At 47.2% G+C, this 464,814-nt stretch overlaps 2 protein-coding genes and 1 pseudogene across 8 annotated transcripts; 1 reads left to right on the top strand and 2 right to left on the bottom strand.

The window, feature by feature from the left end:
- Nucleotides 1–51,796: 51,796 nt before the first annotated feature.
- Nucleotides 51,797–352,953, bottom strand: HPCA (hippocalcin). Of its 7 annotated transcripts, none has more exons than XM_078680745.1 (8): nt 352,765–352,952; nt 339,448–339,544; nt 339,031–339,056; nt 171,698–171,807; nt 171,150–171,187; nt 104,199–104,600; nt 89,358–89,463; nt 51,797–60,567 (listed from the first exon to the last, which is right to left on the bottom strand). In XM_078680745.1, exons 4-8 carry the CDS (start codon nt 171,723–171,725, stop codon nt 60,470–60,472), a joined length of 672 nt encoding a protein of 223 aa, XP_078536871.1. In that variant the 5' UTR covers nt 171,726–171,807; nt 339,031–339,056; nt 339,448–339,544; nt 352,765–352,952; the 3' UTR covers nt 51,797–60,469. The 7 variants fall into 7 exon arrangements, with proteins under 7 accessions (XP_078536871.1, XP_078536872.1, XP_078536873.1 ...); XM_078680746.1 differs by having other exon boundaries at nt 352,796–352,952; XM_078680747.1 differs by lacking the exon at nt 171,698–171,807.
- A 33,328-nt stretch (nt 352,954–386,281) lies between these two features.
- Nucleotides 386,282–390,023, bottom strand: LOC144823557 (t-SNARE domain-containing protein 1-like). Its single transcript, XM_078682169.1, has 3 exons — nt 389,532–390,023; nt 389,139–389,243; nt 386,282–386,289 (listed from the first exon to the last, which is right to left on the bottom strand). The coding sequence occupies exons 1-3, from the start codon at nt 389,953–389,955 to the stop codon at nt 386,282–386,284; spliced, it is 537 nt and encodes a 178-aa protein (XP_078538295.1). The 5' UTR covers nt 389,956–390,023.
- Nucleotides 390,024–463,010: 72,987 nt separating this feature from the next.
- LOC144823556 (uncharacterized) lies at nt 463,011–464,020 on the top strand (annotated as a pseudogene).
- The last annotated feature ends 794 nt before the right edge of the window (nt 464,021–464,814 follow it).

Raw genomic sequence — 464,814 nt, 5'->3', positions numbered from 1 at the left:
GTTACTGGCACGCCTTTGGCCGATTGGTGCAGGTGCTCATAAACCTTTTGAAACTATTTAAATCCAGTCGCTAGAGGGGCAGGTGCAGGTGGCAGCAAATTTGCGACATAAGTTGGTTCACAGTCGTGCTCCGGTGAGATCAAAATCAGATACCCTCCCTACAGGACATCACCCTTGTGGCTGCTGTTCGGTGTGTGATCTGACGTGTGCCACTAAATCAGTCATTTTACATGACGGTAGAACGTAGCACTTAAAATACTTCAGCAATTGCAATACGTCCCATGTAATATACAGGCTGACGTGCAGTTGTGGGCTATATTACATCGGACTCACCTCCCGTAAAGCCAAAATACGTATCCAGGAACACATCAGCACCCTCAAGGCCAAGAAACTCACCACACGCCTTGTACAACATTTTATTGAACAGGGACATGGTCATAGGGATTTTAAGTGGACCATTTTGGAAAAAGTTGTTGGTGAAACGCACAACATTGAAGCTATTCTGGCTCGCAAAGAAGCTAAATGGATTTTTTCAGAAAAAGCTGAGCGTGATTGCCTCAATGACACCATTGAATGGAACAAAGTGAGTAGGCGTTGAATTGCACGTTGATTGTAGTTCCGAATATGAATTCAACAACTTGGAACCTCCTTCCACGTGCTCTCCCCAATAGTGTGATTGTAGGTGCTTCCCTATTATATAGAAACTGTCCGCCTCTATGTTTCCACTATATGATTTGATCACTGTCACGCCACCTCACTGATTATGTCCAATTCATCGCCATTTATAATGTGTTTTCACTGGTTCTAACTTACATTACAGTTCCCCCTATATATTTTTAGAGCTTATATATTTTTAGAGCTTAGTATGGGTGCACGAAACATTCCCGTCTAATTTTTCCCCCTCAATGGACTCCTTCAGTATAACTTTATAATAATGTGGTACATCGCCTCTATAACGACTTTTAATACGGTGCTCAGCAGCCTTGCATGCGGCTCCGTATTTCTTGAATTGTAATTTCACACACAGACTTCCCCAATTCAAAATGGCGATGTCACGTTGGGGCACGCAGCAGGACTATGTGTCATCGCGTATGCGCTTGCAGTAGGATTCTGCGTCATCGCGTATGCACACGTGATACTCCAGGCTACTGGTTTTAAGTCGGGATGCTAGTCGGTATCTTCGATCGGGAGCATTTGGGACCGAACGTAGCCGGCAGCGGTAAGACAGCCGGGGGAGTGTGTCTAAGAAGGCGGCTCCATTGTTTTTTGTCCAGAGGGAGCGGGGCGCAACGCATTAGATTACATAACCTTCTCTGTTGGGTTGTTGAGGTCCTTAAATTTGGGGAGCCTGAGTTTCTATTTACGCTGGCATGCGGCTGTGAATAGCACTATATCTGTTTGTATCCTCGACAGTCTGGCAAGGCATTGTATTTAGCCACACAATAACAAGGGGAGCTTAGAGGGACAGACGGGTACCTAAGGGAAAGCCCTCCACTCAATGTAATTCCAACACAAGAAATCCCTGTACCCAGGACCTTAGTTAGTAGTCATCTAACGGGCATGAGAACATCCTGTACCAGAATCCTCTATCGTCAGATTCTAGATCTACCCCCTCTGTGATTGGGTATCTATTGTCTCTAATGCCCTACTGTCCATGCCTAAACACTATTTGCAACTGCTAATAGGGGGTTCCCGTGTGCATTCAACTCGACACGACCTATAATGTCAACCCTACTGGGGCAATACATACAACCACACACAAATAGACGATTCAGAAAAGGGGGTGGTGATGAACAGAGTGTCTGAATTAAGCAGACCACTCTTACCCAGTCCAAAGATCAGGGCTTGATCCATCACCGTTATTTAGCTCACTGCCCCATCCCAGCTCAGAACCTGGCTATATGCAAATTAGTCTGTCCCTGGCCCAGTGCATCATGGGAACAGGGCAGACCAAACTACCCAGCCAATTCTTCACCAGAAAGGAGACAAGCTACCGGGGACCGGTTTCTGGCATTTCAGCCTCGTCGGCCCGGCTTGCTTGAATCCTGATGGAGCAGTGAGCAAGGGACTCATGTCTGAGTATACCCTGCCACACCTATAGTGGCCAAAAACGATTCAGAAAAGGGGGTGGTGATGAACAGAGTGTCTGAATTAAGCAGACCACTCTTACCCAGTCCAAAGATCAGGGCTTGATCCATCACCGTTATTTAGCTCACTGCCCCATCCCAGCTCAGAACCTGGCTATATGCAAATTAGTCTGTCCCTGGCCCAGTGCATCATGGGAACAGGGCAGACCAAACTACCCAGCCAATTCTTCACCAGAAAGGAGACAAGCTACCGGGGACCGGTTTCTGGCATTTCAGCCTCGTTGGCCCGGCTTGCTTGAATCCTGATGGAGCAGTGAGCAAGGGACTCATGTCTGAGTATACCCTGCCACACCTATAGTGGCCAAAAACGATTCAGAAAAGGGGGTGGTGATGAACAGAGTGTCTGAATTAAGCAGACCACTCTTACCCAGTCCAAAGATCAGGGCTTGATCCATCACAGTTATTTAGCTCACTGCCCCATCCCAGCTCAGAACCTGGCTATATGCAAATTAGTCTGTCCCTGGCCCAGTGCATCATGGGAACAGGGCAGACCAAACTACCCAGCCAATTCTTCACCAGAAAGGAGACAAGCTACCGGGGACCGGTTTCTGGCATTTCAGCCTCGTCGGCCCGGCTTGCTTGAATCCTGATGGAGCAGTGAGCAAGGGACTCATGTCTGAGTATACCCTGCCACACCTATAGTGGCCAAAAACGATTCAGAAAAGGGGGTGGTGATGAACAGAGTGTCTGAATTAAGCAGACCACTGTTACCCAGTCCAAAGATCAGGGCTTGATCCATCACCGTTATTTAGCTCACTGCCCCATCCCAGCTCAGAACCTGGCTATATGCAAATTAGTCTGTCCCTGGCCCAGTGCATCATGGGAACAGGGCAGACCAAACTACCCAGCCAATTCTTCACCAGAAAGGAGACAACCTACCGGGGACCGGTTTCTGGCATTTCAGCCTCGTCGGCCCGGCTTGCTTGAATCCTGATGGAGCAGTGAGCAAGGGACTCATGTCTGAGTATACCCTGCCACACCTATAGTGGCCAAAAACGATTCAGAAAAGGGGGTGGTGATGAACAGAGTGTCTGAATTAAGCAGACCACTCTTACCCAGTCCAAAGATCAGGGCTTGATCCATCACCGTTATTTAGCTCACTGCCCCATCCCAGCTCAGAACCTGGCTATATGCAAATTAGTCTGTCCCTGGCCCAGTGCATCATGGGAACAGGGCAGACCAAACTACCCAGCCAATTCTTCACCAGAAAGGAGACAAGCTACCGGGGACCGGTTTCTGGCATTTCAGCCTCGTCGGCCCGGCTTGCTTGAATCCTGATGGAGCAGTGAGCAAGGGACTCATGTCCGAGTATACCCTGCCACACCTATAGTGGCCAAAAACGATTCAGAAAAGGGGGTGGTGATGAACAGAGTGTCTGAATTATTTTGTCCACCCTAAGCGTGGAAGGGTATACTCAGATGTGAGTCCCTTGCTCATTGCACCATCAGGATTCAAGCAAGCCGGGCCGAAGACGGCTGAAATGCCAGAAACCGGTCCCCGGAAGCTTGTTTCCTTCCCAGTGTAAGAATTGGCTTTTGTAGTCTGGTCTGCCCTGTTCCCATGATGCACTGGGCCAGGGACAGACTAATTTGCATACAGCCAGGTTCTGAAACTGGGATGGTGCAATGAGCTAAAAAACGGTGTTGGATCTAGCCCTGATCTCTTGACCGGGTGAGAGTATTCTGCTTAATTCAGAGACTCTGTCCATCACCACCCCTTGTTGTAAATTACACACAAATAGAGACAGGAAAAAATGTGTGGCGGAGAGGAAGGCACCTCACGGGCGAATACCCTCGGGGAAAATTGGTTAGATGTTTACCAATACTCTGCCCCTTTCTCATCATCGGTTGCCATTCCTTTTCCAGTGAACAAACGTGTCACAACACAAAAAGAATTTAGTGAGAAAAATAATACAAATAAAGGTGCAGAGAAAAGAGCTCAGAGCATCGCTCCTTAACATGACATACAATACAGAATGAAGATAAGATCAGCAGTCATACCAACTATACCACTTTATTACTGAATAAGGTATGCACTTCTGAATTAAAAAGGCTGGTAGCTTATTATTGCGTACCACTACCTGTAACCAACATGTTTCACTGCACAATAATCTTATGGCAGATTCATCAGGGTTAGCACTCTGTTACTGCACCAGCGTTGGACATCTTTAAAACAGGACACTGTCGAGTTGAAAAAACACACAATTTAAAAATAATTAGAACCCGTTCTGAACCAAGTTTACTCTCCACACATTTCTCAAAAATATAAATGAGAATAAGGGGTCACATTACCCTATACCAGCCATGTTCACTCGTACCAGCCGGTTAGGCAATTCTCCGCCTTACTGTAGAATGTAGTATCAATCTGTAAGTAATTCAGGTGTAGTCAGCACCACTCACCAGATATACTCCACTACATAAATTTAAGTTTAAAAACCACCCGGAGGCGATCCAGATCACCAATTAATCTTTGTAGTGATCATTGGGTCCATCTAATTTACACACCCAAGAGAACACAAACTCCTTAGAACCACAGGCTGTTACACACACATAGTTCGATTGTTTATGTCAGGCATTAGTGTCAAACCCACCTAGTCTCTGCCATGGTCTATTTCGTATATCAAACCCCTTCTTATCACAGACAGATATACCCGTGTTAACTCAACGCCACCAACCTCTCCGTGGTCCGTTGTCATACCATATCACTTCCTCTTGTAATTCAAAATGATAAGGAGTGAACATACTGCAGCCCGCTCTTGATATCCAGAGCCTCGGTCCGGATGTAAACATCCTCTGAATTACCCCTCGATAGTGCTCTTGTCCTATCAAATAGAGGCCTAGCGTACCCACACTAAGCCCCCTCCTTACCATACAGGTATCGTAACGGGACCATAAATCATCCCAGGAACGTGAGCCATCAGACCCTCGCGCCTTTTAAAGTTTGTGCGCGACATACAGATTCGAAGACCCACCACTCACGTGATCGGAATACAGGTCACATGGTCATATTATGGGCGGAGCGTTACCCACAGACACCCACTGAATCTCTTTCTATAATCATTAGTGTTAATACGGGGGCCATCCTTGAATGGACCTATACTGCGAAATCGCCTGTGATTTTCCTTCATTCTGAACACGAGATCCCAATGTTGGTAAACCAGGATTTACAAAAATCCCAGCTCATGTCTACTACCGTCCACTCTCACGTGCTTTCTGAAAAATGTGTTTTGAAAAGATGTACTTTCAAAAATTGTTTTTGGGCCACCCCAAAGAACAACACTATACGAGTGACAGATATTGCATTTCAATCATCACCCAGTTCCACGTGAGGGTTGACATCACACACTAGCGCCGGACCACTCATACTCTCATCCTAGTGTGCCACACTGGGGGCCATGATAAAATCATGGTCTGAAAGGGTGTACGTACTTTCGCATGGTTACCTCAACAAAGCATCATAGTTTCAAGATCTAGGCCCACCAATTGACATCTAAGATGGTATAATCCCTGGTACTGCTCCTAATAGCCCTCTATCGGCAAACCTTTTATGCCCATCTCTACCATTTCACCATTCTCATAATGTGCACACCATGGAGAGTAAATGCATAACACTTAGACCTTACAGTGTTACAATTTTTCAAATTTTTCAATTGCACACTAGACAGGCAGGAAAGCTATTGTTTAACCTTATTCCATTCAATAATTTCGTTAAGGCCCAGCCTGTCACTCCCCTCTCTGAAAATCCATTTAGCTTCTTTTGTAATCAGGACTGATTCGATGTTATTCGGATTGCCCTTTACTACCTCCAGCACTGTCCATGAGAAGCTATGTTTTTCTTGGTGGCAGTGTTGGACCAATTTGGTTGTCAATTTGCCCGCCCTGCTAGTGCTTAAATGTTCCTGTATGCGGACTTTTATTTTCCTCGTAGTGAGTCCAATATATTGTAAGCCGCAACTGCAGAGTAGTCTGTAAACAACGTTGGTGGTGTTGCAGTTGCTAAATTGGTTTAAAAACCACTCCTTTCCTGTAGACAACATGACGCTATTGCATTTCTTGGTCAAGGGGCATACCGAGCACGTCCCACATGGATAATGTCCATTGGGTACCGTGGTTGATTCATTCCTTAAAGGCACCCGCTCCCGGGTGTGGACAAGCCTGTCCTTAAGGTTGCCTGACCGTTTGAAAGCAAACCTTGGTGGGGGCATAGAAAAGTCTTTATTGCTTAGTAAATTCCAGTGTTTTCTTATTGACTGCCTGATCTTAGTAGCCATAGGCTCAAAGGTCATCACAACTGGTAAGCAATCCTTTTTATCTTTGTTGGTATGTTCAAGTAGTACACTACGTGGGGTATTGAGTGCCCTCTTTCTCGCATTCTTAACAACCTTACGGGGGTAATTTCGTTGTTCCAGTCTCTTAGTAAGATCACAGGACTGCTCAACAAATGTATCTGTAGCTGAGCAGTTTCTCCGGTATCTGAGAAATTGACCCACCGGAAGGTTATCCCGAAGGGCCCTCGGGTGGTATGAGTTGTACAATAGGAGCGAATTCCTATCAGTTAGTTTTTGATGTACTCGCGTACTGAGCGAGCACTCCCCACAAGCCTCAATGTCTAGGTCTAAGTAAGTGGCATTGGTACGGCTGTAAGACCAGGTGAACTTTAGACTTTGGTCCTGTGAGTTTAACCAAGTAAAAAACTCCAGCAGGGACTCCTCTGAACCAGACCATATGCAGAGCACATCGTCTATATATCTCTTCCAGAGACAAATCTGACTCTGGAAGGGGTTGGTATCAGGATAGACGATGTGCTCCTCGAACTGGCCAACATATATACATGCCAGACTGGGGGCCATAGTGGCCCCCATAGACGTACCAGAGGTCTGCAGGTACAACTGGTTTCTGTACATGAAATAGTTGCGGGTCAGCGCCACTTCCACACATTCCATGACAAAAGATTGTGGAACGTCATAGAACCACTCAAGCTCCCCCAGGGCGCGCGCTGCGGCCACCAGCGTGGCGTCCTGGGGGATGCTCGTATACAATGACTCGACATCAATTGTTGCCATCCATTGCACTTCAGGGTCATATGGAACATTGCACTTCAGGGTCATATGGAACATTCTCCAAGATGTTCAAACTATCAGTGGTATCCTTTACAAAGGACTGCTGGTTCACCACTGCTTCACGAAGAAAGTAATCCGCGTATTGGGAGAGGGGCTCCAGAATTGATTGTATCCCCGACACTATGGGCCTGCCGGGTGGAGGGCGGGTAGGTTTATGTATCTTTGGTAAGATATAAAACGCTGGGGTTCTGGAGGTCTCATTTACCAGAAACTCCGCCTCTTTTACTGAGATCCATTTGTTAGTCTTAGCTCTGCTCACCATTTCACGGATAAATTTCAATAAATCATCAACAGGATCCTTGTTTAAGGGTCGGTAGTTTGCACGTACACTTAGTTGGCGTTGTACTTCTGCGTCGTAGTCCATAGTATTTAGGACCACGACCGCGCCCCCTTTATGAGCTGACTTTATCGTCAAAGAGCTATTCTGTACAAGTGCTCTGACCGCCTTCCAATCGTCGGTGGTCATGTTAGTATGTCTACAAAGTTCCTGCGATTTTTCAAATGTCTCGATATCGTGGAGAACTCTCTCCTCAAACACCACCACTTCTGGACCTACTGTGGACATAGGTGGACAAAATGTCGAAGGTTTTTTGAGATTAGTCCCACGGAATGGATCACAATTTTTTTCTTTATTTCGCAAAAAAAATTTTTACATTTAATCTTGCGCATCGTTTCGTGGAACTCAATGCGACACTTGAATGCATCATGTCTGGGTGTCGGGACAAAACCCAGTCCCTTGTTAAGCACTTTCTCCTCATTAGATGTTAAAATATGGTCTGACAAGTTGACAACAATACTTTTGTCTAGTTCAGTGTGCGGCCTCGGCTGCGAGTCACTCTGGGTGAGTGGGTCTGCCATTGGGGTGCTTGATTGCCTCTCCCCCTGCCTCTTCCTGGGGCCCCCCCTTCCCCTGTTGTGATTGGTTCCCTGGTCCTGCCTTAAAAAAGAACGCAGTAGAGTGCCCAGGTCTTCGTTCTGGCGATCTTGTTGGTTAAATCTCACCCTACTGCCCTGCTGGGGTTCTTCTTCTTCTTCACTTGAGGTGTTGTCAAACATCCAGTTGTTAGGGGTACGTCTGGGCTGTTGTCTCCCACCCCTGCCTCTCTGCCGAGTTCCCGCACTTTGCTGTTCTGAACCCTGTTGATAGTATTCTTCCTTCACATATGGGAATGCCCACTCGTGTGTGTACCTCTCCAAATTTTTTGTTAATCCTTTTATTTTCTGGTTGACCATATAACTTTTGTAATCAGTCAGATCGTCCTGAATTCTCTGCAATTGTTCCTTACTGTCCACCAGAGTAGTATCTTTAGCTATCGTTTCTTCTAGCTCAAGGATCTCTTTTAACAGATCCTCACTCAATCGTTGGGCAGTACTAATTATTAAAATGAGCCAATCCCTGGTGCATTTGTTGGCGATAAAGCTCCAATCCTGGCGGAACTTACTATCGTCTAGGAATATTCGTGGCTCAATTCTAACCAACAGGCTGGGTGGCGCTGCACCTGCCGTGTAGTATTCTGTCATTAATGTGCCATGTAGCGCAATCCTCACTTGTTTCTTTTTTAAAGTCGATAGTTTTTCCCATTCCTCTCGGACAGAGGTAGCCCCTCTAAGCGGGGCACCCGAGAACAATGATGGCCCTGACAAGATTGCTGCTATCTGATCATTAGTGAAAGCCAAGCAGTTCTTATCCATCTGTAGCCCTCTTTGTTATATCAAATCTAGGCAGGAAAAATGTCAGAAAGCCAGATAATCAATTATCAAAAACCAAGGTGGAATACAGCTATCACACCATAAAGCAATTGTAAAAAGGTTCAGAACCTGCGTCCCATGTAAAAAAGAACCTCCCAACGTAATATTTTAAAAGAAACGCTCTCACGGCTGACAATAACAACACATACAATAACAAGGGGAGCTTAGAGGGAAAGACAGGTATCTAAGGGAAAGCTCTCCACTCAATGTAATTCCAACACAAGAAATCCCTGTACCCAGGACCTTAGTTAGTAGTCATCTAACGGGCATGAGAACATCCTGTACCAGAATCCTCTATCGTCAGATTCTAGATCTGCCCCCTCTGTGATTGGGTATCTATTGTCTCTAATGCCCTACTGTACATGCCTAAACACTATTTGCAACTGCTAATAGGGGGTTCCCGTGTGCATTCAACTCGACACGACCTATAATGTCAACCCTACTGGGGCAATACATACAACCACACACAAATAATAGAGACAGGAAAAAATGTGTGGCGGAGAGGAAGGCACCTCACGGGCGAATACCCTCGGGGAAAATTGGTTAGATGTTTACCAATACTCTGCCCCTTTCTCATCATCGGTTGCCATTCCTTTTCCAGTGAACAAAGGTGTCACAACACAAAATTTAGTGAGAAAAATAATACAAATAAAGGTGCAGAGAAAAGAGCCCAGAGCATCGCTCCTTAACATGACATACAATACAGAGTGAAGATAAGATCAGCAGTCATACCAACTATACCACTTTAATACTGAATAAGGTATGCACTTCTGAATTTAAAAGGCTGGTAGCTTATTATTGCGTACCACTACCTGTACCAACATGTTTCACTGCACAATAATCTTATGGCAGATTCATCAGGGTTAGCACTCTGTTACTGCACCAGCGTTGGACATCTTTAAAACAGGACACTGTCAAGTTGAAAAAACACGCAATTTAAAAATAATTAGAACCCGTTCTGAACCAAGTTTACTCTCCACACATTTCTCAAAAATATAAATGAGAATAAGGGGTCACATTACCCTATACCAGCCATGTTCACTCGTACCAGCCGGTTAGGCAATTCTCCGCCTTACTGTAGAATGTAGTATCAATCTGTAAGTAATTCAGGTGTAGTCAGTACCACTCACCAGATATACTCCACTACATAAATTTAAGTTTAAAAATCACCCGGAGGCGATCCAGATCACCAATTAATCTTTGTAGTGATCATTGGGTCCATCTAATTTACACACCCAAGAGAACACAAACTCCTTAGAACCACAGGCTGTTACACACACATAGTTCGATTGTTTATGCCAGGCATTAGTGTCAAACCCACCTAGTCTCTGCCATGGTCTATTTCGTATATCAAACCCCTTCTTATCACAGACAGATATACCCGTGTTAACTCAACGCCACCAACCTCTCCGTGGTCTGTTGTCATACCATATCACTTCCTCTTGTAATTCAAAATGATAAGGAGTGAACATACTGCAGCCCGCTCTTGATATCCAGAGCCTCGGTCCGGATGTAAACATCCTCTGAATTACCCCTCGATAGTGCTCTTGTCCTATCAAATAGAGGCCTAGCGTACCCACACTAAGCCCCCTCCTTACCATACAGGTATCGTAACGGGACCATAAATCATCCCAGGAACGTGAGCCATCAGACCCTCGCGCCTTTTATAGTTTGTGCGCGACATACAGATTCGAAGACCCGCCACTCACGTGATTGGAATACAGGTCACATGGTCATATTATGGGCGGAGCGTTACCCACAGCCACCCACTGAATCTCTTTCTATAATCATTAGTGGTAATACGGGGGCCATCTTTGAATGGACCTATACTGCGAAATCGCCTGTGATTTTCCTTCATTCTGAACACGAGATCCCAATGTTGGTAAACCAGGATTTACAAAAATCCCCGCTCGTGTCTACTACCATCCACTCTCACGTGCTTTCTGAAAAATGTGTTTTGAAAAGATGTACTTTCAAAAATTGTTTTTTGGCCACCCCAAAGAACAACACTATACGAGTGACAGATATTGCATTTCAATCATCACCCAGTTCCACGTGAGGGTTGACATCACAAACTAGCGCCGGGCCACTCATACTCTCATCCTAGTGTGCCACACTGGGGGCCATGATTTGTGTTGTGACACGTTTGTTCACTGGAAAAGGAATGGCAACCGATGATGAGAAAGGGGCAGAGTATTGGTAAACATCTAACCAATTTTTCCCGAGGGTATTCGCCCGTGAGGTGCCTTCCTCTCCGCCACACATTTTTTCCTGTCTCTATTATTTGTGTGTGGTTGTATGTATTGCCCCAGTAGGGTTGACATTATAGGTCGTGTCGAGTTGAATGCACACGGGAACCCCCTATTAGCAGTTGCAAATAGTGTTTAGGCATGGACAGTAGGGCTTTAGAGACAATAGATACCCAATCACAGAGGAGGTAGATCTAGAATCTGACGATAGAGGATTCTGGTACAGGATGTTCTCATGCCCGTTAGATGACTACTGACTAAGGTCCTGGGTACAGGGAATTCTTGTGTTAGAATTGTATTTAGCCACACCATCCCGGGACTCTAGGATGGACAGCAGTTGATAAAAGGAAGGGCATTGATTTAGATAACGAAACCAGCTCCCCAATCGCAGTCATGTGCGTTTTTTATGTCCGCAGGTCGCATTTATGCAATTTGCACCGCCTGTGAGCGCGTGATCTTGTGACACGCTGCCCCTAAACTACTGATGGCAGCATTTGGGCAGCCATCAGGTAAAACATTATGTTCTCCTCACTTGGACAGGTGTGTGTACACTGGTTGAAATCCTGGCAGTTACATACTGATTATTCACACTATCTCTTCGCTGTGTTGTATGTGTGTCTTTTTAATTTTACTACAGGTCGTCTGAATTGAGAAAAACTAAACCAGAATCCGAAACCCTGATTTTGCCCTGGCGAATTTGCTGAAGTAATAGCAATGAAACATGTCTGCATCATCTAAGCATGGTATAATTTGAACCATTTTTAATCTGGACTACTTGCAGCAGCAGAATAAAGTTATCACAGCCAGCAAGTGGTTCCACATTTTAACAGCGGTGGCCAGTTTTTCGCATTCTGGCTATTGCAGGGGTTTTAGGTGCACACACTCACTTTTTGTTATCTTTAGATCTAGATGAGTGGTTGATTAGATTGTTTATATACACGACACTTTATATAAGTTGGTAATTTCATTTCCATAATTATTTGGGTGTTTTTCTCTGTTTGTTTTGTCACGACAAGGAGGGAGCGACCTATGAGGAGAAGTTGGTAAACTGGCAATTCCAGGCCAGGAACCCCCTCGGGTGTTACTACCGTGAGGCGCTCTCTTTGTTTTCACACTTGTTTGCACTTCTGTTCCACTTGTGGGAATTAGATATGACCGTAGTACATTTTGTAGCATAATACACCACAGCCTGTAGATTAGTGTTAAGTACACACTTCTTGAGTGAGAGTATGACCTTTTGTGCAACTCGACCCCAGGTCTGTTCGACATATTGGTGTTTGTTGGCGGAGGCATTCATTGTTGTATGCAGGTGACTGCAAAACAAACAATTCTATGGCTGATATTAAATCGCAAATCTAGTGTTGCAGGTATATGCACCTTTCCCTTCTGATAGTCCTCTGACCCTCTCGTACATGCTTCGTCTCCCCTTGGTTGTTGCTTTTAAGCCACCCTCTGCCATATCCTTTGCATCTCTGCTCTTGCTGCCACACCCTTGCTCCATACTGTGGCGGTTGCTATGAAGCAAGTTGCCCCAAGGAGTAGCTAGCTCTCCATCTGCCTGCAGGTAGCTCTCCTGTGTGAAGCTCAACCTGCTATATTAGAAGCTCTTGCTTGGTTGAATTCTTATGTATACCTACATTGAGAGTGTGAATTGGAGACAAGAATGTTTGTATTTTCAGAATTCATATATTGATGTGTATAGAAAATGACTATTTCTAAAATATATTTAAAACGAAAGTGATAAATCATGTGGCATTTGGGAGATTTCGTCACCTTCTTCCACCATAAGATCAGGCTTATATACGACAGCTTCAACACCCAAGACCCTCCTATCAAGCCCAACACCACTGCACCCAACCACGACTCTCCCCAATAGATTCTGCACAATTGGACCCTGCTCACCATGGACGCAATCTCAAGACCATAAAGCACATCCACTCCAGAGCCCCCTCAGACCTATGTCTGCACCACATCTTTCACAGAGCAGCCACTGTCATCGCCCTGAACTCCGCCACACTATCAACCTCTTCATCGAGATAGCCACCTTCCCCAATGACTGGAAACACACCGAGATCAACCCTCTACTAAAAAAACCATCCGCCCTTTCAACAGACCTCAAGAACTTCAGACGCATTTCCCTTCTCCCCTTCCCAGGCAAGGTCATCGAGAAGGCAATCAACGTCCAACTCTCTGGTTTCATTCAAGCAAACCACGTCCTGGGCATCTCCCAATCCAGCTTCAGGAGCAACCACAGCACCAAAACTGCACTCCTCACCACCACCGATGACATTGGCTCCCTCCTCGACCAAGGCAAAACTGCAGCCCTACTTCTCCTGGACCTCTTGGCCGCCTTCAATACTGTCTCACACCAACCCTAATCAAGAGACTCCACAACGCTGGTATCCGTCAAAAAAGGCCCTGGCCTTCCTTACCAGATGAACACTGCGAGTCAGACTACCTCCGTTCCTCTACGAACCCACAGAGATCAGCTGTCGAGTTCCCCAGGATTCCTCTGAGTCCCACGCTCTTCATAGCCTAAATAGCCCCCCTTACGACCGACTTCATGAACTATGGACTCAACATAGTCTCCTAAGCCAACTACACTCAACTGATCTTCTCCCTCACCAATGAACCAACCACCGCCAGAAACAACTTCCACAGTGGAATGAAGGCCCTCTCCTCCTGGATGAAGAGCAGCTGCCTCAAACTGAATTTGGACAAGACAGAAGTCCTCAACATAAGACCCTCACCCTTAGCATGGATCGACTCCTGGTGGCCCTCCACTCTAGGAGCCCCACCCACCTCCACAGACCACGCACAAAACCTCGGCATCAGATTGGACACCGCCCTCACAATGAACGATCAGATCAACGCCATCTCCTCATCGTGCTATCGCACGCTCGCCTGCTTTGAAAGACACTCAGGGGGATCCCCATCAAATCCAGGAAAAAAGTCCCACACGCACTCATCAGCAGCCGACTCGACTATGCCAAGGCACTCTACGCCAGCATCACCTAGAAACTCCTCAGAAAACTTTGGAATGTTCAAAATGCCGCAGCCAGACTGATCCTCGACATTCCTCGCTGCCGCTGCAAACACCTCCGAGAACTCCACTGGCTCCCAGTCAACAAAAGGATAACCTTCAAGCTCCTCTCGCATGCCTACAAAGCCCTCCATGACGTTGAACCAGCATACCTGAACCACAGCCTCTCATTCCACGTACCCACCATACACCTCCGCTCTGCCCAGATGGCCCTAGCCAGGGAAATATCGTTTACATTGCATGCGATACCTCTCATGCCATTACAATGTGGTCATTACAACAACCGCGTTGTTACATCGCATACCATTACAAAGCAAGCTGTTACAATGACTTGCTGTTGGGGGCAGAAGGTGTTGGATTTAAAATCCAACACCTTCCCTACTGTTGCACAGACTGGAGTTGAAATAATAAATTATACTATTCCAAAATCCAGCACCGCCCCTACAGCAAGTCGTTGTAACGACTTGGGTTGTAATGGTATGTTATGTTATGTTATGTTAAAATGACTTTTGTAGAGCGCACGGCTACTCAAAAAGAGTGTCCCGGCGCTTTTAATTAACGAAGGCTGCAGTAAACTAACATAACACATTAAAAAGAGAGAATCACAGATAAAAAGCAAACAACAAACACAGGGGGCCTACTGGGAGAATAACCACGTTTTAAGGTCCTTTCTGAAGGCTAATAAACTAGTGGCTCCCCGAAGCGATGTAACAACGTGGTCGTGGTAATGGCATGTGATGTATCGCATGCGTTGTAACATGGCCTATTCCCCGGATCCACAAGACAAGAACCGGAGGAAGATCCTTCTCCTAACTCCCTGCCAAGACCTGGAACTCTCTGCTGTCCCACCTCAGACAATTTCCCCATCGCTCACCCAATTCAGGAACCTCAAGACCTGGCTCTTCGACTGAACACCTTAGCGCAGACGGATCACCGACCCTTGCAACCCTCACGGGTGAATAGCTGCCCTTTACAAACCTTGATTGATTTATTATGAACATTATTGCCTGGGGCATTGCAGCTATTAATGTCCTGTTTATTACTCTTGTAGAAGCACTCTAAATTGACCATTCCTTTCTGCTGACAACCCTTCCTAATGCACTAATGAGATCAGTGCGGGTACTCTTGCATATGGAGGCCACTCGTGTAATTTTGTCTGTTGTCACTATTACAATACTGCTAATATTAACAGCTCAGGTTGATTTTTCATTCACTGGAAGTAGCTCCTATTACAGAAAAGGTTGGAGACCCCTGCTATGAAGTCACATGTTTCCCAAGGGTTGTGTCGAAACGGATCCCATTGTATGAGAATCTCCTAAACCGGTTGGAATATTTTTTTTTATTTTTTATGTTTGGTCTCCAGACCAGTTTGCTTGGAACCTCCAGAGAAGTAAGCTTGACTTATGCTGACCATGCTCCAGATCTTCCCGAGCGAATGAGCTTGAATTATGACGGACTTTCTTAGCGTAATAACATTTGAGAGGTATCAGACTGACATGCGGCTGATTCCACCCCAGCCCTGCTGGCCTTTCAGAGGCACGAGCGTAAGTCATTATCTCTCCCCTTGCCCTGATAACACACGCGGCACTTCTTTTTACATCTCTGCACAGGTCGGCCAGCCCACCGTGCAGTAAAGCATATTAACTTGAAACCACTGTACAAAAACAAAATAAAGTCTAGTGGTTAAAGGCGTTAAGAATTACCAGAATTGCATGATGGGCATTTATAAATAGAGTGTATATATATTAACGTTGACTAAACCTGTTCTGACTGGGGCGGTGAAGTGATGACCAATATGTAATCAGTCAGGTGGCAGATACAGGTGTGTCGCTGCTGCCCATCAGCCGCCCGAGGCGCAGAGCAGGGCGTCTGAAAACCCGCTTCACACCCTCACAACATCTGCCGCGACGGGCCTACTGCACAGCAGCTGGGGCACGCCTCGGCTTCTGTGCCGGGACAGGGACACACCTTCGCTTCTGTCAGGATTCAGTTCCAAGCAAACCGGTCTGGAGAACGCACAGGGAAAAAAAGAAGTCATCCAACCGGTTTAGGAGATTCTCATAAAATGGGCTCCGTTCCCGACACCGCCCTGGGAAATGGATGACTTCATAGCAACCGCCGAAGTGTGGAGCAGGGATGTGGCGGCAGCAGCAGAGATGCAAAGGATACCGAAGAGAGGGTCGTAGAAGCAACAACCGAAGGGGGGGCGAACCATGTTGGAGAGGGACAGAGGGTTATCAGAAGGGAAAGCTGCACCTACCTGTACCACTACATTTGCAATTTAACATCGGCCATAGATTTGTTTGTTTTGCAGTCACCCGCGCCTTCCCCTCTGCCATCTAGCGGCTGGTTTTGGAATAGTTTCTAAAAGTTTAATGAGCACCTGCCAGTATCGGCCCGAAGGTGTTCCAGTATGGGAAGATTTTTTTGGGAACAAACCATCGCCTACTATCAGATCAAAGTTTTGTAGGTGGAATGGCGGATTCTGGCGTTTTTGTAAATCTATAGTACAAATCAAGCTGCAAAACCATTGCTACAGGTGTATTACGGCTCCTCTTGCAGCATTAATTTATTAGACATGCTTTCTATAGAGTGGCAAGCAGTGACCACTTGTGGCAACAGGTTTTCCTACTTCGCCCACCTGAGTACCTCATCTTTCATCAGGGTTAAGACTGTAATGTCAGACAAGAATGAACATCCTGCAAGTTTACATGTGTTGTACTGATTAATTACTATCGCCGGTTTTGCAAAAGTGTGCTCTTGTAAGACATGCCCCCCGCATCCTCTTCGTTCACTTCTGCCCCCCTCCCACTGTGGGTAAACCATCCAGCTGGTGTAGGAGGGAAAACACGAGTAGTTAATAGTCTTCCTCGCCACGTGACTAAGTTAGCTTCAAAACCCTCTAAGCAAATTAGCGCTCTAGTCCTTCACATCCCTCCCAAACATGGCCGACCTCCTTCACCCCTTATCTAGTACAAGAGGAAGCATGGCCCGCCCCACCTCTTGTGTTTTTCGGTTCTGCCCTGCAGACTCTCCAAGAGCAATTTTTGGTCAAGTGGGGTGAGGTCATGCGTTAGCTAGCCCAGATGATCAGGGGGGGAGGGGGAAGCTCTACTAAGTGGGCTTGGTTGATTGATGCTAAGCGGGTTTGGGGGGGTAGCTGACCGCAGGGAGGTCTCCCCCCTGGGTGGTTTGGGAGGGGCAGGCTTGAGGCCGGACATTTTGTTTTGGGCTTGTTTATTTTTTAACCCAAACGGAGCTCAAGCTTAAATGCGTTGGACTCCTGCTCCCAGCCACCATTTTAGGTTTTGTTGACCTGGTGGCTGGGAGCATTTGTGTAGGTAGTTTTTTAGGGCTAGACCTCTGGCAATGCGCATGCGCATTGCAGATATCGAGACATATTGGGGCTTATCCAGAGCTTAACCAAACGGGCGATTTGATGCTGTGCCCGTGAAAAAAGCGTGTGCACGCATCAAAGCCACTAGCCTCCCTCCCAGAGCTTCCCCCAGCGTGCGCTCTGGCATTTCTCCTCCCTTAATTATTCACTGCCCACGGCCGGCCGGCACATCAAAGGCTGCTGCTCCCCTATTCTTCCCTTCTTGCCTCTCCCCGCCCCCCCTCCCCACCACAGCAATGCCGAGGTCTTGTTTGCGTTTCTTGGTATTGTTTGTTTTGTCCTTCATTAGATGAGAGAGATCACACATTTTTTCAATCAATGCCTGATAACTGTCACGGTCCTAATCTGCCTTCAAATTAAACATTTCTACGTAAACGCGCTCCAACCTGCTCTATTCAGTCTTTTACTGGCTTTCGCTTGTCTCGAATAAAGTAAATAAACCGAGCTGTAGCCACTCGATCACTGCTGCAAGCCGTTTATTCTCGGGGAGCGCCCTGTCTTTGTTTACGCTGGGCCGTTTGTTCACGCTCTGTCTTCCTGCTGCGACATGCCTTTTTCGGCTGGCATTTGATGTAACACCACCACTGATCCAAAATGACGCGCGCCGCAGACCGGCTTGTGAGAAGACTGGAAACAGCATGTGCTGCTAGCATCTGTTGCAGAAAACGTGACACATTCACACTTCCTATAGGATGTCCTCGTATGTGTCTGATGAGGAGAAAAACCAAGTGAGCATTTACCAAAGGAAAACACGACCAGAGCAACCCTCCTTGGACGATCAGCTTACCAAGGGCGCCTGCTGTGATTAAAGGCAACTTTCAAACAGCTGCTGTTTCCCCATCATTAACGAGAAGGCACCTAGCATCAGTGGCGTCTTTTCAAGTGAACTTTAGAGAGGGCACACATTGGCTCACGGAGGAAACTGGTGGGGCCACCTACAAAGTCCATATATGTGTGTATGTAAAAGAAAAACGATTAAAGTGATGCTATAGTTGGGTATGATCCTAAGATTTTAGCTTATGTTAAAAAAAACATACAAATACATTATATAGATTCCTGAGATGGACATAATGGCACACAGCCTTATAAATATGCTTACAACACCAGTATGAGATAAACCACCTATAAGCGGGACACCCCTACATTATTAAAAAATCTGCAGTGCCTCAAAATCTTTGGTAAAGTTCTTGAGATAAACAAGCACAGCTTATAGAATTTGTCTACATCACTATATTATAACTATTTAACATGGGCATGTGCTTAGATATCCACTGGGGGTGATGTATTGTCTGTGGCAGCTTTGGCCTTCCTTGCAGATTTTTAGAGCAGGTTATGGCTTTAACCACAAACTACTTTTAAACCTATCTCTGAAACTCGCATCAGGTTGGCTTATTTTAAAAGAGGCCACGCAACGCAGCACAGCAAGTGAAGTTGCTGTGTTGTGTTGGTGAATGTGAGAGAACAGGCCTGAGTAATGTCATCAATAATTTGAGCAGTTCTATTCGATTCATGCGCTGGTGCAACAGACATCCACCAGCATCACACATCCATCAGCATCAGGCATCAGTCATCCACAAGCATCAGTCATCCACAAGCATCAGTCATCCACAAGCATCAGACATCCACAAGCATCAGACATCCACCAGCATCAGGCATCCACAAGCATCAGACATCCACAAGCATCAGACATCCACAAGCATCAGACATCCACAAGCATCAGACATCCAAAATCATCCAGAAGCATCAGACGTTCACATGCATCACACATTCACATGCATCACACATTCACATGCATCCCACATCCACAAGCATCACACATCCACATGCATCACACATCCACCAGCATCAGAAATCCACAAGCATCAGACATCCACAAGCACAGACATCCACAAGCAACAGACATCAGACATCCACAAGCATCAGACATCCACAAGCGTCAGACATCCACAAGCGTCAGACATCCACAAGCGTCAGACATCCACAAGCATCAGCCATCAGACATCCACAAGCATCAGACATCCACAAGCATCAGACATCCACAAGCATCAGACATCCACAAGCATCAGACATCCACAAGCATCAGACATCCACAAGCATCAGACATCCACCAGCATCACGCATCCACCAGCATCACACATCCACCAGCATCACGCATCCACCAGCATCACGCATCCACCAGCATCAGGCATCCACAAGCATCAGACATCCACAAGCATCAGACATCCACAAGCATCAGACATCCACAAGCATCAGACATCCACAAGCATCAGACATCCACAAGCATCAGACATCCACAAGCATCAGACATCCACAAGCACAGACATCCACAAGCGTCAGGCATCCACAAGCATCCACAATCTTCAGACATCCACAAGCGTCAGACATCCACAACCTTCAAACATCCACAAGCAACAGACATCAGACATCCACAAGCGTCAGACATCCACAAGCGTCAGACATCCACAAGCGTCACACATCCACAAGCATCACACCCACAAGCATCACACATCCACAAGCATCAGGCATCAGACATCCACACGCATCAGACATCCACACGCATCAGACATCCACACGCATCAGACATCCACACGCATCAGACATCCACACGCATCAGACATCCACACGCGTCAGACATCCACAAGCGTCAGACATCCACAAGCGTCAGACATCCACAAGCGTCAGACATCCACAAGCGTCAGACATCCACAAGCGTCAGACATCCACAAGCGTCAGACATCCACAAGCGTCAGACATCCACAAGCGTCAAACATCCACAAGCATCAGACATCCACAAGCATCAGACATCCACAAGCGTCAGACATCCACAAGCGTCAGACATCCACAAGCATCAGACATCCAACAAGCATCAGACATCCAACAAGCATCAGACATCCAACAAGCATCAGACATCCAACAAGCATCAGACATCCAACAAGCATCAGGCATCCACAAGCATCAGACGTGCACAAGCATCAGACGTGCACAAGCATCAGACATCCACAAGCATCAGACATCCACAAGCATCAGACATCCACAAGCATCAGGCATCCACCAGCATCAGACATCCACAAGCATCAGACATCCACAAGCATCAGACATCCACAAGCATCAGACATCCACAAGCATCAGACATCAAACATAAATAAAAAATGTGTCATTTATGAGGTAGCGGATAAAACTGCATATAGGGAAGCCATCAAACTCTACCATAGTAACATCATGTTAGAGAAAAAAGCCTACTATGCCAGAAGAATCGAGGCTGCCGTAGATACTAGTAAATAAATTTTTCTTATAGTAAAGGAGTTTACCTCACCTAGCTCTGTTCTGCCCACACACTCTCACTTTGAAACATGGGTGCTGCATCTCGCTAATTTCTTTACTACCAAAATCAAAACTATTCAAGACTCTTTCCCCTCCACTAATCTGATTTCACCTCCAGACACTTCTCTCCCTCTGTACACATCTTTCCCCGGCGAGGGTCCCTCCCTGTCGGAATTTCCCTCTCTATCTCTCTCTTCCTCCTCTGAGCTTCTTTCCAGACTCAAATCTGGATCTCCTGAGGACCCTTGCCCGGCAAAAAAAAAGCGTCAGACATCCACAAGCGTCCGGCATCCACAAGCATCAGACATCCAACAAGCATCAGACATCCAACAAGCATCAGACATCCACATCCACAAGCGTCAGACATCCACAAGCATCAGACATCCAACAAGCATCAGACATCCAACAAGCATCAGACATCCAACAAGCATCAGACATCCAACAAGCATCAGACATCCAACAAGCATCAGACATCCAACAAGCATCAGACATCCAACAAGCATCAGACATCCAAAAAGCATCAGACGTCCAACAAGCATCAGACGTCCAACAAGCATCAGACGTCCAACAAGCATCAGACGTCCAACAAGCATCAGACGTCCAACAAGCATCAGACGTCCAACAAGCATCAGACGTCCAACAAGCATCAGACGTCCAACAAGCATCAGACGTCCAACAAGCATCAGACTTCCAACAAGCATCAGACGTCCACAAGCATCAGACGTCCACAAGCATCAGACATCCACAAGCATCAGACGTGCACAAGCATCAGACGTGCACAAGCATCAGACGTGCACAAGCATCAGACGTGCACAAGCATCAGGCATCCACAAGCATCAGGCATCCACAAGCATCAGGCATCAGGCATCAGACATCCACAAGCATCAGACATCCACAAGCATCAGACATCCACAAGCATCAGGCATCCACCAGCATCAGACATCCACAAGCATCAGACATCCACAAGCATCAGACATCCACAAGCATCAGACATCCACAAGCATCAGACATCAAACATAAATAAAAAATGTGTCATTTATGAGGTAGCGGATAAAACTGCATATAGGGAAGCCATCAAACTCTACCATAGTAACATCATGTTAGAGAAAAAAGCCTACTATGCCAGAAGAATCGAGGCTGCGGTAGATACTAGTAAAGAAATTTTTCTTATAGTAAAGGAGTTTACCTCACCTAGCTCTGTTCTGCCCACACACTCTCACTTTGAAACATGGGTGCTGCATCTCGCTAATTTCTTTACTACCAAAATCAAAACTATTCAAGACTCTTTCCCCTCCACTAATCTGATTTCACCTCCAGACACTTCTCTCCCTCTGTACACATCTTTCCCCGGCGAGGGTCCCTCCCTGTCGGAATTTCCCTCTCTATCTCTCTCTTCCTCCTCTGAGCTTCTTTCCAGACTCAAATCTGGATCTCCTGAGGACCCTTGCCCGGCAAAAAAAAAAGCGTCAGACATCCACAAGCGTCCGGCATCCACAAGCATCAGACATCCAACAAGCATCAGACATCCAACAAGCATCAGACATCCAACAAGCATCAGACATCCAACAAGCATCAGACATCCAACAAGCATCAGACGTCCAACAAGCATCAGACATCCAACAAGCATCAGACGTCCAACAAGCATCAGACGTCCAACAAGCATCAGACGTCCAACAAGCATCAGACGTCCACAAGCATCAGACGTCCACAAGCATCAGACGTCCACAAGCATCAGAAGTCCACAAGCATCAGACGTGCACAGGCATCAGACGTGCACAAGCATCAGGCATCCACAAGCATCACGCATCAGGCATCAGACATCCACAAGCATCAGACATCCACAAGCATCAGACATCCACAAGCATCAGGCATCCACAAGCATCAGGCATCCACCAGCATCAGGCATCCACCAGCATCAGGCATCCACCAGCATCAGACATCCACCAGCATCAGACATCCACCAGCATCAGACATCCACAAGCATCAGACATCCACAAGCATCAGACATCCACAAGCATCAGACATCCACAAGCATCAGACATCAAACATAAATAAAAAATTTGTCATTTATGAGGTAGCGGATAAAACTGCATATAGGGAAGCCATCAAACTCTACCATAGTAACATCATGTTAGAGAAAAAAGCCTGCTATGCCAGAAGAATCGAGGCTGCCGTAGATACTAGTAAAGAAATTTTTCTTATAGTAAAGGAGTTTACCTCACCTAGCTCTGTTCTGCCCACACACTCTCACTCTGAAACATGGGTGCTGCATCTCGCTAATTTCTTTACTACCAAAATCAAAACTATTCAAGACTCTTTCCCCTCCACTAATCTGATTTCACCTCCAGACACTTCTCTCCCTCTGTACACATCTTTCCCCGGCGAGGGTCCCTCCCTGTCGGAATTTCCCTCTCTATCTCTCTCTTCCTCCTCTGAGCTTCTTTCCAGACTCAAATCTGGATCTCCTGAGGACCCTTGCCCGGCAAAATATGTTGGGAAACTGGCCTCAGTGATCAATTTGTTGATCAATCCGGTGCTCAATCTCTCCTTGAGCACGGGTGAGGTCCCCCAGGCCTGGAAACACGCCCTGATTTTGCCGTTGTTAAAGAAGCCTAATCTCGATCCTTTGGCCTTTGCCAACTACAGGCCCATCTCCCTCCTCCCGTCACTGGCAAAAGTGGTGGAGAAGCATGTCCACATCTCGCTTTCCAATTTCTTGGAATGTAACAACATCCTTCATGACACCCAGTCGGGTTTCCGTGCCAATATGAGTACGGAGACGGCACTCCTTGAAGTCACCGATGCCATTCGTGAGGTGTTAGACGAAGGAGGAAAGGCCATGCTGGTGATGCTGGACTTGTCGGCGGCCTTTGACACCGTTCCCCATGGCGGTCTTCTTTTAAGACTCTGAGAGATCGGGCTACGGGGAGCGGTGTTCAGCTGGTTTAAGTCCTTCTTAGCGGGCCACCGCCAAACGGTCTGGCCCCCCGTTCTCTGTTGAAGTGCCGCCATTGGAGGTCGGGGTGCCTCAGGGCTCCGTCTTGAGCCCCACCCTCTTTAACATCTATCTGGCGGCCTTGGCAGAGTCCTTCGGTGCCCAGATTGTTTCTTACGCTGATGACACCCAGCTTCTCTGCACTTGCAAGATGGGCTCGGACTTTGACGGCGTGCTGATCAGAAGCTGCCTGGGGGCAGTGTTTGAATGGTTTGAACATCATAGCCTCAAATGCAACTCCGATAAATCGGAGCTGCTGTTCTTTGGCTGTCCCGCCGATCCCCGATGGCAGTCTTGGTGGCCTCCGGCCATGTTTCCTCCGTCGGCTGTTTCCTCCAAGGCAAAGAATCTGGGAGTGCAGATTGATGAGGGTCTTACTCTGAAACCTCAGATCCTAGGTCTTGTTGGAAAGTGTTTCGGCATTTTGAAAATGCTTTGGAAATTTCTTCCTATGCTCTCTCTCGCTCATCGAAAAGTCATTATACAGGCCTTGATAGGCTCCCGCTTGGACTATTCCATTGCCTCTACCTGGGCATGCCTGAATACCTGTTATCACGCATAGAGGTAGTGCAGAATTCGGCTGCTAGAGCCATCTATGGCCTCCATCGTAGAACCAGCGGAAAGAGTTAAAGTCTTGGCTCTTTGTTCAATAGTTTCTTGTCCCTCCACTGCTCCCAACAGTCGCATCAGGTTTTTTAAAGCGCCGGGACACTCCTCGGAGTAGCTGAGCGCTATACAAGACCATTAATAACATAACATAACATAACATTTACAATACTAATACCTCTAACTTTACTAATGCGAGCCCTATTGCATTGCAAATGCTTGTTTAGGTAGCTTTGGTGGTAATTTGAAGAGGAGGTGTTCTGTTGTTTCTAGTTTGTAGGGCTAGGCAATCGTTTTTGTCGGCGCACTGGAGGACTATTGGGTGCTAAAGGCTCTCCGGCTCCTTAGCGAGGCTGGGAGGATGGACCTCGTGCTCACGAACCTGCGGGGCCGGCGCGCCCGGCGCGGCAGTCCTCCGTTGGAGTGGCGGCGGCAGTGGCCGCCTGCATGTCACCGAAGCAGAGAAAGGTGTCTCTGGTGAGTGAGAGGGGCCGCCCACGTGGCAAAAGGGTGGCCCCGGGTACGGGTGTACGGGCGGGGGGGCCAGAGGGCGGACTCGTCTTAAGTGATCGGGAGCGGGTCTGCCGGGACCGCGGGAGGGCACATGGGTCCGGGCGTGAAGCCTGTTGGGAGTTTAGCAGCAGTCTCAGAGGAGCCCGGAATGACTTCCCGGCACCGGGACTCCCTCAGAGATTGAAGTCGGTGCCCGCGATGCGTATGAGGGGTGGTAGGGGAGCGGGGCATCCAAGTCTTAAAGCGCCAGGAGGCCTTTGAAGTGGCCAGGCTGGGAGCCGCGGGTTATGAAGAGGGCGTGCTGCCGGTTGTTCAGCGTGTGGCGGTATCCGCAGCGGTAGAGGGGCGGGGCGGCTGGGGGGAGGGTGGTGTGCAGGCTCCTGATGTCTCGGTGGATGTGGTTGCCCCGGATTTCTCTGAGGGGGGGCAGATGCGGGGGCCCTCCACGGGGATATGGTTCTCGAGGCTGCACAGGAGTTTTGTCCAGGTGTGGCCATGGCGGCAGGGCTATCTCGTGCGGTGGGACGGTTCCAAGGGTGGTGGGAGTCTGGTTCTGTGGGTGGTAGTTCGAGGGGGAGGGTGAATGGGCTCAGTTGGGCGGGTGGGAGGTGGCTGAGGTTGCTGCCACGAGTGGAGGGGCTGGGGTCTCTGGTAGGGTGGAGGGGGAGTTGGAGAGTTGGGAGGAGGTAGAAGGGGTCAGGGGTGACGGGCTGTGGTCTAGAGGCTTCGGTGGGGGAGCTGGATCCGGCAGGGGGGAGCTGGCATGGGAGGGTCTGGACATTTCCCCGGATTGGGCGGAGGATGTAGGGGGCACAGAGGTGGTGGGGGCTGGGCAGTTGACGCAGGGGGGTGTTTTTGGAGCAAGCCTGCGGCTGGTGTAGGGGGGCGCTTTGGAGATGATCGGGTCTGCATGGGAGTGGGCTGGTGGAGATCGCAGGGGGGGACCTGGAGGGGGCTCGGGGGCATGGTTGGGCAGCAGGGGAGTAAAGGGGCGGTGCCCGCCTCAGCTACGGTGGCGGCCATGCTGGAGTGGAGCGGGGAGGAGGAAGGGGGGATTCCCCTCCCAGGGGGCGGTCCCAAGTTTTCAGGCACGGCAGGCGGTTTCAGGTGGGTCTGGGAGTGTGACGCCGCGGGTCATGGGTTCAGGGGCTAGAGGTGAGGGTCCTAGCGCATCAATCCAAACATTTTTATTACAGGGCAAGGAGCATCGCAGCGCAGCTGACTCGGCAGGGCTGGGGTCAGCCCAAGGGCAACGAGGTAAAGAGAGGGTGGAGCCTCATGCGGCGCACCCGTCACCGGCAAGGGATCCTGACGCGGCTGGCACACGAAGGCCCAGAATGGCCTAGCTGGCCCCAACGCCTCGCCTTTTCTAGGTGGTCTGCAGCACGGTTGGAGTGGATGGTTTGGGGGGTACAGATGGGTACAGTCGGCCCCCACACATGAGGGACGTATAGGGTCTGTTAAGGCCCGCAGGGACGAAGGGTCCCGTGACTGGCTCCAGGTGGAGGAGCCGATTGTGTTGGATTATGATGAGGAAAGCCCAGACGAAGGGGAGTTCATTGAAAACATGGGTGAAGGGGGGCAGTCTCCTGTGTCCACTAGTGTTTTGCAGATGCCAGATGGGAAGGCACAGAGAGAACACAATCGCCCGGTGAGGGCCCCGCGGGCTGAGGAAGGGAGAGAGTCGGTGGCCAGTCGCCCCCTCCTTAGAGCCAGGTAAGGTGGTGAAAACTCAGGATAGTCATAAGATGGTGTCTGTGGGGTTGGGGGAGGGAGGGGGTCGCTAGGGGCATGATGGGCGCTTGCAAAAAGGTAAATATGTGGTGGATGTTGGGGTGGGGACACGGGATGGGTGGTGCAGAGTGGTGCTAAGGTTGGGAGCGGTACCAACACCGAAGCGGTGGCGGGGGACGGTAGAGGGCCCATGGAGAGTAAGGAATTGAAAATTAAATATCTTCCTTATATAGGAGTAACGAAACCCCTGGGGACCCACTTAATGTTAACAACTAAGGAACGCATCTGGAAGAGGGAATGTGTTGACATGCTAAAGCTGTTACACAGGGAGGTCAGGTCCAAGGAAGGCTCTAAGGAGGAAGAATATGAGCTGGCGAAAAGGCCTAAGGCGCCTTTGACTATAGAAAATTGGACGGCATTGTTTTTGATTTACGGCAGTGTGTATTGTGAGAAGTTTCCGGAGTGCTGCGTGGCCATGTTTACGTACATGGATGTAATCAGGAAGGCGCAGATCACGGGGGGATATGCGTTGGTACAGTATGACGAGAAGTTTCGGGCGTGAATGGCATGGGATCCAGAAGCAAAATGAGGGGAGTTGGACTCCGATCTATGGCAGCACACTATGGGGCCGTCAAGAGGGGGGAAAACGATCTTAACAGCCATTGGGCTGCCAATAGTTTACTGTCCCTTACAGGGGAAGCCCACCCGGGGAGTGGTGGGAGACGCAGCCGCGACACAGTCTGGGGCAGGAGGGGCATGCTGGGATTTTAACAATGGCATGTGCATGCGTGAGTACTGTTGGTTTCGCCACGAGTGCTCAAAATGTAGCGGGCGACACGCACTGGTCAACTGTTGGGGGTTGGGGGCGGCCACAAGGGGGCCAGCAGTGGCAGCAGTCCAATGCCAGCGCATGGGGACAATCTCAGCAATTTCAGAGCAATAGAGGGGGCAAAGCACCGACTGGACCCAAGGGCTCCTATGCCAGTTAACCTGGAGAAGTTGGAGGAGGACCTGCAGGGATACCGGGATGTGAGGGCTCGGCAGGTTCTGTCGGTGGGGTTTCGATGGGGTTTTCCGCTCTGTTATCTCGGTCCCAGGCAAAGACGATGGGCTGATTAATCTTAAATCAGCAGCAGAGCACAAGCAGGTGGTGCGGAACAAATTGAGCAAGGCAGTGCGGGAGGGGAGAAGGGTAGGCCCTTTTGAGGATTGGCCAACAGAGAACTTAATAGTCTCGCCAGTCGGGGTAGCGCCCAAAAAGAGGCAGGGCAGTACAGATTGATTCAGCATTTGTCCTGGCCAGAAGGGGCCTTGGTTAATGATTTTGTTGATGAGGAGGCGGCCTCTGTTTCATACTCTTTGGTTGACGTGGCCATTTTACTGGTAGTGACCGTGGGCGCAACCGCATCAATGGCAAAATGTGACATAAAGTCTGCGTTTTGGTTGCTTTCAGTCCATCCAGATGATTGGGATCTTCTGGGTATCCATTTAGAAGGTAAATGATATGTGGACAAAGCTTTACCGATGGGTTGCTCTATGTCGTGTGCATTGTTTGAATGCTTTAGCACCTTTTTGCAGTTGTACTTCACGCAGCGCACAGGTCACAATGCGGTGACGCATTATTTGGATGATTTCTTCTTTGTCGGTTCACAGGGCTCCACGGAATGCCAGGCAGCCCTGGACACTTTCCATGAGCTCATGGATGAACTGGTAGTCCCTTTGGCACCGGAGAAGACTACAGCCCTGTCTGTTTTTGGGTATTGAAATTGATTCTGTGGCCATGCAAGCTAGCTTGCCAGCAGATAAGAAAGAGAAAATGCTGGAATTATTGGAAAGGATGGTCTCTAAACAGAAAGTGACCATGTAGGACATACAGGTGCTTTTGGCCATCTCAATTTTGCGTGCAGGGTGGTCAGAGCGGGGCGGACCTTTTGTAGGAGGCCGGGGCGAGCACTGGAAGGACATCATTTACCTCAGCGGAGGGGCGTGGCTAGCAGCCAACGGAGATGGTGGCAGCCTAACGAGGCTCCCGAACCCACCGCCCGTAATCCACCAAACTTATCTTGAATAAAGCTCGGGAACCCCGTGAAAAACTCGGGTGACCCCAGCGACATACTGCTGCCTGCTCCGGTGCAGCGGGAGAGCCGGATCTTGCACCGAGTGAGACGTGCTGCCCAGAAAACGCACTGCGGACCTGAGACGCAAGATGGCGGCGGCCCCATGACCGCCGGGACGCCGAAACCTGCAGCGCGACCCTGGAGCCCGTCTGAGTGTGCAGGAGTGAGGCCCGAGAGCGATCAGAGGCGACCGCCCGACGACAGAATCCGGTGACCCTCTGCGATCGAGGGAAGGCCATTGGAGAACCGGGCTCAGCGCCCCTCCGGCCCTGGGGCGACTTCTCCCTGCCCGGGAGGCTAAAATCGAGGCCCCGGCGCCGCCGAGGCCTGCTACCCCCGAGGTGAGCGGGCGCGCCTGCCCGGCGCGGAGGACCAAGACTGCTGCTCCGGCGCAGCCGGCGCCCCCCTGGGTGAGTGCCATCCCCGCACCGAGACCTCAAGGCCACTTCCCCAATACCCGCGGAGTGTGCCCGGGGGTGGTTCCAAGTTGCCCGGGAAGACGACAGCTCTACCCCCGCCCCTGAGGCCAGACTGGGGCGCCCTACCCTACGCGAGGGAACGCGGAAGGTGCTTGGCGGCCGGAGAAGGCCTGGAGGGCCGTCACCCGTGGGGGCGCCACGGTGTTCTGGGCGGAGTGGCGAGCTGGCCTGGAGGGCCGAAACGACCGGGGGTGCTCTTGCGGCCAACCCCCCCCTGTCCCTGAAAGGGCACGCGCCGACCTGGCTGGCCCTCGGCCGAGGGCGGAGATCCTGCGGCGGAGACCCGGGCAGCCCTGACTTCGCTAGGGCCCGCGCCTTGTGGAGATCTTGAGGGGCGACGGCGCTTAACCCTCGACGGACCCGAGAAGCTGTGCTGGGCCTTGCGCCCTCGACCTCCCTGGGGGGATCTGCTGTCCGCGGGTCCCGGCTTGGTGGGACACTCGAGGAGACCCCCGGATCTGGCAGGGGGGGCCCCCCGACCGAGCCGGAAGCACCCCACTGGAGCGGGAGACCACGGTCCACCTGAGGCCACACGAACGGACTGGAGGGCGTTGAGGGCGACCACGAGCGCCAGGCGGCTAACGACCAGGCGGAGGGGGGACCCTGCGGAGCGCGGTGAGTCGCCCTCCCCGGCGTGCAGAAATACGGCCGTGAAGCACCCCGAAACAGGCCCAATTGCCACGGCAAACACTCCATATCGGCGGCCCCCGAGGCGGCGGAGGACACGACCTGCTCCCCCGGATACTCCCGCGGAGGACCCCCACAGCCGCACCATATAAAGACCGCCGGGCTTCCCTTTCGCTCGCCGCTGCCCAGATCTCCTGCTGACACGCAACAATGGGGAAACCGAAAGGACCGAAAGGGGATGCCAGCCCCGCTACGGACCCTCCAGAGGAAACTCCTCCGCCAACTACAGACCTACAGCACATGCAGGACAAAATCCTCCAGGCGATCACGGACACGAAAGATGCCCTGCACCGCGATATTGCACAGGTGTCAATGGGCCTTGGTCTCCTTCGTGCAGACCATGCAAAACTAGCGGATAGGGTCAAGGAGACAGAGGACTCCATTGCGACCTTGGCACCAGCGCAGAAATCAATGGAGGGACGACTCGCCGAGGCGTTAGACCGCATCCAGGCCCTAGAGAGGCGGGCTGAGGATGCTGAAAACCGCAGCCGCAGAAACAACGTGCGCCTAGTGGGCCTTCCGGAGAAAAAAGAAGGTACAGACATGGTGGGCTACCTAGATGGCTGGCTACGAACTGTGGTGGCCCCTGAGGGTCTCTCCCCCTTCTTCACGTTGGAAAGAGCGCACCGTGTCCCATCCAGACCCCCGAAACCGGGCCTGCCTCCTCGCCCAGTGGTCATCAAGCTGTTGCACTACAAAGACAGAGACTGGCTATTGCAATGGGCCAGGGAAACAGGACCCTTCCAGGTAGACAACAGCAAAGTGACCCTGTTTCCGGACTATACGTTTGAAACGCAAAAACTGCGCGCCTCTTTCCTCTCCATCAAAAAGGAACTACGCACGGAAGGCATCCAATACTCTCTGCTGTTCCCAGCCAGACTCAGAATAGAAGTGGATGGAAAAGCTCAGTTCTTTGCGACTGCGGAGGAGGCTTGGACCTGGTGGGACACCTACAAAATGGGCACGGATGGGGCGCTTTTTAGGGAGGAGGAGGAGCGCCGGAATCGACCGGTGAGGAAATCGAGGAGACTCCGGAGGCTGAGACAGCGCACCGGGAAACCGACGCAATCCCAAACGGAAGACGAACGACAAGCGGCGCTCCAGGCGGTGAAGGATGTCTCGGGTTCGCCTCTGCACCGATCGGAGAAAGAATCGGGCTCAGAAGAACGGGGCTCGGGGTCAGAGACTGACTTGTCGGAAATGGCCAAAACCGGTGGTCCGAGGCTCACGCCACAAACTTCGGAAGTGATTATCGGCAGCTAACCTCCCGAACATGGCCACTGGTCACCTGGCGATGATATGCCGAATGGCCTCTACGCACACCTGAGCAGGACGCTGTTAGACTGAAGTATCGTAAGTTGCACTGCATATGGCGGGAGGGATCTGTGGAGACGACATTGGAAACTACCAGTAACTAGCTCTCGCTCCCCAGAGCCCATAAGGCTTCCGTGATACTAATCACGGGCACATAGAAGTTTTTGAGCACGATTGCTCGCCTGTTTGGATGGGAGCTACTCTGTTGCAGTTAGGTCCTGTTCTGGGGGGGAGGGAGCCTGGAGTAGTTGGGGGCACTCGAGGCACAGTTTAAGGGGGGGGGGAATGTGGGGGTTGTTGGGAGGGAGGGGAAAGTTGTCGAACCTATTGTCTGGCTGCCAACCAAGCTTGAATTGACTCGTACCCAATGGGACTATGGCTAATATTGGATCATTGAACTGTGTGTCCTGGAATGTGCGGGGGTTGAATACGATGATGAGGAGGCACAAGATCCACTCCTATTTAGTCCGTAGGGGGGTGCACATAGCATTCCTGCAAGAAACCCATCTGACACGGAAGGAGGGAGTGGCGCTACAGCGTAGATGGAGGGGCCACCTTTATTACACTACATACTCTGCCTTCGCTAGAGGGGTGTTAATCTGGATCAGAGCGGGTATCCCTTTCCAGGTCACTAGACACACTGTGGACCCAGATGGGCGATTTGTAGCAGTCGAGGGCCTGCTTAGAGGCCGCCACATAGCCCTCACTAGTGTGTATGCTCCGAATGTAGATCAAGCAGCATACTTCATGAAACTCTCTAGGACTCTAGCTAGCTACTTCACCAATCCATTACTGATAGGGGGGGACTTCAACTCAATAGCGGACGTCTCCCTGGACAGATCACACCCGCCATTACAGACATCCCCAGTACATAGACTAGCAAAGCACCGAGCGGACTGGCAGGGAAAATGGGACTTATCAGATGCCTGGCGGGTACAGCACCCGGGGGACCGAGACTATTCATTTTACTCCAGCATTCATGATCTCCATGTCCGCCTCGACGTCTTCCTGTGCTCGCAAACAGTGCTCCCATCAGTGGCCCGAACTGAATATTTAGCGCGAACAATATCCGATCATAACCCCTTACTCCTCACGCTGAACTGGATGAACGAACCCACACTTCTCCCGACGTGGCGGCTACGGCCGGACACGCTCGATGACCCGCCTTTCCGCGAAGCATTGGGAGAGAGGGTCGTGCAGTACTTCGCGGAGAACGAGGACACTGCCTCTTCTAGGGCTGTAGAATGGGATGCATTTAAGATAGTGGTGAGGGGACACTGTATAGGAAAATTTGCGGGGGCGCGCAGGACGCTGATAGAGGATTTGGATAAGGCAGAATTAAAACTGAGAAACGCGGAGCGGGCGCGCCCCAACCACCCTGAACTTCAGGATATGGTCAGCGATGCGCGGGAGGCAGTAGCGGTAGAGGTGGAGCGCCTGCGCAGCTTTGACTATAAAACGTACTTGACGAGAACCCTCGCGGAAGGGGATAAACCAGGCAAGCTCCTGTCCTGGCTAGCGAACCCCAGCCGGAACAGTAAGCCAATTATGTCTCTTATGGGGAGTGGAGACGACATGCTCCAAACGCAGCCAGATATACGGAACTGCTTCCGCTCCTATTACGAACGGTTATATCAGAGCCGGCTGGTGGACCGAGGCGCGGCAACGGACACCTTCCTGGCCGACCTACATTTGCCCCAACTGACTCGAGAAGACGCTGAATCCCTGGGCAGCCCGATAGAATTGACGGAAATAAGGGGTGCAGTAAAACATATGGCACATAACAAAACGCCGGGACTGGATGGACTGCCCGTTGAATTCTATGTCAAATACCTTGACCAGCTGGCCCCACGCCTCCGAATAATCTATAATGAAGCCAAGGGGACGGGCAGACTCCCTTGTTCAATGCGCGAGGCCATAATGATTCCCCTCTTAAAACCTCGGAGAGACAGCACAGACCCAGCGTCCTACCGGCCGCTGTCTATGTTGACGACGGATTACAAAATCCTTAGTACTATTTTGGCCACCAGATTACTGTCCCACATGCAAAGATTAATCCACAGAGATCAATCGGGATTCATACCAACAAGAAGCACGACGCACAACATACGCAGGCTCCTCAGATTGATAGATAATCCTCCTCCCGAGGCACGGACCCCCCTGGTGCTCGCGGTCGACATAGAGAAAGCATTCGACAGCCTAGAGTGGGATTACCTTTATAGAGTAATGAGGGTCTTTGGACTGGGTGAGGGATACATAGAGTGGACGAAAGTACTGTACGCGTCGGCAACAGCCAGAGTGAGAGTCGGAGCCTTGGTATCGGAAAGATATGAGGTGAACCGGGGAACCAGACAGGGGTGTGCACTTTCCCCCCTATTATTCGCACTCGCAGTGGAACCCCTGGCGGCGACTGCCAGACGGGGCGACCACTATTGTGGTTTGGACTCTGGGGGAACCCGCCATTTTATCTCCCTATATGCAGATGACCTGCTCCTCTTCTTGGAAAATGCCGAGGAGGCGGTAGTGGGTGCCGAGAGGCTACTGGAATGCTTTGGCGACATCTCTGGTTTACGGGTGAACTGGGCGAAAACCTGCCTCTTCCCCCTGCGGAGGGAGGGGGCGCGTCCCCCATCCCACTCGATGGTGAGATGGGAGCCCAACTGCCTGAGCTATCTGGGGGTGCACATATACCATGACCCAGCGGACCTATTAGACGGCAACATCGGACGCTGCATCAGAGCCTTGCAGGGCAGTATCTCCTTTTGGGCAACCCTGCCCTTATCCCTGTCGGGTCGAGTATCGCTGCTGAAAAGGATAGCCCTTCCAAGACTACTGTATTTTTTCCGGACCCTCCCGATATGGATTCCCGGGGCGACCTTTCAACGGCTTCGGTCGTTAGTAATCTCCTTCTTGTGGGGAGCGGGCAGGCGTAGAATCACTCTAACGACGCTGACCCGCTCGAAAGACGAGGGTGGCCTGGCGGTCCCGGACTTTGAATTATACTACCTGGCGGCCCAATTACACTACTTTACACAAGAGGTTGCGAGAGCCTATCGAGGTCCGGAACATGAGAGGGACACTGGGATACCCCGCCATGTCCTAGCATACATTACTATGCAACAGAAATTAGTACTTAGAGGACTATCTCTGGAGGAGCGAACGCTTCGGCTCTGCTGGAACAGATCACAGAAGCGAGCGGGGCAGATGCACCCGTACGCGCCCGAAATCCCACTGGGCATGGTGACGGCTCTACCACATGGGGAGGGACTGGTCCGGACTGCAGGACTGGGAGGAAGCAGGCTTACAAATGATAGGGGACCTCTACGACGACGGAGTTCTGGTACCATTTCAGACTCTTCAGGAGCGCTATGACCTTCCTAGAGGCGACTATCTAATACACGCAGCCGTAGTGAGGGCCATACAAACACACTGGGGAGAGGGGCGGATCGAGCCTAAGACAACACTAGTGTGCCAATACGCAATGATGGCGGCAGGGACATTCAAAGCAGTCACGTGCCTCTATTCCCGATTATCTTCAGAAAACATTCAACCCCTCACTGCACTCAAAATGAAATGGGAGGCAGTCCTGCAGAAAGAAATCCCAGACACAACATGGTCCCAACTAGTACGCAGAGCTAGGAAAGGTACTAGGAATGCACGCTTCCAACTTATTCACCTGTACATCCTCCACAGAGCCTACTTAACCCCGAGCAAAGTGGCAACATATTTCGGAGTGACAGACGCGGCATGCCCTAGATGCGGCCTCATTGAGGCAGATCTACTCCATATGCTCCGGGGTTGTCCTCACATACAGGAGTATTGGAGTGAGATAGGCGATACACTGAACACAGTAACAGACAGGGAACTACATTACGACACTGAGGTCACACTTCTCCACTGGTTCCCACACACACGCAAGAACAAGCTAACAAGCAAATTCATAGACATGGGACTGCTCCTAGCCAAACGGGAGCTGACCAGGGGATGGAAATCAAAGACGGGCCCAACACACAAGAGATGGCTAACCGAATTCTTGAAATGGGCAACAGCCGAGAGCACGATCAGATACCAACTGGCCCGCCGAAGCTCAGACGAGAAAGCGCAGGGCGCGGCGAGGGCGTGGGAGGCGTTGGTCCAAGCTCTGAAGGACAATTCACTGGAGGGACTAGAAAGGGAGGAGGCAGAGGGACCTCCAACCCCCATTGGCACCCATCGCCCACCCAGCTTCGACACCGGACACACACGCACAGAGAAGCAAGTAAAACTTCTTCCACATATACCATAGTTATAGATACCAACACCAGACATAGGCGCAGACACACAGAGGGGGAGGGGAAGGGGGAGGGGGGTACAGACCGACATAAACATTACCATAGTCCAACGGTTAAACCTAGAAGCAGAGCGGCAGGAGGGGAATAAAAACATAAAGCAGGAAGCGGTTGAACTATCCTCCTCATACATGAACCAACACACCTATGAGCATAACGGAACCACATGACTTGCCGCCCGACCTCCGGGTTGAGGGCTAAATGGCTGTGTATCATATTGAGGTGGGAACTGTGCTTATAACTATGATGTGCAAACTGTTACTACATCAAATGTGTGGCTCTGCAATAAAAAAAATTTACAAAAAAAAAAAAAATCATTTACCTCACCATCACGTACGCCTGTCGGCGGGTGTAAAGGAGGATTTGCGCATGTGGAACGTTTTTCTGTACTCCTTTAATGGAGTGCCTTTGGCACGGGAGGAGGATATCAATTGGGATGTGCAAATCTTTTCTGATGCGGCAGGCAGCAAAGGCTTTGGCCTGTTTTGGCAGGGTAGATGGTGTGCTGAGCAGTGGCCGCAGCAGTGGAAGGACGGGGGGTGCAGCATAGCCTTTCTGGAATTTTTTCCGTTGGTGGTGGCACTGACACTTTAGGGACAGGAGCTGGCTCACAAGAAGGTTTTGTTTCGGATTGACAACATGAACATTGTGAACAGGCAGTTCGCATGGGATGAAGAAATACCGAAACTATTACGAGTTTTCTTGCTGGGCTGCCTTAGACATGATATTGCGGTTCGGGCATCGCAGGTACCTGGTGTGGGCAATGACATAGATGATGCTTTGTCTCGTTCACATTAGGGGAGATTCCGTGGGCTGGCTAATGAGGCGGGCAGGACGCCGACCCCAATGCCCACGCATCTGTGGTATGTAGGCAACGTTGGATGTTACAGTTGGTTTTAGGCTCGTTGTCGGCATCCACGTGGTCAGCATATCAACTGTCATGGCAGAAATTGGTTGCATCGGGGGCGCGGAGGCGCATGGAGTTATGGCGATGGTTGGAGGATATAATTCAGTTTATCTTAGACCTCATTGATCGGGGTCTGGCAAGGGTTACCATTACTGGGAAGTTGGTGGGCATAGCATTCATGGGGAAGCTTTTATGGGGCTATTCCCTGTCGGCAGGTGAAGTGGGGAGGAGGATGCTAGAGGGTTGGACCGGGGGGGGGGCATTCAGTTCGGAGCCCTGTATTTTGGGGAAAGTCATCTAGGGTGCTCGAAGCTTTACCAGCGGTATGCAGAGATGGTTGGGAGACATGTTTGTTCTCTACTCTGGTGGCGTGGATGTTTTTTGGAGCTCTTCGAGTATCCGGACTACTGGGCAAAAGGGGAGGGGGTTGTGCGATGTCGAGATGTGACCCCTTTGGAGTCCGGTATCCATATTTGGTTGGGTACATCTAAAACAGATCAGAGAGGGAGGGTGAAAGGGGTCAAGCTGGAAGCACCAGTGCCAAGGGTGAAGTGCCCACTACTATGGAACAGCGGATGGCGGGAGATGTCAGGTGGTGCTGGGGAAGAGGTGGTTTCAGGCATGACAATGGGTGGAGGGTGACCGACTATCAGCTGTGCATGTTTCGGAGAAAGGCATTAACCAGCATTGGTTTGGAAGGGGCTTGTTACGGGATGCAGTACTTTCGAATTGGGGCTGCCAGAGAAGCACGTAACCAGGGTTGGCCCGGGGCAAGATAATGCGACTGGGGCGCTGGTCCTCTGAATGCTTTCAACGCTATGTTCGACGGAATGCGGGGGAGGCGCATGCGTCATCCCCCTCTTTGTGAGGCTCATTTTGTGTTCTCTCATTTCAGGTTCAGTGGCCGGCCCTCAAGCAGAAGAACTTTCCATATGGATAGTGGGACATTCGTTTGTAAAATAGGCTCACGTACAGGCATGCCGGAGTTATTTTGGGTCTCAATTAGGTTTTAATGAACGCTTGTTTCTAATTGTATGGCATGGAAAAGGGGGATACTCTGGAGGGAACTCATTCTTGTTTAAACAAGTGGATGTCAAGGGGCATGTGCCCCGAAGTTTTGCTAATTAATTTAAGTGAAAACAATTTGTGTAGGGACAATGGAATTGTTTTAATGAGGGCGATGAAGTGGGATTTGACCAGGTTGAAGGAGCAATGATCTGGTTGCCACATATTGTGGACAGAGTTTGTGCCTAGGAGGGTGTGGAGGGGTGCTGTGAACCCCAAGGCCATTGACGAGGCTCGATTCAAGGTCAACACGGAGATGTCTAGGTTTTGTAGAGGTGTGGGTTTTGGCAGAGTGAGGCACAAGGATATATGTTTTGACCCTGTGGAATTTTTCAGACATGACTGGGTGCATCTATCCTGGATGGGCATGGACCTTTATTTATTGGAGATTAGGGAGGTTCTGTCTAGGTGTCTTAATGTTCAGAAGCATTCAGCATAGAGGGGCTGCTGGCTGCCTATTTGGGGGCAGAAAGGTGGGGGGGGGGCAGCCCCCACACCCCTCATCACTTTCTGGGTGGTGGGGGTTATTGGACGTTTGCCAGGGTTGGCAGAGGTTTTTGGGCATTGTTGAGGATGGGTGACCGACAGGAAAATGGTAGGTAGGTTATTTTAAGTTCAGTTAGACACGTAGGGTGATTTACAGTTGTAAAAGAGGCAGGCAGAGGAGGTTGTTTAAGGGAAGTGTTGAATTAAGGGGGTTATCGTTTATTGCAATGCTTTGTTTTGTGTTGTAATATTGTAAGGTATGAGTGGGGGCGGGTTCAAGGAAATCTTAGGGGTGGGGTCAGGGATGCAGTTGTATTTGTGAGGTTTACAGTTTTGTGAGGCGGTTAGCCAGGGATTTTTTAATTGTTCTGTGCACCTGTTTCAATAAAGCGGCCATTTACACACAATTCTCTGGTTTGTGGTTGGCTCCCCCCTCCTCCCCCTCCCTCCCAATGTTTTGTGTCCAGCATGTTTTGGGGAAGCCCAGCCAAAGTGGGCTGTTACTTTCTTGTAGAAGCCCTGCCCCAGCGGTCCCATGTTGGAGGTGGATCCTCGCAGTAAGAACGGCTCTGGTTCCTGCGGCCGCCGTACTGATTTCGGTTGGGTCACAGGAGGTCTGATGGTAGAGCACTGATGCTCCGGCTTTGTTTGTGGGTCGGAACTCGTTTTCCGCTGCTGTTTTGTAGTACGGCTGCGGTTGAGTGGCTGGCAGCTTTGTGACGGTCCCAGGCTCAGGTGGGGCAGTGATGCATCATGCATTGCTGGCATGCATTCCTGGCATGCTGGCAGATGCTGGGGAATGCAGACGTTTAGTCATGCTTACGGCATGCACGCTGCTGGTGTGTTGAGGTTGCTTGGCAACCGGACCAGTTTTCTTGTGGTGTTTCTTATTCGACAGGATCCGCCTATTTAAGCCTGGTTCTTTAGGCAGCGTTCTATGCCTGACAGGAGTGTGTGTCAGGATAGAGACTGGTGAGGGACTGCAAATGGAGGCAGGCGCTAGTGTGCAGGCTCCTTCCTCGCAGGCCATCCAGCAGATGATCGAGGCTGCTGTGGCTGCAGCGTTTAAGGAGCGAGAGCGCCCTTCTTCCCCTAAGAAGCAGCATGTTGAGCCTTCCACCAGTGCTGAGGCTGACTGGGACGATGATCTCCGGGCCAGATATGCTGAAGAACCTCCTTAAGTTCCAGTACCTGCACATCTCAAGGATAACCTTGCATTTTCTGTGCCCCAGATGGAGGATGATTCAGAGGACTTCTTCATTCAGTACCAAAAGCGTGATCCTGAGTCTCTTCCCTTGCATCCATTGATCAAAAAGGTGATTTAAAATAAGTGGCAGGAGGTGGACAAGCAGTCCTTCCCACGCTATTTATCTAAGCGCTATGCCATTCAGGACTTTGCTATGGATCTTCCTGTGGCAGTGAAGGAAGGTCCTTTGATGGCTGGGTTATCCTCTTAGGGGTCCATCATTTCGGAGGATGCCTTTCCTTCAGACCCGGTTGACAAGAGGGTTGAGGCAGCAGTAAAAAGGTCTTGTGCCATGGCCAACTACTCCATTAGGGCCTCTGCTTATCTCTCCTATACCATTGTCTCTTTTGAAGGACTATCATTCTCTTGCTGAAATTATGGAGCAGGGGGCAGACATCATGCCTACCCTGGCGGTCATGGACCAACCGACCAGGATGTTTTCCGATATTTGTTTTGATACCATGGGGGCCAAAGCTGCTTCTATGGGCGCAGCTATTCAGGCTAGGTGCCAGGTCTGGTTGCACCATTGGAAGGCTGAGACGGTGCAGAAAGACCTTCTGATGAAGATTCCATTTTCTGGAGCTAAACGGTTTGGTGCTCCCTTGGAGAAGATGGTAAAGAAGTCTGCAGAGAATAGGAAGCTATTGACTTCCATTCATCCTTCTAGGGGTAGATTATTTGGTGCCAAGAGGGCCTTCAGTCTATCTTCTGATCCTAGGGGAACCTGCCCTTTCATGGGAACGGACGTGGCTGGGGTGTCCCTTTCTCCCACAAAGCCTGGTCTCAGCAGTCGGATGTTGGTTCCAACCCCTTTTTGAAGTCCTCTAACCGAGGGGCCCCATGGGTCGACTCCCTGTGGGGGGGCGAGGGTGGTGTCAGTTGTTGAATTTCGTGGAGACTTGGGAAAGGTCAGTCTTCAACGAGTGGGTCTTGTGGATTGTCAAGGAGGGCTACACAATTGTCTTCGATTCTCCGCCCCCGCCCGGAGTTTTTGTTTCACACTCATTTGTCATCGGCTGCCACAAAGAGGGAGGCTCTTTTGGCAGGTATTCGGGATCTTCTCAAAAAAGTCCAGTTCTGACCTATCAGCCCAGTTCAAGGTGTCTACTCAGTCCTTTTCCTGGTAAGGAAGGCATCAGGGGACTTCTGTCATGTATTGATTTAAAGAGAGTGAACTCATTTGTCCCTCATGTTAAGTTTAAGATGTATATACAGGAGATCCTTCCTTTGCTGAATCGAGAGGACGTGGTGACTTCATTGGATCTGCTCGATGCCTATCTGCATGTGCCAGTTTATCCGGCATCCCAGCCACTCTTCTCAGGTTCCATGTGGGCCAGAGCATTTTCAGCTCAATGTATTGCCCTTTGGTTTGTCGTCTGCCCGGGTCTTTATGAATGTCTTGACTCCCTTGGTTGGGCTCATCGATAGGGAGGGGATTCAGGTGTTCCTGTATCTTGATGACTGGCTTATGTCTGCCTTTTCTTTTTCCAAGGGGACTCTTCACGCCCAGAGGGTCTGCGAGATTCTGGTGGTCTATGGCTTCCTGATCAACCACAAGTCACATCTGGTTCCAACTCAGGACTTGGTGTTCATTGGGGGTCACCTGGACATAGTCAAAGGGCTGGAGTTTTTTCTGGCACAGTGGAGGGCAACCTTGAGGAGGGACCTGGATTGCCTGCTTGCCCGAAATTCAGCCCCAGTGCATCTGTGGTTGAGGTTACCGGGTTTGATGTCTGGGGCTATCAATGTGGCTTGGTTGCACCTGTACTTGTTGGTGAACCATCTCCTGTCCCACTGGTCTCCTTGTTTTGCCAATTACAATCTTCTTTTTGTGGTGTGCCCTCTGATTCGGATCACCCTGGGTTGATGCATGATGGAGTCCAATCTGGCGAGGGGTATTCCATTTCAGGTGTCCTCCTACCGGGTGGTGACAACGGATGTCAGCAGAGTTGGGGGGCGATGTTTAATATCTGGTCTGTGCAGGGTCTCTGGAATCGCCTGCAGGTTGGTTGTTCTTCCAACTTCTGAGTACTGAAGGTGGTTCAGATGTCTTGTCTGGAATTTGCATCAGTCCTCGGGGCATCATATTCTGGTCCAGACGGACAGTCCGGTTGTGATGGGTTATCTCAATCACCAGGGAGGTTGCAGCGTTCATTCCTTGTGGCTCCTGAGATTCTGACCTGGGCGTAGAGCACGGTGTGGTCTCTGAGGGTGTTGTATCTCCCGGGGAAGGGAGATTTGTACGATGGATCACCTGAGCAGGGGTTCCCCCTCCCCCCCATGAATTCAATCTCTTTGTTGTTGGAGGTGTTCCTTGTGTTGCAGACAAGTTTTGGGTGTCCAACAGTGGACTTGTTTGCGGCCAAGGACAAAGCTTTACTGCTCTGCTTCTACACAATTACTCCCTGTCCGGAGGCATGGCGAGTGGATGCAATGTCATTCCGGTGGCTGGACGGCCTGCTTTACGCTTTTTCTCCGATCCCCTTGATCGCCAGGGTGCTCTGAAAAATCCACCTGGAGAAGTCTTTTGTTCTGTTATTTGGGCCAGGCTGGCTCCACGGCCCCTGTTATCCTCTTCTGAGGGAGCTTGCGTTCAGGAGTGTTGGGTGACTGAGAGGAGATAAGATGGACATATCTATAACCTTTGGTTTTGCAACGTTGAGGTGTAAATGATCAAGGCTACTGAAGTTATATTTTGTGTGTAGTCAAGGTGAATATATCCCAATGAAACCCTGTACTGACTTGATAAATGATATTGTTCCGGTTCTGTGTAATAAGTAGAGTTAAGTACAATTATAATGTGAATTTGAACATCTAATTTATCAATAAAAATAATTTATTTTAAAAAGGAGTGTTGGGTGATTCCCGACCATCCGTATCCTCTGAGGGGTTTGCCTTTATAGGCGGCGGCTCCATCTTCAGGCCTGGCTATTGAAAGGGTGAGTCGGTGGTCCTGTGACTGCTCTGCGGAGGTGGTAGACCTGCTTCAGGTCTCCAGACATCTGGAGACTCTTTGGTCTTATTCCCGGCACTGGGGGTTCCTTTTCTAGGTAGTGTCACTAAGGGGCTAGACTCTGACAAGAAAATCCAGTATCCTGATAGGATGCACCGAACCAGACGGTTTTTCGTTGGGCCTAGCTCCTTTTACTCTTTGGGTGCAGTGAGCTGCTTTGCGGGCTTTCCATAGTCCTCAATTGGAAGAGATGGATACATTGATGGCCAGGGTGATGCATAGTTTTTTTTATCTTCAGTGTCCTCAGGAGATTTGTCCCGCCCCAGCCTGGGATCTCTTGTTGATGTTGCAGGCACTGCAGGCTGCTCCTTTTGAACCCTTTGGGTCAGTGGACGTGAAGTTCTTGACCATGAAGGTTGTTTTTTGTTGGCCATTGTGTCCCCTGGTTGGATTGGGGAGTTGGAGTCCTTTTTGAGGTCACCTCCCTTCTTGCGAGTGTTGCCCGATCACATTGTCCTGTGCTCTGATCCTAGGTTCTTGCCCAAGGTCCCCTCCATTACCAATCGTTCCAGAGAGGAGGTTCTTCCCATCTTCTCCCCTGTGCCTGGGGTGGATGCTGGTCTCCCGCTGTTGGATGGCAGAAGAGTGGTGTAGGTGTATATGGGTTCTGGGTGGTGGGCTAGTTACGGCAGCCATCTTGGAGTGGGGTGAATGCCACGAGGTGCATTAGTGAGCAGTGTAGTGCTCCGGATGTCCACAGGGACTACTATTTAAGGCGAGCATTTGAAGGACAATCCCTTTGGACAACATCTGAAGACACCTGAAGTCTGCATTTACGCTGGGCGCTGTTTGATCGCGCTCTCTCTTTTAAAGTTCCCGTTTTTCTATTTAATTTATTTTATGTTTTCTTTAACCCTGCTTTTATTGCGCAGCTTCTAGGGTCCCTTACCTGCACTCTAATAGTTGGTCACCGCATTTGCGGGTCCGGTTCCCGGTTCTGGGTGGTGGGCTAGTTACGGCAGCCATCTTGGAGTGGGGTGAATGCCACGAGGTGCATTAGTGAGCAGTGTAGTGCTCCGGATGTCCACAGGGACTACTATTTAAGGCGAGCATTTGAAGGACAATCCCTTTGGACAACATCTGAAGACACCTGAAGTCTGCATTTACGCTGGGCGCTGTTTGATCGCGCTCTCTCTTTTAAAGTTCCCGTTTTTCTATTTAATTTATTTTATGTTTTCTTTAACCCTGCTTTTATTGCGCAGCTTCTAGGGTCCCTTACCTGCACTCTAATAGTTGGTCACCGCATTTGCGGGTCCGGTTCCCGGTTCTGGGTGGTGGGCTAGTTACGGCAGCCATCTTGGAGTGGGGTGAATGCCACGAGGTGCATTAGTGAGCAGTGTAGTGCTCCGGATGTCCACAGGGACTACTATTTAAGGCGAGCATTTGAAGGACAATCCCTTTGGACAACATCTGAAGACACCTGAAGTCTGCATTTACGCTGGGCGCTGTTTGATCGCGCTCTCTCTTTTAAAGTTCCCGTTTTTCTATTTAATTTATTTTATGTTTTCTTTAACCCTGCTTTTATTGCGCAGCTTCTAGGGTCCCTTACCTGCACTCTAATAGTTGGTCACCGCATTTGCGGGTCCGGTTCCCGGTTCTGGGTGGTGGGCTAGTTACGGCAGCCATCTTGGAGTGGGGTGAATGCCACGAGGTGCATTAGTGAGCAGTGTAGTGCTCCGGATGTCCACAGGGACTACTATTTAAAGCTCGCTTCCCTGCGTAGCGGTGACGCGTAGCGGTCGCGCCTTACCTGCGCCTGAGTCGCGCCAGAGTCCAGCCCGTCTGCGCCCGTCAGCGTCCCGGAGGCGGTCGGGGCGAGGGTAATTTGGACTCTGGGCGACGACATCACAGGGTAGCAATGATGGTGAGCTATACCTCCGCGCAACTTCGGTCGCTAAATAGGGTGTCCTATAGTTGTCGCAGGGTTTTTCCCGGGCGTTACAGAGGTAAGAGCACATGTCCTGGCTGTGGCTGGTTAAGACACGCTGGTCCGCGGCTACCTCCCCTTCGGAAGGTGGTACCGGTGAAGCATTTGTGTATGCTTTTGAACACTAGATCTGTGCGTAGTCACGCTCAGGAGCTCTCAGATCTCTTAACTCTGGAAAAACCGACTTGTCTGATGCTTACGGAGACTTGGCTGGGAGCTGCCTCCAATCCGGATATCGCTTCAGCTATCCCGTCAGGCTATAGCATTTATAGACAGGATCGGCAGGGAGGAAGGGGGGGTGGGGTGGCCATCGTGGTGAATGATTCTGTGGCGTGCTCTATCATTCCCATGGAGGTCATTAAAGGGTCTGAGTCCCTTGCCTTTTCGTTAGCTCTGGCGCCGCATCAGTCTGTGAAAGGTTTGTTAATCTATAGACCGCCGGGCCCTGCAGGCTCATTTTTCGATGAACTTCAGTCTGCCATGTCATCGTTGGCCATGAGAGCTGACCATTGTATCTTGGCCGGCGACTTTAACTTTCACATGGATGATGCCCTAGACCCTGACGTGATTAAATTAGCGGATATCACAATTCCCTTGGGCCTAGTCCCTTTTCTTTTTGGGCCTACGCACGATAAAGGCCATACCTTGGACCAGGTCTTTTCCTCTTCCTCCATAGAGGTGACTGCACTTCTACCGGTGCTTTGGACCGATCATTACCTGGTGCAGTTTTATATACCGGCCAATGAGAGACTCCGGAGCAATGCCTCTAGACAGTTTGGTGCTGAGACAAGGGCGCTACACCAGGTGACCCCTGAATTGTTATCTAAGGCACTACTTGACCATCCGTGTCCATTGACAGGAGATCTGGACAGCGACTTGGAATCCTTGCAGGATTGGTTTGAGGAGAGGCTAAATGATCTGGCCCCGGTAAGACCTTCTCGGCCATTATCTAAACGGGTCTCTGCCCCGTGGTTCACCGGGGCGCTGCACGCTTCTCGCAGGCAATGCAAGGTGGCTGAAAGGACCTGGCGAGCCCAGTATAATTCAGAAGCCAAGCTCGAATACAGGAATATGGTCAAAACCTACCATCGAGCGATTTTGGTCGAGAAGAAAAGCTATTTTGCCAGGAGGATCGAGGATGCTTCGAACTCCGGCAAGGAGATCTTCTCGATCGTTAGGGAATACATTACCCCGCGGTCGAATGGGACTCAGTCCGCTCCTAGTCGGAAGTGGGCGGCGGATCTGGCTGGCTTCTTTACCACAAAGATCAAGATGATACAGGAGTCATTTCCATCGCGGCCGGAGGCTGCTCTGTCTGGCCCTGATGCTGGCTCTGTCCCATCGATTTTCGCGGGACCTATTCTTTCTGATTTCCCGCCTTTATCTATGGCCTCCTCCTTGGCTCTGCTCGCCAATCTTAAATCTGGGTCACCGCTTGATCCATGCCCGGCCAAATTTTTGGCGAGGATGGCGGAGGTAGTCAACCCGTTGGTTAACCCTCTCCTGAATCGCTCCCTTAGCCTAGGTGAGGTTCCTGTGGCGTGGAAGCGGGCTATGGTCATTCCTTTGATTAAAAAGCCCGGTCTGGCCCCTGAGGTCTTGGCCAATTATAGGCCGATTTCTCTTCTTCCGGCCTTAGCCAAGACCCTGGAGAAGCATGTTCACAGCGTGCTTTCCAATTTTCTGGAAACCAACGACCTGCTTCACCCTACTCAGTCGGGCTTTCGCCCTAATCTGAGTACGGAGACGGCGCTGTTGGAGGTCTCTGAGGCCATCAAGGAGATGCTAGATCTGGGTGGTAGAGCGATGTTGATCATGCTCGATCTGTCGGCGGCCTTCGACACCGTCCCCCATGGGGGTCTCCTCTTAAGACTTCATGAGATCGGTCTGAGGGGGACGGTGTTGAGATGGTTTACATCTTTTCTAGCTGGTCGCCGACAGTCGGTCTGGGTTTCCTCGGCTTCCGCCGAGATGCCGCCATTGGGAGTCGGAGTCCCGCAGGGCTCGGTATTGAGCCCGACTCTGTTTAACATCTTCATGACCCCATTGGCGGCCCTGGCGGAGTCCTATGGAGCCCAGATCGTATCCTACGCGGATGACACCCAGCTGCTCTTCACCTGCCGGAAAGGGGAGGATTTTGACGGAGAGAGTATCTGTGAGTGCCTTGGGGCTGTTTTCAAATGGCTCCAACTAAACAGCCTCAAGTGCAACTCAGATAAATCGGAGGTACTCTTCTTCGGTTGCCAATCCGACCCGGACTGGCAGATGTGGTGGCCGACAGACATGTCTCCTCCGAGCCAGTCGTCGCAGGTAGCAAAGAATCTGGGGGTCAAAATTGACAACGGTTTGACCCTCAGATCTCAGATCCTCACTCTTACAGGCTCGTGTTTTGGACTTCTCCGCATGTTGCGGAAGTTCTTTCCGCTGCTCTCAGAAGATCACAGGAGGATTGCGGTTCAGGCCTTGATTGGTTCAAGATTGGACTATGCTAACATCTTATATCTTGGCCTGCCCGAATACCTCCTGCAGCGGATGCAGGTGGTCCAAAATGCGGCGGCTCGCGCCATTTTTGGCTTGCATAGGCGAGCGCATGCTTCTGGCCTGCTACAGGCACTCCATTGGCTGCCTATCCGACAGCGGATAGTTTTTAAAACTCTGACCCTTGCCCATAAGGCCTTTCACTCAACTGGGGCTAAATACCTGCAGAAGAGGCTCAAGCAATATTGCCCGTCGCGATCTTTGAGATCTGGATCACAGCTTCTTGCCGTTGTACCCCGTGTGAGGAAGGCTCGACTGGGAGGTCGTTCCTTTATGCTTCGGGCTCCTCAGCTTTGGAACTCTCTGCCTTTTTTGCTACGAAGCAACTCTAATTTGCTATCTTTTAGAAAGGCCCTCAAAACCTGGCTGTTTGCCTCTTTGATTTTACAAAACAATTAAAATTCTTTTTGTGCTTCCCTTTTTATTCTTTATGTGTTATGTTTGCTTTTAGGATGTCAATAAAGCGCCGGGACACTCACTGAGTAGCCGTGCGCTATAAAAATCACAAATAACATAACATAACAACATAACATATATGGAGAAGACCTTGACGTTTTTCCAATGTAATAGTTTGTCACTTTTGGCCCAGTGAAGTCTGGTCATAAGCCTTCTCTTTCTTGAGTAGGTGGATTAACCGCTTGGCTGTAGCGCCGCCATACTTGTGACGGAACCACTCCGTCACGGGCGCGCTGTGCTTGTGACGGAGTGGTTCCGTCACGGCCCCGCCCGCTCAATAGAACGCTCAGTGCAGGCGTGGAATTGATGCCACTCAGGCGCATCTGCCAGGCCGTGACGGACCCACTCCGTCATTAGCACAGCGCGTCCGTGGCTGGGGACGGAACGGTTCCGTCACCAGCACGCAAAGGGATAAACATCTGGCTTATGGGTCACATGTGTCGCCCAGGAGGCAGAAATTCTACATGTAGACCTCCCCTGTATCCTGGCTATCTATCAGGTGCCTCTCGATTGAGGACATTTGTAGAGCCGCAACATGGGTCTCACCTCACATGTTCATGGACCACTATTGGGAGGTGTTGGGTGGTTCCACTGTTGGGGAGTTTTGCTGCGGCTGTTCTGCAGGCTGCCTCTGCCTGCGATTGACTGCCGCCCTCCTGTTGGGTGTCTGTTTGTTTTTCCTCTGTTTGGATTAAAACTTTGTTTATGCCTCGCATTTTGGTTTTTGTTGTTTTTTTGGTGACCATGAAGCCACGTAGAATTTGTTATAAGCACACTAGGGGCATATTTACAGTAAAGTGGCGAAGCATGTCGTTAAGCCAAGAAGGCTAACAACATGCTTCGTCACTTTAGAAATGCCGGGCTGCCTCATATTTACTAGAATATCGTTCAGCCCTGCATTTCCCCCTGCGCTGGCGCTAACTTTAGCTGTCTTCCGCCAACACAGGCACCCTTGTGCAAGGGTGCCTGTGTTGAGGGCAAGATTGTTTATGTGCAGGAAGGTCCTCCTTCCTGCATAAACAATCTTGACATGCTGTTTTGTAACTTCTATGTGTGCTGCATGTTGCAAAACGATTCAGAAATGGGGGTGGTGATGAACAGAGTGCCTGAATTAAGCAGACCACTCTTACCCAGTCCAAAGATCAGGGCTTGATCCATCACCGTTTTTTAGCTCACTGCACCATCCCAGCTCAGAACTTGGCTATATGCAAATTAGTCTGTTCCTGTCCTCACTGCTCCATCAGGATTCAAGCAAGCCGGGCCGACGACGCCTGAAATGGCAGAAACCGGTCCCCGGAAGCTTGTCTCCTTTCTGGTGAAGAATTGGCTTGGTAGTTTGGTCTGCCCTGTTCCCATGATGCACTGGGCCAGGGACAGACTAATTTGCATATAGCCAGGTTCTGAGCTGGGATGGGGCAGTGAGCTAAATAACGGTGATGGATCAAGCCCTGATCTTTGGACTGGGTAAGAGTGGTCTGCTTAATTCAGACACTCTGTTCATCACCACCCCCTTTTCTGAAGCATGTTGCAAAACGGCATTTAAAAAAATAAAGAGTATTTATGTGCAGGAAGGGGGGCCTTTCTGCACATAAACAATCATAGGCAGTTTGCTCTTTCTATGTTTGCTGCACAATGCAGCACACATAGAAACAGCAAAAACAAGGAGAAATAAAGCATTCCTCCTCTTTTCGCCTGTTTAAGACCAGGTTTCCCCTGGTCTTAATTTTGGCACTGCCTCCTATTTATGCTGCCCTTGTAAATAGGAGGCAGCGTCAAATCAATGGGTGTTGTGTTGGAACGTCCAGCAATGGTCTGCCCCTTTCACACTAAATATAGCGTGAAAGGGTGCCTTATTTACAAGGCAGCGTTAAGCCACGTTAAGTGGCTTAACACTGCCTTGTAAATAAGGCAAGGCCCCTATCACCATCACAACGTCACTAAAAGTGACGTTGCGGTGGTGGTGGTGGTGGTGGTAGGGGCATGTAAATATGCCACCTAGTTCGCCATGTGGTGAGGAAGACTAACGAGTAAGTAATGCCCTGGTTACTTACCCGTTATCTTCATTACTCTGTAGTCTTCCTCACCACACGAGTTCCCACCTCTCCCTTCCCTGTTTGGCTGTTGAATTCATGTTGTTTGGGTGCTGAGGCTTGGTACTGGAACAGGAAGTGAGGTGGGTCCTTGAACAGGAAGTGAGGTGGGTCGTTCCTCCACTTGTACTAGATCAGGGGTGAAGGCGGTCGGCCATGTTAGGGAGGCATTGGAGGACTAGAGTGCTAATTTGCTTGAAGGGTTCTCTTTGGGAGCTGAAGCTCAATTAGTCAGGTGGCGAGGAAGACTACACTTGGAGTAATGAAATTACCGGTAAGTAACCGGGGCAGTAGTTAATACGATTGCAAATTATCTTTTGTTAAATGGTAGATGTGGGCTTTACTTAACTTCCATTGCACGCAGTGAATACAGTGAATTGTGCATTTACAGATAAAGCTTGTGACTCACTGATTCTATGAACTCGATTCATTACCACACTAGTTTACACTTTCAGGAAAAGTGCGTTACCAGTGCATACGTTCAAAGGGAGACATACATGCAGCTGGCTGTCCCTGCAAAAAAATTGCATTTAGGCCTACAAAAATAAGAATGAACTACTGGCACATGCATAAATATAATGTGTATGTCTTCCTTCATGTGCATAGTGCTTCCAGTGGGTTTTAGTAGATGGCACACCAGCCTTATGTGTGCTACATCAAGCAGGTAAGACAACATTTGTGACGTTCCACTATATGGGGAGAAGCTCCATATTCTACAAAACGCACACAAAAACTCAAGCATTATCCTAGCTGACTTTGCTAGATATTTCTGTGTGTTTCAGAGCAAAATTTCCTCCAATCATGACTAGTTCAAGAGTCACAGTGCCCACTTAAATGTCTCCCAGTTCAGAAGAGAGGTTCTGGAGAAGTGTGACAATGGTATCTTCTTGTCTATGGCAAATGAATTGTAAACTGCAAGTCTACTTTGAGCAATAGGACTGTGGTCATCTGGTTGCTCAAGTAAAGTATGATCTGTAGAGTCAGGGGCAGGTGTGAAAAGTACAGGCAGACATTCCTGATCAGTAGGCCATAAGATACCCTAGCAAGCTCGTTTGGGTGGTACCTGGTCGGAAGGTTTTGGGTTTTTCTTTTCCTAATCTACTGCACGAGTACCTTACCACTTGAACATGCGTGTCATTGCATGCCTTTACGAGTCCCACTTGGAGAAACTTCTGGGGTTATCTACAGTGTTTTCTTCTGCTAGAGGTAGACAATTCTTTTGCTGAACGTCACAACTTCTTCTGTGTTGCCCAAAGCCTCATCGTTTCCTGTTAGTGTTCCGACCACCCTGTTTCTGAATGTAATACAAGACAGTGGTGTTGCCCATCTGGTACGCCTCCTTATTACAAATGAAAGTCTTGTCACATTTCAGTCCAGACACAGCCCTGGGTTCCAAGGGCCTCATTTGTGAGGCCCCTTCTGCCATCGGAACGTCACTTTTTGTGACGTTCCGTGGCGCAGAAGCCTGCGTGATATTTAACAGGCAGCACTAAGCCACTTTTTTTGGCTTAATGCTGCCTGATAAATATCAGTCCCTTTAACACAGTGTTCTGCGTTAAAGGGGCGTGCACTTGGTGTCGCTGGGGGCGTTCCCATTAACATCCATAGCCTTTTGACACTGCCCACGATTTACGAGAAATCATAAATCTGAGGCAGTACCAAAAGCTTACGCCTCCCCAGGGGAGACGCAACGGGGAGAAATATCTTTATTTCTCCTCGTTTTTCCTTTTTCTATGTGTGCTGCATTCTGCAGCACACGTAGAAGGAGGAAAAGCCTCTTGTGATTATTTTTGTACAGAAAGGTTTTCCTTCCTGTACAAAAATAATCATCTCCCGCAACGCAGGCACCCTTGCAACATTGTGCAAAGGTGCCTGTGTTGGCGCAGGCAGCCCATTGTGCGCCAGCGCAGGGGAAAAGGACAGGAATTCCTGCCCTTTTATTTTGCTGTAGTACGTCAAAACATCATAAATGAGGCCCCAAGTGTTTTATGTGCAGCACTGCCATAGCTACAGTCCAGGAAGGCTGTTGGTGAACCAGACAATATGTGCTCTAAATATTGGAAAAGTAAAATGTTCCTATGGTCTCTTATGGAGACCGGTCTTTGATCTGCTTCCCCATCAATACATTGTTTAAGTTCGAGGAACCTAGGGATTCTCCAGCCTGCTCTTACAACCATAAGACCATTCAGTTAACCTAGTGAACACAGGCTAGAATCATCTCGTCAAACACTCCCTCAAAGACAACATGGCCACAGTAGAAGTCACAGACGGAATAGTAGAACCAGATATTTAATATGTTCTTTAAATATTCAGCAAAACATAAACTCTTCCATTCATCAAAGACTCTCAAAGCTATCCCTCAACCCCCTTTCTAGTAGCTTTTGACAAGGTTGATGTTCAACTCTTTAAGAGGTACTGTGGGATTCAGGAATCCTCACAGATGAGCAAAAGAGTCAAGATAGTTTTGTTTGAGGCAATGATTAGTTCCTTGTTGCTACCCTGTTTCCCACTTACATCTCAGCAGAAGAGGTGCACATTGTTGGTGATTTGGTGGTTGATTGAGTAGTCAGAAGCAGCACTCTTAGAATGCAGTAAACCAATGCTCAAAGTACAACAGCCGAGATACAGCACCCTCACGATGGTGATCACTAACGGGGTGGAACTAATAAAAGGACATTAGGGGCCAGATTTACAAGTAAGTAAAAGCACGGTGCGCCAAGCCATTTGGCTGCGCCGTACTGCGTCACTTTCAAAGCACAGGGATGCGTCCTATTTCCAACAATGACGTATTTCTGAGCTCTTCCCTGCGCTGGTGCACAAGGCTGCCATGTACCAACACAGGCACCCTTGCATGTGTGCTGGTGCACAATCGTTGCCAGGATGATTGTTTTTGTGCAGAAAGGGACACCTACCTGCACAGAAACAATCAAGAGATGCAGTACGCATAGAAAGAGGAAGAAACAAGGAGGAAAAAGTATTTCTCCTCGTTGCGCCTCTTAAACCTCCTGTGGGGAGGCGTAGGATTCCGACACATTCCCAGGTTTACGAAACCTTGTAATTTTGGGATTGCAGCAGAATCCATGGGTGTTGTGTGGGAACAACCCCAGCAAAACTCATGCCACACCACTTTCACACAAAGAGCTGCGTGAAAAGGCTTCATATTTACAAGGCCACGGAAAGCCATGCAGGGTGGCTTTACATGGCCTTATAAATATGGAGCAATTCACTGCAAAGCTGGTGCGTCAAAAAAAAGTGAAGCGACGGAAGGCGATTGTAAATATGCCCCATAGTCTTTAGGTTGTTCCTCAAATTGACTCACCGTCAACGCATTGTTCTTAAGAAAAAGATGAGGCTGTCCGTACCTGTTGAGGCCAACATGGCTTTCTGGCTGACGGTTCTCTTTCTTGCTGAAGAGGCCTAGGCTGGAATTTATTGCTTCACAAATTTCTGCGCATCAGGTACCACCTGAAGGCACAAATGACAGCATATTTATAACCAAACAACGTGATTTGAAACAGTGAGTTTGCCATAACCGGGCCTCTTCCCATCTTCTACACTTAATTTAAAAAAAAGTTCTGGAGCTGCAGTATTTTGGGGAAATTGGAATTTAACCTCAACTTTGTTTAAAAAAAAAATCCCTCGATCATTTCTTGAGAACAAGTTCCTGAAAGCCATAAACTGGCTCCTAGACCAAGCATGATGGCAGATCAATCTAAAGATGTTGTCCAGTGCCAGGAAATTCTGCTGTTACAGTGAAACTATAATGAGAGAAATGATCGGAGCCAGCCACCAGATGTTACGAGTATGCCAAGCGCGTGAATGTAGAACAATGCTCATGCCGTAAAACTTAGGACGGGGGCAATGAGAAAACTGCCAATAAAAATGTTTAAGATGGCTGTTGCACATGAAGAAGGGAGAGGAGAGAAGAGGGAGTGTGAGTCAGACAGTAAACTGTGATGGAAAGAGGAGCATCAATAGGAACCCACAGGAATGACAGATCGTCACCCGCATTGGCGATAAGAGGCCCAACATTGTTTTGTGAGATGGTGTGACTTTCTTTTGGGCATAAGGAGTAAGTCATACCTGCTAGCAGCATACACTCTGCTCAGCAAGTGTGGCTGCATATTCCTGCCAGTGTTAGGGACGTACATTCTTAAGTTGTTTCTTCATTCGAAGAATTGTTTCAAGTCACAAGATGTGCTGGGACACCTCCCTTAGTGGACAATGCGCATAGACAATGATTCCATTTTACATAGTTTTTTTCTTCAGTCAGGTTCATACGTACACCAAGTGGGCCTCAGAGTTCATTGAGGTTCATACACATTTTTGGACCCAGGTGCTTGGACTTTGACACCGATGCATTGAAAAACCACCAACAGCCTTCCCCCCAAAACTCCAGACATCTTCAGAGAAGTTCCCTTTGCTGTCAAAGAAGGCTAAGAGTCGGTCTATCTAGAGCCCTGGCAGTTAAACCAACACCTTGCCGAGAGACAGTCTCCTCGAGAGTGTCAAAGCACAAGGGAGAAATTAAGCTGACACTGACGACCAATGGCCTCAAACAAAGACCATGGCCAGGGTTGTAAGTATGCCACTCAACTCCGATACTCACACGACCATGCTACTGTCACATAAAACGTTCCATGCTGAGGCAGAGCACTGCTCCTGTGAGGATCAAGTACCGAGCACACACACAAAAGACGGTCCCATTTAGGCACCTGCCACCTTCATGCTCTAGTTGGCAACAAGAGAAGGCACTGGAGCCTACCAAAGCTCTGCCCAAGGTCATCCACTTCAATCAGTTGTCAAGAACCGCCTGCTTCAAGCATGCGAGGCATCCCCCCTCACCCAAATCCGGCGCTGAAGATCCTGTCTATGTCAAAAATCTCATCAACACTGAAGGTTCCATTAACAGCCAGAGCCAGGGAATCGGAAGTGCAAATCATGCAAAGATTTCAAGAGGATCTAGATGGCAGGCAGAAGCATCTCTTCGTCTAGCCCATCACTTGCAACATCTTGGCGAAACCACCCCCACTGAAGCAGACACACTTCATCACACAAGAAGGCTTGCGTTTCAAGGAAAACCTTCCTTAGAGCACCACCCCCAGAGCCAGCACTGCAGAGAGAGGAGGAACAAAAGGAAGAAGTCTTGTGTTCCTTTCACCATCATGCTGGTGCACATTACCTCCTCAGCCTCTACCAGAGTCACATGAGGAGTCCCTACACACCTTTTCAGATCCAGGCTTTCCAACAGACCCTACTGACAAATTGATCAGAGAGACTAGGATAGCAACTCCTAGTTGAGGTTGAATAGAAATAAAAACCTTTCTATAGCGCCCCTATTTAGATAAAAAAAAAGCTCTTGGTTCATTCATAATCCACAATGTCCATAAAAGGGCCTCTGCCCAAGCCATAGGCGATGTCCCGCTGTCCGATAAGGAAAATAAGACAATCACACACAGCAGGTAAAAGGGGTAGGTGCAGGGGTAGCCATACACTGGTGCATAGCCAATTCTGTTAGGATTCTTTCCTAGTATGACAGGTCTCAGTGGGAAAAAAAAAGAGGCTGTTAAAACAGCCTTGAGAGGTGAGCAAAAAGGAGATGGTGTCCAAGGGCTAAGCCAACTCGAATACCAACCAACATTGTCAACACCGTGGACAGAGCCTCTCGAGGTATCAACACCAGTGCTCATCAGATACCAAGATCTACTTCACATCTCATGGTTCAAATCTAAAGTCTAGCAGCGATTTCACAATGCCCTGTTCGACGGGGAGCATCTCTTCTGCCCCCATGTTGACAAGACGCTTGAGAAAATAAAGTAGGACACAGATTACGAAGTCTATTGGCGCCCTGCAACCTTCAGCAACTAGAGACTTTGTTCCCAAGGGCTGTTACTTGTGAAAGGCCAAGGCCACTTCACCGGACCAGCTGCAGTCTTACCAGAGACAGCTGCAAACCTTTGATCAATAGGGGTACACCCGGGGATACATACAGAGGGAAACAATAGCGACAAGGGGAGAGGTGGTTCCGGTAAAGGAGTTTCTACCTCTTTCCCCCAGTCACACATCACCTGCCAGGGGAAGCATACAACATTTCCTCCAGCAGTGGGTGTAAATCACATAAGACCAGTATATTATAGAGGTGGTTCACCACAGCTTTTGCCTAGAACTTATCACAACCCCTCCCAACAGCCCACCTTCCAAATACATATGCAGCAAAAACAATTTCTGCCTTCTGTAGGGAAAGGTACAAGAGCTTCTCGAAAAAGGCACAATAGGGAGAGTCCCTCCAAAGCACAAGGGACAAGGCATCTACTCTATGTATTTCCTCATCCCAAAAAAGGACGGGTCCCTCTGAAATACATCCTGATGAAATATTGCCATATGACAACTCTGTATGATGTCATCCCTCTGCTCTGACAAGGCAATTGTATAATGGGGTCTGACCTCAAGGACGCCTACTTTCCCATACCCGTCCACCCTGCCCACTGCTGGTATCTTTGCTTCATGGTAAGTGGCTATCACTACGAATTCAAAGTGCTTCCTTTCATGGTCATTACAGCTCCAAGGGTGTTCACAAAGTGCCTAGCAGACGGTACAACTACAAAGGCGGGGCACTCACGTTTCCCCCTACTTCAACAACTGGCTGATCAAGACTGGTACCAGTAAGCAATGCCAAAGCCCACCATTGCAGCAATTTCCTTGGGATTTACCATAAATGCCCACCTCCAAACTCAATAAATCCAACCCTACGGACGATCCATGTTAAACACAGTTTAGGGGCAAAGCCTACCCCCAACCAATAGAGAGTCCTGGCATTCAAGCTGCTGCTGCCTCCTTCTCAGCCACCCCTCTCAGTCAAAACAGTCATGCGCCTTCTAGGATGATGGCATTATAGATCTCCATCGTACCCCATGCCAAGCTCCACCCCCCCCCCAAATCAACAGTGCCTCAAGGAGCAATGATCACAGGCAGAGGGTCACTAATGATCTAATGTTGATAAAGGCCAGAACTCACCTCTCTCTCTACTGGAACAGCACAACAGTATATTGGATAGCAGGCCTTTTGCAGACACCATTCCGCAAGTAAACATCTCCAAAGATTCCTTTCTTAAAGGCTGGGGTGCAGATCTAAATGCTATGACCATCCAGGGTGTGTGGGACCCTCAGCGCGAGGGCCATTACAACAATTACTAGCCATACACCTACCCCTCAAAGCATTCTTTCAGGTCATTCGAGGGAAGGTATTCCTTGCCAAGACAGACATGACCAATATGTACTTCCTGCAGAAACAGGGCGTCACATACTCATCCCAGCTCTCAGCATTAGCCCAGGTGATCTGGTATTGGGCAATCTGCTACAGCATACAATACAACTCTTAGTAGGACATCTTCCAGGGGTGGACGATAACTTTGGAGAGCTGCTCACAGGATCCATGAAGTAGTCCAAAAAGTTGAAACTTCGACCAGGCAGCACTCCATCTGCATGCTCCTGGAGAGGTCTGTCAGTTGCCACGAGAATCTCCCCCCTCAGGCCAGACCTTCTCACTCAAAGACAAGGCCGCTCAGATACACAGACTCCCAAACAGCTCAACCTAGCAATCTGGCATCCGAGGTCTTAGAAATTGGCTATATGACCGCCACCTGGAAAGCATAACCATTCCGCTGGAAGAGTGTAGGTCCACTAAATAGGCCTGCTACATGACAAAGTAGAAAAGGTTTGTCTTCTTCTACATTTCCAAAGACCTGGACCCCCTAAAGCGCAACAACCAGGACATTCTCTGCTATCTTTTACATCTGCAGAGGTCAGGCCTTCCCTACAAATAAATGCACCATCACCTAGCTGCCTAGCTGCTGTTGAAGTATACATGGCAGTGCTTAATTTGAGCTGGTGGTTGCGGGTGGGGTGGGGGGGGGGGGGGGGCACCAGCACTTATTTTTGCATCAAGCATTTACTGCGAGCACAAGACACATATGGGAAAGACGTAAGTAGAAAACGATGGATAAGTGTCACAAAGGGAGAATGCAGAAAGCTGAAAGAGTGAGCTGAAGGGGCAGGAAGCGGCTGTAAATGTATTAAAGAGGCCCGGGATGGCTATTCGGATTATGCTGCCTCAGTATTCTGTGCTCGCACATTTATTGCAACAGCCGCGTGTTTCAGAGGTGAGTTTTGGGCAGCAGCACATTTGTATTTACAAATTAAGCACTGCTACATGCAAAAACAGAACATTCATACTTGTTTAACATTTCAATAACCAAAGATTTCATGGAGAGTCCTAAGAGAGTCATACCTCCCAGAATGGATGTAGCCTTTACCACACATCTTTTACTATGCCGGACAGAACAGGGTATATGTCTTTACCTTTACCACGCATCCTTTACCACCCAGTTAAGTATTTTTTTTATATTTAAATAACATAGCTTTAATGTTATTTTTTTAAAAAGGGAGATGTAAAGGTGCGGTTAGAGCTAAAGGGAGGTATGGGTGGTTTACGTGTTGGTAAAGGGAGGTATGGATATTTTTAAGGTTTAGGGGTGAGTAGAGGTAAAGGGAGGTATCGGTGGATTTAGGGGAAGTAATGGTACATTTAGTATTGAGGGGTGGGTAAGGATAAAGAGAGGTCTGAGTTTAGGGGTGAGAAGAGGTAAGCAAGGGTAAATTTAGAGATCAGGAAAGGGAAGTTCGGAGTTAAGGGGCTTTTACTATACATAATCACAAAAATGTGTGGTAAAGGTCCACAATGTAATGCAATGTGTTGTTTATTTTGGAAGTTGGCCTTCCTGGTGGCCATTACTTCCTTAAGAGGCAATAGTGAACTACAAGCACTCACCCAACAAGCGCCTTTCATTCAGGCTCACAAAGATAGAGTTGTTCTGACAACCATCTAGGGAGAGGAGTTGGCCTAAAGGCTAGGGCGGTCGACCTCGAATATGGGGAACTGGGTTTGAGTCTCTGCAATGACGCTGGACATCCTGTGAGTCTGGGAAAATCACTTAATCTCCCTGTAACTAACAAAAATGAATGTGTGTCCTCATGTAATGTAACTGGTGCTATGTAAAGCTCTCTGATACCCGATTCGGGTCAAGTACGCGCTATATAAAACTCTAAAAGAAAAAAAACAATGCTACATTTCTCCACAAGGTGGGATCACACTTCCACCAGAACGTAGCTCACAGTCTTTTCTGTAGTCCAAATTGGTAGTGGAAACAGCTCTACACGTTAGATGTCGAAACAGCTCTTATGTATTACAGTGACAGGACCAAGACCTTTCAAAAGTCTGACAAGCTATTCACAGCCTTTACAAAGGCCAACTTATGTATAAAACAAGTGCAGCAGGGTGGAAAGTCAGGTGCATCCAATCCTTCTACATCAAAGCTAAGAGAGTCCTACCACCAAGGGTGCACACAAACCGTGAGAAAAGGACACATGGCTGGCATATGTAACATCTTGCATGTTGACATCTACAAAGCAGCCACATGGTTAACAACACACACCTTTACCACGCACTACTGTGTTGACATCCTAGGGTGCCATCAGGCTACAGTTGGCCAGACATTCTTGAGAACTTTGTTCCATATATCTGCATCATCCACACGCTTGCTACTGCTTAAGGAGGTTATTGTTTCTCAGTCTATGCAGAACATGTGTTTTTCTAGCTACACATGCTATGGACAGAAAATTTTACCATGTAGCATCTATTCATAGCTTGTAGTGCTGTAGATTCATATGTACCCGTACTCTTTTCCATAAGCTTTTGTGGATTGCAGATATTTTAATTAATTACATAGTTAACACTGCATGATACACTCACTCCTCACTTTACACACATTCGCACATGCTGTGCAAAAAAAAAGATGGAATTGGTGCCCAAGCGCATTGTCCACCAAGGGAGGATTCACTGCACATCTTGTGACTCAAAAGACTTCTTAAAAGAAAAACAACTTACAAACATGTGAGCTTAACACTAGATGGCAGAAGTATGCAGAGCGTGTGAATCTACAGCACCACATAATACAAGCATATGCTTACAAGTAACTAACATTAGCCTTATGAATCAGAACCTAATTCAGGCTGTGGAAGAGGGGGCCACAGTGGATAAAATATTCATTCATACAATAAAATGATTGTCTGCATCAAAAAAGGATTCAAGGTTGTCATCATCTGGTGAAATAAAAGATAAACCTTCTGACCACCCCTTGGATCGGACTAGAGCGGATGACTTGTCGAAAAGCAAAATAAACTGAGAAAAAAACACAAACAAGTCTCCCTCAACTATCTTGGACCACCATTTGTCTAAGGAAATAATAGCTGGATTAACAAATCCTTCTCCTCCACTTTCTAAAACTATAAACAAAATAAATATTAACAGGTAAACAGATGTCCGGATGGGTGAGGGTGATGGGTTAAAACGGTCACTTTGAAAAGGCGGCTTTTGTCTCTGCAATAAGTCTAAGCAGTGCCCTTAGGATCCTGGATGAAAAGCATAGATCACAGCAGGAGGAAGGGTTGTCTATTTGGAGGCAAAGGTCAAGAGCAGTAAACAGGTCTTATAAAAACAGACATTGCTGCCTCGCCTCAGAGGGAGTAATGGTCAATGATGACTGCGGTTGATCTTCTAGGAAACAAATTAAGCAAAACAGGCTTCTGACAAGATGGCGGTCTTCAAAGGAGATTTCTTGAAAGGAAGAGGTGGTGCACTGAAGGGGGCCCACTTTCCAGAAGAATTTCAAAACAGAATGAGAGACTGGTGTCCTAAAAGCCTAAAGTCATGCAAGATCAGCTGGTCTCTTGTTGGCAGGTAAGATGGGGCTCATCTCGAAAGAGAGATGGTGGTTCATGCAAGAAGAAAGCTGGGCAGAGTCCAGATGTGCCTTTACATTGCTGCTTGAAGAAGACAGTGTCTTGTATTCTCTGTCCTTCCCCAATAGTGGTAGGGGGCATCAGACTTCAAAACTGGGAAGCGTTGCTTGGATCGCACTGCAATAGCCTCACAATTGAAGGGTCACTCTTGGCACCTTTGATGAATTCCTCCAGAGACAGTTTGCCTGGAAAGGAGAACAAGGTTGTTACAAAGAGGATAGGGACAACAACATGTCAAAATTACATATCTGACACAGATTTGTGATTCAGCCAGAATGCCTCATCTCCCAGTTTCCTTAAAATGAGAACAAGTAATCCCAGCACCTACGTACACGTCTCTAACATCCACCCACCAGGGTGCATTTAAGTTCACTTTTGACAGATAAGTCAGTCCTTCTGTGGTGGGGAACAGTATTGTCAATATTTATACATTTCGGGGCAGATTTACAAGCCCCTTGCGTCACTTTTCCCATGTTAAAAATGACGCAAAAGTGGTGGAAGAGCCTTGTAAATAAGCTCCTACGTATTTACCACAGCCCTATGGGCATCAGTCTCCATCATAGTAGACCTTCTTACCCTTAACACAGTTCTCCAGCAAAGCATATTAAATTAGGAAGCACATGCTTCAGAGCTTCTGTGTTTCTATCCCAGATGCAAACAGCTACCATGGACGGCTCAACCAGCCCCTCTGCGATGCATTCAATGATCAGCACAGTACTTTCCATGCCACACTTAAAACACCCACTGGTCTTGCGTTAGAAGGGAAAAAATGTTTACCTCTTCTTTGTGAGCCTTTTCATTTGACCCATTCCCTTAAGGTCTCAGTCCCTGCTGGAAGCCTTGGCAACTGGTTGTGTGATTTCTTTCTGGTTTTTGGCTGTGCTGCCAGGGGTTCATGTTCCTATTTGTCTAGGATTAGTGAGATTTCTGCCTCACCTGGACAGCACTGAATGCAACCTACTTTGCAGCCACACAAGCAAATTAGTAGCTTTAGCTTTTAGAACAGACCTACTGTGAGTTTTGCTTGATGTTCTTTCCTTTCTCACTCAATAAGAGGTTTTTTAATGATGGACCTTCCCAATCCCATCCATCTATGTACCACATTCGCACAACCTGAGAGTACCCACCGTTGTTGCACTTCTTGAAGTTGGCACTGAATGAGATGAACACATCCAAAATATTATTACTGCTCTCTTCATGCTCTCATACTGTACCCTCTCAGTATCACTCAGCTTGACCTGGTTCCCAGTTGTAGGAATGTGAAAAACACTGCTTTCGCCTCTAGATTCCATACGCATACTAAATGCAAATTGAAATGTCCTTATCCAGGCACAGGCCTCTGCACCAATGAACAAGTTACTTAGAATCTGTACCAGAAAAGCTGTCACTGAAGATATGTAACTGTAGAATTCTCACCTTATGAATTTCACTAGCTGTCAGACCGGATACAGGATTTTTTGCAGCAAGTCCCTCATGTGTTGTACGGTGACATCGTTTAGCTGTGCCTCAGATCCATCCTACCCGGGATTAAACATCCGAACCCCCACCTCCCCCATTGTATGTGCCACCCCATAAGTTGATGTCAGTTTCTTTTTGATCTCTGTCTGCACCATCGAACACAAAGCCATCAAAATCAGATAGTGCTGTATGTAGAGTGACATCTTAATGATGGACTCATTGAGTCCATTCCACAGAATGGGGAGGAAGGTAGGAGGGGGGAGGGGGTCGTGAGGAATCTACAGTTGATAGTCTCTGCCAGAAAAGGTATTACCGCAAGTAAGTAACTTGTTCTTCTGACAGAGACTTCTAACATCAAAATCCTCATTGTGTAAATACATACCAAAGAGTACACCTCCTTGGATAGTGGGTCTGTGGAATGGCTCAGACCAGGAAATCCTGCAGGGACACCCACATAGCAGCCTGGCATTTGTCCCACGACTGGCACATTGGGTCCCACTGCAGAGGTAGCATCCTTTGCTCTGGTCGAGGGAGCACCAACCTTGCAGGGGCAGCTTTTTAATTAGCCCACAGCAGATCTTAATACACAACATGATCCATTTGGAGATGGTCCTTTTTTGCACCGCTCTTAATTTTTTAGCACCAGAGAAAGCAACAAAACGTTTGTCTTTCTGCCCATACTCTGGTCCAGTCAACAGAATATATGTGCTCTTTTTGGATCAAGCAATTAAGACGTTTTTCCTCCTTGGAGGGGTGAGGTGAGGAGTAGAAGCCAGCAAGGTGATGGATTGCCATATGTGGTAGGGCGTGACTACCTTGGGCAAGAATGCCACTTCTGTGGTGAGGACTAATTTGCCCAGGAAGAAAGGTATATGGTGGTAACACGGAAAAAGCCTGGAGCTCACTCAATTTCCTGGCTGACGTTATGGCCATGGGAAACACTATCTTGATGGTAAGTAGATGACGAAAACAACTGTGTGTTGTCTCAAAGAGCATGCACATCAAGTAGGTGAGAACCAGGTTAAGATATCATGCTCCAGCCAACACATTTTGTGATGCTACAGTGTGAACAGCACCTACAAAAAAACAGGAGACCTGAGAAAGGTTGGCTGATCAGGTACATATAACAAAGAGAAACAGCCCAAAAGATACCTTTTAAATGTTTCCACAACAAGGTCTTGCTGGGCTGAAGACTAACAAAACAGGAGAGAATCCAATAGTAGTGCATGCTTCGGTTGGATTTTTCGGGAGACACACCATGCAGCAAACGTCTCTCGCCATTCTGCATGAACGGATTTTGTTAATGGATGCTGCCAGGTTGTCAAGATGACACCAATAATTATGCAGTTCAATCTTCACACAGAGGTATAGGTAGTGCAGATCCCCGAAGGGGCAGCCGGCTTGGAGGACATGTGCTCATAGTTAGATGTTCATGGTACAACACTGTCCTCACCCAGTCCGGGGTCACTAAGATTACTTGGGCCAAGTTTTCCTTGATCATTTTCAGTACTCTGGGTAGGGGTGCAAATGATTACAGGAGTCCTGCCCCCCCTGTCCAGGTCGAAAGCACCTCAGAGGAAGAGCTGCTTCATGAACTAGATCGAGCCAGGGTTCGCCCTCATTTCTAGAAAATCCCCTATGCCACATGAGTGTATTTTCCAATTGTGATCCGCTATGCAACATTGGCTGAGCTCTTCCACCCTCAAATTTAAGGATCCTGCCAGATGCTGGACAATCAGAAAGATGCCCTAAGAGTTAAAGGTGCAGAGCCTTCTGGCACATTACCCACCAACCCACTCCACCCTGTTGCATGCAGTACCACATGGCGGTTGTATTGTCCAGAGAACTTACACCTGCTCCCCCTTGATGGTCAGGAACAACACCTTCAGAGACAAATAAATCACTCTTAACTCTAGCAAGCTGATGTAGAGGTGAGCTTCTTCCGAAGGTCAGAGCCTTCGGATTTTCACCTCTCCCAAATAATGACCTCCCCAACCCAGCAATGATACATTTATTATGACTGTTCGTTCTGGGTTGGGTAAGGAGAGGCGTCTGCCGCCTGGTCCACTTGTGGTTGAGCAGCCACTACTGCAGGGCTTTTGCAGTCTACATTGACACCTGTATGAACTCTGATAAGTTCCCTTGGTGCTGAGCACTATGAAAAGTCAGATCCCACTGCAGGGCCCACCTGTGCCACCTGGGGCTGTCCACTAGCAAGAGGCCAAAAAGCCTCAGAGTCAGTCTCACTGAGACCCTGGGCAAGGGGTGAAACATCAGGATCCTAGCGCATATGTCCTCGACTCGTTGAGGTTGAGGGAAGGCTCAGAAGAATACCATATCTAAGATGGCTTCAATGAAAGGAAGCCTTTGTGAAGGATCTGATGTGGCTTTGGCAGGTTGATGGAACAGGCCAATGGTGTCAACAGTGTGACCATTGTCTATAGGTGGGCTACAGCTGTTTGAGGGGAGCCCGCCTTCGGTGGCCAGCCATCAAAGTATGGGAAGACGTGCTTTCCCAACCTCTGCAGGTGGGCTGTAAACACCACCATTACCTTTGTGAACACACTGAGGTGCGCAGGTGCAGCCAAAGGGGAGTACAGAGAATTGAAAATGCTCTTGGCCTACCTGAAACTAAAGGTATCGTCTCTGGGACTGCAGAATGGGATTGTGAACATATGCGGACCAGCGCTACCATCCTGTCGTCTGGGTCCAAGGCAGACATAACTTGGGTCAGAGCAAGCATTTTGAACTTGTCCTTGCTGAGGAAGAATTTCAGAGGTGGCGTTTCTCGGTCCTTTTTCAGCACCAGGAAATACCAGGATAACAGGCAGTCCCGACCTCTGATGCCGGCCACCGCTCTATAGCACCCTTGGCCAAGAGAGTCTGAACCTCTAGAAGTATCGGGCAAGTCGTCCTCTGGGAGGTGTTGAGGTGTGGGTTGTATGTCTGGAGAGTAGGAAAGGGCGGGCGTGTATCTGTGTCCACGATCTGAAGTACCCATTGGTCTAATATGTTACTACTGCTTCCTATCGTGCGATCGTTTGCTTCCAAGAACAAATTAAATGGTTGTGCAGCAGCTGCAGGGAGAGGGGGCCTGGTGTTTGGATAGTATGCTGCTCCTGGGGCACTGGACAAGGCCGATCTGCTCCCTGGTCTCTACCCCGAAAGAGCTGGGAAGCTTGTTGGTGCTGAGGCATGTTTTGACACTGCCTCTGCAGATATCCCTGACCAAAGCCTCAAAGAGGTATTCCTATTGGAGAATCTTTCTGAGCTAAGTGCAGAGTGTGGACAGTGACCTTGCTCTCTTCGAATTTCACTAAGGCCAAGTCAGCCTTCGCTTCAAACAAAACTCGAGGCACCAACGGGCATGCCCACAGGGACTGCTGTACATCCAATGAAAAGCACATGGAGTAAATCCAGGCATGGCTCCAAAGCACCACGCTGGTACCTACTGCCCTACCCAGACTGTCTGCCATGTCCAGATCTAAACGGATGGCATACTTTGACGTAACTTGACCATCGAAGATTAGTCTTTGTAGAGTCAGTCTAATCTATTCTGAGACAGCTGGCAATACGTCCACCATTCTGTCCCACAAAGAGAGTACCTTCCAGGGAGGTATGAGGTGCTGTTCTGAAGGAAAGACTATTGATGGCGAATATTTGTTTTGAAAATATTTCCATTCATTTGGATTTCCTGTCTGGTGGAGTGGTTAGGAAGGAGATGGGATTGAGGTGGCTGGAAGATGCTTGTAGTACCAGCCTTTCCAGTGTGGGGTGCTGGAACAGAAAGTCAGTCTCCTCAGAGGCGGGTCCATGCCATCTCACTACTAGACTGTTGATTGGAAGGCACGATCTTGTTTCTGCCCAGGTACCTGCTAAAACATCAATGAGCCTAATTAAAGGGTAGCTAGGGTTCTTGCCTGGTGTGGGTGGGATTAAGAATTTTGGTTAACACATTGGTTTTTACTTTCTGCAAAGAAAGAGTAAGGTCAAGGATTTCCACTGCTCTCCTGATTACTGGGGCCTCTGGCATCTTGAAGGTCACCAAATATATCCCCCCTCTTAATAAACATACTGATCCTGGAGGGGCCCAGAGCATAGCACTCTCTGAACAGTGCGACTTCAGGGATGCATATTTGGACTTTTCTGTTTCTTGCGCGACCCTCTGGACATACCTGAACTCTACAACTTCAATTTGGAAGGTTAATCTGAGGAGCCTCAGGAACTAGAGTCCCTCTGCGCCCTCAACCATTTCTTCTTAAAGAGCTTGGTGAAAGCCAATTTGCAAGGGTGAACCACAATTCCATCCACAACCGGGAGCCCAGAGCTAGGACATGGCTCCAAGACGCGGGAGGTAATGAGGTGTTGTGTATGTCCATCACCGACCTCTGTCACTGACAGTCACAACACTGCTTAAACCCTGTAGTTTTTGGGCCCATATTTGCACACTGTTGGTTTGCGGGAGAAAGTCTGTCAAGAAGACCGATTGAAAGCTCCAGATCCAAAGATAGACATTGATGCCAGCATGCAGAGGTGGCGCAAAATTTGGGAGACTGGAACTCGCATTCATCAGTGATGGGACGGATCAGACATGGAGCTGCACGATGCCACTTAACGACACACAAGGGAACTGCTACAAAAGTTTCCAGATCCAGTGTGGCGCCTGGGGAAACTCACAAGGTGAGGTATCTACGGTTAGAAGTCTTTATCAGAAAATCTCTATCAGAAAGAGTATATTAACAGTTTCCTGGGAACAATTATCCTGGAAAAGGGCTGACTATTAGGGACCACAGAACTATCTCCCTTTGTTGGACCTAGCATGGAAGTTTCAAACTTGCAACTTGTTCATTTTGATGTTGGCAGTCATCCTTTCTATTTCAACTTTTCTTCCTGTAGATACCAATCTTTCTTAAAATTGCCTGACCTGTCTATCTAATTGTCAGTTCTCAAAAGCTACTTTCCTTCACTTTTTCCCCACGTACGACCTTGTCTCATCATTTCTGTCTCAAATTCTCCAGCCTCTTTATTATCCATGTGTTTTGCCTTTGAAGCTGTAGAGCTCCTGAAGCTACACTTGTATGAAGCAGAGGTCTCTTCTGTACTAGAAGAGCATGAAGAAAGGGCAGTGATAGCAGGAAAAAAATGGGCGGGAAGGGATAAGACATCTATCAGAGGGACAGTCCTAAGGAGACCTTGTGTGAGAGCAGCTTGTCTGTCAGCTCTGTCTATTGGGGGTCTATTACTTGTTCCTGGTTCTGTGCCATCCTCCCCATCAGGTTGAGAGTCTAGGACAGCAACCATCTGCAGATACTGACTTTTTCTAGGATGGTGGACACTCTTGGTAACAGCTAAGCAACTGTAATATCTGTCACCTCTGATTGTATTCACAGTTGTTTATTTGCTACCTTTTAGAGTTGCTTATCTGCAAATGCTTGTTTTATTTGATGCTGTTAGGTGTACCGGAGAAAGGCGTTTAGTGATCCCACCTGTGCCACAATTATGATGCGTTTTCTTGGGGTCACAGGGCCGTCAGAGGTAAAATGACAATAATTAACAGTGGATCCTGCAGCCCATGTTATCCTACTGGGTTTGATCAGCTGCGCTAGAGTCTTTCTTGAAGTACTCAGCTCAAAGTGCTTTAAAGTATTTTTTTACAAGTTCACTTTGAAACCAAACTAATGGCCCTATTAGTTTTGGAATGTTGTGCCTTTATGGTTTCAGAAACTGTTCATCCGCGATGATACTCACTATTCCCAAAGATGCCTAGAGGACTTACCACCCAAGGAAATGGAGTCTGCACACGACTGATCAGTAAAATATTTCTTAAAGTGGTGCTATCCAACAAGAGGGGAAGGGGGATGTACGATTACCCTAGCCTGTTGGTGCAGTCACTGGAGTCCTAGACCAGTAGATTCTGGACAACTTGGTGGAGCTAGTGGCTGTCCAGGGTGCTAGTTTACATTAATGCTCTGGTCGCTCAAAGGGGGTCAGAGATCAATATTTCGATATCCACTGATAATGGTACAGATTCCCAGGTGGCGGGAGTGCCCACAAAAGGAACATGCAAGTCCAGTAGTCACTGGATTACCAACCAGTACAAGCGACTTCAAGTCATATATGGGTTCCTTAATGTTTCGTTGAGCAAAGTAAGGCAGAAGAGTCTTCTCAGCCTGGAACATAGTCCTTTCATGTATCCCAAGTAACATCATGGAGTTTTATGAGGGTACAAGAACTCCCCGAAAAATAAAAATGTACTATTCAGCAACATTCCCAACTAACTCTTTGACCAAAAATGTAAATTACAGTAAACATTTGATAACTCTTGTGGCTGTTGAAGTATTACTAAACATATTACAAAAACAGAAAGAAAATAGGATAAAAAAAGGTTAAAGTAACCAAAACCTGAAAAAAATCGGTTCCTAAATAACGTCTCTGAATCTTTCAAGCCTCTCTCTACAACACACACTTTGTATGTGTTGTAATGTCACCACTTCCTTACATTGCCTCACCTCCACAGCCTTTCCTAACTCTTCCCTCATCCTCCATAACAACCTTCTTGTCACTGTTCCTGTGCAATAAAGCCACCCAAGAAATAATAAACTTACTGATATTATAGAATCCCCTCTGATCTCCTGAATTTGTGCGCATTCACTTCTTAACCAAAACGGGATTCTTGACTCTTACCCAGACACCGACTTTAAATCTAGATTTAGAAACTTTCTTAATTAACATGGGTTTGTTTCCGGAGTTAGCCTTGGTTTTAGCTACCTGCCACATACACTGTACAAGCCCTATCTTTTTCACCACCCACAGGATCCAAAATGAACATAACGCCGAGGCCATCTTCCTGCCTCGCATCAATTCAAATGGTAAACTCCAAGTCGCTACATGTGAATTAGTCCTGTATAACCACATTAGATCTCTTAACCATCACTGCATCTGTCCTGTTTGTGTACATACTGTGGCTGCATTCAACTTGCACCTTTTTAAATCATTCAACTTTGCGATTGCTTTGACGATGGCACAGCGCTGTTGTTGCTGCACAACATTATCCATACATATTTCTTCTGGAATTAATTTCCTTCCAGAAACCACTCGAAAACAAACTGGTTTTGTACTTCGTTGTTGGATTTGACACACATCTGATCTGCATCCATCTTGACAAATGGTCGACCAATACAATGAAATGGCTTATCTGCACAGGAAGTACTGGAAATGGCCATAGGAAATCCACTCCCAACCTCTACCATTTTCTACTTGTGCTACAAAATATTCCATTAGTACTTCATTGGTCAATCACCTGTCACTATTCTAGCACCTCACACATCTTTTCACCGGTCTTTCAACTCACCGTCGATACCAGGCCACTAGTGATCATTTCTAACATTTCTTTTAGTAATATTACTCCCTACAGGGGCACTGTGAGAAATTTCCAAGATGTTCCTCCTGAAACAGGAAAGAAGGAATGAATGAATGAACTTATCACCCCGAACCAATATGCCAACTTCCAATGACAGGCGTCCACAATCTTTCAGCAAGATTGCAGTTCCAAACACAACTTCTCCTTCTGCCATCCCTCTGTAGAAAGCCTCACCACATCCTTCAGCACAGAGCACAGTCTTCCATCTTGTTAATCTAGTCATTATATATATATATATATATATATATATATGTTAAACAATGTGTCGTGCGACAACAGTTCGAAAAAGGCGCAATGCCGAAACGCGTACTGTTTTGTGTTTCATACGGTAAATAAACCCGTATTACTTCAACCACAAGAGTGCGGTCTATTCTTTTGCCTGCAGCGAAGGAAGGTGAGCATCATATATATTTATATATACACACATACACATATATACACACACATATACACACCCAATCATCATCATCAATACTAGCAATATAGACGCAATACTTTCACTCTGCCTCTTCACTGTTTCTCCTATCCACAAGCCACCAGGATACACGTTTCTCCCACCAGCAATGTCATTGTTCTTAAAATTATATTTTACCTACCTCGGCATATTTTTTAAAACTTAGCAGCTGCCACGATCGCAACAATAAGCCCATGATCTGTTGTTATTGCCTCACAAATGTGGTTTAAACTTTTCTACACCCACACAAAACCTATAATTTTTTTTCAATACCAGAGTACCTACGTTCAGCCAGTTGTAATGTTCTCAAAACAAAACCCACCATAATTGCGTATCGGTGACGGGTTTGGATTATTTGCAGGAAGTGATGGCGCTCTAGCATGTACCTATAAAAGTCTATATTGTAGCCGGTGAATTCACGGTGCAAGCAGGTCAGGGGGAACAAACCCAAACAAAAACAACCCCAGCCAAAGTATGGGTCAAGACCCACACGAACAATATGAACAAAGTCCTGTGCAGTTATGACTCTTCAGGGCTGTGTTTTTGGGTAAAGGGTCTGTGAAGCGGCGAACCGGTGATAATTGCGACCCGGTTTTGGCCAAAGCGTTAGACGATCTAGGGTTTGGAATTGGGAGAGTTAAGAATTAACCTCTCTTCATGTCTCGGGTTGTAGAGGCACGATGGCGCTGGACGGGTGCATCCGTGGCGACGAGGAGATCTGAGCTCCTGCTTCACGGTGTGGGGCGATCTGTTCCATTGTTCCGGGTTGTCCAGGTGACACAGCTCAAACCCCCATCCACGGATTGTTGCACTGCTGGAGTACTCGAAATCTTTTGTTTTATCTTATGAAAACAGGCCTGGCATTGTTCTGTCCCTCTTTACAATGAAGCAACTTGTAACATCAGCAAAACATTTTTAAAACTTTGCATAAAACTCACAGAAGCCAAGAAAACAAAGCAATTGTTTGCTGTTCTTTGGAGCTGGGGCCCCAATTATATTCAGACTAAACTCAGCTTCAGCCTAACACATTCCTTAGGCAAGATGTACCTTAAAAGCTCTGTTTTCTCCTTACTTTAAAGACACACTTGTCTCTTAATGTGATGCCTTTTCCTTCTAAAATTATCAACACCTGCTAGATTGCTTTGCCATGTTCTGGTTCAGTCTCGGAAAGGAAACTGCTACCTACCCTGTAGGTATCTGTTCACAGCAGGCAGTGCTGCCGTTTCATATGCTCTTCATACTCCTGCCATCTAGTGTTGGGCTGGGACATTTGTAAATTGTTTTTCTTCGAAGAAGTATTTTTCAGTCACACAGTATCGCGACTCCTCCCTCAGCTGGCAATGCACATGGGCATTGAGGTAATTTTATATTGTTTTCTGCACAGCGGGTGAAAGTAGAATTGAGTAGTGAACACTGTATGATGCAAATATGTATTGCACAAAGAGGATAATAGCGGAAAAAGCAAAGATCTGTGATCAGAGCCACATGCTTTCGGGGAGGAGAGTGGGAGCATGTGAATCTACAGCATTACACGCTATCAACAGATGCTTTGAGCATTAAGTAACAATTTCAGTTTGTAGCATGTGCTGCTGTGGATGTACATGCTTTGCATAGACTGTCAATTAGTACCTTTCTACAAGCAGTGGCTAGCGGGTGGATGATGCAAATGTCTGATATAAGGACCTTAGGACCATCTGGCCTACCAAATCCTGTTATCTGGCTAAAACGTAATCACAGTAGGGTTTAGTAAACGTGTGGGGTGGACCATGTAGCAGCCTCACATAGGTCAGCTAGAGGAATGTTTCTTAAGCAGGCCATGGTTGAATCCTTCTTATGAGTAGAGTCCTAGGGTAACAGAGGGCTCTCTTGGCTTTTTGATTGCAAATTTGGATACACTGGACTATCCATCCAGCAATTTCTGCTTCTGATATAGATTGGTACTTGAGAAGCAATTACCCACGCGATGGGCTCCATGGGGGGCTACAGGCTGCCCACCTTGTTTGCTTAATAGCGGCACCAAGGTAAGTCCTGGCAACAGGTTCCTGCAGGCAAGGTGTACCCTCCGCCCCCAACTTAGAAAAGTGACGCCTGCCGCAAAGCAGCAGGTCTTCCTGCGACCAATCCGTGATAGGTTTATAGATGCAGTAATAACCTTCAAGAACACGGACATACCTTGGCTAACGTAAGAGCAGCTGTAGGTCAGGGGCAATCTGCTGAGTAGAACTTGCCAAATAAAAGTAAGTACAAAGGCTTGGTCGTAGCCCGTTTTTTTGTTTTAAAAGAAAGGCTTGTGAAATGATTTACCTTAATCCATGTTTATATCAGCAAGTGAAGTAAAATACCCAGCTGTACCTCCAGGGCATGAAAGGCCTGAAGATTTGACCTCAAATAGCGTGATACGCATGGAGGCCCACCGCATTGCGGTTTACTTCATGCCCTCATGTACATTTAAGTGTGCTTGCGTTATCAGAAAACAGGAAGTAAAGCAGACAGCTCATGCGATGAGACTGTTGATAAACAGGTAGATATACTAGTGTTCTCATTATAGGTCAGCTAGACAGTTGAGCTCATTCCATCCATGTGAGAAGGGTTATAATTGCCTTCTAATGCGCTTAGTCAGTGCCGTCATGTGCGTCCAACTTTTCTTCTGTTTTTATGAACTGAACAAGTCTCGTGTCTCTACCACACCCTGAGCTCAATGGACGCATTACTCATGCACAGCACGGTGATGCTGGATGGTGAAACAGGACTGAGTGGTAAATTGATATTGACAGTGTAAGTACACAGAGTTATACAATTCCGAATTAGAGGTGTTCACACAGGTCCCTGGGGCTCTGCAGTGGTTGGGCCAGTACTGTCAGTGAAATATTCAATCACTTGGCTATGGTTAGGTATTTGTATGGTTAGACGTCTACACTCTAAATATGTACTGGAAACGCAGCGGCAAGGGTCAAGTAGCCAGGCTGCCCACTTACCACCCACACAATGCATGGAACACAGGGCAAGTCCCTTCATGCTGCACACAACTATGTCTGTCAGCCAGGCATCACTCCTCATCATCTTTAGGCATAAAGTACCACATTGCGGTGTCACCCAAAATTGCACACTATTCCTAAACCAGGCCCATCCACTGCCTGTTCCCTCCCTACACAGTTTTTCCAACCGACAACCCTCCCAACCACCCCCCCATTTGCCATTAACTCCCCCCCCCCCCAGTGCACCACCTAGGGCCTTCCAAAGATCGCTCTTCTATAGCCACTCGTCACCCCCTCACCTACATTCTGTGTCCACCCACTTCTCAACAAAGTTCAAACAAAGTATATAAGCAGACAGCCACTGATTTGTGGCGATGAGTGAGTGAACCACATGTAAGATGGTGCATACATTTAGCATTTCCTGCCCCGCACTAGAATCTGTATGTGTAAAGCCATCATACTTGACTCACTCTAGAATATGTGAGAATGATCACCACAGTATCATGTCCCAATCTGGGACCTGTGTGCAAACATCCGAACCCATGTACCACTGTAGAACCTATGTGCACACTTGCCACCTCTGATTCCCCTGTCTGAGCCTTTGAGCAGAATGGAATCTTCTCTACTCTAAGCTGTACCAAGCAAGCTCAATCTATCCATCTTAACTCAGCAAGGTGCTATGGAGAGATGCTATCTGGTGTAGTGGAAACCGGGCTGTCCAAAGTCAAGAGAGTGCGAGGAGAGATGGTTCCTAAAGAAATGAAGGGTCTATTGATCTGAAGTCAGAAAATGAAAGGGTGTCTTATAGAGCAGGAACAAGCTAATCATCCAGGAATATATATATGTGCGAGTAGATAAATATATATATTTTTTATTTCATCAAAAGGAAAGGAATAATTAGTACACCAGGATATTTGTTTCAAGCTTTTTAATCCAGTGCTTTTACAGCCAACACCATCAAGCTCTCCCAAACCAACTCGTTTCGACCAGATTGGTCTTGATCACGGTCTGGTCGAAACGCATTGGTTTGGGAGAGCTGGATGATGTTGGCTGTAAAAGCACTGGATTAAAAAGCTTGAAACAAATATCCTGGTGTACTAATTATTCCTTTCCTTTTGATGAAAATACGTAATGCGGACTTCCATTCCTGATCCGCACTACTCGCACCTACCGTGAGCGTGCTGAGAGAATATATATATAAATAAACTAGCGGCCCGTCCCGACGTTGTCCGGGGATGCAATAGAATGTGTGCAATGTTTGTAATAGGCAATGCTATTTTATTATAAAAACCTTATGCCAACGCATAACCCGCCCACTGGTATCCTAACGCTGCGCCCATCGCTGTATGTAGACGGCCATCACGCCGAACGCCGCGCCCATATCGCTGTATGCAGACGCCCATCACGGCCCCAACTTGCAAGCGTTATAGTCTTTTACCGAAAGCCCCGCCCAGACACCAGCGCATAACCCGCCCACTGGTATCCTAACGCTGCGCCCATATCGCTGTATGCAGACGGACATCACGCCGCGCCCATATCCCTGTATGCAGACGCGTATCACGCCGAACACCGCGCCCATATCGCTGTATGCAGATGCCCATCACGCCCCTAACGGACTACTTTTCCGCTGACGTTCTTTCCCCCCCTAATGTATCTGGTGGGCAGCTGCATAGCCTATGTCCATCTGCTGATACTGTGTTTTGCAATGGTGTATTGGGTGTTCCGATTGGCGCTGTGGTTCTGGAGCTTACCCGCCTCAAAGGTTTGGGCTCTCTCTTTATAATATTAGTATGGATATGGAAGCATGTATATATGTATTCATTTGCAGCGTTTTTCATGTCCATGCGTCATGTGCTCTGTTTGACATTATACAAGGTGATCTCAGTACGGCGCCCGGTTTGTGTGGAAAATGTGTCACATTGGCTTAACTACTGGAATAAACAGAGTGGTTTAAAGAGTTGGTATCCTGTGCTGTGTCAGAGCCTGTTTTACTCCTGAACCGGTCGTGGTTGGAATGTATTTACGTTTTGTTGGCATCGTACCGGATACGTCCCCTCGTTTAGGCGTACCACGGAGGCCAACGTTATTGGAAAGATTGTATGAAAGTACACGCCGCGGAGCGCAGCCCGCGAGCGGTTACCAAGGTCCACTGAAGGCTGCCAAGAAGCGCGAGACTGCGGGTGCAGCGAGACGTGGGAATTGGAGTAATTGGGAGAGGGGCTTGCAGCATACAGCTGACAAGACAGGATTGCTAGCCCCTGCACCACTAAAAGCTTTTCCCGTACTTTGGCAGCCGATATTAAAAGAACGGAAGGATTTGCGACATTGGAAAGAGGATATTGGTTCTGTGCCGCGAGACAGGACATATATCGTTACGTACAGCCCGATAGTGACCTGGACCATTTGTAGAGAATCGGCCCTTTCTAGTTCAGTGCCATGGGGCGCAATGCAGTTACGAGCTGGGTGGCCTCATTTTACATTCTATATTTTGTTGGCGCTTGGAGTAAGAAGAACTTATGAAATTGTAACCCTGATATGTAGCGCAACGTTTGGTGATTTGAGTGGATCAGCTATCTTTCCATGCACTCCCATGCAGTGTTACAAGGGACTGGAGACTCTCCTAATAGGTAAAAGCAAGGATAATGAACAAAATTCACGGGTTTGCGTTGAACTTGGGCAGCAACAGGAGGGGAGAAAGAAGCTTTTGCTACTTGCACGCATAAAGTGTAACGCCTCTAAATGAGTATGGATGAATTTCAAATGTTTAAAATTTTCCGTTCTTTTAGTGGTTTAAAGTATAGTTTGGGCACATTGTATTTACAACAATAATGATTGGGTTTCGCCTGCCGAAGGCTGCGCTCTGCGCAGCTCTTCAGCGCAGGTGAAATCCTATGTCGTCAATAAGGACTCCTGGAACGTCCCCCGGCTCTCATTGGTTAGCTCCATAAATGGAGGCTAGCCATTGGGTGCCGGATCTGTCCATCAAGGCTGGACCAGATTCGGGGGCGTTCCGGAGATTTTTTCCCAGGGCGGAGTTACGTTTTTTGCCGTTCCCTCCCCTTTCACTGAAAGTGAATTCAGATGCGCTGTCCATTCCCGCCCCCTCCGTGTGCCTTTCCGCCCCCTTGCTGTCCTGTGCACGTTTCCCGCCGTCCGTGTCCTCTCCCGCCCCCTCCCGCCGTCCGTGTCCACTCCCGCCCCCTCCCGCCCCCTCCCGCCGTCCGTGTCCACTCCCGCCCCCTCCCGCCCCCTCCCGCCGTCCGTGTCCACTCCCGCCCCCTCCCGCCGTCCACTCCCGCAGCCCGTGTCCTCTCCCGCCCCCCTCCCGTCGTCCGTGTCCCCTCCCGTCGTCCGTGTTCTCTCCCGCCCCCCTCCCGTCGTCCGTGTTCTCTCCCGCCCCCCTCCCGTTCGTGCAACTCGAGTCAGCTGTGCCCATCAGCGAAAACAGGCAAGAGAGAGACTCTGAAGTCGGCAGTCAGGTAAGTTTTCTTTTTTTTTTTTAAACTTTTCTTTTTAATGCCCCCAGCCTCTCATTCCAGCGCTTCCCCACCAAATCCCCCCCAACCCCTCCGCAGCCATTGTGCTGGATGTTGGGTGCGGACACAAGCAGACGACTGGAACCCATCCACCCACTCCCACGGGACTCGCACAGAGCACGAGGAGAATCCATCCACCCACCCCCAGGGGACTCCCCCACGGCACCAGAACTCATCCTCCCACTCCTAATGGACTCACCCACAAATCCGATAAAACTCCATCACCCACTCAGCGTCAGGACTCACCCACCCACTCCAATGAAACTCACCCACAGCTCCGATAGAACCCATCCACCCACTCCCACGGGACTCACCCACAGCAACAGGAGTCTTCGTCCACCCTCTCCATTGGACTCCCCACGGCACCAGAACGTAGCGTCCCACTCGCAAGGGACTGGGACTTACCCCAAAGTACCAATTTAACCCATCCTCCCACTCCCAAACGCCTCACACACAGCACCGACAGAACTCAACCACCCATTCCCATAGGACGCAGCACAGCACCAGCACATACCCGCACCTCCCACGGGACTCACCCACAACAACTGGAGAACTCACCCATCCATGTCCATGACTCACCAACTGCACCGCCGACTCACCTGGAGAACTCACTCGCCCACAGCAAGAGAGGGCTGTGTCGTCGCCCACATACTGACCGATAGGATAATTCACCCACTGCCATTGCGCCCACCTACTGTTCACGCAGGACTGACGCCCCCGAAGGCTCACCCAACACCCCATCTCCACTCAGGGGAGGTCTCCCCACTCCCGCGTGCACTCACCTAGCGCCTTGAGTAGCTCATCGAAGTTCTCCGAGTGCTTCATCTTCCATTTCCCGTTGAAGTTTTCAGGATGGGTCCGGGGCTGTGCGAGGCCGAGGGCTGGTGGCAGGTGCGCCCGGGGAGGTGCCTCCTAGGGCTGGCTTCTCGTGCCCTGTGGCGGGGGTCTGTGGGCGCAGCACCCTGATATCCCTCTGTGGGCACCCTTTCAATCACCCGAGCACCAGCCCCTGTCTGCGGCAGGGCGAGGACCTGTGCCTCTGCAGTGCGGGCGCTCCCCCGTCTGATCTCCGTGCTGCGGTGCTACAGTCACCGGTCTGTGCTGCCCGCAGCCGTGCCCGCTGGCTGCTTCCTGGGAGAAGGCGACTCGGCGTGGACGCTGTACCCTCTACCGCGCTCCAAGCACCATGTGTCTTTTTATTCCTCGCCGAGCCCCGGCCTCCCAGCTCGAGTCCCTGCCCCCTCGGGGAGGAGCCCGCCAACAAAACCTTTCTCCATCCCACCTGTGGAGTTTGATTCTCCCCACCCCCTTGTTGTCCCCCTCTGCACCCTCTCCCCACCGAAAAGAAAATCTATCTATTTTAAGGTGACACTTAAGACTGCGGGTGGCTGCTGTGTCTGCAGATCGCCCTGCTTCCTGCGGCGCCTGGTCAATGAATGTCTTTTCTTCCTGGTGAATGCCTCGCCTGCCTCCCGGATTCCTTCTCCCCCCCGTCTCCTGATGGGGTTTATTCACTCCTGTCATTTCTGCAGTTAATCTGCCCTCGAGTCTTGGCCAGAGCTTACCCTGGGTGGCCGGTCTGGCTGGGGGCTAATGGCCGGCAGGAGCGCGGCTTGACGACTGACTCTGCCCCAACCCAACAGACTATGAGGTTATGGAGACACTGGCCGGAGAATGGCTCTGATCTAGCCCTGCAAGCACTTTTTATCACCATTAACTCGTAGTCACTACAGTCTTCAACAGCACAGTCAGTTAGCTCAGTACAGGGGGGTAGTAGCTCTGTTAGCGCCTAAAAGCAGCACTATTTAGCATTCGGCGCTAAAGACGTCTGACATCCACACATAGGTAAACACAATTATCCAGGCACGTGGCTTTTTACTCAAATGACTAAAAGATGTAATTCATTTGCACTCGAATAAATGAGTGACTGAAACCTTTATATCGAAGGCAGTGAAGCGATTCGCCTGTAGTCGTCCCTGCTAAAGAAGATAAGCCTTGGTGGTAAGAGGTTTTGCGGGCACACGCGAAGTGCGGAGTCAAGCCTCTGTAGTCTCAGCAAAGAGGCCAAAGACTGTACTTCTGACAATCTGCGCTGCTCCCGATGCTTCCTGGCTTATTTTTTTTGCAGTGAGCTCATGAAGCGGAGGCCAGAGGTGACTCGGATAAAAGCATGACCCAAAAGTGATCAATTTAACACGCGGCCTGGAGGCGGGAGACTCGACACCTAAACACGGAAGTGAATCGGCAACTCCAAACCCTGTGACTTGTGACACCTCAGTCTCCACTAGTGCCCAGAGTAGTGCTTAGATGTCATTCATTTGGCACTACGGTCCAGAAAAGACGGATTTGACCGAATTCGGGTCCCACTGCTGTATGGAAAGGGGCTGCACTAGAGGGATTACATAACACGACGTGTGGCGCTTTTGATCGGGCAGTGTGTGCTGCCCAAACACTGGGCTGTGTATTGTGTAGATAACTTTTATCTTCCCATCTGGTCGGTCTTTTTACTCTTCTGATATCGTTTTTGGGTTTCGCCTGCCGAAGGCTGCGCTCTGCGCAGCTCTTCAGCGCAGGTGAAATCCTATGTCGTCAATAAGGACTCCTGGAACGTCCCCCGGCTCTCATTGGTTAGCTCCATAAATGGAGGCTAGCCATTGGGTGCCGGATCTGTCCATCAAGGCTGGACCAGATTCGGGGGCGTTCCGGAGATTTTTTCCCAGGGCGGAGTTACGTTTTTTGCCGTTCCCTCCCCTTTCACTGAAAGTGAATTCAGATGCGCTGTCCATTCCCGCCCCCTCCGTGTGCCTTTCCGCCCCCTTGCTGTCCTGTGCACGTTTCCCGCCGTCCGTGTCCTCTCCCGCCCCCTCCCGCCGTCCGTGTCCACTCCCGCCCCCTCCCGCCCCCTCCCGCCGTCCGTGTCCACTCCCGCCCCCTCCCGCCCCCTCCCGCCGTCCGTGTCCACTCCCGCCCCCTCCCGCCGTCCACTCCCGCCCCCTCCCGCCGTCCGTGTCCACTCCCGCCGAATATGCGAACTGCAGGTTTCACATTGAACTCCACGGAGGCACTCAACAAATGGACCTAGGCTGGAATAGGCAAGGGGTGTTGGTGCCCAAGCCACGGTCTGTATAAGAGGCAGCAGTTAGGACCCAGAAGAAAGCTTTCTGCCCTCTATCGGCTTCTCCCTTGGCATCATATTATCCAGGCAGATTCGCTCTGAAGCAAATGCATTGGTTTCGCGCGGCCAATCAGAATACTTCATGCTAAAAAAAAAAAAAACACTCAGAATTATACGCCCCCTCCCGCCCCCTCCCGCCGTCCGTGTCCACTCCCGCCCCCTCCCGCCGTCCGTGTCCACTCCCGCCCCCTCCCGCCGTCCACTCCCGCCCCCTCCCGCCGTCCGTGTCCACTCCCGCCGAATATGCGAACTGCAGGTTTCACATTGAACTCCACGGAGGCACTCAACAAATGGACCTAGGCTGGAATAGGCAAGGGGTGTTGGTGCCCAAGCCACGGTCTGTATAAGAGGCAGCAGTTAGGACCCAGAAGAAAGCTTTCTGCAACAGGATGTACAAAGAAAAAGATTAGAGCGATCCAGTGGTAAGTTGTTGTTAGTTTAAAGTCGACGAGGCAGCCTGCTCCTAGGGTTCTAACAATACACTTCGAAAATCAACTAGTGAGGCACGGAATGCTGCTATGATTCTATGGTGGACTGGAATTCTCTTAGCTAGGAAGAACGATAGGTTGGTGCTACCCGATCTAGAGAGAAGCAGGTCATATTTGTGAGAAATGTCTGTTGGATAAGCATTGTATGTTGTCTAACGGGAGGTAGCTGTTAAAGGAGACGTGCTATTTCAAAACATTGCATTTACTTAAGACTAGCATTGGGCTATTTTCCTCTGCCTTTTAATGTTCGGCCCTCTGTTTTGCTATCCCTGTGTTTCAATAACAGATGCTGAGCTGCCGTCTCGTGAATTATATACAAGCACTAAGCTGATAATTTGAGTTTTTGTCTCAGCGGCAGGGCAGCTGGCCCAGCGTTAGGAGTTGGGCAGTCGTTGTGCATACGTGAGAAGTGATTGCTCCTATGTTTATCTCTCTTTGGTGGTGCTGACCCAGTGTATATAGGTGGAGTATTGCACTGTTTCCCTGCTGCAGGCCACATTGTTTTACCGACACATGCTTTCTTGTTATATCAGTGTATATTCAAGGTCAGATTGGGGTAGGAAATAGGCCTGGGCACTAAAATAAAGGTGGCCCATTTGGCGATTAGATGGCTAAAAAAAGTGCCCTAGGTTATCAAATCGGGGCAGTTTTGAACTTATAAAGATAGGTGTATATGTGTATTGCAAGGTATGGAACACTGCATGCATTTGTGCTTGCTGCAGGCTCAATTTTGTCCATGTAGTGATGTCAAACAACGTGATGCTGATCTTTAATTTTAGTGGGAGAAAATGTCTTTATACATTTGTGCCTTAGGCCTAGGTGATGGGTTGTCTGTGAGCTTAGTGTTAGACGATGATGCCATTGGGTACTAGGTGCCGGGCGCTGCTGCCCTTAGGTTTTAGTGTCAGATGTTGTGTTGATATGCCTGAATTTTATTGGCAGACTAGGTTCAGCCTGTTTTACCGGCGTGCATGATGCACTGCCATGCGGCCTCTTTCCGTGACAGTCCTTGTGCCACTGTCCTCGAGCTTTGTGTGACGCAGTGCGTTACTACTTCTGAGTTTCACTATGAGGCACCTTACTCCCTCAGTCCCTCTGTCTTTTAGTGCGGCTCACTGTACAGATTTCCGTTGGTTACAGTCGCCACGAACTGCTTTGTGGTGCCTGGGTCACTCACTGTGCAGATATCCGTGGGCTTAGTGTCGTCAGGCTTTAGCTTGTACTCCCTGTATTTTAAATGTCTGTATTTTTGTAATGTGTCGCCTGTGCCTAAAGTCAGGCTGTGCTGCTTCTATTTCAGTGAGCACGCACTGTGCTGCGGTCTTTGCACTTCTATCTCGGGCGGCGTGCTGCTGCCTCAGTTTGGCGTGCTGCTGCTTCTGATTCTCAATGACATGAGTTGTCCTACTCCTGCCTCTATTTTACTGTCATGGCCTGCACTGTAGTCTCTGCCCCCGTGCGGCGGCTGACCTGCTGCTGCCGTCCCCAGCCCTCCTTCCTTCCTTCCTTCCTAATATTCCTTCCTAGTTGTACTTATTAGACCTTGTTCATCCATTCATACTCTCACCCACTAGTCCAGCAGCCCATCTATCCCCTCACTTTTCCATCTTTGCGCTCAGTCACTCACCCAGCACTAACTTGGCACGTGTTTAATCCCGGGGCCCTCAGGATTGCTGTTGGCAATCAAGCGAGTTGTAGTGTTTTCTGTATTTTGTTGCCAGTGGTAGTGTTTCCTCTATTTACGTGCAAGTGGTAGGGTTTTCTGTTTAGCCGCAATTGGCAGTATTTATTTTGTTTACGTTCTGGTGGTTGTGTGTTTTCTGTTTTACATTCTGGTGGTTGTGTGTTTTCTGTTTTACATTCTGGTGGTTGTGTGTTTTCTGTTCACAATCAAGTGGTGTGTGTTCTGGTTAAATACAAGCTGTAGTGTGTGCTCTGTTTACGTATAAGTGGAAGTGTGCTGTATTAGCGTGTATGTTTTCTATTTGCATGCAAGGGGGGGGGTGTATTTTCTGTTTAAATTGGAGCGTTGGTGTTTTTTTTGTTTACTAGAATTGGTAGTGTCCTCCTCATATATTAGTAGTAGCGAGTTTTCTGTTTAGGTGGTAATGCAACTTTTTTTTTTGTTCATTTTTTTTTATATCGGGAACTTGACCCAAAAGCATTAAAGCCCTTTATATCGTATCAGATTATTTTTTTTAAACCTGGGGAGCCGGGATGAGCTGGAAACAACCCACACCTTCAGTGTGAGAGACATTGTGTATGAGAGACAGCAGTGTCTGTAAGAAAGACAGCAGTGTGTGTGAGAGAGACAGCAGTGGGTGTGTTCAAGGCAGAGTCAGCAGTGTGAGAGACAGCAGTGTGAGACCTTTTATTTATGTTTTGGTTTTTGAAACATAAATAAAACGAATTATTTGCAATGTCAATAGCATAAACTTGCTTAAATACGTGACCTATTGCATTGAAAATGCAATACAAATCGCATTTGCGAGAGATTAAGCTATTGCCATTGTAAATGACAATGCCATTTATTTATCTGTTTTCAAAACCAACACATAAATAAAAAGTTTGTAATTCACAATGCCGATAGCTCAAACTTTTCCAAAGGCGAAACCGTTGCATTGTAAATGCTTGTTTTAACAGGCACGTAGCGTGTCCTGGATTCTGTGGTTTTCTGCATCCTTCTGGTGTACTGCTGGGTGTGTTGCATTAATTGAGGTTTCACTGCGAAGATCACACACTGGTCTTAGGTATTTAACCGGAGACCTTCCGGGTGTAAACATTGATGTGTGCAGTCACTAGAGGTATTGCATTTATACAAAGCAGTAGTTGTGGTATTTTAAGTGTTACAGGGTTGGCATGGACAATGTTAAAATAAGTTGTCACTGATTAAATTAAAAAGACAGCAGTATTTGCAGCGTTTTTTCATGTCCATACAACACGTGCTCTGTTGACATTATAGATGTTGATCTCAGCATGGCGCCCAGTTTCATTAAGGGATGCGAGTCAAAATGTTTCTCTGTTGTAGAACTGAGTTGGATAAGCTTTTGCCCAAGCACTTGCTTACTTTTTACTGGTTACTGAATTCTATATGGTGCTTTTTTTAAATAAGTATTGTTTGTTCCGAATGTACTATTTTATCTCCTTTATAGTTTTTATAAATCCGAAAAAATACTATTTTGACTGAGTGGAGTAGACTGTTGTGGAGTAGCCTAGGGTGGAGTGTCATGACGTAGAGTGTCATAAAGCGTAATGGAGTAGAGTGGAGGGTTGTAGAGTGGAGTGCCATAGAGTGGAGTGCCGTAGAGTGGAGTGCCGTAGAGTGGAGTGACGTAGAGTGGAGTGACGTAGAGTGGAGTGACGTAGAGTGGAGTGACGTAGAGTGGAGTGACGTAGAGTGGAGTGACGTAGAGTGGAGTGACGTAGAGTGGAGTGACGTAGAGTGGAGTGACGTAGAGTGGAGTGGCGCAGAGTGAAGTGGCGCAGAGGAGAGTGAAGTGGAGTGGTGTAGAGGAGAGTGGAGTAGAGTGGAGTGGCATGGAGTAGAGTGGAGTGGCATGGGGAAGAGTGGAGTGGAGTGGCGTGGGGTATAGTGGAGTGGGGGAGAGTGGAGTGGAGTGGCGTAGAGTGGAGTGGCGTAGAGTGGAGTGGCGTAGAGTGGAGTGGCGTAGAGTGGAGTGGCGTAGAGTGGAGTGGCGTAGAGTGGAGTGGCGTAGAGTGGAGTGGCGTAGAGTGGAGTGGCGTGGAGTGGAGTGGCAGAGTGGAGTGGCGTGGAGTGGCGCGGAGTGGAGTGGCGCGGAGTGGAGTGGCGCGGAGTGGAGTGGCGTAGAGTATAATGGCGTAGAGTGGCACGGAGTGGAGTGGAGTGCCGTAGAGTGGCGCGCATTGCATCGGAGTAAAGTGTTGAAGAATCCAGTAGCGTGGTGTGAGGTGGCACAGAGTGGATTGGCATAGATGAGAAGGGCATATAGTGTTGTAGGCTGAAGGGGCATGAAGTGGCAGAGTGGAGTAAAGTGTTGTAATGTTGAGTAGCATGTGGTCAAGAGTGGAGTGGCAGAGGGTCGAGGAGTGTTGTTAAGTGTCAGAGGGGCATACAGTGGAGGGCATACAGTGGAGGGGTGTAGAGTGTTAAAGTGTTAGTGTGGAGGAGCATAGAGTGTCATACAGTAGATGTGGGTAGAGTGGAGGGGTTTCGAATGGAGTAAAGAGTCATGGAGTGGCGTAGACAGAGTAGAGTGGCATTGAGTGGCATAGAGTGTTATCAAGTAGTGTAGCATAAAGTTAAGTGGCACAGAATGGTGTAAAGTGGAGTGGCGTAGAGAAGCGTGTAGTGGCAAATTACGGATAGAGTACATTGTTGTAAAGTAAAGTGATGTAAAGGAGAGGGGATTAGTATAGAGTACAGTGGCATACAGTGGAGTATGCATGGTGTGGTAGTGCACTGCCATTACAGAGAACACAACTGAAATGACCATTACATTTGCACAGAAATACAGTTTTACTGATAAAACTATACAGCGCACAAACAATGTGTGGAAATGGTATCACCTAGTGTATTGATTTGTTTTGGTCGTATTCAAATATGTTTCCAGCACACTTCAGAATTACAAAAAAAGTGCTTAATCTCTGCTTTCCTAATTCTGAGATATTTAAAAATATTTGCTCAGTTCATTTACAGACATTTACATTTTGTTGTGTGCTAGAAAAAAGGCTTTAATAAGCAAGTAAAATACATTTGAAAAGTGCATAGTACACAAAAGGTGTAACAGTGCTAGCAAAACACAAAAGCTGTGACAGAGGCACAGAGAGCAAATGAAAAAGACAAGAAAACCATACATAGAATCAAATGGAAACAAGCCACCTCTTTTCACACCCTCAAATTGTCAGACATAGCCTCTCACTTTGAAGTCAGAGAAAGAAGAGTAAACACCCAGCTCTATTGGAAGACAGAGCTTGACATTTAACCTCTGACTTGAATGCACAGCAAATGTGACAAGATAAGAACAACATTTTTAAGGCCTGCTTACAGAAAGTGAGCACTGTGGAAGTATACAGTAACTCAAACTGAACGGCATAAAACAAATAATGCCAGAAAATAGAAAGCAATCAAATGTGAGTTACAAACCACAAAGCCAATGGTAAGCAATGAGCGGAATGCATTCATAGGTCAACTTTCCAAATGTCCCCAAGATGTCTTTAGCAACCTGAGAGCTGTGCTGTCTGGTAGGTTACAATAAAAAGAAAAACGAGTTTCCATGTTTTCATCCGTACAAGTTTAAACTTGGGGGACTGATAGGTTTACTCTTTTGAAAAATTACTCAAACGTATCTACTTGCACCTGTTCTGCTTTATAATGGAATCTTCTTAGCCTATTGAGTAGCCAAACTTCTGTCCAAAATACAAAGGTATTTATAGTATACAGCCATAGACTTTTGTGAACATCGTGAATGAAGAGGGCAGAAGTCAACCCTTTATTTGAAAGAAAAAGAGGGACCTCTATGAAATGAAGAAGAAAGGTTCCTTTGACTTTTTTCAAGAAACCAGAAAATGAATTTTTTTTATGGTTCACTGTATTTACATTGTGCATGATAATGTAGGGAAAAATTCCAGAATTAATTCACTGCTACACCTCAATCCTATGCTGCTTAATGACAGCGCCTTTATGCCTTATGTGAAACCTGCATTTATAAATTAGATTTACATTAAACTGTAGGGAGGAGAAACGCAGCCCCATGTATCCCTATCAATGGTATGTAAGCGGGTTTTTCAGTTGATGAAAAAATATAAAGAAAACTCCTTTTTTCAGAATCAACTTCCCTACACAACCTAAATAAACCACTGAAGAGATCAACATTAACACGCTCAATCTACAGTCTAGTTCTGTATTTATGCAAGCTGGAAGGGAGGGAACACTACGGTGGTGTTGTCTGTTTAAAGTGCATCACAGTCCACTTTCTCCTTAGTGATGACGGGCACATATTTATTTCAATAAAATAGTCTTGAATACAGAATGACGTTCTCAAATTATTCAGTCCTGGTGCCAAGAGGAACCCTATCTAAAAAAAGCCACTCCCTCTCGCTGCAGGTCTAAAATCCATCATCCAAGTCACATCTTGGTGCTAGGGGAGAGAAAATTCATTGGTTTCTTCCTGCCTTGGTAATAATTACTTGCATCCTGAGTGGGACAGGTATGCCCAGATGTTGGTCCCATGCTCTCCATGCCACTGAAGTCAAGCTATCCTCGATGATAAGGGGTGAAACCCCGAAACCGGCCCTATGATACTTGTTTCCAGACCAGGGAGGACCTGGCCTGGCAGTTCGGGCTGGACTGTTCCCATTAGGGGCACGGTTAAGACTGATTTGCATATGAAAGGATTCAACCAGAATGGCATGGGGAGCAAAAACAAAATGGATTTAGGCCCAGATCTCTGTACTGGGGTGAATGTATGACATTGCTCTGCATTCTGTCCATCAATTGATCTTTTTGCATGAGACACAATGTAGCCTATGCTAGCAGAAGCCCGTCTGAAACAGAACATACCTACTCTCAGCTGGAGAAGGAGAGCCTGGCTGGTATGTGGACCTGCAAACCTTTTCATGTGTTTTTATATGGAAAACGTTTGACTATCATCACAGACCACCAGGCATTGCTCACTATGTTCGGAAACCCAAAAGCTAAGATGCCCCCTCATATCAAGAGGTGGGGGCCGCAACTGAAACATTATGACTATGTGATTGTACATAGGCCAGGGAAAAATCAAAACCCGGCCAACTACTTTTTACAAGTACCACTTCATTGCTACAGTTCGTCCAAAACGGTTGAAGATTATCTCAACTTCATTGTGAGGCCCAACACGACAACGGCTCCATCCATTGAACAAATCATTGCTGCCACAAAAGCAGATCGGGACATGCTCATTACAACTCAATCTTGGAAGAAAAGTGTTTGATCCTGATGATGTTGAATTTCAAAAATTCAAAAATTTACAAGACGAGCTATCCGTCAACCGAGAAGGTATCATACTAAGAGGCATACCGGTAAGTCATTGAACTGGCCCATCCTCAAGGTGACACAGTATCCACTGACAATGTCTGACCTTCCCGCGCATGCAGGGGAGAGAGTTGCAGTTGATTTTTTGGGGCCTCTAGAAAATGGATATCATCTCATGGTAGTCATTGATGAATACTCGCATTTTCCGTTGGTGGAAGACTTGTCATCGACAACCCATGAGTCATTTGGTGGCTTGAGAACATCTTTGTAGCATGGGGCATCCAAGCTCTTCTCAAATCTAAAAATGGCCCATCTTTCAAAAGCAAAGAAATCAAGGAGTTTTTGGTCTGACTTGTTGTCAAGCATCAAAAGAGTGCACTTCTCTGGCCCCAAGCCAATGGTGTTGTTGAACAATACATAGGCACCCTCCGCGAGCATCAATAGAGGTAATCAATATCAAGAAAGCCAAGTGTCAAGCTCTTTATGCTTGATCAATCAACTACTCACTCCACAACTGGTCAGAATACTGTCACATTACTATTTGGGAGTGCCATCAAAACCAAGCTACCACAATGGACATCAGACCGATCGATGAATGCCGATGAGTTTTCTCCAAAGTGCAAAATGAAAACATATGCTGCTCAGTGCCAATGCACCCAGGAAATAGTTTCCAGAAAAGGGAACAAGGTGCTGATTAAAAAGAAAAAAGTGAAAAATGAACACTCTTTTTGATGTTGATTCTATAAGGGTTGTAGCATGCAAAGGGCACATGGTGACAGCGCATTGTTCAGGAAAGTCCATCACACAGGACTCATCGCACTTTAAACACCTACCTCAATGTGCGTAAGCTTCTGCTATCACAAGTGAAGAGACCCCGCTCACCTGTCCAGATCAAGCATCTGAACCGACGCAATTGGTGCCTGATCAAAGTGCCCCTCAACTACCTCATACCACCCAATCTGGCCGATCAGTGTGAACGCCTTGTAGAGAAGGTACTTGGAGTATTGTGAAGTAGAACAGTGTATGTGTACTGGTGTATTGTACCAGTGATATGTGTATTATTTAAAACATCTTACCTTGAACTTGCATCCAGAGAGGTAGGATGGAGTATGTAAATCTACAGCACTACAATCTAAAGCTAACTGTTAAAGGTAAGTAACATTTTCCGTTTGATCACATGCTTTGCATTGACTGGAAATCAGTGCCCGTCCCCTAAAGTGGTGGCTTGTGAGAAGATGTTTGTAAAACCAAATATTAGACAGGATTAAGTCCCAGATAATAAAATCACTGTTTTCTGCTTTTAAAGAAAATTCTCTCCAGCTATCTATCAATCATGCATTTCATCTGCTCCCTTACCCTCCCAGAAAACTGATCCCAGCCAACTAAAAAGATTATATCTCAATTCTAATTAGCCGTAGACCCACCTAGAAGTTTACCCCATCAGCATACATACGGTATTGTTCTGTAATTGGCCTGTGCTGTGACATTGAGAAGGGTGACCAGTGTCTGCTTTGTTCAGAGATGTAGTGCCTTTGCACTCAACGAAATAAAGTCTGAAACGGGGTGGACAGTAGGACAAAAGGTAGATTTTGGCAGCATTTCATTGCTTGAATCCCACTGACACTTCACTCTCTCTGACTAACTTCTGGGCAGCTGTCTGGCTAGAGAATATGCTATGACAACATGCAAATCTATGGAAGGCAAATGCTGGAAAATGACAGTTACAGAGAAGCAGCTGTCTATGTCACCTAAGGAGTTGGGGGCAAAGATTTGCTAAATGACAGCAAACACATTTCTCACTACTAAAAGAATTGATGTAAGCAGGATTACTTTAATTTCTCCCCAAGACTTCCACGTGGGGCACTACTGAAAGCATCGACTGACAGAGTTGTGTAAGTGAGTTCCCCCAGTGGGGAGTGTAAAGAATAATACCAGAGGAGACCATGTAAGGAGGGGCCCCAGAGGGGACACTAAAAAGGGAAGCTACACAAAACCAGCAAATACCCAAAAGTTGTAAGGTAGCAAGACTGGAGTAAGGATGCAGTCTGTCTCTTTCCCTGAGCTCAATTAACTTGCATAGCTATCTGACATTTTAATGACAGGGTCTGCGCTATACAAACCATGAATAAAAGGGGCCCCAGAGGGGGCAGTGCAAGAGAAGCCCCAGAAAAAATCTACAATGGTCTCTCAATGTCGCCCCAATGGGCCAACGCAAGCAGGGCCCCATTTGGATGTACGTAGGGTCTTCACGGAGGCAACACAACATTTTGTGCGAGTTTTCACAAAGAGTTGATCCTTTAACCAAAATAAATTATAGGAGATACCTGGAACATAATGAAGGAAAACTGGCTCATGCACACACAGCATCGCCACTGTGGTCTGGAATAACTACCCTGCAGCACAAGGCCACTTCCCACCCCTCAACAACCCTGCACCCTTGACCATCCAGTCCCATTTGCCACCCCGTATTCAATCTACCGTCATTATTTGTGTCCATCTGGCGGAAGATCTTTTCTGTTCTTTTTTCTGGAGTGGACTCATCTTCCGGCATCTTCATTACAGAAGACACCATCTTGTAAATGGCCTAAAACAGAGAAGAGTAAAGAGGAGGGGTAAAAGCAACCATAAATTAATACACAATGCCCTAAAAACACACACAAAAGGAAAACTGCTCAAATGTAAAGATATACAGAACACCGGCACACCAAATTCCTTACATTAAAAACTTGAGGATATCAGGCCCCGCCAGGTAATGTGTGAAGACTCACCAATGCACAAAGAGCTGGCATGAGGTAGTTACAAATTAAATAAATAGGAACCTTGGATAAAAGTGCTTTATAAACTCAAATAAATAGGAGATTAACCGTTTACTCACATTCAGAATCCATCTTTCTAGGAGATACTCTATCTAACCACACATTCCTCACCTTAGAATACTTCCCTGGTGCCAGCAGTGGTGGTGTCATGCAGCTCTGCATTAGCTCCACACTGCTCCGGCAGTGCTGGAGCTGAACGGCTTATAAGCTCCACCCTCGTGTGCAGACACGAGTTTCTTATTCTCAGCTAACACTTGTTGATTACAGTGTCCTGGATATAACCTGGGAACTGTTCAGATGTTTAAAAGACCAATCCACAGAACTGGGAGGTGGGAGGACAGTGAGGAATCTGCAGTTACATGACGTATTCACCAGAGTGCTACCAAAAGTAACTTGTTCTTTAGAAGGATACTTCTAACCATAGATTACTCAGATTATAATAGATACCAAAGCAATACCTACCAGGTGGAGGGTCTGTTGAGTGGGCTCAGACCAAAAAGTATTGCTGAACTAGGGAGGCTGAGTGGCTTTTTCCATCTAACCTGGCTGTCAAGGAAGTAGTGCCTTGTGAACGTATGCAATGACGGCCATGTCATAGCCTGGCAGATGTCAAGGACAGGCCCTTCATGTCCCTGTGCGGTAGTAGTAGCCTTAGCCGCTGTGGAATGGGCTCTCTAAGTGTCCAGATGCTGCTTCTTGGACACTGCATAGCAGATGTTAATGTTAAGGAATATCCACTTCTACAAGGTCCTCTTCTGCACGTTCTTCCCTTTCTTTTCTACAAGAACACCACAAAAAACTTCTCCTCTACTCAGAGGTCGTGGTACAGTCAATGTAAAAAGCCTTAAGCCCTTTTGGATTCCAACCATTGGAGCCTCTCCTACTCTTTCAAGAGGTGAGAAGGAGCTGGTAGAGTGATGGATTGCCCTGCATGGACGGGAGTCACAACTTTCAGTAGGAAGTCTGCTGGTGTCCTCAGCAACAACCGGTCTTGGAAGAAAGTGGTACATGTGGGGATGCACTGAAAGTGCCAGAAGTTCCTCATTGCGATTACGTCAGCTTGTCGAATAAGTGAAAACTGTCTTCTAGGTCTGGAGATACAGCGAAAAGTTATGCGCAGACTTGAAGGGCAAACGCATATGAAATTTCAAGACCAAGCTAAGGGCCCACTGTGGCATCACAAATGCTTTGCAAGGGAACATGCTTGTGAAACCTTTAATAAATCTCATCACAACAGATGATTTTAACGAGGATAGTTAGTCGGGAAAACTTGGAAATTCCAAAAGGTTCAACAAATAGTCTTTCATAGTTCCCACTTCAAAGCTTTGCAGGGCTAAAGACGAGACAAACAAGAGGATTCACCTGTAGTGGTCAGTGTTACGAACACCACACAAAGATACAACTTTATACCAGTTCCTAACATAAATGCATTTTGTGGAAGGTAGCCTGGAAGCAAGAATGATATCTACCACTTGGCACACAAATCAAACGCAGAGTTGAGGACCCATCAAAGGGCATGTTCATTAGGGAAGTCTGAACTTCCCCAGAGAATCCAGTGGATGGACTCTACACATGCCTACGAATGACTGACACCAACCACCTTACCAAGGAAATCTGATACAGTTTGCTAGATATCAATGGCCATGTCCCAACGAGCATGTGTGTAGTGGCCCAGCAGGCAAACTGTATTCATGGACTGCAGTACCAGATTGGCAGAAGAAAACATGCACTTGCCAAAGTATCAATCTTCTCAGATTCCCTCTCTGCTGGAATGGTTGGAAAGGAGTTTGAATTAATTTACTAGTTGAGACCTTCAAAATAGGGCTATTTGGAGTGGGATGCTTGGTGAAAGCATCAGGGTCACCAGGCATCGGTCTAGGACTTCTGGCCCCCTACCAATTCACAGGAAGGCAAGAACATGGCTTTGATTAAGTAGCCATCAAAGTATCAACGTGGGCATCATTAAAAGGAAGTAAGGGCTCAGATGTTGCTGGTCCATGCTGCAGAATTTCTGTCAGAACATTAGTTCCAGTGTCAATAGAGAACATCTGTCATTCTAGTGGCTTAGCTGCCCTCCGAACCGCAGGTCGCAGTAAAAGTCTGTACTGGTGACGTCAGGAGCCCAGTCAAGTCAAGACAGAGATATTTGTATCGCGCGCATTTCACGTCCAAAGAGTCTCATGGTGCATGCAGACGGCTCTGACAGGGGAATGATAGATCTTAATTTGCAAAAAGCCATGTCTTCAGCTTTTTACGAAAACAGCTGTGTTCCTGGACAATGCGGAGGCCATGAGGCATTTTGTTCCATGAGGAGGGGGCAAGAAACGAGAATGTACGACCTCCATTTCTGGATGTGCGTACCCTGAGAGGAGTTAGCAGAGACTCTGAACTAGATCGCAGTTCTCTTTGGGGCTGGTACCATGTTAACTTACGAGACCAATATTTTGGGCCGTTTCCGTACATCTGTTTATGAATTAAGCATAGTGTTTTAAACATAATTCGTTTTTTTACTGGGAGCCAATGAAGGCTCTTTAGGCAGAGGGCCGATGGGGATCTACGTGGAAGGTTGAGCACCAGCCGAGCTGCAGTATTTTGGAGAACCTGGAGTCTATTCAGATGGTGCTCATTGATGGCTAATAAAAGGGCGTTCCCATAGTCCATTCTATTTATGATAAGACCCTGGACTAAGGGTTTCCGGGCCTCAGCTGGAATCCACTTAAAAACCTTTCTGAGGCTACGCATGAGTCCGAAACAAGTCCCTACAATATGATTTATTTGGTTTCTCATACATAGTTTATTGTCCAAATAAAAACCCAAGTTCCGCACTGATTCTTTGGGCATAGGACAATTGCCCAGATTAGTTGACCACCAGTCATGTGCCCAGTGTTCTGCTGCCTTACCAAAGAGCATTATTTCCGTTTTGCTGCCATTCAGCTGTAAATGGTTAGTATTCATCCATTTATCAACCTCAACCATACAGTTTTTGAAGCGCTGTCTTGTCTAATTGGGATCTGAATCCACAGTGACCAAGATCTGTGTGTCGTCTGCATAAGACAGGACATCAAATCCAAAGGTTCTGATCACTCTGGCCAGGGGTGTCATATAGACATTAAAAAGTGTAGGGCAATCTCAACCCCCGCAGGCTTTGGGTCGGATATCGCTTGATATGGTGACACAGCACCTAAAGGCACATCCGTGTGAACTCAGGGGCAGCTTAGAGGATGATTTAGAGTGCTTTCGAATATGGCTGGTGCAATGTCTCAATGAATTAACACCACCCCAGCGGTGCATAAGAACTCATCACGGGCCTCGGCGCCATGGTTTACGCCGGCACTTAACATCAGTCGGAGGCATTGCAAGAAGGCTGAAAGAGCATGGCGATCGAATTATGAAAAGCCTTTCAAAGTAGCTTACAGACAGTGTGTTAAGGCCTATCATAAAGAAATCTACCTGGAAAAGAAGGCTTACTTTGCCAGAAGGATTGATGAGGCAACTAATACTAGCAAAGAAATCTTCACGATCGTGAAGGAATTTAATTCTCCGGCCTCGATGACAACCAAGTGCTCCTTTTCGGAGCCATGGGTCTCTGAATTAGCCCGCTTTTTCGTCAATAAAATTCGTAACATTCAGACCTCGTTTATGCCGGCTGCTCCTGGGGAGGTCAATAATGTCGCCCCTTTCTCTTTTCCAACTGGAGTGGATAGACCCATGCTGTCTGAGTTTCCGTCCATCGATCCTAAGACTTCGCCGGATTTCGTATCTAAAATGAAATCTGGTTCCCCATTGGACCCCTGTCCCGCTAAGTTCTTAGCCAAAATTGCGCAGGCCATTAACCCCATCATTAATTCTATTTTAAATCGCTCACTTGAGGTGGGGGTGGTGCCGCAGGCATGGAAACAGGCACTGAGTTTACCTCTATTGAAAAAAAACGACTCTTGACCCGAAGAGCCATGCTAATTACCGACCCATCTCCCTGCTCCCAGTCTTGGCCAAGGTCGTGGAAAAGCATGTTCAAGCTGTTCTCTCGGACTTTGTCGAGACTCATGGTGTCCTTCACCAGACTCAGTCGGGATTCAGGGCCAATATGAGCACTGAAACGGCACTGTTGGAAGTATCAGAGGCCATCAAGGAGGTTCTTGACGGTGGGGGAAAGGCACTGCTGGTGATGTTAGACCTCTCGGCGGCGTTTGATACCGCCCCCCACAACCGTCTCCTAGCAAAACTCTCGGAGATTGGGGTGGAGGGGACGGTGTTCAGATGGTTAGAGTCCTTTCTTTTGGACCGCCAACATACAGTCTGGGCCCCTCTGTACTCAGCCGCGGTTCCGCCTTTGGAGGTGGGAGTTCCCCGGGGATCTATTCTGAGCCCCACTCTTTTTTAATATCTATATGTCCGCCATTGGCGGCGCTGACGGAGTCTTGTGGTGCTTAGATTGTCTCTCGTGCCGATGACACACAGCTCCTCTTCACCTGTGGAAAGAACATAGATTTTAATGGAGAAAGGATTAAGAACTGCCTGGATACCATCTTTGCTTGGTTCCAACTAAACCAATTGAAGTGTAACTCCGATAAATCGGAAGTCCTTTTTTTTGGCTGTCTTCCGGACCCTGGCTGGAAATCATGGTGGCCGGCAGATATGTTTCCTCCGGCCACGAACACTTCAGTTGTAAAAAATCTGGGAGTGAAGATGGATAATGGGCTCACCTCCAAACCTCAGATTTTGGGCTTGGTTGGGCAATGTTTTGGCTTGCTCAAAATGTTGAAGAAATGTTTTCCACTTCTCTCTATTTCTCATAGGAGGACGATTGTTCTAGCCCTAATAGGATCCAGATTGGATTACGCGAACGTGCTCTATCTCGGCCTCCCTGACTATCTTCTGTCCCGCCTGCAGGTGGTGCAGAACTCTGCGGCGCGGGCAATATTCGGTCTCGGCAGGAGATCCCACGCCACGGGGCTCCTGAAATCCCTTCACTGGTTGCCCACTCGAAAGCGTATTGTTTTTAAAACCCTTACTCTCGCGTTCAAAGCTTTGCATGGTAAGGGTGCTCGTTATCTGAGAAACGGAATTGGCTTTCACCATCCTGCCAGAGCCCTACGCTCGGCTTCATTGGCGCTGGTTACGACCCCGGCTATCCGACGTGCTCGATCCGGAGGTCGCTCCTTTAAACATCTGGCACCTAAGGCCTGGAATGCCTTACCAGTGTCACTAAGGAAGATGGACAATTTACTGTCATTTAGAAAAGAGCTCAAGACCTGGCTGTTTTGCCAGTAATTCCATCTGCGTCTTTCGTTCTGTGCCTCTTTGGGTTTGACAGCGCCGGGACACTCTGTTTGAGTAGCTGAGCGCTCTACAAAACCCCATTTTATATTAACATTAACTAAATATTAAAATAATGTGCAAATAGGCAAGAAGAAGAAGTTAAAAACAGTTGTGTCCCTTAATGCTGCCGTTACTAAGATAGGTGCAATAATCAAGTCCAATAGCGAACACCAGCAGTATAGCCCTCCAGTGAGGGCGCCGCTGCGCGCGTCCGTGCCCTACTCCCACTTAAATAGGAGAGGGTACAGTAACTGGTGCCAAGGGGATATATGGTGCCACAGAGAGATTCACCAATGGCAACCCGACTAGAGCCCTCTGCTGTTCCTTTGGGGGCTGAAGGCATGCCAGAGGAAGCAGAAGGATCACTGAAAATGTAAAGCATGGCCTCTCTAACAGCCTTGAATTGCTGCAGAAACAATGATGGCTCAGGACAATCGTGTTACATTAGGACCAACTGAGTAATGGCTTCCATGACCATGAATCTTATAGGAATTCGACTGACATTGTGGCGCCATCACACCTAGCCTTTGGAGTCAGAGTAGCAGCATGGGGGTCGAGTCCAGCTTCACTTTCTTATGTTTTCATTTGGAATTGGACTTTAACTTACCAGGGGACTATGAGCATGAAGTTGAAAGGCCATCAGGACCAGGAGCTGCCGGCACGGATCAGGGGTGGCGGGTCATGGGATAAAGGGGGGGGAGGGGTAAGGGTATTATAAAAAAAGAAACAAAACGTACTTTACCGCCACATCTCTCCATCGTCTCTCCTCGTGTCGGGAATGGAACAGGAAGCAGGCACCCAGGCTCCCCTGACCAATCACAACAGTCATTGTGCACTTAGGAGGGTGCTACTACTCCTCCCCAGCCCTGCTCTGTGAGAAAAGCAGCCCCCTCCAGTCACACAAAGCTGCCACGGCAGGATAAAATAAAATGTTAAGAACATTATGTTATAATCAACTCATTTTTCCTTTCTTCCACTGCTTCAACGCAGTGGGGCGATGCTCCTCCACCTTAGCGGAAGAGCAGCCACTGATCAGGACTGGGACAGAGTCTGGATTCACGACCAGGAGTTACGCCTACAAGAAGGCTGCAATATCTTATGTGCAGAGGCATCCAACTTTGCCTCCCGGGCTTGGATAGCCTTTGGGCGTATGAGGGTACACTGATCACACAACTTGGAATCAAGTCCTATAACCAGACACCAACGACACACCTTGTGCGGGTCTGGGGACCTCTGCTTCCTGCAGTCATGGCATTACTTAAAACCTATTGTTTTTGGTGGGGAAATTGTTCCTTAGCACCCTGGGAAATCTTTTTAGAAGTCGTCAGAAAATTGACAAAAATGGGAGCGAAGCTCCAGCTCCGTGTCCGAAGGCATGGAAAGAAAGGAACTGACATCAGTGTGCAGGGGTGACACTTACATGTGGCTCAGCACATCACATCTGGGGCGGAGTGGAGCCAACGTGAAGCTGCACAACACCACCGCAGGCGTGCAGGAGTACTGCTCTTAAAAAAACATATGTCTGTATCCAGTCTGGCAACTGCGAGTATTCAAAGGTGAGGAATCTGCAGTTAAAAGTATCCATCCAGAGCATAATTTGAAGGCCAGTGGGGGTGATCCCATGCTAAGGACCAGCAAGAGGTACAAACTTAGAAACTGCCACCAATTAAAAATTCAACATGCAAACTAAGGACTGACAGTAGAGGCATGCAAACTAAAAAGCAGCAGGGGGTACAAACGAACTGTAGCACAGCAGGTTAGACCTGCAACCATAGTAGTGCACCCCTGCTCTCAGAGCCCTGCTACACCCCCAATCTCTCGTTGATTGCTTTGATCCGATAGTGCCCGGTTTCTTTTTGGCTTGATAAGACAGACAGATAGCATATAGATACTTGCATAAACGCAGATCAGTTGCCATAAACTGTACACGTAGAGGGAGTCAGACACATGCTATATGGGGTGCAACCCCTGACAGGGACACTGATCGCTACTATGTATATTATGGGGCGAGACTATACATTAGTTTACAAAATGATGGTTAGTGAATATATAAAGTTTAGCCCAGCGCTCGGCTAAAGTGTACATTTGGGGTGCTATATGGCACCTCAGAACCATGCCAGAAGCTCTTTCAGACATTTCATAGCAATATCTCAAAACCAATGACATTCTGACAATCGCGTTTAGAATGTACGAAATGTCAAGTATGTTCATGTGTGGAAATATAAGTTAAAGAGAACACTTTATGTCGAAATTTCTTGGACGATGTATAAACTACAAACCTCCATCGAAGAGTTGACCACCTCACTTACAATATATTTTTGGTTTTTTTGTACAAACACTTCAATTGTTTGCCTCAATTCCGTGGTTTAGCATACCAACTATTTATAATATAATGAGAAACTGCAAAGCACTGCTTAATATCAGTCTGTTTATATTTATTAGAGTAAATACCTTCAAGGCCCATTACATCAGTTAGCTTGCTCACCATATTTAGCTTTTTTACATAAAAATTGGGAGAAAGTTATGTCGTCAATTAAACAGATTTAACTAATTATGTAAAAAGTTGCGAATGTATCTATTTCTCCTATTAATCTTGATACTCAAAAAGTTGAAGATGGTATTAATCCTCTGGAGGGTAATACACCGTTGAAAATGTCTATAAAGGCTGACATCCATAAGCCTCTTGAGAGCCCTATTTTATCTTCCTTTGACCAGAGAAAAGATCTAATACCTATTGTCAAGGAAGATAGTTTGGTAGAGACAGTACAAATGGTCGGTAATGACCTTTTTCCTATCTTTACTTATGAAAAAAAGGGCCCAGAAGGATTGTTGACAGGAAATAAAATTACAAAAGCAAAATCAAAAGGGAAAAATAGGAAGTTGCTTCGCAAATATAAAAAAAAAAAAGGCCAAGGCAAATTATCTTTCAAAAACACATAATATCCGAAGTCCCTGACGTTAGAGAAAATGGGAATAATTCTCAGTCGGATATCTCTGTCAAAGAGGTAGTGGAGGATACTGCTAATAATGTATTGGTGGGCACCTCTGTTGGGGTCTTAAATGAGGTAATTCCATGTCCTGTGATAAATGCGCCTGAACCCCTAGCAGTGATGGTTGATGATCCAGGAAATTCTCTGTTAGTGGCAAATGTATTAAATCCAACTGCGCCTATTTTCCGGCCTCACCCTGATATAGCTAGAAGTTCAAATATTCAGCCTGTAAAAAGCACTATGTTATCTGTGGACACGTTGACATTGGACTTTTTTCCGTTGTTTGATCAAGATCTAAAAATGAACAGATCTTGGCTGCTTAACTGCTTTAAAGATATTGAAAGCTTAAAATTAATTTTATCTAATGACATTGATTTGGTTTTACCAATAAGATCAGTGAATGGGCAACGAACTAGGGTAACATTTTACTCCAAAATAATTACTAATCTTGTTCTTCAACAGGCGGAATTTTTCCAACGTAGAGGAATTGACGTGTTACCTTATGATAATAATGCTTTTCGTATTTCCTCTAGAGATAGCACTATAAAACCTGCTTTTATACAGGATGAATACCCAACCTGTAACAAGGACCTAAAAATCTGGGTCTCTAGAGGCAAACGAATGGTATCTCAGGTTCTTCCAATACCTGACAACATTGATATTCCTCTAACTGAAGACAATCAGATGTGGAATTGGTTACCAGGGGTTTTATCAACCAATATTACGAAAAACCCACGACTATTCCAACATCTTTAACATTCATTTAAAAATTGTCTCCTGGAACGCCGCTGGTTTGAATAATTGCCCAGAGAAATTTGACTTATTATGTTCTTTAAATGCAGATGTATTATGTCTCCAGGAGACATGGTGCAAAAATCTCCCTTATACAGGGAAAGATTATTTTGTCCTGGAGGCTCCTGCGCAACCTTCTAAAAAAGGCCATGCTAAAGGTGGAATTGCCTGTCTACTATCGAATTCTTTACAATGGCAATTCTCCCACTACATAGACTCTAGTAACCTTTTTCAATCCATAACTATTAGTAATCTAGCCACAATGGGTACCCGGTCCTCGTTTGTTATTTTAAATGCATATATTCCCCCCGAAGAAACTTTTAATTCAGTTTTAAAGCGAATGTTTTCCTATGTTCAACAACTATTGGAGGTCGAACACCCCCCTATATACTGTTGGTAGGCGATCTAAATAGCAAACTCTCCAACCTCACTTTAGACATGTTTAGAAATAAATTTAAGGAAGAAGCATATAATATCCCCCAAGCACTCTGGCCTCCTAGAACAAAAACTAATAAAAGAGGTAAGATCCTCCTGGAGGAACTTAGTCTCTTGGAGGGGCTTATCATAAATGGCAGGATGCCCTCTGATACTCCTGCTAATTATACACATGGTTCATTTAGGGGAGAGTCCATTTTGGATTATGCAATTACGGACTATGATACGTTCCCTCTTATTGAAGATATGGTGATCTCTCACTCTCCCATGAGTGATCATAAAATGATTAATATAACCGTCTCATTAAGCCCCCCTGATGCGAATTCCTGGTCCCTAAGGAATAAAGATCTCACCATTGATCGTAAGTCCGGTAGATGTTTTTGGGGATCCATTAATATGATGGATGTGCAAAATCTCCTTGCCCAAACCTTACTCGAACTTGACCAGTGGAAGGGTACAGAATTCTTACAACTTGTAAACTTAATTAAAAAAGTTACTGGGATAGCCAAGAAAATGGGAAATCCTAGGAGACCACAGTTTTCTCCTAGTTCATTACTATTACTGAATAGGGAGATAAATAAACTAATAAGGAAACAATATCTTAATAGATCAGGGGAAAATGAGCGCCAGTTAACGCTACTAAAACGAAGAAGAGTTAGATTGAGATCCAAGCTAAAAAGAGAAAAAGAAGATGCTCTCTGGATTAAATTAAGAGAGGCATCAACTTATAATAAATCAAGAGAATTCTGGTCCATAATAAGGAAAGGATGTGGTTCAACAATAAATCCCACTCCAATAGCAATCCCGGAAGATGTTTGGACTCTATTTGTGACTACACTATATGCTTCTAATGGTCCAATGGGGGACATATGTAATCTCGCCCCTAATAGTGAGCAAAAACTAATACTCCCTACTGACAAATCCATAGCTACCGTGATAATGAGCATGCGCTCTTCCGGAGCTATGGGGCCTGATGAACTCCCCATGTCAATAATTAAGCAGGATGCCACCACTTGGAGTAGGATCCTTCTTCCAATATTTCAAGCATGCTTTTTATCTAGAACTGTCCCCGAATCTTGGAGGGGAAGTGTATTAATTCCGATATTTAAAAAGGGTGACCGGGAGATCCCATCTAATTATCGTCTAATAGCTTTATTAGACGCAATTGGGAAAATTTTCGCTAAATGTCTTTTAATGTTAATCATGGAATGGGCAGAATCTAATAAGATCTTACCTATGGAACAAACAGGTTTCCGTGAAGAGCATGGAACGCTTGACAACCTGACATTATTGCAGGTGATTACTGACAAATATGTACGTGTCCGTGGTGGCGGCATATACGCCGCTTTTATAGATTTCTCCACGGCGTTTGACAAAGTGGACCGTCAAACGCTGTGGAGAAAGCTGGCGGTATTGGGTATGCCAGGATACCTACTTGATTTGGTTAGGTCTCTGCATTCGAATACATGGTGTATGGTGTTACAAGGTTGAGAAAGGGGTCTTACTCAATCTATCCCCTCCCAGAATGGGCTCAAACAAGGGTGCATTTTGGCGCCCATATTGTTTTCTTTATATACGGCCGCCCTACCAAGCTCAATCACAGCTTGTGTGGGATTAGCCCCGATAATTGGAGGGTCTGCAATATCGATCCTCATGTATGCAGACGACATACATGTGTTAGACTTGACCCCGAAGGGTTTATCTAATCGTCTACATGCACTGAGCCAATTCGCTGTAGCACATCATATGAAAATTAATACATCGAAAAGTAAAATCATGTGCATTTTCGGTAAGAAAAAAATGTAGGTCAGGAAGTTATAATTGGTTTATTGGTGGACAAAAACTCGAGGTGGTTAAAACCTACACCTTTTTAGGTAAAATAATATCAGCAAATCTTAGTGAGAACCCCCACATCGAACATAACTCTCGTAAAGCAATGGCCCATGGCACAGGGTTATGTTCGCTATATAATGCTACCGGGAAGAGACATTTTCCTCTCTTTCTGGATATATTTAGAGCAAAGGTTCCCGCCACTCTACTATACGGAATGGAATTAGTAGAATTGAAACATTGGGGATTTTTGCAAAAAATGGAAGGAAAGGTATTGCGGAAAATTTCATCTTTTAATAATGCTTGTTCAATATCTTCATGTAGGTTGGAATTTGGACTCCGAAGTTGTTGGGTACAGGGGCTGGTTGCTCTCGTAAGATGGGTAGCCTGCTTGGCCAGAGGTAAATCTGGTACCCTACGTGAAGTTATTAAAAAAGAACTATTGGGCAATTTTAACGAGTTCTCGTTATTAGTAAAAAGCTTTAGGAAAGCAGTAGCTCTGTTAGAGCTGGATGAGAGTACATTATTTTTACTCTCACCCATAGAATTAAAATCTAAACTAAAATGTATATCTTGGGAACTCTGTTATAAGCTGGATATTCTTGCCCAACCAAGTCTGAAAGATAGGGAATTACTTCTAAAGACATATATGCCAAGGCAGACCCAACAATACCTGATTTGGAATATTCCCCATGGAGTCCGTAGATTATGGTACCTTCTACGACATGATTTGCTTCCACTCAACTTACTTTTAGCAAAATGGTATGGGGGATCTCCATCATGTAATCTTTGTAATTTTGCTATACAGGATCGCAATCACGTCTTGTTTGTTTGTCCCGCATTGCGCCTTTTGCGCCAAAAATGGTTAAAACCAATTTGTTTACAATTGGGAATTGTAAATGCAAAAATGTTCTTCCAAGCACTTTACTGCCCTCCAAATGAAATGTTTTGTTGTAGAATTTTTAAATTTTTTAAAGGGTTCTTAAATATTTATTAATGATGTACATGGAGATGATGATTATTGCTTTGCTTTCTGATAATGTAGTGTTTATTCTTCTGTAGTATGTAGTTATTCTTCAATTATTTTTATTGTATAATGGTGTGTTTATTTTATGTGGCCCTCTTTGAGAGCCAAAACATAATAAACTTTTTGAACTTTTTTTGTATACATTCTGCAAGAGCGTATGCATTCTGCAAGAGCTACATGCATTTCCTATAATTGGCCAGGAGAGGGCATTAGAATACCATGAAGCTGACTATTCCGGAAGAGGTCACATTTTACGCATATATCCTTTGCTGGATTTATACTTTTCCAGTGTGGTGGAAAAATAACTAAATAAGTGCCAGGGCCCTCGTCAGGAGGCCAACGCAGCTTGCACCACATATTGCCCCTCCCTGCGCTGCCAATGGCAGTACCAACACAATTACTAATCATCACACTCCTACAGGTGCAACAATTCAGCCTATTCCAGTCCCCTAAGGGTATAAGAATGGCTGGAGCAGGAGTCAATGGTAAATTTTAATGTACAATGAATTAATAAACAACTGTTGTAGTGCGCATCTTTAAATTAGTCAGACAGCGCCACCATGTGGCAGACTGTTACCAGCCCAGGTGTTGACAAATAAGTGCCGGTGCCAAGCACCTGGAAACCACCGGTTCAAATGAAGCACTGGAACAAGGCCCGGTTAGGTTTTCATTACATGTTTTGGTTTGGATCAGCGCCTAGCAACAAGGTTCTTCTGTTGGAATCAGGTCTGTGGAGTCCAGCAGAGAAGCTTGGCTGTGGAGCGGAGAGGTTGACTCTGGGAGTCGTTATGGATATACATCAATAAATCTTCTTTCAACATCAAATGTTTCCTGTGATCACAAAAGGCCCCAATTACAAGTAACAACGCACTTTCTCGCCACATACTTTTTTGTGTAGAGCAACATTGAGTTTGCGTGCACAATTTTCGTCTGAGTGCAGAATCAAGAGTGAAGAGACTCTTTATGAGTGATTATCTGTGAGCTGATCTCCCCACTTCTGAGGCAATAGTTATGGAGACAATCATCGGAGGCAAGGATCTAAAGAGGCCTAACAAAGATTAATAGCACACCAGCAAATGTCGTATGCTCTTTAGTTGTACTACTTGGTGATTTAGTTTCCACAAAATGAATTTCCACAGAGTTTTTAGGCTTTCTAGCACTGACTCAAGCCCAAAGTGTATGTGTGTGTGTGTGTGTTTTTTAAATCCCTGTATTATGCTTTTTATTTCCATTGTTGAGTGTGGGAGGATCCATAACTAATGAGAGAGAGTCATGGTAGCCCTCTCCTCTCAGTAGGATAGTAATACATAGCATATTTTACTCCGCCAATTTACGTATATGGTTTATGCCTTGGCCTTTTTAGTTATGGCGTCAGACAAAACCTTTTGATTGTATTGAAATTGTATGCATACACACTTGCTTATTAGGGCTCTCCGATAGCCCTCTCCATTCACTGGTATGTTGTGTCATTTGCATTTTTATTTTGCCAACTACAGCATACTGTATGGGTCAATGGGTCAGCCCCCTTCAGCCAGTGGTTAACTTCGCTGTAAGTGACAGCATTCTGCTGAACACATCCATACATAAAGTAGTTACCTTTAGTGCCAGCAACTACTATGAAAACGTGTCCTTTCTGAGACGAAAAAATATTAGGTGTTTAGCCAATTGTTCCTGCATAGGCGAGGGCCCAGCCGCTCCCCAAAAATAACGTTTTCATAACATTGAAAAACATATCAGCACTGACCACACCATACCTATTGACTTTGTCAATACTTGTTCCATGTATATTTGTTTCAACTAAAACCAGGTCCAGGGGGTTAGATTTGTACAGTAATTGCTGCGTGCAATCTGTGAGGCTGTAAAAAGTGTTTTTCTCATGTCAATGTTGCCATCTGTTGGTAATAAAATCGAATTTAAATTTGGGATGAAGCTTCAAGCTGAAGTTTGGTGACCTGCCTGGTCCTTCCTATCTCTGGCTCATTTATTAACCTAGACCCAGTACTCCAGGCTCTGTTACATGGAGGTACATCATGCGAGGTTCAGTTCCCTGCCAGGAGCCCCACCGTATAATGCCTTACACACATCCCACAGCTGCTCCGGACAGACTTACCTGCACAATCTCCAGCATCTCGTCCCGGCTGATGTACCCATTGCCGTCCAGGTCGTACATACTGAAGGCCCACTGGAGCTTCTGCTCGAGCTTGCCCCGCGAGGTGACGCTCAGTGCAATGATGAACTCCCGGAAGTCTATGGTCCCATCACCATTGGTGTCGAAGGTGCGGAAGACGTGCTCTGCGAACTTTGAGGCGTCGCCGTAAGGGAAAAAGTTGGCGTAGATCTTCTTGAACTCCTCCACGTTGAGGATGCCAGAGGGACAGTCTTTGAGGAAGCCCTTGTACCACTCCTGCAGCTCATGATCCGAGAACTCCGTGTTCTCGCGCAGGTCCTGCAGCATCTCCGGCCGCAGCTTGCTGTTCTGCTTGCCCATGATGAGGAAGGAGCTGGTCCCAAGCTGTGAAGGATGAGAGGGAAAGGAGAGCATTAAAGGGGAGCAGAGATGGGGACCACAGCAGGGACCAGGAGAAGGAGGGCGACCAGGGGGGAGCTGGTCCCAAGCTGTGAAGCATGAGAGGGAAAGGAGAGCATCAAGGGGGAGCAGAGATGGGGACCACAGCAGGGACCAGGAGAAGGAAGGCGACCAGAGGGGAGCTCCAAGCTGGAAACAACCAGAGGAAGTCACCATGGCGGAGGTAGGGGATGCCAGGAGGAAGTGATCTTCAAACAATGGTCAGTGAGGGAGAAAAGGTCACCATAGCTGTGTGGACAAAGCAGCAGTAAGAAACAGAGGAAACAGGATCAGAGTTCAAAAAGTGACTAGGGACACGGACACAGTTGGCATGGCTCAGTAAGAGGTGAGCAGATATTGCCTACAGCGAATTAATTGTAAGTGACCAGGGCCAGAGGGAACAAGAATATAGATGACCAAGGCGGAGGGGAACGGTGATAACTAGTGCCAAAGAAAAGAGAATCTCAGAGATCAATAGGCCAAGGAAGTGACCAGGGGAGGCATGGATCAACAGTAAATGTCACCATAGGTCATCGTGCAGGGGGTGATCTGGGCCATAATGAACACCTTAGGTCAACAGGGGTGATGGGCAAGTCATTGGCCGGAATAAGGAGCATCAGTGGGTAAGGGATAAGAAGCTGGTAAAAACCAAGGGGAATAAAGGGAGGAACGGTCTGTAACCGAGAAAGGAAAGGTGTTACATATAGCAAGGGACAGAGGGAAAACAGCGCAAGTGGCCAACGGCTAAAGAAGACACCTGGGAATAAGGAGGTCACCAGGGATGATTGGGTCAAAGACAATGAGTTTAGCAGGATTTGGGAGATTACGGAATAACTAGAGAAGCTAGAAAGCTGGCATTCTGCGCATGTATGGAGGTCACCAGGCACACACAAGTCACCAGGGATGCAGAGACCACAAGGGGTTAATACGGCAGGCACCTGGTTCACACGTTACTGGGGGCAATGAAGTCACTTGGGGACATAGAGGGCACCAAGGGATGAGATCAAAAGTCATGGACTGGTATCAGAGCCAAAAATGCAGAGGGTGATACTGGAGGCCCGAAGCAAACCAGGCGCGCAGGAGTGAGGTCACTAAGAGGATCCCAAGGGACGCAGGACCCACTGTGCGAGGGAGGGGCTAGGGAAGAGTAGGTAACCAGGGTAACCAGGGGCAGGAGGCCTCCGCAAGGTTAAAGCACCAATGGTATGGGGGTGCCAGGGGGCTGTAGTGGAATGAAGTCACTTGGGCGCCCGATGGGGCTGGGCAAGTTCAGGAAGCCAGGAGCAAGGAGGTAAATTTAAGACGAAGAAAATGCTACTTTGAGGAGAAAGATGTTCAAAGAAGCCGACTGAGGGTTTAGAGAAGGGGGCGGGAGAAGATGAAACTAGGAAGTCACGGGGGGAGGGGAAGAGGAAGGGGGAGGTGAACAGAAAGAGTACTGTGGGTGGTCACACAAAGACAGAGGGCGTGATAGGCAGACAGTGATGCTGTTGGATGCGCACTTTAGCTACACTGGTCCTCATTACGAGTGCGGGTATTTCACCCAGAACGAGAACTCCGAGCAATTTTGTAATTCGGTGTTCAAAGTCTCTCCAGACCTGGAATGATCGGTGCCGCAAGTTCCGGCCCCGATATTCCCATGCACAGTAACACCAGACCAGACTTTGCTGCAGCAGCCAAGTCACTCTCAGACCCCTGAAGCTGCACGGGCCGAGGTGGGAAGCAGGCAGAAGCCTCCAAGACACTCCAGCACCCCCACCCCCTCCACTCCCCCCCCTCCCCACCACCACCCCTTTCCTCGTCCCCGCGGCCACTTTCCCCTCAGAGCGAACTGTATAGTAATGCACTTGGCATCTCCTGTTGTAAGCGGTTATTCCCCATTCTGCAGACAAATAGCATGATTGCTGGAATGTGTTGTGGGGGTACCAGCCGGAATCATGGCTCCCGGTCCCCGGGAATCACCGCACAACATACCTCGTACTGAGGGCCGATGTGACCGTCACTGACTGTTTCAGATAAAACAACTGGAACTTAAGACCGATGCATCGAAACCAAAAGGGCCACCACATGAAGCTTTTCCTGCAGTCTTATCTCGCCTGCGTCATTACACAAGCATTTACAATGCAATGGTCTCGGCATTGTTAAAGTTAGAGCTATTGGCATTGCTCATGACATTATTTTTATGTTTTTGTCTTTAAAACATAGAAATAAATGGCATTGTCATTTACAATGCCAATAGCTTAAATCGCTCGCAAATGCGAGACCTATTGCATTTGCACCCACACAGAGCCAAACACACACAGAGCCACACACACACACACACACACACACACAGCAAGACACACACACACAGAGACACACACACACACAGAGCCACATACACAGAGCCACACACACACAGAGCCACATACACAGACAGAGTCACACACACACAGAGCCACACACACACACAGAGCCACACACACACACACACACAGAGCCACACACACACAGAGCCACACACACACACACACAGAGCCACACACACACACAGAGCCACACACACACACAGAGCCACACACACACACAGAGCCACACACACGCACAGCCACACACACACAGAGCCACACACACACACAGAGCCACATAGCCCCACACTCACACACACACACACACACACACACACACAGAGCCACACACACACACACACAGACAGAGCCACACACACACACAGACAGAGCCACACACACACACACACAGAGCCACACAGACAGAGCCACACACACAACCTAAACAGTATTTACAATGCAAAGGTCTTGGCATTGTTAAAGTTAGAGCTATTGGCATTGCTCATGACATTATTTTTATTTATGTTTTTGTTTTTAAAACATATATAAATGGCATTGTCATTTACAACGCCAATAGCCTAATCGCTCGCAAATGCCAGACCTATTGCATTTGCACCCACACAGAGCCACCCACACAAAGCTACACACATACAGAGCCACCTACACAGTCATTCACATAGAGCCACCTACATACACACAGAGCCACCCACACAGAGCCACCCACACAGAGCCACCTACACACAAAGAGCCACACACACACACACAGACAGACAGAGCAACCCACACAGAGCCACACACACACACACACACACACACACAGAGCCACACACACACACACACACACACACAGAGCCACACACACACACACACACAGAGCCACACACACAGAGCCACACACACACACACCTTCAGTGCCATCACAAGGAAAACCCCTGTGCGGCAGAGAGGTTGATTAGCCAAAGTAGATTCACCTAAATGCCAGAGATACAGCAAGTGACGTCACTGTACCTTTTATCTTCAGTGCCATCACAAGGAAAACCCCTCTGTAGCCCCCTTTGCTACTCATCAGCCTCCAGTTTGTTCTGTTCCTGCAATTGCCTTAATTACACATGACACCAGGGTAGCAAGGGCAGTGCTAGAGAATAGATACCATAGACCAAGCCAAGGTTAGACACTGATACCTCTCAGTTGGCGCCACACTGTGCAGAGGGTGGTGGATGTGTGCATGTGTGCACAGCAAAGTCGTAGTAACTGTTTTTGGACTGCTGTGTTCCTGATTAGAGGCTTGGTCAAATAATTACAGCTGGACTGATTCTACTGAACCAAGTCTGGTCGCATGACTGATCTCTGCTTGGAGTAGCACAGTAGGCAAAAAAGAATAACCTGGTATGCAGTGCTGCGTAATTATAAATGGTGGACATTAATTCAAGCATTCTACCCATCACTTTTCTGTGTTTCAAGGACCGCATGCAAAGTCCCTGGTAACAGGAGAGGTATCATTAACCACCCCTTGGGTCTGAATGACATCACAAAGATGACCCCTTTTCCCATCTTTAATCCCCCAAGGGCCTCCTATTCGCTAAATATTGCCTGTGAGAATGGCAGGGATTGGAATCTAGTGATCAGGGTTCTTCCATTCCTGCTTTTTACCCTAATGAAACAAAGACCGTAGATAGCAACACCGTGTCAGAGATATCAAAGAGCAAAGCAGTGCTAGCAGTTGCTTCCCCTGGCTCCATTTCTTGACAACCACAGACTCTCCTACTATAATATCCTGCATCACACTGCTTAATTACATTAAGATTGCATAGATAGCCATGCCGTAGTCCTATTTTCTATGCTGCGCCAGAGAAAATGGGATCTGTGCATTTCTTTTTTGGCATCTTGAGCGCATACATTAACTGAAAACTATCTGAATTAATGCATGTTTTGCTGAGATCAGAGCTTGGGCAAACAAAGAAGCAATTATTGCCCTGTGTCTCTGAGCTTTATTGTTACAAAAACATTCATTAACTACGAGATATATCAAGTTAATATATACACAAGACCCCAGCAAGAAACACCCAGGTGGGAGCAGCACCAGGGGGACGAGGGTGTTTGGAGTGCGACATCCCCCTAATAAATGGATTCTGGTGAGCGTAGTTGAGACCAGCAGACACCAGCTGGGCAAGCAGTGACCGTGGTTTGGTATCCACTCAGATTGGCAGCGCTCATAGGACAGACATGCGCCTTTATAAAACTTTGCAGGGCTTGTTTACACTGACCCGCCCCTTCCTCACACAACAGGCCATTAATAAACAAAATAACTGGATGGCTCTTAATTGGTGCACAGAAACCTTTTAAATGTAATACTACTTTCATCCATTTTGCCATTTCAGTGGCAGTGCTGGTTGGAATCTGTGTTCTGCACCCCTCGATTCCAACTAAGCTTCGCCCCTGCACCCAGATCCCTTCTGCGCCGGCGCAGCACAGAAAAGGGGATGCGGATACGAGCCATGATGTGATGCGGAAGGAGGAATGAGGAGGCCAGTCTTTTATAGAGAACACGGTAACTACAAACAGCCTAAAGGGCTAGCTTCTGTTTTCCTCCACACACCAGCGTTGGGCGCTTCCGGCTCTAAAGCCCGACTAGGCTGGCGTTCTGGGCGCTCAGGTTTTCCTTCTCTTCCAAGGCCGCGTGGTGCTGGGAAATCCTTCTGCGCGCGAGCCCGCCCAGCACCGACAGGCCTGGGCAGGGTCCGACGACACGAGGCCCTCGCCCAGCCATGGCTTTCCCACCTCTCCGGGCGCTCCGGGGACTCTCCCCGCTTTGGATTGCATTCCTGGGGTTTTATGGACGCTAAAGCTGCTTTTCGGGGGTTTAAGCACGTCTACCTCCCACTGTGCCGGGATGGGAATGAAACACAATATAAATGAAAATCAGAAATTAAATTCTGGAGTAGGCCAGACGCGAGAGACTCCGAGCAGTGGAGCAGCCACAGGCGTCCAAGGACAGGTGCTCTCTGGGTTCCAGATTGCTATGAGGTGAAAAGAGGGGTGGGGGGGAGAGGAGGCGATGTGTGTGCTCACGCTGCCTGCACGTGCCAGTCGGCCCTCTGATTGGTTAATAAGGAACACCAATCAGAGAGATGACTTGGGCGTTCAGGCAGCGTGATGAGGGGCTGCTCTCTCCCGATGAAGTCGGGGAGAGAAAGAACAGCAAAAACACACCCCTCTATCCCAAAAAGACGGGGCTTGAACGGAGTGACGCCCCTCTCCTCCAATGGCTGGCCTCCATTTAGGAAGCCAGCCAATGGAGAAGAGGGGCGGGTTCAAGCCCCCATACTCTAAACATAAAATCTCGGCTGCGCGACACTGCTGCGCAGTGTACGCTAGGCTGAGACCTAAAAAGGAATACGCAGGTATATCAATCATTCAGTCCTGCTGTATCTGCACTTAGTGAACAGGTCATCCGCCATCAGCAGTCAACCCACTTCACGGGGTTACGGCACGCCCCGGAGCTGCCACCAGTGGTGGGTCCACTCTCCCCAGAGGACTCTTTAATTGAAACCTCAGTCAAGCACAATGTAGCAAAAAGCCATCATGCATGCACAATGTACCAAAAAGCCATCATGCATGCACAATGTACCAAAAGCCATCATGCATGCACAATGTACCCTCAGTCAAGCGGAATGTATCAAAGGGACCTCAGTCAAGCGGAATATACTAAGGGACCATCAGTAATGCAGAATGTACCTAGGGGCCCTCTGTCATGCAGAATGTACCAAGGAGACCTCAGTCATGCAGAATGTATCAAGGAGACCTCAGTCAAGCAGAATGTACCAAGAGTCCCTAAGTCAAGCAGAATGTACCTAGGGGCCCTCAGGCACACAGAATGTACCATGGGGCCCTCAGTCACACAGAATGTACCATGGGGCCCTCGGGCACACAGAATGTACCATGGGGCCCTCGGGCACACAGAATGTATCATGGGGCCCTCGGGCACACAGAATGTATCATGGGGCCCTCGGGCACACAGAATGTATCATGGGGCCCTCGGGCACACAGAATGTATCATGGGGCCCTCGGGCACACAGAATGTACCATGGGGCCCTCAGGCACACAGAATGTACCATGGGGCCCTCAGGCACACAGAATGTACCATGGGGCCCTCAGGCACACAGAATGTACCATGGGGCCCTCAGGCACACAGAATGTACCATGGGGCCCTCAGGCACACAGAATGTACCATGGGGCCCTCAGTCACACAGAATGTACCAAGCGGCCCTCAGAAATGAAGACGGTACCAAGGTGCCCTCAGAAATGCAGAATGTACCAAGGTGCCCTCAGAAATGTAGAATGTAACAAGGTGCCCTCAGAAATGCAGAATGTACCAAGGGGCCCTCAGAAAAGCAGAATGTACCTTGGGGCCCTCAGTCACACAGAATGTACCAAGGTGCCCTCAGAAATTAATACTGTACCAAGGTGCCCTCAGAAATGCAGAATGTACCAAGGTGCCCTCAGAAATGCAGAATGTACCAAGGTGCCCTCAGAAATGCAGAATGTACCATGGGGCCCTCAGTCACACAGAATGTACCAAGGGGCCCTCAGTCACCCAGAATGTACCAAGGGGCCCTCAGTCACACAGAATGTACCAAGGGGCCCTCAGTCACACAGAATGTACCAAGGGGCCCTCAGTCACACAGAATGTACCAAGGGGCCCTCAGTCACACAGAATGTTCCAAGGTGCCCTCAGAAATGCAGAATGTACCAAGGTGCCCTCAGAAATGCAGAATGTACCAAGGTGCCCTCAGAAATGCAGAATGTACCAAGGAGACCTCCGTCACGCAGAATGTATCAAGGAGAACTCAATGGCGGAATGTACATAGGGGCCCTCAGTCCCACAGAATGTACCAAGGGGCCCTCAGTCACACAGAATGTACCTAGGGACCCTAAGTCACACAGAATCTACCTAGGGGACCTCAGTCAAGTGGAACGGCTGTAAATGTGCATAGGTGATCAAAGAGGCTTCCTGGGGTTGTACGCCTCTTTAGACAGAGACCAGATAGGGTCCTCTGGTGATATTAAACATCACATAGCTGCAGCTTAGAAGTTGAAAAGAGCCTTGAATGCTTTGCTAACAGCCGTTTAAAAAAGAAGAATTTTTGTGGCAGTGTTGGAAGACATTGTTGGTAACTAATGAATCTTAGCAGAGAGGCAAGTAGTCCCAGACACAGAGAGGCCGCAGTGCTACCCAGGGCTGGTCCGGCCCGATCCTTTGGCTGGTCTTTTTTGTCCAGTATTCACTCTGACTTTTTGTTGGTAAATTCGTAGAGGCTGAGGTCATTGTGCACTTCTGTGAACCAGGTCAGCCAGGTTACGTATAACATGCCAATCTGCTGTGGACTCCAGTGTTATGTCTTTGAGCATTCTAGTAGCTGGGCGTGGGTGGAGTCATGGGGTGGAGGAAGAGGCGGGGCACGAGCAGAAAAGAGTTAGAGTAGGGACAGGGACGAGGAAGGAGTGTGTTAATAAAGCTCCTTGAACATCAAGTAGTGTGTCATTATTGCATGCACGACACTACAGCTGGCGACGAGAGTGGGATGAAGTAACCTGCCATCCCCACATTGAGGAAACGAGTGCCCTGTCCCTGGGCAGCACCGAGAAGTAGTCGCCGTCGCGACACGTGTGCCTCCAGAGAAGATCGCCGCCTGAGGACCCAGGCCAGCGACAGCTGTGACAGCTCCACGATCCATCGATCGTGTGGAGCGCTGCCGAGTGAGTGCTGAAATAAGTTTGCTACTGAAAAGTCACTTCGCGTCAAAACGGGAGCTCACCCCAGATGCGTGCAACTTGGCAAGGCGTCGGAAGTGACAGCGAGCAAAGCGACAGAATCGCGAGCCTTCCGTGACCCCTTTGCCAAGAAGTTCCAGAGAAAGCAAGTGGAGCGCGGCTGCTACAGTGCTACTGACCAGATCAGCGATCCGGTGAGTCTCAGTAACTGGATCGGAGTGAGGAGAACTAATGAAGTTGAAATCTCGCGGGAGCCGAGATTTCACTAGCGGCGGCCATCTTGAAGTGAGGCAGCCTGCTGGACAATCCCTATGTGCAAATGGGAAGCAGCCATTTTGAAGTCAGGCGGCTCACGGCTCCAGCAAACAAGCATTGGTGAATGCGAAACAAGCACTGGTAAATGCAAAACAAGCACTGTCAAATACAAACAAGCATTGGTGAATGTGAAACAAGCACTGGTAAATGCAAAACAAGCACTGGCAAATGCAAACAAGCATTGGTGAATGCGAAACAAGCACTGGTAAATGCAAAACAAGCACTGGCAAATGCAAACAAGCATTGGTGAATGCGAAACAAGCACTGGCAAATGCAAACAAGCATTGGTAAATACGAAACAAGCAGTGATACTTTAAAACGGGTTTCGACAAAACGTCTGGCACCAGTAAGATAAAAGGTGACGTAGCAAATCACGCTCAAGGATGTCGAATCCACCGCAAGAGAATGGCCATGCTGCTGTGGTTACCTCGACTGAACCTTGAATATCACACTTGCGTCCCCCTGAACCACTAATGTTGTTGGCTGGCGGAAGCATGGGCCCTCGAGGGCAAGAGTGGCTAGAAGATTTCGAGGACTATCTTGAAGGTTCAAAGGTCACTATAGATAGTGGCACTGTGTAATTTAGTTGGCAAAGAAGTCAGCAAAGTGATTAAAGAGCTGCCAGAAGATGACAAAGGGACTTATGCCAAAGCAAAGGAAGCGCTGAATAAAAAAATTCATACACAAGAGGAACGTGGACTATGAGAGATATGTTTTTCATCAAGCTCGTCAAGACAAGGAAGAAATGATGAGCACCTTCATCTCCAGGTTACGACGACTGTCTTAGTACTGCAATTTTGATGCGTTTTCAACGGAAGATGCTATCCGACTGCGAGTGATTGAAGGCTGTCACTCCGAAACATTCCGGAGGAGGTTGCTAAGAAAAAGCCATAACCTTGATGATATAGAAGAAATGACAAGGGTACATGATCAGGCGGAGGAACACGCCAAGTGCATGGAGACAGGAAGAAGCGAGAGAAAAGAACAAGCCTTCTGGATGCACAGCACCAAGACTCGCAGGAGGTCAGGTGAACAGCAGAGAAGGTCCAGAACGGCCTCTCATCATCAACACAAAGGACGTAGACGCTATGAGTCTAGCCGGAGAACCAAGAAGGCCGAACCTGCAAAGAAATTGGACAGGTCTAGAAAGTGCTATCGATGTGGATACGATTATCCGCATTCAGACGTCTGTCCAGCGATGGGTCAACAGTGTCACAAGTGTGGGCGCAAGAACCACTTTGAAGCAATGTGTGGAACATATAACAAAGAAAGGAGAGGTGAAACGAACAGGCGGCAGTCTGACCCCAGAAGACACCGCGCCAAAGCGGTGCAAGACCGGGCGATGTCATCCTCTGGATTGTTCCGCTCCAGCCGAGACTCTCGTGAATCTCAATGGACCAGAAGGTCACCGAAACGATCACCGTCTTGAGAGTCCAGATCGACGTCGGCAGAGTCTAATTATACTCATGAATATGTCTGCATGGTATCAGACCCTGATAAACTAAAAAGGTATCCTCCATTGGACATAAAAGTGGGGACTCATGCGACACAGTTCATGCTTGACAGGGGGGCATCCCTGAACTACATGCCCGTGACGGAATATAACAAGATGAAATCACCACCTCACCTGAGCCCAGCACACATAAGAGTTTTCACCTGGATGGCGAAGAAACCACTTCCATGCTTGGGCAAATTCGAAACAATTCTCACACACGAAGACAAATCGGTGACAGCATATATCCATGTCATTGAAGGTCCTGAGGCGGAGTGCCTCCTCAGCCTGCCGACGGCGGAACGTCTCCGCCTGGTGGAGATCCTTAAAAGAGTCAGTGATGATCCAGATTTAATCCGCAAGTTCCCCAAATTATTTACTGGGCTAGGCAAAATGAACAAATGCCAGATCCGCCTCCACATCAATGAGCAAGTGCGCCCTGTGGCGCAACACCCTCGACGAGTACCTTTTCATCTTCAGCAAGCGGTGGAGGAGGAAATTCAGGAGCGGTTACAAACTGACATTATTGAAAAGACAGATGGTCCTACGCCATGGGTGTCTCCTGTCGTCATAGTCCCAAAGAAAGGCACTCCAGACAAAGTGCGCCTATGTGTAGACATGAGACTTCCCAATACTGCCATAGAGAGAGAGCGTCACCCAGGACCCCACCTGAGTGACATGATAACCGCCTTGAATGGAGCCCGAGTATTTTCCAAACTTGATCTGAACAAGGGCTATCACCAGCTGGAACTCCATGAGAAATCAAGATATATAACGACTTTCGCTACACATTTAGGCTTGTTTAGATACAAGAGACTAAGTTTCGGCATTTCATCAGCAGCTGAAATCTTTCAGGAAATGATTCGGCAGACCATCAGACACATACCCAACTCGCTGAATTACAGTGATGATATCCTGGTATATGGGTCAAACAAGCAGGAGCATGATCAGGCGCTGGATCGAGTATGCCATGCTCTTCTGGAGGCCAACTTGACTCTCAACAAAGATAAGTGTGAGTTCCACCAATCCACTCTCAAGTTCTTTGGCCATGTGTTTTCGGGAGCCGGCATGAGGCCTGACCCGGAGAAAGTGACTGCACTCAACGCCACCAAGAGTCCCCAAGATGTCAGTGACATTCGGTCCTTTCTGGGCATGGCGAGCTATTATGCCACCATCAGTCATCCCCTGAGAGCTCTCACCAAGCAAGGACAACCTTTTGTGTGGAGTTCCCAATGTGAGACGGCCTTCCTGGAAATCAAACAGGCTGTTGAGGCTGCAGACAATCTGGCGTACTTTAGCCCCAAGAGAAAGACTGAAATAACAGTGGATGCCAGTCCAGTGGGTCTGGGTGCCATCTTGGCCCAGTATGACAAAGACAATGATCAACGGCACATCGTGGCCTACGCCAGTCGCAGTTTGACTGAAACAGAAAAGGCCTACTCTCAACCAGAGAAGGAGAGTCTCGCAGTTGTCTGGGCTTGTGAGCACTTTCACGTCTTCATCTATGGAAAGCATTTCACTATGATAACAGATCATCAGGCGTTGGTCACCATATTTGGCAACCCTGATGCCAAAATGCCAGCTAGGATAGAACGTTGGGGCCTGCGCCTACAGGAATACACATACACAATCATACACAAACCGGGGAAAGGGGAGAATCCGGCGGACTACATGTCCCGACACCCTCAGGAATCCCAGGCCTTGTCTCCGTCAATTGCTGAAGAATACATCCATTTTGTAGTAGGATCCGCCCGACCTCCGGCCATTCCCTTAGAGGCAATCCAGGAAGCCACTGCCCAAGATGGTGTTCTTCAGAAAGTCATGCTCCGACTGCGCACCCATCGATGGAGACACGACAGTGAGGAGGAGCAGACCGATCCTCAGGTCCGTCAAAAAATGCAGGCGTTCAGACACATCTGTGAAGAGCTATCTGCCACCTCGGAGGGGCTCCTCCTGAGAGACCATCGGATTGTCATCCCGAGGCAGTTACGACAAGGAGTCATTAACCTGGCCCATGAAGGTCATCGGAGAGTGGTTGCAACAAAAAGAAATCTCCGTGAGCGAGTCTGGTTCCCGCTGCTTGACACAATGGTGGAGGCCACCCTCAAAGACTGCCCCCAGTGTCGACTAGTCAGCCATGGAACACCCCCGGCCCCGCTTCAAATGACTAAACTACCAAATGGAATCTGGCAAGAACTAGCCATGGACTTTTACGGACCCCTTCAATCGGGCAAGTATGTGGTGGCTATCATGGATGAGTACTCAAGGTTTCAGATAGCCCAATTCGTGCCCTCCACTAATGCCTCCTGCGCCATCGCAGTTCTTGATGAGGTGTTTACCGCCTGGGGTGTCCCAAAGGAACTCAAAACGGACAATGATCCTCCTTTCAATGGCCAGGAGTTTAGTGAGTTTGCACGACACCTTAACTTTAGACATCGAAAGGTCACGCCTCTGTGGCCACAGGCTAATGGCACTATTGAGAGGTTCATGGCAACTCTGAAGAAAACATTCAAACAAGCCACGCTTGAAAAGAAGGACTTGCAAGTTGCCCTCAACGAAGTCTTGCGAGCCTACCGGACTACCCCACATGCCACCACAGGAAAGTGCCCGGCCACTCTCATGCTGGGGCTACCCATCAGAACCAGAATCCCGACATGGGAAGGTGCTCTGTGACCAGTGTCTCCGACACATGTCCACCAAGAGGTGGCTCTTGCTGATTGCACCAATAAGAACAAGATGAAATCATATGCGGACCATCGACGGCGAGCCAAGTCTCCTTCCTTGCAGACGGGGGACTGTGTGGTGGTCAAACAAGAACAATCCCGCAAGACAGATTGCAGGTTCAAAGACGAACCGTTGGTTATCACCCAACAAAAGGGCACCATGGTCACTACGGCATCTGACAAAAGAAAGATTACCAGAAATGTGTCTCACTTTCAAAAATGCACGCCGGGCCTGAAGGAGGCTCTTGAACAAGATGGAGACATACCGGACACACCAGGACCCAGTCAAGTGGGCACAATCCAAAGACTTGATCAGCAGACTGAGGCTGAATTGGATGCTGGGGTATGAGTCTGCGACCGAGAAGGAACATTCACAGACCTAAAAGACTGATTGAAGAACTTGAATAAAGTGAGTTCGTTCTTTTGTTAACAACGGGGGAGATGTTATGTCTTTGAGCATTCTAGTAGCTGGGCGTGGGTGGAGTCATGGGGTGGAGGAAGAGGCGGGGCACGAGCAGGAAAGAGTTAGAGTAGGGACAGGGACGAGGAAGGAGTGTGTTAATAAAGCTCCTTGAACATCAAGTAGTGTCTGTCATTATTGCATGCACAACACTACATCCAGGTCTGACACCAGCCACGGTTAAAGGACAGTTGCAGGATAGCTGCTAAATCACAGAGGAAAGAGGAACACATGTCTACGAGAGCTACAGAAGAGACGCACCGCAGGCTAAGCAAAAAATGCTGACCAAGCTGAAAATTTGTCTTTCAGCGGCCATGATCCTTCTACCATTCCATTTCAGTGGTGTTAGACCTGACACCTTTTGGCGTGGTTCTTCCCCCATCTTTTTGCCTCTGACTCATGTGTTTTGATGCTGTGCTGGATTTCGTTTTTGCCGATTAAGATGCTTTGGACACTCTGCCACTGCTGATCAGTGTCAGAGTGTAAGTGCTCCCTCTGTAAATTGTGATATTGATTGGCATATTTGTATCACCACGAAGTCCCTAGTAAAGTGCACTGTGTGTGCCAGGGCTGGTGATGACAAATGCTACTAGTGGGCCTGCAGCGCAGATTGCGCCACCCACATGAGTAGCTTTAAAATGGTGACTCAGGCCTGCCAGCGCAGGGCCTGTGTGCAGTCAGTGGACTGCCCTGTCCCCCTGGCCAGTGTCTCCACTGGCTGGGCCTAACCCTTCCCTGTCTGTGCACATCAGCCACCCCTATGGAAGGCTCAAGGTACCCCCCTGGGCAGGGTGCAGTGTATAGCTAAGGTAGAGCATGTACTAGTGCAGGTCACATGCTCTGGTAGTGGGCAGCAGCCATTTTATGTGCTCACTGCTGTAAGGCTCTCTTGCTCCATAGAGTAACATGGAGGAGACTGGCCCCATGTGATGCCAGCCTATCTTCCCATAGGAACAAGATGGGACATAAGTGAAGGATATCCCTGAACTCAGAATTTAATGACACATCTTTTAGTGAAGGGTGTTTTTAAATCCTGTGTTGGAGAATAGCACTTTTAGAAAGTGGCTGTTCTCTTGTCTAAACCTTTCTGTGTGCCTGGGTTTGTGGAATGCCTGCCTGGTCTGGATGTGACAGGGGGGGCTGCAGAGCCCCGGAGGAGAGGGTCGGAGCCAGCCCGGGGATGAAAGGGCACATCTGCCTGCCTGGGAGGTGGGAGGAAGGAATGCCTGATAAGTGCTGGGCTGCGCTGGCCTGCCTCCCCCTGCTAGCTCCCTCCTGGTGGTCAACTGACACCTCTGGCCCTGAAGCTGACAGGAAGAAGAAAACCAGAGACACCTCAGTGCTCCGCAACCCCCAGAACTGGTTTAGACTGGACCAAGGGCCTCCATGCACAAAGACTTCAAAGGACTTCAAAGACATTGAGGGGTATAAGGAAAGGACCCCTGACTACAGAAGTTTAGATTCTGAAATTCTACAAGCAAGAAGGAACCTCGGCTGGAAAGAGGACGGCTAGAGAACCAAAGGAAGATTGCCTTGCTGTGTGCTCCAAGGGCTGACCTGTTCTACTGTCTACCTGGAAGCTGAGGAGGAGAAAGGGACTTTGCTGTGTGCTGTGACCCTGCCTGCTTGCAACTGCCAAGACTTTGCTGTGTGCTGTGTCTACAATACTGAATCTCCAAGGGCCTGAGAAGAGCTGGCCTCCTGCTGGGAACCCAGGGTTAAAGGTTCCTAAAACTTTGCCAAGGACTGCTGAGAGATCGTGCTGTGGTCCGCTCCAACGTGTGATTATTACTTGCCAGCCGTGAGGATTAATCGCTGTGCTCTTCGGCACAGATTCAGCGGGTGAGGAGGGACCCGGAGTGATTTTCGGCGTCCTACGCTCCCCCTGTTGACCCACAGGTGGAGAATCCGGCTGACCGTGATCAGCGGCCCCGAAAACCCCTTTGCCGCCAAATCACCACCGCGGCCCGGGGCCAGCAAACCCCCCGTAACCTGCTTCGAGGTCTGGGAGTTGCCGCGGCGAAGAACGAAGCCGCCGTGCTCCCATTGGTGGAGGGAGCCGAGCCCCCTCACTAACGCCGCGACGGGATTGGCCCGTGCGGCGCGGCGTCATCAGCGGGTTTGTGCCGTGATTGGGTGACGGCCTCGCGTGTAGAGGGGCTCGTCTGAGGGGCCGCGACCTGATTGGCCCGCAGCGTGGAGCAGCCTTCAAGCCGCCGAGGAAGCCGTGATCTGGTTACCCCAGCGAGGAGCCGACAGCCGGAGCAGCCGCCGGACCCGTCCTCGCCGAGGGAGTCTGCGTGTGTTCCTCGCCCCTGGCCTACCGGCCCCCGAGAAGTGCTGCATCCCCCGCCGCTCGTTGGATTGTCGAGAGCGGGCGGGTGGAGCAGAGGGGACCGGCCGGGGCAAGGAGCGAGTGCGCGCTGGCAGGCACGAGGCGCCTGAGGCCATCAGGCGCACGCGGAGATACCGAGCACCGGTAAGAGAGTCCCAAGGAGACCGGGTGAGGCGCGCTTGCCGCACTTGGGGGGGGGGGGGCTCAATGACTGGAAGGCTGATTGCTGATAACTTAGCCTTGGCACTGCTCGATTGCTCGTTTGGAGAGCGCTTGATTAGGAATCAGTGGGCCATATTTTTCCCTACTGATTTAAGGGACTTGAGACTATACATGTTTTTGCATAAGAACTTCCTATTTACAAGCAACATTATTAAGATTAAGTGCAACCCGTAAAGATAAAATGCAACAGCTTTCTAAAGAAGTGTTTATCATGCAACTGCTTTAATTACTTGCTGAAACTAGATAAAGTTATATATTTTTATAAAATATACTTACCGGTGTGGTCTTAGTTTGTGGTGGATTGGGGATTATTGTTGTGTTAAGTGCAAATGTTATCCACATTGCCTCTGTTTAGCCTAGACTGCTCGCGCCATGCTACCTAGAGGGTGAGCAGGGGTTATCTCAGAGGGTTATTCCGTCGCCCTGACTAGAAGCAAGGGTCCCTACTTGGTCTAAGGTACTTACCTCTGCCAACCAGAGACCCCGGGTTCTAACATTGGTGGCTCGCGGTGCGGATTTTTGAACTAATAATTGCACTTGACCGGCAGTGATCTCTTGTACATCACTAGTCTAGTTTAGCGGCACAGGTTGCACAAGATTTTTTTTCTTTTTGGTGAAATCTTTTTAGTTGAAAAGGTTAGGAAGCATCATGTCTCGGAAAGCGCCAAGTGTGAATGGAGAAGCGGAAGTGGAATTTGAAATCCAGGAGTTGTTAAACTATAACAAGGAGCAACTGAGAAAAGTCTGCAGACAGCTTGAATGCCCAGTAAGGGGCGGCGCAAATAGGGAAGAGCTACGGACAGCTCTGAGGGCCTGGTGGGAGGCCAAACATGGTGGTTACTACTGGAGAGGGAGACACAGGAGAATGGGTTTTTGCCCAGTGAATTGCCAGTGAGGAAGCCAGGGTCTAGGACCGGCAGCGACCACTCCAGTAGGGTTATGTCTCCAGAGGAAATAGAGGAGAATCAGCGAGTTAGGGCCCATGAGATTGAGCTTTTGAAGCTCAGAGCGGAAGCCGATGAGAAGAGACTGCGCCTGGAAGTTGTTAAAGAGGCGCAGGAGAGAGCGGCGCAGGAGAGAAGACATACTCTCGCTTTGGAGGAAAAGAAGCTCCAATTGGCTCATGAGAGGAGCATGAAGAAGTTGGACTTCAAACATAAAGAGAGGGTGTCCAGTTCTAATGGTGGCAGCGCACAACCAGTACAGGCGGGTAAGGTATACATACCAAAGGATATGGTACAGAATTATCAGAGGGGTGAGGATATTTATGCGTGGTTCAGAGCGTATGAACTTGCCTTAAAGATGAATGAGGTGCCTGAGAAGAATTGGGGAGCAGGATTGTGGCAGCATTTTGAGGCCTCTGGGAGGGATGTTTTGGCACCCTTAGAAGCAAAGGATGCTTTGTCCTACTCCGCCATGAAGGAGGCTTTGTGCCTCAGGTATGGGCTCACTGCTGAACAGTACCGCCAGAAGTTTAGGAACTTCAAGAAGCTTGATTCAAGTACTTGGGTGGAGTGTGTGAGTATGTACACGCGTGCACTGGAAGGTTGGATGAAGGGTAGCAAAGTTACTGATTATGTGGGGTTGTGTCACTTGATTAGTAGGGAGCACTTAAGTAGTTTATGTGTCCCAGAGCTGCGCCAGCATCTTTTGGATAGCAAGTTAACTGATCCCAGTGAGCTTGCTAAAGAGGCGGACCGGTGGACGAGCACCAGGGTCCACAAGGGGGTGGTAAGTACCCCAGCCAAAAATGGACAGGGTCCCCAGCAGAAGAGTGGGGGGGACACGGGTAATCAAAAGGAATCTTCTAAAGGGCCCCAAAGTAGTTCCCAGGGGAAGGTGTCTCAACCCCCCAAGCCTAAGAAGTCCTGGCCCCATAAGGGCCCGCAGGACAAAAAGACCCTTACTTGCTATTCATGCAGGGAGGTGGGGCACATTGCTCCAAACTGTCCAAAGAAGAAATCAGCACCCACTGGTGCTCCAGCTCCAGCTCCGGCGTTGGCCAGTGTAGCTTTGGGAGGGGATTTGATTTCTAGTGGGGAGGAGGGGTTAGCATTGATGACCCTTGTCTCTCTAGGAGACCAAGAGATGGCCCAGGAAACCTTGCTGCCCCAAAATACTAAGAAATACGGGCAGAAGGTGACCATCAATGGACAGGAGGTGGAGGCTCTGAGAGACACAGGGGCCAGCGTGACATCTGTTAGGTGTCGGTGGGTGTCTGAAGAGCAAATTGTTCCCCAGGTACTCCGGCCTGTGGTGGCAGCTGACAGTTCAGTGCGCTACTGCAAGTTGGCGAAAGTTCCATTCGAATGGGGAGGAGTCTCCGGTATTCTGGAGATTGTTGTAAGTGATGCCTTGCCTGTAGATTGTCTATTAGGTAATGACCTGGAGAGCTCCCCATGGAAAGAGGTGGAGCACAGGACTCACTTGGAGATGTTGGGTTTGCCTGCGTGGATCTGTGTGTCCACCCGTGCAATGACAGCCAGAGAGGGCGGTCTAGCAGAACTGGAGCCTGGAACAATGGCCCAGGGACCTGCCAAGAGAGGAAGGGGTAGAGGGCGCGGGAAACCGGCCCCCACCATTCCCACGGTCCAGGAGGAGGCAGGCCCCGAGGGGGATGCCCTGGAACCTACAGGGGAGCAGGTGGCCGAACTAGGGGAGTTGCCTGAGCTGTCCCAGTGGCAGCAAGAGGGTGGTCCCTCCAGGGAGGAATTCTGCCAGGCTCAGAAGGAGTGCCCTTCTCACAGTGGTGTGCGGCAGCAGGCTGCAGACCAGGCCGCAGGCCTGGGGTCCAAGGAGCATTTGATCTACTGGGAGTATGACTTACTTTATAGTGAGCCTAAGTTCACTGAGCCCGGTGCAGCCCGTGTGCTGGTGGTACCGGAGCGCTTCAGGAACTTCCTACTGGGTCTGGCTCATGACGTGCCTCTCGCAGGACATCTGGGGCAAGACAAGACCTATCACAGGCTTGTCACCCATTTCTACTGGCCCCAGATGAAGACACACGTCTCTGCCTTTTGTAAATCTTTCCAGACTTGTCAGGCCAGTGGCAAGAGTGGAGGGAAGCGCGTGGCCCCCCTTCAACCCTTTCCCGTGGTGAGCACCCCTTTTGAGCGGGTGGGCATTGACATCGTGGGGCCCCTGGATCCCAAGACAGCCCTAGGCAACAGGTTTATCCTGGTCTTGGTGGACCATGCCACTCGGTACCCGGAAGCACTCCCGCTCAGGACAGTCACCGCCCCAGTGGTGGGCCGTGCCCTGATGGGGATCTTTTCCCGGGTGGGATTTCCCAGGGAGGTCGTCTCAGACCGCGGGACAAACTTCATTTCTAAGTATATGAAGTCCCTGTGGAGTGAGTGTGGGGTGACATACAAATTCACCACTCCTTACCACCCTCAAGGAAATGGTTTGGTTGGGAGATTCAACCGCGCATTGAAGGGCATGATTATGGGCCTGGAAGAGCCCATGAGGCGGAAATGGGATGTCTTGTTGCCATGCTTGTTTGCCTACAGGGAGGTGCCTCAGAAATCCTTAGGGTTCAGTCCCTTTGAGTTGCTGTATGGCCACCCTGTCAGAGGGCCTCTGACTCTGGTGAAAGAGGGGTGGGAGAAATCCCGTGGGAAAACCCCTCAGGATGTGTTCAGCTATGTGCTGGCCATTCGCAACCAGACCAAGCGCTTCAGGAAGCTCGCTCAAGAGAACCTGGAGGCGAGCCAGGAGGAAATGAAGAGGTGGTATGACCAGAACACTTCTCTGGTTGAGTTCCACCCTGGTCAGAAAGTGTGGGTGATGGCGCCAGTGGAGCCTTGTGCGCTCCGTGACAAGTGGTCTGGGCCATATGAGGTGGTGGAGCGCAAGAGCGAGGTTACCTATTTGGTTAACCTGAAGACTCCCAGGCAGCCCCTGAGAGTGCTACATGTGAACCGCCTCAAACCCCACTTTGAGAGGACTGAAGTAACTATGCTCATGGCTACAGATGTTGGAGGGGAGGAGGATAGTGATCCTCTCCCTGACCTCCTGGCAGTCAAGGAGCAAGATGGGTCAGTGGATGGTGTGGTCCTCTCCCCCTCCCTGACTCCAGAGCAGCAGGATGACTGTCGCCAAGTCTTGGGTCAGTTCGCCCCCCTGTTCTCCCTGACCCCAGGTGTCACCAAGTGGTGCGTCCACGACGTGGACACCGGAGACAGTCTGCCTGTGAAACAGAAATTTTACAGAGTGTCTGACAAGGTCAGAGCCAGCATTAAGGAGGAAGTTTCCAAGATGTTGACGCTAGGGGTTATTGAACCCTCCAGCAGCCCCTGGGCTAGCCCAGTGGTCTTAGTGCCTAAGAAAGCTGCTACCCCCGGTGGCACCCCAGAACTTCGGTTCTGCGTGGACTACCGTGGGCTCAATGCGGTCACGAAGACGGACGCGCACCCCATCCCCAGAGCTGATGAGCTGGTGGATCGGTTAGGAGCTGCCCAGTACCTGAGTACTTTTGATTTGACTTCAGGGTACTGGCAGATTGCCTTAACTGACGGGGCAAAGGAGAGGTCAGCATTTTCAACACCAGAGGGGCACTTCCAGTTCCGTGTCATGCCCTTCGGGTTGAAAAATGCCCCCGCCACATTTCAGAGATTGGTCAACCAGGTACTGGCGGGGCTGGAGCAATTCAGCGCCGCTTACCTGGATGACATTGCTGTGTTCAGCTCCACTTGGGAGGAACACCTGCAACACCTCACTGAAGTGTTGAAGGCTCTGCAGAAGGCAGGCCTCACTATCAAGGCCAGTAAATGCCAGATAGGGCAGGGATCGGTGGTGTACTTGGGACACCAGGTGGGGAGCGGCAAGGTGGCGCCCCTACAGGCAAAAATTGATACCATTCTGGCTTGGGAACCCCCCAAGACCCAGACTGAGGTGAGAGCCTTTTTAGGTCTCACCGGGTATTACAGACGGTTTGTCAAAGGCTATGGCACTATCGTGGCCCCTTTGACAGAGCTGACATCTAGAAATCAGCCCAGGAAAGTGAATTGGACGGAGGCCTGTCAAACTGCTTTTGACACCCTCAAAACTGCCATGTGCACAGCACCGGTGCTTAAGGCACCTGACTTTTCCAGTGAGTTCATTGTGCAAACTGACGCTTCAGAGCAAGGCGTGGGAGCAGTGCTCTCACAGATTAATGATGAGGGCGGAGACCAACCAGTGGCTTTCTTTAGCCGAAGGCTAATCCCCAGGGAACAGAAATGGAGTGCCATTGAAAGAGAAGCTTTCGCTGTGGTCTGGGCTCTGAAGAAGCTGAGGCCCTACCTGTTTGGGACTCACTTCCGTGTTCAGACCGACCACAGGCCCCTCAGATGGTTAATGCAGATGAGGGGTGAGAATCCAAAATTGTTGAGGTGGTCCATTTCCCTACAGGGGATGGACTTTACGGTGGAGCACCGCCCTGGTACAGAACACGCCAATGCTGACGGTCTGTCCAGATTCTTCCGCCTTAGTGATGAGGACTCCCAAGAGGTTGGGTAGTTCTCCCCACTTTCAGCTGGAGGGGACACGTGTTAGACCTGACACCTTTTGGCGTGGTTCTTCCCCCATCTTTTTGCCTCTGACTCATGTGTTTTGATGCTGTGCTGGATTTCGTTTTTGCCGATTAAGATGCTTTGGACACTCTGCCACTGCTGATCAGTGTCAGAGTGTAAGTGCTCCCTCTGTAAATTGTGATATTGATTGGCATATTTGTATCACCACGAAGTCCCTAGTAAAGTGCACTGTGTGTGCCAGGGCTGGTGATGACAAATGCTACTAGTGGGCCTGCAGCGCAGATTGCGCCACCCACATGAGTAGCTTTAAAATGGTGACTCAGGCCTGCCAGCGCAGGGCCTGTGTGCAGTCAGTGGACTGCCCTGTCCCCCTGGCCAGTGTCTCCACTGGCTGGGCCTAACCCTTCCCTGTCTGTGCACATCAGCCACCCCTATGGAAGGCTCAAGGTACCCCCCTGGGCAGGGTGCAGTGTATAGCTAAGGTAGAGCATGTACTAGTGCAGGTCACATGCTCTGGTAGTGGGCAGCAGCCATTTTATGTGCTCACTGCTGTAAGGCTCTCTTGCTCCATAGAGTAACATGGAGGAGACTGGCCCCATGTGATGCCAGCCTATCTTCCCATAGGAACAATATGGGACATAAGTGAAGGATATCCCTCAACTCAGAATTTAATGACACATCTTTTAGTGAAGGGTGTTTTTAAATCCTGTGTTGGAGAATAGCACTTTTAGAAAGTGGCTGTTCTCTTGTCTAAACCTTTCTGTGTGCCTGGATTTGTGGAATGCCTGCCTGGTCTGGATGTGACAGGGGGGCTGCAGAGCCCCGGAGGAGAGGGTCGGAGCCAGCCCGGGGATGAAAGGGCACATCTGGGAGGTGGGAGGAAGGAATGCCTGATAAGTGCTGGGCTGCGCTGGCCTGCCTCCCCCTGCTAGCTCCCTCCTGGTGGTCAACTGACACCTCTGGCCCTGAAGCTGACAGGAAGAAGAAAACCAGAGACACCTCAGTGCTCCGCAACCCCCAGAACTGGTTTAGACTGGACCAAGGGCCTCCATGCACAAAGACTTCAAAGGACTTCAAAGACATTGAGGGGTATAAGGAAAGGACCCCTGACTACAGAAGTTTAGATTCTGAAATTCTACAAGCAAGAAGGAACCTCGGCTGGAAGGAGGACGGCTAGAGAACCAAAGGAAGATTGCCTTGCTGTGTGCTCCAAGGGCTGACCTGTTCTACTGTCTACCTGGAAGCTGAGGAGGAGAAAGGGACTTTGCTGTGTGCTGTGACCCTGCCTGCTTGCAACTGCCAAGACTTTGCTGTGTGCTGTGTCTACAATACTGAATCTCCAAGGGCCTGAGAAGAGCTGGCCTCCTGCTGGGAACCCAGGGTTAAAGGTTCCTAAAACTTTGCCAAGGACTGCTGAGAGATCGTGCTGTGGTCCGCTCCAACGTGTGATTATTACTTGCCAGCCGTGAGGATTAATCGCTGTGCTCTTCGGCACAGATTCAGGGGGTGAGGAGGGACCCGGAGTGGTTTTCGGCGTCCTACGCTCCCCCTGTTGACCCACAGGTGGAGAATCCGGCTGACCGTGATCAGCGGCCCCGAAAACCCCTTTGCCGCCAAATCACCACCGCGGCCCGGGGCCAGCAAACCCCCCGTAACCTGCTTCGAGGTCTGGGAGTTGCCGCGGCGAAGAACGAAGCCGCCGTGCTCCCATTGGTGGAGGGAGCCGAGCCCCCTCACTAACGCCGCGACGGGATTGGCCCGTGCGGCTCGGCGTCATCAGCGGGTTTGTGCCGTGATTGGGTGACGGCCTCGCGTGTAGAGGGGCTCGTCTGAGGGGCCGCGACCTGATTGGCCCGCAGCGTGGAGCAGCCTTCAAGCCGCCGAGGAAGCCGTGATCTGGTTACCCCAGCGAGGAGCCGACAGCCGGAGCAGCCGCCGGACCCGTCCTCGCCGAGGGACTCTGCGTGTGTTCCTCGCCCCTGGCCTACCGGCCCCCGAGAAGTGCTGCATCCCCCGCCGCTCGTTGGATTGTCGAGAGCGGGCGGGTGGAGCAGAGGGGACCGGCCGGGGCAAGGAGCGAGTGCGCGCTGGCAGGCGCGAGGCGCCTGAGGCCATCGGGCGCACGCGGAGATACCGAGCACCGGTAAAAGAGTCCCGAGGAGACCGGGTGAGGCGCGCTTGCCGCACTTGGGGGGGGGGGGGGGGGGCTCAATGACTGGAAGGCTGATTGGTGATAACTTAGCCTTGGCACTGCTCGATTGCTCGTTTGGAGAGCGCTTGATTAGGAATCAGTGGCCATATTTTTCCCTACTGATTTAAGGGACTTGCGACTATACATGTTTTTGCATAAGAACTTCCTATTTACAAGCAACATTATTAAGATTAAGTGCAACCCGTAAAGATAAAATGCAACAGCTTTCTAAAGAAGTGTTTATCATGCAACTGCTTTAATTACTTGCTGAAACTAGATAAAGTTATATATTTTTATAAAATATACTTACCTGTGTGGTCTCAGTTTGTGGTGGATTGGGGATTATTGTTGTGTTAAGTGCAAATGTTATCCACATTGCCTCTGTTTAGCCTAGACTGCTCGCGCCATGCTACCTAGAGGGTGAGCAGGGGTTATCTCAGAGGGTTATTCCGTCGCCCTGACTAGAAGCAAGGGTCCCTACTTGGTCTAAGGTACTTACCTCTGCCAACCAGAGACCCCGGGTTCTAACAAGTGGCAACCAAAAGGGGTACTGCGCCTGCGCTAGAGACAAGGCAACCTTAATGGGTCATCACAGACTTAATTCATGCACCATCCTCTGAGCCAGAGGGAAATACAATAAACAGCGCACACTCGCTTGCTCAGCCGAAGACCTGGCACAGTGGAATTGGTCACTTTTGATTGGGACAGTGATCATGTCAGGACTAGATTACTATACGGAGGTCATATTAATGCCGCAGATAAACTGCTCAAAAGGTTATAAGCACTGCCAAGAAGCACCATTGGAATTATTGTTGATGTAAATAAACATGGCCATGCTTCAGAGGCGAGTTTTGGATATTGCTGTGCCTTAACGTTGCTAGAAGCATTGAGCGCCATGTTTTACTAATATGGACATAGTTACAACTTCTTCCACTGGTTATGTAGCAGAGATCATGCAAAACCCCAGTTCACTCCAACCAGAAGCAAGGTCTTGGGAAACACTTCAAAGTTCAGTTCAGTGGCAAAACTATGAAATTAGAAGTCAAAAGGTAGAGGCAGCACTCAAAGACAAGGTTAACAAATACATACAAAGTACTCATGAATATCTTGATAAATTTATTGATTGTTTATTTCAAGATACGAATCCGTACTTTAAGACTACATATGACACAAGGCATTTCTTTGTATTTAAGTACTGCCTCTATCTCTACCATTTGTATGCGATTTCTTATTCTTTTTTGATAAGAAAAAAAAAAAAGAAAAAAAAAAAAAGAGTCTGATGGGATATCCCTGGTAGCTGGATCCCGGCGTTTTTCACCACCATTTCCACAAATGTTTTATGAGGCTGAGAGCTAATAAGTGTGAGTGCAGAATATCCACTGCCCAAGGCTGGGATATAGAAAACACTAAAATCAGCTTTGACTTCGACTCGGGAACGATCTTCCTCAAGTTTACAAGACATTAATTGTTTTTCGATATTTTAAAAAATGCCTTTAAAGTGTTTCAGCTGCTAAAGGAACCTTGGATGTTTAAGCTGCTATCGGATTACTGGTTGTTCTATGTGGTCTGATGTTGTGGTGGTTTGTTATGTATCTGTGATTTGATCAGAAGTTTTATATTTGTGACTTCGCTTTTGTGCCAATTGGTATTACATACCTGATTTTAATTGACTATTTATTTATACATTATATTTTTGAGCCGGTCATCGGTCACTTCATTCTATTTTCTAAGTATCAATCCATACTACTGGCTGAAACTGACGCTGTGAGCTGCAGCACTTTAACCCTGTGAGCTGCTGCATTTTAACTCCACTTGAAAGGCAAAGGTATTTTACCTCTACCTGTGATTATTCTATTAACCTTAAATCCACAGCCAGGCTGTTCCTTAACGTCCCTGCTTGAACAGAACAAGATGGTTATGGCTTTAGGCGGCAACTGCAGCTGAGCAAATAGCTAGCAGGCAGTCAAGGGGGAGATGTTGAACATGAGAATGGAGGACACATCTAAGGGGTTACTCTTTGGATCAAAGCAGAGGAACTTAAGTATGATGTGCTAGCATACAGTAGCAACTTGAAGAAGCAAGTGCAGGCGATATATGCTCCCTTGTGCCAAAGGCATAAAATCATCAGAGATGCTGCAGCATTAAAGAAGCCTTATAATCATAGACCTGAACAGGAAGGGCCAAATAAAAGAGGTTAGCATGCTCAATTTGCAAGATAACAAAAAGCAGTATTGACTGAACTTTAGATGAAAAGTTTACCAAAGGTCAGATTATTTAAAAATATACCTATGAGAACCCTGCTTTAGCCACACATTTGATCACTGGGGTCAATAAAAGACTTACGTCGAAATCTTGTTCTAGATTCTTGCACTGTATGAAACGATGGTGAAAACTAAAAACTTTCCACTGAGTGTTATCGAGCACTGCATTTACCACAATGTATTTGGGTAAATTGTGTGCTGGTATGCCAGTCAGTGTGCTCCCACCCCTCTTGTTTAGGTTTCAGTGGTGGATCATTTGAGAAGGAACTGCAGAGGATTACATGATCAGTTCATTGTGAAAACCATTCTGCATTTGTAAAATTAGTCTTATTACAGGATGAGGGATTGGAGATGCAGATACTGATTTCCATTTCTGAACATTATGCGTTTGGACTCTGTATGCTCTAACAATTACTCTTGGCTGAGGAGTTAGGATTACGTCTCCATAGCCTTTTGAAGTTTCTTTTTATAGTGTTGTTGCTGATAAGTGTTCTGTGTTGAAATGGTAGAGAAAATATCTTAACTAAAAACAGAGTAAACAAAGTGCTGATTCAGAGCCGGGGAGTGGGCATCCACACCAGGGGCCCAATGTGCACAACACACCAACATTCCTCCAAGCACCACAAACTCCCCCCTCCCCCCAGTATATTCTGGCTCCTGCTGGCCTAATTCCATAATCCAAGGCCCCAAGGCCAGCCAGGGTTTATCCAGGTTGGAATCAAGACCCCCACCTCTTGCTTCCTCAAAGGAATTGAGGTCATTGAAAAAAGCACAAAAACAACCATCTGCCCTTAAAAGAGCAAAGTCTGTGCACGTCCCTGTTACAAGGGGTTCTTTGTGAATCTGTGCTCATGAAACATCTGCACAGAGAAGGAATAAAGAACAGACAAATCTTCTAAACAAGAGCAAACATACCCCGCTAAATTCTGAAAAGTCATATGTCTTTCCTAGAGCAGGCCTGTCAATCGTAGAAGCCTACAGGGGACACATGATTTTGAGACTGGCCTTTGCCTACATCCGGTGACAGGGACGCCAAAAGCGTACCGCCTTTCTATGTGAGTGGCTACTGCTCCCTCGCCTCAGGCTGATCAGTAACCAACAACGGCGACAGTGACATTGTAGTCTAGGGACCCAGATCTTTCTACCCACCCTCTTAGAATGAGGCCGGCAGCCTAACAGCTCTCTGCAGCAAAATCCCATCCAACCACATAATAGGGGTCCTTTGACTTCAACATGTCTGGGACATGCATGTATGTTGTGTTTATGTAGAATGTGTGCATCATGGCTAGACTGGTTTAGGGCCTTCCATACACGGTTCCTCTATCCCTCCATGAAACAGGTTTATCTGGACCGTGAGGGAGGATTTCCAGTTCATTCTTTTTGTTCCAGTGTTGGTTTCCCCTGCCACACAAGAAATTCGAGATGACCAAATCCCTGCGTTCTGGTCATCTTCGTTGGCGACGGAATCAGATGTAGGCCCCAGTACGGGGTCAAAGGCCTTGAGTGGCCAACCAGCACTGAATCTCTCAAGCCAGCAAGTACTTCACCATCATTACAGAGGAGGCCTCCTCACCAGTGTAGGAAAGAAACCTACAGAACCAGGGGCAGCATCTCTGCTGCATAGCTCCCCCGCCGGAGGAGGTAGAAGTCTGGGAACACCTACTGTTGCACTTTGATGGTGTGATATGGGTGGAAAAGAAAGACTTTCTAGTATGTCCTGGAGTTGGACTGCACCTACACGTACAGGTGAACTAATCCTCAAGAAGACTTAGAGAAAGCCCAACTGACTGGAAGCACCTGCATCAGAACAGCTCGATGGACCGCACCTATCCAGGCGCCACAGTCACCACAAACCAGCTCCCAAAGCTGAATCAGAGGTTCCAAACCAGCTACCAAAGTGGAACCAATCAGAGGTTCCAAACCAGCTACCAAAGCGGAACCAATCAGAGGTTCCAAATCAGCTACCAGAGCGGAACCAATCAGAGGTTGCAAACCAGCTACCAAAGCGGAACCAATTAGAGGTTCTAGAGCATCTCGAAAAGTTATTCCATTCATTGTCTTCAACATCAAGAGAGGTGTGCCTGCACTTCGGCACCCATGCATTTAAGATTCCCTCCCATTTTTTTTACCCTCCATGAGAGACTAGAAGGTAATACGCCTTAACACTCCGGTGTGAGGTCCAGATCCAGGGGCTGGAGGGGGCTACCCTGATGCTGGAACAGTTTCAACAATCGCCCAAGCACTTTCAGTTCCAGTGATATTGCAGAAGGATCAGAGTTGGATCCAGAGTTTTAGCATTCACATACTTTCCAGAGCCTTTCGCGTGAGCTTAGCTCTATCTAGGAGCAGGACTCCAGGACAAAGTGCCAAAGGTGTTTTGGTAACATTTGAGGTCATATCTTGGTCCCACAAGATGATGAGAGGGAGAGAGTGAGGGAGAGACTTTGCTTTTACTTAACTACTTACCTGTTCAACAAAGCCTTTTTGCTACAAAGTAAAGCACTAACTGGACACGGAGGTTATGGAGTGTTAATAAATGTGTCACTCTGTCTCAGAGTTTCAAACCCTTTCACCTCCCGGAGAAAGCCTTCTCCACCCCATTCCATGTGATTACATAATTAACCAATCTGACTTGGGTTATTTATCTTAGAGTGTTTAAATTGTCATCCTATCTATTACATTTTCAATTGAGGTGAGGGGGCCGGGCGGCGCTGCCATGCTCGTGACGGAACCACTCCGTCACGGGCGCGCTGTGCTTGTGACGGAGTGGTTCCGTCACTGCCCCGCCCGCTCAATAAAACGGCCGTGCAGGTGCGGAATTGACGCCGCGTAGGCGGGGCGGCCGCGCTGTGACGGAACCACTCCGTCACCAGCACAACGCGTCCGTGGCTCGTGACGGAGTGGTTCCGTCACGAGCACAGAAGGGGTTAAAACGGTATGTTTTAACTAACATTTTCATCTAACTATAATGTTCCTTTAGCCATTGTTTTTTCAGTGAATTTCTAACTTTTTTATTATAAAGTAACATATTCAAATTCCTAACTATAGCATCACTATAACCTTTGTTTTTTTTTCAAAACCTGGTAAGCCACCAGACCAATGAGATTTATATCAACCAGTTTCCATGCTAAACGTAGATAATAAATTCCTTGCCAATTATAATGCGACTCGTAAACTGCCTCCTCTGCCGCATATTGTCAGACCTGACCAGTCTGACTTTGTCCCTGGGTGCTGCACCGCAAATAACCTGCACACCTGCTTTGCTCTCCTCCACTCTATATACCCACAGCTCAGCGCTGCTGCTATTCTCGATGACGAAAAGATGTTGGATTCCTTAGAGTGGCCTTACCTGTTCCACCCCTTGACTCGCCTGAAGTTCGGTGCTAAATTTCTTGGCTGGATCAAACTCCTCTATACACTCCCTCGTGCGAGACTACATATTAATGGCTGTATTACCTCTGTTTCCCATTACAAGGGGCACCAGGCAGAGTTGCCTGCTATCGCCTATATTATTTGTGATCATAATGGAACGCCTGGCAGCTAGATTAAGACAGCATCATGCACTTAGGGGCCTTGCCTTTACTGCCTGCAGGATACTTGTCTCTACGCATGTGTTACTCTATATGTAAGTGAACCTGAGGGTTACCTCTCTCCGATGATTTGAGAGGTAACTGCATTTGGTGGTCAATCGGAACCTTTGTCAGTTGGTCTAAATCTGTAATCTTCCCACACACTCAGGCCGAAACAGCCTCATTCAACTCGGTCTATCCAGTCGGTCCGCTACCTAGGAGTCTGGATCAGTAGAAATCCAGAGGAATTTTGGAAGGAAAACAATGGCAGATTAATGATGTGGCTGGAGGAGAGAATGTGAGCCTTGTACAGACTGCCATGGTCGCTGCTTGGGAGGATAACTATTACAAAAATGGTCATCCTCACCAGATCCTTACGCCTGTTAATCAGTATACCCATCCCCTTGACGGTACAGTTCCTCGGACATCTCGGAACGAATCTTCTGGCTCTTGCTTGGGCTGGCAAGCTGCCAAGAGTCAAGTGGGAAACGTTCACTCTTCCATTTGAGCAGGACCGTCTATGTGCCCCTGATATGGCCTTATACAGTCACTGTGCACAGGCACAATTTTTACATTTTTTAGTACATCCTACACCATTGCAGCCACACACAGTTGAAGCGAATAGAGTTGTCCCTTTCTCCTTACAATCAGCCGTGTTCCTTCCAGCTCAGAAATCTCGAGAGGAGATGGACACTGTCGACTGCACAGCGTGGGCCTGGGACAGGCACCATCGACATGAGCTGATTGAATATGTTTACTCCACGAATATGCCCCTCCATGAACACCCGGCAATCCACCCCCTGTCTGAAGCAGGCATCAGCTCACGTGGCTACAATTCAACACGTTCTGCGGCCTTTAACAAGAGGAACAGGTCGTCAAAGTACAGCACATACAGTTTAAACCTTGCCACACCCCTCAACCTCTTTCTATACCATGGACTTTGAGCTGCCAGGCAAACCCTCCATACAACTTTCCCAAAGACCCAGCCCATTTTGCATGTCCTAGATCAATTGTTAACCAACTCCCCATCCGGCAAACTCATAACACGTCTATACACGATGTAGGAGTAAGCTCCGGTGCTCACCCAGATGGCCAAATCTGCTTCGGAGAAAGAATTGGTGCCCGCCCTCATGTCGGAACAATGGTGTTACAGCTGTGCCCATTCTTGGGTCGTCCCGTCAAAACTACCAACTGTACCTCATACATTTAAAATGTATACATAGACTTTACCACAAGCCTGTCTAACTAAACAAGAAGGGACTGTCGAAGGATGTCTGATGCTTTAAATATGTGGCAAAGGCAGCAAATATGTACACTTTGCATGGAATTATATTTGCCGCCTGCATAGTTGTAGCAATGGGGTGGCTTGAGTCCAACTTGCTCCAATGCAACCAGGAGAAAACAAACGGAGGTCTTGTTTGGTGGCAAACCCCTGCCCGCTGCGATGGGGTTTGGCCAGAGAGTTGCACCTCACCGCCCCCGAAGGTAGCTAAGAATCTAGGAGTGCTCATTGACACTCACTTATTCTTCAAATCCCGGATCTCATTGGTAGGTAAAACCTCCTGTTGGATACTGAGGATGTTAAGAACATTTCTGAACCTCCTGCCATGGGAAACCCAGAAAAGAGTAGTCCAGGCCTTAATCATTTCCAGACTGGATACGTGAACATACTGTAACTAGGGGCCCCAGACTATTGAATTCGTCGACTGCAAATGGTGCGGAATATGGCAATTCTTCTTTGGTTTAAGACTACCACACACGCCTCCATCTCCCACTTCCATAACCAACTGCACTGGCTCCCAATTAAAAAAAGGATCAGGTTCAAAGCACCGATAGTGGTACATGCAGCCTTTATAAGACAGGACCCAAATACCTGTCCAATAGGATGGCTAAATACTGTCCCAGAAGAACTTTACGTTCACAGTCTGCAAGGTTGCTAACTATCCCCGTCCTCAAACTGAAGAAATGGGGCGGGTCAACCTGCCTGTTTCTTGCTCCACTTACTGCAATGAGCTCCAGCTTCCCCTCAGATTCATCCCCGAGAAGAAATCAGGCTGCAAGCATCTGAAAACTATCCTGTTTAAGATGTAGGGTGTGGCACACCTTCTAGTAGACGTCTACCTTAGTGCCGGGGCACTCTCGCAGTAACTGTTGCGCTTTAGAAATACCCTCATTCATTCAACTGTCCGGCAGAGGCTCGGTATTGGACCGAAGTCCATATCGCCTTCAGAGCTCCCCTTTGGTAGCAGTCTTGGGATATATTAAAGATGTCCTGATGGGATCAGGTGACTAACCGCAATGCTACTGCTCCTAGCTAAGTGTAGGTCGGCAATACACTGGGGTCAGCGCCCAGTTCCTCACCTTAAAAGCTGACTCCAGGCTGCAGTGTATTGCCATTAACAATTTGAAGTAAACTGTTAACTTTCCATTGATAGACTACAACCCAAGAACATTTGTCATCCGCTGGTTAACCATCTGCCATTGCAGGTGATGCCAGAGGCTAACGACGATATACCCAGCCCCTGAGCATAAGAGATTGCCTCATGGAGGTCTGCTTCGGTGATGGCGTATAAAACGGCCACTAGATATATGTATCGTCATTGCTCTGTGTATATACCATTTGTGCTGTCTCCTGGTATTCCTCATCACTTGTAACATCACAGATCACAGATTCTGTCTTTTTTAAGCAGAAAGACAAGGCACATATTTGTCCATTACTGTCCGCATTGCACACATTGTGGTACAGCCAACATTATGTGACTTGTACTCCAATTCCATTTTTTCTCCTTTTCATTGTTGTATTGTTTTGTAATGTATTGCTTTATCAATAAAACTTGAGAAATAAAAACCTATGTTTTTTTTCTTCCAGTGAATGTCTTTTTCTTTTTTAACATAAAGTAAGATGTCGCTTGCCATGCGTGGGTGTGGGATTGGGCGCAGAGCCTGCTGCCAGGCCCTGTGCCCAATCTCCTGTGGGCATCAAACCCCATCGCTCACAGTGGCCAAGACCTGAGTCCAACTCCACCATCCACGCGTGCATCCAGACCCACCCTGCGCACAGCCTTTGGCCATGCTTGGTGTTAGGCACAAAGCCTGGGCACAATACCTGCTATTGTAGGTAAGGACAGGGTCGGAATGGTAAGGCGGGCACTCGGGCAATGCCCGAGGGGCCGGTATCCGAATTCCAGCTGTGCATAGAATTGATAGCCACTCCCCTATGGGAGTGGGCACACTGGCACCCCACATGCATCTCTCACAGGTGTCACGAGTAACATAAGCCTGTTAATAAAAGGGCCCGGGTGCACATGCTCGTGGCCAGTTAGCTAACCATCATCACCGTGTCTGTGTCAGTCATTCCGCAGTATGTGGGCCCGAGCACACAACACCACAATGGCGACGAGTGGGTCTGACTACGCGTGTACACCGGCTGGCTCTCCATTGTGCCCAGAGGAGAAATGTAGCCCGAGATACCCTGCACCGGCATGCCTACAAAGCATGCCGCTACTGCCGCCGGTCTGCACACTCTTGGCCTGGGAGACCAGCCCGACCTGCAACTACAGACGCATTAAGCACCAGCATGGTCCCACACCATGGGGCGGCCTCAATCCTGGTAGTGGGAGAACAAGAAAGTAATAGCTGCAGATGCAAGCCCTGCCCCTCCCGCCAGCAGTCTGCTCTCACGCACTAGCGCGATACAGCGAGCGAGGCCCCAGATGCAATACATGGCCGGCAGTGGCAGAACCCGAGTAGTAAATGCCCAGCACCTCAATGCTTGGAGCGGACACAACAGGACCAGTGCGATGCTGCCCAGATGTGCATGCAGCACCGTTGGAGAGCAAACACTGACCGCACAGTGGGGAAGCGGGTAGCCCAACCAGAGAGGAAGTGAGGGCGAAGTGGCAGTGATGTGAACGGATCTAGCAGCGATCCACTAGCCTGGAAGTCTGCAAAGGTGCCACTGGCCAGCGGGAGACGTCTCATAGAATGCTCCCAATTCATGCACCCGGATGCGACCCGTAAAGGAAGAGGCCCGCCTCGCCCGATGCTACACCCGCCATCGGAAGGAAGACTGGTGCGGCTGGAGATAAGTGTGCAGCGCCACCTAACGGTCACCGGAGTGCACCGCATGGTCTTCAAGCACCACGCTGGAATGGCACAATAGTCAAATGTACATTTATTTATTTATTTTACAGATTTGTAGAGCGCATGGCTGCCCGTGAGCGTCCCAGCGCTAATGATAGAGCAGAAAGGATGGCAGAAGATAGTTTAAGGAAACAGCCATGTCTTCAGGAGTTTGCGGAATTAAAGCAAATTAGGCTGAGCCCGGATGTGTAAAGGCAATGCGTTCCACAGTTTGGAGGCGTTAAATGAAAAGAGACGACCTCCAGATCGAGCCTTCTTGATCCTGGGTATAGACGTCAGGTGCAGGTGTGTGGAGCAAAGGGTTATATTAGTTTTGTAGTGAGTGACTAAATCCTTTAGAATGGGAGGTGCTTTCCCATGCAAGATTTTGTGAGTAGTACAAAGGGCCTTAAAACGCACCCTTTCTTGAATGGGTAGCCAGTGAAGTGACTTGAGGGCTGGTTTGGCTGAGCACCGACTGTTCGTGCCCGTAAGAAGTCGGGCAGCAACATTTTGCACAACCTGAAGCTTTCCCATCACCTTAATAGGGGCCCCAAGATACAGGGCATTGCCGTAATCCAAACGGGACAATACAAGTCCCTGAATCAACAACTTTTGGGACTGGGTGGGAAGTAAAGGTAGGATTTTTCGGGCGGTGCGTAAGAGGCCGTAGCAAATACCAGCGGTTTTTCTGGCTTTGGGTGGTAAAGGTGAGGCCTTCATCTAGCCAAATCCCCAAACTTTTAATTTCATCCTTTGGGGTTGGGGGTGGACCCATGCAGGGAGGCCATAAGGTCTCTGGGAGAAAATGTGATTGATTGAACAGTACCAGGACCTCCGTCTTGTCACTGTTTAGTTTCAGATGAGACCTATCCATCCATTTGGCTATGTCCCCAAGGCAAGAATAGAGGTTGGTAGCGGAATGATCCTGCTGACTTAAGGATACAACCAGCTGAGTGTCATCCGCGTAAGTTAGTAATTTGATACCAAATGGGATGACAATCTTCTCAAGGGGGGACATATAAGCATTAAAAAGAGTTGGACTCAGGGACGAACCCTGAGGAACGCCACAGTGTATGGGTGTTATTTTAGAAGTGAAATTACCGTCTGCCACCTGAAAAGATCGGCCATTCAAGAAGAATTCCAGCCAGGACAGAGCAGGTCCTGAGATGCCCAGACCCTCAAGTATGTGGACCAGGGTAGAATGGTTAACTCAGTTCCAGGAGGATCACTGCCACTGATCCTCCTGAGTCTATGATCTTTCTGGCCTCTTCTACTACCGCAATTATTGCGGTCTCCGTGCTCTGGCCCGGCCTGAATCCCGTCTGTGAAGGTTTAAGTAGACCGTTAACTTCAAGGTAGCTAGATAGCTGGTGATTAATACATTTTTCAGCAACTCTGCTGATGCTAGGCAGCAAGGAAATTGGCCGGTAATTATTCAACTCAAAGGGGTCCAAATTGGGTTTTTTAATCAATGCTTTGATGATTGCCTTTTTCCAACTCGGAGGTACAATACCATGGCATAGCGAGATGTTAATCAATTTCGCCATATAGGGAAGGATGGTAGGGGTCACATGAGGAACTGCCTTACCGTACCAGCGCAATCTGTCTCTTCTCTATCCTCAGCCCAAGCGCATTCCCTCACCTTGCCTGCCTGAGTTGCCCCAACCATGGATGTGCTGAACAGAATGATGACCACTGAGCCACCGGGAGGCCTGTAGTCGCAGCGCACTTAGCATGCTGCAGGCCAGATGTTTTACTAAGAAGCCGGGTAACCAAAGACTGTAAAAGCGACCTAGTGGACATTTCAGCCTACCACACTTGTAGAAAACGATTGTGCCACATAGAAACGGCTGGCAGCACTAGGATAGCTGCTGCAATACACAATAACTGCGAAGGGAGAGACAGGTGTATGACTGTCCACGCACAACACCCCCTATAGCACTGCAAAGCCCAGAGGACCATCAAGGGGGGGGGAAGAGAAACTGGAAGTGGTTCCACACCAGCCAGCAGGCAGACACATTGCAGTGATGATGATCGTGCTGTCCTAGCACAGTGAGCCTGTAAACCCAGCAGAGAGCACTCACGTTGTAGTGTAGCTCCTATTTTCCCCAATAGGCTCTGCGCATTGGAATAGTACCTACAGCAGTAAAGGCCTAGGCCAGACGTTAACTAGGTCTACTACTGTCGAAACTAGACTTAATTTTTGGGTTTGCCAGCTAAGCTCAGAGTTCGCTAGAAACTTTCTCGAATGTTCAAGGAAGGATTAACTCCCCTGATAAGACAAGAAGGGATTTAGTTTCTGACAACCATAGAACATGACAACTTTGCTCTCCCCTAATCAAGAGTCAATCTCAAGAGTCGTGTGAGCACAAGGCAATTATTTTACTCAGTCAGTACGTGCATTCTTAGTCTCATCAGAATGTAGAGAAAAGGAAGAGACGGGCGTGTTCAATAAAATATGTTATTTATTGATCAGTCTCTTTTCTCGTACAAGAGAAATGGATCGATATTATTGCAATACTTATAGTTAAGTAAAGTGCATACATTAGAAGCAATAGTATAAAATAATACTGTAAAAACATTGATATGGTTTCTGAGCCATATGATGTTTAAAATGATTAAAATATATTTACATACACATATACATTTGACTAAACGTACTCAACTGGTGTTTCTAAATACGCCTACCCCGTGTACCTGACCTAAGTCTAATGCGTGGGCGGGAATAGAAAGTTACAGTTTAAGTTAAGTTTGTTTTTGCCAAGTGAATAACTAAAGAATTCTCTAGGAGGGGTTATTCAGTTCTGTACCTGGAATTTAGGATGAATGAGGAATGGTATCTCTTTCTCTGCTCTCGATATTCCAGGCTGCCTGCGAGGGCTGCCCAGAAGCGCCGGTGCTGGGTCTCTCGGCTTGAGATAGCAGCGCGTCTCTCAGCGCGTCAGGAAGGCGGGGCTGCTGCCTGCGGGGTCTGCTTCTGCTCTCGGCTTCGGCAAGTATGGCTGCTCCGTCTTGTCACCACGCGTGTGTTTGCATAGGGCAAGGTCGGCAATATTTATACCTTAAAGGTGCCGAGATTGACGTAAGGATGGACATAGGTACGTCAATAAAGATGTCATACGACTTGCTCGTTAGCACATTCTTTTGCAAAAGTTCTCTGTGAAATCAAAACAATGGCCGCACGGATTTTCCAGGTTGTCATAGGTTTGATTTGTTATGAGAACGTCGTATGCCTTATCAGGGGCTGGAGGAATGTCGCTTGTCTAATTAGATCTCAAGCGTTATGACCTAATCAGATAACACGTTCCTGTGCCGTAGTGTGACTGCGTCAGATAACGGTATCTGCATCATGGGGGATTTCTTGCCTCATGGGCTGACTGTTAGTTAACTAGCTAGGTAGTTTAACCAGAATAGGGTCAGGAATAGGGGGATCGATTCAGAACCTATAGAAATACACGACAACGTAGCCTGAAGCTGCCCCAGTCACGTCTCAAGGCAAGATGCAGCTACAAAGAGTCCAGCATAGGGGACTCAGCACAGCCCCATGAGACTGCAAGCCCAAAGCAGCCACTGGTAGAAGTGAACCCAGCCTGAACCCTGTGGACTGTCTGGCAGGCTGAATAGGAGGAACTGAACCCCTGCTGAGAGAGAGAGAACTAAGAAATCCAACGCTGCTTCTACTCAAAGAACTGACAAGAGCCCACAAAGGGCGCAAGTGAAACATGAGCCGTACACGCATATCTCCCAGTAACTGTTAAACTCCACCATAAGCGGAAAAACACTGTCTCATGCCCCAGGTGGTGCACAGGCACCACTGCAAGAAAGAGGAGCAGGCACGCCTAGTGCCAGAAGAGGGCGCCCAAGCAAAGAAGTGCGCAGTCCAAGGTGCATGACAAATACACCCAGAAGCGCGACAGCATGGGTAAATGCCCAGGAGGAAAAGAGACCTCTCCAAAGTAAAGAAGCACTACTGGAATCAGCAGGGAGATCCCATACATCCAATAAACAAGAAAAGAGTGTCTTGTGGTATCGATGAGATCACACAAAGGAGCAATGGATAAGGGGAACGGCCTAACTTAGGACGTTTTAGGAAAGCCCTCACTCACCACCTGGTGATGACATGCTTCATCATCGGGCCCCACTAAAGAGGCCGAGTGCCTCTTTAGTGAGCTTCAACGCCAGATCTACTGCGACCCATGGTGTACCCCCCGTTACACCACAAAAGTGCAGAAACCCTAATGCAGGTAGCCTCCTAAACCAGGAGTTTTTAGGGAGAAAGTTTTTCTTCCTACATTTTGCACTTTTTCACTTTTCTCTTTTAACTTTCACATCCCTAAGTAAGTGTGGGCCTTAGCGTGTCCATACCACCAGGGTTTAGTACACCTTTAAGAGTCCTGATGAATGCCTGGTAATTTTACACCGTTTCAGAGGCAGAAACATGTTGACTGACAAATTAATGGAAATAACCACACAATTAATTGTGGACTGTTTTCCCACACAATATTTTAACAATATGTCCTAAGTGATCGCTTAATAAATCATTTTTGATACACTACAGACATTTTTAATCACAACTAATTGTTTATTTCTCACCGCACACCCTCTACTCACTAAATCCTGCTCCGCAGTAGATCTGGCGTTGAAGCACACTAAAGAGGCACTCGGCCGCTTTAGTGGGGCCCGATGATGAAGCATGTCATCACCAGGTGGTGAGTGAGGGCTTTCCTAAAACGTCCTAAGTTAGGCCGTTCCCCTTATCCATTGCTCCTTTGTCTGATCTCATCGATACCACTAGACACTTTTTTCTTGTTTATTGAATATAACCGGGGATTAAGAGTGTCACTTGATACTCCCTACCTCTCCCTTTGTTGATAGATCTCATACATCACCACAACAGCAACGGAGCCCAGAAGGGACCAAACGCAGCACAGTGTCCTCCCACACGCTGCCTCAAGCAGGAGTCGTCAGTGACCCAAGGCTGACGAGAGGAGAGTCGCACACCACAAGTGGCCAGTTGCCATCACAGCTCTCTACTGCTCGTGGAAGCCATTCCCAGGAGAGGGAACACACGGAGTAGGAGTTTCAAGAAGCTGCCTGAAGAAGGAGCACCCGAAGTGAGTGGCTGGTTGCCACGCAGCAGAGTAGAGCGACAGAAGTCTCACCCGCATGGTCCAGAGACCAGTGAAGTTAAAAGGCCCCATTGGCCTTGTTCAAACAATGTGTATGTGACTGCACCTGGAAAAGAAGCAGAAGAAGAATGAAAATCGTGTCACCAAGAAGAGCTAGACAACCACAGGTGTGTAAATGATGAGAGAAGAAGCACGAGGACTCGTAGCACCACGAGCCAACAACACCTACAAAGACACCAGACAGCCACCAAGGCGGACCGACAGCCCTGGTGACAGCACCAAGGGAGAACCACACGTAAACCGCAGCAAGCGCAAACCGCGTTGCTCCCATCGCTTCACAGTGAGACCGTCCAACCCAGAGTGTCGGCAGTTGGAATCGAATGGCATCCCTGCCCTTGACCGCAAATGCCAGAGGGGAGAGAGAAGATTCAGAAGAGGTAGTCAAGTGGCTACGATGTTCATCCAGAAACCTCCTCTCCTAGTTAATCACCACCACCTGTTGTCCAGGACCATTGGCAGTTACGTCATCAGTGCCATGTGCATGACACCGCACTCAGCAAGAAATGTGGAAGTGTAACCGGAGGGTCTACACCAAGAATCGGACAAACAGCTAAAGTCAGAAGGGGAAGTCGTCCGGGGAGGAGCCAAGATGGCGATCGGAACGGTCGCATAAACGCCTCGCTCCGAGATCCCTTCCTCCCCGCCACCTATCCTGTCTTTAATCCTGTTCGGGGCGTTCCGAATTCGGTTACTAAGGAAGAGCCTTCACTTACCGTCTGTTTCCGGGGCTCCGGCGTGCAGTGGCTTCTGAGTTCTGCCCTTGTTGTCTTGCCGGCCCTCCCGGCCCTGGCGCCGGGGCCTCGAGTGCAGTGCCTGCCCGGAGGTGTTCGGAGTGCCGACGGTCCGGAACCGGTGGAGAGACCCGATGGTGGGAGCCTGAGAGCCGCGAGCCGGTGGCGCTGGAGCGGGCCCACCCCCGATAGTGGGCCGCCCCACATGCCCGATTGCCTACCGGACCAGAGAGAGAAGCCGCGTTGTCCGACACCCCTCGGGTGTGACGCCCACTCCTGTTGATTGTCCCGCCTGGGATCCGGTGCAGGGCTCCCCGAGAGTTGTGGGGAGCACGCCTGTTCTTCTGGTGACTCTCCTTTCTCCGCCAGGCGCCATCCGCCCCGGCTCGGCTGTGTGTCTTGGGGCCTCCGGCACTCATGGTGGACTTGGTGGCGGGCGAGACAATGGTGGCGGGCGATTTGTTCAAGATGGCGGATGGCCCCTCGGAGTGTCTTCCTCCTGGAGACAGGGACGTTGCTGCATTTGTTCTCCCCGGACCTCGTTTGCTTTGGGCGGCCCCTACACGAAGTGATGTCTCGCTTGCCCTGGCTGCTCTGCGGATCGACCTGTCCTTGAAATGCCGGGCCTTGGAGTTGCGGATCGCCGCCATGGTTGCTCCGCCATTTTGTGACGCTGTGTCGTCTCCCCGAGTTGGTATTGTTGAGACTCCTCCAGCTGCTGTGCTGGGATCTACAGATGGGTGTTCGATTCTATGGGATCAAGTGGACCCGGTGCCGATGCTGCAGTGTTTCCTACATCCTGATTTCTTTGCTTCGTGCTGGACAGCCCAGATTTTGTGCTTGGCTACATGGATATTCGGTGTACTTTTGCATTCTGACTGCTGCCGAGTTTTCCTGGTTGCTTCTTGGTGGCCGGGACGGTGTTCCGCGAAGATTCCACTTGCTTTCCCTGACTGGTATGATCCCACTATATCGTATTGTTTCTTGGCCATGCCGGGGTCTGGCAGTTCTACGCTTCATAGAAGTGGACAGGGGTGATTGTGCCTGGGTGCCTGCGGGACTTTCGTTTTGTTAATGGCATCTCCGGGCCTCGTTATTTGGACAGTTCCTGCTTCCATCCTTCGTGTAGGCTTTTCTCAGTATCCTCTTTGACCTCGTTTATTGATCCTTTGTTGCGGGTGGGGAGGTGTTCTGTATTTCGATCGCCGGCTCCTCTCCTCTCTCTCTCCCTTTTCCTCTTCTTCTCTCTTTTTCACCTTTTTCTTTCTCCGTTATTTCTCCCTTTCTCTCTCTTCTATATTTCGGGTAACTCTGGGGCGACAGGCACGCTGTTTAGTGGGGTAGGCCATAGCCATTACAGTGATGTAGGGTGGGGGGGTGTTTGTTATTTTAGCTTATTTTGTTCTATGGTCCCTTTTTGCTTCCTTTCTAGGGGGTGGGCTATGTCCCTTTGTTCTTTCTCCTTCGATTCGCAAGTGTCTGCACTTTCTCCTTTTTCGGGGCGGGTGGGCTGTCTATGTGGCGTCCTATTCAATTGTCTGCTATAACTTGTCCTTTATTTTTGACCCTTTGATGGGCATGGGATGTCGTTGGGCCTTGCCCTACTATGGTTACCTGATTGCGTGGGGGGCTATATCCCTCCCGTCCCCCCCCCCTTTTTTCTGTGTATGTTGCATGACGCCCTGGTAGATATGGCTACTGCCTCCTCTATAAAGCATAAAATGGAACCTTTCTTATCCTGGCGCTTACTGTGTAGCGACGTTATTCCACGTCTATGCTGTATTCATTTTGCCGTACACATTGATGTTGCTCCTTTTTGGCTCTCCCCTGTGGTTGTAGGCCTGCGCTTGTACTGATACACGTATCTCAATAAAGGTTTTTTTTTTTTTTAAAAAAAAAAGAAGAAGAAGGGGAAGTCGTGAGTGGCAGGGCCGGACGATGAAGAAAACCCAGGCTAAAACAGGAGTGAGTCCTGACACAGCGACAGCAAGGGAAGAGGGGGACAACCCGAAGAGGAACTGGCAACCACACAGCGAGAGTCCGATGGTAAGCCGCACAGCCTGCGCGAACCTTGTCTCATGCCTCGTTTCTTAGCGAACACATCACTCTTCCATCATCAAAGTCTCAAAAGCCCAAGAAGTCCAAGTACATGAATGCAAGTGCCTCCCCAGAGAACATGGAGGTACCTGGCTACTCCCTGCCTTAGGTGATCAACTCCAGACTAAACGCCTGCAACCATCAAGGCAAGTCATCACCCGCCATTGTCCCGATTCACCACACAGCTGGCAATGCTACCATGCCAGTTCTCATCAAGTGCGTCTAACGACACCATTTCGAATACACATGGATTGGAATCCTACGCTATTGCCAAACTAGCCACCGAGAAAACTCCGAGCCTACCTGCTAGCCTGGTCTGCACCTGAACTGCGGCAGTGAGTGCATGTCCTAACTAAGACCCATACACCCTTGAAGTTTGTGCAAGAGACTGGTTACTGGCCTCACAGCGGTTTGCAGCTGCCCCGAGCCGGCACACACGCAGCCCCATCGCAGCCTACCAGCAGTCCCGTGGCAAACCCGAGGGGCCTCCCCAGGCGGGAGAGCTGGAAGTGACATTGCCCCACCGACAGGTCACCGGACACAGCAGCAAGACAGCCTAAGAGAGACTTCAGGTGATCCAGAAATAATCCAGTGAACTTTCACTGTGGACTCCCACCATGATCTTGACGTACCCAGTTAATGAACTATTGTTACACACCACATATCATCCTTGTCAGCGGACGTAAGTTACGTGGGACTACAGGACATGCTTACACGGCACGTTCCTAGTGCGCATATGGCATATTCAGGCAAGAGTTTGTGTACCTGCTGAGAGTGTCCTACCACAGACGAATTCACCAGCCCTTGGCTGCCGTCTTCCTGATGCCGGACCAGAGAAACTGATGGACCCTATGGTGTATATTTCGTTACTGTTTATGCCTACAGGTTGAACTATAGAGCTTTTGTTTTATTAAAATTTGGGAGGAATGTTATGTCCTGTGAGACACGTTCTAGTGCCTCGACCGGCATAGAATTGATAGCCAGTCCCCTATGGGAGTGGGCACACTTGCCCCCCACATGCATTCCTCACAGGTGTCACGAGTGATGTGAGCCTGTTAATAAAAGGGCCAGGGTGCACATGCTCGTGGCCAGTAAGCTAACCATCACCATCGTGTGTCATTCCCCAGTATGTGGGCCCCGAGCCCACAACACCACACCAAACAGAAAGCATACACTCGCACAAATCAAATGCACACACTTGCAAACGGACAACATGTGTGGGCATTAGAACGAAATGAAAAATAAACACGCACACTCAGAGCGCGCACTGGAGTACTCGGAGTACTACACCAGACAAAACAGAACGTGCACATCTTCTCAAAGAGAGCGCGCACTAAGGCGCGCTTAATGAGAGCATGAACTCTATCCACAACAGAACGCGGCCGGCTGGCCATGACATAAGGAGATAGCAAGAGGACGGCCTAAATACGGCCCGGTAACCTGCCCCAGCAGTCCGAGAACTTGCACCTGAAACCTAAAAAGCGCGTCTTATGAAGGAGACCAGGATGAAACAGGGAGTCATAAATGCCAATGGACACAGTAAGGTGTCCTAACAACTACAACCACTAGATGGCAGGATTTGATAGCAATCTAATGCACTGAAAGTAGGGAAAAAATACAGAATCATCTTTTTCATATCCTGCTTTTCGGACCGATAACAGCATAATAAATCTCTCTCTCAAGGGAGTAGCCAGAAAAATAAAACACCTCCCATCTTAAACCATGTCTGAGCGAGCAAGTGAGGCAAGCTAACCGGCAATAGTTCAGGAGATTTCTCCCTGGAGGGAATTCTGAAGTTCTTACATTTCCTTCCTATCTTTTCTCCATCCTGCTTTCAGTCTTTTGTCTTATATTCTCTCCATCATTCATCCTTTTGCCTCCTTGTTTTCATTTTCTTCTTTCCATTATTTCATTCTACGTTCACCTTCCATCTCGCTATTGTTCTCTTTTTAACCATTTCCTTCTCTCCCTTCTCCTAGTCACTCCTTTCCATCCTTCACCGAGCCTTACCTTTTCCACCCATCCCTTTATTCTCCCATCCCAACCGATATCTGAAGTCAAATCAAGGTGAATTCTAGGATCCCCTTTCAGGACATTTATCCTGTTCAATCCAAATAACAAACTAACATGTCCACTGCTCAAATTAAAGGCGTATTTTCCTATAGTAATCTATCTCAATCCACTTTGGGTTCTAGCGTAGCGTGCTACTCGCTGAAAAGTTCTTCAACGCCTCGTCAGGGGTAGTAAGTGCTATATAAATACAATTTACCATTCAGAGAAACACAACCGGAATCAGTAGCTATGCACAAAGGATTTGTAGACCCAGGGTCATCACAAAAGGCCAAAAAGGCATTCCCGAAATACTAAAACCAGACTAGAGGAAAAAAAAGTCACATGACTGACAGAGTATTACTACGTCAGGGAAGGCAATAATTAGTATTTGTTGAAGTTGACCTGTGCGCCCTTTATGTATGGACCCATGGAGGACAACAAGTGAAAGTATAAGACCAGCGCCAGAGACAGGACTTGTAACCGCAACCGAGCTGGAAACCAAGTAAGAATTGGATTAAAACCCCGGTAAATAAAACTTGTAAGCGTGGGGTGTACTATGAGTTTGTAGGAATGGAATCCGGTGCTTACACACCGATTCGTCAGTGTTTTTTGTTTTATCATATAACACTTTTAAAAAAAACGTAATGTAACAACACGGATGTCCATATTCTTTTCCAGGGCATTTAGCACTTAGCACTTAGCACATGGCACGGCGGATGGCGCACGATCGCTGAAGAGGTATGTGAGCAAACATCCCCCAAGTCAGACCATTGAATCCCGGCAGCAAAGACCCAGCATTGTACTCCTCGGCAACTAATAACATCACAACAATGGGAGAGGAGGCAATTACTCTGATGTTCAGCACACAGGCGACACACATAGGGTGTCCGCTATATAAACGGCTGATGTGATGCGAAGAGCATACAGGTAGGTTTAGCCCATTCTTTCGCCCATGTAGCAAAGTTGCTGGCACCAAATTATTTTCTGGGCGATATATCCTTTAAATTTCCTGCGCCTTCACCTCCCGCTCCGAGTGGCCCTTTGCAGTTTGGGATTTCACTGCAATGTGCCCAGAATCGTCTCCTGCTCTTTCTGGTGGATCTGAGGCCACCTAGAAGAGCAGTACTAGAAGAGACAAAAACTGTCTAGGACACACCACTGCACTATTTGTGATGCGTATTCTGGCGCGTGGCAACAACGCATGGTTTGAAGGCTGGCTGGCATCTGTGGAACCGAGTAAAGGCACCAGGATCCCGTCATTGTAAGAGGCGCAGGCCGAATTCCTCAAAACTCAGAATATATGCTGCATTTGGTGAGCAGGACACAAAGGCCACACTTGGGAAAAGTCTGAGAGGTTGGACGTTAGAGAGGCTCTCAAAATGAAACCTGGAAGTGGGTCCCTAGAGAACGAGGCATGAGCTGGGGAAAACCCTTAAACCGAGCTTGAGTGCAGAACAGCAAGCGCGTCAGAAAACCCATGAAAATCTAGTTATTCTCACTTGTTTTGACTTCATCTCTTCACAGCAATACCGACATGTTTTCCACATGGTTCGATTGAATTCTAACTAACCAGTACCATGTCGTCTTTTTTCAACCCTGCTGCGCTTTAAAGCAATTGAAAAGCGACTCACAAGGGTATTTAGATTTCTATATGAATGGGGACAAACACCCTGATAAGCTTCCAACTCATAACCTTAAAGTACGAAAACTTTCCTTTAAAAATAAAACCAAAACAAGGACATAGCATTTCAGCTGCTGTTGAATATCCCTCCCTCACAACCGAACCTCAGTTTTCAAGAGGAGTCTGTTAGCCGTAAACACAAAGGGCCTGATTACAAGTGGGTCGGTTAATTGGGTTTACGCATGGGTTGGAATTACGAGTTTGAAGGTATAACTCCATCTTCGTTAAATTTTGGCAGGGCAAACTTACCCAAATTTAACAGGGGAAAGGCATATAATATTTACTGAATCATGCGGATTTTGGTGCGTTAAACACCAAAATCCACCTTATTCCCCACTAATTCATAACAGGTGCTATTTATTGCACACAATGTAGAACGTACCCCGTGGTATAATTTATCAGGTGCAATAACACCTACACTAGTAACTAGGACCATACTGAAAAAGTACATGCATTAAAAGCTCATAAATACAGCAGCAGGCTCGCTTCAAGATAAACAATACTTGGGCACAGTTGATGAGGACCGTGTTCATTAAATGCCCAACCAACCTTGAAACAGGTTTCAAGCCATGGAAGGGATTGGGGAAGCGATTCAAATTGTGCCGCATGTTCACCAATATAAACATGAATGAAAAATGGCCACCAAGTGGCGAAGCCACATTCTAGGTCTCTCTCCCCCACTGTTTGTAATCAAGCCTACCTTTCTCTTAGCCTTCTGGATATCTTTCTTAGTCTTCTTCACCTTTCTATTGTGCTTTCGATTTCCATAGCATAGATGAGGAATTAAGTCGGGGAACAGCTTCCATTGGTGCAGCAGGTGAAGTGATACCAGGGCCCAGAAGTCGGAGCTGTTGGACCCTGTGCTTTATATTTCCAACAGCAGCTAGGGCGATGCATCTTTTCTTGCACTAGGATCCATGACACACTGGCTATGTGACCAAGTTCAATAGGAACCACTGATTTAGGCGGATCTACCCACAAGGCGCCTACCCAATTCCAGAGATCAAAGAGTGCAGGGGAATGGGGGGGGAGGGGACAACGCTTCCAAGCTTTATTAATTTGATCAAAAAAGTTCCTATACTTTTTATTTAAAACACAACCGTTCCTGAACGGTCGAGCCGCTGCAGGTTAAAAGGGAAGACGAAGGGGCTGCTGTACCCGAAATGATGGGAGAGGCAGCTAGAGAAGCTATAAGCCTTATCTACAAGGTACCAGCTGCCAAAAGAAACGCAAATATGTGCAGATGGTTAATCAGCAAATCTAAGGTTACTCATTCACAGTGATTTGTGTCACATGTATTTTATCTCTCAGCACTACAAATACACATTACTAGCTCTCCAGTGCACCGAACACGATTAAAACCACCGACCGTCCAGGTACACCCACAGACATATGAAGTGATCGCATGAACCATCCTAGCTGTCCAACCAAAAAAATGCGTTTCCCAGAAATACATTTGAGTAGCATTTATTTTTAGTTTAAGGTGTGCATTATATTTTGTATGCATTTACCTGTAGAGGAAAGGCTACCAAACAGTTAAAGGCTAGTCAGTCCTGCCAAGTATAACGCATTAGGCGTGATACTAACTAACTTCAGTGTGGTGCTCCGCATCGTCGCACTGAAATGCATTGTCACGCATAATCTGTAAGTGGCTCAGCTGTCGCTGCCTAAATCGGATATGGACTAGTGTGGTAGCTGGCAGCGCGCCGTCGGTGGCATGCGCAACAGTTGGTCCGGTAGGCTTGGGGCACGTAGTTGAGCTAAAGCTGCTGCGTTGCACCAATGTTTAATTTGTTCATTCTCACGGCGCTGTGCGTCTATCAAACAGTCTGACGTCACGCCGAGTTATTGCCCAATCATGGCTTTACTACCTAGATATCCGGGGCGGACCAGTCCAGTTTTGCGAGACACATTGGTGCCGCCGAAGCCGGGGGAGGTCACGTTCTGCTGCCAGAGCGGGAAGTTGCTGTTGTGGGAGGATTAAGGCGGCTGGCTAAGGTTTGCGGTGGCTCTGCAAACATGGTGCTCGGCCCGCAAAGAAGAGCTTCAGTGCTGCGCACTGCTCGCACCGGCCCGGGCCTCAGTGTGCTGTCAGGAGTTATGTTAAAAGTTTCTGACCCCCGGGCCGTGCCCAATTTAAATTATTGCAGAGAGAGAAGTCACGGCGAGTGTCCCTGTTGCAGCAGCCGCAGCGTGGGAGAGAGGCCCTGAAATAATGCTCCTGTGCTTTTTCAGTCGGAAAAATCACGGATACCAACCCCAGCGAAGGCTCTGCAGGTTAATTTTAAATGATTACCTTTTGCGGGGCATTATTGTACAGATTGTTATTGCATGACAGTTCATCCTAAAATGACTTCGAATTTTCGGCTGTACATCAGTACTGGAAATACTACACATAGTTCCTTTTTTAGCAATAACCCTTGAAAAGCTGCATTACCTTTGTAGTATATCGGTACGCACCACACCCAGCAGCGGTCCTCTCAGTTTTCGGAAAAGACTGTCATTTAGAAAATAAAAAGTTTTATAATCTGCTACTTAATGAGCGGTTTGACAAATGAAAGCATTTTTTTAGCCAGAACTGCTTTCACACTCTGCTGGTCTTTCGCCAGCAAAACAAATATGCACTCACTTCTGCTGCAGCCCTTCTAATTTTCTTGAGTTTATGTTGTTACACTCTGTATACCAGCCGTTTAACAGTCACTAGACTGGGTGACAATAGCATTACGAACCTTTGAGACGATCTGGCCGCACTCTCGGACCGAGGTTTGACTATCTTTTATTTAAAATACTCTTTTTTTGATGGTATAAATGAGGCCAATATTACCACAATAGTTGAGTGCATAAAATGAGACATAAAAGACAATTTGTTGCTTTTCCAGGCTAAACCATGGACAGTTATTTTATTTTTTTTAAAGCACACAGTTTTATTGTTTCAATTCAGTACCTCTACATTAGCACATATTTTAAACACCTCGAGCAAGTGAAATAAATGGCACTCGACTCCAGTGATTGGTAACTTTTTGTTGGCTAGTATTCTAAGACTGAGCCAGCCCTATTGCCTTTTACAAATACGTAAAAAAAAAAAGTCTGTTTTCCCCCATTTTATTACCCTGCCCACGGTTTTCAGTCTTGGCAGTAAATTGTTGTTTTATGTTAAGGGGATTTGTTGGCCACTATCGTTTCCAGCTGGTGGCATCCGTACATGTCCTAGCTGAGTTCAATGGTGAATAGGAGTGTCTTTAAAGCCCTGTGAACTTGATATATTTATTCATTCTTTCATTTTCCAGGAAGAGTTTCAGGCCATTGTAGTTAAGAGGGAATCTTTTTACCAATGTAAGCATTGCTTGAAGACAAGGCTTTCTGTTGTGATTGCACCATGCATATTTCTGCCCTAGGTGTGGGGTGCAATATAAGCTGGCAATAAAATTATTTGAGATGTAATTCTTTCAGCAAAGTGCTGCTATTGGAGAAATGTAGTTTGCGTTTAAAAGCCATACGCTTAATCACATAGGCCATGCATGTCCTTTTTTAGAGACCCCACTTTTTTCATCCCACTTAAAACCCTGATGTCAAGCTCTTCGATTTCTGGTGCTTTGCAGCAGTTTTAAGACGTTGTTAGAGTTTTCCGTTGCTCAAATGGGCGTAAGTTGTAATATTTATATGTTTCCCTCATCTTCGTTGCTTGATTTCGCACGAGAGAAAGTGTCACTCATACTCGTTGAAATGTCACTCAGAATTACACTGAATTTCTGAAAGTGTCACACATAGCAATCTGAAACCTAGGCAGCTATGGCTAGTTTCTACTTTTAGTCATGTCTCAGCTCCAGCCCCAGGCCCTACTGACCATGTCCCCATTTTACCTAGGATCACAGTTCCCATACTTTTCTTTATGCACTACGACCCCTGCTCATTCCCATTAGTGTGTGCCATCCTGGTTTATTTTCGATCTCTACTGCTCCAATCGGTGCTTTGAGGCGACTTTGACGGTGGCAACCAGCGCTATACAAATAATTAATATAACGTATGCAAAGACTTCATAAAAGATGTCATTACACAAACATTAATGGCAAACAGACAAAATGGAAAGAAGGAATGGCCGGGAAGATCCTGCTGTCTCATGTGTATGACAACGGGGCAGGGTACGAAACAAACTGCCAAATACATTTGAACAAGCTTTAAAGCAGCCTCAAGGTTCCTCCTACGTCACGGCGCATGCGTCAGGCCGCGACGTCCTATGCTCCACCCTGAGTGGAGGGCCCAAAGAGAGCTTGGCACGGATCACCGGCAGTGGGCGCGGAGCCAATCGAAAAGGCTATAATAGAGAGTTCAAGACGGAAGCTGCAAGGTTAAACCCCGAGACAAGTATTCTGGACAGTGCACGAGGCAAAATCGATTCATGAAACTCTGGAGCGCCCGAGCGTGAAAGGGAAACTGGAGACATGTGTCACTAATGTCCTCTGAGCAGATCGATCGCCTCAAGAGAGCGCGCTTCCGGTGAAACTAGATCTGCCGGGATAACTGGAAGAGATCTGGGCGCAGCCTTCCTCTTCTGAACTTCACGTGTAAAGGATGTGACTAGCAGACAATAACGTGGGGGCTGAGGGAAGAGACAGACAGCAAGTGGATGGGTAAAAGAGAGGGAGGGAGACGCAGAGGGCGACCTTTGTTTTTACAGCGTCAGCTTTTTCCAAGAGTCACTTTGTAGCAATAATGAGTTGTTCCAAACGTTTACTTGCATTTCCCACCCTTAAATCGGGCGTGGATTGGCAGGACGTAGATCGAAAGGCCATCCACACTTATGGAACTCTGCTCTTTGACTTTTTGTAATAACTCTAATCAATGGTATTTGCTTTAGACCTTGCACCATATACCATTCCTATGCGACTCATAGAGTATATGCAGTCATATCTCCTCCCTATGTATATAGAGATAACTCTAATCACTAGTGTATGCAGTAGACCTTTGTACTCTCTACCATTCCTATGTGACCCTTAGAGTATATCCAGTCATATTCCTTCCTTTGTATATAGTGATAACTCTAATGACTAGTCTCCTATGTGACTTTTAGAGTATATCCATGTGTATCCCCTCCCTATGTATATAGAGATAGCTCTAATCACTAGAACATGCCGTAGTCCGCATTGCTCTCTACCTTTCCTATGTGACTTTTAGAGTATATCCAGTCTTACCCTTTCCCTATGTATATAGAGATAACTCTAATCACTAGTTTATGCAGGAGTCCCCTGTGCTCTCTACCATTCCTATGTGACTCTTAGAGTATATCCATGTGTATCCCCTCCCTAAGTAGATAGAGATATCACTAGTATATGCCTAGAGTTTATCCATTTGTATCTCCTCCTTGTGTGACTTTATGTCTTGTACATTTGCAATTTTTTCCGTTTGTACCTTTTTATAACGTATGTAATCCTAAGTCCGTATGTTTTCAACTGGTTCTTATGCAAGTCAAACATTTGCAAACTTTTTGTCCGCTTGTAACCTTCAGTCCTTATGTTTGAAACTGGGTCCTATGTAAAGCGCTCCGACACCTTCGGGTAAAGTTCGCGCTATATAAAATCGCAAAAATAAATAAATAAATAAGGGCATCCAAAATAGATCTTGGCATGGTTGGACTATGTGCCTGTCCCTCACAGGAGCTATAAGAAAAAAATCAATGTAGCAGCAGCTGTGAGCAATAAATAAAAAAAGGGCACTTTAATTTTTTTTTTTTTTAAGAACTCAGGTTGGACTGGGCCCTCAAATATTGATGCCTAGAGTTCAAAGTTGGGCACCGCTGCCCCAGCCTGCTTTGCCTTCTTGAGCTTTCCAGGTTAATCTCGATTTAGGCAGAGTCCAGATGCAAATTCTTTTTTTTTTATAAAGTTTGTGGACCTCTTTAATAGATACTCTGGCACTGCTGATATGACACCAGCTGAGGCTGAGCAGGTACGAGGTTGTGAGAGAGGGGCAATGGAAGCAACCCGCAGAGGGAAGATTGGGGGGGGTCGCACTGCAAGAGAGGAGGGGCAGTGTACAGCAAACGACCTAGAAGGGAGGTTATAGCTTGCGACCAAGAAGGTGGTGGGGTCGGTGACTAAGAAGTGGTGGGAGAAGAGCATGTGACCAAAGGGGAGGGCGGGAAAGTGAGTAGCAAGAAGGGCGACAGAAAGTCACATGGGGAGTGAGTGGGAGGGGGGGGGTGGACAAGCCATATGGGCAAGATGATATGAGCAGAAAAAAGGGGGCTCAGGGGCAGTTTGCCAAGGATTCCAGAGAGGGAACAGTAGGATTTAAGGAATGTGATATGGGGAAAAGCAGGTGAGTAGTTTGGTCTCCATAGGAGCATTATCCTCCCTTACCACAAAAATAGGAAAAAGATCACATTTATTTAGGAGTCACACCCTAACCTTTGACCCATTTAGAGATTGACAGTAGTTACTGGAGTGGAAGTGGCCTCAGGACCCTTTCTATGGTCACTGCTCTTGGTATCTGGTATGCAACTGAGAGGAAATGCATACATCATGAAGACTTTCATTGCAAGTCATGCACTGTGCTCCTTTGTGCACAATGGCTAAAGGTGAACAGAAGTGTGAAAAAGCTAGCCACAATCCTGCACGACAAGGACCGAATGTTGGTAAGCAGAGAAGCTCTTACTTTAATTCTTTCTGCAGAAGTCTGCTTGGATAGAATGTAACCCTCCCCTTGCACTTGGCTACTTTTATCCCCTTCGTATTCCGTTTGGTAGTGTAGGACCCCAAATGGTTTACAGAGTCTTCTAGACCAGTTCTAGTTTATGGCGGATCTTTAGTGGGCTATAAACCAAGCACCAACACATATTATGGTATATGACCCAAAAGAGTTAAATCCAGAAGTTGTGTGGTTAACAATGCTAAGACTAGGTCAGTTCCCACTTTCCCTCAAGTGGGGATTTTGTTGCATGAAACCTGCAGCTGGAAGTCAAAAAGGCGAGTATGCTCGGTGAGTTGAGCAGAGCACGGAGGCCTTGTTTAAATTTTTCTAGCAACTGGGTTCTAAGCCTATGAAATAGATGGCGACTATTTAGAAGTCCAAGTGTTACCTAATTGCTAGACATGGGGCAGGATTTTGGGGTTTTAAGAACATGCCAGGCATTCAGAAGGTGAAGAATGCCTTTTTGCAGAAGATGCTGGCAATCCCACCAAGTAGTTCAACATACCTCTGCCATGCTGACCTGATCCTGATCTTATTTCTGGTTTTATAAAATGGTGTCCTCTTATGTTGTGGATTTCAATTTGGGCAAAGAAGGAAAAGAGTTTTATTCAGCAGGTGCTGCCAACTAAGAAATTAGAAGGGGTTGACAGGATACTATGGCTAACCTATCTCAAAAAGATGTTTGCCCACTTGGTTTTGCCGGAATTGTACTGCAGCCCGGATGCAATCTCTTTATCTTGTATAGAAACAGTTCAGACTCGTTTTATTACTATGAGTCATAAGTTGAAAGAACACACTGTACTTTCAAAATCTAAGGTGGGGGACTACCTGCTGATTATAACTCTGCCTGGTATAGAACTGCATTTATATGGGGCTACCAATTCACAGCATGAATATCCGCTCACACATTTTAGGCTAAGGACCCTAAATTTTTTGGTCACTTATCCCGAGCTCAGACCTTATTTTTCCATGCTCCCCCATGCCCCTGGGACTCTTGTTCAGTTCAGTCCACAATACATTATATGCTTTTTTTTGTAAAATGTATACTGTTTTTAGAAAGCATTACTTGATTCCTATTTTAAGATCTGAGAACTTTAGCCAGCGCCAACCTGTTATGAAGTATTTATTACATTTACCGTCTGTTTATACCTGCCTTGCAGTGATCCGTTATACCCAGTGCTGTCTGAAGTATAGAAGTACTTTATTCTAATGATGAAATTGTGTAGGTCCTTTTTTTGCATATATGACATGGTTATTGTGTTTTTAATTGCACATTTATAGTGTTTTATGTATTGTCAATTTGGGTTTTCCCCCATATATGCATGCTGCTTTTATAACTTTTTTCTTTATCATTTATGGTTATCTCTGCAATAAATAAAGATTAAGTGAGGGGAAGTACAGTATTCCGTTTGGTGGCATATATTGTCAAAGTAAAAAGAAAAATGAAAAACTCCAGAAAACAGCACAAATCAAACATGGGATTCAGATGAGAGAGAAAGATAGTTGGCCCAAACATACTGGCACCAGAAAGCAGGACAGATCACCCTCCCCAAGGATTTGATTGCATTATTGCTGAATTAGCCATTATTGCTGTATTCGCCCTACAGACACGGACCAAGTCCAGCCGACATGCCCAGTCTCTATCTCCGGAAGTTCCGGCCCACTACAAGAAATTTTACAGGCCTTCGGGGGCAATCTTTTCCAAAACTGTCTGCAGGATCAACTCCTCCGATTAATCGTGCCCTCTGCCTGCAGTTTAGCTTGCATCATCTATGAAATAAGTTAAGATTACTTGCTCTCAACTATCGATATATAGAATTTCACATTTTTATACAGCCTGAACTTTTAAATTGCAACTCGAATAAAACAAAAATGCTTAGCCATTGACAGGGTTAAGGAATATGCTACTTACCAGTATGCATCTGTTCTTGGCATAGAGGGCTGCAGAGTGGTACATTTATGAATAGATCGCCATCTGGTGTTGGGCTCGGATGATTGCACTTTGTTTTTCTTCTGGAGAAGTCTTTGTCGTCATAGGTGACTCCTCCTCTCGGTGTTAGTGCGCATGGGCATCGGCTCCATCCTTAGATTGTTTTGCCATAGTAGGGTTAGATGGAGTAGTGTAGTGTAGTACATAAAGATATGCCCATGTAAATGTATCTAAATAAGATAATGTTGGGACAGACACAGGTTTCCGGGGAGGCAGGGAGGGCATGTACCACTCTGCAGCCCTCTATGCCAAGAACAGATGCATACTGGTAAGTAGCATATTCCGTTCGAGGCATATGGGCTGCAGATGGTACATTTATGAATAGATTGTACAGCAGTTACCTCCCTAGCGGTGGTCACCAGTGTCTGTCGCAACTGTCTGAAATAGAGTTTTTAATACAGCTTGGCCCACTCTGGCTTGTTGTGCAGCCTGTACATCAACACAGTAGTGCTTTGTGAATGTATGTGGTGTAGACCAAGTTGCTGCTCTACATATGTCATCTAGGGGAATGTTCTCTAAGAATGCCATAGATGCTCCTAGTTTTCTTGTGGAATGAGCTCTAGGAGGAACAGTTAATGTTCTCTTTGCTTTAATGTAACATATTTGTATACATCTTACAATCCATCTTGCGATGCCTGCTTTAGAGATAGGATTGCCCTTATGTGTTGGGGAAAATGCTACAAATAGTTGTTTAGTTTTCCTGAAGTCTTGTGTTCTTTCTATGTAGTACAAAATGGCTCTTTTAACATCTAGTGTATGTAGAGCCCTTTCTGCCACCGTCTGTGGCTTTGGAAAGAAGACTGGTAATTCCACTGGCTGATTGATGTGGAATGCTGAAATTACTTTAGGCAAGAACTTTGGGTTTGTTCTAAGAACCACTTTATTCTGGTGTATCTGTAGGAATGGTTCTTGTATTGTTAATGCCTGTAACTCGCTTACTCTTCTGAGTGAGGTAATGGCTATAAGGAATGCCACTTTCCATGTAAGGAATTGTATTTCGCACCTATGCATAGGTTCGAAGGGTGGCCCCATTAGTCTGGTGAGTACTACGTTGAGGTTCCAGACTGGGGAAGGTGGTAATCTTGGTGGAATGACTCTTTTAAGACCTTCCATGAATGCTTTTATCGCTGGTACTCTGAACAGTGATATGCGCTGCCTGTTTTGTAGGTATGCTGCTATAGCTGCTAGATGTACTCTGATAGATGTGTACGCTAGATTACATTGCTGTAAGTGTAACAAGTAGCAAATAATCTCCCTTGTTGATACGTCTAGAGGGTTGATATTGTTATTAGTACAGTGTATAGCAAACCTCTTCCACTTAGCTGCATAGCATGCTCTGGTGGTTGGACGTCTCGCTTGTTTAATTATTTCCATGCAATTTGGGGGGAGATCTAAGTACCCAAATTCTAGGATTTCAGGAGCCAGATCGCTAAGTTCAATTGAGTTGGATCTGGGTGCATTATTTCTCCATGGTTCTGTGTAAGGTGCATGGGTAGAATTCGTAGCTTTTGATGTGGCACTTGTGAGAGTTGCAGGAGCGTGGTGAACCACGGCTGTCTTGCCCACGTGGGTGCTACTAGTATCATGGTCATTGAATGTTGTTGCAGTTTCCTGACCACTAATGGGATTAGTGGGAGAGGGGGAAAAGCGTATGCAAATTTGTTGGACCAATTTATCCATAACGCATTGCCCTGCGACAGGTGATGTGGGTACCTGGACGCGAAGCTTTGGCATTTTGCGTTCTGATGAGTGGCAAATAGGTCTATCTCTGGTTGTCCCCATCTTTGGAAGAATGGCTGCAGTATTTGTTGGTGCAGTTCCCATTCGTGTATTTGTTCCGACTGTCTGCTTAAGATGTCTGCTATCTGGTTTTGAACTCCTGGTAGGTGTTCGGCTAACAGATAGATGTTTTGAGGAATGGCCCATCTCCAAATTTCCTGTGCTAGTCTGGATAATTGGAGAGAGTGCGTCCCCCCCTGTTTTTGAATATAATACATTGCTGTCATGTTGTCTGTTCTGATCAGGACTGCTTTGTGGATAACATGTATCTGAAAGGCTTTCAATGCTAGAAACACTGCCAGTAGTTCTAGATAGTTGATGTGCAGTGTTCTTTCCTGCACACTCCACCTTCCTTGTACTGTGTATTTGTCCATATGTGCTCCCCATCCGGTGAGCGATGCGTCTGCTGTTATTGTCACCTGTGGAATTGGCTCTAGGAACGACCGCCCCTTGGTAATGTTTGTTCTGTTCCACCACTTCAGAGAACGGTGTGTGCGGTCGTCTACCAACACCAGATCCGTAATCTGTCCTTGAGCCTGATTCCACTGTGTCGCTAAACATTCTTGTAGCGGACGCATTTGTAGTTTTGCATATGGTATTAGCAGTATGCAGGATGACATCATGCCTAATAGCTGCATGAACACTCTTGCTGTTAGTGAGTGTTGTGGCTGAAATCTCTGAATGATTGTAAGCATTGCTTGGACTCTGATTGGGTTGGGGTACACTTTGGCTTTTTCTGTGTCTATGGTAGCCCCCAGATATTGTTGAACTTTGTTTGGTTGTAGGTGTGACTTTGTGTAGTTCACCGTGAACCCTAGCTGGTGTAGTAGCTGAATTGTCTTTTGTGTGTGTTGCAGACACTCCTCTTGCGACCTGGCTTTTATTAGCCAGTCGTCCAAGTATGGGAAGACATGAATTTGTTGTCTTCTTAGGTGAGCTGCTACCACTGCCAGGCATTTTGTGAACACCCTTGGTGCCGTCGTGACACCAAATGGGAGGACTTTGAACTGATAATGTTGTCCTTCTACCACAAACCTGAGGTATTTCCTGTGGGCTTTGTGAATAGGGATATGAAAGTAAGCGTCTTTTAGATCCAGTGTAGAAAGAAAGTCCCCTTTCTTCAGTAAAGGAAGTACTTGTTGGAGCGTGACCATGTGGAAATGTTCCGAATTTATGTATGCGTTGAGAGGTCTTAGGTCCAGTATTGGCCTTAGAGACCCGTCCTTTTTGGGGATTAGGAAGTATAGGGAGTATACTCCTGTTCCCTGTTGGTGCTGTGGAACCTTCTCTATGGCATGCTTTTCTAGCAGTGATATTACTTCCTGTTTTAACAGTGTCAGGTGATCTTGTTTCATTGGACGCTGTTTGGGGGGGATGTTTGGTGGGGTAGCTGTGAGTTCTAGGCAATAACCATGTTGGATAATTTGTCTTACCCACTTGTCTGATGTGATGTTTTCCCAGACAGGTAGGAACTGTGATAGGCGTCCCCCTACCGGTGTTATATGGTCTGGGGGAAGCTCTATGAAGTCACTGTTTTGGGGTTGGAGAGTTGCGGTTGTTGTTGTTTCCGCGACCTCTACCCTTGTTGTTGTTACCCCTGTATCCACCTCTAGAATTACCTCTGGGTGATGTAGGTGTAAAAGAGGTTTGCTGTTGGTTTGTACCTGTACTTTTGGATCCTCCTCTATAGGTGGATCTACGAAAGGAACCTCTTTGTGTCGGCTGTTGCAATGCTCCCATTGATTTAGCCGTTTCTGTATCCTTTTTCATTTTTTCTAGGGCCTCATCTGTCCCTGTGCCAAAAAGTGTTTTCCCATCAAAAGGTTGGTTAAGTAACAAGGTTTGTACCTCTTGTTTGAATCCTGACACTCTGAGCCATGCATGTCTCCTTAACATGATGCTTGTATTTGTCGACCTTGCCGCAGTTTCTGCCGCGTCTAGGGCGCACTTTATTGAAGTGTTAGTAATTAACTTCCCTTCTTGTATAAGTTGATCAGCTCTCTTTTGATGTTCTTTAGGGAGATGTTTGATGAGTGTTTCTAACTCATCATAATGCGCTCTGTCATACCTTGCAAGTAGTGCTTGCGTATTAGCTATGCGCCAACTGTTTGCCGCTTGAGATGCTACTCTCTTGCCAGAGGCATCTATTAGTTTAGACTCTTTGTCAGGAGGTGGCGCTTCTCCTGTAGATAAAGAGTTTGCTCTCTTGCGAGCGTTTGTGACCACTAGTGAGTCTAGAGGAATTTGTCCCTTAATGTATATTGGGTCTTTTGGAGCTGCCCTATATTTTTTATCAATTCTTGGGTTCAATACCCTAGCCCTCACTGGGTCTTTGAATATCTCTGATGTATGACTGAGAAGGCCTTTTAGCATTGGTAGTGTTCCTGATGTTTTTTGTGCAGTAGGTAGTGTCTCTAATAAGAAGTCCTGTACTAGAGGTTCTGTATGTAGGTCTACCTTATGAAATGTTGCTGCTCTAGTAATGAGTTGTGCAAACCCAGTATTGTCATCAGGAGGTGAAGGTTTTGAGGGATATGACTCAAGGTCGGTATCATTACCTGATCCCACATTATACTCCTCCCATGGGTCTGCCTCCTCTGGGATTGTGTCCTCATCATCCCCAGGGTGTTCCCCCTCCCCTGTGTCACTCTCTCCATCTGTTGTAGGTGTAGATGGACATGTGGGAGGAATATCTGGCCTATTGTGAGGAAGAGGCGAAGATGGTGTGTGAGGTTTGGGAGAAGGGGGAGGAGTTGTATTCGTCCCCATTGTTCTCTTCTTTGGATGAGCCTTGTCGTCCAAATGTTCATGTTTCCTCTTTTTAGGTAGTTCTGTGACTACCTTGCCAGTCTTTGGGTCAATAAACAAAGTCTTTTGTTTAGGATCCGTTCCGTGTTCCTGTGTCGGTACCGCAGTTTTCGGTTCCGAAAGGTGTTTTTTCTTTGAAATGTCCATTTGTATTTTCGGTGCCGAAGTTTTGTTCGGATCCGACTTCTTCGGTATCGAAGATGTCCCCGGTGTCGAGGGTGTTTTCGGCGCCGAAGCGTGCTTCGGTGTCGACATGGACTGCTTCGACTTCGAGCTTTCCTTGACCTGGTGCTTCGGTGTCGATGTGGTCGGTTTATCGGAACCGGAACCACTATGATGGGGGACCGAGTGTTTCGGTTTCTGTTTCGTTGCCGGGCTCGAAGGCGGGGCGTTGGAAACTTTTTTCGGTTGTCTGACCGGGCTCGAGGGCGGGGTCGACACCGTGCGGGGTCTGTTTTTCGGTAAAGGGACGTCGTCACTCACGGTTTGTTGGACGTCGATATCCTCGACGTCGGACTCGTCCGCTTCTGACCCCGCCTCGTCGGCCTCTTCTTCCTCCTCTTCTGGGTGCTGGTCCTCGAACAGCTCCGGGATTGCTTGTGACTGCATTCTCGATACCTCGTGTCTTCGGGCTCGACGGTTTCTAATCGTCGACTTTGACGAGAACGCTGCACAGGCCTCACAGTCCCTGGATTCGTGTTCAGGGGACAAGCAGAGGTTGCACACTTCGTGTAGGTCCTTGTGTGGGAACTTAGCACCACACGTTGGACATTTTTTGAATGGAGTCCTTTCCATGGACCCCGGGCTGGACTACGTCGAGTTTCTCGTAGTCGTCGTCCTTCGAATCGCGTCGGTATGGAGTGAAGTCGCGTTCGATAACGATACCGTCGATTTGGAAAGGAATACGCGCCGGTTATAACCTTCTTTGTTGAAGTCGGTCCGGAGCGCTTCGATCCTCATCCGAACCCGATGGCGGAAAAAAACAATCTAAGGATGGAGCCGATGCCCATGCGCACTAACACCGAGAGGAGGAGTCACCTATGACGACAAAGACTTCTCCAGAAGAAAAACAAAGTGCAATCATCCGAGCCCAACACCAGATGGCGATCTATTCATAAATGTACCATCTGCAGCCCATATGCCTCGAACACAATATTTTAAACCTCATTAATTCTCCATAGGGGCCATGCTGGAGGAAGGAGGCCCCCGGACAGGAAGTGACAGGCGGACACAGGGTTGAGGGGGGCTGTGGAGACTCCCCGCTGGCCCCCTCATTGACTTGCATAGTGAAGTGATGTTCGGTACAGGGCGCGCCCTGTGGTGGATTCCGTGGTGGAGGTAGAGCTGGTGCAGGGGAAACATGTACTGCCCTTCTTTGTGACTTGGCAGCTTGGGGGGGCTTGTTGCCAGCGAGCCATTGGTTACGGATGCAATGAGGAGGGGACCACTTCGACTTCTTGTTTTTCGAGGGAGGGTGGCCTCCTGGTGTGCGTGTCTTGCCTGGGTGCCCCTTGGAGTGGAGAACTGTGGTCAATCTGAATCCTGTAGAACACTGCCTGAGCGACCAGACTGCCTGCCCCCCTTAACCAATTCAGACTATGGGGGGGGGAAACAGGCAACTCGGAAGCACCAAGCAGACAAAAATAGACCAGAACATTGCACCTGGCTCGGACATGGCTGGCCCTGCATCTGCAGCAAATGGGGGTGACATAGCTGCACTTTACAAACCCCTGATTGAATGGCAGCTATTGAACGATCCAAGACCACGCTCAAATCTAATATAGACTTTATTGCCCTAGATGTTAATCTACTGTGAGCGGACCATCGCAAAGTGTCGGAAAGGTCACAGGAAACAGAGAAGACTGTAAAGTTGCTTCAGGATGAGTCTGAAAGCCACTGTATCTGAACTATCAGAGACCTACAGATGGCTGGAAGCCCAGGCGGAAGATGGGCAGGGGAGCTCCAGATGCACAAATATCAGATTTGTGGGGTCCCCTGAGGGAATTGAAACTGCTGCACCGGAGCAGTTCTTGCAGAGGTAGATCAGGGCAAAGGTTGCACCAAATAGCCAGTCGCCAATATTCGTCATTGAAAGGGCGCATAGGTCACTGGCTCCCCGGCTGCCCCTGCAACCCACCCACCCTGGGCTATCAGAGCAAAAATCCTCAACTACCACGGCTGAGATGTGATCCTGCAGGCAGTCCACAGAATGGGTGACCCCAGGTATGACAACCATGTCATTCACATCTTTACAGACTACACTCAGAAAATGCAACGCCTAAGCCCATCCTTAGCAGCCGTTGAGGTGAAATTGCAATCCAGGGGTCTATGTTTCGTACTATTATTCCTGAGATTCTGTGACCACAGGTGTGACTCTACGCTCTACCTTGCTTGCCTATCGGCTGCAGGTTGGGACCCGGGGCAAAGCCCCACACTTTGAATGCGTAGGTATCACTTGCATGCCACATTTCTACCCGAACATAGATAAGGGGGTTGAGGGATTCAATTACATTAAAATGTTTGGGAAGACACCGTTGGGAGCAATGAGTGTTTACCAGGGGGGAGGGATGTTTGATTGTTATGAGGAAGTAAGGAGTAGTGTGGAATGACTTTTTGCACCAGGAGGAGCGCAGCAAGTGTGTGTGTGCATGGGTGAGACGAGTAGGGCTCTACTGGCGAGGTTGGAGGGGAGCCGCGACTACGGCAAGGCACACAATGGGGGACCCTGTAAATATGGTAGCTGATAGTTATGATCTCCAAATCAGATAAAGATGCTGACAACTCAATATTGCCCATTAGCAATGATTAAAGTTGACACCAAGACCCTTGCAAAAGCTCTGGCCACTAGGCTGCGATGGATAGTGGTGCATGAAGACCAATGTGGGTTCATCCCAGGTAGAGAGGCACGCATATGAACCTGCGTCGCTTGTCTCATGTTCTGCACTCTGTCAGAAGGGAAGGGTTGGAATGACCTCTGGTGGCGCTTGATGTCGAAAAGGCATTCAACTACCTAAACCAGGTGTATCTGTAGGGGGCGTACATAAGATGGGTTTCGCCTCTGATTCATGCATTGGGTTCTACTTCTGTATTCGGCGCCGCTGGTCAGAGTGCGAATGGGGAACATGGTCTCTGACCCAATAAAAATAGCTAGGGGCACCAAGCAGGGATGCCCTCTATCCTCATTACTATTCGCCCTAGCGGTGGAGCCGATGGAAATATATCTCAGGGCCAACACGGCCGACTGGAGTATATGACATGGTTACAGAACACATATCTTGTTGATGGATGCAGACAACACTCTTGTGTATTTGCGATATCCCTGACGGCAGTTCCCCTCCTTATGAAGGTGATGGACACATCTGGTACTGTGTCAAACTGAAAACTGTGGTATTCCTGCTGGCTGAGCTAGAGTTGGTAGATTGAGAGGACCTAACAGAGAAAGGGGCACCTTAGGAAGTGCAGGCGTTCCAGGTACTTGGGGATTCAGGCGGCTCAAACACCAGAGTGGTAATATGAATATGAAATGGGAAGGGTGATACGGAGACTAAAATCTTCGATAGCTATCTGGAACACTGCCACTCGTTTTTGGGGCAGGGGGCCCTGAGCAAGGTGGCCTTCTCCCTCGCTGTTTGTATGTATTACAAAACACTTTTTGTGCCCACTCTACCTTTATAACCCGTAATAGTCTACCAATATCGCTTGTGTGGGCAGGGAAGAAGAGTAGAGTGAAGTTGTACATTCTGAAGACCTCAACAAGGGGGGGACTGCCGTCCCCGATTTGTTCCTCTACTACTTGGCAGGGTGCGGCTGATATGCGGTGCTATGGTGTGATGAGGGCCCGAACTGGGAGAAACGGCTATTCGATGGGCTGACTATGGGACCAGACTTCCCATTGAGGTATCCTCGAGACTCCGTGGGATTCCCACACGTTGTGAGACAGGTGGCGGCCGCATTGGAGGTGGCGATGGACAGAGTCTTCCGCCGCAAACCCTACACCAAGAAGCTACTGGTGAGGTGGCCGGATCCACTCCAGCAGATGCATACAGTGATGGATGTGAGCCCGTGGACGGATGGGGAGTGATAGTTGCTTGGCGATCTTTATCACAGAGGCATATTGGTCTCTTTTGTAGAAGCGTAGGCACTGTTTAACCTTGGTCCGGGTCAGTTTTGCGATACGCGGAGATATCTCGAACAATACAAGAGATGTGGCTGGACTTTCTGGTGGAGCCCACGGAGTCCCCAATGTAGAGGGCTGTCTTGGACATCGATTCTAGTAGCGGCATGTTATCTTGCCTCTATGCGGTACTTAAACTGGATCAATATAAGGACACAATGAGGGTGCGACAGATGTGGGTAGAAGATTTAGCCAACCCCCTGGCAGACCGATACTGGGACAGAGCATGTGCACAGGTGAAGGAGGTGGCGGGTAATGACTTAAATGCGAAGTCGGCCCAGCAACTTTCCTACCCATGACCTGGATATGCCCACATTTGGGAGAGTTTTGGCGCACAGTGGTGGCAGAGCCAAGAGGGCTCATGACTGCAAACTGGAGGAAACTCCCTGACTTTGCCATCTTGGGGCTGCTGTCTACCCAGAGGGTTGGCATGAGGATATGTACCCGCTTTACCTCTTTGGGTCTTCTGCAGGCTAGATGGCGTATCACGGGCCACTGGATGGCGCATGTGCCGCTGCAGACCACCACATGGATGAAGTATATATAGTAATGGGTCTTGGTAGAAGAAAAGCAATTTCATAAGGTTGGAAAGGATGAAAATGCTGAGCGTCATCTCGAGAGATGGCAGGAGATAGTGAACCAATTGACCGCTCTCGGAGGAGATGCCCTGCCCTTGTTACAGGAATAGGGTCCCGAGGCGTGTGTAAGTAGAAGGCAGGGAGTGGGGGAGAGGCTGTATGAATGAGGGAGCAGGGGAGGACTAGGGGTCTGAGAGAAGGAAAGTGCATCATGGGAGGGAACATGAAGAGGGGCAACGCAGCCAAGTCTACACACTAAAAAACCTTGGAAACATGCTGGGAAGCTCCGTACATCACTCGGCCCATGGCGAGGCGGGCTGAGACTCATGCCCCCTACTAAGAGACGGTACCTAATGTCACGACCTGCTGCTTTTGTGCTTTGCCTTATTGTGTCTGCCACTATCTTGACTTCACTAATGCTGTCATTGCCTCACTTCCTATTCGGTTACCGATTTGATGTTCATTATACTCATTTTCTAAAATGAGTAAATCTTAAAAAAAATATTCACAACAACAAACAAACCTACATCAAAAAAGCACTGTCCTGGAAGGGAATAATACAATTACTTTTTCCGACCAAAGAACAATTTTAATATAAAGCTCTTCTTGAATAATGCTTAATACACAAAAATAATTGCCTCACAAAATTAGATTTCCAGTGTGTGAAATCTTTGCTGCAAATACTGGAAACACGAACAGACTATATCACTGCACTGCATTAAAAGACTACGCAGCAGAGTGCTATGTTAAAGTGACGGTGTAAAATTATGTTCAACAAGGCTTAAGTTAATCATTTTTATATTCTAATTACAATTAAGAAAATATGTTGCTTTTTGATAGCCAGTCCAACATGTTCTAAAAAGAAGTTAATTGAAAATAATGTTTCTACGATTTTGCCTACAAATGAGACTTAGCGTTTCAAAATATTAAGGGAGATTCCATGATGGCTGCTTAATGATTATTTTTTTAGGTCTCACCTGCATGAGCATGCTCTGGTACATGCACTCTCACTTGCACAACTCTTATTATATAATGGGCATGGAACCTGCCCAATGCTTACCATTTGTTTGCAGCATTGCCATTCTTCTTTGCTGCCTTCTAATTGGGTAGCGCTTGCTATGCGTCACTTCCTTTTCATTCGGTGGTGCATGGACCAAGCACATATTAAATACGTTTAATTAGTGTCCCTCTGCTGCTTACGCTGTGATTCTGGTACTATTTTTCCCCCCTAAAACATGGAAACACTGGGCGTGTCAGTGTTTGGATTTTTTTTAACCTGCCCCACCCGCCCACATCCTGTTTCTTCTCCACCTCATTTCTTCTTCACCCCTCCCATCCCAGTTTTTTTCCTCCCTATCACACTTTCTCCCGTCCGTTTCTCTTCCCCCACTTCCACTGACAGAAGATAAAAAAAGTAAATAACTTTTTTTTTTTTAAATCACACTGTGAAGTGGCCATTGCTGGCCGCTTCTTATCCCTTTTTTTATCCTCCGGTTACCCACCCCTCATGCCCCATGTCACCAACCAATCATGCCCCCTAGTTAATAACCCTTCATACCCCCCTCATGCCCCCGTTACCTACGCCCACCCAATTGCCAAAGAAAATAGTTTGCTCATAGGCAAGATTTATTGGGTTTGCCAATGCTTGTTGTATAATTTACGGTCTGGTCTGGTGCCTGCATGTCAGAGTTCCATAAAGCAGCATTACGAATGACTGGTAAATGGCAAACATTTTTTCTTTGTCACAGAAAAAGGGATATCTCAATTTGCTATCAAGCTCCCATTTAAGGGTTGGGAGTGAAATTAAAATCAGGTTTGTAGAGCCGCTACACAAAATGTTCAATGCAGGGTTCATGCTACAATCTTGAGAAGCAAGGCTGGAAAACCATGACCAGCTTTTCTGCCGGATGAGGATCCGGGGAACATAGTTCCTAGCCGAAGGCTCCATGATAGACCCTGGCAGACAAAGTCCCACAGGAACCATGTACCAAGAATGGACTCCAGCAGGCACAAGTACTCCTTCAGGATGGTGACAGATACAGTAACCATGAATGCATGTACAAGGTTTCACAATGTGCCCAACAGGCACAAGTTCTCCTGAAGGATGCAGACCGAGCGCATACCCTGAATGCACATGGTTCTGCAATGTACGCGAGCAGGCACAAGATCTCACAAGTTCTCCTGAAGAGAAACAACCAAAAACAGCCTATGAACGCAGAAGGTCCCACAATGTGCCTGGCATAATGGAGGGATGAAGCAGCACACAAGCAGAAAAGGAGGACCACAATGAATCAAGGACATGTCTTGTGCAGCTTTTCCGAAAATCAGAAGCCTCCGTTGCTCATCTTGCACTCAGTCTCACTCCCTTCTCAGCTAGTGAAGAGATAGCCAAAAAGGACACTTAAGGCTCAAACCGGGCTTGGGTGCTAGTGTTCCGGTTCAGAGCGGACCTGGTTGGCAGTTTGAGCTAGGCTAGGCTAGGCTCTTTCTACTGGATAAGGACCAAGACGGACTTGCATATGGATGGGTCTAATATGAGATGGCATGGTAACAATGCATTAGATGCTACCCTGTGCAAATGCCAGAGGTTATACTTATTACAAGCATTCCTCCCATCACCCTTTGCGTGTGTTGATGTAATGCCCTCCATGGCCATAGGATGCCCAGACGTGGGTCCCTTGCTCACTGTGCCACTGGATCCAAGCTACACTCAACTAAAGAGCCCTAATCAGGCTATAACTGGTGTTGGGTCACTTGTCTTACAGTTCAGAGAGGACTTGGCATAGCAGGTTGGAGCAGGACCAAGACTGATTTCCATAAGACTGGGTCTAACCTGAGATGGTATGGTGGGCAAAAGAACAATAGGTTGGAATGCTAGTCCGCGCAATTACCAGTGGTTAGACTTGTTGAAAGCATGCTCCCATCACCTTTTGTGTCTTTGACTCAAGACACTAGAGGCAGGTGCACAGCTCATTCGTTTTAAGTGTGAACTAGGACCCCATTTCCAGGGCATTGGGGGACTGGTGATAAGTGAAATGCAAGGTGTGGACAGCCTACAAAGTGCAGGCAGCACATGCACAATGCTTCTGAGTGTCTCTGTGTGCCGCCCACCAGTAACCTTTTGATGCATGGGATCGACCTCAGTTGCTGCACTAGAATATTCACCCTGCATTAAAATATTAGACCTGGTGTAAAGCAGTACGAGAGAAACAGGGAAAGTGAGACGGAGGGAAGAGAATTTAATTGAAAGCAATGAAAAAAGAAAAAGACACCAGTTTATAAGAAATGAGAAAGGCCTCCCAGACAACGGGAAACGAAGAGAGAGACCCCAAGGAAACAGTCTGAGACCATGGAGGTAAATTAAATACACATAGGAGATAGGAATGACGTGCAACACGCAGAAATTACATCACTGACTTACCCGGCAGAACCACAGGAGCTGGTGCAGAAGTCCGCTCACTGCAAGAACAAGATTGGAATATGAAATTGTGACATTCTTACACATGGTGAAATCTTGTCCACCCCCCCCCCCCCCCTCCCCCATCCCCAGTGTGAAATAAGCATTGCCCCATGCTCATAGATGCGTTTACGTAGGTTAGAAAGGGCAGAGTCCTGCGCTTATAGGAGTGGAGAAGGGCGCTTCTTAATGCTTACAGCATGGCCGGCTTTTGTCATGGGCAGGCTGGGCACAGGCCCAGAGCGCCATCTTTAGAGGGGCGACAGAACTCTCTGCACTCAGGTCCTGCAGACAGCAGTCCCTCGACCGCAGCTTCAGTGATCCCGTTCAAAGCTTTGCTAATCACTTTGTCGCAGTAAACACCCTATCAGCCCCTTTACTTGCCGTCCCATCTACCTCTGACCCACCCCGACAAACAACCTGCTACCAGCCTGGAGGGGACTCCGGTAATATGGGGAGGGAGAGGTTTGTGTTTACAAGTAAATGAGTGAACTAGCCTCCCAGGGACTGACCTGTAAAAAGGACCCCCTGCTGCCTCATTTGGTGTACCAGCAGCAGCACATTTTTCTTTCTTCCCAGGGCGCTATCGGAGCAAGGTGCTTTACAGAGGTTAACGGAAGTGCTGAAATATGACATGGTAGAAATGGTCATAGCTACTCCTCTGGCATGAAAGAAGCATGCCCACTCCCAAGCGTTAATCTACAAGTGCAAATTTCACGCAATCAAAGCGCAATATGCCCCAAAAGGGGAACATTTCTGGAACAAACACAATGCTTCTGAAACGGTAGGCTAAGTTAGGAAACCCACTATACCAGAAAGCTACCAGACACCAGGCAGGGCTAAGCAACAAACACACACACTTAGCAGGGAATCCCAGCAGGCATGCCCACTAGCCAAGGAGATCCACGTAAGCTCAGCTGCCCGTCACATTGTGGTAAATAAATAAATAATACCTCTCTTTTTGACTAGACGTATATCATAACAGATAGCTCAATAAATAAGAGTCAAGATTCGAGGTAGTAGGAGTTTTGCAGGTTTAATACAGCATAAGGACAGGAACAGGACAACCTGCATGGGAATAGGATGACAGGGCCCAGCAGCTGCTGGGGCTGGATCTGGGATGAGCGCGCTGACTTTTAATAACAATACATGAGCATATATACATAACGCAAACACATAGCATTACATTGCAGTAGGCGTAGCAGTGGGTGGAGCAGAAGGCGTGACGCGTAGCAGTCGCGAAAGATAAGGGCGAAAGTAGGTGTAACTGGGCGTATACATAGACATGTGGTGCAAACGTAACAGGATATGTCATGAATGGGGCGGAAACCATGGAGGGGGCTACCTGAGGAGCCGGGACCTCTAACCTGATGGTGCGCGCAAACTGGCAATGACGTATTACTAGGAGAAGCTGGGGGCTATGAACTCTGTGCTAGGAGCAGAGACTGAAGTCTGGAGGGTCGGAGCGACATGTACCTAAACCCTATCTAGTATCTGATGTTTAGGGAACATGTTGATATAAACTAGAAGTCAGGAGGGTAAAGGCTAACTTGATTCTAAGACTGGACCATGCATTATTCTACATGTAGTGCGTGATGAAGAATATGAAATGACCATTAAATACAGTATTTCTCTAACGTGGAGACGAGAAGGCTAGACAATGACGGAAACTATTGATGCAGTTCAGTAGCTTAGGAATGCAGAGAAGGAGGACTGAACTGATAACTGGAATCATAACATACTCTTGGCAGACTCAGAGACTGAGCCAGGCTGCACCGGGCACTGAGAGGCAGGAAGTAAGTGAAGGGTCGAGGATACAGGTGGGGGCTGTATCGCTCCTCAGCGAGGTTTCAGGAGACAGGAGCTGAATCTGGTGTCCAGGCCCTTTTGAGGCCTAGAAACGGGGAATTATAATGGAATAACGTGCACACTGAGAAACGTGGCAACGTAGCTTTACATAGGCCTGATATTCGTAGTATTCATGAGGACTGGAAACTGACATACTAGAGGTGGACACAACTGTAATTGCGTCATTAATCGGACATGGGGAATGCATATGCATATTTAATCATGCACACATAACATATGATGGATGACACGTAGGGACACAGAACATGGCAAAATTTACTTTTCCACATTCCCTCCTTGTCACTACGTTTCCATCAGGAAACATCAATATTCATGATACCATCTATCATTTCATACAGTATCATTTGCTCGTCTCGAATTATCCTGGAACGGGATTTAGAACGGGGCTTGGGACTAGGAATACAAGAGGTAGCACACATGCCGCAAATCGCAGGGCCACATTGTATACAGAGGCAGCAGCTGAATATGATCGCTACTGCAATACCTAGAAAGGACAATATTTTCCATCCCCAGGCGGAAATTATATTCCAGAACCAACCGGACCATGTCCAGGTGCCTGGATCTTGGTGTATCAGATGGGCAATTTTATGGAGTCTGGTTATAGCTGAATAAACAGACGGCGCGTTATTTGGAATGAAAATGCAGCAACTAGATCTGATGACTCTACAGGCCCCGCCCCTATCGGCCAGTATGACGTCAAGGACGAGACGATTTTGCAAAACGACAAATCTCATAGCAGATTGCTCTTCAGTTAAGTTACCTAGAGCAGAGGCAGTCTCATTTATTACAGCTTCAAGGGTTCTGGTTAACCTACGGATTAACTTACTATTCTGGACAGGGCCTATAAAGAAGAAGAAACCTTTATTGAAATCTGTATACTGTTCTAGAGCAGTTTCAGTATAATCGACAATTGGGGACTCCCTTCTATGTCTAATGTGTACTAGATGTGTGTTTCTATGATAATCAGATGGGGCTAGAAAAACAGGTGGCAGTAGGAAGGCAATGTAACAGGTTCCCTCCCAATCGAGGGGCAGACGAACATATGCGGTTTGACCACAAATAAAATATGAATGACGTGAAGTTTAGAAAATAGATTTCCCACTGTCACTATACTTGACAATAGTAGTACATTCACTATGTCCTACATGTACGGAACCATTATTTCGGACACATAATTCGCCTTTGACTGGTAGTACTGAAATAGCGGGTAAGTCTGGAGTAGTATCAGACTGAACATTCAGGACCATAAAATTCGACGAATAATTACCTAAATTGTACACTTCATTCTCTAGATCTAACCCGGTTCTGTGGGGAAGACCTTGCTTGTCTGGGAAACATGTACTGTTAAGAAAAGACATATCTGTTGAGGATGACGTTAACGTGGACCATGCTCCACACGAACCATTATGTGAGAATGGATAAGGAAAAAGTGGCAGAACTCCCTTCGGTATCTGGAAAGGGGGGAGTCGACCACACACCCAACAATTAGTGGCATTGCTGGTCTGGTGTGAGTAATGTAACATACGGATAAATGAGTTATTACGCATAGCGAGGCGGTAGGACAGTTCATGAGGGGGCAGATCACTAAACGTGTGCTCTACTGTAGCATTAGCAGACTTATTTACATGTGAAACTGGGAAACATAAGTAAAATGCATAACTGGTGCAGGAAATCATAAGGCTGGAAAACAATATGAAACATAGAAAAACGATACATCGGATTGAGTTTTGACTAACTCTCTCACTATGGGGGTCTATTTTATACATGTCAGAAACAGTCTAACCGTTTCACCTAGGGGAGGACTTAGACAATCAAACTGACTGACTTATTTTACTAGACCGTAGTTTCTGTTTATACTCCTGCTGCGGAGTTTTCTCTAACAGGGGAGGGGTTGTAGCAATGTCTTTTGCGGGACAGTCCTTGAGAACAATATTCTGGCAATCCTTTGAATCCTGGGAAATGTTCTTTAAGACGGGTTTTAGTCCATTAAAAAGTTTAATATGAGAAAGGTGCACCCAGCCCTTGCGTCCTTCCAACTTCACGGCTGTACGGGTGGTGAGGAGGACCTGTCGGGGCTCTTTACATCGAGGCTCCAGCGGACTTGATCTGTCAAAGTTGCGGACCATCACCATGGATCCTGGGACGATTTCATGCGGTGCCACCTCGGTATTGTCTGGAAATGCGGCGGCAACCTGTGAACGACATGAGTTGAGGGCAGACATCAAGGAAGCTAGGTAATCTGTCAGCATATTACTTGAAACATCGGTAATACTTCGGGGTCTAGGAGTACCCCACATGTTAGGGGGGCGGCCGAATACGACCTCGTACGGGGACAGACCTGATCTGGAATGTGCGACCATGCGCATATAAAATAAAGCGACTGGCAGGGCTACTAGCCAGTCCACACCTTTTTCTTTGCATACTTTTGCAATACGGATTTTCAGGGTCTGGTTATGTCTCTCTACAAGACCGGCTGCTTCAGGATGGCGTACACAATGGAACTTCCACTGGTACCCTAGCAAAAGGGAAACGTGCTTCATGAGTTCAGATGAGAATGGCTGGCCGTTATCAGAATATACGACTCTAGGGAGTCCATAACGAGGGAAGAATTCACGAACCAACTGCTTGGCAGTGGTCGCGGCTGTGTAATCTGGGACTGGATATGCTTCTGTCCACCTGGACAAAGCGCATACAACTACAAGGACATACTTGAAACCTCGACATCGCTCCATCTGAATATAATCCATCTGGAGGACTTCAAAAGGGTGGTCAGGGGGCTGGAAACCACCTTGTTCCACCGGGACACTTTTACCTGGATTAAACTGACAACATATCATACAGGTACGGACTTTCTGCTTGGCTGCAGCTCGTAAATGCTTGTTAAACCAAATGTTCTGGATACTATCTAACATAGCTTTTTCTCCTAAATGTGCTGGACTATGTGCGGTATTAATAATGACTTGAACCATAGAGTCGGGGAGAAACCATGTGGCTCTACCCTTCGTTAACCATCCTTGATCTGTCTGGACCCCTCCTTGTTCGGACCATTTCTTGATTTCATCGGGAGTAGTATGTAACTGGATATCTATGACATCTTGAGTAGGGTCCTTAACTGTCATGCATGTAGTCGGATCTGGAGTATGTGTCTGATTAACTTGAATGTCTGGAGTCTGGGCTGTAAGCTTGGCTGTGCGATCTGCTAGATCGTTACCCTGGGAAATAATGTCAGTAACTTTCGTATGTGCTTTGCACTTCATGATAGCGATAGATGTCGGTAAGTGTATGGCATCTAACAGAGCTTGAATAAGGAGACCATGCTGAATCTTGGTTCCATGAGAAGTCATGAAACCTCTCTCCTGCCAGAGCACTCCGAAGTCGTGTACAACTCCAAATGCGTAGCGTGAATCTGTATAAACATTAACTTTCAAGTTCTTGGCGTGTATGCAGGCTTGTGTCAGAGCAACTAGCTCTGCTGCTTGAGCGGACAGAGTATCAATACGGTGTGTCTTAATAACTTCAGTGTCAGTAGTCACTGCATACGCGACGACTAGATCTCCTGTACTAGTTCTCATACATGAACCATCCACATAAAGTGTCAGGTCGGGGTCTGGTAACGGAGTATCTGTCAGATCTTGTCTTGGCTTTGTCGTAATGTTAACTACTTCCACACAGTCATGTGGGTCAGGATTCGAAGTAACTGATGGTAACAGTGTAGCAGGATTTAAAATGTTGCAGCGTCTGATTTCTATGTGTGGCTGGAACAGTGTCAATTCATAACCTGTTAAACGTGCAATTGTCAAGTGCTGAGTTTGTGTTCGGTTTAAAAGAACTTCCACGGAGTGTGGAACTTGTACTGTCAAGGAGTGTCCTAAGACTATGGAATCACTTTGCCTAATAGCTAGTGCTGTGGCTGCAACTGACTTGAGGCACGCAGGCAAAGCCTGGGCGACTGGATCTAATGTGCTCGAAAAATAAGCACAGGGCTTGTATTGTCCTGCTTGATCTTGTGTGAGAACAGATAATGCTGTACCTTCGCGTTCTGTGACGAAAAGTGTAAAAGGCTTACTGTAGTTCGGTGTGGCTAGAACTGGAGCTTGACATAAAGCTTTCTTTAATTCGTTGAAACTAAGTGTATGTTCAGATGTCCAAGGGAGAACAGTCGGTGCGGCTGCCTCCTGTGTGGTTAACTGTATCAGTGGCTTGGCTAGAAATGCATACTGAGGAATCATTGTCTACAATAAGAAGTAAGGCCGATAAAGGCACGTACCTCCTTCTGGGTCTTGGGCTGAGGAAGACTCGCTATTAACTGGATACGGTCTGGTGTCAACTGCCTACCCCTCTTGGACAGCAAGTGTCCTAAGTAGACCACTTGCTGGACACAGAATTGAAGTTTTGAAGGGGACACCTTGTGCCCCATCTCGGCTAGGAAATACAGAACTGTGAGGGATGCTCGTTCGCAAGCACGTTCAGAACGGGCTGTGATCAGTAGATCATCGACATACTGGAGCAGGGCAGTGTCAGTTGGCATGTGAACATTATCAAGTTGTCTCTTAAGTGCTTGACTGTAAATACTAGGACTTTCTGTGAAACCTTGAGGAGCGCGTGTGAACATATAGCTCCTTCCATTTAAACAGAATCCGAAAAGAAACTGGCTGTCTGGATGAATTGGAACACTAAAAAATGCGTTCTTGAGGTCGATTACTGTAAAGAACATGGCTTCGGAATCAATGGCTGTCAATAGGGAAGAGATGTCTGGGACAACTGGGTACTGCGGAATAATACATTTATTAAGCTCTCGTAGGTCGATCACTAATCGATATACTGGGGGTGCATTTGGATCAGTACGTTTCATAACTGGAATGATCGGAGAATTGCATACGTTGGAGTCAGTTTCTACAACTACTCCTTGAGCGATGAGCTCGTCAATAATTTTGGATAAGGCTGCTACAGCCTCAGGTGGCAATCTGTACTGTCTGATTCGTGGTAACACTACACCTGGCTTGAGAGTCACACGATAGGGTGTGATTTGCATGTAACCTACATCAGTTGGACCTTGCGCCCATAAGTGCTGTGGAACATTAGACAGTCTCGAATCAAAATCTCGTAATACATAGTGACCCTTAAAGTCACGTAGGAACAAACGTATTCCCTCTGGGGAACAGCATATAACTGCACCCAACTCTTTCAGTGTCTTAATGCCTAATAGGTTTTCTGGACATGACTTAGTAAGTAACAGATCAGTAGTGCGGGACAATGGACCTACTTCTAGAGTAACTGGCTTTGAAATCTCATTTACGATAGGTTTTCCTGAAAATCCAAGGGAAACATTTCTTGAGCCTGAGAGCGGAGCCCCTGGAACTTCGGCATGACTAATTGTGGTCCTACTTGCCCCTGTATCAATCAAAAACTTTCTGTCTTTCCCTAATACTTGACTGTGAACATAGGGGCCTTCTTGATCTACAGGTATCTCGATGAGAGGCAAACCTACCTCCCTCTCTAGGCTGTTTCATGAATACTGCTGGTACTCTGGATACTCAGACTGTGCATACTGGTACATCTGCGATGTAACATGCTGTGTTGCAGCGATAGGCTGCGGTGCGGTAACTGTCTGTTGTGCATTCTGTGGCTGAGGAGTCTGTGAAACTTGCTCTTGTCTAGGCGGACGTGGTCTTTCCTTAGTCTTACCAGTAGCTATGTTATGTTTCAGAACTGCACACTCGTTTATAAAATGACCTGGCTGTTTACAATAGTTGCAGTTCCCTTTAACGGGAGCTGCAGGATGACTGGCTTGATTCGGACCCCTCTTCTGACTGTCTTGAGGAACAGATTGTGCAACTAATACTTTCATTTTCGTGTCTTTCATACGTTTTCTCTCGTGTTCTTGCTCTTCCCTGATTCTATTCTGGTGGTACTGGAGCATCTGGAGCATCTGGGACGGAGTATTAGCTTGCCAGGTACTTTCGACTTTCAAAACTCGATTTTTAACTTGTGGGCTTGAATTCTCGACTAATTTAGTAACAAAAAGGTGAGGGTATGACTCGCTACTTGTCTTGAGGCCACTGTTGATACTGAAACATTTTTCAAACCTAGAATAAAAATCACTAATATCCTCGTCTTGCTTCTGTTTACAGGCTGAGATTGCATCCCAGTCTTCTTTTCTAGTTGTCAATAATCTGGGTAGAACTTGAATCAATAATTCTGGTAATTCTTTACATTTCTCTCCTAGACCGGTACCTGGTACTCGTGCCTTGTCTTCAGCTTCTAGAACTGCCCAATCGATCTTTTTCTCTCCCACCTCCCATTCTTTTTCCTTTAGCTTTTCATACACCCCTGCGGGCAACAGGACCTTTAACATTTTAATGATATCTGGGTAAGTGTATTCTCCCATACGGAGCATGTCTTTTAATTCTCTATGGAACCCTGCTGGATCTTTGTCATGACAGGGAATTAATTTCTTCATTTCGAGGAGTTCCATCTTTGTAATCGGGGTGTAAACAAACACTCGTTGCATTTCACCGTCCTCTGTCTTAACTGGATGCACTTCTCGTAACGGGTTCTGTCTTTCCATGTAAAATGGTTTACTTTCTGGGGGTGAGACATGAACAAAATGTGGGTTCAGAAACGTTCTATATTTGTGACGCTGTTCCAGAATGACACTAATCAAATCGGTACCTAGACCTCTCCATCTATACTGGAGTAACTCGTTCAGGATATCATGTAACGGACCTGGATCAGAGTGCTGACCCTCATACAAAGTAATGAGGTGTTGGATCATATACATACCCACCAGTCGTTGCTCGGCTGGGGGCAATTTCAGAAACATTTGTGCCACTATTTCGTCTGGAAAAGTGGTAGAATCAGTAATCCATCGGACTGCTGATCGGACTAGTTCCTGTTCATGCATGGTACTTAACTCACTGTAACCGATTCGTGATTTCAGAATGTGATCGGTAGCTTGAAATACTTGTTCTAGAGAACCTTGTTCTGGTGCTGAATGATGGAAAATTGACTTGTGTTCTAGGCGTAAATGGCGATCTGGAAATCTAGATTTTCCTACATACGCTATTCTGGCAGGATTCTCGTCGTCTTCCTCTTCAGGATCAGAGTTACTTTCTTTCTCGCTTACTTGTGCTGCTTTACGTTGTTCGTGTATCTTTATTATTTCTCTACGGATTTTCTTGTACATACTCTCCATGGCACTAATGGTATTGTGCTTACCCTCGGCTATATTATCACTCCACTTTGTCAGGGTTTTCATTTCGGCCGGATCTTTAGACGGGTAATCTTGTTCTCTTATTAGACAGTTAATTAAAAACTTTAATATCATACGCTGGATCTCAGCTTTCCTTTGAGACATGGCATCACTAATACTTTCTGGATCATCCCCTGTACGGATGAAACGATATATTCTGTCTAGATCTTCTTTCATATTGGGTAGGGTGACTAGATACTCGGTCACCCTCCTTACGCGTACTGAATATAAAACCATATTATTCTCGCCTGGGACTGGATCATAGGCACATTCGCCAAGGGCTTGCCTGATTTCTGCAACAGACTTATTACTCTTGGGAGTACGCTGTGATGCTTGAGCATGTAATTCGAGTGCTGATAAACGCTTGCGTGGCGGCGGGGTTTGAGGAGGACCTCCTCCTGCGGCCCCTAGACTAGAATCGTCGACTGATATTCTTCGTGGCGGAGCGGGAAATTGAAATGCTGGCTGGACCGGGGGTACCGTAGCAGGTACTGCATGGGGTGCCCCGGTGTCTGGAGGAGCAGGATGTGCCTGATTGACAGGGACTGGCGGAGCGCGAACAGGATTTGCATATTCAGGGACTGTGTCGTCCAGATAGGACGAAATAAAAATATCAGCTGCGGTCGGTTTGTGACGCGGCTTGGTCGGAACTAGTGGTGGCGGGAAATTACTGGATGCCTCTGGGGTCGCTTTTGGCAAGCCCTCGGCAAGAAGAGGGTACATACCCTTAATAAGGGCATGCCTCTGTCTGTCTGACTGTTCGGCTTTGACTTGTTCACCTATCTCGATTAATTCTTTTTCTTGGGCTCGCTCTTGGGATTCTCTACTTAATTCTGACTTTCTGATTTCTTTTTCAGTTCTTTTATGAGCTTCCTTGCGCCATAACTCGATGGCATCTTTCTGTGACTGTCTGGCTTTCTTTTTCCATAATGCTTCTTCTACTCGCATGATGCATTCGGCATCCCACGTACCTGATACGGGCCATCTATACTTTTCTTCTAACCGTTTGGTATACTCTACCCATAAATCTAGATACAATATGGCGCTTATGCCATGTTTCTGATACATAAAGTGACCTGGACTGTCCCTAGGTGGGACGGGAACTGCTGCTTCCAGCAGACCCTTTCTAGTTTTTAACTGACGTAACTTGGAAAATATGGGCATGACTGAACTGTAATCTAGACACAATACAATACACAATGAACACGATACTTATTCCCCATTCATACCACGACATTAAAATACATGAAAAACATTTAAAATAATCAGTTCGAACAGAATACTACCTGGAAATACTGAGAACAGAACACATAAATTTTCTCGAGAACAGAAACTGACTAGAACAGAAACTAGATGCACTGCTGAAACAGTACGAAACTTACCGGTCTCATAAAGAGACACGTCAGGACCCGCATCCACCGAAGTGGACACTTCGTTTGTGGGACTGTGTACCACCAACCCACAGACCAGAGTCAATTTAAATTGACCCTGTCTAGATACCACCCCAGTAACGGTACTCACCGGGCAGCAAGAACGAAAGGCCTCGGACTGGACTGGACTGCTACGACGACGGACGACGAACTTCGGACTTCGGACTTCAGTTACGGGTGGACCTCCGGATACCTCGGACCTTGGACTCTTGGCTTGGGCTCTGGTCGGGACTCGCCGCGTTCCTCCACCGTCTCGTCTGGATGCTGGACCGCCTCCTCCGTCTCCTCCGTGGGCCTGAGGGATACTTGAGCAGAAATATCTGCCACTGCGCAGAAGAGTTCCGTCACGACTGCAGAGGGTCGGCGTGGCTTCACCGACGCGTGGGGAAAGGGCAAGTCCCTATTCGGGCGCCATTATGTGGTAAATAAATAAATAATACCTCTCTTTTTGACTAGACGTATATCATAACAGATAGCTCAATAAATAAGAGTCAAGATTCGAGGTAGTAGGAGTTTTGCAGGTTTAATACAGCATAAGGACAGGAACAGGACAACCTGCATGGGAATAGGATGACAGGGCCCAGCAGCTGCTGGGGCTGGATCTGGGATGAGCGCGCTGACTTTTAATAACAATACATGAGCATATATACATAACGCAAACACATAGCATTACATTGCAGTAGGCGTAGCAGTGGGTGGAGCAGAAGGCGTGACGCGTAGCAGTCGCGAAAGATAAGGGCGAAAGTAGGTGTAACTGGGCGTATACATAGACATGTGGTGCAAACGTAACAGGATATGTCATGAATGGGGCGGAAACCATGGAGGGGGCTACCTGAGGAGCCGGGACCTCTAACCTGATGGTGCGCGCAAACTGGCAATGACGTATTACTAGGAGAAGCTGGGGGCTATGAACTCTGTGCTAGGAGCAGAGACTGAAGTCTGGAGGGTCGGAGCGACATGTACCTAAACCCTATCTAGTATCTGATGTTTAGGGAACATGTTGATATAAACTAGAAGTCAGGAGGGGAAAGGCTAACTTGATTCTAAGACTGGACCATGCATTATTCTACATGTAGTGCGTGATGAAGAATATGAAATGACCATTAAATACAGTATTTCTCTAACGTGGAGACGAGAAGGCTAGACAATGACGGAAACTATTGATGCAGTTCAGTAGCTTAGGAATGCAGAGAAGGAGGACTGAACTGATAACTGGAATCATAACATACTCTTGGCAGACTCAGAGACTGAGCCAGGCTGCACCGGGCACTGAGAGGCAGGAAGTAAGTGAAGGGTCGAGGATACAGGTGGGGGCTGTATCGCTCCTCAGCGAGGTTTCAGGAGACAGGAGCTGAATCTGGTGTCCAGGCCCTTTTGAGGCCTAGAAACGGGGACTTTATAATGGAATAACGTGCACACTGAGAAACGTGGCAACGTAGCTTCACATAGGCCTGATATTCGTAGTATTCACGAGGACTGGAAACTGACATACTAGAGGTGGACACAACTGTAATTGCGTCATTAATCGGACATGGGGAATGCATATGCATATTTAATCATGCACACATAACATATGATGGATGACACGTAGGGACACAGAACATGGCAAAATTTACTTTTCCACAACATCTGCGGGGCAGTTCATTAAACAGGGGCAGCTCCTCCACTAGGGCGGAGGAGCGTCGCGCTACTGCTTCTCGCAGTGCGAGAAGCAGAAACAAAATGTTAATAACTTTCTGTAATTACCATTTTATGTTTGGTTGCGGGTGGATGGGGCTGCTATGAGAGCAGGGGAGGGGAAGAGTGGTGTGCCTGCCTACTCCAGAGTGCGCAAAGGCTGTTTGGTCGCCCCCTGGGGCCGCCCAAACCAGTCATGCACACACTGCCTTTTCTCCATGTAGGCTGCAATGGCCTCCCCATGAGAGCCTGGCTGGTCGGCGTCCCAACCAATCACAACGCTGCTAGAGCAGTGTTGTGATTGGCTTAGGGGAGGGAGGGAGTCTGGCTGCCTGCTTCCCGTTCCTGGAGAGCAGAGAAAACGCTGGACCCGGCCAGGTAAGTGTGTGTGGGTTATATATTATATATATAAAATTAAACACCCCCCCTCCGGCACGACCTCACCTTTCCCTGCATGACCCCGCGTTCCCCCCACCCCAAGTCGGGCCGGCCGCGACTGCCATTAAACTAAACAAAGATAATGCAGTATGGACTGGACAAGTCTAAGCAAGAGCCACCCCACAGTGCTTAATTTGTAATATAAATAAATAAGTGGCAGGGCCCTCGTCAGGAAGCAACTGCAGCTTGCACCACCCATTGCCCCTTCCAGCACTTCCAATCAAACTACCAACACAACTACTAACAATCACACTCCTATAAGTGTGGACATTAAGACTATTCCAGGCATCCCAAGTTATACGAATGGCTTGAGTAGCAGGTATTAGTATGTTTTTATACATATTGAATTAATAAACAACTGTTGATGTGCGCATCTTTAAATTCGATAAACAGCGCCACCATGTGACTATCATAAGCGATGAAGTTGACAATTAAGTGCCGGTGCTGAGAACCGTAAACCGCTCGCTCAAATTGACCACTGACCCCAGTGCCTTAAATGGGCCGGTACTCACAGGTACGGAGTACTGGCACTTCTTCATTTTCTCCCCTTGAGTATTGGCACTTTTTTCTAGAAGAAAGAGAGTACCGGCACTCATTGGGATCTGACTTTAACCTAGGCAGCACGCTCCCTTTATCCCTCAAGTTATACTATGGCAGCACCTTTCAAGCACTGCATGGAATCAAAGGAGTTCGTCACCAGGACCCAGCGTGAGCTGCTTTGTAAATCAGAGCAGGGATGGGTCTACTGAGTCATTTGCTTATCCAAAGATCTTTCACGGTGGGCGCTAAGAGGGGGCTGTAAAATCTAATGGGTGGCACTATTCAGGACATAACAAACAAAAGTATGGGAAGGCTTTTACAGTCGCCACGTATCTGAATTGCTTTCTTGCACACTTCCACTTCCACGCTGGCTGATTCCTATTTCATCGACCTTGGACAGACCTTAAGACCAATCAAAAATGTGGAGATTGGCACCTGGTTCCCCAGTACAGACGTTGTCAGCTCTGGCCCTAACTTCGTGCATACAACCTTGGCACGGTCAAAAAGCTTACCCCGCCCCTTGTTCCACCTTAGCCCCGCCCTAAACCCCACCCACTGCTCCTTTTGGTGAGTACCTGCACTTATTTTTTTCCATTTAAAGCACTGACTGACCCTACAGCAAGCAAATTTAAACTAGCGACCTCCAACCTGGCAAGTTGCACATGGGTAGGTGGGCGACCCCCTCCATGCCATGATATCATAAGGGCATGTCCTCGTAAATGCAGGCCTTACAAGGCAATGCCCTTTTCCTACCCATAATTTGGAGAACCCCCACAGCAAGGCGACAGAGAGCAACACATAAAACAGACTAAGCGACAGACCTTCGTGGGTGGTGCAACCTAAACAAGCACCGTTCACTGGGCCAGAACGGCTCAGCAGATGTGGGCCATTATCCATGCTAACACAAAATAAATCCTCTTTCACTTCACACAAATGTAAGCATCTCACAATGAAGTAAGGCAAAGCTCATTGCTACCATCCTCCCCAATCCATGAGAGGCTTTGCGAGTACCGCTTCCCTCCGCCGGCCAGACAATCTCAAGGAAGTGCGCTGGTGGAGACACTCAAGACAAAGTCAGCCATCTTCTGCCTGAGAAATGGAAGGTAAGAAAGACTCCCCTGTGTGACACTGTAAAGCAAAAGAGATAACCTCCAGAAGGCCAGGCAAGTGAAGAACCCCCAGGAGATCATAAAATACTTTCAATGCTTTGAGGAATGTGTTGCAGCAGCAACGCATTTCAAAACAGTCACAGGCACAAAAAAGGTGAAAATGTACATGTTCAATTAAGAATTTCCAACAAGAGCCCCTGAAAACAAGAGGAAAAGGATACTCTAAAAAGTAAAAGAATAAATTGAGCCATCATTGCCTCCAGACACCACCTAAACGGGTTGCCTGTATGGAAGAGAACAACTAAAAAGAAATAAGATGTGAACACCCAGATTCATCAATCCCATATTCTGCTAATTTTAAATTGCGAAAAATACCGGATCGCAATTTAGAATTCGCAGAATGGGATGCATCAACAAAAGCGAATCGCAATCGGCCGCAATTGCCGATAGCGATTGCCGAAAAATCGCAGATTCGCCCGTTGACCATGTTAAAATTGTGAACTTGCAATTACCGAAATCGCAATTTGCGATCTCGCTAACTGCGAGATCGCAAAAACGGGAAGTCGCATTTCGAGCCCATTGATGACACCACAACCAGGAAGTAGGGTGTTCCCTCCCTCATTCTGATCACTGAGCCTGAAAGTGGAAGCAGTACTGGCCAGAGCTCCACTACAGACAACTTGCAGCACCACACCAGGACACCAACAACCTTCAAAATGTCCCAGGAAGCAGCAGGGAGCAGTGCCCCAGGAAGGAAGAGGAAGATTACATTTTCTGAGCAGGAACTGGAGTTCCTCATTGAGGAAGTCTGTAAGGACCATGCTCGCCTTTTCGGTAAGGACTCCCGGAGGGTGCCTGAAGCTGACAAGCGCCGCATCTGGCTGCGCATCCGCGCAAAGGTCAGTTCAGTCGGGGTGACCCAGCGCTCTATAGGCGAATTAAAAAAGAGGTGGTACGACCTCAGAGGGCGTGCCAAAGAACGAATCGCTGAGAGGCTGGGGGAGCGACTTGCCACCGTTTGAGGAGAGCCCACTGTCACACCCAACACTCCACTGTAAGACCTTGTGGAGGACACCCTGAATTCTGAAGTCTGCGTGGGGGTTACCTAGCAGGAATCGTCCCGACCCACCCAACAATCCCAAGGTAAGTGCCATGCGACTGCGACCCCGTCCCCTAACAATGCCCATGACTCCTGAGCTAGCTATTTCACAACCCCAGTAATGCAGGCCATGCACACCTGAAATGCCCTATTGCATTGTGGGAGTTGTAGTGTAACCAAAATTCCCAGATAGCCCAACACAGCCAGACCGGTCAATTCAAAGTAATTCCTAAAGCCAGTCAGGGAAAGCAAGCCTGCATGCATGTAGCAACATCTCATGTGCAAGATACATATCATTAATCATGCACCCATTTACATCACAGGTGCGTCTGAACAACCCAGCACCGACAGTGAGGCCCTACATATAGAGGAGAACCCGGAGGACACCGAGGGTGGGGGCCAACCTGCACCACGATCAGGACCATCTCAGCCACCAGCAGCAGTACCACCACCTCCCCATGTGGACAGGGCCACCCCTGCAGCCACAGGTGCCCAGCAACCACCCCAACTGACACCCACGGTAGTGGTACAGGCCACACCACCAGCAGCCAGGAGGCAGACAAGGCGCACAGCCGCAGCAAGATCACAGTCCAGCGGACTGACGCGTCAGCAGCGTGACACCTCAACACGCGCGAGCAGGGGTGTCCATGTACGGGATCCTGGCCTGGCCATTGAACGCCGCATGCTCGCGGTACATCAGAAGCAGGTGCGTCACTTGGCAGCCATTCACCTGCAGCTGCATAAGACAGCGCAAAATGTGGGACAGCTTACAGAATGCATGCGGGGCATGACCGCAGCTGTTCGTGAGAAAAGCCAGATCCTGGTATCCCAGCAGGATATCACGCGCCGCCACCACCACCAACTGCTGACCCGCCTGTCAGCCTACACCAGGTCCAATCACATAATTGGAAATGTCACCTCACAACTTTCCCGCCGCTCCCTTGCAACGCAGGTGCAGATGGTCCAATGTTGCCAGGACGTCGCCAGGGCATTTGAACAGGTGACAGCAGCAGTGCATAGTCTGCAGCCGACTGGCCATGGTGAAGCAGGTGGGGGGGGGATGATGCCAGCGAGGGCACTTCAAGCCACAGCAGCATGTCCTTGCCGCTGGTAACTGAACCCCGCCGCAGCAGCAGCAGCAGCAGGCCCACTGCAGCATCACGGGCCAACAGTGTTGTGGAGGACACGGAGAGGCGACTGGGTGCGTCCGGACGGAGGCGCCAGTGACACATTTAACTCTGCCTGCAGGGCCATACTGATTCAACAAGCAAGCCCTCTACCCCTTCGTGGGTCTGTATGACACAATACAGTTCGCATGTGATATCATGGACAACAAAGGCCACATTATTGTGAATAAACAATAAGAATTTATGGTCTCACGTAAATCAGACTCATGTCATTATTACATTTGTCATGCATGAGTGCAGTGTTGTGCGAGGGGAATGGGTGCACTAGAAACAGTTTTGTGATTTGGCTGCGGTGCCTGTGTCCTTCAGCAGGATTCTCCCCGCATGCATGATGCACGTTTGCAGGTTGGCGGTTGTCCCCTTCCGACTCACTACTAGAGATTTCCACAGGTATCCTCCGCTTGGTAGCAATGTTGTGGAGTATTGCACACACGGCCACGATGCGGCCGGCTGGTATTTGAGGGCCCCACCAGTCTTGTGTAGGATGCGGAATCTGCTCTTTAAAAGTCCAACTGTGCGCTCAATGCAATTCTGAGTGCGAATGTGAGCAGCATTGTAACGTCGTTGCTGTGGTGTGGCAGGGTTGAGGTATGGGGTGAGGAGGTACTCCCATAGGCGCTGTCACCTGAATGAAAGGAGCAGAGTGCAAGTGCCTGTCATGTGCAGCCACATGGTCTCGATGTACTGTTTGTTGGCACGTGTACTTACCTAGAAGGCGTCCTTCGCCATAGTCTCCCCTGGCCAGTCGTGTGTGCATGCCGCTGTGCCGGAATATTAAGGAGTCATGCGTGCTCCCCGGGTATTGTGCCACTATATCAGTGATGATTGTCTTGGCGTTGCACACCGTCTGGATGTTCAGTGAGTGGTAGGACTTGCGGTTCCGGTACATGTATTCTGTCTCTGCGGGTGGGCAGATGTGATATGGGTACAGTCAATGCATCCAATTACATGGGGGAATTGTGCTAAGTTGTAAAAATCTAGCTTGGTTTGATTCAAGTCCTGTTGGGTGGTTGGGAATTTAATGTAATGGTGTATGTAATGGTGTAGGCGGCTCAACATGGCATCCAGGAAACTCCTCAGGCAGCGGGACATGGTGCTCTGGGAGATCCCCCCCTGCAACGGAAACTATTTCCTGGAAGCTTCCGGAAGCCAGGAGGTGCAGGCTGCAAAGGACCTGGACATGGGTGGGCACGGCATTGGTCCTCCTCGTTGGGTGCTGCATCAGGGGTCAAGGTCCCGGATGAGCTTTGTAATCATTGCCCCATTCAGCCGGTACTTTGAGTAGATTTCCTCATCAGTTTGGTCCAATAGTGTGACCCGCTGGTGGAAAATTCGCTCCTGGATCCTGCGTCTGTTCCTTGCTGCAGCCTGGAGCCTTCGCAGCCTAACCACCATGTAAAGTCCTGGCATTGTGACTGTCCTCATGTTCCTACTGTGTCTCCTTAAGTGCGTTTGGTCAGCCCCGCACCTGTGGCTCGTTTGGAAAAAATTTTGAATTTTTTTTTTACTTCATGGTTACCACCTGGTTTGGGTTCTCCTTAATTTGCGCCTCGCAAATAGCGATTTTGAGGTTTTTCGCTATTTGCGATGTTTCATGCATTTGGTTTGCGATTATTTTGCGAATTCGCAATTTGAATCGCATTTTCCGCTATTTGCGATTCGCATAGGGGGTTCCACCTTGATTCTGCGATTATCTTTGCGAATTCGCAAATAATGTTTTGCGATTTCGCATTTGGGTCCGGTTTTGTTTCATGAATTGCGATTCTTGGTATTGCGATCGCAATAGCTATTTCGCAGCTATTGCGATCGCAATTTGGGTTGATGAATCTGGCTGCAAGACTCTCCATCACCATACAGTGACTGACAGGGATAGGAACAGTAATATTCCATGACAGATGAACTAAAATAGCACATATTGAGACACTTATTACTGACTACAGGTATATGGGATAGAGTACCCACTGTTGTACATTATAAAGATATTGCAAGTCACCAAGGAGTTCCATAACCATTTAGGGGGAACAAGATTGAAGGCTGCGTCCCTTTATAAGATTAGGCAACTCCAAGGTGACGCCAGGGGGTACTTTAGCCTATGTAATACATGGTCACACGTTCGTCTTTCCCACAAACCACTTAAAACCTCAGCGAGTAGCTCTTTCGTATGAAAGAGCAAGCATGTTTGCAAACATGAAGAACAGAAAAAGAACATCCAGTGCAAAACTAAACACATCAAAAACCAGTTTGTTTTTTGTTGCAAACAGATATTAGAAACAGTTCCATAAAAGTCAGTTTAAAAAAAGTAAAAAAGCTGCACTAGCTCAGAATGTGTTGAAACATGCAAAGAGAGTCTAACTTTTCTCTAACTAAGGAGTGCAAAAAATAAACATGCTCTCTCTGCATGTCATTAGAAGGCAATAAATAGAGTAAAAGAAAGAAAATCAAGGTTACGTTTGCATTGCTTTAAACAGCTCCTTCAATTATGCCAGTGACCTGACCAGCCTTTCACCTCGGCAGCTGGCACTGGCAGCAGGTATTGTGACATCAGAACTCAATTGTAATTTCTTATAATAGTCGAATTGTGTCACAAGTCACTTATAAAGAAATCAGAGACTGCAGTGTATACAGGGATTGCAGAATCTAATGTATTATAAGTATATAATCAGTCGCAATTTGATAACTGAGGTGAAGTTCACCACTAATCACCCACGTGTACATCACAGCAACAATGTTCCTCTAGTGGATTATTATTTGCTTAATTAGATTAAGTTTTGAAGGTTTAAAACAACAATATGAGACACTGTAATTATTGGTCAATACATTATGCAATGGAGCAAGAACGGTCTGTAAAAAGGTCTTTACGACGTAAATATATTGTATGATAATCTTGAAAAGTCAATTATCTATAAATATAAGCGATTGAAAACGATTGCCATCTGACCACCTAGGTAAAGAATTCAGACGCGGGAGCATGCGGGCATGAACCAGGAGTGGGTACGTTCCCGGAGTATTAATGAATGCATAAAATAGAAGCTAGCACATTAATTACAATCGATGTTAATCTCTAGAGAGGGTGTCAATTAATTTGCTCTGACAACACTACCTTTAGAATGCAGATCACGAATATTAAATGACAGATAAATAACCAAGAAAGGCAAAGCAACTCTACTGCATAGGCGAAATGTCACCAGCCCGAGCAATATTTCACAGTGACACACAAAGCCAAGTAAGAGCTCCCCACTACCCCCACCAGAGGTTGATTAAAGGATGGAATCATCCATTCCCTCCACCCATCAATGGTAGGATGAGTGACTGCCTCGCTGTTGATGCAAGGTAATGCGAGACCCCCCCCCCCATCCATCTGACCCTGAAATGTAAAGCAAGTGAAATTGAAAAAGCACCACGCCAGGTTAGGCCTGCAAGGCCAGTAAAGGCTCAATGTGCAGACAGACAAACTTATTTATTATTTATTTTTTCTATTTGAAGTCTTCTATAGCGCTAGCCAGACCCGAGGGTATCGGAGCGCTTTACAGCATGATGAAAAAGGAGACAAAATGCAGGGCAAAGGCATTGAAGGAGAAATACATAAAAAGTTCAAAAAAGGAAGCTTTGCAGATTCTGCTGAGTGTCCGAGGTAATCCGTTGAGGGAGAAAATGTTCAGAAAGGAGGCTTTACAGTTCTGCTGAGTATTCGCGGTGAGCCGTTTGGGTCGAGGGGGTCAGGCGAGGAATTGAGGAGGAGGGGTCATGAGGTAGTTTCAAAGTCCTAGGGGAGGCACGACTAGAGCTGGAAAAGTTCGCTTTGTGGTGCCGACCCAGGGGTTGAGAGTTCGGAGATAAGGAAGAGGTAGGAAGTGGTTGTGCGATGACTGAAAGGCTGCCCGTTGGGGTAGCGCTGATGGGTGGCCGCCTGGTGGAGATGAGAGCATCACGTAATTGCGTTCCGGAAGGCGCGGTTGAGGTAGAGAGATTTTAGGAGGCTTTTGAATTTTGTAAAAGGAGGGGGTGGTTCTGATGTTGACTGGGATGGCATTCCAGATTTTCGGGGCGTTTCCTGCAAAAGAGCGGGCAGCAGTCTTATGTTTACGCGTTTTTAAGGGAATGAGTAGGAGAGAGTTGGAACTTCTGAGGCTTCTCGCTTGTCCGGCTTTCTTGAGCTTGGAGGCTAAGTATTCCGGTTTCCCTGTGTGCAGGGCTTTGTGTGTGAGGCAGGCAGTTCTGTAGCTGGCCCGCATTTTGACTGGGAGACACTTTAGATCTCTGAGCGCAGGAGAAATGTGGTCAAATTTCTTGATTCCGGTGACCATTCTGGCGGCAGCATTGAGGGTAGTTTTAAGCAGGCTAGGTGAGAGTGAGCTGTCCCGGAGAGAACTGCGTTCCCATAGTCCAGTCTGGATAGTACCAGGGCTTGGGTGGCTTGCTTGGCTTGCTTGAGGTCAGAGGCAGGGTTTGATTTTTTTAAGGAGCTTCAGATTGAGGAAGGCGCTCTTGGCGGAGTTCTTGATGTGATTGGACATGGAGAGTTTGTGGTCAAGGGTGATTCCCAGTCATTTGACAGAGGTTGCGAGGGTGAGATTTCCATTGAGGGCATCAATAGCTTTCAACCATTCCATGATTTACGGGTTTTCGTCCTTGTTGGAGATGAGGAGGATCTCGGTTTTGCCCTGATTGAGTTTGAGGTGGTTCATTGTTAGCCATTCTTGGACTTCATTGAGTGTATTGTTGAGTCTTTGAAGGTCGTTAAAGGAAGAAGTTTCCAAGTAGATCTGTGTATCATCTGCATAGAGATGAAAGGGGATATTCGCTTTTTTCAGAATGGAGGTGAGAGGTTCCATATATATGTTGAACAGTTGAGGGGAGAGAATGGAGCCTTGAGGAACGCTTCTGTTAACAGGAACGAGTTCGGAGGTAAAGGATTTGATTTTTACTCTTTGTGAGCGGTTTTGGAAGAAGGAGGAGGACCACTGAAGGACCACTTTCTCTGCGCCTGCCCGTTCTTTGAGAGCTTTGATGAGAAGACTGTGGTCTACAGTGTCAAATGCTGCAGACAAGTCTAGGAGGATGAGGAGACAGCAGTGGCCAGCGTCGAGGGAGTTGAAGATGTCGTCCATGATGTTGTGGATTGCAGTTTTGGTGCTGTATCCTTTCCTGAAACCAGATTGGTGTTGGTCGAGCAAGTTTATGTTGTCAATATGTTTGTTCAGTTGACGAAGGACACATTTTTCAAGGACTTTCTCAAGGAAAGGGAGATTGGTGACGGGTCTGAAATTATTCAGGTCGGTTGCGCCTAGGCCTGGCTTTTTCAGAAGAGGAGTGACTTGGCCGACTTTAAGGCAGTCTGGAATGGTGCCAGTTTTTAGAGAACTGTTTATGCTTTCGCACCAAAGTGGAGCTAGGGAGAGTTTCTGCTCTTTGACCATTTGGGCGGGAATGGGATCGAGGTTGTGCGAGGATGGCTTGGAGGAGGAGATAAGTTTGAGGATTTCGATTCTGAGATGGGGGTCAAAGGAGGACCAGGTTGTTGCTGGACTTTTTTGTGGAGACTTCGCTTGTTGGAGAGCAGTCTTTTTCTGGGGTGAAAAGGTTAAGGTCCAGAGAGTTCAATCAAGTTGATTTTTTCGTTGAAGAAGTTGGCGAAGTTGGCGCATAAGGTTTTTGAGGGCTGGACGAAGGATGCTGTTGGCTTGGACGCTTGTTTTTTTAATGATGTCAAAGAGTTCTCTTGGTCTGTTTTTGGCCTGATCCAGCACGGTGCAGAAAAAGCTGGATTTTTCTTTGTTGATTTGTTGTTTGTAGTTTCTTCTTGCTGCTCTGAGTTCCTCGTAAAGGTTGGAGGAGGGGTCTTTTCTACAGAGGCGGTCAGAGGCTCTGAGTGGTCTTCCTTCCTCATTAATGTCCTTATTTAACCAGGATCTGAAGGGAATGTTCCTGGATTTTTTCAGTTTCAAGGGGGGTAGTTCGTCAAGGATGGAGGACATGGTAACGTTGTAGTGGGTTGTGAGTTCTTCAGTGGAGAGGCCTACCAGGGAGATGGGCAGGCGGGACGATATTTTCTCTTCTAACTCATCTGTGTTGATCTGCGATAAGTTTCTCGACCATGAGGGGGGTTACAGATGGAGGGCAGAGGTAAGGTCTGATGGGGGAGGTGGAATAGGATACGGTGATGGTCTGACCAGTCGACGGGCAGGATGTGATCTATGGTGATTGCGTCAAGATTGGCGATGATGGCATTCAGGATAGCTCCTTTGTTGAGGGTTTCTTGAGAACAGTGCTGGGTGAGGTTGTTGGAAAGGAGAAGGTTATTTAAGCTTTATACAGGAGCACTGTTCTGATCATTCCAGTGAAGGTTAAGGTCGCCTAGAATGATATTGTTGGAATCTTGGAGCGAGCAATGTGCGTTTAGGTTAGATAGGTGTTCTGTGAAAGTGACGGAGTTGCCAGGGGAGTGGTATAGGAGGTGGAAGTGCACTAGGTTATTGTTGGTGGTTTTGATGTTGGCGGAGAGGCATTCGAATTAGTTGTGAAGTTATCAGTTTCGGACACCAATAGGTTATTGATGTGGATGATTGCCACACCTCCGTCTTTTTGGTCTATTCTATCTTTCTTGATGATAGAGAACCCCGGGGGGATGAGCATATCTAGGATCGGAGGGGAGGAATCATTGAGCCAGGTCTCGGTGATGAAGGCAATGTTAATGTCATGGGAGAGAATGGATTTGGCTAGTTCTGTTGCATGTTTCGAGGCAGACCTGGAGTTTATGAGCATGCAGTTAGTGCGGTGGGTCTCGTTTATTGGTTCCATGGGGATGGTGATGAGAGAGGAGGGGAGTCTGGGGGGGTTTTGTCCAGAGGGCTCAGTTCTGGTCCCGATGATTACCTGGATTGAGGAGTGCAGGTCGGGGGTTGGAGGGGAGAAATAGGAGGAGGCCAGCTCGATCGCTTCCTCCTGGAACATGGCTTCCTTAGCCCTCCTTGGTCGCGGGGCCTGGGGAAAGGGAGGGTGGGTTGTCTGCTTAGGGGGTGGGGGGTTCGGAGGCCAAAAGTGAGTGTAGGAGGGGGCGGGGGGATGGGGTGGTGTTGAGGGGGAGTGACGGGAAGTTGGTTAGGATGAGACTCATGCCCTGTAGTAAGGAGGAGAGTAGGCGTTCAATGCTGGCGAGGCGGCAATCCGTCTCTTCTTGACGGGGGGTGGGGTGCCATTGGGGGTGATCGCTTCGGCGCGGGGGAGCGTTGGCGGATTTAGGATGACTTCTATTGTTAGTGGAGGTGATGGGTTGATGGGGATGAGGAGAGATGGGGAGAGTTGGCCTATTGTTCTTGTTAGGGGGAGGGAGACAGGGGGGGAGGCTTGTGGAGTGAGTGACGGGTACCTAGCATAGGGTGTTGTGGGATCCGCATCAGGGGGCGGGGGAGTGGAAAAGCGGGGGGGGCGCATCACTGGAGAGAGGAGGAATTCCGGTGGTCAGAGGATGTGCTATGGAGGATGGGGTAGCAGGAGGTGGAGTGTGGTGAGAGTTCCTTGAGGGAGATTGCCTTTTCAGGCGGCGGGTGATCGGCGGGTGGGGGGTGCGGATAGTAAGTAGGGAGAGGAAGAGGAGGTCGAAAGCTTCTAGGTTGGCATTGTTGGCTTGGATCAGGACTGTGCCGTTAGAGTAGATGGTCACCGAGATGATCCCACAGAGTGGCAGGGGGGAGGGGGCATAAAAGGAGAGTTTGCAGCTATGGGTCGTCTTGGTGATTTGGCATCTGTCTCTCAGGGCTGATATCCAATAGGTGGGTCTGGTTGTGTGGAATATGAGGTCCATTTTTAATTGACCTAAGGCGGAGGAGTGGTAAAGGTTGGCAAAGAGGGATTCCGGGAATTGTCTGAGTAGTTTGCGTTTAAGTTTTTTTTATTTCAGAGAGAGGATGGGCGGGAGGGAGATCAAGAAGGGGTTACAGCCGCGCTGTTTTATGTAGGGTGAGGAGAGAGTGTTAAGGGAGGGAGGTGTGGAGGGAGGCATTCTAACTGGGTAGAGGGAGAGGGCTTAGTGAGGATAGTGTCTAATTTGAGGAGGGCTAGTTAGAGACCAGGGGAGCGAGGCGGTGGCCGCTGCAGGGTGGGGCTGGTTAGCGGAGGCCTGGGATGTCACAGGAACTCGTGTCTCCAGATTTAGGGGCAGGCAGCTGGGAGAGATAGCAGGGGCAAAGATGCAGCCTCTAGCGCTGTGAGGCTCGATGGTGCTAGCTTTGGGGAGCTTTTCTAGGCGGACGGTGGCAGAGAAAAACTACAGATGTACATTCTTGGGTTGTGCTGTCCTGGGGAGGTCAAGTCGGAAGGGAGAGAGTAGAGGAGGGCTTCAGGACAGAGGGTGAGTGCCTAATGCGAACTGGTAGGGACCAATAGGCGGTTTCTGGGAGCGGTCCGGCGCACTTTGCCTTTGTTTGATTCCGGGAAGTGTCAAGGAAAAAGTTGAGACTGGCAGTCTTAGATGGAGACGTGATTGCTAACAGCCATTTTTTTTTAGGTCTCGCTGGTTTTAGCAGCGCGAAGCGCTGCTCCAGCGAAAGACCTATTGTTGTGGGTTTGCCGGTAATGGGGCACAGGGGGTGGTTACACGCTTCACCTCGGCGATTTCATCTCGAGGACGCGCTTCTGCAGTCGGGCTTGCATCACGTGTGCAGACTCTCCAGGGCGCTGCAGATCTGTTTTTGCGATCGCGCCTAATGACTTCCGTGTCTCGTTTTTTTTTTTAGGCAAGTTGCACGCACTTTTCTTTTTTTTTTTGCAGGAAAGTGGCACGCGCTTGACTCTCCAGGGCGCTGCAGATCTGCGCTGCAGATCTGTTGTTGTGATCGCGCCTAATGACTACCGTGCCTCGCATTTTTTTTTTTTGCACGCGCTTCTGCTGGCCGTGTGCAGACTCTCCTGTGCGCTTCATTTCACATGTTGTTAACTAATGTGCTTGGTCATTTTTATTTAACCACGGTGTTAAATGTCGCAACGGTATGTTAAAAGCCTCCTCACTGGGACTATGGTTGCTTTTAAATTCCAAAGCATTACCACGTCTCTAACTTCGTAACCCTTCGTGTCGCTGACACCATTACGGTTAAAAGAACGGCTTACAATATATCATTTCTGCGATAGCTCTCATGTTATGGAATTAATTAAAATCAACAAATTATGTAAAATGCCACCTCTGCTGGCCCTGTGCACACTCTCCTGTGCGCTTCCGTTCAGCTGTTGTGAACTAATGTGATTGGTGCTTTTTATTAGGTCTCGCTGTCAAGCGAAAGACCTATTGCTGTCGGCTTGCCGGGAATGTGAGACAGGGGATGTGCACGCGCAGGAGATTCCCCCATGTGAGCGCGCACGTCTCCTGTCCCACATTGCCAGGAAGCAACACACGGGCACACACGGGCACACACGGGCACACACGGGCACACACACACACACCACCCCCCCCCTTCACTCACCAGGTCACACAGACACGCACGCACCCCCCCACCCCACCCCACCCCACCCCACTCACGGGCTCACGCGTGCACACACACGCGCACACGCACGCACCCCCCCTCACCCCACTCACCGGGTCTCTCGGGCTCCTCTCGTCCAGCGGTGGTGGCAGCTGCACGGGCTTGTGTTTCTATGATGGGCCCCTCGTAGATCCGCCGGCCGGATGAGGAGGCGCGCTCGTGCGTAGGGCGTTCGGACGCTCCGCGCAAACGCCTGCGGGTCAGTGTTCGGGTGTCGAGGAAGAGGCACGTGTGATTAGTGCAGTCTGTGAGTATTAACAGAGGGCACGCTTTGGATTCAGAGAGGTTAGTGGTCATGCAGCAGTAATGTACAATGCAGGGTTTCACTGGTGCGGTTTTCGACCGTTGATATATCGGAACTGCGCTGCCCAGTGTTACGCGAAGGTCTAGTAGTGTGGGGGTGGGGGTAGGGAGACCACTGATGTGTTCAAAGTAATGTGACAGCACAAAGCTTTTCTTACCCTTGTCGACGGCAAGTTATGGAGGAGGGACACAGCATTAATAAATGTAGTGATGGGGTGGGGGAAGACTGGAGAGTAGTGTGGTCTAGGGTGTATGGTCTTGTGCTGGGACCTATTTTAACGTTTTTTTCATTGTGTTTGCTTCACTGGACAGAATATCCCTCTTCTTGCCTGGGGTTGTTTCTAAAATACTATCAGCAAAGCGCTATATTTGGCATCAGGGTGCAGTAATCGTTCCCATGCCTATTCATAGTTCACTACTTGTCTGACACAAAATGTGTGAAATTACTTAAGTTTGCCCCTAGTATGATGTTTGCATGACACGTGGTGTGGCACGCTTGAATCATCCTTTATCACAAGCAGAGAAGTGGTGCGGCGTTAAAATCGTCAGTTTTATTTTATTTCCTTTTAGGGAAATTTCGTTTTGTGTTTACAATATGAATATCAAAACAGTATTCCCCACAATCACATGAGAGACCACTGATCAAGTTGAAAAATCTGAAGTTGCACCATGTCAGGACTCGGCCCACTAGATATTTATCACACAGACCCACATACTGATCTTTTTTTACAATGTGTAGGTAGGGGATCTTTTCACCGTCCTGTTTCTCATTGGCTTTTGCAACCACACTCGCTGTCTCTACTGTTGACTACCCTTTCCATGTGCAAGCAGGCTATGCTCTAATATTTGTGGTAGAAGGAAACTTGGAAATGAAGAGTAATTGCCCCATAATTAACTAAAAACAGCTAACTGACTGGCGTGGGTGCTCCTTGTTTTTCTAAAGTTACCAACCGTAATATAATGCCTCGCAGAGACCTGGTGATGCCAGTGTGCAGTCACTGCCATTGCTGCCCCCCAGCTGCATGCACCCTGCTCAACATAGAGCCCAGCCAGAAATGTACAAGTAAAGGCTTCTTCCACAGACGTATTTGTAGAATGTTAAGTGATCTCCGCCCCCCCCCCCCATTCTCAGTGCTTTAAGAGGGATCAAAAAGGTGAGGGCTGGGTGTCCAAAGGGGGCATGGCAAAAAAAAAGCATAGCGAGAATTACTTTCCAAAAAGCTTTAAAAATTTGAGCCCAAATCCTGTTCTTGAGACAGAGCGCCCCGTGATCATGATTTAAGTGCATCAGATATATATCGCACAACAATGGCATGCACCTAACACAAGCCAGATCTATTGACTTTACCAATGATTACTGTCAGTATCATAGAATGAGTAGCACCAGTCACAACGCTGTGAATAACAAGAATAGAAGATGTTTCAGTTGCACTGAATTTTACAGTTCTGTGGAAGTCTGAGGCAGATTAGGAGTTAAACATTCACTCCAGTTCTTCCTTCTTTCCATGCATTCTCTCTTTCTGTTGCATCCATATTTTGCTGAAATGCGCCCCTGCTTATTTCACACATCAGCTCCCTCTTCATCACGATCTGGTCACTCGGACCTTTTTCAGACTCTCGCGCTGTGTCACACAACCGAACATCGCTCTGAGAGGCCAATAATTGCATGAGCATGAGCATGCAATCTGCATCCCTTCATGAAACACGCCTTGCTTAATGGGGGCCTTTGATGAACACCCACTCATGACCTGACATCATCTAGACATCTAAAGGTTCCGTTCAGTGCATGCTCTGTGGAAGAGTCATGCGTGGCATGAAAAATCTACAGAAACAAGACATCTGTAAATTGTAAACAATCTGAGTGACTGCAAGATGAAGTAAATAATGTGAAATGGAAAGAGGGACTTACTTCCCCGATGACATGGGTTGCCCTAAGGGTCGTGAATGTATTGATAAACGACCCGTGTTCGGGAGTGTACTATTAATGGCGCGTTTTGCTGTGAAGTTCAATCAGTGTGGGCAAAGACGTTTTAAGTCTAAGATGCACACAGCCACGAAAAGACTATGAAATGTTGAAAGTGGTGCATCAAGCAACTAACAGGTTATGTTATGTTATGTTATCCGGATTTATTACGCGTACAGATGCCCCAGCAAAGGGGCGTCCTGGCGCGAGAACAGAACCTAAAACCGGACAGAGAGAGAGAAACACAACACATAACAGCAGAACTAAGGAGCTAAAGGAAAAAGGAAGGTTTTAACCGCCTTCCTAAAAGCGAAAAGCCCCTCGATGGCACGAATATGAGCAGGCAAGGAGTTCCATAACTTGGCGGCAAGGACTTGAAAAGAGCGTCCGCCAATCCTGGATCTCTTAAAACGAGGAACTGCGGCAAGATGGAGAGCAGAGGACCTCAAAGTGCGAGCTGGCACATAGGGAGAGATAAGATGCTGGAGAATCTGAGGGGAAGAAAGTTTAAGGATTTTGAAGGTCAGAATCAAAGATTTAAACTTTATTCTCTGTGCCACTGGGAGCCAATGGAGATTGTAAATGGTTTTCCTAGCTGAGCAAAATTTGGGCAAGCCAACCAGAGCCCTGGCGGCAGCGTTCTGGACGCGTTGAAAGTGAAAGAGCTCAGCCTGATTGACTCCAAGAAAAAGAGAGCTAGCATAATCCAGTTTGGACAGGATCATGGCTTGCACGATGAGTTGACGAGTGGGAGCGTCAAAATATTTAAAGGTGGACCGAAGCTGACGCAAAATCCCAAAGCAGGATGCAGCAGTCTTTTTAGTATGGGTGGAGAAGCTCAATTGTGAGTCAAACCACACCCCAAGATTTTTTACTTCAGTAACAGGGGTAGGAGTGGGGCCGAGCTCTTGAGGCCACCAGCTATCGCCCCACAGATGACTTTGTTTCCCCACAATGAGCACCTCGGTTTTCTTAGCGTTCAATTGCAGGAAATTGTCATTCATCCAGTGGGCCACAGATATAAGTCCCTCACGGAACTTAGCTGCCTCGAGATCGGAGGCCCCACTAATCGCAACCGCCAGCTGAGTGTCGTTTGCGTAGGACACGATGGAGAGGTTCCCACGCATGGCGACATCAGCTAGCGGCTGGACATAAAGATTAAATAGGGTGGGGCTTAAAGCCGATCCCTGTGGTACTCCCTGGGCAATCGCATGTGGTTTAGATTCGAAGGGGGGAGTGATGACCCTGAAGGAGCGATCAGATAGGAAAGATCTGAACCATTCAAGAGCCAACTTATCCACCCCAGCCTCAACCAGACGTTGGAGTAGAGTGTCCTGGGAGACAGTGTCAAAGGCGGCACTTAGATCGAGAAGCACAAGTGCCGCCGTGTGACCCGAATCCACCAGCATGCGAAGATGTTCAGCCATGTACAGGATCGCAGTCTCAGTACTGTGACCGGGCCTAAAGCCATTCTGCGTAGGATCTAAAATAATTGAGTAGCCAGCTGATGCACTTTTTAATTCAACATTAAATTCTCTTTTTCAAACGCTGAGTTGTCTAAGCAAAACAATATTGTAATCGTTCAACAAAAATATCATTTTTTTTCTTTTATTAATCTAATGGTAGCAGATTCGAGATGGGACTATATTTTTTTACGAATTGAGTACTTCTTAGCACAATGTAGAATTGCGTAACGCCGAACAATTGTGTGAAATCGTATATCATACACCGGAAATTTAGAGTCATTAAAACACTTCATGCAAACGGTCAGTCTGATAAACAAATCATTTCACTGAGTAATGGATTGTTGTAATTCGATAACAGAAGGAACAGGAGCTGAGAGTAGGATAAACAAACTCTCTCTACACCCCTCTCTCTCTACACCCCTCTCTCTCTCTCTACACCCCTCTCTCTCTGCACCCCTCCTCTCTCTACTCCCCTCCTCTCTCTACTCCCCTCCTCTCTCTACTCCCCTCCTCTCTCTACTCCCCTCCTCTCTCTACTCCCCTCCTCTCTCTCTCTCTACACCCCTCTCTCTCTACACCCCTCTCTCTCTACACCCCTCTCTCTCTCTACACCCCTCTCTCTCTCTACACCCCTCTCTCTACACCTCTATCGCCCTCTCTCTATCGCCCTCTCTCTCTCCCTTGCTCTCTGTCTATCGCACTCTTTTCTATCGCCCACACTCTATCTATGTCTATCTATCTATCGCCCTCTATCTATCTATCGCCCTCACTTTATCTATCTATCGCCCTCACTTTATCTATCTATCGCCCTCACTTTATCTATCTATCGCCCTCACTTTATCTATCGCCCTCCCTCTATCTATCGCCCTCACTCTATCGCCCTCACTCTATCTATCGCCCTCACTCTATCTATCTATCGCCCTCACTCTATCTATCTATCGCCCTCACTCTATCTATCTATCGCCCTCACTCTATCTATCTATCGCCCTCACTCTATCTATCTATCGCCCTCACTCTATCTATCTATCGCCCTCACTCTATCTATCTATCGCACACACTATCTATTGCATCACCACAGCATCACTCAGCACCACCACAGCATCACTCAGGGGCACCACAACATCACTATGCGCGACCACAGCATCACTGAACGCCACCACAGCATCAATCTGTGCAACCATTCAACAACAACTGATTCAAATATGTTCTCTCAATGTTTCAAGCTTTATTACAAATGTCACATAAATATGTTAATATTTCACTCCTTTTCTTGGATTTTTCATCACAATATAATACACTGCACATAATCTTCATAAAAGTTATTTACCAAAGTTTAAGCTATTGCCATTATAAATTACAATAACTTTTATTTAAGTATTCATTATTAAAAATAAATTAAAGCCATTGTTATTTGTAATATCAATACATCTAAGTCTCGTAAATACAACACATATTGCATTACAAATGCTATAGGTGTCACATTTGCGAAAGTTAAAACTATTGGCATTGTAAATGACAAAGCTATTAATTTCGCTATTTTCAAAACCAACACAAATACAAAATTTGTCATTTACAATACCAATAGGTCAAATTTTCCTAATGCGAGACCTATTGCATTGCAAATGCTTGTTTTTTGGTCAGGCAGGGCACAGCGTTCGTTGTTTATTTCCGGTTTGGAGCAGGAGCAGCTGGAGGAAGAAAGATCTGTGGCAGGAGGAGGACTCATGAGCAGGAGGGGGCGCGATATTGTCTCGTTATTTCACAGAGAGAGAGTGGCCTGAAATAGCTGGGTATGATTGCCTTCGGAGGGCTGCCATTTTGAAGTCAGGCGGGGCTCATCGCCAGGGTGATGGAGGCTCGGGGTGAGTGTTGTGGTAAGGGCAGTCACCGGGGCTCAATGGTTGGTGCAGCTCGCCTTTTGCCAGTCACGATGGACTCCTGGAGAGGCTGCAGCCCGGGAATTGCTGGTCAGGACGACCCTGTTCGGCCGCCATTAGGAGGTCAGGCAGGGGAGAGGAGGGGGAGTTGGGGGCTCTGCTTTTGCGTGGGGGCCGCTTAGGGGCGAGTCAGAGGCAGGAGTCGGGTCGCCAGGGGTCAACGCCGCGCTGCTCTCGCTTCAATGAAGCAAAGGAAATTGCTTTTCCATATGGGGAGCAGCATGTTAGGTGCTCCCCATATGGAAAAGCAATGCCAGCTCCCGCAGGAGGCGGGGAGCCGGCGGGACCGTGGAGGGATTGGGGACCCCCCCCCCCACGGTCCCAAACGGTGAGGGCCAGTCCCAGGAGATGGGATCCCCTGGGCTACCAGTGGCCCGGGAAGGGGGGGGCACGCATCCCCCCCCCCCATTAAGAAATAAAAAAATATTTTAAATATATATAAAAAAAATAAAGGCCGGCCCCGGGGGATGGGGTCCCCAGGGCCCAAAAAAGAAAAAGGAAGGGGGGCCACACAGCCCCCCCCCCTCCAAATGATTATTATTTTTTTTTTTAAAGACGCGATTGTCCCTAGGCCCCGCCCCCTCACAAAAACACTCTCTGCAAACGTACCCTGTGGCGTGTTTTAAATTGGGGAATTAATTACTCTTCAATACTGAGGATCCCTGGGGGCCAACTAGCCCACCAGGTACCTCCAGTAAGCACCACAGGGCTGCAATGCACAGTGGTGCTCCAGGGCACGCCCCTTTTTACATCTCTCTGCAACACAGCCTTGTGGCCCTTACTGGAGGTACCTGGTGGGCTAGTTGGACCCCAGGGACCCCCAGGATTCAAAGGGACTTAATTCCCCAACTTAAAACGCACCACAGGGCACGCTTGCACAATGGTGAAGGGAGGGGGCGGGGCCTGACTTCACATGTGTGCAAACACGCCCAGTGGCGCGGTTTAAGTTGGGGAATTAATTCCTTGTCAATACTGAGGGTCCCTGGGGGCCAACTAGCCCACCAGGTACCTCTAGTAAGCGCCACGGAGCTGCGTTGCAGAGTGTTGTAAAAAGGGGCGTGGCCTCCGAACACCTCTCTGCAATGCAGCCTCCTGGCGCATACTGGAGGGACCTGGTGGGCTCGTTGGCCCCCAGGGACCAACAGGATTGAAGAGGAATTAATTCTCTAACTTAAAATGCGCCACAGGGTGTGCTTGCAGACATATCACCTTAGGCCACGCCTCCTTCCTTCACCACTGTGCAAACGCGCCCTGTGGCGCGTTTAAGTTGGGGAATTAATTCTCTTTCAATACTGAGGGTCCCAGAGGGCCAAATAGGCCAACAGGTATCTCCAGTATGCGTCAGGGAACTGCGTTGCAGACAGGTGTTCAGAGGCCACTCCCCTTTTTACATCTCTCTGCAACACAGCCTTGTGGCGCCTACTGGAGGTACCTGGTGGGCTAGTTTGACCCTAAGGACCCTTAGGATTGAAGGGGACTTAATCTCCCAACTTAGAACGGTGACAGGCGCATTTACATAGTGGTGAAGTAGGGGAGGGGCCTGACGTGATGTGTGCAAACACGCCCTGTGGCGCGTTTTAAGTTTGGGGAAAAATTCCACTTCAAACCTGAGGGACCATGGGGGCCACGTAGCCCACCAGGTCCTTCCAGGAAGCGCCACTGCACTGCGTTGCAGAGAGGTGGTGCAGGCCGGGGCCCTTTTTACATCTTTCTGCTACGCAGCTCTGTGGCGCTTACTGGATGTACTACGAATTCCGATTTACTCACCTGTTATCAGGAGGGACCTCAGTGCAGCATCTTTGAGCCCAGTACTGATCCTGAAAAGTTATTCTAACCATACTTACCAGTAACTTGAAATTCCTTCCATAGGCTAACATTTACTGATTTCACTGTAAATTCTTATGTGTGGTGTTTTGAAACTTTAAAATATTCACCTAAAAGCATCAGAACAACGAATTTCGATTTACTCACTTGTTATCAGGAGATAACCCAGTGCTGCATCTTTTAGCCCAGCACTGACCCTTAAATGTAATTCTAACCATACTTACAAGTAACTTGTATTTCCTTCCATAGGAATCCATGGTCTGGTTTTCACCAGAAAAGTTTCAGTGTCTATTTTCACAAACTACAAATATTCCTTAAAAATCGCCTGTATGACTTAAACGCATTCTTTCAACTGTTTACAGGAGATGCACCAGTGCTGGATCCAGGATCTACCACTGAGTAAGAAAAAGTAACGATAACACTACTTACTTGCTAAGTGAATTTCCTCCCATAGGCTAACATTGGTGATTCTATGTGAAAAAGTTTCTAAGTGTCAACTTTTAAAATACAATAATATTCCCTAAAAATCACTACTGTAACCAAAACGCTTTTACTCTACTGTTTACAGGAGATGTCCCAGGACTGAATCTAGGATCCAGTCCTGTGGCTAGAAAAGTAATCCATAAAGTAACTAATTGAATTTAACTAGAAATTCCCCTTCAGCTCAATGTTGCATTGTGTTTGAAATTGTGTTGTCCACTGCAACAACTGTAACTACTGTACTTAAAACTCTATTGCCTATTTGCAAAGTATTTAAACTAAAGTAATTCATTCTGAGAAAGTATATTTTGTAATGTAATGTATAATGGAATTACAATGTAACTTAAAAAATAAAATATCTAAAAATAAATAGTTTTTTAAAAATGTAGTAAATCAGAATACAAAATATATATATAAGAATTAATACATTTAAAATTTGTCACTTACAAAACCTTTGAAATTCACAAAAAACCATAGGTTTCAGACATGTTATACTTAGGAATTAGCATTTAAAAAACCTTTGAAATTCACAGAAAAAGCCATAGGTTTCATACATGTTATAGTTAGGAATTAGCATTTAAAAAAACTTAGAATTTCACTGAAAAAACCTTAGGTTTTAGGGCTGTTATAGTTAGTTGGACATTTCACTCGTACAAAACCATTGACATTCCCGCGTTATAGTTAGTTGTACTAACTATAACTCGCGCGCGCCCGCAATCCACTGCTGATGATGTCACATATTACATCTTTCATGACATGGTCAGTGACATCACTAATGACATCTCAAATGACATCATCGATGACATCATCCACGTGACAATCTGATACATCTTATCATACACTAGTATAACCCTAAACTGCAGTTGTGAACAGACTCAGACACCCAAACAAAATACAAATACATTGTCAATTACATGTCCCCATGTTTTCTTACAGGAATACAAGAACAGTGATCTGGAGAAATCATATGCAACGTCTTTTGTCTGCAGAAAATCAAACAAGTCACTTTTGAGCCGCTTTATTGTAATAAATTAAGTTACTTATCTTCGGTAACACATTTTCTGGTAGAAACTCAAACTAATCTCAAATTCCTCACCTTTTAACTATTTATTCCTCAGGTATCACACTGGATCAGGAAGCTTTTCAAGCACCACTAGAATCTCTACCACAAAGAGTGTTAGCAAAGGTAAGTGACTTGTTCTTCAGATAGTGACTACTAGTCGCTGATTACTCACCTTCTGAGCAGCTACCAAAGCAGTACGTAATAGGAGGTGGGCTGTGAATAGACTCAAACCAAACTGTCCTGCAGGACCGAGCGGGCAAAGAGCTCTTCTCTGCAAACTTGGTTATGTAGACAATAGTGCTTTGTGAACATATGGAGAGATGCCCACATATCTGCCTGGCAGATGTCTAAGACAGAGACTCCATGTGCCAACGCAGTGATAGCAGTTTTGGCCCTGTTGGGGTGCATAACACTTTAGGAGGTTGCCTCTTTGGCAGTGTCTAGCAGATCTTAATGCACAGCACGATTCACCGTGAGATAATACGCTTCTGCACAGCCTTTACTTTTTTCACTCCAGCGAACCCCTCAAAGACGGGATTGTCCACCTGGTGGTCTGTGGTAGGATTGATGTAGAAGCTTAGGGATCTCTTTGGTTCCAAGCGATGGAGTATCTCCTCCTACTTCGAGGGGTGAAGTGGAGCACAGAACACCAGCAGGTGATGATTTGACCTACTGGGCATGGCATCATAGAGTTTCAGTAGAAAGGATGACAGTAAGCAAAACCAGTTTACCGAGGAAGAAGGTGGTGTATGGAGACACAGAACTTGAAGCTCACTCACACGCTGTGCTGAAGTGATGAAAACTAGGAACACAATGTTGATGGTGCGGAGTCGTAGGGGACAGCGGTGGAGCGGCTCAAATGGATTCACATTAATAACATAAGGATGAAAATGAGGTTCCATTGATTCATCACAAAAGGATTAAAGGAAAACAGATGCTGCAGTCCTTTCAAAAACCTCAGCACAACTGGTGATTTAATTAATGAAGGCTGATCAGGCAATGTCAGGAAGGACGAAAGATAACATTTAACAGTGCCCAAAGCAAGTCCTTGCTGGGTGAGAGAGAGCAAGTACAAACAGGACATTAGACAATTGGACTGGAGGGGTCAATCTGCTGTGCGCTGCACCAAACCACAAACTTGTGACAGGCATATAGTCTTTGTCAAGGGATGCATCTCATCAAAGAGTACATCCATTACCTCCAGACGGAGATCGAAGGCCTTCAGCTGATACTGCCCAATCTCCATGCATGAAGGTGGAGATTGTGCAGGCTGGGATGCAGAACCTGACCTTTCTGCTGTGACAACAGATGCTCCCAGAGAGCAGCCTGATCGGAGAACATACACTCAAGCCCAGGAGTTCCAGATAAAATACTCTTCATGCCTAAACCGGAGCCACTAAGATGACTGAGGCCTGGTCAGTCATGATCTTTTTGAGAACTCAGGGCAGGAGTGGTATCAGAAAAAAGGCATAGAGAAGTCCCGAGTTCCACTCAAGGCAAATGAGTCTCCGAGCAAGAAACATCTTGGAAACTCAACGCGCAGAAGTGCTGACATTGCATGTTCTCGGAGGTGGCGAACAGATCAAACCAAGGCTCTCCCATTTGCATTAAGAGACCTTGCGTCACCTCCAGGTGCAACTGTCACTCGTGATCTGCTAGGCGTGGACTGCTAAATTTGTTAGCCCCTGTGTTCAATGAGCCCACTCGGTGGTTCACTAGCCATTTTCAGAGGTGCAAAACAACCTGACACAGTATCCCTGACTCCACCCCATCCTGTTTGTTGCAGTATCACATGGTAGTGTATGGACACACCAGAGTACTGTGAGAACCTGCACCAGCCTCCACTTGATAGATGGCCAAGAGGATGGCGGACGGCTCAAGGAGGTTGATATAGAACCAGGACTCCACTGTAGACCAGAAGCCTCTGATCTCTGGTCTACGGTGCCCCAGTCCAGAAGTGATGCATTTGTCACCACTGTCAGCTATGGGTGGGGAAGGAGTCTGCAGCTGACCCAATCGTGGTCCAGTGGCTACCACTACCGATATTTTGCAGTGTTCTCTGAAATCTGAATGTGGTTGGAGAGGCCCCCTTGATGTTGGACCCACTGAGACTTCAGATCCCACTGCAGAAACTGCATATGCCACCTGGCGGGCCCAACTAGCAGGATGCAGGCGGCCATGAGTCACACAGCCTCAGGGATGACCTCACTGAAATCCAGGTCCAAAGCTGAAAGATCAGGATCATAGCCTAAATGTTCTGGACTCTCTTCCCCGGGAAAAGGGCATGAAACCGAACCATGCCAGGAATGGCTACAATGAAGGGGAGCGTCTGAGACAGGGTCAGGTATGACTTAAGTACATTGATAGTGAATTCCAAAGAGGACAGGAGGTTCGCTGTAGTCTAGAGGTGGTTGATGACTGCCTGGGGTGAGCATGCCTTCAGCATTCAGCCATCGAGGTAGGGGGGAAGACTAGCATCTCTGACCTCCAAAGGTGGGCTACCACCACCATCATAACGTTTGTGAACACCAGAGGGGCGCTAGTGAGACCAAAGGGAAGCACAGTGAAATGAAAATGCTCCTCTTTCACCATGTATGTCAAGTGGCTTCGAATTGCTTGCAGGACGGGGATATGGAAATAGGAATCCTACAAGTCCAACACTACTATTCAGTCTCCAGGGTCGAGCGCAGACAAGACCTTGTACAGGGTGAGTATTTTGAACTTCTACTTCCAGAGGAAAGCATTGCGAGGGCTCAAATCTAGAATAGGCCAAAGACCTCTAGCCGTCTTGGGCACCAGAAAGTAACAGGAATAACAACCAAACCCTACTTCTGGAGTTGGACCCTCTGAACAGCCCATTTGGCCAAAAGGGCACACACTTCCTGCCGCAAAATGGAGAGAAGGTTCTCCGTCAGTCGCTGGGTTGACAGTAGAAGGAGAGACGGGGAAGAAAGAAAGGAAACGGCATAACGTTTGCAGACGATCTGCAGGACCCACCTGTCCGATGCGATTGCTTGCCAGCCCAAACAGAATCAGTGGATTTTGCCTACCACTAAGTGGTAGTGATCCTGTAAGAGTAAATTAAAGAGGTTTGGCAGGTAGGGCTGCAGGCAAGGGGATGGACGGAGCAACTTGCTGAACTAGGCTGCAGGGTCTGTGGGCATCATGACCTCTCCTGTGAAACCACGGGGTTACCTGCTGAGGTGGAACAGGCTGGCAGTAAAGAATGCCTCAGTCAAAGCTGCAAAAGGAACAGTGGAATTAGGGCAGCTTTCAAGGTTGGGCAGAGGTCAGGGGACTGAGCGGTAGCCCTACTCTCTTTGAAACGTTCAAGAGCAGAGTCAGCCTTGTCTCCAAACAGGCAAGTCCATCGAAAGGCACTTCCATCTAAAAAGGACTGCACGATGCATGGGAAACCCAGTCGATCATAGCCATGCACGTCAACGAATGGCAATGCAGGTGCCTACAGCCCATCCTATAGAGTAGAAGCTCCAAAAACTGTGAACTTGGCCACATCACAACCATCTAGAATTGCCTGCAAAAGGACAGAGCAAAGGTACCCCAGGGAGGACTTGTGCCACCGAGTCCCAGAGGGAATGAGTGAAACAACCTAACAAATATGAGACACTGATGGATCACAGAGCCAAACAGGCTGATGAGAAGAGGCACTTCTCAAATGTCTCCACTCGCTTTGATTCCCCATCAGGGAAATTGCTGTAGTTGGTCCAACTGCACCACGAGGCTCTCAGAAGAAGGGTGCTACAACAAAAAGGCCAGGTCGGTTAGAGCAGGGAGATGGCGCCTGGTGATTTGCCTGTTAACTGGTGTCTGAGTGCAAGGCTTGGATCAAGCCCCTAGGAGGGTGTCAGTCAGGGCCTCACTGAAAGGTAGGAGGAGCTCAGAAGCAGCCTGGCCTGGTTGTAGGATCTCAGTCAATGAGTTTCTTTTTACCTCCATGGTAGGAGCTGGAGGTCAAGGATCTCAGCCGCCCTACGCATAACTAAAGCATAGGAAGAAGATTCTTCGATGGCTGAGCTGGAAGGGGAGAAGAGTGCTGTCTCTGGGGAGGTATCCACACCACTAGAGTTCTGCAAGTCCTCATACCAATTTTCCTCGGTGTAGGGCTGAGCAAACAACCACCCTGGTCATAATAGTTGTCGGAGTTCGTCTCAAAAAGGGATGCAAAGAATGGTGCCTGCCTTGTAATAATGCAAGTGCCGGAATAGGTGGCTCATAAGGATTCAGGTGTGAAGTTGGTCAAAGTCAGACTGGCATCAGAGAGGACAGTGGGGCCCACCTCCAGAGACGTTAAGGTCAGGATAGTTGTGGGTATGGGCACCAGTGGTGGCACTGGAACAGGAGCTAAGGGCAAATGTGGCTCAGAAAGTCCAGCTGGTGCAGAGAGCGAACCTGCCAGTGGTAGTACAGGTGAACTGCCTCTCAGCTCTGTGTGGCCAGAAGGCACCCCAGAGGGAGTCAGTAGAGATCCAAAGAGATGGAGCATAGCTGCATGGAACTTTTTAGATGTGGCGTGGCTGAAGGCCCCGGAAGCTAGATTATGCCGGAACGAGCCTTGAATTTAGAGCAGAAAATGGAGCAGTCCAGACACTGCATCTTCTTGTGCTTGGCAACAAGGTTTCTCCTTGTGTTCCCCAAAGGCCTTCGGGTTTGCAACATGCAGACTCTGCAGGTCTTGGCGTCGAGGCCTGACCCCACACACCTCAGTCAAACTTGGTGGAGATCGGTCACCAACATCTGCTTGCAACAGTCTTTACAGGGTTTAAAACACGGCGTCTTAGTGGGCGACATCCCTTGCGCACTATGATAATTTTTTTGAAGAAAAAACTTTAACAAGGAGTCTCTAAGAGATGAGAGAATCTCTGGATCTGCGCCTTGTGGCACAGAAATAAAGGAACTGGCAGTGGTCAGGAGTTGGTGACAGTATAGGTCCCGCATAGCATTTCCGTAGCGGAGTTACAGCAGTGCGGAGCAACACAGTGCCACCTTCTGGCACGCAGAGGTACCACTGAAAGGTTTTCAGGTCTAGTGTGCTGCCTGGGGACTATTCAAAAGATGAGGAATCTGCTGCTAGAAGTCTCGATCAAAAAGACAGATGTTTTAGTTTTATAGTCTAAAAGGTTTGCAGATTGACTGAACTATCAATCTGTTATTTGAATATATATTGTTTCCACCACTTCTGTTGTTGTAATGATATATATACACTAGTGGAGGGTTAAAATATTGTGCATCTCTAATCCCTTAAAGTTTTGGCTATTCGTTCTTATCAGGCAAAGCAAATGTCTCCAGTTATCATTGCCTCTCGATTCTCAAACAGATGCAAGAACACGAGAGGTCCCAACAAATATTATAACATTCCAAGGGAAGGTCCACCTTACCTGCTAAGCGAAAACATGCAAAGTCAAGAGTGCACCACTTGCCGAAAATAAAAAACAAACAGAACATCTCCAGGGCAGCACATGCAAAGCTAAGCAAACAGTTGGACCAGTCTATGCGCTAGCTCCAATTCCTGCCAGACCAAGCATGAACTAAGCTAGCACACACACCTCTGCCGGGCCAAGCAAGATAGCATTCAAGGCCAGGCATGACTAGGCAAGAATACAGCTGTCTGCACAAGTGTGGTAAATGGAGAACTTGAGTCACGCACGGCAAATGCCTCCATGGCAGTGCCTACTTTCCAATCAACAACCACTAGGAAAATTTAATTAGATGAACCATCCTCACCTTCAAACAAGCAAAGAAAGTGTGCATCCATAATCATCCATAAGGCGGAGGAACAGTCTCCCATAAAAGCAAGGAAGGATCAACAAGCGCCCCCTTGCGAGGCAAGGATAAATAAAGCTGCACTTACCCAGTCAAAATAATCATGCACCCTCTCAACCAAGCAAAGACAAACGATCCTTCCCTTTTCTACCTAAGCAACCTTTGAAAAACAGTGACAGCATCACACACACACAACATGCACATGCAAGATAAAGTTGTCACTTTCTGCGAGACCTTGTAAGACACACACAACCAAATAAATAAACACAATACCGGCTCCTGGATTGCACGTGCACTTTTGATAACGACGCCAAACATAGCAACCCAACACGGTAAGGATAAGCAAGTACCCGTAGCAAGCCAAGAATAATCAAGCAGTTCAGACACGTCCTGCGATGCAGAAAGGCATGACAGATGTTGCTGTTGGCATATGCATTAGTTCTGTTTCTACATTTGCAGAGTGAGTTGTGCAATCTCACTACAATAATTCAGGTCCCACAATAGTTCCGAAGCATGAGTCTGGCAATAGGTAAAATATAAGCACTCTCCTGCCAGATAAGGGGAAGCAAATGTTTCCATGAGGCAAGAGAGAGTGCTTAAACTTGGCAAAGACAGGAAACGCAAATGTCATTCAAGAGCATGACTCGCCAGCAAAGAGAAGCAAATGCAACTACCAGAGCACAGTGACCATGACCAACCCCTCAACTCCTACAAAGGTAAGCGAGTTCTCCTAAACCTAGTAAGCAAGTCCTCATCGCCAGGCTAGGTTAAATGGGTGCCCCCCACCACCTGACCCAGATAGAGGAGCACATCTCCCAGCCATGCAATGAGAAACAGGCACCTCTATGCGCATGCACGCCTCCACGTCAGGGCAAATGCTCAGCTTTACCAGTAAACGGTAACAGAATCCCCGATAGTTAATGGTAAGCAACCATACACCACAGTTTTAAGGCGATCAAGAAACTCTTGTTAGGGCATGGGTAAATCTGCTCCTCTCTTATGCACACTCATAATACATGGGTAAACAAGCACCCTCGACTAGGGTTAAACAAGTACTGTCTCCCCCTAAATGACTAATAAGTGAGATCTTGAACATGCAAGGTAAGAGAGCCCCCCACAAGGCAAGGGCCTTTCCCCCCATACCCAAGGAGGCAAGTCTTCCATCAGCAGTGAGGGTAAGCAGGGGCCCCATATTAGCCAAAACTAATCGTGCACCTACTTACCAGCCGAAGGTATGGACACACCCTCCCAACCTAAAAGCAAGCCCTCACCATACCCAGAAAAAGTAGCGGAGCACATCCAATAGGGTAAGGAAGTTTTTCTGACATGTCAATGGTAAATCAGCTCCCTGCCATCAGGTAAAAGAGCCCCCCCCCCTGCCTCACTGCTCCCCCGGCTAACCAGTCAATGGCAAGAAAGTCAATGGGTGCCCTAACCCCACCAGAGACCAAGCAAGTGAGCATTTCCAACAAGCATCAACACCCAGCACAACTCTCTAGGCCGAAGAAGGAACAAGTTTGCTGCATCCTGAGCATCTACTCAGCCATGGGTAGCCAAGCACCCCAAGCAGCAAGAGAGCCGTCTTCCATGAAACAACAGTAAGCGAGTGCCCTCATGAAAGAAACCCCACCAGGCAAGGAATGACCACCCGGGGAAGTAAGCAACCCCTACAAAGTAATAAGCAAGCTAGCAAACCAACGCAGCAAGGGAGTGTCCCTTAAAGAGGCACGTCTATCCCAGAACCCCCTCCAGCTATGCATTAGCGAGCCCCCTAGGGTGGTTGCAAGCTAATGCACTCCACCAGGGAAGAGCGCAGGACCTGCCTCAAAGATAAATACTAGGGGGCAGATTTACAAGCCCCTTGCGCCACTTTTGCGTCATTTTTCCCACGTAAAAATGACGCTAAAGGGGCTTGTAAATCTGCCCCTAACTAATCCATCGCGCCCATTGCAAGCAGGTGCGCCTACTCTCCTTTCTTAATTTCCTCCGTCGTTAATCCCACCCCTTTTCCACGTTATCTCCAATCTCACTTTTTTGCCGCGTTCATCCTTGCAGCTCCTGTCACACTTACTCCCCTACCCAACGTGTCCCCCTCTCCAACCGTCCCATCCTCACTATCGCCTCTTGCTCCACCCCAAACTCCGACTCCTGCCCCTTCCACTCCACCTCGTGACACAACCCAAAGTGCTCCTCGTGCCCTCCCCACTGCACCTTGCTCCACAGCCCCCACTCCATCACCCTGTCGCTCGCGCCGCTCCTCACCCGTCCCTCCCCTCAGCATCGCGCGCCCCGTCGCTCCAGGGCTCGCGGGCGCCCAGGTCCATGTGCGAGCCGATCACCCACTCAGGTCTGCACTTTGCTTTCTGGGGCTCGTAGTCTTTATGTAATGCTGGGATAAAGAGAACTACGAGTCCCAGGACTAAAGCAAAAATCTGTATGAGATGAGACACCGACGAGGACGTTGGCGGTAACTCTTGCCTTATCTGTCGACACCCGACGCACACACCGAAGACATGGACGACCCTCGTGTGTCCTATGCCCAACACTCGACTCGCTCATTTACCCTACCAATGTCACAAGTCCCTCTCAGAGCCGAAGTTTTTGTCTCCCGACAGTTAATCCACTTCTCGGCACCGTTCATTTTAACCCTGGTCCTTGTATCCACCCCTGGCACAGCCTTGCCCCCTTACCAGGTGGGCCGTCACCAAACCTAGTACTCCCCCCCTATACCTCCGACTTATATGCGCAGAGTCCTAACAAGTACCTGTCCACACACCTAGACGCGCGGGCTGTCCATGGTCCTTAGATGTCGGCTCTCCTCCTCGCCAGCTGTTTCCCCCGCCCACGGGTACATCCTCTCTCCCCCCCCAGGTGTCACCCGCCTCCTGCCCCTCCCCACCCCACAGGGACTTGCATCTTCCCCGGATATAGTCTATCCCTCCCACCCCTGTCCCTGCGCCTCGGTACATCCCCCCGGCTCACCCCGAATACCTGCTGGTCGCTGCCCCCGCTCCGGCTCCCCCCTGCCCCGGTTCTCCCCGGGCTTTCTCTCCCCATCCCAAGAAGCGGCGGCTTTACAGCTCCAGGGCTTAGCAATAGGTCGGGAAAAACCATTCAGCAGAGGGGGCGGCAGGTGCTGGCTTAAGGCTCAGGAATAGACTGTAGTCACACAAACCTCGGGGATTAATTTCCTGGGCAGGCACAGTCCTGCTTCCACCATTAGATGTAAAGTCCCCTTTCCATAATCTTTCCAGGGAGCAGTACGTTAAGGAATACTACAAATATACGCAGACCCACTGGGAAGATGGTTCAGTCCAGCTCAGGGACAAGTACAGGGAATCATTCAATGGGATTTAAAGGAGGAGGGGTCAATGGAAATTGGGCGGGGCTAAAGCTGAAGGAGATGGAACCGACGGAGCACAGGCGTTATAGGGAGAATAACTCGTGAGAGAAAACGAGGCAGAGAAGAAAGGCTAGAATACAAACGGGGGTGACCAAGGAGGCGAAAGAGCCAAAAGAAAAGAAGGGTTGAAGTATAAGGGGGGGAGCCATAGGTGAAACAAGCATTGGCAAAACCAATAGGTCGTGCCAATGCAATATGTTTTAGCCATGTTGTACTCCAGCATGGCTGCTGTTCAGCATGGATAAAAGTTAGTGGGGTAAAGGACAGTGGAGCGGAGTGTCGTAAAATGGAGTCGAGTAGAGCATTATAGGGTGGCATGGGGAGCTGTAGAGTGGAGTGTCATGGAGTGGTGTAGAGTGTTGTGTAGGGAGTTGAGGGACAGAGTGGGGTCGAGCTGAGTAGCATAGAGTGGAGTAGAGTGTCGTCGGGTAGAATACTGTAGAGCAGCGAGTGGTGTAGACGGAGTGTAGTGGCATAGAGGGTGTTGCGAAGAGGGGAGTAGAGCGGAATAGATTTTCATGAAGTGGAGTGGCATAGAGTGGAGTAATGGTGCAGAGTGGAATGGATTAGAGTGGAGTAGAGTGTTATAGAGTTGAGTGGTGTAAATTGACATGGAGTGGCGTAGAGGGAGTTGCATAGAATGTCACAGAGTGGAGTAGTGTCATAGAGTCGCATAGAGTGGAATAGAGTGTTGTAGAGTGGAGTGGCATAGGGTGGAGTGGCGTAGAATGTCACAGAGTGAAGTAGAGTTTAATGGAGTAGAGCGTCATAGAGTGGAGTATCATGGAGTAGACTAGAGTAGACTAGAGTGAAGTGGCATAAAGTACTGTGATGCAAACTAGATGGGCATACAGTGCATTGGTTTTGATTAAAGTGGTCTGGAATGCAGTGATGTAGAGTAGTGTGGTGCAGAGTAGATTGCAGTGGTATAGAGTGCAATGACAGAGTGGAGTGGCACAGAGTGAAGTAGAGTAGTATAGAGTGCCATAGAGTAGATTCAGTGCTTAATTTGAGCCAGTGGTTTCCAGTGCTCAGCACCAGCACTTAATCATCAGCACTGGTGCTTTTCAGACTTCCAGTTCCGAAGTCAGCAGCTCTGGCTGTAACAACTCATCATCCCCAACTGCAACAAGTTCTGCTGTGGTTCACACGTTTTGTCAATGTTTCAAATTCATCCGAAGAGTAATTTCCTGCACCGGCTAAATTCCTGCTTCCCACCTGCCTGTGACAAGATCACACATGTGCAGTAGAAGGGGAGCACAGCTTACTGTCAGGCTCACACAGAAGAGGCGGTCAGTAGGATAAGGGCGGCCCTTTCTGCACCACTGCCCTGTGCTGGTTAAGCCATTAGGCTTCATTAATGGCTGCATCACAGCGCTGTATTCCCCCTTCCTTAGTGAAGCGCGTTTGAATTCGATTTTGGTAGTTTTTGGCTGGCTGTGGGACTGAGATTGAGTGCAGAAGAGACTGCCTAGCCAAGCTGTATACAAAATCGTCACTGCAAGGCCTTATTTGTACGTGCTTATTACTATCATGTCACAGATGTATCTTTTGCAGTTTTATGTAACACAACTGTGACTGAAGATATGAGCCTCAGTTACATTACACAAGGTCACATTTGTTTGTTTTGGCAGGGGGAAATTCAGAGATTTGCCCAAAATCACAGGATTTTGAGCCGACGCTGAGGCTCGAATCTGGTTCCCCAGCACTGAAGTCTACAGCTCTGGCCTTAACAATACATCCTCTCCCCTCTTTCATGGTTAGTAGTTGTTCTAGTTTAGGTAGCACTAACATGAGAAATGGGCTGGTGCAAGCTGCCTCCTGAGGAGAGCACCAGAACTTATTTTATTTTACAAATTAGCCACTGTGAAGAAAATTACATATTTATATGTATTTGTGCCCCCAAGCGCTACCCTCTCACCATCTGCCATGTTGAATAAAAACCCCTGCATTACTTCACATTCAGAGGCCTTATTTCTCTGTCACCAGGCCCCTCCATGCCAGACCCTGAAAAAGGCACACGTTACATTTCTCTGCAGCACATTAGATATTTTTTTGAGCAGTCATGGAGAAAAGGCCCAGCCCGGGGTGTCTTAACAGTGTCAAACAAGGGTCGACCTGATAAAGCTGCATTCCGGCCCGAGCAGGAGGCGAGCAGAAGCCCCTCTGCAGAGATAAGGCCCAGTTTTGCTGTCGGCTCTCAGAGATAAGTGGGGCCCATGTCAAGGGAAACCTCCAAGACAGTTACACAAGGGGTGGACAGGAAGGGCCAAACCAACTGCTAGTATGAAGCAGCAACACTTCTACAGATGAGAGCAATCTGCATGCTGCCCCGAGCTAGAGATAAGACCAGACATGCTAGTCACTCTGACACCCAGGGCCCTCCCTGGCCAACAGAAAGGAAACAGCCTTCATGGAGAAGTCTGATAAAGTTACGCAAACAGGCATTGCGAGTTTTAGCTGACCTTGCTGCCCCCTCTATGCACCCACCCACCTATGACTCATTACAGTGAACGCCTACATGCTCATATCTTTTTCTTTCCTTCTGCTTGGAGGGCTCCTCCCTATGTATGCAAAGAATGTATAAATATTGTACTCTGTGAATAAAGCTCAGAACTCTCCTGTGCCCGCTTGGCGCTGGAGCTCTCCCTTAACTCGAGTTAATGCAATAAAGCCCATTGACTCTAATACCACGGACTCTGCTCCTCATTTATGCTTGACCCTTTTGATCTTTATTTATTTATAGAAATTATGATAGTGTAAATAATTTATTTACGACATAATCTGGCGCCCGAATAGGGACGCATCCCCTTCCCCACGCGCCAGCGATGTAGGTCCGGCCCCTGCCCCCTTCTACAGCCTAGACGGACTTCAAGTGTACACGCCAGCGGGACTTCCCGCCAACTCCCTCAGGCCCACGGAGGAGGCGGACTGCGACCAGACATCCACACGAGGCGGTGAGGAAGATTGCGGAGCGTCCTGACCCAGAGCCCAACCCGTGAGAGAGCCGAGTCCGAGGTCTTCAGAGGTCCACCATTCCTGCGCAAGCGTCAAGCGTCCGATGACCAGGTCTTCAAGTTCTGCTTCCCGGTGAGTACCACTGAGAACGCATAAAGACGGGTTCATTTAATGAACACGGTAAAGACGTGTCTCCTTCACGAGACCGGTATGGTTGTACTGTATTCCAGTACATAAGTATATGTTGTATATGTTTTGAGTTTGAAATTGTTTTAGTTAGGTTCCAGCATGCCGTTGTTTTCAAAATTGCGTAAAATAGGCACTAAAAAGGGAATATTAAAAGAGGCAGTTAATGTCCCGCCAAGAGATACTCCCGGCCATTTTATGTATAACAAACATGGCATCAGCGCTATTCTCTATTTAGACCTCTGGGTAGATTACACAAAGGATCTAGAGACGGTGCATAGATGGCCTGCGACCGGCACATGGGATTCAGAATGTATTATGAGAGTAGAGGAACAACTATGCAAAAGGAAGTCGAGGCCCTCGCAGAAAGAGGCCATTGAATTATGGCGCAAAGAGGCTAATAGGAGGGCCCTGAAAGAACTTAACAAAGCCGAGAAAAGCAGGCAAATGTCAGAACAGGCAAAAGAAAAAGAGTTATTAGAAGAGGGTGAACAGGTTCGAGTGGAACAAATGGATAGGGAAAGAAATGCTCTTGTTGCTGGTATCTACCCTGTACTCTCAGAGGAGATTGCAGAGGAAGTTCCCCAAAATGTACCCCTTAAAATTAAACCAACGGCACCAGAGGCGTTCCTTTCCGCCTACCTAGCAGAGCCACCCCCAGCCTACATAGACGCACCATTTCCCCCGCTCCCACCAGAGCCCGCGCCCCAGCCAGTCCAGGACCAACAACAGGGTTCCGGGGGTGCGGAAGGGGGGGGATAAGGAAATAAAGGATGACGTTGAACTCCCTAGATGTATATATGATTTACAGCCAGGTAATACTGGTCCAATGCGCGCCATATCAATACGAGTAAGGCAAGCCATCGCAGAGCTAGATGGACTGCCTGATATGAATACACATTTAGATGCCTTGTATGAGTTCATCAGAACAGGACGGAACCATGAATGCGTAGCTCAAGCTATGGAAAATAGAAAAGTAAAAGCTAAGAACAACATCCTCCGTTTTATTGTCAACTGTCTGATCAGGGAACTTGATGAGGGTGATGGGGACGTGGAGGTTAGTTTAATAGAGTGGAGCGACAGCATCAATGACGGTAAACATGATAAGGTAGCGCAGACAGAAGCAATGACGAATAAGATTAAAAAGAAAATACTAGCAATACGTAACGCCGAGAAGGAAGGCAGGGATAGTGTGTCAGAGGAAGGGGATAATAACGAGACGCCAGACAAAATGAATTTTCTGGGCATAGCACGGCACTGTAATGGCGCCAAACACCATCGACCTCAGAAAACAAGGGTTAACAAGGAAACAAACATCTCTCCTGAGGATTTGTTCCAAACAACTAAAAAAGCCCTAGACCATTGGATGGACGACGAGCCACCCCTCACGCCACATGAGAGGGAGTTGGCTCGGTCGGCCACCCAGTGGGTGTCCCAACATCATGTATATAATCCCGACATAGTGGCCCAGATGTTCCTGAGCCTCCCACCACTCGAACAACGCCTGGCCAGCATCTATATGGTCCAACACTTGATCACGTTGTATGAGAGCCAATATCACCACCCTGGCAAATTATATAAAATACTGGAAAAGGTAATACTAGATAGATGGATGAAACAGGGCCCAGAACTGATTAACACCATTTTAGACTTGCGTCTCCAATATGAACAATTCCTGTCCGCCTCAATGACACCCGATCCTCGCCCCAGAGGACAGTACCCTCTGCGAGAGGTCCACCCCATAACAAAACAAGATGGCTCTGTCCAGCGGGTATATGTCTATACCCCTCTCACCAAGCTAGAAATACTGGAAATGAAGAGGTTGTTACCTTCCCATGATAAAGACCCGGGAGGGTTTCACAGAGAAATAAAAGATATACTCCGCATAGGAGACTATACTTACCCTGATATCCTAAGGTTACTAAAGGTCTTGTTACCAGCAGGCATTTACGAGAAACTTAAAGAGAAAGACTGGGATGTGGGAGATAAAACGTTGAAGTGGGCAGAGTTGCAAGCTGAAGATGCAGGTAGGGCCCCGGGGGATGGCCTTGGTGAAAAAATTAAGGGGCTCCCCGAACTCCTTATACAAATTTTACCAAGACTATTGACGACTAAAAAGGAAGACTGGGATGCAATTTCAGCCTGTAAACAGAAACCAGAGGAAGACACGAGCGATTACTACACTAGGTTGGAAAAATGCTTCGCTGTCAACAGTGGTTTAAAAAACAGTAGTGAGGCCTATCCCCACCTTTTTGGGACCAAACTGGTAGATAACGCCCTTCCTCAGATTAGGAATAGAGTGCTGAAGGTTGAGAGCACTTGGCAAGCAAATAGCCCCTCACAAATGTTACAGATGTTGCAATACCACCAAAATAGAATAAGGGAAGAGCAAGAACAAGAAAAGAAGCGCATGAAGGATACAAAAATGAAGGTGCTAGTTGCCCAAACAGTACCTGCAAACACGAACAAGAATGGTACCGCACCCACTAAAGGGACCTGCAATTATTGTAAAAAACAGGGTCACTTTGTAAGGGAATGCCCCGTCCTAAAGCACAATATAGCCACAGGTAAAACAAAGGAACGGCCCTATACACCCAGAGAGTACAACACTCAACAGACAAGTCCCCACCCCGCCGCAGGTCCAGACGCCCGCTGCCGCTGCACTTCAAATGTATCAGTACACGCAGTCAGACTACCCAGAATACCAATCTTTTTCATGAAACAGCCTCGAGAGGGAAGATTGCTTGCCCCTTATCTCAGTTCCTGTGGACCAAGAGGGTCCTTATGTACATGCTCGTTTGCTGGGGCAAGATAGAAAGTTTCTGATTGACACAGGGGCAAGCAGGACTACCATCAGTCATGACGAGGTCCCAGGGGCACCTCTCTCGGGCTCACAGAATATATCCCTGGGATTTTCTGGAAAGCCAATTGTCAACAAAGTATCAGAACCAGTCTCTTTAGGGGTGGGTCCACTGACACGCACCACAGACCTACTACTCACTAAGACATGTCCAGAAAATTTACTAGGTATAAAGACCCTAAAAGAACTGGGAGCAGTTATCTGTTGCTCACCAGAAGGAGTAAGACTGTTTTTGCGTGATTTCAAAGGGCATTTCACGGTTAGAGATTTTGATCCCAGACTTCAGGATGTCCCACAGTATCTATGGGCACAAGGTTCGACTGACGTAGGTTACATGGATAGAACACCACACGAGGTCACTCTTAAGGAAGGAGTAGTCCTACCCCGAATACGACAGTACAGGATTCCACCTGAGGCTGAAACAGCCTTATTAAAAATAATTCAAGAACTCATTGAACAGGGGGTGGTGGTGGAGACAGACTCGAATGTGTGTAACTCCCCCATCCTCCCTGTTCTTAAACGCACAGACCCTCAAGCACCCCCAATTTACAGACTAGTAGTTGACCTTCGAGAACTGAACAAATGTGTGGTCCCACAATACCCAGTGGTCCCAGACATTTCCTCATTATTTACTGCCATTGATTCTGAGGCAACATTTTTCACGGTCATTGACCTGAAGAATGCATTCTTCAGCATTCCAATACATCCTGCCAGTCAATATCTTTTTGGATTCAGTTTAAAAGGACACAGCTTTAAATTTACAAGAGCTCCCCAAGGCTTTACAGAAAGCCCAAGTGTTTACAGTCAGGCATTAAAGAGACAACTTGACAGTATTAGTATGCCTACTAACACAGCATTAATACAGTACGTGGATGACATTCTCATCACAGCAAGATCAGAAACTGACTGTGAAGAGGCTTCCCTCACGGTCCTTCATTTTCTGGCGGACAAGGGGCACAAGGTGTCCCCTTCGAAGTTACAGTTCTGTGAACAGCAAGTGGCTTACTTAGGGCACTTGCTGTCCAAGGAGGGTAGGCAGCTGACGCAAGAACGAATTAAATTGATTTCCAACATTTCACAACCCAAAACACAGAAAGAAGTACGTGCATTCATTGGCCTTACTTCCTATTGCAGACAATGGATTCCCCAGTATGCCCACATAGTCAAGCCACTCATACAATTGACTACATTGGAGGCAGCCACCTCTAACGTCCTCCCTTGGACATCAGAGCACACCTTAGCATTTGAGGAACTAAAACGGGCATTATGTCAAGCGCCAGTTTTAGCCACTCCTGATTACAAGAAACACTTCACCCTGTTCGTGACAGAGCGGGATGGAACAGCACTATCTGTCCTCACACAAGACCAAGCAGGGAAACACAAGCCATGTGCTTATTTTTCTAGTACACTGGACCCTGTAGCACAGGCTCTGCCAGCATGCTTGAAATCTGTTGCGGCCACAGCTTTGGCCATAAGACAAAGTGACTCGATAGTGCTGGGACACTCCCTGACAGTACAAGTACCACACGCAGTGGAAGTTCTCCTGAATAGGACACAGACACAACACCTGACTGTAGCAAGATTGACAGGATACGAGCTGACACTATTTCAACCCCACATAGAGATTAGAAGATGTAACATACTCAACCCTGCCACTCTTTTACCTTCAAGCACAGATGACACTACACCCCATGACTGTGTGGAAGTAATAAATGTAGTGACGAAGCCAAGACAAGACTTGACAGATGTTGCACTCCCAGACCCTGACATAACGTTTTATGTAGATGGATCATGCATGAGAACAGGGGCAGGAGAATTAGTGGCAGCATACGCTGTAACTACTGACCATGAGATCATAGAGACACAAAGAATAGATATCCTGTCAGCACAAGCAGCAGAGCTCATTGCTTTAACGCAAGCCTGTAAACGAGCAAAACAGTTAAGGGTTAACATCTACACTGATTCACAATATGCGTTTGGGGTAGTTCATGACTTTGGGGTACTATGGAGGGAGAGAGGTTTTCTGACCTCACACGGGGCCAAGATACAGCATGGCCCTCTCATACAGGCCTTGTTAGAAGCAATACACCTACCTACAGCCATAGCGATCCTGAAATGCAAAGCACACACCAAGGCCACAGATGTCATTTCCCAAGGTAATGACCTGGCAGACCGAACTGCTAAACAGACAGCTCAGACTCCAATTGACATAACAAACTCACAGGTATTACCACTGACAAGGACTATGACAGTCAGGGATCCCTCCAAAGATGTACAAGATATACAGACCCATGCCACTCCAGATGAAATAAAGAAATGGACTGAACAAGGAGGGGTCCAGACTGACCAGGGTTGGATGACTAAAAACAAAAAGACATGGTTCCTCCCAGATTCTATGGTACAGGTGATAATAGAGACAGCACATAGCCCGGCACACTTGGGAGAGAAGGGAATGTTGGATGGCCTGCAGAATATCTGGTTAACAAACACTTGCGAGCGGCAGCAAAACAGAAAGTGAAGACTTGCATGATTTGTTGCCAATTCAACCCTGGAAAAGGCATCTCAGTGGAACAGGGTGGATTTCATCCCCCTGATCACCCTTTTGAGGTTCTCCAAATGGATTATATCCAAATGGACAGATGTAGAGGTTACAAGTATGTCCTGGTAATAGTGTGTGCCCTAACCAGATGGACAGAAGCTTACCCCGTCCCAGATTATACTGCAGTTACAACAGCCAAACAGTTAGTGAGGGAGTTCTTCCCGAGATACGGGTTGCCACGTGTCATTTACTCAGACAATGGCCAGCCCTTCTCCTCTGAGCTCATGAAACAGGTGTCCCTTCTGTTGGGATATACCTGGAAGTTCCATTGTGTAAGGCATCCCCAAGCAGCAGGTTTAGTAGAGAGACATAACCAGACCCTCAAAACAAAATTAGCTAAAATCTGTGCAGAAAAGGGCGTGGATTGGATGGTAGCCTTACCGGTTGCCCTCTTTTACATGTGCATGGTAGCTCATTCTAGAACCGGCCTATCCCCATATGAGGTGGTCTTTTGAAGACCGCCGAATATGTGGGGTACACCAATGCCTAATAGAATAACTGATGTTGACAGTACTATGCTCACAGATTACCTGGCTTCCTTGATGTCTGCACTACTCTCTTGCCGTTCGCAGGTTGCCGCTGCCTTCCCTGACAACACCCAGGTCGAGGACCATGCCATAGCCCAGGGGACTGGGTGCTAGTGAGGAACTTCGACCGGACGAGCCCTCTGGACCCCAGGTGGAAGGCACCAAAATTAGTCCTGCTGACGACGAGGACGGCCATCAAAGTCGAGGGAAGAAAGGGGTGGCTGCATGCCAGTCACTGTAAAAAATACTTTGGGACTACCGGAACATTTGCTAAAAACAAAGACAGTACAGACTTTGAGCCCCCCTTTTTGGAAAAGACTCCCCAGCAAGAGTACACTTCCAAACTGAGATCTAGAAGGTCAGTCGACGTTTGATTGTCTAAGTCCACTCGGTGGTGAAGCGGTTGAACATGATGTCTGACTTGAATAAACTAGTGAACAGTAAAGAAAAAAGGACTAATATGAGAGTGAAATACTGCAAGCTATTACACAGCAGATGTATAGTGTCTCTGATTATTGTAATTTTTATGAGCATTGTGGTAATAAGTATTGGCTGGTTCTTACATGTTCTCCATCCACCTGCTGTCTCACAGAACGCCACCACAGTACACTCACATGTTGAGCTCCCAGTACACTTAGAGAACAGAAGAAATGAATTTAGGAACAATACTTTCATCACCCTTTTACAACAACATCAACTGGCCATAAACACATCCAACTGCTGGGTGTGCGGTCTTCTTCCCCACACAGTTGCCAAAGGCATGCCTTTCATCACTCTCCCTTTTTCTTATGAAGGCTCTTGTACTGGTTGGTGGGAAACAAACAAAGCTTCCTATATGGCTAACACGGACACAAAAGAGCAGTCTCAGCTCCGATATCACCTATACATTTTATGTTGGCGAGGTGAAAAGAACAGGGCATGTGGTACCCCACTAGAGCAGGAAGCCTATGCTGACCACGGTACCAGATCTAATAAGGTATATTATCAGTATATGGACAGGAGAAAAAGATCAGTTTCACCTGTTTTTGTGGCATCAACGAAAGCCCCTTTTTGTGTCCAAAGTAAAGGAAAGATACGTATGGGTGATAGCATCTGCAATCACACAGTAAATTTGAATGGAACAAACAATACACGGCTTATAGCCGCACAGGGCACCTACTTCATATGTGGGGATAAAGGTTATACATGGCTCCCACAGGGCTGGTCCGGCACTTGTTACATTGCTTTTCTCCTTCCCCCCACCTACACTGCCCCTGCGGACTATCATGAAATTGAGCCTCTGACTGTCTATAACAGACGGCGAAGGGGGGTCATAGATACAGAAGATACAGCAGGGCAGGAGGCGGGAGACTTCTTTGCCGAAGTCATTCCATTTTGGGGTCCAATGGTAAACAGCAGGAACATCCGCCACCTCACACGAGTGGTGCAAAACACGATAGATGCAACGGCAGGTGCCCTCTCAAATCTCACAGCCGAGGTGGTCGCGGACAGACTCATGACCCTACAAAATCGCATTGTTTTAGACATCGTTCTGGCTGACCGTGGTGGTGTATGCAGATTGATCTCCACGAGTTGTTGTGTGTTTATTCCAAATAACGCACCTACGGTATACCAAGCCATTGCCAAGCTACACAAGATGTCAAGTCAGCTAGACATGGATAAAGGAGAATGGTCCTTAAGCAGCTGGTTGTGGGGATTAGTAGCAACATGGGGATGGAAAGTGTTGACTGTAGTAGGATCAATACTGTTTATCATCTTCAGTTGTTGCCTCTGCATCCAATGCGGCACGGCCATCTGCGGTCTGTGCGCCACTGCCTGGATTCCCCGTCCACATGTGCAGAGCAGAAAAAAATGAAAAGATCATGTTGCAAGAACACATTAACGGCCTGATGAAAATAGAGGTGTATTAGAGGGGTGCGCTTGGGGACAAGGAGGGAATGAAGACAATTACATATTTATATGTATTTGTGCCCCCAAGCGCTACCCTCTCACCATCTGCCATGTTGAATAAAAACCCCTGCATTACTTCACATTCAGAGGCCTTATTTCTCTGTCACCTGGCCCCTCCATGCCAGACCCTGAAAAAGGCACACGTTACATTTCTCTGCAGCACATTAGATATTTTTTTGAGCAGTCACGGAGAAAAGGCCCAGCCCGGGGTGTCTTAACAGTGTCAAACAAGGGTCGACCTGATAAAGCTGCATTCCGGCCCGAGCAGGAGGCGAGCAGAAGCCCCTCTGCAGAGATAAGGCCCAGTTTTGCTGTCGGCTCTCAGAGATAAGTGGGGCCCATGTCAAGGGAAACCTCCAAGACAGTTACACAAGGGGTGGACAGGAAGGGCCAAACCAACTGCTAGTATGAAGCAGCAACACTTCTACAGATGAGAGCAATCTGCATGCTGCCCCGAGCTAGAGATAAGACCAGACATGCTAGTCACTCTGACACCCAGGGCCCTCCCTGGCCAACAGAAAGGAAACAGCCTTTATGGAGAAGTCTGATAAAGTTACGCAAACAGGCATTGCGAGTTTTAGCTGACCTTGCTGCCCCCTCTATGCACCCACCCACCTATGACTCATTACAGTGAACGCCTACATGCTCATATCTTTTTCTTTCCTTCTGCTTGGAGGGCTCCTCCCTATGTATGCAAAGAATGTATAAATATTGTACTCTGTGAATAAAGCTCAGAACTCTCCTGTGCCCGCTTGGCGCTGGAGCTCTCCCTTAACTCGAGTTAATGCAATAAAGCCCATTGACTCTAATACCACGGACTCTGCTCCTCATTTATGCTTGACCCTTTTGATCTTTATTTATTTATAGAAATTATAATAGTGTAAATAATTTATTTACGACAACTGAGTAGATTGTTACAAAGTAAAGTGGTGCAGAGTAGAGAGGTGTAGATTGCTATGGCATAGAGTGGTGTGGAGTGCGGTGGTGCAGAATAGATTAGAGGGGCATAGAGTAGAGTGAAGCACAGTAGAGTGCAGTAGCATAGACTACAGTGTAATAGAGTGAAGTGGTGCAGAGTAGAGTGATGTTGAGTTCAGTGGCATAGAGGGCAGTGTCATAGAGTGAGTGCATTGACAGAGAGTACAGTGGTGCAGTAGTGAAGAGTGCGGTGGTGCTTAATTGAATGAGTTAGAGTGCACTGGCATTGTGTAAAGCGGGGCAGAGTAGAGCGGCATAGAGGAAAGTGGCATAGAGTACAGTATCACAGTGTAGTGGTGCACAGGAGATTAGAGTGGCATAAAGTGGATTGGTGTAGAGTACACTACCGTAGAGTGCATTGCCGTAGAGTATACTGCTGTAGAGTGCATTGCGTAGAGTGCAGTAGAGTAGAGTGGAGTAGAGTAGAGTGCAGTGGCGCAGATTAGAGTGGCAGAGAGTGCAGTGTTGCTGAGTAGAGTGTCGTAGAGTGCAGTGGTGTAGAGTACAGTAGTGTACAGAGCATTATTATAGAGTGCAGTGGCACAGAGTGGTGCAGAGTAAAGTGACAGAGTGTAATGGTGTGGAGTAGAGTGGCATAGCATGCAGTGGTGTGGAGCGTATTGATAATGAGTAAAGTGGTGTAGAGTGCAGTGGCGTAGGGTACAGCGACTTAGAGTGCTGCAGCATAGAATAGAGTTGCGTACAGTAGATTGTTTCAGAGTAGAGTGAAGTAGCATAGAGTGCAGTGGCATGGAATGGTGTAGAGGGCAGTGACGAAGACTGCAGGGGGGAATGGTAGAGTAGTGTGGAGTAGAGTGTATTGGCATAGAGTGAAATTGTGTAGAGTACAGAGGCATCAAGTGAAGTGGTGTAGAATGGAGTGGTGCAGAGTAGAGTGCAGAGCAGCTGTATGCAGTGGCATAGTGTGGAGTGGTGCAGAGTAGAGTGCGGTAGCGTGTAGTGGTGCAGAGTAGAGTGGAGTGGGGTAAAGTGGAGTATGCATGGTGTAGTAGTGCACTGCCATTACAGACAACACATCTTCAATTGAAACGATCATTACTTTTGCATATGCATAGAGTTTTACTGATAAACAATACAGCACACAAACAATAATGTGTGGACATGTCATCTCCTAGTGTTTTGAGTTGTTTTAAATATATTAAAATATTTGTATCCACCACACTTTAGAATTAACAAAAATGTGCTTTATTTGTGCTTTCCATATTCTAAAATATCTGCACATTTCATGTACAGACATTTAAAACTTGTTTTGTGCTAGAAAGGAAAATAACATTTTAAAGCACACCCCAAGTAGCCAGCATGATTGTCAAATAAATCCTCCCATTTTGAAGTCAGAGAAAGAAAAGTAAACTCAAAGCTCCCTGGAAGACAGACCCTGACATTTGACCACTGTCATATGTAACAAGATAAGAACACGATTTAAAGGCATGTTTTCATAAATTCATTACTGGTGGACGAATACAGTAAGTAGGGTTTGTTCAAGGGAAGGGACAAACTCAAGCTGGACAGCCTAAAACACGTAAAGTATGCAAATAGAAAACAAGAAAATGTGAGTTACAAAGCACAAGGTCAATGGCAAGGAGTAGGTGGAATGCATTCCCAGGGAAGCTTTCTGAATGTTCCCAAGAAGTAATTAGCAAACCAGACAGCTCTGCTGTCGGCAAGCTTTGACCTAAAAAGGGCATAAAGTTAGAAAAGACAGACAAACGCACTGAACAAGAATAGTGTGTGTGAATTGTTTTCTCCCCATTGTATAGGTTAACGGCAGCACCTAGCGGTTTCAAAGGCAACACTTACTTGTAGCACAACAAGGCTGTTATGGGGCATATTTCAAGCAAGGAAAATGGTCCACTTGCCCACCTGTTGGGTTGTGACCCCTCGAACTGGAGTGCAGCGTGCTCCACTTACCCATAGTACATAGTAGCACTGCACCTGCTGCACCATTGATAGCTTCACTTTTTATCCTACCTGCTTTTGCTACTGGATAAGATTCTAAGCAGTTAGTCTGCAATGGCTAGAAAGGACTCATCAATTTCATGGGGTAGCGGAAATGACAAAACACATGCTTTGGCCACAATTATATCACAATATGTGAAGTCACATAACCTACATGTCTTGCTTGAAAGTGATATCATATGACCTTTTGTCCTGATTATATGAAATGAAGTACACCACAACAGTTAAGAATCCTACAATTTGTCCAAAATAAATCAAATACAATGTTGGGACTGAAAAGTCTTCTGCATTGTAAAGGATGTGTGCCACCCTGCCCAACAGTACATTTGTCTGGATCCCTAATGCTGATTTTTGATGTCATAGGCAAACACAAACCATGTTTGTGCGTCTTAACATAGGCCTGTCTAGCTGATTGTGGTCTTGTTGGACGGGAAGGGGTGCCCAAAGTGCTACCTTCATAGTGGTGAAAAGCCACTGCCTTCACCGGAAGTTAAGCAACATAAACGTGGTGGTGGCAGCATACAGCGTAGAGATCAGTAGGAGTGAACAGGTCCTTTTTACCCTGTGTCACTGGAGTGAGACTGTCAAGTGGTTACATTAGGCCCAGGAAAGAACACCACCATTTTACATGCTCATGTTTAAAGTTGACCTCTCTTTTTGAACTTTGACTCACATTTGCTTGCGTGCTTTTATGGGTAATGTTCCATTAAATAAATTTGCTTACATACACGCATCTTCATAGGCATATTATCAGAGCCTTGATCATTTTGTACAAAAGCTAAAGTTTACGGCGAAAAATATAATTTGTTATTGTTAGCTCTGCAATAGCTTTATTAGGATAGAATTGATAATGCCGGCCTGACTGGGACTTTGGCATGGCAACATGGGTGAAGTTTATTATATAAATGACTTCACTCATTTGCTTAGTTAGAGCATTTCACTGACATTGTCGAGGTCGCCTCATGCCGTATTTCCAGCCCAGTGGAATCCTGTTTACCTCTTGAGAAGGATAATTCCCAACTCTACACCAAGATGGCCTCACAGATGAAACATACCCACAGGTAACGGGGGAGGTAGATCACTCAATAGGGATTCTGGCAGATTCACCCACCCTATGCACACTAAGATAGGGAGCACTAGGTAGGAGCATAACTATCACTATACTTATATGCAATCATATAGTCTATGTAACGGGACAAAGGTTGAACTGTTCATTTTCTTTACCAATCTTGTGATGCTGATTACTGTGTTTTGTTTCCTTAATTTTAATTTTTGCCGCTCATGTATTTTAGACAAGAATATTCTTGCTAGAACAAATATTGAAATGCAAATTCAGGTATTTCTTGTGTCTACCTTTGGGAATGCTGAGTTATTAAACGAAAGGGTTCTAGATCTGTTTCACCAATTTCCTTGGGAAGTCAGGGTTGTCATCTTCTAAGGTTGCACATACCACCTATTTCCTTGATAGGTTAGATGGAACACTGTGCACTGTGAGATAGCCAGAACTCAGGCCAACATATCCAGATGGTGTGCATAGAATCAGTCATGCAGAGGTTTGACATTTATGTTGTCCAACACACAGTTTTACTGAGAAAGTACAAAACCGTATGGCAAGGCCCAGCTCACTCACTTTTTTAAATGTTCAGCTGCTGTGTGTTTAACTTACCCGTAGCCTACATCAGATGCAGAGTGCTGCGCAGCGCAGGAGGGGTGACTCTAAACTGGATGAATGTGTGCGTGGGAAGGGTGCAGTACAGGAATACAGCAGTGATGTGCAGTACCTGAATGGTTAGTGTATGTATGCCTGCAAAGAACATTATAAATGAGAAATGTAACGCTGTGCAGTGCATGCGCAATGAAAGCAAGTGCTGGGTGTATGTGTGCTTGCGAGAAATACAATGCATGAAGGGTGAAGTGTTGTGGAGCACGCATATGGTGATTGTGTGTACTGGCAGTGTGTGTTTGCAAATAGCACACCATGGCACAATACAGGAAGGATACAGCACTGAGCAATGTGCACAGAGTGATTGGTGTTCTGGATGTATGTGCACCTGTGGTCGCACAATATATGGAGGTGACAGTACTAGACAGTATGTGTGCTGTGTATGTGCACAAAGTTCAGGTGTGCCTGCAATAGTACTTTACATGGAGGACCCTAGGTTCCATTTTGAGAAGCCCAGACCTGCCTAGTGAAGCCATGAGGAGTAGAGGATCCCTGCATTCCTGTGAGCTTGGGGACGAGAGGGAGAAAGACTCCCCCTGTACACTTCTAAAGGATACTCTTTAATTCAGCGAGAGATCACAAGGAAAGGGTCTGGACAAATTTCAGGAAGGAAATGGGTCTGATTAGAAAATCATAAAGAATGGGACTGGGAGTCTGGAATTGACCTTTTGATGCAAATTTCACTGTTAATTTGAACAACCTGTAATTAATACACAAGCAAAGACTATATCCCGTAAAGGATATAGGGAGACACACACTACAGCATATGGTTCAAAAGGTAAATCTTTTTAATATAAACCTTGGTTGGGGGGAAAAAATCCACAATTTTGGGGGGGAATAGCTGTCCAAAAAGGGGGGTGGGGGTAGGACAGCCTGAATGGATATATACTGTCTTCAGTGGGTCCTTCAAGGAGGGGGGTGAGAATGTCTGCCGACAGTCTCGAGAGGTATTCTTGCATGGGATGGTTCCTTTATGCTTTTTAATGCTTTGCCCCAAACACCAGCCGGTGTGTATATCTGGGGGGTGCCGCCGTAGCGATCACCTGCATTGCGAAAACTGGAGAGCCTCTGGGGGGTGCCACCGTAGCGATCACTTGCGAGAAGGCAGCGAGGACGTCTGCTTCTGACTCAGTGCATCGTTGAGTGGGGCTGTCCTACCTCCCCCACTTTTTTTGAGTCCTGATGAAGACCCGCCACAGATGCATTTAAGTCTGCACTGACACATAGGGTCGAAACGTCGACGTTCTTTACGTATATCCGTCCACACAAAGTCTCAACGCAAACAAAGGAATAATTTTGTCAGTTGTGACAATTGTACTCTAAAGTGGACACCTATGATTTAATGTTTTGTCTATTTGTATGATTATGTGTCATTTCTTTCCGTTTTGTATAGCACCGTATCCCCAGTCATGACTTGATCACTAAATGTATATAGAGTCTATGTGTCTCCTTGTTTTGGACAGCTATTCCCCCCCAAAAATTTGGATTTTAAAAATGGAACTTTGAAAAATGCACTTTAGTGCATATTTCAAAGTTTTCGCAAATTATCATGAAGGTCAACTTCATGGTAATTCGCTCCCCTTATTTGCGAATTCGCAAATTTTTAAAGTTTGATGCATTGCATTTAAGGAATCTCAATTTGAGATTCCTTAAATGCAATCGCAATTTAAGAAATCGCAATTTTGCGATTTCTTAAATTGCGAAAATTACAAAAATGTTAATGCATCCCAAAAATTGGAATTGCATTCGCAAACGGCCGAATTTTGCGGTTCGCACCATTTGCGAATGCAATTTCCATTGATGCATGTGCCCCTAAATCTGATATATTTATATTGTAGTTATCAAGAATATTTTAAGCAATAATATTTAAACCAGAAAAAAAGGTATCATAAGCCTGGGGTGCACCATTGCCTAATCATTTAAAACCTCGCTCATTCACTCTCTCTTTCCAAGTTAGCTTCTTACTTTCAACTCTTATCATCTCCATTCTCTAATTTTTATCTCTCATTGTTCCTCGTTTGTCTTTCTGTCCCAGTACCACCACCGTCATTCACACCTACATTGCATTTCCTTTTGTGACACAGTGGATTATTAGCTGGGATGGCCGTCAGACCTCACCAAGTAATAATGTCACTATTCCTTATCAGGTCCAGTTAGGTTGCTTTAATTTAAACCTTATCAAAGCCCTGGGTGGCTCTGCACAGAACAGTCAGGCTTAACTCAAAGGAAAACAAGTGTTAAGCATTTACCAATACCAAAACAGTTAATAAGTAGCAAATTACAATAAAAATCCCACCCCAATTTATAACATGCATTGGCATATCCAATGTAAAAATCTCACCTCTAATTCATACCAAGCATTGGCAAATCCAATAGGTCTGATCCTTGCATGTGAATGCAATCTTTTTTGCAAGTGTATGCAATAAAAATAAGGAAAAAAAGCAAAATGCACTGCTGCCTAAATGTGTTTGCCAAATTCATGCAATAACACATTTAAATGTAAATAAAATAATAATAATGATTGCATATCATTTCAATAGAAGAATACATTTCTAATTGGCACCACCTACACAGACACTGCAACCAGCTACATGGAACACCCCATGTTCAAGATACTCATTACAGCCAAATTTTCCCTAAGCAGAACCCTCTTCTACAGACTATCAGGACACCGCACCAATTTCACCTATGACATCAAGGATTTCATAGCACCTCTCATCATCAATGCTGGCACCTTTATCCTTCTCAGAGACCATAACTATCACCTAGAACACTGCACTGAACTTAATTCTACGGCTCATCTAGAAAACCTCGGAAACCTTGGCCTCACCCAGCATGTTACCAAACCCACCCACATTGCCAGACACCGATTGGACTCGATTTTCTCCCCATCCAGCAACAGCACAGTCAACAGGCTAGCAACTATGATCTGGACAGATCTTGCCTGTGTCGTTTTCAGCTTACCCACCCCGCACCACTACATACCTACCACAACCCGATCCACTTGCCACACCTGGAAAAGCATCTTAGATGATGACTTTGATTCTGTTCTCTCTGAGCACCAGCCTGAGCACACCAGCAACTTGCTGAAAGCCATCAAGAACCTCAACAGCTGGATCACCGCTTCTGCTGACACCCTGGCTCCCGTCAAGCACAACAGCCAGTTGGTACACAGAGGTACTCAGGCTCATGAAATGCCACTGCCAGCAACTGAAGAACAAATGGAGAACAAGTCAGGACAGCATAGACAAAGAAATCTTTAAATCAGCCAAGATGCTACCACCAGCAGATTTGGAACACCAAGCACATAACTCTTGCAGATTACATTGACACCAGATCTAACAGCAGCAAGGAAATCTTCTCCATCATCAAAGATTTCACCACACCTCTTTCCATCTCTAGCAACATCACACCCTCACAAGACCTTTGCAACAGGCTCTCAGAATACTTCTGTAACAAAATCACCCCCATATACAGCAACTTCGACCCTCAACCCGACCCCATCACCATCGCAACTCGGATTCCCACCACAGTCGATGAACAAAATTTTACATAGTGGCCTGCCGTCACCACAGTTCAAATCACTGCTACTATGAAGACCATACACTCAGAGGCTCCATCTGATCAGTGCCCCCACCGCACCTTCACCATAAGACTCCTAGCAAATCGCGAAGACCTAACAGCCATCCTCAATGCCTCCATCAACTCAGCCACATTCACAGGCAACTGGAAACATGCTGCTGTCATGCACCTGATCAAGAAACCATGCGTTGATCCAGGCACACTTTCCAACTACAGGCCCATCTCCCTCCTACCATACCCAACAAAGTTCTCAGAGAAACTAATCAACTGATGTCTCATTGACCACTTGAGCAACCACCATCTCCTTGATACAACACAGTCTGGATTCAGGTCTTTTCACAGTACAGAAACAGCACTCATCGCCGCCACAGACAACATCAGCATAATTATTGACAGAGAAGACACAGTATCTCTCATTCCACTGGCCCTCTTTACAGCATTTGACACAGTCTCACACCTCATCCTCATCAGGTGCCTGCACGAGATTGGCATCCAAATGTCGCCGGTCCTCTGAATCTGCTCCTTCTTAGAAGATAGAACACAAGCTGTCACACTGGTACCTTACTCCTCAGAAGTCTGAAAACTTATCTGCTGAGTGCCTCAAGGTTCATTGCTCAGGTCCGCCATCTTCAACACATATATGATCTCCATGGTCAATGTCATCTGCGCACATGACATCAAGCATCCTCTCCTATGCCGCCACGGAAAACATACTCTCTCTCTAGGACAAGACCCCCAACACAAGAAACAAGTTCACTTCCAGCATTACCAAATTCACTAACTGGATAAAAGCCAACTGTCTCAAGCTCACCACTGACAAGAGAAAATTAGTGATCTTCAGCAATAACACCTCGCCCTGGGACTCCAAGTGGTGGCCAGCTGAACTCGAACTCACACCCACACCCTGAACCCATGCCAGGAACCTCAGAATAATCATCAATAGCAAATTGAACATGACCGGACATGACCGCAGAAGTCAACACAGTCACTGCATCCTGCTTCTACACTCTGAAGATGCTGAGGTAGATCTTCAAATGGTTCCCAAGCAATAATAGAAAAACTGTCACTCAAGCCCTAGTCATCAGTAAGTTGGACTATGGGAACACCCTCTATGCAGGGATCACCACAAAACTCACCAGAAGACTACAAACCATCCAGAACTCGGAAGCCAGAGTCATTCTCAACCTCCCACACAGAACTTACATCAAACCACAACTCAGGGAACTCCAATGGCTCAATTCACACTCAATTCAATCTCCTCACACACATATTCAAAGTACTACACAACTCAGGCCCGCCTACTTGAACAGTCACATCTCCCTCCACCAACCACCCAGACACCTCCACACTACAAGACTCTTTCTCACAAGCATCCCAGTAATACACAGAACCAGTTCAGGAGGACGGGCGTTCTCTTAACTCGCTTCCTCAGTGTGGAACGGCCTCCCACTCCACACCAGAGCCTCCTTCTCTCTTCTTGAATCCCACAAGAAGCCGAAAACCTGGCTTTTCAATTAACTAACCTACCATAGTGAAGGCTAGGCACAAACACCTGCTCAGCGCTAGGTGTTACTGTGTTTTATGAACAAATATAACAGGGCATAGTTTAAAAAAACAAAACACAAAGATGAGTAGAAAACATAAGAGAATGAAAAAGAATGGAAAGAAGCAAGTACTGGCAGTGTATAATACTGCCCCAGCAGCCTTGGCACTGAAGTGCACTTCTTACACACTAGCGTGCACCAGTGGTTATTGGCTTTGTCAGGCAGTGTGCTAGCTGTCCCTGAAGCAAATAAGAAGCCTTGCATCACTCAGTGTTTTATGAAGAGCAAACTTTTCCTGAGAAAAACAGTCCATGGTGCTTAAAGAGCCAGAGTGAGCTGGTGAAGGGTTCATGTCACCAGTGGATCACTGGCAAAAGTCTCAGGCTACTGTGCCTGTGGAAGGAAGTCTCAGGCTAGCGTGCCCGTGGAAGGAAGTCTCAGGCTACTGTGCCCATGGAAGGAAGTCTCAGGCTACTGTGTCCGTGGACGGAAGTCTCAGGCTAGTGTGCCTGTGGAAGGAAGTCTCAGGCTAGTGTGCCCGTGGAAGGAAGTCTCAGGCTAGTGTGCGCGTGGAAGGAAGTCTCAGGCTAGTGTGCCAGTGGAAGTAAGTCTCAGGCTACCTTGCCCGTGGAAGGAAGTCTCAGGCTACTGTGCCCGTGGAAGTAAGTCTCAGGCTACTGTGCCCGTGGAAGGAAGTCTCAGGCTAGTGTGCCCGTGGAAGGAAGTCTCAGGCTAGTGTGCCCGTGGAAGGAAGTCTCAGGCTACTGTGCCTGTGGAAGGAAGTCTCAGGCTAGCGTGCCCGTGGAAGGAAGTCTCAGGCTACTGTGCCCGTGGAAGGAAGTCTCAGGCTAGTGTGCCCGTGGAAGGAAGTGTCAGGCTAGTGTGCCCGTGGAAGGAAGTCCCAGGCTACTGTGCCCGTGGAAGGAAGTCTCAGGCTAGTGTGCCCGTGGAAGGAAGTCTCAGGCTAGTGTGCCCGTGGAAGGAAGTCCCAGACTACTGTGCCCGTGGAAGGAAGTCTCAGGCTAGTGTGCCCGTGGAAGGAAGTCTCAGGCTAGTGTGCCCGTGGAAGGAAGTCTCGGGCTAGTGTGCCCGTGGAAGGAAGTCTCAGGCTAGTGTGCCCGTGGAAGTAAGTCTCAGGCTACCTTGCCCGTGGAAGGAAGTCTCAGGCTACTGTGCCCGTGGAAGTAAGTCTCAGGCTACTGTGCCCGTGGAAGGAAGTCTCTGGCTAGTGTGCCCGTGGAAGGAAGTCTCAGGCTACTGTGCCCGTGGAAGTAAGTCTCAGGCTACTGTGCCCGTGGAAGGAAGTCTCTGGCTAGTGTGCCCGTGGAAGGAAGTCCCAGGCTACTGTGCCCGTGGAAGGAAGTCTCAGGCTAGTGTGCCCGTGGAAGGAAGTCTCAGGCTAGTGTGCCCGTGGAAGGAAGTCTCGGGCTAGTGTGCCCGTGGAAGGAAGTCTCAGGCTACTGTGTCCGTGGAAGGAAGTCTCAGGCTAGTGTGCCTGTGGAAGGAAGTCTCAGGCTAGTGTGTCCGTGGAAGGAAGTCTCAGGCTAGTTTTTCCAAGTGTCTTTACAAGAAGGCGATAAGACATACAGAGTCCATCTGTTCAATTTAACTCAAGAGACTAAACCCACCCGAAACAACTCAGTATTGACCAGATGCCACTGCCATAGCCCCATAATTCTCGGTACTGTGGAAGTACCAGTAGTTTTTTGTGACCCAAACAGCTCAGTAAATCTTAGCCTGCCAGAAAAATAAGATTCAGATTTATTGTGTTTATTTCCACAGCTCCTTCCATCTTCCTGCTGTGAAACAGGAGGCAAGGGGGTCCATGTCACAATCCCATGATAGGGACACTCACTCCTTAACTAGTACGCAGTGGCTCCCATCCAAACACAGAAAGGTCATAGGTGCAGGTATGGATGATTCAGGATGTGAAAAACAAGGCCTTTCAGAATCTCGTGTTACTTTTGTCAGATGTAAGAATTATGCAAATTCCCTTTTTTTTAATGCATTTCCCATAATAAATAAAAAGTATCAATATTCTCTGCAAGAATTAATCTCAGCCTGAGATTTCAACATCAGATACGTCATAACAATTAAATGACAGTGAAAAGGACGTGAAATTAAATATATTCAGGGTTTTTTAATTGTTGCTTAATGCGTGCGGCATCCGTTACACTACACAAGGTCACATTAATATTTTTTAAGTGCGGGGAGATTAAGCGATTTGCCCAGACCCACAGGATGTTGATTCGACGCCGAGCCTTGAACCTCGTTCTCCGTTCCAGAGTCAGCAGCTCTGGTCATAGCGCCACATCCTATCAATCTTGTTATTGGCGTCACAGTAGAAAGAAAATAAAGTCTAAAATAGAATGTGTGCCTAATGGACAACCAACCAACCTAGAGTGCGCCTTTAAATACATGTTATTAACCATTCAAACATTTATTTTAATAAATTTATTTGAAACCAAAAAAAACATTTTAAAGTGTAACATTTACTTTTGAAAAATGTCTACCACGGAATAAAACGAACGTGTGAAATAAATCACCAAGGCGATGCTTTAAGAAAATAAAGGCAACGTTACGTGCCCGTTTTGCCTCCGAAATCCACAAGAGATGCTTCTGGTATGTCCTAATGTGTGCTACTGCCTCAACCAACAATGATGCGGCGCACAGCATGTCCATCTAGGGCAGCTGTGCAGTAGGCAACAGTGAAAGAAAACACACTGCTTCTATAAACAAATCAGCAAAAGAGGCAGTCTGAGACACGAGCAGCCATATTGCAGTCTGTTAGGAGCTACTGGCTTGTGCTAAACAAGCATTTGCAATGCAATAGGTCTAGCATTAGGAGAGTTTGAGCTATTAGTATTGTAAATGATTTTTTTTAATTTATGTGTTGGTTTTGAAAATAGCGAAATTAATAGCTTTGTCATTTACAATGCCAATAGTTTTAACTTTCGCAACTCTGATACCTATAGCATTTGTAATGCAATATGTGTTGTATTTACGTGACTTAGATGTATTGATATTACAAATAACAATGGCTTTTAATTTTTTAAAAATAATTCATACTTAAATACAAGTTATTGTTATTTATAATGGCAATAGCTTAAACTTTTTAAAATAACTTTTGTGAAGATTATGTTCAGTGTATTTTATTGTGACGAAAAGAACAGAAGTGAAATATTAACATCTTTTAGTGACATTTGTAATAAAGCTTGAAACATTGAGAGATCATATTTGAACCAGTTGTTGAATGGTTGCACAGAGTGATGCTGTGGCGTTCAGTGGTGCTGAGTGATGCTGTGGCGTTCAGTGGTGCTGAGTGATGCTGTGGCATTCGGTGGTGCTGAGTGATGCTGTGGCGTTCAGTGGTGCTGAGTGATGCTGTGGCGTTGAGTGGCGTTGAGTGATGTTGTGGCATTGAGTGGTGCTGTGGCATTCAGTGATGCTGTGGCGTTGAGTGGTGCTGTGGCGTTGAGTGGTGCTGTGGCGTTGAGTGGTGCTGTGGCGTTGAGTGGTTCTGTGGTGTTGATTGGTGCTGTGGCGTTCAGTAGTGCTGTGGTGTTCAGTGGTGGTGAGTGATGCTGTGGCATTGAGTGATGCTGTGGCGTTCAGTGATGCTGTGGCGTTGAGTGGTGCTGAGTGATGCTGTGGCGTTGAGTGGTGCCGAGTGATGCTGTGGCGATGAGTGGTGCTGAGTGATGCTGTGGTGTTGAGTGGTGCCGAGTGATGCTGTGGTGTTGAGTGGTGCCGAGTGATGCTGTGGTGTTGAGTGGTGTCGAGTGATACTGTGGCGTTGGGTGATGCTGTGGTGTTGAGTGGTGCTGAGTGATGCTGTGGCGATGAGTGGTGCTGAGTGATGTTGTGGTGTTGAGTGGTGCCGAGTGATGCTGTGGCGTTGAGTGGTGCCGAGTGATGCTGTGGCGTTGAGTGGTGTCGAGGGATGCTGTGGCATTGAGTGTTGCAGAGTGATGCTGTGGCGATGAGTGATGCTGTGGCGTTGAGTGATGCTGTTGCGTTGAGTGGTGCTGAGTGATGCTGTGGCATCGAGTGATGATGTGGCATTGAGTTGTGCTGAGTGATGCTGTGGCGTTGAGTGATGCTGTGGCGTTGAGTGGTGCTGAGTGATGCTGTGGTGTTGAGTGATGCTGTGGCGTTGAGTGGTGCTGTGGCGTTGAGTGATGCTGAGTTTGTTTCCGAGGCTTCTCGCATGGTCGTTATGCAAATATAACAGGTGGTTTATAACTTCCCGGCTTAGTGCTGCCTGTGAGCCTTCTAAAAACAAGTAGGGACATGAGAGGAGAACAAAAAATAAAAGAAGAGGAGACGAGAAGGTAATATAATGACTAGAAGTAAGGGAACAAGAAGAAGAACAAAAAGGAGAAAGATTAGGGATGTTTGGGGATTGGCTGTTGAAAACAGAGGAGGAAAAGATATACAAGAAGGAAAGGGAAGAAAGGGTGAGGAGGAGGCGAAGAAGAATACTTCGGAGAATGAACAGGAGGCCGAGTAGGAGGAGGAGCAGAAAGAAGAGAAGACAATGTACAAAGGAGATGAGGAGGAGGGCGGTAAGGAGCAGAATAAAAGTGTGTACCGAAAAGGGGGCAGCAGAAAGAGGTACAGGAGAAAAGAATTGGGGAAAAAACACCAGCACGAACAAGCAGAACTGCAGAAGAAATTGGGGTGGGGAAGGGGTAGAAAGAAGGTTGTCATATAGTTACTGCTTATCTATAAACCGTGTTAAGTTAGCATGAGCTTATTAAATGTTTAAACGCCATTTTTCCTTTTGCTGCTTCTGCACACGACACATAATTGTTGATTTAGCTTTCAGCCTAGAAGAGCGTTGTGATTTACATGAGAATAATATGTTATTGCTCTGATATCAGCTTTGCTTGGTAAACTATGTCTGTACAGTGAGTGCTGAAGCTTCAAGGATAACTCGACACAGAATTGTTGTGAGGTCTGATCTCCGCACCTTCATAGACATAACATAAGTGCAGCTCCTGCCAAATTCTGGCTTTAGGCGCGTTTTATATTGCTTTGCTTAGAGCACACATACACACTTGATGCGGTTCGCATGCAGAGAGCTGGTGGAAGCTGATGTGATCTCTTCACACTAGGATCTTGAAGTATGGGGCCGCCCTGCTAAAACCCAAAGAGACCTTCTTAGATATTAATATAATATGCTAGTTAGGGAGGGTGAGAATTAGGTGTTGTTAACCCTTATTCATTACAGTATTTTAGCATGCTGTCACCTTTTGCTTTCTATGGACTAGTAACTATGCTGATAACTTTGCTTCTGATAATATGTTTCCTTGTATTATCTAAGATACTGCGTTTGAGAAGACGGCATTAGTAAATAAATATTTCAAATGTGCACGTGTCCTCATTTACTCCACGTTCTGGTTTGAAATGATTGTATAACGAAAGAGTGCTCATGTGTTCCACGTGACCTGAGATATTGTAAGTTCATGTTCTGGTTTGTCTAAACATTGGGAGTTTGTTATGACCAATGAGACACTGTAGCTAGCTTGGTAAGGGGATTTTGGGTACTGAGGTGAGTTTTGGGTCATCCTAATTCACTGAGGTTCTAAATCTCTATGCACGGTTCTGTAGGAGAACGGAATTCCCGCTACAAGGTGGGACCTCGAGGAGAACAATAGGGAAGGAGGAACTAAAGCAGGAAAAGGAAAGCTGGGGACTTAGCAGGCCCGTATGCAGGGCCCCGGAGTGCGAAGTGTCCTTTGAGCTTCCCTACAGTTGCATTATTAGCAGCCCAGCATGTCACATGACTGCTCCTCCCCGCACTCCTGCGCACCCCTGCTATGTGGCTGTGCTTCCAAGCGCTACTTTGCAAAACTTTGAGCGGGGCACATTGAAGCTCAAAGAAGACACTTTGAAACGAGGCACTAGAAGTGAGAGACGTGGAACTTCTTGCACGTCATGTCTGTCTAAGGGTGATTTTGGTGAGCCCCAGGGGGTGCTCACACAGAAGAAAGGGCAGGAGAGCCAGGGTCCACTTCGTATAAAGGGGTGCAGACAAACGAAAGGAGAGCTGGTGGATTGGCAAAGTTTGGTGTTTGGAAAGAAGAGATCTGAACCCAGACCACAGCTTTACCCCTTTGGCAACTTGTGTTTTCCTAGTCAAGTCACTTTATCTCGCTCTGTCCGGATACCTTTATGTTAAACATTTGGACAGTATCGACAAAACACTGCAGAGCGTGTGTGGCCACATTCAGGCCGAATTGATGCCCCTGTGCCACTCCACGTGGATATCGTTGGCAGCGAAGAAATAGGTGAATGAATGATTGGATGAATTAATTAATTCAATCACTGACAAATACACACATGAACAGAATGCATGAACGAATTAAAGTGTAGGGGACTGCATGAACAAAGAAATAGGTAAATGAACACGGTAATGGTGATAGATAGATGGGAGTGGGTGGATGAATGCACTATTGAAGGACTGAACCCGAGAGCGCAGGTATCTTTAATACAGATGAATATCCGAGTCTCATTGGCACGTGGAAAGTACGCGCCACGAATTTGCCACAGTAGGGACAGTGCACGCTCCCCTCTCTGTGCCGTGCACCGGGCGGCGTCTCCAGATTTCACCCAAGGAGTTCCCAGAGGGTAAATAAAAACCACACAACGCAGCGGGGAGGCTGCGTGTGTGGGCATGAGAACCGGGTCGTGTTGTAGGTTGGATAGGGGCCTGCAGACTGCCTGGAATATGGGTGAGGGCTGGAATAAGGGCTGTCTGCGGCTTGATGTGGGTGCGGTGGGTGGGACAGGTTGAGTTGGAGCCGAGTATCTGTGTGCGAATTGGACGAAGGCAGGCCGTGGTAGGTAGGGTGTGGTGGGTGGGATATTTTGGGGTGTAGTGGAGTACCTGTGTGGGTGTTGGATAAATGTTAGTGTAAGCCGTGTGGGTGTTTGGTGGGCAGGACAAGCTGAGGTGTATCTGAGTGTCTGTGTGGGAGTTGGATAATGTCTGGCTGGGGCCGAGTGGGTGTGTGGGACAAGCCGGCGTAGAGCTGAGTGTTTATGTGGGAGTCTGATACAGTCTGGCTGTGGCCAGGTGGGCGTGTGGGAGTTTGATAAAGTCTGATTGAAGCCGGGTGGGCATCTGGTGGGTGGGGCAGGCCTGGGGTAGGTGGAGCCGAGTACCTGTGTGGGAGCTGGATAAAAGTAGTCTGTAGCGATATATGCGTGTGGTGGGTGAAATGGGTTGGGGTGGCGCCAGTGTCTGCTGTGGGTAGGTGTGTGTGTGATGGGTGGGAATTACACAAGTTTACTCAGCAGCTGGGATGCCAGTGTAACAGTGCAGCAACATTTCAGTAAGAAATCACAACACGCACAGCTCTCCTTTGATGAAACAGACACCTGGATGGTTTAAAATGCAGTATTATAAAATTTACAAGCATCTCCCTACCAGAAAGCGCTAGGAAGCGGCGTCTTATGGATTTCTCGCTGAGTGTCTCTGAAACTTCAGAACGCTGTGGTGGGGGAGGGTAAAGGGCAAAGTGATGGCGCAGAGTGTGAGAGAAAGAACATGAAGGCCAGCAGAGTGACGCGGGCATTGAAGCGAGGCGCTCTTTGATGAAACAGACACGCAGATGGTTTAAAATGTAGTATTATAAAATTGGTAAGCATCTCCCTACCACAAAGCGCTAGAAAGCAGAGTTGCGCGGATTTCTAGCTGAAGGTCTCTGAAACTTCATAACGCTGTGGTGGGGGAGCTGGAAGAGCAAAGTGCCGGCGCCGAGTGTTAGAGAAACAAGTCGGATGGGGGGCGGGGGAGCAGGGGAGTGAGCATATGGGGTGTGAGTGAGGCCAAGCACGCGCTGGCGAAGCGTCGCGCTTCAAGAGCCTAGTGGTGTGCGAGGCTGTGTGTCGGATGGGGGTGGAGGGGGCGGGGAGCAAGCGAGTGGGAGGGATGAATGGTTTAAAATGCAGTATTATAAAATTTGTAAGCATTTCCCTACCAGAAAGCGCTAGAAAGCAGCGTCGCACGGATTTCTAGCTGAAGGTCTCTGAAACTTCATAACGCTGTGGTGGGGGAGCTTGAAGGGCAAAGTGCCGGCGCCGAGTGTTAGAGAAACAAGTTGGATGGTGGTGGGGGGGGCGGGGGAGCAGGGGAGTGAGCATATGGGGTGTGAGTGAGGCCAAGCGCGCGCTGGCTAATCGTCGCGCTTCAAGAGCCTGGTGGTGTGCGAGGCTGTGTGTCAGATGGGAGTGGGGGGGGGGGGCGGGGGAGCGAGCTAGTGGGAGGGAACGAGCATATGGGGTGTGAGTGAGGCCAAGCGCGCACTGGTGAAGCGTCACGCTTCAATAGATCACATTCATTGGGAGGAATCTGCTTGTTCAAGAGAGTTTGTTTCCCTTGCTATAGGTTCGAGCTATTAATCCCTGCGGGATATAATAGCTTGACCTAAAAATAACAAGCATTTACAATGCAATAGGTCTCGCATTATTAAAGTTTGAGCTATTGGCATTGTAAATGACAATGCCTTTTATTCATTTGTTTTTAAAACCTGCAATCGGTGCATCAACACACACTTTGAACGTATAGTCCTTGCCTACGACGAGCAAGGCTGGCAGTAAAAGAGACTGCCAGCCTTGCTTCTCATAAGCATGGACTATAAGTACAAAGTGCTTTTTTTACGCACCGATGCAAAGGAATAAAAAGCATTGTCATTTACAAGGCCAATAGCTCAAACTTTAATAATGCGAGACCTATTGCATTATAAATGCTTGTTTTTAATATACTCTTTGGGGAGACTTAATAGAATGTTTTACTCCACCAAGATGTATTTTAAATCTTTACACTAATCACTCTGCAATCCCCACCTACACCATCTAGCTCACATAGGGTTAGCAAAAAAAAAACGGAAGGCTGCCCTCCCCGAGTGGGAGTTGTAGCCACACCCAAAAGGAAGGGGTGTAAGGATGAACCCTATGATGAAGCATGCCGCCTTCTGGTGGCTGACAAATCACGTCCTTTACACATAAATTGTGTTTTGTATTAGGAGACTTATAACTTGGTTTGGTGATTGTACCAACTTGACAATCCCCTGCAGAGTCAGTACCATGGGTTGAGGCTGGGGTCTTGACCCTGCAGAGGAGCAGAGGGTGGTGCGGAGTGTGCGGTGTGGTCAGTACCATGGGGTTGAGGACACACTGGCGCCCGTGAAGGGGTGGAGGGGGGATGAGGAGTGTGCTAAGAGCTCAGTAACATGGGGTGAGTGTGGCGTCCTGTCTCTGCAGAGCAGTAGAGAGTAGTGTGGAATGTGCTGCGGGGTCAGTACAATGGAGCCAAGGTCACACTGGGGCCCAGTCACTGTGGAGGGAGTCACACTGGAGTCCTGGGTGACACTGGGGGCTGGGCCCCTGTGGAGGGAGTCACACTGGTGGCCCAGGTCACACTGGGGGCCCTGCAGAGTGATGATGGGGCGGTGCGGAGTGTGTTGGCTGATCAGTACTAATGGGATGGAGTCACACTGGGGGTCAAAGAGCAGTGGAGGGGATGCGGAGTGTACTGAGAGGTCAGTACCATGGGCCTAAGGTAACAGTGGGGGTCCAGTCTCTACAGAGCAGTGAAGGGTAGTGCAGTGTGTGCTGTGGAATCAGTACCACGGGACTGAGTCCACACTGGGGGCCCGGACGCTGCGCATCTGTGGTGGAGGGGTGCGGAGTGTGCTGTGGGGTCAGTAGCATGGACTGGGGTACCACTGGGTCCCAGCGCCTGCAGAGGGGTGTGCTGTGGGGGTCAGTACCAAGGGGTGTGGGTCACACAGAGGGACAGGCCCCTGCTGAGTCAGTACCATTGGGCTGGGGTCTGGTCCCTGCCCCACAATGGAGGAGGGTGAGGAGTGATGGTGGGATCAGCACCAAGGGGCTGGGGTCTCACTGGAGGCTACGGGTGGTGGTGGGGGGGGTGTTACAACGGAGTTTGCTGTGGTGTCAGTAGCATGTACTGGGGTGCCACTGGGTCCCGGATCCTGTAGACAGGTGTGCTGTTGGGTCAGTACCAATGGGTGGGGGCCACACTGGGGGCCGTAGCAGAGGGCGCCGAGTGTGTTGTGAGGTCAATACCACAGGGCTGGGGGTCACACAGAGAGACTGGCCCCTGTGGAGTGTTCTGTGGTCAGTACCAATGGGTGGGGTCCTGTTCAGGCACAGCGTGGGAGGGGGGTGTGGAGTGTACGCTGGGATCATTACCAAGGGTCCGGGGTCACACTGGAGGCTACGGGTGGTGGGGAAGGGTCCACGGAGTGTGATGAGGGGTCAGTGTCAAAAGGTTGGGTCCAGCCCCGCCGCAGCGATGGAATGGGTCACCGAGTGTGCCCAGGGGGTCAGTACCATGGGAGTGGAGTCAAATGGGAGGCCCTGTGCAGCGACTGAGGCGCGAGGTGAACTGAGGAGTCAGTACCCTTGGGATACACAGGAGTGCTGTGCAATCAGTACCATGTAACTGAGCTCACACTAGGGGCCCGGCCCCTGCGCCTCAGTACTAGAGGGATGCGGAGTGTGCTGTGGGGTCAGTACACTGCGGCTGAGGTCCGGCCCCTGTGCAGTGACGGAGGGGATGCTGACCCTACGTAAGCTAGATGGTGTAGGTGGGGATTACAGACTGATCAGTGAGAAGATTAACAAGTTCATGCCACACAAATAAAATGAAAAGAAATAAACACAGACTGCCACATATACGTGGTAACAGTATTCGTGCAATAAATATGTTAAATCAAAAAACACAATTGATGACATGACTCCTTTACTAGAAAAAACAAGTCACGTATTGAGAAACTCACTGCCACAGCCCGGCTTGGACAGGAAGCCAGGCAACCTGTGTTGGGACGGGGGCGGGGCCACAAAAAGACAGGAAGCAGACGGGAGCCTACCCCCGCGCTCCTGTGCCCGTGAAGCCAGCCGGAAGTTAGCATGTGAGCTAGCGGGGCTCCCGTGCTCGTGGAGAACCCCGCCTGTGCGCGTGTGTCTGTGCGGGTGTGTCTGTGTGCGTGTGTGTGTGTGTGCGCGTGTGTTTCCGGCATTCTGTTCACAGTCGCAATGGAGCGCGTGTTCACGCGCGCGACCTGATCCAATTCCGGCATGCTGCGCGTGCCCATCTCGTGTCTCCTTGAAAGCATAGCCGATGACTATAGGTCTCGCAGGCGAGACAGCGCTTCGCGCTGCATAGCCACTGCGGGACCTAAAAACACCAGTAAAGCAAACAACAAGAGAATTTGCTGCTAAAAGGCAAAATATATTGGGTCTTATAAAGCACCATTGACATATTAATCCCAGGCACTAAAGGGAACTGCCTTATGTGCAGATGTGCTTTTTGTGAAAGAGATGCAGTCACTCAAAGGGAAGCTAGCCTGTGACTGGAAGTGGGCTGATCCATTGGCCCATGCTGTATGCTGTGGTGGATGGAAATAAATTGCGAATGACACAACAGAAAACTAATGAATGAAGAAAGCTCTTTGAAAGCTCCTTTAAGTAAGTATATTATAGATATAATTTTAGTAAAGGCAAAAGCTCTTGGCTAACACCAGACCTAATAAAAGCATATGTTTTTATCTTCACGTAGACACCAAAATGACAAAAATCTGATGAGGGCCCCTGGAGTTATGATTTTTCACAGATTTATAGGAATATGTGCAATTCACACAAAAGTTTGATAAATTACTGCTTTTCACTTGTAGCGGTAGTTTATGAATCTTGAACGCGGTGGTCCGGGCCAAAGTCAAAGTTTCAAGCAGACTGCGATGGAGCGCAGTCGGATGAAATGCTGGGTTAGTCCCAGCCAAGATTTTACCTTTGCAAGTAGAAATTTTTCTGGTTAGAATCTTTCTTCCCTTGGTCAGAGCCCTGGGCACACCCCTTAGGTGTGTCCAGTCTAATAAGCTACTCCCGCTGGAAACCAGCTGTGCAACAGGTTTCCCCGCTCTGGAGGAGATGCAAGTCAGTCTATCTAAACAAAGGAGAGGGCAAGCTAAAGTGTGATTTACATTTGCCTGTGACAGGGTGCTGACCCCTGTGGAGCTTGGCCATGTGTAGGCACAGCCCTCTGGCCATCCTGTTAGGAGGAAGTCACACATCCTCCCAAAAATAGGCATTTTGTTCTCTTTCCTATGAGCCTATGACACCCTCACACAGAGAACAAGTAAACTACCTACAGCAGCGGTGCAATCTTCCCTCACACCTCACAACACAGTAAAGGAACAGCACACACAGCAGCAGAGGAATATGGCGTGATATAGCAAAGACAACAGTGTGTAAGCTTCTTCCACAAAAAGAACATGGCAAGCAACAGCACAAGCTTTCCTCTCAAAGAAAACGAGCATCATTGGCAGCTGATATGAATAAACACCCTTACCCAAAAAAATATTGCTTGGGTATCAGTTGAGCAGGCTTCCTTCATAAAAACAACCGTCACAAAACGGAAACTGGCAGCCTAGCACAGTTCACAAAACACAAAACATACAGAATGAGAAACATTTGGGTGTGCATCCCTCACAAAGTATGTGCTATATGAGTAGGAACTATACAAACAACCCAAGAAGCTACTGTGTACAAAGCAATCAGCATTGCAGGGCTTTGTAGTGTTGTGTGATCATGTGCAGTAGGATCCTTGTGGTCGTAGGCAGACTCCTTACAAAGCAGTTGGGAGGTGGTTGGGTGTGTCTGGGTGTGGTCAATAATGTCTATGATGCTGTACGTTTAGTTAACTGTTGCATGCCAAAGAATAAAGACGTTTAATTACTGAGCTCCGTGTGTGGCATAGTCATTTGCATGCTCCAGAGCTGGGGTGGATGGTACAACTGGTGACGATGGGGATACATGTCCTGAAGAAACAAGACTGTTCTCTCTGGGAGTATACTGAGGTCTAGCAAACTGTTTGTGCATGCCATATGTGCCCAAGAAGCAAGCTACAGGTGTCATATGTGGAGTCAAAGCATTGCTCATACAAAGCCCCTGAAGAAGGTGAAGACCCTACAGAGGAGCACAGTCAGAAAGCCCACCAGTAGCCTACTGGTAAAGACAAAAGAAGAGATAATGTGCCACAGCGTGACACAGAGCCATCGTCCCATACATTGCAAAAACACTAAACCAGCGACAACCAGGTACAAAGAAGCGCAAAAGACAGCGACAGCCAGGTGCAAGAAAGCACTAGTGGCAGAGATGACCAGGTGCAAAGAAAAGCTAAAGATGGCAGCAATCAGGTACAATAAGTCAAGGTCTACTCACCAGCAAAAAACATACACATTGGCTTAAAACCTCAAAATCCAGTAAGGGGACTCGAGAGTAAACATCAGAGGTTGTGCTTATGAAGCCGCTGGTCCCTGGAGAAATTACCAAAGGCCGCTGGGTGCACTCCTCACAGATCAAAAGGTCAAGAAATTGAAGTTCTCCAATGGTTGTAGAAACAAGCACCAAATGTGGCCCAGCCGTGCTCCTGAAATCACCGCCGCCATTCGATACCGCCAAAAAGCAGAATATTGGCACCAGTTGGACTGCAAGAATAGAAACGTTCGATAACTTCAAAGATGCGCTAAAAGAAGTACATGACAAAAAGACAATCAAATACTTAAAGAACCTTGCAGGTGATGGTGTGAAAGAAGTGACAAAGAAAATATCACAAGCTGACAAAATATCGTACTGTCAAATTAAGGAAACATTGGAAGCCAAGTCCAATCCAATGCCGAATGTTGACAACGAAAGATACATTTTCAATCAGGCAAGACAGCAAGCTGGTGAAACGATGGACACATTTGTTGAAAGACCTGCTATATTAAGCATTGCAAATTGAGTGAATTCAATTACTAAGAAGCCATGCATCGTACAGTCATCGATGGGTGCCTCTCCGACTCATTCAGACGACGCATGCTGAGAGCTGAGGTACATGCAGATCAACAGGTTACTGATATGGAAGCTGGAACAGTCCAGAGTGAATCAGCTTTGATCATGAAAAGTAAGCAGAAACACAAAGTGGAGTCCCAGAAGCCAACTCATCCCAAAAAAAGAAATTGTGTTTCCAATGTGGATTCTCTTTCCACATGTAGGTAAATGTCCTGCCACTGGGCAGATATGCAAAGGCTGTGGTAGACAAAATAATTTCATACAGGCCTGCAGAGCAAAAGAGAAACTATGTACGTCACAATGAGAAGAGAAAATGGGTGCCAGAAAGTTCCAGAAATATTCTAGCCATGCCCAGAAGGCCAAACTGCCATATCAATTGTGGCAAGTTGAGACTAAACAAAGTCGATCGTCATTCAAGTTATCTTCCAAAGGCTTTTCAGCATCATCATCGAGCTATAGTGAAGAAGATGGGTGTGCAATGGTGAAATCGACCTCAGCAAAACATGCACATGTAGGATTTGCTGCTTGCAAAGAAGAACACAAATCAAAGAGAGATCGTCACTTGAAATGACCCAACTCATGTTGCCGATGCCCCGATCAACATCATATCAGCAGATGCATACAATGAACTGTCACCAGTACCACGTCTAAAGCCATCAAAAATAAAAGTGTACACATGGGCTGCTTCTATGCCATTACAAAATCAAGGGTAATCTGTAGCAAAAATGAGGCATTAGAAAACGACAGTACAAGCACCAATTCATATTCTCCAAGGTACTTTGTCGAGTGCATGTCTGCTCAGTTTCAGAACTACAACCTCAACTCACATTCTGAAATCGTAAGTCAATTCCAGTTGTTGTTTGTTAGACTAGGGAAACTTAAGACAATTATTAGTGGAGTGGTGTGGCTCACTGGTCAGAGGTGGTAGACCCGGAAGCAGAGGACGGCCCGGGACCAGGGTTCTATTCCCGACGCGGCAGGGTCGAGGACCAGGGTCAGCGGACTTGATAATTCTCGCCTCAGTGCCTACTCTAACCAGGGATCACACTTGGCAACTCTGGGCATTAGCTTGCCTCATCTCCACAACGGCCCCCCACATACGCCGGGGATGCCTTGTTTCACCTTGGAGATACCCAGTAGGGACCATCTCACAGGGAAAGCCAGGATGGGTTCCCCAGCGGTCTACAGTGCAGAGATACTCCTTCGGGAGTCGATTCTAGCGCTTTAGAAACCCACAATTAATTAATTTAATTTAAAAGTGGAGCTTCATATTAATGAGGATACCGATATTCCTCCTGTTGCTTAGCGACACCGTCTGATTGCTTTTCATTTACAGGAGGCTTTTGAGGAAAAATGGGAAACATTATTAAAGCATGACATCATTGAGCGCTCTACTGGTCCAACACCATAGGTTTCGCCCATAGTGGTAGTGCCAAAAAAGGACAGTGGAGGTGCTGTGTGCATTTGTGTTGATATGCGCCAAGCCAACAAAGCAATCGATAGAGAAAGACATCCAGGTCCACACATAGTGAACATGATTACACAAATGAATGGTGCCAAAGTTTTCTCCCGTCTTGATTTGAACAAATGATACTGTTATAATAATACCTTGGTATATTCCTTTGTCCCCCCGTCCTTTTCTGTTGGTATGTTCCTTACTGTTGTAGCTGAAAGTTCCACAGCTGACCCCAGCTGACTAGAACCTGTGGTGGTGAAGAGACGCATTATAGGCTGCTTCTACATTCCAATGTTATTGCCTTTTCTTTGCAGCACTGGTGACGAGGATACCAACTGTCTCATCAAATTCCTTGAAGGAATGTTCTTTGAGGAGGGTATACCATCATTCTGGTGAATGACAATAGCATGCATTTCACGTATGACTTCGTAAAAGAGATTTATCTAATCTTAATATAACACATCACAAAACTGTGTTGTATTGCCCCCGTGCAAATGGTTTAGTAGAAAGTATGAATCGTATGTTTAAAGATTGTTTGCAGAGGACTAAATCTTTGGATACCCCGCTGTAACTGCTTTAAATGACACATTTTGGGTGTATCGCACATCACCTAACTGTGTTACAGGTATCGTCCATTTTACTTCTTTAAAATGTAGAGTTGCCAAGACTATGTTATCAGCTACCTGGTTAAGGAAAAGGATGTGTGCTCTGTAGATAGGCTGGATATCTCTAGGAGAGTTGCAATACGCCAAGAGAAGTACTAGAGCAGATACGACCGTACTCAGTCTGTGAAACGTTCAAACTTTCAGGTGGGGTATTGGGTCCGCATAGACCTGCCTAAACCATGAAGGAGTAATGCTTCCAGGTTGTCCGAACCCCTCCTTGTAGCCAGGGTGGGAAATAACGTGGTTCATCTCGAGAATAGTCAAACCTGGAGTTTGGACTGAATTATTTTACACAGGCCTTCTAGTGTGCCTAAGGAACATCTTGTTCCAAGTAATTATCGTTTAGATGCAATTTCTGATGTTCCGAGAAGATCCCAGAGAACAATTTTAACTCCTTTTTGGCATGAAGATTGCAGTGTAAAGTAAATTGTATTTTGTCTGTTTTTTATATACCTCCTGCTGGGTTCCTCTATCACATTGTTGGTCTTTGGTATTTTGTGCTGTTCTATTTCTGGTTCTTTCTGTAGCTATACCTATTCCTCTTTCTTCCTTCCTTATTCTATGTCCTCTCCTTTCTCCTTTCTTGCTTCCTGCTTTTCTCGGGCTTGCTATTCATTCTCCTTTCCTTTTCTGCCTCATGTTATTGCTCTCCCTTGTGGGAGAGGTGTGTTATAATTATATCTTGGTATATTCCTTTTTTCCCCCTCTTCTTTCCCTATTGGTATGTTTCTTACTGTTGCAGCTGAAAGTTTCATAGCTGACTGGAACCTGTGGTGGTGAAGAGACGCAATAAAGGCTTCTTCTACATTTCAGTGTTATCGCCTTTTCTTTGCAACAGATGCCATCAGCATGAGCTAGAAGAGAACTGTAGGTACATTACTACTTTTTTAACTCATTTTGGTTCGTTCAGATACAATAGACTCAGGGTTTATTTACAAGCCCCTTCCACCCCCGGTATGTCACTTTTTCCAATATTAAAAGTGATGCACCAGAGGCGCAAGGGGCTTGTAAATAAGCCCCACAGTTTTGGTGTGTCATCAGCTGCAGAAATCTTTTAGGGTGTCATTCCCCAAATAATTCCACCTATCACACATGGTTTTAACTATAGTGCTGATATATTAGTGTTTGGGGCCACACAAAAGGAACATGATAAGGCTGGTATCCAAGAGTGTTGTTGGCAAAACCGATGCAGGTCTTACGTTAAATGCAGAAAAGTGTGAGTTTCACAAAACCAAATTCAAATTCTTTAGGCATATTTTTTCTGAAGGGATTCCCACTGACCAAGTACAAGCGTTGTCATCCACTTGTCCCTTGCAAGATGTAACCATTCAGCAACTCTTCTTAGGCATGCCCAGCTATTGCTCCAATTACATTCATGATTTTGCCATGGTGAGTGCCCTATTATGAGAGTTGACAAAGAAGAATGTTATCTTTCAAAGGTCCTCTGAATGAGATCGAAGTTTCAAGAAAATCAAACTTGCAATTGAAATTACAACTGAAATGGCTTTGATCCAAAGTAACATACTAAGATTGTTGTAGATGCAAGCCTGGGGAGGTTGGGCACTATCTTTGTTCAACACAATGGACATCCAAATGCGCAGAGGAACATTGTGGTCTATGCCAGCCATAGTCTATCTCAGACTGAGCATGCCTATTCTCAGCCAGAGAATAGAGTCTGGCTATAATGTGGGCTTGTGAACATTTTCATGTGTTAATGTACGGAAAACATTTCACCCTTGTCACTGACCACCAGACCATTTCCAGAAATCGGAAAGCCAGGATGCCCCCTCGCTTCAAGAGGTGGGGGTTGAGACTGCAAGGGTATGATTACACTATTGTGCAAAAGCTGGGTATGATCAAAAACCTGCAGATTACTTCACATGAGTGGCGTTACAGCATCACAGTGCAACGTCTAAAGTGGCAGAAGCATACATTAATTTCATAGCAAAGTCCAGCACCCCTGTAGCCATATCCATTGAGCAGAGACTTGCTGCTACCAATACAGACAGAGACATGCCCTTATTCAAGGATACAACTGCAAAGTATTCATGGAGAAAGCCTACTCGACCTCTGACAGATGATGTTGAATATCAAAAACTCAAGAATGTGCAAGAAGATTTTCTGTCACTCAAGAAATTATCATAGTGAGAGGTTCGAGAATTATCATACCTGCAAGCTTAAGACAGCAAGAGTTTGGACTGGTACACAAAGGACATTGTGACATTGTAGCGACTAAGACAATACTCAGAGACTCAGTGTGGATTTACTTAGCTTGACAAACAAGTTGGGAAGAACTGAAACCATGTCACCTGTATAACTGCTTGTCTCCCAAGACAATACAACATCAACTAAATATGTCTGACCTGCCAAAACAAGCATGGGAGGAAATTGAAGGTAATTTCTTTGGACCATTAAACATTGGGCATCATCTTATGGTAGTTATTGATGAGTACTCACATTTCCCTTAGTGGAAGATTTATTGTCGACCACACATGACAAAGTGAAGGAGAGGCATGATGATGAATTTTTAAAGCGTGGGAAGTTCCCTCCATCCTCAAATCTGATAATGGTCCTCCCTTCAATAGCAGAGAATTTAACATTTTTCTTAGTCTTTGAACGTCAAGCATCAGAAAAGCACGCCTCTTAGGCCACAGGCAAATGACAATGTTGAACGATTTATGTAAATTCTGAAGAAAGTGGTTCAGTGCGCTGCGCTTGCAGGAATTGATCTCAAGTCAGCTTTGCACTCAGCCCTTTGTGCCTATCGGTCAACTGCCCATTCCACAACAGGTGAAAGTTCTGCCCCCTTGCTGTTTGGGAGAGACATTGAGACGAAGCTATCACAATGGACTATGAGCCGAGTACTAAACACTGATGAGATTCATGTCACATCCTTCCTGCAAAAGAAAGATGAAAGCCTATCCAAATAAGCGCAAATGTGCCAGGGACACGCTTTTCATAGGAGACTGAATCCTAGTCAAATAAAGATCGAACCACAGGACTGATGCTCCGTTCGATGCTGATCCATTGAGAGTCGTGACCAATAAAGGGCATACGGTGACCGCTCAACATCCTAGAAAGTCCATTACGAGAGACTCGTCCCATTTCAAACATCTGCCTCGATGTTCGTCGGGTCCAGACCTCATGTGTGAACCAAGTCCACCTGAGTGCCCAAGTCAAGCATCTGAGTCTACATCGCTGATGCCAGATGATGGAGCAACTCCTTCAACTTGTACGACTCATTCTGGAGATTGGTGCGAGCACTTTGACGACTCATTGAGGAACTCGTATGTAGATATGTTGTCTGTATTTTCTTATTTAACAAAGGAGGAGATGTAATATAGTGTGATCATCTGCAGTAGGACCCTTGTGGTCCTAGGAGGACTCCTTACAAAGTTATGTATTCAGTTGGGAGGTATTTGGGTGTGTCTAGATGTGGTCAATAAAGTCTAGTCCTTGCCACGAAATCAGTGCAGCATGGGATGCAGCTTTGCAAGCCTACCTCACAAGACAACCATCATGGACAATAGTGTAGGCCTTGGTGTGCACATCAAGCAAGCAGCACCATGTCATGTGAGAACTTCAGCCAGTCCTTGATTTTTATCTAAAAGCACATTACTGGTTGTGATTTCTAAATGAAGCCTTGTCATAATAAAATAAAAAGCCAAGTCCAAGTATGAAACAATTTTATGTTAGCTAAAAGCTAAGACTGCCTGAAGCTCTAATATAACATATAACTTGGGACCTCTAAGCAGCGTGCAACAACTCTCTGAACAACGCCAGGCAGCAGTCTTTAAATGAAGGACTCCTTGCAGTTACGCTGAGAGTGGCATCAAATGTATTCAATTATTATTTTTAAAAGACACTTTTGAGCCTAGCAGGGGAGGGGGTCTGAGTGCCTCCACATATATGCCTCTCAGTCATCTGCAGGTCTGGCCAAGCGTTTCAAAGATCATTCCTTTGCATGTTTTGGATCTTTGCAGTGTGCATCAGGGGTACAAACAAAGACTAAAGTTGAGCGCAGTCATGGCTATGTAACTGTACGAAATGAAACCCCTTTGCTTAGCAGAAGGCCCTGTGGTCTAGAGAGAGGTCAGCAAGGGAGCCTCCTTGCATCAGAGACACCAGACAGCATGCAACAGGGCCCTGGCTTCACATCACTGCATACCCGCCCCACCCCTAGTTCCAGGCAACCCACACACTTGGAAAACGGATGTCTGTTAGACTTGCTTTCATTCCCTGGCTCATGAGGGAAGACAGGAGATCTGCAGGGGCGAGTGAAATGTAGAGAGGCCGCAGAGAAAGGAAGGCAAACTCTGCTGCTGCTCAGGAGTCCCTACAGGAGGACCCAGACATTGTAACTCATTAGAGGGTTCACACCATGCACTTCAGGTTGTGTTTAGTTTGCAAAATAAAAATATTTTGAAGTGCTATGCACACTCCAATCAATTACAATGTCCCAGTTCTAGTGAAGCAGCTGAAAGTAAACAGGGCTCAGGAGAGCCTTGGGTTACTTCTTCCCTGGCACTTCCTTTGTGTCTGTGATCTCTGAGGCCATGGGGTCACAAGGTCAATGCCAGGGGACACAAGAGGAAAGCCAGGGGTAGCAGCTGCGAGCCTTGGTAAATCTCAAGTCACAATAAAGCACAGTTTGCTTGACACTTTAATTGACAGCTGTGATATAGGAGTTAAGGCCCAACTCTGGGGTGGTGTGAAGAGTAATACCGGATGCAGTGTATCACGGATCAGTTATCAAAATCAATAAAGCAAACGTACACCTATTCCTACTCAACTGCTACTCCAGTCTGTCAATGCCTGTTTGCTTCCATCTCTCACTTCTTCTCCCTACTCACCCAAAGTCCCTTTGCTCTACCTTCCCTCGCTTTCTCCTCTAAATACTGCCCCTTCTAGCCCAAGCACTCCACTGCAAGCTGGGCCAAGTATACCCCTACTGCACTTGACTCTCAAAGTAGTGAGGGGGATCAATCCAAGACGCCTCTGAGAGGTCGTGTTGGTGGGTAGAGACTCAAAACGCAACAAGCACACAATGGAGGCAACAAGTGGACATTCAGCCCAGTGGTTTTATCCTAAAATAAATAGAAAATACTTTAATCATTCAAAACATAATACGGTACATATAGAGAAAGTAATGCTACTGCGATGAACAATATAGGGTCTATAGCAATGCTTACCAAACTTTTTAGAACTACAACCCAATTAACTCCTTCGGTGCTCATGACGAGCCCAGCTCGTCATGAGTCACAGTGGAGCTGTGCTCATGATGAGCTGGGCTTGTCATAACGGCTGCGCACCGCCCACACGCGATTGATTCCTCGCCTGTGCGGGCAAATTAATCAGTGGGCGGGGTTGTGACGAGCCCAGCTCGTCATGAGCACGGCTCCACTGTGACTCATGACGAGCTGGGCTCATCACGAGCACTGCAGTACCGCGGACCCTTCCCCCACCGCACTGTGGGGGAACTACCCTCGCAGTGAAGGGGTTAAAGCGTAAGAAACTTTTGTGACCCACCTGGCTTTAATGGACATGAGGGGAGCGATATTTTGATATAACTAAAGTATTGTGATATAGCGCATTGTCATTCACATGTAACCCATTTCCATTGAAATGGCCACAAAATTTGCACAGACATACAGTTTTAGTGATGAAACATTGCTGAAAACAAATGATAATGTGTGGAAATCATGTTTTTGTGAATATTTATTGTTTGTGCATCACCAAGTAAAGTGTCTTAATTTGATCCTATTATAATCTTTATTTCTATCACCATTTCCATTTAGGAATTTGAAAAAATGTACTTCATCTTTGCTTTCTTAACTGCTGAATGTGTACAGTTCATTTACAGATATTTACATTTTACTGTGTGTTACAAAAAATGAAATACTTCAGCATTTCCTTTCACACTCCCTGTAGCACAGCAAGACTGTCACATAGTCCACTTTACTTTTCTTTCACTAACTGCAAAGTGAGACGGGTTGGTAAACAATAATCCCCATGTTAAAAAACATATGCAACAATTTGACAGAAGACATAGCCTGGCATTTGACTTCTGTCTTTGGAATGCAGCAACTGTGACAAGATAAATACATAATTTAAAGCCATCTTTAGTTATTGCTAAGACTTTCATGACCCATAAAAAATCGGCTCATGACCCACCATTGGCTTGCGACCCACAGTTTAGGAAACACTGGTCTATGGACTTCACTTCACAGTAAAACAGAAACTGGATTCAACACATCATTCTTCTTATTATTATGTATTCCTTATTGGGCTACAGTTCCTTTCTCAGCCAGTTATATTATTTTTATGTGAGCATGTCTGGGAGAAGTAATGTGCAACGGCCTCCCGATTTCCTAGACAATCCAGTTAAACCAAAGCTTGGCATCTGTTTTCAAAAAATTATTTGGTAGCCATCATAGGGTTTGCTTACATTCCTGCTAGGAGATTAGCCATTTTATACAATTGCTTGGGCACTGAGGGTCAAAATGTATTCGATGATTTTCCAGAGGTTCCACCATCCAGGGAGGATCCATGGGATGCTGGCAACTGGGATGTTTGTGTGGAAGCGGATGTAAGATTGGCACGACACTTTTCTAATGAACCAAGTATAGTTTTGGAAAAGTTTAATTTATAGTCAAGAAACAGCCTTTAGAGGAAAATATTGAACAATACAGAGCTGCACTTAAAATGTTGGCCAGCACGTTAGAATTTGAGAATGCTAGGGACCAGTATCTTAGAGAGCAGATCATACTCAACTGCTACTCTAAAAAAGTTCAAGAGCACCTTCTTTGTTGCACCAATCCTACCTTACAAGAGACTGTAAACATTGCAAAAGGTAGAGAACATTTGCCACAGTCAGTTAAGGTGTTGGCTGGTGCAGCGACGTGTGCAACTGGTAATTTTGACTATGCAAACGTGAATGATGAAAGTACAAGGCAGTCATAAGACCAATAGAATTATTAAGACATATGTATGTTATACGTGTGGCTCGTATAGTCATTTAGGGAATAGAGCCAGTTGTCCGGCACAAGGGAAAAGATGCAGCAAATGCAATTTCCTGCAAACAACGTAAAAGGATCTTGTGGGAAATGGTGTCAAAGGCATCAGAGAGTTCATGCAGCATGAGACTACTTTGCATTTAAAAAAATAAACAAATACAAGGAAATAGATTTTTTGGGTTTGCAATAATAGGGGAAAATCAGTTTACACATCATTATAATTCTGGATATCTGTAGAGAAGCCTTTCCAAAGAGCACCCCAACAGTCTCTAATCCACAATGCTCGTGACTTCCAAAGGATCTCACATCTAAAAATACACTTGGAATTAGAAGAAGAGTCAACAATATCTGACCTGGGTCTTTTCAGGGAGGGGAGACATCATTTACATCGCATGCCATTAAAAGCCGGTCATTACAACAACCTCGTTGTTACATCGCAAACCATTAGAACGTAAGTCGTTACAACGACTTGCTATAGGGGGCAGAAGGTGTTGGATTTAAAATCCAACACATTCCCTACTGTTGCATTAACTGGAGTTGGAATAGTAAATTATACTATTCCAACATCCAACGCCCCCTACAGCAAGTCATTGTAACGACTTGCATTGTAATGGTATGTGATGTAACAACACAGACGTTGTGACAACCGCGTTGTAATGGCATGCGATGTATCGCATGCGTTGTAACGGGGAACATCCTTTACAACGCAACTTTTACCACGCAGTGCCTTTACGATGCAACTATTACAACGCATGTTATTACAACGCATAGCGCAGGGGGGCGCTCTAGGATAGGGAATAGATTTAATTTACTATCCAACACCTTCCCTACTATCCACGGGGACTGGAGTTGGAAAAGTAAATTAAACTATTCACTATCCAGCACCCCTTAACGCTATGCATTGTAACAGCATGCGTTGTAAAAACTGCGATGTAAAGGCATGCGTGGTAAAACCATGCGTTGTAATGTCATACATCCGTTGTAACTTCGCATATTCCCAGGGAACAGTCAATTGTTATGGGGGAGATGTGGCCTGGCAGCACGAGCTTCCTCCTTTGGAACCAGAAGACCCAAATTCGAATCCCGGCCATAGAGCTCTTGTGATTAAGGGCAAATGACTTTATCTCCCTGTGCTTAAAATTAGAAATGTAATGTGTGTAATCCCAACTTGATATACACGATCTTGTAAAGTGTTTCCCTACCCCTCACGTAAGTTGTTAGGTTTTTGCTATATCAATACATAGCTTATATTGCTGCAAATGTAAGTTACTTTGGATGGAGTCTGTGTTGGATCAACGTGAGTGTGGTGGAAGTTCACAATGATATCATAATGGATGTGTGAAGCAGCTGCAGGAAGGTGGAAGAGTTTTCCACAATGCTCTGACCTTTCCGTCCTTTGCGAACAGCATTCTTTATTGACATCAACGGGTCCCATAGTTGTCAGAGAATATCATCAATTTTATTATCCCTCAACCAATCTACGTGCAATTGACAACTAGTCTGCAAATCTGAGAGACGTTTTCCATCTTCTTTAGTGGTATTAGGCCTTAAACCTGTAAGCTGCATAACAGGGCTTTTGTAAATGTCACTTTGCAATAACGTTCACAGCATATGCAAAGGGAGCAAGCATACCACTCAAGGAACCTTCCTCGTCAGGCAGATCCTCTGCATTTCACAGATGCCCAGCTTCCTGTCAGAGAGAATTCTCAGTAAATACTTTATTTCCGTCAACGACCATAAAAGCAACATAAGCTAAAAGTCACATTGAATCAGAGACAATTGATTAGGGCATGCCTCTAATGAGCCGTTTGACCGCTTCCAAGGGCTAAAAAAGGATCTATCTTTGAAGAAATGGAACAAAGTGGGCAGAAAAGCAACACAAATATGGTATTCACCAAAATCTTATGTGGAGAAATCGGGGTATGGGAGCCATTTTAACATTAGCAGATAATCCTCAAAACAACTGGTGTGCAAGTGGCCTCACCTCTGCCAGCCCAGCAGTAGTCTCCCCAGAGCTCTGTTTTCTAAAGGTGGAATGATGGCATGAATGCACTGCTTAATTAGAGGCGGTGGTTGCAGGTGGGGTTCACAGGCACTCGTGTTTAGGGGCCCATACTTATTTTTCCTCATCAGACTTTGGCCCAGAACAAAATAGAGAAATGGGGGAAAGAAGAAGGCATACAAAGACGGAATACCAGTGACAGAAGGAAAGTAAGAACTAAAAAGAACCTTGAAGTGTGAGATAAAGGGGCAGAGACTAAGTGGCATAGCCCCACGGCGGTCGTATGAAAGAGCGGGGTGGGGTGCTGGCAATTCCTGCGGCGGCTGCCCCGCGATGGCTGCAGGTAAGAGCGAAGGTCAGGGGGAGGCTGCCGCTCCCAAAACACATGCCGCCCCGGGTGGACCGCCCCCTGGAACCCGCACCCCTTGCTACGTCATTGCAGAGACTATCAGTTGAAGGATGAAAGATGCAAGAGGTGGAATCAAGACTACGCAGCATTTATATTGGCACCGACAACATTCCATATCACTGGTCTTGAGTTTCTGACCAAAACTTCTGGCACCAGCACTTGTTCTTTTACAAATTAAGCACTGCCCAATTGGTATTATGTTTGTTTTCCAGAAACAAATCTCCACAGTGGGGCTGTTCATGTGCAGAAGAAACAAGCAATGTCCCAGGCACGCAAAAAGTTATCTTGCTGCGCGTCAGGGACATCTTTGCCTTTTCCCTGTTCACATCTGCTGACATAAAGGGAAATCTGTACTGTAAGGAATTCCATAACTTGTAAAGGCCTTCAGATTCTGGCTGGCTTTAGGGCAGGGGGGCCACGGGCTACGGGGTTCCAATAGCGGAGTCAGTGAAGGTGCTGCAGCCATAAGCAAAGTGGCGAAACACCTGAGCTATCCCTCATGGGACAATGTCTCTTCGCCAAAAGACTAGAGCCACAAAACACTATCACTGCTTCATTTATTCAAAAATTGCCACCAGCCCTGTATTTAGCACCTGTAGGCAACCACTGAACCCAATGAAAACCTATGCATGCCACGTATCACTACAAAGGACCACAGCACAGAAAGAGCACTCATCACCGCTACAGATGACATACATATGATCCTGGACAGAGGAGACACAATGGACCTCATTCTCCTGGACCTCTCTGCAGCATTTGACACAGATTGCCATCCCATCCTTATCTGATGCCTGCCCTGCAGGATACTGGCATCCAAGGACCCGCTCTTCATTAAATCTGCTCCTTCCTCACAGGCAGAACAGAAGCTGGCAGCCTGGCCCCATACTGATAGGAAACTCTCAAACTTGTCTGTGGCATGCCACAAGGTGTGTCCCTTAGCCCTAGAATCTTCAATTCTTACATGCTCCCTCTAGCCAGGGTCATCCTTGACCATCTAGGGTCATCCTCTTCTAGGCTGATGACAGGCAAGTCAAAATCTTCCTCTTGGACAAAACCCACAATGCATGGAAAAAGTTCACAGCCTACATGACCGAAGTCGTCAACAGGATGAAGTCAACCATCTTAAGCTAAATACCGATAAGACAGTGTAGTGATTTTTAGCAAGAACACCTTACCATGGTCCTCTACCTGGGGGCATGCCAACCTTAGACCCACAATTATGCCAGGGACCTCAGGATCATCATTGACATCAAACTGGACATACTTTGGAAGTCACACCATCACTGCATCCTACTTCCATGCCCTCAATATAGTGAGGAAAATCTTCAAATGGCTCCTAAGCAACAACGGAAAACAGTCACACATGCCATTGTAACAATCAAACTGGACAACAAGAGCCCACTTTATGCAAGAATCAGAAAACAACTCACGGAGACTTAAAAATATTCGGAACATGGCAGCTTGACTCACCCTAAACCTCCCATGCAGTACCCACATCACACCAGACTTAATGGAGCTACACTGGCTCCTGATACCCAAAGTCCTTACTCACTTTTTCAAGGCACTACACAACATTGGCCCCACCTACCTGAACAGATGTATTTCCTTCCACAAACCCTCCAGACACTCCTGCTCAGCCGGACTCCTGCCAGCACACATCCCACGCATAAACAAACAGATGAGGAGGCTGGCCATTCTCTTAGAGCCTCCTCCTTTTCTTGAGTTCTGCAAGAAGGTAAATACCTGGCTTTTCAACTAGCCCTGCCCGCCCTAGGTGGGGCTCTTGAGTTGATAACATGCTCTACAAATCCACCTAACATAACACAACAGAGGAGAAACGGGGGAACACAGATTGATATTGCCCTTTACTACAGATATACGCCAGTGTTTGGGAGAGGGACTATGGGTAGTGTCACCATTTTATCAGTTCTCAAAATGTCCATTTCTGCACAGTCTTCAAGAGAATAAATCAGGGCTAGGGGCATCTATTACTTTCCAATCAACTTCTCAGAGTTTGCCATATATAGACAGTTATGATTTGGTAATGTTTCCGCACATTCCAGGCACTCCAGTATTCTGCTGCCAACCTATACTAGTGCACAGCCCTGGGCAGGGCCAGCTTAAGCATTTATGGTACCCAGTGCAATAATCTTTGTTGATGCCCCTCTCCCTCATGACTTCCTTCTCCATGGATTCCTTTCCAACCATGCTCCAACAGTGCCCCACATCTCTCCATACCTCTCTCATGCATTTCATTAGTTTTATAGTGTGGCTTATTTAGTGGGTGATATTGCTACCTTCTTTTCTAAATTCCCCTCTTCAGAATGAGGCCTAACTAAGATGTGGAATCAGTAGTTATATTTTTAGCATTTTCTCCTGATACATTTCACCCAGTTTTTTGTGGCAAAATCTGTCAAGGGAAAATTGCGCACCATAGTTATAAATACACAATTCAGAATCCAATTGGTGCACAAACTTCTATTTGCGATCTGATGGAAATTAAAAACACAACTTGGAATCGGGGCTTGAATAAAGTCTGTACAGTTATAGAAGGTAGGCATAGGTCATGTTAACTGAGAATTGTTCTATGGCCCAGAAGTGCTGTGGGGTTCAAATATATTGTCCTGCTTTTTAATTGTATTTCTATAAGGCTTGATACTCCTTATGAGAAGCTTGCTGCTCTGTGAGAGTGCTATGGATGGAGTGTGTTTGCCATGTGACCTATAAAGGTTGTGTACATGTTGTGCATGATGTTCAGAGTTGTGCTCTTGCTATGTGTTGTCGCTAGAGGTGGCCAATACACTTACAGGAAAAGCTGAGCCAGAGCCACGCCAATGACCTGGCTCGAATCTTAGAGCCCGTACACGAGCTGAGCTCCGAAAATGTTTGCTATGTAAATCACACAACAAATATCACATCAAGTATAATAAAGTTGTTCAAAATAAAAAAAAAGTGTACTTCTTTAACATGTGGAGCTTTGACATTAACACGTCACTGCACTGTGAAATAAAATAAAGCCCTTTTAGCCCAATGGGCGTTGTGAGCCTTGTGGTGTGTCTTCATTGGTGATTAGTGCACTGGTGCTTTGATGTCTTATATTAGTGGGAAGAGAATTGACATGTTTTGGTGGTTTATGTTAAAGGAGACGTGTAGTGCTGTGTCTTCAATGGTGATTAGCGTGAAGGGCGTGGGTAGAGTAATAACTGTCCAACCACCCATGCTATGTCAGCAAGTACAAAGGAATGCTCCATTTCCATGGAGATGCTTGCCTCTGGCAGTTGGCATCAATGGGAAAATCTGGCATCCTTGGCAAAATGTGGGATGGGCAAGGTGTTGTCCCTGTTCCTGGTGGCGCTCATGTATAGCTCACTTGGATGCACCCTGCTTATCCCAATAAAAAACCTCCAGCCTCTGTGTGTTTGTGTGTGTATGTGTGTGTGTGCTGGCTTCCGCATTAATACATTCAGAATCTCAGCTATCCGTGGAAAGTCTTTTTTTTATTTATTTTTTTATTGAGAATCCATGAGGCATAATGAGAAAACAATATACATGATTTAAAAGAAAGAGACAAAATACAACATAAACAATCCACCTAAATTAACAATAGAAAGATAATGTAGAGGTCGGTTGTCGAATTGCATAGCTTAGTATCTGATTGAATTTATTCTTGTAAATCAAACAATAATTAATGTTATTAATATGAATATTGTGCACATTATGACGGCCAATGTAAACAAAAAGAAGATGAGAAGAGAATGTAACAGATAAGAGCCTTACAGTAGCCAAAGCCCTCAAAGTCGATGAGTTTGCTACAATCTACTAGCTCGCCAAGCAGCCACTGGTGCCCAGATCTTCATCCCCACTTCTCTTAATTTTTTACCTTTAAGTTCATACAGAGCCACCCCTACATTATGTATTCCCAATAGTCTAGACAACCACATTTGGAAGGTTGGGGGCCTCAGTGTCTTTCCAAGCTGCTGAGATTAAAATTCTAAGTACAGCTGTGGAGATAAAAATTAAAGCTTCAGTCTCTATATTTAATTTAAATTTGCTTTGGCATCCTATAATCATGAGTGCCGGAGACAGGGTTATCTGAGCATCCAGCAGCCCCGCCCAGAATAATTCAATCTCTGTTTTAATTGATTCAAGTTTCTCGCACTGATAAAACATATGGGTAATATCGGCTGGACCTTTGCAACATCTGGGGCAGTTGCTGTTCTCCCTCTTACCCCAATCATAGAGCTTTGAGGGGGTATAATAGAGATTAAATAATGTTTTGAAGTGCTGGGCTCTCAAATTGGAGGAGCGTAGGAATCGTTTGTCCATTACAAGGGCTCTATCCAGGTCAATGTCCGGATCCTCCAATTTTAGAGCCCAGGCTGCCTCAGTTTTGTCCATATCGTCCTGGGATTCCTCCAAAAACAGCCTATACACTCCGTTAATTCTAGGTTCGCCCCCCTTCAGATAATCCAGTATCTTACACCTCTCCCTCAAGATGATACGGGGCCTTGTTGATCTGATTGTACTGACCACCTGAGCGTATTTATAATCTTGGCTGCCCTGGAGGGAGTGCCTTTGTCTTAATTCTTCCAGAGTTCTTCACTCATCCCTGACCATAACTTGCCCCAGTGTCAGAATACCCTGTCGCTCCCAGTGTCTCCAGAACCCATCATTACTTAGGTTAGGGAAGAGGCCCGAGTTCCAGAGAGGGGTGTGATGATTATATTTAGAGATTGCCAGTGCTTTCTGAGCTGCTACCCAGACCCACCATATCCCTTTGAGTGTCTTGAGTCTAGACTTATTATAATATCTTATTTCTAGTCTCCTTAATAATACCCCAGTAGCCTCGCTACCGAGTAGTAATTCAAAAATAGATGGGATCACATCTTGTCTACACGGGGGGTTTGTGCTGTTTCCCCCTGGATCGAATAGTATAGCCATCTGCGTAAGAAGACAAGACCAATGGTAGTATCTGAGGTTTGGCAGTCCCAAGCCCCCCCTTTCCTGAGGCAAAGACATATATTTCATAGATCTTCTAACCTTTCCATATTGCCACAAGAAATTCATAAAGATGGATTCTATTTCTTTGATAATTTTCCCCTCTATTTTGAAGGGGATCGACCGGAATTTATATAGCACCTTGGGGAACATAGTCATTTTGATGACATTGGCACAACCTATTATTGAAAGTTGTAATGTATCCATTCTTTTTAGATTCTCCCTCATGGAGTTCATGAGAGGAATGAAGTTGTCTCTAATTATCGATTCCGGCTGTGCATTGATCGTTATCCCCAAATAAACCACGGAATCAACGAATCTGGAGTCTGATTTATTTATATTCTTGGAACAGAGCACCTGCGTCTTACCCACATTTAAGCGATAACCCGATTGACCGCCAAATTTGCTCGTAGTGCACACCACTTCACGCATAGCCGCGTCGGGATCAGTAGTAATAACGGCCAAATCATCGGCATATGCCAAGATTTTTGTTTGAAATCCCTTTGTGACTACCGGTGTGATTGCTTTGTTATTAATTATTTGGCGTATTAGAGGATCAATATAAAGTGCGAAAAGAATGGGTGAGCATGGGCATCCCTGCCTTGTCCCCCTCATAATGAAGATCTTATCCGAACTCTCACCCATCATTTGAATTTTCGCGACTGGGCTGACATACATAGCCTGAATAGCCTTCATAAACCTCGGTCCAAACCCCCTTTCAGTGAGCGTGCTCCACAGAAATTCCCATCTAACGCGATCAAAAGCTTTCTCCACGTCTAGAAGGATCATTGCGACCCCTCCCTCCCCGGCAGCATGGATATCAAACAACGTGATAGCTCGTCTGATATGATCGTTGGTTCCCCTACCAGGAATGAAACCATGCTGCCAGGGAGAGACCAGGGTCCCAATGATCCGTCCCAAGCGGGTTGCCAGGATCTTAGCGTATAATTTATTATCCGCGTTTATTAGGGATATGGGGCTATATGATCCCGGATTTTCCGTGGGCTTGCCCTTTTTATGAAACACCACAATATTGGTGTTCATCCATGACTCAGGGATTAAACCTGTATTTATAGTCCCGTTGAAAAGGTCTAACAAAAGTGTAGATGTTTTTTCAAATAAGTATTTATAGAGCTCAATTGGTAAACCGTCGGGGGCCAGCAGCCTTCCCTGCTGCTAATTCTTGTATGGCCTCCGAGAGTTCATCCATAGTAATGGATTGTTCTAAAATTTCTCTGTCCCCTTGAGCCACTTTGATCCCCAATCCTGTCCACTCGATTCTGGGTTCCTCAGTGACCGGATCTTCCTGATACAGTGTTTGATAGTATCCTTTGAAGACATTAATAATGTCATTTGGCTCCTCGTAGGTCCTACCCTGCTCTTCTATACGTGTAATGATATTTTTCGAAGTCGCTTGTCTAATTCGTAATGCCAATGCTTTCCCGGTTTGTTCCTTGTTCCCCCGTCTCATACATGTTTCTTCTTTGTGCTTGGTATTCAGCAGCTGCTTTTTTAGCTAGTTGCTTTTGTATCTCGGCTTTAATAGTACTCACTCTTTCTAAGCTTATGGTGTCCTGCCTTCCCTGGGATATATCTTTCCTGTGCTGTTCCTCAGCCACTATTAATTTATTCATTAATTGCTCTCTTTCTAAGTTGAGTCGTTTCCAATTTCGAGAGGTGTAACTGCAGGTTTCTCCCTTTAAGGCAGCTTTATGACTGTCCCAAACAGAGTTTCGCGATGCGCTATATCTATTTACATCAAAAAAGGCCTGTGACCAATTCTTCATATACGCTATATAGGAGCTATCTGTTAAAAGCTTTTTATCAAAAGTCCATGGTCTCATTGGTTTAGCTGGTCTGTTGAGAGGTATTGTTAATAACAATGGATTATGGTCTGATATTATCATAGGTAATTTACTGATTTCTACTGTGCTAATCTCTGTGGTGGAGATCATAAAATAATCTAGCTTGGAATATTTCTTGAATGGATGCGAGAAATATGTAAAACCAAGTTCCCTGATTCGATACTACCCCAGACATCCCTCAAGCTGTGTGAATCCATCATTGAACATACTGCCCGATACACCCGGGGTTTAAGTCCGGTATATCCGGTTCCCCCTTCGAAATCTGCAGAGATATTAAAATCCCCACATACCACTATGGGTGCTGGCCAACCTGCTAACTCCTTCTCCATGCGGTCAAAGGTATCAGGGTAATCGCTATTAGCCCCGTAAATGCAGCAAATAGTGATACCCAGATTAATTTCACATAATGCCCAACGCCCCATAGTGTCAGCCTTGGATCGTTTAGCTCCCCCCAAACCCACCTTGCCAATGATAGCGACCCCCCTAATAGTAGACGTTTTGGAGGAACAAGAGAGAGTTTCGAATCCCTTTAGGTTTAACCAGTGCCTTTTCCCCCATGGCAAATGGGTCTCCTGCATACACATAATATCAGTTCGTGTAAATTTAACAAATTCCTCTAGTCTTCCCCTTTTTTTCCAATCATTTAGGCCCCCTGTGTTCATAGAGCAGATCCTAAGCTTTGACATACTTCTGTCTTAGATCTTTCCTTCCATTCAACCTTCCGTTTAATATAGTAAAAACACGTTTGACTACATACCTTGTTACAGCTTTACATTTCAGCCTAATTATAATTACAATAGTATCATGGATTCTCTTTTTTAGGTTTGCACCCCCCAGCACCATCCCAGACCCCCTACCCCCCTTCCACCACCCAGTCCCTCCCACCCCCCCACCACCCATTGAGGCATCCTGGGTCAGGCCGGATCCAGGTGTGGGCATCTATGTGATCCGTACGCCGACGATCACTCTCAGGGCCTCCGGCCCCGCCATTAGAGAATAACAAAAAAGCGCCAAAGCCAAAGAGGAAAGAAAACTGATCAAAAGAAACAAAAGCTTAAGCCTTTATCATAGCAATAGTTAATGCAGTTTATTTATCCCCAATAGAATTAATTTTTTGTTCCTAATATTTATCAGCTGTCCTTCCTTACAGTGTCCGATATTTCTTGCAAGTATCCTTCCGCTTGAATTTCACTATTAAAAAAGCGGGTAGTACCTTTGAAGATTACTTTCAGACGGGAAGGATTTTGTAAGTAAACAGTAGCACCAGCTTTTTCAAAAGGAGTGAAGAGCTGGCGCATTCTCCATCTTCTTTCGACTGTTGGATGTGCAAAGTCTGGTCTTACAAAAAAGAAGAATCCATTATGTTTCCGCTTGCTGGTAGGACGCGCTAGGTCGTAAATGGCTTCCCTTAAGAGAAAGTTACCAAAATACACAAACATTGCCCTGGGGTATTTAGGAGAGTTCTCGGTTTGTTTACGTTGTGTGAGGGGAAAACGATGGGCCCGCTGAATTTCTTTACCCATATCCAGTACTGCCCATATCCCAGGATTCTAATTCCGGGAAAGTTTTTTTCAGAAGATTACTTATATATCCCCTAGGATCATTTCTCTCCACGGCTTCCGGGAAGCCAAGAAAACGAAGGTTATTTCTTCTGGAGTGATTCTCCTGGTCTTCAACCTTGAACATTAAATCTCTGATGATCCCTTCTTGAGATTTTTCTTGCTTTTGGAGGCAGGCAACATCTTTCTCTAAATACTCAGTACGAGTTTCTAGAGATGTCATCCTTTCCGATATCTCGGTGCAAGTACTACCTACTTTGTTGACCACCCCTTCTAGCTTCTGAATTGCAGCATGATTCCTTTCGCTGTCTTTCTTTATATCCTTATGTAAGTCTCTAATAGTCGTCAGGATATCTTTTAGAGAGGGTTCAGCCAGTTTCCCTTTTCTTACTGCCGATCCATATTGTAATTGGTTATCGCTCCCGTTTGAGTCCTCTTCCCTGTGCTGGGGCGGTACAGCTTCATCAGAATCGTTGGATTTGTTCCTACTTTTGCTGACTTGCCCAGTGATACTTCCCTGATCTGAACTTTCTTCAAAGTTTGACTTATTGAGCGGTTGATTCCTTGTTCTCCTTTTCTCAAATTTTTTTCCCCGTGGAGTATAACCTTGATCTGAAGCGCTGTGTTTCTTGGGGTCTAGGGAGACTGTACCTTCGGGTGTTGAGCCTCGAGCTGGATTAATATTATCGTCGCTGATCTCACTTGTTGTAGATAAACCAGTCTCATATATATCTGCATCCGATCCCTAAGATGGATTTTCCACTTCAGATTGTCTCAATTTCGCAATAGATGGATAGCGTTAGGAGCTGGGAGTCTCGTTATAACCAGATTGCTTTAAAGGAGAATTAGTTGATGTTTCAAGATCTGGTGCCAAATGTATCATCGTATTCTCCTCATTCTTAGATGATTCCTCCATTACAGGATGTTTTGAAACTTTTTTCGCCCCTTCCTTGGGTATAGGGCTAAAGATACTAGATATGCTGGGCTGAAGTGTATTGGCTTGTTCGGTAGCTTTGGCGTTTGCTTTCAAATTCTTAATAGTTTGAAGTCGCTTGGCTTTTTTTGCCATTAACTCCACATCATCATCTACTTCAAAGCTTTTCTCCTTCCCTTTATCCTTTTGTTGGACTTTCTCTTTTTCGCCATGGCATTTTTTATTCCTCTCCTTGATTTTTTCATTTTCTATTTGAATTTGAATTTAAAATTATTTATAAAGCGCGCGTTCACCGGAACGGTTCCATGGCGCTACGCCGAGTCAAGTCCTTGGAGGCAAAGAATAACAGGGAGGGACTAATGATAAGTTATTGGGGGAAGGCTTTGGAAAACAAAAAGGTTTTTAAAACTTTTCTAAACTGTGAGTATTGGGTAATACATCTGAGGTGGGCTGGAAAGGAGTTCCAGAGGGTAGGGGCAAGGGTGGAGAATTTGGAGCCTCCCCATTTTTTTCTGCGAAATCGGGGGACAGTCAGCAGATGTTGGGAGGAGGAGCGAAGATCCCTGGTGGGGGCATAGAGTTTGATCTCAGACGAGATAAACGCGGGGGCTAAGCCTAGCTGGGCCTGAAAGGCCAGGCAGCCTACCTTAAATTGGGAGCGTTCCTGGATGGGGAGCCAGTGTAGGGATTTTAGGAGAGGGGTAACGTGATGGGATTTCGAAAGGTTGTAAACCAGGCGGGCAGCTTGGTTCTGAACCAGCTGCAGTCGTCGTACGTTGTACGCAGGCATGCCGTGGTAGAGGGCATTGGCATAATCCAATCGAGAGACGTTTTTGTCTTTATTTTTTTCTTTTCCTGAACCTTTGCCATTTAATTTGTCTTTGTTTTTATCTTTGTCTCTCCCTTGCCCTTCCTCTCGTAATTTATTTTTAATTTCCTTCGCCTTGGCTCCCCGAGTTTCTGGTCCCTTTGTCTCTGGTCGTTTATCTGTGTTTTTATCTATCAAATTGCAGGAATCAGCAGCATTTTCAATTTCAATTTCAGGTGTATAAGGGCCCCCTCTATACTCTTAGAGGGTATCGTTGATTTGCTTAAATCCCTTGATAGTTCCAGTTTATTCTCTAATTTTTTTTCCAGGTTGATCTCACTGTGCTTTATTGGCCCAATTTGCTCCTTAGGCAGACTCGAGACTGACAGTGTGACTGATGCTCCAGCTCCTGCTCCATAAACCAGGTCCTCCATAGCTAATCTTCTATGAGATGTTTTGCCTGGCCCAACAAATTCAAAGATTTCAGTATAAGGCAGTGTGCTACTGACCGACAGGATTGTGGTAGCCGCTTCTCCTTGAACCTTGCCTTTTATTGCTTTTTTGCACTCCGCGCCCTCCCTTATATAGCTTCACTTGGACAGGGATGCATAACCTTGATTGTGCTTTGGACTCGCAAGGTAAATTGTTTATACAATGTTTATGATGATTTAAGATGCGATACACTCCAAACTCGATTTGAATTGCTGCTTTCACCAATTGAAACCTAGTAGGGCCATAGGTGGACTGTATATATTCTTTGGTGAAGAGGGTTTTTATTTTCAGTCTCTGCTTCTGCCACTGCTTCAACTGTCCAAACGAATTTTTATTCTTTACAAACCCCACTCTCATTGCAGGCAGCTGGGAAAGTATTAGAATCCGACGAATCCCCTCAACCGAGATACTTATTGTATACTTATTGTATTCTGATTTATCAGACTATCAGACTGACACTCTATTCAGTTCGAATCTATTAATTTAGTTTCAGTTCAGATCGGGTTCAGATCGGGTTCAAGGTATTGAGTGCAGGCTGTTTTTTTTTTCCTTTTCACTCCGTTTATCCTGGCCGGTAGTGGCCTTGCATGTAAAAAACTGTAAGACTATAGGACGAGCAGCTACTGAAAAGATACACGGCTAAAGAGTTTTTTTTTTGTGTCCTTTTTTTTAATAGTCTCGCCGACTTCCGCCAGACGAGTGATGGCTGTTTCCCACCTGACGGAGAGGAGAGAGCTAAGGACTTCTGCACCGGTTGTAGAGTGCTATTCGGCACTCGTGTCTCGTGCTGACACCATCCACGATAATACCTCTGCCGCCCGTATCGTCAGTGGAGCGCTTACATCATCATCGAGGTCGGATGCCAGCAAAGCCTCGGCAATGGAAGCTATAGCGCAATAAGTGCCCCACCACGCCGGCTCACCTCAAGTCTCAGCCTCAAAACATCAGACCTCAAGTCTCAGCCTCAGTCCAGCCCGCTTGATTCCCGACTCCGCTACCTCCGACTTGAAGCTCCGATCTGCGTTTATCGATCGCCAGGCAAACACTCTGCACTCTGCACTCTACGGGTCTGCTCAAAGTATACCGCCTATCTCAGCAGCAGCAGGATGCACTTATTAACCGGCCCAAATCCAGGAAAGCCGGAGCCCGAAACTTATCACCTCCACCAGGACCTCACCGAGACCGCCTGACATCGCGTGGGAGGCTCACCGCCTTGGCAGGTAAAGTATGATCAGCTCTCAGCCTTAGATTAACTCCAAAGATTAACTCAAAAGAGTGATTGTAAGAAATTCTAAGAACAAGAAGCAGAATACATGCTTAATCTCTAGGGCGGAGCACAGAGACCCGTGAGAGCGATGTAACAGCGTCCTCTCACTCAGGCGCCATCTTGCCTCTCATGTAGCGAGATGCATGCTATCCGTGGAAAGTCTTAGCTTTCTTATAACAACTTTCTGTAAAAATCAATGAAACTAAGGACCGTGGGAGCAGGGTAGAGTAGAGAATGACTGCCAAAAACCTCACAAAACACTAACATACCTAAACACCTAAAAACATTATATCCCCAGGGTAAACCAGGGTTCTTAGCCACAGAAAAGGATGTTTTAAACATTCCAAGGGACTATTCAAAACGTCAAAGGTCCAGTGTACAATTAATGGACTCAGAAGGCCCTGGTGCTTGTGTCAATGTGGGCATTGAACACAGTACAAGGGGAGCCCGCGTACTGCTCAACAGCAACAATGGGGAGCAGGGGCAAGTATTCTGAGAATGGGCTCCCAAAGGGTAGGTGCCATACCTCACCAACAGCTGGTCGAGGTTCAAATTAACTTTTGAAGGAGAGGGTGTACCCCAAGGACCTCACACCCCCAAGATAACAGTAGCCACTGGCTGGCCCTTGCAAGGCAGCACCATATCAGGGCGGGGTCACAGACTGGTGCTGCACCTCAATCAAACCCACCTCTAGGCCAAGGACGGGCTCAGAAACAAGAGTGCTAGCACACTGTGTTGTGAACATAGAATGTAGAATGCTCCATGTCATGGCTGTTGTCATGACATGGTTAGAATGGCCTAAGGGGAACGGTTAGAATGTTGTGAGGATGGAACTGGATTTTTGGTTAGCGGAGCAAGAGATGGAAGGAAGCAAATGTGCAGTATGCCAGGATCATGAATAAAAGTTACAGAAAAGAAGAACGTTGTACGAGTTATCTTTACAGTTTTGGTGACGAGTTGAATACGATCCTGGCCGAGAGAGCCTACGTGTGCGCAGTGCCTATTGCTGCTAACTTCAGGTACAATTCTTGAACATTTCAGGCGGAAGCTTTGGCGTGCAAGGCAGGAGAGACATTGAGGACGAATCTCTTCATATGATTGCAAAGTAACTGTGCTTTTGACGCGTTTGGGCTAGTAAGCTATTGATGGGGCAGGTTAATGAATAATATTTTGTTCATGCTTGTGAAGCCAGACTTCCATAATGTTTAATAAAACTAATATGTTTGCTGCATGTTATTAAATCAACCTAGAATAAACTGTGCAACATAAACACATGGGATTAACATTATGCTTATTTGTGCAGAATGCAAAAGAAATAATGCAATAATTATTGTCTATTGTCTTTGTCATACACTAACTGCTGCTCTCAAAAATAATAGCATGTGCTTTTAAATGTGCTTTTATTTTGTCTTTTCTGTGACAAATGTATATGCTGCTTAAATGTGCTTCTGCTAGGTAACATAATTAATGGGTTAACATTTAGCAAAGGGGGTGGGTAACAGAACAAATGTAAATTCCTTAATTAATTGATGTTTTATGTTTGTTTAAATAATAGTTTTCCAAATGAAGCTTAGAGTTGGCTGCAGAAAAATAATGCATTTTAAAAAATGACGCAAGAAAAGGTGGCGCAGAAAATTGACGCTTTCTGAAAAAGAGGCCTGCTGATGTAAAGCCACAAGAGAAAACTTATTTTGAAAAAGATGAGAAGCCTATAAACTTTTATTGTGAAAAGTTTTGAAAAGAACTGCCAGAGAGAGGTTTGCTATTGTGCCAAGGGAAGCTCAGAACGGACAGGCTCAAGGTTGGGAGGAAGAGCCGTGGCATTTTTGTGCATTACATGAACATCTTTGCTACAAAATGTAGAAGCCTAAGGAAGTGTCGCCAGGACTCTGTGCATGAACAATGGGTGAGTGAAAAAGCCCGGACATGAGGTGGAAGATGTCACAATTTACTGTGGCATGAGGTGGTTCAGCCAAAGGAGAACCAGAATTCAGCTGTTGGAATGTGAAAATAGTTAGTTTAGCTTTAGTTTTAGGGTATAAGAATTAGCTCAAAGAGCAGACTTTTGCCTACGCTTCTTGATTCCAGAGGATCGTGTTCTGCTGAAGGACGAAAGCACGTAAGGACAGGAGACTTTAATAAAGACTTTGTTTTCAGGCGATGAGAGTAGTAACAGGGAATTAGTTAGGGTTTGGAAATGCTCATTTTCACTTATTTTTGTTAATGAATAATATTTCTTGAATCAAGCTCTCTTTATAAATACTGAATAAACCTTTCTTTATGACATTTTCTAATACTTGTTTAATAAAGTTCCAAAACCTACATTTTCATAATTATGTTTGAATAAACTTACAAAATGACAAGCTGGTCTTGTTTATTGTGGATTGTTTAAACGACATATATAGATCTAATCGCCTCATGATTCAGTCGCTCTGTTGTTGATATGGGCCTGGTATTATATGGTAAGTTTGGTGGTAGTAGATAGCATCATTTATGCAAAAGTTTAGTAGGAGCGCTGGATCACTATCTTTTAACAGGTTCAGAGCAAGGCAGTGCCGCCATTCTATCTTCATCTATTCAGAACAAGCTCCATTTCCCTCCGAGCATATGTTCTGTCATACAAGGTCTACCGGCTATTAAAATCATATTGCATTACGCACGGCGGACATCTTTTGGGGAACTTCCTAAAGGAATCACTTAGAAGCACCTTAGAGTCTTGCTTATATCAGCTGAGGAGCTCATGGTTGCGGTGTATTCCGCAAAAGGCATGTTTTGGGAAAATACTAGAAGCCTGTTGTTTCAGCGACAGGCACTCTTTTACAAAATGATTAGCCTGTTGTTTCATTCGAGATTGTGACAGCAACCTCAGCAACAGGCACGCTTTCTACAGCCAAGAAAAGTTAATTTACCAGCAGTTGCACCTCAAATTCATTCAGGTGCTGAGAATTTTTTTTGTTGGTTTATATATATATTTTTTTCTCTAGTGACTGTTGATTACTTTTAAGGTATTTTTTAACTCGTCCAGCGTTTTTTACCACTTTTATGGCGTCTGGTAATGTGTAGAATTTATCTCCTGCACAACCATTTTTAGCAGCTAAAGGTGACCCCATGCTAAATTGGAATGAGTGGAAAGAGTATTTTGAGAACTATATTTCTACATTTCAGGACGATGAAGACTTAACATAATTGTATTCAGATGAAAACCAGACCACAAGGTCATGGGGATGCCTACAAGAACGCGCTGGAAAATTTAGACTTGTAATTTAATCCTACAATTTGTGTATCAGTTGACCGATGCAAGTTTTTTCATAGGAAGCAAAGTAAAGATGAACCTGTGGAAGACTATGTTAAAGCACTGGAAAATTTTGCATTGACATGTAGCTCTGCAAATCTATGTGATGAATTCATACGTGATTAAATAGTTATGTGTGATGTGAATACTAATATTCAAGATAAATTGTGGACTATGGGAGAATCTACACTACAAGAAATAATAGAAGTAGTTAAAAAATCTGAGTTAACATGTAGATGTTCTAAAGTGGTTATACCAGTCAGGGGTGATAAGACAATTGTGGAGAAAGATAGTAACATAGTTGCCAAAGGGCACATCAAACACATGTCTAAATATGAGAATAAATCCAGTGGTAGGAAACAGGTGACAGATAAGAAAGTCCCAGATCAGCCTGAGCAACCCACTTTCAAAACCAAATGTTATAGGTGTGGTTGTAAATGGCATTTGGCTAATGATAAAAAGTGTCCTGCTAGGAACCAAAGGTGTTTGGGTTGTGGAGTGCTTGGTCATTTTGTAAACGTTTGTAGGAAACATAAAGTGAAAGGAGAGAAGGGGGGGACCTTCTCACACATGATTCATCTACTAGTACTGATGATTCAGATAGTAAGAATGTGAACATGTGCGTTTTGAGTGTAGGTGAGGATGGTGTATCTAAAGAAACTAACCATTTAAGGAAGAAACCGAAATATGATATCAGTATAAGTGGTGTGAATGTTACAGTCACAGCAGACTGAGGTTCACCTTATATGATAGTTTTTTTTTTTAGACTTTATTTTCCCTTTTATCAAATGTACAAAAACAAAATGTACGATACATTGCAGAGCATGTGAGTATTAGCAATAAGAAGAGCGTGCATTACAAAATACATCCTAGTATGTGGAGAAATTGAGGAACGTTGTACAGGCAAAAGGCGATGACATTGTAGACATGAACAAAAACAGCGGAAGATCCCGTTATAAAACTGTGATACATGCGAAGCCGGAGCCTTCTCCGGCAGTGTAGCAGTGACATTGAGTGTTTAAAGAGACCTGAGGAGAGAAAAACAAGAAGAAGAAAAAAAGAGACAAAAAGAAAGCATGTATGTAAGCATTGGTAATCCAACAACCTATCAGCCGACCCCCTCGGGAACAATACCACTCTCTTCCTGTGACTGATGATCGGCTTTTTCCTTGGCAATGTAGGCCCTGTATGGGCCCCAAATGTCCACCGGCCTGGACACACTAGAGATCTGAGTGGAGTATTCTTCACAATTAATGCTGCAGAAAGCCATGCTGCTGAGCCACGATTTCACCACCCCATAACCACCTTATATGATAGTTAATATGAAAGTATGGCAGGAGAAATTTGCCCCTGTTCTAGGTGACAATTTAGAACCAACAAATACTTGTTCCAAAACATTTACTGGAGAGGACAGTAACATGTTACAAGTGAAAGCAGTGACATTCAATTTAAAAAATAGAGTAGCAGAAGGTAAACTGTATGTCGCAGAAGCCAGCCCTTTGGTTTTGGGCTGGTGAGATCAAGGAGAACTGGGTATTGTACTTGACCCCAACAGCCGAGAGCCTGTTTTGGCAGTACAACTGATAGATGAACTGGAACAGGACGTGATGAATACGTATCCAGAATTTTTTTCTGGTGTTATTGGAGACCTTAAAGGATTTCAACATAAGATCATGGTAAAAGGTAATGCTAGTCCACATGTGCATATGGTGAGGAACATACCACTAGCCATAAGAGAGGAAGTTAAATGTGAATTGGAAAAGTTATGCTCAGAAGGAGTTATTGAGAGAGTGGAGGCCTCAAAGTGGATTGTTCCTTTGGTTATTGCCCGCAAAGCTAATGGAAAACTCAGATTATGTGTGGATATGAGAGATTTAAATAAGAACATCATAGTAGACAAATTTCTTTGTAAAAAATAAGGGAAATGCTTTCAGTCACCATGAGGGTAAAATACCTCACTACAATCGACCTCACTACAGCCTACCATCAAGTTCCATTACATAAGAACAACAGGAGTCTTACTACATTTATAACTCCTTTCTGTTGTTTTCGGTATGTCAGAGAAGGACGCTGTACGAGCTGCCGCTGTCTTAATGTTCCAGCCATAATGTTTGCGTTATTCCAGGATGTAATCAATGCCATGTTTTTCCAAGATGATATTCTAATCATGGGGAAGACCAAAATCGAACATGACTAAACTCTCAGGAGAGTAATGGATATTTTGAGCTCCAAATGTTTAACTGCTGAATTAAAAAAAAAAGAAAACATTTGAGGGTATTAAGCCAAAGAAAAACTTGCTAGAGGTGACAGTGAAGTCTCCTGCACCCAGCAGCAAGGACGAAGACAGAGCTTTCTTAGAGATAATAGAATTTTATTCAAAGTCTGTAGAAAATTTCTCAAGCAAAACGTACAACATCAGACAAATCTTCAAGAATAAGAACAAATTTAAGTGGTCTATAGAGCCAGCAGGAGTTTGAGTTAGTAAAGCAAGAAATATGTACTATCATTCCCTTGCAGAGGTATTATCATACTTTAAGATCTATGGTCACCACTGATGCGAGCAGTAAGGGCATTGGTGCCTTCTTCTCATAGATTAATGAGGAAGGTAAAGAATGCGTAGTAGGGTTTGGATCACGCTCACTTACCCCCACTGAGAAAAAGTACTCAGTGATTGAGTGAGAGGTGTTAGCTTGTGTATGGGGGTTAGAACATTATGGAGCCTTTATGTGGGGTAGCCATGTGATTTTAAGGAGTGACCATAAGCCACTTACCAAGGTTCTCTCTACCAAGGGGTTATTCTCTGCATCTCCCGTTTGGCAAGATAATCAGTAAAGTTACTTGATTTTGATTATAGAGTACAATATATGCCTGGAGTGAGGAATAAGGTGGCAGATTTTTTAAGCAGGTTACATTTACCTGGGATGGAATCTATAGGGGATGTCATTGAGCAATACAGCATAGCCAACATTGCTGAAGACATTAATGTAATCACACCTGATGAATGGAGCAAGGCTTGGGAGGAGAGTAACATTTGAACTGAAGTTCAGACAACATTTTTAGAGGGGTGACCTGGAAAAGGTAATATTTCGAAAGATTTAAAGGTGTACTGGGAAGTTAGACAAGAATTGTCAGTAGAAGGTAACAAAATACTAAGAAGTGGTAGGATTGTTCCTCCTTACAGTTTATGAGCTAGAATAATGGATGCATGCCATGAAGAACACCTAGGAATAGCAACAAGCATAAGTTAAGCTTAAGCAATTATGTTTGTAATTAGGTCGCTTTTAGCTTTGCTTTTATTAGTGTTTTTTTAAATGTTTATGTACATAAACGTTTAAAAAAAACTAATAAAAGCAAAGCTAAAAGCGACATAACATGCATATGTATGTATATGTATGCATGCATTAATATTGGTATGTATATAGATATGCAGTTGTTTATATATGTTTATATATGTATGTGTATATATATATATATTTATACACATACATATGCATATGCATATATATATATATGCATGTTATGTACATGAACGTTTTACAAACACTAATAAAAATAAAGCTAGAAAGCCACCTGTTTACAAACAGAATTGCTTTAAGTGTAATAAAGATGAGACCTATTGCATTTTGAATGTTTTTTCACTAGTGCCTTTAGGCAAAGAGTAAAGGGTTGGAGTAAGGTCACGCTGTTTTTTGAGTGTGAGTAGTAGAGAGTGATTAGAGAGTGAGTAGTATTGAGTAGTAGAGAGTGAGTAGAGAGTACTAGAGAGTAGAAGAGAGTGAGAGACTGATGAATGGGGGGGTGGATGAATGATGGGTGGGTAGATGGATTTAGGTGCGAAAAGGTGGATGAACAGGCGGCCATGGCACGGGCATGGCATTAACTATGATGACTTATGGTGACGTTTTTGGGTAATCCCGTGGGTTAAGGGGCATGTTTTTTTGTTGGTTTTTTTAGCCAATAATTTAGTAAATCCTTAACCATTCTTTAAAGTTTCTCTTAAACTTTTCCGGACCGCTGGTGGCAATTTACATATTTTGTGCCCTGTGTTCTTTTGTAATGGGCATTCTACGTGATTCGTGAACTGATGTTTTTGGACGGCTTTGCCGAGCGCTCTCACCCAGGCGGTGCTAATCCCTGTGTAATAAAACCGTAAACTGACAGCCATCACAATGCTAAGTACTGCCAGTTTGAATTATTTTCTGCAAGCTCTGAAGGATCATGATGGCGAGTTATTATTATAATTGCGAGTTATTATTTGTCATTCTTTCAAAAATCTCAGGTAATGAACTTGCATTTAGCTGGTGTTCAAGCAAGCGTGTCGTAGAATACAATCAACACAACCACACACACAGGAAGACCTTACACACACACACACACATATACATGCCAAAAGTAAAGAAATAGAAACAAACATCTATTTCTTTACTTTTGGTATCATCGCGGCACCCATGCTTTACTTGTAACATTAAGAGTAAAGCGAGGATGCCGCAATTATATGAAAAGGAAAGAAAAACAAGCGCCCGACAAGCGCCTGACTTCCTGCTGGCATAAAAGGTTCCTTATCTTCTTTATGGGGCCATCTGGACCCATAAAGAAGATAAGAAACCTTTTACACCAGCAGTAAGTCAAGTAAGCCAGTCTGAAAATGACGGGGCTTAAAGAGAAAGAAGTACATCACTGGGACCTCTTTTCCAATGGCTGGCCACCGTTTAGCATGAACGGTGATGCCAGCCAATGGAAAAGAGGGGCGGGGCTTAACCTCGCTAGTGAAACGTACTCAGGATCATTAAATCTCGCCAGCTCGACTGCGCATGTCTGCGCAGCCATCGCAGGCCGAGACCTAAAAACGAAGAACCATATTAAGGAATGGTACTGGTGGCCTGGTATGAATCTGTACATTGAAAGATTGGTCAGGGACTGTATAGCTTGCATGAATGCAGACAAAAGTCAGGTTACCCTTAGACCACCCTTATGTCCGGTGGGTGTCCAGAGATGCCTTGGGAGAAAATTAGTGTTGATATTACTGGTCCTACTTTGGATGGAACATCCCAGAAGTATCTAATACTCGCTCTGGACCATTTCTCGAAATGGGCGGAAGTGAAAATTGTCGAGCGCATTGATACCAATTCTGTAATTCGTTTCCTAGATAAATTGTTAGGAGGAAGGGCTTGCCTAAGATAGTTATTACTGATAAAAGAGTTCAGTTCACTGCGGAAGCATTTAAGAATTTTCTAATGCGCAATGGCATAAAACATAATACTACTTCACTCTATCATCCTGCCGTGAATGGTGCAGTAGAGATTTAATGGAGTGATCAAAGGAGCAATCCCGTTAGCAAAAGATAACAGTTTAGAATGGGAGATTGAATTATTCCGTACCATTTGGGCGTTCAAAATTGCACCTTGCTCTATGACAGGACATAGTCCTTTTGAGTTAATGTGTGGAAGAACTGTATTCTCTAAAGATAATATTGGATGGATGCCTAATACTAAAAGAGTGGTTTGGGACCCCGAAGTTATAAAGGGTAGGACTAATAATGGTAAACAGGTGTACAAGGAGTATTATAATGCCAAACATGGATGTAAAACCCCCAACCTACGTGTAGGTGACATTGGAAAAGTGAATACAACTGGTGCCCTGAGGAGCGGACATCGCAGATTTTCAAAACCACATGTAATTGAAAAAATATTCTGTGTTGTTGAGCAACGGTAAAGTTCGTCATATGAGTTATTTATCAATATGTAATAAAAAATGTGTGGGATGCAAGGATGGTGAAAAAACGTTTGATTGGTTGTCTGATGAGAGAGGAAGTTCTGTACCCGCAATAGAAAATTCCACTTTAAATACTAGAAGTATGACACCACTTGAATCTCCTCCTGTGGAAAGAAATGTCTTGAATAGACATAAAATAGGAAGGTTTGGTAGACTTGTAAAGAAACCCATCAAACTGAAAAATTATATATTTGAGTAAAGGTCTTGCTTAACATAGTTACTTATGCTTGCAACTTAAGTATGACTCCACAGTGACTTTACTTAAACAGGACACAACATGAACTTCTGTGCTGCTCAAAGGAAATCATTAAAATCTGATTTTAATATAGGAGCACGTGTTTTCTTTAATGTTTTTTATTGGTGCAATATTATATAGTTTTTATTAACTAAAAAATAAAAATTATCTAAATCATGTAAATTAAAAAATCATGTATATTTTAAAATACCTGCAGTACTTAGAGCATTTATATTTTAGGAAAAATAAGAGGAAGAACTCGTAATGTTTGATATATGCATATGGTTGTGTAGTTTTATATTGTTATTTGGTTTTTTTTATTATTCAAAGGGCAAGATGTGTTGTGAACATAGAATATAGAATGCTCCATGTCATCGCAGTTATCATGACATGCTTAGAATGCCTTAAGGGGAAGGGTTAGAATGTTGTGAGGGTGGAACTGGATTTTCGGTTAGCGGAGCAAGAGATGGAAGGAAGCAACTGCGCAGTATGCCAGGATCGTGAATAAAAGTTACAGAAAAGAAGGACGTTGTACGAGTTGTCTTTACACACTGCTATTGCTTCATCAGTGTCTCTATTGCTCGCATTGTTCTATGGAACAGTTTTTTTTTAGCATGCCATTTCCTTTCCCAAGGAGTGTTAACTTAGCCCATTTGCAGTGAGATATTCCTATTTGCATTTAAACGGCTATTTCTGCCTCTCACTCATTGGGCCACAATAAAATAGGCTGAAAGTCAGGAGCACGTTTTTTTTTAGCATTTTACACGCCTGTCAAGTGCACTATGACATATCAGCCATCCCTTGCTTTTCAGGCAACAGCATAGTGCATTGTGGGGAATGTAGTTTTCCTTTACCAGTTTCTTTATGAGTTCAGAGTCTCAAAATGCAACGCAGTGTTGGATAAAATGCTAGAACTGGCCGAAGGAGTTATACATGATCTCGAGCAACTTGCAGGTATAGTTTAAAATGTTACATCATCTAGTCCATTTAAAAAACTGATTGTATCACACATATTAAAAAAATAAAGTCTGTTCAGATATTTTGGGACGGTTCATTCCAGTAGCGGCTCCAGGTGGGAGTGCTGCGGGGCGGTGAGGCGAGGCGGGGCAGGGTAGGGGGTAGTAAACCATGGAATACGGCCAAACAGAGGTAAGTACATAAATAAATAAATAAATATAACTAATTACATTGAGCACATTGCATCGCCATTTTGCGTTGCAGCATGCGCAATGTAATTTGTTTTATTTATTTATGTACTTACTTCTGTTCTGCCTTATTCTGTGGTGTACTACGCCCCCCCCCCCACCCTGACCCGTAGCACTCCCACCTGCTTCATTCACATCATGCATTAAAATGACCATGCACATTGTTTTGATTTTATGAAGGGGGACGTTTTATACTGACATTCACTATGCAACGAAGGTATGACAGGGCTGTGCAGCTTTCCCTATCGCAAAGAATAAGTAAACGACAAGTGGCAGTAGCAGAAGGAACGTTGTATTATTTATTCTCTCACACATACAGGACAAGTTTAACACATGTAGCTAACACACTAATGAGGGAGTGAGAGGAGCTAAAAGACTGTTGTACATTCAAGATGTACGACACGCCTTGAAGAAAGAGCCAAATCATGAACAGAATCACCATGCATTCATATACTCATCTAGGATGATGAACCCTCGCCTACCTAGCATTGTATTGTTCAACAGTGGGTTACACATTTAGCACTGCAAGCATCAAGCACACTACTGTTCACTGGTGTTTCAGTCTCACATTGATGGTTTCCCTAGTTTTGGTATGGTTATATTCCATGTGTCATTGTTTATGTTCTCTTTGTTAAATCTCAGGCCCACATTAAAATGTCTGTGGATGACCTTAAATTTATTTTACAGGTGTCACCCTGCCACAAGATTGAGAAACATAGTGCCAATATCGGCCCAACCCCAGACCTTTCTTCAAACAACACACCACTCCACCAATAACGGACAAAACACAAGTTTGATGGAGAAAGTTGTTGCAGTTTTATTAGCATATACATTATGCCATCAAGTTGGGTTATCTTACGGGTCGATCCAGAGCAGGCCGCCTCTCGCGACCCGCCCACCTGATGAGCCATAACCCCCCCGAGGTGTTAACCGCGGGGGCGTTGTCAGTTTAGGGGGAAGGTCTAACCCCTCCCCTCGGTGGACCTCTATTCCGCCCCTTACTCAAGCCCCTCCCCCTCGGGGGGCAGAGCGTTGTGGCAACCCCCGGTTGCTCAGGTCTACAACCGCCCGAAGGACTAACGGGGCGCCGTCACTCCTCCAGGATCCATCACAGCGTGGATCTCCCTGGGGGCTAATTCCGCTCTCGCACCCACCGGTGCTCCTGTAGAAGGTACCCCTCTGTACCTTTCTGCATTGGATCGCCCTGTAACTCCGCCTGCAACATAAAGACAGTAATATTAATAGCAAAACACCCCCCCCCACTTACTGCCCGAAAACAGGGTAAGCGGATGGGAGGGGAAAACAGCAACGGGCAGTCACCCGCTCAGGGTCCAGGCAGGGGACTGCGAGGGTCAGCACGAGCAGCGTCCGACGAACAAAGAGGGCGCTTGACCCTCGCCCCCTGGACTATATAGTCACTCCCTCCTCCCCCAAGACACAGGAAGTGACATCACGGGGGGGACCTCCAATCCCCCCAACCACTAGACCGCTCAGGGTCTGTGCCATCCTATGGCACTAAGGGTGGCCGCCCTCGTAGGTGGCCACCTTTGGTGTCCCGGGGCAGCCAATCATAGTGCCAATATCGGCCCAACCCCAGACCTTTCTTCAAACAACACACCACTCCACCAATAACGGACAAAACACAAGTTTGATGGAGAAAGTTGTTGCAGTTTTATTAGCATATACATTATGCCATCAAGTTGGGTTATCTTACGGGTCGATCCAGAGCAGGCCGCCTCTCGCGACCCGCCCACCTGATGAGCCATAACCCCCCCGAGGTGTTAACCGCGGGGGCGTTGTCAGTTTAGGGGGAAGGTCTAACCCCTCCCCTCGGCGGACCTCTATTCCGCCCCTTACTCAAGCCCCTCCCCCTCGGGGGGCAGAGCGTTGTGGCAACCCCCGGTTGCTCAGGTCTACAACCGCCCGAAGGACTAACGGGGCGCCGTCACTCCTCCAGGATCCATCACAGCGTGGATCTCCCTGGGGGCTAATTCCGCTCTCGCACCCACAGCAACGGGCAGTCACCCGCTCAGGGTCCAGGCAGGGGACTGCGAGGGTCAGCACGAGCAGCGTCCGACGAACAAAGAGGGCGCTTGACCCTCGCCCCCTGGACTATATAGTCACTCCCTCCTCCCCCAAGACACAGGAAGTGACATCACGGGGGGGACCTCCAATCCCCCCAACCACTAGACCGCTCAGGGTCTGTGCCATCCTATGGCACTAAGGGTGGCCGCCCTCGTAGGTGGCCACCTTTGGTGTCCCGGGGCAGCCAATCAGAGGGCAGAGCAATGGACCCTGCTTCTCTTTTCCGTCAACATGTTTTGGCGCTTGAATAATTCCCCCATGGGGACAGGAACTTCCTCATGATCACAGGTATCGTACATCAAATATGTAGAAAAGTCCCAGCCCTGTTCATAGAGAATGCAATACAAGTGCATTCTATGTGTCCTTTTTTCTTCATAAGCAGTGACAACACTGTCATTCATCAGTCAAAACACGCCTTCTTCATACAACAGGTACACCTTGGTCAGAATCAATGCAAGAGTCCCTCCTTCAGAGGACAGACATAGGTACGGCATCTAAAGGGCAAGCTTTTCCCTTCACAGGGCACATGCAAAAATCTAGCAACAGCAGTGCAAGTTTTTCTTTGTCACAGACTTTCTATAGGATGGAAGTAGCAAAGCAAGCTTTACACTCTCACAGAAGTCAGCAAAAGCAGTTTTCCATTTCAAGCAGAAGATATCCAGCAGGGCAGACTAGTACAAGTTTCCGCTGGTCACAGAACATGTACAATTAAGGCATGAATGACATGTAGGGTACAGAGACATCTCTATACCAGTAATGTAGCCCACTGAGGGAATGCATAGGTGGATGAGTGAGTGAATATGTGAGTTCTGATGCCCTTCTCACTTATGTGATATTTCACGTTAGCATCCTGAAAGTCCTACGGTTTCCACACGTTAAAAGTAGCCATTAGCTAGTAAGCCATTGTTATTTGGAGCAGCCAAGCCACAGCCAAAGTACCTATGCTCTATTCAGGTACTCAGGTGGCAATCTCTTCGAAAAGGTTTTGAATGTGCATGGGCACCAATGTGCCCGCAATCCCAGTCTCAGTGCTGCACCTGTTCAAAATGTTGAGGGACACCAGTGACAGTAGTGACTGGAGAGCTGGATTGTAATGTTTGGTCCAGTTCCATCTTTAAATCACAATATCTTTTGAACTACAAAGGTAAATGGATGGTGCAAATGGTTCCAGAATCAGTGATTTGCCTCAGTTAGTAGGGAACTACTTTAAGATTTGAGATGGAAATTAACTACCACTGGGTCAAGTTGTGCCTGTTTGAGAAATCGGTGATATTCTGGCAAAGTTAGAGACAGTATGTGGCAAGCTAGAGTGATGCAGGCATGACATACGTTAAAAACAACAGAGCAGGGAGGGGTTAAGGCACCCTAGTCCTGCACTCGTCAATACTAAGTGATTATAGTTATTAAATTATATTCTGAAACATGGTGCAAAGAACCAGAGACGCAATCCAATTACTTCTCTATATGGGGAAGAGAACCACCCCAAACCAAAGCATACAACGTGGTTCAGCACTCAATGTTAGTTAGATAGTCAAATAGCATGGGTTATAGTCCATAGTATGCAAATACAGAGAACAAAATGACAATCTTCTTAGTAAAACATTGTACAAGTCGTTCTTCTTTGGGAAATAGATTCTTTATTCTTTATTCAAATCTTGTTCATAAAAACAGAGCATGCAACTGATAGCTGATATGTTTTGTCCCACCGGGATTTCTTCAAGGCTATAGAATATATACAACACATAAACTTTTATTACACAACATATACACATGTTAAAAACAACACATATTTACAATATACAAAAAACCAGACATTACACTATATTTACACTACACAAAGATACAGACAATTCACAATGTAACAAATACAGATCCAAAAGGACTGTATGCACATGTATAAACAAAGAAGAAGACAATCACAGAGATATTATATCGACACACTGTATTTGAACATACTGAACCTAAATCTTTGGTACACAGATTCACAACAAAGTTATAAGCGCAATATGCTTAAGTGATGGTTTTGCATAAGAATTGGAATGAAAGACAATACACAGTATTGACACTATGCAGAGATTCAGATAATTCACAATGTAATACATACAGACCCAGATGGATTCTATGCACATGTATAAACAGAAAGGAAGACAAACACAGAAATATTATATTGACCCATTATTTTTGAACATCATAATTTTAATCATTTGGTGCACCTATTCACAAGAGAGTAATAACGCAATATTTCAAGGTCAATGAGCTCGAATTCTGATTTTTATACAAAAGCATCATTCAATGACATACAACAATCCCAGAATGTCTCTTACAACTACCTGGACCACTTGTGACATAGAAGACTTGGGTTTGGTTCTGACCAACTGCCTAGCAAAACCCTACTTGCTCCTGGGTGGCTGACACCCTTCAGATGGCATCCTCGTGGTTGTATGATGTTACAACGCGATCAAAATGATCGCGGTACATCACAACACATCTTTTACAACCCAAGTCGTTACCACGACTTGCGCTGAAGAGTGCTGGACTTAGGAATAGTAAGATTTACTATTCCAACTCCAGCCTACGTACAGTAGGGAAGGTGTTGGAATAGTAAACCTACTATTCCTTAGTCTAGAGCGCCCTCCAGCGCAAGTCGTGGTAACGACTTGCGTTGTAAAAGATGCGTCGTAATAGCACCGCGGTGTTTTGACCACGTTGTGATGGATGTTTACCATCCTCGTACACTCCAGTGCACTAACCATGCTTTTTCTTCTTCGCGTGGCCAAGAGACAATTCCTTTCTCTACTGGGTGATAGGGTTTCCTCTTTTTCAATGACACATAAGAGGTGCAAGGCTTCCTCCTGAGGCACTGGCCTGTTCCCACCTTTGGGGAAAAGACCAACTTACACAGATCCTCATCCTGGCCAGATGTCCCCTTGTGCTGCCACAGCAAATCCTCTCGAGAAGTCCAGATAAACCAAAGCTACTGGCCCAAGAAGTCTAGTATTTGTTAAAACTGGGAGCAGGGGTGGAAAGTTTACCAGGTTCGAAAATGATAACACAAACCAATCGAATGGCCAGTGCTGAAACGGCATGGGTTCCATGCCAGAGGGTTTGGAGGCGCAGCCACCAAGATATGCATGTTGGCTCAACCTAATGTTGGCGCAGAAGGAGGTGCTACAGTGCATGACTGGGTCGCATGACTTTTGTTAAGTCTCCCCATTTTACCCGTACATGTTATTTATGTTTTGTATAATGTTGATATGAAGATATTTTACTTGTGAAAATGTTACCTGTACTTTTATGGTTTTACTGAGAAAAAAAAACGAATAAAGATGTTGATGATGGCTGGGGTACATTAGGAGAGCATTGACGAATAGAATCGGATGCTGCTGGACGGGAGTGGATGCCAGGCATCAGCATCAATGCGAGTCCGCATAACCCTGGAGGGCTGCAGGAGGGTGCACAGGGTGCGCTGAGATCTTTTGAGGAGGAGGCATCGAATGAGGGGCTGTGACGCTTCGTTGGGACAGAAGAAGACAAGGTGCTGCGGGAGAAGACAGGAAGTGGTTGTTGAGCAGCACACCGCCCTGGAGGGTGGACAGGAAGAATGGGGTGGAAGACATGAAGTAACATGTAATAGGAGTCATAAGGTAAGAGGCTCGCGATGGGTAGTGCTATGAGGCATTTGGGCACGAGGAGGAGACGTAAGAGCATGAAAAGGCAGGAGGTATTATGCTGCGGTGTGCGTGGGTGCACGAGGATGCACACGTCTCTATGCCCAATAGAAGCATGTGGCCTGGTGCCAGGGCCAGTAGTCATGGACAGGCAGACATCCTGCGCATAAAGTAGCCCTGAATTCAGACAGAATGGTCTTTTATTTGAGCCGCTGACCTTATGGCCAATCAGAGACGGCGTGTGCTCGTTAAAGGCCATTGTCGGTAGCGCAGCCTTGGAACAGCCCGCAAAGCCGAAAACTGTTGCTCCTCGTTCTCGCAGATAATTCCAGATTATCCTCGGGGGATTTGCTTCCTATTTGAAAATAAGATTTCATATCAATATTAAATCTGTCGGCCGCGGATGCTGCCGTCACGGGGTGGTTAGGGCTCAATCAAGCTCCTTTGGAATTTGTTCTGCAACATGTGGCACGCGACAAAGACAAGGCGGCAACAGTGGTTGTGTTGTTTTTGTGTAGCCCTCACACTGCTGGCCGCCGCGGTTGCACAGCGTGGCCCTCACATGCAGCCACCGGCCCCGACTGCTGACAAAATAGGACACTTCGATTAAGTGCCAGGCCGCGCCATCTACGAAATCGCCTCTTGATAGAAAGTGGTCCAAATGGACCAGAACACGGAGCACCAGAACCAGATTGCGACCAGAAAATAGACTCCGTGTATTGCATTGGAATTTAATTGCATTTATTTAGCGCCACACCGCTCTGACAAGGGTCAAGAGGGCCTGAGTGGTACCCCACAGCGTGGCCCAGTGCAGGAATGCACTGCAGTGGTGCCTGTGGCGCGTGAGGGGCGAGGGTGGTGCTGTTGTTCTGTCAGGTGGACCGTGGCCGAGCCTGGAGAGGCAAGTGATCGAATGCGCCATCTTTACAATCATTGAATGGAAGAGAGGCCAGGCCATGGCGCTAATAGGTCTGACTTATGACAACATAATGGTTACTACTAGGCCCAATTTCTGTCAGTAGGAGGCACCCCTGGGCCTACCTGCCGCCAAATGATGGCGCGTGTCGCCTGACGGCTGCCAGAATCTCGTGCTGTTGGGCTCAGACGCTGCCACTTACCAAGACATTACTCTCAACTGCTGCCGCTCATAACCCTAGCAACAGTGCAACAATCAGAGCACACACTAAACAATTCATGAGAGTGATCAGCCGATATGACCTCTTTATCCTCACCCCCTTCTATGAACTCCCCAGGCTAGACCTGACGTCAACATCACACTGGAGACACCCAGAGAGACCCCCGTCTTCCACCAGAGTGGTGCTTAACTGACCTCTGGCTAACTAAGCAAATTCAAAGGTAAACTCAAATGAGAAGGGAGAGGAGGGCACAACAACTAAAACATGGCCCCACCTCGATCATCCAATCAGATGAGAGGAATCCAGAGTCATAAGCTGCCTATCACGCCAGACATACCCTAACACACGGTGCCTCTGCGAACCGTATGATATCGGCCCTCTTCATCAGGGCACAATTCCTAAACAAGCATTGGCATAGCCAATAGGTCTCGCTTTTGGGACCTTATCATTGTTTACTTATGCAGCACATTATAAACAGGCTATGCGCCATGGGTGGGACAAAGAGATGCTAGATGCTGGACAGCCTAAAATAAATAAAGCCAGCAAACAGAAAGCAAGCAACTGTGAATTACAAAACATGAAGCCAACTGGGCAGAATGTATTGCCAAGGATGTTTTTTGTATTAACCCAAGAAGTACTTCGCAAAGCAGACCCCCCAGCTTTTCCATCCCACTTAAAGCCCTATGTATATATTTCTGTGCATGTGTATATACTGTATGTGTGAGCATACCGATGTGATATGTGGGTGTTTGTGTCTCTATGTGTGTATGTGCACATATGTTGCATGTGTGTTTGAGTGCGTGCACGTAATTGTGTCTCTATGTATCTGAGTGTAGGGCTATATGCTTTGTACGAGTCCGGAGCCTGTTCGTGCATTTGTGCAACAGTGTCTGCGTGTGCATGTATAGGCCTATATGAGTGTGCGCATACGTCAGTGTGTGTATATCGAGGTGCCGCTCGCCGAGGAGTTTGTGAAGTTTGAAGTCTGGGAACTCTGTGCCTCGTTTTGCCTGCCAGGAGCCCCGTAGGGCATTGAAGCTGCGTGGGAGAGTGTAGGCGCTGGAGGACGGGACTGCGAGGCCCATCAGGCTGTGCGTGTTCCAGCGAGCACACCTGTTGCCTCTTCCCGTGTCTCCGCCCCCCTGCCTGTGCCCTTATACTCCTCGCGGCCCCCGCTCCGCGGGTGCCGCTCGCCGAGGAGTTTGTGAAGTTTGAAGTCTGGGAACTCTGTGCCTCGTTTTGCCTGCCAGGAGCCCCGTAGGGCATTGAAGCTGCGTGGGAGAGTGTAGGCGCTGGAGGACGGGACTGCGAGGCCCATCAGGCTGTGCGTGTTCCAGCGAGCACACCTGTTGCCTCTTCCCGTGTCTCCGCCCCCCTGCCTGTGCCCTTATACTCCTCGCGGCCCCCGCTTCGCGGGTGCCGCTCGCCAAGGAGTTTGTGAAGTTTGAAGTCTGGGAACTCTGTGCCTCGTTTTGCCTGCCAGGAGCCCCGTAGGGCATTGAAGCTGCGTGGGAGAGTGTAGGCGCTGGAGGACGGGACTGCGAGGCCCATCAGGCTGTGCGTGTTCCAGCGAGCACACCTGTTGCCTCTTCCCGTGTCTCCGCCCCCCTGCCTGTGCCCTTATACTCCTCGCGGCCCCCGCTCCGCGGGTGCCGCTCGCCGAGGAGTTTGTGAAGTTTGAAGTCTGGGAACTCTGTGCCTCGTTTTGCCTGCCAGGAGCCCCGTAGGGCATTGAAGCTGCGTGGGAGAGTGTAGGCGCTGGAGGACGGGACTGCGAGGCCCATCAGGCTGTGCGTGTTCCAGCGAGCACACCTGTTGCCTCTTCCCGTGTCTCCGCCCCCTAAACCAGGTTCCGTATTTAACTTGGGCAGACCACGCGTTAGCGGGACGCGTGTGCGGGACCTATCCCGGGACAAAGCCCGGACTAAGGGCGGACAGTCTTAGACAGTCCGAGACAGACTGAGACTGGACTGGGCGCGCCACTCTGCCCCTGCTGAACCGGTTTTGTTTGGTTGCAGTAAGACTATGTACCCCTGATTATAATTTATACCCTGGATATACTTGCATTGTATTACGTATGCCCTCTCTTATTTTTCGATTGATAAAGAGTGGGTATCAATATTAGTATAAACAAGAATGCCAAAAAAGAATCCTGTGGCGGGGGGTAATACTATGGACAATTATATGGTTCATGTAGTGTCAAAGATTAATAACGAAAGGAGACAATCCTTAGGCCTTAGTCAATCCCCTATTCTATCTCCCCTAAGCCCATCACCAGACTCACCGTGGATTGATATACCTTCTCATGTTGAGGGAAGTGTAATCCTAGATACTGATACACACGATAATGGTACCTTAAACCAGAGTGTTCACATAATACAAGGACAAGACTCAGCTCTGGAAAATGACTCCGATTCCCAGATAGTTGATACTGAACAAGATTCAAATGCGCTGGAGAGTGAACAGATAAATAACGATGCTGACCCCCCAGCTCAAGTCCCTGCTACTCGTGCTATCAGAAAGTGTAGAAAACCACAAATACATCGTGGTGGAGCTCACTCTGGGAGGAAGAGGGCTGCGTCACCTGTGAGAATCAAGGAAAAAAGTAGGGGGAAAGGAGAAGACGCTGAGAAGTCAAACGTGGATGAAGAGCTATTATCCAGGATAGCAGAAGTAATTGATATTAACCTTAAAGCTTTAATTAAACCAGTAGTAGCTAAACTGGATAAGCTATCTGCGGACGTAAAGAAATTAGGCACAGACCAGAAAAAGATAGTAGAAGAGGTGTTAAACATATCTGTAACAGTCACAAATTTGGCTTCACCCGTAAAAGAAGCCTTTGGACTTGGAATAGAGGGAGGCATAAATTCCAATACTACACAAGCAAATCTATTGGAACAGACCCCAAATACCGTGTCTAATCATTCATTGCCAAGAGAGGTTCAGTCCCTAAACCCCCCTGTATTGTCCGCACCAGGAGTAGAAGAAGATACACTACACTTTATAGAAGATGCGGCACCATTAGTGCTGGTACTGGCAAATGCCCCCCCACTAGCAACAGATCAATCAGAATCCCCCACGGCGCTAACAAGTAAGGCCCTACACTGGTTATCTGGAAACATGCAGTTGGCCCCATGGGGGAAACAACAGCTAGTTGGAGACATTAAGTCAGCCAGACGGGTTTCGTGGATAGGGCAAAACCCCAAAAAATTTAAAGGGGACTGTATAATTATAAATTTTGTAAACTCTGCTGTTTTACCAAACATTCTACCAAACATCCAGCCGCCACAGCGCAGGAGAGGTACCATCATTCTTCTCACCCTAGAATTTTTTGGCAAAAAACAACGGAGTATGACATACCCTAAGCCAAGTCATACCCATATCAGACCAATTTGGCCAGAAACAATTAATGGCTGGGGTTTTGGTGTACCAACTAATAACTGGGGTTACAGTTTGGACAGAAGGGAACGTCCAATACGGGCACATCAACAAGATCATCAACACCCTAGCCACTTCAATAACCGATTTAACATCCCCATTTCCAACAGGTATGATGTCTTTCTTGATGAGGGTGGGCTGGAAGGGGTGGAATGACTACCTGACAGACCTCTTAATCCTGACCACAATGATCGCCTGTCAGAAGATGTAGGTTTAGGAAATGACAATCAAATCCTAGAATTGCAAGGTAGTAATGTTGCGATGTTGGGAGTTGCGAATCAGTTAACTGATATAACTAGACCACATAATGATATAAATTCAGTCCCCTTCCCAGTACATACTACGGCCAATTCTGTGATAGAACGGGTATGTTGCAGTACAGGTCTAATACCCACTAGTTTAGATGTATACGAGAAAGCTGACACAACACAATGTGAACTGCAAAAATGCAAGGAGAGGTTATTATCGTGGAACATAGCAGGACTCCATGATAAATTGAGTGATAAAGGATGGTTGTCTTTTGTCAAAGAATATCCGATAATATGTCTCCAAGAAACTTGGGTAGCAGGAAATAATGTACATATTGAAGGCTACCAGAGTTTTATTATTCCTGCAGTTCCATCAGCTAGCGGAAGAGCAAAAGGGGGTTTGGCAATTTTTGTTAGCTTGACACTTGTATGCCATAAAGTTGAACACCATTCTGGTAATAGTAATATTCAGGTTTTAGAGTTCAAGAGGGGTAAAACAAAACTTGTACTGATCAACTTTTACAACGCAGTGAATCAGTCCGGAGATTGTAATATTGAGTCTTTGCGTGAATTCCTAAGGGCAAATGCCGGTTCTTTGCCTCGCCAAAAGATAATAGTAGGTGATTTTAACACACACTTATGTGGGAACCCTAGTATGACAATTGTTGGTCAAATGGGTTGTAATAGTACGGAAGGAATTCATTTTGATCACTCACGGAGGGGAACAGAACTAAATGAATTGTTGAATGAAAATAATTTCTTTATAGCAATGTCTATAGTATCGGAGCTAACTGTTTTCCCAACCCCCACATTTAAAGGTCACGCGACAGGGACATACATAGACCATATTTTACTATCGGCATACTTTTGTTAATATTGTTGAGGATTTCTCAATTCAATTGAGCATTTATAGCGACCATAACCCTATATGCATTAAAATGGGTGAGAATACATTTGAAAAACGCAATCCCCGTGAGGATCGAGGTCTTATAAAATGTATTAACGGTAACCGACGCTTAAAATGGTCAATGGTGGATTGTGAACAGTTTTACTCCTCTATTAATAATGTGTGTAACTATGAACTGTCAGTATGTACATCTCCTGTATCAGCGCCATTACAAATCTTAGCATCTTTCAAGGAGATTGCCAAAAAGGTGGAGTCAATTTTAACGGTACCTACCAAAGGGAAAGTCAACCCAAACAGTAATCCAAAATGGTTTGACAGTGATTGTTCGAAGGCCAGTCGTGAACTTAAAAAAGCCCTAAAAATAAAACCTAGAGACCTAATGCTTGTCAGGGACTTGCGGGTTAGGTATAAGACGTCATGTACCAATCGCAAGCGAGCGGTAAAAAAAAGTCTATGGGAGTCTTTGCTAGACCCTGAGACTTTGAAAAACAGCTCGAAGTTCTGGGAGATTATTAATAAGCCTATATTTGACCATACTAGCATTTCCAATGTGGGCACTAACATCCCAGAGGAAGAATGGATTAACCACTTCAGCTCTATTTTTAAAAATAATGAGTCGCAGGCAGAATACAGATTAAATGAAAGTAGTGAAAATGTATTGCTCTTCTCAATTGATGAGGTAATAAAGGGAATTGAAGGGCTAGCAAACAACAAGGCCCCAGGACCTGATGGCCTTCCTCCTGACCTTTTTAAATCTCGTATAGTACTTTGGGCACCGGTCCTTACAGCAGTACTTAATGCGGCTGTGTCATGTGGATGCCCAAAATCATGGGGGGTATCTACTATTGTGCCCGTATTCAAGAAAGGAGACCGTAACAGTCCTCTCTGCTATAGACCAATATCACTAATAAACTCCGTGGTTAAAGTCGTGGGAGGAGTAATTTTGAATAGATTGGTCAGGTGGTCGGAGGAAAACAAAATAATATCCTCAATCCAATACGGATTTAGGCCTGGGCATTCTACGATCTCTCAATGTTTAAATTTATACCTTATCATTGGGAAGTATACTAAGGCCCGGCAAGGAACGATCCACATGGCGTTCATGGATCTTTATTCGGCTTTCGATTGTGTGAGTCGCGGGAAGCTCTGGGGCGCCATGGCAAAAATGGGTCTGGACCAGAACTTAGTTAATTTACTAGAAGATATGCATTCTGACACTAAAGCGAATGTCAGATACACACAAGATCTAAATGTGACAAAAGACTTTGGAGTGTATCGGGGTGTTCGACAAGGATGCATTCTGGCCCCGTTCCTTTTTAACCTCTACATAAATGATTTGGAAGAGCACCTTTTAAGTACTAATACAGACTACCCGTACATTGGCCGAAAGGGACTGCCGGTTCTGCTATATGCGGATGACGCAGTCCTTTTATCTAGGACCGCCAATGGACTTCAAATTTTATTAGACTCCTTTTTTTCTTTTATGAAATACAGAGATTTAAGCATTAATAATTCTAAATCCTACATAATGAAGGTTGGCCAAGGAAATAAAAAACCAAATCGCTTAAATGTAAATGGAGTACAAATCCCTGTAACAAACACATTCTCTTACCTTGGGGTCCTTTTTGACACTCAATTAAATTGGGGACCCGTGATTCAAAAAAAGAAGGGAGAGGTTATCAGGGCAAATGCGGCTATAATGGACTTTTCCAGGAAAATGGGAAACAGTCCAGTTGCTGCATTACTCCAACTTTACCTGGCCAAAAGTGTTACTATAGCATGCTACGGTAGTGAAATATGGGGATATGTTCCTCTGGAAGCCATAGAGATAGTTGAAAATAACTTTCTAAAACAATTATTAAGGGTTCCCAGGGGTACGGCAAATTTCTCTGTGCATGAGGAATTGGGGGTCCCCTTCATATGTGACAAAATTGCAGTAAATCCCCTATTATGTTGGATGAATTGTTGGCTAAATGACAACATACCACTCACCCAACTTATATTAAGAGAAGCACTTACATGGGATAACAGGATGAAGGTTCCCTGGTTAAAGTACTTGTATAAGTGCTTTACTGATTTAGGTCGTCCTGAACTTTTCTTATTTCCTGAATCCATTACTAAATCGGATGTTATTGCGGTCAAGAAGGCTTTTATTGATTCTAGATACCAGGATAGGGAGTCATGTGAATTAAAAAAAGATAGTGTACGAAATCACGTACTAATAAAAAGTACATTGCTTTTGGAACCGTACCTAACATGGCAAATATCTAGTTATGACCGTTTTCTATTGACAAGGTTCAGGTTTAACCTGTTTCATTTACTGTTGGCTGTTCTTAGGGGATCTCATCGTGGGCAAGTGTTGCCGGCTTGCGGCTGCGACGATAAGTCTCCGCAAGACCTGGCACACTTTTTGTTTTTTTGTCCCTATTATGTTATACCAAGGAAGTTATATTTAAAACCCTGCTTGAAAAAGCTGAATTTTCTACAATTTCGCCCTGCTCTACACTTCCTTCAGCTGCTAAGAAGTGAATACACCTTGTATATATGTAGTTTTTTAAAACTGGCAATGAAATTCAGAAACAGTATGGAAGGATAAAAGTATTGATACATGAATTGCTATTGACTGTTTTTTTTAAGGATTTTTTAAAAACATTCTGAATGCTTAATGTAGATCTGTCTTGTTTATGACTCTATTTTTATCTGATTTCTTCTTTTAAATGAATAATCGTGTTAATAATTGTATAATGTAAATGCTTTTATGGTTGTCAATAAGAACAACCGAATAAAGTTTCTTGACTGACTGTATATCTATGTAAGCGTATATGGCCGGACTGGGATGTAAGTGAGTATGTGTGTGCACATGTATATGGCCGAACTGGGATGTAAGTGGGTATGTATGTGCACGTGTATATGACCGGACTGGGCTTTAAGTGGGTATGCGGGTGCACGTGTCTATGGCCAGACTGGGGCATTACATTGTAAGGTGCAGAGAGGGCAATGTGTGTGGACAGCTGTTTTACTGGAAGATTAGCACTCGAAGGATATCTTTACAAAGATACTGTAATCTGTTCTCTCTCCTCCTTCATCCACGCCAGCCACAAGTGCGCACAGCGAGTTTCGACTGCATTAAGTTTTTTTTAAATGTGTATCCATTATTTGTAATAACGTCACAGTGCGCTTAACACCACACTTTTATGGCTTCTATATGCTGCACATAAGAGGCAACAACAACAATATGGACCTTGGCTGGATGGAAGTAAAGGGAAGGCCTCGCCAATATTCTAATTTGTAAATTGTGATGCGCAAAATGAAGCCATGTATCTGAAGCAAGTGTTGCACTCGCTGAACCATCCTGCTCACTTTGTGTGGAATGAGGATGGATTATTGACTCTGGTGCGGGCGAGTATTGGGGGATCTTGCTAATGCATATTTTGGCACGCAAATGATAAGGTACTCTGCAGAGCCCTTATTTGCTTTAGGTTGTTTGTATAATATTGGTGCGTAGATTATAATTGAGAGCCAGGGGCAAGATAACATATATGACGATTACCAATTTGCACCCAGCAAACGTATTTATGGGTATGTTATTGAGACAAAGATGTTTGAACGAGGAAATTTCTGTGCCCTCACAAAGAAAACATCAAGGGTGGGAGGTTCTGTGCGCCTAAAACACAACAACAAGCAAATAACAAGCCCACAAAATACAACAGCGCGGCCGCTAAAGTGAAAGCGACCACTCTGTGTTTAATTAGTAACCTGATCCACGACACGACGAGGAATGCAGCTGCCACCCTGCACGCCGCTGCTTGCTCCCGAGATCAAAATGCAGTGGGAGTGAACCTTTGGAGAAGAGGTGGGACATACACCCGCCTTTGGCCATTTGCATGCTTTTATTATTGAAAGACACATGCAAAGGCCAAACCAATGTGTGGGAGGAGTCAGACCCACACAGAGAAGTTTAGAGTGCTCAAAAGAAGCCCCCCATAGAGCAGAGCTTGCGCGTTGCACCAGGCTCGACCTTAAAAATAAGTGCGGGGACTAACCTAGTTAACATCACGGGTGCATGACACCATGGCAGGTGACATCACAGCGCGTGACATCACAGAAAGTGGCATCATAAGAAGTGACATCAGATCTAAAGTCCTCACATATATGTTTAACGGATCACTGACATAATATAGAATGACAAAATATAGACTTACCAAAATATAGTCACCAAAATATAGAATGCCAAAATATCGAATTCCTATCTACAAACAGGTAAGTACAAAAATATCGAATCCAAAATATAGTCTGTAAAAAAGTATAGTCAGTCAAAATATCGAATTTTTTTAAATGTCTTAAAAGTAATTTAAAATTAATGAAATAATAAATATAATTAACTAAAACATACTTAAAAATACTCAAATAACCTTAAAATTAAGATATAATTAATTTAAGTTATTAATAAAAAATTTACAATATTTTACCGTAGGATAGCAGGAGGATAACATTTAATATTACCACTCCAGTGAGTGCAACAGTAGGGAAAGGGTTGGATAGCGTAGGGGTAAAAAATACTATTCCCACTCCAGTGAGTGCAACAGTAGGGAAAGCGTTGGATAGCGTAGGGGTAAAAAATAATATTCCCACTCCAGAGAGTGCAACAGTAGGGAAAGCTTTGGATAGCGTAGGGGTAAAAATTACTATTCCCACTCCAGAGAGTGCAACAGTAGGGAAAGCGTTGGATAGCGTAGGGGTAAAAAATACTATTCCCACTCCAGTGAGCGCAAGCGTAGGGAAAGCGTTGGATAGCGGGAGGGTAAAAAATACTATTCCCACTCCAGTGAGTGCAACAGTAGGGAAAGCGTTGGATAGCGTAGGGGTAAAAATACTATTCCTACTCCAGAGAGTGCAACAGTAGGGAAAGCGTTGGATAGCGTAGGGGTAAAAATTACTATTCCCACTCCAGAGAGTGCAACAGTAGGGAAAGTGTTGGATATCGTAGGGGTAAAAAATACTATTCCCACTCCAGTGAGTGCAACAGTAGGGAAAGCGTTGGATAGCATAAGGGTAAAAATTACTATTCCCACTCCAGAGAGTGCAACAGTAGGGAAAGCGTTGGATAGCGGGAGGGTAAAAATTACTATTCCAACTCCAGAGCGTGCAACAGTAGGGAAAGCGTTGGATAGCGTAGGGGTAAAAATTACTATTCCCACTCCTGAGAGTGCAACAGTAGGGAAAGCGTTGGATATTGGAAGGGTAAAAATTACTATTTCCACTCCAGAGAGTACAACAGTAGGGAAAGCATTGGATAGTGTAGGGGTAAAAATTACTATTCCCACTCCAGAGAGTGCAACAGTAGGGAAAGCGTTGGATAGCGTAGGGGTAAAAAATACTATTCCCACTCCAGAGAGTGCAACAGTAGGGAAAGCGTTGGATAGCGGGAGTGTAAAAATTACTATTCCCACTCCAGATAGTGCAACAGTAGGGAAAGCTTTGGATAGCGTAGGGGTAAAAATTACTATTCCCACTCCAGAGAGTGCAACAGTAGGGAAAGCGTTGGATAGCGTAGGGGTAAAAAATACTATTCCCACTCCAGAGAGTGCAACAGTAGGGAAAGCGTTGGATAGCGGGAGGGTGAAAATTACTATTCCCCACTCCAGTGAGTTTAACAGTAGGGAAAGTAATGATTTAATATATTATTAAAAATAAATTAAATATCAATACCAATAAAACATTAATTGAAATTAATAACCAATTTAATATTATGTAATAATTAATTAGAAATACAACTACATATTAGTTATTAAAAATTAATAACCTATTCATAATTATTTAACAACTAATTAATTTTCAATAACAAAAACTAATTATTAATAAAAATTAATACCAATTAAAAATTAACAGTAAATTAATTATCAATACACAAAAAGTATTTTTAATATGTAATTAATTACAATTACATTACTTCCCACCCTATTCCCCTATAAACCCACAACCCGCTACAGAAAATAAATTTAGAAAATTAACATAATTAACAATTAATCAATTAATACAAATTAATTGGCAATTAATACAAATTAATTACCAATTAAAAAATAACAATAAATTCAAAATGAATACCAATAAATAAATAAAAATATTTAATTAATTACAAATAAATTACTTCCCACCCTATTCCCCTATAAACCCACAACCCGCTACCGAAAATACATTTAGAAAATTAACATAACTAACAATTAATCAATTGATACAAATTAATTGGCAATTAATAAAAATTAATTACCAATTAAAAAATAACAATAAATTCAAAATGAATACCAATAAATAAATAAAAATATTTAATTAATTACAATTAAATTACTTCCCACCCTATTCCCCTATAAACCCACAACCCGCTACAGAACTAGAAAGCAAAATGTAATTAAAAATTAATAATAATTGCTAAAAATTAATATTTAATTTAATATAATTAAATTACTTCCCACCCTATTCCCCTATAAACCCTCAACCCGCTACAGAATTAAATTACGCAAAAATTAAATAACATAAAATTCATTACTTAAAATACATTAAACATACATTACAAAAATTAATATACACTTTTCACACATATACTAACATACAAAACACTTTAAAAAAATTGATATTATTAAAAAATCGATATATTTAATGCCTATATTGTATACTTCGATATTTTGACTTCTATATTTTGTAAATCGATATTACTTACCATAAATTCGATATTTTTAACCACTATATTGTGTCCATTCGATATTTTGTCCATTCTATATTTTTACTTCGATATTATGTCCATTCTATATTTTGGAATCGATATTATGACTGTTTACCATGTTTAACATGTCTATCATGAGTTCATTGGAGAACATTTCAATCATACAGGGCAACCCTCCTCATTTAGGTAGAAGATTCACACTTTTGTACGCTACACATAAAACAATGTTGACTTTTGTCAGCGTAAACTTCCTCTACCCATAGTGCTTTACAATAAAAAAATTGTGATATTTAAATTATTTCAACGCCTCCTCAGGGGTAGTAAGCACTCAATAAAAGCTAGGGAAAGACCAACACATCTGACATTCTTACAGTGCATGCAGATCTCCTAAACAGAGCCTGAACAAAGTACAAAGCTGCCTCTCCTAAGTATGGTAAAGTGCTAACAAGGTGTGAGCCTTTGTTTCCCCTCTGCTGCATTTGCATCTAGGCGTAAGGCTCCTGACTGCTCCCAACCAGGAGACTCAAACAAAAGGAGGCCTGATGACCCCTCAGATTCGGCCTTTGTTATAGGCCCAGCAGGAGTCTGAACTAAGAAAGCCCCCTTCCTGCCTGTACGTTGTTGCGGATCCAAAGCAGACAACAACATGCAGGGGCTGCTGAATGTGTCCCGGTGTTTGCAAATTACACTGGGACGAATTCAGCATATTTTTCAGTGGGGCCCAACTTCTTGGCAGGGTGGACGGCCTCAACCTTGTGAAAACAGTGGGTGGACGCCACGTCCTCCTGCATGTACACCCGACCCATGCCCTGCTCTTCATGCAATAACCTAGTGGCACGCGATTATCACAGGGTGAGCTGGAAACCACTGCATGGAGTAGGTTTCCTGCAAGTGTGGGTAGGTTCTGTCTGCAGTGCAGATCTATTATGGATTTTGCAACCTACCCCAGACACAGCTTAAGAAACCTTTTCTTTGGGTTTTTGGGCAGATGTGGAGTGACTTGCCAAACACAAAGCTCCGCCCCTCTAAAGTCCCTGTAGATTTCAAAGTTGGCAGATCTGCATTACTTGTCCACTGCTCATTCTTCTCGACTTTCTCTGACACATGTTTTCCTCATTGATCTCACTTCCCCCACACAACACAGCTTTGGCAGACGCACTTCTGGACTAAATATTGGACGCTACAATGGGCCATCGGAATCTCTGTATCGCCGGGGACCTCATACATACGGACACTATGTCAGGACTCATGCCCCCAGCAGTTGGGTTCTATCAGCAACACTCTAAGCACTATCTTTGCCCCTGTGGAGGGAGGAGTGTAGAAATTGTTCTTTATTATGGGGTCATACAGTACTAACAGCCAGATTCATGAAGCACAAATCGTCTCGCAAAGGGACAGATTCTGCGAATCTGGCCCTTTGCGAGCGCTTTTTTTGCATTTGGGATTCATCATCCCAAATGCAAAAATCGCAAATTTTAAAATCGCTAAATTGCGAGGAATTGCATTTAAGGAATCTCTATTTGAGATTCCTTAAATGCAATTCATGAACCATTTTAGAATTGCGAATTCGCAATTTTTGGCCGCTATTTACAGCGAAGTCTGACTTCGTGGTAAATAGCGAAAAATTAGAAAAATGCACTTTAGTGCATTTTTCTAAGTTGGATGTTACACACACACATGTCCTTTGGACATGTGTGTGCGCAACACCAGTGTAAATCACCATTTCAGGGGTGCTACAGGGTGTCCTTTGGACACCCTGGCACCCTTGAAATCGCTTCCTTATTTGCGAATCGCTAATTGCTAATCGCAAATAAGGAATGACTCCCCATTCATTCCTATGGGCTTTTGGCCCATAGGAATGAATGGGGAGTCATTCCTTATTTGCGATTAGCAATTAGCGATTCGCAAATAAGGAAGATGTAGAAATCGCTATTAATTTTGCGATTTCTACATGCATCCCGTTTTGCGAGTCTTTAATAGCGATTCCTTAATAATCGCTATTAAGGACTTGCAAAAGAGGAGCATGATGAATCTGGGGGATAGTCTTCTGGGGAGGTTGATGGTGGTCGCTTTTAGGAAAACACTTCTTTATCAGCTGATACTAGTTCTAGGGGATCCTCCTGGGGAGGTGTTGTGGCCACCTCACATAAAAACAAAGAAATAAATTAAGTTATGCTAGTCGGATATTTGATGGCGTCTTTTACATCACACTGTCCAAGCTTGAAAAATGCCCATATGGGGACAAGAACTTCCTCAGGACTACAGGTATCTCACATCAAATATGTAGAAAAGTCCCAGCCCTGATCATAGGGAATGCAATACATCCTTGGTTGGTCTATTTGCATTCTGGTACCCCCTCTCTTTTCCATTTACACACTGTGTTGTGGGAGTGCTGTAGGAGCACAACTTGGCCGGTGTATTATGGATGGGAGGACGCAGTGCCTGGCACTTCTCAATGTCTGCGTTTCGTCTGTGGTCTCTGCCCTTCCTCTTTCTTGGGGCTTCTGCTCCCAGTGTGTTCCTGTCCTGAGAATGGGCAGAGTCTCACTCTCAGGCAGGCCTTCTTGTTCTCAGGTGGTCCTTTCACTGTGGGCTTCTATGGTCCTTCTCCAAGAGGCCACTCCCGACTTGTTCTTTGTGTTTGATCTAAATGCCTGAGTTCTAGATACAGGTTTTCTTGACTTCCATGTTGGATTGGTCTCCTTCCACCATTTGAGAAAGGAAGGCACAGCATGACAGAGAGGGATGAGTTTCCTGAGGCAATCTCTCACAGCTTGAGAGGCTTAATCTCAGGCACCGGAAACAAACATGGAGGGATTTAGTCATTCACTTACATTTCAGCCTCCCCATGACAATCCAGTCATCAACAGACCTCATCACAACATTTTTGTATTTTTCCTGGAAAGTTGTGAAAGGAACTATGAAGTACATTTTACTTTCAGTGTCTTTTACTTCTTGGCATTTGTGCAATTCTTTAATGACTATTTATAGCACCCAATCACTCTTGCTAATAAATTAAGTCTTTCAGGTTACAAACGTGATCGTATTGTAACAACCTTTTGTCAGTTTTATCTTCAAACAAACATGAATCTCACATTGCATTCCAAACCACTGTGTGAAAGAGCTTCTATCCTTTTTAATCTGCCAAGAAAAGAAAGGTGAGAATATTATCTTTAAACAAACATGAACTTAAATAAACCTCCAAATTGCTGTGTATGAAAAAGCTTATGTTCCTTTGAATCTGTAAACGAATGTCAAGATGCAGCACCTGGAAGTGCTTGCTCTAAACTTCTCCTTATCTTTCACAGGTTCTTCCAAAATACCGAACAATTGATCTCTGGCAGGGCCTTTAATAGAGAGAACCCACCCAAGATGGCTGAATGTGCAAATGTAAAAGTCGACCTCTTGAAGCAGGATCGTAAAGTTCAGGTAACTTGTATAATAAACATTATTTGTGGTAGCGTGACCTTGCTCCTTCAATTATCTTTTAGGAGCGGTTTTAGGAATTGTACTCCCTTACTGGCTTGGGGGACTGAGATGCCACTTAGCCAAGTAATTACTGCTTGTCGGCAGTAACGAATTTGCAACTTTATGAAGATTGGTTTCAGCATTCTTTTCCTTTGGGCCAAGGGAGCTTGGCATAAGCAGAAGATATGCATTAATATCACTTGGTTATTTCCGCAGAAACTGCAGCTCTGGGTTTGTGATTTTTTTCCAGAATGGAATGAGGTCTTTAGTGTCTAAGATCCATAGTCGAACTAACATAAGTTTCTGTTATATGGCCTGTGAGAAATGCGCAGATAGTCCTGAGGTCTCAAGCTTTTGTATGAGTTAATCACTGACCAGGCATGTCTTCTTCTTGCGAGGGCATTTTTGTCTATTAGCAGAGACAGGAAACGGGTTGAAGAGTTTGTTGCTCAATTAAAGGCTGCTATTCCTATACCGGTGGTCCAAAGTTCTTCAATCTCTAGCTCCTTGATAACCTGGCTAAAATATTCTCTCCAAGAACCTTTTTGGTTGCTGCACTGTTGTTCCCCAATTTCAATCCAGCATAAATTATTAATGGAGCTTCTCTCTGAGATGCGCAGCGTCCAGCACAGTTTAGCAAAACGCTCTTATTTTGAATTGATTGCTTTTTTAAGGCAAACTCAAGTCATATCTGGGCTGGTGAAACTCTTTTTGATATAGAAAACACTGTTTCATACACTTTCGTTTGGGTCTTATCGAGTGTACATATTTCCAGTCCGTGAATGATTCCCGTGCCATAGGCCACTGTTGGCATTAACTGTGCTGACATTACAGTGAGGAAATGTCTGAATGATGGGCAGTTCAATTTATTTTTCATTGTTTTGAATCCAAAGGTTAATAATGACTGTGCTTTTGCCTGTATGGGGCTTAGTGATGCTTAAAGGTCATGTGGTGATCCAAGCTGATGCCTAAATATTTATATGTGGTGGCGATCTCAACCGTCTTGCCTGCTATAATCCAGGTAAAAGTCTTAAATTAGGTACACCTATAGATTTAGTGAAATCACCCGTAGTGAACGTTACGCTTTTGTAAGGTACATAGCGAAGTAGATACAATTATGTACATTGAGAATCTTGTATCCTTAGTTGCTGGATAGGGAAGTTCTTGTTAAAGTTAAACAACAGTGGTAAACAATAACAAGCATTGGAAATGCAATAGGTCTCGCAGCATTAGAGTTAGTGCTTTTAGAATTGTTTATGGGTTTTTTTGTAAATCTTTAGCATTTTTGTTTCCTGTAGCCAATGCTAAAGAATTAAAAAAAAAAAGCCATAAACATTTCTAAAAGCTCTAACTCAAATGCTCCGAGACCTATTGCACTGTGTGAGGGTGAGGGGTTGAGGGTGAGGGTGAGTGAGGGTGAGGGTGAGTGAGGGTGAGTGAGGGTGAGGGTGAGTGAGGGTGAGTGAGGGTGAGGGTGAGTGAGGGTGAGGGTGGGTGAGGGTGAGTGAGGGTGAGTGAGGGTGAGGGTAGAGGGTGAGTGAGGGTAGAGGGTGAGTGAGGGTGAGTGAGGGTGAGGGTGAGTGAGGGTGAGGGTGAGGGTGAGTGAGGGTGAGGGTGGGTGAGGGTGAGTGAGGGATTGAGGGTGAGTGAGGGTGAGGGTGAGTGAGGGTGAGGGTGAGTGAGGGTGAGGTATTGAGGGTGAGTGGGGGTAGAGGGTGAGTGAGGGTGAGGGTGAGTGAGGGTGAGGGTGAGTGAGGGTGAGGGTGAGTGAGGGTGGGTGAGGGTGAGTGAGGGTAGAGGGTGAGTGAGGGTGAGAGTGAGGGTGAGTGAGGGTGAGGGTGAGTGAGGGTGAGGGTGAGGGTGGGTGAGGGTGAGTGAGGGATTGAGGGTGAGTGAGGGTAGAGGGTGAGAGAGGGTGAGGGTGAGTGAGCTATTGAGGGTGAGTGAGGGTAGAGGGTGAGAGAGGGTGAGGGTGAGTGAGTGTGAGGTGATCTTCTAGGTATGTATGTGCAAAGACTCAAAGACCTACGCATCATTTGTGCCTGCCATGCCAGTAATCTTGTAGTCCACACCTTGCCTTGCCTTCTGCCGCCACATTGCTTGTTGGAGTTCATGTTTTAATGAGGAATTGTTTCTAGTACAGTGTGGGTGAGTGGGGTGAACAACAAGCTAATTTTACAGCTACAGTTTCTGCACTAACATAGCTTTTCTGCTTTTGTAGTGCAACTCTCCAAAATAGCGAGTGCATCGCAAACTCAATTTTGCTGCAAAACTACAGTGCTGTAACAATTAACGTCTGTTCTTTGTTGTGAAAACACACTTCTGTGCTCCAGTCAGTATTTTTGTGTGTCAAATGACTCAATATCTTTCAGAAGTGAAAGGTGGGGGGGCTTCCGAACGTCATTTTAAAACTCAGTTTGGGCAGGGTCTACACTATACTAGTCTGCCAACTTGAACTCACATTAAGCAGGACGCTTCCAAACTCACTACATGTGGCGTCATACAAAGTAAATAACTGCATTTGGTCCTGTGGGGGGTAGGGGCAGTCTACAACAGCCTGCGTAACCTTTTTTTTCCAAATTAAATTCCACGTGACCACGCCCCGGCACACGCACCGCAAGAGTCATTTCCGCCAGAGTTCAGCACGACGTGGAGGCGGGCACTGTTCTTGGAGCAGCAGCAGTATTTAGCAGGCCTCTTATAAAGGCAGTGCCACCAGTAAAGTAAACCTGTGAGTAAAAATGAAAAACCAAACCATTCTACGCAATTGTATATTAGCGTTATTTTCTCCTCAAGCGAAAGGATCGGAGACACGACAGTCTAAGAGCATTTGTCGTGTGCTAGTGCACTGCAGTCCTGCTGGCCATTTAATTCCATGGAGCCAGGCGGCTGCATCGCTGTCGTGGGGCTCTGTGGACCAGCTCGCCCTTTTCGACCAGCTCGGCTGAGCTGACGGTGGTGCGGTTCTGTATGGGATGTCGGACATTGGAGCATTTTGTGCAGACTCGTCCCAGTCTGGAGCAGCCGCCTTCTCTTTTGTCAGTGTGCTCTGGCCTTTGCTGGTTGACTTATGACGGGTGGATTTGATAGCCTGGTGATGGCACATGCGTGTTGTTCGGGTTTACGTTCAGAGTTGTGTGTTGGCGGCTGCTGTTTGTACGAGGTAATTGCCATTGTGGTGCTCCGTTGGGGGTCACAGCATTCCTTTTGGTGGTGCGTGCTGGGGGGCGGGTGTTTGCTCTGCCATTTCGAGTGAAGTGATGCATTGATTGTCAGCATTGGGGCGCTTGAGCTCGGCGAGGCTCACGTGTACTGTGCCGCAATTGTATATTAGCGTTATTTTCTCCTCAAGCGAAAGGATCGGAGACACGGCAGGTAAAATAAACAACAAGAAATGCCAGTAACAGACGGAAAAACAGCGATGTAACTGTAAGCATCAGTGCGTTCAAAAGCAGAAAGATAAAAGCGCAGTTACAAATGGTCATATACGTATCTTCAAATACACACGCATACCTACACAATATTTTGTTCCGTCCAAAAAACAACATAAACGTGATATTGCAGAGGGGCTACTTTTATCAGACGCACTCGTATTACACAAAAATCGCGCTACGAGGTAACTTCGAGCGCTGTGAGGTAACCAGATGGGCGGGAGTAAAGACAACATGGAAAATGCGAGGGGTAGAGGGGTACTGGGGTAAAAACACAAACAGGAGGGTGCGGGAAGAAATTGAACGGGGACAACGGGCGGTGGGGGTCTGGAAAGGCAACACAAACTACCAAGGGGAGAGGGCCGTAGCAAAGTGAACACGGATAACGGGAAGGAGCAAAGAAAACGGGGACAGATAGCGCAACTGGAAAGTTACAATGCAAGCTGAGGCATGATGCAATTTAGCTGTGACCTGGAAGCATTTTAAAGGTCTTAAAAGTGCAAGCAGCAGCTCTAAAATACAAGACGGAGGGAAGAGAGGGGAGGGGGGAGGAGAAATGCGACACGGCGGGAAGGGGAGGGGGCGGAGCGGGTACAATAAACAAGACGGAGGGAAGAGAGGGGAGGGGGGAGGAGAAGTGCGACAGGGGAAATGCGAGACGGCGGGAAGGGGAGGGGGCGGAGCGGGTACAATAAACAAGACGGAGGGAAGAGAGGGGAGGGGGGAGGAGAAGTGCGACAGGGGAAATGCGAGACGGCGGGAAGGGGAGGGGGCGGAGCGGGTAAACAAAGACGGACGTGCACGCGCTTTTAAGCTCAATGCGCATGCGCATTGAGCTTAAAAGTCACGGGCACTGCAAGGAATCGCCACGATTCCTTGCAGTGTGGATAAAGAGCGGATAAGTCCCAATACTCTCGCCTTGCTCGATGCGCATGCGCATCGACAGGCGAGACCTAAAAATGATTGCAGAAAAGTCACTATAGACCATCAAGTTACGTCTGGAATGATGTACAGCAAAGTATTCAAGAGAGTGACGGGAAAGCTAGAGAAGTAGATAAAGCATAATAGATTCAGGTGGTTGCATTGAAACATAACACGTATCAGTCCTTAGTATCAAATTTAAAAAATCGCTATATATGGATGTGAATAGTATTGTTCTAGCTTTACCTTGAAAACAAGTGTGGCTGTTATTGAACTTTGTTACTGATGATGCAGAATTTGGTGCTAACCAAAAGAAAAAACGGGACCATATTTTGAATGTATAAATGAATAGATATTTAAAGATTGTAACAAGTACAGTTGTGACTTACTGGATAATCGGGATTATTAGCAGATTACTTATTGTTATGTCGAGAAAAAAATCTAGGGGATTTTGTAGTCTTGAGATTGAAACTGTGAAGAATAAAGAGACCCAACATTACGTGACTATATAAAATGGAACAACGGGGGCTGAAGAAAATGTATTGTGAAAGTACCTCAGTAACCCTATAGCTTTGAATTAGGCCAAGTATATTGGCTGATGGGGTCCTTGGTCAATCAATCAATCAAACATTTGTAGAGCACGCTACTCACCCATGAGGGTCACAAGGCGCTGGAAGGGAAGGGGGATAAAGCAGCTACTGATCGAACAGCCAGGTCTTGAGGAGTCTCCTGAAGGTTAGTAGGTCCAGGGTCTGTCGCAGGTGGGTGAGGAGGGAGTTCTATATCCCGGTGGTCATTCGGCACATGCGTGGGATGGTGGCGAGGGCTGCCGAGCGGAGATGGTGGTTAGGGGTGTAGAAAGTGAGACGTTTGTTGAGGTATGCTGGTTGTGGAGTGCTTTGTGATCATGGGTGAGGAGTTTGAAGGTGATCCTCTTGTTGATCGGGAGCCAGTGCAGGTCTCTCAGGTGAGCGGTGATGTGGCTGTGGCGAGGGATTCCGAGGATGACTGCATGGTCCATGTTGATGGCCTACGGTGCTACGCCTTACTCTCTTCAGGTGCCATCACCCAGGGCCTCTCGCAGATGTAGGGCTGTTTATCTCATGAGTCATGTCTCACGCAGCAATGTCTTCCGCTAGGGTCGTCTCCATGACACATAACGTGCGGAGACACCTTTGCAAACTTGATACAAGTGTTTGAGACCTATGTTTCTTTTTTCTTTTTTGTGGTTTTCTCTCCCTTCACCCCTCTCTTTGTCATGATCAAGAGGGCATATGTGGACTAACTAACCTCAGCCGTTACCCAAAGTATTTCAGGGAATGGCCCCCTCCGATCAGTCTGAGGGTTAATATTACCCCTCTACGTTTTCACTTTCGTGCACAACATCACTCTCACAGTCCTTTCTGGTCCTGATGAAATGCCAGGGATCTTTTTGACCAAAGAGGTGTGAAACATGTCGACCTTATAGTTACCTGGGCACATTACGCCTTTGTGGGTAAAGCTTAACCTACGGGTTTTTTACTCCGTCAAGGGTACCTCTCCATTAAAATTTCTCTTGGTAACCCTTAGGCAGTTTTAATGCATTGCACACACGATACCACCCTTCACTTAGGACTCTATCCACACACTCACATGCACCCAACAGCAGTTCTCTTAAAAGATCTCAGCTAAAGGTACCCTTCGGGGGACACCTAGGGCATTGCACCACCGGCCGACGAGGAGCAATTGCCCAATGATGAAGCATGATATCCTTCGGGGTGTGTGAGGGCAACAAGAGACAAGATTTGTCTTTCCACTGAGTCCTAGACCTAGCACCCCCTCCTCTCTCTTTCTTTCATACTCTATCCCCCATAGTGAGTGCTTGACTCTAGGCATCACCCACTCTGGAACAGTGCCGCCCCTTGTGTTGACATCGATGTAAGAAGGTGGCCAGGGAGTCGCAGAGTTCTTGCGACGGCGGAATGTCATTGGAGCTGGAACTGGGGGTGGCGAGTTCTTTCACGATGCTGAAGAGCTCCTTGCTGTTGTGTGCGTTGTTGTCAATGCATTCCTTTAAAGAGGTTCTTTTGGCCGACTGGATGAGTTAGTGGTGTTGCGTCTGGCGTTCATGAGGGCTGTGTGGTTGTTTGGTGTCTGGTCTTGGCGCCACAGCTTCTCGAGTCTTCTGCAGGTTTGCTTGGAATTCTGGAGGTCAGCATTGAATCAGATGGCTCTTGCGATTGAAACTGTGAAGAATAAAGAGATCCAACATTTTGTGACTATATAAAATGGAACTACGGGGGCTGGAGAAAATGTATTGTAAAAGTACCTCGGTAACCCTATAGGTTTTATTTAGGCCAAGTATATTGGCTGATGGGGTCCTTGGTAAGACCCTATAATGAAAAAAAGAGGTGATGAATAAATAATATGAAGTAAATATCAATGATTACTTTTAACCTGTTGTTTTTTTTTCCTTTTATAAATCATGTTTATTTGCGTTTAACATTTTTACATTCCGACCACGTCAGACAATTCAGGTTCCATTATGAAGCATAACATCGACATTTGAGATGCGGCAATACAATTGAACATTACCACCATGTGTGGGCCTCGACGTGTTATGGGGCATTGTGTGAGTGAATGAGCAGGGATACATTACGTGAATCTCATCTTGGGCTTGGCCAGGGCAACACAGAGGTTATGAACAGAGATATAGAAGGGAGGTGTTGGGGAAGCATGGTAGTGAGCGATGTGTTAGTGACTTGCGTTGGATCAAGATACCACTCGCCAAGCCTGTGTGATGTAAGAGGAGGGGAAGGCCCTTCACGCGTGCAGAGGGAGGCTCAGGGGTACAACGAGGTGGTATCATCACGGCAGATGGGGGCCTACTCAGGGGATGGGAGGGGTAACAAATGAGCTTCCTGTGAGGTACCGGGGGTTTCAGGGGTTGCGCCTTCTCCTTCGCCCAACTGCCGAAAGCGCAATAGAAGATCGGCCCATTGTGGGGAGATAGGTGTGCAGCGGAGCCGCTGGACCTTCTCATTACAGAGCGCGTCTTCCTCTGCTGCGCCAAGGGTGACCAACTGGCATGGGTGCAAATTCAGGATAGTGAATGCCAAAATTCAGGACAAAGGGTCAAAATTCAGGACAGAAGGTCAAAATTCAGGTCGAAAATTCGGGACAAAAAGGTACGTTTTGCATACACTTCAGTGGAATTCGCACAATAGTGCATAAGTAAATAGACAACCAACACAATCACAAGTCAAAATAATTTTATTTTAGGTTGAGAGAGCCTTGCACTCACTGCATCTGTTGTGCATGTGAGTGTAACACACCTGCGTTTGCATATTAAAAAAAAAGTGAAGAAAAAGATCAAAGCTGTGGGCTTCTCAGCTCCCCCAATGGAAAAAAAACACACAAGATCCGAAATGCTGTCACTGGGCAGAGAGGCCCATTATCATTCTGTATGTGATTATTAGGCCAACATACAGAATGATAATGGGCCTGTTAGCAGTATGTGCAAGGTCAGGGAGGGGCTTTTGCAGTCCACAGATCACAGCCGGAGCGTGAGCTGCCCCTGCAGTGAGAGTTACAGGCTGCTTGCAGGGGGCAGCTCACGCAAATGTCTGAAATTACGGACAAAAGGCGTCCGTGGAAGAAACCCTTATGGACAATGGACAAGAGGCCCAAATTACGGGCAGTCCATGACATTTACAGACGTTTGGTTACCCTAGCTGTGCCTAACCTGCGTAGGGCACCTCTCCAGGCCTCTATTGGCGGGGGTAGTGGTGAGCACCAGAGTAGTGTAATGTGCGGTTTGCCAGCAGTGGTGCGAGGGAGACGAACCGTGTCTGTACTTTGTGTTGCTTTCTTCTCTTAAGATGCCCAGGGAGCATGCCTCCCAGGAGGAGATATCCGAAAGCCTGGTGACCTCCCGAAGTGTGTCGTGCACAGCGTGCCAGTAAGCCTGAAAGGCCGTACATGACCACAACATGTGCATAGACATGGCGCCCACATTGCGGCAGCAGTGGCATTCGAACTGTGTGTCTGGGAAATGGTGGTGCAATTAACCAGGTTGGAGGTATGCTCTGTGTAGTATGAGGAACTGTATGTTTTTTAAACGTGCATTCCAGGAGACTTCGGAAGTTCGAGTGCCTGTTTCCCACTCCCCAAGTGGGGCCCGCCCAAATTCCTCCTCCCATTTGAGACAAAGGAGAAGGAGGGAGGTAGCTATCAAGTCTTGTATGGCCTTATACAACCAGGTGATGAGATGGCATACTGGCCCCATAGTCAGAGTGATCTGCAGGATTGAGTGTATCTCAGGTTCCTCTCTGGAAAGGTCTCAGAGGACCCCACAGGTGTGAAGGAGCCGCTGGTGGAGTAGGGACTGTCCCGGCGGCAGCCCTTTCTCTTTAGCTAGTTGGGCAAAAAAGCTAGGGTCCCACTGCATGAAGAGGCCACCCAGCTCGTGGAGGGAATATGCAGTCCAAACCCATAGGTCCTGTGTAGTGTAACAATCTCTCCCCCAGGGCAGGACGGCCTGAAGTAGGTCAGGGGGTGTATAGGCAACCTTCTGGGAGAGACGAGGGATCCTGGACATTCACACCAGCACCACTGCCACCTTCAGGGGCCACGTAGATGCAGGGTGGGAGTGTGGAGCAGTATGTCATGCATGCACCTTCCTTGTCTCGGAAGTGTCCTGGATTCACGATGCTAAACACCATGCCTCCCCCTGTCACCTTCCGGGGTTCAGGAATAGCACTAACACCCAAACGGTAACCAGGGGGAAAACAGGGGAACAAAACAAGGGTAGGAAGGGGAAGAACAACAACACTCCACCGTCTTCTCCACCTCAGCGGATACTCGATCTTCTTTAAATGTCACTGTAGTAAAATACAAGAAAAATGAGTGAAAACAATCCCTTCGCTTAATGTTCCTAAAGTAAGGATTGTGATGTGATGTACCTTTAGAAAGTGGAGGGAGATGATACGGAAATAAAGCAGAATAACTTGAACTCCAATATCAGCCTTGATATGGTTCATCAAATTCAACAGAAATCTAAATGCAATGGGACACTATAAGTAAAGCGTAAGTCACACTTCAGCTAATGTATCTCTTCTATTCGTGAGACTCACCACAAATAATTGGGAATTCAATCCTGGACTAGCCTCAAAATACCGTAAACAAATACCTTTGTTAAGCTCACAAGGCACGGTAGAGCAATATAAAAAATAAACCCCACTCAGAACTGAGTGAATAGAAACGCGGTGTGCACACCTAGCAGGCTTTATACCAAAGTGGCTTACAAAACCGCAATAGTCAAAAGCGGTACAAACAATAAAGAATACTATCAAGGATAGAACAATATCTAAGAAGCAAGACGCTTCTTAGGACTCACAATATGATAAACAGGCTTAGAAACGCGGGAAGACACGAGCTCCTTCCATACTACGAACCACTAGCTCCTCGGACGCCGTTACCGTGACCCGGAACAAGATGAGTAACAGCTGGCTAAACGCGAAGCGTTTCCTGAGCGTTTGGGGCGGGTTTAAAACTGTAACACATTTCCCTAGCGCATGCGCGGTAACTGCGCATGCTTCAAAGCCCCTGTATGTAATTTCGCCAACCATTGCCAATCACGTCTTTTTCTGCAGTTGGCCGGTAAGGACGCTAATAAAGAGCGGATTCTTAAAATAGAATTAGCAAGTGTTACGCTTTCCGCTTACACGACAGGCATGACACAGTAGTCAAGGGAGGGCAGGAATGGACAAGGGTTCCGCCTCCACGGAGAACTTCCCTAGGTAACGCCCAGTTGTCCAATGAGAAAACCACTGTAGATGCGCCTCCAAGAAGTACGCCTCAAATGATGGTGTCCCGAGGCCCCCCGGTCAGCCGGCAACTGCAGTTTGGATAGAGCCACTCGACAGCGTCCAGACCCTTAGATGAGGGTGACGAGGTGGGAGTAAAGTTCCTTAAAAAAGGAGCAGGGGGACTACCAGGAGAATCGTGAATTGGTAGAGAAATCCCCACCATTTTCACCAAGGCTATCCTGCCTATAAGAGCCAGAGGTAAGGTGCTCCAGAAATGTTTCTGGGCTCGGATGTTCGCTAGAGCCCTACAGAGATTCCTCTCATAGAGGTAATTAGCAGAGTGGTAAGGTGTATTCCCAGATAGTGGGGGGCCTCATTCTGCCAAAGAAGGCATGAGGTACCCAGGGTGATGGATTTCACCCAGTTGACCTGAAGCCCTGCCATGGAGGCAAACTCCAACAATGTATACCGGATTGGCGTTAGATCGGTCGCAATGTCTTGTACGTAGACAAGTATGTCGTCGGTGTATATAGATGTGTGGGTCCTATCTGCCAGAGGGATGCCCCATTCCTGGCCCTCTCTACAGAGGCGCACAGTGAGCGTGAACAGTAAAGGGGATAGGGAACATCCCTGTTGCGTTCCCCGATGGTCCGAGAACGGGGCTGAGATAAGGTGACCCAAGCGCAAGCAGGAGATTGGAGTGGAGTATATTAGTATATTTAGGCCAGGAGCCTTGGCGCTATCCCCAGGCGGTCCAACACAGCAAATAGTTAGCGCCAGGATAAGGTATTGAACACCTTCTCCAAGTCTAATTTAAGGCATGTCGCCCGAGGGAATTTCTAGCGTATCTGATCTTGTATATGAAAAAGGCGGCAAAGATCCTGTGAGGTACTGAGACCATAGATGAATCCTTTCTGGTCAGAATGCACCAGTACTTGAAGGAGCTGGCTGTACCGGGCGGCAAGCATCTTGCCCAGTATCTTGTAGTCAGCTGCAAGTGTGCCGATGGGCCTATATGAGGCAAGCTGGGAGGGGTCTCTGTCTGATTTTGGGATGGAAACCAGTAGGGACTCACGTAAGGAGTGAGGGTGTACCCTCCTTCCACTGCTGCTGCGTACATGGCACCCAGTTTGGGGGACAGGAGGCCCAAAAACATATGGGAGTATTCCAGAGGCAACCGACGAGGCTGGGAATTTTACCGCAAGAAAGGTCACAGATCGCCTGCCCGTAATGGCTGCCTCCAAAGCTGCTCTCGTGGAAGCTGAGATTCAGGGGAGCACGACGCAAGATAGAAAGTCGCCTGGGCAGACTGTGCCTGAATCTTGTGGCACACTATATAATGTCATGTAATGTTCATGGAAGGACTGCAGAATGTCTTCTTGAGAGCAGACTGTGACACCCTGTCTTGACAGAAGTTCGGTGATAGGATGGAGTTCCGTGTTTTGGCGATTGATTCACGCCAGTAGCCAGTCAGGGGGTTCTCCTCTCGATGCATCTTTGCAGCATAGGCAGAAAAATTGCAGTGATGCAGGCTTTCCAATGGGGCCGCATGAGCCCGCCTAGCCTCTGCTAGTTGTAAGTTGAGGGCGGAGTCCGCGTCTGCTGACTTACTGAGGCCTGCTAGCATGTCTTGAGTTCTCTCGATGTCCCTCTCGAGGATCCTGTGGCCCCAGCAATCTGGCGGATGCAAGCTCCTGAATGACCACCTTAAATGTGTCCCATTCTAGCATTCTGGTGGATGCCTTGTGGTTCTACGTGAAGTACTGTTTGATGCAGTCTTCTTGTTGCCTCCGGTACACCTGATTTTCGAGGCAATCTCGTGGTACCCTCCAAGCGGGCGTGGGGAGGAGCCCACAGGATACCCATGATGTGGGCATCATGTTCCGAAACGATTATGCCCAGGTAGTCTGCGTGCTGGAGAAGGGGAACCAGTGACTGAGAGCAGAGAAAGCGATCAAGGCCACCAACAGGTCGTGTGGGGCTGAGTGGAAGGAGTAGAATTGAGTAGGGGGGTGTTGCGTAAGCCACATGTCTGCAAGGGACCAGTGGTGTGTCTAGGCTCGAAAGCGTTGTGCTTGCACATGTGGAGAGGACTGGGGTAGCAGAGGACGGGAACAATCAAGATTAGTGTTAAGAACGCCATTAAAGTCCCCTCCGAGGACCCACGGTGTCCCAAAAAGCTCCCTGATCAGTGTTCAGGTCGTAAATAATGCCTAGAAGAATGGGACACTCATCCAGACTACCCTCCAAGAGGGCATAGCGCCCCGTGCATAAGCTGAGTATGTTGTGGCTCAGATTATGCCACCCAACCGCTTACACAGGCGTTCAAGTTCCTTCGCTCTCATGTGTGTCTCCTGAAGGAAGATCAACTGCGACTTCTGCCTCTTGATGTATCAGTAAACAGCATTGTGCTTCCTATCTGTGTGCATGCCAAGGATGTTGAGGGTAAGTGTTAGACCTGGCATCCTTGGCGTGGGTCCCCCATCCACTTTTTCGCCCTCTTCATGTATGACCCCTTTTTTGTGCTGGACTAAGACGCGCTGAGTGCTGTACCCCTGCTAACCAGGGCCATGGTGCAAGTGCTCCCTTTCAAAGTATATCCACGAACCTTGTATCTGACCCGGGGAAAATGGTAGAAACTCCAAATTAGTGTCCCTAACATCAGGGGTATATGAGACATTCTTTTCGGGGAATGAAGGTTAGATCCGGAGCATAGAAATGGCCTTGGTAGAAAAATGTCTAGATTCCTAACCTCGTAGTGTCCCCCAGATGTGTAGTGAAATGTCAGGGTTGTCTCCCACAGCATGGGGGTAGCTGGCTGCCGTCAGATAAGAGAGGCGGGGTAGTTTCTGGCAAGTGTCCTGACTGCAACAATGCCGTCCCCACTTCCTGCTGAGTGTCTGACACCACGGCCTCCCTCCTTCAAAGGACAGGGGTGCCATCTGGAAAAGACGAACAACAACAGAAACCAGGGTGGAGGGGAACACCCTACCTGATGAAAGACTTCAAAGACCTTTTGAGATATAACTAGGGGAACCCTTGAAGGGGAGAGCAGATTGTTTTTGGACATGGGAGGGCCCTGCTGACTTCGTCGTGGCTCACGGATCGTACCTCCGGCACGCAAGGCATTTCACCATCACGAGCCCTGCTGACTTTGTCGCGGCTCGTACCTTGAGGATCGTTCCGCCTGTAATCAAAGCATTTCACCATCACGAGCCCTGCTGACTTTGTCGTGGCTCATGCCTTGAGAATCGTACTGCCTGTACTCAAAGCCTTTCACCATAAAGAGCACTGCTGACTTCGTCGCGGCTCGCACCTTGAGAATCGTACCTCCTGTACGCAAAGCATTTCACCATCACGAGCCCTGCTGACTTCGTTGCGGCTCGTACCTTGAGAATCGTACCTCCTGTACGCAAAGCATTTCCCCATCACGAGCCCTGCTGACTTCGTCGCGGCTCGTACCTTGAGAATAGTACCACCTGTACGCAAAGCCTTTCGCCATCACGAGCTCTGCTGACTTCGTCGCGGCTCATACCTTGAGAATCGTACCACCTGTATGCAAAGCCTTTCATCATTACAAGCCCTGCTGACTTCGTCGCGGCTTGTACCCTGAGACTCGTACCTCCTGTACGCAAGGCATTTCACCATCACGAGCCCTGCTGACTTTGTCGCAGCTCGTACCCTGAGACTCGTACCTCCTGCTCGCAAGGCATTTCACCCTCACGAGCCCTGCTGACTTTGTCGCGGCTCTTACCTGGAGAATCGCACCCCTAATCTTGGACTGTGAGTATCCGAGTCGCCCGAGCTACTCGAACCCAACCTGAACTGACCCCATCCCCATCTTCAACCCCCGAACAGTCGCCCCAACCTTCCTACCATATTGTGGATTTGCACTGTTATTGGCCTTGTGATAAATCAGTATATAAAGGATACTATATTTTCATAGAAAACAAACTGGTGTGGTGTCCATTTGTAGTGTGGCAAAATATTACTGTACATGATCATAAATGCTTTACACTGGCCCTCGAGGTTCAGTCTGACTGCTTGGTTATACTACTAAGGGGATAGCCCCCTATCCTAATTAAAGGAGGCAGGTCCCGGCTGGGACAGAAGTACTCCCCTCTGCCCACCAGAGCCCAATCTAACAGTAAGATACCGAATTTCAGAGGTTGAGGCCATAAATTAACTGAAATTGTGTGTGCCTGTGAAGGGAGGTATCTGAAGCGTAGCTTCCCTGTCTGTGTCTTGGGGGGCATGCAGTCTCTGCTCCCTTATGTAGCAACTTTTAACCTGTCTTAATAACATATTATACATATAATACTTTAATGGCTAAGTCTATAGTCTATTCTATCCTAATTTGAGGAGACCTCTCCAGAAGCTTTAAGTTATGTAAAAGGAGAATTGTACAAAACAGGTCGGCTCTTAGTGAAAAACATATGCCTACTGAATACAGTCTTGTACATAGATAAATCAATCTTATTATAGTTTACTGAAAAGCGATAAAATAGTTTGGGTAAAAGTGAGTGTAAAGTAAAATGTTTATATAGGGTTTCTTTGATAATATCATAGCCCCTGTGTTTACTTAGCAGACAAACAACGTATGTCGGACCAGCATATCTAAACAACCGCCTCTCCTTCCGCGCATCCAAGAGAAACCGGTGATCAGCCGAGTTCTCCCAGGCCACCATCCCACGCATCTACAAGACCAGACGGGTGGAAAGTTCTTCTCCTACCTTGCAGCCAAGACCTGGAGCGATCTCCTTCTCCACCTCCTGCAAAGCCCTACACTGCTCCCGTTCAGGAAGGACCTCAAGACTTGGCTCTTCAGATGACCCCAGCACCCAATGGAGCCGCACCCCCCCCCAGCACCGTGAGACCCTTGCGCATGAGTAGATTAACTTTACAAACCCCTGAATGATTGATTGAGCGATGGCAAATGATTGTTATTCTCAAATGGATTACATAGTCACCAGATAAACTTTATATTGCGATAGAAATCACTCATCCACAATCCGTATTTCCCCATAAAGCAAGTCACAATCAGGCTGATGAAGTGCTTATCTGTAGTAAAAAAGAGTTAAAGTGCATTCTATTAAGCTTACTCCACACCATGGCTCAAAGAACGTGAGATAGGAGCATTGAAGGGAACTACGTTTGTGGTAATTAAAAAGAAAAGAAAGTGACTACAGACGTCAATCTGAGCGGGTTACAATGGGAAAAAGGGCGTAATCCTAGGTTGTAAAGGTAAGCATCAATAATTAAGTAGTAATCTATGGCACATATCATATTCATATAAGATTGAGAAAAAAATGGTTCGGCCATGGCTATGTTTACCAATTTAAAGTAATTACATCTACGTACTTATGTCTTGATAGGATGCCCGTGATGGCGTGTATTCAATTTGAAAGGAAAATAACTGGGCCATCTTGGAAATCAAAGGTTCCAAATGGTAATTACAAGAAAGAAATTGATAGAACGTTTGAAAAATTGTGTTTGAGAATGGAACCATTCCAAAGGGATATGTGTAATTGGTCAATGGGTGACGTATATAATGTCAGGTTCCTATTGAATTACATGTATCATCTTATTGAGATTGAGTGGTATTGGTACTAAGTAATTACTTCTAGTGCAAATGAATGAAAAGAGGTGGCATTTCGGACGTCCCAGCTTTAACAATATACATATTGACAGAAAGCCACCTCCAGAAAAAGAGTAGGCATGTTTGTATAAATCATTTGAAAGATTAAGTGGGAAAGAAGATTAATGTATGTTTTTTTTATTCAAACAAACAATAATGGAGCATATGAAATTCAGAAACAATAATGCATAAACAATATCATTTACCCAGGAAGAAGTGTAGTTGTCTATCCTGGTTGAGCCACATGTCGACAAACCTGGCTACAAATTTTGGGCCATTTGGCCGATACATGAGCGCTTTGCTTCCCTCCTCTAACATGTGTTTCTAGTAATTTGAATATCGTGAAATTAGTCCTGAACGTGGTCTACAAAGGTCCGATGTGTAGTATACTGTTTAGTTAAAGGCTATTTACCATCCTTTTTGCAGATGGCTAGTATAATAGCTTGAAATTTTTTTTTTAAACTGCAAAGTGTTGCCTATAAATATATTATCGCACAGTGACAGGTGACATGCACCACAAATTTGGTAATGCAATGGATCATTTTATTTATTCGGTATGGTTAGTTGTATTACAGCTAAATGTCTTTATTTAGGAAATGGAGAAGGGGCGCATATTGTATCGCCCACATTTGTATGAGCCCTTTATATTGCTTGTCAACCAGTTTGAAGTGTTGGTAGCAATTAGATTGAGAGAGCAGTGGCAAATTTGGGGCTACATGTATCAACATTACAAATAGCAATTACCTAATTGCTATTTTCTGCAAATCGCAACTAGGTAATCACTATTATTAATGTATGAAACTCAAAGGGCATATGTATGAACAGAATTTTTAGTCGCAAACGTTGCGAATCGCAAAAAAGCAGCGTTTGTGACTAAAAATTCAGAAAACGGGATGTATTAGGAAAACCGCATCGCAAAATTAAGGAATCGCAAATTTTGCGATTCCTTAATTTTGCGTAAGCATTTAAGGAATCGCAAATTGTGATTCCTTAAATGCTATGCAACAAGCACTCAAGTTTTTCTATTTCTCCTTAAGAAATCGCAAATTCCCACTAATTTGCGATTTCTTTCACAAATGCACTTTTTGGCATTTGTGAAGGTGCCATGTGGTGCAGATACATGACCTTAGGAAATGTATGTGCGCCATATGCGCACACGTGTTCATTTCAGGAGTGCATCAGGGTGTTTTTATGATACCCTTGAAATTATTCTCAATTTGCGATTCTCAAATTGCGAATCGCAAATTGAGAATGACTTCCCATTCATTCCTATGGGCCTCCTGGCCCACAGAAATGAATGGGAAAGTATTCCTTAATTGCGATTTCGCAATTTGCTAATCGCAATTAAGGAATACTAATAAATCGCAAAATAATTGCAATTTTTTACATACATCCCATTGGATTTTCATACATATGCCCCAAAGAGTTCCATTTAGCGATTCCAAGAGGGTCGCAAATAGATCTACTTCATTAATATTAATGAGGTAGATTGCAATTTGTGACCAGCTATGAATCGCTAAAATCACGGGGATGGTGGCCTGCTGGGGTCAGCAGAAAATCATGTCCCTGCTTGCTTTTCAATAAAGCAATCATTTTTTTCTTTTTAAATGAAGCCCGTTTTCCTTAAAGAAAAACGGTGTGCATTTGAAAAAGAAAAATGAAAAGTTTTCTTTTCACTTTTTAAGAGCAGGCAGTGGTCCGTAGGACCACTGCCTGCTTTTAAAAAACTTTCGCCACCATTCCCAAAGAGGAAGGGGTCCCATGCTTGATATATGTGGCACTTCGTCACACATAGTAATGCGAAGTTTTTATGTCACAAATGCTTTTCTGTTAAGAGTCTTAAGTGTCTTGTCAAGTCCCAAAGCATACCTGTGTTTTTGTGTAATACAATATACTGATTTACTCTAAAAGTTAAACATTACAAATAGGGCTATTGTAATGATATGTTCATTCGACTTGTTACCTTTAATTAACAAAATGTCCCTTTTTTGTCCCGTGATTTTTGCTTGGTCAGGTGTTTCTCTGAGATTGCTTCAGCTAAAATCTGCTGGTGTTTAATATTCAGTCCTTTCAGGAAAGCAATGTCTTCACTACAATTCCTAAGTCTCGAGTTACCTAAGGAATGGCTGAAAACTGACTTTTGAGATGGGCACTCCCTGCAACAGGGGTTTCACAACCTTGACAGCCAATCGAAGCTCCAGTTCCTTTGAGACCACAGGCACAGGTTGAAAGGGCGGAGCAGGTTCTACACAGTCTGCTGGAGGCCCTGCCAGGCACCACTACATGGTCCTCCTTTCACCAGTCTGCCAGAACAGCAGCTTCAGTCTACATCAGATGTGAGAACCCCACATAGACCTCTGAACGCTCTCTCAACCCCAGCAGAACAATCACCTCTCTGTGTCATGTGACAGATGCTTCCCCAGCCGGCTCTGCCAATCAGAGACTGGCGTTGAATATGGATTAGCCTATCCCATCTACTAGCACTTCAGGGGCATTGGTGTGTCAACTCTTGCATAGAATAGTCCAGGATACACCTGGTAAAGTCACGCCTCTGTTAGTGTATGCTACAAGTGACATTTCAAGGACTCTCTCCCAAAGGTCTCCGCCATCACCCACTGCACTGGAAAACACAAAGGATGTGAAGGCTCTTCATTCTTGAGCCATAACCCGTACTGAAAATACATTAACCAGCTCGCTGGAAGGCATTTCAGGAATAGAAAAGAGAATCCTGATTTCCATAGGCAGTGTGAATGTCCGCCTCCCTCAGTGCTGGGAGGCGCTGGCGCTGCATGGGTGCTTCATGGAGACCAGGACCAATGAGGGCTTCGCCAGAGCTGTCATGGGTGACCCGAGGGGAACCGGTGGCTGTGGACCCTGGAAGGCACTGGGGCTGAAGTTGTGCCTGGGTGGCAATGGGGCGCGCGACAATCAGTATAACAGGGTCCCTTGAAGGCACTGTGGCTGTGGGTGTCCCACAGAGCCTACGACATGGAAGGTCCCAAGGAGGCACAGGTACTGGGGCTGTCCCAAGGGGACCATTTACACAAATAATACTACAAGCAACTCCTAGGTCCAATGGGAATCAGAATATCTTATGAGGGAAGAGTGTACTCCTTTCTACCCCTTACTTTGTGCCCTGTCAAAAACGGTTATGCTCCTGCATCTCTTACAAAATTGTGTCAACTTACCTCCATTCCTTAAATATTAAAGACATTTCATGAGCTGGACTCGCTCTTTGGTGATCTCGTCTGGCACACGGGGTGCCACGGCGTGTTGCTCACCAGACTCAAGCTACTGGTCATTTTAGAGGGTCTGGGAATCCTCAACTTTCACGAATACTATCTAGCTGCACAACTGCTGTGGCTATCCTGCTGGATCACTGGATGGGAACCAGTGGAAGGGTCAACCTGGGGCCCCGCCTGGAGTCGTTGGAATCAACATAGCCTCATACTTCCGGTAGCTATACTCCCTTGGCACCTATCCCCGTCTCTTCAGAGAAGCACTACAGTGCTTCGCTAAAAGCCTACACATCACCAAACACAACTCCATATGGTTGCGCAATACACTTACTGGCCTCCTCTGACTCCAGGGCCGAATGACAAAATTTGCCCTACACCACTGGAACGAGGCTGGTATCACGTAATTAGGGAACCTTTTCCTAGACGGGCAACTTGTGTCCTTTCTTTCGCTCGCTGACCAGATTGGGCTACACGACAGTCAATTTCTGCTCACTGCGACATCCCGTCCGGGCCAACTGGCTGATCACTGATACAGAACCGGTGACCCACATTCTGGTACAGTTCCTATATACTATGGGAAATGGGCGATTAATTGCCAGTTGGCTTTATAAGCCATTCCTGGCCTACACCCAACTCCCACTCCAATCTATCCGGGACACCTGGGACCTCGAGCTCCTTGGAACACCGCACCCAATAAGAACGGGCCAGGGCCCACGGATTGCCGCCCGCGACAGTGCCACACTGAAGACAGCGGCTGAGAGATGGGGGAACGGAATTTTGCCATTTTGTCACCCCCCTCGGTGACATTTTGTAACCCCTCTCAAGGATGACACCCAGGGCGGCCCGCACACACCTTTCTACGTGATAGTGTGCTGTAGGGGAACTGAGCACACAGGACAATTGGTCTGATGCATGCCTGTGCTGGTCTGAGAGGAGGGGGGCAGGTGCTAATTATCCTATTGCCCATATGCTGTCCAATATTAACCACTATTAAATGCACTGCCCCTTATTACGCACCTTCGGCTGGGGTCGAATATTACTGAGCTTTTAAGTAAAGGCAGCCCCAAGCTACATGCTAACGTTACAGTTTTCCTTTTTCCAATCAGCTTCCTGAAATGCATCAAAACCTGAATATTGCAATTGAAGTGAAGTGAAAAAGCTTTTATTGTTCGATTATTTAAAATCATTACAATATGCTAACGATATAAAAAAATTGTTATCTTAAAAGAAATATGAGTTATATTCCCTAATTTTTTACTCCAGTCAGTTCAGCGTAAAACCTTCTTAAAATGTCATATTCTAACTATGCAATTTAAAAACAAGGTGCATTAATGTTTTTAAATGCGAGGTATGTCCACTTCTCCCCTCCTTCCAGACCTACAGTTTTCAATATTTTCAACATATTGCAATTGCTATCAGGACCCATTGGCAGGGCCCATGGATGGCAGCAGTTTAAAAACCCTCTGACTTTTAGAGACACAATGTGTTATTGACAAACATTCTGAATGGGTATTAAATATGCATCTCTTTTTATTACTACAGACAACCAAACAATAATTCCAGTACATTAAAAAAAGAAGTATTTTTTCCACGTTAACTGCACCGAATGAGATATGTTACAAAGACACCCAAAGCTTACACACGGCCCCATTCGCATAACCACACCAAGCTTCACGACAGCCCACAGGGCATATTGTGTTGCTCGTAGCACAGAGGGGGTGGGTGGAAGGGGGCGGTGGAAAATGGAAGCAGATTAAATGCAAATACCAGATCATGAGGATCTGGGAGAAAAAGCCCATTCCTGTAATTTAAATCAGTAATGAGGCTTCCAGAGCTCTGAGCTTCTGCTGTGTCCAAGCTCCCGTCACTGGGAGGGAGGGGCCGGGGCGCCTGAGCTTTAAATACATCTATATTTATCACAGGAATCGGCGGGGGCAGGAGAAAGTGTCGGGGGCATCATTTCATCATAAACTACTCCATTTCGGCTTCCCCTCGTCAGAGGATCACGACGTGCATAAGCCTCACCTTGCTGGGAAGCAGAGGTCGCGGGATGGGTGGGGGAGAAGCAGAACACACGCACACCAAGCCCAGCCACCCCTCCCTTCCTCCCTTACATGTCCCTCCCCGACAGTCATTGGTTCAAATCTGCCGCCGGGTGCACCAGCATCACTCACCTCTCGTGCTCTCGTGTAGGGGGTGCTCCACTCGATGTGCAAGTAAAACAGTCACTGTCCTGGGATCACACACAGTGTCAGTGGGAAGCAAGGCTTCAAGACCTGAAACTTCAAACCCGATCACTTCTGAGTGTTCCACATTCCACCCACCATCAACAATCAGGGTCCTCCCCCATCAATGCCTGATCTCAAGGGCAACACTTCATGCAATGCTTCACTCATGAAAACTCTGTCTTTAGGGGCACCCCACATGCAGGCTTCACATTCATTGACCTAACAATGTCCCCGAGAGCCTCATACACAGTGCTCCATTCATGGATCCGCCTTGCACAGCAGCAGTTCACTCACACAGCTCTAGCTTTGGAAGTCAGCTCTATCCGGGAGAGTGCACTGCACCTGGCACAGAGGGTGAAACCACCGAGAGGGACTCACCTGACCGGATCGCACAACCTCACTCTACCTTACACCTATGGAACCAACCCTGGCCAGGAGACAACTAATGCAATATTCAACCTACAGTAATGAACCCTGGAAGGATCCATACCCACAATGTTTCGCCCATGGAACTGAATTCCTGAGGACAGGAGACAACACTTAATTAATGAAGGCTATGGACATCACTTCTCTCAGTCCCCAAGCATTCAGATCTTAATTTTACAGACTTTCTCTTAATATGACGATTCTTTTAATTTTTGCACCTTGTTTTTAATGTAATGGTTTTGAGTAACCAAGCAATAAATGTATTCATTCATTCCTTCATTCATTCACTCAATTCATGAACCCACCACTGGCTTGGATGGGTCAATTGAATCAATGCTCCATGGAAGAACCCCATCTCCAGCCTCCCAGGGAGGAGACACAACTTCACACAATCCGTCGCCCATGGAAGCCACTCTGCCTTTGTGGGGCCGCCGCACATACTGCTTTACCTGGGGAACCAATCCGACTTTATAGGGATTATAGCACACAGTGTACCCTCACCCATGGGAACAATCTTGCTTGGGATACCACCTTAAGCATTGTTTGACAAATGGAAAACAATCATGGAGTGACAGAAGTAACCACACTAGGACAGACCATGTCATACAGAAGTCTACCCGAAAGGACCAATCCTGCATTTCACATTACACAAAGTTCCACAATTCAGGGGGTCAACCCAGCCTGAGAGATATCAGTTCAATGTCCATCCATCAAAACCACCCGTCTTGGAGCAGTCACCTCACACCATGCTCCACGCGTGTAAGACAACCCTCGGGGGATCAACTAATTTCAGTACTCCACTGATAGGAAGAAACTTACCATGGAGAAACCTCATACAATGTCCCACCAGTTGAAACAACGGTGCTTTGGACAGTACACACAATACTCCACATATGAAGCCAGTCTAGTCGTTTAGGGGACGCCTCACATGCTGCTCGACACAGGAGTGCTTCCCTGCCCTGGGCGGCCACCGTATACAGTGCTTCACATATGGAACCAACTTTGCCTTGAAGAACACACCTCACATACTGCTTCATCTCAGGGAGCCAATATTTCCTGGCAGACACCACCTTCTAGGTTTCACCATAAATGAAGACTGAACCTGGGCAGACCACTTTACCATCTGCACTGGGAGACAATCCTACCTGTCTTGCAGTGATCACATCTTACAAAGCTCTCATGGGGTCAATCCTGTCTGGGAGACCCCACTTCAAATAAAATTTGCACCCAAGGAAACCACCCTGCCATGGAAGAGTCACCTCATAATATGCTCCACTCTCACAATGGACCAGATGACCGCATGATAGACGGGCGTAAATATTTGCTGACACACTTTCCTTGACTCCGGAGTTACAAAGCTGATATTATACAGCCATTTGAATACATACAACTCTCAAATTCATTGGGTTCTATTTACTGGGAACAATTCTATGAATCACAACCATTTACCTTTCAAGCCCTGAAAAAGTCCGATAGAGGACAAAGCGCGTTGGCTGTTTCAATTTCAAAGAACATGAATAAAGAATAATTCTTAGCATCAAAAGATCTGATCGACTTCTTTCATTTGGGAAAACAACTGTTTACTGCAGACCATTTGTAATATGGATATGGCTAAATGAGCTTTAAATGTTTACACTTGAACCTTCTCGAAGAGTGCAGGGCTATTCTGTTTATACAGATCCAACTCTGCCCTGGAGAGACCATATTGCTCCATCTAGAGAACCTCTATTCTTTTTTGGGTGCCTCACATGCTAGTCTGACCAAGGGATCAACCCTACTCTTTAGTGGGCACCTCACATGCTACTCGACTGTCAGGACCAAGCCTATCCTGGAAGATTTCCCAACAAAATGCTTCACACATGGAATCTCCTCTTGCTTGTAGTGTTCACAATTTAATATTAAATTTAAGTTTAAAATTAAATTCCTCCAAGACCGAGGTGCTTATCTTTGGGTCAAATACAAACCTTTGGAGTTCCAAGTGGTGGCCTACAGATATGGGCTCTCTGCCATCTCTGGCTCAAAAGGTGAAGAATCTTGGAGTCATTATAGACAACCAACTTTCCTTCAAACCCCAGGTCAAGGCGTTGACCTCTTCCATACACTGGATTTTGAAAACCATTAGGAAGGTTCTTCCCTTCTTACCAGAGGGATGCAGAAAGACGGTGGTGACTGCACTCGTTCTTTCGCGCCTTGATTACTGTAACAGTCTCTTTTTAGAGGCTCAATAGGGGGTGCTGAACAAACTTCAGGTCCTACAAAACGCGGCAGCCCGCCTGATCGGGGGCCTGTCCAAGTTTTCATCAGTCACTAAGGAACTGGAGGAGTTGCATTGGCTACCGATGCGGAAGAGGATTTTATTCAAAGCCCTCTGCATTGTCTTCAAGGCACTGCATGGTTTGGGCCCAGCGTTTCTTCAGGATCATTTCCAGTGGTACACACCAGGGAGACAACTGAGGTCTGCCACTATGGGACTGATTAAAACAACTCGGATCAGGAAGGCACGCTGGGGGGGCAGGAGCTTTGTTGGGGGAGCAGCAAAGGCATGGAACTCCCTCCCCCTGACCCTTAAACTAAACACAAATCTGTTAGCTTTTAGGAAAAACCTTAAAACATGGCTCTTTACCCGCTAGCCCGGGAGTCTGAACCTCAGGGAGTTACCACTTCAGCGCCAGGACACCGATTGGTATTTGTGCGCTCTATAAGTGTAATAAATAAATAAAATTAAAATAAATTCACATCACATTGCTAAACCGGTTTCTCGAGGGGCATCTTCACACACTTCCAGTGCATAATTTGTACAGGAGCTTTCAGGTGCTAAGCACCGGCACTTTTTTAACAGGGCCGGGGCTATTGAATTTTTCTCCCCAGTGAGATGAGCCCAATATTTATTAAAAAGAAATGTACCTACCTGTCCTGTGTCCGTGTCATCCTCCTTCCTGCAGGATGGCCCACCCAGGTGCAAGCTGATGACTGCATCAAGTTAGTGATGTCAGTAGTGCACGCCTGCCTTTAAAGGAGCATTTTCATTTGCATTGGTTAATTATTACAGTTGAGGGTGGGCTGATGGGTGAGCTGCAGGCAAGGCAGACTGGGTCCTGGAAAGTTCCGGTCTCGGGAATAACCTTAATACGACATCGTCGAAGTAATAAAAAAGTGCATAGCTGCTTTCTGTTAACAACTCGCATGCACTGAAATGAAAACCCAGCAGAAACTGGCCATAAATTATTCCTTTTGACTTGTCATTTGCATTGCATGCTGATGCTCTTGGCCTGGGCCGGGGGCCCACCAAAACACATTATTTGCCAGCGATCCAATGGAGCCAGTGCCAAGGAGACTGCAGGTCACAGGTAAGAGAGTAGTAGATAGTACTAAAACAAGTCACTGTTAATTAATCTAGAACAGATTTACTATCATGTTTCCTCTTCACCAATTTCTTTGCAGCACATAAATGTATACGTTAACTGTCAACTTTGGTTTTTCAAGCTGAGCACCTCGTGACTCAATGGCCTCTTTCCTCTGCCACACCTGACCTCCCAATTTATGGGTTTCTAGAGTAAATTGCCAGTGCCAGTGCTTTTCCACATATGTAAACCGGCATGATTTTCTTTTTCCAGAATCTGCAGATGAAAAAGGGCAGGTTACAGCACTTGTCTGCAACTGCAGTACAGGTTTTAGGCAGAACCCAGTGACACACGTATGGACAGAAGTTCCTGCAGATTATCTATGTTTGTGTTTCTAGCGCAAATTGGTCCACTGTAGGACCCCTGCCTCTAGCATCTCCATTCTGGAAGTAACCTTAGATGTAAATCACAAAGTTGAATGATTATCAGACAGGCCTTGTGTGTGAACACTCACAGATATTTTAAATTTGAGCATTCATCTCAAAGGCCCGGACTGTGCCATGTTTCATGTGGCAGTTTCCATCTGCACTGCTTCTCCGCCAACACAAGGCAACATCAAATGAATACTACACTCTTCAGGCAAGCTGCTGGGAGACTATCACACTACCGTAGATTGGGGGTCGATAGGGAAAGTTTATAGACCCCTAGATATACATTCCCTAGTACATATTCAACCACAACAAGTATATCTAAAGTCTACAAATGTGTCAGTAAGCATCATTAGTATGCCTCTCAAAGTGAACCACTAGTGAATCATCAATATTAGTTAAATTAGAGAAGGGGGAGACATCCCTTAAGGATAAGAACCCTCACTCACCCGAAGGTGACATGTTTCATCATTTGGGTCCTCCTTACCAAATGCTGAAAGCCTAGTCAACATTGGGAGCTACTACTTCAAGCGAAAATTTAAGGAAGGAGCTCAGAGATGTTTTCAGTAGTAAGGAATAGGATGGTAAGCCCAAAAGTTTGCTGGGGTATAGTGACGTGTGCAGCGCTGTGTGAAATGCAAGTGGTGACGTTAAAACTATCTAGGTAAAATCACAAAAACATGCTTTAATGGTGTGTTATACCTGACAGGGTTAAAAAGAGAACAGCACAGTGGTATAGATTTAAAACCACTGTCACTAGGTGGTCGACATGTTTCAGCCTCTTGATCACTACCCGTGTATCGACGGCTTTCTTCAGGACCAGATAAACTCTGTGATAATGCTGCTGCACTATTAAGTGAAAATTATATTTGAAGTGAAAATAAAATAGATTATACAAAACCGGTATTCCTGCTTGTCTTTATCAGTCAGGTCATACCCAGGTATCCTCACATGTAGGATAGTCCTGCCTCACCTCTACCTGGCAGACTGCTCTGGAAGGAGGCCCTGCACTCTCCGTCGGTACCTCGACACCCAAGAGAGCAAGTCCCGGGAGAACCTACAGGCTCCATGGCGACTGATGGAGTTAAAATGAGATTGCCTATTTCCAACAACAAGGGGTAGTTTCACATTGAAAAATTGTTCTTTTGTGCTTGAAACTAATTAAAAACAGCAGAATGTAAACAATGCGCGCTATATTATTTGTGTTCTGGCCCAATAAAAAAATACCACTATCACTCTCGCACACCCATTTTCGCACACACTTTGTGCCCCTTTCACGCAATTTACACTAGCGCACCCACATCTTGTGACTGCCTGGCCACTTTATCGTTCGGCAAAGGGAAGAATTAGCACTGTTTCTGTTAAAGAAGTAATTTGTAGCTGCTTGACTTGGGAATTTCTCAGGAGGCTGGAAGGGGGAGGATTGGTTTGCTGTTGCCTTGAACATTCATCACCATTTTTTCTCACAGTTTACCCGATTTGAAGCTTGGAATGGTTAGAGGAGACTGGATTGTTTTGTTTATGTCCATATGGAGTAATGCTAAACAAAACCGGACATTGCGTGGCGATAAACAACTTAGAGGACCTTATTAAGCAGGAAATTAAACATGAACAGTAATTGCAAAAAAAGCTCAACTGCAACTTTTGTCTATGAAGTATTGGTGCGGCTCACCTAAAAATCATAGATTGTATAAATATAATATATGATATCACAATGAATCACGTCTTGTTCTCTGTGGTAGGGCCAAGGCAGCTGCTGTATTTAGGGTGCAGCGGTTGCGAGACATTATGTTATGATCGGATATTGTGACTTCGAGCCTGCGTTCCTGCAGGTGCATTGCATTGATTGATGCTTGTTTTCGAGGGTCATGTCCGGTTGCAGCTTAGGAGAAGGGGTGGGGTAGTCAGGTGTGAATAAGTGACATTTCAGAATAAGCATCACCAGAAAGGAACAGCAGGGCTTTAATTTCAGAGTTTACCCGGGTCCGGTCACTGCAGCACAGGACTCCAGACAGGAGCTCTGTCCTTCGTGTGGCTCTCTACCCATTGCCGAGCACCTGCAGGGGTTCTGCAAGTCAGATCCTGACAGCCTGTGTGTACAGGAGCTAATGGGGCCTTGATGGGCTTCCTGTGGGATAGGGATGTGGAGGTGAGATGTCATGGGTGTGTGGTGCTCAGTCTTCCACCTCTCTGGGTGGATGTGTGGTGTTTTCAGACTTGCAACCTTGTGGGTGACAGGCACCTCCTCAGGATCTTACTGAGCCACAGCATGGCCCATCTGTGCTTCGATGACACGTGGCTAGTGACTGAGCCACAGGTGCACAGTACAGGGTATAGACTGTCCTGTAGTGCATCCTTATGGGGATGCACATGGCTCATTTCCTGACCTTTCGACCTGTACGCTATAAAAAAGCTCTTCATGCTCTACATCTATCCATCAAAAAAGCCAAAAAAGCCAAAAAAACCTTCTTTGAGGCCTCTATTCTGCAGGCGGAACAATCGAGCAAAGAAGTTTTCAAGATTGTTCAATCTTTCTTTAAGCCCAGAGCCATCGAGACGGATATTATCCCATCGGTCAGACTCTGTGAATCCATATCAGACTTTTTTGACACTAAAATTCTAAAAGTGTATGACACTTTTACAGATCCCCAGCCGACATTATTGGATGAGTTGGGAGTTTCTGAGTTTCCCACTACCCCCTTAAACCAATTTCAGCCCATTACCCTCTCTGAGGCAGTAAAAGAAATACAAAAATGTAATTCTGGAGCTCCTGATGATCCTTGCCCACCTAAACTATGGAAATTAATGTCGGAAGCAATCGCAGTTCCCCTCTTACACATATGGAACATGTCCATTGCAACGGGCACGTTTCCGGACTGCTGGAAACAAGCCACGCTTCTTCCGCTGAAAAAAAAACCTCATGGTGCACCGGGTGACCTGAGCAATCTCCGACCCATTTCTCTCCTTGCAGCCCCCGGCAAAATGCTTGAAAAACTGATCCAACGACAGTTAAATAATTTTATTGAAGAAAGCGGTGCCCTACATGAAACTCAATCGGGCTTTAGGGCCGGTTTCAGCACTGAGACGGCCCTCATCGAGGTTGCCGAGTCTATCAGGTGGTCCTTAGATTCAGGGGCATCAGCTATGCTGGTGCTCCTGGATCTATCAGCTGCTTTCGATACTGTAGATCACAGCAGACTGTTGACCCGACTTAAGAACATTGGCCTTGGAGACAAAGCACTGAACTGGATATTCTCCTACCTCACCAATCGCTCCCAGAAAGTGGCCCTGGGTCCCTTCTCTTCTGGACCAAAAAACCTTTGGTGTGGCGTCCCACAGGGGTCGGCACTCAGCCCCCTGCTGTTCAATGTCTATTTGGCCCCGCTTTTCACCCTGATTGCCAAATGGGGGGTCAAGGCAATATCCTATGCGGACGACACTCAATTAGTCTTCCCATATTCAGACACGTCTGAGGCAGCCTTCAGTAAAATCAGGGGCTGTCTTCAAGACGTAGCCAAATGGATGAACACTAACAAGCTCAAAATGAATGCGAGCAAAACGGAGGTGCTATTCTTCGGTAATCTTAAACATCCCCCCCCCGGATCTGTGGTGGCCAACTGAAATGGGCCCTGCCCCATCTCCCGGAACCCATGCAAAAAATCTCGGACTAAAATGGGATGAGAACCTATCTTTCCTGCCGCATATTCAACAGCTCACCGCTGGCTGCCTGCATAAACTCAGAAATCTGCGGAAACTTCTGCCCCTGCTACCAGTCGAATGTCGAAAAACGGTTGTTCACGCAACAATCACATCTCGACTCGATTATTCTAATGGCCTCTATCTTGGTCTACCCAAATATGCGGTGCAACGCTTACAGATCGTGCAGAATGCGGCTGCGAGACTGATAAAACGTGTCCCTTTCAGGCATCACATCTCTCCGCATCTGCACGAGCTGCATTGGCTGCCTGTGGCAAGCAGAATTAAGTTCAAAGTGCTGACCCTGGCTTTCAGAGCGCTAAAAGGCACGTGTCCCAATTATTTAAAACTCCGACTCCCGCGCTACCACCAAAAACGAGAGCTACGCTCAAACTCCTTGCTCAAGCTTACTGTTCCTCGCGTGAGGAAAGCTAGACTTGGAGGCAGGTCCTTTTCGGCCGGCACGGCGAAACTTTGGAATTCCCTGCCAACTGCCATCCAATCCGCCATGTCAGAAGCCAGCTTTAGGAAACTCCTAAAAACTTGGCTTTTTATGCAATAACTCGATTCTTTCTCCTGACTTTTCACTCTTGTTGTAGGACTCGCTAGCGCCGGGACACCTCCCCTGAGGTAGCTGTTCGCGCTCTATAAGCTTCTGTATTATTATTATTATTATTATTACATTGTGGTCTAACCCTTGTTATGGTACGTTCAGCAATACTCGTTCTGGGTGTGGGTGGGTGGAGCCAATAGAGGAAGTGGGTGGAGTCAGTGGTATGAGTGGGTGGAGCCAGGGGTGTGTGAGTGTGGCCTCTTTAAAAAACTGAGCACCTGCACTTAATATTTTACAAATTAAGCACTGCAATATGTTGAACTAAATTGATGTAAAGTTTACCATGTTTATTATTCTTTGCTTCGCCTTGCTTTACATGTATTGTTTCATGATTTTCGTGATGTTTTAAAGTGTATATAAAATGTCGCTTGGGTAGGGGACAACAGAATAATATACTAGCTGGATAGGGAGGAATGGGAAGATTCCCATTGTAAAGATGTGTTTTTTGTGTGTATCCACAGAATTGAGTGAGTGGGTTCTAGAAAATAGTGCAGAAACGGGTATATAGAGAGGAGTGGAAGGACCCGAAGCACAGACCTTTGAAGGATGAATGTGTATAAGAGGCCACCGGATTCAGCTGCCCTCACCCCATACTTCACCCCACCGATGACACAAGAAAAGAATGGCCAAACACAAGAGGATTTTTAGGTGGGAGCGTACAATACTTTTCCTCCCTCTACGAGATCAGTTAGCCATACAACTGAGGTACACTTTACCATACTTTCTGTTTCTTTCTCACCGCCCTCCATGGGGGGAGCTGTGGGCACATGCCCAGAAGACCCCTTGTTTTCTTTGTATGAACAAAGGTCAGTATTGGGGACAGGAAAATCTAAGCACAGCGAAACCCCACAAAAGGGTCTCCTGCCCATGCTATGTACCACCAGTATGATAAAGTCATATGTAAATGTGAGAAAGATTGCGATGGACTCAAAAACAAATTTCAGAGCACATCCTTTCCTACACATGGTACCATCGATTTAAACCGATTGAGTAACTTACTAAAGAAGCTGAAAGATTCTAAAAATAAAATTGGGGTTTAGCAATGGCCCGCATTTTTAAACTGGCACGAGGAAGCCAAGAAACACAAACATGAACCCTAAGTTCGTGGTATGAAACAGCCCCAGCACAAACTGGAATACCAAGTAAGCCACCTTAGGGACAGAGTTTGGGCCTGCTGCCTCCTCCATATTTATGTCCTCAGATCACTGAACTACCCAATAAAGAGAAGGCAAGCAAGGATCGAAGGGAGGAGGATTTGATGGACGTTTTCCCCAATCAGGCCGGTGGGGCATGGGTGCACTCTCAGATGCACCTGCAGGCAGGACAACAAGAGTGGATGGAACACAAGGAGGTAACATGGAAGTGAGCAAAGCAAGCAACTGACAGAGCGCTAGACAGAGGCACTCGAGTAGCCACATGACTTGCAGACTCCACTACCTTAGAGTAATCTAGACTAAGAGTGTGTTTAGTCTCAGGAGGGTGTAGAGATCCCTCAAAACACAGCCCCGCCGATACCTGAATAGTTTAATGAGAACCGCAGATTGACTAGCTAGGAACCAGGATTCAAAGAGAGAGGGTAGACACCTCCCCTCACTCAACCAATGCAGATGATGAAGTCTACAGACCCCGTAAAAATAAATATCAAACCGATTAAACTGCTGCATTATTTTCTATAATAACCTCTAAAGACAGAAGCCGAGGCAGGGAATCGACCAGTAATCGCAAACTATACTACACAATGTATTCTGATGCCAACTTTTAGGAAATGTAATACACCCACACTTTTATCAAGATGGCAGGAAAGATAAATATGTACAGATTCGTGCAGGACCTGCATACAATTAATAATGTGTGAATCCCTGGTTTCCTGTGGTTCCCAATCCCGATACCATCCTTTCCTGTATCCCCACAAATGACCAATGGTTTACGGTGGTAGAACTGTATAGTGATTTATTTTCTATATCCATTCACGATAAGAGGCAGTTCTCTTTGCATTCTTTTGCAGCAGAACTCAACTGTGTGGTAGAGGCTCCCTCAAGGCTTCACAGAGTCTCTGTTGATCTTTTCCCAAGCCATAAGAAAAAATTGAACGCCATGGTATTCCATGGGGCCTCTACTTTAGTTCAGTGTGTAGATGGTCATTTGTTTGGTTCTTACTCTAGACCACCTCGAAGCTGGCACTGTCTACATCCTCACTGAATTGGCTAAAGGGCACAAAGATTCAAAGGAGAAACTACAATTTTGCCTTTCCCATGTACATTTCCTGGTCATGAGATCTCTGCTGGAAAGCACCACCTATGACAGAATGGATTGAAGCCATCCACAAGTTAACCCATCCAGTTACTGTCTCCCAGGTACAAACTTTCTTGGGTGTGGCTGGGTACTCTAGACAATAGATCCTTGGGTGTTCTGCTATGGCAAATCCCCTGCAGCTTATATTAAAAAGGACACCCCTGAACCTTTGCTATGGCATAGAGAAGCCGAACATGCCTTTGTGTACTTAAAGCAAGCTCTTGCCTCTGTAATGACGTTAGGGCTATCTAATGATGTAAGTTATTTTCTCCGTATGGTTATGAATGTAGTTGACTTACCCTTGAGTCACGGACCATGGAGATCAGAAAAAGCCCATAGCATAACATTCTTCTACTTTAGACCCCATAGGCATAAATCAACTGATAGCAAGTTCCCTCTAGGTATCATTTAACACATTCAAATAATTAGAAATGTCAAAGATGGTCAATCAATCCAATCATAAACAAATTAATGTCACCACAGACCCTGTATCCAGTACATACCGCCTTTCTAAATAGGTGTCAATAAGTACAAATTCATATACTGTACAACAATGATCAATCAAAAGACAACTGTGGTGCTCTGTGAAAAAGTGTTCACACAGTGGAAACAAGTGCCCCATAAACAGGACTTAAAAGGTGATCTATAAAAGGGCAGTAGACAGTATATTGGTCCGATGACAGGGCTATAACAGTAAATGATTAAATTTCTAAAACAGGCAGACAATCCTTTTTTTATATTTCTGAGAAGTTCCTGGTGGGCTAACTCCTTGATGGAATGTCTTTATGCCCCGGAAAGTCAACGGTGATTCGCCCCAAAAGTAACTGGAGGGGTCACCATCATGGCAGTAGTACATTTGCAGAACAACAGTAGGTCCTAGGAATTGAATACAGTACTAATGAGAGTATAGAAAATTAGAGAAAGGACAGACTTAGACCAGGTCCATATAAGATAAAGAATTAGCAATATCATCTGATGGCAAGATGGGGGCCTGCAACAAATAAAGGGAAGTTTTAATGAAACTGTGAAAGGTACTATACCTTGAAAGTAAAGTGCACAAAACATGTGACTTACCCCAATCTCTTGAGTTAATCGTTCATCTGAAAAGAAATGGCATATCAGAGTTCAAAATGGTTACCAATATCAAGGTTCACCTGCAGCCAATGTGAACTACAATAAAATAGAAGCGGACTTACAGGGAATGCCACATTGTACTTGGTTAAAGAGAAAATGCCATTCAGCAATGGTAGACTGTGGTAATGAAACTTTGTGGCTGAAAAATACCGTACTCAATTTTAGTTTAAGAGTATGTCCATATTCGCTCATGTTTAGACGCAAAATGAGTGGAATATAAGCAACTTACTAAGTTATACAATAAGTCAGACTCCCAGAGTGCAAGGAATACTAGCGCGTCCTGGAAACCTCACAGGTGCAAAATGGAATGTCAAAGCTGTGCTATGAAATAACCAGTATGGAAGAGTGAATTAATACCTGACCAAAGTAGGAATAGGGAGCAGGAGTCTCCGCTGGCAGCGTTGCTCTCTTATTGAGATGAGCGCAGGCCGGTGAACCCTTCTTCAATTCTGTCCTAGGAAGAGAAGCCGGAGAGGGATAACTAGGAGAAGGAGGCGGCCATCTTGTAAAAAATTAACCATAAGTGTCAATGTAGATAAATTCCAAAGTAAATTACCTCCAGAATTAGAAATTCCAAAACCCACAGGCGGGGAGTACGACAATACATTAAACATAGTTGCAAAATGTTTCTAAACAAGCCTTGTAATATTATTCAAAAACAGGGATGATACAGAAATACACATTTTTCAGAATATAGTCAAAGTAGTACATAGGATAGATGAGGTCAAACTTATCATATATTTAAACGAGTGAATGCCATCCATTGACAGCATTTAAGCCTAGGGAGGTGGCTGAACACTGCATGATCCATTTTGACTCACATCTATTAAGCATGTTTTGTGTGTTACCTCCGCTGTGGGTAATTTGTCATGGTCAATCACTTGCCATGTGAATGATATTCTGTATGTGACATTTCTGTGAAGTGTACCACTAAAGGTTATTTTATCACACGGCGTCTGATCTGACTTTTGTGCTGGAGTATCCTGTCCTTGATTTTCTGTATGGTTTGCCCTATGTAAGTGCAATTGCACGGGCATTTTATTGCATACAGAAGGGTGAATACATTAGAGTTTGTGAAATCCTTTAAGATATGTGTCCCTTCGTCATATGTGAATATTTTGTTGTCTGAAGTCTGGTCACACACAGAACAGTTATGACACTTACAGTTAATCAATTTGGAACATTATTTACCCCCGAGAGGAGATTCCACCAACCAATTCCAAAAACTATTTTTGAAATAACTAAAAATGCAGAAACTAGTGGATTTCCTAGCCATAATGAATTTCTATTCTTCAACAATTCATCCCCAAGAACACCTGTAATACATATGCTACCTAAAATCCACAATTGCGTTTCCAACCTACCAAGTAGACCTGTAGTCTTGGGTTGTTGTTCAGTTCTTGAACCCACTAGCAAGTACCTAGATCTGGTTCTCAATAATTATGTGCCGCTGACCAAAACATACATACGGGACAGCATGGATCGAAGACTTGGACTATGACCCCTCACAGGATCTGTTCATTATCATTCTATACAACATCCCACGATGAGGGGCGTGGCTTGGACGCCGATCGGGATGGCGGCGTGAGCTCGTAGCTCCGCGCTGGATCCCGCTAATTCTCCTGTTTTCGGAACCCTTGGCGGCCCGGAGACGACTCTCCTGCCCTCTGAAGTGTGAGGGGACAGCTGGGTGCACTTGATGAACTGCTGGGGGACTGCCGCCCCCGAGGAGACCGTGCCGAAGCAGCGGCTGAGGTGTTGCCGAGGGTGCGAAGAAAATGGCGGCGGGGAGGTCGGAAGGCCCCGAACTTCAGCCCTGAGCCGAGTTGTCGCCGACTGGCGAGGGATCCTGGCGAGAGATCCTGCAATCCGCTGACTGGGGCGCTAGGGTCGGCGGGACTGTGATCTGAGGCCGTGGTGCGCTGCCTTGGCTCGTCCGGAGCTTGGGGACCCTAGCTGGATACCGTCTTGGGACTTCTCCTCTTCCCCTCAGGCTCCCGTGGGGGCGGCCGAGTGGAGTGGGCGTCGCAGGCCGTGGCTCTTGTGCCTGTGAGTGTCGGTGGAGACATTGCACTGCCGGCGACCGGTGCTGCCCACGGGCGCTGACGGTAACCGAGCTCCTGGACTTGTGACGCAGCACCCTGGAATGGCGGCGACGAGTGGGTCGATGGCCGCGGGATGCACTGAGGGGGACTCGGCAACTTCCACCCAGCTGGGCGAGAGTCCCTCCTCGGATCTCGATCGAGACCAACGGCTGAACCAGCGACTAGATGCCATACTTGATGCGATTGCCTCGACTAAGGACGTGTTGCACCAAGACATCGCCCAGGTGGCCGTGGGCCTGGGGCTGCTGCGCGCAGATCACGCGAAGCTAGCGGACAAAGTTAAGGACCATGACCAACTATTGCTGGACCTGAAACCGTCGGTGGTGGCCGCGGAACATAAGATCACTGATATGTTGGCCCGGTTGGACGCGTTGGAACGGAGGGCGGAGGATGCAGAAGGCCGCAATAGGCGGAACAACGTGCGGGTCGTCGGCCTTCCGGAACGGATTGAGGGGGAGGATGCAGTGGCCTATATGGAGAACTGGTTCCGCACTGTGGTGGCGCCGGAGGGGCTCACTCCTTTCTTTACGCTAGAGAGGGCCCACCGGGTACCTGCTCGCCCACCGGGGCTTGGTCGCCCCCCCCGCCCGATGGTGGTGAGACTCCTCCACTACAAAGACCGGGATCTTCTCATTCAGCGGGCCAGGATGTCGGGCCCCTATGACGTGGAGAATAGTAGGGTTACGATCTTCCCGGACTACACCCAAATGGTCCAGAAAAACCGGGCGTCGTTCCTGGCAGTGAAAAAGGAGCTCAGGGAGGAAAGCATTCAGTACTCCTTGCTCTACCCGGCTAAGTTGCGGATCATGTTGGATGGGTCTACGCACTTTTTTCAGACTCCGGACGAGGTTTGGCAATGGCTGGAGTTGTACAGGGCGGGTACGGACAGATCGCATAAAAGCAGGCGAGATGAGCCCAAGCAGCCCCGGGTGAGACAATCGCAACGCATCCGATCCCGCAACAGGCGCCAACGGGAGAGGCGGGAGGCCCAAATGGCGGCGGAAAAGAGGGATGCACTCGCAGCGACGGCGGCCATTACAGGGTCGCAACAGAACAGTGAACGTGCGGACACTGACTCGGGAGGAGAAGGCGGCAGGTCGGGAGAGGAACTTTCAGAAGCGGACAGTTCGAAGGGGCCGGAGGTGACCCCACAGACCTCGGATGGTATCTTTTGCGGCTGACATTGGGTTGGATTGAGCTAGATCAGGACTTCATGATGGGGTGGTATCCTGTTGATAGGGGGCCGGGACGCCGGGAGGGGGGGATCTGTGCTTTAAGAGGGATGGAGGCGCGGGGCGTGGGCTCCGCTCGCTGAGGTCGGCGGTGACTCACCCCCCTTGGGCCCTTAAGGCCGCCTGTGGTGGAGACCACAGGGTTATGAGTGTGAGAAGTTGTTTCAAGGTTTGGATGGGGGCGGACATTGGGTTCGTGTGCTCTGTCCTGGGGAGTGGGGTTTGGGAAGTTTTTCTGTTTTGGGTGTGTTTGGGGGGGGGCAACTGCACTGGGGGGGTTATGAATATTCGTTATTTGATTTGGACTGTACGAAGTTGGAATGGGGACATTACCTAATCTGAAATGCCTAACGTGGAATGTCCGGGGGCTGCGAACTATGGTGAAACGTCATAAGGTCCATGCATATCTTGTACGCAGGGGGGTTCAGATTGCTATGCTTCAGGAGACTCATCTCACTAAGAAGGAATGTACTGCCTTGCAGAAAAGATGGCGGGGCCAGGTGTTTGGCACCACCTACTCAGCGTATGCCAGGGGGGTGCTGATCTGGGTGAGGGCGGGGATACCCTTTCAATTGCTGAATCAAGTAGTGGATCCGGATGGCCGGTTTGTGGCGGTGGAGGGGAGGTTATATGGCCGGGATGTGGTTTTCTGCTGTGTGTATGCGCCAAACACTGATCAAGCTCGATATCTTGATAGCCTCTCAGGGGCGTTAGCCTCCTTCCTGGCGGGCCCGATAGTGCTAGGGGGGGACTTTAACTCGATTACTGATGTGGCTCTGGATAGGTCCCATCCCCCTCTGGTGGACTCCCCGGTGCGCAGGCTGACCGCGCACAGGAAGGACTGGCAGGATAGGTGGGGGCTGCTGGATGTCTGGAGGGAGCGGCACAGGGAGACCAGGGATTACTCCTTTTACTCTGCGCTTCATGACCTGCATGTCAGGATTGATTCGGTGCTCTGTGGTGGATCCCTAGCTCCGTTGGTCTCCCATGCGGAGTACTTAGCTAGGACTATCTCCGATCATAATCCCCTATTGGTGCACATTCAGTGGCAGAGGGAGCGCTCAGTTATACCAACGTGGCGGCTTCGGCCGGAGACACTTGAGGATCCTGTCTTCCAAGACGTGGTTCGGCAAGGCATTGATAGCTATTTCGGAATGAATGCGGGCACGGCCACGAGTAGGTCCATTGAATGGGATGCAATGAAAGTGGTGGCGAGGGGAGTGTGTCTGGGCAGGTTCTCGAATGCTCGCACGGCTGTGTTGAATGACCTCGTGACAGCGGAAGATAGGTTGAGGGACCTGGAGCGCCGCAGGCCGGCTAGACCGGATTTACAAGCCCAGCTATTAGAAGCGAAGGAGGTGGTTGCCACTGAGACGGAACGTTTGCGATGCTATGACTATAAGCAGTATATCGTCAGGGCGCATGCGGAAAGGGACAAGGTGGGTACCCTCTTGGCCAGACTGGCCAACCCGGAACTTAGGGGCTCCCCGATCCTCGGCATTCGCACTGCGCAGGGGGAGATGGTGTACAACCAGGCAGCGATATTGGAGTGCTTTAGGGGGTACTATGAGGAACTGTACCAGAGTCAGCTGGAGGTGGGGGTCCAGGACATTGTGGAATACTTGGGGGAGAGGCAGCTTCCGGTCCTTGCTGAGGAGGACTCGAAGGAACTGGGCGGCCCGGTAACGCTCACGGAAATACGGGCGGCCATAAAGCATATGGCCCGCAACAAAACGCCCGGGGTGGACGGATTACCGATTGAATTTTATCAGCTGTATGCGGATATTTTGACACCCAGATTGCTGACGGTGTATGCTGAAGCATTCGAGGCTGGGGCGCTGCCCGGATCCATGCGGGAGGCCTTGATTGTGCCGCTCCTGAAGCCTGGCCGGGATGCAGCAGACGTGCGGTCTTACCGCCCACTGTCCATGCTGACGGTGGATTATAAGATTCTGAGCCGGATACTGGCCACCAGGCTGGCCCCGTATATGACGGGCCTGGTACATAGGGACCAGGCCGGGTTCATACCCACGAGGAGCACGGCGCTGAATGTTCGCCGACTGGTGGGGGTAATGGACGCCGTCTTGGACGGGGAGGGTGCCCCAGCGGTCCTATCTGTAGACATCGAGAAGGCCTTTGATAGTTTGGAATGGCCGTTCCTGGACGGAGTTTTGGAGAGGTTTGGTATGGGCGAGGGGTTCCGCAGGTGGACAAGGGTCTTGTATGCATCGGCGACAGCGAGAGTACGTTTGGGCGGCCTGGTGTCTGCGGCGTACCCGGTGGGCAGGGGCACGCGGCAGGGGTGCTCTCTGTCTCCCCTGTTGTTTGCTCTGGCAATGGAACCTTTAGCGGTCCATGCGAGGTCGGGTGTCGTGTACTTGGGGATAGCCAGGGGCGAGCAGTGGCATTATATATCGCTTTATGCGGATGACTTGCTCCTGTACCTGGCTGACACCTCCCGGGCGTTGGCCGGTGCTATGGAGCTGCTGTCGGAGTTCGGCCGGCTGTCGGGCCTTAAGGTCAATTGGGCGAAGACTTGTGTGTTCCCGCTGCGAGCGGGTTCACCTGCTCCTGACGGAGACTTGGACGTGGTGTGGGAACCATCTTGTTTCACCTATCTGGGTGTTCGCATTTACCACGCTACCGCAGACCTATTGGAGGGCAACATTGGTCGTTGTGTCCGGGCACTGCGGGGCAGCTTGTCTTTCTGGTCGACCCTCCCGCTGACGGTTCTAGGCAGGATTGCCCTTCTGAAGATGGTGGCACTCCCCCGCTTTCTCTATTATTTCCGGACGCTGCCCATATGGATTCCCCAAGGGGTCTTCAGAGACCTGAGGTCGATGATTATTGGCTTTCTGTGGGGGCATGGCCGCCGTAGAGTGGCCCTGACCACGCTCCTCCGCCCGAAGATGGAAGGGGGTATGGCTGTGCCTGACTTTGAGCTGTATTACCTAGCGGCACAGCTGCAGGTTCTAACACAGAACGTGGCTAGGGTGTTCAGGGGTCCGGAGGAGGACCGGGATCGGGGGATGCAACGCCATGTGTTGTCCTATATTATCATGCAGCAGCGGCTTGAGTTGCGGGCCCTCACCGTGGAGGAAAGGACGCTCCGTTTGTGTTGGCAGAGGAGCCTTCGGAGAGCGAGGGCTTCGCGGCCTTATGCACCGGAGATTCCGATCGGCATGCTGACGGCCTTGCCGCACGGGGGTGATTGGTCCCCGTTGCTGGCTTGGGAAGAGATGGGATTGCAGGTGGTGGGCGACCTGTACGTAGATGGGGCGTTGGCACCGTTTGAGGTGCTCCGGGACCAGTTTGGGCTGCCTGACGGGGGGTTCCTCCTACACGCGGCAGTGGTGGCTGCCGTACAGAAGCACTGGAAAGGGGGGCTCGTAGAACCAACGACGACTATGGCGTGCCAATATGTGGTGATGGCAGCTGGTACGGTTAAGGCTGTGACGTGCCTCCATAATAGGATGCTGCATGAGGGTCTGGAGCCGCTCCTGGGGCTCAAGTCTAAATGGGAGGAGAGTGTGGGCCGCCCCGTACCGGATACGGCGTGGGGACACATCCTGCGGCGTACGTGGAAGGGCACGAGGAATGCGCGCTTTCAACAAGTGCATTTCTATGTGCTTCATAGGGCCTATTTAACCCCGGAGAAATTACAGCGGTACTTCCGGGTGCCGGATGCCCGATGCCCACGGTGTTCGTCTTTGGGTGCGGACATGGATCATTTGTTTTGGGGGTGCCCGCAATTGGGGACCTACTGGGCAGAGGTAGGGGAACTCCTGAATGAAGTGTCTGCCAGGGAGGTGGACTTTGATATGGCGGCGTGCCTGTTGCTCTGGTTCCCGCACACCAAACGCACCAAGGTGACGAGCAAATTTATTGACCTGGGTCTGATACTGGCGCAGAGGGAGATATCGTGGCACTGGAAGTCCAGGGGGGGGCCCTCGCTGCGTAGGTGGAGGAATGAATTGCTGCGGTGGTCTGCTTGCGAGAGTGTGCTCCGGATGAAACAGGCTGTTAAGTTGGGGAATGAGAGGGTTCTGGACGCGGCGCGTGCATGGGAGCAGGTGGTGCAGGCCTTGCGTGACTCTATGGTGGATGACGGGGATGGAGAGAACTGAGCCGGTGGACACCACGGGGCGCACACAGAAGAGCTAATTTCCGCGCTGTGGTAGATCCATCCAACTCGACAGGGCGAGGGGTACTCCTAGCAGTTGCCAGGGGGGGGGGGCCTTGGGGGGGACTGGTTTGTGGGACTTGGGGTGGGACGGAAGCCATTAGGGGGTGGCTAGCCTGGGTGCCTAGGCTCTATTAGGGAGGTTGCGTGCTGTGGCAGTGGGGGAGGGCTGGGGGAGCGGCCAGGCGAGTTGGGGCGGGGGCGCTTAGGGGGGGCCCCGAAGCGCGGGATGTTACTGCATTAGTTTTGGGATGGCTGACGGAGATTTTGTTGTGGGGGGGGGGGTAAAAAGCAGATACGTACGATGGCTTTTCGACCATGGTCCCTGTGGGACTTGCACTGTGATTTTCTCCTATTGCCTGGATCAACATGCCGCCCGGCCTCCGGGATGCGGGCTGAATGGCTGTGTACAGTTTGGATTTATTATTGGACAGTGGGGTGTCGCGGGGGCACTGGTTGATTGTTTGTATCCTGTGGTTTCTAACTCTGCAATAAAAATATGTTTAAAAAAAAAAAAATACAACATCCCACGATTAGAAGGACTTAATATAATTTGTAATCTATTAGATAAAAGACACAGCTCACATTTCATCCCTACTTCCTTCCCATAAGCACTCTTAGTAATTGCCTGTACAAAAAAAGTTTTCCAATTTGAGGGCACCTTCTTTCAACAATGTTAAAGCATCCTAATAGGAGCATGTTTGGCTCCTAACTTACCCATTCTATATGTGTATCATGTTGAAAGTCAGATAATCTTACATCAGAATAATCCATTTTACAAAGATATCAGATTATGGAAGCAGTACATAGACAATATTGTGATGATCTGGAGGGGCACACTCTCTGAACTGACTGATTTTATGACCTAGTTTAATGATAATCATGCCCATTTCAACTTCACACCCTGGCAGATTCAAGTCCAAAAACAAGAACATTTTGGAAGGGGACACAGCCCCTTCTTATACAGAGAAAAGTCTTTGAAGTCTTTGTGCAGGCAGTGTGAGAACCAGCTAGAACTGGTTATAGGGAAGCCCTTTCAGTATCAGGGACAGAGGTGACAGTCGCCCAGCGGGGAGGTGGAGCCAGCATTGTGGCAAGCAGGCACAGCCTCATTCACACCCAGGTGCTATCTCCTCCCACTTCCTTGGCAGCAGATGCTGCCTTTCATCCACGGGCTGACTCAGACAACCTCCTGGAGCTCTGCAGCCCCTGTCACCCTCAAACCAGACAGTCAATCCACAAGCAGGCCCAGGCACTCTGGGCCAGGCTCACCAGCCAATCACACGCCAGACACAAATTACACAAATATGCCAACTTCTCAAAGTGGCACTTCTAGACTAGACACAACCATGCCGCATACACCATTACGCAGCATTCAATCTCACGAGTTCGCACATATCAAACTCGACCCTGCACTCCCCACACATCAGGAACTACCATGGGCATACATATTCCCCATTCATTCCTATGGGAGGGCAGGTCACTCACCACACATACACTGTACCACAGTGAAAAAAGTGCGCAGAGGCCTAAAATCACCAACACCAGGTCACAGAACAGGCTAGGAAAAAGCAAAAAGTCTCGGGGTGAACCTGCCAAAAGGGCCAGGTCCAACACAACCCCCTTCCAGCCAAAATGCAGGGTAGACCAATCACTCCACTGATGGGCTTCCTTGCTTTGGGCGACAAAACACGGACACGGGCCCGCACGGCAGGAACACCTTCCGGTTCTACGCCACTCTGAACCCACCTGGTTACCTCCAAACCAGAACTCTCTGACCCAACTAGGGTACCCCACTGGTACACACTAGACATCCACAGCCAGGACCAGGCCCTAGGCCATCCAAATATCACAGGTCCTGTCCAAACCACAAAGTGGGGGGCAGTAACCCCTGGCACACAATAGCCATTTTCCACTCTCCCTCTCAGTGTAGCTACAACTACCACTGAACCTTCAACCTAGGGACCACACCCTCAGGCTGACCAGAGGTCACGGGCAAGAATGCCCCACCCTACCTCTACTTCTGGGTTTCCGCACCCTCACAGGGAAGCACTCACCAGAACACAATTCTCCTACCAGATCAGGACCTCACTCCATCACTGGTCTACCACCTGGAAACTATTTCACTTCTGAAGTACAAGCACACAGCACAGTTCCTCTTCAAGCAGGTGGGGGGACACAACACACAGCAAAGCCCCCTTTCCTCTACTTTAGTGGAAACAACAAACTGCAGGTGGGCCCCAGAACACACAGCAAGGGCAGACCCCTCAATCTCTTCAGCTGATCTACTTTGGCAGAGATTTCTTCTTGACCTAGAAGCTTCCTAATCTCCCAACCTAGGATCTAAACCCTCAGGTTGCACCGGGGTCAGAAGTACACCGTCCCTCTGCACCCCCTTCCAGAGTTCTGCACCCTCCACTTAGGAGCGGTACTACCCAACACCAGGACCGCCGGAGTTCTGGTTACAGACGCTCCCCGTCCTCTAGACACAGGAAGATCCTCCTCCAATGACCTGTATGTACAGCCTAGGTCCCTGACCTGGCGCTCCCTTAGGGAACCCTCCAGGCCCTGAGACAGGGTTTCGGGCCAACGTGGGACACACTGTCCCACACTCACTCCGCCTCCACTGAGACAGGGTGTGAGCCCCTACACCCGTACCATCCTAATGGGACCTAGCTGGGCTACACATGAACCTCTTCACCTACACAGGATCATCAGATACACAAGCCACTACTTTTAGAATCACTCCCTAATGCCTCTGCAAGACACCTAGCACACCGCCAGACGTCCACCTTCTTGTCCAGTGCCTCTGCAGGACCTCCTGCACACCACCAGAGGTACACCTCCCGTGCAAGCTTCTTTAAAAAAACTCACACCAACCCCTCCAGTTCATCACACCACTCATCCACACACTCCCCCTCCAGACTGGTGAGACAGTTTCTCACTGCCTCTAACTCAACCTGTCACCCTCTTACTGAGCACCAGGCACCATAATCTGGGAACTGGGAATGGGACTTCACGCACTGGAAACATTTTAGCTGCCACCACTGGATCCTACCATACTGGGGAATCCAGACACACACACTACACTCAGGGGATAACCACCCTCCCGAGCAAGCCATTCCTCCTCCACACTCCCTCTCTTCCATCTACCACACAGGGACAGGACAGGGATTGGCCAATGGACCCAGCAAGGGATTCCTAATCTATGGGAACCTCCCCCTCTACTGGCATCCCGCCCTGTCATTTTCTCTCATATGCCACTAAACATAAAGCGCAGATACACCATCTGAAAATGACCCTCTTGAGGAAAAACAAAATCATAAACAATAATCCCAAACATGTGACTATCTAAAAAAAATGCAGAGTTTTGTAATGTAGCCAGTTGTCGCTGTGGCACTGCGCAAACACAAGTCCAAATCCGCACGCTGACCAACAATGTTAGAACTGGCTATTTCTGGTAGGCTAAGGCTGACGCCAAAGCCAGGCAGAAACCACCATTCTAGTCAGGGCAAGGGAGTCACACGCCAAGATAACCCCTGCTCACCCCCTTGGTAGCTTGGCACGAGCAGTGAGGCTAAACTCGGAGGCAATGTGTAAAGCATTTGCGCCAGCGCACAACAGCAACAACATCCTAGGTACACCACAAAAGGAACTCCACACAAGGTTATATTAATATTTGGCATCAGTGAAGCAAACTAATGTGGATATCAGTAACATGCCACTGGAATCAAGCTATCCTGGCTGATGAGGACTGAGGGCCCGAAACCTGTCCTAGGATTCTTGTTTCTAGTCCAGGGAGGACCTGGCTTGGCAGTTTGGGCTGGACTGTTCCCATGGGGCACAGGGTCAAGACTGATGTGCATATATTTAGGTTCAAACTGGAAGGATATGGTGAGCAAAAAAACAAAGGATTTAGGCCCAGATCTCTACTGGGGTGAATGTATGACATTGTTCTGCATTCTGTCCATCAACTGTTGTTTTTGTATAATGTAAATAGGCCATTGGGTTACTACTTTTGTCTGAGAAAACCTTTGTTACTTGCAGTTTATTAGTTAAAATCATACCATAGAACAATGAACTATTAAACAATACTGCCGACTAGTATGGACATATGACTCCTACACCTTGTAGTCCTCTTTCTTACATAACATTTTCTACACACTGATTTACACACCTATGATTGATTGTGTGTAGTGTGTGTGATGTAAATTGCTCTGACACCCTACACTGGTATGAGTGGCGCTATAAAGTTAATTCAATTCATCTGAGAGAGATTAGTTATGGAGACTTGAGGGGCACTTATAAATGGTGGTTTTGAGGGAATCCATGGCAGAGGTGGTCAGTGCGGACTGCCAACAAACATTGCCGCACCAGGCGCCACCAGCGCTAAAGCTGACCCTGGCGCTAATTGCTCTCCTCTCTGCCTTTTTCCACTTATGAAAGTTAACAAGGATTGGCTACTAGGGGAAGTCAACCAGCATGGCCACATAGGATAACCCTGTGGTCGAATTCTGAAGAACGAACTCTTGGAAATAAACGATCAAGCGGTACAACAGGACAGAAACCTATAGCTCCTATTAAATGGTGGATTGAAGAAGTAAAAAAACAAAAATGTCAAAATCACTTTTGCTCCTCCTTCCTACTCAGTAAAGGAATCTCTGTACCAATTAAGAAGCAATCTGTAACGTGGACCCCTACATCGCCCTTATATTATACAGAGTGTCCATTTACCTTTGACATTTAAATGCAAGAATAAGTGACTCTGCAAGCAGACATTATAGCACCACTCGCATCCCGCCCCCACTCGGGGCGCAAATTATGATGCCCAGCTGTCAATATCTAACTGCAGTGCACCAGACGAAAAAGCACAGTGAGGCGCATTGATCTGTGTCAGAGCCCCTTCACGGGGGAAATTGGACAGGAATAATGATAATTGTCATAGGAAGTCAAACCATTAAATGGCGATTTTCAAGAGATAAAAAAAAGTCAGCCAGCAATTAGTCAAAAATACGGGAATATGCTGCCTGTAATAACGGAAATATCCAAATGTGACCTTTCTTTGCTGCACCACAATCGCACTGAGCTACGATTTCATTCTTTGAACAACATGACTACCTCTTTGTAGTGCCGACAAAAAAGGCAAACCTTCAATTGTTGCAGTCTGTTTGAGGGACACAGAAAGAGGACTGTGGCTGCTCAATGCAGTCTAGATGTTATGATTACAAACACAATTGACAAATTAAGCCTTTTCTTTCCATTAATCGTTATAGATCATCAATATTAATTCAGTGCTCATGGAGCTATTTAAGTACGACAAGCATTAATTTATTACCCCACAGATTTGTAATCATTTAGCTTCAGAGCTGGCAGTGGCAGACACAGAACGCAGACCTCTGAGACTAAACAAATTCGCATAAGGTCTTTGAGGTTTAGTGGCTCAGCTCCACATTTAGGTTGTACACTCGATAGTGCGCACAGTTCAGATTCTAATGTGGTCAACTCAGCCTGTCGTCGGTCCCATGTCGACAAAGTGAACTCCTTTCACTTGACAAATAGCAAGTCCTGCACATCATGCGTGACACCACAACGGTTCGATCATAGGCCATGCTGACAACCCACACCATTTCAACCAGATACAGATGTAAGTGAAAGTGAATCGCATGTGTTACTTTACTAATCTCACCTCCACTATGAGCTTGGGCGCTGCTACCCTAGGTAAGTGAGTGATTCTAACAAAAAACATCAAACCAAAACACTTCCAAAACAGGCCACATTTCAATGTTGCTCTCCTCGAACCAAGTACTTCTGCAAGGTATATATAGCATGTGCTCCCAATACGTAAATGCACTTCGATGTCTCATCTTCTGTGTGAAACGCTATATGCATGCGAATACAACACAACTCATTTGCAGTAGTGCCTTGAAGCCGCAGGACTGTAGCAGCAAGCCTGTTTAAAAACGTTGCATTAATACTGCAAATATGTGAGCTGCTTAGATCCTCATAGATCAAGACCAGGTGGTCACAGTGCCCTAGTATGCCGGAGATTAACACATTGTTCTTCTCAGACAGGCAGCATGATCAGCATCGATCGATCTTTAGACGACATTTTAACTTAAGGAACAACTGAAGCAAGCAGGTGACAGTCTCTTACCTTAACGTAGACAGTCAACACACGGACTCACCGAGGAGGAGGATGGGGCCCCGCGACGACGTCATCCGACTCCTGCCTGGCCTGCAGCCCTGCCCTGCCCACGCGGCCCGCCGCCTGATCCGAGTTAGTAAGTGTGTGACTGACTGACTTTCAGCCCAGTGCCAGGTCACGTATGGCGTGTGCGCATGCTGAGTGCGTCACACTGAGCAGGGGCTGGCCATAAAAATCATGTCCAGGGCCATCATTGGTAGCGCGTTCGCGCTTTACCAGATTGACGGCCCTGGCACCCACTGCCACTGTCACCTGCATGAGGAAGAAGAAGATTCAAGGCCGGCGACGCCGGCGTCACGTCACCACCACAGGGCACGCACCACCACCACCAACCAAGCTAGATGGTGGGGGGTGCGTGCAGGCGTCAATTGCGCAGACACCACAGAAATGCCGATTGTACGACTACGGTACGTGCAACACAACAGAGTGTGGAGAACGAGGCCTGGCTGCTATTGTAACTCAGTTAACACACTGCAAATAAATAAACACACACATGACTCGAATCTCGATATTATAATTTATTGGACGGAACTTGGAAGAATCAATGCACTGTGCTGCTGTGCTCTGCTCACTGCGCAGCGCTTTTCCCCAGCCCCAGGCCATCATCATTTATTATTCCCGCAACTGCGGGGCCGGCGGCGGGGCCCCCCTGAGCGCGAGTATTGGACGGAAGAGTGCACTGTGCTGTGCTCACTGCGCAACCAAACAAAGAAATGTGCCAATACTGATAAGATCATTTAACACACCTAATGGCATCCAAAAAAGAAAAGAAATTCAAAAATGGGAGTTGCTATTTAATAGCTATTTATTTTAATCAATTTTGAAAATGCCAAACATGAAACTTAGTACATTATAAATTGAGAAATTACAGACGCAACGTTAAGAAATAGGACACAATAAAATACAATCTCAATCACCACTTCAAAGATCACACATATCACAGTCATCCCTCTAGCATTCACATTCAAACATTCAAACAGGAAATGCAAAAGTAATTTCCCCAATCTTGGTAGAACTATATACCCGTAGGGGAAGTCAGACAGGTCTGCTCTAATTACAACAGAAATTACACAAATATTTTCAATTAGTAACCAACTGGAATAGTTTTATCACAGTCAGTGCTATTCAAAACACAATTTTAGTGAAAATAACATACAGAATATTCAAGTGCGAAGCAAGTTAGCACAAGAACGACAAAAGGAGCAGACCAAGGAAAGAAGGCCTACGCGTTTCGAATCCCTATGACTCAAAGGGGATTATCCTCAGGGCCAGAAAGCGTTCCCTATTAGTAGGTGCAAAGCTGAAGACTCCTTAAAATCGATGCAGTATCAACAGCTGCTGAAAGGGTAGAATCTGATCGAGCACGCGAAATCAGCTGTTCCTATAATGGAAAACACGGCCGCAGACGGGGGCTGGAAGTACGCTGTAGATGATTCCGGCGCATACAGCTGAAACGTTATCCTGTGCCCACTCGGAGCTGAATAAATCTTCCGAGTTAGACGGGCGGCGTTCTGAGAGCACTAATCCCTCACACATGCGTAGTCGGAATGAATCACTCACTGCGCAGCGCTTTTCCCAGGCCATCATCATTTATTATTCCCGCAACTGCGGGGCCGGCGGCGGGGCCCCCCTGAGCGCGAGGCCCTGGGCAGCTGCCCATACCGCCCATGGCTAGGACCGGCCCTGTCTAGATTCTCCTGAAGTGTCCCTTTCTCTTCTAAGCCCTGCTTAACACATGTGTACAGAAGGAGCCCTGTATTCATGTCCTCAATGTTTGAGACAAAAAATACTCATGGATTTCTGAACAATGAGAGTAAAAGCATTAAGGTGACATGTTGTTCCTGCTTATATTTTGCACGCTTTACATAAACCTGTATTCCCTATGAGCGTTTGCTTTGTTCTGAATTAAACCTCAAATAAACATGTTTATCCATTGTTTGAATTAAATAACGTTATAAGCTGTAACTGGTCAGTGAAATGCTAAACATACTAAAAATTGGTATGTTTTGCTATTTCTACCACGCCCCTGACTCCGCCCACTGATCCAATCTTCGGTTTTTTCCCGCCCCCCGATTCCCCACCCACAGTTCCCCTTCTTTTTATTCCCCACTTCGACCACTGGTCTGTAGTGACATTCATTTGTTTATGATTGGACTGATTGTCAATCTTAGAATTTTCACATTATTTTATGTTGCTAAATAATACCTAGAGGGAAAATTTTGTCTGTTGATTATTGTATACCCCAGCCACTCTAGGTATATGGGTTGTGTCTGTGGTGATATTATGAGTCAGACCCCATACGGGGAGGTGCTTACTCCACACCGCCGCTGTGGAGTTGGTACTGCCAACCTTGTTGAAGTATCTGAAAATATTGTATTTAGGTCACCTTAATTGTTTTTGTTCCTCACTCTGTTTCACTTCTCCTTACCACCAAGACTCAGCACCTTCCCACTGTCAGCTTATCCCATTACAAAATTCTGCTGTTGCCTGCCTCCCATTTCCTTTTTTAGGTCGAGGACCGAAGGCTGCACTTGCGCAGACTCCGGGAGGAGATTTAATGTTTTGGACTATGGGGGCTTGAACCCGCCTCTCTCCTCCATTGGCTGGCTTCCTAAACGGAGGCCAGCCATTGGAGGAGAGGGGAGTTACTCCAATAAAGCCCCGTCTCTTTCGGATTCGGGGGGTGTTTTTGGCGTTCTTTTTCGCCCTGTGATGTCATCCGTCACTCAGAACGCCAAAACACGCCCCCGATTCCGAAATTTGCGGAGCCTTGCGGCCGCCATTTTTTTTTCTTCTGGTTTTCAGCCTCCGGCTCAAGCAGGATCAAACGAGGACGCCTCCCTGCAGGGCGCTGCCAGGATGCCGAGGCAGGGAGCAGGCACACTGGGTGAAGAGGAAAAGAAGAGACGCAGAGACTCCACTCACCTCAGTCACGTACACGAGTTTCTGTCACCTCACTAATGTAGACTCATCTCACCTCACTAACGCTAAGTCTATGCTCACTAACGCATGCTCCGCTCGCCTCACTCCTGTACGCAGACTCCACTCACTGCACTGAGTATACGTTCACTCCACTCACCTCATTAATGCTCCAATAGTCTGCTCTGCTCTCTACAAGAGGGGGGGGGGGGGTCAGGTGGAGAGCACTTCTCATAAAAGGTGGTTAGCCTGACATAAAAACATAAAAAGCTTTCGAAAACAAATCAATTGACTAAATAATCTCCTAGTGAGGAGGCCGTGCCGTTCTGCTAGTCAGTCGCGCGTTATAATTTTCCAGTTACGTTTTCCCACTTTTGTCCTATGTCTAGAGAAGCCGACCATCTCTCACAGAGCGGCCCCGCTTGTTCAGAACAAAAAAGTGGCCACTGTGGTGATTTTGCTGTCACAGATTGAGATTTTCAAACACCATCGAATGAGGGAGGAACAGATTATAGGCGCATGCGCCTTATCAGCCGGTAAAGCAGCTGAGTGGGTAAAAGTCGCACCCGCAAAATCGAATGTGGCGTGAGAGCGGCTGGTTAATTCAAGCACCTGCTGTTTGTAGTGCCACGGAGTCCCAAGATTGGAGAAAAGGTGCACTATTAGACAAACGACATTAGGAGTATTAGTGGCTTTATCGTGCTTCTCCTTCCAAAGCACCGGGACCAGAGCCCACTGGCCGGGCCCGTGAGTCAGCAGATGGTTTTCCCCTTCCTCTGAAGATGCCCCGGAGGTGAGTCAGGCGGTTGCGATGAACGGCGCAGTTCACAGGGATGTTTATCGGCTCAGATAGGGTGCCAGGGTTCGGGATGGAGAAATATCCGCCCGGGCATACCAAAAATATTACAAGACCCCATGCACAGAAATACCAGATTCGCTTCTACGGCATCTGGCAGGGACCACGCGAAAGTCTGCCAAAGCCATCCGACCTCGCCATATTTGGCTAATCTGTGAAATCTGCTTGGCGAGAGGCTTGTGTTTGCCCTATAGGGCCTTTAAGTGCCACTCTGCGGATATTTTGGACAGTGCAGGATTTTAGGTTTTGCCTTCGAGAGCACGTGCGCTCTCACTTGCTGGAGATATTGTATTTAAGAAGGAACCTGCAAACCCCTGGTTGTTTATCATTCTTGGCTTCATTGTCCGTCTTCTTTAGTGCCTTCTAATTGGCCAGGTTGTGCAGGCTTCAATTCTTCTTGTTTTGGCTGGAGCATGGCCTAAGAACTGAAGGCTTCAGTTTACTTGCTGTCCTTCCATTGATCATATTTTTATTTATTTTATGTGTCTTGGTCCCTTCCCACCCCTGTGTCCTTATTGATTCTTTCCCCTCCGACTCCCTTGTCCGTTTTACTTCTCCCCCTTCCACCTATTTGTCTGTGCTGCTTCTGCCCCACACACACCCTTCCTCCCATAGTCCGTTGTAGTACCGTGCAATTATAAGATTGTTACATTTGGGGCACAAGCGGTTCCTCAAGGCAGCTCGTGCCATTATAATGATATACAGAATATAGTTTGTACCACCTTAGGTAGTTGGCTACCCGTCGTTCACTCGTGTAGACGTTGCTCTGCTGCTGGGGTCACTTTGTTGAATACATATTTGTATTTAGGTGCTACTGACTCACCTCGTGTGTGTGTGGCTCTGTTTGTCTGTGTGTGGCTCTGTCTGTGTGTGTGTGGCTCTGTCTGTGTGTGTGTGGCTCTGTCTGTGTGTGTGTGTGTGGCTCTGTGTGTGTGTGTGTGGCTCTGTGTGTGTGTGTGTGGCTCTGTGTGTGTGGCTCTGTGTGTGTGTGTGTGTGTGGCTCTGTGTGTGTGTGGCTCTGTGTGTGTGTGGCTCTGTGTGTGTGTGTGGCTCTGTGTGTGTGTGTGTGTGTGTGGCTCTGTGTGTGTGGCTCTGTCTGTGCGTATGTGGCTCTGTCTGTGTGTGTGTGGGTCTGTCTGTGTGTGTGTGTGTGTGGCTCTGTCTATGTGTGTGTGTGGCTCTGTGTGTGTGTGGCTCTGTGTGTGTGTGTGTGGCTCTGTGTGTGTGTGTGGCTCTGTGTGTGTGTGGCTGTGTGTGTGTGTGTGTCTGTGTGTGTGTCTCTGTGTGTGTGTGTGTGTGTGTCTCTGTGTGAGTGTGTGTGGCTCTGTGTGTGTGTGTGTGGCTCTGTGTGTGTGGCTCTGTGTGTGTGTGGATAGCTTTTTTTGTAGGTGGCTCTATGTGTGGGTGGCTCTGTCTGTGTGAGGGTGGCTCTGTGTAGGTGGCTCTGTGTGTGTGTGTGTGTGGCTCTGTGTGTGTGGGTGTGGCTCTGTGTGTGTGTGTGGCTCTGTGTGTGTGTGTGTGGCTCTGTGTGTGTGTGGCTGTGTGTGTGTGTGTGTGTGTGTCTGTGTGTGTGTGTCTCTGTGTGTGTGTATGGCTCTGTGTGTGTGTATGTGGCTTTGTGTGTGTGTGGATAGCTTTTTTTGTAGGTGGCTCTATGTGTGGGTGGCTCTGTGTGTGTGTATGTGGCTTTGTGTGTGTGTGGATAGCTTTTTTGTAGGTGGCTCTATGTGTGGGTGGCTCTGTCTGTGTGAGGGTGGCTCTGTGTAGGTGGCTCTGTGTGTGTGGGTGGCTCTATGTGAATGACTGTGTGGGTGGCTCTGTATGTGTGTGTGTGTGTGGCTCTGTGTGGGTGTAAATGCAATAGGTCATGCATATGCGAGCGATTAAGCTATTGGCATTGTAAATAACAATGCCATTTATTTAACGATTAAGCTATTGGCAATGTAAATGACAATGCTATTTAATTATGATTTAAAAAATAAAATAAAATTTAAAATGTCATGAGCAATGCCAATAGCTCTACCTTTAATAATGCCGAGACCATTGCATTGTAAATGCTTGTATTACTTTCCAGCTCTAAACCCTGCATCTCTGATGCCCACCCGTGAAGTGATCCTCATGACTGTCTTGTATTAATCGAGCATGTGACTAAGCCCTGCATTGATCTTACTGAGTCATGAATATGTAAATAAGTGTATTTTGTAGAAAGATCATGTCTTACAAATAACGAAGGTGAGCTGTTTGCAGCATACGCGGTATGGAATATAACATTATCAAAAGCTGCTGCTTGCCTAGTGTGAGATCCGCCCAAGTTGCTGAACTTGTTGCCCTTACTAGCACTTATCGTCTTGCTGAGAAAAAGATTGTAACTGTGTTTTCAGACTCAAAGTTTGACCCTGAAGTCACAAACAACTTTGCGCTTCTCTGAATGTATCAGCGTTTCTTAAGTTATGCCATTATTCCCAATCAAAAATGGCTAGTATGTGAGGATTCTATTGAACACTTTACTTTTGCCCAGCCAATCGCATTGTAAAATGTGCTGCACACCACAGTTCCCAGGATGAGGTGTCTTGAGGGAATACCCTTGCTGACTTTGTGGCTAGTAAGGCTGTTTTGGCTCAGACCAATGATGCTGCCATGTATGTTGTGCAGAACGGTTTATTTTCCATACAGCAGGAAGCCTTTAAAGGAAAAAAAATAGTACTGGACAGAAAATTGTACAGAGGACCCAGATGGAGTGTGGAGAGGCAGCTCCTAGCGTGTGGTCACACCAAACTTTCTTGTCCCTAACCTTGCACGGTTCTATCACGGAACAGTCAATATCAGTGGGGATGGGATGGTTCATGCTGCCACAACCCTCTGGCATATGCCCTTCTTTCCTTCTATTGCCCAGAAATGATGCCATTCCTGTGTCCTCTGCCAGTCCCATGATGTTGGTAAGGGGATCAAGACCACCCCTGCGGCTCACCAGTCTCCTTTAGCCTTTTTGTCCATCTCCAGATGGGATCTATTCAGATGTCATGTGTCTCCTATTCTTATGTACTTGTGATTGTATGCTCTCAGGGTGGGTGGAAGTCTATCCATTTGCAAGAGCATATGTCATAACTGTAGCTAAGTACTTACTTAGGGACTTCACCTCCTTTTTCAGAATCCTGAGTCAGCTTTCGGGTTAGAGGTACACATTTCATTTAGCAGCAGTACAGATTTGCAAAGTTTTAGGGATCAACCGAAACGTTAATTGTGCTTATCACCCCGAGTCAGCGGGAAAGATGGCAAACTTATGAGTTAGGTAGAAAAGATCTGTTTCAAAACTGTAGTGGCCCTATGCTTTGCTTTTAGATGGTTGTCCCATAAGGGTCATACCACCCAATGAACCACAAGGAGCCCCTATGAGATAGTAATGGGACACCCTATGATGTTGCCTTCTAACCCGCCCATCACAGCTGCTAAGTTAGACCTGCAATTAAATAATGCCCTCCTTTAATACTGCAGAAAACTCGTTCTCTGTCTCTATAGTTTCCGTTGTCATTTTCAAGCTCCCTTACCTGACTGTCCATCTGAGATCTGTTACAACCTCCAGCCAGGAGACTGGATGTTTGTGAGGGTGCACCAGAGGAAGTTCACTCTGCAGTCCCACTGAAAGGCCAGTAGCTTGACCTGCTCATCACCAACACAGCTGTGAAGTGTTGTAGTCTGCCGAAAGGGGTCCATTCCTCACAGTGCAAGCACCTCTGCGAGACTCCTGCCTGGAGTGGCCATCCCCAGACCTGCACCAATCCTTAGGCATTGAACCCCTGCCAGAACTGCCCCTGCCTTGTTTCCTGCAAGTGGACCACATGTCTGAGACCAACCATCTCCATCTGCTTCTTCGCAGCTGCACAAAGAAGCCCCCATCGCCCTTCTTCGTTAACTCTTCCATCTGAGGTGAGCAGCCATCTTCTGGATACAGGATCCCACTGTGGGTCTTCCCCGCGCCATATGCCGTGGCCCTCAGCCCCTGGCGGGATGCCACAGAGCAGTGGAATGGGGGGTTGGTGAAAAGTGAATAGCACTTTCCCTGCTCTTGAACGGTGCTGTCATTCTGAGTATGTGAACGACTCATATTTGCTGGTGCTTGAGAAACATTTCCAAATCATAAATCTTCCTTCATACTCGTTCTGCACTCATTGGCTTGCTGATGTCTTGGGGTGTGTGCCTTTAATCTGAGTGCCCCTCAGCAAAAATCAAACGTACCTCGATTTGTCCTGCCGTGGGCATCGACTGCCTAAATATGCAGGCCACTCCTCTGAGTCTGGCCATGGTCTGGAACAATATAAAAGTCCTACTAGTTATTATTTATTAAATGTTACCTTGCTTACTGAAAACATGAGCAGTTTTGGGAACACCAAGAGGCTACTAACGAGTATATTTGTAGGCCAAAGTGAATATGACACTGTCTTAGAGACCATACATCACATCAATACAGTTTTCCCACAGGCATGATGAAGGTATAAAAAGGAATTTGCAATTAACATCTGTAGCAAAAAAGCCTGCGCCTGAATGACCGTTGATTGGTCTGGATCCTGTTATGCTGGTTATGTGATCCCCTGTGAACACAAAACGGTATCATGAAGTCAGGCTGTTTTCAAACAGAGTGGAAGAAAGCTTCCACCCTGCCTTTAAGAAAAAGCCGAATCTTGACCCTTTGGAGGAAAAAAGCTATCACTCATATCTCGGCTTCCCATGCTAGCAAAACTTTTAAAAAGGCACTTTAACACTTTTCTCTCAGCTTTTACAGTTCAAAATGAGGAACTTGACATAGCCCAATTTGGGTTCAGGAAATCGCATGGCACTGAAACAGAGTTAGTAGCAGTTACAGAGGACAGTAGGGATATCCTGGATAGGGGCGATAAGGTGGCAGTGGTCCTTTTAGACCTATCCACGGGGCCTTTGATATTGTAATGAACTATAGAAACACCGGCCGATGGAAATTGGAGTTAAGGTCACAGCTTTTGAACTACTATGGTCTTTTCTTGATAACAGGGAGCAAACAATAAACATGGGCGATTGTAGCTCAGAATCATTTGTTCTACCCCATGCAGTTCTGCAAGGTTCCTTATTGAGCCCTACATTATTTAATATATAGGTGGCTCCTCTGCTGGAACTAATTAGGTCCTACAGTTTCTCCATAGTCTCCTACGCGAATGACACCCAGATTGTCATATCCACGACCAGAAATATAGAAGAGGTTGCCTTGGGATTCAAAAACTATTTGAGTAGCATAGTTAACTGGATGAGCTCTCATTGTATGAAACTAAATTCTGAAGACAGCGGTGCTCCTTTTTGGACTGGATGCTGCGGGGAATGAGATTTCGATATCAACTTATGATTGTGATAAATTTAATAAAGAATCCCATTCATCTGTTTGGACCGCTCGTATCTGTCATTGAGGAAAGGACCACCCTCGCATTTGTTAGATAAACCCCATTAACTGACGCCACTCTGAAGAACCACTTACAACTGATAGAGTTTAAGTGTTTTATATAGAATTAATTTGAATGCGATACAATCCACTCAGGATAAAATCTCCAAATATACAAAATACAAATCAGTTACAATATCAGCCACTTAAGCTTCGGTGTGAAGTGGTTTCTTCCGCGTCATCTGCAGTAAGATAAAGAAATCATCAAATTAATCTATCCCTATTCTATGCTATGTGACAACCCTACTTCGCAAGTTTCTTCCCTAAAAAGGTGCCAGCAGTTTGACTCCCAAAGAAGTTCAAACTCTCTTAGCCCCTAAAGGAATCCTTAAGTTTCAGAAGCAGTACCCTATCTGCCTACCCATTCGATCTCACTAAGGGTCCTCGGCCTACTGCTCCCTTGCGCTCTGATATCTCAGCGCATCTGCTCAATGCATCTACCTTCGCCCTTGCTCTGAGCAATTCGTCTCGCTGTTCCTAATCTCCCAATTGCTCATCGCTAATGGTTCTATTCTCACTAATGATTCTGCTCTCCTCCCCGGGGTGCTGTCCCTAATATACACAATCACAGTGTGGGTAGAACGCCCCTTGACGCCCACCACGGACTTTCCCCGATGATGTCAGCTTCTAGCTTCGTCCATTGCTTCATCTCTTTCGTCGTCCGTTAAGCTGACCTTTCTCCTTTAGATGTCATCTTCATCTTCTTATTGGTGACTTCATTCAAATTTACAACTGACATTTCAGAGCACAAGTCAACATCGTCAACAGAACTTTAAACTACGACTGTGATGTTGACCCTTCTAGGTCCTGTGAATGGACTTCTCAAAACAAGTTTCGAATTCTTAACGCTTCTCATCACGTTCAGGTCATAAACCTTGTCCAGCGTTGTCACCTTAAATCTAACAAGTGCTAGACTTCTTGGCTCTCATGTCCACATCAAGCTATTTACAACTCCTGTAAGTCCGCTAAATTATATATATCGGACTGTGCTCCTGCTAACCCTTGGTCAGTCTGGTTAGAATCACAAATGACCTAAACCTTTCTAACATTCCTACAAAAAGTCTTCTACACAGTACAACCTTTAACACACATTTATATATTCGTATTTAGCAAAAGTCTTGATTATACTCGAATACAATTTACATAGAACATAACTACGTAGAGTATAACTTTATATTCTCATTCGCTATCTCGTGTTATATATGTTCTACACATTTCCTTACGTTTCATTTATCGCTGCTTCTCCATTTAAAGATTCACACGTACATGAATTCTACTTTGCACGTTCTACATTTCGTAAACATTTCTACACATTTCTACATCAGCCCACTACGTATACGGGCCTTCTAAATCTAACACATATTCTAAAGTGAATACAGTTACCGTTTCTATATTACTTCAGATTATATTGGTTATCTATATGCTATAAGTGTCATTTCACATTACGATATACATTTCGTTCCTACGTTATTCAATGTGCTTGTAAATATGCCCTATACATACTTTTTATTCAAATTTGCGCTCTCTCAGTCCCCCCTTTGATGACTTCTAGGAGTCATCACTAAATGCAATTTGAATAATATCTCTAAACAGAACTAGTTACGGTATTCCCTCTTTTCATCGTTTCGAGAGCTCTTAAGCTTTTATACTGTTGATCTTGTAAAGCAGCTAGTCTCCTTTCTTGGTCTCTCATCGATCTTTGTAACTGGTTCGACCTGTACCATTTATACAATTTTACTAATCCTAATAATGTAATTATGCAAATTAATATTATTAATACAGGCTTCAAAATATACCAAACTATACCTTTGCCTAGATTAGCAAACCAACTTCCAACCTTTCCCACTCCATTTCCTACTTTTTCCCAAACATTTACTTTTGATAAATCTTCAATTTCTTGATGAATCTGTGTAATGTTCTGTATGACTTTCTCAAGTGGTTTTGAATTATCAGGAATATAAGTACAACATTCCTGAACTTTCAAAACTTTACAAACTCCGCCTTCTTTTGCTAATATCACATCTAAAGCAAGCCTGTTCTGTAAAACCATTGCTCTAATCGACTGCATCTCACCTTCTACTAACATCAATGATTTTGCAGTACTGGCCGACAACCTATCCACAACTGTTGCTAACCTTCTAATTTTGACGTCGTTAAGAACCAAACCTAACAATGGAAACATTGCTCCAAATACATCTCCTACTACTTCTGCATCTCCTACTTCCCTTTTCATTTTCCTCGAAGTCTTTCCTTCCATGATTGCTAAATCCTTTGCATGATATATTTTGGGGAAGACAATTGCCAAGTAACACGAACCATACCAATTGTCAGGTAGTTTTACATAGGCATTTCTCCCACATACAAAATACACATTCGGAATAGCTTGCATTCCTTTCATAAAATCTTTCGTGTAGTACTCTAATTTAAAAGAGTGCTCGCAATTAACTTCACCTACAAATTCACTCTCATAATACGTTTTGCTTCGAGCTAAACATAACTTTCCCTTTTGCGTTCTATCCAACGCTATTGGACCATTGCTACCTTTCTTTTTATGTAGCTTCTCTTCTTCGGTCCAATCTGTTTTCCATTGTCCTGACATTTTCAGAATTTTCTGCCGTCTGCATCGATCATCTACTTGTGCTATAAACCTTTTCTCTACCTCTGTTACTTTGCAAGTCAGATTATTTCTACGCGCATATGATGTATCTAATGTGTCCCAAGGAAGAAAGAATTTAGCTAGTCTATCCTCCTTTTTGTAGTAGTCCCACTTGTTCATCTGCTTATAATTCGGAACTTCAGGCAGTACCGAATCATAATTTGAAAAGTAGTACTCAAACCCTTCTCTACCATAAAATATACTGAGCAGTAAACTACATGTTATCCCATAAGTCAATGGGAGATGGTGATATCTAATGCCTTCGTCTACAGAAACCGGCAATTGCATACAAACGTAGCAATCTTTGGCCTCCATGGCATTGATATATTCATACAATAATTTGGCATATGCATTTGACCTAAAGTTTCCTTGTGACTCGTCTATGTGTAATTCACGAGCTTCCTCTGCAAGTAACGCCTTTTCATGCGTAACAGTGCTCTCCTCCTTCCTTCCCACAAGAGCAGGTTTCAAGGTCGTTACAATTTTTACATTCGCTATTCTTTTATCATTCTCATGTCCTGTCATGTAAGATATTGTTACTACTATGATTATGAGGAATATCACTATTGCTATAAGTGTACCTACTATACATCTAGCCTTTCTGTTTGGGTTGCCGTTCTCCATGTCATCAAACAGCGTACCTTGTTCTCTAGCGAAAATTCTCTTTTCCAGTCTTTGGTTGCTTGTTTGCTTTCACAGTTTTTAAAGTACTTTTTATCAACAGGTATCTTTTTCACCACAATATCTTTTCTCTTCTTTGCAGCAGACAACCCTAGCCCTTCTCCGTCTCCTAAATGTAATCCCTAATTTTATTCTTCTTTCCACTCGGTGCTAGGTTATCTTCTTCTTTATAATAATCGTACAAAAGTCCTTAAGCATCAACAATTATTTTCGGTCCTGCAGCTTTCACAACAATAATTAATAGTTCAAAGCGAATAACTTTTTCTTCGTCTTCTGACATTTGCTGACCAACTGTTGGGAATTGTAATCTTTTTAGCACCAAATCTTGGATTTTACTCAGACATGGGGGTATGGGAAGTGTGAAAGTCAGTAACCCCTCAGTCTCGAGTCCAGGCGCCAACATCCATATCTCCACTGCCACAAATGGATCGAGATCGATTACTTTCACGCTCTTCACTCTCCCAGATTTCTGTCCCCAAAACATCTGCTAGATAAGTCCACTCTGGGGTGGCGTACCTTCTGCAGGGCACACGTACCCTTCTCGATCTTCGTGGACTCTCAGTTCCTGAATCTGTCGTCTCTTCCTCCTGATCCGATTCTTCAGCGATCGGGACAAGAGTTCTTTTCTTTTCCCTTTCCGAACTTGGCCCTTTTCTTCTCTCTGGCCAACTGGCTTCGTCACTTTCCGTCTTTCCGCTCCTTGTTCCAGGACCCGTCTCTTGGTCACTCTCCGTTTGCTCGATATCTGTGTCGGACTCCCAATTACTTTCTTCTCCTGAGGCGACTTCGGTCCCACTAGTGTCCTGACCTTCGTCGTCCTGTTCCAACACAGTTCCAGCTTCTTCGATCACCTCCACAGCTTGGCTTTCCCCCTCTATGGCTTCTCCGCTTCCCGCCGGATTCTCATCCGAGAGAGGAGTTATATCTTCTAGAGGTGTTGGCACTCTTCGGGTGTGTGAGGCATGTATCCAGTTTGGCAGACCTCCACACTTCACTGCGGTATTCGTGACAAGTATGACTTGAAATGGTCCTCTCCAACGCACGTCTAAGCAGTTCTTCCTGACATGCTTCTTCACCAGGACCCAGTCTCCTGGACTCAGGTCGTGGCACAAATCTTGTACTGATGGAACCTCTGCAGCCTGGACCTGGAGGGACACAGAATTTACGGCATCAGATAGTCCCTTACAGTAGTCCAAGATCAAATCGTCTGTGATATTCACTAGCGCTGCAGTCGGAACCGATGGCAATCTCATAGCTCTCCCCATTAGCACTTCATGTGGAGAGAGGCCTGTTCTTCTATCAGGTGTGCTACGTATGCTCATAAGAACTGCTGGAAGTGCGTCAGGCCAACTCAGGGATGTCGATGAACAAACTTTAGCCAGTCTGGACTTGATAGTACTGTTAATTTGCTCTACGATCCCTGAAGCTTCTGGTCGATAGCTGCAGTGTAACTTTTGATCGATATTTAAAGCCAAACACAGCATCTTCACCACTTCACTATTGAAATGAGTTCCTCTGTCCGATTCCAAAGAGGATGGCACCCCAAACCTCGGTATTAACTCCCTAAGTAACAATTTTGCCACTGTAAGTGTATCGCACCTACGTGTAGGGTAAGCCTCAACCCATCTAGAAAATATGCAGACGATCACTAACACGTATCTGAGTCTGTTGCATGGAGGCATTTCTATGAAGTCAATCTGCATCCTATTGAAAGGCCCCCCAGACCTTCCTATGTGACTCAAGGTAACTGGTGTTCTCTTTCCCACATTTAGTTGCTGACAGATCATACATCGCTGACACACTGCTTCTGCCGCTACTCTAAACTTAGGATTGAACCACGTTTGTCTGAATACTCTCACCATAGCATCTCTCCCTATATGTGCTGATCCATGCAATTTCCTTGCCATTGGACTAACAAGCTCATTTGGTAATACTGCTCTTCCATCGGCAGAAACCCAGAAATTCATCTCACTTTTTTCACACCCTGCTGTTTCCCAGCTCTTTTTCTCATCAATAGGTGCATTTTCCTGTACAACTCTCAATTCATCCCATGTATCTACAGTGTCTAACAACATGGTCAATTCAGTTCTTTCCTGGATTCCCCCCACTTTTGCATCAGTGTGAGAATATCCCTGCTCTGCGCAATAACGCGCTACTTCATCTGCGTATTTGTTTCCTAGTGATACAAAATCCACATTTTTTGTATGCGCTACACATTTGACCACTGCTATGGCCATAGGTTTTTGCAAAGCCTCTAACAGTAGTTTCACGAATTCTCCATTCCTAATGGGAGAACCCGAGGAGGTCATATAACCTCTTTGAGACCATAACTGCCCGTAATCATGAACTACGCCGAAACCATATTGGCTATCGGTGTATATAGTGACTCGAAGTCTGTCGCCTGCTAGGCAAGCACGGGTCAAAGCCACAATTTCAGCTACCTGTGCGGAGTGTACTCCTTCCAGGCAAGCGGCTTCTATAACTCTGGTAATCGTGCATACTGCATAAGCGGCTCTCAGCTGACCGACATCGTTTCTTACACATGAACCATCGACGAAGAGAATTTCATCTGGGTCTGTCAATGGCTCATCTACGATATCAGGTCTCGGTTTGGTACATAGCTCAGTCACATCGAGGCAGTCATGCTCTGTACAAATTTCATCGTTCACTTCATTCGGAAGTGGCATCAAGGTTGCAGGATTCAAGACAGAGCATCTCTTTAGGGTTACATTCTCGGCGGCCAATATAACCTGCTCGTAGCGTGTAAGCCTGCTATTCGTCAGATGCTGAGTCTTAGTCCTGGTCATTAACAGTTCTACAGAATGTGGTACATATACTTCTAACAGATGACCCATAACTACGCTTTCAGATCGTTCAATGCTGACACCCGTTGCAGCTACGGATTTGAGACATCCGGGCAACGCTGCGGCTACTGGATCTAATGTAGCCGAAAAGTACGCCACTGGCCTGCGCGCATCTCCGTGGACCTGTGCTAATACCGCTAACGCGCATCCCTCTCTCTCGCAGCAGTAAAGCAAAAAAGGTTTAGTGTAATCTGGCATTCCTAAAGCTGGGGCACGACATAAGTCCTCCCTCAGCTGCAAAAACGCCATCAAACAATTTTTGTCCCATGGTACCGGATCACTTACTCCTTTGTGCGTCAGTTGCAATAATGGTTTAGCCTTCAGTGAAAAGTTTGCTATCCACTGTCGACAATAACCGACCATGCCTAGAAACATCCTGACTTCTCTTTGTGTCGTAGGCGCGTTCATTTTCATAATCGCCTCTATTCTGTCTGGAGACACCTTCCGCTTTCCCTTTTCAATCCTGTGGCCTAAGTATTGCACCTCAGTCTTACAATATTGCAATTTACTTGGAGACACCTTGTGTCCATTCTCGGCCAAGTGATTTAACAAGGTGATGGTGTCTTCTCTGCAAGTTTCCTCAGTTTCTGACGCAACTAGGAGGTCGTCTATGTACTGGACCAGAACTGAATTCTTGGGCAGTACCAGACTCTCAAGATTTCGTTTCAATAACTGGTTAAAGATCGATGGGCTCTCTGTATACCCCTGAGGGATACGACACCATGTTAAGACTCGATCTTCCAGCTTGAAAGCGAAAAGATACTGGCTCTCCTCATCTAACGGTATCGAAAAGAAAGCCTGACACAAATCTATCACGGTAAACCATTCAGCTTGGAATGGTATCTGAAATAATATCACTGATGGATTCGGTACCACTGGACAACATGAGACAACAATGTTATTAATCTTTCGAAGATCCTGCACTATTCTGTATTTTCCACTAGGCTTCTGCAAACCCATGATCGGGGAATTACATGGACTTCCCACGATCTCCTTCAGAATTCCCTGCTTAATCATGGATTCGATCACAGGCTTGATCCCTGCAATTGTCTCTGGCGTTAGCTTATACTGTGGCGTTCTTGGATACTCAGCATGGGGTCTTACCAAGATTTTTACCGGTTCCACTCCTTTAATCAGTCCTATTTCTTCCCCAGTAAAATCCCATACCTCAGCTGAAACTCTCTCCCTCAAGTCCTGCGGAAGTTCCTCCACTGTTAAGGTAGGATATAATTCCACACACTCTTTTGAGTTTACTACTTTAAAATCAGCATCCTCATCCTTGGTCTGCACTTCTACTCCTTCAGGTGTGCAATGTATCGTGCAATTCAGCTTGCACAGCAAGTCTCTCCCTAATAAGCACACAGGACTAGAATCGCAAATTACAAACTGATGTTCGTCACTGTAATTCCCTATCCTTACTGACACTGGTTCGGTCAAGGGATTTGTCATCCTTTTATTCGCGACTCCTACCACCTGAATTGTTTCTCCTGATATTGGCAGACCTGGGACCACCGCAGATCTTAATGTGGATCGAGTGGCTCCCGTATCTACCAAGAAGGTTGTAGGACATCCCGCTATTTCAGCCTCTACGTATGGTCCTCTCTGATCTACTTCCAAAGCGGCTCCTAGCGTACAATCTTCCTCCCTATTCGCCCGCTGCCCTGTAAGAGGATCAACGTAGTAGCATTCCTCTCCTCCTACAAACAATGGCATCTGTCTGTAGGTTTTCCCTCCGTTTGAGATGCGAGGTGGTTGAGGAAACGGGGCTCGAGGAGTCTGAGTCCCTCCTTTGACAAACTTGCCCTTCGGGACTGTGGCTCCCTTAACCACGTTATTCTGAACCTCTTCCTCCTCCTGTTCAAGATCCCCTGACTCAACATTGTAAGGACACTCGCGTCGCCAGTGTCCCACCTCGTTACACTGATGGCATCTCGTCGTCTTTTTCAGTGTCGCGATGTCCACTCTCGGTCTCGGTCTTTCTCCCTCATCTCTGCTTTGATTATTCTGTTTCTTTGCCTGCGTTCCTGTTCCCTGCTGCCACGGTTTATCCTTTCCAGCAGCTTGCATTTGCACTAGCATTAACTTTTCTTTAAGCTTCTTTGCCTTAGAGTCTATCTCGTCACTACAGTACCTTGCATACCTCAGAATTTCATCCAAAGGCTTATTCTGCCAACAGATCAGATGCTGCTGGATCATTAGACATATTTCTGGTCTTAATCCGAGGACAAACTTCGAAACAAACTGTCCTATGTCCTTGGGATCCATCACATCTAACCCGCTGTACTGCTTGAATGCTTTCAGTAATCTCTCATAGAACTCATGAACTGTCTCTTTCGGCTCCTGAGTAGTTCGATCTATCTTTACCCAGTCTATGTCTTGCACCGGCACTTTCTCTTTTAGCCATGTTATTACTCTCTCGTAATTTTCCATGACTCTGCCTGATGGACCATTCGTCCGGGTATCTCTCGGGGGCTCGCAAGTAGGCCATCCAACACTGAGCTTGCACGCCGTCCACAAATCTCCGGGTACTACGATATCGAACAGTGTGTTCAAATCGATCCACAGTACCTTCGAGATCTTCACGAATCTCTCTACCTGCTTGTACCACTCGACGGGATTATCTCTAAGCTTTGGGAAAGAATTGGTAAATGCCGCCAAATCCCCCCTACTCCAGGGCACATGAACGTAGCTTCCATTCGCGATTTCTCGCAAAGGGAAGGCTTCCATTCGCATCAAGTCTGCGTCCTGGGACTTCTCAAGCACACTCCGTCTAACGGAGCCCTTTCTGGACCATCTTTCCTCCCATCTATCTAGTTCTCTCCATATTCTGATACTTACGATCAATTCCCTTATGTGTACCTTCAGCGCGATCGTTCTACGGTCATCCAAGTCCTGATCCGTGCAAGTTAGCCTATGGTTACTCTGTAAAGCCTTAGTTCGTGACAGGTCTACCATGTACCTATTTGCTAAATTAGATAAGTTTTCATGAGCTGACCTCGCTCTCCGAGTAATATCTTTGGATATGAACAGTATCTCATCTGGTGTATACGAAGCTAATCTCTCTAATGAAACTGTACCATCAATCAATTCATCCAGATCTGTCTTCAAACTCATCACGTCAAGCCGTTTTGCTTTTATTTCCGCTTTTAGCATCTCAGTTCTATGTTCTTCTCTCATATCCCTCTCACCTCCACTATGCGCCCTACGCCTGAGCACAGGTGAGTTATGAGGGATCTTCCTTTCTTCTCTTCGTTCCCACCCCTCTAGATCCCAAGCCTTTCCATCTTCGCGTGGGGTATGGTGGAATAATGCTCCGTCCCCCAACCCTATGTTCCGACTTTTCGGCTCGGTTTCTCCAGATGTGGGATAGGATCCACCGTTCGGTTCTAGCCCATTATAACTTGCTTGTTGTCTGGTGTCGCTTAATAGCCGATAGGTTCCGTCACGACCCTCCATGTTCCCGTGATCTCTTTCTCGATCACCGGATGGATGGCGAGACGTTTCGCAACTTCCTATGTTCTCCTGAGTCCGTCCACTATCACCGGATGCATGTCGAGGCGCTTCGCGACTCTCCATGTTCCCGTGACTCCAATGTCTTACATTCTCACCTGGGGCATGATGTGTGCACCTAAAGGTATTCTGGTACTCCTGTGTCCTACGTTCCCCTTCACTGAAGGTGACGTGAGGCACTTCGCTATACCCTGCACTTCTGTCTTCGCCCGTTAGCCTATCGCTGTTATCGGTAGGATAAATATCTCTTCTGCTCTCTTGGCTTCCTCTCTCCCACTCGGGGCTGCTTTCGCCCGCTCCACAATGAGAGAGAATCCTGCTCCCCTGCTCTCTCCACTCGGATCCCGTTTCTAAACTTTTATTCCGAGCCTCTCCGGCAGCGTCCCATTCTCTCAGGTATTCCCTTAATTCCTTATGGGTTTTCGGTTTAGGACCCCTCAAATCCATTGGTCCTCTTCGACCTCCCTGTTCTACCCTGGGACCTATTGCGGAATCTAATGGGGTACTCCGACTTATTGGTGCTCGTATTTGCCTGTGGGGATTCATTGTGGCCTTCCTATTCTCCCCTTCTGTTCTTTCTTTGTCCCATCGTGCCTGTTCCTCCTGCTGGACCCCTTCCGGGTTGTAGATAGACACAATAGGGCCTATGGTGACCGGGACTTGCAAAGCATCCGGCATTTGATATGTCCTAGCGCATTGCGTCTCCGGCACCTTCTGGACCACAAATCTTCCCACTACTCTCTGTTCAGAACTAGTTTGGGGTATTTCCTCAGTCCTATTAACGTCCCATTCTGTTACCGGGATCGACTTATACTCTCCCCACCTAGCTCCGTCCGTTTGCGGTAATATGGGGCTCGCAAGTTCCCCGCTATATGGAGGTGGTCTGTCTATCAATAGCCTCTCTATCAGATCCTCCTCCATCTCGCTTTCCTCATCTTCCTGTTCTATAGGTTTCCGTTCACCCGTAACATCCAACATCGGGTACAGTTTCTCTGCTTCTATCTTCTGCACCCTCCATTTCTTTGCTTCATCGTCCCATTTAGCATCCTGTACTGCTTTTACCGATCTTCTCACTCTTTCTTGTCGCCTCTTTACGCCCCTTTCGTGTGCTGTTCTAAACCACACACCAAGAGCTTCAAATTGTGTTGGCCTCGGTAAAGGTCTCATTGAAAGCATCGTTGCCTTCAATTGGTTCAACACTTCTAATTTAAACGTTCCAAATCTTGGAAACGCCAGTTCTTTTTGCCCTTCCGTTATCCTGTGCCACTCGGAAATCCATAATATCGAGTGTAAGCCTACATTCACTGCCATATGATATGCTGGTGTGCCTTCTGGTGGAGCTTCTTCTCCGACACATAAATTTTTCCTTTTTCTTTTAAAGATTTTTCCTAAACCATTAAAACACTTCATTTTGATCACGTACGATATTTCTTACTTATTTGTGTCTTGCTAACAACCACCAATCCCTGTATGACTCTCGCTAATCAGCCTATCTCAGCACAGTTCTTATGCTAATTGACCAACCTCAGCACGGCTCTACGCTGACGTCACTTGTCTCTTCAGCAGCTTCCCTCGTTTCTCAACTCGTTCACGATGTCACATGCGTTTTCATTCATACCTTGAAAAATGACTACTTCCGTCCAAGCGATCACTTCTCTCTCTGACTGTACGGCCACAGTCTAACTGTAATTGCTACCCCAACTGGCACAGCGTCTTTCTTTTTACGGTCGGACACTTGCCTCCACTGATAGGTTACTTACACACAGTAAACGTACGACCAGCGTCCGCTACTCATTTGCTCACTCGTACGCTCCCCCTATCATCGGTCTGTCGGGAAATCAATGGTACCTCATGACCCCCTTTCAATGGTAGACAAATTACTCTGGGTGTTCGATACACCCGAACCACTTAAGTCCTCTGGACATAAGATTTCATCCGGTTGCGCGCGCTCACAACCTTCCCACAATCACACTACAAGCATTCAACTCCGCTTGACATTACAACACAGGAACAACGTTAAACACCGCAATCTTACAACGCATGACCCTTATACTCACTCTTGACTGATTCTGTTGCTTTTCTCTCGACGCACCATCAACACCGTCTTCGGCTGCAATTCTTCTTCTGGTCGACGATGTCTAGGGACCTTGGGGTAAACTAACCTGGCCTAGGTCGTCTTCCTCAAGAAGATAACCATCATTACTCTGCTACCAACTGCGGGGAATGAGATTTCGATATCAACTTATGATTGTGATAAATTTAATAAAGAATCCCATTCATCTGTTTGGACCGCTCGTATCTGTCATTGAGGAAAGGACCACCCTCGCATTTGTTAGATAAACCCCATTAACTGACGCCACTCTGAAGAACCACTTACAACTGATAGAGTTTAAGTGTTTTATATAGAATTAATTTGAATGCGATACAATCCACTCAGGATAAAATCTCCAAATATACAAAATACAAATCAGTTACAATATCAGCCACTTAAGCTTCGGTGTGAAGTGGTTTCTTCCGCGTCATCTGCAGTAAGATAAAGAAATCATCAAATTAATCTATCCCTATTCTATGCTATGTGACAACCCTACTTCGCAAGTTTCTTCCCTAAAAAGGTGCCAGCAGTTTGACTCCCAAAGAAGTTCAAACTCTCTTAGCCCCTAAAGGAATCCTTAAGTTTCAGAAGCAGTACCCTATCTGCCTACCCATTCGATCTCACTAAGGGTCCTCGGCCTACTGCTCCCTTGCGCTCTGATATCTCAGCGCATCTGCTCAATGCATCTACCTTCGCCCTTGCTCTGAGCAATTCGTCTCGCTGTTCCTAATCTCCCAATTGCTCATCGCTAATGGTTCTATTCTCACTAATGATTCTGCTCTCCTCCCCGGGGTGCTGTCCCTAATATACACAATCACAGTGTGGGTAGAACGCCCCTTGACGCCCACCACGGACTTTCCCCGATGATGTCAGCTTCTAGCTTCGTCCATTGCTTCATCTCTTTCGTCGTCCGTTAAGCTGACCTTTCTCCTTTAGATGTCATCTTCATCTTCTTATTGGTGACTTCATTCAAATTTACAACTGACATTTCAGAGCACAAGTCAACATCGTCAACAGAACTTTAAACTACGACTGTGATGTTGACCCTTCTAGGTCCTGTGAATGGACTTCTCAAAACAAGTTTCGAATTCTTAACGCTTCTCATCACGTTCAGGTCATAAACCTTGTCCAGCGTTGTCACCTTAAATCTAACAAGTGCTAGACTTCTTGGCTCTCATGTCCACATCAAGCTATTTACAACTCCTGTAAGTCCGCTAAATTATATATATCGGACTGTGCTCCTGCTAACCCTTGGTCAGTCTGGTTAGAATCACAAATGACCTAAACCTTTCTAACATTCCTACAAAAAGTCTTCTACACAGTACAACCTTTAACACACATTTATATATTCGTATTTAGCAAAAGTCTTGATTATACTCGAATACAATTTACATAGAACATAACTACGTAGAGTATAACTTTATATTCTCATTCGCTATCTCGTGTTATATATGTTCTACACATTTCCTTACGTTTCATTTATCGCTGCTTCTCCATTTAAAGATTCACACGTACATGAATTCTACTTTGCACGTTCTACATTTCGTAAACATTTCTACACATTTCTACATCAGCCCACTACGTATACGGGCCTTCTAAATCTAACACATATTCTAAAGTGAATACAGTTACCGTTTCTATATTACTTCAGATTATATTGGTTATCTATATGCTATAAGTGTCATTTCACATTACGATATACATTTCGTTCCTACGTTATTCAATGTGCTTGTAAATATGCCCTATACATACTTTTTATTCAAATTTGCGCTCTCTCAATGCTTACTTGTGGAATGTGTCTTGGAGGCCACAATCCCTCGGCTCTCTTCCCATCCCAGTTCAGAAAGCAAGAAATCTGGGAATAATTTTTTATAGTAATCCCTTTTTTAGAGATCAAACTAACCATCTTACTTTCTCCTGCTTCTTTGTTCTAAACATTTTTAAGAAAATGTTCGCTTTCTTACCCCACAATCGGCAAACATTGTGGTCACCTCCCTGGCATTATCCAAGTTAGATTATTGGAATGTTCTCTTGGAATCTGGGGATCACGGCTCGATCCCCAGCTCCGGCGGCAGGCTAGCCCAGCACCATGTGATTCTGGGCAATAGCGTGCTTATTCTTCCCAAAGGCCCCCAGCGCCTAGAGACCCTTACGAGTGATTGTTTGCGCTTTACAAATGTGGATTATTATTGTATGGGGGCTCAGAAGGCCATCTTGGATAGATTGCAGGGACTGCAAAATGCAGCAGTCCTTAAAAATATACAAACATTTGAGCCAGCCTCTGGCTCACCATAAAAAAGAGAGTGGCTTTGAACGCACTCTGTATTGCACATAAAACGATTCATCAAACTGGTCCGTATTTCCTGAAAAATAAAATCTCCTTGTTTATGCCGAAAAAACTGCTCCGATCAGTCACAGCCAATAATGCGTCAGTTTGACTGACTCATAAAGCCACTTGGGGAGGCAGAAACTTCTCCAATGTTGCATCTCAACTTTGGAATCCAATGCCTTGCCATTTGAGAAACCAATCCAACTACATAGCTTTCAGAAAATCGCTTAAAACATGGCTGTTTACCTTTCCACCGTAAATCATCTTCGTTAGTCTTCCGTCTTTCAGATGGCAGCGCCAAGACGCCCATGGGCATTTGTCACGCTTTATAAAACTCAAATCAAATCAAGACTTAACTGTTTCTTTTTTCCACAAATTGTAATGTATTTTATACTAGATACTGAGTTGAATGATGAATTGTATTTAATCTATCTGTCATACTTATGTCTTAAAGCTACAAAACCGTGTTGTACAATGCACTTTTATATACTGGTGCACTTCAAAGATACTTGTTGCTGCTAATCTGTAATGATTATTTTGATTAATGAAATGTGTTTTGCACTCTTGTATTTTAATGATTGGTTATGTTGCTCCTGCAAAGGTGATAAATACAACGCAAATAATGTTTGTTATCATATTTGTCCTGCTCAATAAAAAAAAGATGTGGGGTAATTAGTAGTACATGGGCAGGGTGCGAGTTATAGTTACCTTAGGGCACGAGTTACAGTTACTTGAGATACTCTAACTCAGCAGAATTTCTATGGTTTTCTCTGTGTGCAATCTGAACCGAACTATAACAACCCTGTAACCTTTGTTTTTTTTTAGTGAATTTCTACGTTTTATTAATGCTATTTCCTAACTATATTGTCCCTGTAACCTTTGTTTTTTTCAGTGAATTTCTAGTTTAAAAAAAAGTAAAGTAATATTTAATTACCATACGTTAATCCACCTGCCGCCACACATGCCCAAAGTGGCAAGGACCTGCGGCCAAACCCACGAAGCTCACGGCCTTTGGGGGCCCTGTGGCCAACCTCCCAAAGGCAGCCAACCTGGAAGGGGGGAATGCAACCCCCTCCCCATGGCTATTTTGGCCCCAGGGACCCCAACCCCAGGCCCAGCTCATTTTGTGGGTGAAGGGTGCTCGTGTCCCCCTCCTGGGGCCGATTCTGGCCCCAGCACATTTATTTTAGAGGAGCACATTCCCCCCCTCCCCAGAACATTTTTGGCCCAGGGGTCCACATCCCCCAGGATCCACCATTATATTTATAGGGGAGGGGGTACGCAGACCCCCTCCCCAGGCCCTTTTCAGACCCAAGGACCCCATCTCCCGAGGCCTGAACATATTCTATAGGGGGAGTAGAGGTAGGCAGCACTCCCTCCCTGGGGCAATTTCAGCCTCGGGGACCCCATGCCCTGGGGCCTGACCAACAAAAGGTGGAGGCCCTGGTGCCACCCCAGGGCACCCACCATATCCTGGTTAGGGGTTGCAGGGGAAGACCCAAGCCCCTTGCAGCCCCAGTCAGCTCCCCGCATCCAGCGGGAGCCAGCATTGCAGGCAGGGAGTACTTAAAATGCTGATCCCTGAGGGTGGGAGCAATATTCAGATCTGTTTCCTTTCCTGCATCACTGACTGTCGGTGAGTAGCGCTTCGTGGTCTGTGATGATAATGAAACATCTTACATATAGAAACACATGAACATGTTTACAGGCCCACACTACAGACAGACTCTCTTTCTAATGCTGAGAATAGGCACGTTCGGTGTCAGACAGGCTCCGACTGGCATAGGCCACAATGTAGCTCTGAGCATTCGGACAACCATTATGTTGAGCAAGGATTGCCCCCAGCCCCACCAGGCTGGCATCCACTGTGATCTCAGTGTGTAGGTTGGGGTCAAAGTAGGCCATCTCGGTTGCATTCTCAATTGCATGTTTTATTCCTTTGAAACTTTGATCACATTCAAAAGACCATTGGAACGGGACATTTAGTTTGGTCACTTCTCTTAATGGAGCACTGACAGTAGTAAAATCACAAATGTACCTTGAGCAATAGCTTGCCATACCTAGAAAGGATCACAGCATGGTTACATCTTGCATGAGGTAAGTAGCTGAGGGGGCGTGGCCAGCCAGGGAGCATGGCGGACGCAGATTGCTAGAGCTCCGCTAGTGAGGCCCCAATTTATCCTGAATCTCGTCGGAAAGTGTGGGGAAAGCCTGCCCACGACGAGCGGAGTGGACGCGGCATAGCCAGGGGATCTCGCCGATGTCCCCAGAACTGTGCGGCGAAGCCGGGAGCTGCGACTTCCCTGCCGCGTGAGAGCTGCTGACGGCCGGGGTGAAGGCGCACAGCTCATCCGACCCCGACGGAGCGGGAGAATACTGGCTGCTGCAGGGACGACGGGGAGAGGTAGTGGCAGCGTTGCGGAGGCTCCGGAGCGGTGGGCCGGACGGATTGACCCGCACCGCTGCGGACAGACAGAGAGGAGGAGCCCCTCGGTGCCCTGTGACGGGCTAGACAGTGAGCCGCCATCTTGAGACCGGTTCCCCCGCGCGGCTGGAGAGCGGACCCACCCGCAGGTGAGACCCGGAGATAGTCACCGGGACAGGAGGAGACCTGCGGAGTGAGGAGCAGGGAAATAATCGGAGGCGGGAGGTAGCTGCACGCCATCGGTGCTCCCGGAACGAACTATTCGACGCCGAGGGCGGGAGGACAAGAGTGCGCTTGGCCCCAGGGAATGAAGATACTGAGAGCCTCGCGCTGAGGACCTAGAAGAGAGATACGCCAAAGCAGTGGGGCCTGGAGGCAGTGGGCGGGAGAGGCGAAATTGGAACTGTCCTGCGCTATCGAGGAGAGGTCATAACCAAGGCGCCATTTTGAAGATCCTGCGCTGCCACCCTCACCCCCCCTCCCTGGCCTACAGTGTTGAGTCCTACAGATTGAGTGCACTGCCGACTGCGGAGGGGCCCGCCTGACCTGCTGATACGGAGCCTGTCGGAGGGGTCCGCCTGACCTGCTGATACGGGGCCTGTCAGATACGAGACTTGAGAGCTGGATGTGGTGCTGGGAGCAGCCCTAGGCCGTCTATCGCAGCAACTTGAAGGGGGAGGCCTCCTGGAGTGAGCGCACTGCTACCTGCAGTTGATTTCTCTTATGGGACGTGGATAATGCCCTTGCCAATAACCTGCCTGTAGCTTGCCTGATTGTGGGCTACTGGAGGTGACTGTTTGCCCTGCCTAACTGAGCACACCTGGAGCCACACTGGTAACCGCAGGCACTGCTCTTTGGGAAGTGGCGGGAAGACTGCAGGCGACGCGCACAGACACTGGCAGACGGGAGTACGCACTGGGTGGACAGCCACAGGATTCCTGATCAGACAGTTGACTGACTGAAACAAAAACCTCACCCTCCAGGGACGACGCCCGGCAGGGGGTGACCGGTAGTGAGTGGCCGGAAGCGTAGATGCCCACAGCGCAGCAAATTGTTATGGGCCGGCTCAGGGACAAAGGACAGTTGCGGCAGCAGGAGACTACCAGACCAGGCGAAACACAGGATCAACGGCAGTTGGCCATGGACCCGGCTGCTGCACTGGCGGCCAAGATGGACACAGTTCTGGCGGCGGTGGAGTGCATCGGATCGACCCTGGAACAAACCAAGTCGTCGCTGGAGGGACGGATCGATAAAGTTACGTCCGACTTCACATTACTGCATGCAGACCACCGTAAGTTAGCGGAGACCGTTACAGAACAGTGCCAAATCGTTCAGGAGCTGCAACCTGTGACGCGTAGCCATGCTGCGGCCCTGCAAGACCTGATCGATAGAGTCCAGGTACTGGAGGACCGCGCTGAGGATGCGGAAGGGCGCTCTCGGCGCAACAATGTCCGCGTAGTGGGCCTGCCTGAGGGAGAAGAAGAGGCGACACCTGAGCGTTACACCGAGGCGTCGCTGAGAACAATTCTACCGCCCGGGGTGCTGCCTCCGCAGTTTGTGGTGGAAAGGGCACACAGGGTCCCCGCACAGGCCCGAAGGGTGGGAGACAGACCTCGACCGTTTCTCTTCAAGCTCCTCAACTACAGAGACCGGGACACGATACTCCGGGAAACGCGGAAGATAAGCGACCTGCAGGTGGGCAACAGTCGTGTAATGCTTTTCCCGGACTACACGGCGGGGACGCAGAAGAGGCGGGGTTCCTTCATGGCAGTGAAGAAACAGCTCAGGGAACTAGACTTGCCCTACTCGTTGCTTTTCCCCTCACGGCTGCGAGTGGTCACAAACGGGGGCACACGCTTCTTTGATACCCCATCGGAAGTCTGGGACTGGCTGGAGGAGTCCAGACAATGGTCTGGGACGCGACCAGAGACCTCTGGGGGTGGAGGTTGGCAAGAGCAGCGCCCCAGGAAGAGGAGAAGGAACAGAGGGGCCAAAAAGGGAACGGGCCTGAGGCAAGCAGCTCCCTGCCCGGAGAAGATACGGCAGGAGCGGCAGGAGGCCCTGGAAGCGGTAGCAACGTTGGGAGCGGGGACAGGAAATGGCAGGCCGGAACACGAAAAGCAGCATGGAGCCGAGGCCAGCGGCCCTTCCTCGCCGTCCACAGTAATGTCGGACGACACTCTGCGGCCGGTGGTGACGCCCCAAACAGCGGACTATATAGTGTGATGGCTGTCGAATACAAAATGGACTACCTAGTGACTGGTGTTCTGTGCAAAGATCCTTGGTATCCTTTGAATGTTTGCTGTCACACACTGATGGGTAATAATGCTGCCCTGGAGTTGCACACACACGCGCAGGCGCAGAAACAGGTCCTGCTACCTCGCTGCAGATGCATAGCCGCGCGCCCCGCTAGAACGTAAGACCACGCTTTCACGCGCGAGGTGACACTCACAGGTGACTCGCTTGAGCCGGCACGCTCCGATGCAGGGGGCAGACTAATCACACCCCAATAGCGCTGGGGCCTTGTCGAAGGGGGTCCACCGATACCACCACTGACTGCGCGTCCCCCAAACGCACGCACGCTGCGTTCATAATGCACTAAGCGATAGTTTGATTGCTCTGTCTGGACGCACTCTCCGTTGGGAGTGTGCCCATAAAGTTACACAGTTACTTTCTGTTTACATGCTTAAGATGCGGCACTTAGAGATTCCCGACCGAATACCCACCCTCAGACCTCACAGACTAAGCCTCCGGCCCCCCCGGGCGAACGCGTCACAACACCACTCATGGCATGCACTAACATACTGACCTGGAATATCCGAGGCATGCACACCCCATCGCGCCGGTATTCCATTTTTGCGTACATGCAGCGCCACCACATGGGCATTGCGCTCCTCCAAGAAACATACATGTCTGGGGTGGAGTTGGAGAGACTTCGCAGGCGATGGAGGGGACAACTGTATGGCATGACCTACTCTGCGCTCGCGCGAGGCACCCTGATATGGGTGAAGGCGGGAGTTCCCTTCGTACATGCTGACACGCAGGTAGACACGGAAGGGCGATACACTCTAGTGAGGGGGAAACTTAATGGGCTAGAAATACTACTGGGCTCTATTTACGCCCCTAACGCCGGGCAGCCTGCCTTCCTGGAGTCCCTAAATCACGCCCTTCAGCAGTACGCGGGGCTGCCCTGGCTACTGGGAGGCGACTACAATATGGTACTAGACACACAGTTAGACCGCTCATACCCGCCCCTGCGCGCAGTAGCAGCGACTTCAGCGGCACAAGCCCTCAGAAACTGGCTAACGCACTGGGGCATTCAAGACCTATGGCGCACCCAGCACCCCACAGATAAAATATACTCCTATTATTCGGCGGTGCACGGCCTCCATGTTAGGCTGGACAGAATAGTGGGCTCCCAGTCCCTGCTCCCACTCATAACCAAGTCAGAATATCTGGGTAGGACGCACTCAGATCATAACCCCCTGTGGTTTCAGATTAGCTGGGCGGCAGACAGGCCTCCGGTGTCCACTTGGCGGCTGCAGGCGGCTGCACTGAAGGATGCGGAGTTCAGATCATCCCTAGGTACTGTCATTCTCTCCTACTTTGAGGAAAATGGGGGCACAGCGAGCAACCCTATGGTGGAATGGGACGCCCATAAGGCGACTATACGGGGGCACTGCATAGGGGCCACGTGGAACATTCAAGCGCAGGTATCTGCATCCTTGACCCGCATAGAATCTGAGCTACAGCATTACGAACGTGAGGGGGAGGGAGCGGTTAGACATGCCCTTAAACTTGGGGAACTTCGAGGGGAGCATGCGGTCTCATTGAAAGATTGCGGTGCCACAATTATGCAGCGCACACAGCCAAGACGCATGCGAAAGCGGACAGGGCAGGGCGATTGTTAGCCTGGCTGATACAGGCTGCGGAGCGTAGGGTACCGATCGGTGCAATTAGACTGGGCGATGGTACAGTGGTGTATACACAGCACGAAATACACCAAGCGTTTACTGAGCACTACCGAGACCTCTACAGGGCCCGATGGCGCCGGCCGGGCACACGCGGTGGCTGAACTGCTTGAGCTGGTTACGTTGCCCAAACTCACTGACACACAGCGAGAGGACCTAGGTGCCCCGCTCACACTGGAGGAGGTGGGCGACGCGATACAAGCGCTGGCAACTGGGAAAACGCCGGGGCCAGATGGCCTGCCAGCCGAATACTATAAAGCAAACAGAGATTTCCTAGCACCCTGGCTACTTAGGATGTTTCAGGCATCGATAACCAGTGGCAGGTTTCCCCCTTCCCTGAGAGAAGCGTTCTTGGTGTCCTTGCCCAAACCTGGCAGGGATCCGCTGTCCCTGAGCTCGTATCGCCCGTTGGCGATGCTCAACACGGACTATAAAATATTAGCCAAGATACTAGCTGAACGCTTGGCACCATTAGTCCCGCACCTGGTCCACTCGGACCAAAATGGATTTGTGCCGGCGAGGTCCACAATCACTGAATCTCAGGCGGTACTTTCGTGTGGCAGCGGAGGCATCAACGGTGTGGCCTAGAGCAGGGTGCCTGATACTAGACCTGGAGAGGGCTTTTGATAGTCTCTTGTGGAGTTACCTTCGGGCGGTGTTGGAGGCGTATGAGCTAGACAGGGAGTTCCTGGAGATGGTGGGACTGCTGTATAGGGACCCCGTGGTCCGTGTCAGGCTGGGACCATATGTCTCAGAGGGGGTGTCGGTGGGCAGGGGCACTCGGCAGGGGTGCCCTCTGTCACCACTCCTTTTTGCGCTTGCTATCGAACCTCTGGCGGCGGCCATGAGACGAATATTGGCTGACAGGATCCCATTAGGAGATGGCACACATCAGCTGTCCCTGTACGCCGACGATCTCTTAATCTTTGTCAAAGACGTGAACAGTATACCGGAACAACTTGCCCCTCTGCTGAGCCGCTTTGCCGATCTCTCCGGACTTCGAGTCAACGCGGGCAAGTCAGGCCTATACGCCTTTAACAGCGGGGTGACTGATCCGGAGTATTGCCTACAGGGCACGAGAGTGCAGTGGCACGCGGACACGTTCAAATATCTGGGGATCCAGATATACCGGCTATCAGAGGACCTGCTGGACGGCAACTTAGGTAGGGCGGTTACAGCACTCAAGGCGCAGATGGGCTTTTGGTCCACACTCCCCCTGACGCCCACGGGCAGGATCGCTTTGACCAAAATGGTGATGCTCCCTCGCCTTCTCTACTATTTCACAAACCTTCCCTTGTTTGTGCCTGCTTCCTTCTTCTCCAAGCTCAACAGGACCCTACGTGATTTCGTGTGGGGTGCGTCCCGACACCGGCTGGCCTTGGGGAAATTATTTCTCCCCCCAGACAAAAGTGGCCTAGCAGCTCCCTGCTTTGAGCACTACTACCTGGCAGCGCAGCTTCAATGGATTGCCCGTTGGCTGGCAGACAGGGGGAGGGAGGTCACCCTTAAAAAATAAGAGAGTTTCCCAGAAACCAGAAAGGACCGGGTGTCAACAGTATAAACAAGAAAATTTCCTTTCTGTGCTGTTATGCTTCTAATAGGTGACCGAAAGGCCTACACAAAGGTCATGATTGACTTTTATACCAAGATTATGACACAGATATTTGATACTACACAACACAAGTAATTACTATTTGTTTCGCTGATTTTATTTTCTTTAAAAACGTTTTCTTTTCAAGTTAAAAAAGTATAAACTCATCAAACATTCAATCTATATTGTGATAAAGATCATGTGCTCTGGTACATTTAAAAAACCTATCTAACATTTCCGATTTACGGTAACTATCTCAGAGTCACTGATCCTGATGTTTTGAACAAAACTTAACTTGGATCACAATTTAGTAGACAAACCCAAAAATACAATCAATTAAAACGTAATACATAAGAAGTCCTTAGTCGACGCGTTTCGGTGCTTTTGTAGTGATGTAACACCTTCCTCAGGACAGACGAAATTAAAAACGGGTATAGTCTTCTTTCTATGAAATAAATGCACATAATTAATTTGAGTTTATTAAAGAGAACGTGTAGTAAAACTGGTTGCGGACACCGCCACAAGCGAGCCGTCATACACCATGGAGAGGATCACGGCGCTGTTTCACCCGCTGGCAGCCAGGGCCAGACCTGCCCCGCTCTTATTGGGGGTGGCGTACAAGTGCTTCCGCAGGGCACTATACCTCACGAGGAGGGTGCTCCCATATGCGCCCGCGGTGCCGTTGGAGGGTCTCTCCGGGAGGTGAGGGAGTTCTCACGCGCTGCATGCTTGGACAGTGGCAAGAGGCGGAGATACAAACACTGGGCGACCTATATCAAGATGGAGCCCTGATCCCCTTCGGGACGCTGGTCACGGAGGCTGGGCTGCCCCCTGGGGGATTCTTAATGCACAGGTCGCTCACTGCCCGGATGGCGGTGGAGTGGGGCGATGTAACAGAGGAGCCGGCGCAACATCTCACGATGCAGTACCTCCATGTCATGGGCAAGGGCAGGCATCTCAGCAAATGGTTCGCTGCGTCCCTACGGTTGCATACGGAGCTAGACTTGGCCCCCCTCCGCGGGAAGTGGGAGCGGGACATGGGACGGCCACTGGCGGATAAAGAATGGGAATGGATGCTTAAGAGTCCGGTGCGCATCCCTAGAAACATGCGCTTTCGCCAGATACAGGTTTAAATAGTCCACAGGGCCTACCTCACCCCAGCTTCAATCAATAGATACTTTCATAGAGTAGACGCGGCCTGCCCCCGATGCGGTGAGCTAGACGCGGACCTCCTCCACCTATTGTGCCGCTGCTCACGACTTTGCACTTACTGGAGGGAGATCCATGCCGGCTTGTGCAATGCACTGGCCGTGCAATCCCCTGCGACTGGCCTGAATTCCTCTTACACCAGTTGAAGCGGTCGCCAACTACCAAGGCGGCGTCTCGCTTCCTGGACCTAGGTTTAATCACGGCGGTGAGACTCCTCACAAAACGATGGAAGGCGAGGGACCCACCCAGTGTGCAGGCATGGACCTTGTCTCTCCTGTCGTGAGGGCGCGCTGAGTGGACTGCCATCAGGAGAGAGGAAACAGTGGGACTCCGCAGAGAACCCATGGCGGAACGAAGGGAGGGTATGCTCAACAAGCTGCTGACAGCAGGGACTGACACTGCTGAGGAAAGGGCGGGGGACACAGTGAACGAGCTGGGTAGCCACGGAGGGAGGTGCGCGGCGAACACTGATAGCAACAACACTGCTAGCAGTAACACCGCCACTACCGCGTAGGCGGGGGTTCATGGTCGGAACACTGTGAGGATGCAATGGACATGGGAACATGCATACACGGAGAGTGTGGGGGCGGGGAGTAAGGGGGCGCGGGAGGCCGGTTGACGCAATGAGGAAATAAACACGCATCTACTCACCGGAGGAGGGAGAGGGGGGCCTCGGAGATGGGAATGGAGAAATGTAATGTGTAGTATGGGCGCAGGTGATAAAGCTGTATCTTGTTATTACCGTTTTTCTTGCAACTGAGTTATGTCTAAATGTACTGGCACTCCAAGCAAAATGGAGACACAAAGACTCACACAGGATGCGACTATGTGCGGAGAAATGAGACTCAGTTGCCTGACGCATATGTAACACTAAGTCCGCGTCTTAATAGAACAGGGCACTGTTAAAGCACTGTTAACAAAACGATGTTGATAATGTGTTTGAAATACATGATGCACGAACTGTGTTGTTGGAAACAATATAGAAATGCCAATAAAAAAGAGTTGACAAAAAAAAAAATGAGGTAAGTAGCTGACAGTTGCTTTTAATTTATCAGGGTCAGGAGTCATTCCCCCATCAGAGAATATGGGCCAGATGTAGGTAGGCTTTTACCGGTCGGTAATGGCCGAAAATACCGATTTTCGGCTGTTACCGACCGGTATTGAGCGATCGGTATGTAGGTGATAGAAAATAGGCTGAATCAGTAAATTTACCGATCGGTAAAATACCGATTTGGAAAAATTACCGATCGGTAAAATACCGAATCGGTAATTAAGAATATTTAAAATTGAAGATTGAGATGTAGGGAGGCTCTGAAATACCGAATTTGCACCAAAATCGGTATTTAAGAGTCGGTATTTACCATGGATTCAAATCAGGTGGTAACCAGGTGCAGCCTATAAAAATGGACCCAAAATGCAATTCTGTTTGCACAATGGCGGCATTTTATGTCATTGCAAGACGGCTACGGCTACAGGAGGAAGGAGAGAGGGAATGGCTGAGACAGGAGCAGGTTTACAGGCAGAGGGTGACCCTGTTCATGCTCACAGAGGAAGAGATAGTGCAAAGGTACAGGTTGGCTCCAGACACCATCTTGGAGCTCATCAGGGACCTAAAACCACTGTTGGAGCACCCCACCCCAAGGGCACATGCAATCCCAACACATGTACAGGTGCTGTGCAGCATCCACCTGCTGGCGTCAGGGAGCTACCAGAGCGTGGTTGCTGCGGTGGGAGGGGTGAGCCAGAGCAGCCTCTCAAGGTTTTTTCACAATTTCCTTGACGCCATGTTGCATAGGATGGAGCATTACATTTCTTTTCCATCCACCCATGCTGAACTGGTTCAAACCAAATCTGACTTCTACCAGATGGCAAGATTTCCCCATATCATCGGATGCATTGATGGCACGCACATCCCCATTTGTCCCCCTGCTGCCACAGAATACATTTACCGCAATAGGAAGTCAAGCCACACCATCAACGTGCAGGTGATTTGCAATGCAAATAACTTCATCACAGACCTTGTTGCAAAATTCCCGGGAAGTACCCACGACTCATATATATTTCAAAACAGTGGCATCTATGCACGCCTGACTGCAGGGGAATTTGGTGAAGGCTACCTCCTAGGTAAGAGACAGTGTGCAACACCTATTACACCTATTGCAATAAGCAGTACATGTATGCATGTGAGTAAATTATTCCCTTTTCATTTTAGGAGACAGTGCATATGCCCTCCGCTCATTCATACTCACCCCCTACCTCAACCCCTCAACACCCAGCCAAAGGAGATACAACCGGGCACACAAGAGCACACGCAATGTTGTTGAGAGAACATTTGGTATCTGGAAAAGCAGGTTTAGATGCTTGCACAAGAGCGGAGGTGCAAGGCAGTATACCCCCATCACCTGCTGTAAGATCATTGCTGCCTGTGCTATGTTGCACAATCTGGCTGTTAAGAAGGGGACTGAGGTGGAGTTATCTGACTATGAGGATCATGACGACAACATTGCTGTGCCTGAAAGACAACCTGCTGGAGTGTCAACACCAAGTGATGGCAGATACAGACGTGATGACATAACACGCAATTATTTCTGAGTAAGTGAAGACACTGAGCTATAGTGAAAGCACAAGCTTCTGTTTAATTAGATTTTTTAAAGATATGTTAAAGAACAAAAGTGCAACAGTAAGCATTTGACAGCAATGCTCACAGTGAGCAAACACACTCAGACAGGTGTTGAATCCACCCACCGTAGTTGTACATTGTCACTAGGCAGGTTGAAATGGCACAAATGTGCAAATAAAACTTTATTAACTATGAATCAAATGTCCAATGGCAGTAGGCCATAGTTACAACTGTTCATTTTCGGCCACGCTTTGCACTGGCAGGTGTCTGTGGCTCAGCCTGTTCACTGGGCGTTTGGCCTGTAGCCTCACCCTGTCGCCTGCTGCTCCTCCTTGGCTCTACGCCATGGGGGCTAGCTGTGCTGCTCCTACTGGTGCTAGCTTCAGTGTCCGGCACGTCAATAGCAGAACTTTGTGCACTTTGTGCATTGAGTAGGGCCTCCAGCGCACCGGTCATTCCAGCTATGCCCCTTGTCAACTGGTTGCTATTATGAGTCAGGACTTCCTGACTATTGATGCTACGCCTGCATAGCAGGGATGTGGCTGTTGCCAGGCGGTGTATGGATTTCTCTGTTCTCTCTGCGCGCTGCTTGTCCCTGCGCCTTGCAGTAATTTTAGAGTCAAGTTTAGTGCACAGTTGCTGTATGCCTGTTGCCATGCTCTTGTTCACTTCCACCAGCTCTTTTATGCCCTTGCCAATTTCATGCATGTTGATGTTCAGGTTTCGCATTTGTCTTTGACAGGCCATGATGCCCTTGCCCTGCATCCTCTGAATCCTGACCATGGATCCCTCCAGGCCTTGGAAGACTCTGGACCCCTCCCCACGTGCACCTACACCCCTTCCTTGTACTGTGCGCCTTCTAGTGGTACTTGGTACAGGCTCTGTGCTGGGCTGCAGTGTGGCAGTGATGTCAGCTTGAGACAAGTTCTGTGAGTCTTCACCCACCATTTCATCAGCATCTGTCTCCATTTCCAGCAGTGGGGAAACGACATGCCTCCTGCTAGGGTGTGAAACAGGTGTTACTACTACAAGGGATGCAGGCATTTCTGGTGATGAGACCAATAGTGGTGACTGTGAAGGAATTGGGGAGCCCTGCATTTCTTCACTGATGTCAGTTTCTTGGGAGGGTGGCTGCCCACTCGGAACACCTGTGTCCTGGGATGCACTGGGCCCTGGCTCCTGACTGTCATCCCTCTGGGGTGCCGTGCCTTCTGCCTCCTCGGACTGCCTTCTGGATGTGTGACCTGTGGACATATGAGCACATATCAGCTAGGTGCAAATGTGTCACAGCCACTACAATTAAACATATAACATTGCACTTTGTACATGCTGCCTGCCCTTCATTTTGTCTGCATTCATTTAAATAACTTGTTGGTTACAGTGCTGTGTGACATGGTCTTTCAATAACTGACTACGTGTACAATGATGCATTGCTACAGTTTTGCACAGACACCATGGGACTGGGGTAACTTAGCTGCAAGGGGTGAGGGATGGATGGGGGCGGGAGGGGGATTGCTGTGCATGCATCTTACCTTTTTTTTTTGCAGATTGCGCCGAGCTGTCCACTTCTCCCAGTCCATGGACACTTTCAGCCTCCAGGGTTGTGGCTACCAGCTCCTCCAGGTCGGTGAGGGGGGGTGCAGTGTTCTTTCCTCCACCTGTTTTCTGTGACTGTTTGTGGCGGTCAGCCAATTTTTTCTTTGTGAGGCTCCTTAGGTCATAGAACCTCTTCTTTAAATCTTCAGTGACTCTGGTGGTCACTCCCACTGCATTAACTTTATCTAAGATTTCCAGCCATATTTTCCTTTTTGTTGATTCTGGCACAGTGAGGGACTGCTTTCCAAAAAGTCTGTGGTGTACCTTTACCACCTCCTCAACAAGGACCTGTAGCTCCATACTACTGAATTTAAGCTTTCTTTTCCTTTCAGCCTGCTCAGTGTCCCTGCTGCTTTCCATGTTAAAGTTTTCAAAAAATCACAAGCTCTGTCTGCTGCTGCTGCTCCCAGTCTCTCTGCTCCAACTGCCTTTCCAGAACCTTCTAATTAGTTGCAGCTGCCTGTGTACCCACTTCCTGGTAGGAAGGGGGAGGGTGGTTGCACCTGATTGGCTGTTGTGTTCAGTTTCACTTTTGGTTGCTGTCCGATTCGGAAAATACCGATTCGGTATTTACCGATTCGGTATTTACCGATCGGTATTTACCGATCAGTATTTCCAATGCATTCCTATGGGCCTTTTGGCCCATAGGAATGCATTGGAAATACCGATCGGTAAATACCGATTCGGTAAATACCGAATCGGTATTTTCCGAAACTCAGATACCGATTTTTACCGATTCGGTAAAAAATAACGATTTTTCCTCTACATCTCAATTACCGATTTTTAAATACCGAATCGGTAAAATTCGGTATTTAAGAATCGGTAAAATCTGATTACCTACATCTAGCCCTATGTGTCTAAAGAATTTACTTTTGGTAGTGTGAAACTCACACTTTGCTGCGTTCAAAGTAAGACCTGCAATAGCAAGTAATTGGCACACTGTGTAAGAGCCTTATCATGCTCCTTTCGTGTCACACCAAATACCAATGTCATCACTGTAATTAAAAGCATTTGTGAGGGGTTGAATTCTTCGACGTATGACATCCTGAAATAGTTTTGCAGCTGATGTTACTCCAAAATCCTCAAACTTTTGTATCTGAACAGACCAAGTTGAAAGGTAGTGATGTGACTGCAACTCACTTCAAACTCAAGTTGATGATATCCCTTGTTCAGGTCAAGACGGGAGCAAACTTTGCCACTGTGCAGTTGCATGATCATGTCAGATATGAGTGGACCAGGATGTCTTTCTCTCTCAATTGCTTTGTTGGCCTGGCACATATAACAGATGCGCACTGTAACCTCAATGTCCTTTTCTGGCACCACCACTACGGGCAACACCAAATGTCGATGGACCAGTGGAGTGCTTAATGATGTCAAGCTTCAACAGTGTTTCTAGTTCTGGCAAGTGGAAAGAACCTCTGCGGTGCCGCTGGGCAACAGGATGAACATCCTCATCAATATGAAGTCGCACTTTCATTGTCTTTAGCCTGCCCAGGCCGTGAAATAGTGACAGGAACTGATTCACACCTTCAAATTGAGTGTGGAGGTTGTAATTGATAGATTTCAGTCCCATCTCAGCAGCTTTAGCAAAGTTGAGGAGGAGAGCACTGGACGAAGCTCTACGAAGTACATGAATTGCCATTTGCACGGATACTGCTTTATGTCTCAAAGTAGCTGTGAATGACCCTTGATTCTGCAATGGTTTATAAGCTGCCTATGTGTATCCTTTTGTTTTTGACAGGTGGAGATGTGGCATTAGAGATAAGCTGTTGAACTTCTCAACTGAGGATGTTAATCGGCGCACCACTGTCTATAGTGAAAGTTGTGGGGAAACCATGACCTTAATTGTAATTTTGGGGCAATGTCCAAAAATTAATTTTCTTGTTTCGTTTGGTGGTTTGCTTTTGTCACTGGTACTTCCTTGCAAGCAGCCAGACCTACGTGTGCCCATTGTTGTTTGTCGGTCAAGGCCATCAGCACGCATCCATTTTCTTCACTGGCGCTCGATAACGTTAACGAGTTTCTGTAGGATGAACTTGATGATGATTGATTTATTCTGGTTTCTACTTGTTGTATCTGGTGCCGCCTTTTTGTTTTGGTGGCGTGGCAAGAAGGCTTCTGGAACTTTCTGGTGTCCATTTTCTCTTCTTGCTGTGACACAGTTAGTTTGTCTTTTGCTCAGCCAACTGTTATGAAGTGGTTATCCTTACCACAGTCTTTACATGTCTGGCCTATAGCGGGATATGAAAACCCACATCTGAAACACCGCCCTTTTTATCTTCGTAGACAGCGACTTGCATTGGTCTACTCGGTGTTTGTCCTTACTCTTCATGGCCCACACTGACTCATTTTTTGCCATTCCTGCTCACATGTTACCAGTTTGTCGATCCACTCTTTCTTCGGCCTTGGCAGCCATTAGCACTTTCTCTAAGCTGATTCAACATGCATCTTCTGAAGGAGTCTGAAAGACAGCCATCGAAGACGTATGGCTTCCTCATCATTAAATTCACTGAATTTGCAAAGTTTATAAGAACATCAAGTCTTTCAAAAAACGTGTCCATCATTTTACCAGATTGCTGTCGTTCTCAATTGAATAAGGAACCTTTCATAGGTGATGTTCAGCATTGGGTTGAAATTGGCTTCCAAAGCTTTCTTGACTTGACAGTATGATATTTTGTCAGCTTGTGACATTTTCTTCAACACTTCTTTTACTCTGTCACCGGCAAGGTTCTTAAGGTACTTACTGATTTTCTTATCATCTATGAATTAATCAAATGTCTCGATCCATGCAGTCCGTCTGGCACCAATATTCTGCTATGTGGAGGTGTTGAAAGGCAGTGGTGGTTTCAGAAATGCTTCATAGGGTTATGCGACAAAACCACAATGAGAACTGTAGATCCAGTCATTCGTAACCATCAGATGCTTGGCTCTATAATATGATGTGACATTTATCATACTCAGTGCCCTGTTATGTTCAATTGCAACATTTAGCTAGTGAGACCAAAGGGCATCAATCGTTCCATAATGGCGTTCGCATAAGGGATATTATGGTTTTCAAAAGTCAGATTGGCAGAACAAAAGGGTACTTTTGTGAATTATAAAGGTTTTGGAGGAGGATGATCATTTTCAGTAGAGCAATTCTTCCCAACATTGATATGGGTAGGGAAGACCAGCTTTGGGAGTCTCTGGATGGATATTCTCCATCTAGGCAATGCCTTGTTTGTATGTAAGCTGCATGCCTGGGTATTTCATACTTCATGTGGTAACATGCACCCCAATAGACTCCCAAAGGGAAGAGTCTTTTTATGGCCCAATTAACCAAAGTAACAACCAAATTCTTCTAGCGTCTCCATTACTGCAGAACCAAAGGCCAGGGGATGAATCAGATATGTTAGTTTATCAACATATAAATATATTCTGTCCTCCAACTCAGTGGTCCATTGAAAGCCAGTGACATGTGTATGTCGCCTAATTCTTCTAGCCAGGAGTTCTGTTACTGTTAATAATAACAGCTTGTATTGCGCCATCACTGTTTCGTTCCCTGTGCCCGTGGGAAGAGACTTGACAAAGATATGCCAACTTTCACTGGAGCTCTGAGATTGCGCAGAGTATACGTTTATAGGAAATGAAATGAGGGCCAGAGCCCATGTGGACTAATAAAGTAAATAGATAGCCCTAGAAGAGACTCAAAAGCATTCTCAAATGTAATTATTATACAGTAAAAGAGGCATGTTAAGTGTGTGTTCTATGGTTAGTGCATCAAGTGCTTGTCTTATGCTATCTCTAGTGGCACTGTGTGGCATGAACCACTTTGGTCCTGGCGTATAAGGTTAGTAATAACTGTGGATAGACGAGTGGCTTGTTCTTTCTCAAGGATCTTGGCCTCCATGTTTACTAAAGGGACAGGTCTACACGATTCACATTTGTTTATGGGACAGTGCGGATTTAGAATGACGACGATGTGTGCTTCCCTCACTTCTGATAGGAATGTGCCTACATCTTTCAAAGTTTTACACAAATCATCTAATGATTGCAACAATGTGGTTGTAAGGCACTTGAAGAACTTCGACGGGAATCAGTTTGGACTCAGCATTTTACCTGAGGAACGTTGTTTAAAAGCCTCCATCATTTCCTCTGTGAATGCTGGTTCAACCAGTGTGATTGTATCCAAGGCAGACGATTTAGGCATCTGTATGGCAGTAAGGTATGCAGAGAATTGTTCCTGTGAACAGAATTTATTTGGCCCATATAGAGATCTAGAGAAGTCTGCAAATTAGTGTGCCAGGTCTGTTGGTTGAGTTAGGATGTTGCGATTACCACTAAAGAGCTGAGTGATATGTCTAGATTCATCTTAGGTAGTGCTTAACCGTTGTATCAATTTACCAGTCTTGCTCCCTTATTCGTACATTATACTACCTGTGTCTAGTCATATTTTATAGACAACATTCATTCTAGACTGTTTGTGCTCTTTAGGTTGGATTTAGTTAAATTATGCAGATTGTTATTAGTTTTCTGGAAACTATATTCACGTTCAGAGGTCATTACTTTTTGTCACCAATTTGTTTATTTTGTTTGCCTGTTCCCTTTAATGATGCAAGACTTTACTAATTATGTGGCCCGTTAGCTGATTTATATACATCGGAGTAGCTACAGATTCTCCAGTACCCATTTTTGTTTCAAAAGATTGTATTGGGGTCTCTGATAGTGTATCTCTGACCTCTTTTTTCGTTAGCCACAAAGGACTAAACTGCAATGACATTCAGAGATTAGGGATATTGCTGTCCAACTTTATTTCAATTGGCTCGTGGTCAGACACACCCCTGGTGTGCAAGCCAATTCCCTTAAATGATTCCAAGTTAGAAGTGGGAATCAAGAAGCGATCAATACGTGAAAATGACCGGTGCACACCTGAGAAGAATGTAAACCTGCCCTCCCTCAGGTGGCAGTGTCGGCACACATCACTCAAACCCATATAATGTACAAAGTCCACTAAGAGTGATGACTGAGGCACCACTGAAAGTTGGAGACCAAATTTGTCTATGGTATAATCCATCAGCCCCTTGCCATTATCATTAGTTCATTTTGCGCCTCCAGTAAAACTGACCTAATAACAGTGAGAAAGTTCTTAGATACAGGGGGTGGTATGTACGTGGGGCATTGTATGATCTGTTTGTCATATAAAGTGCTTCTCAGCAGGATGTAAGGCCCATTAGTTACCTTGCCATATGTGGTTTATCCCCTACGAAAAATGTCTGTTAATCAATATGGCAGCATCCCAAACCACTCTCATAGCTGGCCTGGGTTACAGTTGTAAAGTAGTATCTATTTAAATATATATATCACCTTTCAAGCGAGTCTCCTACAATATGAGGACATCCGGGTTTAGCAGCTTTTAAAATGGCGCCTCTCCATTTTATTGAACAGTCTCCTAGCACCCCCTGTAGATTCAAAGGGCACCCTGTTTCAACTACAGCAGCCAGGTCAAGGCATGCTGCCCTGCCAAGTGTCACTCATCTGGAGTTAGACTAAAGCATTCTGGGAATTTTCTCGCATTGCCGCGAGGTCCCAGAATGCTCACGCACATCTGTTGTTTCCGTTTAGCGAATGTTTCGATCTCTCTTGCTGTTTTCCTTTGATCCTATCTCTCTGTGCCCGAGGTAGCCCCCAGAGAAGGCGTTCGGAGCTATGTGTGCGAATTGCCCCGCCCCAAGTGTGCCTAAGATCCTAGTGGATGTCAGGTTGCCTCGCTCCAACTGACCAGCACTTTGGTGCACTCGCCTTGCGCAGCTATTTCCGCTTCCCGCATTCTTTATACTTGCTCAGGTTTGTGGCACACTGCTGTCCCGTACCGTGAGACTTGCTCATACACAGCTGGTTCTGTGCCCCTTGCATGTTTGACGGCTAACTAGAGCCCCCACATGGGCACCATCAAAATGTGACAGTCCACTAGCCTGATGCCTGCGCTCACTGGGGTGGGGATGCCTAGCTGCAATTGAGCTCTGCATGCAGGATGTTTCCTGTCCTATCGACCTTCATACAACATTAGGCCTTCACTGTTGAGACCTCTGTTAAGGCGCTCAAGGAAAGGGGGGGGGCGCTCGGCCCCCCCGCACGTATGGCAGGGGGCTGGCCTCCCCTTCCCCTGCATCCTCGGTGGTGGAGCGTGCCCCTTCGCCGCGTCTTGATGACGCGGCGGGCACGCCCCACCACCGATTGGTGCCGGCTCCCGCGTTTGACCCGGAAGCAACCAGATTGCTTCCGGGTCGAAGGGGAGGAGCCCGGGGAGCGGACCAATGGGAACTGGTCTGCCCCCATGCCACCAGTAAGTTTAAAAGGCCAAAAGAGCGCAGGAAGCGCCCTCTTGCCCCCGCGCTCTCCAGGCCCCCTCCGTGCCCCCCAACAAGTGGCTGAATAATTTTGTAGTTTGTTTTACAGATTCTTTCGGTTCCTGAGGTATTGCGGAGGTTCGATCGCCCAGCAGCGGATTTCCGGGAATTTTTGCGGCGGCTGGACAACGTTCCCGAGGTTTGGTGGAGGTGTTCTCGTGGAGTGGCGGAACCCGGCAGCATCATTTACCACACGCTCGGGCGGTGGCGGTGTCAAAGTGCGGGCATTATCAAGTAAGGCTGCAGGAGCTGGGGGAGGAGGCCTGCATTGGTCATTGTGGTTGGCGGCAATAGCGGGGGTAATTATCGTGCTACCGAAGCGGAGCACGGTATCAAGAGCATACGGCTCCTTGCTATGTGCAGGTCACGTGTTTGAATCAGTGTCAGTTCAATCGGAGAAACTGGGTAACAGAAGCCCCTATTTGAAATGTTTTGCTGATTTTAAAGGAGCTGGTTGTCGCGCATTGAAGAGCAAGGCGGCTGCAAGGGGGGGCTGTACACGAGCTGGTTTGGGGCAAGTGTGAAGCAGGGTTGGGCCAAGTTAGTATGTGAGACCACATAGGTGTTTGAGGAGCTGCACAGTACAACAGGACGAGGCCCATGAAAAAGTCTAATCTTGATCACGACGGGGCCCATGAAAAAGTCTAATCTTGATCACAGGGGCAATAACGAGGGTGTCATTAAAAGCTTTTCTGTTAGTAAAAACGGAATTGGTGGATATTATAACTTGCGCTGGCCTTGTGGTGATTGTTGTATGAAGTATAGAGGGCTGGGTTTCAGCTACAAGGTTGCAATTTTCTTTCAGGAGTGTCAATACTGTGCGCTAACTTTCCTTTCATCGTAGGCCATCATACGGGGGCACTGCGGACGGAGCTGACGGAGAGTGTCACGGTGGACGGCGCTATCTGAGGACACGGGCAGGCCTGCATTTCACTGCTTCTGTCGGGCCGCCGGGCTAGAGTGCGCTCGCCCAAACACCCAGGCTAGCTGGTGTGTCGCGGTCACAGTTGCGTGGTGCTCACGGCCAGCCTGTGTGCCTCAAACGTTGTACAGGTACAAGGGCACATCGTGCTCATTGGTGTGGCATTAAGTTAAGTTATTCCCTGTCGCAAAGGAAGGGAGAATGTCTAGTGGGCGTGGCACTAAGCGTTCCCGCATGGAACTTATGCTGCAGGGCATGATGCGCAGGATGTCAGCCATGGACAGGAGACTGGGGAAAGTGCATCAGTTGGGGAAAAATGTGGCAAGCTCAGTCAGAGGTTAGAGGATCAGGCAGGGCCTTCGGGGAGACCCAAGCGAGTTATAGTGCCCCCGCAACCCAAGGGGGAACTGGATGCTTTGCCTAAGCGGAGCAGAGCCAAGAGGGGTAATGGTCGGGTCCCCAAGCCACGTGAAAGTAGGGGGGTCACCTAGGATGGTCCCCGACGTAGTGCCCACACCACCGGTAGCACCCATACCTACTCCACCACCCCCGATAAGTTTACTGGTGTCACCGGCTCCGGCCACACCACTGCCAGCCCCAATCATAACGCCCTTGGTGGTCCCAACGGTAGTTCCAATGGCACCGGTGGTGAACCCAGCACTTACCCCAGTGCCCGACATGGGATCACCCTCCCCAGTTAATGCTTCCCCAGGGGTTAGGCAGGTGCCCCCTGAGCTGGCAGCACAGATAGTGGCAGTACTCCCCTGGCTGGGGATTGGGGGGATGTTACCTTCCTCGGAGGATCCCTCCGGAGAGGCTCAGAAAATGGTAGCAAAGATCTTGTTGGCCAGGGGTGGTGGCGGGGAGCTAAGCGCTCCTATTTCTCCTCAAGCAACAGGTTCGGGCAGCGACGCGGGAACAGACAAGAGTAATGAACCAACGCGAGTTGCTGAAAGTGGTAAGGAGGTGGCATTGCCGCTACTAGGGGCAGGTACAATACCCTCCAGGAGAGAATACCTGGACCAGCATGTTACACAGGGAGTGAAAGAGTTTATTTGGGCCGGCAAATATGTTAATATATTTTCACTATTAGTGGATAACAGGGAAATGGAGTATGCTAGGATGCAGAAGGATTGGATGTTCCCTAGAGAATGGCGGGCCCAACTGGCAAAATTCAGGGTGGAGGAGACACTGATTAATTGGATAAGAGCCTTTTCTGTGTTTATGGCAATCACGGCCGAGCGTACTCCAAATCTGCATGCTGAAATGGCATGTTATCAGAGTAGAATTACAACTTTCAGTGATCAGTATGGAGGGGATAAGTGGAAAGAATATGACATGGCCTTCAGGAAAGCAAAAGAGTTTGACCAGTCATTATCCTGGGAAAGAATATGACATGGCCTTCAGGAAAGCAAAAGAGTTTGACCAGTCATGATCCTGGGATCGGGTCGATTCTATTTCATGGTATGGCCAGTTTACAGGTGGGCAAACAGTGAGTGCGGGCCCAAGCGGGAACAAGGGCTATCCCTCCAAACCCCAGCAGCCCTTTCGGCCAGCACAAGGGGGTGACGCGGCCGGTAAGGCCAGAGGCAGTGGGGATCGAAAAGGGGTCTGTTGGGATTTAAACAAAGGTACATGCACCAGGGCAGCAGGCACTTGTAAGTTCAAGCACGCATGTGGCCACCCTTCCCACCCAGAAACAACATGCCGCTCAAAAGGTAACGCCTCCAGGAACAGGGGAAGAAGGAAACAGGACTAGGGGGGGGAGGCCGGCGGGTCGCTCACTCACCCGTTGACGTTATGGCTATGATTCCTTGGCTGAACAGGTACCCAGACCATGCATCTGCGACGATGCTGCAGGAAGGTTTCTCACATGGCTTCAGGATCCAAGCATTAGGATATACCGAGACGTCAGAATGTAGGAATCAATTGTCAGTTAGAAACAATCCAGTGGTAGTGGCAACAAAAATTGAGAAAGAACTGTGCCTGGGTAGGGTAGCGGGTCCCTTTACTAACATTCCTGTACCCAATTTTGTCTGCTCACCCCTCAGGGTGGTCCCAAAGAAAGAAAAGGGCGAGTACAGACTCATCCACAACCTCTCAGTGCATAGGGGTGCATCATTAAATTACGCAATCGACGAGGAAATTTGTAGCGTTAAGTATGCGTCCTTTGACCGGGCTGTGGAGATGTTGAGGACTCTTGGTCCAGGGGCCCTGATGGCTAAATCAGACATTGAATCTGCTTTCCGGCTGCTGCCAGTACATTAACCCTGGGCGTCCGATTCGGCTACGCCCACGGAGTAGGCGTAGTGTTGCCTTCTACGCATTTTGCATAGACAGCGTAGCCGGCAACACTACGCCCACTCCGTGTGCGTAGCCGAGTCGGCCGCCACCCGCCTCCCTCCCGCCCTCCCCTAGAAACATTATTTAAGCAACTACCCTGAAAAATACAATTATAAAGCACTTACCTTGTCCGGGGCTCGTCCGGGGCTCCCTCTTTGAATAGCGTCCTTTCCTGGAAACAAATGCGCATGCGCGGGCGGCCGCGCATGCGCATTTCTCGGGAGAAATGCGCATGCGCGGCCGCCCGCGCATGCGCATTGGTATCCAGGAAAGGACGCTATTCAAAGAGGGAGCCCCGGACGAGCCCCGGACAAGGTAAGTGCTTTATAATTGTATTTTTCAGGGTAGTTGCTTAAATAATGTATCTAGGGGAGCGCGGGAGGGAGGTGCGTAGTGAGGCTACGCGGAGTGCGGGAGTGGGCGTAGCTTCTCGCCCACTTCGCGTAGCTCCGCGGAGCCCCACTCCGCACACTACGCCCAGGCTTACAGTACATCCCCTAGATCAGCATCTGTTAGGTTTTTCTTTTCAAGGCAAATTCTATATGGATATGTGTATACCCATGGGTTGTTCGGTTTCATGTGCCTACTTTGAAACATTCAGTTTCTTTCTGGAATGGGTTTTTAGGCAAGCAACAGGACACCGTCATATCATGCACTACCTGGATGACTTTCTTTTTCTGAGCACAGCGGGCTTGCAGGAGTGTGCGTGGGCATTGCAGGAATTTTGCGTGCTCATGCAAGCTTTTGGGGTCCCGCTAGCGCCTGGAAAAACGGTTGGGCCAGCAACATCCTTGGAATTTTTAGGCATAGAATTGGACTCAGTGGAAGGTTGCTTCAGGTTACCCAAAGAAAAAATCAGGAAATTCAGAGCAGCCCTACAACAATGTTTAGAAAAAGAGAAAGTGACGCTGCAGCAGCTACAACAGACTGTGGGTCCGTTGAATTTTGCACTAAGAGTAATACCCATGGCACGCCCTTTTTCCCCGCTCAATCTCGCAGGCCATGATGGGCCTGCGGGAAAAACACCATCGCACTAGAATGTCGGCTGAGGTTCGCCAGGACATGCGTATATGGATGGCATTCCTGGAGGATTTCAACAGCAGAGTATTGTGGTGCGGTCCCCCCACTACGTCGGCCGAGTTAGGTCTTTGGACTGACGCTGCGGGCAGTATGGGGTTTGGCGCCAAACTTGGAAACAAGTGGGTGGCACAACAGTGGCCGGCTTGGTGGGAAGAAAGCGGCTTGACAGCGAACATTGACTTTTTGGAGCTATTTCCAATATGGGTTGCCCTAACAGTTTGGCCTGAATTTTTGTGTAATCAATCTGTGATCTTCTGGTCTGATAACATGACCGTAGTTGAATGTATCAATCAGCAGGCGGCACGGTGTAAGTTTATTCTCCGCCTCCTGAAGGAGATTGTGCTCATATGCATGAAGTTGAATGTACAGTTTAGGGCCAAACATGTCCCAGGAGTTTTGAATAACGCAGCTGACGCACTCTCTCGCTTTAAGATGCAGGTATTCAAGGAGCATCTACCAGCTGCAGAAGCAACACCGGCACACTTCCCAACAACACTCTGGCAAATTGGTGCCCCCAGCTACAGAACCTCATGGCAGCTAGCCTAGCCCCCAGGACCAGGATGGCTTATGAAGGGGCGTTATGTCTTATTGCTCCTTTTTGGGTCAGGACTGGGCGGAGAAGTGGGATCAGGAGGGGGACTTTACCCAGTACATGCACACATTACATAGAGAAGGGCGCTCAGCAGCAACAGCTAGCAGACACAAGGCGGACGTTTCTTTCTTTGCGCAGCTAAAAGGGGCAAAAGATCCCACAAACAGTTTCATAGTGCGGAAGGCTCTGAGGGGGTGGCGGCGCCTGCAAACAACTACCACTGATTCCAGACAACCAATAGGTTTAGAGCGGCTTGCAGTACTATTGAATACCTTGTCTGACACTTATAGCTCCTCATGGGAGGTACTATTATTCAGAGCCCCCTTTTCGTTGGCCTTCTATGGGGCATTACGGGTAAGCAAATTAGTGGCTAGCAGCAACCTAGACATGCTAGGGGGTCTCCGACGCAAACACACAAAGATAGTGGATGATACGCTGTTGATTATCATACTTAAATCGAAAACAGACCAGGAGTCCCGGGGGGATAGTTTGGTACTTCACCGGGCTTGGACCAATCCTTGCTGCCCAGTGTTCCATGTTCAGTCCTTTGTCGAGCGACGAGTAGGCGCAGCAGAGGCAGCATTGTTAATGCATGCAGACGGTACCCCATTGACAAGGTTCCAGTTCCAAAGAGTGTTGGCAATGGCAATTAGCAAGGCTGGTTTAAATCCTAAGGATTTTGGAACGCATTCTTTCAGAATAGGGGCGGCCACTGAAGCAACAGCGAGAGGGTTGCATGCCAACAGTGTAAAGAGGATTGGGAGATGGTCTTCCAACTGTTATAAACGTTATGTGCGGCTGCACATGTTGTAAGGTAACGATTAAGTTACGCTGACACCTGTCGCGTTGTTTGTTTATCTTTCAGTTTCTCGGGCCTGTCACGCAGGACGGAAACTATTAACGGAACATCAACAGCAAGCATCCTCATCACGGCGGACTCAAGAACACAGGAAGGAGACACAAGTGGTATGGGTGGTTGTTCACTCGTACGTTAAGAGCGCTAAACCTGTTTTCTTTTCAGGCGACTTCAGACGGAGGGCGGAACAGGGAGGTTTCAAGGTTTCCTTTCATGGTAGGGGGGCTTTGTCTCAGACAGTTTAGGGGGTTCTTTACAGAATTGCTCAACAGGCACACCTCACCGCCCTCAGTGATTATTGTACACGTGGGTGGCAACGATTTGGTTAAACTGGGCAGGAGGGTGCTGATGGAAGAGATAATCGCAGTAGCGGGTTGGCTAGCACCATAGTGTGGTCTCAGTTGATTCCTAGGCTGCAATGGAGTGAGGGGGGAATCTGTCAGGGCGTTGAATCACTCGGTAAAGAGCATCAACAACAAGATAGAGAAGTTATTTTGATCGCCTCAATTGCAGAATATTCCACATGGGTGCACCTAGGGGGAACATTTCTACTTACAGGATGGGGTCCACTTGACTAGGGAGGGCAACAAACTACTGACAAAGAATATTTTGGCATGGCTGGGAGGTTTTTCTAGGTAGGCATGACCTTTCAGTGTAGGAGGTTTTGGGGGGGGGGGCAGATAGTCGGTCAACTATGCTGGCCTGTGGCGGTAAAGCCATGATCGGTGAGCAGTCAATTTAAGGTCCTTAGAGGGGCGTCACCATTCTTGAATGGGGTCGCCAGGGGGAGGGGCCAATGGTCTCTCCTAGAACTCCAGGGGCCGGATATCCGCTTGGTTGGATGGGTGCGTGGGAGTGAGTCACGCTTTCTTTGGGCTGGTTAGCCACCCCGCACGTACACTATGACGTCACTAAACGGCACAGAGTCAAATGGCCCCCCTTTTGATTAATGGAGTTCATGGAGCGTGCGGGGTAACCGAGAGGAGGGGAAGTACTCTCCCGGTAAACGGGCCCTCTGCGCATGCGCACTCATACGTGAGGGCATAGCTAGGTAATAAGGATCTGACACCGGTTAGTGACCTTGCCGTAGGCCCAAAAATGTTAGGTATGCAAAATTCATACGTCGGATGTTAGATTCGGTTAGGAAACACTCTGTATTAGACACTTGTTAAGGTTAGCCCTTTGATACCTGTCTACATTGTAAATCTAATGTCAGAATTTTGCATAATAATGAGTGTGTAAATATTGTTTTTATTTCAACAATTTTTAATTTGATTTCATGTTTTAATAAATACGGCCGGGGGGTCGTGAGACCCCCTGCCTTCCAAAGAAAACTCCTTGCATGTCTAATTGTTTTAGGGGTTTGATGATGGTGGTGCATAAGACAGGGAGGGGGTGGTCGGTAGTCCCAGACCATACTGCAGAGACAAACTTACTAAGGACAGAAGACAGCAGGGTGGAGGTGCTGAGTGTCTCTTAGTGCCCGGAACAGAGAGCACGTGCAATATGGTTCTGTTTATGTTTAGCTTCTCTCAAACGCTTTTCAATACAACAACATGGCAATATCTTGTAACTCACATACATAACTGATTCTGTGTTTGAGATCTTGCAAGCACGTGTATTTACTTACAATTTACATACCTTGGTTTGTAAACTTAAAGTTTGGCTCACCTAACCGGAGAGGTCCTTGCAACTTCAACAACGAACAAATATAATTTCACATTACAAATACTAACTTGAGTCACATGGAACAGGAGGTAGAGAGAAACAAAAGAGGGGGCAATGAGGACTGTGTGTATTTCAGCTTGCTTCAGGGAATGTTTTGTTTTAATATCAGAAAAATGAACAGTAAATACGGGGTGTGAGGAGCACAAAACAGGCCCACAAATCGTCACAAAATAGCCTACACACACTGTCCTGCCAGACCAGCCCACCGGGCACTACCTGATTGTCCTGGACAATCAGGTAGAGAGAAACGGCCTATGGGCTCAAAAGGGGTGTGGCTAGAAGAAACAAATGGAATAGGGTGAGAGGCGAAAAGGGAGGAGGGATACAAAAAGAAAGGGGTGAGATTTACAGAGAACGAAAGAGAAAAGACAAGAGGGGTTGAGGAAATTAAAGCAGACGAAGGAAAGAAGTGAGTGAAAGACAAGAGAAAAAATGGATAAGAGCGAGTTCTAAGATATTTAGGGGCGCAGAGAGCAATGCGTTTGAGATTCTACCCCATCTACCTTGTATAGGTTCTGCTTTGCATAGATGTTACTTGTCACCTTCCTTATTTAGTTCCTCTTGGAGGCCAGAAGGTGATCACATAATTGAGTATATTGTGATTGTGTGCGTCTGAATGAACAACACTAGCATTATCATAGCATTTATTCGCTACCCTTCCAGTATCCCCTAAACCCCCCACAGATTACCAGTAAACCGTGCCCCTTACTCCTGTTAACGTTTCCTATACTCAATGTTGGGAGGTCTGCAGTACCTTCAAAGGCACAAGGAAACTCCTCTGTTTAAGGAACCTCAACCTCAGGGCAGTGCCAGCTGTTCAAGGGCCAGTGTAGCTAAACACCACTCTCCTGATGCTCATCATTTTTGTTTGGTGCCCGCCACCCCCATTAACCTCCCACCTTCCCCCCTAGCCCCCACCCCCTCACTGAAGAGGCAGGAGATGATGTGTGAGATATGCAGATAGAAGAGTGCAGACTAAAGGGGTGTGGAGGAGAGAACAGGAGGGATTGGGACCCCTCTGAAGGCCACTGCACCTTCCACAGACCTAGCATTATGCAATTCATAGTTTAATATTGTCAGAACTGAAACATTTTCAGTTCTAATTATTCACAGCAGAATGATTGTCATTACTTAGAATTTTAAATTGTTAACAAACATTGGCAACACCAGTAGGCCTGGCTTGTTTCAGGCATGTGTTCGTTGTTTTGTGGAATTTCTGGATGCAGTTACAGGAAACTCCCAGAGAGGCACCCAAATACTGATCATTGCTTTGATTTACTTGCGATAAAGTGTCACTCAACTGTCACACATTTGACAGTAGGGTGTCACTCGTGTGCCAACTAAACCATAGAAATGTCACACATAAGCAAGCTGAAAACTTGGCAGCTACGGTCATAAGCATCTGCACCATGAGGTACAAGGTGGGAAGCAGCTCAGATAAGCATCTGCACCATGAGGTACAGGTGGGAAGCAGCTTAGATAAGCATCTGCACCATGAGGTACAGGTGGGAAGCAGCTCAGATAAGCATCTGCACCATGAGGTACAGGTGGGAAGCAGCTCAGATAAGCATCTGCACCATGGGGTACAAGGTGGGAGGCAGCTCAGATAAGCATCTGCACCATGAGGTACAGGTGGGAAGCAGCTCAGATAAGCATCTGCACCATGAGGTACAAGGTGGGAGGCAGCTCAGATAAGCATCTGCACCATGAGGTACAAGGTGGGAGGCAGCTCAGGTAAGCATCTGCACCATGAGGTACAGGTGGGAAGCAGCTCAGATAAGCATCTGCACCATGAGGTACAAGGTGGGAGGCAGCTTAGATAAGCATCTGCACCATGAGGTACAGGTGGGAAGCAGCTCAGATAAGCATCTGCACCATGAGGTACAGGTGGGAAGCAGCTCAGATAAGCATCTGCACCATGGGGTACAAGGTGGGAGGCAGCTCAGATAAGCATCTGCACCATGAGGTACAGGTGGGAAGCAGCTCAGATAAGCATCTGCACCATGAGGTACAAGGTGGGAGGCAGCTCAGATAAGCATCTGCACCATGAGGTACAAGGTGGGAGGCAGCTCAGATAAGCATCTGCACCATGAGGTACAGGTGGGAAGCAGCTCAGATAAGCATCTGCACCATGAGGTACAAGGTGGGGGGCAGCTCAGATAAGCATCTGCACCATGGGGTACAAGGTGGGAGGCAGCTCAGATAAGCATCTGCACCATGAGGTACAAGGTGGGGGGCAGCTCAGATAAGCATCTGCACCATGAGGTACAAGGTGGGGGGCAGCTCAGATAAGCATCTGCACCATGAGGTACAGGTGGGAAGCAGCTCAGATAAGCATCTGCACCATGAGGTACAAGGTGGGGGGCAGCTCAGATAAGCATCTGCACCATGGGGTACAAGGTGGGAGGCAGCTCAGATAAGCATCTGCACCATGAGGTACAAGGTGGGGGGCAGCTCAGATAAGCATCTGCACCATGAGGTACAAGGTGGGGGGCAGCTCAGATAAGCATCTGCACCATGAGGTACAGGTGGGAAGCAGCTCAGATAAGCATTTGCACCATGAGGTACAAGGTGGGAAGCAGCTCAGATAAGCAACTGCACCATGAGGTACAAGGTGGGAAGCAGCTCAGATAAGCAACTGCACCATGAGGTACAAGGTGGGAGGCAGCTCAGATAAGCATCTGCACCATGAGGTACAGGTGGGAAGCAGCTCAAATAAGCATCTGCACCATGAGGTACAAGGTGGGAGGCAGCTTAGATAAGCATCTGCACCATGAGGTACAGGTGGGAAGCAACTCAGATAAGCATCTGCACCATGAGGTACAGGTGGGAAGCAGCTCAGATAAGCATCTGCACCATGGGGTACAAGGTGGGAGGCAGCTCAGATAAGCATCTGCACCATGAGGTACAAGGTGGGGGGCAGCTCAGATAAGCATCAGCACCATGAGGTACAGGTGGGAAGCAGCTCAGATAAGCATTTGCACCATGAGGTACAAGGTGGGAAGCAGCTCAGATAAGCAACTGCACCATGAGGTACAAGGTGGGAGGCAGCTCAGATAAGCATCTGCACCATGAGGTGCAGGCGGGAAGCAGCTCAGATAAGCATTTGCACCATGAGGTACAAGGTGGGAAGCAGCTCAGATAAGCATCTGCACCATGAGGTACAAGGTGGGAAGCAGCTCAGATAAGCATCTGCACCATGAGGTACAAGGTGGGAAGCAGCTCAGATAAGCATCTGCACCATGAGGTACAAGGTGGGAGGCAGCTAAGAGAGCCACCGGATGATCCAGGCTTAGGGTTTGCATTCACCATTACCTGGAAGCCTGTAATTGCAGCCTAACGCAAGGACGGTTCCAGAGTGGCATTGCGATGAAAGTCTCAGTGTCTGTCAAACGCACCGGGATCCAATATTGCTTCACACTGTCAGGTCCACTGCGGGAGGGGAGGAAAGGAGAAGCACCATCTTCAACCCTGCAGTATTTCAAAAAACAGTGGTCCCAAACATCAATCTCAGTTTAAAAGCAAAGATACAAATAGACCAAAATTGGAATCTTTGTTCAATGTCCAGCCGGACATGTTTTAATAATAAATACAATCTAATGTAGTGAAATATATAGCAATTTCTAAGTGGGACACAAGCCTGCGTCCAGCTACCACATATACACAACCATAAAAAACAGACAAATACAAGGCAGGAAAAAAAGTCTGTCAGTTAGTCAAAAAATTGGGGCAGACAGTTATTAATTAAATACACATTCTGTGATTTACACAATGGAGGAGTAGACAAATCATCATGTGTAGTGTCGACGACTTTTCGATCCTTATTTAGTTCAGGACCATCATCAGGACATATCAATACATGCCTTTACTCTAGTTGTATTTCGCTCTCCTAATATTATTTTAGGGGAGGATGATCAGTGTACACCAAGCGGGAGCTGCTCCAATTTAATAAAGGAGTGATGAAACGAGGATGTCGATAAAAAAGCAAATGCTTTTATGTTGCACACCAGTCAGTTAAGATAGCGAAACCGGAAAAAGGGGAGTCTTGTGCGTTTTGAAGATGTAAAAATGAGTAAAATGAATAGGGCTTCTACCCTTGGGAATACTCGATAAATTTCCGTCAGTTACCAGTGGCATGGAATAACGCGCCCGTAATAGGGGGTCTCTCACATCCGTTGAGGTGATACTCTCTCTGAGGGCACAGTCTATCCAAGGGGTGTGGCAGGGGGAACCCTATCCTGTCTCGCTTTCACTGATTCCCTTCATGCCGATCTCACAGGCTCCACAGTCTCCAGTTGAAAAATAGTTGTCATTTTTCAACTGGAGACTGTGAGGAATTCCCGTGACAGTGATCCATGATTTCCGATCGACCTTCTACTCGTGCTTAATATCACGATTTCTTCTGATCATTCTGGATATCAGCCAACCTACATCCCCATATAAAGCTCTAAAATACAAAGAAGAGCCCTAACAGATTCGTTGGGCAATTATTATTCATTCGGAACTAGGACCCATTCCTGAAGATCAGTCTGATACATTTGACGTATCTAAGGGTTTTTATTTTGATGAAAAATTAAGTCCTGATGATGGTCTTATAGATGACAACATACAAGACCGAAACGTCGACCAAAGACATCAACTTCTCAGCATTACTTGCACTGAAGGACACCACGATACATTTATGATTTTGGTTTTCCTTATGTATTAACGGAGTTGATGTATTGTTATGAAATGACCAGTTGATATAGATATACTTTCTCTGCTGTGTGCTTCTTCTCGTTACTGTATTGTTTTACTTTTATAAAAAACTGGTGATTAATATCAGAGTAATCCTGTGGATACATTTGGTTCAATTTAGTAAAAGAACCTATAAATAATTTATACATTTATTCCAATCGATTTACAAACAAAATCCCTTGTAGCCATCCCTCACTTTAACTATTTACTGCCCAAGCCTACAAGGGTATATTGGGTTTTCCCACGTCTTTGATGCTGTTTATGTAAGTCGGTGCGCAAGGAGAGAGTTTGGTGCCTATTTTCCAGAGCCATCTTCAGGCGGTGGACCCTCGGTAAGGCGGTTAGATTCCGTTGATAGGAGTGATAAAATAGGTTGCCAGGTCGTGTGGAAGGATGCTGTGGATTGTTTAGGTGTGGCCTGGATGTGCTCTATACCCAGCGTGTACCATAGTTTATGGAGCCAACCGGTGTGGGTGGGTCTAGTGGTTGTACCCCAAAGAGATAGGATGTGCTGAGCCGCAGCGCCTATGACCAGACCCATTTGCCTTCCTCTATGCGATTTCAATAGGAAAGTGAGTGCGTTTGGAAGACCCAATAGCGTGTATGCAGGGAATCGGGGGATTTCGGTATCAAAGTGGCTGTCGACGTTGTTAAGGACAGATGTCCAGTAGGATGTGACCTCTCTGGAGTCCCAAATAAGATGTGTTAGTGTGCTCGCTTCGCCGCACCCTCTCCAGCAAGTCGAGCTACGGTTTGGGTCACCTCTATACAGCCTGACGGGGTCAAGTACCAGTATGTCGCGAGTTTCACGGCAGATTCCCTACTAGCTGTGTTTCTGGCGGTGTGGTGGGCTCTATAGTATATGGATTGCCATTCTGCGTTTGTGAGGGATCTCGCCAATCCCTCCTCCCAACGCCGCTGACCAACCGACGGTGAGCCTATGGGGTGGGTAGAGCATCTTACAGATATCCGTGATAAGTTTGCGGTCTGACTCTTTGGTGATTAGCCATTTCTCAAAGGCCGTCATCTTCCTACCAACTAGGGGGCTGATGTCAGGGTGTGTTAACCAATGCCGTAATTGAACGTATTGAAAGCGTTGTGGGGCGGTGATGCTGTAGAGCTGTGGTAGCGCCGTGAACGGTATGAACCCATCCAGGTCGAAAAGATGACCCGCCGACCTGCATTCTGACCCTCGCCATTGTGAGAACGTGAGGGCATCCATCCCTGGGGTGAAGTCAGGATTTTCAAACAGTGGTGTAAGTGGCGATGGGAAGGTAATGATCCCTCTTTTGGTTGCCACGGAGTCCCAGACGAGTAGCACCGTGCGGGTTATGGGGGATTTCTGAAGATATGTAGGCCTATTCTTGTGGCTTAAGAAGGGTATTTTCCAAAGCCAGATTTGCGCCATCGCCCTGTCTTGGAAGAGCCACCGCTTCTCTGACTTGGGCCTATACCACTCCACTAAATACCGCAATGGCGCCGCTTGGAAATATTGCTGTAGGTTAGGAATCCCTAGACCCCCTCATCTGGTGCTCGATTAGATAACCTCCGTCACATCCTTGGCTTTTTACCAGACCAAATAAAGTGGTGCACCGCTTCCTGCAAGTTTTTGATGGTACCCACAGGGGGAGTCACCGGGATGGTCTGAAAGATGTATAGCAATTTGGGGAGTGCAGACATTTTTATAGCGGTGATGCACCCCAGTAATGATAGGGGTTGTTTCTGCCATCTCCTGAGATCCCCTTAAAGTTGGGAGGTGGTGATAAAGTAGTTCAGAGTGACCGTTTGCTCCGTGGAGGGGGTGAGGACGATCCCCAGATATGGGAGCTGCGATTGAACCTGTAGGCCCCCGTAAGCTGGAGGTGTTTTGTGACACGTGTGAGAGTTACTACCTAATGGTAGAAGCATTGACTTCTCCCTGTTTACTTTGAGGCCTGACACCCTCCCGAAGGACTCCAACTCATCCAGGAAGGCCGGCACTGACCGCGCCGGGTTGTCCAGTGCAGCCAAGACATCGTCGGCATAGAGGCTAATTGGATGATGTTCTCCCCCAAAAGTAGTGCCGAAGACATCTGGGTTGTCCCACACCCTCTGCGCTAGTGGTTCTACGTAGAGCGCAAAGAGGAGGGGTCAGAGCGGTCACCTCTGTCTCGTACCCCATTGAATGTCGAAGAGTTTTGAGCCCAGGCCATTGATGCGGATCCTTGCCTGTGGTTTAGCATAGCAGCTGGCAACCGAAGCTCTGAAACGCTCCCCGATGCCAAAGTGTACCAGGACCTTCTCGAGAAATCCCCAGTCCACTCTGTCAAACGCTTTCTCAGCGTCTATAGACAGGAGCACGGAGTGTGATTGCACGTAGTGCGTTTTATCTAACAGGTGGAGAATGGGTTTAAAATTATCACTACATTGTCTGCCAGGGATGAACCTGGATTGGTCCGGCTCTATGATGCCAGAAAGTCATGGTCCCAGCCTAGATGCGAGCACCCCTGTAAATAGCTTGAGGTCGAGGTTGAGTAGAGAGATCGGTCTGTAGGCAGCGAAGTGAGTGGCCTCCTTACCCGGTTTTGGCAAAACTATGATATTGGCCTCTAGCATGTCCCAGCATGTCAGGGGGAATCGAGCCAGGTCCCTGGAATGAATTAAAAAGTCTGGTAAGGAGTGCGCAATGAAAGGGCAGAAAGCTTTGTAATAACCAGAGGAGAATCCATCTGGACTGCCGGACTTCAGGGGTTTGAGGCGGGATATCGCACTGATCACCTCCTCTATTTTAATGGGCTCGTCTAGCGAGTCTGCCCCTTCCATGTTGAGAGCAGTTGTGGCCGCTCCACTCAGGTAGGCCTCTGCATTTTTGTCAAGAAGGGGATCTGCGCTGTATAGGGTTGCGTAATAGTCTCTAAAAGCTTCAGCTATCTGCTCCTCATCGCATATCTTCTCCCCTCGGGCATTGTGTAGGGTCGTGATTTTGGACTAGTGGACTCTGGCTCTAAGTGTGCTTGCGAGGAGTCTACCTGTTTTATCCCCATCCACGTAATAAGTGTGGCGAAGCCTTAGTGCTGCGTATTCGACGCGGTCTGTATCGAGTCCCGTCAGCTGTGCCCTAGCCGTCTTCAGCTGTTTCTCTCTTTAATTTCCGCCGCTGAGATGGCTATTAGTCACTACAGCTTTCAATGCTCCCCAGATGGCAGTCACGGGTGTGTCTGGCTGATCGTTAAGAGTGATATAGTCAGTGATGCTTTTGTGTAGTTGTTGGACTACCTCCTTGCGTTGTAGTAAGGTCTCTCTGAGTCTCCACCTACCCGTTGTCGCTTTAGTACGTGGGACCCCTATGGATACTACCACCGCGCCATGATCCGAGATAGCGGCTGGAGTAATGTCCACTTCTTCCACCATCGCGCAGAGCTCAGAGTAGCCTATGAAATGATCTGGTCTGGCATATGTGTGGTGCACGTGGGAATAGAACGTGTAGTGCGAGTTCCGAGGGTGCATGATCCGCCACAAGTCCACCAGCCCCCTCTGAGTCATCCAATCCTTCCCGTCTGGTGATAGCGCCCCAGTGTTACCAAAGCGATGGCCCGATCTGTCCGCCTCACGGTCACCCCTATGAGTAAGTATTGTGTTTGGGAACATAAGGTCTCCGAAAAGGCACCTTTAAGAATAGGTTCTTGACCTGAATTAGGGACGTACAAAGACCCCACAGTCATGGACAAGTTGCCCACCTTGATAGTATAAGCTAGGAGCCTACCCTTGATTTCCCCTGCCTTGACACCCACCTCTCCGTAAAAGTGTTTAGCAAACAGGATTGCCACTCCGCCTTTTTGCCAGCGGTAGAAGAGAAGAATTGTTGGGAAAAAGCACAGGATCTCATCCGGTGCCAGTCTTTTGTCAGGAGATGCGTTTCATGCAGCAGGCATATAGCGGCACCAGATTTCTCTAGGTATGATAAGACTGCGCCCGCCTCTTAATGGGATTATTTAGCCCCTTCACATTTAGGGTGATGATCTTTTTAAAGTAGCCCCTGTCATTACGCCTGTCGAGTATGAGCTCGCGTGATTCTAGGGAGGACTACGGCTTCAAGGTGTCGCGCATGAGACATTTCCCCCTTCGGCACACTGGTTCCCTCCCGCCTCCCACGATCCCAAACTCCTCCCAACCCGTCCCCCCAACCCCCCACAATTACTGTCCCCGTGAACCCAACCCCTCCGTCCCCCCCTCCCTAACCCCAACAAAAAAGCCCCAACCATTTACCATAGTCCCAAGCCTGGATACCCATGTTGCAGGTCTGTGGTGTCTTTTACTTGGTGAACGTAAAGCCGTGGCGATTACCCCAGCCCCCCGACCCCCTCGCTCCCGGACCAACGATGTAGTAGTGCCATTAAGTCCCCATCTCGCAAACAGATCATTCAGACAATGCTGTGTCCCTTGTCACCACATCGAGGGCCAATGCCCGTTCCTGTGACATGGTGTCTTGGCCCGTTTTAGTTCTGCTATGGGTGAGCGTCTGTGGCCGATTCGCTGCCACCCCCCCTCTCGAGGTTTGCTGGGAACGTGGTGGGGAGGTATTCAACGTCTCGTGTTCAATTACCAACAGGGTGCAGGTCTCCTGAAGGGATCTCAGCTGATGAAGTGTTCCATTCCATTTGAAAATCAGGTGGAAGGGGTGGCTCCAGGAATATGGTATCGCCTTATCTCTCAGGAACATCATGGCAACCTTGAACGCTTTTCATTTTTGGAGTGTGATGGCCGACAGGTCTTGGAACAGTGCCACCGAGTGCCCCTGGTATTGGAGAGGTTGCTTCTGACGTGCCTCTCGAAGGATTCTCTCTTTCAAGGGAAAGTCCGGTAGGAAAGCTAGGATATCCGGCCGGGGAGCAGGTGTGCGCCTTGCCAGGCCTACTCTGTGCGCCCGGTCGATTCGAATGTCAAAGTCTGTGGGTTCCCCCAAAACCTCCCAGAACATACCTTGCAGATATTTGGTGATGTCTGTTCCTTCTTCCTTGGATGGAACTCCTCTGATTTGAATATTATTGCGTCTGGACCTATTTTCTAAGTACTCCGCATGCGCCTGTAGGTCCACCTGTTGATCACGGAGACGGAGAAGTTCTTCTTGAAGATGTACGACTTCCTTGCTTCTGGTCTGATCCGAGTCCTCGAGGGACGCCACTCGCTCGCCCAGGCCATCCACATCGCGGTGTATCTCCATCACTTCCCCCGCCACCTCTTGTTTAAGCGTATAAAAGTCCTCTCGCAGGTAGTTAAACAGGGTTTCTAAGAAGGACTTGGTGATGGGCACCTCTCCGCCCCCCGGTTCCAGTTGCTGCTTTGATGGTGTAGGGGAGGGGGGGCCCTCTGTCTACCTTGTGGGGGCCGTTAAGGAGCATCTCTGTTAGCGTGCATTCACACTTATTCCTCGTGTTGGCCATGCTGTGGTGCTTTACGTCGAACTTTCCCCTCCCTTGATATGTGAAGGCCTCACAGGGTCTCCGCTTTGCAGTTTGACAGCCAGGGGCGGGAGCGCAGGTCAGGGGGCGCAGTACTGGGGCGACAATTTGTCTTTCTCCTTCCTCAGTGTCTGTGTCACAGTAAGGAGGAGGGGGGCAACCACCGCACGCCCCCGGTATCCCCTTGCCAAGCCCCCCCAGTCGTCGCAGTAGCACTGTCTTGGGCGAGGGAGCGTCGTCGCCTGGGTCAGGCGTCGGTGGGAGCGGTGCTTCTGTGCACCTGATACCAGTCGCTGTCTCTCGCGGGACAACTTTCCACCCCCGGGCTCCATCAATATCCAGTTGGTCTTGTCGCCTGTGGATCTCCCAGAGGTGTTGCGGGGAGCTGCCTGGCGCAGGGGGTTTAAGTCCGCTTTCGGTGGGCCAAGATAACGTGCAGTGGCGATCACCAGAATTCAGCTCTCAACTCCCTTCCCTCTTCTCCCACGCAGGGCTTGGCGAGTGGCTCCTTGGCTGCACAGGTCACTTGGGATGTGGCTGCCTTTTTGCTGAGAAGGGTTGAGGACCTGGTGGACCCCCTGAGTGTGGCTCTCTGGTGCACAGGCACGTGTATCTGGCTCCTCTTGGTGGCACAGTGCGCGGCCCCGTGGAGTGTTTTGTTGGTGTGGGGGGGAGGGCGTGGGGCATCGTAAGTCCCCGTCCAGTTTCGGCACCCGAATTGTAGAAAAAGAGGGGAGGGGGGCCTGGCAAATGCTTGTGGTCGGCCCCCCAACTCGTATAGGTCCGCACCTCCGTCCCCCGCTGCCGACAGCGTGTGACCCAGCTCGCAGGTACGCTGGATAGGGGCGTGCGCCGGTCTGCCCCCCGGCGGGTCTCTCTGTGATGTTAGGGGGTCCTCCTGCGGCCCCCTCTGGTGGCGGTCTGTTGTCCTCAAAAGTGCCCTCAGCGATGTAGTCAGTCTCTCAGGAAGGCCCCGGTGGTCTGCTCCGGGGCACAAGGGTGGTAAGTGCTGGTGTCGCTGGGGTTCACCGCGGGAGGCCGTTACCGATGGTTCCTTAGGCCCTGGAGCCCCGGGCTCAATTTTCGCGCTGCTTCTCGTTCATATGGCGGAGTCCAAACTGGAATGGCATGGAGATCTCTGTACTGGGGTGAATGTATGACATTGTTCTGCATTCTGTCCATCAATTGTTCTTTTTGCATTTGTCACCCCGAGAGGGACGGGTATGCTCAGACGTGTGTCCCGTGCTCTCCATGCCACTGGAGTCAAGCTATCCTGGCTGATGAGGGCTGAAAGCCAGAAACCGGTCCTTGGATGCTTGTTTCCAATTCAGGGAGGACCTGGCCTGGCAGTCCGGGCTGGACTGATCCCATTGGGCGCAGAGTCAAGACTGATTTGCATATGGCTGGGTCCAAACTAAAATGGCATGGTGAGCAAAAAAAACGATGGATTTAGGCCCAGATCACAGTACTGGGGTGTTCTGCATTCTGTCCATCAATTGTTCTTTTTGCATTTGTCACCCCGAGTGGGACGGGTATGCTCAGACATGAGTCCCGTGCTCTCCATGCCACTGGAGTCAAGCTATCCTAGCTGATGAGGGCTGAAAGCTTGAAACCGGTCCTAGGATGCTTGTTTCCAGTCCAGGGAGGACCTGGCCTGGCAGTTTGGGCTGGACTGTTCCCATTGGGAGCAGGGTCAAGAATGATTTGCATATGGCTCGTTCCAAACTGGAATGGCATGTTGAGCAAAAAACGACGGATTTAGGCCCAGATCTCTGTACTGGGGTAAATGTATGACATTGTTCTGAATTCTGTCCATCAATTGTTCTTTTTGCATTTGTCGCCCCGAGTGAGACGGGTATGCTCAGATGTGAGTTCTGTCCTCTCCATGCCACTGGAGTCAAGCTATCCTGGCTGATGAGAGCTGAAAGCCCGAAACCGGCCCTAAGATGCTTGTTTCCAGTCCAGAGAATACATGGCCTGGCAGTTCGGGCTGGACTGTTCCCATTGGGCGCAGGGTCAAGACTGATTTGCATATGGCTGGGTCCAAACTGAAATGGCCTGGTGAGCAAAACAAAAATGGATTTAGGCCCAGATCTCTGTACTGGGGTGAATGTCTGACATTGTCCTGCATTCTGTTCATCAATTGTTCTTTTTGGAGCTGTAAATAAGGCATGCATTCCGATTGGGCGAGGCTATAATCCGCCCTGAGTTGTGGGAAGGGGATAATCCCTTCTAAGTCAAAGAGGTGGCCTGGTGATCGACATGCTGCGAGATGCCAGGTAGAAAAGGCCTTCTCACCCATACCTGGTTGAAATTCTGGATTGTCGAATAATGGGTAAGAGGTGAGGGAAAGGTGGTCAAATTATGGGTGGCGTTAGTGCGGTCCAGGCCTCGAGAGCCGTACTTGTGATATATGATGCACATAGGTTGGGCGATCTATGTGATTTGCGAAGGAATGGTATGCCTTGGAGAGGTGTGGCGGCTACGGCCTGATCTTGAAACAGTCAGTGTTTCTCCAATTCCGGGTGATGCCATTCCACCAAATATCTTAACTGTTAGGCGTAGAAATAAAGTTGGATATCAGGGACACCTAGGCCCCCCTTCTCGGGTGGGAGAATTGCTATTGCATGTTTGAACCAAGGTTTACGGCCCTGCCAGATGAATTGTGCAAGGTCCGACTGGGTCTGCTGAATCCAGCCTGGGGGAGGGCGGAGAGACAAGGTCTGAAATAAATACAAGATCTGAGGAAGGGTGGTCATCTTAGTTGCCGCAATCCTACCAAGCCAAGAGAGTGAATGGTGTTTTCATTGGCCCAATTCCTTACCTATATGTGAGCGGAGTTTAGTATAATTAATTTCAGCTGTGGCCTGTATAGAGAGAGCTAGTTGGACCCCTAGGTATGTGATCGAAGAAGTTGACCATTGGATGGGGTGTTCTTCTTGGAGGTGGGTTAAGGTGGGCAAAGAAAGAGAAATGTTAAGTGCTACTGATTTTTCCATATTAATTTTAAACCCCGAGGCTTGTGCGAAGCTGTGCATTTCAACGAAGAGGAAACGTAACGCAGGGATCGGGATCGACAGGGAGAGTAAGATGTCATCCACGTATAGGCTTATAGTGTGTATGTCTCCACCAAACTTGATTCCGGCAATGTGAGGATGGCGTCTAACCCGTAGGGCTAAGGGTTCCATGTAGAGTGCAAATAGAAGGGGTGAGGGGGGGCACCCCTGTCTAGTTCCCTTACCAATGGGGAAACGAGAAGACGTGTAGCCATTAACCCAGACCGTTGCTTTGGGGAATCGATAAAAGTTGAGGATCTGAGTATGCAGTTTATCACCAATGCCTACTTGTACGAGGACTTGTCCAGGTATGGCTAGTGCACCTTGTCAAAGGCCTTTTCGCATTGATGGCGAGTAGCATGTATTCTTCTTGGGTGCGAGAGGCTTTTTCGATTAAATGAAGGACCCGTTTGGTATTATTGCTCGTTTGTCTCTGTGGGATAAATCCTGCCTGATCTGGCTCGACTAAATAGGACATATATGGAGCTAAGCGAGATGCCAATATACTGCTGTAGAGTTTAATATCTATATTCAGTAGGGATATCGGCCTGTACGAACCGCAGGATGTTCTATCTTTGCTGGGCTTCGGAATTACTGCTATGGAAGCTTCGAGCATATCGCCTGGGATAGCCCCGGTCTCTGCAAAGGAGTTTAATATGCCTGTCAATAAAGGTGCTACCAGGGTGCAGAAGGTATTATAGAAGGCTGCTGAGTAGCCATCTGGTCCTGGTGATTTGCCGAGTCTGAGGCGTGAGATAACTGCAATTACTTTTTCGGTCCTAATGTCCCTATCCAAATGATCGGCCTGTGCCCGAGTAAGAGAGGGCATGCCTGCGGCTGCTATATAATCGGTGCTAAGGAAGGTGTTCAAGGGTTGGCGGAGCGAATGGCCTGGACACCCTGCTTCTGCCTGGCTTCTTACAGCTTGTGGGCCAGTAGGCGGCCACATCTGTCTCCGCCAGTATAGTATGAGTGACAAAGACGGAGAGCTGCAAATTCAGCCCTGTCCTGATCTAGTACTGCAAGCTATTTCCGTTCTGTGCACAATTGGCGTCAGATTCGGGGAGCCCCGGTCCTCTGGTGCATTTGCTCGAGTTCTGTAACCCGTTTTATAAGCTCGGCCCGCTTGCGACTGTGCTCGAGATTATTGGCTGTGGAGATGGCTATGAATTCCCCGTGTATAACCGCTTTTAGCGCCGCCCACTGTGTCGCCAGGGTAGTGTCTGCGTTGGCGTTGTGTGAGAGATAATACTTAATGGCTTTCTGAATCTGGTCTACGACAGTGGTCTGATAGAGAGGCCGTCAAGATCTCAATGTCAGTCGTGAGTGCATGTAGCGGGGAAGGTAGTCCAACCTAGCGTACGTTTTGTGCACGGCTGAGTAAAAAGTATATTCGCGGCTGTGAGGGTGAACGTGCTCTTGATCTATAAACCCTAAATCTTGTAGGCAGGTCTCCCCAGCAGGTGAGGGCACGCCGGTCTGACTCCTCCTTTGGCAGGAGCGGTCTTTAATGTTGTCAAAGACAAGATTAAGTCGCCCCCCAGCTGTAATCGTCGTTCCGGTGTAGCCGTTGTGTCCATGAGGGCGTCATGGAGGAATTTGTCTTGTCCCTCGTTGTGCGCGTACACCGATCCCGCAATGAATGTCATCCCGCCCACCAGGAATTGGTATGTGAGTAGCCGACCTTTGATCTCAGCTTCCTTCTGCAAAACTCTACCCTTAAAGGATCGGGAAATTAATATGGCAACTCCAGTTGACTTGGTAGGGCTAGACGAGAACATCTGGGTTGGAAACATGGAGGATTTTATCCTATGATAATCTTTGGGAAGGAGATGGGTCTCTTGTAAGAGGCAGATGTCTGCTTTTAAGTGTTCCAAGTAATAAAGAACAGCTCTGCGTTTAATAGGGTTGTTTAATCCCCGCACATTCAGGGTGAGAATTTTGAGAGAGTTATGTGGCATCAATAATAGGGAGGTAGTGGGCGCGCTGGCAAAGACTGTGTATTTCCACAGAATAAGGAGTTGCGGTGGGGAGAGGCCCTGGGCCGTGTATTAGATAACATCTAAAGCACAATGGGGGAAGGTGGACGAGGGAACCCAAACCCAAAAAAGGAAGAAACCCCCAAAAAACGAGGCTCCATACGAGAGCTACAACAACAACCTGAAGAAAAAGTAGCATCAGGAAAAATAGTCCGTCATCCCAAGATGACCAGGAAAACATTGAAATGGGGTCCATGTTGTGACCAAGTGTGGAGATCCCGGCCCCACCCGCCGCCCGCCCATGATGAAAAGAAAAACGTGCAAGTCGGGCTATCCTGCCCCTTCACTTGTCACTGGAGCATGCTCTCGCCAGGGCGTCAGATGTGGACGCCCTGCTGGCCCCTGGTTATTTCTGCTTTGTTCGGCTTCTGGAAGCGCCTCCGCCGGCCCTGTTGCTGCCATTCCGACGAGGAGATCTTGGGACCAGAGGTTGTGCTGCGTTGATCGTCGTCATTGCATGGAGGGGTGAGACCAAGGAGACGGCAGGATTCCCCGAGGGAGCGGAGTTGATGTATCTTGCCCTTGTGGCGAAATATGAGTCTGTAGGGGTGGCACCAGGAATATGAAATTCCTTGCTAAAGAAGGTGGTCTTTTACAGAGCGGAACTGCCGACGTCGCTGGAGAGTTAGCAGAGCCAGGTCTTGGAATAACACTGGAGATTTCCCCTGGAAAGAGATGGGATGCAAGGATCTTGCCTTGATGAGAATGGGCTCCTTGGTTTTAAATTCTTGGATGCACACAAGAATGTCCGCAGGAGGGGTGGTGTTCCCCGAGAGGGTCCAACTCTGTTTGCTCAGTCTAATTTGACCTCCGTGTCAAGTGGGTCACCCAAAATAAGATTGAACAGCTCCCTGGCAAATGTGAACAGATCACTGGTATCTTCTGTAGGTTTAAGCTCTTGGATAAGGATGTTTTGTCCGCGTGAACGGTTCTCTAAATCCTCCAGATAGGTCTGTATGTCGAGTTGTTGATCCTGCAGTCTGATCACCTCTTGTTGGAGGGTAGATGACTTAGACACTGCATTGTCGCTTTTCTCCTCTAGTGCAGCCACTCACTCTCCAATATCATCCATGTTCCTGCGGATGTCTTTGAAATCCGCAGTGAGGTCTTTTTTCACCGTCTGCAGGTTTTCTCTAAGGGTTAGGAAGGGGGACTCCAAGAATGCTTTCGTGATGGGTTCAGCCCCAGTGGAGGCGGTATGGGTCGATATCGTGACCTCCGAAGCGGTGCTCGCCATATTGGGGTTGGATTATGAGCGTCCAAAGATATCTTCCAGAGTTTTAACCTTCTTCGTCCTGGAGGAGGACATAATCAGATGCCTCCCCTGGGTGAAGCCTTTCACCAGGCCCAAGGCAATAGTTAGATAGCAGTAGTGGGGGATACAGACAGGGATCGCTGGTGTGCTGATCTGCTAGCTGCACAATACATTAGGGGAGAGGTGGCGACACCTCCCGGGGCGTGTGATACTCGTGCCACTTTTGGCTGTGGTGGTCTTACAGTTGGGTCAGCCTAGGCAAAGGACGTCAGGCCTCCGGAGAGAGCGCCGGGTGCTCGTGCCACTCTCAGTGGCCGACTGGAGGTACTCACAGGCGGAAGCTGTAGAGGCAAAGGGCAGTAGGCTTTAAGAAAAGTGCGCTGCTTGAGCTCTTGCGCCCCACCAGTGTTCAGCCCGCTACTTCAGGGTGGGGGTCCACGGGTCAGCGTCTGGTCTCCCGAGCGGGCCATGGGCCTCCCAAGGGGCCCAAACAATTCAACCCTCAGCAGCGGCAGTTCTGGGGCTCTCCAGTTGAGTAAAGGTGCTCCGCCCTCCAGATAGCGCTGTCAACCAGCGGCACCCCCCACCCCAGCTGTGGAATATTGGCACTTACCGGGTGCTCAGAGGGGGTGAGAAGTCCTCGGTGCGGGTCCCGCTGTCCTATGCGCTCCGGTGGAGGGCGGAAGCCCGAGCGTGGGAGGGCCACCGGCCCAGCAAGCAGCACGAAAATCGAGGCTGGAGATGCGTGCGGCCTACGGGCTCCCTGATTGTCTTGGATCCGTCAGCATCCGGGTTCTCCGGGCACATGAGCGGTGTGCAAGGCAGCCTGCGGGTCCACTCGGATGTCCGACACGGCGGCGGGGTGTGACGTTGCTGGCCTCGGTGGACTGTGTGTTCAAATCCACTGCATTGTCGAAGCCGCCGTGAGCTGTAGCCGGAAGAGGGGGAGGCCCGCCACCCTCGCAGTCCTCGCAATTCGGCTCCAGAAGGTGAAGGCATTGGTCATATTCAGTAGCTGCAGGCGAAATCCCCTCGAGGAAACATTCCGGGGGACCCCCAGTCGATTCTGTGCTCCGTGGAGGCCCGGAAACACCAGGTAGGGCAGACGGCAGATAGGAGCTCAGCTCGACAAGTCCTACCTCCCAGCCATCTTCATGTCCTACCTTGTCGCCCTCTTATGAGCTTGAAATTTATGATGTGATAATTGCTCCATGGTCTGGAGATGTTTTCTATAGAATATTAGTTTTCTTGAGGATAAAATAGCATTGAAAGTGTGGCCTGTTGTAGAAAGATGGAATGCCCAGTGGGGCAAATTCTGCCACCAACGTAAGTCAGACAAACCCCGTTTTCCTAAGACAGCCTAATCTATGTCTTAGTAGCACAGGAGTGAGGCAGTGGAGTAATTCAGAGACTATGTGTTAAGGGTTAGTAGTAGCAGCACACATCTTGCACCAAGAATCCATTTAATAAAGATCCAAGACAGTTTTTTTAAAATCAAAAGTATTTTATGGTTAAAATAATAAAAAAATTGTATTAATTGGGCGTGGCCAAGATGGCGGCAGGTTAGTACGGTCTTTTCTAGGTCCCGTCCGCCGCAGCCCATGAACAGCACTTCCCGGGGTCTGGGCCTGGCCCAGAGGACGGCACTGACTGGGGACTGACCTGGAGGAGTGCTGGGTCTATTTTCACAGTCCCGGACCCGAGAACGTAGCGAGAAACAGCTGCAGCCCGCGGCCACGAACAGACAATGGCGCAGGCCGTGAATACTGGCAGCGTGAGGGAGGGCACACGTGGCCCGCTCAGGAGTCGGCGAGGTCTTGGGAACCGGTGCCGGCCCACTGCACGCGCCAATGCCGTCGCCTCTGGCAACGTGGAGAAGACACCGGTGAGGATGGGCCGGCCCCGCGAGGACCAACGGAGATGCTGAGCGCACTGACACACGTCGGGTCTGCCCTGCACAGAGCCCGCAGCCGAAGGGAGTACGCGACGCGCCTCGGGATCGAGGTGGACCCGAGGCTGAACACGCAAGATCAGGCCTGCAGCAGTGAGTGAAGCGTAGTGCCCCGACCTCTCACCGTGATGGTGTCAGCACGGTTGCCAATAGCGCTACAGGAGTGACCCCTGGGGGACCAGCAGGGTCACGGGTCACACTGCAGGCACCCTCAGCCCACCGGAGTTCAGAGACCTGCGCTGGGGATTGCAGAGGCCTGTGTGACCAAGGAAGCTGCGCCTGAACCACAGCAACGTACCAGGACAGAACACAGACGACGGACACGACCCCCCCAGGGAAGCTGAACTGTCAACCCCCATACTGAGAGGGTGGATGCCGGGGCCCATTGTTACACAAGGTTGGGCTGGGCTGTGGTGGGAACCCCACAGTAGACACTGCCTGCGATTCTGACCCAGGACCCCCCTATCACCACCAAACAGCCCAGACCACACGATACTGCCGGGGGCAGCCGAGATCGGCCGAGTAGGGGTGGTGAGCATGGCCGCCGATAGAGGTAGTCGCTGAGAGCAGAGCCCGGGGACCTGCAGAGGAGGCCTGACTAGGGTCGGGTGCGGCTTGTTGCGTGCTGTGTCACTCCCCGCTCCTCCCCTGGTTTGGACCCGCCACCCAGCCACCTGCCTCAGCTCCTGCTTATCGTGGGACCGCTCCTGCAGACACAACGCAAACCGCGTGGCTAGCCTCTACACGGAATCGGCACCAAGCGGTCCTGTGCCCTGACCGCGCACCACGTTAGCAGGACCGAGAAGTCCTAGCTGGCAGCACCCACCATCTGGAGAGTGAACAGTGGGGCTGCAAGCTCATTTGCAGTCGCTCCCACGCAGACGAGGACGGACCCGCCTGCTGGCGGCTTTTGCGACCCAGATTCAATTGGACATTACCCTGCCCGACTTACAGAGAGGAGCGGCCGGCCTGGGGCGCCCCAGTCCGCAAGTGTTGCCTACTAGCGTGGAGGCTCGTACACTATGTCCTCTACCCGTGGGAAGAAGGACAAGACACTGAAAGAACTCTTCGCCCGGATACCAGGGTGGCGCCACAATGGATCAGTCTTCCCAGTGGGTACCCATCCCAACGCAGGGAGACAGCACCGCGGAGGAGCCGGTGACACGTGCCTTCCTTGAATACCTCTTCACGTCCCTCCGTGAAGACCTGCAAACAGTGAAGTGGGACCTTAAGTCTGAAATCAAGGACATTCAACAAGATGTGGATGGAATAGGAGAGCGATTTGCTACGGTGGATGATAAGGGAGACAACAGAGATAACGAAATGGCCATCCTGTAGCAAAAAGTTATCTCCATCCATGATCAGCAGGTGGACCTGCAAACACATCTCGAAGACCTAGAAAACTGCTCCCGCCGACACAACATCCGGATCCGAGGAGTGAAAACCGGGGAAGAGGCCGGAGACATCTTTGCTTACATGAGAGACCTTTTCAATCATATTCTCGGTAGCCCACCAGACACAGTCATTAAGACAGACAGAGCGCACAGAGTAGGCCTACCCCGCTCAGACAAAGCCCCGCCGGTGGACACACTGTTCTGTGTACAGGATTTCCACACTAAAGAAGAGATTCTCCGCAGGGCTCGCTCCATGCACCCAATTGATTTCAGGGGACAAGCTCCCACCCTGTACCAGGTCCTTGCCGCACTCACTTTACAGAAGCGCAAAACCTTTTGGCCCATCACCACGCATTTACGTCAGCGCGGTGCCTCCTACTCCTGGGGTCACCTGTTCCAGCTCATCTTCTGCCTGGACACCAAGCTTTACCAGCTGCGCTTCGTCTCCGAGGTCTGCCAGGTACTGGGCATCGATGTTTCTGACGAGGACAATGGGAATAGCAGCCCTACTCATGGAGCCGGAGACTCGCAACTGCGATGGTGGCACCAGGGCCGCAGACGGCGCCCAAAACAATCAGACCCGGCGGAGATAACAAAGGGGCAGCAGGCGGTCCTGGAGGACCTCCCCGGGGGCGTTGGCAAAGACACAAGCCCTGTGAGCATGTTATATAATGTTTGTTTTTAGCCCCCTTCCATTGCATTTGGACGGGTGGCGGGCGGGACTGAGGGACATTCTTGGCCCCATTATGGACCCCACGCGGAATGCTCACCAGTTGTCCCTTGACAACGGACTATATCCTGAATCCTTCTTCGTTCCTCGTTGTGTTGTTCTGCTACCTTTTTTAGGGTTCTCTCTGTTCCTTTTTCTGTTCTTGGAGGTCCCCCTGTTCACTGCTCCTAAGCTCACATGGACCTTGCTATGGAATACATGGCTCACTTCACACCCACACAATGGTCATGATGCACTGATCCAGCCTGGGATCCTTCTACTCTCTCCTTGACACTGGACCACTAGAGGCCTCCCCCTAAACTCAAGATCCTCACGTTTAATATGAGGGGTCTCAACAATCCTATTAAGCGCAAGGGGAAACTCTCATGCCTGGAGAGTACTCGGGCTGACATATGCCTGTTACAGGAGACACACCTGCTCACCTGGGACTGTCACAGACTCAAATCTTGTATGTTTGCCACGCAACTCTTCTCGTCTGGTGCTTCTAAGTCAGCTGGAGTGGCGATCTTAGTTTCTAGAGCTTTCCAGAGGAGGATGTGGCAGAAGGTGTCCGAGATTAGGGGACGGGTACTGACTTACCAGTTTCACATCGGGGGGTACACCTAGTTATTTTGGTCCCTAAATGCACCCAATGAGGGCCAGGAACGATTCGTCCATGAGGCTCTGTCGGAGGCTACTGCAACAGTTGAGAGGAAGATATTAATGGGGGGTGACTTTAATCTTGACCTGGACAATTCCCTTGATAGGTCAGCACAGCACTTTGGCCAGACAGGCACACGCTCCATTGCAGGCTAGCCAGACTGAAGGACCTAGGCCTGGTTGACCTCTGGCAGTGTCTCCACCTCCAGCTCAGGGAATATTCCTACTATTCTAATGCTCACAAAATGTACGCCAGGTTGGATTCGCCAGGTTGGATCGCCTGCTTAGCTCCGAAACCCTCTGCGCCCTCACTTCGGCTGTGGAGATCATGGTGGCATCTTTGTCGGACCATGCTCCTATGGTGGCCACTTTCATTCTGCCACCCTCCCCACGCCCCACACGACAGTGGCGCCTTGGGGATACCCTCCTGCAGTGTCCTGCTGTGGTCGAGCAAGTATTGAGTGCAATTGAGGACCATCTCTTGCACAATGATAATCCTGACACCCTACTGGTTACGCAATGGAAGGAGCTAAAAGCTGTGATTAGGGGCAACCTAATAGCTATCTCAGCTGCTTACAAGGCAGAGGGCATGCAAAAGAGGGAGGAGCTTACACAGAAAACTAGGGAACTAGAACAAATGCATCAGCGCACAGGAGCACCTAGGAATTGGCGCCAGCTGACTAAAGCTCAGGCACAATTAGCAGCCCTAGATCAGGACAGAGCGGAATATGCGGGGGGAGACAGATGTTGGCAGTTATTAGCGCACAAGCTCCGCGAGGCCCAGCAGGCGCAGGGCGTGCAGGAGATCCGAGACCAGTCCAGGAGCCGGGTGACGGAGGACTCAGCTATAGCTGAGACATTTTGAGACTTTTACGCCCGGCTGTATATGGGGCAGAAGCTGGAAGACGCGGATAGTGATGCACATCTAGGAGGGGCGCACCTCCCTTCCTTGGGCCGATACACTCAGAGCAACTTGAGGGGGATATCCGAATAGAGGAACTCATAGCGGCCATATCGAGACTACAGTTAGCAAATCCCCCGGACCAGACGGTTACACTGCAACCTTTTACAAACAATTCTGCTCTACACTGGCACCCCTTCTGACCATCCTTTTTAATACCCTCGCATCCCTGGGGACAGTCTCCAAATCAATGTTCGGGGCAGCTATAGTGGTAATTCATAAGCCCGGAAAAGACAAAACCAGTTGCAGGGCATACCGCCCCATCTCCCTCCTGAACATAGACCTTAAATTATATACCGGGATTCTGGCGCGCCGCTTCGCCACTCACATGCCAGGAATGATTGACCCCGATCAGGCGGGGTTTATCCCACACAGGCAGACGAGCGACAACACAAAGAGGGTTTTGCACCTCATCGAGAAGGCGTCACGGATTCCAGGAGATTTTATGCTCCTCACCATCGACGCGGAGAACGCCTTCGACAGAGTCCACTGGCCTTACATAGAGAATGCTGTTGACTCACGCTGGACTCGGCGAGAAAATGAGGACCCGAATTCTGAATTGTTACCACTTTCCTACAGCGTCCGTTAGAGTAAATGGGCACACCTCGACACCATTCCCCATAGGCAGAGACACACGACAGGGGTGTCCTTTGTCACCCCTGCTCTTTGCAATGTACATGGAGCCGATGGCCCACGGGGTTAGGGAGCACCCACGAATCACAGGAATCTGATTTGGAGGGGACATTCACTCCATAAGTTTATACGCGGATGACGTGCTGGTCACCCTCTCGAACCCTGACGTATCTTTGGGGGCCTTCCTGTCGGAACTTGACTCATTCGCCTGCGCCTCGGGGTTTAAGGTCAATATCGGAAAGTCGGTGGCTCTCAACCTCTTGCTGTCACCACATCTGCGGGCCCGTCTTCAACAGCAGCATCCCATACAGTGGACCAAGGATACGGTCCCATACCTGGGAATCCCGTTGACGCCTACCCTTCACACTACAGTAACAGCTAATTATGCAACGCTCCACAGTCAAATTCGCTCAGACCTGAGGCGATGGAAGCACTATCCTATTTTGTGGCTAGGAAGGATAGCAGCTGTTAAAATTACCATCCTCCCCAAAATCCTATATTTGTTTCAGACGCTTTCTCTACAGGTGTAGGATCAGGTCAACATGAGACACAGGTTGACTATATTTCCCTCTCCTCTCTTTGATAATCCAGAGTTCGGTCCGGGGCTGGGTGAGACCACCTTCACACACCGGCGTGATACGGAGTGTCGCACCTTGGGTCATCTATATGATGAACAAGGGTTGATCTCTTTCCCCCAAGTTAAATCTGAATATGGAATCCCGGAATCGGAAAGGTTGCACTATCTGCAACTCCGACATAGGCGTCGCATCCCAACAACAAATGGCAGGCACAGAGATATCTTACCCCTTATGAACGTTGGCTCCTCACATGAACATCAGACAAGAACTAATCTCAGATCTCTATAGGATGCTCCTCATTTGCTACACGCATACGTATAACGCTTATCGCACGCGCTCGGCGAGGGACCTAGGTCGGGCACTCAGTTGCAAGGAGTGGGAGGGGGCGTATTTCAGGGCACGACACACGGCCAGCAAAATGGGCCTCACCGAAACATTAACCAAACTAGTCACCTAGTGGTACTAAACCCCAGAGCCTACAAGATTTGTATAGACCATATCCAGTCATTGATACCTGACTATATCCTATAGTTATGTTTTCATGTTTCATGTAATGTCCCATGGTTTGTGACCTGTTTGGTCTAACTGTATATTTATTTATGCACAGTAGTCATTTTATCATCGTGATTAGTATTTGTGCTCGATTATGTGTAGCACACAGTGGGCTGTACATAATTCCTAGATTGCTCCAATACGCGGTGACGGTGAATACATATTTGCACCACCTCGTGTCTTTTCTTCCTTTTTAATTATTTTAAGAATTCAGCTTTCATATTGGAGGCCTTGTAAATTGCACCGTTACTCTCCATCCTTGATGTATAGTAACTCTACTGTGTCTATGCTGATCCACTCAACACTGCCACCGTTAAGTCTTTTGTTTTTTATTTATGGCATTTTTGGCTAATACAGCCATATCATTGAATAATTTACAAAGTGAACATTTCCCTTTATAATTACATCGGGAAGCTCTGACACCCGTACTGTAACTCACGAATCTGTTTACTAGGTCTATCATAACGCACGATCGGCTGTATGAGAACACGCTTCTGTGTTTGTCGGGGAACACTCGCGTGTTGACCTTTTGGCAGACATAGAGATCGTATCACACAGGTATGGCAGTATTCTTAAAGACCTTATGAATTAATGACTGCCCGGCATCTTTTGTGGTACGGCAGTTTACTAACGGCTACCGCCGAATCCTCTCGTTTCAGGTGGAATACTACTGTCTCCCTGAATACGGCGGAACTTCAACTGATCTAATTAGTTTTGCAAATGGTTTACCTTTATGTTCCTGGGACCCCTTCTGTTTAAGGTAATTAACCATATGGTCCTTTTTCTGTGATCCAGTACGGTCTTTCCAAATAAGTAGTATAGCTGGTATTACTCTAATACTATTTGTATCTTAGGTGCACAGTGTGGTGGACCAACGGCCCCCCTTTTCCCTGGGTTACAGCCTGATTTATGTGTAGGCGCCCAGGTCATCGATTAATATTCAGGAGATTGTTAACTCCTCGAGCACCTTGAGCGTTATAAGGTAATTATGATCATGGACATTATTGATTTTAATACGAGTATTCTATCCTTGCAGAGAGTTTCTCATTTTAGCTCTAATGTTTGTCCCGTAGGTGAAATTATATACCTTTCCCGGTGTGAGAGAGTCCACACACGCAAACATTTCTCACGTTCTTCCCTACTCGGGTAAGCACTTTCCCGTTTGGGGGTTTAAATAGTATACAAAATCCATGCAACAGCCTTATTGTCTCCTTAATCCTTCTAGGGATACCAAGCTTTGGTGAAACTGCCCCCATCCCTCCTTTGTCCTGATGAAGACTTGCACGGCCGAGGTTTAAATTACCCGTCAGGCTACAAGACGAGTCAAAACGTCGACGCTCACCCCTTGACCTCACCTGGACCCATGTTGATCCTTATTTGATATGCTCAATTTGGAATATATGTCCTACTTTTGTATTTGAATGATTATATACATAATTATCATTGTGGCCAGGTGGATGTTTGGACGGTGATTTTAATACTGATCCTAACTGTTGCTAAAGATTGTAAATATTTTTTGTCACTTTTTCAGATTTCTCTTTTTCATTCATCAAGCACCAACAACACTTCTGATCACTTCTACTTTTGCACGTTCCTCCTTGGGGCAAATTCACCTATGAATGTAATTTTGTACTATTGTGAATCATTAATAACATTCCTTTGATATCAGGAATTGATAGTGTGAATACCGAATAATAACTCTTTGATAGGAAATGAATTAAATTGCTTGGTAATAATTGAATTTGGTCTGTTGCTTTTTCTTCTTCCCCTAAGTATTTATTACAATGAGCAGATTAATTATAATAATATGCTCTAAATGTTTTGGATCTATTGACTATGTACTGACTATTGCACCACTACCACCCAACCGGCCATCCAGCAATAGTGAGATACTCTTACCCCGAACGGGATTTTAATTTGCAGTGAACAGGAGTGAGGAGGGGGGTTGTTCCCAGCGTTTTGTTTTGTTTGCTGTTACCTTGATATGTCAGCTGCCTCTGCTCTGCACAGCCCCTGATTGATCACTCTTCATAATATCTACTGCCATACCAGCTGTTAAATCAATAAAAAGATTTAAACCAAAAAAACGTTATAGTGTTTCATTCCACACAGCTCATCCATTCTGTATAGACATCAAAGTCCCTGCACCCTCTTCAGTCACTCAGAACAACTCATATCTCCAGGGTACCTCTAGCCTTCAGTCAGACCACACCCTCCACGCACAACATACAGCTCACTACTATCTTCATGGCCACCCTCCCCTGACATACGGGAAACGCCGACCTTATTCTGCACACGTGGAATGATGCATTCGGTGTAGCAGGCATTTCCTCACACCTCGCACTGGGAGTCCTCTCGACAGAACCCCCCCCCCATTGGACTTCACTCCCTCCAACACTATCCTCTTCCTCACAGGGCGCACAGGTCTTGGCAAGCAGGCAGGCGCTGGTGCTCCAGAGCAGGTGGTCTTGGTTTCCCTGGGTAATATCCCCTCACCAAGCACAGAGACTAATAGGCCTTGTCTTCCAGTCCTGGTCATATGCAGAAGCCTAGCTGAGCTTCCCTTCCTCACACAGCGTGTGTAGCTCCTTGGCAGATGACACGTTTTTGGGGTTTCTACCTCCTGTTCTTATAGTTTATTTCCAGACACCAAATGTAATTAGATTCTGTGTCTTTAAAGTTTTATGTTGGAGTTCTGCTTCTTTTGAAGTGTACACTTTTCCTCTACCTCTTGAAAGGCTGTCCATCACAGGAGGAGCACCCCCAAAGCTGATAGTCCCACAACACAGGCCATGGGAGTGACTAGAGTTCACACCTGGATGTCAGCCACAGTGATATGTGCATCAAAAGGTTAATCATGGGCTCGTAGCCCTACTCTTTATGATTCCCTTTTCAGCCCCATCTCATTCCTGAGATGAGTCCAGATCCTTTCCTTGTGAGTTCTCACTGAATCAAAGAGCACCCTATGAATTGTACAGAGGAGGTCTCTCTCTCTCTCAATTCTCCGGTGTGTCCCACCTCACAGGAATGATGCAATACACAAATCTCCCTGGGGAATTCCTATAATCCTCATGTCTTCACCATGCAGGCTTGGGTCTCCCAAAATGGAACCCACTGCCCTCCATTTAATGTAACATTGCAGGCACACTCGCACACAGTGTACATACACAGCACACATACTGTCCAGTACTGTCAACTCCATGTATCTGGCCACCCCAGGTAGACATACCTTCAGCACACACTGTGTGCACTGCTCAGTGCTGTATTTTTCTGTATTGTGCCATGGTGTGCTAAGTGCAAACACACCCACTATTAATACACACATTCACCATGCACGCAAAGCACAACACTTCCCTCTTCATGTATTGTACTTCTTGAAAGCACACAATTTCCCAGCACATGCCTTCACTGGGCACGCACTGCACAGCACTACATAACTTATGTAATGCATTCCTCTCTGGTGTACATACACCCACTACATGCATATACCATGCATGCACTGCAAAGCGATGCTCTATCCTTGTACTGAACACTTCCCTGGCACACATACATCTAGCAAAGTCATTGCTCCTGCGCTGCACAGCACTTTACATCTAACTGATGTAGGCCAAGAGTGAGTCAAGCACACAACATTTGAACTTTAAAAAAGTGAGTGAGCCTGTAGGCCTCACCCCAGTGACATAGGATAACAAGCATTGGCAAAGTCAATAGGTCTTGACAATCCAAGAGTCAATGTATTTTAGCCACGTTGAATAGCAGCATTGCTGCTGTTCAGCATGGCTGAAAGTCATGCCAAAAAGCGGTATAACGCAGCCAGGGATGGCAGCATGATAGCACTACTCTTTAATTTGAAAGTACATGTCTTGAGACAGCGCATGCACTGTCTAGCCAAGACCTATAAGACAAGGGCAGTGGCCACGTGATAAGGCTTTTGTTACTGTGCATGTATAACAAAACCAATTCATGCTGTTGCTCTGCAACGGCGTAGCTGTGCTGTGTGGGAGACAGGAGTAGAGCAAAAGAGAGCCATGTGTTTGAGTCTACCACCCTTTGGAAAATTTGTTACAATTTCATGTGGTTATGATTTAGAGATCTGTGTTGCACATCCCTCCTAGATGTGGCAATCAATTTTGTCTGTTTATTGTGAAATCATATCGGAAAGAGCCAAGTCTTGGCAGCCTTCCTGAATTCAAGGTGGTTTTGGAAGTTTCTTTTTTTTTGCAAAAAGTGAACTTCAAGTTTTTTATTTTGTCAAAAATGCAATTGTATCACCAACAACAGTTACGAAAGCAGTTTTATTGCTGCATCCCAATTGCAGGCTTAAAGGTTTGACATTAGCATGTTGTTTCTGATGAGAGTTAAGTCGGCAGCCAAGCTGCTCTCAGTAATTTGTGACAGCAATGAAATAGCCGTAAGAGAACTGCAGTTGTTACATACAAAAGAGCCATCTGATGACTTTTTAACAGATGGATAACTCATTAGAAATCATTCAGTGAGGGTATTTTCACAGCATAAAAGTGCAATTACCTATGGCTGCCAACAGGCTAGCCCCTTTTAAGAAAGTCAAGCAAAAGAGGCTTTCTCCAACAGCACTGTGGTGTAATGACAGACTCAGAACGCTCAAGCATGTGTGCTGCCGACAAGAGCAGATCTGGACGAAAAATCAGGAAGAGCAAGAAAACGTCATCTATAGGAATCGAAATAGGGACTATAAATTAGCTCTGACTGAGGAGAAATCTAAATATTGTACTCAGTAATTTGAAAATGCTACCTCTGCCTAAGAACTTTTTATGGTGGTCTAACAGATCTCCAACCCTCCGGCTGCTGGAGAGAGCGAAGGTTCACAACAATTCTGCGACCAGCTAGCTATTTTCATTCAATCTAAATTTGTTGACATCTATGATGGTTCTGAAGTGCATAAATCCTCAAATTCACATGCACAGTAAACTTCGGGTAGAGAGCTTCAACCAACACCCTCCAAGACATCTGAGCGTAAGGATTTAAATTACTCTTGGCCTTCCCATTCCTTACCTTTAAGATGGTGGAGCAATAAATCCTTAACTCTAAATCTGGGTCACCTCTGGAATCCTGTCCTGCAGCAGTCCTACACATGGTTGCCAGCATTGTGGCTCAACCACTTTCCAATTTGATGAACAAAACTATAGTTTCCGGGTTGTACCCCCGGCAGTGGAAGCAGGCAGTGATCACGCCCCTTAAAAAAAAAAAAAGAATTTTGATAGTAGGATCTGTAAAAACTATCGCCCTATCTTGTTGCTTCCGTGTCCTGCTAAAATCCTAAAGAAACGTCTAAATATCTACCTGATGGAATTTGCAGAACAGCAGGGATGGCTGGACAATTCTAAGTTCGGTATTAGGAAGTATCATGGAACTGACACTGCGCTGATCTCAGCCACGGATTGTATTAGGCGCTTAGTGGACAATGGACAAGGTGTGGCATTGATACTCCATGATCTATCCGCAGCATTTGATACCATTTTGCCCTTTCTGTTGAATGAGCGTCTTGAAGACATGGGTTTCACAAATCAAGCCCATCTCCCTTCTGTCTTCTTTGCTTACGGATCACTCGTAGAGGGTGATGTCACAGCAGTAGTACTTGGAGGTTTTCTCTCTGCCATGTGGAGTGCAGCAGGGCTCATCATTAAGCCCTGCGCTCTTTACCCTCTATGTGTCACCACTTACAGAAATACAGTTTATTGTGTCAGCTCCCAAGAACTTGGCCACCACAGGAGAACATTTCTCTCAATGCATGTCAGCAGTTGCAGATTGGATGGAATGGAACTCTTTGAAATTAAATGGTGATAAAACAGAGGTGTTGCTTTTTGGCCTAGGCGCATTGACCTGGAATAGTAATTGGTGGCCGGACACTATATGCACAGGTCCAATCCCAGTGGAGAAGGCCAAAAATCTTGGAGTTTTCTTAGATACTGAACTCATTCAATGCCCAGGCAAATCGCACTATAGCAAAATGCTTCTGGCTTATAAGGGTGCACAGGAAAACTTTTCCTCTTATCCCTCAACCTGCACGAACGCATGTTGCATTAGCCCTGGTTATGTCCAGATTGGACTTTTGCAATTCGCTCTATCTGGACTCCAATATTAGCACTAAGCACTAACTCCAAGTAGCACAGAATGCACTTGCTAGAATAACTCTTGACATTCCCAGGCACCAATCGGCTGCTATGGGGTTGGGGATCTTACATTAGCTCCCCATCACAAAGCGCATTGTGTTTAAAGCACTTTGTACAGTGCATAAGGCCCTTTTTCTCCCCAGTCCAGCGAGGATTAAAGATATGTTTCACTGGCATTCTCCAGGTAGAAACCTGCGTTTGGCACACCAAAACCTGCTTGCTGTGCCTAAGACTCCGATGAAGAAATGGTGATATGGAGCCTTTTCGATTGCTGAAAGTAGACTCCGATGGAAGTGACGTCCAATTAGCATGCAGATTGGTGAAATTTGTTAATATTGCAAAAGCTATGTCAAATTGTAACTGTAACATGTAACTGTGATTTATAATGAACTGTTCTTACTGTAATGTATACTGAGGTTCTTTTAACAAATGCATTGGTACATGTGACCTAATTTAAACGTACTATTTTGCAAAGATTTTAATTAATCATGCAATAAAGATTTTTACTTTACTTTACTTACTTACAGACTCTGGAACTCTCTTCCGTAAAGCATGAAGGCTATCCCACAGTTGTTGCCTTTTAGGAAAGCACTTAAAACCTAGCTTTAAAGACAGGTTATTTTTTTCCAAGTGGATTTACAGTTGGTTTTAGCTCTTGACGGCCAGCTATTACGTCTTGATGCCTTTGGGTAACTATCCAGCTCTACAAATTCAAATTTAAAAAAACAATCAAATGACTATGTAGAACAAGCAAAACCGTAGACTTCTATATGTTTCTTTCACTACATGAGTGAGTATTGGGCCCCTAAATAACTAGTGGGTGCAGCAAACTCTTTTTTTAAAGCTTTTTCAATTGAGAGATTTTATGCAGCTCTTCGATAATTTGCATGCAGGTAGCAGTCAGATTTGAAGATTAGTGAGCAAAACCCACATATTCCTGGTATTTTTAAGGAAAGCAAGGGGTTTAAGTTTGGAATGAGGCATATTTTATAACAAAAATACCGCACATGGTATTTATTTTGGCAAGAGGAGTTGGCCTTTGAGCTAGGGTGCGGAAGTGATTTCAACAAAAATACTGAGAAGTATCAACTATGAATGTGACTCGGGTGATAATCAATGTTTGAACTTCCGATCCGGACTATTCAACTCTTTGTTCAAAGTTCCCACTAGGGGCACTGTCACTGCCTGGACAAGGGCCTCCGTGGCTCATATGTAACTAAAGCATTGTGTGGTAGTGCATGGTCATTTTCAGACAGCACATTTTACTTTGAAATGGTCAGTAAACCCGCACAGACATACAGTTTTACTGATACAAATATATTGCAACAAATGATAAGGTGTGGAAATCGGGTTTAAGTGAATATTTATCATTTGTGCATCACCAATTAAAGTGTCTTCATTTATTCTGATACAATTAGAATGTGGTTCCTAATCACTTCAGAATTCCAAAAGAAAATTTGCTTTGTGTCTGCTTTTCTAGCTGCTGAATGTGTACAGTTCATTTACAGGTATTTATTTTTGTTGTGGGTTACGGAAAAATGACATCTTACGGCTTTTCCTTTCACACTTCGTGTTCCCCAGCAAGATCTTCACATAATTCAGTGTACTGCAAAGCGAGAGGAGTTTGTAAACAGCAGTCCGCATGTTAAAAATAAAATAGGCAACAGAAGATATAGCCTGATACTTGACCTCTGTCTCAGAAGCACAGCAAATGTGATAAGAAAAATACAGATTTTAAAGGCATCTTTATTTATTGTTTGGACTTTAGTAACTCACAAAAAATTGGCTCGCACCCCGAAATTTGGCAAATATTAAGTTACATGGTCGAAAGTTTTAAAAATTGGGAGGAGTGTACAGGTGACTTCAGAACATTAACCCTCCAGAATATTTTATAGGCCAAACATCTGATCAGCAGATCACAAACAGATCTCTGCAGAAAGTGCATTATGCAAGTCCCCATCTGTATTATACCAAGATGTGCTGCTGGATAAATAAAGCGATACCAAAGGGGATGATGGACGGACCGTTTGAGCTAATCAAACACTCACCCCCAGTCAACTGATCTGGGTTTAATCCATCACCATTCTTTAGCTCACTCTACCACCCCAGTTCAGACATGGCCATATGCAAATCAGTCTGCCCCTGCGCCCATGGGAACAGTCCAGCCCGAACTGCCAAGCTATGTCTTCCCTGGACCGGAAATAGGCATCCTGGGACCGGTTTCGGATTCATAATCCTCATCTGCCAGGCTATCTTGAATCCAGTGGTAGAGTAAGCAAGGGTCCCACGTCTGGGCATACCCTGCCAATTTAGGGCGAACCCAGATCAGTTGACTATGGGTGAGTGTTTGTTTTGCTCAAACGCTCCGTCCATCATCCACTTTGGTATCACTTTGTTCGCACTAAGTTGGCAGGTTATGCCCAGACGTGGGTCCCTTGGTCACTCTACCACTGGATTCAAGATAGTCTGGCTGATGAGGCTTATGAATCCGAAACTGGTGCAAGACAACTTATGGATTGATACACCAACATCACTGACCTTGTTGCAGGGTTTCTGTACTCACACAGAACTGTGCACAGAGGAGTGGAACCTCGGCAAATTAGGGTGTCCCAAAACTTACCTTAGCAACCAACTCACCCCTTACCGAGCTAGCTACAGTGTCTCATTGGACATATCAAACACCCAATGTTTAGACAAACCAGAACATGAACTTACAGTACCTCAGGGTACGTGGGACTCATGAACACTCTTTCGTTATATTATCATTACAAACCAGAACATGGAGTAAAGAAGACACATGTGCATTTGAAATGTTTATTTACTAATGCCGTCTTCTCAGGCGCAGTATCTTTGATAATACAAGTATACTTATTATCAGTAGCAAAATTATCAGCATAGTTACTAAGACATAAAAAGCGAATGGTGACAGCATGTTAACATGCTGTAATGAATAAGAGTTAACAACACTTATATCTCACCCTCCCTAACACATATATTATATTATTATCTAAGAAGGTCTCTTTGCGTTGTTTTAGGGCGGGCCCATACCTTAGTGTCCTAGCATGAAGGAATCACATCAGCATACACCAGCTCTCTCTGCATGTGCACCGCATCAAGTGTGTTAACAATTCTCGTGCAAAGCAATATCAATCCCGCCTCAAGCCCAAGTTGGCAAAGGCTGCACTTGTGTTATGACTATGAAGGCGTGGAGATCAGACCTCATAACAATTCCATATCGTGTTGCTCCTGAAACTTCAGCACTCTCCGTGCAGACATGTTTTATTAAACAAGACTGATATCAGAGCAATAACATATTATTCTCACATACACCACGGCAAACCACTAGGTTGAAAGCTAAGTCAACAATTAAGGGTCGTGTGCAGAAGTTGCAAGAAAGGAAAAATGGCGTTTAAATCTCAAATGTACCTATGCTAACTTAACACGATATAAGGATATATAGGAGCTATACAACACCCCCCCATGATCCGAGAACGGACTAAATAAGGTAACAGAAGTGCCATCACATGAGAGCAGAATCCATTTATAAACGAGCATGAATAAAGAATCAATTATAAAAATTAATGCTAAAAAAATAGCCCACAAATATAATGTGGCTCAAGCCAATAGGCAAGGAAAAATAAAATGTCTTGACCAAAAGTCAATAAAGTCAAGGAAATGCTATCAATCAGCATGTCAATTTGAGGCAGTGTCTAAGATAAGACCGTATATGAAAAGTAAGCTGCAACAGCCTCCAGGAGGAAGTCACTGTCCTCATCAGAAAACAGTTCAGCCATCCAATTTAAAAGATGAAAGGAACATACGTGATCTTCCAGCACCGGATCCTCTATAACCATCAGAGGACAGCTCGGTGGGTTCTCAAGAAAACTTAGTTCCAAGAAATTCTGCGCTGCCGACAACACATCCCAGGGACCCATTAGTCCATGTGCCACCGCCAAGGCCATAACCCTTTCGTCAGAACAAACCAACTCGTGAGCAATGATAGGACTCATCAGTTGATCAAAATCGACGTCAGAAGATGCTGGTCCGCAGAGACACAAATCAATGGCCCAAAGGAAATCACAGGTCAGACAGCGAAATACAGGCTGGACACAGGTGAAATAGGAGAACCGAAAAGATAATCCAAACGCCGTGCTTAGAGTCGCTAACGGCAGTGTGCCATAGTAATCAAGCATGCGGTTGCGAAACCGCGTCAGTAGTAGCCGTGCGTGGTCTTGCACAGGAAGGGCATCCATATTTAAAAAGGCAGAAAACCACCAATGCGCCAGCCGCTAATGCAAGCAAAAACGGGAACCCTCCAAACAAGGATGAAAAAATAGAATGGAAGAAAGCAGGGATGACTCCAAAAATCTTCTCAAAGGAAGTCACGAGACCACCGCTAACAACTTTAAAAAAATGTGCTAGGCCCGTTGTGGAGGATGCGTTAAAGATAGAACGGACCATGGCTCCGAAATGCAAGGGCAAATCAGTGTTTAAAAGAGCCTGAACCTCCGTGCGGGTGTTAGCAATGTGAAGCACGAAAGTTTCACGGGCCGAGCTCAAGGCCACCTCTTTCTGGGACAATAGAGCTCTTATTCTAGCCATGCCGCTGAATTCTGCTCCCAAGGTCGGTATCTGTGGCCAAATGGAAGACTCCCTATGTTCACGTGTGGGAGGATAAAGAACATTTCTGCAGCAAATAACTCGCTCACTAACCGTTACTATGAAAGCTATACCTTTAATTAAACCACAGCAGTTTTCATTATTGAGCATTAAATAACTACCATTCTCCAACAATTTAAACGTGGGGATGATAGCAGGAACTGGCGTGCCCTGTAAAACGCAAGCCATATTCGGTCTGTCCCTGTTACATGAACCGTGTAACTGTATGTGTCTACACATTAAAGAATGATCTGGCGTCTCAGTACACTCATCCCCTGTTAGATAAACCTCTTGTTCATCCTTGAAACATCTGTATGTGTATGGGAGTGACCAGACCTCATGAAGAAAACCGCTACCTAAGGGTTCAAAACGACCTATTGGCACATATTTCATACAATTTGAAAACTTATATAAAGCAAAAGGCAGCGTTATTAAACCGTGGATAAGCCACGTAGCAGCAGTGGTCTCTGCCACAGAAAAAGGTAAAGATTCCAATCTTTCAATATGGAGCATAGAAAAGGAAGCATCACGCATTGAAAGCAAGCGTTGTTTGTCTGTCAAATTAAATGGTGCAAATAAAGAGGAAACGTTCATGTATCCCCAGGGAACTTTACCCATTTTTAGAGTCTGTAGTGTCCATGCAAACTGCATGATTGAACGTAATTGATTTTGACCATGGTATAATACAGACACTTCATCATGCACAATATCAACAACAGACGACACAATATTATCTAATGTGTAAATTCTAGAGGAAAGCACGTTAATGCTATTGTCAACCACTGCAAGCACTTTCTCAAGATTTGCCTGATCAATAGCCCTAAGGCGTGAAGCAGCCTCAATCTGTGAGAGTTTCCAAATTTCATTGTAAACACCATATAACCACCTTTTCGACCTGCCACTAGCTGGGCCCTTAATGAAATCATTCAAATCCACGTCTGCATTCAGTTTGGAAAGGTGATACTTAACCGCAGGTAAAGTTGAATGTTTCAGCCAAGCTTGACACAACTTGCCAACAGAGTAAGAGGTGACTGTATGACTCAAATCAAAACGGGGATCAGATCTAACAGTCTTAAAACCGTCAGTTATATTTAAAAATCTCTTTTGGCAAGAATCAGCACCACGGTGCCAAAGCAGCCAACCCTTGGGATTCATACTGGAAATGTTAAAGGAGGAATTCAGAAGCAGAGCCTGTATATCTCTAATGGACAATTTAGTAAAATTACTCCAATTCTCATATTCCTCCAACTCCGGGAAAGACGGGGTGTTTAACCTTTTAGATGTAGCCAATCCAAAGCACGTGGTCTGGGAAATGGTTTCATTTAAAAACCACATATGATTTGGGATGAGACATGCACGGTGCAAAGCCTCAGTGCCTTGTACCTGCCAGGCCCTTGAGCCCCAAACTGATTTAAGGTCTATGGTATCCTTCCATAACTCATACCCTCCAGTAACTAATTGATCCAGGAAGGCCTTTGAATATAACAATTTTGTATTTGTAAGTCGAACCTTGGACAGTGGCTGTTTGTGAAATTTAAAATAAAAGGACTCGGGATTGGACTGATTAAAGTCAGTGAAATAAGTATACTTTTTAAGAAACGTTTCTGAACTCCCTTGTGTTGGTGCTGGGCAATGTTCCCACTGAGTAAAATTAACCGCATCCCTTCGGGAAGATGTCTTGTGTAAGAAGTGATTGCCATAATGTTGGTAACAGAACAATTCACCATAATTAGCAGATTCTAAATATAAATCCTCAGCATCAAAAGCAGCATAATATTTCAAATCAGAAAACAAACTTTCCACAGCATTAACATCCCAATCATCAGAACGAATGTTTTGTTTCACCACATCCCCCATATTAACTCTTAGTACATTAGGGACATTAACGACTTCCGTTGGACCATGAATCTGAAAACGAACTGCATCCCACGCGATTCCATCCAGAACAGGCCACGCTGTGATGTTAACCAAAGTCAAGTCTCTTTTTAATCTGTGTGTAGAATGTGAAGAGGAAAGTGGGGCCAAAGTTCCATTCAAATGAGTAATGCAAGTTCTCTCCTCGACATAGTGTCCATTCATAATCCGAAAAAAATAAAACACAAAACCAATTGACATAAAAAGGTAAACTGAAAAAAGGACCAGCCAAATGTATATCCAAGGAGGTATCAAAAAATGTTTTTTAAACAGGCTAGCATATAATGCAATTTTAGAGGGTTTTTTCGAGGCAAGGGAAGCAGAGTCAAATGAAAATCTGGATTCCGTGGCTAAACGAGCTTGCAGGTCAGGCATGGACAAATCAGTGGGGTATGTATAGTCTGTCTCATCAAGGTTAGTTCCTGGTAAATTATTCAATAATGGAGTGGAAACAGCAGGTAATTCGATGGCCACCTCAGGTTCATTATTAGAAGCAGTGGGCATAATTGAATTTCTCACAATGGAAGGACAGGAAACAGCCGGTGTCATGCTAAGAAGAATCGGCCACTCTGTGTATCTTGACATTGTCAATAGAAATAAACCTGTTTTCCTTACGACCTGGAAGTGGTGGTAAAATGACTGTTCTTGTGCCCTTCACTCCAAGCACTGGGACCGGAGCTCGATAGGAGGGACCAAACTCTTTCTTGTTGTCGATCTTCTCTCGAACCAGTTCTCCAACTTGGGGTAGCCAGCCAACTACCGGGATCTGCAACGCATCATCCGACGTGGAGGGCAAATGTTCCTTTGCAAGAGTGTCTCTCGTCTTTTGTAGATTCTGTAAAACATTGCAATGTTCATCTGCGTCAAAGGAAGTGGCGCGAACCACCGAGTCTAGACCGTCAAGGTCAGGGACGAACATCTTGATGCCAAAGAGCATTTCGTATGGGGTCCGCCCACCCAGAGACCTTCTAGGGAGATTATTAAGAGCACGCTGCACGCCATAGAGGTGAGCCAGCCAATTTCTGCCAGTGCCTATAACTCGGGCTGTCAAAGATTGCTTTAAATCACGGTTCATTCGTTCAACTACACTATTACCCTCGGGTCTGTAGGGTGACGAAAACTTGACTTGGACCCCCATCGAAGTCATGGCATCCTTATACGCCTTAGAGGCGAAAGCCGGACCCTGATCCGAATGGAAGGTACCACAGGCAAAAATCCCTATAAAGATACGCAAATCTCTGATGACAGTCCGGGAATCAGCGCTGCGATGTGGCCATACCCAAACAAAGCGTGTGCATGAGTCAACTGCTACTAAGATGTATTTATACGCAGTATCAGATGAAAATGGACCGCAGTGATCTAAATAAACACAGCCTAGTGGTTTATTAGAAATGTACAACTGAGTCTGAGGCGGACGCGTAGCAGTTGAAGGTTTAATCTGCTGGCATATGTCACAAAGAAGGACATAATCACGCGTCTGTTTGTACAGTCCCCACCACCAGAAACGTTGTTGTAGTTGCGTTACAGTGGCTGAGACGCCCGCATGCGCAGACGCCACACCTTCATGAGCCGCTGTAATCAAGTCTGTTCTGCGATCCGAGTTGGGAATCAGCCGTTCCCCAACATCAGGAATTGTCACAAAAGGAACCTTTTCGGGACTTAAGTGGTATTTATACTTCGAAGGGAATCCCGAAGGATGTTTACTTCCCTTCTCAGAGGCAGCAATCGCTGCCAAGATGTCGCTATCAATCTTAGTTTTAGACCTAGTAACTGCTGCAACTAAGTATGTAGATACTGCTGATTTCGCTGCTTCATCAGCAAGCGAGTTGCCAAAAGCGTGAACTCCCACGCGCTGATGACCGAGAGTATGAATCACATAAACGAGTGGCAACATAGCCTTAAGCTCTGCCACTCGAACCCAGATCATTTTATGTTTTATTGTGCTACCCTTGGAATCATGAAAATCATTTTGAATCCAAAAGAACAAGTTTTCATTGTAAGACTGGACACAGTAGTAAGAATCACTTACAATTAGAGTAGTAACACTTGGATCTGCGTACTCCAAAGCTAGTAAGAGAGCACGAAGCTCTGCCAATTGTGCGGTGCAATCGCCCAGGGGCAACGTGTGTACCTCCCTGGAAATGAACTCATCATTCAACATAGCACCGACCACAATGGCGCATGCGGAAACGTAGGCATGTTTAGAGCCATGCGCAACCTGCGCCGACCCATCAGTGTAAATGATGCAATGGAAGTCCTCCAAAGGTCGCATCGCCAGAGGAGCAGGGTGAACGAATTCATACTGCAAGAACTCCTGCGACCGTAAGGAAGCGTCAAAAATAAACATGACATCCGAGGATGACAATGACGCAGCCCACTGAATCCACCGAGGGTGCAAAGCTTTCGAATTTGGTACACTGGCTTTCGTGACTGCCTCCAAATGAGGACAGGGTGTTACCACTAGCATGCGTTTCCCCTGTGACAGAGCTCGTTCCTTTAGAATAGCCATCTGTACAGCAGTTAAAACCTTTTCTATGGTGGGAAACCGCATCTCAGCCGAGGTGTACAAGTGTGACTTGTAAGCAATAGGTACTGTGTCACCTTCATTAAAAGTGAGGTAAGTGAAACCCACCGTCCCAGGAATTATTCTTATGACCAGGTTGGAGTGGTTATCACGAGTCAGTAAATATTTAGAAGCGAGCAGATCAGCCTGCAAGGATTGCAAAATGGCTGAATGCTCAGGCAGCCAGCATGATTTTGAGAAAGTTGGTTGTATCAAAGCATACAAAGGCTTGATACGCTGGGCATATTCCGGAATGTAAGTTCTGCCGAAATTCAAAAAGCCCAGTAAGGATTGTAATTTTTTCAGAGTTGTTGGTGCGCGCAATTGTGCGCACTTCTCCAAGAAGTGAGGAGCCAAACCTCTACCTTCATTGTTGAGCTCATAGCCCAAAAACAACACTGTGTGTTCAGCAATGTGCGATTTTGCAAAGTTGAATTTGTAACCCATGTCTGCGAAGTTGCAAACAAGAGAATTTACACGACACAGATGCTCCCAAATATCGTCGTCTGTGAGATATATGTCATCCACATACGAAAAAGCATCAGGGTCGAGTGCCTCCAGAATAGAGACAATTCGAGCGGTAAATACACCAGGACTATTCTTGTAGCCCATTGGAAGACGCCGGAATTGCTTTTGCACTCCAGCGCTTGTAAAACTGGTCCATTGGGAGCTAAAGCTGTCCAATCTGTGGGCATAAAAACCATTGGATATGTCAAGCGTTGTCTTGAAACGCTTACGCACGAGACTATCCACTAGGGCAGAGCCGTGGGTATTCTGTACTGCACAGTTACGGCAATGCGAGTTCAAATGCCGGTAATCCAAAACCAAACGATATGATCCGTCAGGTTTATTCACAGTAAAAAGTGGATTATTCATCGGTGACACACACGTTTCAATAACTCCCTGATATTCCAATTGTTCAAGGATTTCCGCGACGGAAGATTTTGCTTCACGCCGAATGGGATATTGAGGTTGAGGCTGCGGCTGAGACCGCAACGGAATTTCGTGGCAAGGCGACAATTTATCCCAACCACATTGGTTACGGTACAGAGCCGGCGCGAGAGCCCGAGCCCACTCTTCTGCAAAATGCTGCGCATGCTCTTTCGAGACAGTGTTCGCGAAACTGGGTAGGATTACCTCCTCCCCTCGCGGCGCCGCGAGCACAAAAGGTGGGGGCCAGTCAGCCTCCGAAAGTAAAATATCATATGTAGAAGACAGATTCTCCCAAAATACACCTTTAACGGTACGCTGTATGTCACCTTCAATTAACAGGACAATTTCATATAGTCTTTCAGGGGGAGCGAGTCTAGTATCCGCTGTTTCTATCACAACGTAGACATCAGTCGCTGTCACCCTCAGCAGTGGACGCAGCGCCTCTCTGACTATGGTTATCTCCGCCGCGCTGTCCAGCAAGGTCAGAGCCCACGTCAGATTCCGAAGCCGCGTTCTCACTATCTGTGGCATATCGATGCGCTGTTAAGGCTGCGACTTTCTTTTTCGCAAACTGCGGACGCCTAGGCGTAGAATCCTCCTGCTTCACTGCGCCGTCCGTCTGGCGGGACTGGCCACGTCCTTGTTGGCCACCACGTCCACGTCCACCCCCTCCTCCTCCACCGGTCTTCGGGGCCGATGTGTCCTGAAAGGAACGAGGAGAGCGTTGATCAGAACCCTGAAAACGATCAGGCGATTTAATCATCGCGCGGTCGCGCAAATCATAAACTTTTTCGGGTGGCGCAGGAGCTTGTATTGCAGGAAAAGTACCCTGAGTCTGCGTTGTCTGCTTCCCCTGTGTCTGTTTTTTAGGCCAATTTTGTTTCTTGGACTTGGGCTGGGCATCTGTCACTGCAGATTGTCCCTGTGGTTGTTTTTTCTCCTTCACTGGAAAATATTTCAGACCTCTACTTGTGCGGCCAATCGTTTTATAAGCGGCCACCACAATCTTTGCTAACTGGCGGGGTTTGTCGGCATCGGGCAGAGCAGCCAAAGCATTCGACACCTGAAAGTTAACTGCATCTCCTTTAACATTGGAGAGAATGAGATCACTTACAATCTCAAAAGAACCACACAGGCGCATACCCAATTCAACCGCTGCCTCTGGACCGTGATCATTCTGAACACGTCTAACGATTTCAGGCAGGGCAGTCATAGACGGGGTGCCGAAGCACCTTGTATAAACTGCCGCAAATGTTTTTCCCCAGCTGTCACAGTCAGCAAGTTCAGGAGTAATATCCTTCGGTAGAGTAATCGTCAACATTCTATGTTTATCAGCAGGAGTAGAATTCGGAAAAACCGCCTCCAGTTGATCAAACTTCTCTGCTAGCCAGAATGGGAAGTCATCGTTGTCAACCGGACGCGCACCAAAAACCGAATTTACCATCACTGGATTGAGACGCATTCCGCCTCGTTCCAGGGGAGCGGCCGCACCCCCCTGGGGACCACCAGGAAGATGTCGACCGATGTATTGCACTAAAGCACGAATCACGGAAATGGAAACTACATGCAGCCTGCGAATTTCTGCCAGGGTGCCAGCCCCGTGATTCGGGTGCGGGGTAAAGCCACCCAACGCAGGCCAATTAGTACCTGGAATTGAGAGTGGGCCTAACCTCGCAGGGGACATAGAGTGGGGGAGGGCGCCATCAAACCAAACTCGATGCTGCCAATGATCAATAGGTATTTCCAACGCCCTGTACGGCGTATATTCAGCCGGGACATCCGAGGCGGTGTAGGAGTGGAACAAACCAGAATTAGCGTCCACAGCCGGAAACGTAACCCAAGAGTAAAACAACTCGTAAGGAAACGCCGGATCTGCACATACCACGAAAATCACAGCCATCCCATCTACTGGGACTTGGTACGTCTGAAGATGGTTGCGTACCGCTACGCGACTATGCTGCGCAATAGCCACCGCTGCCGCCATTACAGAATTGGAAATAAGAAAACACAAAGAATACTTTGTAGCACAACTGGGTAGTAATTCAAAGAAACCGTTTAAGAAAGAATCAAGCTTGAATAAAGACCTATTTCAAAAAATAGGTAGGTTTCACCGACACCCCGTTTTCCGGAAACGGACGTGAAGGGGTTAAGGCATGAACGATAAACTACTCGAGTGTCATGATATAAGACCACCGAAAACGTTGGGCGCCATGTTGCAGGGTTTCTGTACTCACACAGAACTGTGCACAGAGGAGTGGAACCTCGGCAAATTAGGGTGTCCCAAAACTTACCTTAGCAACCAACTCACCCCTTACCGAGCTAGCTACAGTGTCTCATTGGACATATCAAACACCCAATGTTTAGACAAACCAGAACATGAACTTACAGTACCTCAGGGTACGTGGGACTCATGAACACTCTTTCGTTATATTATCATTACAAACCAGAACATGGAGTAAAGAAGACACATGTGCATTTGAAATGTTTATTTACTAATGCCGTCTTCTCAGGCGCAGTATCTTTGATAATACAAGTATACTTATTATCAGTAGCAAAATTATCAGCATAGTTACTAAGACATAAAAAGCGAATGGTGACAGCATGTTAACATGCTGTAATGAATAAGAGTTAACAACACTTATATCTCACCCTCCCTAACACATATATTATATTATTATCTAAGAAGGTCTCTTTGGGTTGTTTTAGGGCGGGCCCATACCTTAGTGTCCTAGCATGAAGGAATCACATCAGCATACACCAGCTCTCTCTGCATGTGCACCGCATCAAGTGTGTTAACAATTCTCGTGCAAAGCAATATCAATCCCGCCTCAAGCCCAAGTTGGCAAAGGCTGCACTTGTGTTATGACTATGAAGGCGTGGAGATCAGACCTCATAACAATTCCATATCGTGTTGCTCCTGAAACTTCAGCACTCTCCGTGCAGACATGTTTTATTAAACAAGACTGATATCAGAGCAATAACATATTATTCTCACATACACCACGGCAAACCACTAGGTTGAAAGCTAAGTCAACAATTAAGGGTCGTGTGCAGAAGTTGCAAGAAAGGAAAAATGGCGTTTAAATCTCAAATGTACCTATGCTAACTTAACACGATATAAGGATATATAGGAGCTATACAACAACCTATGTCACAACCTACAACGGAATATCAAATCACGTGACGGAAATAATACAAAAAAACTGGAGGATTCTCAACACAGGAAATAAAAATTGGACACAACGACTTTTTGCATACAAGAAATCAAGCAGTCTAATAGATTGACTCGTGTCCCCCCGCCTAAAAACAACTGAAAAACCCCTGACCAACACAATCCAGAACGCATGGGGCTTAGCAAATGTGGTCGGCACCACCCATGTGGTGACTGTAGTGTCTGCCACCTGACACAGCCTAGCAAAACACTGAATCTAGAACCTGGTAAAACATGGCACCAACTTAAACACACAAACTGCAACTCAACCAACCTAATATATCTCATTGAGTGTCCCTGTAAACTCAGGTACGTAGGCATGACAACCGAAAAGTTAGGACAAGAATTGTAGAACACCGAAGCACCATACGCTGCAAAAAGACAAACAGCAAACTTATGAAGCATTACCTACAAGAAGGACACACCCCCAATGACATGTCTTGGACAGTGATGGAACACATGTCTTACCACCCGAGCCACAATGGCAAAATCCTACTGGCTAGAGAACAACGTTGGATATACCGCCTCTCAACCCACATCCAAGGAATAAATGATAACATACCTTGGAACAGTCTCAGTCGCTGAAACTTTAAAAAAATGCAAGGGGATGAACACATACACACCATGTACCCACATGATAACTATATATGAGTCATGGCATTGCCCTGCACCATCTCCCAGACCCACCATAATTGGTCTAATTAATGGCGATATGCCCTGAACACCACACACCGCTATGCCCTCAAACTAACAGAGCATATGATTCACATGTGATAATACGTTTACCCACCGGTTACACGACGCTCTGCGCTGACATATTTTTAGCTCATCCAAGTTGACCACAAAACGGCCCTACAACACATCTTAACTGCCTCAGTATTGAAGTTGCGTCTAAATTTATCCCTATGATTCTAACATCCAATCATATCAGCCCGGTAACATTTGTCGAGTGTTCAACATTACACGAGAAATACCTTTTCAAAACAAGCATTCACACATGATGCCTTACACATGGTAGCAGTCTGTTGCCTGCCCTGTTCTTTCCTCTGCAAACACCACTCACGCAACAGAGACTCGCTACAATTGTGGCATACAAATTTAAAATCCTTTCTTTTACATTTTATTTTGCACAATGATCGTGAAACACTGAAATATAGCCATGCCACAATTGTATAATATCTGGAATAAACGTCACACCATTCCAATACAGGCATTTACCTACGATGCCTCCACAAGGTGGTAGTATGTTTTTGGTGTTGTTAGTTTTCTCTACAGACGCTACTCACGCTATGAAGACACTCCTTGCACTAAAACCCACTACAGGGTCTAGCTGCTATATAAGCTGCAACAGAAACACCGCAGAACCATTGACGGATGGCCGCAGTAGGTTGAGAAGTGGGTCAGGAATAAGCACCAAGTAAGTAATATCCGGGGGGACCACTGGACAGTTGGCATACCCCCACGAACCGCCCTGAACGAGGCAGACCGGGCGGCTCTCCTTGTATTTAGAAATGCTTACGGTGCCCACGTTTTAAGGCACAGGGCGACACGTTTTTCCACCTTTTTTACCCTCTGTTTCCCACCAGAATGCTACTTTGAAAGTGAACCCCCTCCAGGGACTCATGGCGTTTGCCCTCCGGAATATGGGAGTAAGCACAACACCCAACCGTTGTCACGGTCAATACCTTGATTACAATTAAGTTGTATTTATTCCGCCAGAAACCTATAGCACAATACCGCGTAGTTTCACAACTCAGCAGTTTAATTCACATGCCGACACAAACCGCAAAACACCTCTGGTTTTCTTCCGACTACCACTTAGGAACAGCGTAACAAAGTGACTCAAATAACTGTGCCCGTGAGGGTCCTCATTTATATCTGTGTGTCTGTGCAGTGGTTTGTCCATGTTTTCTACAGGTACAAATTTAGAGGAAAGCCTCCTCTTACAGCTATCGCACCTTAGCGAGTGTGTCACTTAGGAACGCATACATAATCTATAGAGCTCCTTTTTAACTCACTTTGCACACATAGGTCCTGACGAAAGCCAGAATTAACACGAGGCCTGGCTGAAACTAGTTGACCACACCGGATGTGGGAGACCTTAATTCTCTCCAACCACATCCACTAGCCTTGCTTTTAATACTGCTAAGGGCCCACGAATAAACTCTGTGAACACTGGGACCCTTTGAACAGTTTTCAAATTCACTCTCAACACCATCACTGCACACTCACTAAACACTATCCGCTCTGCTGTAAACAGACGTCGCAGGAACACCTGAGGCACACTCGGTGCCTTGGGTGGCACCCGATGATGAAGCATGCCACCAACTAGGTTGGTGGGTGAGGGCCTTCATAAAAACTAATATGTTTTTCTGACATGCACTACATGAGCATTAACAATATAGCTAGCTCTTTTTGATTATCACCAAGTGTACGGCAAAGTCAGGCACAACGCGACATTCTGAGCCATGGTAGGAATGAGAGGGTCAGCTTGAGCAATCCTCCTCTACAATCACAACTCCTGCAACCAAACAGTCACCCCTTCCTTCCCAGAAGAATGTGCAATACAATCCACAAGCCTCTATTCTAACAGAGGGAACATCTTAAACTGGAGGACTCGTGTGGGCGGAGTTATGTTGTAAAAGTGACCATTTTAAGATCAGGCAACATACATATTAGGGCTAAACTGAAGAGCGCAGAACACCATATATGACCTTTTGCACAATGATAATGAACTGTACCATTCTATCTGCCTGATCTTACCGTGGCTCCAGCCAATGCCTATCAAGTAATGTATCTAAAACCCAAAAATTGTCACTATATCGGGTACGGCATGTTTCATCTCAGTCTTTGAATGCACAGCAAATGTAAAGAGATAAGAACTAGATTTACAGGCCTATTACAGATGAACTCTGAGTGAAACACAAGCACTCATATGAACTGCTCTTTGACAAAGAAAAAAGTATTTCATAGAACAGATGCTAAAATGGTGACCAGTTGATTGATACAGTACTTGGTCTTTGCTCTCGTGGAGGGCTAACCACCGGAAGAGGCATCATGCATGCCATTGACAAATGGGGAGAAAGACTATGAAAGCGACGATGGAGCCAGCAAATGGGAAGCCTATGGGCGGGAAGAAGCCCATAAAGTATATTTAACATGCCTGGAAGAGACAGAGGAAGCCAGTATAGCCGAAACCTAAAAAGGACCTGTTCCCTCCTGCTTGCCACTACGTTATTCTGCCATAATATGTGAGACAGGCCTATGTCATGGTGCTCATGCATGATCCATGTTTGCATATGGCAATACAAATCAGCATTAGCAATCCAGACAACAGTTCAGTTGGGCAATTAGGGCAGAGGCACAAGTTCAGGACCATGCAGAGGACTTTTACGTCCCAACAAGGGGATATGACCCTAACCCTCAATCTATGTAAACTTTGATCTGACAATTGATCAAACATTGCACACACATATGAATCAATCAAACATTTTGTACATGTAGAGCGTGATTAATCACTCCTGCGGGTATAGAGGTGCTGTGCTGCAGGCATTCGTCAAAGAGCCAGGTCATAAGTCCTTTCCTGAAGTGGGTCAGCGAGGGTGCGGTGTGGAGTTGGTGGGGAAGGGTATTCCAGGCTTTGGCTGTGAGGTGGGAGAAAGATCGTCCTCTGGATTGGCAGAGGCAGATACCTGGTGTCTGTGCGAGGGCGAGGTGTGAGAAGCAGAGATTTTTGGTTGGTTGGTGGAAGGTCAGGTGGTGGTTCATATAGACTAGTCCTTCGTTGTGCAGGGCTTTGTAGACGTGGGTCAGCAGCTTGAAATAGCATCTCTTCTGGACGGGGGCCAGGGGAAGTTCCTCAGGTGCTGGGTGATGTGGGTCCTCTATGGCTGGTTGAGGATCAGTCTGGCTGCTCCGTTCTGAATCATCTGGAGTATTTGCATGAGTTTGGTGGTGACACCTGTATAGAGTGCTTTGCTTTGCCGTAGTCTGTTTTGCTTTGCTTTGCCGTAGTCTGTTTGGCTGATGATGAGGGGCTGTATCACTGTTTTCCTTATACTGATGGGGAGCCATCTGAAGACTTTGTGGAGCATGCGGATCATGTGGAAGCAGGCTGAGGAAACTGCCTTAACCTGCCGTTTCATGGATAGTTTGCTGTCCAGGATGATGCAGAGGTTGCGGGCATGGTCTTTTTGCATAGGTGTTGGTCCGAGCTCCTCCGGCCAGCAGAGTCGTTCCAGAGGGCGGCGAGTCTGCCAAAGATGAGGACGTTCGTTTTGTCTGTGTTGAGTTTCAGGCAGTTCTCTTTCATCCATGCCGCGACGTTCTTCATATAGCTGTGGAAATTGATCTACGTCAAGGAGGGATCCCCTGAGAGCGAGAGGATGAGGTGGGTATCGTCAGATTAGGCGATGACATTGATGTGTGATCTGGCTATGGCTGCGAGAGGTGTCATGTAGATGTTGAAGAGGGTTGGACTGATGAATGATGCTTGGGGTATGCCGCAGATGGTGTGCTTGGGTTGCAAGGTCGGGAGGCGGACTCTCTGGGTGCGTCCAGGGAGAAAGGATGCCATCCATCTGAGTGCATTTTGTGTGAATCCAATATGGTAGATGAGTGTGTGGTGGAAGACGGTGTCGAAAGCTACATAGAGGTCCAAGAGGAAAAGGGCGGCTGATTATCCTCTATCGAGTACGGCACAGATGTCGTCTGTTGCAGCAATCAGGCCGGTCTCGGTGCGGCGGTTGGATCTGAAACTGATGGGATGGGTCCAACAGGTGGTTTCTCTCCAGATGAACATTCACACCAAAATGAGTCGAAGATCACAACATCCTCTCCTTAATTGGAGCACCACATTAAGGAAAAGCCTAATTTTTCAAACCAGATAGTCCACACTCATTCAAGCAAGGGCAGCTGAAGACAACACCCTCCAATCACCATCACCCATTGAAGGTTGTCCAGCTGTAAAAAAAACACAAATATGCTTAGATGCTTAAAAATGCTTACTTTCTGCCAGTGGTTGCAGTTGGTGGGCATTAACACTAATTTTTAGAGACCGGTACTTATTATTCACCATCAGACTTTGACCCAGAGCAAGAGAGAGAAAGGCAGCAACGGGAAAGGAGTAAGCGAAAGATTGGCGACCAGTGACCAAGTGGGAAAGAAGGAACAAAAGAAATCTGCCAGAGAGAGATAAAGAGTCAAGAAGATAACAGTGGTGGAAGAAAGTGGCATGTGGTGAAATGAAGCCACTGCAGCTTTGGTATTTAGCAGCCCAATATTTAGCAGCGTCAGCGGTGAGTTCCTAAGAAAATCTATAGGACTCTGCACGTAACATTTTCACAAATTTAGCACTGAAACTAAGTCATCCCACCTGAGGCTCAAAGAATTGAAGAAATTGGGTAACACTATGTGGTACATGGCCGTATTCCCACAGTGTGTAAAAGCTATCTTCCCAAACCTTCCTTTCATGTCTCAGATTCCCCTTCCTAGTACCGATTCATTTATTTACTTACGTATTTATCTATTTATTTGTTTTTTAACACCCAGGCAGTGTTTTAAATAGTAAAATAGGTGAGTTCGTACTCACTATCCAGAGCACCAGTGTAGCAAAGATGCCTTGTGCCCTGCTGCAAGTAAAGAAAATTGCCCCTTGACTGCTGTTGGGGTAGTCAAACACAGCATTTTTCAGGGTTCAAAGGGCCCCTGAGGGGTCTGAGCTCCGGTGTCACTGCCTCTGCTGCACCAACGGTAGCTCCTGTGCCACATCTCCTCCCTCCTTGATACTGAGAAGTGCCGGTAGTCTCATTGAAGCAGTGCTTACAAGTGCAGGTACTCTGTGCTCCCACAGTAGCAGCCTGTTAAAAGCATTGCGCACAGGAATGTGAGCGCGCGTCACAGGGCGAAGCAGCATTCCACGTGCTTTGAAAGGGCCTAAGGATAGCAGAAAGCGATATACAAACCCACGAATGGACGGCCAAGAGCAGAAACGCTCATATGTAGTCCTCGCTCGCCCACCACAGAGTGCGCCAGAGCATGTAATCTTCCCTTAGAAATCAGACCCTTTCAACAGCGGGAGAGCGGTTACAGCTCCGGGTATGTCGGCATTGATCCGACCAGATAAAATGAATCTTCCGCTGCTCTGTCGTCGTCACGCTAGCCTCACCCAGCCAATGGGATTGAGGCATCGCCCTGCACATCCTGCAGATACACAAACCAACCCCAGAGTGCAGAGGAATCTAGGCCCCGCTGCACGCTCACAGGGAGAGGAGGGGCCCGGGGAAGAAGCCACAGTTAAAAAAGCAATTACTCAGTGCAGGCGAGCATTAGATCAGGAGATTGCCATCTGCTGCTGCAAACAAGCGTCAGGTGCAAGTGCACTGAGCCTTGCAGAAGCCAGCATCATGTGAGCTAAATACACACCAGCCAGAAGCACCACCACGCAGGGTGTAGCTTACATTGATGTGCAGGTGCAGTGTCACTGGGGCCCAGAGGTCTCGGGGGCCCTGTCGTGTCCCCGGACCCGCAATCACGACAGGAGTCAGTCTGGTGGTCAAATACTTTATTCCTGTGTGCAGTGTCTGTCAGGTACGTCTTGCCTCTTCCATGGGTCTAAGGGAATGTCCCCCTGCCCCGCTGACCGGAACTAGTGTCCAGTGTCAGCCCCACCTCTTGTTCCTGCTGCTGGGTCTTAGTGCCCACCACTCAGGGCACGACATCTCCCCCCTTGTTGTAAACAAACATTTTCTTGTCAATGTCTCCCGTCCCTGACATGTGGTAGAACGAGATGTCAATAGATTTATTAGAGAGAGAGAGAGAGAGAGAGAGAGAGAGAGATCGTCTTGCTGACCTATTCCCCTTACATCTCTTCAATCAGTCTCTTTCGTCCCATGCATTCTCTTCTCTGCCTTATTTCTGCTTCTTCCATTCCCCGCTTCTGCTGTTGTTGTTGCGGGCTCATCTTCTTTTCCGGTCTTCACTTCCTTGACATGCGAACTGTTTTTCGTGATCTGATAACGCCCTGCTGACGCTGTTGTCATTGGCCCTTTTATTCCAGTCACTGTCAGTGGGTCTTTTGAGAAAGGGCTGACTGACTTCCTCATCTGTCTTTGTCGCACTACAACTGTATCTACCTCTTGTAATTTTGTCGACATGGCATGTCTTCTTGCGTCAGCATACGCCTTCATTTTCGCCTTGTCTTCCTTGTCTTTGGCAGCCATGTCCTTTCGCTCCCTTTCTGGTGTCTCTTCTAGTTGTCGTATCCTCGTTCTGCTTAGATGGCCCAGTATACGTTCAGCAGGACACAACCCTGTGTGGCTATGATGGATGTTTCTGTAGTCCCTCAGTGTTTGGCACAGGGCTTGCCCGATCGATATTTGTGTTATTTTTGCTCTTTGCACTGCTTTCTTGACAGTCCCCCTAAATCTTTCTGCCATCCCATTTGCCTGCGGCCACAGTGTCGTTATTTTCCGATGGCGTATTCCTGGGTCGTCCATGAACTTTCTGAATTCTTCTCCGGAGAACGGTGGGCCATCGTCAGTCTTTGGTGTCTGTGAGGAGCCCCATGCTGCACATGAAATGAAATGAAATGAAATGAAAGCGGGATTTCTAAAGCGCATGGCTGCCCGGGGGCGTCCCAGCGCTGGGATTGTACTAGCAACTGAGGGGGGGAAACAGAAACGGGAAGGGAAAGCGCAGATTATTGTGGGAAAAGATGGGTTTTGAGTAGCTTGCGAAATTTGTTGTGATGCGTTTCCGAGCGTAGATGGGTTGGTAAAGCGTTCCACAATATTGCAGCTGCAACTGAGAAACGGCGTCCTCCAGTACGAGCTTTCTTAATTTTGTGTACTGTGGCCAAATTGCCATGGGAGGAGCGCAGAGACCTATTGGGTTTGTATGGGAAAAGCCTGAGTTTATGCAGCGGGGGGCCCTGATCTTGTAGAGCTTTGTGCGTAATGCATAGGGCCTTAAATTTGACCCTTTCACGGATTGGCAGCCAGTGAAGTGCCTTCAATGCAGGTTTGGCTGATGTTCTGCGGGGAGTGCCTGTCAGGAACCTAGCAGCGGCATTTTGAGTTCTCTGCAGGATGTTCAAAGTTGTTTCAGGGGCTGCCAGGAAGAGGGCATTGCCATAATCTAGCCTAGATGAAATCAGCCCTTGTATTAGAAGTTTTTGAGAAGGTGCAGGGAGCAGAGGGAGAATTTTCCTGGCTGAACGGAGTAAACCTACGCAGGTACCTGCTGTTTTTTTGGCCTGGGTTTTAAGTGAAAGGTCCTGTTCTAGCCAGAAACCAAGGCTTTTGAGCTCCATCTTGGGTTGAGGAAGGGTACCTAGGCAGGATGGCCACATTGCGCTGGGGAGGGGTGATGTTTGGGGTCCCAGTAGCATAAGCTCGGTTTTAGAGCCGTTCAGTTTCAGCCTGGAATCACACATCCACTGATAGATCCCTTCGAGGCAGTCATGAAGGTTTTTGATTTGGGCACTTTCTAGCGAAAATGAAACCACCATTTGGGTGTCATCAGCATATGTGATGGTTTTTATCCCGAATGGGGTAACCACTTCCTCCAGGAGGGCCATATAGGTATTAAATAGTGTGGGGCTCAATGAAGAGCCCTGAGGGACCCCACACTGGAGGGGGAAGAAGTCAGATCGCTCATTGCCTTCACAGACCTGAAAGGTTCTGTCTTTAAGAAAGGATGTGAGCCAGCGAAGTGCCATGTTTCTTATTCCTAAGTTAGACAGTCGCTGTATCAGGATCTCGTGGTCAACCGTGTCAAATGCAGCGCTTAGATCCAGGAGGATCAGTAACACCGATCCCCCTGAATCCAAGATGCATCTGGCTTCTTCCACCACTTGAAGAAGGGCGGACTCGGTCCCCTGACCAGGACGGAACCCAGTTTGAGAAGGGCGAAGAAGGTTGTTGGTTTCTAAGAAAGCCGATAATTGCTGATTAACCACCTTCTCTGTGATTTTACTTAACCCTGGCAATAGGGAGATTGGGCGGAGGTTAGAGAGGTCAAGTGGGTCAAGACCTGTTTTTTTCTGTAGGGCTTTCACAACTGCGTGCTTCCAGCTATGGGGAACCACTCCTTGGCTAAGGGAGACGTTAATGAGATTAGTGGCTAGGTGTGAGATAGTGGGTCCCACTCGTTTGAGAATATGAATGGGGGCTGGATCATTAGGAGAGCCACTTTTCATGCCTGAGAGAGTTTTAAGAAATTCTTTGTTGGTCAGCTGATCAAAACTGTCAAGGATAGGGCCGATCGTTGGAAGTGCCGAGGTTTCTGCGGGGATTTTGTCAGATTTGGGGGGGAGGGTTTGAAGGATGGTTGTTATTTTGCTTTGGGAAAAAGTTGCTATTTGATTGCATCTTGCAACAGAGGGTACCTGGGTGGGGGAAGGGTTAGGAATTTTTAATAGGCTTTTAAAAATGTTGTAGGTCTCGCGGGACGAGTTGGAGGCAGATTTAATTTTTTCCTTATAGAAGGAGGCCTGTGCTGCCTTTCGGGCTAATTTATAGATATTCATTGATTTTTTATATTCTTCTTTGATAAGTGGGTCCCAGTTTTTTCTCCATTTGCGTTCTTGGACTTTGCAATTTTTTCGTAGAATCCTGAGTTCTTGGGAATACCAGGGGGATTTAAAAGAAGTGCATTTTTTCTTTAGATTTTTCTTAGGAGCGACTTGATCTAAAGTTGAGGTGAGCCAGTTGTTAAATTTTTTGTCGAATTTTTCTGGGTCGGGATCTGCGGAGGGGGCAGAGTGGATTAGATTTTGCGTCCAATTTTCAAATGATAATTTGGACCAAATTCTTTCCTGATTTCTGGGAATTGGGATCTGGGGGGTGTCAGGAGTGATCTGCCAAATAAAAGGGATAAGGAAATGATCTGACCATGGAAGGGGGTGTGGGTGAGAGATTTCTAGATTATGCAGATTGGTGAAAAGAGGATCTAAAAGATGTCCTTTGGCATGAGTTGCTTCGGAGTTTTTGAGTAGGAGGTCGAATGCTTTTAATTCCGAAATTATATCTCCGGCAGCTTTATCTTTATTATCCTCAAAGTGGAGATTTAAGTCTCCTAGAAGGAGAAAGCTGGAGGTCGATGTGCCAGTGGAGATGGTGACCTCTAGCAGTGAACTAACAAAATTTCCTACGCTGGCGGGAGGACGATAAATGAGAAATCCCGAAAGGGTTTTATTGGGATTTATTTGGAGAGAAAAGTGGATATTTTCGCAGTCCTCTATTCCTCCATCTTGTATCCTGCAGGTAAAAGTGTTTTTATAAATAATTGCTAACCCTCCTCCTTTACCCTTAGTTCTATTTTGGTATAGTATGAGGTAACCTGTGGGTAGCATGTTGACGATGTCGGCTTCGGAGTGGGGCGTTAGCCACGTTTCCGTGAGGAAAAGGACATCTAATGTCATGTCCTGGATAAGCTGATTAATTTCTACGGAATGTTTAGATGCGGATCTACAATTCAATAATGCTAGGTTGACCGATGTAGTTGCATGATGTTTCCCTCTAGTTTCGTCAGAAGGTAGCGGTATGGGGGAGAGGGTAGATACGGTCGAGCGGTATTGCAGGAGATGATCCCTCGAGTATTGTAGTCGCTTTTCTCCAGATTTGGGCATAGTACGTGGCCCTGTGCCCGGCCCTGCCCAGACGGGCTTGCCTCTGGCGCGTCTCTGGCGCGCCATCGGCGCGCCCGCTGCGCCCGCCCGCTGCGCGGACGAGAAGAGTGCTTCATTTTATGGGAAATGGGCCGAAATCGCCCAGCCACTAGAGCGCTGTCCAGGCCCCTATCTAAGATGGCGGCCGTGGATTGAGTGCCTCGTGGAGAGTAAACAAGGCAGACCGGGAGCCCTAAAACTGCTTCAGGTCGTGCAATTAATCTGCACGAGGAAGCGGCTCAATCCGGTTACAATTACAGGATTAATGGGCAATATTGAAGGTATTTACAAAATCACCATAAAAACGAAGCTGTGCAATGTTAAAAAACACAAGTGCTGGTAAAACGTTTTTGTGAATCAAAACGAGCTTTGCAGGCTATTTAGCAAGAGCAGCAATTATTCTGCTACTCGAACTCTAGCCTCCCGGCTTCCGCCTCAGGAGGGTACAATCATTGGCTAAAGAAACAATAAGGAGCTCTTTTATGGGGAATGGGCCGAAATCGCCCAGCCACTAGAGCGCTGTCCAGGCCCCTATCTAAGATGGCGGCCGTGGATTGAGTGCCTCGTGGAGAGTAAACAAGGCAGACCGGGAGCCCTAAAACTGCTTCAGGTCGTGCAATTAATCTGCACAAGGAAGCGGCTCAATCCGGTTACAATTACAGGATTAATGGGCAATATTGAAGGTATTTACAAAATCACCATAAAAACGAAGCTGTGCAATGTTAAAAAACACAAGTGCTGGTAAAACGTTTTTGTGAATCAAAACGAGCTTTGCAGGCTATTTAGCAAGAGCAGCAATTATTCTGCTACTCGAACTCTAGCCTCCCGGCTTTCGCCTCAGGAGGGTACAATCTCTCATTTGTTGATGTTGACGCTACTTGCCTCACTCTTCTTGTTCCCCTCATGATTTTGCCATTTTTGGTCTCTGAAAGTTCTTCGTGGACTTTCTTGAACGCCCTCATTTCTTCTCCCATTACTCCCTCTTTCATGATGCTGTTGCTATTGACATGCCTCCACCTCGTGTTGTGCTTCAGTGTGAAGTTTAAGTGTTCTTCCGCTATTGATGTGACCTCCGGTGTGCTTGGTAGAGGGTGTCTTGACATGTAGTCCGCCCTATTCTGTTCCTTTCCTTGTTTGTGTGCGATCTTGAAATTGTAATCCATTGGTCGTATTCCCCACCTTTCTATTCGTGGTGGTATCTTTGCGTTTCGGTTCCAATGGACAGTTACTAATGCCTGGTGATCCATTATTATCGTGGAAGGCTTTCCGTATATGGACATGTGGAAGTGTTCACATGCCCACACTGTCGCTAGACTCTCCTTTTCGGGCTGATAGTAGGCCTTTTCACTGTCTGACAAGCCCTTGCTTCCGTATGCCACGACACATCTTTGTGACTCCTTGCCCTGCTTGTGTTGTGCTAGGATGGCACCTAGACTCACTGGACTGGCATCCCTTGTCAGTTCATTGCACAGCAACGGATCCAAATAGGCACGGTGATCTTCTGTTGTCACTGCGTGCCTGATTGCTTCGAATGCTTTCTCGCAATTTTCTGTCCATACAAAGGTGTGGCCCTGCCTTGTTAATTCTCTCAGTGGCTCCAGCTCACACTTGTCCTCATTTGGCGTCAAACCTGCTTGTTCCAGGTGGGAGCATACCTCTCGCAGTGCTTTGTCATGCTCTTCATCTGATTTCCAGAGAGCTAGGATGTCATCGCTGTAATCGAGACTGTTCTTCACCGGCATTATTATTTGTCTTATTGTCCCTTGTAATATCTCAGCGGCTGATGATATCCCAAAACTCAGCCCTTTGTATCTCATGTGTTCTGTGAATTTTTTTTATGTTCCCCACCGGTCTTCTTGACCCCCACGTGAACACTTCGCTTTCTAACACGACTCTTGTTTTGTGTGGTGCTACCTCTATGGTCACGGTCTCTGTCTTTTTGATGTTGTCTTCGTTCACCAGGTGTATTCTTCCTTTTGTTGTGCCCTCATCAGTGTCGACATTTTCGGTCATGAGATATAGTCGTTCGACTTTTTTTTCTATTTCATCTTCTCCCGACTCGGCTGACGAGCTTCTCTTTGTCGCTTCCACGTGTCTGACGTGTCTGCTTGCTGTTACTCTCTGTTTTCCCGGTCTTCCTTTTTCGCTTCGGAACTGTGGTCCCAAATAAACACTGGCAGAGTGATTGCTCCCATTGCATTTTCTGCAAATCTGGCCTATCGCCGGGCATGCCCCTTTGTGCGGGAACTCGAGACCGTATTGGTAGCAGGTTGACTCGTGTGGTCCCTTTGCTGCTTGTTCATTCTGACCCTTTTTCCATCCATTCGTGCAGTTGTACTCTGTCATGCGGTGTGTCTGTTTCACTCGCCCTTTCTTCCCCCGCTCCATCTGCTTTTCCTGTACTGTTGCCCTCGCTTCAGCTCTCGCCAGTGACAGTATTTTTCCCATTGATGTCCGTTCCTTCAATATTCTTCTCCGGAAGTCTGTGTCATGCCATCCAACGATGATGCGCAGGTCAATCGCTTGTTCATTATCGAACTTGTACCTCTCAAACTCAATATTCCTCTGGGCGTCGAATGTGTTTGACAGCCACTTTCTTGGTCCTTTGTGGATCGCCGTCTCTTCCGCAGGTAGTGTTGCTAGCCGGTCATCTATGTCATCACCAGCCAGATTTGGCAATAGATCCATTTGCTTGGCCTCTCTTACATCCCTTGCTTGCATGTATCTCTCAAATTCTTTCATCCATTTTTCCCATCGGATCCCCACTTGTGATTCCGAAAAGTTGAAAGGAAAATGTCTGCGATATTGCTTTTCACTCTTTTGTTCTGCCATTTCTTCTGCAACCTTTGTGCGTTCCTTTGTGCTTGTTCTTTTTCTTTATTTCTTTTCTCTTTTCTTTCTTCTCTGTATATTCACTGTTTATGTTTTGTCTCTTGACTGTGCTCTCATCGGCACTCTGTTATTCTCTCTTGATTGTGCTCTTTGCGGCACTTTCCACTTGCCTGTGCTCTTATGTGCTCTTTGCGGCACTTTTCTCTTATCTGTGCTCTTATCGGCACTTTGTGATTCTCCCTTAATTGTGCTCTTATTGGCACTCCGTTATTCTCTCTTGATTGTGCTCCTTGCGGCACTTTCCTCTTGACTGTGCTCTTATGTGCTCTTTGCGGCACTTTTCTCTTATCTGTGCTCTTATCGGCACTTTGTGATTCTCTCTTAATTGTGCTCTTTGCGGCACCTTCCTCTTGACTGTGCTCTTGTGTGGCACTTTCCTTTTTCTTTTTTTTTTTTCTTGCACTTTCCTGTCCTTTTTTTATTCTCTTGTGCTCTTTTCATGCACTTCCCTTTGTTTATTTCACTCCCCTGTGCTCTTATCGGCACTTTGTGCTTCTTTTTTTCACTTTCTGTGCTGTTTCCTCATTTTGCCTGACTTCAAAATGGCCGCCACTGCTCAGACCGCTCCTATTGGTCCTTTTTGCCTGATTCCAAAATGGCCGTCGACATCTCGCGCGATGTCGGAGCCAATCTCGCTCTCGCCTGGCTTCAAAATGGCCGCCGCGCTGTTCTCTTCTGCTATTGGCTCAATTTGCCTGGCCCCAGGATGGCCGCTCTCGTTCACGCGATAGTTCGCCCTCCTTTGAAAAAACGAGCGCGCTTCACTGCCGAGTCCTTACCGGAGCTCTTCTCTTCATCAGACGCTTGTTTTCCTCATTGGGCCAGATTTCTTCGTTGTGGTTCCTCGGATCCTTCTTCTTTATCGTGAATCAGGGTGGGCTCCTGGTCATGATCTCCTCATTCAGTCCTGGATGCGATACTTTCTCTTCAGCAGCACACGCGTGATGTGAATCCCACCCTCGTCGCCAGTTGTCGTGTCCCCGGACCCGCAATCACGACAGGAGTCAGTCTGGTGGTCAAATACTTTATTCCTGTGTGCAGTGTCTGTCAGGTACGTCTTGCCTCTTCCATGGGTCTAAGGGAATGTCCCCCTGCCCCGCTGACCGGAACTAGTGTCCAGTGTCAGCCCCACCTCTTGTTCCTGCTGCTGGGTCTTAGTGCCCACCACTCAGGGCACGACAGGCCCACTGAAGCCTGATTATTGCTGCATTTTATCATTCAGACAGTTGCAATTGGGTCCGTTTTCTTCCTTGGGTCCATGACACACTAGCTAAGCTGCTGTCACCCCGTCTCCCCTCCCCCCTGTCACACCGTCACAGACTACAACAGTCAGACAATCTCCTGCTACCTGTGAGACACAACACATTCCTGCCCATGCTTAACACACACGTGGCCACATTCTGTGAAAGACGCGAGAGCACATCAAAGAGCACCACTGTGGCCTTGTACCTTTGAGACACAGACAGAAGCCATCTAAGGCAGATCTGGAGAACATTTGGTGTTGCTTAAAGGAATGCAGGGAGATGCCCTAGAAAATGACAGTCGAGATATTGTGAAAGTGGGTGTTGATTTGGCAGTATTAGTGCATGCGTCTGTTGTAGAAGATAAATGTTGTGTATGTTTGATTATGTATCTCAGCCATAGCACTGCTGTGCCACAAACCCCTAGTTATAGGACCCAGGCTGTTGAAAAATGGTTTCCCTCCTCTAGAATGAGACATACAGTCAGAAATGGCCTTTGCTCAGACAGCGCCCTGGACGAAACCAAACTTGGAAGGAGTAGGAGGAGGTTAGGGAAGCGCCATGAAAAGTAAAACAAACATTAAGCAAACAAGGACGCCAACAGCTTTCAGAAAAAAGTGTTTAAACACACTTTTCTTTTGACCTAAGTCTTAGTAAGACTGCTACAGGAAGCTCCAGCTGCCCCTTGCAGGTCAGCACCATGGGCAAAGCTTGCACATGCTAAAGGATGCCCCTGTAAAGGTGTTGGCCAGTGTATGGTTCACAAGAGTAGTAGTGAGGGCTACATTTTACATCAAGTAAAAAGTGACAGCTGTTCCACCGCAGAAGTGATGTCACTTCTGTTACCAGGACTTCCGGTAGGCAGTGGCGTCACTTCTGGGGTTCACGTGACGTGTTGGGATACGTATGTTGTGACATCACCCTGGTCACGTACTAGTCACATGCTCATGGTCTACCACGTGGTTAGAGCTATGTGGCAGCCCTCAACAAACCAGAACCCCCTGGAGATCAGGTGGACATGATGTGATGTAGAGGAGTACGCCCCTTTTTTGATGATTAGAATACATATAAGAAGCTCCTAAGCAGCCATTGCCTAACCCAGGAGCCGCCCTCCAGAAAGAGATTGTTCTATCATTATGAAAAGTTAAAGCCACCTCATCAGAAGATGCTCTTTGATGGTGGCTTGGCTACTATCGATATATATTATCGTAGCCTGACACCAGAGACAATGGAGCAGAATGCGCAGCAGAGCGACCTTAAAGAGGGTGGTCACAACGCCAGCGGTTTTGACAAGGAGCTTTGCCAGTAGTTGAAATGTTCAGCCTCAACGATTTGCCGCAACTGATATCCCTTATTAAGGGCTCCAGCAGCAAAGTCTTGAGCAACGAAGCAAATGCTGGAAACAATTGCAGCGACATGGAAGATTGTGAAGAATCTATAACAGCTCCTAACTCACCGGTCTATAAGGATATGGGGTTTCTGGTGAAATCGGCTCTGCAGGCTATCGTCGTTCAACAGCCGCAGACGCAAACTCCAACACTGGTTATGCTTCGATAGACATCAGCGACTCTCAGGATTTCAGAGTCGCAGCCGAGTTCCACGAAAATGACGAGGTTAGAAAAAATTGTTATACACACTTACTTATACTGTGTATACGGCTATATATTTTTTTATCTAATAGTCTGTCTTTCTTTCTTTTTTGAACCACATAAAGCATCAGCAACAGAGCCATGGCAGAGGAGACGCAGCCAAAGGATAACTCTATAACATTTTACTGCTTATGCTGTTCAAAACAGACAGAAAGTTCCACGTTACAAAACAAAGAGCCACGTAAGAAATGGGTTTGTACCTATAATATTGCAGAATTTGGAAAGGAAGCACCAGGCCTACCCTACAACGCCATATGGCCTGCTAAAGGTTTTTCTGCGATTGTTTTAAATGTGTGTATCAAACATGCCTATTATAACCTCTGTTATGGCCACAATTTCATGATCCGCAGCAAGAGGCTCACAAGTGTCTATACGACTCATACACTTCACAATCCGTCATATATGCAGCTTGCGAGACTCGACCAAAGTATATAAACTGTTAAGGATGGTGTATGGTTTGTCCGAGAAAAAGAAAAATGCCCATCCTGATATGATTAAGGTCTTGTCGACCATGCTCAAAGAGATCCAAGCTCAAAACTCTGTCATATGCAAGGATTGTGTACGGAATTTGTTAGAAGGATGGCAGAAAGGGCTGTAGAAAGACGTATGAGCAACGTTTATTTTAAAAACAGACGAGCCAGCTCTTTAACCCCACTAAAACTGATAAAAAAATAAAAAGACGAGTCCCCTGCTATTGTGTCATTATTGTATTATTTAACGTTACATACTTATTCACCGGTAAACGGTTATCTGGGGAAGATGCAAATTCACTCCACAAGCCATTCAACAGGCACTTTAAGCCTCTCGTCGAGGCGCTCTCCATATGTCTCAAGGATTCAGGATTGCGGCCGTCATTAATGTGCCGCTAGATTAACAATGGCAGGCGGACATAATTAGTCTTCAAGATCTAGCCAAGCATAATAACTGAGCTTGATAAATATTAAGGGTAATAGATGTATTGTCCAAGTATGCCTTTGCAGAAGCTCCAAACTTTAAAAGTGGTACAAGCATCATCACAGCCTTTAAAGCCATCTTCAGGAAAGGACAAACCCTGCAAAAACTGCAAAAACTGCAAAAACTGCAAAAAGAAGCCAGAAAATAATTTTTAAACAATCCGATTCAGAAATTATTAAAACAGCACGCTGTTCATCATTTGTAAAGCACACGGATAAGCTGCTGTTATAGAGCATTTTAACAGAAGCATAAAATCTAAGATGTGGTGATATTTCATGGCCTACAACACCTACTAATATGTGGATGTTCTACAGGCGTTTATAGATGCTTATACCTCTACGGGAGATGTTTTGATGGTTCTTTGATAACTGCCGTCAGTTATCAAAGAGCCATCAAAACATCTCCCGTAGAGGTAATGACTGATAATTTGTGGAACCCCTTTCTATGTAGCTGATCCATCTATAGGGTCTAAAGATTTCCTTTTTAGGTTTCGCCTGGCGTCCACTGCGCAGCAG

The sequence above is a fragment of the Lissotriton helveticus genome, chromosome 3_1, assembly GCF_964261635.1.
Source record: "Lissotriton helveticus chromosome 3_1, aLisHel1.1, whole genome shotgun sequence".
In the NCBI taxonomy this organism is placed as follows: Eukaryota; Metazoa; Chordata; class Amphibia; order Caudata; family Salamandridae; genus Lissotriton; species Lissotriton helveticus.
This window is presented reverse-complemented; position numbering and strand designations above follow the sequence as displayed.

Excerpts from the sequence above, each read along its gene's own strand:
- LOC144823557 (XM_078682169.1), bottom strand. The coding sequence starts at position 389,955 with ATGGAAAGCAGCAGGGACACTGAGCAGGCTGAAAGGAAAAGAAAGCTT. Across the intron at positions 389,244-389,531 it reads GCAATCTGCAAAAAAAAAAG|GTCACACATCCAGAAGGCAG; the intron begins GTAAGATGCATG and ends ATATGTCCACAG.
- HPCA (XM_078680745.1), bottom strand. The coding sequence starts at position 171,725 with ATGAGGCAGCAGGGGGTCCTTTTTACAG. Across the intron at positions 171,188-171,697 it reads GCAGGGGGTCCTTTTTACAG|TGAGCGGACTTCTGCACCAG; the intron begins GTCAGTCCCTGG and ends TTGTTCTTGCAG. Across the intron at positions 60,568-89,357 it reads GATGGACACAAATAATGACG|GCAAACTGTCTCTGGAGGAA; the intron begins GTAGATTGAATA and ends TCTCCTTTCCAG.